At 39.0% G+C, this 576,716-nt stretch overlaps 4 protein-coding genes and 1 long non-coding RNA gene across 20 annotated transcripts in view; 3 read left to right on the top strand and 2 right to left on the bottom strand.

Moving 5' to 3' along the window:
- The window catches only part of DNAJC1 (DnaJ heat shock protein family (Hsp40) member C1), a 121,668-nt gene extending 63,821 nt beyond the window's left edge, over positions 1-57,847 (top strand). The window contains exons 8-12 of the mRNA XM_074865942.1: positions 6,549-6,715; positions 42,192-42,311; positions 55,500-55,548; positions 56,035-56,513; positions 57,633-57,847. Of these exons, the coding sequence (XP_074722043.1) occupies positions 6,549-6,715; positions 42,192-42,311; positions 55,500-55,548; positions 56,035-56,513; positions 57,633-57,701 (884 nt within the window). The 3' untranslated portion in view covers positions 57,702-57,847. The remainder of the gene's footprint in view (positions 1-6,548; positions 6,716-42,191; positions 42,312-55,499; positions 55,549-56,034; positions 56,514-57,632) is intronic.
- An 876-nt stretch (positions 57,848-58,723) lies between these two features.
- Positions 58,724-63,573, bottom strand: LOC141942527 (uncharacterized). The gene is made up of 2 exons (XR_012628655.1): positions 63,393-63,573; positions 58,724-61,998 (listed from the first exon to the last, which is right to left on the bottom strand). It is a non-coding gene; the product is annotated as an uncharacterized LOC141942527 (long non-coding RNA).
- Positions 63,574-63,728: 155 nt separating this feature from the next.
- On the bottom strand, positions 63,729-195,701 carry MLLT10 (MLLT10 histone lysine methyltransferase DOT1L cofactor). 7 transcript variants are annotated; one of them, XM_074865868.1, is made up of 21 exons: positions 195,510-195,648; positions 194,719-194,887; positions 190,902-190,981; positions 175,040-175,094; positions 160,966-161,075; positions 154,629-154,732; positions 152,045-152,138; positions 149,934-150,029; positions 136,968-137,063; positions 129,513-129,768; positions 126,914-127,480; positions 101,168-101,346; positions 84,391-84,508; positions 82,947-83,019; positions 78,245-78,402; positions 76,146-76,334; positions 75,678-75,766; positions 75,191-75,552; positions 68,569-68,671; positions 67,593-67,805; positions 63,729-65,380 (listed from the first exon to the last, which is right to left on the bottom strand). In XM_074865868.1, the coding sequence occupies exons 1-21, from the start codon at positions 195,546-195,548 to the stop codon at positions 65,312-65,314; spliced, it is 3,219 nt and encodes a 1,072-aa protein (XP_074721969.1). In that variant the 5' UTR covers positions 195,549-195,648; the 3' UTR covers positions 63,729-65,311. The 7 variants fall into 7 exon arrangements, with proteins under 7 accessions (XP_074721969.1, XP_074721980.1, XP_074721990.1 ...); XM_074865879.1 differs by having other exon boundaries at positions 78,245-78,399; XM_074865889.1 differs by having other exon boundaries at positions 63,729-65,363; positions 195,510-195,647.
- Positions 195,702-207,345: 11,644 nt separating this feature from the next.
- SKIDA1 (SKI/DACH domain containing 1) lies at positions 207,346-219,221 on the top strand. The gene is made up of 2 exons (XM_074865855.1): positions 207,346-214,218; positions 214,285-219,221. Exons 1-2 carry the CDS (start codon positions 212,914-212,916, stop codon positions 215,509-215,511), a joined length of 2,532 nt encoding a protein of 843 aa, XP_074721956.1. The 5' UTR covers positions 207,346-212,913; the 3' UTR covers positions 215,512-219,221.
- Positions 219,222-305,079: 85,858 nt separating this feature from the next.
- NEBL (nebulette) lies at positions 305,080-575,493 on the top strand. Of its 10 annotated transcripts, none has more exons than XM_074865755.1 (29): positions 433,606-433,757; positions 478,814-478,901; positions 479,615-479,687; positions 479,783-479,854; positions 486,364-486,468; positions 488,356-488,466; positions 494,894-495,004; positions 502,692-502,793; positions 504,361-504,462; positions 511,281-511,388; positions 512,957-513,061; positions 515,870-515,974; positions 517,028-517,135; positions 518,072-518,182; positions 521,061-521,171; positions 523,415-523,525; positions 524,181-524,291; positions 524,538-524,648; positions 525,132-525,236; positions 528,382-528,474; positions 533,340-533,432; positions 533,813-533,906; positions 535,844-535,935; positions 537,700-537,804; positions 538,918-539,089; positions 543,701-543,793; positions 544,785-544,913; positions 564,877-564,992; positions 570,562-575,493. In XM_074865755.1, exons 3-29 carry the CDS (start codon positions 479,622-479,624, stop codon positions 570,736-570,738), a joined length of 2,919 nt encoding a protein of 972 aa, XP_074721856.1. In that variant the 5' UTR covers positions 433,606-433,757; positions 478,814-478,901; positions 479,615-479,621; the 3' UTR covers positions 570,739-575,493. The 10 variants fall into 10 exon arrangements, with proteins under 10 accessions (XP_074721918.1, XP_074721928.1, XP_074721856.1 ...); XM_074865765.1 differs by having other exon boundaries at positions 433,607-433,757; positions 479,643-479,687; XM_074865774.1 differs by lacking the exon at positions 479,615-479,687 and having other exon boundaries at positions 433,607-433,757.
- The last annotated feature ends 1,223 nt before the right edge of the window (positions 575,494-576,716 follow it).

Below are 576,716 nucleotides of genomic sequence, written 5' to 3'. Positions count from 1 at the left end.
TAGCCCTATGGCTGCATAACCTTTCTGTATTGGGGCTTTATGATGGTATCTATAGTGTTATTTCTGTTTCTGTGTAGGGCTTTATAGTAAGACATGTCTTACCTGAGTGCCTGCCATGAAAAATCGAGAGCAGTAGTGAAGCCTTTAATACATTTGATTAAGTTTGGTTAGGCTTGGTGGTTCTCCCTTTCCAGACAGCCTGTTTTGGCAGGCCTGCTGAAAGGATTTTGAACTTGCAAGCTTGTGTGCTTTTTCCAGTTGTTTCAACTACAGCACGTCTTTGGGTAGCTTTTTATATTGTTTCATGAAACTTAGGGATAGAAGACATGACTAAATCATTTACTATGTGTCTTTCAAACCCTTACAGGCAAAAATCAGTGAAAAAATACTGCTTTTCATGACTCATCTTGTTTGACTTGTACTAGTGATGCACTTCAGCTTTTAGCATCTTGTTATGCAAGTTACAATATTGATCAGAAAACCCTGAGATGCCTTCTATTCTTCATGGTTTGTTCAGACAGATAGTTTTACTGTTATATAGTTATATCTTAATTTCAGTGTGGATTTCTCTAGCTTTAGCTTTCAGTTGTTCATTATTAGCATTTTTCTGTGCTTAAAAAGTTCATTTGTCTGCAGATTTTCTTTATATAAAGCATTTCTTTAGCCCTTACTTTCTGTGGATTTTCTGTACTCTAGTTTTCCGATGTAGCTGCAAGTATTAGACCCTGGATTTGTATATAGTGTTCTAATGTTTGTCATCTGATTATAAAATCATGTTTCTTCTAGCATTACTGCTCTGTTTACAGAATCAGATTACCTTACTTCCCATTGCTCTTACAGCTTGTTTCAGATTGCTTGTCCACCATAACTGCAAGCTCTTGCGTCAGAGATTCCTTGCAGGCAGTCCCTCATAAGTGCAGATATGGCATAAGGTTCTTATGTGTAATTTTCAAAAATACTTCTGATTTGATTGGTTCCAGACTACCAGCCAGTCTGTATTCCTACTTCTTCCTGTACTTCCCTCTTGATGCTAAGCCATTTTGACCAAATTTATGTGATCTAGCACTACACTGAAGGTGACTTTACATTTACTTCCAAATAATTGAGAAATACCTTGGATAATTGTGTTTAGTATTAATCCCTGCCAAAATGCACTGTTCACACGCCTGCTCTGTAATGATTTGCTGACAAGCAGGTTCAGAGAAAATTAATTCATATAATGCATGCTTTTTTGGTTGGCGTGGGTGTGAATGTTCTGATCACTTAATTGTTACCTCTGAAAGCTTAATTATGGCAAACTAAGTATCATCCGTTTCACTGATTGTTTTGGCAGGCCTGCTGAAAGGATTTCGAACTTGCAAGCTTGTGTGCTTTTTCCAATTGTTTCAACTAGGCTATATGATGCCTCTCCCTACAAAACTGGCTTCAGATTTTATGGAAAATATTCCACAAACATACAGCGTTATGAGACTTATTTGAAAGAGGCACACATGTTTCATTATATGTTTGTTGTAAGGCAAGTTAGCTCTCAAATATTGGAGGTTTATTTCTAACCCTTTCATATTATGGGCATGAGGTATTTTGGGGGAGTAGGAAGTTTTGGGAAGGGTAGATACTCAGAGAAAAGGATGAAAGACATCATAACCCACAGTCAGAAGTTTTCTGTCGTTGAGAATATATTCATCACTAAGCATGTTTTTAGTTAGTTTGCTCAAAAGTAAACTAGCCTCTAGGTCGCAGTACAGCAGATGTATATATCCGTCTCTAACTCGTGATGCATTCATATAATCCCATTGACTTTATTGTGAGTACAGAAATGTATATGTTTTAAACATTTGTTTGTCCCATATTTGTATTAATATTGAATATAGTTTGCTCTATTTTTTCAATAGACTGTCAAAACCGTAGTATATTTTCCAGACTTTTGGGTCTGTTGTTTCTATCTGTCTGTGTTGCTGTACATGCAAGTGTGAATTTTTCTCTGTCATGTTTTAAACAAATTTTAATGCTGTAAATGCTTTTGTTGTCTTACATAGTTACGTAGATAAGTGAACAATGTTGAAAGAAAAGGAGATCTCAGTGCATTATCTTACTGCCTTGCCAAAAAGGTGTTTGCTGTCTGCCTGTGTGTGTGGTCATATTTCTTGCTTATCAACACATGAGATACTAATCAGTCTGTCCCTTTTCTTTCTGTGATTTTTCAAGACATCACTGTCTTTTTTGACCATATTTTCTGTGTATTCTGTGAATTCTTGTTCATGCTTAAAGCTTGGAAGTCTTGCAGAGAGAGGGAGCTCCAGCTTGATGTGTCACATTTTCTTTGCAGAAGTTCGGCACTTCTTTTTGTTTTGTTTCTTTCTGTATGAAGTGGTCATTTTTTCTGTGAGAAATTCTCTGAATTCTTTACATTTACATCAACTGGCAGGTAAAAATCGCTATATACTTTTCTGAAAACTTTAAAATACGGACCTTTGATATTTATTATGGAGAAGGCATCACTGTTTTATTATGTGGCATTGAATCCAAAATGCTAGCTGATTCCTTATCTTTTAAAAAAGACAGCTGATATGTCTTAAAGCAAATAACCATTAGCCAGATACTATTAATTCTGCCACTGATAAAATTAATGTAGTAACAAGGTGGAAGGACTAACAAGGAAGATCAAAATATCTGACTATGTGCAAGTAATTAATCAAACTTTAAAACACAGATCATGACACCATAAACTAGTAAAATGTATAGTCAGTACTGGAATAGTATTGGAGGCATTTAGAAACATAAAGTCCTGTACTCTAAGAGAGTTAGCTAGTTGCTATCTTGTTAAAGTCTAGGGGTCCCAGTGATGGGAATGTTTATATGCTGTTCAAACATAGGGGACAAATTACATCTCTTCTTTTAACTCTTAAGTTGTAAGTCAAATTTAGTCTTCTGGTAAAGAACTTGATAGATCTAAAGGTGGAAAATACTCCTAGAAAATTAGTATTCTTGCAGTATGAATTCAGCAAATGATAAAGTAATAAATCATGTAAAATACTGATAATTTTACATTGGAGTGGCAGACATCAAACAATTTCCCTGCTGTTGCCCGTTTTTTTTATTCTATTTAATAAACTGGAAAAGTTACTACACTGTAATTTGGCAATTGAAATACATAATGTTCCCAGAAAATAGTAGTGAGAGTAAGCTATTCATTTACCTTATTGAGCTCGAAGTCAGGCACTGGTTTCACCAAGACTGTTTCTCTCCACTGCATTTAGTTGTATGAGCACTAGTAACTCTGGTCGTAGTTAAGGTTTGCTGGATATTGGTGCCCACATAGGGCATAGTGGTCTGTTGGGTCTCCAGTGGACAGCAAGTAGGCTGTCACAAAACTGGCAGGAACCTCTGAAATATTTTTCTGTATGCTTTTCCTGCATTTCAGTTAGGTTTATACACAGCAATATTAGAACAATATTTGAGACTGGAGGAGAAAAATGCATTTTAAGAGCCTGTTCTGTTACAGTGGATGGTCACATAGTCTAAAGCTCACACCATCAGAAGATGATGTGGAGTATTAAGGGAACACTTGTGTTTCAAAACTCTGAATCACAGCTGCAGTTGTGGCTACTGTTGGCACCATCAAACACATCCTTGCTTTAGGTTGTGGTGGTGACGGCAGCACCAGCTTCCTGGCTGTCTGTCAAGCCTTAGCAGATGTAGGATTCAGCTGTCCAGGCATCATCTACTGTTTGAAAAACCTGATCCTTATTCTCTTCAGGGGAAAACGCCAGGTCAGGTCGGAAGTGTCTTTTGGGCTGCCAGCTGAACTACTGATAATGAAAAGATGACATGAAGGAGAGAGATTTTCTTCCTAGGTGTCTGCTGTGGACTTTCGTTGTTTGGGTGAAATAGTTTGTGATCTGTTCTCTTTTCTCCATCTTCACCTGAAAGAACAACAGTGCTTGGCTGCCTTAAGTTGAAGCTTCATAGTGTACATCATTACCTCTGAACATGATTTCTGAACTTCCCCTATCTAAAATCCTTTACCATTAAATCACTTTTATGTGCTTCCCTATTCTAAAAAGTGGCTTTGGAAAATTCTGAGGTGAAACTGTTCTCAATGTCTTTTATATGCATGGGAGACAGTAGAGACAAGTGTTTTAATTCTGGTTGAGTGCTTGTTTGAGGTTATACAGCCATCTTCTCTAGGTGAGATTTCTCATTCCTTTGATAGTCAGCAAACAGCGGGGTGTCTTATCTATGTTAGGTCTTCCTCTCCCACTAATTGCCTGAAGCAAGCTTAGATACCATGTTTTTGATACCTCATTTTAAAGTGGGGTGCAGTGTCTTCTGGAAATACAGAATTACTTCTAAAACTACAGAAGGAATCAAGATGACCTATTTGTAGGCTAGGCTTTTCATTTTTAAGTGTTAATTAGATGCATTCAGGCTTTTTCAACTATTTGAATATTTTGAGAGGGAAAATGAGCAAACAGTAGCTGATGGGGTGCAAGATACAGGAAAATCCAACTGTCTTGGTGTTTTTCCACTGTAAAGTAATTCCAAGTCAACACACAACACACAGTGTGCTTGATTATTTTGCAGGATTGAAATTCAGTAGTGGAAGTTGTCATTTAAAGTAACTTCTTTATTTTTGCCAGTATATGTGTTTGCAGTAAATAGCTGGTGAGGCCATTGTTACTTATCCATGCAAATCTTAACTCTTGACTCCAGAAGCTACTATACAGCAGCTTTGGAGAAAAATGAGATAATGGTTAATATATGTGATTTGGTTATAAAAATTACCTTTTGAAATAGATCAAAAGAATTTTGCACCAGTATTGTCTTTAATAACATCCACAGAATGAGAGAAATGCTGGTTAACACTTTGGGGCTTTCTATTAGTTTTGTTTGTTTGGGGAGTATATGTAATTTCAGTATATTTACTATGTGTACCTATAGAAGGATGCTAAAAAAATTTCCAAATAGAAGTTTTTACTTAGTATTTTATTTATTGAGAGTAATTTCACAATTACAAGCAAAGTTAAGAGTTTTTGCACAAAAACAAGTCTCTGAACAATGTATATTTAAAAGTTTAAAGATTAGTCATTCTGTTGACTTCCAAGATCTGTATGAATTTCCTGTTCTTTTTAGACTTACGCAAGGCGTTATGAAACAGTTCTCTCTCCATTTATGGTTTTCTTAAATATTCAGTTCCTACAAGTTTGTCAAGTCCATGGAGTCTTTTCACTGTGCTGTTCCTGTACAAATACTGTTAGGAAAAGGAATTCTGCATCAGAGATGTAGGGAACAGTCCTTCTGTCCTCTTCAGGAATTTTTTTAAGAAGGTTTTTATGAAAAACAGACATTTCTCCTCTGATGCTCAGAAAAGCATTAGGGCATGGTTGCAAAGGCAGATAAGCTGATCTAACGGCCCACTGCTGTGGAGAAGTGTATTTCTCCTTTTCCTTGCCCACCACCTTTAAACAACTTGGATTTTTTCTTTTTGAGTGTAAAGGAGTAATTTTCTACAAGATTAGTGAATTGAATTAGTTTGGTAAGTGATTGGATGACTGTCGAAGCACAAATAGAAGAGAGAGGAGCACATAAGCACACAATGGAGAGTGGAAAGGTGGAGGTAGAGTCGAACTTTCCTCTTTTGGCTGCAGCCAGCTATTAAATCAGCTCTTTCAGTTCAGTAGCATCCAGTTACTGTGAAAACAGCATATTTTTAAAACAATAAGAAAAAACCAAGAGAGTCACACTTGACATACCTGAGGTTTCTGGATGATTTCTGAGGGTTCAAGCTTCTTTTTCTGATCCTCGTCCTCTTGTCTTTCCTAAGTTCTGGCAATTTTCAATCAATCTTAAATCTTTCTTTTGAGATAATCTTATATAGCAGATATGTTTTCAGTTGCTGAGATTTAGGTGGTTGTTGTTGTCCCTCCTTCCTGTCCCCTAAGTCTGCTGCTCCCATTTCATACATTTGAAGGACAGAGATCAGAAAACAGTGATCAATTTGAGAAATCAGGTCCAACATTTAAATATTCCTAAATGTGAAAGTGCTAGAACAGAGCTATTGTAGTTACAGAAATCTGAGAACAGAGAAGCTATCTACTGATTCAGAAGCTTTTACTCAGCACAGCTGACCATAAAGTAATACAAAATTGTCTAAAACTCACCTTTCTACCTTTGCCAGTTTCTTTGAAGCCACCTGGACTTTCAAAATCTTTTAACAGCTCCCTATGCTTTCGCCTGTACTATTCTTAATTGCCAGGTGGTGTAGGAGTGACAAGAGCTAACTGTGATTTTGAGGAGCTCCTCATTTGGCCCTTTAAAGCATAGTTCAGGTAGAAGAGGGTCTAAGTGGGTGCATTGCTATTTACTTTTCATAAAAATAAAAACATTATGCAAAACTGAATTCTCTTTTTAACAAAGAAATTGAAGCCCCTTCCTCAGTGAAAATTTTAATATAGCATTAAGAGTTGAGAAGCTAGGCCTGCTTCTGAATTACACTTCTCTGCTGTATTAGTAGCAATACTTTTTTCTTCTTTTTTACTTTTGTATAGAGGAGAAGAAGCCTAAAGTCAAGAAACCAAAATCAGAATTCCCTGTATACACAGTCCTGGAATCAAGTGCATACATACCATCGTATGATCATGGAGCTTCAATTGAAGAGATTGAGGAACAAATGGATGATTGGTTGGGAGGCAGGAACAGAACACAAAAAAAGAAGGTAAGTTAAAAATCTTTCATGTTGTTATATGTTGTTACATGTTTCACTTGCTTGCCTTTTAAGAAAATGGAATATTGTATGTATACCACCACAATATTCATATACCACTGAAGTTTAGAGAAGTATTAGTTGTCAAGCAGAGACATAATGGAAAAGATTATATCGAAGTTCAGTGTAATTTGTGTAATGATACTGGAAATGTTGTTAGAATAGGATGTCGTTGATTAAAATATATGAAAGCTCTCTACGGTTTCTAATATAAATACTGTTCTTGTTCACTAGAAATTAGCAGAACATAATGCAGTCAAGTTTTGAGGCTTGGTTCTTTCTCTTAATTGGAGTTAATAACATTTTGCTTACAAGAATAGATCCTTCTCTAATTAAAAGAAAACAAAAGCGGGGGGGGGGGGGGGGGGGAGAAACCTTTGCTTTTTAATATCCAGGTGTAGTATCTTTTGATTATGGAACTGCTTATGTACTTTGTGCATCTCATCTGACTTACGCAAAAGTCCTAACAATTCACTTTAGGCCTATTGTTAAGGTTCTTTCTACTTAGAGATAAGGTTTCTTAGTGGCAGTTAGTGTAACTATCTTCTGGTAAACTTTATTAAAACATACTGGCTTGAAAATTCATAGTTTTCATCTTAGAACTGAGATACACAGGTGACAGAAGAAATGTTATAAATTGGTCTCCTGACTTGAAAATCTGCCTTGCTTGGAAGACTGAAATGAGAGGAATGGTGTGTTTGGAGTGGAGTTAGGGCAATACATTGATTTCAGCATCAAAGCAGTGAAAGAAGTTCCTGCTGCCATTTGTTTGATTCCTCTCTGCTGCAGATTTCCTTACTCCTTGGTTGTTTTCAAGCGTGTGAAAAATACTCCCTCTCATTTTAGCCAGACCTAAAATTCTTACTAAAATGATTTTAATTTTGTGTAACCTGTTTAATCATCTACCACTATTGGATTCCTAAGTTTCACAACTTCCCAGTTGTCACTCTTCTCTTGCTGTTACTTTTATCTTTCTGTATTATTTAGTACATCTGCGTTATGTTTACTTTTATATTTCTGTAACAAATCTGTTGTGCAAATGTGCTTAGCTTTTGACTTCTGTGTAAGGGATTGAATCCTTAAACACTGGAGCATATTTTCATGCACTTCGAGAAAGTAAGAACTCAGGTCCTTAATTCTGTAGAGTTGCCTGGGAGTTAAGACCGTATGTACAGTCATTACTTTGTTTACCTTAAGACAAGAAGCACCCCTGGATTGGATTCCTGTTAGTTGCAGCTGTGAACCAGCTTTCCTTACCAGGCTGTGTGGGCAAATGATTAAAGGAGAAAAGATGTATGTTTGTTTACAGTAGCTTGGGTTGGTTGCATGCTTGACTACCTGGATCCCCAAATTCACCCTCCCCTCTGATGGAAATTAAGCCTTTCTTTGGATTTCCATGAAAATCAAGGAATTGAATAAGGCTGGGCCTAGTCCATTTATAATTTTGCACCTCCTACAGAGAGTATATAGAAGTTGTGTCTTCAGAGACACTGCTAAGAGAATAAGTTGTAGATACATCCTTTCAGAATCAGGAGTCACAAAAATTAAAACGTACCGAGCTGTTATTAAAAGGTATGTAACTTGTTTTTCTATGCTTACACCTAGATGTTCGCTATTACATCTCATCACTTTGGTTCATGAGTTTATTTTTTGAATTATATTCCGTTACAGATGGGGTTAACATTTTAGGGATAAGCAGACAATTTGCAGGTATACTGTCTGGGTAAAGTGTTTGACCTGAACAAACCGTGATGAGGTGTGCTTCCTTTCTTTGACAGCTAATATGTTACCATAATGCAAAATCGACATTTAATACAGTAGTGGAGAGAAACAGATTCATAAACTGTACAAATAAATGGAGAATATAAGTTACTGGCTCTAGTAGCTTGTAGGAGACATTTGTATGTCAATATGAGAATGTCTGTGACATACAATTTGTAATAAGCTCACTGGAAAAATTGTTGTACCACAAGTGAATTGTTCCTAACTGTCATTCAACACATTTTCCATTTTAAAGATGTATTTTCCTCCCCTACACATCACAGATGTGAACTGGGACAGCATCCCTCTTCTACCTCCCTCTTCTGCTTCTTGCATGGATGTGCAATAAAGTGGTGTGTAACATTCACCTTTCAATTCTGCTTTTCTTATGAGAAAGTTACTCTTCTGCAAATCATTTTGCCATCAGAATTTTTCTTGGGATTGTCATGCTTCACTCATGAGAAAGCTTGTTAGCTTTTCTTTTTCCTTCTTTTCTTTCATGATAGCTGAGGGATGTGGACTGTGTACAGCCAGCCAGGCTTGAGAACAGTTATGTGTGGAAAGGTCAAAGTATCTTGATAAAGTAGTATGTTACTCTGTCATCCATCCAGAAATAAGGAAATGGAGTTGCTGTCCCTGGTGTTGGTATCCTGAGTGTACATGATTACAATTAATTTTATATTGCTCGTGAACTGCTTTGCTTTAGGAGGTGCCTGTAATCCATGGACTAGTGTTTTGGAAGTGTTGTACCATGCAGAGTCCCCAGTTTCATAAAAATTTAGATTATATTCAGTTGTTAGGTTGAAGACAGTCCCTGTGATTACTTTTTTTTAGTACTTTATGATATTGGAATGCTTAGGTCCCTTTCATTTTGGTGTTTGGTGTTTCGGGGGTTTTTTTGAAAGCTGGTTTAATGGCTCATGGGCTACAGTCCTGTAAACTGTTTACTAATGTTTTTTCCAGTTTGAAAGAGTACGTTTGCGCTTTTTGGAAGAGTGAATTTGGAAGTCTAAGGTTATGAATTTAAATGCATCAAAGTTGTATAAAAGAAAACTTCAGATTTTTATTGTTCCATCGGCAACAGGAATCCAGATATTTTTCTGACAGATATTAATCTAGGAAATAACATTATCATAGACTAAATAGCTCTGTAAAGTAGATTTACCAACATGGAGAAGATGTAATGGCTTTCAGAAGTGTCTGACTCACAATTGTTTCATTAAGGTTACATAAGAGCTCTACATCTTATTTGTAGAGCAAGATTGTGGCTTTGGCACTGCAGAAAAATAAAATGACAATTTTCTTTCTAAAATAAATATTACTAATTATTGATGATAACCGGAATTCTGTATTTGTAAAGAAAAAGGATATTTGTGTTTCTGTCAAGGGTTTGATGAATTTAAAGTTGGTGGTTTCAGAGGCCAGTGTCCTGAGCTCCCCCGCCAAAAAAAATCACTTTTGTTTGGTAGCCTAGAAAGATGTAAGTTTTTGCTCATCCTCTCAATATGTCTGATAAGTCAGGAGGTATAGGAATAAAGTGCAACTTACAAAAGTTAACCTGTTGGAAATTTTAACTGAATAGAAAAAGATAAATGTTGATGTGAAGGAATAGGTCAAGAGGAATTGGGCAGAGGTTGGGATCAAGATTAATCATGATCTGGGAATAGCTTTGCAATAGAATTATAAAATCATAGAATGGTTTGGGTTGGAAGGGACCTTTACAGGTCACCAAGTCCAGCACCCCTGCAATAAGCAAGGACAGCTTCAACTAGATCAGGTTGCTCAGAGTCCCGTCCAACCTGACCTTGAATGTTTCCAGGGATGGGGCATCTACCACCTCTCTGGGCAATCTGTTCCAGTGTCTCACCACCCTCATTGTAAAAAATTTCTTCCTTATATCTAGTCTGAATCTACCCTCTTTTAGTTTAAAACCATTACCCCTCGTCCTATCCCAACAGGCCCTGATAAAAAGTCTGTCCCCATCTTTCTTATAGGCCCCCTTTAAGTACTAGAAGGCTGCAATAAGTCTCACTGGAGCCTTCTCTTCTCCAGGCTGAACAACCCCAACTCTCTCAGTCTCTCATAGGAGAGGTATTCCATCCCTCTGAACATTTTTTGTGACGCTCCTCTGGACTGGCTCCAACAGGTCCATGTCTGTCTTGTTGTGGTGGTTTAGCCCCTGCCGGGGTCTGAGACCACGCGGCCGCTGCCCCTCCCCCACAAAGGGAGTGAAATACAAAGCCCCAAGACTGAAATAAGGAAAGGTTTAATACAACAATGCAATAGCAACACAACCAACAACAACAATAACAATAACAGTAATAGTGATAGCAATGAACAGAGCAAAATAGCTACCAAATACAGCAGTTTGAAGCACGATGTACAAAACCACGAGCGCACCGCGCTCCGCGCCAGGAAAATGTGACCTGCCAGGATGTGACCTCGGCATGGCTAGAGCTCCCCCCCACTGCTGGGGAAACTTAACCCTATCCTGGTTAAACCAGGACACTTGTGCTGAGGGCTCCAGAGCTGGGCAGTACTTCAGGTGGGGTCTCACAAGAGCGGAGTAGAGAATCACCTCCCTTGACCTGCTGGTCACGCTTATTCTGATGCAGCCCAGGATATGGTTGGCCTTCAAATAAAATGAATTATTTGCTTCACTGTTTATTGAAGATGATCATGAAAGTAAAGGCTAATGAAAATTGCTTGGAAATGAGAATTACCATCTCTAATGGGGAGGTGACTTTTAATCTCAAATTCGGAAGACTTTGTAGGCTAGTCCTTACCCCACAATTCATTTAAAGTATCATCCTTTCTGAAGAGCAGACATTGTTCTTTTTAATAAGGAGAAAAATACATGCAACTGTCACCCTACTAAGTGACCTAACTGTCAGTTCAAAATGAAGTAGCAGCAATGTATAAGTACATGGAAAATAGTATAAAATGCAATTTGGAGTACCAGTGTGTATTTTGGATTGGTCTACTAATTTTAATTGATAGTTGCTTAGAAGCATTTGGGGTTTTTCTGTCTGTCTGAATATGATATGGAAGCTGTTAATGGACTGCTGATTACTGTTTCTGTAGGGCTTAGGTACTGAAGTAGATAAGGAACAGGCTATAGAGAAGAAAACAGCTTCCTTACACAAGGTAAGATGATCTACCAAGGGATGTAGAAAGAGGAGTGTTTTCAGATTTTTCAGAAGGTTATATAGCTGGCTGAAAACATGCTTATAGTGTAGTAAAGTTATTCTTCTGTCTTAGTTTGAGAACTCACTAAGTTTATATCCATAAGGGGCTTGTGTTGCTGTGTTGTTACTCTCTACTTAGAACTGAATATTAAAAGAAAGTGAGCTATTGGGAGATATACAGATAATATTCACTATTACAGAACTGAGAGGTAATTTTTCTGCACTTCTCTGCAGCAGTGATCCACCTACATTTCATAGAATCATAGAATGGTTTGGGTTGGAAGGGACCTTAAAGATCATCTGTTTCCAACCCCCCTGCCATGGGCAGGGACACCTTCCACTAGACCAGGTTGCTCAAAGCCCCGTCCAACCTGGCCTTGAACACTTCCAGGGAGGGGGCAGCCACAACTTCTCTGGGCAGCCTGTTCCAGTGTATCACCACCCTCACAGTGAAGAATTTCTTCCTTGTATCTAATCTAAATCTACCCTCCTTCAGTTTAAAGCCATTACCCCTTGTCCTATCACAACATGCCCTTGTAAAAAGTTCCTCTCCAGCTTTCCTGTAGGCCCCCTTTAGATACTGGAAGGCTGCTATAAGGTCTCCCCAGAGCCTTCTCTTCTCCAGGCTGAACACCACCAACTCTCTCAGCCTGTCCTCATAGGGGAGGTGCTCCAGCCAACTGATCATCTTCTTGGCCCTCCTTTGGACGTGCTCGAGCAGGTCCTTGGGAAGGAGTGGCTGGAAAGCTGCCAGTCAGAGAGGGGACCTGGAGGTGCTGATTGACAGCCAGCTGAACATGAGTCAGCAGTGTGCCCCGGTGGCCAAGAAGGCCAATGGTAGCCTGGCTTGTATCAGAAATAGCGTGGCCAGTAGGGACAGGGAAGTGATCTTACCCCTGTACTCGGCACTGGTGAGGCCACACCTCGATTCCTGTGTTCAGTTTTGGGCCCCTCACTACAAAAAGGACATTGAATTACTCGAGCGTGTCCAGAGAAGGGCAACGAAGCCGGTGAAGGGTCTGGAGCACATGTCTTATGAGGAGCAGCTGAGGGAACTGGGGTTGTTTAGTCTGGAGAAGAGGAGGCTGAGGGGAGACCTCATCGCCCTCTACAACTACCTGGAAGGAGGTTGCAGAGAGCTGGGGATGAGTCTCTTTAAGGAAGTAACAAGCAATAGGACAAGAGCGAATGGCCTCAGGTTGCACCAGGGAAGGTTTAGACTAGATATTAGGAAGTATTTCTTTACAGAATGGGTTGTTAGGCGTTGGAATGGGCTGCCCAGGGAGGTGGTGGAGTCCCATCCCTGGAGGTGTTCAAGAGTCGCGTTGACACAGTGCTTAGGGATATGCTGTAGTTGGGAACTGTCAGTGTTAGGTTAATGGTTGGACTAGATGATCTTCAAGGTCTTTTCCAACCTAGATGATTCTGTGATTCTTATGTTGGGGGCCCCAGAGCTGGACACAGCACTCCAGGTGGGGTCTCATGAGAGTAGAATAGAGGAGCAGAATCACCTCCCTCGACCTGCTGGTCACGCTTCTCTTGATGCAGCCCAGCTGGCTTTCTGGGCTGCAAATGCACACTGCCAGGATCACACTGAGCTTATCGTCAACCAACACCCCCAAGTCCTTCTCCTCAGGGCTGCTCTCAGTCTGTACTTGTACTGGATCTGGCTGAGCCGGAATTGGTTTTCCCCTATAGCAGCCCTCATGGTGCTGTGTTTTATGTTGGGAGCTGGCAGGGTGTTGATAGCACCCTGGTGTTGTGGCTACCGCTGAGTAGTGCTTACACAGCACCAAGGCTCTTTCCAACATTTTCCCCCCGCAGTGGGACAGGGAGGGGAAAGATCTTAGGAGGGGACACAACCAGGACAGCTGACCCGAACTGACCAAAGGGATATTCCAGACCATATGACGTCTGCTCAAGTATAAAGCTGGGGAAAAGGAGGAAGGGGGTGGGGTCACCCTTGGTCCTCTGAGGCAACCGCTACGCGTATCAGGGCCCTGCTTCCTGAGAAGGCCCAACATCGCCTGTTAATGGGAAGTAGAGAATTTTTTTTTTCTTTTGCTTCCACGCGCGGACGTTTGCTTCAATTTGCTTATATTAAAACTGCTTTTGTTTTACGCACAAGGGTTGGGTTTTTTTCTTATCTTATTTTCTTTCCACTCTTTGCCCTGTTGAGAAAAAAAGGGGGAAGGGGGGGAAGTGATAGAGCGACTTGGTGGGTACCTGGCATTTAGCCAAGGTCAAACCACCACAATACTCCACCCAGCCTGTATTTGTGCTTGGGATTGCCCTGACCCATGTGCAGGACCTTGCACTTGGCCTTGTTGAACTTCATGAGCTTCACATGGGCCCACCCCTCAAGCTTGTCAAGGTCCCTCTGGATGGCACATCCCTTCCCTGCAGCGGCAAACTTGCTTCATTCTACCAGTCCTTGCCTTTGCCTTCTGCATCTTGGCCATTGTGACTGGAGCACTTGCTGGTGAAGACTGACAAAAAAGTCGTTGAGTACCTCAGCCTTCTCTGTGTCCCAGATAACCAGGTCTCCTGTCTCCTTCCGGAGAGGGCCCACATTTTCCCTAGTCTCCCTTTTATCACCGACATACCTATAGAAGCTTTTCTTGTTGCCCTTGATGTCCCTGGCCAGATTTAATTCTGTCAGGGCTTTCACTTTTCTAACCTGATCCCTGGCTGCTTGGACAATTTCTCTGTATTCCTCCCAGGCTACCTGTCCTTGCTTCCACCCTCTGTAGGCTTCCTTTTTGTGTTTGAGCTTGTCCAGGAGCTCCTTGTTCATCCATACAGGCCTCCTGTCATTGGACTTTTTGTATAGTTTTGATCGTTGCACTTTTCAGAAAAAAAAACCAACCACGTAACAGAAAGAGTAGATCAGCAATAAAAAGAAATTTAGAAAATCATATTTATGAGGAAAGGTTAAATAAATGAAGTTTTTGACTGGAAGAGTGAAGCTGTTGGGAAATAACTGGATGCATTGTTTTTACAGTCCATTACGGGCTTTTTAGGTAAAATGATGATCATTTATCATTACTTACTGCCTTTCATGAATTTGGAGAGAAGGACATACTGAATTTAATTTGCAGTCAGTATGTTTAAATTCAGATTTGGGAACACATGTAGGGGGACATGTGTAACTAGACTATTTATGAAACCTTTCTTTGACCATCTATCCCATTAAACTCTATCTGTTGAAAATAGTGTAAGCAGACTCAATTGTATTTGAGGCATGGAAGTGAAGTAATGAGACTCTTGAGGGTTTTTTTCTATATAGGAAATCATATACTTAGCTAGCACTGAATTGCATATTCATATAGCACTGTTTACACTATTAATGCAAACTGCATGACTACAAAGCTGAGAGGAGTTACTAAAAGCTCATTCTCATGCTGATAACAAAACTCTTCAAAGCAAGTACTGAAAAAGTTTATTTCTGAAACTGATTTTGTTTTGTCACTGAATGTTTGTACTCCCAGATTACATCTTCTTTTCAGGTTGTTAAGAGGAGATAAGTAGCTTAATTTACTTAGCTGGAACTTCTGATTTTTTTTTTTCTTTATCTGTCACCAAAAATTGGCTGGAAAAAGTGTTCTGTTTATGTTTGTTGGGAATTAAGAGAAATTTAGCGAGAATGTTACTGTGGGCTTCCTTCTAGGTTGCATTATTTTGTAGTCTGCATATATTATTAAGCCATTATTGCATTCCTTTGTAGTCATTTAACACTTTACTTTCCTGTTGAGCAACCTATTATGTGGAGCTGGAAGAAAAAAGAGCAACTTATTAGAGGACATGTTTTGTTACATCTGATCTTGTTCTGTCCTTTCTGCAAATATTCATGCAAGAATATATGTATTTACTGTTTCTGGAATCATTCAATTGATGAATCATTGCCAAGTAATTTCTTTCCCAGTGGGATTTCTTTCATATTCTTTGTTCTGGGTTGATTTTACATGATTTGTAACACACGTTGTTTTCATGAGAGTTCATTGTTTATGTGAATAATGTTGTTGTTGCATGAAAATCTTGGCCCTTGAGAAATCAATGGGAGATTTATCGTTGTCTTCAGTGCGACCAGGATTATAATTTCTTTTGGTTTACAGATTCCTCATTTTCTCGCACTGGAATCTCCTCTTCATTCCATATCATTATTTCACTCATTCATCTCTGAAGATAGAGTTCCAAATTCTACCTCAATGAGGGGTGAATACTTTTGACCTTTTGATATTTACTTGCTCTGTAAAGGGGAGATAAAGGTGGAGAAAGACAGTGCCTGATCCCTTCCAGCTGGGCCAGATGTATGGATAGAAAATCATGTTTCTCATTATTTTTGTTTTTCATGTTATCCTGCGGCACTTCTTGGCATTTGGGGTTTTTTTGATATTGCAGGAGCACCTGGCTTGATTTTACTAAAGCAGGACTAGTAAAAACTATTTTTGTGCACAGAGCTTGGGAAGCATAGATAACGTGGATCTCCTGCATTTGCTACACTTTACATTTTGCCCTTAAATTAGGATTATTAAAAATACTGTGAAACAAAAGTATACGTAAGCATTGTTTTTATACTATTTATTGGTAGATGCTGGAAACACAGTAGTTACCATTTTTTCCAATTATTGAACTGTAGGCTGTGGTCATCTTCTACTGAACTCTTTTCTGGTTAAAATGCAGTTTGTGTTTTTATTTTTTTCAGCCTAGGCCATCAAAACACTGTGTTTCATAGATAGAATATTGATAACTGAGTGAGCTTTTTAATCATGAAGGTTTTATTTGAAAGCTGGCTGTGGAACAACAATATAAAATAACTTTAAATGTACAAAGGAGGTCTGTCTGCTTTATAGCATTGAAAGGCAAAATGCTATACAAATGCTAAATTATTATTTTGTTAGTTTAAAAAGTATAGTTTTGACAATTAAATCTTAGTCATCTTATAATCTTGCACATTTCATAATTGCCAGCTAGCCTGCCACCTGCTCTCTGCTGCCTTGAATCTTCCCACATCTGTGCTGCTTTGAAATCTGAGTATGCTTTTTCTTTAGTAGCAAATAACATGGTGCTTGTTCTAATCAGACGTCATATGACGGATTACCTGAATACAGTTTCCAGGCTTTTAAAAAATGTTAATTCCTTAAGCAAGCAGTTTGTATCTTAGCAGGATTAAGGTACTGTGTAAACCAGATGTTTTAATAAATTGGTCTTTGAGGGGAAGGGTTTGTTTTGGTGTGCTACCTGAGGTCATCTAATTTTGAAATAACTTAATTTTCTTTTTCTGAGCAGTGAAACAAATATGGTATCTGAAAAGTGTGTCTGTATTCTAAATCTCTTTTATTCCTGGGGCAGGTACAAGTAAGCAACTAGCAGTCCGAGGTTCCTCATGGTATCCTGCTAGTGTGCCTCAACCCTGACCCAGAGGGATTGCTATAGGTCGAGAAAGTAAATCACTCTGTGCCCACTGAATTTAAGGCTCTATATTGAGACTGCCAGCAACCATACCTGTTAGTGTCAGTTATGAAGCTGTTCACTAGGAGCTAGTCTAAGCTCGTAATACGTTTTAACCAGAGCTCTGAACTCATCAAATGGTGATGACTTTGAGTCACTATTGATCTGGACCATATTGAATTTAGTAACCCTGAGGTGAAAACTCAGTACTCTATTACCAAACTCTTAAGCAATGCAGTGTCACTGAAAAGATACTTCATTTTAAAAAAAACACCCCAAAACCCCCATTAGAGTGGTACTGAAAATGTTAAGTCAGAAGACTCCAGGCTTTCCTGTGGTGTATTATGCTTTATGTCACCACAAATGTTGCAGACTCGGCCTGAGTAGCATATTGGGTTTTGCATTTTAAAATAACTCCACATTTGTGTCCTATAGGTAACTCCCTACAGTTGTTATATTTACATTAGAGTTATTAGTGTTAACAGAAAAGCTACTTTTGTCCTATGCGCATTTTAAAGTAGGTGTTTAAGTCTACCTATGTAATATACTTGGGCTCCTGCCTGAGGTCAGTGAACAGACAGGTACAGAACAATGTGTACATGTTTCTTCTGTGCAGCAGAATGATATTGATGGTTACAATTGGGACAGTGTGGAAAAGGCACCCTTTTGTTTGCATACTGTGTTTGTGAAGTAGGGAACAGGACTTAATTTACCAGTAGATAGGGACTTTGGTTATTCTAAAATGTTTGTGTAAATTTTTTTGCCCCATACGTACATATTAGTGATTAGATTCCTCTTTCTCTTCCTCTTTGCTAGCCACCAAGTCAGTCAGCCTAATGAACAAAACTAGAAAAACTTTGATTTTTTTTCAAGTATCATATTTAACAGCATTGTTTTTGTTGGTTTTATAGCCGATCTTTTTGTTTCTTTATGTGACTGCTGAACCAAAGCAGTCTGTTTCTAGCAAATTAGTGTATTTAGCATACTTCTAGCCAATTGGTGTATTTTTAATTTTGTTTAGAAACAATAGATTTATGTACTCTTTGAATCTTCTTTCCTTAAATGCAGACAATAACCTTCTTTGCAGTCTTCTGTCTTAAATATTTAAGTCTCTATGGACTTTACTTTGGACTTGAATAGCTTTAAGGAGAAAATAAATGTGATTTTTTTTTTTTTTTAAATAACATTGGTTTTAATTATTGAGTTTTCCTTGGACAGGATGACCCACATCTTTAAATCTAGAATAAGACCTCTCTGCTTTTGAGCTGTGAATATCAAATCCATTAGGGTCAGAAATCTAACTTCATCTGCAGTATTAAACATGCAATGTTTTTAATCCTCAGCTTTTCTTAAGAAAAAAGTTATAGGATGATGATATATTATTCAGCTAGCATCTCAAGTTGATGTTTTCAGTGTTATGGCAGATATACATCAAAGAACAGATTGTATTTGTAAATACAAAGTGAAGAAAATAAATTCTCCTCGTGATGGATTCAGAGAAAACAGTTATGACTGGAACAAATGCCAGTAAGTAATTGTAAGCATTGTAGTAAGCATTGAACCAAGAGTTATGGAGTTATGCCTAAAATAGGTCAGGAATATATAAAAACTGTGAAGAAACACTAACTGAACAACTGGTATGTAAGAATGTGAAATTTATGTATTTCCTTTTCTGCCTTTCTCTCTTCGACTGATTAGTTAGGTTGGATGGGTTAACAAAGCAAACTTTATTTATTTATTCTTGTATTTATAGAAAGTAATAATGTATTTATAGAATATGTAATTCAATAATAATCTGCATTGAAGTGTGCCATGCTCAGGCTGGTGAGAACTAGTATGGGTGGAGAGGTGTTGTAACCTATGCAAGCGGGAAAGTCATGCTGTGAGCCTTTAAGGAGAATATTAAAAAGCATCTAAATTACATAGAGAAATGATTTGATATGACAGCCAGGGAGAAAGCTTTTTGGGAACAGTATGTTTCACAGCACAACCAAAATTCAGTCTAGATTGCAAAGGAAACAATCAGCCAAAATATATATTTCCCTAAGGACATTTCCTAAAGATAGTAACAATATGTTATATAAACACTTATACACTAGTTTAAAAAAAAAAAATCAGCTGTGCATATGTGTTGAATTAAGGCCATACAGTTGACATTTGCCTGATATTTCCTGATCTTGATTGAGTTTTTAAACTTTCTGTCTAATTAAATATAGTAGCACAGGTTCTTGTCTTGTACAGACAAGAAGAATAATACACTGATTTCAACACCATGCTATAGATGCTGTGGTGTCAAATTCTAGCTTTCAGTAGTTTTTCAACTGAATCTGTATTCCAGAAGAAGTGATTGATGTGATTTGCTGCCATAATTCAGTCTGACTAGTTTTATGTGTGTGTTTTCTGTATGTAGTTCTCAGTTTTTTGAGTCTGTCAGTTGAAAACTACCCAAGAGCTCAAATTAACTGTGCAGAGTCTTAATCTGTGTGGGCAAATACACAGGGTTTTTAAAATGCAGCTCTGTGTCTGCACTATGCAGCACTGTAAGCTCTGTTTAGACACCTGCCTGGGTCCAAACTAGGGCTATATAGCTTCTGCTGTATGAACTCCTATAACTCAGGTTGAACTACTTAATTCACCTCAGGTCTCGAGTCCTGTTTCATTTCTGAGATTGACATGATAGTTGTCTATCAGAGAGAGACGTGGTAGTTGACATAAGAGAAACCTCATGCCTGTGAGGAGAAACAGGAACTTGATCTTTCCCAGTCAACTGTTGAAAATGTGACTCTTGACATTGGGAGTGTCTCTTCTGTCCTGAAGCTGATACCCATTTCACATAAATTTACAAAAAGCCATGCAGTGCCTTTGTAAATATTAGTCTTCACTGCACTGTTTTTGTCTTCCTGTCAGCCTGGGAGAGATGTAGAAAAACATCCAACAGGACTGCTCTGATTTAGCCCAGTTGGGGTCAGGTGGTGGTGGAAATCCTGATTTTCCTTGGCAGTCACTCAGTTGTCTTAACTATGAAATGAAGAGTAGAGTGGAGATGCAGAAGAAGGAGACCGTAGTTGCACATGTAAGGGGTAGAAGCTAGAGGAAGATGTGAAAGCCGGTTAATCACTGTGACCTTGCCCTACTTTCTCCTGCCCATCCAACGGAAGCGAGAGGGAGCAGTCCAGCATTGACACAGTGTATCCTCGGAATTTTACCAATAAATGAGAGACAAGGATGATACATATCCCCGAAATGGGATTTTCATAGAATCCACAATTTAGGGATCAGAATTTGTAGTTTATGGCACCAACTTCTGTAGTGCAATTCACTGCTGCTGTTTTTGGCTTTTCGACGTAAATTTAAAAGGTGCGGACTGTTGCAATATAGTTACTTCTCTTGGTATGAGTTTAGCTATCTTTAAATTGGAGAATGAAATTAGCTTCAAATGAATCTAGTTTTAATTTATAAATGTAAATAAATATTGATGTTTCTGTATCTTATTTTCCAGAAAAACCAATTAAAATCTGGTTAGATTCAGCATCTTTCCTTCTTTCATAATGCCCAGTGCTGCTGCTTTCCTTTTCTTCCTAAGGCCATGACTATAGTGGGGTTTGGCCAAATTTATTTACAGAAATTGCTCAGAAATTATAATCTAGGATGAACTCCAGAAACTAAAAATAAACTGAACCATGTAAGAGATGTTTGGCTTTTGTTTTCCCAGTAAAGATATATATATATGAAATCCTGCCTTGCCAAGGAATGATTTAATGCTACTGATATAAGCATTTTGCCACTTACGAATTTTCAGAGAATCTCAATCTAGTTATTAGCCCTTTTCTAGGTAGTTTTTGATAGGCAGAATGCAGTCTTGAAAAGATCACCTTTAGTCTTCAAACCCTCAGTTCAGCACACTTGAGTATGCAGTTACGTTCCGTTTAAATGAATAGGAGTTGCATCCATATTTGAAGTTAAGTTGTATTGGGTTTGCGTGGCAAGATTTTGGTAGCAGGAGACTACAGGGGTGGATTCTGTGAAAAGCTGCCAGAAGCTTCCCCTATGTCCAGTGGAGCCAATGCCAGCTGGCTCCAAGATGGACGCAGCGCTGGCCAAGGCCGAGCCCATCAGTGATGGTGGTAGCACCTCTGGGATAACATATTTAAGAAAGGGGAAAAAAACAACTTGCGCACCTGCAGCTGAAGAGAGGAGTGAGAATATGTGAGAGAACCAACTCTGCAGACACCAAGGTCAGTGAAGAAGGAGGAGGAGGAGGTGCTCCAGGCGCTGGAGCAGAGATTCCCCTGCAGCCCATGGTGCAGCAGTGAGGCAGGCTGTGCCCCGCAGCCCATGGAGGTTAATGGGAGAGCAGATCTCCACCTGCAGCCCCTGGAGGACCCCTCACTGGAGCAGGTGGATGCCCAAAGGAGGCTGTGACCCAGTGGGAAGGCCAGGCTGGAGCAGGCTCCTGGCAGAACCTGTGGACCCGTGGAGAGAGAGGAGCCCACACTGGAGCAGGGTTGCTGGCAGGACTTGTGACCTCGTGGGGGACCCACGCTGGAGCAGTCTGTTCCTGAAGGACTGCAGCCTGTGGGAAGGACTCATGTTGGAGAAGTTTGTTGCGAACTGTCTCCTGTGGGAGGGACCCCACACTGTAGCAGGGGAAGAGTGTGAGGAGTCCTCCCCCTGAGGAGGAAGGAGTGGCAGAAATGACGAGTGATGAACTGACCACAACCCCCATTCTCCGTCCCTCTGCACCCCTGAGGGGGAGGAGATAGAGAAAACTGGGAGAAAAGTTGAGCTCGGGGGGAAGGTGTTTTAAGATTTAGTTTTTATTTCTTATTATCCTACTCTGGTTTGATTGATAAAAAATTAAATTAATTTTCCCTAAGTGGAGTGCATTTTGCCCATCATAGTAATTGGTGAATGATCTCTCCCTGTCTTTAACTTGACCCCCAAACCTTTCGTCCTATTTTCTCTCCCCTGTCCAGCTGAGGTGGGGAGTGATACATGTGGCGTCCAGCCAGGGTCAACCCACCACATAAGTAAACTTTAAATTTGGATGCAAATTATTTAGCCTAAACAATTCTTTATAAAATTCTACTGGTTAATATATTGCTTACCCAAACCTGCAAAAGAGGAGAATACTCTTAATGATGGCACGATATGAAAAATAGTACATTGCAGTTGAGGTTGGTTTGTCGTATTGGTGGTGGCACTTTCCCTAATTTCCCAAAGGCGGAATTTCTTAAATATGTTGACTGTCCTTGAGATGCAGGTTGTGAAGGAGTAGAGGTTCTACAGTCATTTGCAGCCAAGTACTGTTCTGTGAAAGGAAATTCTGTATTTTGCTGCAGCCCTTGGACTTTCACAAAGTAAGCATGCATTTACTTACAAAAGTAGCAGATTTGATGCGTTGTATAGCATCAGATTTTTTACATAGACCTCTTCAGAGAACATCAGCATTCTGACCATCCAGGGATCTCCAACTGGTGCTCTCTTTTTTAATCATGAGATAAAACTGTGTGACTGGTTTTGTTATTTTGTTAAAACACATACATGAACACAGAAAACATAATACTTCAATTTTTACTATTTACTTGGTGATACTTGTAATTCACATTGGAAATCTGCATTGCAACAGCTGTATAAAGAAAATAATGTCAAGAGAATCTAGGTGGTAAGTTAGTAACTTCTAATGTGTATCTTTTTGGGTTTTTTTAACTATGCTAGTCTTGACTGGATATTTACCAGTATCAGCAATATTTTGCTGCTTTTACTTTGTTGTTCTTGTTTGGAAGACTTTCCCAGTAATGAGAAAGTGAGTGGAGGAAGAATGATACTGACATTAATGGTACATTTTCAAATGGCCACAAACTATGGGAAGGAAAAACTGTGCATATGAAAAAAAAACAAAGGCTAACTGATTTTTAATTAGCCCATCTTTTGAGGTTATATTTGGGAATTTCTCAGGCAGATTCAATGTTCATATGTTAAGCAGTTTAAGTGGTGTTGTCCTTATTTTTAATTACACATATACTATTTCGTGATAATTAACAATTTAGAAATTTGGGGTTCTTTTGGAAGTGCAGTTGCTTGAGGTTGCCATCACAGATCTATGTTTTATGAATTCATGAAAACTTCTCAGATTTCCCTCCCAATCCCCACCATGTTACCACATGACATCTTGGACTGTTGGAAAACAACTGAAAATTTAGTTCGGTATGGGCCATGTTCACAACACTTTCCAGGTAGCCCGTTTAGGGTCTTAAATGCATACTGTTTCTGATTCTTGCAGGCATATTCTTGTGGGACATGAGGTTATTTTTTTTCTTTCCTTTTCTCTTTTCCTCCTTCATAGCCTAAATTCACAGCTGCCTTGAGCCATGTCAAAACATGTGTTAGGTTGTATGCTAGATACTATTCTCTATTTTTGTTCTCTGCCAAAGAGAACTTGTATATTGAAACCAAATCTCTAAGTTTTGGTATTCTGCTTAGCAGAATTTTATGATCTTTGGTTATGTTGTCTATTTGGAGAAGGGTGCTGGAGTTTTGATTTGGGTTTTAACGTACTGATAGACCTAACTTGATGAGCCATACTTAGTATAGAAAAAATATTTAAATACCACTGGTGGACATAATTGCTATGTAGTTGTGCAGTATGTTTGTGCATTTTTGGGATGCAGAGTACCTCCTGCATTCAAGTTAGAAATGAAGAGATCAGAATATCCAGACTGTTTTAGGGAGTAACTGATTACTGGCAGAGCAAAATAGCATTGGCAGTGAAAGAATTTAGTTGCATTTGATGTGGAAGGAAGAATGTTATTTAGACATTAACTGGGGTGTTGAAATACTTCTGATGGAGACAGTTGAATCTATGTTACGAAGGAAGGCAAGGGACAAAAACGCCCCACCTGGTTTTGGATAAGCTATTCAAGGTGAATGAAGGTAGGAGAAACAGGTTGCCAGCAACAGACCAAGGATTTAAAAAAAAAAAAAAAGATAAGGTCTGTATCTTATGGTAAAGTGTGCTGGGAAGCAAGACTGAAAAAATGGACAAAGGACAGAAGAGACAGAAGAGGAGAAGAGGACAGCACTGAGGAGTCATTCAGCAGGTTTAGCTGTGTAGTATTGTTCATTAAGACACAGTCTATGAGATTGAGGATGGTTTAGTGTATTGAGTGGGTTTTGATACCATATGTTAGTGCTTTCAAAATACCCATAACATGCCATGTTATACTGAAGTGGATTAAAGAAGAGTGTACGGCCTGACACATAACAGCCCAGTGCTGTTAAATATTTGACACTTGCTTAGTCTGCTTAGTATTTCATGAGACAAATAATAACCTTGCAAGGAAAAACACTCCTTACTAATAAAGACTAATCATATGGTTTAATGTATCTGCATGCTTTTGGGCTCATCTTCTCTAGTGAATTTAACAGCACGGCCAAAGATTTTTTAATTAATCAAGTAATTATGAAAAAGTTGCCACTGCAGTCTGTTGAGGACTTATTACCCTATGCACTAATTTATTGAAGTTTATGAAAATTACAGAATTCTTTTCCTGAAGAATTCATTGACCTATGTACTCTAGAAGATTTGCAATTTCGTGTTCTCTATCAAATGAAAATATTTTTCAAATTGCATTTAAAAATCCAAATAGAGTGGTGTTTTGAGAAAGAGTTAAATGAAAAACATTTTTTCCCTTTCTTTGGGAATTTCTTTCCACATTAATGTATCACAGGCCAAACCTAATTCCCTTTTCAACCTATAGTTTATTTGATCTGCATGCCTGAGTGTCCTACAATCAAATTTACTGAAGAGCTTCTCACTTTTTTCTGCATTAAAACAATTGCCATGAAGCAGCTAACAATTAAAAAATAAATGAGTTAACACTTTCTGCTAAGTGCTACCATTTAAGTTGTAGTATGCAAGTAAAAACTACATTTTAATTTCTGTTCAATTACATTGACTTAAATAGTAATTTTACTGTTATATTTATGAACCATTTAATAGTGATATTTTTCATCTGGCTTGCCTGATGGAAAAGTGGATTTGATTTTGAGAATGAGGCAAGAAATAACCTTTTTTCCCCCCATATTTTGCTGCAATGACAAACAGAAAAAGACAAAATTAACTGGGTTTTGTGTAAATATGATAAAACAATTTAATTTTAGAAGCCATAAAAATATATCATAATTTGAATTATTTTTCATGTTTTTGAAAACTTATCTACTTCATAGGAGGAATATTCAGATTGCTTTATGGTAATATAGGTAGATATTTGAAACATTCCTGCATGTATTTGGTCATGTTAACAGCTATAGGTTAAAGAAAGCTTTGTATTAAGTCTAGAATCAAAGCCTGGTAGAACCTGAGGTGTGAAAACATTGACTGGAGAGCAGCAGCCTTTTTCAGGTTGTATTGCTAGAGACAGATGCTTTACTACTTTTGGCTTTAGCTCCTTTTTTAAAAAAGAAGATGGCATTTGAGTTGATGCATTACAAATAACTAGTTAACATAGTTTTATGTTAATGCTAAAGGGAGCTTGCTATGGAACAAGCTCCATATTAGAATGGATGAGGGTTTTCTCTTCAGCTGTGAACCCAAGTCCCTCCAGGTCCTTTCAGCATGCTGAAAATCACTTTCTTTGAAACATTTTCTAACTTCCAGCCTAAACTTATGGTAAACTAACACTTGTGAGCTCATGTCCCACTTCTGTGATGTGTTAGTCCATTATGTTCATGTAACTGGGTGTAGAGGAATGAACAGGATCAGAAAACCATTCTGGATTAAACAAAACAAAACCTGGCCTAAAAAGCGTATATGTATGTGTGTTTATTTTCTAAAGCTAGATCCTCTGTGTCTCTGGAGGTTCCTTATTTCATCCATTTGGTAGTATCTTTTGCTTTTTTTGATTTCTGAATAACACTGGAAGTTTATAGTCACACCAGTAAACCTGACTCTTCTTTTGTCAACTCCAGTTGTTGAGCTTCTACTTTATGTATAAATTGAAAGGATCATGCACTTTATTTAATGCCATCCCATTTGTATTACCAGATTCATGAAGTTCTTAGATATGCTGATATTTGACAAGAACCAGAATTTTAAAATACCATTTTTTTTTTTTTTCTGATGTCCAATCCTATTTCATGAAAATCTATGTCTTAGGGCTGGAATGAACCTTAAGACATCTAGCTGTGTTTCCTTCTGTTAAACAAGTTCACAGAATCACAGAACAGAATCACAGAATCATCTAGGTTGAAAAGGACCTTGAAGATCATCTAGTCCAACCATTAACCTAACACTGATAGATCCCAACTACACCATATCCCCAAGCGCCATGTCAACCCGCCTCTTGAACACCTCCAGGGATGGGACTCCACCACCTCCCTGGGCAGCCCATTCCAACGCCTAACAACCCATTCTGTAAAGAAATGCTTGCTAATATCTAGTCTAAACCTTCCCTGGTGCAACTTGAGGCCATTCCCTCTTGTCCTATCGCTTGTTACTTGGTTAAAGAGGCTCATCCCCAGCTCTCTGCAACCTCCTTCCAGGTAGTTGTAGAGGGCGATGAGGTCTCCCCTCAGCCCCCTCTTCTCCAGACTAAACAACCCCAGTTCCCTCAGCCGCTCCTCATAAGACATGTGCTCCAGACCCTTCACCAGCTTCGTTGCCCTTCTCTGGACACGCTCGAGTAATTCAATGTCCTTTTTGTAGTGAGGGGCCCAAAACTGAACACAGGAATCGAGGTGCGGCCTCACCAGTGCCAAGTACAGGGGTAAGATTACTTGCCTGTCCCTACTGGCCATGCTATTTCTGATACAAGCCAGGCTACCATTGGCCTTCTTGGCCACCGGGGCACACTGCTGACTCATGTTCAGCTGGCTGTCAATCAGCACCCCCAGGTCCCCTCTCTGACTGGCAGCTCTCCAGCCACTCCTCCCCAAGCCTGTAGCGCTGCTGGGGGTTGTTGTGGCCCAAGTGCAGCACCCGGCATTTGGCCTTATTGAAACTCCTACAATTGGCCTTAGCCCATCGCTCCAGCCTGTCCAGGTCTCTCTGCAGAGCCTCCCTACCCTCGAGCAGATCAACACTCCCACCCAAATTGGTGTCATCTGCAAACTTACTGAGGGTGCACTCGATCCCCTTGTCTAGATCATCAATAAAGATGTTAAACAGGAGAGGCCCCAAAACTGAGCCCTGGGGGACACCACTCGTGACCGGCCACCAACTGGATTTAACTCCGTTCACCACAACTCTTTGGGCCTGGCCTTCCAGCCAGTTTTTTACCCAGCAAAGCTTGCGATCATCCAAGCCTCGAGCAGCCAGTTGTGCCAGGAGAATGCTGTGGGAAACAGTGTCAAAGGCCTTACTGAAGTCAAGGTAAACTACATCCACAGCCTTTCCCTCATCCAATAAGCAGGTCGCCCTGTCATAGAAGGAGATCAGGTTTGTCAAGCAGGACCTGCCTTTCATAAACCCACACTGACTGGTCCTGATCATCTGGTTGTCCTGCAGGTGTTGTAAGATGGTACTCAGGATGAGCTGCTCCATCAGCTTCCCGGGCACCAACGTCAAGCTGACAGGCCTGTAATTTCCTGCATCATCCTTCCGACCCTTCTTATAGATGGGCGTCACATTGGCCAATTTCCAATCTGTTGGGACCTCCCCGGTCAGCCAGGACTGCTGGTAAATGATGGAAAGCAGCTTGGCGAGCATCCCAGCCAGCTCCTTCAGCACCCTCAGGTGTATCCCATCCGGTCCCTTAGACTTGTGTGTGTCTATGTGATGCAGTAGGTCACCGACTATCTCCTCCTGGAATGCGGGGGGGTCGTTCTCCCAGTCTCTGCCTTCCGGCTGAGGAGGCTGGATTCCCTCAATACAACTAGTCTTGTTATTAAAGACCGAGGCAAAGAAGGCATTAAGGACCTCAGCCTTTTCCTCATCACTTGTTACCATGTTTCCTCCTGTGTCTGGCAGGGGATGGAGGCTCTCCCTGGTCTTTCTTTTGCTACTGACATACTTATAGAAACATTTCTTGTTGTCCTTGATTGCTGAAGCCAGAGTAATTTCCAGCTGGGCTTTAGACCTCCTGATTTCTGCCCTGCATAGCCTCACAGCATCTTTGTAATCACTGTGAGTCGCTAGCCCCTTCTTCCAAAGGCTGTAAACTTTCCTTTTCTCCCTGAGTTCCAGCCAAAGTTCCCTGTTCAGCCAGGGTGGTCTTCTCTGTTGCCGGCTTCTCTTACAGCACCTGGGGACCGTCTGTTCCTGAGCTATTAAGACTTCCTTCTTAAAGAGTGCCCAGCTTTCCGGGACCCCTATACCCTTCAGGACCATCTCCCAAGGGATCCTTTCAAGCAGGTGCCTAAACAAGACAAAGTCAGCCCTTCGGAAGTCCAGGATGTCAGTTCTGCTTAGCCCTCTCCTGGCCTCTCTAAGAATAGAGAACTCTATTATTTCATGATCGCTGTACCCGAGTCGTTCTCCGACCGCCACATTGTCCACCAGTCCTTCTCTGTTCACAAAGAGGAGATCCAGCAGGGCACCTTCTCTGGTCGGTTCACTCACCAGCTGTGTCAGGAAGTTATCTGCCGCACATTCCAGGAATCTCCGGGACTGGTCCCGCTCTGCTGTGTTGTATTTCCAGCAGATGTCTGGGAAGTTGAAGTCTCCCACAAGAACAAGGGCAAGCGATTGTGAGATTTCTCCTAAATGCCTATAGAGTATTTCACCCACCTCTCTGTCCTGGTTGGGTGGCCTATAGTAGACTCCTACCACAACATCTGCCCTGTTGGCTTTCCCCCTGATTCTAACACAAAGACACTCTACCCTGTCTTCACTACACTTGTACTCAAAGCAATCATAACAGTCCCTAACATACAGCACCACCCATCACCTCTCCTTCCTTGCCTTTCCCTCCTAAAGAGCTTGTAGCCATCAATTGGCACACTCCAGTCATGGGAGACATCCCACCATGTTTCTGTAATAGCCACGACATCATAATTTTCCTGTTTCATCATGGCTTCAAGCTCCTCCTGTTTGTTACCCATGCTGTGTGCATTGGTATACATGCACTTCAGATGGGCTGATGTTTTCCCCGCTTCCCCCTTCAAATCTAGTTTAAAGCTCTGCCAATGAGCCCAGCTAACTCCTGCCCCAAGATCCTCTTCCCCCTCTGGGACAGGTGCATTCCATCTAATGCCAAAAGGTCTGGTGCCCTGTATGCCAACCCATGATTGAAAAATCCAAAGCCCTGACTGTAACACCAGTCTTGGGTCCGCAGGTTCATTTGTTGAGTTCTCTGGTATTCTTCTTCATCCATCCCCCCAACTGAAGGGATGGAGGAGAACACAATTTGTGCCCCTGACCCCTTAATCACTTTCCCCAAGGACCTGAAATCTCTCTTCATTGCTTTAGGACTTCTCCTGGTAATGTCGTCGCTACCTACCTAAAAAACCAGGAGAGGGTAGTAGTCCTTGGGTCTCACTAGACCGGGGAGTTTTGCCTTGAGGTCCTTGACACGGGCCCCAGGGAGGCAGCAGACTTCCCTATGAAGCGGGTCCGGTCTGCATATGGGGCCTTCGGTACCCCTCAGAATGGAGTCACCCACTACAATGACTCTTCTGGGGTTCTTTTTAGAACTGGTTTTAATACCTGATGTAGAATGACCCGTCCTTGGTGGACCTTGGTCTTTCTCCTTGTTTGTCTAATTTTCTTCCTCCTTCTCTTCTTCACTCAAAAGTTCTAGGGCCCCGAATCTACTGTGAAGGGACACCATGGAGGGTGAGGGAGGTCGGGAGAGGATTTTCCTGCCTCCCTGAGCGGGGACCTGTTTCCAGCCTCCCCCATCTCTTAGGTCCCCTCCTTCTGCCTGGTAGCAAGAGGATGAGGGATTACCTACCTCGTTTGGAGCCTCCATTTACTCCTGTTGCTTTAGGGGTGCCAGGGTGTTACTCCACCAATCAATTTCCCTTTCACACTCCCTAATACTTCTTAATCTCTCGACGTCTTCTTTGAGTTCCACCACCAGGCTGAGCAGGTCATCCAGCTGATCACAGCGCACACAGGTGTTGTCACTGGTGCCTTCCGACAGGACTGACAGGCTCAGGCACTCCCTGCAGCCCGGGACCTGGACCGCTGCATGTTAGTGTGGCAGCTCTGTCTGGGTCGCCACATTCTTTCTGGTGGTGGTTTTGACCCGAGTGGAGACCATGGTTCAGTCTACTCGTGGAGGACGATAAGATGAAACTAGCTCAGATAAGATCTAGGCCCCGGAGAGGGACTGCGCCCTGTCCGCGCGAACTGACGCGCCTCACCCTTCTGACGCGCCACGTCCTGTTTGTCCGCCCTGTTCGCTGTGCTCCCTGGGAGCTGCTCTTGTACGTGAGGGGAGTGGGGTGTTGTCACTCCAGTCTCCGCCCACTCTGAGTCACCGCCATCCTGTTAGCAGCAGCTCACTCTTCCCACTCAGGGGGGAGGCAACTTGAGGCTCTTCCTCTTCCCTGGGCTTCTGCCTTCGTGTCTTGCGGTTTTACCGTGGGTTTTTGATGCTTTCAGGAGGGTCCCCTGCTGCTGTCCTCCTCTTCGGAGCCCCTCTCCTCAGCAAGTTCAGGTATTGCAGGGACCTGGGCCTTGATTAGATGCTGAATATAGCTCATTTGGGTGAGGACACAGCAGCTTCATTACCAAGGAGGGTTCTTAGTATCTTTTAATTAGACCATTGCTGGAGAAGTCATCACAGAACAGTCTTTCAATTCCTGTCCCAACCTCATAACTCGATGTCTTCCACACAGCCAGTATCAGCATGACTGGTGGATATACTTAAGAAAGGAGGAAGAGTATAATGTAAGAAAAAATACACTTTTTGTTCTGGGGTTTTTGAAGTTTGATGTGAGTGGGCTAGCAGGAGACAGATGGCAATAAATGATGTGATGAGTACGTACTGAGAGATGTACTAGGAGAACTGTAGCTCCTGAAATGTCATCCCTCATACCATAGGAAGGATGACTTCTAGAAACAAAATTCAGATTTACTAGAAGCGCAACAGCAGATTATAGGAGGCTGTTTCTCCATGTATATGTTGTGACTGCATGGAGGAGTTGTGGGATTTTGGATGCATTTCTACACTGACTTTGATAAATACCTTTTTTTTTTTTTCCCCTCAAGCCATGTAGAATTTTAAGAAATGTAACTTTGAAAAACGTTTTATCTTTGTTAATGCTTTCCTAACCTATAAATTACTTATACCTTCACCCAAATTTAACTGTTTTAATGGGCTTTGAGATTCAGGATACAAGAATGGGTGTAAATGTGAGTGTCTCTCTGAACATCAGGAAATGCTTTTTTACTGTGAGAGTGACAGAGCACTGTCCCAGGTTACCCAGGGAGATCGTGGAGTCTCCCTCCTTGGAGATAGATATTCAAAAGCTGTTTGGTCATGGTCCTCAGCAACTGGCTCAGGGTAGCTCTGCTTGAGCAAAGTGTTGGACCAGATGACTTCCCAAGGTCCCTTCCAACCTCAACCATTCTGTGATCGTGTACTGTTAAGTGGTATGCATTTACTCAATAACTTTAACTCCATTCTCAGAGAATGCAAAGGTAATGTCAGTTTTAACTGACTAAAAGTGTTCTGAGAGAAACATCCATCAAATATAAGTTACGTCTTTTCTGATCAAGGAAAACTGAAATAGAGATGATTCTTCAAAACACCTCTCATTAAAGAAAGACTGGTAGGAAGTTCACTAGTTAATTTAGGCTTCTGATACTATTTGAGGACTGTGTAGGGAGTAATTATTCTCTAACTTTAAATGAGGACATTTACACTGTAATAACTTTGTTGGTGGTGTGTGTCCTTTTCATATATGCTAATTTTATCTGTGTTTTATGGAAATGTCATTTTTATCTATGATCTCCTTGAACCTTTGTGATCATGAAAGAACTTCAGTATTTCGGTGCAGGCAACCAATACATGCTGCCATTTAAAAGAGGTGACAATAACATCTTTAAAATGTAGACATCCGTGGAAGATTCTTCTTTTTTATAAGTTAGTCAAAAAAAGAAAAAATGTGAATAAGTTTTTTAGAAGTGCCTAAACCACTGAGGGAGTAACTTTTGGTTAGAAGTCAGTAACTTTTACCTAAAATTATCATTGGTTAGTTTAGGAAAGCAAATCAATTTGTGTGTTAAACTTAATAGATAACAATTTTTTTACCCAGTAGAAAACAATATTTTATTTCTTACAGAGGTAGACTTGCAGACTACTGTATTGCTAGCAGAGTTTTTCTTTAAGTCTGGTATTTGTGCTGTTGTAACCAACAACAGCAATTGTAGATGCTGGTAATCTTCTACTTCTGTAGTTTTGAGGGGAGATCACCAAATAGTTCTTCCCCAAAACTTCTCCTAAATACAAACCAGGATGTTGTAATTTGTTACTTCTTCATAATTTTTTGGTGGGTTTACTGTGGCTGGCTGCCAGATGCCCACCCAGCCACTCTCTCCCTCTCCTCAGCAGAACTGGAGAAGCAAATGAGATGAAAAAACTTGTAGGTTGCTGGTTGGCATGGAGATCAAGTAATCAGTTACTATCACAGACAAGACAGACTTGACTTGGGGAAAATTAATTTACTGCCATTTAAAGTAGAGTTGGATCGTAAGAAACAAAGACCAAACCTAAACCACCTTCCTTGCAGTCCCCTTGAATTCGAAGGCTCAACTTCACTCCTTTCCTAATTCCTCTACCTTCTCCCTGCTCCCAGTGGCGCAGAGGGAATGGGGTATAGGGGGTTTGGTCAGTCTGTAACAATTCCTCACTGCCGCTCCTCCGTTCTCACGCTTTTCCCTGCTTTAGCGTTGGACCACAGGTTGCAGTCCTTCAGGACAAACCTCCTCCAGTGTGGGTCCTTCAGGGCATATCCACTTGCTCCAGCATGGTCTCCTCTACACGCTGACAGGGAATCTCTGCTCTGGTGCCTGGAGCACCTTCTCCCTGCCCTTCTCTGACCTGGGTGTCTGTAGGGCTGTTTCTCACACTTTCCTTCTCTCCTCACACTGCTGTGCAGCATTTTGCCCTTTCTTTAAATATCTTTCTCCAGAGGTGCCACCAGCTTGGCTGATGGGCTCAGCTGTGTCCTGCAGTGGGTCTCTTGGAGCCGGCTGGAGCTGGCCATGCCCAACACAGGGCAGCCCCTCATCTCCTTCCAGGGAGGCCACCCCTGCTACCAAAATCTTGCCCACAGACGCCTGATAATTCTCACTTTTCCTATCATACTTCTAAAGATTTTTACAATAAAATATGTTTTCATTCTTTTTACCTCTCGTGTTTTTCCAGGTGATGTAGCTTTAACCAGATGATCTTTCATATCAATGACTAGTCATTAACAAGTCATTTCAGAGCAATTTCAGCTCTATTGACAAGAAAATATTTTTATTAAAGTAATTTAGAGATGTTTTTTGAGGTGTTCTTTTTCTGCAAAACTTGAAAATTACTGCTCAGCATTGCTTTTCTCTACAGATTCTTTATGAAGAACTGGAGCACTTTCAAAGAAAGTATTAAAAACTGCTCTGGGCTCTGAATTCTCAAAGTAGGAATAAATAATAAGTAGGAAAGGGGAGGAGAGATCAGCTCTGAATGGCTTTGTGTAATTTGGGGGTTTACATGAAAAAAAGGTGGAAAATAGACATAAAGAAAATCTGTAGAAATTACTCAAGGGTTGGAAATTATATCTTCTGATACTTGGAGAGTGACCTTTTAACTTGGCAGGCACCTTTGTGGGAGGAAATACTTGTTGTTAAAGGGCCACTCAGTCTGGGAGGAAGACACAGAAGGGCCAATGTCTAGAAGTGGAAGCCTGAGATGTTGGAATGAATCTAGTATAATAGCAATCATCTTGTGAGTATATAGCTCATCCAGTGCTTCATTTTTAAGTCACTGTTTGCCACATTTTCTGTCAGATGACTGATGGCTACTGTTTTTCAAGTATCTGCAACTTTCTGAATATAATCATAACTTAAAAAAATTGTCTTACTGCTTCACGTAGCTGGTTCTTAACTTGATTTATATTTACTTCTCATCCTTCTCTCTCGCTTTTTGTCTGTCTGCTAGAACACAAATTTTTCAGTGTTAAGGTATGGCTTATAATAAGTCTAGGAATAGCCTGGCAGCACCATGTAATACTGCCAAAGGTGGCGGTGGGAGAATCTATTACTCACTCAGGCTTCCCGCTAAGGTTAAGTAAGCAATATATATATATATGTAGGTACATATAGATGCACATCTTAAGAATGAGAAAGCTGAATAATAATTCATTTTTGACCTGCATTAGCTGTGAAATGCACTTGTAAATAAAGATTTTAGTTAATATTTCTGAAGAGATGGCAACTGGTTTTGCTTTCCCAAAAATATGGGTGAGCTGTTACATTAACATTATACCGTTACAGACATACTTGTATTTTGGTTTCTAATATACTTAAACTCTGAAAGTAAACTTAGGTTTTATTTTACGTTTTAATGTTTAAAAATTGTCTATTAACATGCAGTTAGGATGGGTTAACAGACTGCTTGAAGTTTTTTTAAAAAATTGTCAAAGTTGTGAATAATCGAGATGGTAGCCAGTGGAAGAATCTCAACTATACCCATTTTACTGGAATTAAGCTATTCATGTCTCAGACTAAAAAGTGAAGATAGCTTTTTTTCCCCCCCAATTAAGCAGCTTCAGAAAGGGAAAGGCTTATGGAAAAGAGCATAACATTTGCAAGTCATGTGCAAATCCAAAATAAGGTAAGCCCAAGAGCAAAAAATTATTACTTTTTTTTCCAAATAAAATAGATGCCAAGGATTTTGTTGGAAGTAGTGGATGATCAAAATGTAAAGCAGTTTCCAGAAGATGCTAGGGCTAAAAGTCCTTTCCACCCGTGTTTACTATAAAGGAGTTTAGGGAGTTTTTGACATCAGGTACTGAAGGCAAGTAGGGGAGGAAGTATTTTAGATTGAAGCATTCATCTGAAGTTGATAAATAAACAATTGCTTGGAACAATGGTCTTCACCATTAGTTGACCTAAAAAGAACTCTAATATTAAATCCATTTAATGCTGCTGTTAATATTATAGCAATTACTTAAATGAGCCTTGAAATGAGAGATGGAATTAGAATACCAATTTTTGAGCTTCGTTGAGGGTTCTGAGAAGTACAGACTGTTTATCATGAATTCCATACTGGGTAATTTTTTGAAATTATTAAATGAATGATAGTAATAGATGCACCAATTTTAAAATAATAGTAAAAAGTCAGTGTGAATTTAAAGAAAAGTTTTGCCTTATTATTAGAGCTTTACAGTATACTTGGATTTTATAAAGCTTTTGACAGGTTCTGTCAGCGAAACTTCTTGTAGAGACAAAGTAATGATAGGGACAAAGATGGAAGATCTTTAGAGTAATGCTTAGTTAAAGAACAGGAAACAGATACAATTTTGTTATTGCAAAATGTCACTAGAGGAGTTTCATGTATATCTGCAAGGCTCTGTTCAGCATTGGAAATGGTCTATAGTGTGGTGAATTGCAAAGGGTGATGGAGAACTATTCAGGGCAGCACTAATTGAAATGTCTGTGAAATCCCCATTCTGAAACAAGCAAGGTCTAGAGAAAGCTCTCCTGAGGAGTCTTATCTTTTCCTACAGACTCTTCTACTGCAGAAAAATTGTCTTCAACTGTGTGTATAGAAATTAAAGAAACCACGCGGCTTGCTGGTAGTGGTGGTGGTTCAGGGTTTTTTTTTTTGCTTTCTCCCTCCTATATGATGCATAGAGCTGTAGAGCAGGGCAGAAATATATTGGACAGACAAATGAAGAGGTAGCAGAGTATGGTAAGAAGTGAGAAATTGAATGTGTGTGGAAAGCCAGCTTATAACGTTGATTAAGAGCAAAAATGGGATGAGGAGAGTGGACAGTTTCATCATTGGTTTTGTAACAGAAATGGATTCAACTTCATGCTTAGGAAATCCCTAATCCGGGTTATGGGCAGCTGTGAGAGAAAGAATCTCTCTGTCCTAAAACATTTGCTGCTGCACATGGTAGAAGACCTGATACTGAGGCAGATGAAACTTAATGCTTCTGTTCTTAGGTTCTCACTCTTCCCTAAGAGCTGTTGTCTACTTATGTTATGTACGTTGTTTAATACTTTAATGCTTTTAATGCTGAAGGCATTCCTGTGTGAGGAATAGTATAAACAAAAATGATTATGGTTAGGTTATTATCTTGACAAGCTTATGATATAAGTGAAGATAATTAGTTTTATCTTCATATTTACATGTAGTTGCTTTGAAAAATTCTAAAATTAATCTGTGATGTTCTTTTAGACCCATGTAATATATTGTTTAAGATTAAATTATTCAAGTTACTGGGACCAGGGGATATGCAACCAAGAGTTCAAAGAAAATTTAAGGATTATATAATTCAATTAACTGATTATTTTCTTGGATGCCTGAGGACTGAAATGACAAATGTGTCAATCTATTTATTTATTAAGTTGTCAGTGGAATTCAGGGACCTTTACAGGCTTGTACATCTGACATCTCTTTAGGGAAGACTATCAAAAACTGAAATAGATTTAGTGAGCACCAGGTAAATATGACCTGCATGGAGTCCTGAACATTGCTTCTATAAATGGAAGTCCTGCCTTAAACCCTCAGGGCTTCATAGAAGGATTAACAAATATGCAGGGAGAAGGTTATCTAATTGATAAAGTCCATTTGATTTTCCAGAAGGGTTTAAGAAGGCTTGTAGGCTTTTAAGGAAAGAAAGCAGTCATGTGATAAGAGGAAGGATGTTTTCCCAGATAAATAATTAGTTAGAAGATACGAGATGGAGGGTAGAAATAAACAGCTCTTTCAGTAGAGCAAGGTTAGCAGTGGAGTTCGGCTGAGCTTCTGCTAGGAACTGTGCTGCTCAGTGTAGTCATGTAGTATAGTGAACATGATAATATAGTAAAAAGATGAGCCTTGAGGTGAGAGAATTTATTAATGATAATATTATTTGGAATAGTGAAGATGAGAACTGACACTGAAGAACTGCAGAGTGATCTCATGAGTTTGCTTGGGCAATAAAATGGCAGAAAAATTTCCTGGTATGTGAATATAGTGATGCAAACGATGACTGGCATAACTTCATGCACATGATGATGAGCTCTGAGCTGGCTGTGACCCTTGAGGAGTGAGATCTTCAGAGTTATCAGTGCTGGCTTCATTCAAAACACCAGCTCAGGATCATTTGAAAAACCAATGCAAAAGTTAAAAACTGTTAAGAAAGTAATAGAGAGCAAAACAGAAGAATCCTTATTCCACTGTATGAAGTTGTGATTAATCCTGCTGTGTGCAGTTTGGTACCTCATTTCAAAGAGGTTGGTTATAATGGAACTGCAGGTTGTTTGGAAAAAGGCATCATGGGCTGTTATGCATAAAACAGCATAAAACATGAGAAACCAGCTGAGTACATTAGGACTCTTCAGCCAGGAAGAAACCATTTACAGGGGAATACTATAGAGGGGTATTTTGAACAAAGTTGTAAGTGACATGGAAGTCAGTAGACGTAGACTATTTGCTGGTTCTTCACTGAAAGCCAAGAGCTAGGTGTCATCAGAGCTAGCAGGAGCCAGGTTCAAAACAGACAAAATAAAGTGGTTCCTTGTATAATGGGTAGCACATGTGTGCAACTCCTCATGAAGATGATGTTGCAAATCCAGAAAGTTTACATAGTTTCAGGGTAGACTGGAAGAAACACTGAAAGACAGATTAATTGAGAGTTACTAAATAGATAAAGTATATCAGCCTAGAGAAATGCCTTGAGCTGAAAATAATTGGAGTCTGGGAAAATATTAGGGGAAGTATAGGTAACCTATATGTTTGCCTTCCTCTTACTCTTGGTATCTGCATAGGGTCCCTGTTTTTTCAGAGCAGAGTGGGACTGGAAAGGATGAATGATAAACATAATCGTTCTTGCTATCATGAAGTATGGAGTAAAGTTTTCTGCAGCTGCATTCCCTGAGCACAGATGATGAACTTACTGGCCTACCTTGACCATTGTTCTGAAACAGTAGAGCTGTCTGGTTTTGTTGGCTCACTTAATAAAAACTGTATTAGTGGAAGTTGGATTTGACTAAGAACTTTGAAGGACCAAAGGGTTATATGAACATATGGCTTTGAATATGAGTTCAGATCATTAATAACCTTTAGCAGATCTTTAGAGCTTCGTAAGAGATCTTTAGAACTGTAGCAGGTCCTTAGTGTTCAGCAACAGCTGGATCAATGCCAGATGTGTATTAGACTTCATAAAACATAACTGACTTCAGACTTCTTACAGGTAAAGCAAGAAATAGTAAGAATATAGAAGAGTACTTTGAGAAAAATAAGACACTATGGGCAAGAAATTAAATCAGGAAAACTTTTACATTCTGTTCTTACAGTTACTGGATAGAAACACCACCTTCTTGTAGGTTAAATGTTTCCTGATTGGCAAAACTGTCTGGGATTTTACTAGGACCCTTGTCTACAAATGTTTGCACAGGTATTTTTAAATAGATGCTGCCTCATGGTTTATTTGCAAGATCATGGACTAGACATGCTTAAATCAGTGAATCACCAATATTAGATGAAGCGTAACACAAAGTCCTAGACAGATTGAAAACATTTGCCAAACTTATATACCACAGTGATTTTAACTGAATCTACAGTGTATTGATGACAGGAAGAAACAGTCTAAAGCTAAAATTTAATCTAAAAAAATCCAATTATCTTACATTGTTAAGTCAATATAAATAACTTTAAAAGTTTCTTTGTAAACTCTCAAATACTAGCCACTTCCCAATTTTATCAATAAAAGGGTATATAGCTTTATACTTATTAATGTTAACAAGTCTAAACAAGTCGGACTGTTTTTTTTAAAGAAATGCTTTGTTGTCTAAAAATTTGCTTTTAATGTAATTGAAAATAGAGTTGCTCATATTTTTAAAAAATCCTAATAGCGTAAGGCTGTCATGCTGAAAGAGGTGGTATGGAATTGCTGAGTGCATGTGCACATGGAAGAGTAATACTAAACAGTAATCCACATTCATATTTCTTTTCTGTAGAAGGTGCATAGTGGTTTGGGTGAACTAATCCTTCAGTATTGCCAGCTATGTATGATAAACCATGTTAAAGGATTATTATTTATGGGAATGCAATGAATTTTTTATATCTACACTTGTAGCTTATTTTCATTTTAAAGACTGTAGACCATAACTCTGTACATTTAATTTTGTATTCAGTATGGGGAGTTAATCCCAGAATGGGGCTTTTTTGATGCAAAATCTGAATGCTTGTGTAGTAACAACAGCTGTCCCCTCACCATGTGGTGTCTTCCATTGCTTTACTGTAGAGATGAATTTTGGCCCAGTGTTTCAGTAATATTGGACACACATGGTTTTAGGTGACAAAGCAGTATGTTTATGCATTCATTTGACTCTCACAGTTACAGTTGGCCACAGATTAGAACAGGGAGAATACATTCACACCATGACCACCCTCATAGCGTCTTGTAGTAGTTGGATCACAGTAGGCGCTGTTGCATCTAAAGACACAATTAACTGTTGCTGAGGAATTGCAAATTCACAAAAGCTCTTCTAAAGCTTTAGTGGTTGAGAGTGGATTTTCTAAAAGCTTTTTCAAAGATTTCCCAAATTTATAAATGTTTTAGATCTTCACATTCTAAAATTATTGTCATCTTGAAATAAGATTAACAAGTTGATATTTTAATGTAGCTAATGAATTCTTGTGCTGTGAATTAGCTATGTAATTAGTTACAGATCTACAGAATGATTGTAGTTTTGTCTGTTATTTAGGAAGATAACCTTGAGTTCTGTAATATTTACAAATGGTTAGTAAAGTTGTGAGCACATAGGAAAATCAAAGCTTACCAAAAAAGTCTGAAAATAAAACTTATCAGGAAGCTTCTGACATGTGTACATCACTGAGAAGATCATCTTGATTTCCATGTGTAATTGCTTAGATATGCTTAGGATATGGTAAGAGAGAATGGCTGTGAATTTAGTTTAAAAATAACAAAACAAAACAAAAACAAAAACCACAACAAAAATCAACACCCCCCCCAAAGTTTTAATACAAGTTAATTAGAAAATTACAGTAAACTGCATATTAAGCCTAATTTTGAGGTATGAAATTTTATTAATTTTTGAACAAAAGCCTTTAAGCCAAAGATCTTAGAATTCATTATTTAAATTAGTGATAAAAATTTTTGTAAGTAGAACATTAAGTACCCCAAATATTCCCTTCTAAAAATCTCTGGGAAATATTTTCGTATAAAATATATATACGTGGAGTATAATATAATAAATAAATGGAGCATATTAACTTGTTTAATAGAATACAAGTAATAAGGTTATTGTGTAATGTGGAGATTTTCTATGTACTTATAATTTCTTCTGTAAACCAGAGTGTAATTGTATGATGATGCATGTAATGTATGTGCAAGGTCTCTCACCTACACACACATTATTTAAACGTCTCGCATTTGAATCATCATAGATAATTCATTTTATACTTATTTGTATTAAAAACTATCCGAATATGAATGTCTGAGGCTTTCAGCATTGAATAAAGGACTACATGGATCCAAACTAGGACGATTGATGAAATCCTTGCTACTATTGGCTATTATTTACTGTCTTTTAAGTGGCAGGTTGTATTTATGCCAATTTATCTGCTTCAGGGAACACTCTTGATAGCAGAACAAAGTGAATAAAAGTAGTTTGCTTTGCAAATGAATGCAAATGGTGGAGCCTTTCGGGAAGCCCTTTAACAGGAGCAATGCACTTTGATTATGAGTGAAGCTGCCATTTGGACATGGTGAAAAGAGCACGCTTGAACCATTGATTGGGGGAGACAGTAAAAAGTCAGGAAGGGCCCCGTTAAGCTTGCAGTGCGGCAGGCGGATGTCAGTGTGGTTAGAGCACAGTGGGAGAATGACAGGCAGGATTAGTGTCAGGGAGAAGCTTTGCTGTAGTTGTGGAGATGGTCCCTGGGGTCACTCACCTCTGACTGTTGTTCTGTGCTGATGGCTCTGTAATGCAAACCGCTTGATATGTGCCTGTTCATTATCGGAAATGGTGATTAGAAGAGGTATGTCATAAAGAATTCCTTAAAAATAAATAAAATGGCAAACTACCAATGGTAACAAAGATGTGGCTCTGCAGTCGTTGCCAAAGATGCTGCAAATGTCAAAGATGGTTACTGCGTCTTGCCTTCTGAGGCAAGCACAATTTCATGCCTTAAACTGCTATAATTGTGTGTTCCTTGCTTTGTTCACTTCTGTTTGGCCGTTATGAAGACAGTTATTTTTAACAGATTGTCTTATGTAGTTAGAGCAAACTATTTTTATATCTTTTGGTTATTGGGTGGTAGAAGCATCCGCTTTGGTTTTATTAGTATTTAATAGTATTAATGGAATATTAGAATCAACAGATTTCATTCCTGAATCATCCCAGAATGCTAAAGCATAGGATGATTACAGTGAGAAAAAGCTAAAATGACTGTTCTGTTTCATTTGGAGGCTTCTTTTATAATGTAAAAATGAGGATATTTTCTTTGCTGAAAAATCTGACAGGTACAATTAAATAAATGTGTAAAATTTTACATCTTAAACTGTGATATAATCTTTAATAAAAGTATTGTTGCATTTTACCTTTACTGCATTTTATAGTGTTACGTGTATTGCATAAATGTTGATAGAAATTAAATGTGTTGGCATGTACAATATACAAAATGCATTTTTGGAGTGTTAAGGATTTTTAATATCTCACTGTTGGCCTGTTGTTTTAATGTGTTTTTGGCAACTGCACAGGGAGGTGGTACCCAGATCCTTGAAACTATTACTTTTTTTTTTTTTTTTTTTACACGATTTGATGAATTCGTTTGAAGGGGTTTTTTTCAGTATATTACCTCACAAAAATATGTCCAATATCCCAGTGTAATGAATGTTTTACAAATGTTTTACAGGCACCTGAATGGGCAGAGGAGGACCTCAGCCAGCTGACAAGAAGTATGGTTAAGTTCCCAGGGGGGACTCCAGGTCGATGGGAAAAGATTGCTCACGAATTGGGTCGATCAGTGGCAGATGTGAGTTCACTCAGATTTGCATTGTATAGAGAGTGACAAACCAGAACAAGACAGACAGTGTAGAAGGCAGACGTATATGGGGTCCGACATTGTCTTTTGAGAGAGGCTACAATCCTTTTAGGACCTGGAAGTGAACCATTAACTAACTATGCAAGAAGCAGATGTCAGCCAGTCTCTCCCTCCACAATTAACAGCTGTAACTGATCAGCTGGATGTGGGATTCTGGTGCTTACAGACCTGAGCTACTGTAACCCAACAACAGAAAAACAATGCACTTTGGGTTTTGTAGCAATCTCCTTTCACTGCAAGCAAATGTTTGTGTGACTTGGTTAAAGATTACATTTCTGTTTCAAGCCAGTCCTTAAAAAATGTAGATGAGCTAATGATGTTTAGACAGGTGCTTTCCATTAATTAAACAGAATCTTTGCAAACTTTAGAGTGAGTTATACATATGATACTATTTCAGTCCCTTTTTCTGGATTATACCATGGTTAATAATGATATTGTGTAAAATGATTAATATCCTTGTTAATTCATATTTTATAGTATTGTACCAGCTATCAAAGAAAGCTTGTACGTGTGGATTTTAAGTGTTATGATCTTAAAACCCTTAGGGGCTAGGCTGTAAAAGACTTTTCCTTTTCAAGCAATAGATCACTAGAACATGATGTAGTGTCTGCTGAGGACCATTTGAAAGCCCTTTCAGCTGACCCTATTTTATAGGCTCTGGAGGGGTTAATGAGAATAATGTTTAAATCTGTTGATGTACATTTTGAGATTAGATGTTCTTTATTTATTGTATTTCAGGAATTATCTTAAATAATGGGAAACAAAGGCTCCAGCTAGAGTGAAACATAACCCATGATAGCCTTCTGGGCAATTTGTGTGCTACTTAAGTGTTTTGGTTTTTTTCCCTGTTGATATAATCACAAAAAGATATCTTTGGAAGTTATTTTTAAAGATTTAATGCATCTACACAATTATGTTACTCACATATACTAGAAAACAAGCCATTTGCATTCTTATCATTTTAGAACAAAACATTATTAACAAAATATTATTTGCGTATAAGCGGATGTAAGCAAGAAGTTACTAACCTGTTATGCAAATGAAATTAAGTCTTTTTTTGTTTATTCTGTTTAATGTTGTTTATCATACTCCTTGAAGTATTTACACTACTCAAGTGGAGTGACTTTATTAAAAAGTTGCTACATTTTACTAAACAGCTATTAACAGCAAAAATATTTCACATGGCTTGGTAGTATGCAGTGTGCATGGGAAAGATCTTTTGAGATTGCTTTGGAAAAACTAATTTGCTTGATACTGATAATACAGACATGCGGAATGGTTTCACATACACCCATCCCAAATCTAACACTGCCTTAAGATTGCCTTTTGCATCCGTTTTCTGCTTTACTCCTTTATGCAGGTGTAAAAACATTCTTTATTAAGAATCCTTTGCATAATGTATTTGGCTACCATACTTACACACACCCAGTACTGGAAAGAAAAAACAAAACTCACTTCTTCCATTAGGTGAGAAGTCCTGAGCAACGTGCTCTTCTTTTCAGTGAATTGGTAAGAGATCTGAAAGAAAGGTGTATGTTCTAAGAGCTGTTATTTTCTTGTATGGAAAAAAGGAATTTTCAGGGATTTTTATGTGTGGAGAGAGGTCTGAGTGTAATCCTTTTTCTTTCCAGTGACCTCCATCTATATGATTAATGTAAGTGTTCTCTACACAAGTTTTTACTTCTCTACAAATTTCTGACTGATGATAATGCTAGGTCAGCGCTCTTGATGCAGAATACTTTAATACTAGAGTTTCTGCTACTTTGATGATCACGTTGCACAGAGTTGCAGCGATTAGGTTTTAAGAGGAAACACACAAACAAAAGCTTCCTGGAAACATCTCTGGATCTCAAACTGTTATTGCATCAGTATCAGAAATGTTGAAACTGGGAACTACCTCAGATATATCTATTCAGCTATTGGACAAGAAGTACAGCCTATCCCTTATATTTGTGGAAGGTGACAGAATACAGCAAGGATTCTTATTTTGCTTGGACATAACCATAGTTGAATAAGAAACGTTATGCTAAAGCTGCAGGAAAATCTTCTGGTTTTGTTAGGTTTTGTGTGCAGAAAAAGAGGTGTTTACATGTGTGGGCAGCATTTGCTCCCCAAACAACTGTTCCCTGTTTCCACTGGCCGAGGTGCAAGGAGATAAGTTTTGGTGTATGAGGTGCTGTTTTAAAATAGCTTGTGTAGCAGAGTCTGGGAATCCCTTGCTTACAGGTAATTTAACATTAGTCAAGCCAGAGAGAGTATGAAGTGTGTATTATCTGGCAGATGCACTAGATCTTAAAAAAGAAAACCTTTCAAGGCCAAATTTGAATTTGTTTTTTGACATTTTCTGTGACACAGGAAATACTTTTTAAAAACTTGCTTTCTGCTTGTTTCTTCTCCTGTAAAGTATCAAGAGCAGTAAGGCTTGGTTTTCCTTTCACAGTTAGAAAACTATAGTAGAAAGGGTTGACAAGGTACAGTGTGCTTGTTTCCATGTGCTTTTAAGCATTCAAACCCTTCTTAATAGTAGATTAGCTAAATAGGTGTTAATAATAACAGTACAAAGTAATCCAGTGCAAAATGATCTCTCCATTGTTGCTTCTGTCTCAAAGCTTTCTTCCTCAGCAAAAAAGTTTGGAAATACATTTCAGTACTTTTTAAAGAATAAGCTGAAAGCATTCATATATACCAGAAGATGATCAGTGAAATTCACTCCCTCTAACCACCCCAAAGACATTCCATTTTAAATTGTCTTAGACTCCTTCCTTTTTTAAAAAAAGTAAATTCCTACATCAAAATATATTTGTTTCCACTGGCAATTTTTAAACAGGATGAAATGACTTGAGGAGAGTGTACTTGGCTTTTGTGAACTTTTCGGCTTCATGGTGTTGTTTTTAACTTAGTTTTGTGGGTTTATTTGTTTTGGAGGTTTTTTAATAGATTTCTGAATTTTCCTCTTGACATTGAGTTTTGGAACAGTATGAAGAAAAGTTTCTAATACTTGGAGCTTTAATACTGCTTCTTCATACAAAGAAGGCCCAAAAAGTTTGTCTGACTCCTTTCCAGAGAGATTTGTTCAGCTTGGAAAATTCTTCCTTGCTTTTGCTAGAACATGACTTTGATACCCCAGAATCTGGTGAGCACATGTAAATCTTACAAAGCTAAGAGGAACTGAAAGTATATTGGAAGATCAGTAGAATTCAAAAAGGTCAGGACAAATTAGAAAAATAAGATGCAAAAAATACGGTGAAGTTAAACAGACAATATATGCAAGGACACGCAGCAAGATGGTGATCAGGTTCACAAATAAAAGATGCCAAACAACTGTCTAGGGGTAGCTCTTAAAGGAACATGGGGATCAGTGGAGATAATGAGCGAGGTACAAGTCAACAAATAGCGAGTTGTTGTGAAAAATGCAAGGATCTTACTGAGAATGTACAAACAGGAAGATGGTAAACCTGCATCTACATCCTTAGTTTGTGTCTGTTCTTCAGTATTGACTCAAGCATGTGATTCAGTATAAAGAGTCCAGATGAGAATAAAGAAAATAATAGTCTCCTAAAGTGTGACTACAAGGAAAGATTGTGAAGGAATTCTTGTCGTTAAACTGAAAGAAAATATGAACTGAAGATGTAATATTCAACTATATAAAAAGAAAACTGTAAAGAGGAAGGGGCTTGTGCACTGTATTAGTTTTATAGGGCAAGAGGTAATTAGATTTTATCACAGGCTGTGAGGTTAGACATTGAGGGGCAAAGAATTACAATGGACATGATAAAGCAATGGAATAAGCTGTTGTGGAAGCTCCATATTTTCAGGCCTTTAAGAACAGGTCACACAAACATCTGAAAGAAACAACATCACTGTAGTGATTCTGCCTGAGGTTAGATCCTTCTCTTCATATGGTCTATGATTAGACTAGCAAGTGCGAGCTATCTAGGAGGAAAGGGGGAGGAAACAAAACCTTCCCTACAATTGGAAGCATGTGTGAACTCATTTTAAAAAATGTAAAATTAAAGCCAGATAGTCACCATAGTTGGTTTAGTAATCACTGCGTATATCTTAGCTTGACTGTTCTTAAATTCAGTAATTCCTAACAAAGTGTTCTTTCAGATTTTTTTTTTTTCTTTTCTACTACTACTCACATTGGGGGGTTGTGGACAGTTAAGTTTGTTAATTGTTATTTCCCAACATACTGCACAAACAAGGATTACTGTGAGGCCCATTATATGGACATGTCTACGAGATTCCCCATGCAAACAGGTACGTACACATGATGTGATGCAGACCACTGGGAAAGTGCTAGCCAGAACCCAACAATAAACAGCCATGTCGATGCTGTAATGCCCCTGAGTTCAGTCAGCTCCACTGTTTCTATTTATGCTGCCTGATGCCATACCAGCATGAATATCTTTGCTGGTATTTATATATTTATAAATTTTTATATATTTATGCTGGTATCACATCAGGCAGCATAAATATCTTTGCAATCATTCCTGTGTTTTTCAGCTCAGAGCTAGGTTAAGCTTGCAACTGTGGTGCAGACATACTGTAAGAAGGCTTATTACTTTAACTTATGTTAAATATAGGATATGTTTGTCTTGTCTCTCTGCAGGAAGACATCTTTTAACAGCCAATGAATAATCAACCCAAAATAGATGAGGTTAAATTGTGCTGGTTTTATCAGTATGCTTAATTATTTAAATTGCTAATTGTCATTTAAATATGTGTATATTGAGAATTTAGCTATCTTTTCCCATAAAGATGATTTTCAACTGGCTTAGTATAGTGAAATCTTACTGCTTTCACAACTGAAAGCTTCTACATCTTTTAAAGTAATTTTTACTGCAATTGGCTGGTGTTATAAATTAGACTTTCAAGTATTTTGATTATGAAAGGGAAATGGAGTTCAGTTAACTCTAATCAGGATTCCTGTCTGCTGACCTGGTTACCTGTACCATTGCTCTGTCATCCTCTAAACATCTGTTCTTTGACCCATTTTCCTTGCTGAATTTGTTGCTCCAGGCTTAGTTCTCATTCCTGTCCTCCAATACTTAAGGAAATAATTGACCTTTTAAAACGAAATAAAAAGTTATGTTTGAATTTCCTAAGCACTGTGAACATACTATAACATAGTATAAATAATGAATGGAATGGAGTTTCAAGACTATTTCTGCAAAAAGTATGTTGTTTGATTTGACAAATGCTAAGCTTTATGAAGATTTATAATAATGATTGTCAGTGTTTGCTAAATTCAAAAATTGGAAAAAGCACTTAGATGTGAAATTATAGAAGTATATTGTACTTGACAATACCTACCTTTATAGATAAAAAGTTTAAAAAAAATATTTGCTGAAAGGCATAAATTAATTTCAGTAACTACAAAGGACGTCCAAATTGTAAAAATAACAGAGGAAGTAAAAGCTGTCTGGCATGCCAAACAGACTTTAATGTGATTATTAGGTACAGGTTTTTTAAATTAAAGGCAAAGAGATCTCAGATTTCATACTTGTGAAGTAATATCATTCACTTACAGGATTTAAACTGATTCTGTTTTCTCCTGCAGTCACTAATCTCATGCATTTGTGTTGCAAAAACAGACTGATTGGTATTTGCTGCCTGTACAGAAAAACACTAAGGTGACTGCAAAACAATAGACAGGTGGCTATATTTGAGTAGACATTCTGAATTATCATGAAACCCAAAAGCATAAGGTTTGGGGGACGTGCTTATTTTGTGATCTCTCTTGTATGTCCAAGCAACAAGTTCAGCCTTTAAGTCTGACTCCATGAGTTCATACTCATTGTACTTTATATGCCATTCTAAAATAGATGTCTTACTTTCAACAAATGCAAGCTCATCACCTTGCCAGGAAGAAAACATCTGTATGAGAAATGATCCATATGTAAAAGTTTGTGAATGTATTTGGTTTTTTGCTTTTGGAGATTGTTTTCCTAAGTCTGTTTTATGTTTAATTTTGAATACTATGTCTGTGTTCACTCAGTTACTGCACTCTCCAGTTGTGGATATTCTTGAAACATTCACCCTTAGCAGCTTGCATACATTTATGTAATCAATAGTTCTTCCAGTTGCTTATTGACATATAAAGACCTAGCTCTGGATCGAGGTCCAGAAGAGGTTATCAATATCTAAAATGGGATTTAGATCATATGTAGGTCATGTAGATCCCTCAATATGAGAGTCAATCTTGGAAACACCTGTCTAATCCCACAGACTCACCAGAATGTCTCTGCTTATACCTGGGGGGGGGGGGAGGTGGTTGCTGTTTACAATTCCCTCATTCTACAAAGTTTTCTTCTGTGCAGTCTTACAGTCGGCCCTACAGTTTTTGCAGAATTGGGCAGCATAATGCATCTTACACCCAAATGCAAAATGGATTGTTTTGCTTCTCATAAAGCATGACCAGAGTATTCTTCTCACTTAGAGGAGAAAGTTTTTTACAGAAGACAGTGGGATACCAGCTTTTAATTCAAATAGATGGCTTGTGGGGTGATCAAGCCAGTGATGCTGCAAATTTTTTAGAGTGCCTTGAATTCCTGGAATTCATACTTCCTGGTGAACTGGGTTTAAATTCCATTGCAGAATTCAAATCTTCTGACTCTCAGGAAAGGTAATGTGTTTGCATCAACAGTCACAAAATAGGATGTCCAAGTAGTTGTTGCAGTGGGCATTTAAGCCAAGCTCCTCTCTTAGATGAGTGCCATAGTATTGAGCTCAGTTGACTCTCAAACATAGATTTTTAACTGACAAAAAAAAAAGCATAGTATGAAGTCTCCAACATCATGACAATTCTAGTTGTTGAGTTCTTCCTCTTTCTGTGTCCTGAAAAAAGGAGCAATTCTGCTGCTGCTTTAAATTAACCATTTGGGCACTTAAACAGGAGAGAGGCTAGTGTTCTACATATGGTGATTTGGGCCAAGTTTACCTTTTTTGCAGACCACATCTTAAACTGCCTCATAATCAAACTCACAGTTGTTTTGGGGATTTCTGTTGAGGTAGCTACCTCCTCTCCATCTGCTGTGGCAAAGTTCAGAATAACCATAAGAAAATTGTACTGTAGCCAGCTGCAACTGCTTGGTCTAAGTAAATTTGGTTAAATTTGTAACATGTCTCTTGGTTCTTTCAAGAATAAAAGCACATTGTCCTTAAATACTCATTTGCGATGTTACCATTAAATCCAACGTGTAATTTGCACAGTAGATAAAGACTAGTTATGTTACATACTTCTGGGAAAGTCGGTAACAATCTATTAAGCAAATGTTATAAACAAGGCCAAAACAAAGGTGCATCTTCTGATTTGAAATATTATGTTTCAAGAGATGTAGTAAGTTGCAGATTTAGGATACTTGCGAAAGTATGGAGAATAATTTGACTTGATGCTTCAGTATTCAAAGTTTCACCGAAGTATTTGACGTCTCTTCCAAACTGGAAGACAATTTTAGCAGCCTTTCAAGTGTATGCAAGGGAAGGCAGTTTATAAAGCAACAAATTTTGAGTCTGTCATGAAAATAAAGGAATGGGTCATTATTGTTGACTGACTTGGGTCAAACAGTTCTTGATACAATTGTGGGTGCTATGAAAAAGCTGTTTAGATCTAGATTGGAAGAACAACTCAGTACAGCAGGTAATATCTTGGTTGTAAGGGGAGAACGTCAAATTTGGCAATTTATTCCGTGCTGTTCTGGAAGGTTAGATCTGCAAAAGCCTACTACTTTGACAAAGCCAGGAAGGCATTAAAATCCTGTGTCTGGCTTTTCTCTATGAGAAAAATGTGATTTTTAACTCAAATTAGCCTCAAAGATTCAAGAAATTCCTCACTGCTGCATATTAGCCTCAGCTACTCACAGGCTGTCTCCACGTTATTTTTTTTTCTCTAATTCCACAGATCTTGGGATTTTTGTACAATGTAACTAGATGGAGAGCAAGCAGGAGGATAACAACTGGGTGAACAGAACGCTGCTACTGGGACAGCAAACTTCTGACAGTTGATGCTGAGAAACTATGGCAGCTTCAGTAAATATTTAGAGAGCTTCTGCTCAGGAAGACGCTAAGAATAGTAAACAATTTTATCAGAACCTGCAGTTTTTAGTAGCACAATAACATGTCATCCTGCCTTGCAAGAAGGTTATATACATGTGAGAAGCCAAGTGACATGGGTTATTTCTTCCTCTATAAACCCCACATTATTTTCTCATAATGTTGTCAGAACCAAAGAGATTTGTACTTCTGTAATTATCTGGTGCAATTCTGATCAAAATAGTATCCTATTCAGAGAAGGAAGGTAGATTGTTGCCCACGGAAGGTTGCCAGGAGACAGCAAAATGGCAAAAGGCTTCAAAGCCCCGTTGGTGTGGGCCCTGCGAAGCTGGGCTGGTCGTGGTGCAGGTGGGGTCAGCCAAAGTGATGGGCTGGTGGCTGCTGCTGTGGGAATGGGGAGTTGCTCTGCATCTTCTGCAAAAGGGCCGTTTCTCTCTGTTTGGCATCAGCAGGATCGCTGTACCTGACTTTACAGGGTTTTCCCTCTAGATCTGTCACAATTCTGTGCTTTTTTTGTCAGCCTTCCCTGCAGGATGAAAAGTAGCCTCTCATTCATGTGATAGCAGAATTTGCTTTTGCCTGCGCTACTGAGAGTCTTTTAAGCTGACTCTGAATAATTTTACTTTTTTTTTCCCCCCTCTATATTTCTGAAGCATCGATTGTCCCATCTGAAAGAGGTGGCAGGTGTCCAGGGTAACAAGAGATTTAACATCTGGATGGTCATGATGAGGAATGTTTTTACTGCTGGGTGTCTTGCTGAGTAGCAACTAGTCTTGTGATCTGGACTAATTGTCAGCAGTACAGGAGGAAACCAGCTCTGTCTGGCTTTCATCGCATAAAATCATCCCACTAATCCCCCTTGCTTTCAATAAAATCTTTTTGTAGCTGAAGAGCTATTGAAACTGAATTCAGAAGGGAGTCCTCAGAAGCAAACTGTTCCTGGGGTGTCTTTCTGTAGGTCCCATAGTAAGATGGTTTGATTTCTACTTCAGCAATTTGATTGCTTGCATCCAACGTTAATTTTTTGGTCATCTTTCTCTGTCTAAGAAAATCTGTTTCACTGTGGGTGTGATTACCTGACTTTGTGACTTCTGTTATCCCTGGTGGACCACAGGGATGCCAAGGTTATTTGGGCATAGAAACAGCGTTTAAAGTTGATTCCTATAAAATAATGCAGTAAGTCTGTTCAGCAGTACAAATACTTGCAGGAATATGGGATCTGCCCTCTTCTTTTTTAAATCAGTTTCACAGTCTTGATCCTTATTATTTAAGGTGTCCTCAGACCCAGGATTTCTTAAAGGCTGTCTAATACTTTGGTGAAAGCTGTTGTCAACAACAGCAGGCTTTTAGCACAACTTTTCAGTCATGATAATACTCATAATTTAATATACATGAAAACTGTAATTTTAAAGCGTTATGCAGAAACAATCCGCAATAATAACTAGAAGAGTAATTCTGCAACTGCACCACACTTTGAATAAGAGTATTTCCAAGTATGTTATCTGTTACCTAATGAAAAAGTAAGAATATAAGGAAGTTATAAGAAATTCAAATAGAGAAGGCAATGGATCAATTTACATTACATAACTTAGTGGTTTTTGGGTTTTTTTAAACTCACTAAAAACTAGCTAGTAGATAACACTACTCACCACTGGAGAGGAAATTTAAATTTATATTAAGGATGTCAAGGTATGGAGGAACTGGCAACAGAAGAGTCTATGAATTTGAGTGGCAAGAGGAATGACCAAACTCAGATCAAATTGAAATACAATTTCATATGTTCCATAGGTTGGATTCCTAATAATCCTTAGTAGTTTAATACTGACATGTTACGATTCTTGCTCTGTGTCAGCATCTTTAACAGCAATGACAGTTGAAGCAGATGGACAAATCTTAAGTCTAAATAAGTGATACCTGAACTCTAAGTGAAAAGAGCTGGAGTAAACATGAACTGTACATAGCACCTGGAAAAGGACTTGCAAAATCATCCGTATGATGAAGAAAGCTGACCAAAAAAAAAGAAAAAAGAGAGAGAATAATAGACAAATAATCTTCTCGTGTAACCTGTGAATGATGATAGTAAAGCTGTAAGAAGCTTGATGAGTTGTCAAACTTATGTCAAATGAAGGTGCTTGTTCAGTGTTTGAAATTGTAGATTTTCAGTATCTAAACCATACACACAGTTGTTATTTCCAGCTTACCTGGTGAATGTTCAAATTGAAAGTCCATCAAAACATGGACAGATATCATAATGCCTTCAGAAGAGAAAGTCTTGGAAATATTCCATGTGATAAACGGAGTAACTTACTACAAATGCTACATCTGCTGGGTTCACCAAGTTGTTATGGCTAAAGTTATCCAAAATAAAATAACCTGTGGCAAGACTGTTACTTCCCCAACATGCAGAAAGTTCAGGAAATGCAGAATGCCATTAGGGTCTAGGAATAAACCAAAATCATTCACTGTTCTAGTGGAGGGGGCTGGTTTAGATTCTAATTCAGTTAGATGTAATATGCAGCAAAATTTATATCTGTTATGGGATACCTGTACTAACCTAATTTGGGAACGTCTGTCTTGTAAAGGAAACTTGAATCCAGCATATTGATTTGCACCACTAGCAATGTAAAGTTTGTCGCATGTGTAGCCTCAGGTTGAAAGATAAAATGATAATTGCCAACCTCCAAAAACGTCAGAGGCTCAACATAGAGAAAACCAAACAGTGGCATTGGGGTAGCAACTAAGTATACCTGTCTTTGTCTTGGCTTGCCATTTATTTTGCTCTGTTTTGTTCAGGGAATCTTTTCTTCTCTTTTTTTCCTGCCTTCTTGATCTTATGAGTAGGCTGTAAATCTTTGAAAGAAGTACTTCTAAAAATAGCTAAATGGTGTAGAAACAGTTTTCTGGAATATGTGAACATAGATCATGCCTTGCATATTTGCAGTGAATCCACTGCATCATTGCAGTAAGCTCTAAAGGATCAGCTACTTGTTTGCATGACAAGTTCTTCTCACTCTTTTCAAAATATGGTATATTAACTGGATTATAATACATGAATTTCTATTTAAGGGATGCATAGCAGGACACCACTAAGGATCCATTCTGTTCCGCAGTCAAGAATGGATTCCCCTCCACTCAGCCTTTTAAAGCATTGGCCTTACAGAGACACTCTGCTAATAACGAAAATGAAACACAAACATTTTAATTTGGATAATTTTAGACTATAAAATCTTCAAGGAAGGCACTTTCTATTAGTGGATCACCTATTTCAAGGGGGATCCATCCTGTTGTTTCAAAATCAGGATCATGCAGATCACAGATGGAACTGTTAGTGCTACTTAATCTGTTTATATTACTATTCTGAGATTTCTCCTTGAACTATTAAAACTTTATCATACTGCAACAGTAGAAACCGGAGTTTTCCATGCCAGATGTCTACCTCTGGATAAAGGTTTTGGGGGTTTTTTGTTCACAGAGTTTTCATTTAAACTTAATCATCCCAGAAAATTTGGCTTAATTTGTAACTGTTGAAAATAGACCACTTGGACTTGTTAAGTCATTTTGTTAAGGAGATCCAGCACTTGCCTATTTTTAAAGCAAAGTCCTGTAGTTTCATGGGCAGAAAGGTGGGTGGGAGGAACCAGACTAGACTAGAAGCAGACAGTACCAAAGTTGTTAAATATTGAAGTACTCAATTATTAATCTTGTCATAGAATAAAAATCCTGAATCTTTATATTTTCTTCTTCCAGCAGATAGCTGTACAACACCCTGGCAGGTTTGCTCTCTGGTGCTGCTCTATGTAGAGGATACTAGTCTGTTGGTTTTAACATGCATTAGTTAAAACCAGAGAGGTCTGTGCTGTGGCTCTGAAGGTCTAGGTGACTCATATTTTGGGTAAATACGATCCCACATGGAGGAATTTCTGACTTTGTAGGTGATGTGTCTTTTTACTTCTGCTCTGGGCAGCACACTGCAAAGTGCCTTACGCTAAACAGATGATAACGTCTGAAGGCCCAAGTTCAAACAGCAGGAAACGCAGGCTACCCATCCCAGGTAGTATGGGTGCTGATTCAGTGCGTTGCCCGTTTACATTTTAAGTTTTATTTGATTTGGGTGGCTCAGACTACTTGATTTCAATTTCTAGCTTTTTCACAAAGACTTCAGAAAAACTGGAATTGAGATCTGGTATTCATAAAACATTTTCAGTAATTAAAATGTGTATTTCTTTGAGTATACTACATTTTAAGATGCTTTTATGTTGTACTTGAATTTTGGAGTCTAGATCATTTGCTGAACAAACGCTAAGTGATTAAAAGGATCTTAATTTTAAATGAAACCTATTGTCTTTGTTATCTATAGCGAGGTCTGGAAATTTGGGATGGGGAAGCTCCTTGTTTTGGGTGGGGAGAAGAAAGCCTGTTTGTTTCCTTACTTAAGTGAAAATGAAAATGCTAAATGTGGCGTTATTTTTCTCCCAGGACACAGATTTCAGTATACATGGAGAGGTTGAAACAGGCAAGTTTTTTCCTGAAATATCAGGACTTAGGAGGTGTCTTTGCTGATCTTTGGCAGTCATACTGTAACATTTAATTTGGGATTGATGCCTGCCCATTAGTGTGCTTCATCATATGGACCTACATGGGTTATTTTGTTCTTTTGCTGAGTATTGAGAAACTAATATATAGAAGGTAATGATATACCTTAACTCGCCCCCCTCCCCCTCCTCCCCCCGTGGTATTTTTAGGTTAGAGAATTAGGACTTAACAATAAAAGAAAATAAAATTTGAATATCAACTGTGATGTATTATGGTGATAGTAATAGAAATGTGTAGCATTGCTTACATTATTTTAATAAGCTAGGAATGTTTTAGAAAGGACAAAGTCTGGAAAGTTACTTTTTGCCAGTTTGGGATCCATATATGAACAAAGCCAGCTGAAGAACGTCAGCCTCGCTGTATTTGATGTATGTTCAGTGTTGGTATTTTGCAGTAAGCTGCCAATGAATTCTTCAATAGCCCCAATAATGTAATTTTTTAATAGTTTTTGTTGTTGTTGTTTTAATGCAGGTTACCATGAAAGCCAAACAACTGAAGGATTCTGTTACACATACACCAGGTGTGTCCTACTAGATCCTCACTGATGCTTAGAAAAAGCGCTGTATTTGGATTATAGCTATGCAAATACGGTGCGTTTTGTACCTTTCGGGGTATGCTTTGCAGAGGGACTGTTGCAACCTTGCCTTAGTTTGAGCAAAGAGAAGAACTGATGGGTATTCTGAGGGAATGTTTCCCTTTACCTATGTCCTCCCAGGCTTCCTTATTCAGTTTATTGTGGGTTTTGTTCATTTGTTGAGGCTGTTCTGTTTGTTTGTATCGGTGTGGTAATTTACTAGTACTTCACATCTACCAGATGAGGTCATAATTGGCAAACTTCGTAACAAACACCTTGATTTCTCGATAAGCATTTTCCTTGAGCCCTTAATCCAGAGGAGCTATATTTTCTCTCTGCACTATATTGGGTACCTTTTATTTGTGGGAAGTTCCCCGGTTGTTTGTGGTTTATTTTATTTTTTTATAAGTGTAACAACAATACTTCTAACAGGTATCATTAGGCTCTCTGAGCTTAAAACGCTGGCCCAGAATTCCAAGAACATCAAAGTCAGCATGAATTTACCAGACCACATAATCACCCAGCGAGAAAGGGACGAGGAAGAGGAAGAAGAGGGAAACTACGATCATATCCCAGAGCGGATGGATGTCCAAATAGATCAGAAGGAGACCATTGCCAGTGAAACTAGACACCGCAAACGAAAAATTGTCAAAACACCTGAAATGATTTCACCAGCAATGAAAGAGGTACCCGAAGAGAAAGGCAGAGGAAGACGCCAGAAAGATTTTGATAACACCAAGCAAGAGGAAGAGAGTGATGATGAGAGCAGAAAAAGAGAGAAAAGTCGTGCTCCAGAAGAACTGTGGACTCAAAATCAGCAGAAACTTCTTGAAATGGCCTTGCAGCAGTATCCAAAGGGAACATCAGATCGCTGGGATAAAATAGCAAAATGTGTTCCTGGAAAAAGCAAGGTATGCTTAGGTTTGGCTTAACTATAGTATAAATTGAGGGGAAACATTTTCTACCAATTTATGATTACCTTAAGAACTGAGGGTCCGTGCAGAAAGGTGAGGTCTTTACTTAGCCTATCAGTTGACATAATCAACCTGAAGAGCATTACTGTCATGTTTGTTGTTTTTATTTAAAATATATTTCCATTTAATTCAGTTTGTTTGATCTGTTACAGAAAATGTTGAAATACCTCCTGTTTCATTTAAAATACCTACCTCTCCTCTGCCTTTCAGATCTTCAATTGCAGGACAAATTAGATTTTAAAACAAATTTTGATTCAAAGTTAGTAACCAAATGTTGGTGAGCCGCTTTGCTTACACTCTTACAATACCTTTCTCAACCCATCTCAATGAACAAACAAAATAAGTAATCCATCTGCAAGTGTTAAATGCTCAATAATCTAATGTTCTTTTTGTAAGTATAATCTTTTTAAAATAGCGTTGTCATCGATATAGTTGGTCTGTGCTAGATTTCGTAATAGTTGTGATAGCTTAGGTTGCTTGCTTCAGTCATTGTAGCTGCAAAAAATCCTAGTTTTATGTGTGCCAAACACAGTGTGAGAGCAGGAATCGTGGGTGGGGGATCTGAGTGTTTCTCTGGCTCTGAAGCTGTTCAACAGTATCTGGTGGCAGTAGGTGCTGTGTTAGCAAATGTAAAGGCTTGTCTTAACCCATCTGCAGCGTGGCTCTTACCAGAGTAACTATTCTGAAGTAGGTATTACAATATGACTGTTTAGTAATTGCCTTTACAGTCATTGTCAAGAAGTACCAGGCAACTGTTTTCTTGGGTTTGTGTGCTCTTTAAAGAGAGAAATTATCCATTAAGAAGCATAAATGGCAAGTTCATTTTTCTAATCCGCTCTTTACAAGATGCAGATTCTCCTTCTGAAATTCAGTGTGCAACTTTAAAACATTTTTAAAAAACAACAAAAAAACCCGCACCAAAACCAAAGAGACCCCAAAAAACCCACACACAACCCCCAGAACCTAGCTGCTCTTCTAGAATGAGGTAGCGTGTATAGAGTTAAAATAATACTAAAATATCAAACTTTTAATTAACACTTTTGTTTTTCCTTTTAGGAAGAGTGTATAGCAAGATACAAGTTGCTTGTTGAACTGGTACAAAAGAAAAAAATGGCTAAAAGCTGAATGTTTGAGCAGAAGAGATGTAGCTCATCTTTGTCAAAATGGGATTTTAAATCTCATGTGCAGGAAACTGCATTTTTGTACCTCAGTATTTCTATACGTCATGTGCCTTAGCAAAAGAAAATATTAATAAATCTGATACCATCTTACCTGTTTCGTGTGTTGAAGAATGAAGGTGTGTTTTTGTGTTGAGAGCTGCTTATGCAGATGTGTGATAATAATGTTTTAAGAATTAGTGGACCTTTAGGAAAATCCACGCTGATAATTGCGTACCGGAACTGGTGGGTTTACAGCCAATGAATGTACAGCATATAAAGAATTTCTGTTTGTTTTGAGAGAGAGAATTGATCTGAAACTGTTAAGCAAGCATGAGAGTAATGGAACTCTGCGCTCAAAATACATTTTTCTTCCTTGCAGCTATAAATCCAAGACCATCTGCTTATAAGCATGGCTGCTGCTACATGAAATGTCTAGTGGTTCTAACAATATTTTGAAATAAGTAGGATTTCTAATCCTACCTTCCATGTACATTTACATACACCTGCAATAGAACACCTTTTTTACCAACACTGCAGACTAACACACAGTGATATTTGATAGTGCTGTTAATTTGGTACGATTGAAATGGGTATGAGCATTAAAAGCTTTAATTTCCTAATTAGAATTAAGATACGTAAGGCATATAGTTCGGGACCAGTTTTTAAGTACAGAATAGGACTTAAAAGCTAACATTATTGGGCTAAGAGTTCTTGTATTTGGGAGGGTTCTTGTATACCCTGGATTCAGTATAGTTTGGTTTTATATTTGAAGAACAGGTAATAAGGGTTATTATTGCTTATTTGCTATTTTGTTTTTCATAATTTTGGCAGTTATACAAAACTTAAAATGCTGGAATAAAGGGTATTAACGGGCTGTAAATTGTCTCAATAAATCAGAGCAGTGATCATAGTCCTTTGCAAGAAACGTTAAGGACTTGCATTTTTTAACGAATTATTTACCACTCAAATTCCGATTTAAGACCAGGATTCTGGTAAGTTTTTGAGCTTTAATTCAAGATTAAAATGAAAGATCAGAGGATCATGTATGGAACTCAGAATTGCAACTCGGTGGCTGAAAATCTGTGTTAAACTTCTGCCATTTACACTGTTGATTTTCCCCAGTAACTGTTTGCCAATTGTGTTGCTTCTGACAGATCATCATTTCACAAAATTTCATCCCATAAAACTTCAAGGGAGAAGTATTTAGGGTAGTGTTCCTTTACCAATTAGAACATTTTTTTTTTTCCCATATATAAAAACTTAATAATCTTAGTCGGTAGAAATAATGATATTACAGAAACTTCACTGGACACAACATAATGCATCTAAATTTTGTTTCACAGAGAACTTCACAGGTTAACTGCATTGGAAACTAAACCTACTTAGAAGCTGTACTGTGATCTGTGTGTGCTAATTGATCAAACAGTAATTCTGTGCTACTCATGCACCTATGAAGGAAGAGTCTTAAGTGAGATCAAGTGAGGCATTTTCAAGAGAGATCAGGAAATCTTAACTTTAAAAAGATGTTAATCATCCAGAACACACAAAGATCGATGGCTGTAGCTGTAAAGCAAGGTAACTGAAATGGCTACAAAGAAAAGCTGCTGAAATGGTTAGGTGAATTGGTGAAAATTAACTTGGTGGAGCATTGATAGGGCTGGGGTAGAAGAACATGAGCGAATGGAGATGCATTGTTCATGAAAAAAATAGACTGGTAATTGGAATATTTCTGCTGCTTCAAAAAAAGAAAGCAAGTAACAGGAGAGTATAGCCTGTGAGGATAAAGGGGTCATCTTTCCTTTCCACTCTGGACTTAGAAGACTTCACCTGGAATGGTGTTCCCAGTTTGGTGTATCACACTTCAAGGAAGCTGTAGACCATCCAGAAGAGAGCAAAGAGAATGATCAGAGTCTACAAAGCCCGATTTGCTAGGAAGGCCAGAAGGAATTGGTGGTATTTGCTCTACACTAGCAAGAGCGAGAGATAAATCTGGTCAAGTATGTAAAAGCGGAGCTTCGCACTTGCGTGACCTCTGTGTCTCCCTGATGCAGTTGATACTGTTACATGCCTGTTGTGGCTATGAAGAATAATAATGGGCTCAGTTTGAGGCAAGACATAGTTTTGGTAGATGCTGGGGCAACAAAATCCAGTGGCAAATGTAATAAGGACTTGGGAGGACTTTGACACTTTTTTAGTTTGGTTTTAAAGATTGGAAATCTTAAACTTGCATGTGTAAGAGTACCTGCACAACACTTGCCCGTATCACTGCTGTGTATGTATGTGGCAATAACTACATACTGCCCCCCCAACACACTCAGCTTCTCTCCGCTCTAGACTTTCTGGATGGGGTCTAAGGAAGAAGGACAAGCACCACTTACTGGTAAGAAACCTTTTTTCTCCTTTTTGTTTGTAAGAACATTCATGCTGAGAAACTTAAAGCAGTGCTCCTGACAAATACACTTTAGCTGAAGAAAGATCCTTAAGGATGGGTGAAGGTTGTACCTGCCATTCCGTCACGCTTGTCAGGCTGAGTACCCTGAAGCGATGGTGTCTAATCACAGGTGCTGCTCAGGCCTGGATGCATGGGAGTTGATGGATTGCATCCCTCCTGCTTGAACAATCAAGCTGCCTGGAAGTAGAGGCGAGCTGGCTGTGTAAGAGAAATGTATTGGCCTCTTCCGCAGTGGAACAGCACCGTGAATTGGGGCTGGGCCCAACTGTGTCATTGTCCAGAACTGGAAAGGATTTGCGATGCACTGGTGGGTCATTGGGATGGGAAGCTGGTTTCACACTGAGTAGTCTGGCAGTGTAGGTCTTGGGATGAGGATCTAACCTTTGGATCTCATCTTTGCAACCAGATGCTCAGAGATGCCTGTGGAGGAGGGCTCCTTCACCTAGTGATGTAGTGAAAGCCTGGGCCAGGTCCCACCCAGTCCTACCTCATGCTTGGTTCTTCAAGGGCCAAAGGTGTTGGCCCAGTCTAAGCTTTAGCTTTTGTGTTTGGCTGTGGGGAGGAAGACGGGAGGGGCAAGTCCAGACTTTTAGGGCCTCTCAGGGTCCTCCCCTGGGGTTGGTAGGTGTTTTCTGGATGCAACTTCTTCCAAGTTCTGTTCTGGCACAGAATGCAGATTTCCTTTAAAGTAAGGTTAATATTTGCCTGCTAGGAAAATAATTTTTTCTCTCCTGGGCAGTTTTGCACTAAAACTTCATGCATGAAAAGCTTTCAGCCTTCAAGGGTCTGTGCTGTAGCTTCTATACTGTGACTTGCACCTAAATGAGTCAGTTTTGAGTCTGTTTTGACCATCTTTGCACATCCCTGTTGATGGGAGAGGCAGACCACTACGGAAAGGGGCATTTGGGGCAGACTAGCCAGGGAGGGCAGTATTGCCGTACCATGCTGAGGGTACAGTCCAAATGCCAAGCTAAAGCATCAGAATTTTGTGAAATTATAGCCTGACAATCATACACAAGTGTATGAGTAGAATATGATTGAGATGGTATAAAGGTTAACAGTGCTCTAATTTAGGTTAGTTCTAGAAGAAAGACCAACAGATGCTGTTCTGTAATGTCCTGTAGATCTAAATTTTTGGACTAAATTATTCTCAACTTTACAGCTGTCAGTGTATGAACTGATTAAAAAAAAAAAAGTTGTTTCAGGGAGGATACTGCAATGTGACCTCTCCATGAGATGACAGGGTTTGAAAACAATAGAAACACAGTGTTTGACTTTAAAAGAGCTCTCCTTCAGGCAGAACCAACTGAGATATGAGTGCAGCTTATGAAAAACAGGCACCAGAAAAAATCAAGTCAGTTAAATGTCACACAATGATATTGCTGAAAGAGTAGCTCCTGCTAACACAGCCTGAATGGCTGAAGTTGATAAAACCAGGGTTTGAGATGTCACAGGCTGTCCAGAATTAGTTGGCTCCTGTAAGCCATAAGGTGTGTTGTCACTGTTGTCAGTAAAGCTGGATTGTGGTGAAAAAAAAAAACAAACCAGCAGAAAGTTCAAAAGCCTGTTAACACGAAACTCTTCTGAAATGCAGCGCATTTAATTCTGTGCTGCTCTCGTGACACTGAGCCCAGAGCAGTTCCCGACGCGTTTGAGGGGAGCTCGGAAGCCCGTGACTCGGCTGCCAGGGACCTGCGTAGTGGCTTGGGCTGCTTTGGCATCATCAGAGGCATTCCACAGGGACGGCAGTATCGGCTTCTACTGAACTGGTGCCAAATCAGCCACAGACCATCATCTTTGATGTCAGGATCTGCAAAATCATTGAAACAAGGTTGGTTTTGACTACATCTGGCCCTCATGTGAACTTGGCTTTGATGTGGTCTCTTTCTTTAAAGGGCTAGTGAATTGGATTTTTGTTTGGATGTCAGAACTGTCCTTTTCATTATTTCCCTGCTGTTGATTGCTGGTCCATCAGGACTACGCGTACTGTAAAACATCCACTGCTATCTTGGGCTTCTGGCACCAATCTCTAATGAGCTGAGATTGTAAGGATGTCCTGAATTTGACAGTTGCACCAGTATTTCCAACCTTGCCCCTTTCATGCTTCTCTACATCATACCAAGAGACCGATACCAGTGTTTGGGCAGTCTCCCTCAAATAAAAGAAACACAAGGAGAAGCAGGATGTACCACTGTTACTGGTTTCTGTGGTGCTGCTCCAAGAGGAGCAAGACATTTCTTGTCTTTAGCCGAGGTCCACAAATAAAGCAGCAGTGATGTAACCCTCCAGTCCCTGCCTCCAGTAGAAGGGACACGCGGGAGGCCCTGTGACGGTGGGCAGTGTGGGCTTTTCTTCCCCCTCACCTACAGGTCTAGCAGGAGGTAGTGTAAGTCTAGTGGCCCAGCATATATGTGCTACATACTCTCCCTTGTTGGCATTGACTAACAAATAGTCAAAGCCCAACAGAGCCCAAAGACAGATGGTACCCAGTGCTAGAGCTTGTCTAGACAGGTCTCAGCAGTAGAAACACCTTGTCTTCTGAGCCTCTTCATCTAATGGCATAAAACATTCATCAGCTACCCCTCAAACGTAGGGAATTTTTTCTAGCCCTGATGGCCAAGGAGCCATTGAGCAGGTGGGGGTTAGGGATGCCCCTAGCTGATGATGTTTCACACTGCCCTAGTGCTAGTTCTGCGCTTGCTCATTTACCTGTCGTCTTTCAGGACTCCAGTCTTCCCTATCTGAAAATAAAACAAAAATATTCAATCCTCAGGACTTGAGCAGATGGAACAATATACGAACGGCAGAGGCCTGTGGCAACAGCACCTTCCTGCTGCTTGTTCCAAAGGAGAGTCTCAGCCTGAGCCTGCACTGGACTAGCGAGGGGCTAAAAATCCTGAGGAAGCCGTAATGCAGCCCTTGTCTGCCAAAACCTGCACTACCCCAAACCTCACATTGTATCTTTGAGCGACAGTAAGGGAAGGGTCAAGTTTCTCCTTGGTGCCTGGGAAATAAAAGACCAGGAGTTCAGCTGTGCATCTGCCACCCCCTCCACAGACAGTAAGCAGAATTCCTGGGAAAAACATTGAGCTGATTTCACAGAAAATGGAGTACAAAATTTACAGCAACAACCAAAAGCCTCAATCACCTCAACCCAAGCACGATGTAGATAAAGAACCCATCCCCTCTCTGCACAGCTCTCACCACATTATTTCAAAATGAACTGGGGCCATTAGAGCAGCAGCTCACTCCTCCTCCTGCCATTTCACAGTAATTTCTCTTTGAAGGATGAAAGCAAAAAACTGACATCAGACTACAGCACAGGGCTGCAACTGGACATTTGGGTCCAGTAAGCAAGAGTGTCCCTGGACAGTATTGCAGCTGCATCAGGGGCTCCTGAAAGCAAAAATTTACATGAGAAACATTTTTTAAAATTGGTTGTAATACATTTTAGCGGTCATGTACAACTGAAATCCTTCCTGTCACTTGATGTTAATAGAAATGTTCTGTTCTACACAACTCACACTCCCACAAGCAGTATACCACTATAAACATTATTAAAGTTTATTAACAAAAGCTTTGTACATATCTTTTCATACACTTGGAATTTTACATCTAGTCAAAATAACAGCACATTTCCATCTTACCTTTTGTACAAATTGTTACAGAATATCCACCAGTGGGTTGAGTAAGTAAAATAAACCACTGGTTTACTTTTGTAAAGTATCTACAAAAGTGATTTGTGACATTTTTAAAAAATTCCCCAGAACATATAAAAATAAATTATTTTTACTTTTTCAATTAAATCTACTAATTAGAAATATTACAAATCAAAATATCAATGTTTTCTTATGAATTCTTCACAATACAAAACAGATTCACAAAACTTTATTTACAGAAATGAGGTAAGAACTGTGCAATGTTTAACTAAGAAACATATTGCAGAATTAACATGTTCTTCCAAATAAGTACACAGTGGAGGTCTAATTACAGCTGGGTCTCTTCCTCTAATAATTCCCACCTTAACATTGATTAGTGGTCATTACCCCCATTTAAACTATCCTTCACCATACTGCATAGACTCACGCCGTGAAACCAGCTACTGTCGGAAGTGTTGTAACACAAGTTCACCCGTTTCAACCACTGGTAAATTTTAGTGGGAAATAGTAACTCACTTTTTTGGTAATTTATTAGTGAAAACTGACCCAGGTAACAATCTGCCTGAGCGATCTACAGTGGTATAAACACCTCTAGTAAAGGCAGAGCAACAAGGCTGCTGGTGCAACACAGAATATTCCCGCTGCTAACAAGGACACGTCTAGTGCATGATCAGCTGTTTGCAGCCATTTCAACAAAACGGAGGTAGCAACAGGCACTTGGTTTAGGCCAAACACTACACGTACTTCTTCCAGTGTGGCCTTCTCATCTGGTAAGAAAACTTTGTCACTAGAACCAAACTGGTTCCTTTAAAAACCTCAGAACTCTAAAACCTACACCAAAATTAATAAACTTTGGATTCCATACTGTAATTCTTACTCAGGAAAAACTCCCTCTACATAACAATGGGAATTTAAAGGAATAAAAAGTTCAGAAGTGGATTCCCTTATGAGTCAGATTTCAAAACAGATGCTTAAAAAACAACAAACAGCAAGTCCTGGCTGCCATTACAAGCTTAGTCTAAAAGGATATATTGCAACCGCAGCAGAAGATAAGACTGGCTGGGGCTGGGTTGGGTTGGTTGTTAAAACTACCGCTCTGAAACCGAAGTAATGCATGACTGCAGACAGTTTACTAGCCTTTAAATTTATAAGATTAGGACTGAAGAGTCAAGTATATGTTTTTCTATAGTTGAATCTGTACTTAGTACCATCATATTGACCAAATAACTGTGGTTTGCAGGGTTTTATCTACTTCACAGTCTGAAACATTAAAAAGTACATCCATTTTAGTGCAACAAGAAAGCAAATTGAAAGCCTACCAAAAATGTCCTAATGACAATTATTAACCTTTTGCTGTGCAGGAAGAGTTCCTTGTTGAATTTCTTCAATCTGCAGAAAGGAAAACTGCAGTTTGCAGCCAGATGAAGTGCTATAACAGCAGGACACGCAGTTCTCAAGTATCATTCAAATGTCAACTCTTCTCTGACGCAACTGGTCCAGTTTTATCATTGAGCCTCTGTGTAAGAGAAAATACTTCTAAAAATCAGATTATAAAATACAGAGTTAAGTAAAAAATTCATACAAATGACAAAGCAGTTGAGGTCCATTTACTAGAGCTATCTGAATAGTAACTTTTGCATTGTAAAGAATCATCATGTATTGTAGAATAAAAAGGGGGAAAGGAAAGAACAATTAAAGGAGTAGTCCTACACTGACGCAACTCATACTAAGGTCATCACAGCTAGCATTAGAAAACAGCATTAGAAAACACCAATCTTGCTTCTATGTGCATACCAACAAGACTTGCTGTTCCTGGCTGCTGGTCTCTACTTAGAACCGCATGATGGTCAAGACAAATACCAGGCCACCTCTGCTACATTTTACCCACCGGTGATGGCTGAATTCTACACTTCTCCATCAGAACAGAAATACAACTTCCATTTTGCCCGCCATGATTATTTTTCTTTCATAAATTGCTACAAAGACATTTCCTGCAAGTATTGAACAGGACCGAGCAAAAACCTCGTCTCCTTCACTGAGCATTCAGAAATGCCTGAAAACCTGTTCCAAATGGAAATGAGATTAAAACATTCAAACTTTGGCCAAATAGAGACTTTGTTAAAAATTCTTTTTGGATTAAAGTAGTTCAATAATCCAATGCAATCTGTCTCAATTCTAACCTTTAATGAAAAAAAAATGAAAGCAATTTCAAAAGAAATTTATTTCTAAGGGTTTTGTTTGAAGGATGTTCTGAGATTTCCTGGAATTGTTTACAGCTAACTGTTATTAGAACAAAAACTAAAACTGTAACAGCAGATTTGTATAATATACTAGTGCTGCCCGGTCACACTGTCCAAAGGTAGTAATAGCCATTTCAAAGAATTCTAAATAAGGTCACATATATAATAGTTTGTTCTGAGGCAAACCAAATATGGGGCCTCAATTCCATTCACTACTAATTTTTAGAAAATGAAGGGAGATAAATTTTAAACATACTAGAACAAACCGTGAATGTGTCTAAACGAAGGCAAGGCACTGAGCAAGCCCCTGTGACAGCACTTCTGCTCCGACAGTTGGGGACCAGGAGAGAGCGTGATCTTGCCAGAGTCCCACAGTTTGCAGTCTGGTTGCAACATCACAACAACAGACCAAACAGAAGTGACAATGACCACGCGCAGAGCTTAATAAAAGTAAACGCTCGGATTTTTGAATGGAAGGGGGCTGCTTCTAGGAAAACTGTCTTGAAAACTCCTTATCATGTGTGTTTTGTGTCTCACCTTATGTTTGGGAAGTACCACAAAAGCCCAGCTGCCTGAGTCCTCCACCACTGTGCCCCTAAAGCAGCTGGAGGCTTTGGAGGTGGGGAGCAGAGAGGGGACCAATATCTAGCCCCAAACTCTTCCTGCCTGCTGTTGCAGACAAGCTTCCCTTTTTTAACTACCTCTGCCACTTGATGTCTTGTCCAAGGAATACTGGAACTTTGTCTTGCTGCTCTAGTCACCCTTCATTTTTACAAGTTCCACATGCTCCTTCCCTTCATCCTTTCTTAATTGTATGACCTTAGAGAATGAAGTCTATTCTCTGACTCCCTGAAGAAAGAATTCCTGTCTTGGGGATGGAGGTTATGGGCAAACGCTGAAGACAACAGAACATCTTTGGTGGAAGAATGCGTCTTGTTTCCCTATCTGTCTAGGAAAGGTTTTACTACTCCACTGAGCAAAGGAGTCACTCAGCCGCCCAGTGTACAGCCTCATCCTCCCACACCAGAACCAAGATACAGACACAGCCCACTCTGCTAATACATTTCACCCTCCCAGCAATGGGCTCCTCATCTCTGAAGTCAACTAATCTCTGCAGCTCCACAGTGCCCAAGGCCTGGCCGGGACGAACTCTTCAAGTAAGGTGATAAAAGAATGAACTACAAAACAATGGACACGAAGTTGGGGAAGAAGGTAGGGTGAGGAGGACTAGGGCTGCAGTTGTCACTACAAGAGGAAGGCAAGGGTTACTGGATTGCGGTCCTGATCCAGGGAAACAGGAACGTGCAGCAGACAGGTTAGGTGTAAGTGACTACAAGTTCACAGAGTTCTGAACCTCATTAAGTGCAGCCCAAGGCTCAAGAAAAATAAAATAAAGAAAGAATCTACCATCCTTGAGTTGTGAATACAGGCACATAACTTGCTACTTATCTTTTAGTTACCTCATGGAGGTACTACATTGAAAACGAGGTGAGAAATATACTTACTGTCACCTTCTGAGCTGCGTTATCTCCATGAATTGTAAGGAATGGGTTGGTAGTAGCCGCGTTAAGTGGTGAGGCCTGTGTGCCTGAAAGTAAGTTGTTTATGGGTATCTGTGCTCCTCCAGTAATCTGCAATTGCTGTACTTCAGACTGATGGTGTTGGTGGTGGTGATGTTGCTGCTGTACTAACTGATACAAAAGGGCTTGATGTTGTTCCTTGAGGGAGGAGGGGGGAAAAAAAAATAAATCAAGAATTAGTTACTGAAAAAATAGCTCCTCCTTGGGTTCTTGCTTACCCAAGTCTCCAGCCAGTGCAACCCCTAACCTAATTCCCAACTAATTTAGGTTACACTAATGAAGTTCCACAAGACTGTGGGAAAGGGAAGAAAGCGCCCATAAAATTTCCTGAAATCAGTAGCTCACCACAAGTTCAGCTAAGCCTGCTGGCTTCATCAGGTCTCTATCAGAAGAAACACAGCTGAGAAGAATATCAAACCATGTTTGTCAGAGTACTGAACCACACAATTAACAATACAAATAGTTAAGTCAGTTACCTAATGGTCAATATGAATACTGCAAGGCAGAGCAAAGACAGCTCACAAGATGATACCCAAAAATCTTTTGCTAGAGTCCTAGTGGAATCAGAGAATAGCTGAGGGTATTGTTAGAATCCATATGTGGTCCCAACTCTGCTGCCCAGAGCTGATGCTGAGGGAGACAATCCACCATGTCCACACAGGACAAAACGGGACTGAAGGCACTAAGGAACGATTCTTCTAGCAACATGTACAGCCCAATAATATCCTGCAATTTAGTATGACTATCATCCAAAAAGGTCGAAGTAACTGAAAAACTAAAAGATTATCAAAACCTGTAATATCAAGTTAAACACGTTTCTAGTATTTATATTAGGCTGAGGAGTTTATCCATGCCTTGGAATACAATAGAGGAATAAAAGATAATTAACTGGAAAACTTACTGATGTGAGTTGCTGGGTACTTAGTAATTGCTGAAATTGCTGGTGCTGCTGATGGAGTAGAAGTTGTCTCTGCTGGTCAGGAAGTAATCCTAGTCCCGAGGCACTGTAAGGTTTGACAGGGTAATACTGTAGTTTATATGAAAGTACGGGAACTATATAACTAGAGAGTGCCTATTTAGCATTTTGACTGCACACTGTCAAATTGTCTGTCCAGTTGCATTTTTTGATACCTAGACATTACACCACCACCCCCAGTCTCATTTATGCTAAGCAACAACAACAACATCTTGCCTGTAACATAAGCCTACTAGGTGCATGTTATTTTAAACTCAGATAATTACCATTTACATTTTTTCAAATACTTTATACAGAAAGGCCAGATTTTATATTGTAAGACAGCTCTCGCCAACCTTTAATACTTGGTTAACTAGCATTTACTCTGTCCTGGTTTTCTTCCAATTCTCATCTTTTGCTATAATCAGGTCTATCACTATTGCCTATACCGTGTCTGTAATTTTGTGAACACACCCAGCCTTGAAGCGGGTCCAGCTGATCCTGCCATGGAATGAAGCAGGCTGCCTCTGCACTTGCCTGCTACTTAGCTCCCCGTCCTTATTTTCATGCCTACATAAAATTTTCTGCAGCTATTTAGGAAATTGGGCAGGAAACTGCTCCAGCTGACAACTGGTCTAGAAATAAAGGTTTCTTCAGCTACGCCAGTTCACTGCAAGACCAACAGCATGAACAAAGGCGGTTTTGGAACAAAAGACCAGGAAGACAGCTGGATTTACTCTTTAGGTATCAGTGTTAGCTTTTACTGGTTTAAAACACCCACTGAATTATGAAGCTGTAGTTTCATGATAGGTTTACCCTACTATTGAAACGTTAAGTAATTCCCTTTCAGCTGCACATTTCTGTCCCCTCCCCTTGCGCTGGCTCTTGCACAACGAGCTGCATCTCCTGGAAACTAAGCTGAAACCGAAGCCAATACAAAACACACTGAAAGATTATCTGTTCATGTAGATGAGGTTATTGCATGAATGCACAAGCACTAGTACCAGCCAGAAGGTGTGTGCAGGATGGCCAACGGGATGGCAGGACTGCTAGCTGTGATTGGTAGTAAGGAATTAACTTAAATCAGCCACAAATCCACATAGTTAGGTTACAATCATTTAGCTCTTTGGGACATAATATTTCTCTCACCTTTCTACAGTAGTTAGCACACTGTAGCCTGGCTCCGTGATCACTTTTACATTTACTTTGTATTAACCAGCCAGTATGAAAATACCCATACCATCAGCATTCTCTACTGCTGGGACAGGGCAAGCAACATATAAACTTTGTTTCATACTTCACTGGATGGTCTTAACGCTATGGGAAACATGCTGGGCTGCACTTACTATTTCCTATGGGGAATGGGAAACCTGTGTCTATGGGGCTGGATGGGATCCACCCCAGGGTACTGATGGAGCTGGTGGAAGTGCCCACCAAGCCACTTCCCATCATTTATCAGCAGTCCTGGCTCACCGGGGAGGTCCCACCTGACTGGAGGTTAGCAAATGTGATGCCCATCTACAAGAAGGGCCAGAAGGAGGATTCAGGGAACTACAGGCCTGTCAGTCTGGCCTCCATGCCAGGGAAAGTTATGGAGCAGATCATCTTGAATGCCATCACATGGCACATACAGGACAAGAAGGCGATCAAGCCCATCCAGCTTGTGTTTATGAAAGACAGGTCCTGCTTGACTAGCCTGATCTCCTTCTACGACAAGGTGACCCGCTTAGCGGATGAGGGAAAGGCTGTGGATATTGTCTACCTGGACTTTAGTAAAACCTTTGACACCGTTTCCCACAACGTTCTCCCGGAGAAACTGGCTGTTCATGGCTTGGATGGGCACACGCTTTGCTGGGTGAAAAACTGGTTGGATGGCCGGGCCCAAAGAGTTGTGGTGAGTGGAGTTAAATCCAGTTGGTGGCCGGTCACAAGTGATGATCCCCAGGGCTCAGTACTGGGGCTGGTTCTGTTTAATATCTTTATCAATGATGTGGATGAGGGGATTGAGCGCACCCCCAGGATCTGGACAGGCTGCATCGATGGGTCGAAGCCAACAGTATGAGATTCAACAAGGCTGAGTGCCGGGTCCCGCACTTGGGTCACAACAACCCCATGCAACGCCACAGGCCTGGGGAAGAGTGGCTGGAAAGCTGCCTGGCAGAAAAGGACCTGGGGGTGTTGGTCGACAGTCAGCTGAATATGAGCCAGCAGTGTGCCCAGGTGTACAGGAAGGCCAATGGCATCTTGGCTTGTATCAGAAATAGTGTGGCCAGCAGGACTAGGGACGTCATCATCCCGCTGTACTTGTCACTGGTGAGGCTGCACCTCAAATACTGTGTTCAGTTTTGGGCCCCTCACTACAAGAAGGACATTGAGGTGCTGGAGTGTGTCTAGAGAAGGAAAATTAATCTGGTGAAGGGTCTAGAGAATAAATCTTATGAGGACCAGCTGAGGGAACTGGGGTTGTTTAGCCTGGAGGAAAGGAGACTTGGGGGAGACCTTATTGCTCTCTACAACTACCTGAAAGGAGGTTGTAGTGAGGTGGGCATTGGTCTCTTTTCTCAAGTAACAAGCAACAGGACAAGAAGAAACAGGCTCAAGTTGCTCCAGGGGAGGTTTAGATTGGATATTGGGAAAAATTTCTTCATCCATAGGGTTGTCAAGCACTGGAACAGGCTGCCCAGGGAAGTGGTTGAGTCACTATCCCTGGAGGTATTTAAAAGACACAGATGTGTCACCTAGCAGTGTTAAGTTTGCAGTTAGACTCGATCTTAAAGGTCTTTTCAAAGCTAATTCTATGATTTCCCACCACCTACTTCACATTCATTACTATCACTTCTACCACTCTCCTGGTTCCCAGACCTCTTATCAAAGGTCTTTTTCCCTAGCCAATAAGTTAATTCTATGGACCTTGTCCTGCAAAAGCTGTTCTGCCTCTGCTTATTCTTGCAGTACTGTTTTTTCCCTTGTATTCTATCCTTTTCTGAAACTGCATAATCAGAACTACACATAGTATTCCAAGTGCACATACACACCAGGGATTTAACGTACCAGAACACAAAATGGATAACACCATTCTATTTATTCCCCAATAACTGCTAGCAATATTTGATTGTTGATGAAAGCAGAGATGACACTTCACCTACCCAAGGAAACTCCTAGATCCTCCTGTGCTACAACAGCAAAACTCAGGTCTAACATAAGCTAGAATTGCACATGTGTTTGACATTCAGAAGATGACACTCATCATGATGTTCATTGAAATTCCTTCAAACATCTTTAAATTGAACTGTATCAAAAATATTTGTAACAACTGCAAAAAATAAGTACCTTCAGTTTGACTAGTATTACCATCATTTCCTTCTTCTCTTTTTACCTCCCTTTTTCTGTATTCTTCTATACTGGAACGAATCTTCTCCACTGTTTTTTCATTCTTTTACCCCATTCTTTCTTTTTCCTATATCATGTTTTACTTTTGCACTTCTTTTTTTCTGCTGTTGTTCTCCCTCCTCTATCTGCTCTACCCTTCTCTCTTGCTCTGCACTGGCACTCAAAAGAAAATACCCTCAGCCAGCAGCTGAGATCTAAGCATCTAGAAACAAAACCTAACTGCAAAAGATAAAACGCTGCAGCTCCTGAGCTTCCCAGAAGAGACAGTTCACTGGACTTCACCACAGAGCTTTCTCTAAACCAGGTCAGCTTGGAATGTAAATTTAATCCTTTTCAGCTTCTCATTAAAAGGTATATGATCAGTCTGAAATTCTCCGTCCTACAGTCTCCTCTGGTTGTGAGAATGTAAAGAAGCAATCCTATCTTCTTCCTCAAATCACTTAATCTCCCGATTGCTAGCAATCTGTATTAAGCCATCTTTTTCCCAGAAAAGGATCGAGTATTTTTTTCTGCCAAATGAATGTAGGCTCTTTTACCTACATTTTGAAACTCTCCCAAACAGCAGTGTGCAAATCAGTGTTTTCTCACCTCCCACAGTTAAAGAGCTCCCATGAATAGGGACAATATGCATAAAGAAGCCTTCACGTATTGGTGAATAATCCAGCTCTTTTTCACATGAAACTGTCCGAACAGATTCTGAAGCTTGGGAAGTCACTGTAAGTAGCAACTTACAGGAACATCTGGGAAGTCTTTTCATTACAGAGCAATACACAAAACTGAGAAAGTAGGGACGAGTTCTCATGTGGCTTTCCATCATCTTGTGAATACTGATTTAAACCACCTCCAAACTCGATCACCACCCTGCGATCTAACCAGCTTCGGAGAGTTCACAATAGCATGGTAGCAAACCTCCATGCCTGCCCGTGTTTGTCACCATTTAACCTTCCCACTTAGGCAGTTCAAAGAGTAGTGATACTTAGAGAAATTTAACATTAAATAAATAGTCAACTACTTGCCACTGAAACAGCACTGAACTCAAGAGTGGCAGGAACAAATGGTGTCCCATATAGTTTCAGAACCAATGATCTCAACCAGTGGAAAATACTTTTATATTTTCTCTCCCTTTTTTTTTTCCCCCCCTTTCCTTTTTTTCTTCATTCAAAGTCATCCCAGAGCCTCTTCACAACTTGGTTCCAGTAACAGAAAAGGTTTTTCATATTTTTCACTGAAGCATTTGTAATGGAAGAAGCAGGAATGAGGCATGTGTGTGTGTCATTACTAAAATCATACTAGCACTATATTAGCATTAGTGCTTGCTTGGCCTGAACTTTTTTATTCTAAATATACAACTAGAAATACTGAAAACTCACAGAAAATGGGGGCAATTGTGAAACACCTCAAAAGAAAGGGGGCCCGGCAAATCATCTGGATGAGCTCAATAAAAGCAGAGAATTGTTTGAAAAGTGCACTTTCAATTCTAATATAAAATTTTAAATCTGTAGTATTGAGGAAGCAGTGCAGAAAGAGATCACCTAAGAATGGAAATAGAGAAATGGAAATGCTGGCACATCATAAGCTTGTCGTAGCAGAAAATAGGGAATCAATGGAGTATTCCAGACTATGCTAAAAGTTAGAATGAGAGCTCATGAACAGAATAATAGTTGCAGTATTCTGCGTAAACTGGAGTAGTCTACTACTAGGCTACACGCTCAAGAGTTACAGCAGTTAAAATGGATATATAAAAAGGCAAAAGAACTTCTGTGATATAAAGAGTCAGAAATAAATAATCTGTGTATTAACGAATTCATATGCGGAAACAGCAGCATGACCGGTATATTTTGGCATTACCTGAAAGCGGAAGGTATTATATAACTGGTTAATATTACTGATTTTGTCTAGCATTTCTCACTCCTCCTCACACTTTTGCAGATAGTAAAACAAAATTCTTGTGTTTTCAGTAGACCTCTGATACTCAAGAAAGAAGATAATTTTGCATTAACAAAATGGCTTTTGTTTAACCTATGAACTGTTATGTTCATATATGATATAAACTATGAAAAAATATAACCTTCTCAGTAACAATATAATAGCACATCAAAACAACAGGATACACTGGAAAGTATCAGGTTTTATGAGTCTATTGAAGGAGTACCACAGATTGATATGGCACACAAATATTCAGGAGCTGCCAAACAAACAGCAAGGAAAGAAGCTGGAAAAAAGAAGCTAAAAAACTAGGGATCCCTTGCATCATTCCAATCACACAAGCCTTTTTTGATGGGTAATCCACCATAATCTCCAAAAATAAACTCTACTTAAAGACAAGTAATGTACTCCCTACTTGCAAGCATTTCTTTCTACACAGAACCGTAGTTCTCCTTCCTAAGTGAAAGACAGTACAAGGGGTGGGGGAAGGGGAGCAGGGAGAATGAGTTAGCCCAGGCTCTGCTCTATCACAAAATACTTCCAGACCAAGCAGTCCCTTCCCCTTCCTGGAAAGCAGCTGTCTCCTTTTGTTACCCATTTGCCTTGCAGCCCAAGGAGCAGCAGTCTATGCTACTGAGGATACCTGGTTTCGGGGAAGGGCTGTTACAAATACTCAAGCATGGATCTTTTTATCCATTTAAAATTCCTTAGGAACACCACTTGAAAAAGTAATTTTGTTGTCTTTGGAGTCAGATGCAGAGATCTAAAAACACCATGCAACTGTATTACTACTCTGGTTAGTTGTGCCTATTACATCTTTAATTGCATGACCGTATAGTGTTCTCCTTCTCCCCCTCCCCCCTTCTTACTGCAACAAATGGTAGCTTTTCCAGTGCTCCTTTAATCCTGGAAGAACAATTGGCAGGATAAAGAATATTCTTTTCTGAACTAAAAAAAAAAAAAAAAAAAAAAGAGTAGAAGCACATTTACATAATTACATTTGTTTGGGAATGTGGCTTGATTAAAAAACAGGAATAAATGGACACTAGGATTCCCAAAAGCTAAATAGAAACCATGTTTTCTTTAACTTGAATATTTGTGCTTCCATTAAATGCCTTCTTGCTTTCATTCACAGATCAGGAGCAGAAGCTAGTTTGACAGTACCTTTTGAACAAGACAGTTAAAAAAAATATATCTAAACTGAAGCACAGCAGGCCGTATCAGGAAAAACATAAAATCAGCAAATTCTTACCTGTTATTTAACGTGGTTGGCAGAGGATGCGTTGCATTGGGTGGCACAGTTGCATGGGTGAGAGGAGAAGGGTTCTGTGATATTGTTGCTGGGGTCTGAATTACCCCATTTAAAGCCCCTACAATTCCATTGATTGCCAGCTGGCTGGCTGGCAGCGCTCCAATTATTCCACCCACACCAGGCACTGCAGGAATGGTGGAGGTTACAGTCTGCATACCACTAGCTAGTGCCCCCACTGTCACACCATTGACCTGTTGAACTCCTGTGACTCCTGAGCCTTGCTGAGCTGGACTCTGCCCAGCAGGTGGTGGAGTGGAAAGAGCTGATGAACTGCTGGTGCTTTGTCCGCTGGAGGTTATCTCCTGGTGTAAAAACAAACAACAAAACCCCCTCAGCTGCATAAAATTTCACCTAAGAGCACAATGCAAGGACTATGATGAGTTAACTTGTAACAAGTTTAAGTTTAGAAAAAACAAATAAAAATTACCTGATTTAATACAGGGAGAGAATTGTCCGGTAAAAAACTGTTTCCCAGATGAGGGCTTTTACTGCTGTTCAAGGAATCAGTGCTAGGTGCTAAAGTAATTATTTCAAAAAACACACAGTGGTTAAATTTCTGTAACATGTAAAAAGATTCAGAATAATTATTTCAAAATAATGTCAAACATAGAAAACAAAGTCAACCTTAAAATCATTGCTGAATAGTAAAATAAGGTGAATCAATAGATTCAAACAGATGGGCTCCAGATTGAAATAAAAAAGAAACTGCACTGAAACAAGTACTAATGGATCATATAAATCTTCCAACTGACTTTTAAACACATCAACAAAAACTTAGTCTATATTCATCCTACATGCTTACGCACCTCCCTTCAGTGGCATACATGGAGGAAAGAGATTTCATATAAATATGTGTTCGAATTACATTGACACTTTAATACTCTCCTTCGCTTACCTGCTTGTACTGGAAAGGCATGTACTTGATGAGAAGGGCTAGGATTTGAAGTTATTGTTGGAAAGGGCACTGAGAGCTGTGCATTGAGTAGCTGAAGCCGCTCCTTCTTAGCGGTCAGATTCTTTATCTGCTCTTCTAACCGCCTATTTTCAACCTGAAGTTGGTGTAATGATTTAAGCATTCCTAAAACTAAGGTTAAAATGCATATGTTATCTTCCATAACCACATTCAAAGATTTAATAACATCTTCATTTTTTAAAAAATTCTGTATTACAATTTAAGACTAGCATTAAGTCATATGTGAAAATATCGATTAAAATTATTACTGAGAGATACATTACAGAAATTTGACTTTAAGTGGAAAGGTTTAGGATCAATTTTGTGTAATTTGAAGTGCAGAAAAAAGAACATAGCATGTGATACTAATTTCGCAATATATCTACACTCTGGGTTAAATACAAGTAAAGTTGCATCATTAGAGCTGACATTCATTTTAAGCAAACAGCAGGATATGACAACTTATCCCCAAACCAGAATATAAAAATAGTATTATTTTAGTAGCACCAGGTTAATTGCATAGTTGGGGGAAAAAAAAAAAACCTAAAAAAAAAAAATTCTATTTCAGCTGCAGTATTGGAAATTTTAAACATTATCAAAACAGAAAAAGTTTGACAAATACGCATTCAACTAACAATACAGCCAACCAACAACATTTATGTAAAAACAAGCAAGTTTTTGAAAAGGGATATTTTCTGCTTTAATGCTTTGTACAGTGAATCATAAACTTACTGAAACAATGAAAAAATGTAATCCAGCGTGAAGTTATCAGGACACACCTTGCTGGGAGCAGGAGCGCTCATTTGCTTTGAGCGGCAATCTACAAATCACCCAGCAGGGAGCACTGTGTGAGCACTGCAGTTACCACCCCTTTTTTTTGCAGAAAAAGGGCATCATCTTCCGTACTACCCTGATTTTTATCAAGCAGTTTTCTCAAACTCCGATTTGGTTTCAGAACTTGGATTTCCCAACTAGTACTAGAGTGTGACTGTAAAGCCACAGGGATAGCCATTTTTTTTTAATTCTAAATTGTATTTGTTTAACATGACCTCTGGGCCTACTACAGACGTAAGTCTACTGGTATAGGCACATCTGGTCATTTCCCAAGGATTTAGCTTTTATCCCTCCTCTTCAAGAACATACAAAGGAACCCTCAGTGAGTCCAAATGAGATGCAATAAGACTTAGCTAAACCTGTCCTCCAGCTATCATGTTTAAAGGATTATCCCTGCATGAATTTCCTCACAATTAGCATTTTTGTCAGGATACCATTCATAAAAATACCAACTAGATACCACTTTGCACTACCAACAAGAAGAATAATATGTTCAATAAAGTATAACACAAACCCTAACCTGGTATTTAAAAAAAAAAAAAAAAAAATTAATGCATTCAATCATTGTCTTTGATACTGATATATTGTTGAATATGGAGATCCAAGTCATCTGCTCATCAATTACGCTTTTAACATATCCATTCTCAGACTATTCCACTCTATTAAACATAACCTGAGAAAATAATGATTTGCTTGCTTTGAGAAATTCACGAGAAATGCAGAACATAATAAAGATATGAAGGCCCAGTAGGACACCTGCCTAACATTTCTAAATATTATTTTAAAACAGCAACGGAAGCAGTTTAGATTTTTAAAATGAAAAATATAACAATAAAAAATTATTATGCCAATTTATATCACACAATATAAAGCAAACTGGGGAACTGTGCTATACTATTTACAGTAGTGGATCTAAGAGTCCAGAATTAATTTCCAAACTCTGCAACCGACCAGCTGGATCTGCAAGTCACTTCCTCTTGCATGACACAATTTCCCCATCCATAAAAATGTAGATAATTATAGAGAACTCTTTTGTAATCTACTGAAGCCATGTGCTGCATTAAGAACCATGTTACCATTATACACTACAGTTACATTTCTGTTCACAGCAGAAAATAAGTTTTTCAAAATTCTTGGGCAAGCACTGAATGGCAGTTCTGAATAACGCAGTTAACAAAAGCAGTAATAAACAGAATGCAAGTACTTACTGTCACTAGGGGTGCCTTGCTCTAATAAAAACTGTTGTCCTTCACTCCACTGCCTCTCCAGAAGCTGTTCTATGCTGGCTGCTACTGGGGGCAAGTTTTCCCCACAACTGTTCCCTGATTGATCATAGCGAATCTGCAAGCTGCTTACAGGGGATCTGCTGAAAATATTGCAATTTATTGTTTAAAGAAAAGGATAGAAGGAAACATATTAGTAAAAGGCTGCTGAAGTTTCTTACCTTATACCAGCCCTTAGCACCTACGTATCTTACACTTCCAAGACTACGTTAATTCATCAAAATCATTAAGAACTCCTGGTACTCACTGCCAAGGCTTTAATAAAAGATAGATGTAATATTTCACAGTGTCAGAATTTATACTGAGAAAGCACATAACCTCTTCTTGCATACGGACTAACATAATACCCAACTGACAAACAGCATTGTATTAAATTATACAACACCTACATCAGGAAACCATTGTGTATGGATACATAGAGCACCTGTCTTTAAAAAAAAAAAAAAAAAAAAAAAATCTTCAAACCTTTCCTAGAGAAAACTGAGAAAATAAAAACAATTTCTTAAAATCAGCACAGTAACGGTACTTCCACATAGAAAGGCCATGTAATTCCACTGCCTAACTTGTTCTAAAAAGAATCATGTAAAACCAGATTTTTGAGGAACTATGTGAAAATATTATTTCACAAGGGATGCAATGAAAGTTAAAGTTATCCTCTGCCTGTCCTGTGCACACTTAATATACTTCCTTTTTCACTCATGATCACACATAGTTCAAAGAATAATCCCTTTGCCACATGTCTTTTCTCATTCAGGAGAAAATTAAATATTCAGCACACGGCCACCGAGAAAGCTGGGTACCCCTCAGGTCCTGTGAGAAGGCTTCTTTTGCATTGGATTGCAAAATTTAACCTGTGAGCAAAACCAGATGCTCAGTGTATTTCTGACTCAGGATTCTGGCCTCATATGTGCATGGTCCCATTCCTCATACAGGATCAATACCAAAGCCCCACTAAAAGCTGCTTGGTGGTTTTGGTTGGTTGGTTGGTTGTTGGTGTGTGGTTTTTTTTTTTCAAATCAACTCCAGTGAGCTCGGATTCAGATTCTTATATATTACCTATTACTGTAATAACTAATAACTAAGCAATAACTATTGGTGCCATCACAAGATCACAGCCATGTTGTTCTACATGCAGTGAAAACTTACCAATAAGACCACCATAGTCCCAGTACAGGACAACATATAGAGCTCAGGAAATCAGTGTGTTAATTATGATTAGCGTAATAAGCAGTGGTCACAGCACATTAGCTACCTAATGACTGTCAAGCATTTTGTAGGCACCAGAGCAAAGCAATTTTTACGAGAAAAGGTTTTAAGTAGGTGACTTCAGAGTTCTGTAAGTATTTATAAATAATTCCTCTTTTGCATACAGGACGAAAGAAGAAAAACACTTGTTAAAACAAAAAGCCCTGATGAATGGGTAACCAAGGTAGTGTTTTCTGACAAGAGATGACAACTCAACAACATTTAACAGTTCAGCACAGACACGGCAAAACACAACCTTAAAACTAGTTGTTTACACAATGTGCCCAAGTGATAAGAAAGGTTTATGCAGAAACATTCTGAACAGATGTACTACACTCCACACAAACAACGCACTTTAAGAAAACGAAACAAAAATTTTAAAAAAAAAAAAAAAAAAAAAAGGCAAAGCCAGAAAACAAATACAGAAAACAACACAACCCCCCTATAGGGTAACTACTTCCCCTGTATGCATGCTTTTGAAGGGTGCATAACGCTACTCTTACAGATTGCACCATTTGAATTATAGATCACCAACAAAATTCTTGTTGGGCTTAGGACTGTTCCCTATCTATTTCATAAAGGTGGAAACAAAGCAACACATGACTGTTTGTATAACCTCTGTAATCCTTCACTGGAAGCCTGTACAGAAGGAGAAAACAAAAAAGAAAATCTAGATTTCTGTGTATTGCAACATTAGTCAATCCATCCTCTTCCAGCTAAACCCCTACCTCATCTATTAGACATGATACAGTTCCTGCATACTAGAATTGAATCCTTACTCCAAATAGTATTTAATCATAGTTTCCAACAGGATTATAAATGTGCTGTATGTGCAGGTCCGATGCCGTCACTGAGATGGGAATCCCTTGTTTCATGTTTCATACCTTGCTTACTTTCACAACTGTTTTTTGTTTAAGTTTGGGATACAGTTATTCGTATTCTTATAGTATTAATTGTAAGCAATACTGCATTTAGATATAGGCATGCATACATATTTCAATGAAGGTATTACAGAACACATTTTTAAATCTAAGATGAAGTATGGGGCAAAAAAAGTTTAAGTGCTACCTTGGGAAAAGCAGCAATTCCTTTGCAAAACGGAAACAGCTCACATATACCAGGTATATTTATATTTCTCATATATATTAAAATTTTAAATATGACAGCTTAAGCATCAAACACTGTGGTTATATAGCAGTACAAAGATATAACAATATGAATTTGAAATGACCATACAGCTCATGAGTCACATATGTCTTCTCTAAAGAGCTGCAATCAGCTGCGTCATCAACAGCAAACAATTGTTTCTGCAAGTGTTTTTATTTTAAGCAACTATTTGAAAATTACATGGTTCTTCCGGAGAAGTGTGTTATTTATGTATCTCATAAGCTTCAAAGGGAACAGAGTCAGAACTTGCAGAAAAATAATTTTAATATATAAAGCACGTAACATTCAGAGTTGCAAAGTTTTCAGATAGCAGATTTTTGAAGTTAGTTTTTTATTCACTATAAACCGTATTTTAAGTAATCGGTTACTTATTTAACTGGGGAAGGTGGGGAGTTGCCTACACATTTCAGAAACATTGACATACGTGTGATGTTTCTTATCGCACAAACTGGGGGTGAAATTTGCTGATTATTTAACATAATTGAATGGGTAAATTTTCTAAATTTTTTCCATGGTAGGTATTTCAGACTAAGTTTTTTCATCTTTCAATTCTGGAACTACAGCAGTGATTTCTCCCATTCCCTCCCCATCCTTTTTTGGCCTGTTTTTGAACAACTCCGCTTTTGCTTGGCAGTAATCTGCTCTTTGCGAAGTGCTACACCTTCCATACGCTGAAGGAAGCTCTGCAACTGTGGACTGAGGTGTATCACACAGCTCTTTGCCATTCCCATCAAAAAACAGCTGAAATTTGACCATCTTGTAACTGAACATACACTGAACATATGATGCTTCTATGGAGTGTAAATTTACCCTCCCAAATATTCTACCTAAAGACAGCCTGAACACAAATATGGCCTACTGCAAATCGTACAAAAACCAGGCCTTTGCATATTAACTAAGAAGGCATTAAAACTTGTAATAACCACAACACGTATGCATAAGAGGACTACTTAATATATAATCAAAAGTCCTGGAATTTCCAAATTGTTGAGCATTCCCATTTGCAAAATTCTCTTAACTCCCTTGTCTGTGTATATACAGACATGATCCTTATTTATATAAGGATTTATATGCTAATGTAAATCTATGTATTTATACTGACAACACGATATAAACTAATTTGTAAATGCTCTATTTATTGTTTTAGAAGCAACATGTATTGAAAAGCTTAAAAGCCAGTTCATGACTAGGTAATAACACCTAAGTATTATAATGGATATTCTCACCCCATTTGACAAGAAGTCGTTTGATTAATTAAGGAACATAATACAAGATCAACAACACCAGGCATGTACATTAAATTATCTAATTTGGATATATTTATTACAAATTACTGTAATAAACACATGCTGTAACATCAAATTCATTGTTACAATGCTGTATCTATGTAACTACCATTTTTTTAGCTATCCTAAAATCCTTTTCAAGATAAAATCCCCATGGTTAGTTCCTAAGCAAAAAAATACAGTAATAACATTACAAAATCTAATTCACATGGGATCCAGATAAAGCCCTTTAAAAACAAAGATTCACTTAAAATACACAAAAAAATTACTGAAGTATTTAAAACACAACATTGAAATTTTAACAGCAAGTATTTTAAAACAAAATAATGGGATACAGTTCCAGTGGAATTCTTATGTCAAACTTCTGTAGTAGAGGTGAATTGCAGCAGAACACAGAAAGTACTTTTTTTTCCCCCCACTGAGAATTGCTGCATATTTTGAAGTGGTGAGGGAAAGGGAAGAAATTATTTGTTTGAAATTTTTACTGATATTTAACTTCTCAGACCATGTTATTCCTGTGATCATTGTAGTCTAAGTCTATGGAATTTTGGAATTTTTGCAAATATGACTAAAAATCTGATTATGATAACAAATCTGAGGCGATAAGTAGTACATGTGGATCAAATGATAGATAAATCCCGCTAAAGCAAGTCTCCATTTCTAAAGTAAAGTCCTCCTTTTGTAAACCTAATTTCAGCTGATGTAAATTTCAGCACATTTTTAGCTATCTGGACATATTAGGGGGTTTTTTAGGTGGATATATATACACATATAAAAATAAATGTATGTATACTTGTGTGTATATACACATACATATACATATATATAGGCTTTTAAAACACTTATGTATTACTAGTAAAATGACAGTGAAGTTTCCAAATCTTAAAACATTTCCTCTGCCTGCACCCTCCAATGTAAATAATGCTTACCGTGGTGAGAGACTTCCTCTGGGTGAACCTCCTCTGCCAACAAGGCTTCGGCTATTATCTCCGAGATCTTGATCTGCAGTGTAAATATTTCACAGCTGATAAATCGACTCTTCATAGATAAGAGTTTTAAAGCTGATGTAGATATTTTTAAAATACCTTAAATCTCAACTTCTATCTGTAGTTACTGCTGAAGAGTGAATACGTAACTAGTTTAAGATTGCTGAACTGTAGCATGTAAGGTGTTGTCCTTACACATTTCTGAGGCTGTACCAGGCCATGGATTATGTTCACTTCTTTCATTCCTTTCAGTTTTACAGCACAGAAGCGTGGTTTGCATTTGCAGTACCCTCCCCTCAGCCACTTTTAATTTGTACGGTGAAAGTAATGAATCACAGCTGTGGACAGCTAATCTGTATGCTTATCACAGCAAACCCTGATGCTCTGTATTTTTTTAACACTTTGCATCCCAAAACAACTCATAAAATATATAACATATTAAACTTACCGCTGCCATCTAACAAGCACACATTATTCTGCAAATTTACTGAAAACTTTATGAAAGCGTGTAATTCACTAATTCCTATTTATAAGCAGAAGCATAGGGAAGTCCCTTGCTAAAAAGGTAGTAAAACAAACAAAAAAGGCCTCATTAAATATACGAAAACGTTTTGCTTGGAAGGACTCAAAAGGGTTATTTTCCCTATGGCCTCTCAATAAAATAACCCTATCTGCCCCCTTCAAGGTTGCCCTCCCCCTATTCTGAGTCAAGCGACCTCCGACCTCTTGGAGGGCAAAGACATGACTGATCCATTCTTGGTAAACTGCTAAACTCATTCCCTTCCCCCAAACAGGCATGACTACTACGACATGTCAACAAATCCTTACGGAGGGAATGAAACAAAGCAAAGCCAGAGGCTCATTAAAACTGTAGAGGAGAGCCAACGGTACAAATGCCAATCGGTAAATATTCACCAGATTATTAAATGCTGCAGAAGTTCTCTAACGGGATCTCTTTCACACAAAGTTGTATGTAATGCAATTTCATGAATTATGCAAATAAAGGTTTAAACTATTCACGGCAAAACCCAGAGCTGTGTTACTCTCGTTGCAAAGAGCTCCGAACTGAACACATCAATCACAGAAGTCACAGGAGACATTGTTGCATTCCTGCCTGCTGATGGCTCTGCTTAAACATTTACATTTCAGACACTAAAAAAAAAAAAAAAAAAAAAAAAGGTGGGGGGGGACGGGGAGGACAGGGCAGTGAAGAAAACCCACACTGTTCTTCAGGAGAACCGAGAATTTACTTCCAACACATAAGTACAATATACAGACATTTAATAGGCAAATGCTAAGCAGAGTCCAAAAGTAAAATTTAACAATCTTTTCAAAAATACTTAAGCCTGTAAAGTTGCACATTTGTCACCAGCAGCGGGAAGCTTACCTGCTTGGCTGTTTTCAGACTGAGCTATAAGTGCTGCCATTGCTGAATTTGGATTCAGCCTATTGCCATACATGTGGGATGGAGGCAGACTGAGAGAAGATCCAGGTAGAGTGTTTGCCTGCAAGAAACCAATTAAAACTTGAATCCTTTTTTTATAAAGGGGGAGAAATGCTAAATATATTTTAAAGAGCTTTCCTAATGCACAATTATTAATTTTTTTTTTAAGTTGAATGATTTTCAAAAACTTCTTGTATTTAAAAGAAAAAAATACTATTTTTCCTTTGTGAGTACAGAAATAGAATCAGAGTACTTTGAAAATATACTGGGTTTTAAAGTGTGTTTTACTTGTCATTGGCTGTTAATAAAAAAATCGCCTAATAAAAAAAAAATACTGTCACAAATATTAAAAATACCTAAATTGCATTTTAAAACAACCACAGTGTAGCAGGATGGGTAGACTTCCTTGCAATCCTGAAGTATGCACTCAATGCTAGGACTTAGTAGCATGGCGACCATGTGGTTATCCTACTAATTATTTAATCTTATTAAACCATTTACAAAATAAGGGCAGGTAGACAACAGATGTCTCACAAATGCTTGGGTTCCTTACATCACAAGCCGGCTGTGGAGGTCAAAAGGTCCAACTTTCAGCTCTATAGTTTAACTACACAGAGCCATATTTCCTTTGCTCGACTCCATCATTAGTAAAACCTGCACACTATTTTGTTACTTCCTATTTTGATAGACTTGGAAGCCTGGTGTTTTTTTGTTTTGTTTTGTTTTTATTTTAAAGAACGCAAACAGCCATTACAAGTATGTTTTCTATACAATAGGGGGCTCGCCGAATCACAGCTTTGCCCTGACCCCATATAAGGAACTGTATTTTTGGCAGTTGGCCAGCTCTACTTATTGAAGAGCTCCCAAAGTTTGTGTTCATTCATGTTGCTAACCACAATTCTGAAGGTCTCTGCTGGGACTTGTGCCAAACAAGCGAAAATGAACCCTTAAACAGATGAAGCTAAGGAGGCTGGCCAAAATCTTGCATAATCCAACGCAATAAAAATACCTTCTTCCTTGGCTGCTTATGCTTTTTCCCTTTCGAAGAAAAGATTTGTGTTAAATGCTGAGTTGCAGAGACAGGCAATCAAAGAAAAAAAGGCATGTCTGCTTATTAAAAAGGCATTTTCCTACCTGATAAAAACATTATTTCAGAACAAAGAAAAGATTGAGGGGGGTGGGGGGGTGGAAGTCAAAGATACACAACTGGTGTGATCACTGGTTTTAAAATGAATCTTTTAAGAAAATGTAAACAACCTTTACAAAGGAAACTTTTTGAAAAACAAAAAAAAAGAAGGTGAACAGTAAGGAACTCAATTTGTGGGACATTTTGACATGTATAACTGCACACAAGAGACGGGGGAAACATACTGGTTATTACAGCAAAATATTACAGAGTATAAACTATGTCTCTGGAAAGAATCACACACTACCATTAAGTTTTGGCTTTCAGCCAACATATTAAACTTGATGAATGGACTTTTATGAATTCACACAACTGTTTTCAATGATGCTTTATTTACTATATACTGGTGAGAAATTGTGCTTGATTCTTACATTCTTCTACTGTCACTAAGTTAGAAAAAGCCACAAGTATTTACTTACAATGATCAGGTTTTTTGCACTTCTCAGTTTAAAGGTATGTGCAAGATTGCCAGACACGGAACCATAGTTTCACTTCAAATCTGGCTGGTTTTGTTTGGTTTTTGTTCAGGCTTTTTTTTTTGGTTTGTTTTTTTTTTTTTAAGAATTGCATGTCTTCAGTAGAATTAATCTGAATTAGTTGTAAGTCTTAAAAATAATGGAGGCATTTCCACCTACCCAGGTATAACAGCTTCCAGAAATACAGTATTACTACTGTGACACTTACTGATGAAGGCAGCAATACTGCACAGCTCCTGCTATTTTCCTTAATAAAGGCCTATCGGGTGATTCCAACTCAGCTATTATCATTCACTATCAACCTTCAGCTGTTTTCCTCTCAAAACCAAACAAACTTCAAAAACACTGTAGCATTTTGTCAAATACTTTCACTGAAGAAACCTTACAGAAGGGAATACTACAAGATTCAACCTTTATTTGCTGCCATACCTAAGAGGTTAGACTAACAATATTAAAAAAATGTATACTTTATTTAAATAAATTGGTTGAGGTTATGAAATCTACTACAGTTTGTGCTTTTTTTTTTAAACTACAAACACCAGGTCTTATTTCTATTTAGTTATAGAGTATTTCTATAAAAGATTTCTCTTAATTCTAGTAAGTGTACTGCTCACATTGACACAGAAGCTACTATATTTACTCTCACTCTGTGTAATTCACTAGGACTGCTTAAAACTGTGCAATAGCAACTATGTATTAGTTTATGATTAAGAGCAGCTATCATTAGCAAACAGAATAAGTTTATTTGACTGAAACATGCCCAAATAGCTTAAAAAACTTTCTAAAAGTATCTAAGTATCTTGAAAGGAGTTGCTAAAGTCTGTTGAGTAACCATCACATCACAAAAGACATCAAAAGAATTAAACAATGTTTGCTAAGTGCATTGATATAAGAGATCAAAAGACCTAGCATGATTTAAACAATACCCAAGAACTTGATTTTTTTCACAAGTGGTGGTTCATCCTAAACTTAAGCCCTGTTTAGACTTTAAAATAATAGTAGAATTGTCCTACAACAAGTTGAAACTACAAAAGTTCTAGTGTCATCATGTATCCTATGCAACTCTCAAAGGAAAAAGTCACATTAATAAAATCGTTCAAGTAAGCTGGAGGTAAATAAAAAACTTTCAAAATACTTTTTTTAAATGGCAATGTAAAACGACAAGAATAACGATTTGCGAAGCTTTATTATGTATGTGACGACTTCATCTGACAGGAAAGTAGAGGAGGTGGGGGGAGTGGTACATTATTTAAAGGTGAAATAGGAGCTTCACGTTTCACTCTAAGTCGAAACAAGCTGTAGCAAGCATTTATTAAAAATGCGCAATCATCCTGTCAATACATATTAAGGTCACAGGACTGAAACATGTTCTAAAATGCAGAACTTTTAAAGCTGTAGTATTCTTTATTTCAACTGATTCTGTTTAAACAGTCAACACAATACATGATCAAAATGTATGAACTAATAAAATAAAAGAGACTGCTAAGTATTTATTTTGAAAAGGCAGCAAATTTTCCTGAAGAGATTTTAGCAGAAGGATTTAAGCCCATCTAGAGGTATATAATACACTGCTTTCATTTATGGCATGTTCAATAAATCAGTAAAGCAATAAGCAGCAGACCAGCACAGAAGGAAGATACACTGTAATTCACAGAATGCCCGAGTACAATAAGAAGAAATGATTGATATTTGATTGATGCTTAAAAACACTTCCTCTATAGCACAAAAGTGGAAGTATATTCTTCTAACTAAAGAACAAGTTAACTAAATTTAAATCATATATATAAATATAATCTGAAATATTTAAAATAGTTTTATATTTGTTTGCATCACTCCAAAATGGTGTTTTACTGTAACAGTATGACTACAAGTTTCCCAAGTTGACAACTATTTGCATTCATAACTGGACATCTACTTAAATTTCCAGGGAAAACAGTTCCTTCATTTCAAAAGTTACGTGTCTTTAAGCAAAAAGAAATAAAACAAAGGGGAGAAAAATGAGAATACTTAACTGTATGCAATTAGATTAGGTCTCAAAAATTTGAGAACCTTTGAGCATGCCTATTCCCTTGTTCCTTTCAAGTTTTATGCTATGAAATATTTTCTGATAACAGGCCTCATTTCTGTCTCAGCTCCACACCAGTAAGGTTTTAATACTCAGCGTGTGATGAGAGATGAAACCAAGTGTGAACAACTTTCGGGTCCCATGAGTAGGCTGACTGTTGAAGCTGTCAGGTTCAATTGCATCATTCCACATTATTCAATGCCCCAAACTGCTCCCTAATTGTTAGGGGCTTAACATATTCAAAACCATTGTTTAGGCTAATGCTGAAATGCCTACAGTTGAGTCTCCATAAAGAAAGGGGAGGGATTTAATTGTAGTTAAACCATTACTGAACTCTCCTCCTTTCATGATAGGACAACAAAGATGGCCGGAACAACCAATTCCAAGACGGCTTCTTAATCAGTTTATATCCAATCAACATCCCTTTTCCCCTCTGTTTTAAAAATAATCACTGCTATATTGTAGCTTTGCGTTATATTATGATGATGCTTCACAATTAGTGACAGATCACCTAATTACCTACTTCAGCCAATATCTATTTGTCCACAGTAATTTCAAAGGTTATTTTTATTTCTTGTTTAAAATAAAAACTTATCATTGCTCCTTCATTGTCTATATCCCTTGAAGTATGAGTACCAGATTAACGTGGTTGGGGTCATACCATTTACTAATCATACTAGGTACTATCGCTAGTACTTGTTCCAAATAACACGAAGTAAAGAATTCAAGAGCACTGGATACCAACAACTACTTCTTACAGCCAACTACTACTGAAAACTGTATAAAAAAAAAATTGATGCAGATGAAGTTTAAAGCTGAATTTTCTGCAAGCTGTTCTGCAACACTTCTATGAAGAAGCTACTAATGCTTTCCATGCAACTGTCTAGCTTCACAAAATATGGAAAGAAATTCAAGCACTAGATCAAATATTAACTAACATCAGCTTACTTTATCTAGAAGTCATTTTAAGCTGATGTATTTTGGTCAACGGCAAGCAACATGTACTATTGAAAATAACATCAAAATTAAAACCCGCATTGCAACTAAATGAGCTTAGATACTCAAACAAGTTAATGCTACGTACGTAATTATAATAAGAAATTGGTAATATACATATATAAAAATTAATTGCTTTTCTTGAGAAGTGAAAAGAGCTGCCTATCAAGTGATAGCAGCAAAGGAACCTGGCCTTATGTTTCCTAGCTTAACTTGGACAAGTGAAGAAAAGTGATTTTCATCCCTGGAATTTTTAAGGCCAGTTACACTACGGGAGGCTCTTCTTGGGTATTCAATGCAATGGGAAGAACATGTTATTGCTTCCTTTCACTCTTTCAGTACTTCTGGTACCATCTTCAACTTCATTTAGGAGCTGCGAGGGAACCACCGCTACACATCATCACTGGCTTTTTCTGAATTCTGTTAGAGGTTCATCTGGGCTGACCGTACACCCCCAGAAGGGTGATCAGACATCAAATTTCTAGGAAACCCTAGAGGAAGTTCTATCACATCAACAGCTCTTCATGCATCACTTGCTGCAACACAACTCTTGAGTATTTTCACCACAAATATGGAATTTGCTTACAAATCTTATCTAGACCTTGTTTTCAACAGAAAAAAAAAAAAACATCCAAATTCCTGTTTATTTTCCTATATGCCAAGAAATAGAGATGGAATTAAGGACAACACAGAAAATCCTTAATCAAATACTGTTTCCACATTTCTTCTGAAAACCATCATATGACTTTTCAAAACAACTAGCACAACAAAATAATATTAAAATGCAACATGATAAACATGGTATTTTAACTAAACCAATACTTTTATTTATACCTTTTTAATCTATGTTTTAGCTTTCATGGTTATAAGTTGAACATAATTTTCAAGCAAACTATATCGACTTCTTGACTAAAACAGCCTACAGCACTATTGATGACTGAAAGTGGAAAGTGCACTTTTTACAGCTAACCTCACCTGCTATCATACATACATCACCACAAACAACCACTGTAGTCTTTTATTTCTTCATTCTATGAAAGCAATACTGGGATTGAAAAGATAACCCATCCCACACTGCCACCATTACCATCCATGCACTTTGAAGTCCTTAAAGTTTTGGGGTTTTTTTTTTAAACAGACAATCAAGGTGCAATTTTACAATAAATGTTTTCACTAACTGGCTGAAATTAAAGAATTAACTGAAAAGCTTAATTAGGAGGCTGGAAAAGTTAAAATTAAATCAGAAAAAGAGTTTGTGGTATCTTAGAAGAAAAAAGCAACTTTTCAATCAAAAAGAGCATTAATTACAAATGTACAAATTATTATAATTAAAATCTGTCAGGAAAACTGTATATGTGACATGTAAAATTATCTGATGGATACATTATTCACATCATTAGTACTTTTTATGTTACTAGCAAAAATAAATACTTTGAACTTCTAGCTGTGATGAAGACTCTTGCTTATGAACAAGCAAATAATCAAATACTGTCTTTGAAAATCAATTGTTTTGATTAAATGTAGAAATAAATCCTTCAATTAAATGAAACCATCTAACCTTCAAACAGCAGCACTCAAATATTTTCCAAGAAGGGCATGAATGAATGCAACTGGGAAACACAGTGGGATTTGAAAGGCAAAATGAAAAATTAATGGCACACCTACAGAAACTAATTTATACCTCTGCCCAGTGTACAACAAGGGCACATCAAGTCATTAAAAACCACATGGGTAGAAGGCCTATATTCCAATAATGTGAAAAAGCTATAACCTCAACTGTACTACCAGTTTACTCATCTCTTCCATGTTAACTAAGCTGGCTATTACACAGAATAGTAACCAGTTAAAATCTATTTATTTATACACTAGATTCAAAAAAGAGACTTGTACAAAAACTCACTAGAATGCTACCTCATTAAGAGGTCTTTTCTTGTTTGGTTCATTTTGTTTTTTAAAAAGGAGGCTTTACAGAGATAAGACCCTGGGATTCCTCCACCTCCCCCCCCAAAACTAACTGAAAACAGAGCTACTATTTCAACACAAATTCCTTTTACCTCAAGTTTGTTCCACCATCCTTTCCATCTACCTCTGTCTTCATAGCACTTAACCTGTATGTGCTCTACATAGACAATGGAAGCAATATCTTACCCAATAATCTGTTTTCCTTAAGAACATTAACCTATATATCAGGAATCACAATTTCACTCTCACATTGACTAGCAGAAGGAATGACTTGATTAGGAAACAAACCCGATATACTCATATAGTAATTTATTTTCTTCATGTGAGTATTCCAAAGCAAGCCACCCTTGTAATACAGCAAATAATGGATCTGAGAGAAAAGTAACTACTTTCAAGATCATCTATAATTTCAAAAATAGTAATAATAAAGAGTCAGCCACATATTCACAAGCACTGACATTTTGACTTTCTAAATAAACTTCAATAGTCTTTGCTATTTAAGTGATGAAACAAACACCTAAAGTAGGAGAATTACTGCTGTGTAAAAATGGTTGCAAGATTCTCAACATTTTATACAAGGCCTAAAAGGACACTTTGTCAGCAATGAACTTTGCAGCTTGTAACAAAGCATACACCATGTAAACTTGAAATCTTTTTCAAGTCAAACCTAAACATTCAGTTTCATCTAAATATTTTTTACTTACTCTTTCCATTGCATACAGACTAGAAAATTTCACATTTTTCACATTCAACACCATTACTATTGTCTCAGGCAGCTAAATTGAAGTAGTGCTACACTCAGTTCAACGAAGAGGTCAATGTGCCTCAGTTGCCTGGAGACTGATGGTTGCTACAGCAGCACCAGATAAGCCAAGCTAAATAAGCTTCAGCTTGAAGGCAGAAAACATTTATTGCTAGACCGAAACACTGATGCAGTTGTCTCGGCATGCAGCACTGTGCAAAATCATGCAACTGCCTTTCAGACTACCTGTATATTGCATAAGTCTATGCAAAGACAATCTTACTGAAGCAAGAGAAAAATACAAAAAGTAAATATTTTAATTGGGCTAAATACTAGATTACTTGCAACTATGATTCCTTTGTTCTTCTAGTTGAGTCACATGTTAGAAGGAATTTTCCCTCTGGCTGTAAATTCTTCCTTGCTACTCTCCTCCACCCCCACCCCAAAACCCCTCAGTTAGATTGAATGAGGAGAAAATCAGATTTTTACCCATTTTGCCTAGAAGTAACAAAGATCTAAAACAGCTTTTAAGTGACAAGAAAATTTAGATGGAAAAACCTTTATTAACGCGGTTCTTCCACATTTTTAATTTTGCAAGACTCTTAAAGTGGCTGTGACACAAATACAGTTTGGTGAGTTTGGAAGTAAAGTCACTATTTTGCACTGACATCTTACACCACAATACCAAACCTTTCTCTGTTTACAACATACTGAGGGATGCATTTAGCACACTAAATCTACCAGTGCTGACAATTTCCTGTGGCAATGAGTCCCAAGGATGAGCAACATATTCTATTAAGAACGATTTCTTTTTGTTCTGGATATGCCGGCTTCTCCTTTTACATCTTTTTCTTAAGTTATGAGATAAGGAGAACAGAGTTGATATTCTACCTTTGACCCAGTGCGTAGGAATCTCTTTTGAGAGATCTTATCATCAAGAGGTGTTTTGATAGTGACATAAAATATGTTAACTGGTTTTCATGTATCCACCATTTCTATTGATTAGAGAATCCTAGTACCGCAGTAAGGAAATTATTTCCTTTTTCTGGAAGCATGATGCTTAAACCATGTAACATCATGATCTCCAGATGTTTTATTATTCTCTTTTTAATTACCACTCATATTAAAGGTAATACAAATAATCTTTAGAAAGGCAAATGCAGAAAATACAACCAAACTGACCACAAATCACCACCACCAACCACCGCACACTGTATGGCAATATATAAATTGAACTTTAAAAAAAAAAATGAACTAATAGAACTTACAAAATATACTGTTTGTCTGCAGGAAAGATCACTTAACTCTAGATTACATCAAATGAATTTCTATCAGTGAAAGGAAAAGACTGATATGACCTGATGTCACGATCACCAGAGGAAGCATATTTGGGAGAAATTTAGCAGTACATTAACATACTGTCATAAATGCTGTCTATGCTTTATATAAATGACTGATTCCTAAGGGGGTGAGAGGTTCCACCACAAGGCACCCACTCATTACTAGCTTTGCAGATTAGCAGTAGAAATCTGTACTATGTGCACTCTGGACTTCATAAGAGCTATTCTGGCATTCAACGTCTCAACTATTTCTATATTTAAAAACAGACTTCAGGAAGTAGCCTGAAAAAATGTAAAAAGAGCATAAGGGTCTTCCTAAATTCCTGAAATAATCTCTGATTACATGCCTAATATAATTTACCATAATTAGGATAAATTCCTTTGCATTATGAGGAAGGATTATTGCTTAGATAAATTTGTTGAGATTATTTCAAAGTCTCTAGTTTTAAGTCTTAAAATGTTCTGATCCAAAGGTCTGCAAGAGCATTACACTAAATTCAGCCATTACACATGGTTGTGATGTGTACCTCTGGGAGTGAAACAGGAAGCTCACTTATGCAGCCAACCATCTAGTGCAGGTTACTTGAAGTCTGTGATTGTCACATCCCAACATCCTAGAACTGAGGGCAATTTGTCTTTTTTTCATGGATTCATTCTAATCCCCAAAGAAAAGTTCATTAAACAGTGACAGCTAATAGACCTGACATTTTCTGAAGTAGCCACAGAGAGGATGGCCCAGAAACTTCCCTTAAATGGACTTGCACTTTCACCTGCACAGCTTTAGCAAACTTCAGATGCTTCACCTGAAACATTCCTCCCTTCCTCATGTTTACTTTGAGCTGAGTATTTAATTAAAAAAAAATAATCAGGAAACAGGGTATGTTTCTCTGAGAAACACTGGGAAACAGAAATAGAGGAGTATCTTCCTTGGCCATACTGAATTTGAGAATATGGCATCCATAATTTGAGGCTACAGCTGCAAACTTGGCAGTAGTATCAATCAGGTATATGCGTTTTACTGTCCTATGAAAATGCTCAAATCCCCCTTCTGAAGACTTGCAAAAAAACCATCTCAATGTGATTTTTCAGCAAAGACTACTTGTGGAAGATGAACCCTTAAATTCCCTCATAATTCCACCCCTGTTTTGGAAGGTAGAATAACATTGCTCCCAAAACTGGCCGTACTTCTCTGTTGATAGGGACAAGAACTAGAGTTCCTTTTTCCTGTATTTTCACTTATCTTCCTGTGACTACCAAAATAGAAAAGAAAAAGGAGGCGAAAGTTCCCTTGATAGCATGCAAAATCATGAGCAGACTTAATCTATGACAAGAAAACCCATGAAAGCAGGAAACCAAAATCAGTGTAAACTAGTGATGTGGAGAAAGAGCGGGGGACTACAGAGATGCAAAATTAGGGACTAGACTAATTCAGAAAGTGAGAAAATAAAAACCACAGGACAGAAGTATCTGAAACATCAGGTGCCCTACATTTAGAATCTGAAAATATCTCTGAAATATCCTGAGCTTTCACATTCCTCTATCGTTAACAAATAACTCCAAATCTATTGAAAAAAAATAAGCCTCATCTCCCTCTAAAAGCTGGATCAGACAAAGGAGGATAACCACCACTACATGAATGCTAAAGAAAACCCTGCTGGTTTTGTACTGCTCCTAAGGGGAGTAAAGCCAAACCAACTACAGAAGGGATAATGGAAGTGATTAAAACAAACTTACTTCATTTAGCATTGCAACTGAGTAACAGCACCTACCTTCCCAATTATCACATCTCAGCCATGGAGGCAGTAGTTCATTACACTATGTTGAAGTGGACCTATCATGTCATCACAAATAAATCCTGGACTAAAAAGTGTAACAAACAGTGACTGTTCAGTTTCCCTATCTCTGTGCAAGTCGTAAGGACTGCTGTTACAGGTACTTCTTGTCCTTTTCCTTCTCTTTATTACCTACGTCTGTGACAAAGGAAGCACAGTGCATAAAGTAAGAGATGGGAACTTTAGAAGAAAATAGAAGGTGCAGAGGAAGAAAAACAGCTTAAAAAAAAGAAAAAGAATCCACTAGCAAGAACCATTTTTCTCTCTGTCCTAAGAAAGTGAAAACAATCTTTTGGATTGTATCTGTAAAACATGTTAGCAACAAGTACATGCAATATTGCTTGAACTGCCTCACAGATGTGCTTATTAGAGTCACTAAGAGCACAGATACCATCACATGGGAAAAAGAAAATCATCTGCGAAGTCACAATTTGATCATATTAAATGTCCAGAATAAATCCTGAAAATTTCTGAATAAACCAAGATTACTATAAAGATCATACATTACTGAATCATAAAATACCAGCACCAAAGAGTCGATGAGCTACAAATGTTTAAAATAAAAGGCTCTATGTCTTAAAGAAACCACTACATGCCATTTCCACTCCCACTAAAATATTATTGAAATAAGATGGCAAGATACTTCAATGCATTTTTTTTCTTAAAAGGAAGACAGTCCAAGAGATGATTTTAATAATCAACAACTGGAAGAAAACCCAGTCAAAAATCTTTACTTGCATTTCTCCAGTCTGGTCCTGTATTCAGAACGTAGAGACCCCAGAAACAAATGGCCACAGAGCACTAGTAGGGTAATTTCACTCATTTAAGTCATCAAAAAGAACAGACAGCTCAACCAATTTCAATCTCAATCTTGACCAAAGTATCAAACATTTCACTGTAAAACACTAAATCTACTAAGTTTTTTTTGTTGTTTTTTTTTTTTTTAATCTAACAACCACCATTTCCTCATGAGCAGAAAACAAATCCTGCTGTACAATACCAAAAGATACTGAGGCACACAGGTCACCATTTTTAAACAAACAAGTATTAATCACTAAGAATAACTTATCAGAAAGAGCAATACAGCAAACTGTCACAGAACAATGTAAGAGGCTGACAAACATTCTTGCTATATTCATGAAACACAAGGAAATCTTTGAGATAAAAACTGAGCATAGGACTCAGAGTAGTGCAACTTGTGACTTGGCTTAACGGAAAAATTAAGACAATATTCAAAATCCAAATGCAAGAAAGTGATTTTTCTCAACAACAGAGCACACATTAATATTCATGAAAAAGTTAAAGACATGCTTCTGAGAGAAAAGACAGTAGTTTGGGATATAGTAATTTACTGTTACATGCAAAACAGGCACTACCAACAAACATGTCAAGAGGATCAGTTCACAGAAAACAAGGAGCAAATATTTGTGTGGGCCATACCTTCTTCTCCTGTATCCCTTTCTTCTTGCAATTGTTAAAGGCATTGTTATGCTAATAAAGCCTCACTGAGTTAAGCAGTGTAACCTATCCGAGGCTATACCCAAGACATAAAAAGAGAGTAACAGGATGCAAAAAAAAAATCTGCATTTCCAGCAAGTGGCATTTTTACTAGACCACTGATTTCCCACCTGGTGAGGAACACCAGCATTTAAATTCAGTTATGGCACAGCATGGAACACAAGCTAATAATCTCTTCTGGATTTATTAGATTGGAATAAAAATTATGAGTGGCATGAGAGAAGAAAATAAGACACAAAAGAAGAGGTGTAGCAACATGGCCCATACTGTGATTTTGTCTTAAAAAGAAAAACCACAGTATGGGAACTATCATACTAGACAATAGAATGAAAGAATCCAAATCCAGGATTTTCAAGTTTGGGTTTTATTTTAAATCTTTAAAATCAGTGTTGTTTTGTTGTTGAAGGAAAAAGCAGCACTTGGGGGTTTTAATCACTTAAGTTTTATATGGGTGCAGTAGTTATTAAAATAACAAAGGCACAGTTAGTATTATCTAATTTTCTCATTTTAGGACAGTTGCTTTTAATTGCTTGCAAGTTTTCTTAATAATATGAACAAACTTTTCTGTATTAGATGTCTACCATAACTGCCTAATCAAAATAGTTCAGCCAATTTTGAGACTAATTCTACGGAAACTTTTTTTTCCAAGACCTCTTTGGGATTTCTTAACACTCTTGCTTTTTTTTTAAAAAAAAAAAAAACAAAGATGAAAAAATTCATCAAAAATTGACAAATTTATGATGTCCCCAAAAATCATATTTAAAAATGCCCAACAGAAATCTAAGAAAACTTAACAGCTGAAATCTTAAGAGAAGTACACCTTAGCAGCACATCTTTGGGGCTATTCCAATCTTTAGTACTATTCCAATTGCATGTCTGCCATCCTGACTAAATAGCTGAGCAAGCAAGGTCTGGTCATACTTGCTCTCTTAACTAAGAGTTTAAATAAAACCTACTTTTTTAACTATTACTTTTTATCTGCTACAGAGGCACAGGCTTACCTTACAGCCATTGTAATGTACACCTAGGATCTTGGTTGATTTTTTTTTTAATTAGAACACTACACAAAAAATATATTAGCACACCAATATTTGAAACTTTCATGGTCAAGTGGTGAGTAAATACTGAGAATACATCCACAAGAGCCCAGTAAGCAGACACAGCACTCTGATGAAAGTTTGCAGAACTAAGTAGGTTAACCCTAACCCTTGAAGTATAATCAGTCATTTATAATAACTGCATGGGAAAAAAAAAAAAAGGTTCTCTTGAACCAGAGAACAACTGTCATGGTAAAATAGGCTTTCTTGACTGAGTCTCTTCAAACACTAGTAAGGACCTCATGAACTGAAACTGAAAAAGACTCCCAGAGCTCAGGAAAAACAAAGGCACGTTACAGGTAATTGTCACAACTTAGTGTGAATCAAAAGACACTTCCAGCAGGGAGACCTGCTTGGTATTTTCAAGTCTGGAAAGTTAGGAAAAAGCATTTAATCTGCCTGGTGCAATAACAGAATCCTAAAGCTCAATCAGGACATCAAAGCACCTAGTATTTTCAAATTCACAAATCCATCTACTAAATAGACTAATAATAGACATCCATCTACATACATTACTCTGTAAACTCATTTTTGCCATGAATGAGGAAGAACTGTGTCCATGAACCTTAAAGCCAGCTAACTGTTCACCTCTTACCACTACAGCTTCTTTGTAGGAAGTTTCTCTCAAAACTGATAAATCAGCAGGTTAAAAACAAAAACAAAACAAACCACCGAAACAAAACAAAACAAAAAAAAAAAAAAAAAACAAAAAACAGAAAACCACCACACCCCAGAAAGGTGACAAAGCAATGTAGCCTCAACTGGAAATTTCCACTGCCTACCTGTTGGATGTTTGGATGTTGCTGGATGCCAGACAAAAAGGAAAAGTGCCAGTATAACTGCAAATAGCAAAGGCAGGGAATACAGAAGGAAAAAAAGATTGGGACAATAAATATAGGTGACTTCGTTGTAGAACATAACTTAGAGACATGTCATGCTACACAGCTTATCTGAAGCATGATGTTTGGTTGAAATATTAATGCCTGTATAATGGTTCAGGTGATGGAAGGACCAAGTTCAAATTTATGCATTGACACCACAGATACAAGAAAAAAAACAAAGACTATGTCTTTACCAATTTCCAGATGGCAGACACTCGTTACCAAAGTGTTGCCCTAGAACCACTGAAGCAGCATAGGACTTTCTAATTCTCTGTGCAAACACAGGAGTTCCCTTTTAAGGCTGTCAACCAAACCTCACCACTTGAACCTCCCTTTATAGTTCAGAACCAAAAGACTCTTTAAATGGTACCACCTGTGAGTAAGATCCTGACAAGTAAATCTAGGCACTGAGGTAAGATCCATGCTGGGGGGCATGGAGAAAGAAAAAAGAAAGAGAAAAAAAAGGAAGAAAAAACCCTAAACCACCACAAAAAGAACCCCCAACACATCTCCCAAAAAACAAAGAAAGGACACGAATTTTAAGCGCTTAACCTATGGAGGGCTCTCTAGTTCAGCTAAACACTAAGAGAAAGTGCATCTCCTAGGGTATACTTCACCTTTTTGGGACAACATGAGGAAAAATACTATGGTATTTTTGTTCCTACCTGCTAAATATGGGCTCTGTCCCATTGCTTTTTGAATCCCTTTATCCTCTGACAGAGTTTAACAAATAGAAGTGATAATGGACAGTTCTTGCTTATTTAACTTTTCCATGTCATTTGTGATTTCACAGACCTTTGTCTTGCCCCATCTGTGTCTCTTTTTCAGGCCAAGAGTCCCACACTATTTACTCATTCCTTACAAAGATGTTGTTCCTTGCCATTGCTCACTACCATGGCTCCTGTACCTCTTTTGATATCTGCTGTATCTGTTTTGAATTGAAACTGCCTTTTCCCTTTAACACTTACTTCATTTGCCCTCTTACCACCTTGTCAACACAGGCTGGTGAGGTCTTTCAGCAGTTTGTGACAGCTGATCTTCATAATAGCTCATTGCATAACCTAGCATAATCAGCAAACTTGGCTTCTGTTCCTCTTCCTTTTTCTAGATCATTTCAGAATATGCTGAGCTGTACAAAAGGCCATAAGGCTGATCTTTCCAAGACTCCACTGTGAAAACTGAGCATCTACTCGTTTGGGTTTTTAAAAATCTTTTAATCTGCTACTATGACACAAACTTTCCCCATATCTCCAGACCACTCAATTTAAGTGTCTTCAGTGTGTCATACTCTTTAGGAGTTGCCGGGGTTATTTTTTTTTTTAAAAAAAAGAAAAAAAAGAACTAACTCCAATTGATTGTGATTTCCCCTCACAAAATCTATATTTGATCTTCCCCAAAGCATCTTATATTTAATTCATTTCTTTAAAACAGTTTCTATCAATCTGTGCAACAGAGATGTCACCCAATGGTGAACTGGCCAACAAGTTCCAAAGCTACAAGACAGCTGTCACACAGACACACTGGCATAATGCAAGTCTTATTTCTTTAGGAAACCAGTCCAGAAGAATTACGTAAAAATACAAACTGCCACCTATAACAACAAAACGTTATTTGATACTGAAATGTATTCTGTGTTGGCCTGCACATAGTATTTCTGCTACATATGTACTATACACACACACACACGTGTGCATGTACACACACGTAAGCATGTACGTATTAAGCTTGATTTTAACTCTTCAGGTTTATATCCACTATCTTAAATCAGTGTAGACGCTATAAAAGTTGATTGTTTATACGCTCACCAAAAAAATATATTTGATATATTCATTGTAAAACAGTTTCCCATCAGAAAACTTAAAATACAAGAAACATGAAGTATAAAAACATCACGCCCAGTACAATATTCCTTCATATTTATTCTCTAATCGTGGTGGCTCTCTACAACTATAACCTCGTACTCAATTACCTTGATAAATGCAATCTTGCTCAACTTAAATTCATACAAAACACTACCATGAAGACATTTTTTCTGGTTCATTACTTTGACTATGTCACCCTTCTGCACTCCTCCAGTGCCTCCCTTATCCCTTCACCATCAAACATGAACTACGTATCTTCATTCATATGACCTTTCAAATACAAAAGTATAGCATATATGTTATATAAAACTTTCATTTGCTATGAAGATGTCAGCCTTGGCCACCTCTTTGCCAGGGCTAGCCTTAGCTGTCCATTTGTCAAATCTCCCACATAAACCCCTCTGTTCTGTAACTGATACCAGCATTTTTCATGAAACATGCAAAACTTTGTTTTCCTCTTTTAAATCCTTTCTTAAAGCATTGTTCTGATAACAGATGTTAGAGCACTGATGAATTATAATCAGCATTATGCTACTAGTCATAATATAGTCACTATTATTACACACTTCCACAGACCATTTTAAAAAATCTATGTGCTTTACAAAGATGGGACTATGTAATATTATGGGGAACTTCTAGCCACTATAACATTTTCACAATAAATGCAATGTTTATTAACCTATTTTCCAAACAAATTATTGTTTCTTTTAACATTGAAAATAAGCAGGTCAGTAACATGGTTTGCTATCTTGTGATAGTTTACCTGAGTTGCAGCAACAACAGTAGTTAGAGAAGGCGCAGTTGAAGGTGACAGAGCTCCCACTTGCTGCAAGTGGCCTGAAGCCTGCTGAGGTAAATGAGAACTGGAAACGGGAGTGCTAGATCCTGAGCCAGATACTGCATTTGGAAATGATACTGCTACATCATTGCTGCTAAAAATACCTGAAAAAAAATTACAAAAACAATTACATGCATCTCTCTCTCTCCTACTCCCTCTGTTTTCTAGTAGCCATGTAAATATACAGTAGAAAATTAATCAAGACAAACAAGATCACTTAATACGTAACGCAGAAAGCTCCTGTGTTGAAATTCTAACCATGCTGATTGATATAAGTGCTCTCGTCATTTGACATTCTACAGTTCAGGGAACACAGATTGATTCAGTTCTAAGTTTTTGTAAAACATGTGTGATAAATCAAATATTTATGTGCATTACAAACTGCTCAAATATTAACAGTAGCAGAATTTTTGGCTAAAATACCTGCCTTCAACTGAGTCTGCTATCAGAGTTTGTGCTTTCAGTGAATTACTGTAAACATTAAGTAGATAAAGAATGAAGTATTGGGCTATATAACTGAACATACACAATACAAATGGAAAAATACTTTTTAACTTTAAAGTAAAATGTTTCTAAACATACATTTGTTCAAAACTGTAATTTTGGCAACTAAGGATTGCTTGTGTATTTTCAGAAAAATACTGACAGCAAGTCTGAGGACAAAGTACTCAGATTTGCTGGTAAAACTGGTGGTATTTCGTTTATTCACAAACTAAAACTCCATCCATGATCTACGAATGCTTGACTAACATTTCTGCTAGATCAGCCAACAAGTAAATGACTAAACATGTTAACATTAGTCAGACTTGTATGTTAGCAATTTAAATAGGAAGAGTTCATACCCCTCTGTGAAGCCATTACTTCTGTTCATCTACATGCAGGGGAAAGTTCATTATATAGGTTGGGAAAAAACCCTACTGACCAGAAGCCCAGGACAAGAAGTAGTACCTGTCTATGAAACTGTTAGGCTCCACGTGCATTAGATAAGTGAGCTGTCAGCTGGCCAAGGAATATCAAGCATGGTAGCACTGAACTGCAGTTAGAGGAAGAGTGCCACAGGGAGTAAACAGAAGTAGAATGAACATGGTTAGATCAAAAAAAGCAACAGAACTGAAATGCCAGTTAGAAGGCAAAGAGTGGAGCTAGGTTGTCACTCATACAAATAATGATTTGAAGAAGGCAGTGACAGTAAGAAGATACGCAATGTTAAAACACCACTCGCCACCCAGCAATCCCTCTGAACACCGGCAGTCAAGGGAGACTAATGTTATCCAAACCCACACATAATATGCAAACACCGACGTATCTTAAATTCCCTGCCTCTCTTAACTGTCAAGAAAAATGGAAGAAAAAACCAGCCAGACCCAGTAAAGAAAGAAGATACAAAAAAACAGCTGAAGACACATTCCAACAACACTTTTTTCCTCCCTAACCAAGGTTAGTGACTTCTTGTCATCATCTCCCCAGTCTCTTCATCATAGCGCAATGCCATACCTGCTCCGCTTTCCTACTGACCTTCGTATCTTTTTCCATTTAGCACACCTTCCTGGGTCATCTTCCCCTCCTTTTTTTTGGCCACCATCCCAAAAATCTACAGTTATAGCATTACTAGCATTTAAGATACGTGAATACTTTTTCTCCAATTATATCTGCCTCATCTAACTAGACAGTAAATTACATGGTTGCTGCTCTAGATTTGTCCCTATACACCACCAAAATTAACATGATTAACAAACAGCCTTGCTACTGAGTCTACTTGTAAATGCAATATAATTATAACCACAAAAACTGAAATATACCCCAGGTCCTCAAAAGATTTTTTAAAATCTGCTTTCAATCAGAGTTTTCAAATTAATAAAGAGGATGAGGTTTTTGACCCTTTGTATTTTGAATGCATTAAATCAATTAAACATACAAAAATTCTTGAAAAATATGAGACTCTCATGCAATTATCTGGCTCCAGGAACTGTGAATTTTAAGGGTAAAAATAATGAAATATCACAACACTTATGACTAAATCGTAAGAACTCATCACCATATATGCTATTCACTCTCATAAAACATCAATGATAACGAGTGGAGAAAACAAAATTTTTGGTGAGAGTCAAATAGTAAAAAAGAAATAAATTTTGCCAAAAAGGTAAAACTCCAAAATTTTAAAGCTATTGTAGATTTTTTTCTTAATTTTTCAAACTCTTACATATTTAATAACTGCAGAGATTTTGCTGCTTCTATTTTAATGATAAGGTTTATTCTTCCTCTTAAAAAATAAAATTCTGGAATACAAGCAGGTAGTTATAAAATCATGGGCATAAAACTATTTCAAAAGAAAGACAAGCAGTACACTAGTTTGCTGGTGGAATGAGGTAAGCTGCTATTTGTTGCTAGCAGTAGTAATAGTAGTAGTATCAAAAACACACGCTATGTGTTGCTGTTGCAAAATACAGGACAAATATGACCTATCTGCACACTCTGTTTGGGCTAAGTATTTCCATTTAGCAACTCCTTACTTGATACATGAAGTACATGCACCTTCTGGAACTAGTCATGCAACCAAGATATTACTCCATGCAAGCACTTGAGTAAGAACTGTATGCTGAACATACGAATAAATCCTTAATTTTCACACTGTTTCAAAAATACCTGTATAAAAACTATGTGCACATCATATTAGAAAGCCAAGAAAGTACATATTTAAAATGTCTCAAAGATATCAAGTTGTCATTTTGGGGTTTGGGGAGAATAAATCACTTTCTGGATCAGGAAGGAATAATAATGAAAGCCAAACAAATCACTATAAACCACATTAATGTTTAAAACAAACGAACCACCTTTAAGTCCTTCCCATATTACTGAAAAGTCAAATAGCTATAGCTTGTGATGAACGGCATTGTGTAATTTGCCAGAGGCATAAACAGCATGGTTAAATACAATCTTCAGCATTTTAAACAACACAGTTCTTCAACTGCAGGTAGAAATGAACATGTAACATTGTTCAGGTAAAGGCTGACTGTGCGTAACAACACTAATGCAGCTGCAGAACATGGTTTCGGGTTCTAACAGATAAAATGCACATATAGGCTGCATTGCTGGAGTGAAAGGCTCAACAAAAAGGCAAATAAAAAAAAAGCTTCTCTGGACAACAAATAACTGCCTGCTTAGCACAGAAGGGTAGTACTATAGAGCAGGGAACACATCAGATTATGCAGATCAGAAAAAACTGTATTCTTTTTGCTGACAATCAATGACAAAATAGATAATAGAGGAAAGAAAAGAACTTCAAGAACAGTGAAAAACAAAGTAGCCTCAAGTCAGAACTAGCTGTGCAGCAATATATACCAAGTGGCACACAGAACAATTTTCATGATGTTATTCAAAAACTCAAAAATAAGTAGTTCCATGAGCAGAAGAATTAACAAAACAGATTAAATCCTGGCTTTCAACAGTGTTGCACCTCATAGGTGACATCAATGCACTAAGCTTTCCCACCACAACTTCCGTATCTAGCTACGAAATCCTCAGTTCTTTTTATTTTCTAGTCCTACAGCCCGCTACGTTATCCAGCTCCCTTACACTCCCTTCCTATGCTGGTGATTGCCTAGTTCAGCAAGAGACAAAACCAGGCTGTGGTTACTCTTGTAGCCAAACTCTGTCCATCTCTATTACAGGAACCTACGTATTTTAGACTCCTTTACCAAGTTTGCTCGAAATTGGACAACAGGCTCAAAGCTTACTGTGGGCCAAAGTCAAGAGAGACAACATGTAGACCCTTCCTTAGGAAGCTAGGAAATTGTTCTCCCTACCTATAAAGCTGTATTTTCAAGTCAGTAACTTGAAACTCTTGCAACAGTTGTGAATAGAGGAAGTTATTTGGGCTGTCACAGGTTGCTGATCGTAGCGTTCTGCCCAAACTTAAGGAATAAGCAGAATGTGGTCAAAGAGGGGTTTTTTTAAATGTAAACTTGCAATCCCACAGAAGTTGCACAGAACTACAGAACCTTCCTACTTGGGGGAGGACAGACAGATCAGGGGCAACCACCTCAAAGGAACTTGTAGTATGATTCACAGAAACAAAAGGAAATTTTGAGTTATAAGAACTTCTTCATAAAACTAAAGCTATATAAAGCATTGTCAGTACCTTCACTTCCTGCGATGATCTCAGAAAGTCTCCCCTAAAACCATGACAACTTTTTATACAGAGAAAAATGAAAAAATGCCTTCAATGAAGCAGTCCATTAATTAGCAACTAAACGTGCAGAAAAATCTTTTAAGTTTAATTACACAAGAAAGAACATGTTCCATTCCCACACAATGTTAACAGTGGAAGAAATATCCCACTATTTGTTACTTCGTAATATGGGCACAAGATAAAGTGAATCTAATGATAAACACAAGCAAACAAAAACAGGTCATTGTGACACAGTTGTCTAAAAAGAGAAGAAAGTAAATTATGTTTCAAACTGCCAAGCTGGCAACAATATTTCATTTCAATTCATCTGAGATAATGAAACTATAGCTTGGATGCTAGGGCCAACCTGTTTCCTTCATGAAGGAATCTGAATCAATCTAAGAATCAACTAATCAAGCTGTTTTCCTGCCGCTGATGAACAAAGTGGTAGAGTTCACTTTCAGATAGGTTTCTACAAGATTCTGCAGTAACAGTTCTAGAAATGCACGGAAGTGACAGTTACTGATCTGAAGCCTGATAACAAGCCAGCATTTCCCTCCCTTTCAGTGTCTGAGGGTTGGTTTTTTTTAATACAGGCACAGCAGCCTCTGTCACAGATCAACAGTCAATGCTCTCCTTTCATGAAGGGCATTCTGTGTCCTCTCCATGATGAGGTAGAAGGAGGAAAAAAAAACTCCCAGACTGAAAGTATCCAACAAATACACACCACTGGGGGTGGAGAGGAGGAGGGAAGATACAAAATACAGGTAACACGCGTTTTCAAAATGGACCAACTGTTCTAAGTTTCATATCTATTGACAGAAGGCAGACTGCCATAATTATTTGAAAATACTCTATAGATCAGATTTATAGTCAAAGACCAAAATACTTGACAAGAACCTTCATGCAACTGAGGAACACAATTCGGCACAGCAATGTCACATATATGATGAATCAATGATCTAAGAACAAGGTCATATCACATTTTCATATACAGCAAAGACCTCATCTGCTATCAGACTCCATTAAAATTAACCCCATATCCTTGACAGCTCAGCTAGCAAAAGATCTTTAGTCAATCTCTTCTGCCTACTCCCATTCCTATGTTCATGACCCTGACTGTACAGCTATCTACAGTCATTCAGAAATGTATTCAATAACAGGGTGGGGGGTGAAGGATCAGAACTGATCCATGTAGCTATCAAAATGGTCTACTCCTCTGTTCAGCTAGTCCCACCTGCTATAGCAAACATTATTTTTAACTTGATCCCACATTCATTAAAGACCACACATGTCAGCAGTGTTACAGAACTCACTCTTCAATTAATTGTAACAGGGAGGAATACACATACCAGCCAACATGAAACAACACAAGTTGCTTAAACCGAGCTCACTCAGTATACAGTCCTCAATTAGACTTTTTTTTCCACAGGTAGGCTTTTAAGTACAAGATTTCAAAACTGCCTAAACCACTGCCAGAAAGGTTACAGCTTCCCTGTGCAGTGTCTCTGCTCCTACTTCGAATTAATCCAAGCTGCACCATGTCTTACACTACAGCCCTCCACTGCAGAAGGGCTCAAAACCACATTTTTCATAGCCCAGCCAAGGTGAATTTGCTGAGAGGAGAGGTTTGAACATGACATGAGGAGATGAATGAATGACATGCTGGACTATGAACACAGGGAGAACTGTTATCATTTTTCTAGCCCAGCATATCCATCTCTAACAGTGACCAACAGCAACTGCACAAGTTAAAAAAACAATAAAAGGGCAAGCATGAAGTCATACCTTCCTCAATATTCTCCCAGTCTCTAGAAGTCTATAATGTATGGATTTTGAGCCTGAAGAACAGTCTTTGTAATTATTAGCCTCAAATTTGCTTCCAACCCTGCCCCAATGATTTTCTTCCAATCCTTTCTGAACAGTTGTAACTTTTCTTACCACGTCGCACTGCAAAGTTATACCCCAGTTAAACTGTGCAGTCTTTTTTTTTGGAGGGGTGGGAGTGGAAGACAGGGATGACATAGGAACAAACCTCGTTTCATTTGTTTCCTCCAGATGCTCCAATTTCCCACAATAAATCTCTGAGATGCTTTGAGATGCTGCCTGCTTAATGTTCACATATATATACATATAAAATTAACTCAGCTTTATGAAATAAGACACAAAGAATTTCATGCTTATGCTAGTCTGATTCAAGAAGTTTTGAAGTACTCTTCTAGAATAAGAGCAATAAGATAAAGAGCTTCATGATCATGTGAGACACATATGCTCAGAACCACAGGAAAGACCTGTAGTTCAAGTGTATCACAGCACAGAAAGATCTTTGCAAGAAGAAAAAGTTATACAGACATGGAAGAACAATTGATAAATAAGTATCTTAACTTTTATTTAGACATTCACTTTTGTCATGGTGAGCCAAGACATACAAGCCTAAGTTACTTTAATATAACATACTAAAACCAAAGTAGTTTTAGGCTCACTAAACAAGTATTCCTGTAGTAGAAGTGTAACACTTGCGACCTATGTATCTTAATGGTTTCCAGGGAGAACTTCATGTGTTTAAGATCTCTGAAAACCTACCACAGCTTCAAACCACTCTGACAGCAATCTATCTCAGTGCTGAAATGGTGAGTCACCAGAAGCACTAGATTCCTTTTCACAGCTAACATCATCAAGCCTTTTAAAGGAGTTTCTACTTCAAAAGTTCTCTCTTTTGGATTCTGGTGATCTGAAGCTGGTATCTTTGAAGGCATGCTGCAGGATGCTTGACTGAGCTGGAATTTTCAAAGAGTAGGCCATTAGAGAGGCTAACAAATAACAACAGCAATTCTGTTGTGATTAGTTATTTCTGGTGGTGGGGAACAGCTGTTGCTTGAACTGCTGAAAGATTACACATAGCTGTCATTAGCAACAACTAAAGCTTTAAAGCAGTATTCTAGAAACTCATGGACAGGTAGTTATACTTGAGGTTGTACTATTTGACAACTGGACAATAACACTTCATTATTCAATACTCTGAAAAAATATGCATAAAGGAACTATTTCAGGATGACTTTTTAATTTCCCCTTCTTTTGTTTTTCCTTTTTTTAAATTGGTTTAGCTGAGTACTACTGTCTCCATGGTTCAATACAGGCAGATGCCTTTTTATCAACACTGTAAAAGTCTGCCCAAGTTGGGCTAGATTCAAAACTTCTAACTCATTCTGTACAGATTCTGTCTAGGTTAGGTTACCTTGTAAAAAAAAAAAAAAAATCATACCATATATACTAAATTTTGCCTGCATTGATGCGGAGGCTAACACTACAGAACTGAAAAGTTTCTTTGGAAATGTGCTGTCTTCTAAAGCCAACCATAGTGCTAGGACTGACACAATGCATATCTGTTCTGTGCTACGACTCTCCTCACTGCAACTCACAAACTAGCATAAGATGGAACAAGCAAAAACAGAGACCTGAAAACAGGAACAGGAGTAAGAAATAAAACAGACAGAACACTGAACGAGAACAAAAGTAGCCACAAAAAGGCTGCAACCAACCATTACAATTTACAGCTAGCTCTAACATCAAATAACATTCAGGTCACCACTACCCATAGTCTTTTTTTAAAGTATGCACTAAAATCCCCAATAGATATGTATGTCTGTACCCCCTCCTCCTGCTTTCCAGTGGTAGGCCCATAAAAATGATGCAGAAGAGATGAGACTTCAAGGTCGGGTCAAAAAATTTGACTGTAAGGTCCAGAGTGAGACTGGGAAGGACAAAGCAGAAAGTTATCACACAGCGAATAGCAGTGAAAACTTTACATCACCCAAATGCAGTTTTTCAGGTTTTTTAAAATAAGTTTTTAAAAAAGCATGAAAAATGTAAGAAGTTGACCATGAAACTGAGAAACAGAATGCTGAGTAATTCTCTTATTGGCAAAACTGCAGTGTGTCACTTCTGCCTTGAAGTGGCTTGTCTCCTGTCTATTAAGACAGGTATCCTTATGGAAAGGTACAGCTTGAAAGACTCCATTTTCTAGTCTTCTTTTTAAACTGACTCTTTCAACTGTGTTCAAGACTTTAGCTATCATCTTTCCTCCTTTACATTTTGTCAGCACCAAATTCAACTGACAGGCTTTGACCATCACCTTTATATTAGCATAACTATCAAACGAACCTCTCTACTCCAAACTTTTATTTGTCTCCACTCAAACCAAAACTCCCAGTTTTTTCTTTTTGGTAGTTTCTTGCTGATGTGCAGCCAATTTAAACTCAGTGCAATGAAAAAACAAGCTCCTGATATACTGTTTCCATCAAAACTCTTACAGACAATGACTCTTAGAGTCCTCAGCACTATCCAACTCATAATCTGAATATGCCGTGGGAGTAAATGATCTTCCCATATTTAAATATTTATCTTAAGTTTGAATACTTTCTTTTCATCCTATACACACATGGCAAGATCTTTCCTTGCTGTTCGTATTATCAAAGTTTCTACCTACCCTCATTGATTTCACTCATATATATATTTCTGCCAAAACAAGAGTACACAGAAAAACCCCTGCAAGACTGGGGGTGAAAAAGTAACCAATCTTACTTAGAGAAACATGGGAAGGTAGATAAAAACACACACACACACATCCCCCCGCCACCCCACCCCCAAGGTAGATTACATGATAAATCCTGTCCAAACACTGTTACCTACATGTTTGTTTTAGAACATTACGCTGCCCCCACAATAATTAGTCATACAAAGCATTATTATTGCTTGACAAGAAAGTATACAACATTAAGTAACCACTTTCCTCTATGCACTTCCAACTTCTATGCTAGAGTTAGGAATACACAATTAGGTGGGTTTTGTTTTTAAAAAAAAAAGCAATGTGGAAAGAAGTCATCACAAATGATGTTCCATTAATTTCTATTCCGTACTCTGTCGTGAACCTATACCTCTTCAACATTAAACAGCAAAAAGGCTCTGCTTATAAAACAGCAGAAACTCACCAAGTCCAAATTCAGCACACTTTGTCAGATACCCTTCAGATGTTTTATTTTTGTTCAGAAAAATGGTGAGCTTGCTTTCCTTCATCTCAAAGCTGGTTCAGAGCACTGTATACCTGGGAGAGTGAGAGGGAAACCCTATATCAAAAGGAAAAAAGCTAAACCTATTTTACTAAAGCAAAGCAAATCTAGAGAAATGTCAATACTTCTCATCACATGTAGACTATGAAATATAAATTTAATGTAATATTAATTTTTTTTAAGAGACCCACCACTGTAGACATCTGCCTAACAGATGTAATTCACGGCTCCAACAGCGTGAAAAACGGAAGTCCTATAAAACTGCTAGCTTAAAATGCAAAGAACTTCACCGTGCAAAGTTTAAACATTTACATTCTTTTGCATATGCTGAACTCTAAGTCAATACAATTTGCAATGCATACAGCACTGCTCTTCCCACATACACATACAGCAATAAGAAAATCATTCTATTTGGCTGACACCAATGGATCAAAAAATTCCAATTTTTAACAGATCACCTGACACCAATTAAATATCACATTGAGAAATAAACTCGATCATCTTCAAAACTAGTCTCATGAGAGGGTTTTAACTGTAAATACTCCCTCCTAAATCTTTCAGTAACCTGTGAATATAGCTGTGATTGTTTCCTACAAATGAACAAAAGCCTTGAAAAAGAAAGCCAAGTTCTAATTTAATAAGATATATTTCATTTCCACTGCTACGAGTGAATACAGAACTAAGGGTACAAAGCCAATACAGAATACTAAAGGGAAACAGCAATTAGATACATTAAAGATTCAACATTGCTCCCTCTGAAACTGATAGTACTGTTATCAGTGACACAAATGGGCAGCATCAGGCTGTCAGAACAAAGAATGGACAAAACAAGGCTACCTTCACATGCATTACTTGTAGTAATTTAAGTAGTCAGGAAGGCAAGTGGGAGAATGCCCAAGGTAGACACCACTATAACACACCCATGAATGGAGCACAGAAGAAGAACTAGAAACACACACTATTCACAAAATTAAAGAAAAGAATCTCAGAACTGGAATAAAACTGTTATCATTTTACTGCGCACATACAAAAAGATCATAAAAAGAGAACTGAGGAACTATTGACCTATCAGGCTCCTGCAGACAATCTACAAAGTTTTCACTCAAGTACTGAACAATTGACTCACTGCAGACCTGTATTTCACCCAATCCATAGAATATGCAGACCTTCAATCAGGCTTTTCCACAAAAGGCTACCCTTTGTGATAAATGAACCGCTGAAAAAGATTCTAATATAACTTACCATTATGTATGGTATTCATCAACTTCGAGAAAGCTTTTGAGTTAGAAGAAAAAGGGCTTCATGTTAAGATCATGTTTAACAGACGCACAAAAGAATATGTATAGACAGGAATTTCAGTGAACAATAACATACCTGAATACATCTTTCTTGTATTAGAGCTCTGATCATTTACAGTAGCTCAAATTGTAAAATGGATTTATTTCTATCCACTATATTTTTTTACTTATATTTCTTTTATCACTGTTAGTTAGCTTTTAAATGTGGAGTATGAGAAAAACATCCAAGCATACGCCAATCAGCTGCATTCTAAAGCTACTATTACAAACAAAAATTCAAATACCTTCCAGCAACAACCAGTCTTCCCAACAAAAGACTGATTTTAATTTCATTGTCCGCAACAGATTTAGAAACTTAAACTGAAGTTGCCTTGCTAATTTTAAATCACAAGGGATCTTTTTTGCTTCACTGATAGATTGAGACTAACTCAAACAATCAAGAAGTTTAACAGAAAACAGTTGTGTCTCCTGGACTTTAGGGAGCTCAGTGGAAGAACATCTCAAATATATAGAAAGAAAGAACGTCCAACTAATACACACCAAAGGAGATGCTCACATGAACTTTCTTTTCTTCAAGGGTTGGAGTTTTTGGAGAATATTGATATCTAACCATGAAGTGCCAGAATACACTCACATCCTCTGCTGGGTAGCTAGAAGTCTCTGTAACTCAGCCTCCCCAGCAACACAACACTTCTATGCCCAGTTGCAGAGTGATGGCAGTCATGCAGATGATCCACCTCTTCCACTTATGCCACCAATTCATTCGTACTTAGGATAATGATCTCATGACTACAAAATTCTTTTAGTTTCAATTTACTAGTTTTTTCTTGCACACTACATATGAACAAAGCCCTCAGCTTACATGTCTGGTTTGACAAGAGGATTGAATGAATGATTTTTCAGATGAGAGTGTGGCAAACACCTCTGTCATACTTCCATGGGTGAATTTTCTACCTGCATCAGCCTCTGACGTCTGACTGTAATAACTGTTCATGTTCCAACAGGGTGACTGTCTTTTATGCTTTATTTTTCTCTTCTTTATCTCCCCACAATTGGCAGCTACTAAAGACTGCTGTCATAAGCCATTTTTTAACTGTCAGGCTCTTCTGCACGTCAGGATTCCAAAAAAACGAATTAACAACAAAGACAATTTAAACTTTTGACATCGATACTAGAATATTACAAAACTAATTTAGAAGTCATTAAAAAAATCCTTGCCTTTTACCTACTGCCTTAACTTGAATAACTAGCCAAAGTTACTTCCATGGAAAAAACTTTTCAAATTTAGAATATTTTAATTAAAACATTACAGACCAAGTCTGTACTGTAAAAAAAAAAAAAAAAACAACCCACACCTGTTTTTAAAATTTTGTGGTAGAGAAAAAAGCTACTGTACAAAATCCTAGATGATTCTTGACAAAAGTGGATTAATCTGATAAAAATGAAGCTGATAATTTTAATTAACCTTCTCAACAGTTTTCAGAGAACTGTTCAAAAATACACTTGTAATTAAAACTATTACTTTACAAGGAAAAAAAAAAATCACTAAAATGCACAGAGTTAATGTGGCTAGGATCATATATATTATACTACTGGGACAAATTCTGCCTCAGGTGCAGAGGACAATGCAACTGCTGTCTGTCACCCTTAAAAGCAGAATCATTTCACCTACACCTACTCTCCACAGCCTTTATTTGATTATAATTGTATCAGTTCATTCCAGTTATGCTCAATTTTTATGCAGAAGAAATAGCAGTCATTTGATTCACTACTGCCTTCAATACTAAGGAAAGGCCCTTCCAAATTTAAGGAACTGTTAGGTAGGTTTGTTGGGGAGCTTGGGGTGGGGTTGGTGGTTTGGTTTTGGGGGTGGATTTTTTTTTTTTGAGCAAGCCCTAGATTGCCTGAAGCTATACCTTTTGCTTTTGTTTCTTTAATTGTACCACACAGGAGCTGCCATTACCCCAAACCTTCACATACATTGTATTCCCAAGCCTCACTCAGAGCTTTCAGAAAGTTTTAAAGCACAATACACTAGATATGCCCCAGTGAAAAATTTACTACAAGATACACGTGTCACAGACAAATGAGGAAGAGATCCAGTTAAAGAGCTGACATAATAATTCAGTACAAATAATTCAGTAGACCTAGTCTGCAACATGGGGTTAAAACAAGCAGTTGTCTGGCAACTCAAGAACATACATGAAAATAAAGCAGGAGAAAAACTGCAGTAGAACTCCTTTCAACCGCAGCAACTAAATGTGAGAAAAAAAATCCTTTTAAACATTCACAGTATACACGATCCTTAAGAGAACAGTGCCAATTCCAGTAGACATGAATTACACTTTAGTAGTCTGATACTGTGCTTATCAAAATGAACTTTTCACAATAAGCATGTGCTACAATGGAATAAATATGTGAGAAAAGGATTCACACCTTTGATTCTTACTTTGAAAGTCTCTTTTTCTGAATCCTTAAGATTCCCAATAGGAAGTGAAAGACTGTCATGCAATGATCAAAAAAGAGAAATATAGTGTTACAAATTATCAGAAGGGAGCAGAGAACAAAACAAAAATCATAATTATGTCACTTCAAAAATTCATGTTGCACCTATATGTCAAATAGTACCTGCACTTCTCAAAAAAGGATACATTAGCACTGAGATCTGGAAAGGGTAAGAAGGATATAGTATGAATGACAAAAAGGTATTAAAATATCTAGGTCTAAAAAAGGTAACGGATGCAAATTTCAGAAATTTATCAATTATGAATACTGTAAAGATGCTGAGTATTTTTCATGCCTATTCACTTTTTTTAAGAGTGTCAAAATATGATCAGCAACAGCTGCAAACAAAGCACATCCTTTAAAATGCATAAAGGTATGAAACTCACTTCTCACATTTCAACAGCATAAATAGTTTAAAAAAAATTTTAGACAAATTCATGAAAGAGACTAATTCAAGGAAGAGATCAATAGCTACAGATATCCAACCTTCAGGTGAGATGCAAGGAATCCTAGTAAGAAAATATCCTGTTTAACCTAATTCCTTTGAAATAAACTGTTCTAACACACACCTCATCCGGTTACATGATGAAGGGCCAACACTAGATCAGCCCCCCTTGTGACTGATGGAGCTAATTCTAGACTCCCCCACAAGCCTCAACACAGAACAGAAGGAGAACTGTTCCCCTACCACTATTCCCTTCCACACCCCATAAATTAGTAGAAGGCAAATGAAAAAAGCTGTTTTATTCTGGAAGGAAAAAAAGAGCTGCTGTCTGGGTTCCTGGTATAACTGCCTCTATTGGCAGCTACCTCTTTCCTAACTTTTCCTGCGTGGAAGTACCCTCCCAGCCACCTAGTTTTCTCCTACAATGTACAGCCAAGCTACTGAACTCCAACATGCTAAGGTGTCAAGAAAGGTTAGGGATGGTGAACAGTAATCATATATGCCAAAAAACTACATACTGTAATAGCTGGACTTCACATTCATTGTTTTCCTTTATTTTCCATCTCTGCTGCCTTACGCACCTTCCTCTTAGTCTTGGTTAAATCCTTTCTTTTTTCATCTAATCCTTATGGTAGCTGCTATTGCTTTTGCTTTAAAACCTTACCATTATTCTTCCTTAAAATCAATGCTGTTCAGTAAGACTTCATTGCTTCCAGCTCATTCATTTCAATTAGTTTCAAAGTATCTCAGAATTGACTGTGTACTAATACCTACAGTTGAGTCACCATCCTTTTACTGTTCACTACCTGTTTTTAAGGGAATTGGTTATGCATACAAAAACTAAAGCTAAATTCTAAGCTTACCACTACTCCCACAGCAGAAAAAAGGCCTAGTGACTTTGGCCCTTGAAAGGATGTTATTTGCTGTAACCAAGCACTAAATCCTTCAGATTAGGCATTAGTCCATGACAGTTATCACACTTCTTTAAAAAAAAAAAAAGTTATAACCTGCATTTGAGTTTCTTATGTGAAAGCTAACTATACTGATGGCTTATGAATTGCTTTTTCATTTGTTTGGGAGGATGGGGAAATGGGCTTTTTTGTTGGGTTGTTGGGGTTTTTTAAAAAAATTTACTTGGAACCTCTAGTCATTCTTATCAGGAAATCCTTCTCGTAAATTTTCAAAACAAATAAATAATGGGAAATAGATATCAAACCAAGTCAAGTACAAATGATCTGATAGGATTACTCATGCACAAGCCCCAGACACGTGTTCGTATTCAAGTGTGTTCATTGCTTCCATGAATCTCTTCTCAACTCAAATTTCTAGTTATACTCGTCCAAAGACCATAGATGCTCATTCGTTTGGACAAAAATTTCCAGGTTTTTCAAGTTACTTAGTCTAATGGGAACCCTCTTCAGAAATTTTTTACTACTGTATATAATTCTCCCTCATAAAAACATATGCAGCAAGCTAGATCACGATCAAAATTAACAGTTTTCTTAATGTTATCCTTATGGCCTTCTCACAGACACCTTACATATCTACCATATCTGACACCAAAAAATAAAAGAATTCTGTTTAAAAGCTGAATAAAATGTATATAAAGAATGATATGAAGTGATGAGTTTGCATCTAAACTAGGTGTTAAAACCCAGTTTAGTCCAAATGGAAAAAAAATTTGCTTTAAATTCAGGATTAGACAAGAAGTAGCTTTTCTAACAATATAAAATAGTTTGTTTCACTTACTATTTCTTGCATTACCACCACAAAAGCCCTGATAAGAACTATTTTACTAAGTATTCTGACAGCACGCTTTGTGTATATGGCATATCTGTATAACAAGCTCCTACAACACTTTTTTAGTTATGGTAATACTCCTGAAAGGGAGGTTTGAGTAATCTTCTAGAAATACTGGAATTTCTGGAAAATCAGGAAAAATTCTGTCTTATCTGTGCCAACTTTTTGCGTTTTATTTATGCTGGGGAGATTTATTAAAAATCAGCTCATATCCAGATGCATCAACACAAAGACCTTGCAGCTTTTAAGTAACAAATACAGGTAACCTTTATAAAATATCAGGAACTGCCATACAGTGAAAAAGCACTGGGATATATTGTCTTTTAGTGTAGTTAAGACACATTTTCACATCTAGACAGACACTGGATTCTGCAGTTTCCTTTTTTTTGAACTGTTCTTAAATACAAAAGCTATTGAAATCTTTGATTGTACCTGTAAAGCTATCCCAATTGGTTCCTGCCATTTTAACTAGAGCTAGGCATTTGGATTTTCATCAACCACAGCGTATGAAGCTACCCGGGGACTGCCTGACTTCAAATATTTCACTACAGAGCCAGAACTGCAGTGGGACATGTGCCCCAATGTTGTACCAAGCGACACACACGGTACCGCAGCACAGTACAGGCTATCTAGAGCTTCAGAAAGCTACTGTACTCAGTCCTATCACATCCCTGCTTAAGAAAGTAAAATAAATTACATGCGTAAGAAGAAAGCATAGGGAAATGTGGAGTTGATAATCAGACACTTGGCCTGATTATATTTGTTTAAAAAGAGCATAGTATATGGATAGCACAGTTCCTACACATCAACACAGGAATCTGTCCACTATAAGTCTTAATGGATTTCTCCCCAAGCAACATCTTTCAGTTAAAAGCTCAATTATTTGAAGGTAACTAGTCTTCCTTATACCACTACATTATGTTAGTATTACTATTTCAATTTTTTGTTTTCTTTTTAAAACTTTACAGGGGAATCTCAGAAATTATTACAATAATCAACAACAGCTCTAGACATCAGAGCCTCTTATACAGAAGTTAGTCACCCTGACCATAATCCTTGAACAACCTTCACACAGTTTAACTTCTGGTACTGCAGCTTTTCACATCAAATAAATGAGAAATTTAAAAGCACATTTCTTTCTGATTTTAAAAGAAATGAACTGTAGTGCTATCACCTCTGACTGACAACAGCACAAGAATTTTACCATATGAATTGGACAGTCTTCAGAGGGACAAAAATACTGCAAATACTATCAACACATAAAACATCACTTATTTCAGCTATATTTGATTTCTGAAAGACTTGAAAGTCTGTAAGATCTGAAAAGTACAATTTTCAAGGAGGGGTAAAAAACTCTACTGCTCCTTTTATAGTCAAGACTCTTCTTTTGCCCTCCTCCCCACACACACTTTTTTAATGTTCCCATGTCACCTTTAACAGATTTTATGGAGTTAAGAGACTGATTGCTATCTCACATTTGACTTACAAAGAATGACATACTCTAGTAAATTGACTCCAGATGCTGAAAAATGTTCACACTCAGAAATATGTATATTTTAATTTAAAAATATATATGTACAAAATTATATCAAATGAATGTGGGTTTTAAGCCTAATTTTTAAAGGAGATCCTGGGAACTAAAGAGTTGCAACTAGGCAAACAACACCTGTATCTCACTTCATTTCCATGCAGAAATAGAACTTCATTTAAGGAGTATTTCCTTGATCTTCAGAAAAGGGATACACCTCAAACAAATATCAAGTTCTGCAACAAAGACATATGAAAAGATAGAAATCTTAACTACTTCAGAGTCCTTGTTCCCCTGCTCTATTTTAAATTCTAATTCTTAGTTTTGTAAGAAGAGCTAAAGAATTACCATAATCCAAGCACAAAACTGGAAGTTTCAGTATATTTTCTCTTTCTGGTCTTTTTTTTTTTTTTAATATAATAATGATAATGCCACATACTTTTATTTCATGTAAAGATAATCAACCCCTGGAAAAGCAGGCAATTTATTTTGTTCACTATGCAGGCAACAATAATAGCAAAACTGTCAGCTACATCTCATGCGTACAGTGTAGTTCTATCCAGATTACCCAGGCCTAAAATAAGTGAGTTTTTATTAGAAATTCAAATATATACAAGGCACTTCGCAGGCTTACGGGTCAAATATAATCTAAAAGCAAACAGTTTACAAAAAGCTCATAGACTTCTTTGAAAACCTTTCCTCACCAAATAAGAAAGATTTATAGCTAAATTTGAAAAGTACTAAATACAGCAACTTAAGTAGCCTTTAAGCCTCCCCCAGTCCATTTTCTTCTCTGCCATTATAGGTACAACTAACAAAAAGCCAATGTATTCATACAGATATTTATTGTTTCAAAAAGATCACATTTAGATGCCAATTCTGCAAATAAGTCTGTATGGGCAAAAATCTAGACCTACATAATTTATTTTATTCAGTATTAAATTCATATTTGGGTAGAAGATTTGCAAAGCAAAATTTCAAACCATTTATAAATAATTACATCTTTTTGCTCACCTGTTTAAAATTATTATGCTTTTCTCCTGAAATGACTACCAAAAATTATCTTTATTTTGTTTTTAAATGAAAGACCTAAAAGAGGAAAATACACATTCGCTTTTCCATATTAATTTGGGTTTTGTTTTGTTGGGAGTTTTTTAGAACCTGAAGTGTGTTACAAGTTTATAATTTAAACATACTATTTGCTGTTGACTATCAGAGCATAATAAATACATAAATGATAATATATTTTGAAATGTAACTAGAAACTAATGCCCAGAGTCACACCATAATTTGGGAATCTAGTTTCAAGTACATAATCTTCAACATTTCCATTTTAACCTGAAGACACTTACATTCTCATACAACAATTAACTAGTCAGGTAAAATCTCATTTTCACGGCTACCAAGATCTTCTCTGATATAAGCAAGTCTAAGCAGCTTGACTTACAAGCTATACCCTAGTTATCAGAACTTACCTTCCCTTTCCTGGGACATTTTTCCACTTCAGAAAGCCCTCATCTGTTTTCACTCAAAAAAAAGTCTACAATTTTTTGAGAAAGGAAAACTTTCTCTTGTTTTGTTTTAAATCAAGTTTTGTTTCAAAGCAATGCTCCAAGAGTTTCTAGTCTTGCAACATTCACAGAGGAGCTGATTTGTATCTAATGCACAAACCACTACTTCCATAGAAAGTAAGGCAGCCTAGAGACTTCAAAGGTGGAAAGGCTGAAGATTTTTTGTTTTCAGCAACCCATCTAATTAAGCACTATAGGTCTGTATTTTTCTGTCAACATTTTTTTTTTAAAAACAGAAAATGGGGCAATTACCAGTATGCAGTAGCCAATGAAAAAATCTTGACCAGGAATATTAATTCTTCCTGTATAACAATTATGAACATGCTTTTAACTTTTTTGTAAACTGAAATATTATCAAATTAAAGATATTTCAGTCTATCAAAGAGTTTAAGACCCTCTGAAAAGGACATTTAGAAAATCTTGATCATTGTATGCCTCTTCTCAACTTTCCTATATTCATCTTTTAGGAGGAAATTAATATCAGAATTAAATATAGTATTCTGCTACCTGCAAAATCTATGGAGCAATTTCAAGTGATATAACTTTCCTACCCCTTCCTGAAATGAGTATCACAGGGATGACAATAGCCTTTTTATCCTGAAGCATCTCAATATGAGATAATGTTCAGTTCTCCATCATTATTCAGAGGTTTTTCGTAACACATCTCTGTTATAAGGCTCATTGTTCAGTATTTTTTGCACAATTTTTTTTAATCAAGGCATTATTATTTATTACACCTAAGTACATGTCTTACAACATACATTTTTAGAAACTTTGGTGAACCTTCACAGCAAGCAGAAAAGATTCTTCCCAAACTTTGATGAAAGCATAAATCATACTATGTTGGGAACTAATTTCTGCAGACCCGTACTGCCTGACTATTCCCCAACTACGGTATTTTGAAATGCCTTATTTGCCCAGTTACAATATGCCAAACTGATGCACCATGCTCATTTTTCTTTTAGAAATCAAAGGGATAATACAGCACACAATTAGGTTCATAGATAAAAGCCAAACAAGAATCTCTACGAGCACGTGATTTGATTCTTAGCTCTAGAACTTCCTGCACCTGCAAATCCAATAAATATGCTCAACTAAACTGTATCTTCTAGAAGATGTATTACCTCTAAATTTTCAGAGCCATTACTGAGAGTTGTTCAACTATTACTTTCTCCCACTGGATCATATTTTATCGTTTTTATTAGGTTAAGGATCATTATAGTATCAGTTTTCAGTTTCCCTTATGATATCCATAGTCAGATAAACTCACTCCTTAGCTCTTCTACAATAACGTGCTTTTTCCAGTGCTTGAATCCTTCTCGTGGCTCTTCTCTTCTTTACACACAGCAGGTAGCAGAACTAGATGCAGTATTTGAAGGCCAGATGCACTATGCTGAACACAGTTACCTTTCTCATTAGTTTGCTGTTTATGCATCCAAATATTTTTAAACACAGCTCAGCACTGGAAGCTCAGACATAACTGATTATTCACCTTTATCCTTTTTCTTTTCAGCCCTTCCCTCCCTGGAAGGCCATACTTATCCTGCAAGTACACATCCATCTTAGACATAGTGTTTTACTTTAGCTCCACCTATACAACTCTTGGTTCATATTGCTTACCTAAAGATTCATTTTACGCTGTCTTCTTTCCCAGATTTTTTTCAGAAACTGCATAATTCTCCAATAAATAACATAAAGTCGGTAACTGATGCACAGGGAAATAACACAACCGCAAAGTAAACACTTTAATTTAATAATTCTCTGATCAAAATTAAATCAAGACTTACCCATTAACCACATTTAATGCAAAGATTTGCTGACTACCTATCATTACAGGTCTTTATTTAAAACATCATGCTGTATCAACTGAAATGTTGACATCTACTGTGCCACTACTTAAAAAATACCAAAAAAGTTATTCACCATAACTCACAATAACCACCATTAATCATTACATCTACCTTTCTTATATCAGACACATCCTAATTATATAATATTAGCTATCCACCAGTCTTCTACAACTTCACAAGTGTTAAAGACTTACTGAAATTTAACACTGACAGTCTAAAAACATGATAATATGAGGTACTCATCATCAGAAAATGCCGATTTATTACTTCTGGATGTAGCTGCTACTAACACCTGTTTTAGTTAAAAAAACTGGTGGGGGGATCCATTTCATGATAATCCCCATTTTCATAAGCTTCTACTACCTCATGTGATTTCTTCCCAATCACTTGATGAATGTCTCCATGTTTTCTACACCAATAATCATCAATTTTAACATTTTAATCTCATATCAAACCAACACCATGTCTCTTGAGCCTCAGATATAAAGACTGAAATTATCTGCACATGAATTTTGCCTTGTGTGTTTTCTACACTGTTAGCTTAATCCTAAAAGGTCATTAATATCTATTAGTATCAATTTGTTCTTTCTATTCTATCTCCTCTGGAATACAAAGTGACTTTTTAACACAGCAAGACTTCTTTTTCTGCTTTGGCTTCTGGGGCACCTATCAGATAAATGTAATAGCACAAACTGTTTCAGATTAATTTTTTCTAAAGTCTTTCTCCCAGAGCTAATAAGTCAAAGGCTACAGAAGTTTAAACATAACATCATAAAGATTTAACATAAGCTCTGAGGGACTTGGTATCTCAATGAGAATGACTTCAAGTTACTCATCTACTTTGAAGCTCAGAGTTCTCTTACATCGTCAGTAAGACAACAAGCTTAACAGAAAGATCATCTCCTTGCACAGGAGTGTAACACTTGGCAGAAGCTTCATCACTGCTTGAATCAGATGAGAAACGAGAATTAATACATGGACTAAGATGAAGCATTTAGCAAACTCCTTTATAAAGCTGAAATTTGACTGCACAAGACGTAAGACCAACCCCAAGGGGCATGTGCCAAAAAACATTAACTGTTTCTAAATTGGAGTTTGAAATATTGCTATATTAAAGTACAAATACTGTCTCATATTACCAACCAGAGCATACCAAAGACTGATCAAGGGTAGAATATATATGATGTAGAGAAAAGTGTAGGAAGACAAATAATAAGGTTGCCTCAATTGTGACAAAGGAATTCCAGAAGATGGGCATGGCAAGTGTGCTGAAAGAATGGGATAATCATTTTGAGTCCCAATCTGGAATTCAACCTTCTACACTCTTCTTACGGAAAAAAATAATTGCTTTACAAGCTCTTGTAGTGTTTACAGCATTCATAAGGGCATAAAATCAATTATGCAAAAATTAAAATACTGAAGCAAATGATCTTCCGATGCCCTTAGCAACTGAAGCTAATACTATACAATGTTGTACACTTGAAATCAAGAATGGAACTGGGAAAGACAGAGAAGCATCCCTATACACTTGAAGCACTGTAATTCTTCTAGCAGCAAGTAACCATGCAGAACTTGACAACTGCACAAGAACTTTATCTACCATAAAACGGAAACTTCAGTTTACTTCTGACACTTGATTGCCTTCTATTTTACCTTGCTGCATTATTCCACAAAAGTCAGAAGGCACTGTTCATCACAAAATGTTTTTCCCCTACTGCTGTGGGACATGAGTTCTCAGAAAGTTCTTCACACACTGGAGTGTACTCCAAACAGAGAGGGGGCCAGAGCCTGGACAAACTGCTTGACAGAAAAATACAGAATATATGAGTGTTATTCATCATAACTGTATTTTTTTTCTTCCCATCACCTTATTAGTTTCTGCACTACTGTTGAAATAAAGTGCAAGTATGGTAAAAGAAACATTTGATCTTGGAATCTACTACTAGAAGAGGTAAGCACTGGGACAAGATGCTACTCATCTCTTCCCACTCCCCGGATGAAGGTTTTCTGTTCTTTAATCACCATTGTTGTGAAAAGAAAAAAATAAAAATCTTCAGCAGAAGGGATCACAGCTTTACAATACTTCACACTAGAAGTCTAAGTATTATTCCCTAGAAGGATGTCAAGAATGAAATTAATCCTGAGAATACAACTAGTGTGACTTAAAAGTTAAATTGCTCCATAAAATTGTAGAGTTCAGATGAAAAACCCTCCTCCATTAAAAAATTCAGATCCTGAAATCACTCCAAAGACCAGTCCCATTTTGGGGGAACCAGTATCAGCTTTACATAACTCCCATTGACAACTGACTTATGCCTTCTTAGACAATAAACATACAGTGCTTGTGAATTTCCAGCAGAAAGAAGTATGGTTTGTAAATAAGCTGTTATGGCTAAAGAAGCTTTTTTTTACCAAATAAAACAACCAAAAAAACCAAAAAAACAGGGAGAGATGAGAAAAATGTTAATAGAAAAATTCCTTATCACCCTACCAACTAAATTTTATTTTTTTAAATTACTTTTCATTCCTTAGAATCATAGAATCATTCAGGCTGGAAAAGACCCTTGGGATCATCGAGTCCAACCATCAGCCCTACTCTACAAGTTATCTTTGAGTATACTGTTAAACTAATGCATATACTGTTTCCTATCAGAGTATAAATGCATTTCAGAAAAAATTCTAAAGAACATTAAGACTGAACATTTAAACACTCAAAATTTTGAACGTATCAGATCAGTTGTGTGGCAACTGTAATACAACTTGAGTTTATGTACTGTAACAGCTTTTAATTATGTGGCCTTGTACTAATCATGGTACATATCTGTTCTTATTAAGCAGGAAAACAGAAGTTCTGTGGACTGGAAAAAAATTTTGGAGAGGACAAGTATTTTCACAAAATGAGCTGAATGTACTTATTCTGAATAAAAGTTTTATGGAAGACATTTAATTATGTATAAACAGCACATGAGGAATCTGCATTACCTTTTAAAATAAGCTTTCCTTCACATTTAATCCAATTTGAACATTAACTGTGAACAGGATAATCGTACGTCTGTGAAGTAATGATTTTCATAATTTTTATGGATCTCAACAAGTACTCTTAAGAAAACGAAAAAAGAATAGTAGCTTAAGATAGCTGCAGTTAGGAAGGTTGTTTACAAAAAAAAAAAAAAAACCAAACAACAAAAAAAACCAGAGGAGATCCTTGGAAAAGTGCCTCAAAAGCTTTGCTTAGTATGGTCTAACTCATTTCTGATTCTGCTTCTCTGAAGTAACAAGGCAATTCCAAGTAAGAGTCTGCAAAAACTTTTTGGCTTCACCTCCCTTCCATTTTCTCTCAATACATATACACGCCCCAAAATCTTATTTGGGGTTTTGGGTCAAATTGTTTAGATTCACTTGTCAGATTTTCTTACTGGACAATATAGAGACATTTCAAAGAGAAACCTCACCATACACCTGAGAAAAATGTATGTTTCTGATAATACTCATATGCCCTTCCTCATTGTAACAAAGTTGTAAATGGACTGCTAAACCCAGAAAATGCTTATGATGAAGTGAAGAAAGAAGCACTACATCCATAAGAAAAAGGGGAAATCAGGGAGAAGAGTACATTAAAACAATATGCTCAGACTCAAGCAGAAGTTTCTGGACAAATTTAGAGCTCATGCTCAAAGATAGACATCACATCTGGTTTTGTTTCTTTGGGTTTTCTGGGTTTTGTTCAGGTGATGTTGTTTATGGATTTTGTTTGTTTGGTTTGCATTCATATTCTTTGGCACCTTCAGAAAATATCACTGGTTTAGAGGACAGGTCTCAAGCTGGCTAGCAAGAATCTAAGTATGTTTAATAGAGGTGAAATTATAGGCTGAGTATCATGAAAAAGGTAATAAAACCTACACAGTATTTCCATCCATGTATTTCAAAGCTTTTTACAAAGGGAGTCTAACATTATCACTGGCATTTTATAGATGGAAGAGTGAGATATAATAAAGAGGACAAAGCAAGCAAGGACGGACCTGGCCAGGGAAAAGCCTGTTCTAGGAGCTGACAAGAGCAGAATATAAAACAAATATGTAAGAGGGGGAAACATGGGTCCTTCACTTCAAACCAAGATCTTGTACTTCCATCTGTTACCCCAGCTACAACAATACATAATCCACCTCAAAGAGATTGTAAAGGAATAAGGAAGTCCATACTAAAATAATCAGAACACTGATCTAAAGCTGTTGGATGATCTCTGTCCATAACAGATACAAGGTTAACACGTTTTTAAAACGGCATTTTAATCAAAAAGATGGACAGTGAACTAGGAAGTTTTGTCACACACCATTTGTCCCTATTGATTTCAATGCAGGAAAAATATTTTTCTTAATACAGTTGCCACTGCTATTGCCATTATTACCTGTAATAACAAAATCATAATTTGCCTGCATCTAACAAAGATTTAGAACAATATGGTTTTGAGATCAAGTAAAGTACCTGCCTTGTTCTAAAACTTTTTTTTTCTTGAAGCATGTATATTTTTTAAATATCTCTTGCTTATTGAGTGAAATATACAATATAGAAGCGTAAAACCCTGCCCACAACTAAATATTCAAGTTTCATTTCTCTTTCCCCAAAAAAAGAGAAAAATTAAGCAAAAAATCTACTAGAACAACAAAAAAGACAAAATTTCAAAGTTACAAAACCAAAGTATCAGATAGTTTGCTATATTTTTATCCAAACACAAATGCCTCTAAAGAAACTTCAAAGCAACACACACTTTGGTAGATACAGTATTCTGCAAGGTCATTCCACACACAGGTTTACTGGGAACAGAAAGCCTCTCACAGCCCCAGATGCACATAACATTTAGAACAGAGGAAGAACAAACCAGCCAATTTCACAATATGAAAGTGTCATCTGGCTGCACAGGGGTCCAGATTCAGAATATCCTTTTACGTGTTTAAACTGATAACTCTCCATATAGACATTCTGATTTTTAGTTAAGATAAATTGGGAAGAAATAATTGAGGGACATACTCAGCACAGCTGACATGCTTGAGTACTGATTTTGTTTTCTCGATGTAACAGAATATACAGACAACATAGTCTGCATAATCTATCACTTATTTTAGCTACACCTGTGACATGTAATTTCCAAATAACCTATCTTCATGCAACTTACTTTTCCCCTACGAACTCAAAACCTGCATTTATATAGCATATAGGTCAATACACAGGTCAATCTACTACAGCCACCTACAGCAGAGCGGCATCTATACATGGAACAAAACTTACTCTTCCAACAGTCATATTCTAATTTTTACTTTTTTTCCCCAATGCAACTTTCAGGATAATTTAAATGATACTCTGTTCTTGAAAAGCATACTCAGAATTACGACTAAAACAATAAAGACATATTTTGAGGTAAGAAAACAATCCAGTAAAGGCCTACCTGAACCCACTGGAGATGAGCCAACACTAAGACTTTGTAAACTTCCATTCCTGAGCAAAGTTGGAGATTTTTGAAGACCAGAGCTTGTCACACTTCCTGCAGCAGATGCCACAGATGAAGTTGGGGAAGCAGAAGAAACTGAAAGATGGGAAATACTTTCTTGACTTTTATTTCCTTTGGGTCTACCAGGCCCATGTTTACTTTGCTTATTTCCTTTCCGTTTCTTTTCTGTTACAGTTTCTTCTTCTATTCCAGAAGTCTGAGCTCGTTTGTATGCTGTAGAAGTAAGGCTTGAATTACCTATGTCTCCAGGTGAGCTGTCAAAGTTTTTAGACTGAGAAACAGCTGATGATGAAGGGAGACCAATTAAGGAAGTGAAACAATTGACACCCCCCTCTTGACTCCCAGCCTCTCCTTTATGTACATCTTTGGTTGATGAAGCCTGTTGAGAATGCGTGAAACTGTCACTTCTCAGGTCTGTGTCTGTAAAACTCAAGAAATCCTGGGGAGACTGAACTGAACTTCCAGAAGATGACTTTATGCTCCCAGGAGTGCCCAAAAAGCTTCCTAAAACAAGAGGGGGAAAAAAAAAAGAGGTACAATTTTCTTTTTCCCTGTAGTTGAAGAAAATTGATGAGAAAGAGCAATACCTTAGAATACAAAACTTTACAGTGTAAGGACTTTATTAAAAGTGTTACCAAGGGCTAAAGAATTTATTTTTAAGATAATTCATTGCTTCTCCTGCTGATCTTCACTCTGCTGGATCTGTTTCTCAGATTCCCATCTGAGATTCAGATTTAAATTTGGGGCACAAACAAGGTGAAAATTAATAAAAGGAGAATAACAACTTTTCTGCTTAGGCAACTTTGACATCCCTAGTGTTTTGAAGCCACAACACACACTTGGTGCAAGTCAGAACAGGTTTTTTTAAACATACACATATATAAAAAGAAGGCTGATAGAAACATGCTATGATCACATCTACGCTATGCCTGCAATCTTCCTTACCATTCTACCTAAATCACAGTCTGACGCAGGTCAATGGAACAGCAATTGCACTTAATTTACCCTGGCTGAGGAGGTGTTCCACAGAAGAGGTATTTTTCAAAAGGACAGGAGAGGAAGTGGATAGAAGTGTACAAAATTGGCATTTTAAGACTTCTTTAACGCTGTCAGAGAACCATAAAGATCTTTTGTGTAATAGAATTACATTGCTTCTGTAATATTTGGTATGCAGTCATTTCATCACTGTGTTAGCCCATGCAAGGCAGAAAATAGAGCACACTTGGGAAATACAAACATCTACTTTCACTGAAATTCAGTAATTTTATATGGGTGGGTGCACGCAGGTACTGTTTTGTATAATTCAGAATAATGACAACTATCTTGTCAAGAAAATACCCTTAAATACGACATTAGGTATAAAAAAAGTCCTTTAAAAATTAGTGTTTTATCATTAGTATGCAATTAAACATTATTGATAATTCAATATAAAATACAATTTACATTAATACAGCAATTTAAAAATCATAAAAACATTGTCGGTTTGTATTTTAAATAAGTTACATCAACTTCACTTAATGCAGCTTTAAAGAAAATATATGCACATAGTAAAGATCTATTTTGCCATCTGCCATGAGCAAGATTTTTCTTTAAATGCAGGATTCCAGAAGGCAATTTTCAAAGTTTTGAGAATTTAAGCAAAAAAACACTTCAGTTTTGTTCAAGTAAAAAAGCTTGAAATATTGAAAGAGTTCTAGACAAATTTAAAAGTGTTCACTGCATAAAGTCAAAGGAAGAGCAACATCATAAAGCAGAAAGGACAGTCAGCTACTACACACCACAGTAAAAATTATGGAAAAACAATTACTTTCTATAAAGTCTAGTTTGTGTTTCAAAATAACATGTTTTATTAGTTCAGTAATAAAAAAAGAACTTCATTTTTTTTATCTTTACCTCTGACAATGATGCCATAGTAAAATTTGCTTTTCAGAAGTATCAACAGTGCATTTAGTGGGTTTTAACATGTTCAAACCAAACGTTTTGTATTACATAAGGTAAATAAACTGTATATACTTGTCACGTAATCATCTTATGCTTATGTATTCCAATGACAGAAAAAAGTAAAAATGTCTTTCACTTTGAAGAAAATCCTATATTTTAGGTGTCTGCATCTTGAAAAATTATTTAAGGCCCACTGTACCCTATACATCAGGTAGTCCAGTTTTATTCTAATATGTACTAACTAAAAAACATTACCATTATTCCTTTAAAGAGCTAAGAAAGTCCCCTAGACTCAAATTCATGTTACCTCAGAATAACTTTTCAGCACATGAAGAAATGTATGGTTTCAGCAGAGAAAGAGAATACCTTAACAGTCTAAACAAAAGCATCAGTTTTGCTCTTTAAAGACGCACAACCTTCTTTTTCATGTTATGACAATGAACGTTTTTTCCCCTACAAAAAGGTTTTTTTCTCCTAAGTGAAACAACATTCTCATTATTGAAAAGTAGTTCATCCTTTATCCTCAAGTTTTAAATACGTAAGTTTTCTAATTCATGTCAAAGCAGAAGTGATGTTACAGCGTAACAATTAATACCTTGCTGAAAAGGGCTAGCTGCAGTCACAGTTGTTCCTGGATTTCTTCCAGCACCAGGCTTTCTTCCCCTCTGACCTGAGCTATGACCTGCAGATTTCTTCCCTTTGCTCTCTGACCCTCGAGCCTCTGAAGAATCTTTTCCACTTGAAACGTGTGTAGAAACTTCCTGGAAATTTGCATTTGTAAATCGAGCTGTGGTATCTTCCAACCGCTTCAAGGAACCTGACATGGAGTTGTTGCTAGTGCTTGTATATGTCTAGCATTTTGATAAGAGAGAAGAAATAAGATAAAAGAGAGAGTTATGTCACACAAAAAGCTAACAAAGGAACTGTTTAGAAGAACCCATTCTTTCAAATAAACTTAGAAGTGTTCAAATACTAAGGTAAATGGCAACAGCAGGAGTTCCATAAACTGAATTGTTAAGAACTTCAGCAAACTGAAGTGCATAAAACTTCATTTTGTGGAAAAAAAAAAAACAAACATAAAAATAACGTCAGTCTTAGTTGAAATTTTTACTTCCCTGAGGTCAATGGATTAATCTCAAATCTATGGTTGCACAGTCTTTATATTCTCTTTAAATAGGATATTGTTATTTTACTGCTTAAAATGAAAAAGAAAATATTACTTTAATGCTTTTCTGAAAATATTATTTTTGTGCAGTTTGTTTTGTCGTTTGGAAATGTTGTTCCATCATTGGTGGAACTGACAAAGGCTTCAGAACCTAAGAACTTGCATTTTTAAGACTTTATAGTCTCAACACCAAACCAAAATCAACTCCAACAAGCCCAACTGCCCTTTATGTCTTCACTTCCCATCATCACACTAGGATTCCCTGCCATCTGAACTATCCCATTCAGCCAGTTTCTTAAGTATCATCAAGTAAAGAAGACACACGAGATTGAGTTGGCCAAGACACATGCAGGAATCACTGCCTGCAGGAAGGGAAAAATGTAACACACCCTTGAGCTCCCAATGCAGGTTTATTACTCAAGCCCCACCTGTTCCCAAGAATTTTGGCCCTTCTGCTATACTCGTAAACTCATCACAGGGCTTTCAGAAATTTTATCTCTAGGCCCATTATCTTACCATTAAATTTTGTCGGAATTGTTCATATTGGTGAACAAGTCAAAATAGGTTCACAGAATGTAATCAGGTGGGCAAGGAAACTGCATGCACAGCATTAAGAAACCACACAACGGTATATAACAGTTTTCATAATTAAAAAAGTTGTGATAGCAGAATTTTAGTATCAGAAAAAAGAAAAATAAAAGCAAAATTAGGAAAAAGTAAATAATATTCTACTGTTATTTATATTCACACCAGATACTAAAACAGGCTTTTGCCTGTATAAAGTTTCTTCAACAAAAAATATAGATTAAATGTAGAAGCTATTCATCTGTTCAAAACAAGCTTGGTTTGTTTTTCAGTTCTTTATAGAAAAGAGTTTATACCAGCATCTAAATTTATTTCCATTAAAGAGCACTTGAACACATGCCTCTTAAAATTGAGCATATACATACTTTTTCTTCCCTGACTGGGATGGTTGTTGAATTTAGGCCTACAGCAAAATATTTCTTCATCTTTACATAGAGCTTTGCAAAGCCGGTCTAAAAAGTTTTCCATATTTTTTACTAAAACAGCCAAAACATTTATATAGCCCTTACTTTTCAGTTGCAAATGCCAGAAAACACCTAAATATGCAAGCTTTGAGGAAGATGAAAAATTTTATCTATTTGCATACTGCCCTGTATGAATTATTATGAACCGCAATAAAAATATATCATGGATTTTCTGAATAACAGTGAAGAAAAATCAGTTTAAATCTGTTAAAGTACAATGTTAAAATAATTTACCTCAAATTCATATTACTATACTGGTGTTTCTAATGAAGATGGAGCCAATTCTAAGGTAAGTTTAGTAGTTAACTTTTTGAACTATTATGAAGTCCACAAGTACACTCAATTTTCCAGAAACTGATGTGTCACTTGACCTGAGTTAAGAAGCAGTGGTTCAAATTTGGGTCATCTGAACAAAGGGTTTCAGACATGCAATAACCCAAACCAAAAGTCAGGCTTTTTCAAGGGCCCAGGATTTCTGCTCTTATCCAAAACCTTCCTTTCCTAATTCTTACCTCCTATCCACTCAGTTGAATATTAATTGCAAGGATCATTCTCTATAGGTATCAACAATCATAGTTTGATATTATCTAGTACCTCCTCCCCATTAAAATAAATTAAAGATTTCCTGAAGTAAAGGGAAATAAAGAGTTTAACACAGTCTACAGACAGGCCAGGGCGAGGCAATGATAAGTAGACACTAATTTGAATATACTGTGCAGAGATTTGGTTTGACTGCAAGCCTAAACTCTGCTCTTAGATTCTGGAGAATATGCATGCACATCACAGTTCTGCTTTTGAAAATTTTGCTCCAACAGGTATTTGTGTTTCGTGTACTGAAATCTACATGCTTGCTCAGAATATCTTGAACACTAATACAATGCAATATACCCTAAGCAAAGTATATTTTGGTATTTTTTTTCCAGATTATAATTCCTTACTTTAAGGAGTTTATCACAACAAAGTACCCTAAACCAGATACACATACATCAATTGCTTTGAGAATCTACAAGCTATACAATAGAATCAAACGTAAAACTTCAGCACAAACTTTAGATTATTAAGTTAATTGGTTCATACGATAACCTATGTACCACTAAACAAACCACTTTTCTAAAATGCTAAATTCTAAAAGACAAAGGCTTAACAGAAATGTCTCAGAAAAACCTTAATATGCCACGGCAAAGTTATATTATTTGTTTGTTTGGGGTTTTTTTGAGGTCAGGAGAATGAGAATGGCAAGGAGCAAAGATCTCAGGATAGAGGCAGAACACCTTTGGTTATTTACTGATGGGCTTCAGCCTCTGCAGCTTCCCCCTGGGCTTACAACACTGTCCCCTCCCAGCACATGCTTTTTAAATGGCATACACTGCACGAGTTTCCCCCCCTTCACTGCTCACACTGCAGTCAGTCATTCTCCTTCATTTCGGTATAGACATCCCCCAAAAAGGAGATTCTCCTGATGCTGTCACCCAGTTCCATTCCTTGGTTTATCAGGGAGGACTTGACTGTTTCATGAATGTTAATCCTGTTCTCAAAAATCAATCACTATTTGCTAGTGCAATTACCAAGCTAACTCTGTGTGTATCAGGGTTCATTTATGCTTCTCATAAACCAGTTGGCAGGTTTTTTCCTGAAAAGCACACTTTCACATTGCCAACTTGGTGCAGAGAGCTACTACCATTTTTATGCTGACCGTATATCACTGTGAGCCCTGAATAGTTATACCACCCATCTGCAGCAAGTCTTAGAACTTCTGGGAAAGCTTTAGATCTACCGTAATGGCTCAATAATTAATCTTGCTATACACATTACATCCCAAGGCTTGAGAAGTCTTTAGCTCCAATACAGATGTATAAGGTGGTACTCTTGTACAGGGAAGGGAAGGATCACGACAGGTAATCCTCCACAAAAATGTCAGATGGTAAAAGCATGGTCCAAGCAAAAACCAACACACATATACCCCACAGCCCTGAAACACCACAGTGTTGTAGGATAGTGATGTTCAGTCATACGAAATAGATTTCCCTACTCTTTTCATTCTCTTCTGTGCCCCACTATGGTATGATCTGAGCACCTCCCTTGAGAACTAGGTTGGGCTATTAGTCAGGGTGAACTCAGGAGAATTATCATTGTCATCTCTACTATTACAGATAAAATTCAGTCAGCTGTGCTTTCTGTTTGCAGTTATCTTTTATTTAGTTACTCACTACAAATTGAATGCAGATACAATGTGTTGTGTATCTTTGTGTACATCAATGTTTTGGAGTTTTGTTTTAATTAATAACGCACACACAAAAAAACTGTAGGGCAACTGTCTTTTTCTGGATGTTAAACCATACACATTTTTAAACTCTCGATACAAGCCAAAGCTCAAAACCTGAGAAAGATCAGAAAGAAAGGATCAGGACTAAATATAGGGCTGATGGCTCTTCCCAACTAAGAGGAAGGCCAGAAGAAAAGACAAAGAACTCAAATTCCTAAGTTATTCTAGTCCTCCTTAAAACATTCTGTATCTATGCCCAAAAAGAAAAGTGAAAAATTTGTTAGTACATTAATCAAGGAATAGTTAAAAATTTCTTATTTCAAACTTTTTTAAACTTAACTGATCCAGACTAAGCAGTGTTTGCTGAGACATTACACAGATATGTAAAAATGCCTCTCAAATGGTATACTCATATCTAAACACAACATTTTGACTGGAACCTCAGTAAAATTTCTTGGAATTAAATTTTGTAGAACAAACAGCAAGTCAAGTATACTAACGCACATAATGTAAATCCAGTTTATTCTGCAGCCTTTCATGAATCTATCTTAAGAAGCCACTCATCCAGATAAAAACATGCTTTAAGGCATCACCTGCATAAGTGGTCATTACCACTGTATCACAAAGGATTTAGCGTCTTTAAACAGGAAAACCAAAATTCATTTCAAATTCCAGTTCCCCCCACAGGAACAATATGGTAGCAGAAGCAATTATATACCATGATAAAATAATGTATTCATTGCAAAGACAGACTGCTGTGAAAAAGACATCAAGTCCAAATCAATTCTGACAACTCTACGTAGAAGGACACACAAAAGTAACATATTAATACAATATTCTGAACCAAGTATTTACCTCAGAAGAAAATAAAGCTTGTTTTATTATTAAAATTTCAAATTTTTTTTTAGGAAGACACTATGAATTTATAACCTAGAAAAGCAAATGCATGTAAATGGTGTCAAAAGGACTTCGGAAAAAAAATTAAAATACAGTAACTAAAGGAACTAGCCACAAAAAAAAAATCACTTCCAAATATCCACAAACATAACCACACTTAGTAAGCTCATTAAAAAAACTGAACACCAATTTTCCTGACAATCTGAAGCATTGTAAAAAGAAGGTAGAAAATTAAGCAGATAGGTAGAAAAAAACCACAGTATGCAAAAGGTTAAAAAAAGAAAACTAAATGGACACATGTTGATATTTAAATTCAACAATGAATACTTCTGTTTTTGTTTAACTCAGCTATAATTTAAATTCTAGAATTACAGAGAGTTTCTGTTCTCCAGTATTTGCCCTAGCTCTACCTTGCTACTAACCATAGGTTTTGCAACTTTTTTTTTTGTAACAGTATCTATTTAGAGATTTTTAAGACTATAAAGAGGTGAGGTTTAGGTATTCAAAAGAACGTAAAAATATTTAAAATGTTCACTTTCTAAATCCTATAGATTTAACTACAAAAATATATTGACTTGCTATACATTCATATGTAATACAATCTCGATTAACAGTAGGGCCAACAACTCAGCAAGATTTTCATTCTTTATTTGGATTAAATAGAGGTCTGCTAAAAATGAGATTTTACTCTTGTTCACCTTACTAAAGTGTATACCATTGCGTCGTAAACCTTGTAATTAGGAAAAGTCTATGGAAGACAAAGCAATTAGAGAAGAGGTTAGCAGAAAAACAGACTCCACCTGTGTCTTCAGCATCAAAAGCATATTCTAATAGGTAGGACTCAAAAATAACCAATATTTCAATATATTTTCTTTACTTTTACACAAATATACAGTAATATCACTTTTTGTTAAAACTTACCATGATGATTAGACAATCAAAGTACAAAAGGGATGTAATTCAAGAAAGGTAAGATCATACATAGCACAAAACCTAAACAAAATTTGTAAAGTTTAAAGGAAGTTACCACACAAGAAGCCTCCTTTACAGGCTATGAATTTTACGAGTTGTCTCAGAGTCAAGAGTTCAGGACAAAATGAAATAACAAATGACATGGACCAATCAATACTATTCAAAGAGTTCTACAACTTAATTTCAATAAAAACTGTCACACTCACCAACTGCAATGTCTAATCACTCCTAAATCAAAACAACAAAGTGGCAAATTGACTCTACCTTTTTTTTTCTTTTTTTTTTTTAATAAAGAGTTATTGGGAGTTTCAGAAAACCACTATTATCAAAAGCATAAGTCTCAAATAACAGGATGTTAACAGGTGCACATCGTCAAATTAATAATCCTACTACTGAGAATGAAAAAATATCCAAAGCATACTAAAAAACTAACTTTCTCAATGGTGATACTTGAAGTTGATACCACTAGTTGAGGGAATACTTAGAGACTAGAGGAGGTTGGTATTTGAATTGTTTTATCCTGTCCTGACAAGGTCTTGGTGTACTATATGCAAATAGACACATTTGTTGAATATTACATCTCAGCAACCAAACTACATACAGCGATGTCCTGGTTTAGCCAGGATAGGGTTAAGATTCCCCAGCAGTTGGGGGGAAGCTCTAGCCGGGTGATTCATATATCATGCTGACGTCACATCCTGGCACCAGCGTGGGAAGAATCGGTGATCGCGTGGTTGGCGCAGCCGGTTCTCTCACTGCTGTATCGGTATATACTTTGCTCTGTTCATTGTTATCACTATTACTGTTATTGTTATTGTTTGCTGCATTGCTGTTGCACTGCTGTATTAAACCTTTCCTTATCTCAGTCTCAGGGCTTTGTATTTCACTCCCTTTGTGGGGGAGGGGCAGCGGCCGCGTGGTCTCAGACCCCGGCAGGGGCTAAACCATCACAAGCGAACACAAGCTTCAGCATCTCTGCTAAAGAATTCTCTATGTACTGATGGCTAATTAATTCAAACCATGATTCTCCGACCTGGATGTTAAAATTCCCACATGAATGGGACAAATGTTTTCCAACTCTGAAGTCAGAAAACCCACTTCTCAATACTGCTGCCCACTCTGTAATGCCATCTTAGTGTCATTTTTTTTTGGTGGATAGTGAAAGCAATTCTTGTAGAGTACAATGAGAACAGTCATTATTTAACCCTTTACACTGTCCCTTGAGTTAGGTATTTGCTAGCACATTAATAGGAAGGAAAGACCACCGAACTTAACGGAGCAGACTGCTAAAAAGGCAAATGATGTTACAAGTATATGAACCATAAACTGTAATTTGGTAATTACCAGCTTCAATGCTTACAAGCTCAGTGACAGCTCAGCACACACAAGTGAATTTCAACTGAAAGATTTTTCTAAAACTTCTTAAATTATTAAACACAAGTCAATGAAATAAAACTTACTGGAGTATCAGTGGCACCTGACTGGGGTCATTAAATCACTCACTCTTCAATTACAAAACTCTCAGCCTTTCTCAATATGATAAAAACTATTTTAGGATTTTACGTTACAGAAAAAAATATCAAGTGTGCTTGATAATTATAGAATCTATGCCACTATGAAGCTCCTGTATACACAGTGGAATGGTTACATCATGAAATTTCAAAGTAATTGAAGTGGAAGAGGAGGAAAACCACATTGACTTACTTTCTCTGTAGTTACAGTAAGAGATGGAACCAAGGATGGTGAGGACTCCGACTGCTTCTTATATTTTTGCTTGTGTTTATCTTTCTCTTTATATTTCTAGAAGGTATAAAAGAGAATATAACCTAAGTTCAGCTTCATCTTTAACATAACCCATTTTATATAGCATCAAGCATTATCAAAATTTGAGACAGTAATAATGTCCTGTGCTATTTTAATGGAAACAACATTAATGTTTTGAAACTTTTATTATAAATTTTATAAAAAGCAACTCAAGTATTTATATTTCCTTTCAAAGTACACAAACTGAAATTCTTCAACTATAGCCAGCATTTATTAATCCACTGTTGTTAATATTATCCATCTTCCCAATAACCAATTAATCAACAAAAGAAACTGGATTAAAAACAGAGACATGGCTTCCACTTCAGAGGTGGTCCTGCATTTCTCCCTAAAGATTTCTATCTTCCTACATGTCTGCACCTGCACGGTATTTTTTGTTGGGATACTACTTTAAATTAATGCAAGGTTTTACCTTTGGCTACCCTACTGACATCTGCACACATAAGAATGTGAAATTCGATTTAGATTTCATTCCCAAAAAAGTGCATAGTTTATGTACTAAATAAGTATCTTCCATGTTAAACTGAACAAAATACCAAAAGCTATATAAATCAAGTGTGCTTTCTAAAGAGGTTGAGAATTTATGTTTATTTTAAACACAACATGAAGCACTGGCAGTGTGAATGAAATTGTATAAACAGAGAGAAAATAATTTCTTAACCAGAGCCTTTAGAGTATAACAGAAGTCTTCCATACTGGTAGAAATCAATTCTCAGAGGATTACTGAATCAGACCCAAATTGTATTTGTTTAAATAATTCAGACAAATTTAAAAAAGAAAAAACTAGTCTGACAAAATGAACAATTCAATTTAGAATACAGGAGGAGTTCAGTATTTTTACCAATTTAATCAAAAACAAGTCTAGATGGTCACTTCTTCCTTAGAATCATAACATGGTTTATTTAGACAGCCAAGGTCAGAAGACGCAGAGAAACTGCAGGTGTGAGAGAAAGTTACTTGTAAGCTACTGGTACTAAAGCATTTTGCTTCTTTTAAGTATATATTTGTGGAATTTTTGTGTAATCACACAAAACTCGGCAGGAGTGCATAATCCATGGCTATTTTTTCAGAATGAGTGCTTCAAAAGAAAGCTACCAGAAAAATACATACTATGGATTGACACAAGGGGTTTAAAACTCCCATTGAGTAGTTTGAAAAGATGAGGAGGACAACTTAAAACACATTAAGTCTGAACAGCCATATGAAAACTCAGTAACTGTTTTGAATCTTAAAAATTATCCATACTGGTCTTTCTCTATCAAAATTAATATCCAGACCCTCAAAAGAAAACATAATTTGTTCAACAGAAAGTGCACAACCACTCTCACCAAGCACCAGAATGAGATGTAGTACGTGCATTATCTATTCAGGTATCACCAAGCATCAGCTTCCTATTTCAGTCACAATGGAAGAAATATCAGAAACTTATTTCATGAAATCAGCTTGAGAGAATAAGAGAATGGGTTCTCAAATTATCTAATAAAGTAGAATCCGTTCATTGACAATCTAACTGCAAAGCTGAAAGCAAAACACATTTATCTCTACCTTTATGAACTATAAATACCAGCTGAATGACTTAGAGATTACCTTGTCGCTCACCAGCCCCAAATCCATTTAACTAAACTTATAACCTAATTTTGTCACGAAGAAAATGCAGTTTAGACAAGAAAATTCATAAATACAGTACCAAAGTTATCTTCACCAAAATATCATGTAAAAATATACTTGCTAGAATACCATATGTAAAGTCCTTTTGATTCTTGTACACTTCTTAAAACTCAAAGGAAGGTCCAAGAGAAGTCTTTAAAAGGCTGATGTGTTTTTTTCATACACTGAAGTGATCTTGGCTTTTTTATCCAGTGTGCTGTTTTCATAACAAAGTGTGTAAGTGTCGTAATTACAACAATATACACCATAAGGCAAGATTTCAACTGTTTAACACCTAATATAGACTTGTTGAGGGAGTTTTAGATCAGGAAGATTGCGGGGGGGGGTTTGTTTTGTTGTTTTTGGGGTGGTTTTTTTTTTTAGGAGCGATTGTTTATTTTGGTCTTTTTAGACCTGCAAAATACACATTTGAAAGAAGAAAAAATATGGACAGGACGGATTCAAATGCACTGCAGAGTCTTTTCAATAATTTCTTAAAATGTAGCAATCCCAAAAGTGCTACTCATACTGACAGAAAACAAGCAGGGATCAAGAGAAAACAGAAGCATCTACACCATGACTGCTGTGTTATCCATCAAATCTGTTAATCCAAAAGCCTTTCATCAGTGCCAGTTTCCCAGCTTACTGTATCATCAGTGTACATGTTTATATAAACTTAAGTAACAAGTTCAGTGAACCCCAAACAAAAGCCCCAAGAAGGAAGTTATGAAATGGAAATCTAAGCCACTGCCTGAGTTTCTTTAGCTTTCATCATTTCACTAGGAAATTCAGATCACCCTACAGAAACTTTTTTAATTATAATTTTGGAGCCAATTACTTAAATATGCTTTAAGATGAAACTCCACAGCAATATCAGTAAACAATAGGAAACATTTAAATGAACACATTTTACAATCTCTTCTGTTGACTTTCTAGTGCTCTTTTACTTCCAGTGTTAATTTTGTCTGAAAGGCAAAGAAACATAGAATTCTGATCAAAGGAACAGTCAAGAGGACTTCAAATCACATTCTGTAGTGTACTGAAATCACTTTGATAGTAGTCTCAACAGAAAAGGATGTGTCAAGAAGGAGGAAATAGGGATACAAGAAGAGGGGGAAGGGAGGGGGCATAAATGACCAAGAGCCTGGAAAGAATATGCTTTAAATTCTGTAAAGTGAAACATCAGCAACCACATCAAATTCCTCTCCCAGATCCAAAACATGAACACAGAGTTTGCCAGGACAGCTTACCAAGGTTACAGCCTACCACTCAAGGCCACTGGAGCGGTACTCCACCCAAAGGCCTTTGCTTTACAAAGATCTCATCCACAGGAGGTCTGCTGTCCTTAACTTACATTCCCTCCTCCTTTTAGGTTATACCTCCTTTAACAATCTCTCCTCTTTCTTTTTCTTTTCTTTTTTCTTCCTAAGGAAAGTTCAGAAGTCCTACTTCTGAATGTGAATTGACTCCAGATGCAAATAACATCAAAGAACTGGAGAACATTTCACTGCAGGAAAACCTTTGAAAGGAATGCTCAGGTTTTACACCGATAAGAATAAGGATTTCAGCAACAACCTGCTGAGATGAAGAGACTTAGCTCCCACAAAGTGACTCCTTGCAGTTGCACCCTCTTCTTCTCACCATAAAGATGCATACAAAGCATAATAAGAGTTCTGAAATACGCACTTTTGGATCCAGAAAAGGAATAACAGAGGGACATGAATTCCCACAATACTTAACAAATATGACAGCTTTCAATCAAGTCTGTATCAAAGGACAAACTAGCCGTCTGTCCTACTGCCAGAAAAACAAGAAACAGTTGGCCCTTCACAGACAACTCACTGCACACTTCACTTTTGTAAGACCTCCTCTGATCAGCCACAGCTCAAGGAAAAAAAAAAAAAAACACCACAAACAAAAAAACCCCAAACAAACAAACAACAACTCATAGCAGCAGCTCACTAAGATAAACATCCATCCAGAAAGCCCCATGAAAACCCACCATTCTAGGGAAGGTAATGATATCAAATGTCAGACCTTTTACAAGCTGTACAGTAAGGAAAAAAAGGGCAGAAATTACTCTTAACAAGGACCGAAAACAATATTGCTAGTAAGTGAAAGCTAAGGGAGCCCTGAGGGCAGGCAGAACCCATGTATCCCATTTATATACTCAGACTTAAATTTTTTAAAGATTCATAGGCATGAGTTCAGATGTTCCAAACACCTGTATTTTAAGATAGTTGCAGAGCTGATAAACACAGTGTTACATTCTGTAAAAACAGGATTTAGCAGAAGAAACATTCCAAGGAAGAACACATCAAAAAATACAGAGCCAACTACAAAACTGACAAAAGAAACTTCAATCTTGGTTCACAAATAGGGTAGCTCAACAGACCAGATTCAGGCAGCTCCTGAAACCTTTCTTACTGTAAGAAAAACAGGGCTCAATCGCCATGCAGCCATTGGGTAAGCAGCTGTAACATTATTCATCCCAGAACTTGAAGGGCCCTGATTTATGATGTAGCTAAATACCAATACAAAATACCTAGAGTTCATATGTCATGATTAATCAGAAAGCTTTATTTATCACAGGGAATCTCATTTTTGGCCTTTGTTTCTTATCTTAAAAAATTATATAATACCTTCCTAATTCCAATAGCTACATGCTGCAAGATAAAAAAATTACAGTGGAGATTTCTGGAATTCTATAGCATCTTCTGTACCCTGCCCTCTTGTGGGGCAGGGGATAGGGGGGTGGAGAAGGGAAAAAAAGCACATTTTGATTGCTCCTACTTCTTCCACAAAGATTCAATCTACAAAATTATTACATAATACGATTTCACAAATGCAGTTTGGTTCCAACTCTTCAGGTTTTTAGCTCATTTACATGTTGGATTGCTCTAAAGATCAGTACTTGCTCATTCATTTTCTTTAATGTACTTTCAGAGGAAACAGTCATCAGATTACTAAATGAAAATATCATCTCATCAAAATACCAAATTAAGGATACAGGTATAATTTTATCTTAGCTCTGGTCTGTTACCAACAGAACAAATGTTTCAAGTCTATCTTTCCACAGTTTGGACCTCAATGTCTGGGAAGACTGAATAATGCAAGTGATAACTTTTCCAGTACAGATGGAATGGATGAGTTCAGCTTTTCTCTAATGGCATTATTAATTCATAATATTTCCACATGGAAGTATCATTTAACTTGTTGAAGGTATTTACACTTATTTGCAATTCATTTTTGTCTCAGGAATGCACAGGCTTCTCCAAAGAGGTTTCCACAGTACTTCATTTCATTAAACTATGTTCTGAAACTTGGCATTTAACAGTTCACTGTTAAAAGAGGGGGAAAAAAAGAAGTTTCCTGACCTCTCTCCTTTCTCACACGGCTTAGCTTGACAGACCTTCTGTGTGCCAATTCAAACTGCTAAAACAACAGCAATAAAAAAATGAAGTGGATAGTTTTCTGTTGTTTCAGTGAGATACGTTAGTTCAGTAAAAGAGCATGAGAGAGGGACAAAAAGAGGTAGACACAGAAGAGCTCACCTGCCCAGGGAAATGAAGACTAAATTCTATTTTGGAAGAATTAAAACACACGCACACTACCAGCAAGCACCAGTGCTCAGCCCTTCAGACAAAACTGCTTGAGCTGACCTTGAAGTATTCCATTTTATCTGCTTCTCTATTACAAAAACTATAACTCCCACTACATTTGGTTGTCCCAAGTTTTCAAACCTTAACAACATTTTCATATCTATTTTCCTTAGTGATTCTTGTAAGCAAAATCATCTGAATATCTAAATCACTAATTTTTCAGCTGCGGTTTTTGATTCCCTCAACTAATTCCAATGTATCAGAAATTCTATTAGCACAAAGTACTCAGACTGGTGCTTTTGTCATTTATGGATTTTCTGCACTATCTTTCTGTCACTGAAGCTTATAAATCCAGAGCTGTCACCATCACAACTAACCTCTTTAATAGAAAGCTGCACATAGTTCTTGCTAATCCCCAATACAAGACCTGCTTGGCCTCTTATTTGTGACGAGTAGCTATTAGTAATATAACCATAACAATTCCAGAATGAAGGATGCCTACAGTCCACAAGTTTCAAATTCAAATCCTAATTTATCTTGTTTTGACAAGAACAGTCCTAGCTCAGGCATTCATCTATCCATCATTTTATATGGTATAAACCAAAGCAGGAAAACTAAATGCAGTAGCAGCGTTGCTGCAGTGACAGTAATAAAAGAATATAGGCACGGGATAGTTTATAGAGAGAAGTGGAACACTACTGCCAGCATTATTCAAATACAGTATTCAGCTCTAACCACGAAACTTGTTCTTAAGTACCAGTCCTCAATACAATTACTTAAGACTCAAAGACCCCACTTCAATACATGGGTAATGGTCAGAATTTTAACCATCAATGGTAAAAGACTCAAGAATCGATAATAAAAATGCCAGCCAAAGCTTCTCTTATGTGCAAGACTAACGTACAACAACTCTTATTCAGAATTAGCTACTCTTCTTCTGATATTTAACATTAAAATACACTTTTTCTGTAGTTTAATAAGTTTTACGTAGTTTAATATTAATGGTTAGTGATGGACACTCAGTGCTAAACACCTGAGTAGCACTTCATAACTTCAAAAATGGTGCAAGATTAACTAAACCAAGACAACTATTTATTGTTCGTGCTTACCTTCATGTATTCCTATAAAAAAATGCAAGTATTTAAAACTTTAGAATATGTATTATGTTACATATTATGAAATGCTCCACTGCCTACAAGGTAACTTAAAGATACCTATCAAATACATGCTCAAGAAGGAGGTGAACAGAATGGCAAGCAAAAGGAATACATTTGATTCTCCTGCAGATCACCTTTAACTGCATGTAGTCTACCAGCACACAAAACATTGTACCTAGTGAACAGCATATACATACAACTTTCTAAAAATTATCAAGATTAGCTTCTAGAAACTGTTACAAGTCAACATAAAGTATTAATAATCCTGTATTAATCTAGGATCTAAAGCAAAGAAAAATAATATCTTAAAGTACCTTTTGTTTCTACATCTCTCACAGTTATAGTTACAGAATTTAAGTGTAGGAAGACACATTGCTCAAACAGAAACAAAAATCAAGCAGTAATCTTAATGACCTATTTTTAATGTTCAGGTGTCATCTAGTTTTCAAATTAAGACAAATATAGCATAATTTTCTCAAGCAAGAGATGTTCACATTTCTTCAAAGTTCAGCTTACCTTTGGGTAAAAGTTATTCAAAGTTACATTCCTCTGTCTTACAATGTGGCAGAATACAAACATTGAGGCATTAAGTAAATCATTCTACAATACACTGAACTTGTAGAAAGATCAAAATCATAATCAGACAAAAAGTCTTTTCTTAAAATTTTGTGAATATATTGATGAAAATGAGGTAATATCTAATAATAGCATAAATAACAAAGTAAGTAAGAGTAATGTCTAATAATACCTCAAGTATATCATAGAAATTTTTTCAACTAAACAGAAGGTCTTTTGGTTGATCCCTGCAGACTAAAGACGACATCCAGACAGTGAAGTAGCAGCTCCATGAAAGAGCCATATAAAGAAACCATGAAAGAGCCAATAAAGAAACCAATAAGTAACAGAATTTCTTCAGATAGATGTTTGAGGGTTTTGCCATCCATGGAATCTCAGTTTTACAGTCTACAGAGACAACTATCACTGTTACTATCACTATTATTTTGTGCAGAGGTTCTGCTGGGGGTCAGATTTTGAGTTTGTTTTCTTTCATGGTGAAAAATAGATGACTAAAATGTGTACTTTGAGGTAAAAAGGACAGCTGCCACTAATGAAGCTTTACAAAATTCTCCATCTTACAAAGTAGTTTTTATGTATACCTGAGGTGGTGTGTTTGTCATTTTGATTTTACAATAATTAACTAATCCCATGTGCCAAGCTTAATACTATTAAGAGGTGTTTGTTGTGCTAAGGTACACTAAAAGCATTACTCGTGTTACTGTACAGTTAGAAAAATATGAGGTAGTCAAATCAGTAATTCCATGATAAGTATAACTGAAACAGAAGTCCCTACTTTTTATTTAAATTTTCTTATATTTTAGTAAGAAGAAAACAAGCTTATCTGCTTATATAGTTCTTCCTGAACTCAACAAGAGATCATTTTGCTGTGCCATCTATGCCAACTGGTGCCAGTTCCAGTAGACCACGCAGTTGATTATCAGGCTGACACAGAATACAACACAGGTTAACACAGAACTTTAGCAGGCAATAAATCAAACAAGATGCCACCTTTGCTCTGAATCCTGAAGACTTTAAAGATATATATTATTGAATATATTCAGATAAGAGTACCTTTCTAATGAAATTTTGTTTACACAGTCACACTCTGCAGTCTTCCCAAATAACTAGACTTCCAACACAATTTGACACGAGGATGTATGTTTAAAAAGAAAATATTGTACTCCTACAAAGTCAGTAAAGAACGGGTGCCCAGAAACAGAAACACTATTTGTTGGCACCAACAGTAGAAGACTGCAGCATGAAGTCACCCCTTTCTGAAGGCCAGAGAACTCACACAAAAACTCAAGTCTTATGAAACAGGAATCAGAGTCTGCAGCTCATAGACAGATACTAAAGACCATCTGTACACTGAGCCACATATGTTATATACTTATTGACCACTTTTTAGAGGCGATTTAGAGGCGACCTCCTTTTCCTCTCACTGAACACAATTTGGAAGAGGTCAACATGGAAAGTATCACCATTAGCATCCGTACCACACAATTTTCATTTGAATAATATTTATCTAGCTTTACTTCAATAATTAAAATTACAGTAATTTCAAAGTGGTTGCAAAACAATTCTCTTCTAGTTATCTTCAGCATTCTTACAATTTTGCTTCATACATCATGAACAGCTGAGAGGATTAAAAAAAACAGTCAAATCTATTAAACTGATTAACAAAAACTTAAAAAATTAATAAAAACGCAGCAGGATACTGCACTACTGAGATGAGCGTAGACCTTTTTTCCCTAAAAAGTTACACAAAACCCCAACGTTCAAATAACATCATTAAGTTTATGAAATGAGGCAATTAACACAGGAACGACATCATTAGAATTGCAACACACTGCTTTATACAGTACTACAAATTGACTCTTCGGGACTAAATCAGAATATTATTTTTTTTTAAAAGATAAAAAAGGAAACCATTGCTTATGCAGCTGAATGGTAACCCAAAGAACTGCAGTCTGTTCCTATTTTGCCACAGAATCTTAAGTGATGCATGGCAGGTCAATTTTATCTTTTCATAGCCAGTTATTCAGATAGTGAGGAATACATACTGAACATTTGATCTGAGCGTTTAGGCCCACACAGAGCATTAAAATACATTAAAAAGCATCAAGTGCCTTTCTCCCAAATGAAAGTAATAGCCCTGACATATGAGCGTTAGGCTCCTTCACATATTGGGAAAGTCTGGGCAGTTCAGAATGCAGTTCACAATCCAACACACAGCTAGCCTATGGAAACTTTCCATGAGTGGAGTTGTGTTTTAAATTTTCCCTTCCCATGGGCATAAAAACGAAACTCATGGCTACAGCAAAACACAGTGTCACACACTGCCTCGAACTCTTCTTAGATGTTCAAGTTTCTCCACTGAAAATCAGAGAAGATGTCCTGGTAATGTTTCTTTAAGAACAGGACAAGCAGCAAGAGGATGCCCAAAATTAATTCCCTTTAGCCAGTAGCTCAGTGTTTAGAACACTTTTAGTGACTCCTGCATTTTAGGCTCTCCTCTGACACCCTCCAACTTCTGTAATAGTGCCCCAGGGCTCATTGTCACTATTTTGTTCTTTTTGCCTCTTCAGTCACCACTTCTTACACATCTGCAGTCTTCAGTGGCAAGCCCATTTTTGTTTAATTTGCATCATATAAGCCATGATAGCAAAGAGTTTTAAATTTCTCCTTCCCCCACTCAGCCCAGACAAAAGCACTTCTAGTAGAAAAGGAGTTTGTGTAATTCAGCTGATATATAGTAGTTACTTAGTATGTCGTAAATTCACATTTTTCATAAGTCATAAACATATAATGCTAGTAAGCTGGCCTAATTTTCATATAAGTGATGAGAAAAACTTCCTAAACATAAGCATGTTTAGTTCCTTCTTTAGCCCCGTCCAACAATAAGGCTGCTAGGAACACTAGCAAGGTATTCTTCCACAGCCTTATGGTGTCATAAGTTTTCCCCAAAAAGCTTGAGGTAAATAGCTGGGCCCTGAAAAAAAGGGTATTACAACAGGATGTCAAGCAACATACTATCAACTACACTTATGAGGCACACAGCTTCATCTCTAACCATTTCTAAATAACATCTCTGCCACAGAAACGAATAATATTTAGTGCAGCAGTAATCAGAATATAACTAAGCTATTTATTCTGTAGCTTCAAATTCCTCATTAAAATTAAACGATATCAAAGGTTTTGGGTTTGTTTTTTTAATGATTATACCCTTATATATTTGCTATCAATTTGCTAAGTACAGCGCTCCGAAGAGACTAAATACATGTTATGAAGGAAAACACATGCTTTCAACTCGGTGTCTGTTTACAAAAATGACAGCTACCCATATCAACATTTTCAGACCAACCTCTTCTTACTGCAGAATAATCTTTTATATGCAAATGGACATCTTTTGAGGTCTGAGCAATAAAAATTATTCCAATCCTCAATTCGTACAGCTTCTGCTTGGCAAAAGGGAAAGCTTTAAGGATGCCTAAAGATCAGAGTATCCAAATTTCCAAAGAACAAAGATGAAAGATAAAGTAGAAACCAGAGTGCCCTTACGGGGAGAGAAGACACCACCATAGCTGGAAAGAAAGATACATATTTACTGTAATATGACAACAATCTAGTTTCCAAACAAATTTACAGAAAGAGAAAATAAGGAAAGTTACCCTAAAAAAATGGCCCTACTCCTCCAAGGTACACTGCATATTTGATATACTTTATCAAATAAGACATCACATGCAGAAGGTAATCAAATTTACCAAGAGAATGAGCCTCCATATCACATACTGACTATTTTGCAAAGCACAGGTCATTCTTCAACGTAGAACATCCAAGATTAAAAATGCCAAACAAAAAATATGCAATCACTTAACTTTTTGTGGCTAACAGCTTTAGGGAACTGCAATTTTTTTCACCACTTGGTGGTTTTAACTAGAATAGTGTTTTGTTATTATACAACATACAAACCAAGTTAAACTTGGTAAGTGAACATGCTATAACATGCCATGAGAACCACTGAATGTCAAATAAGAGTTTAGTGCTTCAAACTGCATTGCTTCACTTAACATTACAGATTATGAGATCTTCTGGATTACCATGTTTCAGTTCATGAAAGTTAAACGAAACTTTAATATCCTATTTCTATCAAACTTTAAGTCACAGAAAAAGGCCAGGACTTACAAAGGCAAGCCACAACTTTAACTATTGCTAGAAGATCCACATCAAAACACTTCCGAGTTAGCCGAACAGCTAGCAGAAAAAATAGCTCATACATTGGCTGAACACACTCTTAGAAAGTCCCTGAAGATTTTACAGGTATTATGACCTGAAGAAGCATAGTATCTAAAGTCAAAGTCACTTTCAAAAAAAAAACCCACAAAAAAAAAAACCCAGCAACAGGTTTTTTGCACTCCTCAGATGTACAAAACTGAAATTGAGCCTTATGCTCACACCTCAAAAGTTTCTTCAAATTCAACTTCAAAGTTTTGTCAATGTGAATAAAAAAATCCATGCATGCATTTTGACAAAACATGACCTGAAATATGACAGTGGTGAAAAACTAAGCAAACTAAGAAAAAAAGGTGGCAAATATTGGTAAGGTTTTACCTTGCAAGTAATTCTGTAGTCCATAATTCAAGGGGTTTTTTTTTCTACCAATGTGTTACTAAGAAAAAAAGATCTGCCAAAACCCCATACTTTTATTATTTTAGTCATAAATTTAGATTTAGAGGTACAACCACATAGCAATGTACACTCTCTTCTGCATTGCCAGATGAAGATGGAGCTATTCACCTACATCGTTAACCACATCTAAAGACACTTGTTAGAAGATTATCCAAGGACAATGAAAATCAACATCCATCCAAAGTGGAAGTGAACTTAAAAATCAAATCAAATATTAAGGAGACTAAGGGTCTGAAGACTGACATTTATTATTCAATTTCCTGTCACTATAAATACAGCTCCTTTATATAATACACATTTGGTCAATACATTCTTTGATTTTGATTTTTATGTAATGATTTTGAATAATGCAAAACTAAGTCTACACACAACTGCAGGAAAGTCTATTCAGTTAGTTATACAGGATGCATGCAGGTAAGCCATTTAGCATGTATTCTTAGGGGGCTAAAAAAGAGCCAAAGCAAATTTGCATTATTGTGACACTGTCTGTTATCACCCTGTGTTGAATTCAGATGACAAATTTCCCATAGACAACTACTGATCTAGCAGAAATAAAAACATGAAGTAATAATCATTATAAATTTAAAATTCTTTTTAAAAATGTGAAGTTAAGTTGTTAAAAGAATACACCAATGATACAAATTAGGAGTCAGTTATGTTCTCTGTACCCTCACAGGAAGATTCCCAGGTGAATGACAAGGTATTTTGCCATCACAGTGGGCTTCACCACCAGTGCTAGTAAAATGTGTCAACAAGCAATGACAGTTCTTTGATGATGAGAAAAAGATATAATGTAAAACAAAAAATTAGATGCACCTGTTTATTCAGCACACTTGCTAAAGTATCTAACCTTTGTTTTCTTTCCCGCCTAGTCACAAAGGCTACGCAAAAAAAATCTCCAGTGGGAAACTAAAGCAAAGGGAGCTGCATGGAAACAGCCTTCCCCATGGATATGTTTCAGTGTGTATCCCAAAACTAGTTATAAACAGAAATAGGAAGGTACATGTACAAATGCACCTGAAGATGTTTCCTCATTGGACCCTAGTATCTCTAGTTTATCACCTGTGTTATTTATTATTCAGTGCTTCAGGAACAAGATTTCCTTCACGCTTTTCAGCAAAAATTAAGATTTATCAGAAAGTGCTACTATTAAGCAGATGTGCCACATAATTAGCAACGACAAATCCACTTACTTTTTTCTCCTTCTCATGATGTTTATCCTGAGAGTGAGAGGAAGAATCACTTAAACTTTGATCATATGACCTATTAGATCCCCGTTTGCTCTTTTTCTAAAAAGAGAAAATATATTTATGGATAGAGAAAAGGAACCATTTGAATAAATAAAAAGTATAAAGCATTTCAACTGATAAGATGCCTTACTGCTTGAAGAAAAAAAACTTCAGTTACTGAAAAACTGACATATTACTAACACTAATAAAATTAACAAGACTACCCAATGTATACCAGGAAAAAAAGTCTATCCTTATACCAACTTTGACACCTCCCATGAATTTGCAAGATACACTTTCCACAAAGGAATGAGATATGCCACTTCTTAAAGGTTAAAAGATGCTGGACACATTTTCAAGTTTCCATAGCATAAAACAGAAAAGATGCTGCTCAATGAGTATTACGTGAAGCCACAGTGCTAGCCACCACATGCTTGAAATGCATTGTGAGGTGGCTGTTCTGTGGCTTCATGATTTATTATTCAAGTGACCTATCTGCAATATTTTCATTAAAATGATTTAAGAAACAGGATACAGAATGCTATGGACATGGATACACTTATAAGCAGCAGACATAATTGGCTGTATTTCTGTAATGTCTGAGAGCCTAGTCTAGGACTGCAAATACTTTATGCTAGGCCAGTGTTCAAAATGTTTATTATTTTATCATAACTGAGGTAGCATTATAAAGACACTTCAGGTCACTGCTTTGCCAACAAAAGTTTTCAGTGGTATAGTAGATATATACCACCCACCATTTTCAGTGGTAAATACTAAACACCTGTATTTACCAGGCATCAACAGTCACAATAACCCTAAAGAAACACTAAAACGCTTAAATGATCTTGCCAGTTTTGCTGTTCTTACCACTGCAGTTTCCTAATGGAAAGCTAAGTAATTACACATCAAATATAGAGTTATGTCTTTATCATTAAACTTCCTTTGTAAATAAACATACATGTTTTCGATCATAGCAGCACTATAACACTTAAATCAAGTGCTTGAAAGTGGAAGAGCTTGCCTTCACTGCTAAGTTATAGACCATTTCTGTTCCTTTTTGTATACTTAGCTCAAGATAATAATAATTAAAAAAAAAATCTTAGCTTAGTAAGGGCCTGGAAAGCCCTGACTTATCTTCATTATGAAGCAAACTCATCAATATTTCACAAAAGCATGGAGCTAACCTCACAAGCTTATCTTTTAGAAAGGGTTCACTGGCCCTGAGTTTTTACGTCATTACAACCTATTCAAAAGTCACCCAAGTATTCACCTTTTTTAGCAGCCAAAACAAATAATCAGCAAGTTTAACTATACTTCCAGCAGTATCTGAACTTAAGGGTATATATGTTAGTTTTTGTAATTCAATATTCATAAATAATATTTTTTAAACATCAGTAAGTCCTTCAAGTCCACACACTCACACATGTACACAGAAACAGGTATCTGGAACTGTCAAACTGATAAGAAGTGATAGGAATGACTCCAGAGGTCTGATCCAATACCTACTGAAATAACAGAAATTTTGAAGTTTTTTGTTTGCTTGTTTGTTTTTTAAAAATCAAACCTCAAGTCACTTCCTTGAGGTTGTGTTTCAAAGAACTTATAGGCAGAGAATACCCACTGGCTACACAGTGAGAGATAGAACAAAAGGAAAAACACTCAAAAAAAAAAAAAAACAAACCAGCACAACACAGTAACAAGCAGAAAGAAATAAGGAAGTCCTCTAATATATAGGATATCAAGTAATATCTTCTAGATTATTCCAGAATGGATTAAATACCTAGAAGCCAACTAATTAAACAGCAAAAGAAAACAAAACATTACAGGAACTTAATGAAAAAAAACATTAAGTGTGCATGCTATTTCTGGCAGAAGGGAAAAACCCACACATCTAGAAAGTAACCACTTATAAAAATATTTTCAGCTAGTACTTCTGTAACTGTGATTAAAACATTTGTTTTAATGAAATACAATCTACTTTCTGAGCTACATGAAAACGTTATTTCTAGCGTTAATAGCAATTCAGAGTGACAAAAATAAGTCAGTGACATTTATAGAATTTAACATATACATACCAGTTTACTAAAATGGTATTTACAGTAGCCACAGTATTGGACGTTATCTGCACCGTTGCCTTCTTCTTCACAAAGAAGTCCTGCAAACTGTGCACTAAAAATAAACCAAACAACATTCAAGGAAAGCAATTTTACATCAGCTTGTACCACAATATCTCAGCTGATAATGTACTGATACTTATACCTGCATTTAGTAGAAGAGATTTCCACACAAGTGATTTCTAATGGCATGCAACCACATAACCAACCTTTGTAGCCCAATGAAAAACATACATGGTTTATACTTTGGCCTGATGCCTTTTTCATACTCTTTAAGCCACTCAGACAAGCTTATAGCTTGAAAATCTACATTTATTATGCAGCTACACCCACAAATAAATAAACCAAGCAATTTACAATGATTCTTAGTTCAAATTCAAGCCAAAAATTATCTATGGAAAGAACAGCTTTTAACAAAACAGGTCTTTGGATCTGGTAGATCCAAAAAAGAAATTTTTCTGAAGTTGCACACATTCTTCTCTGCTTTGCCAGGAAAATCACTTTTTTTTTTTAAAAAATAGAACTTCAATGACATAATAAATCAAACCATATTTATTGGTTTAAAAGACTCTGGCAGGTTAATTTCTTTTAAAAAGACCAAGACTTACAAGTTTCCTTGCCTGGGCTAATTATTACCTTATTCTACTACGTTTTTTCAAATCAAATTTGCTTTTCACCATTTATAATGCTGATTAATTTTTTTTATCAAAACCAACTTAAGACACTGAAAGGCCAAATATTCAGTTTCATTTTCCATATCATTTTCATTAGCATAATAATGCAGTCTTACAGTCAAAATGATGCACGAGAGTATTTAAATGAAAGAACAATATATTAGGGCAGCTTATTTTCATTGCTTTTTAAAATCACTTTCCCCTCATTTATACATCATGTTCCTGGGCAATCCAGAAATACTGCTCCCTAAATACATGCACACCTACAGCAGATGCCAACTACAGAAAACATTTAAGAGAATCTCTTTAAGCAAAGCTATATTGTTCTAAGCTTGCCATACAAAAACACATGGACTCAAGCTCATTCTTCCTTAGACATTAGTTTTGTTAACCCAAAATTGATACACATCACCGTGGATCTCTGCCTTCTGTAGTTTTCACATTTTTCTTCCATTTTTTAAATATTACAGAAGCCTCTTGATATCCTCAGTCACAGTACTCTCTGGCTAGATATCATTTTATAGTACATACCTGGGTTTTTTAGAATCAATTCTAAAAATTGGCAAGATAAATATTTTAAATCTGAACCTAATTCTCATGTTCTTTACGGCATTCACCAAAACCAGGGTTTTGGAAGAAAGAAGAAAGATTAAAACAACTCTTGTGTGCACCAAAGTGTTTCAAAGAAAAGATATCTTTTTATCCAAACACTCCGATGTATACATTTTTTCACATCTGTAAGTAACCTCTTAATACGTTATACATGGTTTGAGGAACACAATCCATTTTCACCATAAAAAGAAACTTGACATTAATCACATAGAATTAAAAAAATAGATGCTTATGAAAGAGTAAAACCTGCCAGGTAGTCAAGTAATTAGAAAAAAAAAAAAAAAGAAAAGAAGAGCTGCCAAGAAATCAGCACCTAAAGTACAGAATTATATCCTTTAAGATCTGCACAAGACATTCAAAGTATCACTTGATTATACTGAAGAAAATACAAGTAAGTTAAGTAGGTGTGCAAATAACATTTTCCTGACTGAGCTGGCCATAAAGAAGCATACTGGGGCACTCATAAAACAGACAGGTAAATCCACAGATTATGTAGCCCCAGTCTGTGTAAATCTGCTATCTATCTATTGGAAAAATAGCTTCAGCTGAATCTGAAAAAACAAATAATGCCTGTAAATTCTGGGGTGGAACTCCTTTTGCCTCCTTTTACCTGTTGACATGGTTTAATCTAATTATCCAGCCTCTTTCAGAAGTCCATAAAGTGAGACAAGCATCTCCTGAATACAAGCAAACCTATATATCTTAAAGTGGAATGAATCAGATGGTGGACACAGCTGGTTTTCTCCAACAGCTATACATGAAACTTAAATTAATAGTTCAGAATAGATGTGTACCATTTAGATAAAACCAGTGAGGTGAATTACCCACAAGTGTTTGGAAATCGGTACCGGAAGGGGTGAGACTAGTGCATTTTTCTGTATAGCTCAGTAATTTTTCCCACTGATTTACCAAAAATAAACAGTTAGCAGGTAAACAAACAATGTCTTCACATTCCCATATCCTATAAAATATCATCTAAGAAAAATTACCTAAGCAAAAAAAACCCACTAAACTTTATTCACAGGAACACACAGCATTTAATACAATCCAAGGGAGTATTTTCAGACAGCTTTCACAGCTCACAGCAATATCTATACTGCCACTGCCATATCATTATAATAAAGTTAGGTATTTCTACACAAACCACTTTAGTATATTTCTTTACTCAGAAATATACTAAATAAAGAGTTTATTGATTACATTGTGTGCATCGACTCTTTCTGGAACATCAGAGATGTTAAGTAATAAAATACACTTACCACGTGACGTGAAAAGCTTGTCGACATCCATGTTTATTACATGTCATACAAGCACCAGTGGCTGCTTTACTTTCTCTGCCTTGTTCATCACAAATATAGCATGTCTATCAAAGAGAAAATACTTAACATGATAAGAAACATACAAATAAATTCTGTGTTACACACAGAATATTCTAGGGTGAGAACTACTGGATTTTGCAGCTAAGCTTATATAAGAACCTCTTTATAAAAGTCTAATTATGTATGTTTGCAAACAGAGATCACCTAGTAGACACCTGGGATCTGTGTAACACTTCACCAACACTAAAGCAGTACAAATACTAATTTACTTAAATTCTATACTGCTATTCAACTAGCCAAGCGGTTAAACAGCCAAAGGTTAATAGCATTAGGCTTCAAGATTTTCCTTGCTTTCAAGTTTGTGTTTATGTCCTTTTAAGTCACAATCATTTTTCACATTCATTTAACATTACCTGTATTGGTGGCATTCAGAAACATCAAATTAGTACCTAATGGTACAAGATACCATACAGTATACATGCATGTGTCTACAAAATTACATACAGAAAAACTGCAGACTTAAAATTTTATTTGTACATTTGCTGTAATGAATTTTCAGAAGTCTCATAGTATGCTTCAATATTCGTATGATACTCAGTTACCTTTCATTAAATATGGTGTTTAACAGAATTCTGCTTTAATTTCAGCATGACTTGAACAGCCCCATAAACATCTTAGAAACTAATCAAGCAAGAACTCTCTGTAAATAAAGCTTAAATTAGTATATCAAACCCATTTCAACCTCAAAAACAAGCTAAAATGAAAACAACCTGTCTAGTACCTGAAAAATCTTTTCATAGTATTTCTGTCAATTTATTTGTTTTACTGGGATACTATAGCAATTTGTAATATTTATAAAAGCATTCTCAGTAAAATGGAAGAAAATAAAATTAAGACAAAAAGAATCCAAAATCTTTCTCATTATTTAAAACTTTTTTTTAATTAAAAACACCCATGTGGCCAATAAACATGGATACATGCTGTATGGAAGCTCACTATTATACTAGATATCACTACAATCCCTCACCAGCATTTCAGGGAGAAACATCAGGCAAAACTAAATCTCTTTTCATTTTTTACTGCCTTAATTACTGAAATGCCATTTAAAGAGATTCCATCATATCACATTTATGTGTAAAATTAACAATTTAAGAATAGATTCTTAATGGAAGTATTCTCCATTACTGGGGCAGTCAAGTGTCTGTTTTCAAATGAGAGAGAACTTTACTGAGGTAACAAACATCAACAACACACTGCTACCTCTGCAGAAATCCTATTAACAAGATCTCAGATGAGAAAAGATAAAAAACTTTTTTTTTCCCAAAAAAAGAATTGTCTGCATTTAAACTGTAACAGTCTTATTGCAATTGTACCACAGCCTCACTTTAGTGAGGCACAGAATGAGTAGCATAATAAATAAAAAGAACATCAACCATGGGTAGTAGAAAATATAGTTTAAGAAAAATGGACCAGATACCACTGAAATAAAAATCAAAATTATATAATGCAAAACCAGTATTACTTAGAAAGACAGGAAAATTAGTGAAATTCTGAGATCAGAACAGCCTTTTACAAAGGTATTTAGAACAACATTTAACATGAGATATCAGCTAAAGCGTTTTTGTTAACATGAAAGACTCTAGGGTAGATGAGTCATTCTTGTACGGTTTCCACAAGACTTTCAAAAAGCATTAAACCCAAAAGCTAATATATCCTAAAATCATACCCTATATCCTAACATTTGAAGGATCAAAAAGGGGATAATCCTACTTAATTCTTTGACTTGCTGCCTTTGCACATCAAGGTAGTGTACGCAGATAACTCAGTTATTTGACAAGGTCTGAGACGGGCTCCTTTTTCACTTTCCATACGATGACCTGACACACTTAGATTTTAAGAACAAACAAGGTCATGATCTAGCAACTTCATCTGGGTAACTATATGTGTAAGTAACTTCAAAAGTAAGGTACCTCTATAAACAAGAGTTCAACAGATGCCATAAAACTCAAGCTCCAGTTACTGCTCTGTTTTTTTCAGTTTTGCCTTAAGATCTGAAATTTTTTTTCCCCACACTGAAGCTCAGAAAGAAAAGCGATACAAGCATTTCATTTACTAAGGATGTAGGCCCTGTTTTTCAACACTACATACTACACTTATAGTCTGTGATTCAGGACCCCTCAAACCAATTTACAGTAAAAAAATTGTAACAACCAACCAGCTACACCATGAACAAGTTTAAACACAACATGGTTGACTGCCTACCCATTTTAACAAGCTCAATGAACTTCTATGCTTCCTACAGTAGTCATGAGAAGTATAGAACCTGTTTCCTAATCTTCCACATGAAACAGGGTCAAAGAAGGTTGATGCTTCTGTTCCAACATGGACAGTAAGTTCTCTCTAATGCTGAGCTTCTCCTACTTCTACCTTCTTTTAGACACACAAACAAATCCAGAAGCCTGAGAACCTTTATCTTTCTTTCACATAGCAGAAAAATGAAGACTTTCATGAATTTGCTAATCCATGCAATTGCTACACCTCCTCTGAAACCTCTGGAATGTTGAAGCGTAAAACTCTGTACCACCGTCTACAGCAGTGCTGCTCTTCAGAGCTCTTAAGGGAAGAGAGTACTTAGACTTCTCCCAAACTCATTGCCAAATAAGCAAAACATTACACAAAGCTTCTGACTCAGCAAAGAAATTTTACCCAAAAAATGCAGCAAATATCTTCATTTCTTTAATGGCAAAATATACATTTTGCAAAGCTGCCTTTATGTTTCTGTAAGTATTTTTCCTTTAAAAATTCAAACGTAAACCTTCCTTGCAAAAACAAAGACAGAAGGGAAGATGAGAAACAGCATTCCCTGCTTACACAATCAAACCTAGGAGTCATGCAGAAATTTATTTTAGTACTTGCTGCAACAATGAGAAAAGTCTAGTATCTGCCTTTACTACTAGGCAGATCAAGAAACTCCAAACGCACTCATTTTTTAATCAGTTCTTGAAAGAGATTCCTAAAGCAGTAATTATATTCAATTACCACATACTTTCAAATGAATCTGAAAGAGAAAAATAAAGCTCACATAAAAAAAAATAGCTATTATCCATGTATAACCATCCGAGGAATAATAAACATCTACTAAATAGGAGAGCAACTATTACTCCATTTCCTTTTGGAAGCAACTGTGTAAGAAGAGTTTTCCTGTTAGTTAACCCACTAATCAAGTCATTCAGTGGATTCATTCTGTAATGTGATGGGTTTTATCCCAGAAGCAGGTAAATTTCAGGGAAATAGCAGCCAAATGTCTTTACACTGATAAGCCTCATGCTTTGGTGTCTGCTGTGCTTCTTGCATTTAAGATTACTGCACTTTGTAATGTTGCATATTTTGCAGTGTTCAAGAAAGAAGTGAGTGCATTGAGAAAACTGTGTAAAGTAAGTACTATCTCCTAGCAAAACTCCAATGATGTTTGTCTTTATTTTAAAGACTACAGTATAAATTCTCCCTTATGGTAATCTCCATTGGCCTGTATTTTCCCCCAATTCCACATGCTAGCATTCTATATGTATCCAGCCACACACAGAATTATTTAGGACTTCACATGAAATAAAATCTTTCTTAAAATCATCCTATTCCAACCTCAGTTGACAGATAGAATGAAATCAGCACTAAACCTCTCTAAAAGGAGAAACAACTCTAGTCGTTTTTTCCTTAAGTTTACATTTGTTCACAACAATGTTGCAACAAATGTTCTAAGAACCATTTGCTGTATCTACATCTCAAAAAAAAAAAAAAAAGCTTTTCTTTCCCATTTCCTCCCAAATTGATAGAAGTCAGAGTTAAATGCTTTATGAAGTTTCTGATCTGAAAAAATGTGTAATTTAAATATTTTTATATTTAATTTATATTGCATAGCAAGGTGGGTGGGGGGTGAAATTACTGCAGGCTACCTGAAAAGGGAATTAGTAGTTGCATTGGGTTTGGGGGTATTGCTCAAAACTAACCTACTCTGAAACTGGTGGCAGTTTAGTCACAGCAGTACCAAACTCAGCACTGGCTACAGATTTTTCAAAAAAGTTGGGAGAGTCCCCATTAGTGATTGCCTCTTAAATTCTATGCTGTTACAACCAGACTGCTTGCTATTGGCAGTGAAGTTAGACTGGTTTCAGGAGGTTTCTGCAGCAACTGCACTATAGGCATTTCTTTGATTCCCCTGAAATCCACAACCACTATATTCCTGAACCAAATAGACCAAGTAAAGACAACAAAAGCTGAGTTCTGTAATAAGAGAAAAAAAAAAAATATTTGCAGGCTAGGGGTGTGACCCCCAAACCTTGAAATTTCTGATGTAGGTCTCATCATATTTTACAATATACTGTAGTGGCCCTACATGAAAGCCATTTTAGGCTGACTGTCAACATGAAAAATAGGCCCGAATCAGTTTTCTGCATTTTTGGTGGGTGTTCTAAGACCTAGGCAAGATCAGGAAATCTATCTACATGATCTATATGGCACTAGTAATTATCTAGCAAGCAAAAAAAGTCATGGTAACTACAGACCAATAAAACACAAATTGGAATTTTAGCAGTAAAAAACAACTACACATCATACATTTGGAACAAAAACAGTTCAAGAAAGAAGCAACTTTAGTTGTAACAAAAAGGAATTAGACTACAGAGAACAACAATGAACTTTGTGAACAAGTAATATTAAAAGACGCAGGGTACATTTTTTGAAGTTACAAGGATTTACTCATCCAATATCAGTTACCATCAATGGAAATGGTGCAAGATAAAACAAAATCCAAAGTGCTCCACAAAATTTTTGAAGTACAATAGGGAAGAGCCACTACCAATAAAACAAACATTATGACTACTACTCAAGGAAAAATGAGAAAACAGATGTGCTATTGGCCCAGAGTTGAGGAGAGAGAGAGAGAGAGAGAGAGAAAGAGAGAGAAAATAAACTCATCTGCTACAGCAAATCTGTACTGCTTTGTGTCCAAGTACAAAAATTTTATTAGTTCTGCACTTAATCTCACTGTTGCATGTTCCTGCCAATGCAGAAGGAAATCAAGAGTAAGAAACCATTACAGATGCTCAGGTAGTACCTAATGAGAAAGCATGACAAGAACCTAGAGTTTGACTCCTGGCTTTTTGGATACACTGGTAAATAAGATGGGCAAAACATACTGACAGCAATTGTGAGAATCTTAAACAGACAAGGAGAAGACCCAAGTATGAAAAAGGGAAAAAAAACAAAAAAACAAAAAAAACAAACAAAACAGGGAAGGTGGGACATGCATAAATGTAAAGAGATGTAAACTGAGGGGGGGCAGGGGTGTGGAAAGAGGTCAGAGATGATGTGAACAGGACTGGTTTCCCTGTAGGAAGAACACAAGAGGTGATGCATGCCTTTTTTTTTTTTTCCTTTCTCTTATAACAGAGTCTATTCCTCTTTAATCCAGTGATCACAAACCACCATAAAGTATAAGAAAGAAACTAGAGGTAAAAAGAACAACACAAGAAAAATATGTAATAAAACTCATCAGAAATTCAGACAGTTTTCCGCCTACAGAAGGGAAAGTACAAAAGAGGATATAGTTAAGTCTAGTGAGGAAGAGGTAGCACAAGTGAAACAAGTAGAAAACTGGACTATCAGTATAGTACATTAATAAGTTACTATTGCATTGCTTTGCTTTCTTGTTAAACAGTCTCACCACACTTTAGAAAACATTCCATCTCACTGACACTTATTTAGGAGCAGTTCTTCTATAAGCAAATAATCCCACTAAAGTGCTTACAAAGGCAAAAGTCTGCAAGCTTTTGTTTTAATATATTAGCATATTTTTCTTCCTAAAAGAAATGTTTATGAACACATCTATGTTCATATCAATACTTAAAACAGTAGGACTTAGCGGTAATTAATAATAACATTTCAAATAAGCTGTAATAATATTTTCACCTATGGGAAATATTTCACATTCCTTTCAAAATAAACTGTTATTCAAAGATCACGATATTTTTAATTAACAAAACAGTCCCTAATCTGTAGAAGAATAACGAGAATGGCAGATAATCTTACAGCTTAATTTATAATATAGCTTTCTTAATTCTTGAATTTATCATAAAGTCATAGCAGAAAACATACAGCATTACTGCATACATTTATGAATTTTATATAAAGTGCATTCTAAGATGTGTAATTTTAGATTATTAAAGCTCACAAGTTTTATAATAAATACATTAGATATAGATAAAAAGACAAATAATTATACCTTATTATAACGATCATGAGGAACAGACTGCAACACGATAGGTTCCATTGTAGAAACATTTGCAAACTGCACCTCGGGAATGTACAGAGCACAAACCACATGAGCCCAACCTATAAAAAGTTATAATTGTATTTAATTTTAATGTTTTCTAGAAGCTCAAAGAACATTTCAATTATAGTACAAAGAATCTTTTACAACACTTTTTTCCATGGACTATTTGAACTGTTTAGAATACTACTGACATAAGTTACTTAAGTCATGTTTACATTTCATTTTATATTATCCAAAGTTTAGATGAGCCTAATACATTTTTAAGTTTATTCAGTGGAGAATTTATACAAGCAATACTCCAAGAAATCCAAATACTAATGATGTATACAAACAGTGACACACAAATACAAAACCAGGTTATTTCTTTAAATTTCTTGGATTAACATAGTCATCACGTAAAAGCTATGCAAATTCCCACAAAAGGGAAACATCATCTGAACAAACTAGTATTCATGCAATCATTACCATCATATAAGGCTTCTATGTACAATTTTTATTTAAACAAAGTCATTCTAATTTGACTAGACTGCTGTCTTCTTTCTCTAGAAAGAAATCTCAATGCACACACACCCACATCCCCTCTATCAAAATCTCTTCTTTTCCTTCTTTAAAGGTGTGGCCAACTCATTTTTTCATAGGAATATCAATTCCTGTATGCAGTCCTGTTCTAACTCATTAACTTGAAGTCATTAATAAATGCTTTGTTACTTGCCATAGTGTGCTTTAATAACATTTCAAATAGTAAACATTCCTAATTATCTGACATTTGGTTGGATGGGGGTGGTGAGAAACACCAATTCAGAAAGAAACCTAATAATTTTAGGCCTTTTTTCAATACTAAGATCCTGAGAGTTCTCGGTTTGTTTCAGTGGAGGAGAGTTTACCATTACTGTAAATTTAGCAGAAGCTGCTATATAGCTAACCGAACATATTAATATACTGACACTAATAACAGGATTTCAAGAGTACTATCACACAGTACAGAGCTACCTCATTAGCCACACCAAATTCACTTTCAGATGATTTAGCATGAATTCTGTTCTTCCCCAAGAAGAAAACTGAAGTCTTTTGTCACAAGACTTTCAGTACACCTTAAAAATAATTGTGTTTTCTTCCTACCCAGGCTTACTTGTATGCAAATATTAAGGACATAAAATGACAGGCTTACATAATTAGATAATCTAGCAGATTATTAGATCAGGTAAACAAAGTAAATTATCATTGCGCAAATGCATCCTATAACAACAAAAAAAACCCAACACCAACAACAACAAAAAAAACACCACACATAAAACCCATCATACTGCCTCACTGCAGGCCTTTTTGAGTTTTGTTTGCATCTGGATTTTCTCTTTTTTAACTACTCTACTAAATCTAAAGGTTCTTAATTTCTTCATCCAACCGTACTTTGACTCTTAAACTGAGGTAAACAAAGTTGTACTTACAGTAGTATTGTTGAGACTCTGGAATGGTACTTAGTATCTGAAATTGCATATATGCTTTTTTTTTTTTTCTTACAGCACAGATCTTTTCTAGTTGCTTCCATCTGACTGGTGTCCCCTCTCCCCATTTACTAAATGGGTAGTTATGATTTGTATAGAAAATGAAAAGCACACACACAACTGTTATAGTCAACATAACACATATCATTCTAGTATTCCATCTGCAACTAAATACAGTATTTGGGCTGCTTCATCATTTTATTCACAAATAGTTTGCAGAATTAGTCCACACAGAAAAAGCATGAAACTAATAAAAGAGTAGGGAAAAGAAAGTATAAACTGCCAACTTGAGCTGCTTTTAAGAACAGTGCCAACACACCATTTTAAAATTATCATTAACAGATAGACTGAAAAAAACCTGTAAAAAACAGTCTTTTTTAGTTCTCTACTTGAAATATCTTCAGGGAATAACTGTTTATAAGGACTTTTCTAAAACTTGCAAACTGCCCTAAAGCCAGATTCATCTTACTAAAGACAGATAGATAAATAAATGTTAACGTGGTGTTAATAGTGAATATTTATTTTTAAATCCCCCTCAAAAAATTAACTCAAATAGAAACACCATTCATCTAATAAAGCCATTATACCAGTAGAAAAGTGACACTGAAATTTTGAAAAAACTCTTTTTCAGTTAGTTGCACATGAACAGATGGCAAAAGCTTTTACTTCAGACATAATTAAGCCTATACTCCAGTTACACTTACTTATAATGAAAAAATATTATGTAAATATACAAAATATACCAGAGACTTTAAAAACAAAAAAAAAATATCACTTACTAAGCCAACTAAAATTTAGGTAAGTAAATAATTTTCACTATAAGAAACCAGTTTCCAACAGAATACTACTCTATCACTATCAAAAAAAAATTAAACAATATAGCCAGAAACCTACTAGCTTAAGATATTCTGATTTCCAAAATATAGAGCACACATACAGAATAGCCATGGGCAACAGCACACTTACATCTTTCATGAAAACAAAACCAGTATCTATAGAATGAAAGAAATTAAGCACCACAGCATTATTACACTTTTTGAACAAGGGGTCAAAAAGCACCCAGGGAACTGAGGACAAGGGACCTTTTCCATTGGTTTCCATCTGGCATCTTTAGATCCCAGATAATCTGACCTTGATGAAAAAAATCACAACCTGTCCAATAAAAATTTCACCATAGAGGAGGTTGCAGCACCCTTATGTTACCAGCCTCAAATGCTTACATCATAAAAGAAGCCTAACTCCAGCACTAGCTCCCGCTAGGACTCAGAGACCCTGTACACAACTGCTTAAATGTTGTTTTGTCCAAAGTTTCACTGGTGAAGAAATACAAAATTGTCAGAGAGCAACACCCAGCTCACCTGGAAGAACCTAGGCAGGCAGAGTTTCAGCAGCTCTTCCTGAAGAAAGAATAAGGAAGACATTTTTCCATAACAAGTGTGGTTAAGGACTGGTTGCCTAGAGGTGCTGTGGAATCTCCATCTTTGGAGAACTCAAGAAGGTCTGTAGACTCCTCCACAAAACTTTTAAACTTAAGGAAGGTCAAGAAGATTCAGTTTCACCATATCAGTAGTGGAAGAAAATAGAAAAGGGAGCAAACAACCCATTCTTTTTCCTAAGCATCAAAAGACTAGTCACTGTTGCTGCAAAGAGTAAGCATAGACGTAAAGGACACCTACAGTCAAAGTGTGATAGCTCTCCTCTGTCTCCCTGATAGAAGAACGAGCTACACTAGCATGCAAGCAGACTTGACTTTTAATGTTTTATATAACCAAGAAGGCTCCTGACTATATAACACAGCATCCTCTGCTGCCACTTCCTTCCCTTTTAGACAACTACCCTCAGGCAGAGCACAGAGCTCAGAATCCCAACAGAATAAAGTACCTATGGCCTTGTTCAGAGTTGAGTGCTTTTGTCTACTGTTTCTTACTGAATGACAATTGCCTTACTGCAGTCAACTGCCCTGTCTTTGTCTGCAGGGATAATGAAACATCCTAGAGAGACACCCATCCAAAACATACATATAGCAAATAAAAGAAAGCACTTATAAGGATTTATTAAAGACACTAAAATACATATTTTTCAATTAACTCCATCTAAGCCATAAAGATTGCACTGTAAACTTCCTATTCAAATCACTTGCTACATTATTCTTGGGCAACTATCAACTTCATCAGCAACTATACATCTTTTTTTTCAAAAAAAACCCACCCACATCATTAAATCCAGTCCTTTTGAGCTTTCCCAATGTTTACATGTGAAAAGTATTGTTGCATCCCATGTTTTAGAGTTGAAAAAACCCCTCCAGTATCACTGTTCTACACATTCAACAACATTTAAAACATCCTCACTAGTTTCTGTTGGAACTGAAATTATTTTATCACCATTCCTCTTCACCCAAAACACCGCACAGAAATAACAGGATACTCTGACTTTTCTTAATTGTTCTCCAAACTTAGCCAGGAACTCATGCCATTTTTCAGATCACTTTTGTGCCAAATGAGTTTATTAAAACCATCTGTATAGACCATATCCTTTACTATCTAAATAAATGATAAGCTTCCATTCACTCTGGTTGTGCATGGTTTGCATCCAAACAACTAGTCACAGATTTATTACTCACATCCTTTAATTTTACTTATAAAATTTAGAGTAATTGCTAACAAACTCTCACTATTCCCACTGAATTGCTTATGCTCAATTTATCTTTGCTTTCATCTTCCTTTCAGGACAACTTTGACCAGAAGGTGGGGCGGGCCACATATGTTTTTTGCAAATGCAGGTACTAGCATCTTGCAAAATGGTTGGGGTTTTGGTTTTGTTTTTTTTTTTAATTTTTTCTTATTTGCTTACTATTTTTCAGTCTTTGAGAAGGTAACCATTTGACATACGTGTTTTCTCAATAATAATATTTTTACTAGACGATAATGCCTGGCTTGCTTATTTTAAAGTAAACTTAAGATTTAGCTTAACAACAAGAAATTAAGAAATGTATTATAAGGATTCAAATCAGCCATTGAGTTTGCCTGTTTCTGTGCATTCTTATCAGAACTGCTTCCTCTGAAACTGCTGAAAACAAAATACATCATGGGCTGGCAGATTCACTGCCTCTTCTGCTTGAAACAATCCAATATTCTACAACAATCAATGCCTCCAGAAATTGTAACATGTCATCAGTTTCTGATTATTACTTGTTAGAAACAACTTATTGGTGACAGCCAAATTAAAATTAAAAGTATTTACTTCAACTGTGTTTTCAAATCCAGTAACTTTGGGAAATGCTGCTTGCCTTTGAAAAGAAAATCCACTGTGCTTTCTAAGATAACATCACACGAGTATAGCTAAGACACTTTCCTCTGAACAGATCTTAGGAAACAACTTAAACCAACATTAAAACAACATCAAAACCACATATAAACCAACTCCAAGATCTACTTTGATAACAATAATGAAAACAGTTTTAACCAGTATCAGAAATTGGAAATTCATGCTAAAAAGCCTTCAAAGTTTAAATATGTCTTATGAAACTTCCAGCTTTTCACCTGAGTCCTTTTTTATTTTGATTTATCCCTCGGAAAGACACACTACTGAGTTTTGCTGATTATTACATTTCATTCTGACATGTAAAATGTTTAATTACCAGCACAGAACCTATCAAAATTTTACCCATCTTTTACTGAGACTTTTATTTCAGGTGCCTAACTGATTTTTAACTCAGTGAAAACCTAGAAGTACATACTTAGCAGGTATAATTTGAATATACATTATTCATTAATGTTCAGAGTAACAAATCTCAGGCTCCAGAACCCTAACTGAAAATAAAGAGTTGATCTGTTATTCCAGTGAGACAGAGAACAGGTAACTCCTAATAACTGCACCATCAGCAAACAAAAGACTGTTGCCAACAAAGAACTAGAAGCAAACTCTACCAAAGCAATCAAAAATTAACAAAGAAAACCCAGGAAGATAAATAATACACGGTACATTACCCATCTAACAATTTTTGCCTTTACAACTACTGTTTAAGTGTTCAAAACTTGATTCCTAAGCACTTACACTGTAAATAAATTCATAGTACTTTCAAATCATCTTCCAGTGCAAATTCTGAAGCCTTGCTTTTATAATCTTTTAGTTCATGATACTATAACAGCAACACACTTATAATCCAACTTACCATTCAAATCAAGAGAAGCCCACCTATAGCTTGTGAACTAACAGACACAGAGTAGGCACTACGCTAGGGCTACATCCCACAATCAAAGTTGAAGCTGTGCTGCAAAGCAGTTAGTCTGTAGAGACCAGAATCATGAAGTCATGCAGAGATCCAGCCATAGTGCCAGTCTGGTCCCACAAGAGAACTCTGGGATGTCATCACCATCTCCTAACCATGCACCAATTTCAGAGTAAAATTTGCTTATGCATTCTGTGTAAGTTCCTGAAGTGTCCATTATATCTCACTAAGGAAATTTTACAACTATAGCTCACTCCTAGACCAAGTGAATGTATTACTCTAGCATGGGAAAATGTTTCTTTGTTGAAATGTCAGTTTCTTATTAGGGCTGCTCCAGGTTGTAATTTAAGGTACATCTCAATCCATTTCAGCTGTGGGCTGTTACTAAAAGATAAGGTCTCACCTTACTCTTCACTTTCAACTGTACATCCTTGCCCCCTCCCTGTAGTACAAGCTTGCCATGTACCAGGGCAGATAAAATTTTATTCACCCGATGACTAAACTTGCAGGAAAACAAAAGTTTACCTTCCAGTAAGATCAGTAAGTCAATGCAATCCACACTGAGGTCGTATGATTACTATACACAAAACCACCAGTGCAGAAACACCCAGTCATGGGAAAACCACAGTCCACTCCTTTCAGCAGAGGTCAACAGCTGTCCTAGATTACATGAAATTGCACCCTCAGTTTCCACAATCAGATCTGCTGACTGACCCCAAGACTCAGCTCCATCCCACTCTGAAAGGTGAATCCAGCAAAGATGTACTTAAGACTGTTACTATGTGCCAGAGAGTAAGATTAAGTACTATTTCAGATCTTTAAGTGCCTCTTCATTAAGGCATTCCATACACTTTTGTTTTGACCCTGATCTTCCTTTCCTGTAAAGACAATAAAATTTGCAGAAAAGAAATCTGTCAGCTTAAGTTACTGTCTTTTCCTTGCCCTAGTAAATACAGTTTTAGAGTTTGCCTTAGTTAATATAGTATTACTCACTATATTGTTCGATCCACTCTTTTCAAAGGTGGGTAAAGAGAAGGTGCTCACACTAATTGCTAGAGCTCTCACCACTGTGGTTGGTAGCCACCCTTATCACTGGTAATAGAATGAAGGGACGATTTCTGTTTTTTAAAAAAAATAAAATAAATACTGTTTGTCTATGAAGAAAAGGCTTTACCCTACAAAGTCCTACTATAGAATTTCACCAAACTACATTTATCACAATTTGTTCCTCCAAAATTTGTAAATAAGAAAAATTCACTTTGGATCATCATTCATCACACAACAAATAGTTTGTTTTTGAAACAGCTACAGACCACATTCCACTGGTCCACTGAATAAGATAATAGCTTCAGTAAAATTATCTGGCATGCCATAGCATTAATGTGTCTCTTTCCCCTCCCTCAAGAAATCCTTTTATACAGCAAAAGGAAGAAAAGTCATAAATATTTATCTAAAGCTCTAAAAAAATGTCCAAGTTATACATTATGATTACTAGTAATATAAATAATAAATACATAATTTTATGGTAGTGTGTATATTTATATTAGTAAAATATTTTATCAATTTACTGTCTTTCCCATTTAAAAAAAAAAAATACAAACTCCTGCAGATCCGCACAAGAGGACCAGACCATTTGTAGGTAAGCACTTCTTGCAAAATGTATATGCCTGAATGTGTACATGCGACATTATACCATTTGCTTTCTTATTAATAGCAAGAAGACTCATCAGAACAGTAAACCTGACGGTGAGAGCTGCTGACTCTAATAACAATAGCAACAGGAAAACCTGGCATATAATGTTTTTATAGACTTGGGAGATCCTGACACTAACCCAGGGGATGGGAAGAGGGCCTGGACCATGACATAAAACCACTGCATTGTTAGCTGGCCTTTTCCCAAGCAGCTGCATGAAAGAAGTCTTGGTGAAAAGTCACACAAAGAATGCTGTTACACAGCATTCCTGATCATCATCCAGTGGAATCAGATTTCAAAGTAACAACTTGTACAGCAAAATCAAGCCTTTTAGGCTTACAGAAAATTGTGGACAAAGATTACTGTAAGAAAACTATTTAAATGGGAGATACACAGTATTAGATACTACTGAATAATTTGCTTAAAAAACAGACTGCATACTCAGTATTACGAGAAGATGAATTTGGATTCAAAAAACTATGATCAGTTCAAATGGTCACGATTTTATTTCCTCCTCACTGAGTGTCAAAAACCCAAAGGAAATTACTGCAACAGTTAAGGAAACATTAGTGAATTGAAAAGGCCCAAAACTGTCAAACAGCCAACAGTTCTCAAGTATCTTCAAACAAATGCTCACTTGTTGCTTTTCTGTTTTCCAAAAAAAAATGTGTTTATATTTTGTCCAACTACTAATCCACATACAGAGTACAAAGCTAAAGAAAAGTTAATCTCTCTTTCAATAGCCTTCTTACACATAAACCAGAAAATCAATAAGCAATCCATACACATATCAGTTTTTCCTCATTTTAAAAAACTTTCATATTCAGTCGTGTGTTTAAAACCACAGTGGTGCCCCTAAATGAACATGAATACCAAACTTAACAAGGAATTCTGTCAATAAATACATTCAAAGAGAAAAGCTCCTTTTTAACTCAATCATACTTTTCTACTTTTAGTATCAATTTTTAAAAGAAATAATTTTTTTAAAAAAGTAAATAACCTAACAATTTACAGAACTGTAGTCTCTGAACACTGAAAGAGTCCTAATGTTTATGTAAAAAAAAATTCCACAAAATCCACATATAGGGAAGACTATTTTTTTTTTTCCACAAAACTTAACCATAGCTCTAAAACAGTCACAGATATTAAGCAGCCAAAATATTAACTTATTCAAAGCTCATTCCTAAAATTCCTGACAATCACCCTGATCATAACGCAATGTCCTGCTACTCCTAACAAATGATTTAAATAAAATGAACAGCTAAATACAGTCAACTCTTAATAATCCCTAGCAGGGATAACCCGCTGACAGATAAATCACGCCATGGATATTAGTCCAGGCTACACTCTGCTAAATCCAACTGTATTGTTTCCAAGATCTGTGCAAGTGCAGGAGCAGAATGACCATTTTCACGCAAAGACTTAACAAACATGTGCAACAAGACCTTAGCTGCTTCTGTTCAGGGTCAGTTCAGGTCTTTGACAATGGAAAACGCAGGAAGGACACCGAAGCAGACTAGGATGTATTCTGATCAAATCCAGACAGATTATCACTTTGGGCTCGCTACAGATTCCGATTACAGCAACAGCAGCCACCAACACCATGCCAAGAACAGACAGGCATCCGTGTACTCTCCAGTGTACCAGAAAAGGTTATGAGCAACAAAAAATGCCATTTCCACTTGGTGCTTCCCATGAACTCTTTAGTCCTTCCAGATCCAGACACACTAGCAATTTGGTGCACAACCATCTGCATGAGTTTCCAACCATAAGTGGAATGTTTCCACAGCACTGTCTAGAAACCACGTGGCTAGTACAGTCACTATTATCTAGGATAACTGAACTTCCCCTATCCCACTCCACCTCCAATAATCCAAATAGCCAAGAGTTAACTATGGCTGTATAAATAGTTAATGCCTCAAAAATGTAAATTGCCTATGTCTTCTGTTTTCAGAGCAAATGCAGAAAACAGTGCACTCAAATTTAAGAACATTCTTCGGGCAAAAAGCCTTGCTAAAATCAGTAATTTTGTTCCAATTTCAGGATCTGTCCTAGTTTCAAGGTAGTATGAATATTTAGGCTCGTGAAAGTATTCTGCAATTAATGAGAAAAATTTGTACCAAAAAATGGTGATCTATAATTACATTAATAGTCTATGTTAGGGAACACTAAACTATCTTGTAATCATTTTGCAGTCTAGAGATTCCATGGCATCATGTACAGTAAATTTGCCTCTCTAAAATTTCACATTCAGTTCCAGTAAGGATTATGTATCATTTGGGAGACATATAGAGAAGGGGAAAGGCGATGGTCAGTGTTGTGGTCTAAACCCAGCCAGCAGCTAAACGCCAAACGCCATGCAGCTGCTTGCTCATCCTCCCCCACTCAGGGGATGGGGGAGAGAATTGGAAGAGTAAAGGTAAGGAGACCCATAGGTGGAGATAAAAACAATTTAATAATTGAAATAAAATTATCATCATTATAATAATACTAAAAATAATAATCGAAGAAAACAAACAAGTAATGCACAACACAATCGCTCACCACCCTCCAACCAATGCTCAGCCCATTCCCAGCCAGCAATCCCAGAGAAGATCCTGAAACTGTAATCCCAGAAGCAAGAGAGCCATCTTCCCAGCCAACCCTCATCTATATACTGAGCATTACATTATAGGACATGCAATATTCCATTGGCCAACTTGGGTCCATTGCTGTGCTCCCTCCCAGCTTCTTGAGCACCTGCACACTGGCAGGACACAGGAAGTTGAAGAGTCCTTGATTTCACAGCAACAACTAAAAACATCGGTGTATTATCAACATTCTTCTCATACCAAATCCCATGCTGGATCCAAAACACAGCACTATTCTAGCTACCAAGAAGAAAAAGTAGCTCTATCCCGGCCAAAACCAGGACAGAGTTTTCTGCACAAGGAATGCCCAATCAGTCTGGGCTCCTTCATCTTGAAAAGGAGACAGAACAAGAATATGACAGAGGTCTATAGAGCCAGAAGAGGTGATGAAAAGGTGAACACAGAATAAGTGCTCTTTGACACTTCCTATCACTTAGCAAGTGCCAAGCGGCATCAAGTAAAACCACAAGGTAACAGGTTCAAAACAAACCAGAGTACATCTTTACACACTGTACAGATCAACTGCAAAATGTCTTGCCACACATTATGGAACCAAACCTTTATACAGAAGTGGACACATTAATAGCATGATGAACTCTTCTTCCATTAAACACAAAAATACCATCTCTGGTTAAAGAAGTACCAAAGTGTAAATATTTGTACGCTGGGAAAATATTCTGAGAAGGCATACAAAAATTTTCCCAAGAATCTAGTTCATACCGATAGAGATGTTTGGCCTCCATGTTATGCTCCTCTTCTCTTACTACCTCAGGCTGGCACTTTCAAGTTCTGTGTAAGATCCATGACAGTACTCCTCCAAGAATACTGTATTTATGGTATCACCAAAAACTGTAATTCCTTATTTGCCATAGATTACACTGGAGAACCCAACATTACCCCACAGCAACTGTACTGATAAGCATGACTAAGGTACAGTAGATGTCTCCATCCAGAAACATAAAACCTAAAAACAAATCTGAAGAAGTGCTGATCTTCAGAAGGTCAGATAAGCAGTAACAGGCCAGTAAAAGCAGAGGGAGGAGGAAGAATGCAAACAAAGGAACCTCACGACACTGGGAGGAGGAGAGGCAGGGTGAGTCACAAAAAAAACCCCACAACACACCAACACAACCACACCATACAGCACCATTACTATTTCATAGTCAGTCAGTAATACTTATAAACAGTGTAAGTTTGATTCCCAGACTACTTTGTCATATATATCTTATACAGCCCCAGAATTCAAAGGCAAGATAACACCACTATATAAGAGCTATAAGATTAGGCCACTTTCAGTTTCAGTTGTGCAACTGACTTAAGACAGGTAATGCACAGGCTGTTGCTAAAAGAATAGTTCTGGCCATTCTCCTATGTCAGCATTAACACAGTCAGCTGGGTCAGGGAACTGATTTCATTTAGCTAAAAAGGAACCCGGGGGGGGAAAAAAAGTTTTAAATGCTAGTACCATCACGAAGGAGGAGGAAGTAATGCATGGCAAGGACCCTCCCTGCAGTAACAGCACCTTACTACAGCTTAAGAAAATCGTGGAACCCTATAGCAAAAGCTCAGTAGACCAAAAAACATTAAGATTCCTGACATAAAAGAAAATACAGTATCTTCAACACCCAGACAAAACACATTTCTTCACATTATTAAAAGGTAAATATTCAGAAGACTGTTACCCAAAAAAACCCTCCACCAAACTACAAGAGCAGCAGACCATGTATGATCTAAGGTCTCTGCATATTCAAAACAAAAACTGCATTGGTTTTCTGAACAAAATGAAGTTACTTGTGGCCAGAAGGCAGAAAGAAGCATAACTTTATATCACTGACATAAAATCAGTAATTTCTTCACTTGTTCTGAAAAGCTAAGACCATTTAATTATTTCTATACTTACAGAAAGACTCCGTAATTACAAATTTCTAAAGATGGATCCTTAAAAGGTTTTATCAGAAATGTTTGTTTCAAAGTTTCTTCAGGAATACCTACATCTTTTTAATCATTTCCCTTGGCAACAAATGGTGTAACAGCGTTAAAAAACTCCAAGCATTAACCTACTGCAAATGTAATTTTTAACCGTCAAGCCCATTACATGATCTTCAACAATATTTCCTTAAGTCTGAAACTCTTCTGGCACAATCCCTTGTTAGGCAAGTCTTTGAAAGGAAAGCTTCAGGTTAAGAATGTAGATTTCTGAAATGCAACACCAGTTGGAGTTCATTTTTTCCAGGGTGCACATCCTTCTGTAAAGCTGTCATTTGCAGGACATTTGGTCCGTAAGGTAGAATTTGCTGTATTCAACACCACGGACAAGATCTATTACTGATGCAGGGATGTTTCCAGAAGGTAAAGTTCAAATTCTTAAGCCTTCTCTGCTACGGAATTTTCACTATGAAGCTTTCACTGATGAAAATAGTTGGTTGTGAAAATTATAGTGGGGACAATACTGATTGTACAGTGTAACATCTTTGCTATTTAAACTTAAATAATTTCAATCATATAGTAATTCCCTTTCAGACAAGAATTCGTAATTACAATTAATGCAGCTCCAAGAGATAACTAATAGGATGCTCAGATCTTTGCTGCACACTGTCAAAATACATTCTCAAGACATCATGCAAAAAAAAGTTTCAAAATTACTATAGAGAGTAGCAAGGCATTCCCAAACACTACCCTAAGTATAAAAACAGAAAACCCTTCAGTGCCTTCATACTTCACAAATTTTACTGTAAGTTTCAAGAGGTTTGAGGCTTTCTTATTTATTTCCTAAAAAAGCAAGTGTCCAGCAACCATTTCTGAAGAAATTAATTCAACACTGCCATGTATCAACCTATCTGAGAGGAAAAATAATTTTAAGGCTGAAGTACTGGGCTGGCACTTAAGATGGTAGTTTCACTGACACACAGACAACACAGATTCAATACAATCTCCCAACACTCACAAATGACACCAAGTTCACTAACATGTTTGAGATAAGCAGACACTAGAAGGGTGAACACTAAAGCGTACACTGTACGTTGCAGTCAAGGGAAAGGGTAGATCAGCCCGAACAGAAGCAGGCTCTGTGCTGCCGCAACACAACTGTAACAGAAACATCAAAGATGCATCAACACTAAGCTAAATTAAGATATAAATTAGAATATTACATATGCAGCATAAAATCTCCAGAATAAAATTTACATAGACTGTCCAAATGAAATGCAGAATCCTGATCGTACTTTCTCCTCTCACAAGAGAAAGGGCTCAGTATCAAAATGACCAAGCTATTTACAGATAGATGATAGACAGGAATTTAGAAGTATCTAGTAAAGAGAGAAGAAGGAATTCCAGAAGTGATTGAAAAGTTAATTGAAATTTTTCACTCATATCACCCAGCTATTAGTATAAACATAATCAAGACGGGATATTCAGTGGAGACTCTCTCCAGCAGTTCTACTCAGCAGGAGCGGAACTGATGATAACCTGAACGATGAAATTAGAAAGATGCAAGGGACAGGTAATCACTACTGCAACTTTTCAGCCCTAACTTCTTTGTTACAGAACCTATTAGTAAATCAGGCATGAAAGAGCTATCCTTTGAAAATGCACTGGTGCATTCAGTCTGGGCTACAGACGTAAAAATTCCACTTTCCTCCATGAATGGAGCACTTTCAACAGCTTTCTATGAACATTCAAACTCCAACTAAATACACATAAAATTTATCCTTTTTACCCATTAAAATCCTATGTTAAAATGCAGTTTCTCCTTCATTGTAACTTTTTTTCCTAAAAATAAAACTAAGAATAATGATGTTCTCAAACTAAATTCAACCTAAATTGGACAAATAAAGGTTACTATAAAATAGTTCTCTCTTTCCAAATCAGCCAGTGTTTTCATTTATGTTTAGGACACCTATATTTTTTTTTCACAGACTTATTTCCCTCATACAAAATAAGAGAGTTCACAAAAAATAAGAGTAAAACTTACCCCCATTATCTGTTCTCTTTAAAGCACCATCCTTATGAGGGCATAATTCACATCTCTAGGAAAAAAAGCAAAAATAAAATAAAAAAATGGAATGATCACAGGAGCATTAAAAAAAGAAACCACACACATCAAAACTGTTAGCTGACATGAAGGAAGCAACCATTCTTTAAAACTGAATGGGTGTTTCCCCTTAACCTTTACTTGAATATTAATATTAGTTTGTCACAAACAAAGCTTTCTCCCTTGAAGCTATGATATATATTAAAGCTACTTGCAGTTCTATCTCCAAGTTTTTATTCCTGGATTCCACACCCTGGAATTATGGAGACAAGCCTCCAAAAACTATGGCAAGACGTAGACTCGCTTGATAAGAAACTTGGGCACAGTCCAAAGACTCCCTGCCACATTTCTGTCTCCTAGGATCTCTGAAGACTGACCAAGGTGGTCAATCACAAAGACGTGCCATGGATATAATCAGCACAGGTGCACATACTATGTATGACTTCAGTCTCTGCTGCCTCTCACTTTACCTTGAGACACCAAAAACAATCTCGCTTTCTGCCTCAGAAAAAGGGGGTCAGAAGTTGACTCATCCTTGAAATTCTCCAAGACTGCATGTCTGGAAACATCCAGTTTGACATCATATTCTTCTGACATACACCAGGATCACAACAGTACAATCTCTCTGCTATCACTGCCTCTATCAAGTTCCTAATACCAAGTTTAAGTGTCCTAGAGCAGTGTGAACCAATTCTAAACCAGTTCAAAGATGACATAAATGGAACAGGTTTGACATTCCACTTCAAATGCTCACAGTGATATGCAAAGGAACACCATTATAGGAGATCCTATACCTAGGAATCACCTTACAGTATACCTTTAAGTATTCCCAAATCTCAGACAATTCAAAGCATATCAATCTAACAAGCTTTTTAAGAAACTGAAGAACAGTCTGATCATCAGATGCAAACTTAACACCACATCCTCCAAATGGAGAGGGACATCTGGCATCAGTACAGATCACCTCTGTGTTTCCTGAACAGTGCTAGTGTCCATCACCAGCTAACTGGCAAGTCAGCAGATAAAGGAGCCTATGATGCCAGAAGTGCCTCAAACATATTGTCCAAACTTATTTGAGGAATGAGAAATTCCATTCCTGAAATTCATATGGCTGAAGTATATCTTGAGTACCGTCTATTCCTCTTAACCTGTAAAATTTATATTAGCAGCAAAAAATCTTTCACAAAGGGTAGAATAGGAAAGTTCTTAAATTATCTTTGCTCAGTGCATTGGTACAGACAGCTGCATACAGGAAGAATTTTCAGGATTGTAGGATTGCTGCTTTTTGACTTTTGCTTCACTCATCCTTCCCTCACATTCACCCACTAAAATGATCAGCAATTTACTGAAAGGCAGCATTAAGTCTATGGTGAAATTTAGAGATAAGAGTGGTTGAAAACTTCTGAACCATTCTGCAAACTGCCTGCAGACTGGGAGCATTACACCATTTTTTTTTAAAAGTCAAGATTATAAGGACTTCCTTGCCACTGAAATAAACTGATCAATTCATTTTAAACAAAATCCTACATATGCAGTATGTATGTGAGCTGTATCTTAACACTCCAGCTCTCCAAATATGAAATACTAGGTGCTGAGAGACACTCAGTAGCAGTAGGTTCATTTCAGTGAATTCCCCATACACCGAACCAGATTCTCAAAGCAAGAAGCCTGGTATATATTGATGGTGACAGTGCAATAAAGTTTGTTCCCACCCCAAAGCTGAGAGTTGACAGCTTAAGGCCACTGAGCAGAGATGATGTATCTACCACTGAGACAAGGGAAGCTGTTAACACAGTCTACCTTGCTCCACGTCTGCAAGTCTGTGGAATTTTGACATACATTTTTACTAGTGGCAAAACCAGTTTAGGAGGTTCTCTTCTTCCCTTCACCTCTCCCTTATTAATCTCTCTCTCCACCACTCCCTCAGCTGCTGACCCAACTATCTGTAGGGCTGCCACTTAAACCAGATCAGTGAAATGGAGTGAAATGAACTTTTTCTTTTTAACATTTTTAATTCAGGTCATATCACTGACACAATTTAAGCATAATCCCACAACCAGCTGCATCTGCAAAACTGAAGGCAGGGAGCCACAGCACTGCAGCATTAGTAATTAAAGAAATTTTAAATTCATTAATTTTAATTAATTTAGCAAACCTGAGCAAGCTTTACCACAAAATTAAAAAAAAAAAAAAATTATCACAGGACACTAAGTGGCAAGGAACTGAACCAGTGCTCTATGCCGAAGAGTTAAGCATGCTCTATTCAGTCTCATCAGAGCTCAGTTTCCACTAATTTCTTTTTGTTTCATATCTCTAATGGAGTCAAGTCCATTAAGTCTTCCCTCATTACTCCTCTGCAGTCCTGGCTGCAACCAGTCAGAGAAGATACAAGACAGAAAACTGAAGTGGACAAGGGAGCTTTGACAACAGAAGAAAACTTGAGTGCAGGGAGTTCTGCAGAGTATTCTCTCACTGGCAGGGAACAGATGCCTGCACTCAGCTCTCATGGAGCTGGGCAACTGTGAAGAGATACTTGCCCTCTGATGACACAGAGCACTTCTGGTGCTCTGAATTCAGGCTACAACCTGCAATAAAGTAGCACCCTCGTAAGCTACCACACCACACAGGGACACTTTTCACTTCTCTCTCCAGGTTATCAACCTACTTCTTTCCCAGCCTCCCAGACTCTCAGATTCGGTCACCCATTTCTGCTCTCCCAAGTTTCAATATGTACCACATAGTAACACCAGGAGCTTTGCCATCTGGGAACAGTGTGCCTCACCCCTTGAGACAAGTAACTAGCAGATAATTTCTCCTTTTTTTTTTTTTAACTAACAATTTATTACTAGTTTTAAAATCTTACAGCAATATAGCATTTCTGAAAAAGTTATAGTTTCAGCTGAGAATCTGCAGAGTGACTGAAAAAATTCTTCAGTACTTTCAATATGCTTAAATTAACGTTGTTACAAAGGATTCTGTAAGAAAAAGGAGATAGTTTGTGTACACATATCTCAGAAGTCCAGTTACTTGTAACTTCTTACTTGAATGTTTTTCTCCACAGTGTCTCCTTCTTCCAGTTAACTTATGGATGGAGCTTGGAGTTCAAATGAAAAGCAACAGCTCTACTAAATGCCACATCACATACAACTTGCACAATGGAATAAAGCTTTGATCTCTGCAACACAGTATAAGGAATATATAGTCTCTATATTTGAGCACACCAACCACCACAGGGCTCTCTTCTCCGGCTGTGCGTTGTAAGTCTTAGCTCTGGCAAAGGATTTCTGACACAGATTTATTATCTCAGCATTCAAAAACATTGTGGGGAACTACTAAACAAGCTGGGGGGGGGGGGAGGAAGGAAAGGGTAGCAAGGGCGGACACAACACCCACAAGATATCACAGCCTAAATAGGGCAAGCTGCTATGACTGATCAACAGTTCAGATAAAACATAGTCAGGTGCAAATGTGCATACTAAAGAGGCTGACTGTGACCCAAGAGTATAACCACATCCTTTGGTGTGCTGAAGGGCACTAGTCCTATAGAAGGGAGGAGCACCAGCACATATGGTGCTGTAGATACTGCCAGCTGAATTAGATTTGAAAAAGAGGAGTGAAAAAAATACTGGCTGAAAGGAGACTGAAGTTGTAGCAAGTGACATTTTCCTTTCCTGCCCTTACAGTGTGTAAAATGGACATCTCATTTTTGCAGCTCTTCGGTGGAACAGACTAAGTTCATGGATCTAGCTTCTGTCCAAACAGAATTCAGGTGAACTCTCAGCAGGAACTGCTTTGGACTATGAGGTCTCCTGTAGAGTACTAAAGTGAAACCAATCTCAAAGTTGTGCAGCTGGAACAGTCTGACAGTGTGACTGTCACAACTCACTTCTGAGCTACATAAACAGCAAGTTAATTAAGTGAAAGACAACTGATCCTGTAACCTTAGCATCCAGGCAAATTGAGACTGCCTGGGTCTGATGAAAAACTTACTGCCTCCTGAGGGGTCCAATCTTTAAAAAGTCACCCAGCAGAGACCTAGAGAGGTTAAAAGTATGGGAGGACCATGCAGAAAGGGAAAGAACCAAATTTGTTCTGTCCTTATTAAAGTAGAAATAACCAAGAAGAAATAAAGAACTGTAATATAAAAAAATAAAGGAGGTGTCCACTAAAGATACCCAGCTGAAAAAAGTTCCAAGACCAGAAGACCAAAATAAAAGAAGCAAAGAAGGAGCTAAATAAATCCATCTTCCTATACTGAATTACTTACAGTCCCATACGGCTCCACTGCATTGTGGCACAAAGTTTTCTCCCTCTATTTTAGATAAACATGCCTTTCCATTTTAACTGGGGCTAAGAACTATCTTAACCATCAGTAGATAATATTAGACAAATCTAATTACTCAAGTCTTTTTGGTTAACGTAACTCTACCAATTTTGCAGCTGGAAATGGAGGAAAGGCATAGAGAAGCTGATCTAATACAACAGACTCTTATTCATGTTGAAAGGAAGAGAAGGAGCAAGAGACGTAGTAGAAAGGAAAGATAAAGAGTGATAGGAACAAGACTGTACAAGTAGAAGAGGAGAAAAGAATAGTAGGAATATAGCATTGTTCTTCCCTCAGGGTTCTGTAAATTTGAAGCAAGTTTCATAAAGCATCATCTACAGTCATCCATTATATGCTGTCTCTTGATATAAGAAAACAAAGGTCAAGGAATTCTTATGCAAGTAAATTACTGAATTCTGGTCCAAGCTAGGCCAATGGAACCATTCACCTGAATAATGATTGTCAACCAGGTGAAGTCCTGCAGGACTGAATTCCCAGCATTGCAATGAGGCAATAAACTGTGTGTCTCAATATGACCTGTTAACCTAAATAACACAAGAAGATCTACAGCAGATTAAATAGACCACAGTTCCTAAAAGTTAGCTGAGAAATCAAACTGCAGTTCCAGCTGACTTTACTTCAGGCTCACTTTAAGCTAACATAATTGCACACTGCTGCCAAAAGAAGATCACTGGCCATCCCCTGCTGTGTACTTTCTACTGCCTCCCTTGCTCTGGGAAGAGCATTCATTTGACCATATGGAAATCCTAACCAGCAAGCTAAAAATAAAATACTTTTTTTTCAGCTGGATCGCTTCTTTGAGCCATCTTTCCATAAGGCCATACGAACAACAATGCCAGATAAAAAAAATGTAACAGGGATACAGGTAGGGAGTAGGGCAAGGATGCAACCACCCTGTTCAGGAGCTGGCATCACCTATGCTGGCTGTGAGTATGGAATTCCAATCAAGGCTCTTAAAAAAAAACACCACCACCACACAACCAAAACATCACTACACACACCCCCCAAAAAAAGAAAACAAACCAAACAAAACCAAAAAACCACACACCACACCTGAAACAGACTGATTTGATTTCAGCAGTGATACAGATATATTTCTTGGGCCCAGACCCAGACATACTTATTAGGCCAATTTTGTTTTGATATTTCCCTAACACTCCTATATTTCAAGTTTTTTAACAGGCATCAGCCATATACACAAACTGTTTAGTTTTACAAGCTTATTTTCCCATCCAAGCTGTACTACACCCAGCACGACACCTATGCTTCCAGAACAGCTTTTTTTATCCAAAGTACATTTTGATCCTGTAATCACTGTTTCATATTGTGCGACAACAGCAAAAAACCCAGTATTTAACTGAAAGGAACAGCTTTAAGAGATTGCAACACACAACCCTTAAAGTTACAAATAACAAAAGAGCAAGTTACACAAAATCAGCATCACAGTTCTTGAAACCTGACACTCAATCTCTTTCAATCCTTTCATCAACAGGAGTTAAAACTTGACAGACAAAACATTTTATTCTGCTGCTCCTGTTAATCGTTAATCAAAAAGCAGACTTGTTAAATCCATGTTTCTGTGGCGAGTTTTAGTTCACATTTTAGTGAAAACAAACCCTGCACACACTCCATCAAATTCTTACGACTTTCTTAAAATTAACGTAGGAAAGAGTCAGTTGCCAAGCAGAAGTCATTTTATTGCTTTATCTCTGAATTTGCTTCCAAATAAATCTATTTTACAGCATGCCATGCTACTGGGTATTTCTGCATATATCAAAATGCAGTAACTCAGCACACTTCCCCAAAGCACATGGACAAATTTACAAAGGTAAGCAAAGCAGCTGATCAGAAGGTTAGTTTCTAATCAATGCCTTTCCAACTGGCAGCCCCTGATGCTCTCAGCAAGCTTGCCTCCCACTCATCAGTAGCTGAGGGAGCCTGCAGCACAGCTGACTGCATCCAGATACTCGTCTCCCAAGTTCTACAGTACAGCTTCATCTACCTTCGCCAATATTCCATGCCATTTTGTCTCACCTTTGGGTGTTACCGGGAGGAAGCATACAGTAGTCACCTCTAATAGCTAAGACGATCTTTTCCAAGCCTACAGACTTTGAATATACTAGATAGTCTTATATACTACTACTACTTTAGATAATACAACGTATCTTAATATGGTTTAAAAAAATGGTAAAGACATCCATGTGGGTAGTTATTTCAATTAATGTAAAACAATTTAACACTGGCAGGCACATACCCATTGCTGTCAAAAACATAAAAATTCTGGGAAAAAAAATTAATATCTAGAAAACAGCTCTCTGGATAGAAAGTAGATCACAAATCATGTCTAGAAATTCAGTTATGCCAATGCTGCACATATAGCACCCTACCTGTAAGTAACTAGTTGAAGATCTTTATTCACTTTTTCAATTAAAAATTATCTTCTAAGCTCAAAACGTTTTTGCTATTTTTCCTTCTCCACCAAAGTGTGCAAAATTAGTATTCCAACTTCTCCAGAGAAAAGAGTCTTACACTTTCTCATCTTCCTTTCATACTTTTCTTTCAAAGTCCCTCTTTCCCCTAGTATTTTGGCCCATTTTTTTGATAGTGGAAAAAAAAAGTGTAAAAAAATAAGACACGTACATTGGAATGAAAACACTGAAAATAAGAAAAATTCTGTTTTCCCCCTGATAAACCTGGAAAAATGTGGGGTCATTTTAGTGATTCGTTTGTGTTAGATTCAGGCAAACAGGGTACTGAACAACCAATGTAAACATAGCTCCCTCTATAAAAAGACACCATATTCTAAAGACACATAGAAGTGTACTAATTACACCACAGACAACTAGATTATACTTAACAGAAAACCTAACTCAAATTCAGCTTCTCAAATTCAGATATCAAAGGGTATCTACAGAAGAACAAAGACCTTCGAGCCTACAAAGAAACAGTTCTTGCAAAATTAGACAACCAGAAGAAGAAAAACCTGCAGGTATTTGCAGAGTGGTACAAACCAGTATACTGGAAATTTAGATCTTGGCATAAATTCTATCAATAGATGAGAATTCACAGGCAGTTAGTACAAAAACAGACACAGCAACAGGATGCGTACCAGACTGACCATGTCTACATCTGCTGGCAATAACTTACGCCAGCCCTCAGAACCCAGTGACATCTCAATTTTCCATTCAACCCTTCAAACTATCTTCTATGAAGCAAAACCAATACTGCCAACATACAAAGACTAACCAGAGAAGATCATCCTCTCAGCCCTTGAAGCCTCTAGAAAGTCCAATAAAATTCACAAGCATTCCCAGATGCTGCTGAAATTACTGAACCTCCACTCACACTAAACTTGGGCTACCTACTCATATCAAATCCTTTTACTCTGACATTTTACTAATCTTTTTCTTTGGTGTTTTTTGCTTAAAACAAATTAGGTACTTTGAAAATTCCCAATAGATTTGATTTCTGATTTTTTAGACCTATGTTTTATAATACTTGCCAGAGTCAAAACTTCACTTTTCACTTGTTCAGTACATCAAAAAGGATGAACTGCATAACTCCTTTTCCAAAAGCTTCTATAGGAATACATGGCCCAGCCAATGAACAGACTACTATCTACAAAACCAAACCCATATTTCTTATTTATCACTTTCTAAACTACAGCTGGATAGCAATATACCTTATCAATAGTCTCAACCTGCAGTATTTTAAAATGTTACTTACAAACCCACAAAATAATCCACCTTCAATATTTTTATATAAATGGTTCTATAAATGATAGCTTGCAACCAGGCAAGTATTTGAAGCAGAAGCCATCAAGTAGCTAACTATGCAATTTTTCAACCAAGGTATCTGAAGAGAAGCAAACCTACGATTCACACCCAAAGCCAGTATTTATAAGCCACAACGAAGAACCAAACAGGAATCAAAAGATCTTCTGCCACATTCAAGAATCCCCAACTGGCTGACACTGCTAATAGAGCAAACGAACGCATACTGTCAGTACTTCTCTTTGAAAGTGCTATGTTCTGCAACTTGACAACTTAAGAAATTAAGTCATCTCCATCTTCAAATAATCATTTCTTGATGCTGACAAATTTGCCAAATCTCTGCCCCATCTCTATTCAGTCATCTGTCCCAGGAGAAGGAGAGAACTTTTTTGAAAGCAGACAGTTGACAGGTAGAAGAAAAACAGACTGACTACCTGAAGCATTTCAGGTTTTATACCTGGATAAATTAAAGAGACTCGACCTAGTTCTCCTTATCAAGGCATCAGATAAAAATATATGCAGATTCAGTTAGCTCTGTCAAAAACATCTACTGGAGATAATAAATTTACAGGCTATGACAAGAAGATTAGAGGCACTCAACATGCAAATCAGCATTCTTCCAAGACCATCCAGTCAGTACGTACTACAGGTGACATTTAGTCATACTTTTACTCAATACATGTAAGGTAACTAGAAGAGAGGTAACAGAGTACAATGTACCATAGTGACGACACACAGCATGTATCAAGATCTAGCTACTCCAACTTCAGAAGTCCAGAGCCATAAATCTCCCACTACATATTTAAGACTAGTAAGTCCTGCTAGATGTTGCAGGAATCCAAATTATAAGCATACACAAAGTTTAAGATTCACACATTGATTAATGGAAAGCATCAGAAGGCTATAAGAAACACCCATGATGTTTGGCTGGATTTCCAACTAAACACCCAAGCTTTTGTTATCAGGCTGAAAGTATGTTACTGACCCAATTAAACCTAGCTGAATAAAACAGTATGCGATCGTTCACTTCAGTGTCATCCTGTAACATACCACAGCTGTACCCTAAAAATTCCTAGGTATAAAACGCTAGCACCCATTTTAAGTAAGGCTCCTTGCAGTTGAGGAGCTCCTTGCTTACTTCAGAGACTTCTGCGAGTGATTTCACAGTCTAGCAATGAAATGAACAGTCACAAAACATTTCTGCACAGAAATGAAGCAATTTCAGTTATGGAAAATGTTTTGCTCTAGTGATACTTTGGTTAGTAATTTTGCCACAGAACCTTTAGAGCATTTACTAAAGAACCTGTTATATTGATATCTATGTTAAAAAATTTTTGTTCAAGGAGCACTTGAGTGATGGAACACTGTGTTTTAAAGCCTGAATACTTTATGCATCCATATTCAGCAGAATGTAATTATAAATTACTGCACAAACAGGGTGTACATTTAGGTAGACTGCAGCTAATCAAAATTGAAAAAGAAAATTAGCAGACCTTTGCTGCTGTAATGAAGTGCTTCAAGTAAGTTTATGAACTCAGCTGTGTATTTAGAAACCAAGTAGCAAGTACGCATACAAGCAGGGGAAAATGCAGCACGCAAAAAAGAGCATGAAGGCAGCACAATCAGAAATAGCCTTAATACTCCCCCTTTGATATACACAGCACACAATACAGTGCGTAAGGTTCAGTTCACCAGTTGAAGCAGCTTTCTTAGCAGAAAAGCAAAAAAGCAAAGCTTACCAGTTCATCAGGGAGATCACTCACCAATTACTATTACGGAAAAAACAGAGTCAACTTGGGGAAATTAGTTTAATTTATTACCAATCAGATCAGAGTAGAGTAATGAGAAATAAACCTGAAATCTTAAAAAAACCTTCCCCCCACCCCTCCCTTCTTCCCAGACTTTACTCCCAATTTTCTCTATCTCTTCCCCCTCAATGGTGCAGAGGGACAGGTAATGGGGGTTGTGGTCAGTTCATCACATGTTGTTCCTGCTGCTCCATCCTCCTCAGGGCAGGACTCCTCACACTCTTCCCCTGCTCCAGCATGGGGGGGTCTCACCCACAGGAGACAGTCCTCCACGAACTTCTCCAATCTGAGTCCTTCCCACGGGCTGCAGTCCTTCATGAACTGCTCCAGCGTGGGTCCCTTCCACAGGCTGCAGTCCTTCAGGAACAGACTGCTCCAGCGTGGGTCCCCCACAGGTCCACAGGTCCTGCCAGAAGCCTGCTCCAGCACGGGCTTCCCACAGGGTCACAGCCTCCTTTGGGCATCCATGTGCTCCAGCGTGGGGTCCTCCATGGGCTGCAGGTGGGCATCTGTTCCACTGTGGACCTCCATGGGCTGCAGGGGCACAGCCTCACCATGGACTGCACCATGGGCTGCAGGGGAATCTCTGCTCCAGTGCCTGGAGCACCTCCTCCCCCTCCTCCTTCACTGACCTTGGTGTCTGCAGAGTTGCTTCTCTCACATATTCTCACTCCTCTCTTTGCAATTGCTCTCCCCCAAGTTGTTTTTTGCCCCCTTCTTAAACAGGTTATCCCAGAGGTGCTACCACCGTCACTGATGGGCTCGGCCTTGGACAGCAGTGGGTCCATCTCAGAGCCGGCTGGCATTGGCTCTTATCAGACATGGGGCAAGAAGCTTCTAGCAGATTCTCACAGAAGTCACCCCTGTAGTCCCCCCACTACCAAAATCTTGCCATGCAAACCCAATACAACATGCTGTGTCTAAGTATCTTTAGGCAGACTTTTTATTCCAATTATCCAGCTACAAACAAACATTCACTGCCTTCCACACTGCACAGCCATTCATAAAAGACTGTGTTGTTGTTTTGGGTTATTTGGGGAGGGAAGGAGGGGGAAAGAGGGAAGCAGGAAGATATTGTTAATAACTAGCAGTTTCACATATTTATAAAAAAATCTACCAGCAAGTTGTATTTTACAGTCACTTTTTCTTCTCTCATTTAGAAGTTTACTATTTTACTGCTGTGTAAAAGCCACACAGTAACAAAAGCCTTCTGTTGTATGCTCAAAACTAACGCAATTCTACTACTTGTTATAGTATGCTTAAAAGTAGTTGTAGTAATACTCTTATATAAAATGCCCTTTAAGGAAAATTATGGATACAGATTAAAAAATATTAATCTCAAAATTTCTTTAAGAATTATTTTGAGAGATATCTTCAAAGAGAACACGTAGTATATTAGTCCTGAATGATTTGGTGGCCAGTATTTCAAGCGGAAGAAAAAAAGAGAACAGTAAGTTTTCTTCTAAAATTAAGTTTAGTTCACCTCTATTGTGACCGCATTTATCAATGTGCATTCTAGTTTACAGATACAAGAGTAATAACCACAGCAAAACTGTTTCTAAGCACAGGCACAGAGATCCCATTCCCCTGGAGGCAGCCTGTTGAGCCAGAGCTGTGAGAGCTCTGATCACAAACCTATCTGCATATCAAAAGCCTACATTCCCATTTCCTCCTTTGCCTCCTTCTGTTTGGGCAAAAGGCAAATAATACTACACCTATGGTTATTTTATATTACATAAATGCTGGGAGTGGGGTGCTAAACTATGGCTACATCAACAACCCTTATGAGCAACTCTACAATAACAAACTTGTAGATGCATGTGATGAAAGATTTTTTTAAAAAAAGGGAACTTGGAGAACTACAACTGTTGTTATATTAAAGATTTTTTTAAAAAATAAAAAACTCAAGCATTCAGACCATGGATCATCTGTGCAGCAGATGCAGGAACAGCTCAAATCTGTCAGGATTACTAGCATGAACCTACCATGAAGAGAACACAACGTACCTGAACTGGCTTTGGAGGTAAACAGTATAGTTGCATTTCTACAGCTCTGAATCCTTGAGTATTAAGTACTGTATGATCTAAACTGACTCTGCAAATGACAGTCTGTCTGTCTCCGCAGTGAGTTCCAAGAAACACATGTGCAAGTGCAGAGACTCCAGTTATGCTAGATTCAGCTGAGATCCAGATGAATACTATCTCAAATCTTATGTGGCTAGCTTCACAAAGGGTCAGTCCCCTCAACACATTCCCCAGGACTAAAATCCAGGTGTCTTATTACACAGCTGTAGTGTCACACAAAGGTGCCAACTCAGTTCTGGGTCAGTACTGCATTCAACTGAATAAGCCACCCCATCAAGAAAAACTAACACAGAAATGCCAAGTGGAAAACACCCCACCTTTACCATGTCAGAGTAATTTGGACCAACTCCAAACCGATTCTTCCAGATGCAATGACAGGCTTATAATACACATAGTCCAGTGAAACACATCAACAGCATATTAATTCACTTGCAAAGTTGTAAACGATCTGACTTCCATGTACAAGCTGAGCTGTGCTTGAGGTAGTAGAACTTCCTCGAATTCATAATACTTAAGTTCAGTACTGAGATCTCCTGATCTCTCTGAATCAAGTTGGAGACACAAGGACCAGCATCTACACATAGCTAATAAGCTCGAGCAAGCTGTTTGTGCAAATGCTGGATGCCTCTGTGCTGCCTGGTATCTCTATCACATGGGTTATTCCAGCTCCTCCATGATAAGCATGAATAGTAGTAGCTTGTAGTAAACCATAAATACATCATCTATTTATACACCACTGTATACTATAATTAAACCATTCTTAAAATAACATCATCAAGAAAGATGTTTGGCACATAATAGGATGATGGGAAAAAAAAAAAAAACCTTTTTGAACAATTCCTGAACTTAGGTTCCCTAATCTCTCTTTGAATACCAGTAATATCAGCCCCTGGACAACATACAGGCACCATCCAATTTCTCAAGCCAGGACCTAAACTCCCTTACATACCACTCCATATGTATACATCCTCACACAAACCCTAATATTACTTTTTCCTACATCAATGTGTATCTGCCCTGCTTTTTGATTCAGAAGTTCAGGTACATCTGAAGACATCAAAAGGGCCCACTATGCAGGGTAATAACAGCTGGTGCTGACACAGGCAAAGCTGGGAGCAGTTGCCACATAATTACCAGACACCTCAGTATGTCCATTATCCAAACAGTTCAGGTTTACAAAAATCGCAGTTTCTCTGACACACACAAAAATATGACCCTGCTAGAGCCAAGACTCAGTATGACTTGTCAGGCATGCAACTCTGCTTTTTAACTAGTAGTTGACCATTCAAAACCCAAGACACTGGCAACCACCTCACTATCAAAAACACAGAAGTCAACCAGCCAGAAAGCTTGTGTGGCTGAAAAAAAATCAGGCAGTGCTTTCACTGACAAACGCTACACACCATCTTAGAGGCAGCACACAACAGACATGGAATACAGTAGACATCAGTGTATAACAGCTGAAAGTATATGGGAAGCCAACTGCTCTAACCTGCTGTTAAGTTCTCTGGTGACCCACCTACTTGAGTTACATGTTCCTGAGTTAGATTGTTTCTCTGAGTTGTTAAAACAAGACTAACTTTAGTGTAAACAATTAATCCTAGTCTCTTATCAGAATGGATTTATTTGCCCAGCAACTGAAGCTTAAAAAAAAAAACACAACACCACACACCACCCCAAAAATACATAACGCAGACAGCATCAGCAGGGAAAAAAATGTCTTGAGTGCAAGACTCAGGTCTTTTTAAAGATTAAAAATAAGTAGAAGCATGTTCATTGTAATATGGTTAATTTAATTCTGGTTTTGTTTCTAGACAAAAAGGCCAACAGAAAAACAGAGCTTCAGTCTCCTACAGGAAAAAGGAGGTTTGCTTTTGCAAGTAAGTGTGTTAAAACTTCTGCATCTGATAAACTGGTTACAATAAAGTTCCAGTTTTCATACTGAAGCCAGAGCTTCAGTTTTGTTTCTGAATGTTAAGGGCTCCTCCAAGACACCTTGGAGACAGCCACCATGTTTCTAAACTCACTAACATACAAGTAGTTCTTAAAATTTCAACTGTTATCAATGTGTTCTACCTCACATGCAATTAGTTTCACTTGAGAACCACTTAAACCTCTGCTACATTACAAATAGGAAAGTTTGGGTTCTTTTCAAAACAAGATCAGTAATGAACTTGTTGAACTGTGCCATAAACAGACCCCATCAGGTAGAAACAAGAACAGAATACATCAGACAGAGAATTCAGATAAGTTCATCGCTATTCCTTCTTAACTTCAAACAGCAAAGAAAAGCAGTATAAAGCCTACCAAAGCTATTCTGTTTGATAAACTCAAGAACTTATCAGAATGCAGTGAGACATTGTTTGTTTTAGAACTCAGTACAGTTCTTCATTCCTTGTGTCAGGAGAAGCCAGGAATAAATATATCCTAAATCCTGATGAGAATTCCCCATCACGCACCAGAAAAATCCTCCTTCTAGTCACCATCTCTCTTTTCCCCCCCTCTGTATTTTTAACTTTGCTGTCAACCTGTATATATCAAACTCAGCAACATGAAGAAATGCTACTCTTAAAAACTTTACATTGCTGATGGTCTTCCCAGGAAAAGAAAAAACAGCCTTTCTTTAGAAAGGGTGCTGGTTTTGATTTTCTGTTGACAAACATTCAGAGAGCACATAGAAATCAATCCGTTCTTGCTCCCAACAACAGGTCTGCTCTGGAAGGAGTAACAAAGTCTAGGTTACTAGGGCATTATGAAAACATCAGTGGCAAGTTGGGAAAAAGTAGAGGAACAAGATTCTTCACTTCTGTGCCAAAAATTCACAGAACATTAAGCCATCCTACCATTTCTATAGAACTTTATATTAGAAAGTTAATTAGGTATAGCAAACACTCTGCCAGTAACTCAAAACTTGGTCTCAGGCTCTTCATCTGTCTTTAGATATAAATGTTAGGAATAGTTTACACACTGCCCTAAGATGCTGCACCACCTTCTCTTCCAATTTTTATATGAAAAATCTTTTCAGAGGTAAAGGAACAGCTTAGTCTTTCTAAATACTCTCACTTTATCTTTTGCTGGAAGACAAACTAAAAAGTGCCAAGCAGTGAGAAATGTGATTCTCTTTTTCTAAAAATGCCTGATACCACGCAGCTTGATCTAAGAGCATACAAGTCTGACCAAAAAAACCCTCATGTAATCAAGGGAAGGAAAAAAAAAAAAAAAGCTTTGGGGTTTTTTGTTGTTCAGAAGAATTATCTGAATCCTCAATATTTACCATAAAAAAATAAAAAGACAGGGAAAGAAAATGCTTCTTCAGCTAGAAGTATCACATTCCAAGTAAGCATTAGATTCCAAAATTAAGAACATTACTTATTGGTTAAGTGTTCCAAGACTGAAGCTTTCAACTGGCAATTTAAAGTTGCTGTAAAAGAAAATTGGACACAGATTTTATTTCCTCCCTGTACCTAACTATATAAGTGTTAAACTGACAGAATTACACAAAACCCACACCATAGGTACAAGGAAAATAACCCACTGAAACAGTTGGAGAAAAAAAAAATTAAAAAGAACCACTACAAAAAATTCAAACACACACCACAGAAATTGTCAGAATACTCAGAGATAGTTACATATTTCCACTTTAAAAATAAAAGAGAAAACGTCTTTCCCAATAGCGTCTAGATGGAATTATGACAGAAAGCTAAGCTATTTTCTACTATTACTGGGATACTTGGGTAAATATTATCCAGACAAGCATTATAACTAGCATTACTTAATAAACAAAGCACATACCACTCTGGCTGCTCTTTCCTGAGATTCACACTTCCTGCAAAACCAAGGTCCAGTGGGTACTTGAACAATTCCATAGCAAGCTGTTTTGAACAAGACAAAATATTTCAGCAAACAATAAACAGGACTACAGTACTACTAATATGAATGTTATAAAAAAAGCTTACTATCGCATCATTTTACTAAGTCAAACTGAGATCTATACACTGCAAGTGAAATCGTATCATAACGGTAATAGAAATGAAGTATAAGCTTCCACTTAAAAATGTATTACAAGTTTGTTAAATAAATTTGTTAAATAAAATACTGATTAGCTTGAAAGGTAATATAGCCATTCAAAAGCAGCAATGTTTCATATGTTCTGTTTTGCTATTTATTTACCAGCAAAACAGATAAAACACTTCACAATAACAAACATCCATCATTTATAGTAGTCTTTAAGAGAAAACTAAAAGCAACTAACAAATCTGAGTTTGTCATAACACGTTCATACACTTAGTTACTATCAAGTTCTCTTACTCTTTATAAGCAAATAACTGGTCTTACGTAGGAAATCCCTAATAAACTGAACAAAGATAGAAAGTTTCCTTTTTTTTTTTCCCCTGAAAATTCATAAGGAGCTATAAATACAAACTAAACTGAGCATCAGGGCTAGGATTATTTGCAAGTACAGCCGGGCTACAACATAAATTCTTAGGAAAGAGATTTGAGACATACAGACTTCTCTGCAAGACTGTCATCTCTATTTTTATAGTAGATTAAAAAAAAAAAGAGTTTGATAAGAAATTCCACAGAAAAAGAGTTTAGTAATTTAACAAAACTGTTCATGTTTGAAATGCACAGAACAGGAAACTTTAAGAACTGCCGAGGGAATGAAAATACAAGAACACAAGTGCTGTGAGCATATTCTAATATCTGTATGGATTTAACAACTAATAACAAACAATCAAAAATCCAAACATTTTCCTCAAAAAGATAATCCTGAATCTGACATCATATTTTTAATATCTCAATTTTCAACAATTATATAATACTTAAATAAGAAAATCTGGTTTAAGTGTGTAACTAGAAAAATATATATATGATAAATTAATAGTTAAGAAGAAAGCTGAGATTAAAATAGTATCTTCTAGTATATATAAAAAAACAGTATTGGTTTTGTGCTAGCCTGAAGAAAAAAAAAAAACAAAAACACAACAACAAACAGTAATGCAACAGTAGTATAAAAAACATCTGGCTAATACACCTTTCCTTCTACAAAGGAAAGTCAATTAAATCATTTCCTGTTATATACATACATGTAGTCATATTAAGATCAGTTGTCAGATTTTCAAATACATTATCCACATACTAACAGACCAAACTACCTCGATAAGCCCTCTCTACTGAACAATAAAGTTCCTGAACATGAGAAAAAACATCTTGTTTTTGTTGCATTTATATTAACCACAGATGAGGGGGACTTCGAATTCCTCTTCAGAAATTAAGAGGAAAACTTTACATGTGCAATCACACATTTAGATTAGCAAGAGACAGTGCAGAGTAAGAAACTAATTAGAGAATGCAACTCGGAGACAGAGCTGGCAATTAAATCCAAAGGCAACACAAGTTGGGCAAAGACCAAAATTGAAGGGAAGTACTTCTCTATCTGCAAACGTAGCAGAGTACACCTAGAGCCTAAGAGAGTCCACCACAGGTTTGTGCTCTGATAAACTGTGATACTATTTATTGAGTTCCAGGACTTCCTTTGGTTTATACTTCCACTGCTATGCAAAGCTTCTTTAAACACATGAAGAGACTCTGTCCTCCACAACTTGCCAGTGACTTAACACTTGAAAAGAAGTTTCGTCTGAACTAAAAATAAGTATAATAACAAAAAATGCAGTTAATAAAGTCTCATGGGTAATGCTGCTGTCTGAACTTCAAATAAGGACTACCAGCTTTAACCATGAGGACTACCACTTTTACTACAGAAAGATTACAAAAAGAGTGGACATACTTCCTCTACCACCTTCATTCACATGATGCATCAAATCCAAAATGTAAAACATCAATGATACAGTAAATCAAAACATACAGTTTTTCTTTTCTTAAAACCTCCACAACAGCACCTGGATTTAGAAAAAACAGTACTTTTGCACACTTCCTGCCAGACTGAAATCCAAATTTGGACCTGACCATAAAAAAAAAGTTCAATATTCTTGTACCCAATTTACTGAAGCGTGTCTCCCTTTCAGGAATTCCTAAAACAGACTTTTGTCATTCCCACTATTTCAGCTCCAACTACTGCTATCATCAAATTATTTCACTGAAAATATTAGCAAGACTCTAGATGCAAAGGAAGATGCCCAAGATAATACAAAAATAATAGCTGGTCAGGTATGACTTCTGAAAGTATGAATGTTTTAGTGTTCTTTTTCACGATCCTAAGATTCCACAAAAGCAGCAGAGTTAACTTAGCCGTTAACATTACTCAGTTCTTAAGGCAACAGAAAACCGATTCAAACCCAGACTAATTTCACAGATCCTGTCAGCTCACCTCAGCCTTCAATTCAACATTAACAAGAATAACTGAATTCTTTTGCAGATCTTAAATTATTACTACTTCTCATTATTTCTTGTCAGTTTACAAAAGAGCGTATATCTGAAACAAAGTTACCATATCATCTTCAACACAACTGAAGACCAAGCATGAGACACATCAGTAGTATTTTCACATGGGCTAGGCATTCAGACTAACTACTGCATTGAGGATTTTCTGACTCCTCCAATTTCTTCACCATCTAGAAGGAGTCTGAGTCAGCCACAGAGTTCATACGACCGCTTGGGAGTTGATACTGAGAAACTATCATCTTATTCCTTGTTTCTGCTAGCATAAAGCAAAAGTGATCATAACTTCCTTTATTACTATGTAAGCAGCAGAATCCAGTCTCTTCCTCTGCTCTCACAAGAAGGGTCAACCCACTGACAGAAACAAAACAATCACACATAGAGGGAACATGCCAGCTCCCGAGATGAGCTGGAAACCAACCAACCAGCCTCCACTAATCCAAACAAATCCAGTATCAGCCATTCCGACTAACACCCTCCCCCTGCAGAACCACAACAGGAAGTCTCTTCATCTACCAGGAAACATCAGCCAAATGACATTCAAGGAAAGGCAGGCAGAGGAAGAAATCACATGAGAGTCAAGTCTTTCCTACACACTGCTCTCTTCCAATCCTCAACCCTTCTCATCTACCGATCGCCCCTCAAATAAATTTTTCTAACTTGGGAAAGGCAGGGACAACAGGAATCGAGTATAAGAAGAAAGAAAATCAGCAACAATTGCCAGAACAGAGATTAGTAAGAAGTTCCACAAAGAAGGAAAGGAGTTTTAGGTAGTCTTAGGACTGCTGTAGCCGAGGTTGTTAACAGGGTGCAAAGGCAGACTAGGATGCACAGACATAGAAAAGATACAAAGGGGAAGAGGAAGGGAAAAAAACCTGGCAGGGGGGTTCTTCCTTTCTCGTAGCCATAATATAGGAAGTCATAATATAGGAAGTCTCACTTGAGGTAAAAGACAAACTGGAAGGATAGAAGATGACAGGAAGGTCAGACCAGAAAGCACGTGGCCCCAGAAACAGGGAAACAGGCTTCATGGGTGACAAGAAGGAGCTTGCGAGGGGGCAGGGAGAGAAGAAGGGGAGAAAAACGGCCGGGGGGAGGGGGGGGGGGGGGGCGGGGAGCAGGCCCAAGGGGAGAGGACAGGCAACATCACGAAAGAAGCAGCGAGGCTTGAGGCCAGAGCGGGTGAGCTGGCACTCGCCTGCCTACTCACCTTGATGCACTGCGACATTGCAGCCGTGCCCGTCGCAGTAGACAAGCGGGTTCTCGGCCCAGCCCCTCTCATCGGAGCACACGCAGCAGCCGCCGATCATCTCCTTCATGCTATTGGAGAACTCGCCCTCCAGTGACACAGGCAGCAGCAACGGCTCGCTAGAGACCATCTAAGGGTTAAAAACACCGTCGTCAACACCACACACGCACGCACACACACGCTGTACCCCCTGCCTGCCCCCTCCCCCGGCGGTGTCTCCCCTCAGTCACTCAGCCGCCGCCGCCGCCACCGCCGCCACGGCAATGATTTAGGGCCCATGACCGCTGGCTGAGAGCCTCTTCTCGCCCCCGCCCGACCAACCGGCCAGGCTGTATCAGTCACGCAAGCAGGCAGGGGCAGCCCGGCGGCGGTACACTGAGGAGGACACCACACAGCAGGCAGACAGGCGAGAGAGCGGGGCCGCCGCGCAGGCGCACTGCGCGCCCCCGCCGGGAAGGCCTCGGCCTGGGCCTCCTCGCGATGGTTCACGAGCCGCCCGTGGAACGTGAGCCGCGGCTGAGCGCGCGCCCCCCCCCCCCCCCCCCCCCAACGGCTCCAACCGCCGCGCCAAGAGAGCGTGCGCGAGCGCGCGGCGCCCCGCCAGGACCGCCCGCCCGCCCCTCGCCTCGCCTCGCCTCCCTCCGCGCGGCCCGGAAGCGCCGGCTCCCCCGGGCAACCTGATGGCCCGGCCCGGCCCGGCCCGGCCAGCGCACCCGCCGCCCCCGGCCTGCCGGCCCCGCTCGGGCACCCACCTCGGTGTGCTGCCACTCTCCGTCCCCCGGACGAGCCATCTCGCCGCCCCCACCCCCCCCCGCCGGCCGAACCCTGACGCGCTCCGTGCCGGGGCCGCCGGCCGGGCTGCTCGGCGCGCCGCGGGGCAGCCCCTGCGAAACCGCCTCCCTTTCCCGGCCGGGCGAGCGTTAGACGGGCTTATTGCTGCCCCCCTCCCCGCGGTGTGGGGGGGGGGGCGGGGGAGGTGGCAGACATGCGCCCCGCTCCCACCCGCGATGTCACTCTGCTCATGCCCCCTTCAGGAAGGCTGGAGGACTCGCCCCATTCCCGCCCTCCTCCCTCCCCGCAGAAATCATTTTTACTATCTTGTTTATTTTCCCCCTGATGTGACTGCAGGACTAATGCATTCCCACTCCCAACTTTTATTATCCTGTTTATATCCCCTCGGTGCGCCTGCAGGACTAATGCATGCTTGCTATTACGCCACTTCCCTGCCCTCACCGCAACTTTTACTATTTTGTTTATTTTCCCTTCGATGGGGCTGCAAAACTAATGCATTATTAATCCCGCTCTTTCTTCTTCACCCAAAACTCATCGTGTGGGTGCAGCGCTGCGTGGCTACTGCTGCCACAGCAGCAAAAGCAATGCTGAATAGAAGATACAACAAATAGAGAAACCAGGGAGGCCGCGACACACAAAACCAAACGTGTTCCTCAACACAGCTGTCCTCTACTTTTACTTAGAGGTGGATATGGCTTTCTAGAAGTTGTGCGTTTGGGGTTTTTTTTTAGTAAAACAATTCTGTTGTCTCAATTCGGGGAGGGGGGAAGAAAACCTGGGTGGAGAGAGCTGAGGTGGTCAGCAGAGAGGAAAATCTCAGGCTATTCAATTCTCTATTGTAAGCAGGTATGCCTGTAGCAGAAGGAACTAATTGTGGTGATTGTTAGGAGCAGAGAGAAATTAAATGCAGCCTTGCAAAATTCTGCTCACTCGCTTGCCCCAGGGCCAGCATTTATTTATTTATTTATTTATTTATTATTGGGCAAGGAAGATACAATTGATTTATCTTCATTATCATGCTAAAAGGCACAGAAGCAGAACTTGTGCTCAGACTATATTTTTCATTATGATTTTGCAAGGCCAGCTTAGTTGATACGGTATCTGTACGAATCACTACTGCATTATGTATGTTCCTGGACATGGCGCTACCTAGACCTATATGCAGGTTATATTTTATACATTGTTAACTAATAAAACATCTGCACTTGTGTATGGGAGTATGACGAACTGCTACGTGGAAGGAAGAGGTGGGATGTGCACAACTCTCTTACCCCCTAGAGACATCTGAGTCTGCAGTTTGTATGCAGGATATCTCAGGTCAAGCTCTTTTCTCTCCTTGAAAGTTTGAAGTGAAATTATCTAGAGGAAGAACGGAGGGCAGGCAAAAAGAGAATGATGAAGGTAGCTTCCTAGATGGAGGACCCAGCCAAACACACGATTAACACAGCCATTTGAGATGCATTCTAAACAGCTCTCTGTAAATGTATGTTCCAATATACTTGAGAGTTTAGAAATGTTTAAGGCACGTGTGAAAAATGGAGGTGGGAGCACTGAAATGTAGTATGTTTGAGTTTGTGTAAAATCAGTCAGAGATTGTTCTCAAAAATACCCCACCCCACACCCAAATGTCCTATCTCAACACTGAATACAAATTTGAACATAAAACTATTTATTTTATAAAACATACTTACACCACTGGTTTTATTACTTTTAAAGCTTGTAAAAATACCCTGAAAATTGCAGGTGCAAGTAATTACTCTGTAAGGAAATAAAGCAATTAATATATCCCGGTGTTTTAAAAAAACGCAAATTATTTGAAGCTGATAGATACAGTGTCCCAGCCCTTCTTCATTCTTGTCAAGAAAATGACATCTAATTTAAAAAGCATTCTCAATGATTCTGTTAACCCTGACCAGAAAAAAAAAAAAAAATCACGGTACAGCAGCAAATCTGTCCTTTATTTCCCTGACAGGTAAATGAAAATAAATATCCTTTTAAAATGAAAATATATTAAATATATTTTAATTTGTTGAATGAATTTATACATTTAGTAAAACTCATAACAAACAATTTTAATTTTTTCTCACAGCATTATTTTTTTTTAATTCATTGAGAGGGTCTTCCTGCAATTTCTTCTTTGAAAAGCAACTAGTACAATTCACGGGTCTTTTTTTTTTTTTTTTTTTTTTAATGTTGGCTATTTTAAGGCTCAATTTTTAGTTTAGCTTAAAGAAGCATCACCAAAGAAAAACTTAATCACTTTGCAACAACTTGATTAAAGCTGCACCATGGCAACATGAGTATATTCATGAAAAACCTACTGTATAGTTTCAAATAAAAATATTTTAATCTCACACCATGTAAGGTACCAGCTCAGTATTGAACAGCCTGAGACTTTGCTTTGGTCAAAATTCAGTCAAGCCTAATACATTCAATTATTTAATGAAACATTTGTTGTCTTTTTATGGATTTCTGTTTAATTCTTTCTATAGAAAGAATGTACGTGGACTGAAAGAAACTCCATGACTACCACCTTATGGCATTGTGTAATATTTGATGGAAAAATTTAGATAACCTCTTGATAGTTCTGTAAAACAATCATTTAGAGAAGACCTTTGAAATGCAAAGTAGGAAAAGAAATGCATTACCACTAAATAAATACTGCAAACACTAAGCCTGTAACAGCTATGGAATCAGAACATGAAATCTTGTAGCATATATGTTCTTATGATTGTAGTATTTAATAAGCACTGACATGACACAGAAGGCCAATTTTCTTTTTAGAAAAAGAAGCCTGTCCTTCTTATAGTGATATATAAGAGATTAAAATAATTAGAGAGGAATATAATTCAGTGAGTAAGAATGAGTAATTTCATTGTTAATCTAAATGCAAGGAGAAAATCCAATTCTCTTAAAAGGAACCTACAAACCCTAGGAGCTGAACAAGTTAGATTATAAGAAACATACGAGAAGATTATATGTTTTCCTATTTTTTAGATTTTAGATACTTTTTCAAATGGAGCGAATGCGTAAGTGAAAGAAAATTACGCTCTCCAAATGCAAATTGCTTTTAAAAGTTTAAGGGATTCCTCAAGAAAATGTTAACATATTAGTGCATAGCACTTTAGCTTCATTAACAAAAATAAAGAGGTATTCACCTTAAACTTCCACTACAAATTAATCAATTTCAACAATAATGCTAAGATTTTTGAATGCTTGCTTTAAATTTCACAATTTTTTTTCCTAAAACGTGGAAAATCATTTTGTAAATTTAGTGAATAAAACAAAGCATTAAACAATAAAAAGCCTTTCATTTACAAAACCGCATTACCAGTTGGATATAACCATCAGAAGTGTCTTCCAGGAATAACAGAAAAAGCATAGACTTTCTAGAAAATGCATGCTATATTAGAAAACATGACTTGATATTGGGACTTGGAGCTGAAGAGTGGAGAAACTCACTTCTTTCCAGAAACCAAATTTCTCATAGCAATTTTTACTCCATTTTCAGATTGGGTCTTTGTTGAGAAAGCTTTGATCTTTACCTATGTGCAAAAGGATACATGCTGCAGCTAAAGAGATGCAACTGAAAACAGGAAAATTGCAGTAATGTAGTGATACTCAGTAGGTAGAATAATACATCTCCCGATTATCCATTTAAAATACAGTGATGCTTGTCTGCCTTTTGTTTATGTGGGTTTAAATCATTAACAGTCTTCACTGAAATACATTCTAATCATGGGTATTTGCTTCATTTCTGGGAAAGCAGCAGCAAAATGGTCACTTTACACAAAATAAAATGCAACTCTTGTGTGTTGACCTTTGCACGCAGTGTGTTTTAAATGGCAGTCTGCCTTAGATCCAACAAATTATTTCTATCCGTGTTCAATTACGAAGGATATAGCATGTCTACGCAACTCATATTAAAAATGTTAATGTATCTTTACATGCTTACTCTTAAATGATACTGAGAAAGAGTAAAGTTTTCTTTTTCCTCCTATTCTTTAATATACTGCTCAAATCTGTATTTAACACCTATCCAAGTGCAATGTACTGAATAATTTAAAAGTTTCAACATTTAACATGTAGTCACTTCTTGATGGGGAGTTTACATGTTATGCAAGTACAGGTAGCAGCATCAAAGGTCACATCAGTGCATCTCCTGGACACCATGCCTCTTCATATGTTGTGCTATTTTCTTTTGTGCGACCATAATTACAAATTTTGTAATTCTTTAGACTGCAAAGAAAGGGGGAAGTAATTCCACCAACTATGGTATTCATTTTCTTGCTTTTAATTGTATTATCACTTTTGGAGACTTTGGCAAATTCCACTTAACTAGCAGCAAGGGATAAAATTGGTGGTTTTCAAGTACTGCTTCTGTTACTGATGTTGGCATTTAAATGTCAAACCAGACTGAGGTTTACAGTAAACATGAAACAAGGGATTTTCTTTGAATGAACAATCTCAAACCAAAATTCTAAATAAAGGAATCCTAGCACAGTATGTTTTTAAATGGAGTGATTATTTCCTTTTAAAGATTTAACATTCCCTAACTGACGGAAGTTAAAGATTTAAACGTGACAGTTAATTTATAATTCTCTACATTAAAAAGGCATTTAAATGTTAACCACATTTTTATATGAGTCAAGTCAAAGTAATGATAATTACAGTATGATACAAAAGAACCTGAAATAAACTTCTAGCAAACCATATTGAATATTAATGCTGTATTAAGCCCTGAAAAGCTGGGTTAGTAAACTCTGGAGTTTAGATTATATGCGACTTAAACATAACGCAGGGTTTTTCTTCAAAGAAGAATACTTCATTTCAAAGTTTGGACTTTTATGAGGTATGTATTAATTAACTGGATTTTTATTAAATACATTTACATAGCATCACTCCAAAACCAAGCTTCAGATTAATTTTCTTCTATAGGCATATCTCTATGTAGGATTTGCTAAATTAACATTCCATATAAATTAATAGCTTTTTTTCGTGTTTGTTGTGTTACGATCAGCAGTGTGATACTGCGTTGTGTCACAGGTCACATTTATTTGATTTCAATTTAGGAATGGTATCTGTACTATATATTAAATACGAGAAATGACACACAGAATTTCCCATCAAATATCTTAAATACAGACCTATTTTAGGTGGATTTGTATAAACAAAACACATATATGTAATATAGGCGTGGGAAAGGAAAAGCTGGTTTGTTATACGCTAAAGCAAATTGGAGTAAATCAACCGCATCCGTGGGCTGTATAAGCAATACTACTCTGCTTTTCCCAGTACTATTTGGACAAAACAATGTTACTTTTTTATTTAAAGTGTTTTCTTCTCAACAAGGGGCCACCACTTCCCAATCTCAAAAACACGCCCCAGAATATGTTAATTAATTGTATTGTGTCTCTGAAAGAAAGAGGTTGCCAAATGCAATAAAAAAAAAAAAAGGTCTTTCGATCAGTGAGCTCCGTTCCCACTGCTAGTTACCATCTAATTTCAATTCCACATATATATACATAGATACATTTCCTCTAGGTACGACTTCGACCATTAAAAACTGAGAGCAAAAGTCTAACTTGACCACATAGGGTGTATCTGGGAAGCTTAACATTCCTGGCGAATTAAGCGCGCAAGCCTGGGATCACTTTTTGTCAATCTTACTATGGTACTTCAGAGTCGGGAATGTGGGTAATTTTTATATCGTGGTACTTCCCAATTAAAATTAACAACAATGCTCCTTTTTGAAAAAAACTTACTATATGAAATATGTCAACACATTCTGCACAAATGCAAAATAAAGAGCAATGAAGAATGGCAACAAACGGTCTCGCCCTCTTTTTTTTTTTAATCTTCCCTTTCAATAAGATAGTTTTCAAATAGCAATATATTGTTTTAGTAAATACAAGAGCATTAAATGTCCTTTTGAATGATGCTTTCTATATTTGTAGTTACCTTTTGAAAATTGCCAGGCAGCAATCAACAGTAAATGCATCTCCGGAATACTCAAGTAGGAGAAGTAAAACAAAACAAAACAACAAAAATCTTTCTTTCCTCAATCTTAAAGTTAATGCCTTTAGATATTATTAGGGTGGTGTTTTCCTATTAAATATTACTTGCATCTTCAGCTTTCGAGTAACTTGGATGCTTTTTACCATCCAAACTGAATTAAGCTTTTATTTAAAGGAGTCCCACAAAAGCCTGCAAGTTTACAAAGAGTGAAAGAGAAGTCCCAAACTGTATTATCTTAAACAATGACTGCAAGCATGCAACTTCCCAAGTGTGCGTGGGGGTAGGAAAGTCACTTCAGAATTATTTTCAGCTAGGTGATATCCATAAACATCATCCTTTAACTTCTTTTATGTGCAGCTCACGATCTACACAAAACATTAATTTCTTGGCGATATATTTCATTTTAAAAATCTAGACATCACTTCTAATATTTTAAAATAAATTCTCATGCACTTGGAGATAACTTGCTAAAAATAATCACAGTTCTCCCAGAAAGGATTTTCTTAAAATAACTAGTTCTCTAGAAATTCTTTCCTCATCATAAATATAAGCCCGTACCCGTTTTAATTTAATCTTCCAGAAACAACGTGCAGAGACATATTTTTTCCTTTAGAAGATCAAGGGCACTTGTTGGAAATTTTCTTGAACATCAAGTTAGTCAATTCTTCCTCTGTGTAATACACGAGAAAGTTCAGGTCTGAAATGGCGTACCAAAACAATTTAATTTCTAATTATTTTCGGGGGGGGGGGGGGGGGAAGATACAACAAACGCTTTTCTCATCAAATAGATCTTTAAAAATCTCAAACCAACATAAAACAATCACTTCGGGAAAAAAATTCCAGACATCATGGTGCTTATATGAAAAACAGGGTAAGATTAATTTTCATTTTTATAAACAGACCATTAAGACGAGTTCCTTCCGAAATTCTCTTTGGCTACATTTATTATTCCAAATCCTGTGGTTCGGAGCAGTTTCTCCCGATTTCTTTAAGAAGTCCTGTTCTAAAATCCACCCCCAAACGGATGTTACTTTATGTACAAATCCACTGCGGTAGTGGGGGGTTCTTTACCTTTCAAGTAACACGTGAGCTACAGCCTCACAGGAGCTCCCTCAGTGGATGGCACTTCTAAAGTCTCCTCTCTACTTATTGACCCGTTTTCTCGCCGGACCCCCCCGAGCTGCTGCCTGCCAGCACACCAGCTGGCGGGGGGCCCGCCGGCGGCGGCGGCGGTGGCGGCGGGGCGGGCAGAGCCGCTCGGCGGGAGCTCTTCTTTCGGTTCCTCGCTCCGGCCGGGCAAGCCCCGCCGGCGGAAAGCGGCGCGAAAAGAGGCGGCCGGGGAACAATGGGCAGCGCCTGGAGGAGAGGGAGCCCCGGCCGCGCTTCCTCCGGCCCCGCCGCCGCCGCCCGGCCCCGCTCCCGCCGCTTCCTGCGGCCTCGCCCGCCGCCCGCCCGGCCGGTCGGGGAGCGCGGGCCCCGCTCGCCCCGCCGTGTCACCTACGGCGGCCTGCCCGGATCCCGCCCCGCTGACGGGAGACCCTCGCTCACCCTTGAAATCCCCTGGGCAGGCCCGCCGGTTCAGCGCCGCGCTGCCGAGGGCACCCACGGGTTTCCTCGCTCAGCCGCTCGCCCCCAAACTCTTCTCCCGCCCCCGGCGCGAAGCGTGCCGGAGGGCGAGTGGGGCTGCCCGGCTGGCCCGCCGCCAGCCCCGCGCTCCCGAGCCTATCCCGGGGTCGGCGGAGCGGGCAGGCCGGCCTATGGGAGCCCTCACCCCTCCGCCGGCTGCCCCCGGCCTCCCGCCACCGGCCCCGCGCCCGCCGGCCCCTCGCAGGCCATGAGCACTACCCGCAGGAGAGGAGGCAGCACTACAGACGCGCCCCGACCCGGGCGCTGCAGTGCTCGCTTCTTCCCTTCAGGGGACGGTGCTGCACACAAAAGGCGGCTCAGCATTGTTCTCCTCCCTGACCCCCAGATCCCCTTTTCCCCGTCGCAGAACCCGCCGCCAGGAGCGGGGAACGGGAAGGACCGGGATGGAGGACGAAGGCGGGGAGAGTCCCGCTGCCCGCAGGAACCGCTCGCCTTTCCCGAGCCTCACCCTCTTGGCGGACCTGCAGCCTTGCCCTCGAAGCTCACCTGCCCACCGCAGCCCTCCCAGCCGGCCCAGAGCCACGCGTGTCCGAGCCCCCCTGCCCCACTCCCGAGCCCCTTCCCTCCGCGCCGAGCCTCGCTCAGCCCGGCCAGGGCCCTCAGTCCCGCCGGGCCCCAGCGCCGGGCACCGTGCTCCTGCCTTCCCGCTCTCCCTCGTCCCCTCCTTGCCAGCGGTGGGGCTTCCGCGCTCCCCCTCGCCTAAAAATCCCACGGAGGCTGCAAAGGCCCCTCTCTGTGTCTCAGTCACCAGAGCCTCCTTCTCAAGGGAGCTCCCCCCGCTGCACACCCCCCCCGGGGAAACAAAAAGTCCCAACCCAGTACCAATGCAAGGTATTATTTGGGGGTTTCGTCTTCCAATTTACGCGAAGCCATACTGCTTTTTAATCTTGATGAGCTTGGTTTGGGGACTGAGCGGTGTTTAAACTACAGCACTGCCCACTCTGCCGCCTGCGATCGCAGAACGGCGTGTTTCTGGCTGCCACGTTAAAAACACCGTGCGGGGGAAAGCAAGACACCGGGATCCAGCGGAAAACTCAAACGCACGTGAGGAAGAGAGCGGGAGCTACAACACGACACTGAGGAAAAACCACGGCTTGATTTAAATAATTGCATAATATTAGGATTTAACTTATAAATGTTTACATTTGTGTGATTTGATTAATGTCACGTTTGATTTCCTTAAAGCCACTGACAAGGTACTTTAAAACACGAGATTAACGTCTACCAGGAATATTCAACAGGCAAACCCTCTTCCCAGTGCCCCGCCGTCCCCCCAGACCCAGGCAGGTAGGGACCCCGCGCACCCCAACCGGCGAGGGCTCCCCTCTGCCTGCAACCCCCAGCCTTCCCCCGGCGCCCCCCGCCAGCCCTCAGCCCGCCCCTCCCTCCTCCCCGCTCCCACCCGCGCCCTGTGGGTCCCGGCCGCCCCCCCCCGCAGGTGACGGTCACGGAGGGGATTCCCCCGCAGGCGCCCTCCCCCTGGCACCCCGCCCGGGGTGCAGCCAGCGTTTCAACGCGCCTCGCGGGCTCTCCCGGACGCCTCACGCCCGTTCAAACGCGGCCGGGCCCGCCTCAGCCTCTCCCCCGCCCCCACCCGGCCGTTACCGCCGCCGCCACAGGGACACCCCAACTCCTGCGCTCCGCCCCCCGCCCCCCCTTCCCGCCCCGGCGCTGGGCGCCCCCCGGAGAGCCGCCGCTCCCGGGTTTTCCCGGGCTGGCGCGAAGTCGGGGGGTGGGGGGGGGGGGGGCGGCGGTGGGACGCTCGAGCGCGGCACGAGCGCGGCCGGCGCGGGGAATTGTGGGTAGGAAAGTGGTCGGGCGGCAAAGGAAGCGGCGGGCAGGGGGGAGGGGTGAAAGGTCAGCGGCCGCGAGCCCCCGCGCCCGCGCCAATGGCGGGCGGCGCCTCGGCGGGAGGGCGGACGGGCGGGCTCCGCCGCCGCCACACGGCCCGGCCCCGCAGCGCCCTGCGCTTCCCTCACAGCAAGTTGGGGCTGCCGCCCTCCCCGGCTGTAACCACGGAGCGTGTGTCCCGGGCGGGCGGCGGGGCCGGGCGGCCCGGCGCTCCCGGGGGACGGGACGCGGCCCCCGGACCTGCCCGCCGCCCGCTGTACCGGTTCGCGAGGAGGCCGCGCGGCCGCCGGCCCGAGCCCTCCGCGGAGCCGAGCGCCGGCGATGTTTGTTTGCACACAACCCCCACCCGCTCTTTGCTCTTTGATGCGATTTATTTGATTTGCAAATAATTGCAGATTTTCTCCCCCCGCCCCCCGTCTCCTAACCTCCGCTTCCTCTCTCGCCACCTCGCCAGTTGCCAGGGAGATCTGTCCTTCCCGGCAGCGCGAGTCGAGGCGCCCGCCGGGCTCCGGGGGAGACCCCGCACACAAAGGTCCCGGCTCGGGGGCGCCCTGGGCGGCCCCGCTCCCGCTCCCACCGGCCGCGGCTCGCCGTCGCGGAGACTCTCCGGTGAGTTCAGAGCCATGAAATCGGCAACTTCTGCTCGCAGCGGGCACCGCTGCTCCGGCGGTCTCCGGCGCTAAACAGGAGGTTTTTGAAATCGCTCCGCAACTTTCTCACCGTCCCCCGCACCCCCGCCGCCGCTGCACAGCCTCCACGGGGAAAGTTGAAGCGAGTCCCCCCGCCAGCCCTTCGCCACGAGACTCAAACGGAGGACGAAAATGTGAAATGTTCACACGGAGAAGTGGTTCCCTTTGTTCTTTCATTGTTTCTACCCGAACTGGCGGATGCAAGGACAAACACTTACCTTCTCTCCTTTTTCCTCCAAAACACACCCGTTCCCATCAGCTTTAAAATGCACGGTCCACCTTGGAAGCGACTACAAATGTCGGGAGAGTTTGTATTCCATTCTTTTTCGCTCTCTGCTCTTTTTAGCGTAAGATTAAGTTGCCGAGCACGTTGTTGCAAGCTGTAGCCCCCCGCCTTAGTGAATGGTCACGTTTAGGACCCTCCAAGTCCATCCTAATTCTGCCAGTAGAATTGAGGGTATTGGAGGTCTAAACTTTCAAAAGGAAAAGGGCCTGCGTCTATCTAGCAGACCTCAAAACGCACTCGGTTCCTCACTCATTTCAACAAAATGGATATAAACATTTCACCCCAGACAACTCAATGCAGTACACATTTTAAAGCCTGAATGTAGAAAAGCTGTTCCCTCAGCTGAGATAAGCTAAAAGTAAACTGGCATGGAGAAAATCTACCTCAGTGTATTCCGCAGTGGGAATCGTTTCTGTCTGGAGTTTACAACAAACAAACAAATAAGAGCATCATATAGAAATATTAAGCGTAAAGTTTAAAAGGAAACAACCTCCCAGAGGAACGTGCTACCCAGAGTGAAATGGAGAATCACAGCTTTTTCAAGTGGCCCTTTCTGGCAAAAATTACTGCTTTTCATTTTTTCCCCCGTGTGACCAAGGCAGAGGAGAGGAACCCGTTTTCCGCTTGCTTTGTAGTCCAGTCGGTGTTTCGCACCCAGCCACACAAGCAATTCCCCCCCAAACCTTGCTTTAATCTGATTACGATGAGATTTGCTGATACAATGAATATTTGAAATGATCCTTGTGTCTTAGTGAGCGGGATGCATTTTCAGGCTCCCGTTTCCAAGGCTCCCCGCCGCAGAGGGAAGAGGAGCGGTGGGGAGACCCCGGGGCCCCGGCGGGGTGCCAGCTGGGGGGGGGGGGGGGGGGGGGGAGGGGGCAGCCCCCTCCTCCGGCGCCCAAGGGCGCCAGATTCATCCAGCCCAACTCCCTCGACCGGTGGTTGGAGCGGGATCCTTAAGTGCCTTCCCTCCCCCCGCATCATCACGCCTTTGCCAATTGAAAAATAAACAAATAAATAATTTTTTTAAAAAGAAAAAAAAAAAAAGGAGGATGCAGGCGATCCAAGTAATTGTGGGACCGGGAGTGCGTGTTGTGTCACACCCCCCCCTCCTCCTCCCCCTCCCCCCTATGTGGCCTTAATAGCAAACTGGAAGGCCGGTTTATTTCATAGGGCCATATTACAACCAACAAGGTAAATAGGGAGTCGTGGGGGGAGAGGGAGGGAGGGAGGGAAGGAGGGAAGGGGGGGGAAGAGAGGGAGGGGGGGAGAGGGAGAGAGAGAGAGAGAGAGAGAGGCTTTTCTTTGATAGCGTTTAATTGGAATTGAAACATTCTGGGGCTGTAAACATTCTTTATTTATTCAGCACACATAAGCGGGCATTGTTTTATCACCATCATAATTACGGTGTCCTTTAAACTGACTGATAGCAGAGGAGATAAGGGAATGCGCCTGTAGCTCCAGATCAAATCGCTGGCTCTCCCCGGGTCACCAGGATCCACACGGTCCTTGGAGATGAGGAGCGCCGGAAGATTGTGGCCTGGCCATCCCTTACGTCATGAAAGTGATTTGTACCACATTGCTAATTTGGTGCAATTCATAACCTCCCGATCTCCTACGTTTGCAACTGCTTTCCAGTTTGCAGGGTGTGTTTTTTAAAATGTAGTTCCCCAGTGTAGAAATTAAGAGCGATCACCTATGTGCAAGAGAGGATCTTATTTCCCAATGTTTGTTGCTTTACCTTTGTCTAATTAAAAATGCAAACTTTTAGGATCCTTTCAGAACAAAGCCTCACCAAATCCCCTTTACGTCCAAGGATTTGCAAATTTATAAAGGCTGCATTGAATTCAGCATGGGTCAAGGGGCAAAAAAAGGGTAGAAGGTCACTGCATTTTGATTATGGGTCAGTAAACAACATGGCATGTAGTATGTGTCCAGAAACTCCTGCTAAAAAGTATTTTAAAACTACCAGGAGTACCAAACTCAAGAAATAGTCTTAGCCCATGGTGATTATAAATTGCACAAAATTCTAGTGTGCAAGTGACACCCCAGCCCCCACGGCAAAAAACACAACTTAAAAACCACTTAGCAGAACTCTGCATTGCTTCTTTGTTTACCAAAAAAAAAAAAAAAAAAAAAAAAAAAAAAGACAAGAAAAAGAAAAAAAAAAAAAAAGAAGAAAAAGGAAGAAAAAAAACAACCCTGAAACTCCTAGGCATAAGAGTGTTAGCCAGATTATGATGATTTTTTTTTTTTTTTTGTTCAGACTGTTGGTTGGCATTTCTTTGTCCTACACATTTAGGAGATTTAGTTATACATTCTGATTTGTTGTCATACTAGAATTCACGGCAAATTTTAGGTATTACAGTCACATTTGGCTGACTTTAAAATAGCAGAAGGATCCTATTATACTGTTCTTTGACCCTATTATATTTACGTTACTGGACTCTTTGTGATAGCCTCTAGCTGCTTTCTATCTGTGTCCTCCTTGAGCAAACTATACCCAGCAATACCTAAAAGCAGAGTGTAGGGTCAGAAAACAAGTTCTCATTTGAAATATATATTTCTGCCCGGCGTCACGAAAGCAAAAGGTTTATTTAATGCTTGTCAATACCTGAGGACATGGTCCAGCACTTAACAAATAATAATAAATAATAATAATACTCTAATAATGTGGCAATCCTAGTGTGAAAATGCACATGACCTCTTAGGTTTTCCCGAAGATTTTCAAAAGAACTCTCCCCATTAGTACAACGGCCGGTGGACATCGCTGTTGCATTTCCCAACGAAACGTTTAAAAGACTGTAAATGGTGTGTGCATTACTTCATTGCAGAAGGAAGAGGTCAGGCTGAATTGCACTGGTATTTAAACATAATCATACTATGAAAATAAATCAAAACGTAACGTAAAGGGAGTATTTTAAATGTTGCACACGTTTTCTTTCTGGAGCGACGTGGTTAAGCACTTCCCCGCGAGCATATATATTTTAGCGCAAATTTACAAAAATGAAAGTATACGATTTCCAATAAATGGGAATAGGTCTACAGCGAGGTATGATGAATATTATTTTGCTCTTTCTTTTCTAATGAGGTTTATCCCTCGGCCAGACAGCTTCAAGACCGAAACACTACTGGCTATAGAGTGCAGATTGCAGATTGCACGCTACTCAACGTGAAAAGGAGCACGGTTGATTGATAGTCTCTGTGTGTGTGTGCGCCTATACACACAACTCTCTGTAGTTGCATGTATATGTATTTGGCAAAACCGGGCATCTCGGGGCGTCCTTATCTTAAGAAATGTGAGACAAACATCCATCCCTTTAATCATGTTCATCTTTGATCACCAGCGAGGGTGACACAGTCCACAAAATTAACAAAGAAACTCCCTCGCTTTTGAGAGAGAGCTACACACACATCTGGGGCTGCACACACACGCGCGACGTACACACGGACACACGAACACGCAGGCATACACCCCGGCTCCCCGTAAGTAAATTATTGCATAACTTTTCACGTCATTGATGCCAGACACCTCTAATTTTGCATTTTCATTCTTTTGGCCAGCTTTCACGTTAACAGTCTAAGCCATAAATGTTGGTGGCTATTGATCGCAATCCCCTGTGTGCGTGCAAATCCATTTTCAAGTCCCCTGCCTTTAATGTGCGTGTGCGTGTGCAAGGGGCCTCCGCCGGCTCTTTAGCAGGATCTGCCCCCCCAGCCTGCTCGAAGACGACCCCGGATACACAACGTGTGCCGATGGCCAAGGGAAAGCACACGCACACGCACAAAATCAAACCCACCAAGCAAACGACGGAGAAGTAGAGCGACAGAGGTCTCCGTGTGAGATGCGGAGAAAGATTTGCAACCGAAAGTGTGTGGAAGGACACGGTGGGGGTGTGCAGGCTGGGCGTCTGACATTTCCCAAGACTTCTGGTGGGTTTCTCCCTGCCGACATTTGGCTCTGCCTCGCCCCCAGGGCTCATGGCCGCACCTTTCGGGAAATCGAGGTTCGCCGGAGAGCCGCCACCAGTGTCAAACGTTTGGCAGCGCCGGAATTAAAGCAACAAAAATGATGCATTTTTCACACAGTTGCCGAATCCCGCTGCCAGGCTGTCACCGGCAGTACGTGGGTGCGGGTGCCCGTAGCGCCCTGCGTGCGAACGCACGCGTGGATTTACACGGGAATCCAAGCCAGCTGAACTACCTGGCAAATAAAGGACTTTTCAGCCCATCGGGGGTTTTGGTAGCGTCTTCGGAGCAGCTTTCTCGGAGTTTACTGTTCCTTTAGTGTTGACTCCATAGCCTTAACCTTAAAGCAGGGGGAGGAGAGCAGCGGGGAGGGGGTGGGGGTGTTGGCAGCATATAAGTACATCAGGAGGAATTTTTAAACGACCTTATTGTCTCTAGCTCTAGAAAGACTACGATGATTTCTGGTTAGCGCCAGCAGCTGTTTTCTCTCGAAACTTTGCTTGCAGCCTCAGCGTAGACCAGGGTGCCTCTCCCAGGAGCGAGGCAGAGAAAGGCGAGGCTGGGGGATCCAGATGCAAGGCGAGGGGAGGCGAACTCCGCGGATGGTCTGAGCTGTGCCGAGGCATTGTTCACTGCTGCCTCTCGGTTACGTTTAAAGGCTGAAATATCACGAGATCCACTCAATGATCCTTTTCTAATTCGAGGGACAAAATGTAATTTGCCGTAGCTCTGCTTCCTCGGATGGGAACGCTACCCCCGGGTTCCAAAGGGGAGAACTAGGCATCGCGGTTCGCACACACATGGATTAAGTTGAACAGCGGCGATTGCATCTGCGCTGGGAGAGCAACAGTAGTCCAGGGCTGACTTTTCAAACCTCAGCCCTCCGAGTTAGAGGCTCCCTTGAATAGACTTCCTCCATTCCCGGATGCACTGCTCCAAATTCCCACTCCTCTCTAGAATTCCTGCGAAATTGGGGGCTCGCCGGCATTTCGCCTTGGCACGCAAAGCTGCGCCTTCGCAGAGCGATTATGCGCTTTATTTTAGCTCTACCTGACGGGGTAACACGAACTCCAAGCACCATATTGCCAATACGCGGAGTGGATATGGACGTTTGGGACTGAAGATTTTTTTGATTTTTTTTTTTTCCTCTGCCGATTTTTTGCCAAGTCCCAGAAATATGAGATGTCTCATTAATCTCGCGGATATGTCTAATTCGGGCTGCGCAGTGATACAGAAAAGTGCTCGTGTTTGTATCCAGCGGAACACTGGATGCACGGCAGAGATTGGTGATTTTTTTTTTTGCAGCGCCTAACGTGCAAACCGCAAGCATCACTTTAACGTGACAAGGGAGAGGCATGCAGCTATCGCAACATTTGCGAGATCCTCGTTCCTGACGCTCGAATAATTGAACGTTCCTAAGAAGAGGTTAAACCTTCGTGCTGCTTCTTCAAATTGATTTTAAGGGGCTGCTATAAATGGAACATCAAAAAGCTGCGGCAGGGCTACTCCGAGCGGAATATGCAAACTGCGAGCCAGAAGCATCCTAGCCCGTTGCAATACCGTACGTTGTGTGTGCCAGCACTTTTTTGTTATTACGTAAAGGCTCTTGGAAGCACCTTGGATATTTTACATTCTCCTTTCTCTGCTGGAAGCAATCAGCACGCAGGAATCCTGACGTGGGCTCTGGGACTATAGGACATTCCAGCTCGTGATCCAGCACGGTTAATCGTGAAAAGTGTATACATTTCTGGCTTATCTATGCTTTGTTATGGGTCTGACGTGAGCCCACGTCCTCCTCCCCCCTCCCGCAATATTACAGGCAGAATTTCAGTTAAAAGTCTTACAGTATCACGGTGCGGGAACCCGTGGTATTCAGAAAGCAAAATAACCTTAGTCCCCGGCTGTAAAAAGCTAATTAAGCAGAAGAGGAAAATCAAGAGAAACTCGAAAATGTAAGTATTCCCTCTCGTTAACAACCGAGCATTTAACTTTGGAGCCTCAGAAAGGGAAATACCAGGCTGTTCTGCACGTTTTCGCTAAGCTTCATTTTCCACACAATGCAGAATGCCAGTTTAAAGCGGCTACGTTACCGAAGGATTTTCCATCGCTACGATCAGACTTATGTCCTTTAAATTCACAGCATGCACAAAAGAGCAACGTTTGTCCAAAACAGGCTAAAAATATATGGAACGATAGGGGAAAAAAGCATACAAATCCTTCCTCGGAAGCTAGCGACGAGGAAGTCTGAGAGGTCTGAGTGTGTTTGAGCTCGGATTGTTTAATAGAAAGATTTATATACTAACTGTATTATTTACTTTGGGAGGGGAGGTGGCAGTATAAGGGTATGCTAATTAGTGGGAGATTTTTTGGGGGAAGGGGTGGAATATCAATTTTTATTGCATCACCTGTCAGGAGTGTCCAATCAGCGTTGGCTTTAGGGGAATTAATTGATGAAGGTGTCTCCGGACGAGCTCACTTCACTCTGTCATTTTATTTGTAGCTAAAGCAGCGGCGGGAATAGCAGCTGCATTTCTTTTCTCTTCCTCCCTTCACATTCCATTATCATAGTTTCCAATGGAAAAGCAGGGAATGAAAGGGAACAGGTACTGATCTTCAGCAGCAACTTAGAGAAACACTTTGGCAAACCTGATTTTTAAGATTATATATTGATTGTAGCCTCACGGTATTTTTTTAATTTATTTTTTTTAATTTTGTCTAAAGTTTGGCACTTCATTCACCAGGAATAACAGCCTTTGTTATATTTTATTAGCAGGATGCCTTGAGACAAATACAGCATCTGGCTGAGGATTGTGTGTGTGTGGCTTTTTATTTTTTTTCTTTTTTTTTTTTTTTTTCATCTCTCTCTCTCTCTCTGCAAATGCTGGGAATAATTTAATTCACGAAATGGGAGACCTGAAGTCGGGTTTTGAAGAGGTGGATGGCGTGAGGCTCGGCTACCTCATCATTAAAGGAAAGCAAATGTTTGCACTCTCCCAGGTTTTTACAGACCTGCTTAAAAACATCCCGCGAACTACCGTGCACAAGCGAATGGATCATTTAAAAGTAAAAAAGCATCACTGCGACCTGGAGGAGTTGAGGAAACTCAAAGCCATCAACTCCATCGCTTTCCACGCCGCCAAATGCACCCTGATCTCCAGAGAGGACGTGGAAGCCCTTTACACATCCTGCAAAACCGAACGGGTCCTTAAGACGAAACGGAGGAAAATAAGCCGGGCGCTGTCAGCCACCGACCTCCGGCCGGAGCTCGCACCCACCGACCCCTTCTCCGGGTTCTGGAAGGAGAACAAACTTTGGCTGGGCTTGAATGACTCTCCCCGGCCCCTGCTGCCCATCAGGAGGAAAGCTCTGCGTCCGGGGGACACAGCCTTGCTACCGGCCTCTCATCTACCTCACATTTTTAGTAAATACACTGGCCACAGCTACCCAGAAATCGCTCGGGCGCCTTGCAAACCCCCCGTAAACTATGAAACGGCGCCGGCGGCGGGCGGCTGCGCGCCCCTCCGCGCCCGCCGCCCGCCCGCCGCCCGCCCCCTGCCCGCCGCCGCGGCGGCGCGGCCGCGGCTCCCGGCCGCCGGCCCCCCACCCCTGCCCGCCCGCTGCCGCCGCCGCCGCCACGGGTCGGCCGCCGCCGCCGCCGCTGCCGCCGCCGCCGGCGCGCTGGGCCCCCCCGGCGGCGCCCGCCGGCCCCTGGCCGTGCCGCGGCCCTGCCGGCCCCGCGGCGCCCCGCGGCTGCCGCTGCCGCTGCCCCGCGGCTTCGGGCCGCCGCCGCCCGCCTTCCCCGAGAGCGGCAGCAGCGACTCGGAGTCCAGCTGCTGCTCCGGCCGCGCCGCCCACGACTCGGACTGCGGCTCCAGCCTCTCCAGCTCCAGCGAGGGCAGCTCGGAGGAGGAGGAGGAGGACGAGGAGGAGGAGGAGGAGGAGGAGGACAGCGGCGCCTCGGACTCCAGCGAGGGCAGCTCGGAGGAGGAGGAGGAGGAGGAGGAGGAGGAGGAAGAGGAGGAGGAGGAGGAGGAGGAGGAGGAGGACAGCACCTCGGACTCCGACTCCAGCTCCGTCTCCAGCCAGGTCTCGGTGCAGAGCATCCGCTTCAGGCGCACCAGCTTCTGCAGCCCGCCCGGCGTGGTCCACGCCAACTTCTTGTACCATCTGGCGGCCGCCGCCGCTCCCCGGCCCCCGGCCCCGGCTCCAGCCCCGGCCCCGGCCCCGGCCCCCGCCCCCGCCCCGGCCCCGGCCCCGGCCCCGGCCCCGGCGGAGCCCGGCGGGCCGCCCGCCCTCCGCGGCCCTCCCGGCGGAGTCAAGCCGGAGCTGCCGGAGGAGTGGGGCCGCCCCGGCTGGGCTCCCGCCGCCCCGGCGCTGCGCTGCTCCGGCGGCCTGGGGAGCTGCTTCGCGGAGATAAGAGAGGATAGGGTATCCGAGATCACATTCCCACACTCTGAATTTTCCAATAATGCCAAGAGTACTGACCTAACAATTAACTGTGTTGCAAAGGGGGCCTCTTCACCTAGCCCAAAGACAAACAATGCATTTCCACAACAAAGAATACTCAGAGAGGCAAGGAAATGCCTTCAAGCAACTACTACACACCGTGCAGATAACAATACAATAGCTGCTAGGTTCTTAAATAATGATTCTTCATCAGCGGCAGCAAATTCAGAGAAAGATTCCAAAATCCCTCATTGTATTGAATTTGCCACGGATTTGCCCTCTTTACAAACTGATCCTGAGGAGGATGCTGCTTCTCCAGGGGCAGCAGCAGCAGCTGAGCTCCAGTGCACTGATACAGGCAATAAGGCATTGCCATTCCTGCACAGCATTAAAATCAAAATAGAGGACAGCAGTGCGAACGACGAGTATGAGCCCGATCTTACAACACATAAGCTAAAGTGTGAGTGCAATGATACTAAGGATGAGTTTTACGGTGTGACTGAGAGTAATAACCAGGACGCTTTATTAACAGCCAAGGAAGATTCTGCATGCACTGAGAAAGAAACCACTTCCTTAAACCCGCTGACTCAGAGTCAGGTCCTCTCATGCACTTTAGGTACTCCAAAACCTGAGGATGGGGAGTATAAATTTGGAGCAAGGGTGAGAAAAAATTACAGGACACTGGTTTTGGGAAAGCGACCTGTACTGCAGACTCCTCCAGTCAAACCAAATTTGAAATCAGCTCGAAGCCCACGTCCTACAGGTAAAATCGAGACACATGAAGGAACACTGGATGATTTTACAGTTAACAATAGACGCAAAAGGGTAGCCAGCAATGTAGCATCAGCAGTGAAAAGGCCATTTAATTTCATGGCAAATTTTCCCTGTCCACCATCACTAATTATTGGCAATGATGGGGATTTGTTGCCAGCTTATTCCTTAAACACCACTAAGGATTCCCAACCACCTCACAAGGCCCATCCTGTATGGAAATGGCAGCTGGGCGGTTCTGCAATACCTCTTCCACCTAGCCACAAATTCAGGAAATTTAATTAATAAAATAGTTTGGAAAATATTTTCTTGAACCACCTTTAACTTTCTTACGTTTTTTAAACTCTGCAGGATGGTTTGTACAAGCCCATTAATGCTATACACACTTTTGGAATCCTGTTTTATCACGTTGTGAAGACAGAAACCGGATTACTATTTTCTTTACAACAGTGGTTTTTTTGTTTGTTTTGGGTTTTTTTTGTTGTTGTTGGTTTTTTTGTGTTTTTTTTTTAATTTTTTTGGTTCTGTTGCATTTGGGGTTTTTTTTTTGTTACATTCCACAGAGTACTTCAGGCTAAAGACTCAAGTTAAACTCAGTTATTATGGTAGAGCTGGAACACTTTACTGTTTAAATGCTAATAATGCACCAGTACCTCAATTCAACTGCTGCAAATAAATGTCAAAAGGTTGAATAATAAATATTAGAATGAGCCATTAAATTTATGCACTAGATTTCGAAAATGGAAGTCTAACTGTTAATTCAGTTAAAGTTTGTTAAGTTACATGGTTGCACAGTAAGGGTTCACTATAATTCAATGTGGCAGCAGCCTACTTTTCGGGAGCTTTGTTTTTGGGTGCAGGGGTGTCTTTTTCGAAGAGCAGTTGCACTTACTCCTTTTTCTCTGGTTTGGAAAGGCTGGGGTCCGCCTGCGACCCCAGCGCTGGGAAAAGCTGCCTCATCTGAAACCAGTAAATAAATGTGGAATTCTATTTTTGGTAAAAGGGTGTCTTTTTACTTGTACAGCCACTCTTTGCAATTGGGAAGCCTTTTTGTTTCACCCAGAGGTCTTAAATAAGGTTACTGTTACCCACTAATGTCATACTTAAGTTGTGGTCTGAACATGCCCCTTACAAACTTGCAAAGCAACTAAAATATTTGCCCGGCTAGCAGTACAATTTATGGTCCAGCCCCTCACGCTGGCTGGAGGAAATAGCAAAGCAGTAAATACAACACAGAAAGTGAAACGAGAGGCCGTAAGTGGAAAGAATACACAAAATGAGAAGACCATGTTATTCATAGCTTTTTGGCACCAAAACTCAGGCGTTTTGACCGTGTTACGCTTCCCGGTTCTACCCTCATCTCTTGAAATTTGTTGTCGTGGGTTTTTTTTACCATGCCATCCTCTCTATGTAGCAGAAACATTTCTACTGCACGTGACAATCAGAGGCAATTATCTATATTTGCACTTAATATCGAAATAGTCGAACAGGCAGACTTCTAGAGTCTAGCCCTCGGTAAGACATGCTGGTATAATATATTGTGATGATGGAAGCAGTAAATCAAAATTATGGAAATTTGCACTGTTGAAAAGCATGCTTTAGCTTTATTTTCAATTAAAAACACTGTTTAAAAAAAAAATCCTGATTCCATACACTTTGAATTATTGCAGAGTTATCCATGGTTTCCTCTCCGTTTGTAAGTTCACTGTTTTTATTTGGAGGAAATACGCTTCAAGAGGTTAACTGTTTCCCTCCCTCCCCCCCAACCCCTCGAAAAGAAAGGGAAAAAAAAAAAAAAAAAAAAAAACCAGAGAAAGGCTGGAGGCCGAGGTGGAGGCAGAGCTGAGGACGGGGGAAGGTCTCTCTTGTGGGGGGAGGACGGATATAGCAACTCGGAAAACAGCCTGAAAAGTTTGCAGCTTGAGAAAGGCAGTTATAATTGAGTTGCTGAATCAGCAGAGTTTAGGATGAATAATTGCTGGTTTCTTTCTTTGGATTAGCATTTTATTTATACTAGATCATTCCCAAATTAAATTTTAAGGATTCCACTCATCGATCAATCCCGGGAGAATAATTTATCGTAAATCAAAAAAGGAAAACAAAGCAACAATGTAATGTTTACTGTGTGACTCAAAGTCAACATTTCTGCTGGCAATCCACTGCCTGGGTTTCAATTTTTTAATTCCTGCCTTTTGTGATGCCCTCTCCCAACCCCTCGTGTCTCTAAATATTCCAAGCGGTTGCTAACTGATTTCAGCTCTGTTTACTATATCCACGCCGTAGTTTTCCTCTCATTGTAAAAGGCCTAGTCTAAGAATACCTGCAGCCAAATATATTTAGAAAGAGTAAACAATTGCCTTTCAGTGGAGTTACCCTTCCCCCCGCATGCACACGCACACACACACACACGCACACACATCACTTTAAACTGCCAATTGCAAAAGGTGCATTGCATACTTAACCGCTCTGCTGAAATTACGATGGTCATGAAAAATCTGCTTACTGAAGTTGTTCTGAGATGAATGTTTACATTCGTATGTTTAGAGCTGCACAGATTGCAGTCTTATTTCAGAGAACTGTAAATACGTACAAAATGTACTGCTCAGGAAAGCCCCCCGCTCTGTTAGAAAGCCGTGTCTGCTTGACAAAGGTCTTTCCTTGACCAAAAAAAAAAAAAAAAAAGAAAAATGCAAAAAGAAAAAGAAAGAAAAAAAGAGAACCAAACCCAAATGCTAAAAGGTGCAATATGCAAACTTGAAGCCTAAAATTTCGCCTTGTCAATTAAACAACATATCACTTTCAAAGTAACTCCGTCCCCTTACCCTGTTTACTTCCAATTAGAGGTATACTGATTTGGCCGGGAATTGTAAATTACAGAGGTGCCTTTTCAGGTCCCCAAAATAATCCTGGGAGGGGGGGAGGGGGAGGAATAAGCATAAATTTATACCAAATAGGCTCTGCAGAGTTGAGGATGTGAAATATGGTGCCCAGGCCTGCCAGCAGCCGGGGAGCTGCAGGCCTGGGAGCGGGAGCGGGGCAGGGAGCGCCCCAGGCCCAGCACCCACCGGGCATCCCCAGCAGGCTGCTCCGCCAGGCTCCCTGCCACGCAGGCAACATCAAAAGGCAAGAAGTTAAACAGCCAAATAATTTTCACACGTGTACACCTCAGTTTAGTGCAAGCCCCTAACAAGGACATTCGTGTTTTTACTACCGTTGGAGAAATTAGCCAGGTACAATAACTCACTGGGGACAAAAAAAAAAAAAGGTAAAAAAAAAGGGTATTCTTTCCAATTCTGGTAGTTTGGTAACTGTTTCTGATAGCATTGTAATTATTACTGCGAGCAGAGTTCATTATCATTTCAGCCTTAATCATATAAAGTCATATCATTGAGTTATGTAAAAATAACCAATTTTCTCCCATAAAGGTAAGTTCTAGTAACGAGGAAAAACAAAGCCAGGTTACCATTTTGTTGCAATGTTTACAGGAGAGAAAATGTATTAGAATGAATCGCCACCATTTTCCAATTCCTGGTGTAGACAAAAATCAACAGAATTTTCTAGAGGAAAAAGCAATCGAGGGAAGAGCCTGTACTTTGTGGACTATACTCCATAGGTATTTGTCACAAGTCGAGTTCACTGGTAAATTTAGTGGGAAGATTTCTGCTGCCAGATGGAAGACAAAAGAAAGTTTTGGACTATTTTTAATTCTCTAGAGCATTAAAAAGGGAACACGTGTAATGCCTTCAGCAACGAGGTATACTGCCTTAAAAGATGTAACTTGCTGTTTACAATAATTTACTTTAAGAAGTGATTGTTCTATAACCTACACTTACTTGACTACAGTGGGATAATCTCTTTACCGGTTGTTTATTTAAAAAGCCACTACTAGCAATAATGCAAAATAGTGGTAGATGTTGTATGAAGATTGCTGTTCAATCAGTTCACTTGGTGATTTTTTTACATGGTCTCTGATCCTTTTTTCTCTAACAGATTTAGTTGACAATAAATTAAAGTTTCTGCAGAATGAGAGCAATGCTATCATGTTTGTGTTTGTCACTGTTCACACGTGTGAGTGGTTGAGACAGAGAGGGGTAAAAAAGTGGCATTTTCCACACGCGGCGGTAATCTGCAGGAAAATATTCTACATATGCATTATGTTAGAGAACATGAAACATGGATAACGTTGTTAATTGTGTTTTTTATGGTTAAAAGGATTGCTGGAAAAAATACGTAATTGCTCATCCTGGGATCTATTTGGTCAGCTTGGAGGTACAAAAGGAGGGCAAGCGCATGAAAATTTAAAGCCCTGGCTAGCAAAATAAGGAGGGAGGCATTGAGATCTACCTTGCTAAAGTCATGCTTGCAGACATTACCCATTCCCCTGGTATTTAGCCCTGCAACTGCGCTTAAAGAAAGCGTGGTCTAACAGCGCCTGGGCCGAGCGTAGGGCTTCTGGCTGTGGGGCTGCCGGGGCTCAGGGTGAGTGCTGCAGCCTGCCCAAAAACCTTTCGGGAAGGGACTGCTAACCGGTTTTAGGCCTTCCACGTTGCATTTTTTCACTGCGCTGATATAATTATTTGCCGTGCCCTAGGCCCCTCTCTCTCCCCCTCTCCCTTTCACTCCGAGGCGGCCTCACAAGCCCCCGCTTTAAAAGGCCCGAGATGTTTTGCATGAAGCGCTCACAATAGGGGTTGAGAGAATTGACAGTTTCAAAAACAAGGCGCCCTGTCCTTTCCAGATGCCGAGGACCCCTCTCCCGGACCATCTCTCGTTTGCTCCTCGCTGCTGGTGGCTTTATCCTTAGCATTGCAAATATACGGCAACAGCTGTGTTTGTAAACAGGGGGGAGGCCGGCGGGAGCCCCACCGCCACCGCCGGCCCTGCTCCGCGCGGCGCGCTGCCTCCGCTGGCCGCCGCTTCGCTGCCTCACCAGCCACCGCCTGGAAATTAAAAAAAAAAAAAAAAAAAAAAGGAGGGGGAGAGAGATTAAAAAACTGAAGGAAGCGGGCCCGGGGCGCGGAGGCCCTCGACCGGCGGGCCTGCTCGGCAGTGGGGTGGCCCCTGCGCGGCGGGCCCGGGGCACAGCGCGCCTCGGGCCGCCATCTTGCCCGGCGCCACACAGCCTCCCCCTGGCACCCTGGCCCCGCTTCGCCGCTCCGGGAGCGGCTCCCCGCGGCCGGGCGGGGGCGGCGCGGCAGCCTGCGGGGCCCCCGGGGGCTCCCGCACTTCAAAGCGGCCTCTCGGCCGGGCCGCGGCTCCCACCCCGCTCCCCCCTTCGGCTCCTCCGCTGGGGCGTCCATCTTCCCCGGCTCTCCTGTGGCGCGGCCCCGGCCCTGCCGCCTCCCGCCCTGCCCTCTTCCTGCGCGGGGGGCCGCGGCCGGCGAAAAGCCGCGGGGGGAAGCCCGCGGTGGTTCCGCGGGGCCCTCGGGGCAGCTGCCGGGCGAGGGGCGGCGCGGGCGGCCCCGGGCCGCGGCGGGAAGGCGGCCAGCGAGCCGCCGGTGGGGACCGGCGCTGGGGGAGGCCTCGGGGAGCCGGGGGAGGCCTTGGAGGCTCGGCGGAGGCCGTGTGCTCTCCGCCCCCGCGGAGCCGGCCCCGGGAGGGGACGGGGAGCGGGGTCAGCGCGGAAAGTGCAACAGGGCTGTTTGCTCTTGCGTCTAAAATGCAGTCGGGGCTGTAAAGCGTGTGAAATTACGCACTGGTCTCTTAAAGAGTGGCTAATTTATAGTAAATAGCGAGGGCTTTGTAAATGGCTTTATTATGTTGTTTCTTGTTAATTGTTGAGAAAATCCCCATTGTTGAGTGTGAATGGCTTTATGGGCTAACCCGGTCTCCGGTGCAATCCAGGGGCAGTAAATGGCCGCTCCGCTAATGTGGCCCGTAGCGAAAAGCCGGCACCAGCCGCGGTGACCTTTGGGCGGCGGTGCCGGGCTGCGCGGAGGGGCCGGGCCGGGCCGGGAGTGCGAGGCCGGGGCGGGCGGCGCGGGGGCCGGGGCCGGGGCGAGCAGCGGCCGCGCTAAAATGGACGCGCCACGGGCAGCCCCTGCGCCGGGCGCGGCGGCCTCGGTGCCCCCTCGGAGCGGGGAAGCGCCGGGACCCCGGCGCGGGGGTGACCCCCCTTCTCTCCCGGCCTGGCAGCGCGGGCAGCAGCGTTGCGGCGCGGCCCCGCGGCGGGCCGGGCCGGCTCTCCCGGCGCAGGGCCGAGCCCGCCGGGGCAGCGCACACGTGCAAGGGCCCGCTCCCGGCCTTTGTTAGCGGCCGCGCTGCCCGCCTGCCCCGCAGCGTCCCGGCCGGCTGCCCGGGGTGCCCCCCGCCCCGCCGAGGGGCACGTCAGCCCGGCGAGGGGGGGCGGGGGGCGCCCCGGCAGCGCCGCGCTCCGAGGCGGCCAGCGGCCTCCCTCACCGCCGTCCCCCCTCTGGCAGATAAACAGGAGCCGGCCCCGCCAGGCCCTGCTGCCCCTGTCCCCGAGGGGCGGGGGGCCAGGGGGGTGCCGCAGGGAACTTCCCCCGGCTCCACATGGCAGGCACGCCGCTGCTCCCGGCCGTCAGAGGAACCGGGGCGCGGGGAGCCCCCCGCCGCTGGGAACATAAACGCCGTTTCGCCGGAACGCCTCCCGGGTGCACGTGCCTGCGTATTATAAAATACAAATCGCGATGAAATGTAAATTCCACTCTAGAAACTTATATTGGGCTATTCTCTTTCCCGAAATCTCTCCCCCTCTGATTCCGCTATTAGGAGAAATCCCCCTGGGTTTAGAGCACTTGTTTCACGGATTTCTGCACAGCCCACATCTGTTGGCTTCCCCGCCGCGGCTCGCCCTGCTGCAGGCAGAGGACGTCGCGGGTCTCCCGGCGGGGCCGAGCCGCGGAGGGGCCGCGGCAGCCCCCGCCCTGCCCCTCGCAGCGCCAGCGATTTTCCAAACCGCCTTTCAGGATCGGGATTGAATTGCAAACGTGTGAGACGCCCGGCTCCCTCTTCCCCGGGGCTTGCGCTCGCGGTGCTTTGCCAGGCTGATTAGTAGTGTCGGAGCAGCCAGATCGGGCTGTACAGTCCATTTCCCTCAAAACAGGATGTTTCCATCAACCCGCATTTGGTTTTCCCCAAAGACCGGCGGAGAGTTTAGCTGGGAAAGACGTCCGGGCTAAACCCTCGCCTTCAGCTGCCACTCGGGTCACTTCACATCTTTGTATTATATTTCATCCTGTCATTCCCCTTTCTCTACCTTCCCGGGCAAAATAAATAAATAAATAAATAAATAAAGTAAATCAATCAATCAATACATCAATAAACTAACAAACTGAGCCTTGGAAGAGCCGTTGCTGATGGCGAAGCGCGGGGCTGCCGCACCGGCAGCGCCCGGCGGGGCCGGCGAGCCGCCCCTCGGCGGCCGGGGCACGGCTCGGCCCGGGAACACCCTCCCGGCCTCCCGGGTTAGCTGCTCCTTGCTGTTCCCCGAGCAAAGTCCCCCTGCTCCCCGGGACCACCGAGCCGCGCCTGCCGCCCCGGGAAGCAGTGCGTTTGCCGGGATTTCCAGAGGCTTTTGTGCGATCGTGGAGATGCGGGTGAATGGGGCTGCGAGTGTTAAAACTGCCACATAACCTGTGCGAACATATGTTTTATATTTACCCGCGATGCTTTTGTATTCCCGGGATTCGGGGGTAAACTGCCCGAGACAACAGCAAACCGGGAAATATTATCTAGTAAACTGCATGAAAAGGAACGACAACAACAAAAAAAACACCAAAAAAACCCGTGGGGGTTGCTCGCTTTATGAAATGATCATTGCCATTTTCGTGGACGTGACAGTTTGCGTAAGGGTAAATAGCGACAACGTGCTATTCCGTGTACAGTTTTCCAGACCATTTGAAAAACTTTACTGTATCTGCCGCGGATGTTTGAAGTAGCACATTATAAGCAGAAGAAGGATTTTCAAGTTGTTTCCCGCTATGACATAATCGTCCCCGTCAAAATCTGGCGAAGTTCGCCGGAGGGAAAAAGATGTTCATGCTAAATGATGTGGGAGAAGAAAAGAGAGAACGGCGTTTAATACGCGCTATAAAATAATGTCAGATCTCCCCGGCTGTGATCTCGCAGTCTCTCTTCCATTTTAGGGGAAGTTTATAAATGGTTACCTGGGGTTTACAAATTTTGCTAGTAAAATCTCATTAATTCCATTATGATTTCTGTATCCTTCTCCCGTAAAGGGGCCTGTAAAGTGTATTAATTCTACACAAGCCCTGCCATTCATCAAGTCCCTGAACATTTGTATTGCCCTATCTAACTGCGTAGAGGCCGATAAATAGAAAGGCTCTCCAGATAATCGCTGATATCTCTTGTCCTCCACGCAGAGCACTTGGTGGTATTTGTTCCGTCCCGGAAAAGCGAGCTTCTTGGAGAGGCTTGAAAGTAGGTGAACTTTTTAAAACACACCTGAAAGTGGGGATCTTTTTATAAGTGTTTGCGTTGCTGGTGGGGCAATAAGTTTGCGTTGCTGCTGGGGCAAGAAGGAGGATACCCGACAGCAATTTCCTCGTCAGCGGACTTAAAAGAGGCTCCTGCCTTTCCCGAGGCCTCCCTGCCTGCCTCCCTGCCTGCCCTTAGCCCCCCGCGCACAGACGCGGCCAGGCTCCCCGGGAAAGCCCCAGCCCGGAGCCCGGCTCCTCGGCCGGCGCCTGCGGGGCTGCGTTTGTTCCTCCCGTTTTCCGCAGGAGATGGGTGACATCGGGTTTAGGAAAAACCTCCGGAGGGTAACTGGGAGTTCGGCGGCCCCAACGCCGGCATAAACGGCAAGATCGTTTTGTTGCGGCTTCGTGCGAGCTGCTCTGGCTTCACAAAACCTGCAAACCCAAGCCGCCTTCCAGACAAAATTTACTGCTTGGGTTTAGTTTAGCAACGTCGACGGCGTCTGATCATTTAGAAAGACGAACTACATAAACATCTGATAGTTTGCATTAGAATCAAGCACAGTGACAATTGCACAGAGCTGGTTTTAATTTTATTCCGAAGTGTTTACACATCGACATATGGTAAATTTGTCTTCGCTGAGAAAGTTAAGAATCAATAGCGTTAATAGCTTTGCATAGACATGATAGCGATTAACATTTCTGCATCTCTACCATCCCAAGGTTCCTGAAGATAAATGCCTGGGTGCTGAAAGAAAAAGGGTTTTCCACTGCAGATAAACTGTCTCTGCCCGCAAAGGTGCTTAGAGGTTCCTCGTAGGCACCGCCGAGTTCAGCAGGACTCGCTCTCTCTCTGCTGACGGGTATGAAGAAGTAGCAGCGCCCTTGCTCCGTTTTCATCTTTATTTTCCATGCCTTTGCTCACCGGTACCTGCAAAGCTCACGACTGTGAAAAACAACCGGCTTCTTCCCGGCGGGGAGAGCTGGTCTACGATCAAAGGCTGGAGCCTGGTTCCCCCTCACTCCGACTGGGATTGACAGCGTTTTCCAGGAGCCTCTCTCGCTCCCAGGGAAGGGGGAAAAGCAAAGCTCCCGAGCCCTCTCCCTAACTCCCACTTTCTGCCAAGGTGCCGCAGATCCTTTAGCGTACTCCCCGGTTTTCCCAGGGGATGTCCAGCGACCCCCAGTCGTAGGAAGATGGGGTGGCAAAAACTCTCTTGTGCCGGGACACTTTCTAGAATCGAGGATGTGCTCTAGAAGAGATCATGAACTTATATATATATTTATGTATATTAAAAAAACCCCATCCTCATACACAGGAGTCATCGACATTTGAAAACGCTGCTAATGCAGCAATTTTCCCCAACATTGAAGGGCTATTATTTTTAATTTTCAGGTGTTGCTTTAGGAAGATCATGAAATCACATAGACACTCTAAGCCTAACCCAATCCACAGATGTCTATGCACGTCTCTAAGTCAAACAGGTCAAATATTTTTTAAACACGCATTTACCAAGAGAAAAAAAAAAAAAAAAAGGCATCTAAGCTGGAAACCTGTGGGGGCATAACAAAAGGAAAGAGGCCAGAAAGAAATATCCCACAGTGGATTACAAGGTTATGGGACAGGTCACTATAGGAAAGTTAAACAAAAAATGAAGGGTACATTATATAAACCTCACATAATTAAAAAATAGTTAGTTCCAATGTTGTAGTTATACCCTTAGATATTTGTTGAGTTTGTTGATCAAGTGTCTGTGAATTTATTGGGAGTTTATTCTGCTAATATACCTTTATTTACCCGGCGTTTGATTTTTCACATAATTAGAAAACTGACCGCAGCCTTTAATGACTGTGTATTTAATGAAGACTATCATTATTTTACACCGCAGACAAATGTACAGAATGAGCTATTATAGGAGGGGACGTAGGCAGACAAGAAATAAACCCAGTCTTACAGAGAGAAGACTCTAAGACAGTAATATATTGAATATTGCAGCGATCGATTTCAATACCCTGAGTGGACACGGGAATAAAAATTCACCCCCAAGATGAAATGGTTAGGAATTCTTTGTTGGGAGGGAAAAAAAAAAAAAAAGCGGTGTCGTGTCCCCCCCCCGCCCCCCGATCCTTTTTGTTCAGGTTAGAAGAGGGCCGGGCAAGCATCTTTCAAGCTCGCGGGGTCCCGGCTTGGGATATAACCCTAAAGGTTAGCCGCATCTCAATGGCGTTTCTCCTGGTAAAAAGATGGGTCTTTGTCCGAAGGGAGCCGGATTAAATATCAAGCCCGGCTCCGGTGCGCGGGACGGGGCAGCCCCCCCGGCCGCGGCCCCGCGGAGCGGCTGCCCCCCGCGGCAGGGCTGCGCACCGGGGCGCCTGGCGGGGGGCAGCGGGGGGTTCCCGCAGCCGGGACCCCGGGCCGGGCGGCGAGGGCCGGCCCTCGCCTCGGCCGCCGCGGCGGGGGGTGGGACGGGGGACACGGGGAGGCCGTCCCCGGTGCCGGCGCTGGAGGGGAGCGGGGGCGCCCCCCGGCAGCCCCCCCGTAGCCAGGACAATTACAACGGCACACAAAGCTGCGCCCCGCCACCCTCCGCTCCCACCGCTGCCCACAGCCCTCTTTTCCCCGCACCGCCCCCCGCCCCCCCCTACCGCCCCGGCCCTTCTCGGCTTTAATTAATAATTAAAAGGCGGAATGAAAATTAAAGACGGGGTAGAGGAGGAGCGAGGCGTTTCCGCGCCCCGCGGGAGCCCGCCTGGGCGCTGGGGATGGGGGCGAAGGTGGCCGGGCGTTTTGCGGGGCTGCCGGGCTGGGGTCCCCCCGCATCCTCCGGGCCATCTCCCTCGTCCTCCTCCTCCTCCTCCTGCCCCTGCCCCTGCCCGGGGGTGCCGGGGCGGCCGCCCTGCCCAAAGCTGTTGCCGGTAGCCGGGGCTGAGGTTCAGCGGGGCAGTGGCCGGGGGCTCGGGTTTGCTCCACTCCCGCTCGGCTGCAGGGGAGAGGAATTACAGCCCGGCAAATGTGAACCTGTTGACTGCCACATCCCGAGTGAAAGGGCCGGTGGTCTTTTACATTCTCAAACCTATGAAGTTGGGATGCCATCGCTGGGCCCCTGGATTCACCTGTCACTGCAATCATTGCCCCCGAGCACTGACAAATATTCACAATAAAAGAGTGAAAGGGTCTCTTAAGGTTCACTGATTTGTGTGTAGAACTTTGGAAAACTGCAAACAAGCGAGAAAAATTGTCCATTCTTGTGAAGGGAAATACAAGTTTGCACTTAACCGTTCAGCGACAAAACCCACGGACTGGCCAAAGAGCCGGTGACATACACTGTAATCTCCATAACAATTTCATTTCCTCTCTTCCCTCGCTCCCTCTTTACTGGTTAGCAAAGGGGAAAATCTGAGGGTTTAATCCCGAGGAAGGCTTTCCATTTATTCCCACTGCAGGGAGAAGGGGATATAGAGAAAAGCCAACAGATCCCCAACAAAATGGAGAGGGAAGTCCTCGGGCTCCGCGCTGGGAGAGGCGGCTTGGGAGCATCCAGCCAGAAGACACATGCGAGTCAGAGTGAAATAGAAACTGGCGCTATTAAATTTCCTTTTAAGTGTGCCTTTGGATTAGTTGTACACGGAATCTAGTAATTAAGGCCCTTCTCTTTAGAGAAAACCTTTTCGGTTTCGTGTTCCAGCGTCGGGCGTGATTGCTGCGTGCTTGAGAGAAAAAAATAAAGGACCAGTTTTTCCTTTGAGCGCAAAAAGTTGCTGCCGCATAAGTGGTTTTTACTAAAGAGGACATTAAATTGTAGGGTATTAGCAATAATCACCGAGGGATCTGTTTTATACCGTCTCAGGCCTCAGAATCTGCTGTTTCCATCTTGCTGGGACCAGGGAAAAGCGCTTCCCGATTAAATTCTGCATTAATAGAACTTGGCAACCGGCAACAAAAACCTTGCTTAAGTGAAATGAAGAGACAAAAGGCACTTTAAATGCTGAGGCCGGGGGCTGGGGAGCTTATGCCACTTAATTTTAAAGGAAGACGACGTTCATGCCTCGCAAGCAGTGGAGAGCCCGTGCTCGGGCTGGCCGAGGGGTAGCACTGAGCCTCCTCCCTCGCCTCCCGGGGACGCACCGTTTGCATCCGAGACCTGGATGATCCGCGGAGAGAAACCGCTCGGCTCCCGGGAGGAGCTGCCTCTGCCTCATCTGGCCCGGCCACGAAGAGGAAGGGACCTGGGCTCTGCCGGCCGCCGGGAGCCCCCGGCGCCGGCGGGAGGTGGTGGTGGGGGGTGTCCCCACGCAACCGCCCAGGAGAGGCGTCCGAAACGGGGCACCTCCACCACCTGCTCCGGGGAAGGTTGCTTCACCCCCCTTTGAGACGCGGGTGTCGTTTCCCACGGGGACATGCGACCTCAGAAGCCCCTTCCCGATGCCCATGTGCTGCGCGGGGGCGGTGGAGCTCCCACGCGTGTCCGCGGGCCGGCGCAGCGGGACGCCCGGCACCGCGGCAGTGGGACGGAGCCCCCTCCGGCGGGGTCTGCGCGGAGCGGCGCTGCGCGGGGTCTGCGCGGGGTCTGCGCGGAGCGGGGTGGCAGCCCGTGCCGGGGCCGGCTCTGGACGCGGCAATAGAAATGTAACATCTCTCCAGACAAATTAATTTTTGACGGATTTATGGCACGGTTTGCTTTCAAGATATTCATTGGCTCCTCCGAGCTGTAATAAAGTCCAGGGTGCAGAAGTATAAACACGCACCGTCTGCTCGGCGGAAACCCTCGAACAGTATCTGCCAGCGAAAGATCAAGACACTTTGTGCATTTTCCACAGATAATGCCCATATTCCGAATGAGTGATCAGAGAACTCCGGTATTGTTAAGTAAAATGAGAGGAAGGCGAGTGACGTGGGAGTCGAACAATGGCATTTCTGAATCAGTTTGGTTGATTGACATTTGGGGGCTTCATGACCCGAGGGAATAGGACTCATTACCGTGAATACACCAAAACATCAACCGAGATTAGAACTCTGGATCTTTTAAAAATCCTATTTCATTCTAAATTATAGTGGGAAAATACCAATTCTAAGAAAAAAGAAAGAGAGAGGGAAGAAATTACTCCTTTATGCTCCTTTAATTGCTCAAAGCCCCCAAATAGAGTAAGAAATAGCGTTAAGGTTTTAGGCAGCATTTAAGAGGAGAAAATTAACTTTACAAACTAAAAATCTTGTCGCTGACAGAACACTGAATACGAGGAAAGACATATTTCTGCAGATCTTGCGCTGAGCTGAGATGGGAATAGGCGCACGATGCAGGAATAACTTAATAAGAAGGATATCTGACAGATTGATATGAATAACTAATTAGATATTATTCCATTTTCCTTTGCTACGTATTTTACATCTCGGATCCTCGGGAAAAGGACAAGTAAGCGTGAGGGGGGAATAAATAGAAGGGAAAATAAAAGGGTGAGGAAAAATGTGTCCAAACCAGCCTGGAGAGTCAGGAGAGGCAACGCGAGGGGTGCCATGGGATTCTTTTTGGAAGACCGGCTGGCTCTGAACAAAGTCTCTTTCTCACAAAATTGGGAGGAAAAAAAATAGTAAGGTGTGTGGCAGAGGAGGGCAAAATCTCTGAGGTTTGACCGTCCTTCCCGGTCAGAGCAGCCCCAGCCGGAGTCAATGGCCGTCAGGATTTGCCCATCTTCAAAACTATCTCCGGGTCCTGAAACCGAAAACACAGTCCCTGGGTCCAGCACAGGGCCAACGTGTTTTAAATACAGTCGTATTTGCTCCCTCCTATCTTTAGGGAATTAAATGCTCACGGGGTTCCTGACACAGGATGAAGCGTTTAACCAACGACATTACGAATGGGGCTGTAAGAGAAGGTTGCCCTGTTATCAGATTTTCGATCAGTTATCAAAGCCGAGGATTGCTTAGGAGCCATTGCTTTGCACAATAGAAACAAGGACGGTTTTATTTATTCGGCGGCCAGAAATACAAATAATTAGGACCCTGGCAATCCTGCCAAATAAATTCAGTGCTTTCAGGTTAAAACACAGGCGCACGAATAAACCCGATGATTATCTAAATGTTCAATTACGCATTTACTAATACGGCCAGTGAGTCAAAGCCTCCGCACGTCTAGATATCATCTTCATACGGAGACATCTTGGTTTTAATTAATGACTGCTTTATTCTCATTATTCTCAAGGAAAATAGGGGTCGCGTCACCTCAAAATTAAGATTATTTTAATTTATTTAGGCTCTTAAGCAAAAATCAGTCTAATTACGTTTCGAATTGCGAGGGAGAGGCGATGGAACTCGCTGCAGAGTTCGAACAAAGGCACGCCGCCGGTAACGCACCGCGCGGGGCTCGGCAGGGAAGGAGCGACCCGGCCGGTCCCCGCCAGCCCTCTCGGTGCCATCTGCAGGGGGGAGCGGGACAACGCGGTCGGGCGGCACCGCGCCGGTCACCCGCGGACCCCGCACGCCCCAGCCCCAGCCCCAGCCCCGGCCGAGCCCCGCTCGTTGCCGGAGACCGGCCGGCACCGCCACTCGGGCCGTAGAAGTTAAACCCGCGGCGCTCCCGCCCGCCTGCCCATCCCCGGGCACGGCGGGGAGACGCCGCCCGTCGCTCCCGGGAGCTTGCCCGGAGTGGGGGGGCACTGCGGGGCGCGGCGGGGCACACTCCGCTCCACCGGGAGGCGGTGGCGGCGGCCCCGGCCCCACACCTGCGCGGGGGCTCCGCGGGGAGCTCCCGGGGGAGGGCAGCGCCCCCCCGGCCGCCGGGGGAACAAAGACAGCGGCGCGGGGGGCGCCCGCTCGGCCGCGGCGGCGGGTGCCGGGCGAGGCGAGGCGAGGCCGCCGCCGGAGGGGCCGCCCCGCCCCGCCCCGGTGCCGCCGCCACCGCCGCCGAGGCCGCGGCCCCCGCCCGCTGGCGGCGGCGCCAAACGCGGGCCGGCAGCGCCCCCTGCGGGGCGGCGGTGGCGCGGCGGCGGCCCCGCCCCTTAAAGGGGCAGGCGCTCTTAAGGTGGAACGGGCGGGGAGCGGCGGCGGCCCCTCCGCGCCGCGGCTGGGCGCGGGGAGGCCGCGTCCCCCCCGACGGCAGCACTGCCGCGGACCGAGGTCCTGCAATACCGTCGATGCTGCCGCCGTCTCCGCCCTCGGCCCCCGCTTTCCCTTGAAGGCGTCGGCGGTTTTGCGGAGCATGTCAGCGAAGCGCAGAGTGCTCCCACGGGCGTGATTTTCCACGCGGGAGCCACGGGCCGTACCGCGCCGGCTGGATGAGTCGGGGGCAGCGAAACCCCCGCCGCCAGCTCCAGGGAGGTGCCCGGGCCGAACCGGCCCCTCCGGCGGCCGCGGCGTCGCTAACGGGCTCCGACCTTCGGCGCTTGGCGCTTCGCTTCATGGCGGGGACCACCCCGCTCGCTCTCGGGGTACGGGCAGCCCCCCTCGCCCACGCACCGTTCCCCGGGACCGGCGGCCGCATCGGGTTCCCCGCCCGCCTGGGAGCACTGGCCCCGGGTGGGGGATGGAAGAGAAAAAGAGGGGAAAGGGGAGTAAAAGAAGTGACGCCCCTTCAAGCGGCCCTGCCCCAGGGGCGAGGCGCGCCGTGCCGGCCGCTCCGCTCCGCGCCGCTCCCCACCGCGCAGAGCTCCTGCCAGCCCCGGGCAGCTTCAGCCCGGGGTCCGGCCGGCTGCGCGGGCAGACGCTCTCCCACGTCCCCGTGTTCCCCCCGCGCACACGAGCACGGAGGCAGCTCCGTTTCGGGGGCCGCGCGGGGCGCCGGGGCCGCGGGCCGAGCCTCCGCAGCTGCGGGCCGGGTCGTTCTCAGGCAGACTCCTGCCGCGGAGCATCCTCCCCCTGCCCGGCGCCACTGGCCCCTAGAGCAAACCAAATAAAGTGCATTAAGAAAAAATGAAAAGGGCGAGGGGACAATCCCCCCTACACGGGTCTTTGCAGCTGCCCGAGAAGGGCCGTGCCGCCCCCTCCCGCCCTCCCCGGGGCAGCTGGGGTCGGAGCCGCCGCCGTGCGCGCTCCTCCGTGGTCCCCTCCCCACCCGTCAGTCCCGCCGAGGAAAGATTTTATTCTGGCTCTCGGGGTTAGCGGGAAGGCGCTAGTTAGTGTGACAGCACAGAGGGTCCCCCACTGAAAAACGCCGGCGCTGAGCCCCCGGGCGGCTGCAGCGCGCAGGGAGCCGGTGTCCGCGGCCGCGCAGCTCCCCGCACCGGCTCCTCGGCCGCGGCGGCGGGACGGGTGGACACCGGCCAACCTCGCCAAGGACACCCGTGGCTGCACCGCTTTCACCCTCAAAAACGAAGCCGAGAAGGCTGAGGATGTCTCTCGGTTGCGCAAGGGTGCTATCGTTGCCCTGAAAATTCAGGGCCGAATTTCTCATGTTTCTAGACTGGGGACAGGGTTTGCTTTTGTTTTTGTTTTTTTTGGGGGGGGCGGATTCGTAATTAATGAAGACAAATATGCATTACAGCTACTCCACACAGGCCATTAAGCACGACGAGGTTTTCCTCTCGTGTTTTTAAGTGGTGATTTGTGGGCGCCGTGTATGGGGGTAGCCGCGGGGGGGTCCTACCGCGCAGTGCCGCGCAGCGGCCGCGCCCTCGCGGTGGCTGGCGAGCTCCGAGCCCCCACCGAGCTGGCCGAAACAACAGCGAAATATTTTCAAAATCAAACCCGTTTTCTGCGCCCCCCCCCCGCGCAGCAGAGAAGAATGATGACGAGTGACATGGCGCTGCGCGGCTCTGAGCGGCGCTGCGCGGAGCGGTCCCCCACCGGCTCCGCCGGCTGATTTAAGTGAAATAGCTCAGTGAAGCTCTGAAACACGGCGAGGAAGGAAGGGCCGTGTCCTCCGCGCATCGCCGCCTCATTTTTTGTTTTCCGCTTGAAGTTTCTGCGAAGTAGCCAAGAAATTAGCGCTGGGTTTCTCTCGGCCAGAGAAGGTCCCCGAAATTTGGCATTTATGTATTTCGCTTGCTAGTAGGCTTTCACGGGCAGTAAAGCTGGAAGCTTAGAAAAGTAGACAAAAATCTGAACCCTGCCAGATTACCCAGGAGACACAAATGCTGGAGGGGGGAACCGATGATTCACCCCGGGCTTCATACACGAGAGAATTAAAAGTAGTATGCAGTGATTTGTTGATGAATCTAATGTTTGAGGGGAAGGCTCTAAAATCTTGAAGGGGCAAGCTGTGCCATGAGAAAGCAACAGTCCCATAGACTTCAGCAGACCGTGTCACAACAAGCCATAATCGCGATTAAAGCAGCAGCAGCAAATCAGGTACCTTATCTCCTCTTTTTATGTAAAGCATCAGAATATTCTGTCTTCCCTTGACAAAGGAGCCCTCATCCAAAGCATTTTGTTCCTCTTGCCAGAATGAAACACATTTTCCTCCCCAAAGTAAACATAATGCATGTAACTAAAACACTGGCAGGGCCAACAGCAGGGAATTTAACTTTTAAAGAAACCGATCTCTGTCCGTGATTGATGCTGTGTCGCTCTGACAACAGAGAGTGTGTAGCTAATTGCCTCTATAAACGAAAAAGATATTGCCCTCATTTTATCAAACACATTCTTTGTCCGGGGCTAAAACAAGTGTCACAGTAAATGAACATGACTGTAGAGATTAATAGTTCCCCAGCAGTGAAATCTGAGTAAGAACCCCACGTTGGCAACCAGTGTCTGGTTTAAACTGGGAAGGAGGTTTGTATTAATTTTCCAGGAGCAGTTCCCCTTCCAAGGATCCACCTATGCAGCCATGATCACCTGGGTGCTGCTGGTCGGGATAACCCACAGCTCCTGTCACCAGGACCTCGAGGACCTCCCGGAGGCCCTTGGGACCCCCCCAGCCCTGGGGGCCTCTCGGGCCCTTGGAACTTCTCCGGGCAGAGCTTTGGCCAGCGTTTGGCTTCCCAGGCAGGCTGGTCTGCAGGGTGCAGCTCTCCCACCCCCCCTCCACAAGGCATCATGGAGAAGGAACTGCAAGGAACTGCAAGAGGTTTCCTTTGGGTCTCTCTAAAAGACAGGGTGATCCTGACTTTTTCTTCCAGAGGAGCTTCAGATGTTTTCTCTGTTCTTTAAGAATGATGTTTTCTTTGTATCTTGAATGTCAACAGCCAGTATTAGGAAGAAAAAGGGAAAGCATTACAGCAATATTTATTCAAACAGGTAACAGCAAATTCTGTGTGACCACCTAACAGAGGAAAATTCATCTTCAGCCAACACCAAAATGTGGCTTCTGGGATCTCTCACAACTGCTCAGTTTATACTTTTACTTCCATCCTTCCCCTCACAAGGCATTCCCTCAGCTTTCTATCCAGGCAGGGTAACAACACCCTGTCGTACTCTCAGTTTGTTTCGAAGGGATACTGAAATTTTGAAGAGCGTGGAGAAGAGACCCTCCCCTCCCACACTTCTGTTTTGAAACCCACAAGTGTAGTACAAGGTGCTCTCGGAGTGTATCCTGTCTTAAGGGACTGGATTACAACACGAAATACCCTCAAGAGACGGATATGTGAGGTGTAAAAGGTCTCTTTAACCTAGTGGGGAAAGGAATAGCTTGAACAAATAGCTGGAAACTAGAGCCGGACAAATTCGCGTGTGAAGGAAAGCACTCATTTGTAGGACACTGCCCAGGGAAGTGGCTAATTCACTGTTATTTGCTGGTTTTAAGCCTTCCTAGAAATTATGCTTTTGTCAGACACAATACTGGGTGGGGTGGATAAGATCTAATGGCCGATGTTAAACAAAATGTGATATTGTTGTAGATTCATAGAATTTAACACTGAGGGTCACAGTTTCTTCTTCTGCTTAGTCCAAACGCAGTGACACTGGTCCAGAAGCACGGGAAGAACCTGAAGCGCAGGTACCTTCCCCTGAAACTGCCGTTGGGTAGTTTTTCATTTTCCTTCAGTTTATCTAGAGTTGCTATTGACAAAGTACCTCCGGAGTAAAGCATCTTTGCATAATTATTTACGCTTTGGGTTTAAACTCTCAATCCATTCCCTTGTCTTTTTTTTTTTTTTTTTTTTTTTTTTTTCCCCCTCTAGGATTTTGCCCCTTACTCCATGGAATAACAAGCACATTCTTGGTGCTGATATTTTCCCTGCTGAACCTGCCTTACAGATAGCATGAGCAGTGCAGTTATGCCTATTAGTCACAGTGCTCGGCCCTGGTGTTAGACTAATTTGGAAAGACTTCCTGCATAGCAAGAAACAGCAGGATTTGATCACAGTCAGAGATCCATTACAACGTGCAGCAAGGCTCTTTAAGGAGCCCTTATCACCTGGGACATTTAAACACTGCGCTCCATGAGGCATCGGCAAAAAAAACCATGAAGAAACATTGCAGTCAAAGGAAGACGGGTCGCTCGAGCTGCTAGATCTTTTCCATCACTGAATTCTAGGACAGTGATTTAATTAAATAGTAATAGTAAAAAAATCTGACAAAAGAGGGAGAGAATGGGCAGCGAATATTGACTCTTTAACCGCACTATTTTGTGGAATATTAATGTTCCCACATTATGTCCAGGCATCAATCCTGATCTCCCTGGAGTCAATGGTGACATTCGATTGCCTCCCGTGGAAGAGGGTTATTTATCTGTGGGCATCTTGATCAAAATAAACACAAGGAAATAGATTGTACTTGAAAATATTTTGAACTTCCTTTTGCTTGATTTGAACAATTGCTTTGGTCCTAGGTTATTAAATCTTGACTTTACCCCAAGAGAGGTTGCTGTTGTATTGCTATCCTCTTTCCTTTGCTGCAGGGATAATCAAACATTTCAATAGCTTTCTGTTGACTGTGAGAGTATAGTTACTTTTAACCCTTTTTCAGCCTAGTCAAACAAAAATGTTAATGAAAACATCTCCAGGCAGCGCTTGGTCAATCTAAATATCAATTAGACTTTGAAAAAAAAACCCAAAACCGAGTGCCCTATCAACTGTTAAAAAGCAGGTAGTTTACAGAGAGGGAAATATATTGATGCACTTTGTACTGAAAAGGAAATCACCTTGTGAAATTTGAGGACCGGTGCTAGGCAAATATATGGATTTTGATGACATCTTCTGTTTTAAAACGCTACCCTAGAGCTCACAGCTCACATCTTGGGCTCACAGCAACTGGCATATTCTCCTCTTTTAACAAAGTAAAACATGCTGATCTGTGAAGGAGTGCTACACGGAAAAAAAAATGCACCTCTTCTGGTTTACATTAGACAGCCTTTCTGCTGCCTTCTTGTACCCCCCCCCCCCTTTTTTTTTTCCCCATGAAAACATCCCCACAATAAGATTCACAGCTGTTTACATGAATGTCTAACTCTATTAGCTGCAAAGGGGGAGAGCTATAAACTTAGCCAGTTATTCTTTGGTTTTAACTAATGTAGCTGTCACTGAATTTTTCCCTTGGTTCCCAGGACAAAAATAAGTAGTACTGGGAATACGTGGTTGGTTTTCCAAATGTCTTTTCGTAGGATCCTCTTAAATAATAGTGCTCAGAAGCATGCAAGGTATGAGCCCCGTTATATTATGTGACCTCTTAGGTATTAACAACGTGGATTTCTATTGTCTTATTTAAGCAGCCAAGTTACAAATAAATACAGACCAACACCACAAACTCAGAGCAAGAATTTACCATCAGCAAGAAATTACCTCAGCACGAAAACCTTGCCCAATGAGCGGATAATTTACTTGCCTCACTGCGCAATATAACTCAGCCGGACAATTAGAGGCCCTGGTATTTTAATAAAGTTGGGGGGGGGGCGGAGGAGGCAGGGAAGGGTTAAGCGGCGCGGCCTCGCCTGCCTCCCAGCCCCAGGGCGGTGGGGGGGTGCGGGAAGGAGCGTGGCCTTCATCTAAGGACAGAGAGGTGCGAAGGGAAAGCCCACCGTCTGGGTCGGCTGGTTAGGCAGGGAAAAAGCTTTGTTTGGTGTTACTTTGTGTATTAATGAACCATGCCTTAAGGAAAGGGCCTACAAGAGATTTGGGAGTCTCCCGGGCGGGATGCAGAGCAGGCGGGGACACGATCCTGTAGCCGTCGTTCGGCAGCACGAGTTGTCCCGTCAGGACTCCCCTCACACGTTTCCTTCGCCAGCCCAGGCTCCTTGCGAGCCGGTCCAGCGGCGGCTCCATCCCAGCCCCCCGGCCCCCGCTCAGCCCCCCGCGGGGCGGCTGGGGAGGGGAGGGGAGGGGAGGGGAGGGGAGTGTGTGTGTGTGTGTGTGCGCACCGCCTCCCCCCCCCCCCCCCCCCCGGGGCAGCCCACCCGGCTCGGGCAGGAACTTCGTGTCTTTACGGTGGCGGGTACCGTTTCGGCAGGACGGAGCGGCCCACGCGTGGGAGCGAGGCGGGCGGCGCGGCTGCGCGTGTATTCTCGTTTCCTGCGGAAAACCGGGCTGGAAAGGCAACCGCCGGCTTCAGAGGCCGCTCGGGAGCATCTTCTGCTGCTTCTGCGGAGGCCACGCCGCCGGTTTCACCCACGGGCTGAAAAACAGACAAGCGGGGACTTTCCGCCCCATCCCCCGCCTGTCCCCGAGCAGCCAGGGTTTCCTAAATGGCTGCTTGGGCGCCGTTGTTTGGCCTTCCCGCGGGAGCTGGTGCAGGTCGAACCCGTCACCCCCACACCCCCCAGCCGCCCCCCACCCGCGGGTGGGTGCCTCTCCCTCCGCCTTGCTCTTTTCTGTAACATGCGGACCCTGCCCGAACCCCCCCTCCTGCCCTTCTGTGCCTCTCGTGCTGTGATTGCGGTAAATGAATCAGTACGACCTGGGCTCTGGTACTGCCCAGGAGTTCAAAAAACTCCTTTTGGGAAGCTAAGGATGATAGAAAACTGGGAGTTACCTATCCACAATCAAATTCTCCTCCAGAGTTAAAGATGCTGAAACATATTTCATGCTGAGTCTCAATGACATAAATATTTCCCTAAAAATAACCTCATTCATTACACAAACCTGCTTAATGCTTTATGTCTGTAGCTGTTTATTGACTACTGAATCAAGCCTTGTGGAAAAAAACCCTAACCAACAACTCCTAATAATATATGATTGTGCAATTAAAGACTGTCTTATAATGTGTGCACAAAAGGGACTAAATTAAAACCACACAAGCAGCCATATGCCAGCATCCTAACTCTTTGGTACCTTTCTTTGTAGGCCGGGTTTTCTAAAGGTGAAAGCAATCTCTCTTCCCCCGCCCCCCGCGCCCCCTCCAATGTGGAATTCCCAGCAAGGGCAGCAGCATTCCTCGTTAGCAGGGTCTGAAACCTGAACCTTCAGCCGGGCACCACAGCTTGAGTTACAGGGTAACTGCGCTGGTCCCATCCAGGATAATAGCATTATTTTGGGTGTGGAAAATGGGTTCCTGGGGTCACGGCAGGAGTGGCGGAGTGGGCAGTGGGCTGTGCACCCCTCTGCTCCCCCCTTTCACAGCCACTGCTTGCCTTCAGCCTCCCGTGCAGGGAGTGCTACAGCTGCTCCCATAGTAGTATCTTGGCCTGGCCTTTTGTTGAAATGTGCATGCTCGGTTATTTTTGGTGCGTCGCCACCATTTTTGTTGAGAATGTAACTGAAAGGAATGTTTGTAGCTTTATATCTTGGCCAAATCGTAAGACAAAGTCATGGGACAGAGAAAAGGCTCTTTTCTGGTACTGGGTCTTTCCTCTTGCTAAAATTCCAAAATCTCCTGAAAGCAAGTTGAAGGTATTATAAATTCCCTAGTATGTTCCAAAAGTTTTTTATAAAGGAAAGTGTTTTGTAGCATAAATACCAGGGTAACCACTTACTTTACCAATATTTTAATTCAGTTATGTAAATTCCAAGGCATGATTGACAAGGTGTTAGTTGCTTGTGGGCTTCATCCTCATTTTAAAATTGTTAACACTTCTGTCATGACAAAGGGCTGATTTTATTATTGTTGTCTGTGTCTACATGGGAAAATTTATCACTAGATGGATTATTTTTTAGAGTAGTACATAGGGAAGACTGTTTCTATGCTCTCTTTGCAAGAGGTCTACTTATTCCTGTCAGATTTCTGCAGGCCACTGCTGATTTTACTAAAACTGAAATGCTTACTTTGACTTTGCATTGTGCATTATTTTAACAGCAGAAGATGGCAGATAAACACCTTTTATCTACTTTCCCTCCTACTGGGCTTTTAACATCAAAGATCATCCCATTCATCTTTGTTTCAAGGCGGGCTGTAAGTTTTCACATGACAGGATTGTTGAAAATCAAACTGACTATACTTGATCACAGTGGGATCTGCATGAAAATCCATCTACAAGTTGAGCTGTAATACTTACCTGTCTAGGTCAATTTGAGAACAACAAGAATGATAAGCACATAAAGCTGAAATAGTGTTGTTTCACAGTAGGGCTGTTGCACTGCCAGTATAGCGGAAAAGGCTGATTTAAGTAAATGTGGAGCGGCATGCAAAGCTGCATGATTTTATCACAGAGGTTATTAGATGCAAGTCTTTGTGATAATTTGTCTTTCTACTTGCCCTGACTTCATATGCCATATTGCCTGGGGATTATCCCAGCCGAAGAAGGAGGATTAAGGTATGTGAAGGAATGTAGTGGAAGTGTCAATAGAGGTTTCCTGTTGAACAGGGGAAGAGCAAAAAAATCCATGCATATGCTTTGGTGTCGTGGAAGAAAAAATGCTGGTTTCCAGTGGGGCTCAAGTTGTCACTGGAAAGCTTATGGGGTGCAGGGCACAGCCACAGCCAGCATGAGCTGGAGGTTCAGCTGCAGCCTATTGCGGGGAAGCCCTGTGTGTCCATGGCTTATTGTCAGTGTAGTTTCAGCATTGCTAACGAAAACAGATCCAGCAGCAGATCATATATTTATTTATACCCTGTCATTCTATCAATTATACAATTTATATATACAGAAAAAGTGGAAAAATGAGAAAAACCCTCTCCTCTTTCAAAATCAGATGACAGTATGCTATGATGTTCTGGCACTTTTGTGCAGTCTCATATATCAAATAATCTAACTATATTAATCAAAAAAGTAGACAAAACACTATTTTTTTTTCCTGAGCGTTAGCCTTGCTTAAAAAAAAATGGTTTTTTTGACTTAGATATACTGGCTCTGCATGGACATGTGTAACGTTAAAGAAGCTACGCCCATAAGTGAGTCTTGAACATCACGTATTTATTTGGAAATTCAGTCATTAGCTGTGTATCTTCCCGTAACTTGAGCAAGTTCACCAGATATATGAGTGTTTATATGTGTATTAATGGTTGAGCTAGCCATATTGCCTATAACTAAAGCTTTCTGACTCTTTCCATTATCATTTCCATTATAATGCAGCCAAACTTTAACTACTGAGACTGAAACTTTGCAAAGAAATATTGAGCCTGAGGCAGAACTTGCAATGGAAAATTTCAACTAAAAGACTTCAGGTTTCTCTAAAAACAAGAGCAAGAAAATTGCTTTGTTTGGCTCATGTTAACAAAATAAAAAAATAAAATCCCAAACCTTACAGAAAAGCTGTAGTGTTTTCTGTAACGGTGTTATGATCCAGTATTTGGGGGAGCAACAGTATTTGGAAAGACACTTCTAGCTGCTCCTGGGAAAACGTGTGGGAGTTTGGTTGAGCCATGATCCTCAGGGCAGTTACGGTTTGAGCATGTTTGGATTTTTGTGCTCAAGTCGACCAAGGATTTGACCTGACTTGGACCCCTTGTTTCTCCCGGCCTTGAAGACTGCCATGGGGCTGAGCTCTCTGGAGGGGCTGGGGCAGCACCCCAGAGCATCCCATGCTTTTAGGCCAGGCGGGCTGTGGGGAGAGGGACTGTGGGGTGCTGCCTATCCTTTCCACAAAGGAAATTTCCAGTAGGAAAATATGTACAAAAATAAGCGGAGGTTGTGAAGTCAAGTGCTCAGGAATTAGGAAATGCCAGAGTGACGTTTCCTGTGCTGTCTTCCCTCTTTGTCTCCCTTCTGTGTAGCCGTTATGATGCAACCTTTGAGTGCTCAAACTGTTTTTACAGCTTTCTCCTTAAAGGAATTTATTTTCTTGTGATAACAAATAATTATTTTTTTTAATTGCTTAGCAGGAATAGCTGGATAGCCGTGCATATTACAGAGCAAAAATGGATTTTTCTTCATGAGCCAAGTGTTTTTTTAATCAAATTTTGATGCTATTGAAGCTGAGTGTTCTGTGACCCTAATGGAGATCGATGTCTGCAAATGAATTGGATCTGTCAGAGCTGTTGTCTCTCTTCCTTGTCTTCTGCTTGTCGCTGTCTTGTAATTTTTGACTGTTCTCAGTCCTTATCTTAACACTGTAACAAGGAGATCGGTATTCAGCCAAGCAAAAACGCTCTGGCTAAACCAGAGCAGTTCATGTTGCCCTAAAGAGGAAGGAAGGATGCCTCTTCCTGCCTAACCGACGGCGTGTTCTGCAAGGCGTTACTTATTGCTCTGCTTTCCCCTGCCTGTTTCCTGGAGGAGGTGGAAAGCAAAATAATAAACGTCTTTGGCTGAAGCTTGCACAAATTAGGTTACAGAGACAAATTACTTCCCAGATCTTCTTATTGTACATCCCTGGCAGGTTTTGTCTAAAATTAAAAATAAGTATTCTGTGTATTCCTGCTCCATTATTGCCTGCAAATACATACATTAAACATATCACAGGAGGATAGACTCTAATAGTGTCAGATAGAAGTTGTACTTTTTTCCAGAAAGAAAGAAGTCTAAGGAAGATATAACAGCAGTGGTGAAGTTCTTACTTTCATACTGACTCAAATCTGATATTTGTCTTCTAGCATTTAAACAAATTTTTACATCTGTCCATAGAAAGCAGTGAGCTTTTGGTAACATAATATATAAAAACTTCATCAGTTAATATAAAACCAGAGATCAGCTGAACGCCATAGAAGATGGGGTTCTAGATTTCTACTCTTGGTAGAAAACCTAAATGTATTATGCCCCCCCTGAAGTTTAATAAGCAATTGCAGAAATTACATTGCAATTGTGACTTGCAGGGGTGTGGGCAGCCTTCCCCCCTGTTGTTGATGCCAGCCTACCTGCCCAGCCCTGCAGGGAGGGGTTGCTGCTCTGCTGGGGGGGGGGTGGCTGGGCGCAGGCAGGGCTCATGGATCCCCTCCAGCCCCCTAGCCCCCTGGCTGGCCACGTGGGCCCTTTGCCACACACCACCATCTCAGGGATGGGGGCATGCCAGCTGCTCCTTGGGTGCTATGAGTCCTCTCCTGTCAGGAGAAATAAGATGCTTCTGGAATTTTATCAAATTCCCTTTAACACCTGTCTGGAAGAGATGCTGTGGTTGTTTTTTTTAGTATTTGATTTTTCCAGTCTTTCACTGAATCTGCATATGTTTTGTTAACATATTGCAAGGTGTAATGTACTGGCTTTTTGTATCAGCAGGCACAGATTGTTTAGTTCCCCAGTTAGTAAAATTCCCTTTGAAGAAATGTGCACCTGGGCTTTTTCCCCCCAGATTTTTTCCTGTTGCTCAGACCCACTGCCCCCCCTGCAAGATGAGTATCTATCCCTGCTCTCACCGCTCATCTCTGTTCTGGCACCTTCACTCCTGCTTCAAGCTCTCTTCCACCTCCTGGCACAATGTTGACCTGGAGTCACTGAAACAGGTCTCTTCCCTCCCACACACCTGTAGAGAGGTGAGATGCCGTGTCTGAAAATCGAGCTGTTTTTTGTGAGTTAAAAATAGTTCCATTGGGAGACAGACAGATAGCTGAGCCCTGACTCATTAATTGTAATTAGCTAAAGGTATCTTCCTAGCACAGTCCTGTTGTTCTTGGATGAGAACTGTGAGCATGAAGCCAGTAGGATGATCACTTTTCATTCCTTTCACAAACAACCTTATAACATCCTTAGTTTATATTATACTATATATAATGTGATCATATGATTACCTTAAGCTTTTGGCACGTGTACATCAGGTTGCCTCTCTGTATCACCATAGATGTGGCCCCGTGGGCTGAGGCACAGCATTACAGATTTCATCAACTGTCTGTAACAGTCTCAAGCTCCTTTTCATGCTTCAGCAGCTCTGCTGTTACATATTTTCAGAAGTGTCATACACAACCAGAAAGTGGTGATTTCCAGATGGTATTTTTCAGTCCCTGAAATTAATCCGTATGAACTCCAGGCAATTATTCTGTTGATACTATATTTGAACTAGGATCTCCTTTGATAGACATTTTTGTGCATTTTTGTGCATAAGAAGTAACCAGCATCCTCATGTCAGTCTTGTCCACTTTAGGGGGACCTGAAGAAGCCTGTGCACACTTGTGCCCTGCAAACAGCAGTTGCATTTTCCTTTTGTTTTCTGTTGAGCTGTGAATGTTTATTTGTCTGGTTTGTGAATCCATCTCCATGGATGTCTTGGTAGGCTGTGCTTGATAAGGAGTTGCTACAGGCTGTTGTGAGCCTGTGTACACTGAATTCCTTATTGAGTAAATGTAAATGAGAGGATTTGAGGACTTCCACAACAATTGAACTCTCCAGTTCATTTAATCTCCCTCATTTAATCTGTGGGAAACTCATCAAAGACACCTACCAGCCTCACCAGTTTTGGATCTCACCAGGAGATTTTGGTGGGCAAAGTCCCACAGATTGAGGGGTGGATCTGAAATCCTGAACAAAACATGGCTCAGAAACAGTTCCTTTGTTTTACTCATCAGCTTTTCTTCTTCCATTGACTAGATAATTTGTTTCTTAAATGACGAGATAATGCTGTCGGTTCTGATAACGTGCTCAAAGCTTTTGTAGATGTGGTGTCTTCTGTGCAGCTAGCCTGTGGTTTTGCCAGTATCTTTTTGTTTTGTATGCTTTCTGGTGGTGGTCTGAAACTCTTAGCCTGTCCTCACTGACTATATGCTCACGATGGAGCTCTTTACAGGCTGCTATTTGTTTTTTGAGGTTTAAGCCTTTAAAATTGTTGCCACTCTTCATGTGTCTTATGAAATATGCAAAGACTTCTTCAGTTCTCAGAAACAACATTTTGAACTGAACTAAAATCTCTTTAGTTCTTTAATTTAAAAAACTCTCTAGATCCTTCAGTACCTCTAAATTGTGCCTAAAGGCACTCTGAAGGACTGAAGAAATCCAAATATGCAGTTTTTTTTTTTTTTTTGGTCCTTTGCTCCCATCATTACCCGAGATTATCCAAATTAAAACTGCTGAAATGTCTTGCTCCTAATATTTTATCCATGTGTTTGACCTGCCTGTGCATTACGTCTCATGCAGGCAATGCATGTTTTTACATCTCTTTTGGGCTTTTGAGGGTGTGCAGGTGGGGATGGCCAGGGGTTAGGCATGTTGTCCAGTCAGGCTAACCTTCAGAATATCACTTAGCTTCACTGTTACCTGATATTCCGGGAATTCAAGCTGGGAACTGCCTGCCATGAACACTCCTTAGTTTAAGCGTGATCTGATGTTGCACTTGATCATATCTTGACAAGCTCCCCTTTATTCCTGGAGGATGCACTGGTGCAGCGTTACCGCAGCTGTGCTAATTGCTTCCTTTCGCTGCCTTCCACCAAGGCTTCTGTTAAGTCAATCCCTAACTTGTACTGGCCAGACTTCCTCACCACTTTTCATCTCTGTTGCTGTCAAGAGGTTTTGAGATCCTGTTTCCACTGTCTGATTTTTCACTAGCTGTACCTCCTGCTCAGCCTTAGCGATGGCTCCTGTGCACACCTTGTTCCTCAGTTCAGCCTGTCGCATACTTCTGCTGAACAGCAGTCTTGTTCTTGCATGAGAACATGGATCTTGCCAGGTTCAGAAAGAGCTGGATTTCCACTGTTGTCTGCAGTAGGTGCTCAGCAATAGCCATTATTTTAATTTCTGTAGTCTACACTTGCTTTCCTTCCAGCATGTTGGTTTGTTCAAGAACCGGAGTCACTTCAGATCTCTGAGCCATCACAGCAGTGTACTGATGTCCTCAAGCCCAAAGGTGCTTGTGCAGCTCTTTGCATGGATCATAATAGCAGGTGCTGGCAGCATCACTTGTCTGCCAGCACCTTTATTCTCTTGCATATGGTTTCCTTCTGGACAGCCTGCGCTTAGTGCTGTTGCCTGCCTAAGCGCAGCCCGTGGGCATCACCTGGCCTGGGACTCAGTGGCAAAGTTTATCTACTGTAGGTAGGAGCTTCTGGCCCATTGCCCTCTCTAATGGGATAATTGCTACACTGGCCACTATTTCTTCAAGTGCATAAAGGTTTGACAAAGGAGTCTTCCTCTGGCAGAGAATTAACAGCCAATGCCCCTAAAGAAACTGCATTTCTATTTTTACACTTCTAATTCTCCAGCAGTAACCTGGACCAGGACCTGTGGCTGTAGAAAGCAGGCAGTTGCCAGGGGCTGGATACTTGCAGAACGGTCATGGATTTGCCGCCTGCTTTGCTTATGCCAAGACACAGGAAGACCAGGCTGGTTTGTCTTTCTGAGGGAAAGCACACGGGCTTGGCTTGGCAGAGGGCGGCAGCCCCTGGCAGCAGCTGTGCTGCTCACCGCTCCTCTGGTTGGTACTGCTGTACTGCTGGGTATCAGTGGCAGCAGCAAGCACAGACCTGGGCTCTTCTCCTGGCTGGTCTGGTCAGCTCTGCCCCTTTCCAGTAGCCTCCTGTTGCAGCAGGATCCTTGCTCGGCTGAGCTGGGCACCTCGTTCCTGGAGGGCAGACTGAGTTGTCACCTCCCTCCTGCCCAGCACTGAGCTGGCTGTGACCTTTTCCACACACTGCCCCGGCCCCCTGCCCTCCTCTGGCAGGCATGATGCAGACCCCTTGGCATGCCAGGCTCTCCTCCACGAGGGTCTCCTGCCACCCTGGGGGTGCATGGGGGGCAAGCCCCCTCCTCCTGGCCTCTCTCTGCTCCCTGGTACAGCCCAGGGATGCTGCTTGTTGCTGCCTGTCAGCCGTCCTTCATCATCTGACAGGGACCAACCCCCCATTTGTCGCTGGCTATCTCAGAAGGACGCTGGTGGGTGCTAAATTGTCTGAAGCTGATAAAAAGCAGCTGGGTGGATATTTTAAACAGAACATTCGTTGCATCTGTAAATCTGTAAAAACAATTGCCAAGACAAACCTTCAGTGAGTTTATAGCCCTGTTTTGTGTTTCCAGCCCTTCAGCTTCAGCCCTTCTGGATCTGAGGAGGGGATGCTAGCAGCACAGGCATTTGTGCCCTCAGACACAGTCTTCAGCCAGTGGTCTAAAAACATGAAACATATCTTTAAAATTCCATTTCCTTTTCAGTTTGGGTGACTCTTCTTCTTCCTCGTGATTAAGAGAATATGTTTATTGTCTTTTCTCAGTGAGAAGAAATGCAACCTGTGCATCAGTGGACAACTTTGTGTCACTCCATCCACTACTGACCTTTCTGGATATATTGGGAGCACATCTATTTTGAGAGCCTGCATTACTCCAGGCCACGTCACAGTGTTGGAACGCATGTACCAAATCTGCTGATGAATAACAGGGAAAAGGAAGGTTTGTCCTCATCCAGGTCATAAAATCTTTGCAACATTTTCCTCACAGCTTAGGGGTCCCAAAATACTCTTCTTCCCTTTACCCACTTTTCTTCAGCTTTCCAAAACTCTTTGCCTTAACTATGACTTCAAGCCTATTCAACATGATTTATTTTCTGCTGTCAAATGGTGTTAATTCGTAGAGGGGAATTGTTTCTTTGTTTCATGCCTAATAAACATGTTATGCTGTATTTTTGCCCAGTGAAGAAATGACAAATGTGGTCAGAGCCTTGGTTAACTGCTGGGTGGTGAACAGCTTGCAGAAGGCGCGGGGAGGGCAGTGAGCACAGGACAGGACAGAAAAAGGGTTTCTTCTCCTTTCCTTTTTCTGTTGGCTTTTTCTCCCACTGGCTGGGCCAGGAGATGGTAGGACCTTGCTCTCCCTCTTCATTGACATGGTTAATGTCTGTGTAGGGGATGGACGCAAATGCCAGGAAGGAAGAAGAGCTATTTAAGCTAACAGGCAGTGTTGGGTCAAGTGAGGTATAGACTGCCAATGAATAGATTTTGGGCAGAAACTAGTAGGTTTCCCAACATTAGAAGGGCACGGTTTTGGAGGCTTGATAGTGCTTCCTGAGGTTATGTGACATGGTATATGCTGTAATTGGGAACTCTGATTAATTTAAACAGTATCTTCAGTCTTTACTTGTAGCTATAAACTAGGACCTGTGTTTTCAGGAATTTGCAGGTTCAACAGGCTGCCTGTTTTGATGTCAGAATAACATTTTTCCTATTAGGATAAAACTGAGGAAGGATGGGTATTTTTTATGTCTTATTGGTCTGTTTTTCCACTCATACATCATTATGGCAATAAATCTGGCATAGGACACGGGTATAAATATTAAGTACATTTTATACCTTTGTAATATTTAGTGTAGTAATTACTTTGAAACTTGAAGCTGGTATCCGGCATGGATAGGAGGTTGAAGTATGATCTCTCAGATGTGAAGAGCTGGGGTTTTGATGGTAGACTGCTGAAAAAGGAGACCCAGAACCTCTGCAGGTTGAGAGCCCCCCTCTGTGCTCCTCTCTTTCACTTTAAGGTGAGAAGATGTCAGATGTCTGAAGTTGGTTTCTGTAGGTAGGCTGAGGACAGTCGACCATGAATTACAAATTGTATGGTGGGAGTCCTATAACTTCTACACTGGATCCACTTAAATGCTTGGATATGTTAAGCTAATAAAGTTGCAGGCTGCCACTGAAATCCATCCCAGAGTCTGTCTTCAATAGCCTCCTTGTAGTGATTAATGACAGCAAGCCCGTTGCTGTTTGCAATGAAGACTTTGCTTGTATCTGTCTGCATTTGCAGATAGCAAAGTTTCAAATAACGGATTATAGTTCCTGTGGTTCTTTGTTGCCTAGAACATGGCACAGAAATTTTACACCCCTGTAAATTGTTGTCAAATGCTGCTATTCTGGTTTAGTAATCCACGTGTTCATTTTGCACAGTTGTAACTGAGTAGTTACAGTATAACGTTGGGAGGAGAATTTGGACCCTTGATTCCAGCGGTGTTGCCATATCAGTAGTTCAAACAGCTTTCCCCTTCCAGTTCTGGGTAGATGTATACTGGAATATTTTTATTGATGCTGGCAGCCCAGGAAAGAATAATTAGCGTGATGATGACTAGTAATTTGCCATCAATGTCTTGTTTTATTTACAAAACATCTATTATTCTTAAGTCCTCCTCTTCTTTCCCTTTTTCATTGTGCTTATGCCCGTGACATTAAAAAAATTCTTATTTTTTTTCTCTTAAAAAATAATTACACGAAAGTTGCTCAAGTGTAACTAAAATAAACTCTAGGAATCATTAAGCTATCAAATGTTTTCTGTGTAAGTACCAATAACCATTCTCTAATTGTATTTCAGTAACAGTTGTTTAAATATTCTGCAGTTCTTGGTGGGATGAAGAGACAGAAAAGCAAAAAGAAATTCAAGTGATCAGAAGACCTGATTTCCCAAGACCATGTCTCAGCTATTGCCAAGGCTCCGGATGTCTTGAGGATGTCTTGTTTCTCATGGTCAAACCTCTGACAAAGAAATGGACTTGATGGAGTTCCTTTCTCCTGTCTTCCTGCTAGAGCTCAAAATGTTTTTTAGATTTCTTCAGTGCTTTGTGCAATAGCCTCAGGCATTAGTTAGATCTCTCACTTAGAAGCATAGCATAATGCTAAATGTTTTGACTGTCAAAAGAATCCCTGTCATTTATAATCTGGCTGTGAGGTCCAACATACATGTATATATACTTGCAAATCTGAAGTATCTTTCCATTTGGCTTGGTACCAGTCACAGTGAATATAAGTACTGCAGGTTTGATGTGTGCAGCCACAGGGCTTTTTGTTTACTTTGTTAAAGAAAATACCTCCCATTGGACTCAGGTGAGTGATTAAAAAGGAAAAATTATGCAGATTTCTGCAAACAGATGTCGTCCACTTGACTTTGAGTGTTCAAAACCCACTTACATTATGGAGATTTTCTTCATTCTATTTCTAATTTTGTGTTAGATTTATAGGTATTTTTTGCATTGTAGCCTTCACTTTAGATGCTTCTAGCATCCTTCCCATCAAAATGAATCTGAACATTTCCTTACTGGGGAAGGCAGAGAGAGACAGGAAAGCAATGGGGAAATTCCCATTCATTGGTTCAGCTGCGTTGATGGAGCTGAATGAAATCTTTCCACTCATTCAGTTTCTATGGCCTAATATTCACCACCTTGTGACTCCTTGGCTTGTGCCCATGGCACACTGAATTCCCAGATGGTCTCCGCATTGAAATGCTGGCCAGGCCTGGGACTGTTCAGCTTCCAAGACTAGGCAAAACTGGGTGTATTGAGTCTAGCATGGCGAAAGGCCAACCTGCACCTAACCATGTAATAATTTACAGATACATATGAATCCTTCATATTCTGGAAGATATTTTTCATTCAGTGTACATATATATGTCCCATTAAACTGAGTAACAGTTACGTGTGTTCTCGGAGAAGAGAATAACTTCTGTGTTTTCCTTCTTACAAGGCATATGCTGTTACGATATATATTTTTAATTGATTAAGAGGTGGGAACAGTAACAGTGTATCTGATCCAAGTTTTTAGCAAAAGACTCTTTATTGGCCTCCATACTGTAAAACATTATTCTAGGCATGATCCCAAAGGCATTTTTAATCATCAGGCTAGATGAAAAGAATATACATTTCTAAGTATCCTGGAAGTACTAGTAATTTAAATTACAAGTTTATCTTGTTAACATTTTGTTTGGTGGGCAATAAGCCACAATTCAGAACTGTAAAACAAAATTCTGTCTTTTTTATAAAAATATGTTTCAGGGCTTTGGAAGCTTCTCCCTTCTCAGTCCTTTGCTCTTTGCACGGTAACATCTCAAACACTTCTCAGAAATATTCTCTTGTTACTCCTTGCACGCCGAATTTGGGGTGGCTGCAGCACCCCAGGTTATTGTCCGGCATGGGCCCATGTTTGTCCGTACCATGAGGATCCTGAGACCTATCTACCTGTCCTAGGTATTATATGATCAAAAATCTTGCCTCATGTCAAAAGTACATGGAAGGTGACTTTTCTGGTATTTTCAAGGCAAATAAGTGTCTGTGGCTGGAATTGCAGCTTTAGCTCATGATCACAGCTAGCTGTGGGGTTGCACTGTGCACGTGTAATTTATCTGCTTGGGACTGTAGCCCTCACTTAGCACTTATCCTGCCCTCTGCAGCCGGAGCGTGCCCTTGGCAGTGTTTTCTTGAAAGGTGCTCTCTTGAATTTCCTTCATTGTTGTATTTTTACATTTTAAATAATGCTCAAATATTGTAATTCTAAAGGCCAGTGTAAACATTTATATATACTTAAATAACCTAAATGAGTGTGTACAGTTTATAGACTCTTTTCTAAAAAAAAAAAAAAAATCACCTTCCTTTCTTTTGTAAACGATTTATAGTATGAGATTCTATCATTATTTTCGTAAGCTCATACCATATGAAAGTGTAGCATGGACTATCTCAGAGCTATTGAAATAGGTGATGAAAACCATAAGGTTAGGAAAGTACACAATTGTGTGATAACTATTCATACGTCCGCTTTGAAATAAGAATATACCACGTAAAAGTTAAGTTTTATGAGCAGACATGTTAGCACGACCTCTTATTGAGGTCTCCTGTTAGTTTCTGCTAAAAGACTCAGTTCTCGGTTGTTTATAACTCTGCCATCTGTTATCTGCTTAGACTGAAATTTCCCTTAGCGTGAACCTGGGTTGTGCTGTATTGGTTTGGAAAACTTCAACCAGTATGGTTCATCCGGTAGGGGGAAGTGGCTTTAGCTGTGTTAAAACTCCTTTTTTAATGGTATATTAGCTTCTTGCCTTGGAAAAGGCTTCTTGATAAGGGAATGGGGAAGAAGGGTCTTGGAGTAGGATTTTTGTCTTATTCTGAAAGTGAAAACCTGCTCAATTGTGGTTTATAAAACAAAGCCATTGTGTGCAGATGCCCTGTAGAGATACTGTAGACTATAGTCTCTACTTCTGTCATGGTTTGAGCTCAGAGGGCAACTAAACACCATGCAGCCATTCACTCACTTCCTCCCCAGCACTGGGAAGGAGAAAAATGAATCGAAAGGCTCAGAAATTGAGATAAGGACAGGGAGGGGTTGCTTACCCATTAACGGTCACAGGCAAAAGACAGGCTCATTAGGGGAAGAAAAAGGATGTCACTTTAATTCAAAATGCTAATGATAATGACACTTAACAGACAGAATGGGACAGTGAGAAGGGTTACCATATCTTAAAAAACACCCCACCTCCCCCCATCCCTCCCTTCTTCCCGGGCTCAGTTTTATCCCAGATATTTCTACCTCCTCCCCCAGCAGCACAGGAGCAGGGGATGGTGGTGCAGTCAGTCCACTACTTCTTCCTTCAAGGAGGAGGAAGCACTCTTCTGCATTCTTCCCCCTGCTCTATGTGGCGTTCCTCTCACAGGAGACAGTCCTCCACAAACTCTCTCCACTGTGAGTCCTCCCCATAGGATGCATTCTTCTCAAGATGCTCTGGCGTGGGTCACGTCCACATGTAGCAGTCCTCCCAGTGTCAAACTACAACAGTGGGGGCTGCTTCTTCCCACAGAGTCCCGGGGGTCCTCCACAAGCTACAGGAGAATCTCTGTTCCTCTGGTGACCTCCATGGGTGGCAGGGGGGTGGCCCTGTTGCCTCATCACGGGATACACGGGGTGTCTCTGCTCTTGTGCACCTCCCCCCCTTCCTCCTCCTTCCTTCCACAGACCTCAGTGTTCACATAGGTGTCCTTTTCGTAACTCGTCCTCAAAGTCCCAACCTTCTTTTAGGTTTCCATTCTTAAATGCGTTATCACAGAGGCACAGCTAATTGGCCCGACCTTGGCCAGAGGCAGGTGTAACTCAGAGCCAGGGAAGCTTTCGAGAAGCTTCTCACAGGGGCCACCACTGTAGCTCCCTCCCCTGCTACCAAAAACCCCACCACACAAAGCCAGTACAACTTCTAATCAGAAATCCCATGCGTGTAGAGCATCTCAAGCCCCTGATAGCTCTTATGTGTGATTAGAAACCATGTTTCTGATAGCAGGAGGGTGACAGTGAGCCCCAGCTTCAGAGCATGTGTGCCTAGGGGTAGCCTTGCATGGTGGTGTTATTGCCAAGCAGGGTGGAGTTTGATGAGACAAGCACAGTCCTGCCTGGGCAACTATTTTGTGAAGGACAATGGCAGGCAATGCTGAGCATTTCAGAGAGATCACCTTATCACATTCAGTAGCAGCATTGCGACCCTGAAGTCTGTCACTGTGCTTTAACACGCTAAGACTCACAAGAGCTTCCCATCACGCCCTTCAGTGGCCATACTCCTGATCTCTTCCCAGAGCATCCAGGGAGCACAAACGGGACATCATTGCTTTGTTATGAGCCTCTCTTAGGGGACAAGCCTAAAATTTTAGCTTCCTCCCATCTCTCTCCATTAGCTGCATTTGTGTGTGTGCCAGTGTGTGTGTTTCTATTTACCAAGAATCAAGAGCTGTTGTGTGAGACATATCTGCCTCTGTAATTCTTGCTCTGCCCGGAGCGGTGAGCTAAAAGAGATGCCTGGGCAGTCCAGATGTAGCAAAGATAGGCCATGTTGCTAACAAAGGTCTGCAGTTTTCAATAAGCTGAACTGTGAGTATTAAAGGTAGAACTGCAGTTTCCTATCTTTTGTCATTTTTTCTCCCTTCTTCTTTTATTTATCTTGACCCTAAAAATCAAAGGAATTAGTCTTTAACCATTTACACATGAATGCTGAGAGCTATTGTTTAAATATTTTTACCAACAAGGGACATTTGATACTCTTTGAGAGATTCCCAAATGAAGAAAAATGTTATAAATGGAGAAGAAGAAGGAGATTGTATAAAATTCGGCATAGCAAGTATTCGATTTGTTTTTCCCTTTTCTTTCTGTGTGTGTTCAATCAATTATCTTGGTGGGTGAAATATTACAAGTGAAACCAACTTTTTGGCAACAAAATCTCACTGCGAAACTGAATTTGCTTGGGCTGGGTAGGCAACGCAGGCTGAGCCTGTTATCCTCTGCTTAGCTTTGGTTTTCGGTTTATCTGTTCTGGCTGGGGGCTTGAACTAGATGGTGATTCCAGCTTTTGAGGGAAATATCTTTATGAAACAATCTACAGCGTTGACTGGAGATTTTCTATGCCATACCTAAAGCTTCGTGCATGACTTCAAAATAAATATTATGTTGAGCTTTTTGATGTGCAACAAAATTATTGAAGTGAGTAACGTATCGACTGAGATGAATAGTTTCAGCTAGGGTTCAGTGAAATTAACCCAAGCACTCCTTACTAGGGGACAGTAAACAGAGACACCCCCAAACAAAAGCCTAAAATATCCCTGGGAATGGATGTGACATTGGTCAAAACCCTTCTCCCTGCTGAGGAACAGAGATGCAAATGAGAAGCTTTTCTTAATGTTTGGGTGGGGAAATCAATACAGGCTACCTGAGGTTCTCCAGCCAGGGATGGTGAGACCCTGGCCTGGATGTCTGTGCCCCAACCCCAGTGGTGTGATGTTTGCTAAGAGGAAAGAATCCAATTCTGAGAATTGATATGAGGCACCAGGAGTGAAGATCTGTCCAAAAAGCTCTTCCTTTTTGGATAAAAACAGAAATAGGCATCCATGAAAGGAGGGACTTCTGGACGGCAGCTCAGACTGTGACTCGGTCTGGGCTGAAGACTTGGAGAGCTGCAGAGAAGCTAATAACCATTTGTCTGATGTGAACTTTGAATTATGCAGACACATAGAAATAAATCCAAGGAATGATGCAGCCTCAGAAAGGCAGAAGATAGTCTCTAGCTGAAATTATCTATAAGGTATTTACTGAAAGTATAGCTGTAAAACAGAGCTTGTAGAGTTCTGTTAATCTGTACAGCTTGGTAAGGAGGGGTATTTCACACAGTCTAATAATTGGGCAGCAAGTCTTTAGACAGAAATGGTGAAGAAGGCTATGGTTAATGTGATTAAAATAAAAACCATCAATGGAAGCTTTCTTGCACATTAGTAAGTAAAAAAAATAATATTTAAAGATAATTACTGTAAATAGGGAATTTGTTGAATTTGAAAAATGATGTTGCACAAGAATTATTCTTTTATGAAGATTATTAAGATGCAGTTATTTCATTTATGCATCATGTTACCTTAGGTTAATTAGTATTTATTTAAAAAGAAGAATTCACTGAGACGATATTATAATCATGCAGTTAATTGTACTGATTATGCTAGGAATGATTGTATCGAATATTGATACAAGAATCATGAGAAGAATGACTATCAAATTTAAAGAAAAAAAGAAATGTATAAGAAATTAATTACTGGCGTAAAAAATGTAGCATTATCTTTCTTGAAGCTCATCTATAAAATTTAGAATCTTCAGTCCAGCACTGGACTTCATCAAGGAAAAATGTTGTTTTCATTATATTATTTAAAATCTTATATAAAGCAGCAGTTCTTAGTGACATAAAGATTTTTTAAAAATAACTTTCTGTTACTTTGTTCTTTTAAGAGACTTCTAAATTTTTTGTGCTTATTTTGTTTATATATGTGCTATGCATTGGAAAGAAATTAAATCTCACTGTAAGATTTTCTTCAGCTATTAGCCCCCAAAACCAGTCTCAAATTCTGTTTTTTGCCAATTTTGCAGTAAGGGAGTATCTAGATTTTGTGTATTTTTTTAGTGGTGGAGTAGAAGAACATCTAAGAACAAAGCTTCTCTTTTATCTGCCTTTTGCTTCTTATCCACAACATTTGATTCATGTCACAGTGAATCGAATCTGCTCCTAGCCAAGAGGTACACAATCAGTTAGCAGGGATGAAATGGAGTGATATTCCTGAAATGTCCCTTTACTTCTGCCTGAAAAACTTATCCCACGTGCTCTCATTGTGTTTCTAAATAAGTTTGAACCTGGAGCTTGTTTCCTTGTAACCTGGCTATTAGACTCTTTTTCCATTGGCACGAGACAGACAACTTGGTGTGTTTGCCCAGCTCAGGGCCCCATTTATACAGACAAATTTACTGTGCCAGAAGTTACATTAAAGCGTCATACTGCCCTAGTTGTTTTAGAACAGGATTCTGTAACATGGTAAACTTTCCTACATAAACATTTACCTATGCAGAATTTATGCCTGCACATTTTTACTTCTTTAAAAAATAAAAATCACATTTTTTATTCTTGAAGTGGTGAAGACAACTTGTACATATGTACGTATTGCCTTGTCCTGTTTCCAGAGAAAAAAATATTCTCTACTATGAAGGCTAAACCTTTCCTTTAGATTTACAGCATTATCTGAACACCTACTCAGCTGCAAAGGATGAATAGGCAGGAGTCAAACAAATGGACACCGTTGGGCTTACCAGCCCAGAAGAAAAATGATGAAGGAAAGCAGCCTCAACATATTTTATTTCCCGCTAAATGATGATAAACATAACATAAATTAGCTCTCCTAATGACCCTATCTATACTAACTGTCATATGTGGGTATCTGGTACTTCAGCATGATTGCAACACAGTCTGCTAGCAATCTTTGCAGCTTCACGGCATTTTGGATATAGATGGAGAGCAGTGTACATGTTGACTTAAAATATCCCAGTTTAGGGCAGGACTTTAGAAAGCTATTTAGAAAGCTTGATATGTCTACAAGTAACTGGCTATGTGCACTGAGGAAGTGGAGCAGTTCAAGCATTATTATTAGGTATAGCTAGCAAAATTTGCTGAAATTAAGAATTGAATATCTAAAAGAGTTTTATTCTGATTCATATATGTGTTTGATTGTGTGATAACTTGGAAGTTATTACCTGAAAAAGTTGTTGAGAGGTTTATAATGAAAATGGATATGTTCCATATAGATTAAAACAGAATTGGTGCTGGACACACTAAGTCATTGGGAGGCCTTTCTACCTTTCACTTACTTTGCCTGCAAGTCATCACCCAAGCTATGAGAACTGCAACTTTGTTGATATTAATACGTGCTAACATCCTTTAATTGATGTAATTGTATAATGATAGTACTGTTTCTCCTTTATGGTGTTTTGACTGTATTTAATGTTGGGAAAAACCCTGGGGAATGCCTCTAGTGCCCAGATGGGTTCAGCGTGGTGGTCCTCAGGCTGCCACTGGTCCAGCACTGTGGTCCGGAGCAGCGCTGTGCAGGTTTCGGCAGGAGTCCTGGCCACAGCGTGACTGCATTAGAACAACGATGGCTGCCTCTTCCCAGGCAAATGGCTGTCCTGGTTACAGCGCTCAGAAGATGTGGCTCTGCCGCTTCAGCGCCTGCAGCTAGCTTGGTTGGAGAGAGTTTAAATCTCTCTGCACCAGGCTCCACCGTGAGGCACAGAGTGGCCTTGAAAAGCCTTGGGATAATTAAGTTTTACTTTAGAAGTCTTGCCCCACTGAACTCCACGGCAAAACTGCAGTTGATTTCACAGGGATAAAACCTGTCTCTTATTCTTGCTAGATTTGGACTAGAAATCTCAGCTTCCACTAAAGCTAATGGAAGTCACATGCACGTTCCAGGAGGAGAGCAGATTTCTTTCATCTCTTGAGTACCATGCTCCTCTGTGGCACTTCCAAGGCTGCATCAGTTATCGTAGGTCCGTTTATTTTAATGATGCAGCAGGAGTGTCCTAACTTCCTATGAAGGTACTTTGTTGTAATTATCTTGTATGTCTAGGGGCACCACAAGGGGTTACATTTATTTTACTGCCAAAGAACTGTTGTTTCAGCTGCAGTTCTATGAAGAAACAATCACATCTCCAGCAGTTTGTTAGATTAATCACAGGTGTGTAATCCCAGCGCATACCCTAGAGGGTATATCCTTTGACCTGTTTCCTTTTTTAAAGGGGAAACTCTGAATTAATATCACTTGCATTGCTTATCACTGTTCACATTGGGTTTCTGCAGGACGCTGCGAAAAATAAACTAAAAGCTTCTACGACCTTTATTTTACTTATGTATAAGTGAGTATTGTAATTTAACAAACCTGAATTGCTCATTGGAGCAATTCCCTGGAAATTTGGGAAATTCCTTGGAAAACTGAAAAGTTAATGATAAAAGCTTGAATGAAGAACCGGTTTGGGAACTAAGTAAAGCCCGTAGAAGGACAGAATTTGTCTACTCAACACCTATCCATGCTTCAGTATTTTATCCCAATGGCATTAAAATAATTAGTTCATCAACTCGTTATTTATTACTTTGCAGTAGGCAATAGGTAAAGGTGTCTGATCTTCTGCGATGTATGTGGTCATTGCACAGGTTTAAAATGGATCACCTTTGATTTTAGCATATTAATTGCTCCTTCAGGTTAACAGTACCACAAGGATGCACCATTTTCCAGCTTCATTCAATGCCTTGTGCTACACACCATCATCAAGTGAAGGTTAAGAGTCTTTAGAGACAAACCAGAAGGTTTTCTGGACTTTTACATTTCAATCATGTAACCATCTAATGTAGACACAAATAAATATCTAAGAACTAGACCTTTTGTAAACTACAGCATGTTTAAAAGCCTCATCTGGGGAAAATTCAATGAGTATATGAGAAAAGATCTGCATTTACCTCTACTATAAGTTGAATTCTTACAATAAAACAGCCTTAGGAATAAAATCTCTGTAGGGGAATGGATTTTGGTACATTAAAAAGAAATATATCTAATGATTCATAAAAATATATGAACTGTTTTACCCAGGAGTATATTTTTTAGCTAATTTTGGATGCTTAGTCCTCTGTTTTTTTTGGAAATGAGATTTTTGTTTTACCTGAAGCAGTGAACATGGTGGGTTAGTATCAGTGCTGTCTACCACAGCACACCAGAGACACGTGTGCACTGTGAGAAAGTGGAATGAAATATTAGGGCTTCAGAATAACTGTATCTGTATTTCTGAACTTCCATGCTGAGCCCTATCCTGAAACAAATTCAGACCCAAGAAAAATTGCGGAAAGATTGTTCCATACCAAGACTCAGCTCTGCATCAAAATGTAGCACTATGTGAATCAGAGAATGTGCCCCCAAATAGGTATTTAATTAAAGTGATGAATGAAAATGATGAATGACTGCTGGCATGGATTTTGCAAGAGCTTGTGCAGGAATGCAGTTCTTCCCAAGCACAGACCCCTGTGGACTGCTAGTCCATGACAGTGCAGATGTGCAGAGTTTGTAAAGCAGTGAAGAAGCCTGGTAGAAACACCATTCTGGAAGGGGTTAAACCCAAATTTTCTTGCTGTCTGTATTCTTCACTCATGCTGTCCTGGAAATCTAGAGTGAATCTTGGATATTTAGGAGCTGACCTTAATATAAGTCTTTTGTATGCCCTAAGGATCTGTTACTATGCACAGTATGTCCTTAGTTTCCTGATTTATCACTAAGCACAGAAAAGCAAGCTTGCTATTGTTTTAGCAGAAGTCTCTCTAGGAAAGGAGTGGTCTGGTTGGTCTTGCAAAACAAGGCATAGCTGCAGGTCTTCAAGATATTTATATGAAATTCATCCAATGGGAATTCAGATTCTTCTGAGATTTCTTTCTTGGACAGGGTATTGCAAGTAATAACCTTTAACTGCTATTAACAATCTATTAACTCCTTTGATGGCTCTAGTGAACACAGCTGTGTGACAGGAAATCTTGTTTTGGGAGAATGGATGTACAGAGTCCACCCTGAAAAAGATATTTGTGGGAAGAAGAAAAGGGATTAAAAAAAGGAAAAAGTGCCTTGCCTCAGCCGAGTATTTGTTTCTTGTATTATTGTGCTTTATAATAGCATCAACTGCAAAGCCCAATTAACACAGTATCACTGGTGAAATTGTTCACATGTTTTTTGCTAAAGACAAGGTTGTTTTCCACTAGGGCAAATTCATACGAAGGCTTTCTCAAAACAGACACGACTTGAAACTTAATTGAAAATTACAACTTATAATTCTGCAGAAAACTGCAAAAATGAACATTAATTTTTATGCTATAAGGTTTTCTTTAACGTCACTGTGATGGAGCTTCAATGCCTGCTCTGCTTCATACATGAGGCTGTTATGTTGCAGTTATAGAAGATCACAGGATCATCAAGGTTGGAAAAGACCTTGAAGATCATCTAGTTCAACCATTAACCTAACATTGACAGTTTCCAACTACACCATATCCCTCAGTGCTATGTCAACACAACTCTTAAACACCTCCAGGGATGGGGACTCCACCACCTCCCTGGGCAGCCCATTCCATCGCCTAACAACCCGTTCTGTAAAGAAATGCTTCCTAATATCTAGTCTAAACCTTCCCTGGTGCAACTTGAGGCCATTCCCTCTTGTCCTGTTGCTTGTTACTTGGTTAAAGAGACTCATCCCCAGCTCTCTGCAACCTCCTTCCAGGTAGTTGTAGAGGGCGATGAGGTCTCCCCTCAGCCTCCTTTTCTCCAGACTAAACAACCCCAGTTCCCTCAGCCGCTCCTCGTACGACATGTGCTCCAGACCCTTCACCAGCTTCGTTGCCCTTCTCTGGACACGCTCGAGTAATTCAATGTCCTTTTTGTAGTGAGGGACCCAAAACTGAACACAGGAATCGAGGTGCGGCCTCACCAGTGCCGAGTACAGGGGTAAGATCACTTCCCTGTCCCTGCTGGCCACCCTATTGCTGATACAAGCCAGGATGCCATTGGCCTTCTTGGCCACCTGGGCACACTGCTGGCTCATGTTCAGCCGGCTGTCAATCAACACCCCCAGGTCCCTCTCTGACTGGCAGCTCTCCAGCCACTCCTCCCCAAGCCTGTAGCGCTGCTGGGGGTTGTTGTGGCCCAAGTGCAGCACCCGGCATTTGGCCTTATTGAAACTCCTACAGTTGGCCTTAGCCCATCGCTCCAGCCTGTCCAGGTCTCTCTGCAGAGCCTCCCTACCCTCGAGCAGATCAACACTCCCACCCAACTTGGTGTCATCTGCAAACTTACTGAGGGTGCACTCGATCAATCAAAGAAAATTACTAATACCAGAAATATAATACTTAATATTTCAGGCACTGCTAATTTGTTAAATTTGGCCTGCAATGATCCAAACTATTAACAACCATTGTGTTGCAAGTGGCGCAAGAAACCCTGTTCATTCCTATTGAATCATTTCATATGCTGGTATCTTTGCTTTAAGACTTGTTGAAATAGTACTACAGTAAGAAGGAATCGTATTAACTTTATAAAAAAAGAACAAGCCTCCCACTTTGATTGATTCCATTGAATGTTTAGCGATATAAGTTTTACCAAAGGACCACATAAGAACTGAATAAAGCCTTCAGAATTTCTCTGCGCAGTGATAACCTGGACTTGCACCAGATGTTTCTTTTGCAAAATCCTGGGAGTACTTTCACTCTGTGTAAGTCTTGGCAGGAGAAAGTCATAGCAATTGCCACCAGCAGGCTGTGGAATAAGTTTATTAGTATTTACAGAGAGAAGAAACTGAATGATCATATATCCTAGTCCAGTGGGGCATTTTATATTATTGTTGTTATTGGAATTTTAAATTGGGAAATGATAACGTATGAAAACCTGATTTTACTGAAATCAAAGGGGGAAACCTGAGTGATTTTACTTAAGCAGAATTTAATCCAAGATCCTTATTTAAAGTGGGTTTTTTAAATGAGAATAGTAGATATAGTATACTTTGTAGGGGTATGGTACTGAGAAAGCCCCTCTCCCCCAGTTTCATATATGTTTCAATTAAGACTCCCAGGTCCTCTGAATGGGGAGGTAGAGCCACTCCACTTAGAAGGAATTAGATTTCTTAAACTAGGATAGAACGATGGGAAATGCATGCAAAGACTGGGCCAGATATGCCTTATTTATATATATACTTATGTATACTTTACATAAAGCTGTATACCACTTCCTGACAATCTCACCTGACTCCAGCGAATGACTTGTGGACTACTTACTGTGCGCCAACATTACTATGACTGGTAGACCATGGCTGTCTGTAGCAAAGCTATCATTAAAAGCTGGATCTCAGGGGTTAAACCCAGTGCACTATCCATAGGCAACCCTTTTTCTCATTTTCAAGGACAGCCCAATACTAGAACATATTAATGTAATAAATCTCTTCCCCCCCCCCCCCCCCCCAATTTTAAACCCACCAGGTGTAAGGAATACTATTAAGATTTAAAGTTTTGAAATTCCATGAAACCACCTTCTGACACCCCACACCCCCGCATTTTGCAGATAACACCCCCTTGCTCAGCACACAGCTGTCACGCTGCCAGAAATGGCCAGGAGCAGGGTGAGGGAGAGGCGGCTTGGTTGGGGCATGGAGTCTGCGAAGCTGCACACGTCTGTCTCCCCGTGGGCAGCCTGCCCAGCAGGTCCCACTCGGCGCTGCTGGGAGCAGCGGGACTCAGGAGGATGGGGCTGGAGACCCCTTGGCTGATTGATGCTGGCTGGAGGCTGGCCTGGCCAGGCGCCAGCACCTCCGCCACTTTGAAAGACTTCTTTGAACCACATCTGTTTTTTTCCAGCAACTGAGGACGAGTCAGTGCTAATCCAAGGACTAGTCCTGCAAACTCTGAAGAAGTCCAGATTTGTTGTTCGCTGACAGGGTTCTGTTTTTTTTTATTTTAGAAGATTTCTTCATCTTAGCTGTATGCTCCAGCATGTAATGCATATCTATTTGAGAACTGACTGTGATTGTTGTATATTTGAGTGAGTGCTGCTGAGTTTTTGTAGGTGCTTCTCTAAGCAGTGGAGTGTGGAAATGGAAATGATACATTTTATTCTTGCAATTAAACATAGATATGTAATGGAATGCAGTGGAAAAGGAAAGGAAAGGAAAGGAAAGGAAAGGAAAGGAAAGGAAAGGAAAGGAAAGGAAAGGAAAGGAAAGGAAAGGAAAGGAAAGGAAAGGAAAGGAAAGGAAAGGAAAGGAAAGGAAAGGAAAGGAAAGGAAAGGAAAGGAAAGGAAAGGAAAGGAAAGGAAAGGAAAGGAAAGGAAAGGAAAGGAAAGGAAAGGAAAGGTTCTGTGAATATAAGATAAATTTTATCTTAAAATTAACTTTAGTATCCCAGATATGTCTGATGTTCATTTATAGTATTTGACATGCATGTGTTTATTTAATGTAACCAATGGCAATCTCTCTGAAATTAACTGTATACTAGTAACACCTGTTTGTCAGTTTTACTTTCAATTGTTCTGGGATTTAATGCTGCATAACCCTTCCTGGAAAAACAGAAATCTGCCTTCTGCTTCACCAAAGATGTAAAGTGAGAAGAAGATGTAACAGAATCGCAGAGGACATTGATTCAGTGCTCCTGTTCTGTGACATCAGGTTTCTAAAAATCCTAATCTTTTTTCCAGAGAAAGGAGAGCTTTTACTTAGAGAATGAAGACTTAATCTGTACTTTAATTCCTCATCACTCACTGAATAAAAAAAAAGTGTCCAAGTCTTTGCTGAGACACTCTATCACAAGGTCAGCACTTTATGAAAATGGTTTGTCTTCACACCACACAAATGTGTGATTTTATTATTATTATTTATACCTCAGTGTTGGAGAGATGCAGCTCAGGAACGCTGTGATAAAAACTAAGGGAACCTTTTGGAAATTCTGTGACCTGATCTTTCAGAGTATTCAGAGAACAGATAAATTTTTATGTTCAGCAGCTGACTCAGATTGACTTTGGCTGAGGGTGGGAGACTTCGGGATCCCTAAGAGTTCCCCAACCTTGGGGCATGGGCTCGGCTTGTCAGAAAAGAGGAACTTACCGTTAGTGACTGTGTGTGAACTCTTTGCGTTAGACAAGCTCTCGAAGAAGTCTGCAGCAGAAGCAGGGCTAGAATTGAAAGGCAACACTCAACTGTCTTAACCACAGCGCCGATTCTCTCCTTGCAAGTCACCAGTGGTGTCAAAACCTGTAGATTTACCACCCAGATCACTGCTGCTGCATGTAATGAAATAAATGGTTGTCACAGCAGGTTCTTGCCCTCCTTGCCCCAAGGACACTGTGCTGTGGCGGTGGGGGGTTTCCAGAGCTGTGGGAGTAGCAGCCTGGGGCACCTCACTCTGCCCTGGAGTCTTTTACTTGGGCTTTGCTTTCTTCAGCCTGTTTCACATCTATTTCACCACTCTGAATCCCCATTTCAGTGCCAGGCTTCCTGTCCCATTCTGAAGCTCCTCTCTAGGGCTCCTTATCCTGGGTGTCTCGCTCAGCCAAGGAACATAATTTTGAGGAACTTAATTTGAGTGGTTTCCTCACTTCTGCCCCTTCCCAGAATAGCAGGAGACAAAGCCTGGACACTTAGATAACTGCCTTCACAAGTTTCAAGTTCCTTACCCAGAAATACAAAGACTCTTCTGAAGCAGTTCCAGATTTTTGGATCAGTTTTCTCCTTCCCTTTTCTCTTTGGATATGGCTGAGCTGTTTTCCCTGAAGTTTTCAAGTAAGTCAGGCAGAAGCAGACCCTCTGCATGAAAATTTTAGCCTGGAAGTTCAAATGAAAACAGAGTCTTGTAGTAGAAAGTGCCAGGACCACCTTCAGTTCAGCTTGAGGAATGAGTTCCAGGAAAAAAAAATCCCTAAGTATTCCAAATAACTGATTTTGAGAGAACTTTACCAGGAGAATTAATGATAGAATACAGCAAATAAGACAAATTAATTTAAAAAAAATATCATGTGGAAGATATACAATCTTATAGCAGAAAGAGAATAATCTTAATACAGGAGTTCTTACAAGTTTTTAAGAAAACTTGCAGAAGTTAAGTGGTAAGAAACACTAACAGCGAACAGGTAAATAGCCAGTTAGGGCTAAGCCTCATCCAAGTGTGGGGGTGTCCAGCCCAAGGGGCATCATTTTACCTGCGGGCAGAGGGCATTGCTTGAGCAGCATCTCAGAGGTGGAGGAATCAGCTCCAGGGCAGAGCTGGCCTTTTACTATCTAATTGTTAATATAAAGCTGCATCATTGTAAGTATGGAAAGTGGATGCACTCAGTGTATCACCTTGTTTTTGGAGAGGCTAGATCTAATGCTTAGACTGATTTTTTTTTTGTAGTTTGTTTACTCAGACCAGTCTGGTCTTGTTCTGGTAATTCCTGTGACTGTTTTTCTTACTGCTGCTGCTTCTTTTGCCTTCTCTTTTGAGCTTAGGCTAAAAGCTTAACTGACAGAAAGATAGTGAAGCTCTCACTTTTTAGGGGACCTGTGTCCCTGTTGCATTTTCTTCAATATTTCCTGCTTGTCCTTTACCTTAGAAGTGGGCTCTGAATGCTGCTTGTACCCTGCCGCATCTGGCAGAGCTGTGGTGTGGGAGCCGGGCTCCCGGGTGCTGCTCAGGGTCTGCACATGATACTGGGGACATTGCAAGTACATCTGTTTTGTCCCAGATATGCTGAAATGTTAGAGCATGCAGTAGTAACAGCTGGATAAGTACAAATGTAAAAGCTTATCACTTGTCAAAAAGATGCTGTATCATCCTCTGGACTGGGTTTTTATGAGGGGAAATGCTGCTGGCTCTTTTGAGTTGCTGAAGATTTTTTAAAATTCTTTGCTGCTTTCTTACTTGCCAGGAAGAGGAATCATGTAAATGAAAAGAGAGAAGTAAGGTTTTGGCAGTATTTCAGTTAGAGGAGGTAAAGGAGCCAGTGCTCAGTTAAGGACTGCAAGGCTTCAGGAAAACCAATTTCTCTTTACAGCTAGCTGGAAAACTGCTGCAGGCATGTTAAAACTGAAGACTGAGCTGGAATCAGATTGTGACTGTTAATTCCCAAGTGGATTTCACGGAAGTTTGGGCAGTGTTTACCTGTGGCTGATGCGGTGTTTCTGCTTTAGGCAATCTCATTCTTGTTGAAAATGGTGTTAAATAATACCTATGTCAAAAATCACTTCTGGTGACACCATACAAAAAAAGACTGAGGTATATTCTGAGATAATGACTGTTAATCACTGCTCAAATATAGTACCTAAGCTTCAATGTGTTTTTGAAACAAAATAATCAGTAATATTTACATTTGTTTTTCCACACTTAAAAAGTAGATCCATTGCCTATGTCTGTAGCCAGAATCTCTCTTGAGAAACAATTTCAGCCAGAGAGCAGCATTATGAATGCTGAATTTGAGTCCCAAACTTGCGTGTCCCAAGATTTAACTGTCATTTACTAGTTAAATAAAACTTGCTATTTGTAGTAATACCTTATAGCCATTTACAGTCATATTGCTTCTTTCAGTTACTATTTGATGTCTTGTACCTCATATTGTGATTGACTTGTGGCTGAAGAGTGAAATAAGTGGAGGTAAAAGTTTTTCTAGGGCTGATGGTTGATCAGAAGAGAGAGAAAAAAAACCCCAGGACTTTTAAGATACTAAGTAACTCTTTGGAAATAGAGCAGTTAAAATTGTGATTAAATATATTTTGATAGCTAAGTGTTGATTCAATAGTGGTTCAGCTTCAATAAATGGTTGATTACCCTCCTTGGTTTGCTCTCACTGGAAGTTACTGATCTGAGTAGTTTCATTAAGTACTTGCCTATCACTTCAAGTCACTCACAATCTGATTTTTAGCAATTTAATGTAGTCAAAGTCTGTCAGCAGGTAGTTGCCTTACCCGTTTTAGTCACTGTCAAAACATATAACAACAGGTCAGAACTTATCCTTTTCTGGACTTTGATTTTCTTTAAGAAAATAAAATGAAAACACAAAATCCACTCGCAGTCATCTCTCCAGGGCTGGCTGCTTTCCAAGGTTCGCTCAGCTCACGCCCTTGGTGCTTTTGTAATAAACAGTAATGAACATAAGAGTTCTAACACGGAGAGCCACTACTCCTTTCTTTAATGTGGCTGGGAAAGTGCTACCTGCTTTGTTGCTTTTCAAGATTTCTTTTCCCCCAGGCAAACACAGCAGCCTGAAGCCCCTTGAGTCCAGCTGGGATGAGTTGTGTAGGACCATGTTTGTGGAGGGCCCCATGTGGAAGTGGTGTCTGGTCCCTTGTTTGGGGATGGATAGCGGCTGACACACACCAGCAGCTCCTTTGGGTGCAAGGAGGTGAAACCTGAGGCACTCTGTACCCTCCCCAGCAGGCGGGACCGGGGCTGTGGGTCAAGGAGAGGTGTCTTCAGCCTCCTACCAAGAAAAACCTTTCTAGGTAAGGCTTTGGTAGTCAGATCAGCTTGTACCTTGTAACAGGGTAGATGGAATTGGTTTTCAGTGAATCCAGCTGAATCCAGCAGGGTTTTTCATACAAACGAAAACCATTCATATACCTGATTAAAGACAAATCTTTGCTTTTGCTGTAGTGTTAAGACATTTCAGTTTTGCTCCATTGTCATTGTTCGCCTTTGGTGATGTTCAGACAGAAGTTTACACTCTTTTTAATTCAGACCCTTGGAGCTCTCACTTCACCTCAGGACTACTCACAAACACAAAATGAAACACAGGCAAAAGCATCTGTAGGACTGAAGCAGATGAAATATGTGTAAAATGTTGGTAGGGTTTCAGCCCAATATCACTTCAATATGATGAGCTGAAATCACAGAATGAATATGTGTCACTGTAGCCACTTAACTAGTAAAATTTCAGTGTTGCAAAGTCAGATCAAGAAGAGCTTGCTGATAGGAGATTGCATCTACAACTTCTTGCCATAATTATTAAAAAATTAAAAAGAAAAAAATATTTTTGCCATGTAACCTCTTAATTTTCAAGTATGCTTTGGTGCAGAAACCCAACTTTCTGTCAGAGCTTTGAATCAGGATATAGTCACCCACCTTTGTTTCCAATTCTAACGCAAATTTGAGAAGATAAAAGAAGAAATTAGACAAGTGCTTTCCTTCCCCCTGGAGGCTGAAGGTGACACTTCTGAGCTATAGCTGGTCTCCTCTCAATCCTGGCCTTTGCAGCTCAAGTCTTTCAAAGAGCAAGGGTGTGTCACTGCAGCTGCTGCGTCAAACAAAGTCAAAGAGATTTGATTAATATAAACTTCAAAATCAGTGCCATCTTTCCTTCACAAAATACTTCAAACACAGCAAGAAATGTCATCTCCCAGATGACGGAGGTTAATCTACTTAATCTCCTCTTTCCCTTGCATCTGAATGCAAACTACTGGAATATACCCAATTACCTCTTGCCAGTCAGAATAAATTCCTCATTCCAACAACTTCAATCAGATTTTAAGAGGAGACTTACAGTTCTTTTGTAATATCAATCTGGCTTCTGAACCCATAAAGCAGAGTAAAGCAGGACGGACGAAACAGCAACTACAAACTCCCACTTGTCACACTGTCAGAGTGGGCGATTAAAAGATCCTGGGCTAAAATTTGGTCTTTGATTTGAAATCTCTGAGTTCAACGGATGTAGCAGGGGCTGGAGTCAGCAGGATTTGGCCAACTATCCATAGTGACAGTGTGACTCTATTATTTCAGACAGGAAATCTTCATAACACCATCAGGTTTATCATCTAGAAACTCCTAAATTTACACACAAAAGGCTTGTTTCTGGTGTTGTCACTAGTTGCTTACAGGAGTTTTCTTCAGTCAATGATTTTTAAGACTGAAGTAAATGTGTATGTCCATACCAAGCTCAAATCTTTTTCTTCACACAGTTATACTATCTACTGTTTAAAATTGCTGATACAATAGAAAGCTAAATTTAGTGCCATCCTAAGAAATTTCCTACTGTCAGTCCAAGACCACATTGCTCAGTGAGTAATACCTCGTTATGGACTAGCCAGGTTTTTTGTTTCATGTTTTCTAATGTTATTTTACACCCTTGTTTGCCTTCTGTTCATTGTTTTGAATCAGACATTCAAAATGTTTGAGTATTCAGTGAAACTGCACATATTTTTCTTAGTAGTCTGAAAATGCAGAAGTGTTAACTCTGTCCCCCAGTCCCTGTGAAACATTAAACAACCAAATACAAGAGCAGGATTCTATGTGTGTTCCAGTTCTTAATGTAATACAAGACTATAAATGAAATGTTCAATTTTAAGATTGCAAAAAAGAACAATTAAAAACCCCTTCTATGAGGTTACATAGCAAAGCAATTTAAATGAAATTGGAATGAAACAAACATTTTTTCCCCTCCTTGTACTTGCATCATGCCTGGAGAGCAGTACAGTCCGTATTCAGGGGTACACAAAAAATTCAAGTGTCACAGTGTAATATACTCACATCTTAAAATTCAGTTGATGCCATTTAAAAACTCATTGCAAGCTGATAGTCATACTAAGATAATGACTGAAAGTTTTACCTCTTGCAGAATTAATTAACTTGATGTACGTATTGGAAAAATAGAAACCAACAAATATAATTATTTGATGTTTTAGCTGGCATTATTTTTAACTTGATGATTCATACGTTTTTTGAAACTAAACTATTTACCTCAACTTTTCTGACTATAGAAGATTTTTATGAGTCTGTCTTAAGTGGCTATTTTAGAGGAGAAAATCTAGGCTGTAATTTTCCTTAGTACTTTCCTGTATTTAAATAGCCCCTTGGAACCAGTCACAGTGAGATCACTGCCAAATTTCCAATTGCTAGTGAATAAAAACCAAATACAACAAATAGTTGACAGACAGGGCAATATTCTGATGCTTTTGGCAATAATAAATATGCATATGAAGTTTTGGTATTGGGTTAGTCAACTGTGGTGATTGGAAATGGAATTGGAGACATTTCAACCTCAGCAGTAAGCTCCCTGCTGTCCCTGCAGGCACCTCCTGGTGAGACATGATGGGAAACAATGAACTCGGAAACAAAAGGACAACTACTGAAAGAAACTACTAAGAGAAATTTTTAACTCCTGCCCATAATCCCGGGGTTTGGGATTGCCCATTTTGGCTGAAAGTTAAGAGAGGTCAGGGCAGAAGCAAACTTGGTCTCATCATACTGTCCTTTTTCAAGAAGAAAGCCAAGTGGGGGTGAAGGTTGGGCTGGCAGCAATGCTGTAGCTCTGTCCACCATGGTCCAAGCAACTGCACTGAGGGACAACGAAGAGGAACATCGATAGCAGTCCTGGCGCGGCTGGGGAACCAGCAGGTCCTGCTTCCCTGGCTCCGGGGAGCAAGGAAAGAGCTGGATGCAGACAAAGCCAGCTCTGCTCCTTACCTACTTTTCTGAACCTTACCTGTGGGATTGGATGGCGCCAAGGAGGGCTCACTAAGTCCAGCAGTGACTGAAATGGAAATACAAATGTTCGGAGTCCATACTGTGGCATGATTAGCTTACTTTGGTGAACTTTTTTACATTAGGATTTCCTGTATTTCATAACACATCCAACAGTTAATATTGACCAGTTGACAACAACCAAGGAGTGCAATGAAAAATCAACTCCCAGCATGGCAAAATTAACAGCAGAATGCTTTGAGATGCCATGCAAAACTGTCTGCTGTTTCATGTATTTGTAATCTGGAAAGAAGAGAGACAAAGGGAGAAAGAGGAATTTGAAGACAAAGCTACTATGTAGGTTAACCACTATGAAATAAAACTGTGAGGAAGTTGATTGAGGTTTAAACCAGCTAAAGAAACAAGCAAAGAGATGGTGAATTAACTTCAGTGTTGGTAAATGCAAAGAAGCATACACTGGATGGAAAAATATAGAATTTTTCTATTCCTTTGAAAGACCCTTGACTATAGCAGCATTATGGTGTTAGATTGCATATGCACAGAAAAGTGGTCAATATTGTAATACCTTTACAGAAATGAGGGTGAGCTGCCCCTTGGGAGAACAAGTACCTTCTGCTCCAAAAGGATGTTCCAGAATTAGAGCACTCAGAGGTGGGCAGGACTGAATTATCCACATCTAATCACATACATAATCTATGCTGAGGACAAGGTTCAGTTACTTAAACACAGACACTGGTTTCATTTTAGATGTAGTAGGAAATCTTCCCTGGTGTCCAGCTGCAGCCCAGAAGCACACAAATCTCATACAAGTCCTTTGCCATATATTACAGCTTCATGTACCAGTCTTGGCAATACAAAGCAATTCAAATGGCACTGTGTTTGGGTAGATTAATTTACTTTTAAATTATCTTCCTTGCTTTTTTGGGTGCTGTTTAGCTCTCAGAAATCCCACTCATGCCTAGACAAATCGCACAGTTGAAGAAAATACTTAGGATGCTATTTACTGTTCTTAATGGGGAGATGTGAAAACCAGCTTTCAGCTAATCACTCTAGTAACTCTTTACCCAGTGTTTGTATGGCCTCTGTTTGCTGGAAGACTATCAAGAGAGTTCATGATCTTGTCCTTATGGCATGTTTGAACTGTCTGTTTCATTTGACATCCCTGGCAAATAGAACATCCTTGCAGTGTAATGTCATGTGTCTGCCCAGCTGGCAACTGTGCAATGACAAAGGGTGTGGAAATTTATATAGGAAAATTATAGAAACAAGCAAGAGGCTCAGGGTTTTTTTGTTTCTTTGCATTTTTTTATTGCTAGCTGACAGTGGAATTAAGCAGGTCATTCATATAACTACAGTAGTTCACATTCAGGGAGCAATTTTCACAACTGTGAGGGCTGGATTTTCCTTTTTATCCTTAAAAGAGAGCTTAAGTTCTGATTAAATTGCTTGGGGTCACCTGTGGTGCACACGATGTTGCATTAGTTAGTAAGCATTTGTATGTTAAATATAAGCACCGTCAGCTTTGTCTGGTCCTACATTCAATCACTTGTTGAGGAACTGCACTGACCAACTTCTTCCTAATCCTTTGTATGGTTATAGTGAATTAATCTAATACACCTGACATCCTCTCCCTTCAATGCCATTAGTGGTCTTTTCCATATTTACCTCCGGGATTTCACACTATTTATAGCACAGTAATACCCAAAATATATTAGGCAGTTTCCAGACATGTAGCCAACTATGCTCAATTAGCTGGAGAACAAACACCCTAACCATAGGTATGAGCTGACTGAGACAGTGCGAGATGATGAATTAATGAGAGACAAAGAAGTCTAACGATTGTTGTTATACTGATTTCCCAACCTTCCCAAAATCCTTTCTGAAGTAAAGTGCCTCCTTAAATAACGTCAGTCTTCACTTGCATAGCCTCACATACACATGCTGTCTGTCCTCTCTTCTTATTCTGGTCTCCTCCACCAGCCACCAGTTTAACTGTCCCCTATGCTGGTGCCCTGCCTCACCACCCAGCCGCTTTGCACTGACAGGGATGGACACAGCCCATCTGCGAGCAGACAGCCTCCTTCCTCAGCATGACTCCTCTCCTCTTTTATGGCTCCGCTGTCAGATGTTTCCAGGCCTGCTTTTCCCATTCCCAATGGCTTTCACAGCCCAAATTGCATGAGCAGACCTCAGTCCAGGGAGCGTTCCCACGTGCCCTGGCAGGGGTACTTGCTCCCTGTATGACTGGGGAAGGACTGCTGGGATTGAGGACCCCATGGATTACTCAGTTACTGACTCTTGTTCCCTATGTTGCATACTCTCTCTGAGGGTCATGAGTTAGGAAGAGCCAACAGCTCTGGCTAGTTTGATCTCATTATCTGGCTGGCACAAACCCCACCACTACTGGCACAGTTTCTACCTTCTAGACCTTGAAAATCCAAAACTTTTCTCTTATCACCCAGTGTTTATATTTTGTAGTCTTGCAGGGTATGAAATTTTTCTTTGATGAAGCAGATGGCTCACTCTGTACTCCCCTTTGTTTATTATATCTTGACACCTGGTTATTTCATTTGTATTTATGGTGAGATGCTTTTCTTCCCTGTGAGTGTTCAGAATCCAGATTCCTTTTTTAAAATCTCAATTTATCCACTTAGAAACATGTCTGGGGAAGTTTTTTCCTTTAATTTTCTTGTTTAATGGTGAGATTTCCCCATACAGAAAAGCTGCATTATTTTCTTACATTGTGAGCTGCTACAAGACTGGAACAAGGGACTAGTTGAGCCATGGGAAAAGGTGGCAGTGTTTTTTTGTACACATACATTGACTACAAATGGTTTTAAGTGTGCTTGAATATGTCTTGGTATTTTTCAAAACTGACTATTCCTCGTATATTTCTGTGAAGCAGCAAATCACAGTAAGACTCTCATTTTAGTGGTCCAATGACACATTGACCAGTGCAACACTGAATTTAATTTGTCATCAGTTTTATTATTTGTTTTTCTTTACAGTTTATAATTTATTTATCTTCTTGTATTTTGTCTGTTTATGCTTACTTTTCTCTGCTTCCATTTCCTTTACCCAAGGTAAATAAGTTCCAAATATTTAGTTCCTGCCTGTGGCAGCCACATTAAAGGTTCATCTGGTTCAATTTAATGTCATACATCGAGGCCAGCTTCAGAGAAAGAATTAGAGGCTGCACAATTACCTTTCAGTTCCCTATAGAACCTAATCAGTCTCATTCCCTGAAGAACAAAGGTTTATAACCTCATTTTTTAAAATGAATTTTTTTCCTTCTAATTTGTGCATGATTCCTAATGAATACATGCAATACTCCTAAGCATTTTTTCAGTTCTTCTGAGTACTTTTCCTGCTCTTGTGAATGAATTCTGCAAACTAGTAATACATATTTTTCTGAGTAAAGAAGTGTTTTCTTTCATCAGATCTACATTTGTTGCTGTCACTGGCTGACTCCTTGCTCTTGTACTAAAAAATTATGCTTGTTTCCTCTGTACATTTTTCATTTTTCTCCTGTTTCCCCTCTCAATTAAACAGTCCCAACCTCTGAAAGTTTTCCCTATGCTTCTGTTCCTTTGCCATCTATCTCTAAAGCCATTCTGCAGCTCCTGTGTCTTTCCTGAGATAAGCTGACCAGAGGACATCAGTTCGAGTGCAAGTGTTGATTCATACAACGCTATTTCTACTTCTTTCTATCCATTTCTGGAGGCGCTCACACTTTGTTTGCTTGCTTGTCCACCACTGTAAGTTAAACACAGCCACAAGTACACATCAGATATCCTCAGGGACAGTAAAAAGGGATCTTTATTCTGTAGCCCAGTGGTCAGAGCACTTGTTAGGCAGTAAGTCCATTTTCTTATGCAAGAAATCTGAATCTGCACAGAAAGTGTACAAGTTGCCCAGGACCAGAATCCACATCCACTCCCTCTTGGGTGGATTTCCAAACACCAGGCTACTGACCAGTCTTGTGTGGTCTCCCGACACATGTCCATATCCATGACCCATTCCTAGATGTGCAGTAGCCCATTGATAACCGATGATGGAGGCCAAGAGCAGACACACATCCTTTTTCCTTGCTGCCTGTTCCTGGGTGTACCCTTTCCTGGTCAGGCTGCTCTTTTGCTAGGGGGAAGGATTGGGTTTAAATCCCTTTGGCAGTGCTTGCAATCTGGTTTTCATGTATTGAGCCAGTGCTGTTACTCTGAGATGACAATAAATGTGTGGGCAGCAGTACTTCTGACCAGAACTCAGAGCTGTGGTGTGTTACGCACCTCCAAACATGGGGAGAAAGCAAATAAATTCTCTCTATATATGTCTTGGGTGGCATTAATCTGACCACAGGTGGATACGTACATCTGAGCTGGTTGTTAGGACTGCCTTCACTCTGAGTGGCAAGTGACGTGAAATGTCTCCTGTCTCCTGTGCTTGAGTGCACGTGACCTTGTGGGAAGGAAAGGGGTTGGCAGAGGCAGCCAGGTGAGCAAAGCCAGCAGAACTCTGGCCACACAAGGTAGTGCAGCTATGGAGTCCCACTGCTTTCCAAAAAACCTTCTTTGTGTGCCTGTGGTATCTCAGGTACCCCTGTTCTTACTTCAGGTCAGCAGAGTTTTTGGATAGATGTTTAGGAAGTGCCTGACTTGCATCCAAATTGCATTGTAAGTGCCTGTGTTTGCCTTTGAGACTCACTGTAGGGGCATGTCTATTCCAACCTGGGACTGCAAGCAGATCTGTCCAGGCTGGCAAAAACCAAGTGAGCTCCAGTCTGAGAAGAAGGATAATCACATCAGCACATGCGGTGCCTTGGTGAAAGAGGCAGGCTTGCTAGCATGGCTGCATGGCTGTGGTTACATCACATCTGAGAGAGTGGTGTACCACCTGCAGTGTGCATGGATGCCCTGGGAGGGAGTATGATCATCTCTATACAAATGGCTGGGAAACAAATGCCAGCAAAGGAGAAGAGATACTTAAATTGATGGAGAATGCTGGTGTAAGAACAAATGGACATGTGTTTATGTTAGAAATGATGCAAACATGTTTAATGCTTAGAAGAATCAGTTTTTGGAACAGCCTTCCAGAAGCAATGGGGACAGATATTGTTAAAATGAAACTTGATACACTTAGAAGCAGGCACTATAGACTCCTGTAATAACACAGGCCTGGACTGATGAACCCACATGGTCACTTTGAGTCCTGTGCTTTTTATTCTTAATAATTCAGGAAGTTTTCCAATACTTATAACTATCCAGTCCTGTCGGAATTTCATAATGCTCTGCCTTCATTAACCATCTGTAGCAGTAAGTTACGAAGTTTAATTATACACATTGTTTAATAGGAACGTATTTTACTGCTTTGCAGTATCCCATCATCCCAACAAATGTTCCTTTATTGTTGTATTCGATGGATAGACCAGAAATCCCATCTCTGTGCTACTCTTCAGAACCTACATATTTTTATATTCTTTTTCATTCTCTTTGTAGGATATTTCCAAAGAAAAATTATTTGGAAATTTTTGCCCTATTTTCATGTAAGAGTTCCCTGTACCCTTGATCATTCCTGTTTCAAAAAGCAACATCAAAAGCAGCATTACTGAGAAGTGAGTACTCTTGCTGTATTTAAATGAATGAAAGGACAATTTCTTAAGTAAATATATATAAGGTATGGCTTATCCTCCTTCTGAATTACAGAAATATCAGTTGTAGAATGAAAGCTATAATCTGTTGTAAATGTGTTTCACAAAACAGTGAAAGTCAGTATTCTTTTGCAAAATGACTAAGCTACACAAATTCAAAATAAATTAAAATACAAGAGTTCCTGCCTGTTGATTTAAATTGCTTTGATTTAATTCATCCTGCTAGCAGCCTTGTTGTCCAAGAGGGAAGAAAGCTCTGCAGTACTCAATGACAACTATAGTGATGGGGTGGGCTGTCAGGTGCCCAAAGTGGCAGCTCTGCTGTGCAACTCAGGACATGTCTCCGTTGGTAGGTGAACATAAGCCCAATCCAGTGTCAGATCTATGTAGCTGTCTTAGTGTGCAAAGATGCAGGAGTTGTGGCAGGACCAAGCAAGTGATGGTTATTAACATATCCCTATCCTATCTAGATGGCTTCTGGCTCCTGGCTTGTATTTGAAGAAGTAGCTGTGTGCAGCTTTTTGTCCACCCATGCAGACCTACCTTGTATAAACTGGCTATAAATACAAGATTTTCCTTGTGAGGTTAACTAAGCACTGGAGCAGCTTCCCCAGACTCCACTGCACAAATCCCTGAGCAACCTGGCCTTTTGGGCTTGTGTCTGCTTTGAGCAGGTAGTTGGACTAGAGGCAGCCCAAGGTCTCTTCCAGCCTGAATTATCCCACGATCCCATCACCTCAGTGTCTGGGGGACTCCTACAATTGCTTACCTATAGCCTCCTCCAGGAGCGCTTGCAAGGTGGAGAAGGCAGTAGCGTCATGCCTTTTCTGTGTTTCCCTGTACTTCCCTCTGGTCTCCTCCTCTTTGGAAGATGCCATGTTGAAAAAGTGATTATACTTCAGGTGAAAACAATGAGAAAAAAAGAAAGTATGACCATAAATTCTGTGTTGAAATACTTTTACATATGTCATAACTTCATACATTTGAATTTTAAGTGTTTCTTTCCTTGCATGGTGTTCTTGAAGGGATGACAGAGGTAGACAGCTACTCATGATCTGAGATATCAGCTGTGGCCAGGATATATAAGGAGTGCATGTGGCTTAGGAATCATCCAAATATATCCCCCATAGTAACATGGCTTAGGCATGAACTGAATGTGCAATGCTAATGACTAGAATACGATTATACACTTAGTGTCTGAATAAAGTAATTAACCAGTTGAGAAATGTATGATGGGCATACAATAAAAGGTAATAACTAACACGTGACACAGCATAATGGGCATAATCAAATACCTGTAAGGGGAAACCAGGGTCACAATTGAAGCCAGTTCATCATTTGGAGTGATTCAAGCCTTTGGATGGATGGGATCCTGCAAGGCATAGTTGGGGCACCAGCCCCTATGCTGTCTTCTCTACTGCTCCAGAAAGGAAGCCTGAGAGTTAAGTGTTCAGCTGAGTCTTGTGGCTGGCCAGAAGGTAGTTGAGCCTAGTGTCTGGAAAAGGTGGGTAAAAAACAAACTCTGGGGCAGCCTGGGCCCTGGACAGCCAGCAGTCCCTGAAGAGATGGACAGCCACCAAAGGGAGAAGCGGGCAAGCTACATATTTGATTTTAGATAAGAGCATGCAAGCTTTCTCAGTGTATGGCTCTGAAACTGGGAAGGCAGGTGGTGACTTCCACCTCTTTTATGTTCTGCAGGAGGACAGTGAAGTGCTGGTTCAATTTGTTTATTCTACAGTGACATTTGGAAGATTTTGCTCTTTTATTTCATCCTTAGGTGTCTTTCATCAAACTGATCTGGAGTTCAGTTTCAGTACTGATTCATGTTCTACTGTAGTACGTAAGTGTTGTCCTTACATTAACTTTGGGGGTTGATGGAGAACAATATGGCAAACGTGTTTAATGAACCATTGTGTTTCAGTGTTGACTAGAAGTTATCTTACATGAGGCAGAAGCATGTGCACAGGATAGGCTTAGCACACAGGCTAAAAGACTGTATAAAACTTTCCTAAGACTGAGACCTAAAAGTCTCCTCTAAAATTGCCTCTAGCCCGTACAGTGTAAGGTATCCTGCATACGCTATCTTTTTAATAAATTTAATGAAATGTATTCAAAGCATAAAACCATCAAGGCAGCATATACTTTTCATTTAGGCCTGGGATTGATTTCCACACCAATATGAGGAATGAGCTAAGTGAAAGGCATGTGACTGCACGAGCGAAATGGCATCAGCACTGATATCTTAACTCATAAGGTTGTTCATCTAAAATCTTCAAACAGTTGCCTCAAAGACTAAAGAGAATATAAGTTTAGGTATAGATGAGTTGTCTGGAAATCTTTGTTGCCTCTAGCACAGATTGTGTAGATAGGGGGAAAAAAAAAAAAGACGGAGTCCAGTGATATTGCTCTTTTGGACAGTGATAATTTGTATTTTCCTCCTTTGGACTGAATCCCTATAGCCAGATCTTCTTCACAACTCTCTAGCCTTTTTCTTTTGACTTTAATAGTTTTCCATGTGATTAGAAGCATTATTATGAAGTTTAAGGATAGATGGTATTTTTCAGAAATGCAAAATTCCTGTAATCAAATGATTTGTGAGAATGTCAGCTTTTTATGTCTGAAGTTTTCTGATATAATGACTGAGGAGAAAAGTTTGTGACTATAAAAGGAGAAAAAAGAGGCATAAAACCTGAACATTAACAAAAAAGAGTTTCAAATAGTAGAATTATTCTACTTTAGATTTTTCCCCCTCTCCTTGTTAGCCTATTTTGTTAACATGTACTGTAATATCCGTAATAATAATCTACCTTCAATTTAGTATCCTGTAATTCTGCAGCTCTACAGAGAGATTCCATTGAGACACATATAGAACATCACCCTCTAATTAAATATTTTAACAACATAAATCCGTATGTTGAACAACTTTAAACTATTTAACTCTCAGACTTGTAAACTGATGTAAAACATACATGGTAGCACTTGCATGAACGTAAGAGTGAAGCGGAAAGGGGCCAGAGGAATGCTTTGACATTATTTTCCCTTATTCCTGTAACAATATAGGAAGAAGTTCAGCGGCAGAAGGTCCTGCTTATGGTTACACTGGGACACTTGTGTACAAAGGCAAATCCGTCGGAGCGAGCGTAGCGGCTCCCCCGTGGGGAGCAGGGGGGGCTTTCCACGGGCGGCTCCTACTGGCTGCATCCACCAGATGGTGCCACTCTTCAGCAGAAGCCCGGCCTCCCTTTTTGGCGGGAGCCTGCATGTCTCAAGCTGGCAGAAGGAAAGGTTTTTTCCCTGTCTTTTCCTAAGACCAGAGTTCAGGTTCTCAGATGCATCTTTTAGTCTGTGACATGCCTTATTTGTGTGGCAATCTACAAAAGGTTTTTGGTTTTAAACTCTTTTGGTATTTTGCCTGATTTACCCAAATCAATTGTTCTTCTGCTGTATGGAAACTGAAGGGAACAAGAGCCTTAAAAAAAAAATCACAAAGAAGCTCTGTTACACAAGCTGGCTTTGTAAGTGCTGTCTCCATCAAGCAGTTGATACTTTATTCCACTTTCCACCTACATTTACCACCGATACAGTTTTTCACTTTAAAAATAATATGCACAACACTGGATATGCAAATGCATTCAATGCTTTTATAAAGTGCAGAAAAACTCTTCTCTTCAGTTATATGCAACACCAAGAAGTCAGGGCTGGGAGGAGGATGGCCTGTTGTAATGAACTGATACTTCCATTGTCTGTGTCAAAGAGAAAGGAACTGCTAAGACCCCAAAGAACTGAACATGGTCAATTTTTCTGGTTATTAAAACCCTATTTTTTTAATTATCTGTCTTGGCACTATAAATTTGTTGAGTACTCCAGTGCAATGTGGCTGTTTGGTAAGGCACTGACAGCACAGCTCACTGTTGTGAGTCAAGGGAAGACATTTCATTGCAAGGATGATCTTGCAGAGAGGCCCTGTGCCCCTCACACTCTGTGAGCCAGCTTATGTGACTCCCTTCCCACAGTGTTCATCCAAGGCAGGGGAGGAGAGGCTGTGTTACAGGAAAACCTATGGCTGGAGCCCCCATTGCTCTCCATCCTTCAGTGCACAGCAGTGCCTGGGACTTGTACCGCTCCTCAACCTATAGCAGGCCACAGGGCGCTCTGCAATAGCTTCAGAGCAAACTTCTGATAGCTTACATTGACTAGTGGCAGGATTAAAGCATGTTAAAGGAAAACTTTCTTCCTGACCTCTACTTCTACAAGACATTGAGTGGAACAAAATGAAACAGAACTATTTGTTTCACTTAAAAGAGAATATCATAGTTAAATATATGTGTGAACAAACACCAGATCTTTCAACTTTAATGATGTTGCAATTTCTCTCCCCCAATAGCTCGAGGCCTGTATTACTCATACTTGCTGCAAGTAGTCAGTAAGAGAAGATTTGCTTTTGACAGTAAATAAAGTGGCATAAAAAAGCCTGCACAGGCTCTCTATGCCATGCGCCCTATTTACCAAAAGACTGAGAGAACCACAGCTGTACCTACCAGTGCTCACTGAGCTAGCCCTTTTTTATTCACAAAAAATGTCTGCCAACTAGTCTGTCTATCATCTTAATTACCTCTCTGATTAAATCTCTTTTTAAAATTCACATATAATTCCCTCCAAGTCATTTTACTGGATACCAAAGAATTTATAAGCCTTTCAAAGCTGCAGTCTGTGAATTTCCCCAAGCTGCCCATCATTGACAAGAAAATGTCGCCAGTGATTATTTCTGCGTGTTGTGACCCATCACAGTGATTCCAAGAGCCAAATATTCAGAACCAGTTACAGGTCTCCTGCAGGTGACTTCCAGCCAAACCCATCTTAAATAAGTAGTAAATGTGGATGACTTTGGAGCACATTTGTATTACCAATTATTATTAGAAGGGCAAAATTGAGAAGTAGCTATCAGTAGTGTTCAATGTAATTATATTTTATCTTATTTTTTTAGTCTTAATAAAATAATGTTGACTTTGATCAGACTCAGCCGCTGACTATACTTCTGTTCTCTTCCAAAATTTGCTGGATGTTCTGCTTTAAACACCACTGCTGTGATCTGAGGAGTAGTAGGTCATAGTTGCCTGAAGGTGCTGCTTGATCAAAGTCAGGAGACTACATGCTTACCTTTCTGTTTTACCCCCGAGTCTGGATAAGAGTGTTGACTGACTTCCGCAGAAACTCTGGGTTTGGTTTTTCTTCAAAAGGCTTACTGTTTATAATGCAGCACAATGTCATAACAAAGTACAGTATGGCATGGGATATATTTGAATATAAAGACATATGCCCTGGATTAATAGAAGCTATGAATTTTTCTATTTGCTTTTGAATAGCTATAATTTCTTCCTTATACATTATTTTACAAATCACTAAATGTGAGGTGTGCACACATAGTTCCTTACGCTACCTGCAGAAAAGATATAATGATGGTGGTGTTTGCTTTAGAGAAGTGGCTGAGATAGTCTGCAAAAAAAAGTAACGTAACTTTTGTACTTATTTGAAATAAAACATATTTTTGGCTTCCAGTCTTACAAGCTTAGCATGTTCAAAACATTTAATTCTGATTTGTATTTGAGTTGCCACTTTCCCCAGCTATTTATCCTGATCCTCATGAGCTGTCAGGGATGAACCACTCTGCCAAGAAGCCATCCTCCTGGAGGATATAAGCAAGGTTTTTCTCTGAGCCAAGAGCTCCGGGGAATGAAGCAGGCTCTGTTCTCCCTTCGCAGACACACAATGCTCCTGGATGCTGCTGACCCGGTGAGAAAAAGTCATGAACTTGCTCCAGAGCACTGAGACACCTGGCCAGCTTCTTCAACCTTTTCAGCGAGGCCCTTTAAACTAAAGAATTTGTTTATACTAATACTTATCCCTCGCAGACATTTTCCTGGGGCGGTCTCTCTCATACTTCTGCTCATTTGATTAGTTTCCATAGTGACACTTATTTGTAGAGTTTAGAGTTGCTCATAGCAGGTTTCTGCAAATGCCAGCCTCATGCATGCCATGTTAATAAGGCAAAGTCAGTCCTATTTCTTTCCTTTTGGTGCTCTGATTTTGTTCTACAGTTGGGGGCATCCTTGGGAAAAAAAAGAAAGGGGGGGGCTCCTTTGGATTCAAGATCCAGGGGCTGTTAACTTATCATTCTGGATGGTGTTTTTGACTGGACTAGTTCTGTCTGAATTGCAGTGGCAGACTCTGAAGGACTGTCTGCGTGAGCTATTATGTAAGCCGGGGAAACCTTCCATTACAGCAAGGCCTTTAGACTGCTGCTTTATTTAAAATGCAGAATTACATGAAAAAGCAATTCACTTGAGTGGTGCCTTGTAGGTTGCCTTTTATCCCAGGTTGAAGTAAGAATTTGCTTTTCTTCTAGGGAAGTTACTGCTATTTTAAAAATAGGAAAATGCTATAATCAGATACAAACTCGTGTATGCACACACAGACACATGCATCTTACCAGCATGCTTGTCTGTGTAAGGGATAAACAAATATCTGCAGTAAGTGAATAAAAGGAGATTTCTATACTTACAAGAGCAATTTCAAGGGCATGGTTATTTACAAAAATGCTGATTCTTTGTAGCAATCACAACAAATTCATTGTATACTGTAAGAGAGTTAGGAAAAAAAGGAGTTACTATGTATGATGCACGGACATGTGTCCCCACCAGAGAGGCATCTTCACAGGACAGCTTCTGGAATTTAGATAATAGGTCATTGCACATATTTTCTTCCACTTTTAGGAAAGAATAAGAAATAGAGGGAAAACTAGATTTGACAAGGGCTTTGTCACACTGAGATTTCTTGCAAAGACTTTGAGGCCTCTCATATTAGTTTGACATATTTCTTTCTCCAAGACACTGGAAGATTGAGCCACCGACATTTATGCATAAAAATAAATCAACAAACAATTGCAGGAGTTCCTAATAGCATCTGGCCAGAGGAAAGACAAGGAACAGCACTCCCAGGAGACCAGAAGTATGATTCTGCTTTTGTATAGTAGACAAAACAAAGAATAGACTCTGAAGCCACAGAAATTAAATTGGGGTAAATGTGATGCGAGTCCAGCTGGACTCTGGCCCTGGAGTTCATAAGCAATCTTGAATGTACTACTGAGGTGGAGCCAGAGGAAATCGGGTATGACGTGGAAGGACTGACCTACACAAGGATAAGTGCTAACCTCTGTATTTTATCCAGAAGCCTTTAACTCTCAGTAATGTAAAAGATTTCTTAATTTTATTAAGATAATCCAATAAAAGAATAATAAAAATCAATGTTAAAACCTGTTGAATATTTAAAGAAAAGTGAAAATAAGAGACAAAACCTGTTTTCTTCAGTAGCATTTCAAGAAAAAAATGATAATTGTAGAATAATCTAAAATTTTAAAGTCTGTGTTTTCTCCCCCCCTCCATCTTTACAAAATGTAAGTATTCAGTGGAGGGAGAGAAGAAATCAGATTTATAAAATAGTAAACCTCCTTGACTTCAGTATGGGATAATTTTTAACAGCTGGCTACTGTTCGGAAGGGTGACATCAAACTGTGAATTCCATGTGATGCAATCAGCCTTCAGGAACATTGCAAAGAGGAGAAGAAAGACCTCAAGAGCATCCCAAGCTACTGAATAGGATTAATGGGATCTACTGAGGAAGCTCTTCAGCTCTGTCTCAGTGAGCCAGATGGTGGCTGCAGGTGAAATCTTTCCAAGAAATCAAATTAAATCTCCTGTGGATATTATTATAGGTCTAAGAACAGTGCTCTCTCTATTTAGGTTGCCTAATTTCTCAATTTAAAAAGAATTCATGAATGGTTTTGTTTTGTGGAAGCCCCTAGAAATTTTGGACGGAGAAAGTCCTGTGACTAGAGAAGTGCATTGGTTTTGCCCTGTGAAATTCCATTCACGTTTGATTGAGAGATTAAGTCTGACAGGAAGGAAATGATGATTTTTTAGTTGCATAGTCAACAAAATAATGGCAGCATGTCAAAAACAACAGGTAAAGATGTAAAACCTCATCTAAGACCGATTCTGTGCAAGCATGAAGTGGCACTGAGAAGAACAGATGGCCTCTCTGGAAGCAGGGAGGGAGAGTGAGGCCAAGCTCCTTGGACACATCCACCCTCCAGATAAGGTGTGTGTGTCCAGGTTTGTGTCAGGACCTAGTGGTAGTGGCTGTGGTGGGGCAGCAGTTGCTGTGTGGTAGCTTTGGCAGATAGGTAATGTGCTGTAGAGGAAAACACTCATTGAAATCCCAGCCCCAGCTCCAAAACAGGTTGTGTCTACAGACATTTAGCATATTTTACCCATTTGTCCTATGAAAACAGTAATGTTCTTATCCTGGGATGAAATTATACATTTGTGAGGCAGAAAGAAATGGGAGTAGTGTAAGAAAGGCCTCGAGGAAGCAAGTAACTCTGCATTAATTGCTGGTATTGGGTGGATCACTGGAAAGAAATATGCTATACTAATTAAAAGATAAAGGATAAAAATATCAAATGCCTTCCTCATTATATAAGCATCAGTCAGAGAGATAAGCGGAGGCAGCGAATAGTAATGATACACATTAGGCTGACAGTGCCTATAACCCTAGGTTATGAATCTGTCCCTGTTTACCTTGGTTTCCCAAGGAAATGAGACTTATGAGAGTGCACTGTCAGTCTGTCCATCCATCAATCTTGCTATCATTTCCCCCCAGTAACTTTTGAACTTGGCTAAATTCAATCAAATCTGACAGGAAAGCACAAGTCTCAAAGCTATGAAAATTGGTGTCTAGGCAAAAGATAGAGTCTTGATGACTGTCCTGGCTTTGGTAAGGACTGCAATGGGAACTCCAGAGCTACTTTTTCAGTGTAGTTTTCCATCTAGTCCATCAGCACATGCACTGGCTGGCCAGTCAGCATGGATGTGTCTGACACCACACATGCTGCCTCTTGGCTAGCAGGTATTTTACAGACATGAGAAAAAGATGAAATTAATGTACATGGGACATTACAGAGTATGAAGGAGAACTGGAAGAACTGCAGAGAGATCACAGTTATTTTAATGGGATCTTCCGAGGCAGGACACACATCTCTGGGAGACCAGACATCACTAGATCTGGGACTGTTCACTGATTTCCAGTCAGGAGGTGCATCTATATAAAGAATACAGATTTAGGAGAAGATTTTATTGTCATTCAAAACTGAAAAGACAACATTATTCTTTTTCAAAGTATTTTGGCATGACTGATTCATGCCTATTGACTGATTCCATGGGCTAAGCCTGCATTCGCTCTACTGCAGTGGAGAGATGATTCAAATTGCTCAAATCTATCATGGTCAATAGCTTGTTCTTGTACGAAAACATTTACAAGTTGAAAATCTGATTCTATCTATAGATATGTAAAAATATTCCTTTATAAGTCTGATCTCATCCAGACTGAAGACAAAAGAAAGGCTTCTACTGACTTCAGGGACAGGTATCTACATTGCTTTAGAGTAAATATACTAAATATAATAAAATATCTGACAGTAACAGAAAAAGATTTGTAAAGTCAAACTTGGAGTAGAACTCCCGTGGTTGCAGAAGAAATCACAGCCTTAATAATCTTGGGAGTAAATCTCCAGGAGCAGTAGACAGGCCACAGCTATTGGGTCTACAGGTAATGCTCTTGGTTAGGAACACTGGTGAGAAAGGCATTTTTTCCACCCTCTTTTTTTTATAGAAAAGTGTTAATGGACAAACAGAAACTCATACAATAATTATGATAGCATTCATTTATTGTGTGTCACTGATCTTACAAACATCCCTTAAAACCAGCCCATTACCTGATTTTTTTAAAATACAAATTAAATTCTGCACTGGCGCTTAGGAACGAGTCAAAACTCTTATGTTTGCAGGTCAGCTTCTGTAAGAAATATTTTAGAAACCCATCTCAGGAACCACTGTCTATTTGGGATTCTGTAAATATTCCATATTTGTAAGGTAAGTACTGGCTTAACATTTTTGTAACATAATTGGTTTAGATAATACATTTATGTTTGAGTTATCACATTGTTTCCCTTGAAAGCAATTGGCCACTGCAGAAATGGAAAATGACTTATCTTCACATGTTCAGGCCACAGGCAGGTTGTTTACCACAAGATGAATTGGTATCCAAAAAACCAGAGTTGATTCTCACATAATTTAATTGCACCTCTCATAACAGGTCCGGAAATACCAAGGAGGTTGCAGAAGGTTTTGTCTTTGTAGTCATATCTTACCTCTTCGCATCTACCCTATACCAGTTGACTCATCTCTTGTGAGTTCTGGTTGCTTCTTATCTGCTCCTTGTGTTACAAGCATTTATACAATGATATCCTATAATGAAGTTCATCTTCCTTAATAATTAAATAGGAATTTACTTGATCACTGTGACCTGGATAAAAAATGCATTCTAATGTATTTTGGCATTCAAAATGCCATTTTGAAAGAGGAGTGAGCTGAACAGTATATTAAAACCAAACTTAGTGTTTGGCAGTGCTGCTAAGGACAGATATTGAAGGTGCTTTATAGACATTAGATAGGTCCCCAAAAAGTTTTCATCCCATGGGTTTGGACCACCAAGCCTACTGCCTCCCTCATTACCCCCAGCTGGTTTATGACCCTCTAGAGCAGAAAACAGACCGCACTGTCTCTTTTTTGAGCTTGAACTCATCAGCTGATGCAGTGCCTAATGATTTAAGTGCGGTGTAGATGTCAATACCACGCAGAGATATAAGAGCTGCCTTTGAACCAAACCTGCTGGGGTAGCAAAACTAACTATATTAAATCATCCCCCTCAGAGTGCTTTGCAGCTTTGCTTTTCCTGTCTGAATGAGCTCGCTCAGGTAAAACTGCTCTATGTTGTGATGAGTACACTGGTTACTTATCCCTCTCCACTGTCCTAGTTCATTTTGCATCTCCTGTTCAGTATAGAGTCTATGCAGTTCCTTCTCTGCAAAGTATCTAAAAATCATGCACTTATTGTCATCATGGTTTCTGTGTATCTTCTGCATCTTTAGATCTCATGCCATGATTGACAATGCTGGGCCTTTTGTTTAGCATGCATTAAAATTTCAGTGTAACATTGTGTAACATTTAAGAATTTTAGCTTATTTTTAATAATTTTCTTTTGTATAGGACACACAGTAATTTTCTAGGCTGCTGCTACCCTACAAAGAAAAAGAAATATCAGCATTCAAAGTATTTATTTTCCTTCTCAAAAACGTAAATTATACTTCCAGTTGTAGAATCTTCAAATCTAGATTAAGTTTTCTCCTCAGGCATTTAAATAGCGCAAACATTTTCTTCAAGGGTAAATAGCTGTTAAGCTACTTTTGGCTTATCTAGCAATTACAAAATCTGTAGTAAACCAGCCAGAGTTACAAAACAAAGGTCAGCATCTTAGAAGAGTATTGAAACAATACCAGAAACATCACCAGAAGGAAGCCCATAAGAAATGGATGTATCTGGAAAACCTTGTTATAAAGCATAGTAAGTTTTGAATATTTCTTTCTTGATTCTTCTTGAACGAAGTAATTTCTTCTCATAGTAAGCTGTTTCAGAAAAAAGCTTTATACTGATACACACACTCCACTTATGTAATATTCATGGTGTCTGTCTGAAGTGCCCATGTCCTCTCACCTGGGCTTTAGCACACTTTGCAGTGTTTGTGCCTACAAATTTAGGCATAGGTGATAAAACCTGATGTCCAATAAAAAAGATGGCCAGGAATGACTGAAGTTGTTAATGACTCTAGATTTCATAACAATTAGAGAAAGGATTAAGGGATTAATATGTGCTAATCTTGTTATTTATGAGGTCCTGAAGCTGGAAAATTTGATATTGAGGCTAAACTGGGACAATGTGCGAGGTTGAACTCACACTTTATAATAAACTCTAGGTAATGGTAGCATAGCACTTAGTTTGTTGCCTTTATTTTAATGTTTAATTACAAATCCTTTAAATAAAAAATATACCATGCAGTGTATAACCTGAGGTATGGGTTCCTAGATCTTTATGCTGTACTGTGTATGTCTGCAGTTATTGGCTGCCATCAAGGATAGCCATATCAGAATCTGAAAACATAAATGTTAGTAAATAAGTGGATTCTCTGGAAATACGAACACTTAGAACTAAAGTTTATTTTAAATAATTCCAGAATAAGAAAGATTTATCAATACTCGATTCCAATCTTTTCTATTGCATTTATGCAATTCATATAGATGTTACCCTGTATTGCTGAATTCTTAGTATTCCAAAGTCATGAATCAAAGCATGAGATGAAGAAATACACAGGAAATATAAAAAATTGCTTATTTTTACTTTCTATATTTTTGATATCTGTAAAACACAAATATTCAACTTAGAGGACTAGAAATTAATTACAAAATTAAAAATAAATCAAACTGAAATTTGCAGTCTTACAATCTCTGGATTGCAGTGTCTGGAGTTTTAATAAAGAAGACACTAGCATGTTACTTCAAAAAATATTTTCTTGTTAAGAATAAAAGCATTACCTTTACTTTCAGCTACTTTATAGGTATTTCCCAGATGTGGACTATCCATAAGCAATTGTCTCATGTTGCAGAGGTGCTGTCGTTTCTCATGAATTTGATCCCAATTATCCTGTGAGGGAAAAACAAATGGCTGCAACCTGATCAAATGCCTAGTAAGCAGAGGCGGCATATGCAGTATTCTCAGTCCTGTTGTGAGGGCCTGCCATTGGCATGGGATGGGAAGGGGACTTTACTGAGATGAGGACAGGGGCAGGAGGCATTTGAGGAGCCCTGTGAAGAATACAGTCCTCTGGCTGCAGTGGTGGCCAACGCTGGCTTTCCCATGCGTCCCAGTTCTGGGTAGGTCATGGGGGAGGAATATGGAAGTAGGGCTGCTGATTTGGAATTGGATTACCACTTTCTGCTATATTGTGTTTCTCTGTATGGACACCTGCTTTAAATTCTAAAGGTACACATTGTCCTTAGCATTTTTAAAGTATACTACACAGTGATTTGCTTGCTTCAGGGAAACTTCACCACTTACAACTATTTTGCACAGTCAGAGCAATTCAGAGTGAACACTGATTAAAAAAGAAATCTCTTAGGTATGCTTTTTTTTTTCCTCATTAGATGCATTATTTGTTATGGCAGAAATTATTAAATTTTGGAATAAATCTTTAAAATTCTTAATCTCATTTTCTGTTGATTTGGCTTTAAACTAGTTTCTTTTATAAGTATATTTCACAGAAATGTCTCCTTATTCCTTTCTGGACTTTTATATCATCATGAGCTCCTGCTTCTGTTGGTCATGGTAATGTTACCAACATTTGCGAGTGAAATATGGATCCTGCATCTCATCATGTAGGAAAAAGATACATACGCTTGTTCAAATGTGATTTTTAAGTACACTTACTTGTAAATGTTAAAGCTCACAGACAAATTTCACTGGGATGCTAAATGGTGACTGACCTCATCAGATGAAAGATGTTGATGGCTGTGGGAGCAGAGGGAACTCCCCCTACAAAACTGTGAAGCAACTCTGTGGAGAGACTATTGCAGCAATTTCTGAAGGCTACCACACTTCTGGAGGGTTTCTCTGGCTTGGTGAGAATTCCCCAGCCCTGAACCTCCCATGCCCTCTGCCTGCTGCTGGGAAAAGAGACCTGCACAGCTGGGTGATGACCTAATGATTCCCAAGATTCAGAGAACTGGAGATTCCATCTGAAACCTAACAAGGCAGGTGAAACATCTTTACAAAATCTTCTGCATTTGCCTTAAAACAAAAAATTGGAACCTTAGATTCCTGTTGAGAACTCTAATAAAAAAAAAAAAAATTAGTTGCACTTGGAGCCAGTTGTTAGAATTAGGTAATGGGCTCTGCTGGATCAACGGGTTACTGGTCTTTCAGCAGATCAGACCTGAAGTAACAAAGCAATGCTCTTAAAGGAATTCTAATGAATTTATTAGCATTTTCTTCAGAAAACTTCTAGATGGAGGTCTCTCAGACACGGGCCAGTGAATCATTACAAGAAGAAGCAGCTCATTCTTTAGAGAGTGTGCTCCAGTTACGTAGTTTGCAGGATCTGGGACAGCTTTTCACTGCTGGAATGCAGGTTAGTTCTTCAGCCACACTGAAATATTTGAAAAGAGGCATCAGTGATAAATCTTTGTGGTTGGTTAGTGAGCTACATAACAAGCTACATGTCTTTGCTCTCCAGGATCTTCATAGTCTACTCTTACACTACCATTTCTACCAGACTGCATATGTACCTCTGATCAATCTACTGCCTTTGTGGACCACTTGTTAATTTTTTGAAGGAAGTTTCTTTGTTCTTTATCTCTTGCTGGAATGAAGCTCACATAGATATTCACAAGGTCAACTTTTCTTTTCAAAACTTTCCTTTCCAGCAGTGTCTAAGAACTTAAGTTTGTCTGTGTGTGTGTAAATTATCACAGTTACCAACATCATCTCATTCTGTTTTTTTCTCTTATTTCTTTATCTACTTATTGTCCTTTGCCTTAGACTGCCAAGTATCTATGAAATTGAATGTCTTCTGATTTTGTATTTGTCTGGAAACTCATAAAACAGAATGTGGAAGTAAATAGCACAAATATGTACTGCAGTAACAAATGCAAGCATTTGGGGAGGTAGTCCTCTTGTGATGTGCCGCATTTTGTGAATGTGCATTTTCTGAAATTTGCTGATCTGAAGATCAGCTCAGAATTAAACCACAGTGTTTTGTTGACTTGTTTTTATTCAAACTTTCCTAATACTTATTTTAACCATAATTCTCAAGATTCTTTGTCTGTTAAAAAAATTTGCAGGCTGCCTGCAGCAGACATTTAGATCTTTCCTCAAAGGCAGAGAAATCCACTTAGACCCAATGCTTCTTCAAAATGGGGAACTAATGACCACCCACAATACTGGATTTAATATAAACAGCTCTATCCTTGCTGAGAGATGTGTTCCCTACCTACAGCTTTCCAGACCCAAATACCTGTGCCTGCAGAGGCTCTGCCTCTGTTTTAATGGTTTTCATATTAGTATTCATATTTGTCTCCAAGTCATCTGGCTTTCTAAATTCCTCAGCCAAGTTGAGTGGCCCATGCAGAGCACTCCCTGTGCCCCTGCCACCTCTGGAGGAGAACTGGGATCTATTCAAGGTCTTCATTTGAAGCAGGTGATTCAGCAATGCCCAAGCAGCTGAGTACAGCCACGAGCCTTGAATGTCCGTGATCAACAATGGGCTGGCTACTGAGCTCAAGAACAGACTTGTGCTCTTCATATTCATGATTGTCTTGCACAATTTCTGAGAGCAGAGTAAGATAAACTTCTGGCTTTCAGTCTAGGAATAAGATTTTTTTTTTTTCCCAGCAAAACTTTCTTTAAAAACCACTTAATAACTTGCTGTGGTAGTGTTTATGCTCAGCACAATATCTTATCAAGTCTTGATGAATACACCTGCTTCTCCACATGTTGACTACTGAGAATGCTTTACTCAATCATTGAGTGCACATATTCCGGATTTGTTAGGACTGGGCAGGATTTAGGCACTGTACCACCAGCTGGGTGTCTGTAGTTACATGTTTTTTGGAGGAGTGTCTGACATAGGAGCTCTCCCAGCATTATCAGTGACATTCTGAAAGACTGCAGCTGCTACCAAAAATGAAGCGTTTGCATTAGTTTCAGTCCAATTACTCCGAAACTAGCACTAATCCTCTCAGTCCCTCTACTTGCTGAGCACTCACCAGAGTCCTAGTGAAATGATGTGCCCTTTTGTTCAGGGGTAAATGCAACCCTGAATGGGTGATCTGAGCCCCTGTTTTGAGGCACTGCATTCATATTGGCTCACATGAAAGAGATGCTAGCAGTCAGGAGAGGAAAGAAAACACAAACATGCACATTCATCCAGCTGCAACACAACAGTGTAGCTTCCCTTCGGCTGTGTAAAAGACAGGGAGAAGCTGCAGCACTGTTCAGCACTATGGGAACTACCAGTGTTGCAGTGGGGTAGGTAAAATGGAGCCAAAGCCAGGTGCTAAGGTCTTTCCAGCCTCCCCCTGGAAATCTGTGCTTATATTTCATTCTTCAGAAAATGTACAATAGCACAAGTTATTAGGATGCAGATTAGCACAGGCACTATTATGTAAGCATGCACTGTCTTCCCTCTAACCTAAATCTCACCTACAGAGAAAATACAGAAGACTTGCAGATCCACATGAAAATAACATCCAAGTGTCTTCAGCCATCTAAGCCCCACCAGGTTTTTGTGAGACCTGTTAATGTATGAAGACCCTTGATTTCATCTTCCTTTCCCTTCTTTGGCCATTCTTTTTCTGTCCTGGTTGCTGAGACAGATCTACTCAGAAGAGATCTTATTCTGTTACAACTTCCTAGTCCTTTTCCATCAACCTTAAAGCTTCCCCTCGGGATTATTGAGATCTAAGAAATTTTTCAAATTTACCATCAACTTGACATTCAGACTCAAAAATGTGATTCTTGCTGCTCAGTCACCCCTTGTAGTCAACATCAACTCACTGTGTAAGTAAGATAGTCCTATTCACAGTTATAAGACTTGATAATTCTGTAACATGGCTTCTGCGCGGTATGTGACAGTTCCTCTCAGCAGATCCCTGAGTCAGTCTACATGGAAACATTCAGTGATACAGAGCTTTTATAAAATCAATCAGAGTTTGCAGGCTTACATAGACAGATTTCCTGGTGTCAAAAAAATATTAAGAAAAGGATAATAATTTTTCTTATAGATCTACTCAGAGGATAATGATTTTTAACAATTGTTTCTATGAGGCAACCATTTAAATTTTATTATTTTTTCAAAGACTTCCAATAAGTATGAGAGACCATGGCAGTGGAAACCGATCACCATGAGTCTGTCTTTGAGCAGTCAATTCAGCATTCCGTTTGGAGCATGTAACACGGCAGTTTTGCACCCCTGGAGAAATGTGTTCACTAGATCACAAATAACAGGCTGGTCAATTCAAATTCTTGGATTTATTAGTTTTTTTCTGTGAAAAAGCCCTTTCCCAAATTTTGTACTGTTATTTTCTTAGAACTAACCTAATTCAATAGAAGGATAGGGTCAGCTTTTTTCTTGTTTTAATTTATCAAGGAAAAGAGCTTTAAGTATCACAGTACAATCAAACAGTAAGTGAAATACAATGGCCACATATGTTCTACTAAGCAAATATTTAGCATACTTAAACATATGTATCTTTCTCAAGTTATTCAGGATATCTTATGCAGACAGCACTCATCATTTTGGGGAGAGGTAAATAAATTCATTCAAGCTCCTTTATGGACCTTCTATGCAGAATAGCACTATTACTACTATTTCTACTTATATAGAGAGGATACTCAATGAATGTTCTCTTCTATCAGCATTTCCTTTGGATAAATGCTTTCTGTTTTCTGTCAAAGAGCAATCCAAAATATTAACCATCCCTGAGATGTTAAATAATAATGTTCCAATCTGTCACGAAAGTGGCAATGCTGGGCAGTAGTAAACCTGCAATTTTCAAAGTTGGATGGTGCATAGAAAAAATCCTGTGAAATCCTTAATTATAAGCAGTCATTCATTATCTTCAGTGAACCTTGGAAGCTGCTGGAGTACCATAAACAGGAACCATTACAGTTAAAATGGAAAAAACAACATTTAAAGTATTTTTTTTCTGATTAAAATATTTTCATCTTTTCCTAGAAGACGTGCACTTAAAAAAGTCTCTTTACATTTAATAAAGCTTCCAGAAATGTAAATACACATTTAAAATCACCTAAGTAACTTTGCCACTGCTTCATTACAGCTAAAAAAATAGAATTAAAAAAAATACTGGATTGGAAAAAAAAGCCAGCAGCCAGTTAGTCCTCTCTTCAAACAACTGATATCTTCACCGCTTCAGTGACTTGGAAAATTGTGAAGCTATCTAGCTGAACCTCTGTACGAGTTGTTTACACACCAGCTGGATTTTAGGCTCTTCTAGTATTTAGATTGAATTTCACTTGCCTTTATATCAGTAGAGCCAAATACCGATGTCTTCTTAAATACTTAGATGAAGTCTTTTGAAGAGAAGACAATATTATTGTAAATTACTTTCCCATTCATTAGATAAGAGATACTTATAATCTTCATTCCAGCTTAGACCTTTTTTTGCCTGAGAAATTCCTTTTTCCAGTGTCAGAATTGCTCATTGTTAAAGGCCACGGTACATTTTGCAAGGTAGGATCCTGATTTTGCCCAGTTTTTCTTTCCTGTGCCCTCAGACTCTTGTCCTGATGATGAGGCTCCTTGCTCTCCTCTGGTATGGTCTAGGCCCTCTGCTACCTGATTCGCAGCAGAAAGGCACATGAAATGCAAAGGAAAATCCCTCCCACATAAAGCTGGGTGGATGTTCACACACGGTTAACATGGAGAAACCACCTAATCAAATCATTGGGCTGAAAGGTACTTCAGAAGATTGACTAGCCCTAAGTTCTTGTCTCAAGGCAGGATCAGTATTATCTGTATCGTTTTCAATACTAATTTAAAACCATAGAACAATTTAGGTTGGAATAGACCTCAAGGATCACCTCATTCAGCCTTTCACCTGACATGGGCCAATGTCAGCACTGGCTAATCTATTTTTAACACCCAGCAAAGATGGAGACTCTATCACCCACCGCCCAACAGTTTATTCCAGTGCTTTACTGTCCCCATTGTTTTAAATATTTCTTAACATCTAATCTGGATTTAATGAATTAATAAAAAAATAAAAAGTTTATGACCTTTTCTGTCTTGGTCTGAGAAAAACCTATTGACAGAAGAAGAAAAAAATCTGTTTTCAGTGATATAAGAACAGTCAGCATCACACAACATAGCTCAAAGCTTGCCAGGCTTAGACCTTTCTTGATCTGCTGTAGTCGTGAGGGCGGGATATCAGCTGAGTTCTTGTTATCATTAGTTCTCATTATTTTGTAACAAATATGTTTGAATTTCACATATACTTTTGTGCTGGAACTTTCCATTACTCTTTATTAACAATATCGCTGTATATTTTAGCTCTGTAAGTTGTTGTTGTTGTTGTTGTTGTTGTTGTTGTTATTATTATTATTATTATTATTATTATTATTATTATTATTATTACTATTTTGGAGATTAAGTTACCTTAAAGAAATGTGTGGTTTGTGTTTCAGGCAGTTTGGTAGGTTAGCAGAAGGTCTTGACTTACATTTGGAACAGTTTGCAGGTTAGTTGATAAGAATGGCAAAAAAGAATAAAGAGAAATTTCACATGACAGTTATTACATGTAATTATGAGGATATACTTGACAAATTTTGGTATAATTTGAAAACCTGACAGCTTGTGGGTTTTCTGATCTATCATTAGTTGAGTGGATTAATTTTACAACCATAACTCACATTGCACCTGAGTTCTTTCCATAATGATTTTTCATATTTTCTTCCTTTCCAGGATCATGAAGAACTCTCAGAGTGTTGTGTGTTAGAAAAATCATACCTAGTAAGAGAAGCATATTTGAGTTGAAAACAAATTAAATGCAACAAACTTTTGAGTACAGATTTCCTTTTTTTCCTTGTCATTATGCTTGCAGTTGAATTGGGATTTTATTTTTTCTTCTAAAAATAGGGTTATGATCTCTTACTGAGTAGGACTGCAGAATATTAAGTAATATGCTGGATCCGTCATACCAGTCACCCTCCCACTGCAGAGGCACTCAGAAGTTACAAGGGGGAGCATGAAGGCATGAGTTAAAAATACCTTATGGACTAAGTGACTGAGTTGGTACTAAGACGATCTTGATGTTAAAGCTGGCTGTACTATCTACACCAGTTTAGATATGCACAAGAACAATTTCAGTTTTACTGATGAGGAAAGTTTTCTGATAGGATATAACGTTTGATCTGCGGTGCAATCCTGCCTTATTTAACTGGATTTATGGAGAGTAGATGTACTGTAGTTATACAGAGCAGTTATCCAGAATGATACTTATACATTGACCTCAATATTTACCCCAGCTGGAATACAGGCTGAGCAAAGGAAATCAGCCAAATGCCAATCCAGAAAAGTCTACAAAATATGGCAGTCTTTTCTTTCACTTCACTTCTGAAGAGCTGGGCACAGTACACGCCGTGGTCCTAAGTATGTGGACTGAGGCACCATTTCTGAATGATAACTGGTGAGGCGTGTATTTACTATACCAAAGAAGTGTAAATGTCATGTTGACATTTTCCTCTTTAAGTAATTTGATAACATCCAAGTGGAAAAGTTTACTACTATCTGTGTTTTGTTTGAAAGTTTTCCCATAGTGCAATTTCCAGGGTGTTGCACTATTTAATAAGCTTTCTGCGAGCATGAAGAATTTGTTTTTACTAAGAACCTCTTTGAATGCTGACTTGGAGTGGATAACACGTATTTATCAGGATTTTATGGATAAACAGTTCTGAAGTTTAATTCAGCATAATAGTATCTAAAATGGCCCCCAGTAATCCAGCCTCTCTTTCATCAAAGAGTTAACTATGATGAAGAGAAAGATAAGAGCTATGCATAACATTGTCTCAGTAGCTTCCTGTTCACTTGCACCAAACAGTGCTGTGAAAGGAGCTTACGACATTTAAAATCGGTGTGTGGTGCCAGCACGTAACCAACTATACTGTTTTCTGTTTATGCTGAAACTTCTCCTTAGTGCAAATTAAATAGTCTATTGTATTTAAACTCTAATCTAGCACACAGGGATGTTAGTGGGAGTCTTTCAGTTGGTTTCAACATTTGTTGGATCAAGCCCAAACAGACTTGCAAATTACGTCAATATTTCTTTGGTCTGAAGACTTTCCTCTGGAAGGAATCTTGGGCTGGTGTCCCCAGATATATTCAAGCTCTACATCTACATTCCTGGGCACAATAGCTATCCTACAAGCCCTCGCAGAACAGAAGGCAAGGCCCTTATAGCTCTCACCTCACTGGTTCTGATTTCTGATTTTCCATAAAGAAAGACTGAGAAAGTCCTATCTGGTATTTGTCATTATTTATTGCTATCCCTTAACAGAGGGACTGAAGGCAGAAAATCAGGTTCAGCCTGGATTAGGTGTCTGCAAGGCTCTCATCCTTCTCTAGCTCAAATTAGGAGCACACATGGGCCTGTGGTAGAGATGCGGAGGTAAATATGCCAGATGGGAACATGTGTTTAAATCAGGTTGCGGTAGGAGGAAGGAACGCTAAAAGGATTCCCTCCTGCTTGCCTCAGATGATGCCATCCTGGAAAACCTGGTGGCTCTGAACTGTGTTTCTTTGTACCACCCAGCAGACAGGAGCTTCCAAGGAAAAAATGGGATCAGGCGCACCAGCCTGTGTAGTCAGTGGAAGCAGGGCATGCCACCATGCTGTCATCCCAGGCAGACGCAGCGAGTTGTGAGGCAGATGCAAGTTGATGGCCACTGGTGGGTTTGTACCCAATTCATATTGTCAGAGCAAGGCCCTGGCTTGGGGCAGCTGGAAAACTGGGGGAGATCAGGTGCTGTAGCCATGCTGGTTAATTTGGGAAGCTCTCTTAGAAAGACTGGGGTGGTTATTTCAAGCCATGGTGCTAGACTTTCATAAGAGAGTTCTCTGCTCTGTGGCAGAGATGGGGATGCTGCTGGCTGTGACGTGCTGCCTCATACAATTGCTGCTGCTGGCACGGGTAGCTCCGGCTGCCTGATGAGTCACGCTGGCCGGGACTCTGAAAACCAAAGCCTCTGGAGTTTTCTCTCCTTCCTTTGATGGACCAAGTAGGTCACTCTCATCATAATGTGAAACGTATTCTGCTGCCAAGCCAACGCGGACAGTCAGACTCTTTGGTCTGCAGAATACAGCAGGGAAGGGGCAGACACAGCAAAATCATTAAGGCTTTTATAATGCGAATTAAATAAATGTAACATTCCGTATAATGTAACTTAATAATAATTCCCTCTGTGGCACATTCCAAAACTGTATCCTTCACACTGCAACACAATCACTGCTTGCCCCGATGTAACTTTAGAACCCTTTAACAATGCTGTTTTCCTTTATTTATGGTTCAGTAGACAAAGGAAAATTAACTGGTATCTCTGCAGTGTACCAATATTTGTTCTCTGCTTAATGCTCCACATAATAATTGCCTTTTCTAAGATAACATTTAAGATAATTCACAGAAAGCTGTCAGGGAAAAATGAGAACTTCACACTGAAAATCCTCAATTACATGTTAGAATATTTAATTTATGTGAAATGTTGCTCTCCATTTACTTATTGAGACTAATGTTAATGTTCTAGCTGTAATTCTAAAGTTAGAAGGAAAAGAAGTAGTCCCTTTTTGATGTTCCTGTTTCGTGTATGCCTTTGTACCATACCTAAAAAAATACTCCTCCAAAATGCAACATTACTGAGAATCTTACTCAAGGTCTGCAGTATTCAGACAAATTTTTAGCTGAACAATGACTATGGTTTTGTTTCTTCTCTTCTAATTTTTATTAATGAGCAAGCGTTGAGATTTGATGAAAAGAAAGGCAATTGCATCTTTTTCATGACAGTGGCATTGGGTTTGCTATTCCCTATGTTGCCTACTGCAGAGATGAAACAGAGAAAAACAATAGGTTCAGACTAAAAAGATGACACAGATTATTATAAAGTGCCTGTACGTACAACACAATTTCTATTCATTGCATAACCATAACAGTTAAAATAGTAAAGATATTTAAAAACTTGCAATGGATTTGTTAATTTTCTAATGCAGTTATATTTAAAATAAACAAATAGAAGATTAAATTGTGTATTTCACCATCCAAGATTCATATAACCCCATATGATAGTTCTGTATTTAGGAAGATAGTTCAAATTAGACTTTGTTTGGACCCAGTAAAGAAGCCTATGAAAATACACACCAAAAGATGTTGGAGAGAGGATACTTTACTTCCAAGTTGTTATCCCTGACCTTCCAATGAAAGCAGCAGTGCACCAGGCCACATATGGTGTCCCTGAGGTCACCAGAGATCCATACAGTGGTGAGGAGGAGGGCTGGGTCTCTGCCTTGGCCTTTTGTTCCCAACCTTTCAATCCTCTGAAGCTCTATTAGTAAAACTTCTACCCAATCCAGAATGCAGAACTCACAGTCACAGACACATCCTTAAAGTGTCTGAGCTGAGCTCAAAGTGAGATGGGCTTTGCTAAACTTACTGTTTTGCTTTTAGCAGTTTATCTCCAGGTATGTTGAGGAAGGTGAATTTTCCTCAATCCTGTCTTTTCATGTTAACATTCTGTCAACAAGCTTCTGCAAGCTTGGGACCAGGAACGGTGCTGCAGAAGCCAATGTTGTTGTTGCTGCTGGGAGAAGACTATCACTAGTCATTGTCTTGCTGACCTAAGCCTGTAACGTATCTGAACTGTGGTTTTTTCATTTGTTTATTTGCAGATTATAATTTTAAATTTGTAAGATTTTATTTAATAGCCTTGGAGCTCATAGTCTCTATGCTCAAAACAGAAAATTTAAGTAGTAACCTAAATTAGAAAAAAGCCAACATCGAACTATGGAGAGATTTTACTTTTTACTTTCCAGAAAGGGATTTTGCTCTTATTTCCAGGAATTCCCCTGGAATCCATCCTTCTTTTCAGCAATGCAGCCACGCTGCCCTGCGGATCCTCCTCTTCCTCTCTTGCTCCCTGATGCCCCACGGTAGCTACCGCTGTTTGGCAGGCTGCGGGCTGGGCCATCCGGCTGTGCCTGGCTCGTGGGGTCAGATGGGAGAGGAGCCATGGCACAGTGTTGCAAACGAGCGTGATATGGGTCGAGCTGAAGCAGAGGTAGGCTGGGAGCTAAATGTGTGAGACTCCCTCTTGATGCATGAGATTTGACAGGTCTGTACTGCAAAGGCTACAATTTTAAAATCTTGCTAGGAGGGCTAGAAATATAGTTTCCTCTGAAGCCCAGAGTCAGGCTTGTTAATGATTCTCTATCTTTATTAAAAGAGGCTATTTCTTCTGGCAATGGAGGGAGCGTAACCCTACAATATTTCCAGGACATCTACAGAGTAAGTGTATTTAGTTACCCTGAACTGGTCACGTAACCTTTTAAAACATTAAATTCAAGAATCTGGTCCAATCACAGCCCAACCCTTCCTGTATTTCACTATGTTGTTCAGTTTAAAAAAAGAAACCTTGTTTTAAAAAGCTTTATGGACCAAGTTCCATCTACGTGAACTGTTTATTTAGGCAGGAAGTTACTCAACTACTATTTCTGGAAATAATGGGAAAGTAGTTGCATAGACAAGAGTACGAATAATGCCATTGTTGTCCTTTTATTCAAAGCTACCAGAAACCTCTCATTAGGTTTTAAAATTCAGTTTAGAACCCCAATTCTATCTCTAAATTCCTGTTTTGTTCTCAGGCTAAACATAGGGCAGTAAACAATATCCACAATTAACAAAGAATCTTTTAGTTCCATTTCATCTTCATAAGCAAAATCAAGTAGCTTTATACTTTCACTCAACACAGCAAACAAAAAGTGATAGCTGTTAAAACAGAATGAACAATTAACATTCTGTCCTTCCATAGCTGACAGTCCAGCATAGAGCCTTTTGCCTGGACTGAGTTGGATTGGTTGTCTGTGATGGTAAAGTTTTTGAAAATCTCTTTGAATTGGGATTAAGCAACTAGTTTTAATTCTTGACGCAGGGTAGTAGAGTTGACTGAAGTCAATCTTCTTCAGCTTCTCCAAGAGCTCCGATGATGGCTTTTCATTCCTGCATCAATTACTTGTTCATGAAAATTACTTATCAACTAAAATATCTAGACCTTTTTTCTCCCCTAATCCTTATTTCTTCTTGTTTTTATTCCTGCAAAACATGGTAGGAATCTCTAATTCTGACTAGAAAGGGAGGAAAAACAGAGCTGGTAAAAAAATTCCCAACACATTCAATGCAATATACATAAAATAAAAAGGTTTGCTCCATTTATGTGGCTGGAACATCCTCTGAGCTGTAACTGGATTGAAAAATTACAGACTGTAACAGAGAGAAGGGAATAAAAAAAGGTACTAATACTGTATATTTATTCTAAGCACTGTTGCTGAATATGGAAATCTGATTTGAAGGCTTCCAGATTTCAGACTACTTTCTATGCGAACACTGTTTTGGGTTCTGCCAGTTCCTCACCTTGGTCTGCAAATGACATGATAGACTGAATGGCTGAACTGAGGCACTGAGAGCAGTGTAGCTCTGGCAGTGAGGAACATGGCTCTCGCTGTGCTCTGCCTGCACCTGCTTACATTGCTCATTCCTCACGAACTGTACACATGTAAGTTTAATGTGAAGGGTGCACAGGCACCTCTGATGTTAGAATATGATACTGAACCATAAATCAGGTTGACTGTTTCTGTGTTCCCAAATCACTGAAGACACAATTTATGAAATATTGGATGTACGGTTACAGCTTCCTAGTTGCGCTCATTTGCCTCCATCTCTGGATATGCCTGCTAAAAAAGTTAACACTCAAGCATGCACTGCCAAATTCTCAAAACACCCTGTGTACTGCTATCCACAGAACTCTACCTGTTTGAGCACCTGAATTATAGAGTGTGTATGCTTCACTGATGCCAGCTGCTTTTTCTGAAACACATAGATATGCACACAGGTAGTAAGATTAGCACCCAAATGAAATTTTCAATCTGCTTTTTGCTCAAAAATCAGTTATCCTAGGTTCAAACAAAACCAAATGAGATAGGTAACAAACCTTCTGTTCAGCATAATCCAAGTGACTGGCCCATATTTACTAAGCTTTATTACAGTTACCTTTTGCCTTCAGTAAAACATAAAGACAAAGTATTTTTTTTTTAATAATTTGAAGAGAAATTATCATCCAGGTATCCCGGAAGACCAATTAATAAGGGAAAATACTGACCCCAAGCATAAAGTAACAGAAATCTCCACTGCAGCATTAATACTAAGAGTATAAAAGCCCCTTCTTCTAGACAATTCCATAGTCATGCTCTTCATTATTACTTTTCTCATATTTGTTACGCATATAGCTATTATGGGATGCAGTATTCAGTCTGCATGCTTTTCCAGTGAAGAAAGGAGATCCTAAGAACAGAAAACACTGCTGCTGATTGACTAACCATTTTTGTTCTAGTATTTCCTTACTCTATTAGATTAATCTAAGCAGCTAAAGATTGAGTAATTCTGAAAACACATATTGGGATTCCACTGCAGAGTGTTGTTTGGATTGTATTACAGAAAACAATAAAGTCTAACCATTTTTGTTTGTTTGTTTTGGTAGGAAAACATTAACTTTTGGTTTTAGCTTTTCTGTAGCTGAAGTTGAAATACTACCACGGACACTTGCATACAGAGAGTAGACATTACTCTTTCACAGTAGAGAATTTAAAAGCACAGTTCTCTAACAACACCCCAGGTAGCTCTAAACAAGGTCACATTAAAGTTGCATGGTTCCTATTTGAAATGTAACTATGAAGTTTTTTCTTTTATGTGGTTAAATCTAAGCGCAGATGGTAAGGGTCAAAAATTGACTGGCAACTCATGTGCCAACCAAATACAGGTTTGATGTTTTCCCTTCCTACATAATTTAGGACAGCCCTTTTCAGTATTATTTATCTGTACTGCAGTACCACTCAGAGACTTCATCTGCAGTTCTCCACGCAGTGCCTTAACCACGAGATCATCCTTCCACGATACAATACCTATTATCTGCTGGAGCTTACACACAAACGTTATGAGCTGGTTAGAGCAATAAGATAGTATTTTATGTACATTATCTTAACTTGTCAGTTATCCCACCTTTTATACGTGTATAAAGATCAGGTATGAAAAAATCAGTGAAATATACCGAGCATTATTTTTACCACAGTCAGAGTATAAGAGCATATTGTCATATTTATTCCAGAAAAAATGACTGACTGATGAAACTGTAAGTGGGGCATCAGCTGTTAATTGGGGCATATTACATTCAGCATTTTTTTTTCACAAAATGTAGTTAAATGAACATATATCTGAATGAAAGAAAACCACATTCTTTGCTGGGAAAAAGACAGATCACTATGCTTACATGAACTCCTGTTTTGTCCATTAGGGCTCTATACATCCATAACATTGTGAGCAGACTCCACTTGTAGAAATTTGGGTGAAAAGACAACGCCTTCATGTGATCACAGAAGGCAGTAAACACTTTCTCTGAGCTTTATGTATGGCCTGGGAAATGCATGGTGACCTGCAAGACAGAAGCCTTTTGCTTTCTTGCTATGCTTAGAAGTTCACTTGATGGCTCCAACAGGTCTTAACACCAGCCATGGGAGATGGGTTGTAAGGAGCCTATTTTGTGGGAAAGCAAGCTGAGGAAGTTCACAAGAAACATTTTAGAAGAACTAGATTTAAAACAGAGATCTCTATGACCATAGAAACAAGCCTCTATGGGTCATCTCTTCCAAAATGTTAAGTCACTTTCAGTAACATAACGTAACTTTCTAGTTTAACAGTTTTTTGAAACTTTTCTGTCTCAGGTAAAATTCATCAATGTGCGAAATCACGTATCATCATAATTTTTTTTCCGCAGCACACACTTACATGTTCATCACCCAAACGAACTGAAAGGAGCACTGAAAACTTTCCTCTTGAATAAACAGATATAAAATGCAATTGGTGATGGCATTACCCCATAGAAACAGGAAATGTAGTAATCACCATTTTACCTAGTCATAATATTTCTAATGCTGTAACACTGCTGCCCCAGAAGGTCTTTCTTACTTGGACCACTGCAGCTATGCTGAAAAAAACATCTATTTGCAAGTGTTGCTGATTTGTATTGCTCAGTTAAACACACTTTGCAATCATCTAGCCTAGATAAACAGCTCTGAAATGCACCAGGTAATAGCCTAAAATCTTGGGATGTCACTTTTAACTTGCCAATGCATACCAGCTGGGAATCAATGCTGCACCCTACCCAGAGGTCCACCACCTACTACAGTCTCCATGCTTGTGGCAACAGCTCTTTAGCTAAAGCGCAAGGTCTTTGCCCTTTTGTGCTTCATAGTCTTTGGTTCACATCCTCTTAGTCAGTGACATAGCGGGGTTGTTGTATTTTGCTTTGCTGGACTTTACCATTGCATCATTATCTACTCAGAAAAAGGAAAGACTAATGATGAGTAGCATTTCACTGCTTTCTCACAAACAATCATGGGTGAAGTAGGTTTTTCTCTCCCACTGGTTTGTAAAGAGCAAAAGAACCTGCTTTTCATTACAGTAGCATTACACAAAGTTGTGACTGATGACGAAAGAGCTCTGCGCTGTGGAAATGAAGACCGTGATTCAGACACTATTTTTCCTCCCTTGTGGAGAAAACTAATATAAATTAAGAAAAGGATCCTGAAATAATGATAAAGATTGGAATGCTTTCATACTGCCAAAACACCCAATTCAGATACAACTGCAGGTATTCCTATTTAGTATTCCATTTTTAGTGTTGATGTTTTGGTTCATAGAAGTTTTCCCTTCCAGAATAAGGCAGAAGATTTCAATGTAGCGTTGCGACTAAGAGTAATATCCAAATTATTTTTGGCTGCATGCTGAGGAGAAGGCTCTGAATGTGATTTTAATAAACTGGAACTTCGAGGAACGAAGCCTCTACTTCAAAGATTTCATATTAGCAGTTTATGGCCTTTAGTTATTTCTCATGAGCTACAGAGCCATTTCACCCATTAACCATTAGGCTGAATTGAAGCTAAGAAAGAATTAAGTCAGCTAAGAAAGAATTAAACTTATTTTACATGTAAGTAACATCCACCACCCTCTATCTGAGATTAATTTAGCTGGGTCTCCATCCCAGTTCCTACTACGGACTTGCCACTCCACTGTGTAGCCTTTGCAGAACAGAGATTGCTTACCTATGTGTTGGGCCTAATTCAGCTCAGATGTGATCTTAGATGGATCCACAAATGACAGTGTCTGCAGAAAACACCGAGCTACCACGTATTCAAGTTTCCTTTACCAAATTACTCAGATGCCTAGCATTCAGAGTTCCCTCAATAAAAGCCATTGTTCACCTCCAGTCAGACCATCCAACAGAAAGTGTAAGGTGATCTGTAGAGCGCAGAAGTAGCAGATGAGACGCTGCATCAGCACTGCAGGGTGCGTATGCACCTATTTCTATCTGTGAAATCCTAGACAAAGGTAAGCTGAGGCCAAACTGGTCTTCAGGCGCTTGTGAAAAATTACCGTGTTATTGTTAATGATGAACAGCAAGAAGACAAACCTTAAATTTCAAAACTAATTAACAGTAAAAAAATCTGATTCATGATTTTTGAAAACTGCACATTGCTAGCACTGGCCCCAAAATGGACCAGCCTGCAGAATGCAGGAATGGATATCGAGCTGATCAGCAGTTTGTCTATTTGCTACTGCACTGAGACAGCCAAAGCAGAGAATAAGCATTTAGAAGACTGCGTGCAAATTTGCTTTCTTGCAGCACAGCCAGCATCTCAACATTATGAGTTTCACTGGGTGCCAGATGTTTATAATCTAGATGAGGCAGAAGAAGCTCAACAACTTCTGTCATGTAATATTTAAAGCCTGATTAGGTATTTCTCATTTAATCACATATATTATTAATTTAAATGAAATTACTGTTTCTCCTCACGCCTTTAACCAGACAGTGCATAAAAGTTGGGTTGCTAAGGCAGAATGATAGCCAAGTATTCCAGTTTAGCTGACTGCATTCTGATTACTTAATAACGCCCAAGTATGTGCAGAATTTGTCCTTGCTGTGCGCCACACACAGTGCTGCACTACCGAAAAAAACTCAGAAAAGGCTGCACTGCGTTGGCTTAAGCGCCTTCCTCAGCGTGGCTTGTATTCCAGGTAGTCAAACAAGTCCACAGCTAAGGAAAAACGCCTGACTTTCTGCTCTACGGCTCCCACGGCACTAATGAGAGAGTCAAAAATGAACGGCAAAAGCCTCCTCTGAGGGGCTGACCGTACCGCCCTGGCTGAGCTCCGGCTGCCCCGTGGGACCGCGGCGTGCCCCGGAGAGACTCAGCCTCGGGAAGGGCAGCAACACCAAGCCTGGAAACGAACCGGGATACAAAGCCGGAGGAACGGCTACCGGGCACCTCGGGGCTGCCGGTGCGACACCGGCGTGAAGCTGAGGCCCCGCACCGCCGGGCCCCCGGCCCCCCCGCCCCACACCGGCTCCTCCCGGTGCGGCCCGGCAGGTGCCCGCCGGCGCACGGCCAGGCCTCGGGCCTAACTTCGGGGAACGGCCGAGCTCCCCCGCGGCCGCGCCGCCGTTCCCTCGCTCTCTCTCCCCCTCCCGCCGGGGGGCAAGGGGCCGGCGCCGCCTTAGCGAGCCCCGGGCAGGTGCGCCCGGCAGGCGGCCGCAGCCCAGCGGCTCCCCCCTCCCCTCTCCTCTCCTCTCCTCAGGGTGTCGGCGCGGAGCCCGCCATCTCGCCCCGCTCGGGGCTGCCCTGCCCTCCCCTCCCCTCCCCTCCCTCCCGCCCCTCGCTGCGGGCCGGGCCGGGCCTCGCCGCGGCGGTGGGCTTGGCTTGGCTTGCGGCTGCAGCGCGGGGCTCGGCGTGAGTCACCCAGCCGGCGGCGCGGGGAGCCGAGCGCGCAGGCACACGGAGGAGGAGGAGGCGGCGGGGGCGGGCGAGCGGGCGGCGGCGAGCGGGCGGGGGCGAGCAGCACCGGCTCCCCGCCCGCCCACTCACACATGCTGCCGAGCCGCAGTCAGCTGGAGCGCCGCTTCCTCCCCAGCCGCCGCCGATGACCTCCGCGCCCGCCGGCAGCCGCTGAGGACCCCCGGCGTCCCCGCCAGGGCAGGGGATGGTCGATCGGCCGCCCGGAGCCCCGTCCAGCCCAGCCCGCCGCACAGCAGCCCCGGCCGCCGCCGCCCGAGAGGAGCCGCAAAATGAACCCCCAGTGCGCCCGCTGTGGCAAAGTGGTCTATCCCACCGAGAAAGTCAACTGCCTGGACAAGGTGCTGGGGCGCGGGCGGGCGGGGACGGCGCCTCCCGGGCGTGCCCGCCCGGCGCCCCGCTCCCCTCGGCTCCGGCGGGGCGGGCAGGGCCGGGCCGGGCCGGGGCGGGAGCCGGCAGGTGGCAAATGCAGCGCCTCGGGGGCTGCCGCTGCGCCGGCATCCGCGCCGCCGGGCGACAACCGCCGTGTCACCGCGCTGGCGCAGGGCGGGGGGCGAGTGGGGGCCGCGGGGGGCCCGGTCCTCGCCGCCCCCCGCGGCTGCCCAGGGGATGAAGTTGTAGGCGGCCCCTGCCCGGCTGTAGTTGCCGGCGCCTCCCCGAGCTGGGGCGGCTCCGGCTGCCCCGTACGCCATGGCCGCCTCGGCGGGGCCGGTGCCCGCGGCACCGGGGTGGCGGCAGCCCCGTCCCCCGGGGGTGTCCCCCGGCGATGCCACCGAGCGCGGTCGCTCCGTAAATAACAGCAACGAGGCTGTGGCAGATGCGCCAAATTAACGTCCCCAGAAAGGCAAGGCGGTAGGAGCTACCGGAGGAAAAAACCGTATTGCGTGCTAAATTTAGTGCCTGTTCAGTGTACCAAAAAGCCAGCCGTCACATTAGTTGGTGATTTTATTCGCACAGCGTTGCGTTCGTAGCAAGCGGTCTCGTTTTTTCTTTAACGGGGCAGAATGTCAAACTCCTGCTTCAGTTATCTTTAAAATAATCTTGGCAAGGTCAGCGTCCGGAGGTCTCGGCATTCACCTTAGCAGAGAATTTACATTTCCGAGAGTGTTTCAGAAGCACCTTTGCTTTCGTGTGAAAGTAATTATTTCGATTTAGTTTACAGAGATCTATAGTGCGTGGCCAAAATATTGACGTGTAATTGTGTTTTTACATTTACTGTACCCTGACATAGCTTTCAAAGCATCAGTATCGTAAGTAATTCTACTTTACGTTTCTTTACAGTACTGGCATAAAGGATGTTTCCACTGTGAAGTTTGCAAAATGGCTCTGAACATGAATAACTACAAAGGATATGAAAAGAAACCTTATTGCAATGCGTAAGTATTGTAAATGTCAAGTCTTGCAGAAATGCACATGAAAAGAAAACCTGGCCGTGGATATTGTCAAATAGATATTGTCGTGCTGTAAAAACTTAATCTAGAGATGTGGCAGTGCAGTCGAGAGCAGTTTAGTATTTTTTCAGATGGCGTATTCTACATGCATTGGCGTGGTAAAGAGGAAACTATTTGATTGTGATGTGTTTAGGCAGTGTTTTAATATCAGATCTCAGAATGCAGATCTTTCCCTCCCAGAAAGTGTCGGATCTGGTGCTGACTCCTGTTAGATTCATTATTGTCCTGCTGGATTACAGTTGGCCATTATGCAGCGCTCTGTTCAGGGTTATGGACTTGATCAGCATTTTGTAATAAGAAAACAAACAAAGTGCTTCTCGGTTGTGTAGTTTACTAGAGGCAATATCCTGTTATAGATTGTGACAGCCTATTTTTAAAACTGTTATGTTGTTTACATTTCTCAGATTACTGAACTAGATATTTACAAAATCCCTGCTTCTAGTGCTTCATGCTATTTTGTATTTTGCATGTCTCTTAGATTTTGATAAAACAGATTAATTTTCATTGTAGAATATAATCACATTGTATTCCAGTTTTAGATTTTGTTGTTCTGTAGATTTTGAAGAGTGCTTTGATGTTTGGCTTGCGAATGTTGCAGAAGAGCATTTTGATACATGTAGAAAAAAAGTGCTTACTGTTCTTTGTGCCAGGCTCCTAAGATTTGCTAACTATGTTTCAGTATGTTTTAATCTTTAGAAGCAGCTACAAGTGCTTTGTTAGAAGGATCTCTCTAAAGAATTTGGTATAAAATTTGATTTTATGTTCTACGTTATTCATGCATTGTTATTATTTTCACCTTTACCTACTTGAAACATATGTTTTAAGAGACAGAATTTGAAACTATAGGCACATTATATTTTTTTCGGAAATATTCTGCTATACTTATCTTAAAATATTTGTTTCATGTTGAGGTAGACAGTCTATGGCTGGCCGTAACAGAATAGTTCAACAGCATATGCTCATTTTGTTCCAGGCTAAAATTGAAGCCAGTCAGTGCCTGTCTGTCTGAAATACGAGTTTTGTTATAAAAACTGCTGTGCTGCCAAAACTTGAAACACCTGTTTCAGTGTGCACAGTTGTACTTAGATTGCTTTAGGAACATATGGATTTACACATACACATTTCTAGCTTTCCTTGAAGTGCTTTACAGTGTGTGGGGGTGACATTAGACCTCTTGTAATAAGGTGTGGTTGGTTGCCAGTCTTAGTACTGTAGAGAAAGCTCTGTAGGAAGAGAGATACATGCTTCAACAGGTGGCACACTACAAGTTGAGACTAACCTAGAGGTTACTGACACTAGATGGGACTCTGCTTGTGGTACTATTTGAGTTGAAGTGTAAAAGTGCAGGCTTACATCCTTTACAGTGGTTAAAACTCTGATAACACTTTCCTGCCTTTTACCTAAATTTTTGTGGTTAAATTTCAGTGATGATACTTTGGTTGCTTGATCTTTCCTACGTAATCAGATACTTACTCGTACTTAATAATACTGTTTGTTTACAAAATCTCTTCTGTGATATATATTGGTGTTTCCATGCTGTGCATATTTAAACTCTGTTCTGGGAGAGTTTTTCATCTATGTAGTTGTGCTACATGGTGCGTCCTTCTGTTTATGGATGAGGGGGAATAAGGGTGATGGATATGTTACGTACCATTCAGGTGCTATTCTTCCTGCTAGTTGCTTTAATGAGCTTTGTAGTAGTGATCCTTGAAAAAATAATCTCTATCTTTGAAATGTCCCTCAAACCTGATGGATGAAACAGGAAGAAACCATGTAAAACCATGAAAGAATGTTTTTTTTCTATTAAAGAAGAGACAAAATGTAATGTATAATATCAACAACGTGTATTTTGTTCTAAAGTTTCGGTAGACTTAAGTAGTTGGTGGGGTTTATTTTTATTTTTTAGAGAAACTTTGATCAAATAATTAAATAATTTCAAGTGTTCTGTGGAACCACGAAGGGAAGACCAAGGTGTGCTTTGTGGTTTCAACAAACTTTAATATCCTTCAAAGGAAGGATAAGATGTTTATGCAAAACGGTGTTATGACTTAAATTATCGTATTTTGACACAGTACTTTTGCATCTCAAGGTTACTTATTTGCAAAGCAGACACCATTATAGTATTTCAAATTCTGATGTGGCTTTTCCAGTGTTCATTAGTAAGAGGCAAATCCATTTTTGTGTTAAATACTGCTTGATCAGAAAATCTGTGAAGAAAAGAATGCAAATTTACTCATACAAACACCTACAAGTACTTGACAAAGAGCAATTACTGTTAGACTGTTTATTGAGGCCATCCATCAATGAGAGTGTGATTTGAAGATAAAAGTGAAGCAGTATGCACTGATTTGAATGGGAGACTAATACCATGAAGTTGTTTAATAGATTTGAAAGCCGTAGTTAGCTTTGTGTAAGGACGAGTTGTAAAGCATGTATCTTCAGTAATTTCTGTATCTGTTTGTTGATTAACAGGTTAGATAATGCACTTGATTATATTTTGACCTTTGAACTTAAGTTATTGCACTTTTTCAGGTGCTGAAATTAATCATTTTTTCTACGTTACTGGCAGAGATCAGAAGTTACTTTAACTGTAAAATGTAATTGTGTTTCTGTTAATATCAGAAAAAGATACTGATTTGTGAACATTCAAATTACAGTTTGGTGGAGGAGAGTAAAGTCAGATGGATTAACAGGAGCTAGTGAACCAAGAAAGAATATATTGTGAAATACTTTAATCCAGTGACCATTAGAAAAGAGCAGAAATATTTGTAAATGCAGGATTCTGCTTTTTTTAAGGGCAAGTTTTTTGCTGGGCAGCTTGTCAGATTTCCAGCTAAATGGTTGTTTATGTTCCTTGTGGTAAAGGTACGTTGATAGCATAAGTAATAACTGGGCTACTGACATAGTAAAACTGGTACAGGTCAAGAAGCTGAGTTGCCTAGTATTGCACTTCTGTACTGCTTTTGTAAGTTGTAGATTTATGAAAGATTTTGCAATTAGGCTAGAGAGAAAACTTTGCCTACATGTCCTCGTGTATAATACGGCTTTCAAAAGAATGATCTTTATCACAGTTTTCATGAAGTTCCTTGATCTGTCTCCTTTCAGTTCTCTTACTTGTAAAGATTATACAACTTTGTTCCCTCTTTTTTATTATTTACATAATTTTTGAGCTGTTTGAGTCAGTGATAGTTGATGTCTGCTTGTTTGTGTAGTGCTTAGAATATTGCGCTTTCACCTCAGCTGGGACTTGCAAAGTAGTACAGTACTTTCATGACTTACCATATTGTGTTTCTCACTTTACTTTCATTCATGTTTCATCTGAAAGGCCTCATACACAACATTTTGAAGCTTGTAGATGCTTAGCACGTGAACACTGCTAGGTTTGCCTTAACAACTTTAGTCTTGCCTCTTATTTGCTGTCTGACTTTAGATATGTAACGTTGCCAAAGAGCTGCCTGATTTGTGAAATAATGTTGACAAGACTAAGGGCTCAGACTTGTAGTCCGATTTTGCAGTTCAGCCAGGTGCTATACATTGCCTGAAGCTGGTGAATGAGCCATTCTTTGTCTCTCTGAATGTGCATATAGGTAGTAAAAGAAAGGTTAAGACAATTAAAATGGCGTGGGTAATCCGATGATTTGTTAAATCAAGGTGGCTTTAATGCAAATCTGATCCCTAATTCCACTTTAATATCAACAGATAGAGATTATTAAATACTTGTTTAATATAAATGGAAATGATAAGAAAAGTTGTTGTTATTATTATTATTTGCAAACTCAGAGCTGATTCTTCCCAGCTGCAAACAACCAAGATGATGCAAGGAAATGAATGGCATTTTGGCAACTAACCATCTGTGTACTAGTTCTCAAGCTTGTTAAATGATTGAATCGTGTAGGATGATTTTATGGTAACTTATTCTTACGAATATTCATATAAATACTTTTTTGACAGATTCACTAGACCAAAACACGACTACTTTTTATGCAAAACGTAGAAGCTGAAATGCGTATTTTTGGAATGTTCTCTCCGCATTAGCTATACCTGCTGATGCAAATAGACTTCCTGCATGTGTGAACACATCCGACAGAGATGTATTTTTTTAATTTCTGCAAAACCTAATAGCTTAAGCTTCTGCAGACCTGATATACCCTCTTGCCAAAGGCAAAAAACCTAACTGTTGGAATAAATTCTTCTGAAATATTTAGTATCTAAAATTTTGCTAATTGCCTGCACACAGGGTAGCTTCATTCAAGTTTTTATTTATGACAGTCACCATATGGAATGATTGCGTAACTTTAAAATTTAAATCTACTGTCATCAGTCTTAGTGTGGATTATTGACATGAAGAAAAACTCATCATCACTTTATTTTTTCTAGATTTAATTTCTCTTTAACTCATGCCAGTAGGAAATAGGCATGCAAATGCATTTGAAATATTGTGATGTTGTTAGAAGAATTGTACTACAGTTTCAATCTGCAAGTGCAGTCAAACTTTATATTTTAAGATACTATAGGGGAGGGATGAAAAATGTCAAAGTTATTTTATAACAGCTTGGAAATGGTAAGAACATGGTACAACTTTCTGGACAGTCGGATGGGCTGGAAAGTGGAAGCAGTTGCTTGTAATCAGTGGATGAATGTGGCCATTAAATGGAATCCATTGTCCTGAAAGTTGAACTCGTGTATAGAAGTTTGGTTTTAGCTGTGAAACATGAGTGGGTTTTCTTTCTACTGGTCAGAAAACTTCTAGAAGGTGACTAGGAGTGTGATTATATTATCCTTACTAAAAATAGTTAGCATTATCTTATTTTTCAGTATTGATTTCAGCAGGTGACTATTTCTCAGTTTAAATATGGCAGGGAGAAAGAAAATGAGTAGGTAAGGAACAGCAAGAATAATCCTTCTGAAATATGATGGAGCCACTTCTAAGAGCTGTAGTAAAGAGAGCGCACAGAGTAAACAGTTTTTTGTTTTCTAATTCTCCATCTTCAACTGTAACTTATTTAGCGTAAGAGGATAACACTGAGATTGGGTTGGGGGGGGAAGATTTTTTTTATGTCATGGTTAACCTTACAGCCAATTACGTGTTTGTTTTTTTTTTTCTTGTTTTGGGCTTTTCAGCTGCTTCTGATCATTAGATTTGATCAAAAGTAAGCTATTATATAGGTCAACCCAAAATGGTCATTCTTATAAAAAGAAACAATCCAGAAACTCCCATGCAAACTTTAGAAGGCAAGGATTTGCACTTTATCACTTTATTAACTTTGTGTATTGAAGACTTTCCTCTTAGGATGTAATATAAAATGAGTAATGAAAATAAATGAACCACTAGAAAAACAGCTGGTAAGGGTCTCAAGTCAGAGTCAAACACACCCCTTCACTGAAGTCCATTATTTCTTGTTCAGCATCCTGTAAGTGTGGACTCCAGTATTTGAAACCAGTTATCATGTCTCCCCTCAGCGATCTTTTCTTTAAACAGCTCTAACTCTTTCCTCGTAGATCATATTTTCTGGTAATTCTTGTTTCTCTACCTTCAGTTATCTCCAAAGTTTTTTTTTTTATTTATTTATATGTATATACATATATATATACACACACATACATATTTTCTTTCAGTTGCAGTGCCCACTGGAGCATTATTAGACCTGGTAGAATGGCAAGTGTGCTTGTGCAAGTCATATAATTTCTCTCCTAAATCCCACTGCAGTCTTTGCTGGTTTTTTTTGGTTGCAAAACTGAAACTATTGTTAAGTTATATTCAGATTGTTGTGGGCTACAGTTTTATCTTTCTATGCAGAATTGCAACCTCAGCAGTTGTTATTATCCATTATCTGAGCAGTTAATTGTTCTTGGCTAAGCACAGAATCTTCCACTGGGTTCTCATTGAACTAAATCTCTATTTTTCCCCAGGCTGTTTCTCCAATTTGTCAAGTTCATTTTATATTCTAATTTTGTTCTCTAATGTGCTTACAGCCCCCTTCTATCACCTATCAACCTTCCCACCAGAGAGCCTGTAAGCACATTGCAAATCTAGTATGTGTAATCTTCATTTCATCACCCAGGTTGCTTGCTGAAGGCCTGGAAGGGTATTTGGAGCAGTATGTACCTCCATGGTCTGATGTAGCCTTCCCTTCTGTAGTGAGCAGTGATGAATGAGTGAAGTACTTTATCGTCTCAACCTATTCATGGAGTGCTAGATCAAGTGTCAAGTTCTGTGTAAGAAAGAAAATAAAATTGTGAAGGAATGTAATTGTTGTGGATATTTATGCAACTTCTGCTTAAACATGAGGGACAGCTACAAGTAGAGGAAACATACATTCCTGCTGCTCGGTGCTGTGGTATCTTACTTGGTTAATTGAGTATTAAGACCAAAGCAGTATTGGTGGTATTCAGTAATGAAAAGGAAAGTAGGACAAGAAGCCGAACCTATTTGCTAGAACAATTGAAGGATCTTCTTGGGCAAAATATGTTTGTGTCCCTAAAAGGCATTTGATGCATATCTTTAAACTCTTTGAAGAAGGCACATGAAAACATGTGGTGGGTTGACTCTGACTGGATGCCGGGTGCCCATCAAAGCCACTCTGTCGTTTTCTGCCTCAGCTGGACAGGGGAGAGAAAGTATAGTGGAAGTCTTGTGGATTGAGATAAGGAGAGGGAGAGATCATTCACCAATTACTGTCACAGGCAAAACAGACTCTACTTGGGAAAATTAACTTAATTTATTGCCAATCAAATCAGAGTAGGGTAATAGGAAATAAAACAAACCTTAAAACACCTTCCACCTCACCCCTCCCTTCTTCCTGGGCTCAACTTTACTCCTGATATCTCTACTTCCTCCCCACCGGCAGTGCAGGGGGATGGGGAATGGGGGTTGTGGTCAGTTCATCACATGTTGTTTCTGCTGCTCCTTCCTCCTCAGGAGGAGGACTCCTCACACTCTTCCCCTGCTCCAGCGTGAGGTCCCACCCATGGGAGACAGTCCTCCATGAACTTCTTCAACTTGAGTCCTTCCCACAGGCTGCAGTCATTCACAAACTGCCCCAGCGTGGGTCCCTTCCAAGGGGTGCAGTCCTTCAGGAACAGACTGCTCCAGCGTGGGGCCCCCATGGGGTTACAAGTCCTGCCAGCAAACCTGCTCCAGCGTGGGCTTCTCTCTCTCCATGGGTCCACTGGTTCTGCCAGGAGCCTGCTCCAGCCTGGGCTTCTCACGGGGTCACAGCCTCCTTCAGGCACATCCCTCTGCTCTGGTGTGGGGTCCTCCAGGGGCTGCAGGTGGAGAACTGCTTCCCCGTTAACCTCCATGGGCTGCGGGGCACAGCCTGCCTCACCATGGGCTGCACCATGGGCTGCAGGGGAATCTCTGCTCTGGTGCCTGGAGCACCTCCTCCTCCCTTTCCTTCTTCACTGACCTTGGTGTCTACAGAGTTGCTTCTCTCATATATCCTCACTCCTCTCTCCTGCTGAAGTTTCCTGTTGCGCAGTTTTTTTTCCCCTTCTTAAATATGTTATCCCAGATCTTGGAGCCGGTTGGCATTGGCTTCATCAGATATAGGGGAATCTTCTAGCAGCTTCTTACAGAAACCACCCCTGTAGCCCCCTTGCTGCCAAAACCTTGCCATGCAAACCCAGTACAGAACACTTTGTCAGAGTTGCTGAATACTGTGCGTGACGAGGATGGTGGTTAGCTGCAAAGGAATTACTGAAGAATAATCATCACTGACACTCGGACCTTGGGAAGAGTTGGGCTGTGGGCTGTCTTTTGATTGCTGTGACTGTGTCTGACTAATGGGATGCAAAAACGTTTCTCAGGTTCCATTTGAACATGTTCAGTTGGCTGTGTCCTGATATGATGTTTGATCAAGACGTGCTTATGACACCTTACCTGCATGTGCTGGTGGGTGTGCAGGCAGAGGACTCTGAGCTCCAACAGGTCCCTTGGTTTGCACTGTTGCAAGTTGTGGGCAACACCATGGAGTGCTATGGCTTAGCTGCAGCCAGCCTGCTTCCCTGCTGGTGCAGAGTAGAAAACTGCCCGGAGGGAGAGGAGTTACCTTTTTTCTCTCAGAGCAGGTGAATTCTCAGACTGCGCTGAGTCAGTACTGTCACGCGTAGTACCTGATGTGTGAGTATAGGGTTTGTGTTTGGAATTCACAGGTTTTAATATTCTGCCCATTGGTGTAATTGCTCCAAAGGGACAATTACAATTTAGTGTTATTTAGGATGTTGCTGGGGCAAATACATAGGAAATATGCAAATGAATATTATACATTTTATTCTTATTTTTATTCAAGACTGCACTAAACATGACTTTCAGAGCTATTTGCAAGAAGGGGTTCTAGAAATCCTTGTGTGGAATCCTGATCTGTTGCCAGTTTATATCTTGGCTCAAGTAAATACATGTTTTTAATTTGTATGATCATTGGTCGTTGTAGACTGCAGATAATTTTTTCAAGGAAGAACATGTGCATCTCTTCAGCACCTATAGTCATAAAATATATTGAACATATATTCTTAGGGGACTGTAGTTGCTGACACACAATTTCATCAGTAAGTGGGATTTTCTTTGCTTGCTATTATCCTAGCCACTGTTAACACTCAACATAATCTTGATTTTTCTTAATAGCTATTACTTTTCATACTCATTCCTAAAGATTGATGAAGTTTGTTTCATCATATTTACAAAAATATTTAGGCAACAAAACAATAGATGAAATTCTGTGATTCCAAATCATTTACTTATTTGCATTTCATAGTCTGAGCTTTGGAAGATGTAATAACCAGTTGTAGCAAGCCTGTGAAATCTTGATGGTGTGTTTTGTTAACAACTTTGTGATTTAACTGTTTGGCGTTTTAAATGTTCTAAGCCACAGAATTTCCTATCATATTTGCCGAAGAACTTAAGAAAAGTATTTTCACTTGGCCGAATTTTAAGTTCTGTGTAGCTCTGCTAATGTTGATGGTTGCAAGTAAACCTGCTGTCCTGATATACTCTATATACTTTATAAAGCTCTAAGAAAAATAAGTGTATGTTCCAATCTTTCATGTCACTTTGAATTTTCAGAGTCAGCGATGTCAATAGAGAATGACAACATCATGTCAGCTCAGTGTCAAGAAGCATGTTTTGCTGTTTACATATTATGTCAGTGGAAGCTTATAATAATTATCCAGACAACATACAATCTTGGATGAGTGGTCGATTAATGTTATTTTCATAATTTTGAATATTGTGGGGTGCTTACAGAAACCTTGCTAAATTTAGAGACTGTAGAAGTTACACTGAGGGCAGAGTTTGGCTGTGTGGTGTTGAGGTTCCCTGAAAAGGAGGCAGTAGGCAGGACTTGCAAGGGAAAAGTTTGCTGTAAGAAGAGGCGGGTGAAGTACTTGTTGAATAATGGGTCTGCCTGAATATAAACCAATTAATGCCACTCCTATTTATGTCATTTCACACAGCAACTTTTTGAAAAACCAAAAACCTGCAGTTAATTCTCCTTCTTGATTTACAGATCAGGCCATTTCTTCTCTCTGTGCCTCCCTCCATCTTCTGATGTTGGAGTTGATGTTGCATCAGTGTTGGCCAAGCTATTTTCCTTTGCTTTCTATTTGTGTTGCCTGTGTAACTTCTATTTGTACCAGGTGGAAAAGTCTGGATGATGAGCAGTGCAAGATTTTTAATCTCTCACATTTCCTCTTCCACCTGTCTCTTCTGCTCCCTTCCTCTAAATCCTCCTGTTCTCGGTTGCGGTGGAATTATGTGATGGTAGCTTATCCTGTAATATCTTAATACGAGGAGGGCACAAAAATGTGTGATCAGTGTCACACTTGAGAGAAGACTACAGCAGCTTAGTTTTAAAAATGAAAGACTAATTGTAATTTGGCCAGTAATTATTTAAGCATATATTGCAAAGGCTTTTCTGGGAAGCGCGTAGTTACTCTTCAAAGAGGATTTCTTAAAATGTAGAACTATATGGAAACTGTGTAAGTTTCTTCCTTGCTTCACAGTTTCAAAAATTCACACTATTTTTTTTTTTTTTTCCCCTTTAGGAGAGCAAATGTTTGGAGGTAGTCCATCATGTTCTGCCTCTCTAAATGGCAACATTTTTCACACAGGTGTATTGGTGTAATGCCAGTTTCACAAATTTAAAAATAAATTTGTGCTGCATTTTAATTTCATTATACCTCAGGTATTTTTTTGAACTTGGCAAACTAAATGGTAATGGCTGTTTTTTTTTCGTTTTGTTCCAGTTTTACGCTGGAAGAATTCAATAACTGTAATACGATTCCTTCTGACATCACAAAATATATTTCTATAACTAGAAACACTTAGGGAAAGATTTAAAAAAAAAAAGATGCTATTTTGGACTTAATTAAAATGCAAGTGGCTAAATTTGTGGAGGGGAAAAGTGGTAAGATGAAATAAATTGCCGAAATAAAAAAGCATGGACTGTTCCCGCTGAACAGTGTAGAGTGGCATACATTCAACATAGTAGGGTGTTCAGATGTTGCATAGCATTGGTTGTGTGCATCTGCAAATGCAAGAGGGAAGAAATTTCTGACTGGATTGCCAGGTCATACAAAAAGAAAAGGGGCCAATATGAGGATTTCTAGCAGCAGAAGTACTCAATAGCTGGTTGATCAGGAGATGATTACCACTGGTAGAACTGGCAGCATGCTTGGTATGTTGCTGTAAGGGAGGTTGCAGTCCATGTTTTAGAGAACCTGCCTGAAAATACATATGTAGGAAAGCAAAGCTTCCTAAAGGACTCAAATTTATTTTTTTGGAACTGCTGTTTGTGTTTGATACAGTGATGCTAGTGCCTTTGTTGATGTTAGTATTTGATGGGTAGTAGAGAAGTGATACCAACGGGGGGATGAGTAAAGAGAAGGAATGCCTGTTGGAAGAAGCTTTGTTCAAAAAATAGTTGCTGAATGGCCCATCATGTAGGCACATTTGATATAAATTTTACTGTTACATAGGGAGGTCTGAAAGTTTTATTTTGAAGTAGTTGATAGGAATTTGTCAGGCTATCAGAAAACAGAGATGAAGTTTGTTACAACAGTTATTAGCATAACTTGTTGAGACACTGTGGCATTAGCACAAAATTGTTAGGAGGAATGGGGAAAGGGAAAACCAGGCTGGAGGAAAAAATATCAAAAGATATATTTCGAAGAACAATATTTTTTGAAATAGTGAAAGGAATTGACACCTCTAGTAAATGAGACTGAGAGATAAGTATTATGGGAAACGTAACAGTGATGATGTGTCTACTTACACAAGGGAAAAAAAAGAGTATGCGTGCAAAGAAAGCAAGGATAGATGGAAAAGAGAAATAATTTATAAAAATGTTGAGCTTTTCAATTTAGCGACAGCAAGCTAAATTTCTGAAATGGTCACATTTTTGGGTCTTTGATTAGGAATGGGGTACTGTCATGGTGAGTGGTCAGTAGGGATATGTCATGAGCTTTTGGCTTATTTCGATCTGAAGATCAAAAGAGAGACTAAACAGTCATTCTGAGATAACTCAGTATTTAAACTGGTATGTGGCTTACATTGTAGTTGTGTTGGAAATCTGTATTAACAAGAATGGAAGAAGCTAGAAGAAGATAAAGGAAGAGCAAATAGATGAGCTTTGGTTGAGTTAATGGTCAGTCTGCTCCATCTCGTGCTTCTCCATGCAGGCAGATCTCATGGCTGCATGGGCCGACCCAGAGTATTTTGTCGGTCTGAGTTCTGTTAATTCTGTCATTCTTTTAATAATAAATTGATATTCAGAATAGAATAAGAGATACTGTTATTATATGAAATATGATTTGGTTTATTGGCGCTGCAGGTACTGAATATTTTGTCCTGCTTTGAGGAACTTGCTGTGAGGTTTTAAAATTGTTACGAAGTTAGTCATAAGAAATATCAGGACAACTGGAAAAAAATACAATTCCTCACTTAATTTTATGCCCCCTGAAAAATATTTCTGTACACTGAAACAATAGGCTGCCAAATAGTGTCTCCAGGAAGATGAAAAGCATGAGGGGAAACTAAGAAGTATGGTGAGAATTGTGTGAAAATGAGAACAGCATATGTGATAAGTGATTTTTCTGATAGTCTAATGCAAGCAAGGGTGTATTGCAAACCTCCTTTTTTTCCAGTGAGGTGAAGATGGATATTCTTCTGAGCAGTAGTAACTTAGATTGGTGCTGTTAATATTTTGGATTTATCAGTTATGAACAAGTCATCATAGAGAGTTATTTTTGCAGTTTGTCTTGAAATGTAAGAGATCATCTCGTTCTGTAGGCTACTAAGCTGCTTCAGTACCTATGAATATTTTTGTAAAACTTGGAAAACTGGGCTTTTTTTACTTATTACTTCAGGAATTTTGGAAAGACATTCTGAAGTCTGAACACAAGCTGGTTAAGCCTTGTATTAATTCATCCCTGTGCTAAATAAAGACCTTCTTTCAGGATGACTCTTGTCTTTGTGGAGGAGAGACTTGAAAGAGTAGCATCCAATTTCTTGTACTGATTAAATGCTTAACTTTCATGACCATGCTACTGCTGTTTCAAGCCTCATTTGGGTCAGCAGCAGGAGTCTCTCTTACTGCCCAAAAGGCAATGACAGATAATGTCTCCTATGCAGAATAATACTGTATATAGAATATATTAACAAAAGGAAAATTTAAGCTTGTCAAGTTGGGTATGAATGTGAAGGAGACTGTAATGTGCTTTTAGAAGTTGAAGGAAATAAGTTAAACATGATTATTTTTCTCTAATTACCTATTTCACCCTGAGGAGAATGGCAGTTCCCCCTTTTTATAGCTTTCTCCATTCTGTCACTTCTGCTATGCTGGAGATGTAGGCTCTGGTGGACTTAGTTTGGTGAGCAAACAGGCCCTTTTGTTTTTTTCTGCCATTTTTTGTGCTTTGGCAAAGTCACCTGGCTGTTCAGTGTCAGAATGCTCCAGTGGGTGTCTCTTCTCCATCAGCTGCCTCAGGTGTGACAGTAATTCAGCATCTGCTGTGACCACTGTCCGTGGTGTGAGAGGCAGGTGTGTTTCCCTTGTATTTTCCATCTGCACTGTTTGTATATGTTTTGGGTCTTGTGTAAATGTTTCAGTGTCTCTTTTTGATGTATATCTTCAAAAAGACTGCTACAGTAACGCACTACTTCACAACTGGGATAACAGATATTAATACATGCAGTGAATAGTGACTATACATCTTACACGAAGGAGATCGGAACTGGACGTTCAGGAGCAGACTTACAATGGATCTTTGAAGTTGATAGTGTAGTAGATTAACAGTTCATAGTAATAATTAATACTAAGTAATTTTATTCCTGTTCTATTTTTTTTTCAGTGGAAAAATTGTCAGATGTTTTGCGTGAATCTGCCAGTTTCAGTGGGGTTTTTTTCCTGTAGGAATCTGTATTTTAACTGTGTTGGTTTTATAGTAGCAGAATGCTTAATTTTAGGGACAAAATATTTAGCTTTGTCAGTTGGACTTATTTTGCTTACCTGTATTTTACCAAAACAGCTTTTATCAAAACATTAAAATATTATGTGTATTGATTATATATGTCAATTTTATTATAGTTGTATATTACATGTAGTGTTATGATGACAATTTACAAATAAGAACCTATGAACGTGGAAGGAGATAAAATACATTATTTTCAAGAGCATGGAGTTGTAATATAGCTGGTATTCTTTACTATAGCTTGTGAAGAATAGCCATTTTAAGATAAAATGTTTTTGGAAGAAAATTTTGAATATTAAAAAAAAATTCCAGATCATAAGTCTTCTCAAGAAAATACCTGTTTTTCCCAGTCACATATAATGTTAAGAATGCTTTGCATATTCATGCAACTGGATCTGAGAAGCTCTGCTACTCCCTGAAGTGTGGGAGGAAGTTTAAAGGAAGTTTGTAGTAGTGATGGCCTTGTGGAGCACTTTAACACACAGACTTTATAGCTGTTGCAGTCTCCAGTTTTTCTTTTCTTCTTATTAGACATATGTTCTTTTAATTTTATTAGGGCTTTATTAACAACTGTGTTGTTTCTTTTTTTATATAGGCTTCAATTAACATTTCTGGTCATCCACTCCCTAGTACTTTAATATATGAAGCAGTGCATTGGAAAGACTATCCACGACAAGTATGTTGAATGTTCCCTGGAAGGGGAGTCATGAGCTCGAGTGTAGTGAACTCCAAACAATCCCAAGACTGTTAAAATGCTTACAAAGACAGTATTTCAATATATTCCTATTTGATTTTCTTCCAAACACATAGATCTAACTTATTTCGAATTGGGTTCCTTACCTTCTATGGTTTGTGTTCCCTGTATGATCATTCTGGAAGGTTTTGGCTCAAGGTCTAAAACTGATAGTGTATCTGCTGAAGTTTCTGGTCTTGCAATGAAGTTATAGAATAAAACCTAGTCTTATAAACCAAGCAACATTTGGAACTTGATGTCTACTGCTAACATATTGCTAGAATGGAGACTATACCTTTAAACATAAAATAATTTAAAATTTGCTAATAAACATGTTTTATTCCCATGAATGATGGTTCTTTTGCTATATGTGTATCTTATTTGAGAGGAACCTTTAAGAGAAGACACACTTTCTTATTTGCACAGTTGGCTTTTCTTACCAGATACAGACTAATGTAAATTTGTATTATGTTACCAGGAACAACTATGTCCCATATATACAATGAAAAAGAAAGATACTGCTCTGAATAGTATTTTAACAGTTTTAGTTTAGACTATTAAAGTTAGGGAGACCTTACATTTCACTCCGTGTTGCTTTGTTGTTTTTCACCGTAAAACGACCTGTTGTGGTTTTGTACATTTTCCTTTGCAACATAACTGCTTAGTAATCATGAGCAAATTAAAGTTAAATTAAAGATAAAAATGATTCCTCTACTTTTCCTCAGAGCTGTATGCACACCTACTTTCACAAAAACCAATTTTTTTTAAATTTTAGACTTGAAAAAATACACCTATAAGTGCTATACAAAAATATATTAATGGTATTGTTTTCCCATCCTTATTATAGTGAAGAAGCATACTGAACTATAAAATATATTACTATTTGAAAAATGTTTATTCTGGAAAGACCTATATTGGTCATTTCAGAACATATGTTGCTTGCAATTTGTATTTTGGGCAGTTATGGTCAGTAAAATGTAAAAAACCAGATTTTCTTTATGTCTTGGTGTAATTTGTGAGAATGCTTATGTTAATTTTCAAAAGTTCTTTGTCTAAAGCAAAATAAGGGAAAAGAAGTAATCTGGCACTTCCTTTAAAGAAATAAACAGGACTGGAAGCCTTCATGGCACCATTTTCATATCTGCTATATAAAGCAACTATACTTAAAAAGTCATCTGTTTTGGTCATAGTAAATTAAGGAGTAAATGGGCAAGAGCTGGAAAAACATCAGCATCCAGAGCTCTACCAATAGTCAAGCAACTATCAATTTCCCCAAAGAAGTGATGGGATTATTTTTGACTAGGGGAAGCTTAATCACACCTTTAGTATGTGGAAGACGCTGGATATGAAACCAGTGGGTAATGTTAGAAATAGACATCTGAGCTGGAAAGATTTTCCATATGCCACAACCTTCATGAAGGCTGTGCTAAGTAGACCTTCATAAACAATTTTGTTGATGCATAGGAATTCATCTCAGCTGTGTTAGCCTTGCAACATAGACGGGTGAAAAGCAGAAAATACTTGCTGTGCCCATAAAAAAATCAGACCTTAAAATAGGAATGCACTGAACACATGAAAGGAAAAGATCCTGCAGAGTAGAATGTCATTTGTACCGTCATTTTTAAAGTGAAACACTTGAAGAGTACTACTGTCAATTATTTCATTTGTTTGCGGAGTGCCTATTATTGCCATAGTTGAATACCTTTTACCCAGGGATGTTAGTTATAGGAAGCTGATGAGTCAATATATTATAAAACAGTACATGTCTCTGAGGTGGGGCTGGAATTCTTCATGTTCTGGAACATTATTTTGAGGACTGACTGGTAAAAGTGAGGACAATTGACTGAAACAGCCTTGTCATAAATGTAGAGTATTAAAGGAAGATCAAGAGAATTAAATACTCAAAAATACCTATGAACTGTAGTATGATGGTAGTTTTTTTTCAGACACTGCTTTGAAGAGGGTCTTTTAAAGTTAAAGGCACTTTTTGAGTGTGGTTGCAAAGTCAACTTAGAACTGTTGCTCATATCTCTTAAGCTTCTCCCATCACAGGAAAACAGTAGTGTAGATGGTGTCTCTGAGAAGTAATTGGAAAAAAATAATTGAAGTAGGCCACTACCTACTCTACATTCTGTTTTCTCAATGGAAGGAATTAAGAAATACAGCCTTTTGTACTTTCTTGAGCGTTCAATTCTGTCACTCTTTTCCCAGCAGGAGAGACATGTGCTCAGTGGAATATTTTGTTATGGTTTGATTTCATTCTCACTGTAAGCAGAGCAGCTTTTATTGGCCTTACAAGATGTACACATTATGATAGTGGAGAATGTGGTTAATTTATATTTTGACTGACATAAAATATTAAGACTTGTAACCATTTCTGTAAGGCGAGAAATATGTAAAGCAGTGGGGAAAGAAGTACGTACTGCGCGATACCACTGGCACAAAGTGGTAGTATATTAAAAGTACACTCTGGGTGAAAGAGAAGGGGAGGGGGGTACAGAAATGTCTTCCAGGAAGGCTGGGGTATGGACCAAGTTGTCACTGCAGGAGAATTCAGAATAGAAAGGGTTCTTACGTTTTTTAAATGCTTAAAACAGGCAGAAGAACTTAAAAATCATGAGTGAATAAAGCTGGCAAGTTTCCTGTTCTGCTCCATCCACACAGGTTGTTAAATGATTCTCCTTGCTGTGGTAGCAGAGAGCCTGCCAGGAGTGCATTAAGCATCGTGATTAATGTCTGTCACATGTTTATTCTCTCATCTTCTCCCCAGCAGGTGGTGTGTATATGCAGTGCGGGTTTTTTTTTTTTTTTGTAGGTTTAAAGAAAACAAGACTGTTTGCAAAGATGCATGTATGTGTGAAAGGAGACAATGTCGAAGAAGTGGAATGTGTGCTTGGAGCAGCAAGGGCTTGTGGTGGCCCTGAGTTCCTGGAAACTGGGCTGAACAAGGAAGAAATTTGCCTTCAGGAAGGTTCTGTCTCCATTGCAGATGATTTCTGCTCTTGTCATAGAGACTTCTTGTGAGTCAGAAGTAGTAAAATCACAGTCTTTCTCCCTTAAATTTATGTTGCTTTTTAAAATGTTTAGTCACGTTCAGGATGAGGTCAGGTAACTCGAACTTTGAAACTCCGTGGGAAGGCAGTACTGATAGTGGCAGAAAGGTTTCATGTGCTTATGACAACCTTTTTTGCTTAGAGGGTGTTCTGGTCTACTCTGTCTGAACTGGAGTTTCCTCACATTACTTGGTAAGCCCACTGAATGTCTGAGCGCTGGAATGATGGGGACATGCATACCAAGTGCAGCGAGTTGCTGGAAAGGTGCTTATGCTTAAGTGTATTTTCAACTGGGGAAAAAGGCCTTTTTATATTGTAAGTGCGGAAAAAAAAATAACTGCTATATTACAGTATTATTCTTTCACACTTTATGTGAGTCTAATATTTTTTTAACAGTTTTAATGATAACTAATAATACATTATTTAAAGTAGTATTGGTTTTTGTATAGTTTGGATACCATTAAGTGGAAGAATGAAATGCATGTGATGAATAATGCAACTCATTTGAAGAGGTTTCCAGTTTTTTTATCTGAACAATATACCAGGATTGTTAGATCTTTGCATGGTTCATCGTACAGTGGAAATGCCTACAACTGATATGCACAGATTTACATTTTCTCTGTATCTAAACTATTTCAACAACCATGAAACTAAACAGACATTATCCTTTAATATGAACATGTTCAACTCTCTTTGGCTATTAATGTGAGGTTGTATTTGAGTATCGTTACCTTGGAATTTTAATCTCATTTACACAAAGTCTTGGTTACAGTTGCTTAGTAACACGCTGCGGAAACAGATTTGTTGATTTATGATAATATATCTACAATATCCTTATAATTAAAGATGTTGTAAGGAAAGCAAGTACACAGTGTGGGTGTGTATTTCAGCAGAATCTTTCTAATAACCTCCATCTTCACAGCGTGTCTTACAGTGAATGCCTTTGTATGAGCTGGTGTTTTATGTAACTCACCTGACATCTGACTCATACAGTTGTATGTGCTTTGGTGGTTGTTGTGGATAATGCTGATTTGCAATTTGTAGGTGAATTTGAAATCCTGAGGTTTAGCAGTCTATGTCCATGGGACTGCAATTCTGGTGTGGCAGTTATTTTGTAAGACTTGCGTTGATATCAGGAGTGTATCAGGAACAAGCTGTAAGAGAGAGAGAGAGGCTCGTGGTTCATTTTTACATGGTGTTACACTTTCATTCCCAGGAGAGAGAAGTGTGTTAGAGATTAAGCATCAAGAGACTTGTAAAACATCTTTTTTTTGACAGCTAAAGGAAGTATCTAGAGAAGTGTTGGCTGTTGCGTGTTGCATGTCTTCAAGTACTTGCAATTACTGTATTTTAAGGTTTCCTGAAATCTTTAAGGTCTTTCATTTCTTTGCAAACAGGGCTCAAGATTTCTGTTTACCTCCTCTGCAATATATATATAATAATTCAGAAACAGAAATTTCCAACACCAGCATGCTTATTGTCTAAAATGTCTATGAAAGCAAAAATTAAGCAAGCACATCTGAGACAGATGGAGTGTTATTAAAATCCTGGAGCCTGCTTTAAACACAGACCCAACCCCAGGAAAAAAATGCAAATAAATTTAACAAATTTATAAATAAAACAAACCTAAACATCCTGTATGATGAGGCCTGAATTTAGTGTGTTGTTCTATATGTATTTCAGAGCATAAAAGGCTTGTGTTCTTTAACTCAGATCATTGAAATAACTCTTAGGCCAGATACCTGGATGTTTTGTGCAGGGCCAAACATATTAGTGTTATATAATGAAATAATAGTTTTGCCTCTCTGCCTAGTATATTTACCTCAGTTTCCTTGTGAAATTAAGTTATTCAGGTTCCTATCAAATTTCCAAAGACCCACACAAATTGGTATGTCTAATTTCTTCAGATATTTTTCTGTTATGTAGTGCAAGAATGCAGAGAAAATTATTATTATTTTAAAAGTGCCATTCACATGGCTCTGTTCAGTTGAATGTTTTGCTTTCTGCTTTCAAACGCTTGTAAGCTATTATGGTTGTTCCACTATTGTCATATCCCTTGACTGAAAAACTGTGGGTGGCATTCATCTCACCTACCTTTGACATATCCCATGCTGATGTATGAAGCTGAAATCATTGCTCTAGTCCTGTTTTTGTAGTTGCTGGAGAAATAAATGCTTTCAGATTTCAGTTCATCTGACTCATTTTATGATAGGTGAAACAGACTTTATTAATCGTTAATTATATTAACTTAATCTTCAGGGACTGACTCAAGATACAGAGGTTTACCTTTCATGAAGTGGATCTTCTCCTGTGGGAGAGAGCCAGTTTATGATGGCTGTACCAGAACAGCTGTCAGAACCAAGTATCTTCATTTTCTAGAGTTCCTACCAACTCATGTTTCCAGTCCTTTGGTGTTTCATAGGCACTTGAGCAAGTTTGTGGGAGAGGAAAGTTTTCAGTTGTTCCATTACATTTTTAAGCCTACTTCTGCACTCTGGTTGGCACCTTGCTGCACACTGAGCCCTAGAAGACCGTGTCCTTGCACCACTGCCCTATGAGGAAAAACTGAAGGTCTTTTCTCCCTGGAGAAGGCTTAAGGAGGATGTCATCACAGTATTCCAGTACTTAAAGGGTGGCTTCAAAGAGGAAGGAGGCTCTCTCCTCACAAGAAGCCACATGGAGAAGACAAGGGGCAGTGGGTACAAGTTGCATCGGGAGAACATTTATCTTGAGACAAGAAAGAAATTTTCTACAGTAAGAACAACGTCCTCAGGGATGTGGTAGAGTCTCTATTGCTGGAGGTTTTCAAAATGCAATTGAACAAGGTGCTAGATAATTTCACCTAGGCTCCTTATGATCTCTTGAGGTCCCTTCCAACCCGGGCTGTTCTATGATTCTATGATTGATCTGAAATTCATGGCAGTATTGTCTTAGGTCTAATAACCAAGGGCAGGTGTGAATTCCTCAAGCATACCTATGAGGAAAATTAGTTGAGTTCAAACATAATTTATTTTGTATTGATGAGTTAATGGAGATTGGATTTCTTATGAGCCCTGTTAAAACTGACAATGGAGGACTTGTTAAGCTGAGATATTCTTGAATTTTGAGTTACACATTGGATTGACATTTTAAAAAATGTCATTTATCCTGAGGAAGACAACGTATTTCACAGCCAATTAAAAATATTACAGAAAGTCTGAATTTAGTCATATGCCTTTCTAAAATTTTAATGGAAAATTTAGAGTAACAGCAATAAGCATCTCAGCTATTTCAAAAAATATTTTTCTAAATGAACTTTTAAAAAGAAGAATACACAGAATTGGATTGGTCTTTGAAACTACATGCAGGGGACAATGAAGTAAAAGCATTTGTGACATCCAGAAATATGCAGTGACACTGTATGGTAGGCTTGCAATGAGCAGACACTTTTTCTTCCAAGACACAGGACCTCAGTCACTTGAGGCAACCCTGAAGACAAACAGCAAAGAAAGGCTATACTCTTTTAGTGTAAGATCTGGTGGGCTACTGTTTTTTTATTTTTTCTTTTTTTCCCCAGTTTACTTTTGCCCCTTCAGAATGAGTTGATTATTTTGTGTTCAATGCATGGAAACCCTTTCTATGGTATTTCATAAAAAAAAAAAATCAATTTGCTAAATCCAAGTCAGCCATTTATCTCCTCTCTCCAAGCTCTCTATTTATTTTATAATCTCCTGTGTGTTTTGTCTGTCTTTTATTAAATCTTTATTTACATATAAAGGAAGGGACATAAATTCTTGGACAAGAGATCTATGCTCTGTATACCTAGTAAATCTTAAATGTGTGTAATAAAGATCTGTCCTTGACTTTTTTGGATAGGAACTGGAAAAAACTGAATACTATTAAAATGTAACTTTTTCTGTTTAAAAGCTCAAGGAAACATTTTGCTTATGTTGGTGATAATTCTGTAGGCAATGAAAGCAGTATTTTTGGAATACTCTGCTAGTTAGTCATGATACTTTTTTATTTACCAGGCTCTATGGAGGTGGTAGTTGGCATTAACCATGCTTTTTAGTCAGCACTGCAACACCAGCATATTCTTTTGACCACACGTCTCATAGTGTAAAGTTGTGGCTCTAGCCTTAGACTGGATTTACTTTAGAAAGAAAAGGCAAACCATGTTGTGACACCCTGCCTATAAAAGGGCCAGAATTCTCCTTTTTTTATTCAGTGGACTTTCGCTCCACAGCAGAGCACCGCACTGCCTTTCACACCATGAAATCACTCAGCTGATAATGCAGTTTCCATCAAACAAGTATCCACTTTGTTCTGCTTTTTGAAGTGTTTGCTTCCCAGTTGTGTCGAAACATGGAGGCTGCTTTCTGCCTGCTGCTTTTAGGCTTTAGCCTGGGTCTGCTGGGTGACATTCCCTTAGAACTTTTGAAGAAAAGAAGAACTGAATAGCTATTAACGATAGGATATTGTTTTTTTCTGTTTTATTAGAAAAGGTGAACAATGACTGTTTTGAGGTTGAAAAAAACTTTATTAATATTACAGAAGGGCAACTCTATATGAAGGTCCTTCTTCATTCCCTTTAGATTTCCCCCTACATCTGTACAATTCATATGTGGTGTGAATAAAGTATCTTACTAAGAAACACTATTACAGAATGTTCCTTATGTTTCAGTTTGGCAGTTGATGTTAATGAACTGTCCAACTAATAACATGGATCGAGATTTAACAGAGAAGTTAACAGTTGGCCCATGTATGACTGTTGTCTGTGACTGTTTTTGTTGTCACTCACTGAGTGATTAACAAACTCTGGAAAAACCTTGAGGTGGGAGAGCACAGTGACCTATAATCTGTCACAGTGAGAGAACCCACAGAAGTGTTTTGTTTGAAAGAGGATAAAATTCTTTATTGAGAAACCTTGTTTCTTAAGAATTTAATACTTAAACTATTACATAGATATTTTAACTAATGGAAAAAAATTCCATTTGATTTATTGTTGCTTACTCTTTTTTGAGAGACCCTTCGCCTGCTCATTTACTTGTGGACTTAAATTTTCCATAAGATAGACATTTAATATTAAATTTCTGGCCTAGTTATAAATGTACCCATAATCTCATAAATATTATTCTGACATTATCTGTGAAGTGAAAGGGAAGTTATGAGTACACTTCTTGTTCTGCTTTTATAATATTTTATGTAAGAGGTATACTTCAGATTATACATAATCAGGATTTTCTTTTTTCATAGAACAGTTCCTGTATAATCAAAATTTATAGTTTTTTGACATTTAAGTTTAGTTTACTTTGAATATTGATTAGATCTTTGACAAGCAGGGATGGCTGGTGGAAATATATTAGGCCCATATTAATATTCTTTGTAAATAAAATACATGCAAAAAAATGTGAATCTGGTTAGATACTGAATGTCACATTGGTCTGACTAGGCATTAGTATAGTAAAATGTAAAACTAGAAGACAGCACCTCCCTAACCCCAAGCTTCCTTGTTGCTGATAAGACCCTATCTATCTAAAAGTATATGCTGTCTTCCATGTTTGGGTGTTCCCTTAGGTAACGATGAGAGTGAGCAAACCACGTAACTGGGGTGTTAAGTCCTTTTCTAATGCACTGCTGGAGGGGCTCTAAACTGCAGTGAGAGAAAAGAAAAATAGGGTGTGAAAGTTGGAAGGTGATGGGTGTGCTGGGTAAGGGAAATTCTGTGGAAATAGGGCTTACTGTTTTTCAAGTGTCTTTATGTTACTTAAAAAGAAAAAGAGGCCAAAGACTTGTCCTTGCTTTAGTTGGCTTATAGGAGTAGTCTAGGTAAGACACAAATTTTTGTAGCAAGCAGCATACAAGGAAGTGATGTACCTAGCATTGTGTCTGAGACTATTTCAGCTCTCCGGCATGAGTGACCAAGTATGTACCCAGTGCAGGACTGTGATAGGAAATTGTACTGAGCACATGCTGATAAGATAATAATATCTAGAGGTAGAGAATATTATATGGTAATAATATTATATGGTAATAATATCTAGAGGTAGAGAAGTGTCATTTTGTCTACCCTAAGTGGAAATAAATTGATATTTATGAAGACACTCATAAAAATTAAATGAGAAATCAATATAGTTATTCTAATTGTTCTGTGTGCCTTTTTGTAAATACAGAGCTAATGCATGCATTTGTCTTCGTGTAGCGCATGGAAGAGCTGAAGACCGGAAACCAACTTTAGACCATTTTAGCCCATCTTGCACTGCAGTAGGACTATGTTTACCTAAATTATTCTGAATATATGTTTGCCTAATCTGTTCTTAAAATTCAGTTTTCGTAGAGTCCTTGCTCTATTATGTGTGTAGTTTTCCTGAAATTAATCTTATTTTCTGCAGTTTTATCTTAATTCTTTTTCTTCTTTCCTAGTGGATGTGAAGAACAATTGCTAGCTCTGCTTTTTTGTAACATGTTACAAAAACTTTGTCTTTTTAAGATTGAAAAAAACTTAATTCCTTTTTCATACATTATACTTTCAGAAACTCTTACAATTCCTCCTGCTTTCTACAGGTCCTCCTAGTTTGTCTTTTCTAGAGTGACGTTTACATTTTAACAACAGTGTTATAGTGCTGACTTGTATTTAGCTGGTCTTCTCTATCACTTCAGAGGCTCTCTTCCCAATTGCTGCATAGGCAAAAATGAGCTAATTGCAAATGTGGCTCTTATGAAAATTTCTGAGACAGTAGCTAAAAGGTGGAATACACTTAAGGTGGCTGAAATAGCCATCTCCAAAGAAGAACAAGTTGCTTACTGTCTGTAGTGAGCAGATTATGTGAATGCTTCTTGTTGCATTACTGAATCCAATTAATGTAACTGATGTCAGGAGAAGTTACAATCATCACTAACTGGTGATGCCACTAGGGTAGCAGGCTGTGATCGTGGTAGTGTCAGAGTGCATTAGGAAGAACCATAGCTGCCCAGGGTGGTGGTCCTGTCCAGTGGCTAGATAGTTGTCAGGGTCTGAGGAGACCTAGGGTCTGTGCAGTTCTTGGTTCTGCTGGTTCATGGGACAATTACTTTGTTTCTCTACACCTAAGTGATTTTTTAATCTGTTAAGTGGGGAGACTGATATTTGCCACACTCATGAGAAGCATCGTGTAAGAACTAATTTGTATTCTGTTTGTTCTTACAAACATGTTTTGAATTTATACGGTAGGATATTGCATGTAAAAGCAAGTAAATAAAGGGCATACTCTTGAATGCATTTGCAAACTTACACAAATTTAAATATAGCTTTATTTCAAGATGGTGTGAAATGTTCTTTGTGTTATTAGGCACCTGCATCTTCTGTTTAAAATATAAATTTATTGGAGAATGATTGGAACATTGTAAGGACAGTTTTATTGCACAACTGCATAATTTGAAAAAGATGCAGTGGAAGCACCTGAAATTAAAGGATGGATTTGGGACTGTATCTGCTTCCTGTTTAGTACTGGAAAATGTTAATTTCCCCAAACATCAGAGAGAAACAGCTCAAAATGCTGGGAGGATTAAATGTTTCAGCAGCAGTCTTCTGATGAGAATTATAATTTACTTCATTTACCGAGTAATTAGGGATCAGACTGTCCGGAAGAGGTGGAATGTCAAGATGCTTTCAGTGGAGTCTGCTTCTAAGGAAGAGAAGAGAAATCTGCTGGTATTCCTGGATACCCACATTCTGGAAAGTATGCTTGAGAACTGAAGTGAGAAAATATTTTTTAATTCTTTAAACTTTCATAGCTGCAAATATAACAGCAGTTATTACCTTCAGTGTGCAGTTCACATCTATTCCAGTCATGTAACTTGCCCAGCTTGTTTCTGTTGTGTGCTGACTGGTATAGGTTGACCAGCAAAGCGTACAAGACTGCTCTTAGATTTAATTTTGATGTCATTCAAGCAGCTTTTGGATTCACTGTATCTATCAGTTTATATACATATATAGGTATTAAATATTAATGTGCTGACATATAATGCATATGTATTAAGCATCTTTTCCTCTTTACTCTCTTTTGCCTAATACACAGAACAAATGTGCACATACTATTTGATGATTTTCCTTATGCGATAGACAAGATAGATCCCATATCTTGCTGACTACTGTGCATAAAAGTCAAGCAAAGATTATTTATCCTCAACAAGACTTCTCTCGGTAAATCTTCTAAACTAAACTAAATCCAGTAAACTCCTGCTACTGTTATGAAAACTTTCTCATCTTAATATTCTTATATGGAAATATCTTAGGTGTATTTTAAAATGTTACTTCCTCTTCTGTTAAACATAGCATCTCTTTCCATTTAATTTAGTGACAAAATAAGAGATGTTGTCAAGGTTTTTCCATGTCTGTGGTCTGCCATCAGCGTACTGGTTAGCTAGTCTTAGGGCAAAACAGAAACATGGGTATCAGGCCTTCATTTCTGGCTTCCCCTCTGGTCTTTTACTGTAGATTTGGACTTGAAAGAGACCCTGGCATTAGGTACTTTGCCTGGCTCTTTTATTCATGTATTAGAGAACTAAGTGAAGTGGTTCTCTGTGGTTGGTGTTTTGGTGACTTGGTGTGCAGAGGGTGCCAGAATGAAGGTGCGTGCTCCATCCACACTCGTCATCTAGTCTTAGGGGCTGAGCTGCTTGAAATCCTGAGGTGTGCGCCCTGACTGCCGTGATCACTCCCCAGTCCAGTAGTTTCTGCTTGTACACCTTAGGGCTTGAACATCCCCATCTCACCCACCTGCACCCAAAGGAAAAAAATAATGCCTGAGGCAGTGAATACAGTCTGAACCAGGAAGACAAAGTGAGGGAGTAATATGTGCTGTTCAGTGAGAAGACACTGCCATCTCTATGTTCATCCTCCTATCTCTTTTCCAAAATGAAGGCCTGCTGTCCTGGGGTCAGTACCCGGTATTTGTGCTTTTTAATAAGACAAGCCATCTACAGTCGGTCAAAACAGGTACAGGATCTGGGGTATGGCTCTTATACCATATATGTCTTAATATCGAGGTTGCCAGTTATACTTGAGATTTGCAAAGAACTCAGAGAGGACCTGGATGAGATCATCATAGTAGTCCCACCTAGTGCTACCACAGTGCAGATCCTGCAGCTGTAACATGCCCTGCTGTTTACCTGTCCATGTGCAGCAGTTTTGACCAGACTTAGGCTGGCTGTGATTATGTTGCTTTGCACGAAAAGGTTTACCCAGCAGGACTGTATCAGCACTGCACCCAGTGTCCAAAATACACAGGGCCTCCCCATGCTGTAGGCTTAAATCGACCTAGGAGAATATTAGATGCAGTTAGAAAGCAGCAGAGGGGCTGCCTGATTTGGTGAGCCAGTTACGAATGGTTGTTGGTTTTGGTTTTAAAGATATTTCTCTGTGCCCTTGGCCAAAAAAAATTCCCTGAAAGTTCTTTAGCTGCAAAATATCACTTGTCTTCTGGATGTAGGAATACCATAGAAGGGGCACATTAGGAAAGCTTATTCACATTTTTATTTTAAAAAAGACAATATACTCTTGCCTCTGTCCTCCTACGCACCTCCAAAAATGAACAAGACTTTGATCTTCCCGCGACTGAGTTATGCAGGCCCCTTCTTCTCTGCAAACCAGGGCATCGCATCAGCAGTGCGGAGCAGAGCTGAGTCCCGGTCCCTCGAACAGGGTGCTAAAGTGCTGCTTAGCAACACGCGCCTGCCAGTGCCAGCGGCCGCCCCAGCCCAGTGAGGCTGCCAGGGGAGACGAGTTTTCAAAGTGAGATCTTCTATTTAAATATTTCTTACAGTGTACAGATAGCTGGAAAAGAGGGCAGCAGGCAGAATGAAAGCAAAGAAACTGCGGAGGAGGAATGAGAAATAAAGGAAGGGTGTCAAGGCTCTGAGTGAGTGAGGATCCAAGGAAAGAGGACAGGAGAGTAAAATTGGAGAAGGAAAACTGCAGGATGTAAGAGGAGTTGTGATTAGAGAAATCAGCAGATATTGAGAACTAGAACTGCTAGAAGAGTGATGTCTTCATCTTAAGGATGAATGTTTGGGGACAAAATCCTACCAAAGTGAAATGAAGCTGAAATAGGATGGTACAACAGTGATGATGGGATTTCTCTATCGTTTTTCTTTCATTCACCTCTTTTTCAGAATGTATTAAGAAACAGTTAAATACAATTATACAGTAATTATACAGAATACTCTTCACAGTAAAAAGGCATAGTAGCCCTTATTAGGAGAGAATTAGAAAAAACAAATTCTGTGCAAGTTTTTATGTTCTGAAACTCACAGGGTTATTTCTCTTTGTTTAAGACAACATTGAATTAGTCTGGATCACTAGAAGTGCTTTCTGTCATTTTTTGTATAGACACAGACAAGTTAGAGTTCCATTTATTATCAGAATTTTGTGGGTATGATAAAACGTAGAGTTGGCAACATTGCCCTTTTCTTTCCAGTTTCCTTAGCAGCTACAATTACCCTTTCCTTCTCCCTTATGCTTCTGTGCCGCTTGAAAATGCTGTCTACTCTCTTATCCTTGACGTTATTGCTAATTCTCTGATAGTCTCTTCTTTGGTCTCCTTTACTCCCTGGAGATTGCACTTTAGATTTGATGACAACAGTTTTTACCTGGCCGCATCATAAGAGACCGTTTTACATTTGTAGTAGCTGGGTGTTTCTGACAACATCAGAGTCATTAATCACTCACATGGAAAATGCTTTTCTCCTTCAGGCTTCACAATGTTGGGTTTTTTCTTTCTTGCCTTTTTTTTTTTTTTTTAATTTTTTCCCCCCCAAGTTTGGGCATGGGTTTTGCCAGCGTTTGTGGTATCTTCGAGTGCCTTATGTGCTGTTTTATTTATGGTGTGAGGAAAGAGAACTTTCATCAGGCCACTCCTTGTCTAACTTGGTAACTCATCCGTGGGTAACCTCATCTCATTTTGGGACTTTATATGTTGGGTGTGCATAAGGGTTTAACAGATGATCTTTCCCTCCTTACCTTTCCACATGGCGTTCTGCTAATAAAATGTAAACGTGGCAAAACCTGTCCGACTCTTTTCCCCAGGCTCTTGTACTTCTGCACTTCCTTGAGGGCTACAGGCTTCACCTTCCTGTTCTGCATAAGCAAAACTGTGGTATGTAACTGTCACACCTCTTCCTTCTCCCTCAGCTTGATACCATTTCCTACTGCATTTCACTTACTGCATCTTGAATACTGTCTTCCTTGTCTCCACTGTTTTGAAACTGTTGGCTTTGATGCTTTGTTTGTCACCTTTTTGTTATTTGAATGTTGAGATCCCCACCTCTTGCCTCTCTCCAACCTTTCTAAATGTGACCAGGAGCTGCCCCATTTTGTATCTGATTTTGACTGTACTTACTGGAAGATATGTAACTATTAATTCCTTTTTCATTCCTTTCACTTCCACCCTTGGCTTTCAGGTCTTGATACCATTCTCATTCAAATCCCTCCTTTGTCAACAAGCATTCAAAGGGGCCTTTAAATCCGGGCTTTTCTGTTGCATCTTCACTAAGGCTTACTTTAAGAAGTAAAATGACTCAGAAAATAAAGTAAGCAAGAGCTAACCCATCCTAACCTTGTATGAATACAACATCCCTGCTTTATTCTTCCAGCTGCTTTGACCTTCATTACTGCTGCTTCTTGTGTTGTCTATATAGATTATAAACAACTGTATCAAGGACTGAGTTCTACCTGCAAAGTACTGGTACACTGTGGGTGTTCTATAAAGAGAAGATGGTGACAACAATTTAGCAAGTTTAGTACATTTTGAAATTTTATTTTGGTCTTTGACGGATTTTTTTTTTTTTTAGCATTCGTCTAATAGAATGACTCTTGCATTATGCACCTTGCAGTGAAAGTATATGGATTTTAAGCTCTTTTTATTGTTTACAATTTTTTTTAGAAATCGTATTTTCCATTCAACTTGCTGCTAATAGCATGTTAATACGTTCTCATCCAGTCGCCTCTGTCTCCTCAGTTGTTAAGCCTCACAGGCTGAATTTTCCGAAATCACATAAAGTGCAATACCTTTATTACTGAACTCTGAGATGTTCTTGGGTGCTATATAAAATAATACTTATCTTCCAGACTGTATCAAGAAAGGAAGAGCTTCACAGTTAAGTTCTGCTCAGTTTGAATAGCTCTCACTAGATGTGGACAAGAGATTATAAGCAGTGTACTATGGCTGAATACTTGTGTGTGTTTCAGGTGGTAATTCCTGCTGAAAAATAAGAGTGTCTGATTAGGGTTGTGTGGAGATAGATACTGGGGAAAGGCTACTTCTACAGGAAGGACAGCAAGAAAGACTAGAATAAAGCCTGAGGATGACCACAAAATTCAACTGGTTCATGAAGCATATGGAAGCTAATGGAGCTGATGAGAATGGGAAGGTTGATACACACATTCTCTGTAGGCATTAAAATGTGTAGAAGCAACATGTGTGTATCTGAGGTCAAGACAGCTGAAGCTAGAGATGGCTTTAAAAGAGTAGCATAGGGAAAAAACAGTTGAAAAATCAGGCAGAAATGGAGTCAGGCTGCAATGTGTGAGAATAGTTGTTTTGATCTGCAGTAAGTTGCATTGAACATACACATTTTTGTTGAATGCATGTGAAACACACGTATTTTTACCTAGCCAGTAATCTGTGTGTGCGTGTTGTGACTGTGAGATGTGTACACTTGAGAGTTATGAAGGGTTTCACTCATTCCAAAGGCAAAATCAAGATGTTGATTTAACTTTTGTTTCTATTGGTATAGGTATACCAACTCAATTTCTTTTCCAGTTTTGAATACTTTTCATGTATAAGATCCAAGTTCACCTTTAAAGTATGCAAAGAATGGAAATTTCCACTGTCAGATTCTCCTTGCAGTGAAGTATTTTGCCTCCTACACACTGTAGTAGTATTATATTCACAGTCCTACGCAGGGTATGCCTGATCTGTTTCTTCATCTTGTCATGCTCAAACAGAAGCTGAGGTGTAGTTTTAGATGTCACTGTACAAGTACATGTAGATTTGCATCATTTCTGTGGCTCTTTCAGCTGTCCACCTCAGAATAATAATGGAAATACTGTTCCAGTATCTCTATCAGAACATAACTGTGGAATGGTGGAAGACAGGTGTAGTAAGATAAAGTCCTGCAGAATTCATTCTGTGTGTAAGACTGTAAAATGTAGGTCCTACTTATTTATCTTTATAATAAATGGAAAAAAGTTCACACCCAGAGGGGAATTGCTAGTAGGTAATCAGAATCATCAGCAGTGACTCAAATAAGCCAAGACATTCAAAGTCTTGTGTTTTGCAGTTTTTTATTGTACTCCAAGGTAACATCAGCTGTTTTAAAGGTGGTAGAGAAAGTAGTTATTTCCATGACAACTACAGCAACAAGCACAGGTCTATCTGCAGTGTCTTGGGAACTTCTATGTTTGATTTTTAGTGTTCTCATTCTGAAAGTGATTTTGAGTTGACTTTGAACCTGGAATAGTATTTTCTTTTTTTCCCCAAAGTATCCTGGATTAAAGTTACCGCAGCTTGGGGAGAAGACAAAGCAAAGAAGTGCAGCCTAGTGAGTGGTTAACTCCATTTTCGAATAGGATGTTTGCATTGTAAGGTTAGATACCTTAAGAATAGATAGCCTATGTGCAGTGGAAGTTCTTGGAAAGCCTTGGCAATTGCTGAGCTGCCTTGAATGGTAAAGGTTTAGAAAATATGTCTATGTCTATAGCCAACCTGCTACGAGAAAAGCTGAAAAGCTGCTGCTCCTGCTGGGTGTCACTTACTGCTGGGTGCTCAGCAGTTGGGACAATAGGTTGTATTATTTCAGTAGGGGCAGAGCATTTGTAAAAGTTTCTAAGCCAGTCTTATTGAAATGAAAACTGAGTTCCTTTTGTTTCACTTTTGTTCTTGTAAAAATAGATGAAGACTTTTTTTTTTTTTAATAAAAAAACGCTCACTTTGAATGCTTATGACTTCAAACTCTCCCAACTTTTTGTCTGCCACACTCAGAACTTATTTCTGTGAATCTTTAGAAACTATTCTGTCTGTAATTGTAATCAGATGTATTGTTGGAAAACTTGTGTTAAACACTGCTTGCTGCATGGCTGTGATTTATGGTGACTGCTACGATTCATGGCTTGATACTGGCAGGGGGTATCAATAAGAAATTGCAAGGGTGTTATTTCACTGAGCTGCATTTGACCATCTTCCAGCTACTCTCGTTTTCAACTGATGTCAGAGCAGTACAAGGTTTCGCAGGCATGAGATAATGTTACAGCCTTGGTATAGTGACTAGACGCATGGGCCAGACTGGCTGCTGCATTTTGCCTGGGAAAAAGACGCAAAATTCTGCCATTACACATTTAACAAAAATTATGTACAAAACTGATGGAAACTGTGCATTCCTTTTTAGGGCAAATTCTGATCAGTGTAACTATTCAGTGATAGTGGTGATGAGATAGCATGATTGTTAGTGTAAAAGGAATGTGCCATCACAGTATTAAATTTAATAGGTGCAGTTTAAATGCTTGACTTGTCTCTGTATGTTTGGCACAGTTTTAATATTACAATTTCCAGCTGTTTAGAATTGAGCATCTAATTTTTGAGATTGTTAGATGCTGTAAATTAGAATGCTGTCTTTCTTATTTGAATCAGTTACAAAGGAAATTAAGTATCTCTACTGAAATGCTTATTCAGTAAGTTAATGTAATTTAACAATACATTATGCAAAAGAAGCCAAAAATCAAACTAGAGGATTATTTAACAATTAGCAAATCTTTCATGAATAGACACTGGGAGAGAGTGGAGAAAGATTAAGTGTTGTTTCCCTCTTGGATTTCTAGTAGAATGATTTTATGATGATTTAAAATACAAGATCAAATCACTTCTTAACATTAATTTTGATGAGTTTGAAAGAATGAAAAATCCAAGAAAGTTATAAAACAGTTGATGACATCCAGAAAAAGCTATGCACAAAAGGTCAGAGAAATTTTGCATGATTCAGTGGATGAATAATACATTATTTTTCAGAGAATATTTTATGAAGTGATTGTCCTTTGTTATGTTTATGTGTGAGAATTGGGTTTTGTCACCAGCAAGAAGAATTCATTTTCCTGTAGCTTTTTCTTAAATGCTAATTTATTGCTATGAAAGATGCCAAAGTGACAGATCTGAAGAATGAAGCCCTCTATTTATCTTCTGAATGGATGGAGCATGAGTAGCAGCGAAGCCTTTCTCATGCTCTTTTGCCAGTGCGCCACAATCTTTTTACCATGTCCTGAGCATATTTTTACCAGTGAGAGGTGCTTATTCATTCCATAGTTTCCCTAATGGACTACCAAGGGTATCAATTAGTGACAAGTGAACAGTAGTTTTACAGCTTGGATACCTGCCCAGTAGGAACAGAAACTACCAACTCTTTCACATAGGCCATAGGACAACCATCAGAGTAGTGAATTAGTGTCACTGCAGATAGGAACTGTTTGCAGTTGAGCAAAGGAAGGACAGAAAGATCCTGTTTTTACCACTAAATGTCTTAACGTGTAGAAAAGGCTTCCAGTTTAGCTCACTGTGCAATAATTTTTTACCTGTGACGCTAAAGTTGCAGTACTACAGATGCTGCAGTAGAGGAATAAGTAAATAATAGATGAAATATTTTTTGTGCGTTATGTTCTCTCAGTGACCTTTTGTCTAGTCTATGTGAGCTTGATATGACTGGTACCAGTGCTTTTAAAAACCTAGGACTAGAAAATAGGATTATTGTGGTTTAGAACTAGCTTTTAGATTCCAATTTTATTTGCAGTGTTGTGCTTTGTTTGGTTATGGGTACTGAATTTAATTCCTTGGTCCTGCAAACATACAAATGGAAACAAGAAAAAAAAGTATCAGAAAAGAGCATGATAAATTGGAATCTTGTGTAAAACATGCATAAGATAAAAGCAATACTTGTTTAGATTAGTCTTCTTGAGCATTCAGGTAATATAGCTTTCTTAACAGTTGTTCCTGTGCCTAACACTGTATCACGTTATTCTACAGCAGATTTGTTCCAGTGAGTCTTGTCCAGGCTTGTCCAGACTTGTACGTTGCATTTGAAACTCTCCTAATTCCCTCCTGCTTCCAGCTCCCCCATTGTCAGGCTTGTGCTCTAAATGCAGGCACAATTCTGTCCCCTTGCACTGGTCCTGGTTTACAGAAAACCTGGGAGAGAAGCTTGTAGGGCCTGTGTTTCACAGCCCTGTGTAGAGTGACTGTATGGGCATGCTCAGGAAAGTGAAGTTTAATTAACAAAGGGGTGAATTTGTAACATATTAATTAAATCAGATTAAACTAGGCAACTTTACTTACAAATGAAAATGTCCACATGGGGGTTTAATATGTTTTAACCAATGTGTTTTAAACTCACACTTGAAGTCAATTTGGCTCAGTGTTCACAATTTTCCCTGTGCAGATATGGTCATAGAATTTTAAATAAGAAAAAGATTTGATGCAATTTCTAATAAAGATTCCCCCCCCCCCCCCGAAATAGATCAGCAAGCTCTATCTATCAGTGAATGAGAATAGTAGAAGGGGTGGAGGCTAGATGCTGAACAGAGTTGGTGTGGTGCTCCTTTCTCATGCTCCTAGCAGCTTCCATTACTGACAAGAAGGATTTTGGGAACCAGGTTTCTGTTCCAAAGCAGGCTGAACTCCCATATTTCACTGCTCATGCACTGTAGATATCGGTAAGCGAGCATTTGGGATGGCATGCTCTGAGGCTTAAGCACTGTGTTTTTTCTTTTTTTGTCCTACCTCCCAAGCAAGAGTCTGAAACATCCCACTATAGACTCATTCTAACCGTTGACCTCTGGCTCAATAAATATTTAAACGCTTCACAAAAAGTTAGATATCTCTGAGAAAAAAAAGATTAAAGGACAGCACTCCAGAGTATTTAGTGATGCAGCAATCAGTACAAGATGGTGTCTAATAATGCTTTGTGTCAAAGACAATTACAGATGTGAGAAGGTGAGGTAGTGTTTCTTAAAATAAAAATATTTACATTCAATTTTCTCAGAAATTATATTTAAAAAAATTGGCTCTGTAATTGAAGTGACAAAGTTTTTGCAGTCTTCAGTTTTGTTGAAGAAAGTTAATCAAATGGAAATGAAAATAACATTACTCATAGACACAAACTGCAATCCTAACAATTCTTTTTTTTTTTTCTGTTTTAAAAATGAGACACACGCACAATTTACCTATTTTATTGATTTTTTTTTTCTTTCTTTTTTTTTTTTACTTGTAAGCATGTAAATCTGGAATAATTGTTAAATCATTATACAGTATCTGAATGAGGGTGACCTGGGGGATCTTGACTAACACTGATTTCTTATTTAATAGAAATAACTAATAAAACACTTTAATATGGTTTGTCTGTAGCGAGTATGCTTATAACAATTTTTAAAAAATCATAAAAGATGGATAAATTGTGTGAAGCTCTTAGATATGTTTTTCTAAATGTTCTTTTTCTAGTTATGAAATTACACCTTTTTTCATAGCCACAAGTGGCCATTTTTCTCTCTTCTACAGTGTCAGAAATTTTGAAATTCCCATTCTGCTGTCTTCACCAACTCTTCCTTGATTTCACTGTTCTCAGACAAAGAAAAATGTTTTGGGGACTGATTTTCCCGTTACTTCCATTTGAGTGAAGGAGGACAACTCCATTTTAGCAAACTGGTCTAGCAACCTTGTGATTCACCTTACCTCTTGTTTAAAAGGGAAACAACTAAATCTCTTGTTGTTTAATTGTGTAGCATCTGGTTTTCCTCTTATAATTGCAAGAAAGTTGAGTTATAATAATGGGCTATCCAGACAACATCAGCTTTTGTGTATATCAGACACCACAGACCATAAGCATCTGTTCATAGTAGTTCCCAGCCAGTATCTTTATCTTTAGACTATTTAGGGGGAAGCTGTCCTGTTTTTCACAAATCTCTTCTAGATGCAAAGATTAAAATTTATAAAAATTGCTACGCGCCACATATTTTATGTTGTTTGTTCTGAAGTCATTGAGCAAATTGTTTGTAGTCTTGGCATTAGTTTGGATGTTGCTTTGTGGTCAGTTTAAGTTGAGCTCAGACTGGACTGCCATTGAAAGACTCAGTTCTGCCCTCCCTTCTGCTGCCTCCGTCACTCTCACCTTTTTGGGATCAGTACTGGTGCTCCTGGGGCTACATGATTGGCAGTGCTGAAACTAGAGGGACATCAGATTTCCATAGCAGGGTGGTGGGGGAGAGGTGGTGACGGATCCTACCTTTTGACGGTAACAGGTGTTAGGTTCTTACATTGACCTAAGCTGATTAAGAAGCTGTCCTTTTGGCCTATTTAAATTATTTGTAATTTCAGCTGAGGTGAGTGTGTGGCTTTTAGTTCCTTCCTCAAATTCAAGTGGGATAGTGGTCCATATAACTTCAGTCAAAGCGGTAGCAAATAAAAGTTCGTCTGATCACCCTGTGATCTTTTTGGACCTCCTGCTATTCATTTCAATGTGCCTCTCAATGATTTCCTGCTCACAGAAAGCATGTGCTGTGTTAGCAGTGAGTAACTTTTTTTTTTAATGTGTGTGTTTGGACACCCCACCACCTGGTGACCAGGTTTTGAATTACCATATTGCTTCTGGTTCTTTCTGAATTGTTTCCACATTAGGAGATACTGTGTGGAGTGAGCAGATGGACAGGATTTTCCGGACAACCTCAAAAGCAGCTATGGTGAAGTACACACTCTGACCATAAAGGACTATCATTTAGCCAGATCATGGGCTCTAACTACCCTGCGTTCTGTAACTGATGATTCTGTGGCTTGGCTTGACCAGATGTGCATATCATAATAGCAGTAATTACAATGGAAAACACTGAGATGATGGCACTGCTTTGAGCTGTCAAGTTAGACAGAGTCCTCCTTTCTCTTCCTCCAAATCCAATTAATTCCATCTGCATTTTCTTCTAATTCCCAGTGGTATTTATGAAATAAAATCTTAAGTTTCTAATCTAAGAACTAATTGTAAATTAATAGCACTAGTATGTAACAAAGAGAAGGATTAATGCAGGCCCACACATTCACTTTTTCTTTTTGATTACATTTCTGTATTGGATGGATCTCTCAGGACTGCTACCAAGCTGTAACATAGTCAGAAAAGTGTTTATATGGTGATGAGAGAGGTGTGGGGTTTTTTTTCATACTCATAGCTTGGCTAGGTTTCTGATTTTTTTAAAAAATTCTGTGTTATAGTCCTGCGAACAGTCTTTTAATGGTTTTAATGAATTGCTGTATTTATTCTTGGGGGCAGGGGAATGATTTAGAGTAACTATAGATGGTTTTGCAAGAAAAATCAATGAGGTTTGTGTTTCCTGTTGTTGGTTTGTTTTTGTGTTTAAGTGCTGCCAGAATTACTTGTGGAATGGAAGGCTTAAAATTTACCGCCCTTTCACTGTTGGAACGATATTCCTGAGCTGTATTTTGGATGTCCTGAATTTGTTACCTACTATCATTTCTTGTGTCCTTTATGTTTGTATAGCTGAAGACATTTCTCTTACTAGCTTTCTAAATGTTAAAGTGCATTTGCTTGCAATGCATGAATTTGCATTCGCCTTGGAAAGGTAATGTTTTCGACTTGGAGGATGGTGATTAGTGTCTCTTCTCATTAATCAGACTGTGCTGCTTTTTTCTTTGTGTATCTCTGCTTTTCATTAGTGTAAATGTTTAGTACTCTATGCAAGCTCTGTATGATGCTGGAGGAAATATCTGCAGCTCTTGTTTCCCCTTAAATCTTTTGCTCTGCTATTACTTTGGTCTTGTAGGGACTGTCCTTTATCATTTCCTGTATCATCCATATGTGTTCGACCAGCTTTGATATTAATAACAGATTAGACCTTCGCTGTCTGCCATGAGATCCACTGGGCTTGACATCCTACCAAAGAAGAAGAACAACTTCTGGGAGAGGGAGAAGGCTATTTAGAGAGCTGAAGAGTCAACAAACCAGGAAAGTGTCTCGTTCAGTATCTCCACACAACAGACTTTTCAAGATAGGACTGTTTTATCTTTCAGAATCAAGTGTTTTGTTGGTATGCAACAGAATAATGCAGATGCTAAAGAACCACCTTGTATGAAATGATTTAGGCTTAAGAAAAGTAAACGCTTCCTTGAACTGGGGTGTTTAGGATTCAGTTAACTTTCTAACCTTTCTCTGTCATTGTGCTAGTTTGAGAGCCGTGCAAATAATTTTTTGGCAGGAGACCTGTTAAGCCTAATAACAAAAGTTGTTAAATTTTCTCAGTGTCTATATTGTGTGTTTTCTCAAGGGAGTTGTAAAAGTGGATGTAAACACTGAAACACGTTCAGTTATCCAGTGGCTTGATTCTGACTCAGTTTATTTTTCATCGCTCCTCTGGAGCAAAGAGGTCTCAGCCTGCCTGAACTGGTGTCTGGTGGGTTTCGCTGCTGTGAAGTGGAGCTCCTGAGCGCTGGAGCATGGAGTTGTCTGCGTTGCCTCTTCCAGGCTTGGGTGGCTGAGCTATGCCCAGAGGGAGGAAGGATGGGACTTTGAATTTATTCTTTCCAATTCATTTCCAGCTACCAGACTGGCCTTTGGAGTCTCTGTGCCCTGGATTTTTAAATAGTAAGATCATGAAGGCCTGTTGGGATAGCTAGGAGGAGCCAGACAGCATTCTTTGAGGCTTCTTAAGCTGGAAGTGAACAGTCTGTCTTTATAAAATAAACTGCCTTGTTCAGTCGGAGATGCTGACTGTTCTGGAAGAGACTCATGGAAAGGGTTATGAATCAGCCTTTCCTGGGTGGAGGGAGTGCACCTTTGTCTGCAACTAGTGACTCAGCCAGATATCAAACCAGATTGATTTCCAGCTGATTAGCAGACCTTTCCTTTCTGAGTATGGTGATAGACAAGTCAGTCAATGACTGTCTTCAGACCCATCAAATTTAAGCCAGTAGCCTTGGTCCTGCCCAATTTTAGTTCAGACCCTGACTTGAGATAAAAAGACATTAGTACCATTGAACAATGCTGCTAATGAATAGTGGCCAAATGTGCAACTACCTTTCTCTGACTTGTTTAAAGAATTTGATAGTTTATTTGAGATACTGATGACTCTCCTTAATGGCAGTAGCAAGGGCTTTATTTTTCTTGCAGTAGGAAAGGAGAGACTGTTCATTAATGGTTAATTTTTACTGCTAAATAACCAGACCAACAACTACTGCAGCTGTTAGGATTCAGGTCATCCCTCTCTCTGGAAAGAGTTTTTGCATGATGTTGTGGCTAGGAGAGCAAGCAATTAAAATCAAAGTTTTGAGAAAGGAAAAAGATATGTTGCTGTTGCTGATTTTTAAGTGCATAACAGACAAATGCTGCCTAAAAAAAAGGATAAGAAGCCCTGACATTGAATTGGTATTCAGTCCTTCAGCCCATTTAATGTGTAGTAGATGGAAGGAATGTTGCATCTTATTTATAACAAGCTTGGCACAGCAGCAGTGTGCATTAGAAGTGAACACTTTTGCTGAAATACACTAAACCATGTTAGCTATTTGAACTGAGTTATGTTGTACCCGATAAAATTCTTAAGTATATCTAGCTGGGATTTTTTCTGTAGTACAAAGCAATCAATAAATGCCTTTGTTTATAAAGATGAGACATTAACACCGCTAACAGTATAGTTGGTAGTACTAAACATATATACCAGGCAGTTATCAGAATTTTTCATTTACTTTGCTGTGTTAAGTGAATATACAAAGCATTCATCTAATTTAAGGTGCAGATAACTTTCAATCTGCTGTGTCAAATTCTATTTCACTACAGGTCAGTGTCTTCTATTATTTGTGTCTTTGTATTTTGACTCCAGTTGTCAATATCTTATGCTGGATTATTGTTAGTGACTTGCACATGTAGGTGTAAATCTCTGGCATGTGCCCCAGCATGCTATTAATTGGAGATTATCAAAACATTACACAAAATGTCTTTAAAACAGAAAGTGTAATACAATTTCCAAAGGAGAAATTCCATTTCTTGACCAGCTATGCTGTTAATATTGATGCTTGGATCTTGGTATGTTTTCCTTCTGTGATTAACAGATCCTTATGATTCTCATTCAGAATGACACCCAAAATGACCATCTTAACATGGAAATTAGCCTGTCACCTCTTCTGCTTGCTGTTCCTTTGTCAGGACACAGGGCTTTTGGAACTGAGTTTATTAGAGTTGGAGTTGTGTGGTTTTGTTTGTGGCTGTTTTAAGCTTTTCAGCCCTCTTTTCTAACAGAAGCTGCTGTGCGATTCATGGTCTTTTCGATCCATTTCCTCTCCTTCCTACATCTTGCTGATAAGGAGGCTGGAATTCCAGCCCTGTCATTTGGCCTGTTATTGCAGTTGGCATCTTCCAGGAGTGAGCTCTACGACAGCTGTTGAGAGATTTTATTTTGCTATAATAATGATATTTTATTCCCAGACTTTTTTCCTGCTTGTAGGAATTAGATATGCTCCCATTACAAAAAGACATGCCGATTTTAGAGACTGTTGTTTTGAGCAGCTATACATCTCACTTCATCAGTTAATAAAAAGCAAGAGTTTCATTTTCCTACTTAAAAGAGGCTGAGCTGCTGATTGAAGTTGCCATTCCCTTAAGAGCTCTGTTCACATGCTTCAGCTTTAGAAGACATAATTCTAGTGGTGTACACTGTTTGTAGGGAGTAGGAAGGAAATTACGTCATTCAGGAGAGACATAATTGTGCAAAAATGTGAATTATAGCTGGCTTTAGAGCTGCAAATAATTGCTTTGATTTGTTCACTGGAAGCTCTCGGTGGCATGTTGTGTGTGTGTAAATTGACACTGTTCCGCTGCTGTTACTGTAAACAAGCAAACTCAAACCAGCTGAGGCTCTGCCCCTATATGTTTTGTGTACAATATTACGTTGTCTCATACTAAGAAAACAACTGTTTTTCTAGTTGGATTTGCACAACAGTGAAAGATTTATGCTTCATTCTGTCTGAATGGAGATTTCCTCTTGTGCTCTTTCCAGAAAGGAACCTGAACAGAGTTCAAATTGCTGTGTGCCAGAGGAGTTAGATGAGTGAGCTACACTCAAAATCAAGAACATCTGTGAGAAACAGTTTGTGAAAATATCAATTATACATATTTGAATAATTTATAGAAACTGAAGGCTATATTGAAACAGCAGCCAGTATCCAGGGCTAAGGTATTAAGTCACACCAGTGCTCTTAGCTGTCCATTAGTAAAACAGAGGCTGTGTGTAGGTCCTAGCTGTATTCATTTTCTTTTGTTCACCTGTCACCTTATGCAGACTATTCATACTGTGTATCCTTTCAACATGAGTATATTTATAAATGAGAAGAATTTCTTCAAACCCTGTTTCTCAGCTCCTGTATTTCACCAAGCTCTGTTTTAAGAGTTGAGGATTATAGTCTTGCAGGGAGTAGAGAAGGGGTTGTGTTGTTACCCGAGATTCCTCTTTCCTTGGTAGCCAGTACTAAAATGTTGAGTAAAGATCATAGAAACAGCCATACGGGGTCAACCAAAGCTCCATGTAGTGTGTATCCTATTTGTAACAGTGGACTGTGACAGACGCTTGAGGAAAGAATGTCTGAATATGTCAAGAACTCGGGAGATTTCTGTCATATATTCCTAGTTTCCAGCACTCTGTGACATGGACTTTCTTGGTTTAAGTTCTGTTTTTGTGTTGAACTGTTCTGGATGGATTTTTTTTTTTCTAGTTTGTTCAGTAATTTTTTGAACCCAACATCTGGCTTCCAATAAGAACACCTAGTGAAGATTTTGTTGTTTCTTTCCCAAGGCTTTCCAGCACTGACCCTGCATTATTAATGTGGAGTTAGCGGTCTGTGTGAAATTTTTGAAAATTTGCTTCCAGGCTGTCTTTATATTTGCTTCTGGGATTCAGGGGTTGTGTGTTAGGCCTGCTCTTTTCTCTGGGCATATCCTCACTCTAATTCCTCATCTGCTTTTTAAGGATTTTGCACCCTACTGAAGCAAGAACCATTATAATAATTATTATTTTGGATAAAAAAAAAGCTGAGACTAGGTGTCTTAAAAGTGCCTAGAGGATGGATGTAGGCATCCAGCTCTCATTTAGGGAGCTGGTGCACAACTTCAAGGTGCTTATAAGAATGCAGCTCTTGAGATATGTCCCTGAGGCACAGTGCAGTGCTATGCAGAGATGCACTCAAGAGTCTCTAAACAAGGTTGTTCAAGTACTAAAAGCAATACTGCTGTGTTAGCACAAAGATCTGCCCAAGGTAATTAACCCTGCAGAGGAACTAGGTAAAATAAGTGTGGTAGAGAGCTATACTTACACTGCAGAGCAGGGTTAATGGAAAAGAACACGTTATTTGATCATTCTTGTAGAATTACATTAATGTATGCCATACAGTTATGCAGTAATAATGTAAAAATAAAATCACATAGCTAGGAATTTTATGAAATGAAGTCACGGGTAATGTCTGGTCAAGGACTGTAAGTTGCCCATCTTTCATCTAGACCCACCAGTCATGGTTTCACTCATGAAGGGAGGTTGTTGGTAAAGCAATTTTAGCCTTTCCCCGAGCATTGGACCGTGCTGTGTGTGAAGATTCCAGTCATATGACATTATTGGTATAGTTTTGCTGCACCTCTTCTCTCCACACTGTTCTTGTAACTAGACCTGGACATACTCTTAACTGTTTACTTTAAGGCATATTTGCTCTGTATGCAAGCAGAGTGACTCATGGTTGATAACCGGTGGCTTAACACCTACTGTATCTCTTCAGCTCTGCTGTCAGGTAAGAGTTAAATAGTGATGGGAGAAGTTTTGGGTCTGTATCTGCCAGCGGCCAAATCATGCTCACAGAAAACTGCTGAAGTGTGATTGAAGTAATTGACAATTGTTGGTCTTTTTGTCTATTCCTTGCAGAGATGCAAATAGAATTGCACAGTCCAGGCATTGAAATATGGGAAGCAGCAGATGCAAAAAATCACGGTGTTTGAAATCAATGGCACTGTACCTGCAATTAAGTGCTGCCTTGAAGTAGACCCTCAGAGTTGCATTTCATGGCTTTTGCAGCAGCTCTTCTCCACTGTGTTCTGTTCAGAGTGCCAGCGATCCTCCAGCAGGAAGGGATGGAGCCGGAGGGTGGCTGGGCAGGAGTGAGGGGGGTGCAGGACAGCTTGCCATCAGCTGACTCACAGCTGCGCTGGGAAGCCAGGGGACATCTCTTTGTGGAGGGTATGAAAGCTGTGGGAAGAAGGCAGAAGGGAAAGGCTCTAATAGGAAAAAAGGAGCAGCAGAACAAAATAAAAAGTCTGTTTCATTACTGAAATATTTCAGGATCCTGAAATGGCTGAATTCTTTGATATTGCTGGCAACTGTCAGCATGTCACTGAAGTAATAAGTCTAGATAGAAGGGTCAAAACCAGAATTAGAGATAGAACAGAGTTGTATAATCTGCCTTTCAGTGAATAGAAAAAGGATAACGATCATAAAAATAAATTCTAAATTTTTTTCCTAGGGTTTACAAGCAGAGTACAGTGCATTCAAATTAGTAAGTCTTTAAAAATAAATTACTGCTGCATTGGGTTGATGCCATTATAGTGACAGATGACCTGGATTGTTTTGCTGGGAAGGAAGTACCCTTCCCTTGAGAAAAAGTCACAGCTGCTTATCTTGGCTGTGCAAAAACAAAACCTTAAATATTTATTTTTTTATGCATTTTACATGGAGAGTTCAGAGGGGAAACATAATTCTTTTTATTTACAATAACAGTGAAAGAATTCAGATTTTTGTTTTTTGCTTTGAGGATGTGTTATGGATACTAAAAATACCTGTGGTAACTTTGCAGTGATCATTGACAGGCCTCCTCTTTTCATAACAGAAGGTGCAGTTGATAACTTTCTGCAAATCACTAATATCAAAATAAAAATAACAAAGTGATTATAATTTCTGAGCTTTCCCTCAAAGTGCATGGTCGTTTTTCCAAACCTAGGTAATGGAAAACCGGTCATGTCTGGCTAATTTCTGTAGTGGCTAATTTTAAATTCTTTGTTCCTCTGCTTTAATCAATGACATTCAGAAAGACTGGTGTGGAAAAATGTCATTTGTTTTGAGAGCATAGGAAGTAGACAGAGAGAGCGCCTACATCTCCCTGTTCTTGGTTGCTTCTGCATGTGTGCTGGGCAGGGCTGCCATCCATGAATGCTAGAAAGTGTTTTCCTTCTTACACACCAAAGAACAATTGAGGAAATTGCTACAGAAGTGGGATTTACAATTTCCTCCCCTTCAATTTAAATTTAGATACATAAAATTGTGTCTTTTGAGAAATGACTTGATTTTTTTTTTTGTTACTAGAAGTATATCTTGTATAGGCTTGAGAAATTTTATTTTCAGTTGTGAAAGTTTGTAATATTAAACACAGAACTGCGTATCTTTAAATCTCGAAGTCCTGTCACTTTAATGTAACTTTTTGATGACATGTAATCAAGCATGTATTAATCAAAGCAGAACTGGAACATGTCAGCAACCTAAAACAAAAGCAAAATATTTTTGACTGCACACATGCAGTGATGCCATGAGAAATACAACAGTTTGCTGAAAGCACGCAAGTTGTCATGTTGGCATGGTTTTAAACAAGCAAGGCTAAATGAGGCACAATATGACATTTTGGAGTTCATGTTGGGAGTAAACATGCCACAACAATCAACTGTCTTGTCAAAGAGCTACAAAAATAATTTATTTCCCCTCCAGAGCAACTCCTAGAGAAAGAATAGTGTATTAGCTGTCTGGGAAGAAATTAATATGCAGATATGAAAGGGGAGAATGGGTCATGCGAAAAAGAAACATCAAAAGGAGATGTAGTTTGCTGAATCTATTTTTTTTGAGCACCAAAGTGAACAGCTTACCATAATTTCCATTTAAGCCTGTTCCATAATCAAGTATATCCCAGCAGCAGGATGTATGGATGAAACCACCAATTGAATATCAAATACATTCTTGACTATTTGACGAATTCTTCCAGTATTTACTTTGCCCTGTTTGATTCTAAAACATAGTAAATATGCATAAGTGTATATAAAATATTGCTATATATAACAGCAGATTTTTTTTAAATGGTAGTTTTCTATGTAGTTGTTGAAAGATCTTTAAAATAGGAACTTATATTTCTCTGTATTTTGCATTGGCATCACAGTAAATACAGTGACTTTTAATTTCCTCCTTGAATTACCGTCTGAAATCAGCAACAAGACCTACTTAGGGAAACTTCCCCATCAGAAGTGTTTGAGCAGGAAGCAGAATGCTATCAGAGCTGTAAAGGACTTTTCTGTAAATTGCAGTGACTTTGGCAGGCAGAAGTTTGGGAAGACTGCCTTTCTTGGCCAGTGATATGCTGAGGGTCTGAGTCCTTCCTTGTAGCACTCCACCATCATATTATTTTGTTCAAGGCTTTATTGTGAATCATAAAAAAGGCTTCTGTTTCATACAAAAACAGCTCTTGAATTTAAGGAATTAAAGAGAATCTGAAAATAAATCTGTAAACCTCATTCAGAGAAGTTTTTAGCAAAACTTTAGATTATGACAGTAAAGACTACGATGCTGGACATTGACACGGAGACTTCTTTTTTTACAAAGCTTTTGGGGGTCACTTAGGAAATAGACCATCTAATTTAAGGACCGACTTTGAGATGAATCTGGACTGCAAATATATGCCATACTCATGACATATGAAGACACTGTGTTTGGTAAGAAGACTTTGCTGCTTTTTTAGCTTTTTAGCTTTAGCATTGCTCTCCCTTTGTCCAGACAAACGTGATGGCAGTCTGCTTTCCTCATTAGGCTGAGCACACGCCATGTGTCTGGTCATTTCTCAGCAACTGTTAAGCCTTTTTCCTTGGTTTCAACCAAATTTGTCGGAAGGTCAAGTTAAGCTGATGGTTTTTGTGAGTTTCCCAGAAAGGCACCCAAAGAGAAGAGAGAGAGAACAGGTAAAAGCTTACCCAGATAAAAGTGGGTGATAAAGCAAGGTCATGAATTCAGTGCTTCTGGGCTATCAGGGTGTCTGCGTGCAATATTGTCTTCCAAAGTTGTATTTACAGAACCCTGAATTTCAGCTCTTCTGTACTTGTTTTCTGACACATTTCACTGTTGCTTTTCTGTTGAACTCCGGTTGTTGCCAGCTTTTCCTTTGGTTTCTTTGAAACTGAAAAACTTCATCTCAAGACTGTCGTCTAAAATACCTGCATGTTCTTCTCCTTAATTGCTGACAAAGGCCTTGGAAAAATTCAGGCTATAATAAGAGATGCTGTGGCCTTGTTTCTGAGATTTCAAGAGTTTTTTTGGCTAATTTATTCTCTTTTTGGGGAGGGTGGTGGTGTATCTTTTGTAACAGATGTTACCAAGGGGCAACGCAGATTGGTATGTATGTGGTATTGTTTGTCTTGGGGGAAGGGAGACGCATATTAACATGATTACTTGCAGGGTGAAAGATGGTGAGGTATTTAAACTGGTTCTGGCTTTAGACCAAAGTGAAAAATTAATGGGCTGTAATGTTGTTGGCTTTGTTTGATGAAGTGCTTAGTGAATGTTATTCAACTGAAGAATAAATATTCTTGATATAGTTGTTGAGAGAAAAGAAAAAACATTGCAGCACATTGTAACTTTGTGGTGTTAAGCATTCATTTAATCAGCATGTTAATCATTAGCTTTGGTTTTGGCTTTTAAGTTCTGGAGTGAGGCAGGGCTGTTCACAGAAGTACGTTTAAGAATGTGAGGTGGCCAAATCAGAGAGTCTTAATTACTGACCAGGCTTTGTTTCAGTAACTATGTGGTATATTGCAAAGGGCTAGAAACCATGAAGCTTTGCCTGACTTTTCTAAATTTAGATCTAGGTACCGTATTTCATTGCAATGCCTGCAACTTTCTGTTGCCTCTACATCAACAGGATCCCTCTGCACCCTAAGGTCATTATGGTCATTATGGTCATTAAGGGCATTTTACCATCACACAACATATGAGGGACAACGAGATGATCAGGCCCAGTCAGAATGGGTTTATGAAAGGCAGGTCCTGCTTGGCAAACCTGATCTCCTTCTACGACAGGGTGACCTGCTTATTGGATGAGGGGAAGGCTGTGGATGTAGTTTACCTTGACTTCAGTAGGGCCTTTGACACCGTTTCCCACAGCATTCTCCTGGCAAAACTGGCTGCTCGAGGCTTGGATGATCGCACGCTTTACTGGGTAAAAAACTGTCTGGATGGCCGGGCCCAAAGAGTTGTGGTGAATGGAGTTAAATCCAGATGGCGGCCAGTCATGAGTGGTGTCCCCCAGGGCTCGGTTTTGGGTCCACTCCTGTTTAACGTCTTTATTGATGATCTAGACGAGGGGATCGAGTGCACCCTCAGTAAGTTTGCAGATGACACCAAGTTGGGTGGGAGTGTTGATCTGCTCGAGGGTAGGGAGGCTCTGCAGAGAGACCTGGACAGGCTGGAGCGATGGGCTAAGGCCAACTGTAGGAGGTTCAATAAGGCCAAATGCCGGGTGCTGCACTTGGGCCACAACAACCCCCAGCAGCGCTACAGGCTTGGGGAGGAGTGGCTGGAGAGCTGCCAGTCAGAGAGGGGACCTGGGGGTGTTGATTGACAGCCGACTGGACATGAGCCAGCAGTGTGCCCAGGTGGCCAAGAAGACCAATGGCATCCTGGCTTGCATCAGAAATAGCGTGGCCAGCAGGGACAGGGAAGTGATCTTACCCCTGTACTCGGCACTGGTGAGGCCGCACCTCGATTCCTGTGTTCAGTTTTGGGTCCCTCACTACAAAAAGGACATTGAATTACTCGAGCGTGTCCAGAGAAGGGCAACGAAGCTGGTGAAGGGTCTGGAGCACATGTCGTACGAGGAGCGGCTGAGGGAACTGGGGTTGTTTAGTCTGGAGAAGAGGAGGCTGAGGGGAGACCTCATTGCCCTCTACAACTACCTGAAAGGAGGTTACAGAGAGCTGGGGATGAGTCTCTTTAATGAAGTAACAAGCGATAGGACAAGAGGGAATGGCCTCAAGTTGCACCAGGGAAGGTTTAGACTGGATATTAGGAAACATTTCTTTACAGAACGGGTTGTTAGGTGTTGGAATGGGCTGCCCAGGGAGGAGGTGGAGTCCCCATTTGTGGAGGTGTTTAAGAGTCGGGTCGACATAGCACTGAGGGATATGGTATAGTTGGAAACTGTCAATGTTAGGTTAACGGTTGGACTGGATGATCTTCAAGGTCCTTTCCAACCTAGATGATTCTGTGATTCTGTGATATGGGCAGTTGTTATGGCCAGTAAGTGCAAGATAAGTGGATATGTGACTAAAGAGACATAATGAGATTAGGTACATTGAGAATATCAGTAGATTAATAAATAGTTGAATAAACCTTTTATGAAGAAGTTTGTGCTGAACGCAAAGCATATAGTACAAGTAAATATATTTTTAAGCTATTGCTACAGTACTCTTCTGGGTATATTAGCAGTAATCATCCTGAGTAGCACTTTGCATGGAAGGGTATGATGGTGTGGGAGGCGTTTGTTTGCGCTTTGACATACTATTCTTGTATGCATGTAATGCAAATTTTTTGTGAGTGAGAAATATAAATTGTGATTGAAATCTGTGACAAAATATCTGGTGGATGCTTAAGGAAAAGGCATTTTAACTGTAGAATGAGGCGAAGAAACTTTGAAGAAGTGGCACATTTTTAATCTAAATGTGCGATGGTGTCTTGGATAAAATATTGAATCATAAATGCTGTTGACTTTTCTTGGTAGTTTGAAGCTTCAGCTATTGAACAATGTGTAATTCATATTTAGGGAGGTTCACTAAATTATTTTTCTGTTCTTTGTTATGTCTTGTAGGAGAGTAGTGTTGTTGGAGTTTGTAGACATCTTTCAACTACAGTGCCCTATATTATCTTTCCAATATTGAATTACTTTTATTAGGTTTTGTTATTATTTCCTTAAGGTAACACAAAATTCTTAATTAAATTTGATTATTCTGGTATGTACATACTGCATTCATTTATCTTATTTTGTGAATCAAACTTAAGAAAAAGAGACGTTAATTTGCAGTGTAAAGTGACTTGGTTACTGCAGATACGCTAGAATACTACTGATAATGTGTAACTTAAAACAGTTACAAAATAGGATAACGATGTACAGACTTTTCTCTTGATAAATATATCGTTTTTTGTGGGTAATGAAAGTTAATTTTTGGTATTTTACGAAAAGGGTACACAGTTAACATTGGCAATTAAATTTGAAAAAGGACCAGAACTGACCAATTCAATAACGGCTGGAAATGAACATCAAATCTCCTACACACGGCACAAAGTTTTTGAAGTATCTGTATGAAGTGTTGGCAAAGATGCACTGCGTGTGCAACATGGAGCTCTTAAGGTTTTTAAGGTGAAAGCTACCTGTTAGGTTAATGTCAAAGTATTTTTATATAGAAACTGTTTAAAACACTACCTGGGATATAGATAGATATTTTAAAAGAACAGGACCAATAAAAGCCATTTGGGTGGTAGGTTTCATGATCATGAAATATTTTGTGTTGGGTAAGGAGAGTTCCCTTGTGCTGCACAACTGCACTGTTGTGCTGCAGATTTTAGACACAGTGAAGCCACAATTCCTGCAAGGGCAAAAGTCTCCTAGAAATGTGGCATGGAGAGTCACATCATTGGTATGAGAAACCCCAGTAATGCTTGGATCTTTTGGAACAGCAGTAATCTTGGAGATGATTATTTTAACATAAATTCTCAGAGTACTGCTGTTCTAGATATATGAAACATAAGTCCTAAAAACCTGAAAGCATAAATGAAAAGCCTGAAAACCTGAAAGCCTCACCCCGTCCCTGGTATCAGAATTGGTCCTTGTTATATTACACTACAGTGAGCTTTAAGAACTGGAGTCCTGAGGCCAGGATGCTGTCAGCTACCCAGGCACCGTTGATTCCTATATGTTATAACCAGATAATAATAATAGAACTGAATAAAAGCCCAGCTAGCCTTTTCTTTGTTTAAAAACCTAAACAATTTATGCATAATACTTGCCTTTGATGGCAAAGTATGGATTTTTTTTTTGTGAAGCAGGAAGACTGATATGAGATTCGTTAAGATGACTGAGAGGGGCAATAGGCACACAACTGTCAAACCAAAATATTGAAATCTTTAATTAAAATTTTTGTAATTTTGCACGTCTAGATCCCATGTGAAATTCTGAGTAACTTGAGTGCACGGAAAGTTTAAAATGGTAATGACGAGCTTTTTTTAAAAACTAATGTTAATTAAAAAATTTACTGGATAATGACATTTTCATGAAAGGTCATTGTAAAATGGACACAGAGGAGAGCAGGTTCTATTAAAAATACTTCAGTTTTGTTTAGGCTAATTATCCCCATACTGAAGTGTATATACCACTGGTGGTTAAGTGAATTACTTTAAATTGATATGGTGTGGCGCCAGCTGGAGCAAGGTTCCCTCCCGCGCCGCAGGGCAGTGCCACGGCAGCTCCTATGAGCAGCCCAGTGGTCCTGGCTTTCCGCCCATTCCTCTAACACCCAGAAGACAGTGGGCATGAGGCTAGAAGGGGTCAGCTGTGGAGCCCAAGGTTGGTGGCAGCGGATGTGCAGAATGTGGCATGAATGAAGGGGTCTGGTTTTGACTGGGGAGTGCTAGGGAGGAGGGTGGAGGTGGGCACCTGTCATATCCCCTATATACTGGCTGAGATAAGGGAGGACGTGGGGATAGGGTCCCAACTCGGGCGTTGAAGTACTGATACTGTGGTTGATGCCAACTGTGCTTAGGCCTGCTGATTTTGAGTTGACTTTTTTCCGTTCCAGTAGTTCATTTGTGTAATATACATTCACTGAGTAATATACAAGATACAACTCTTAACCTTTTTTTTAACCTGCGTGGCTATTCATTGTGAGTGACGCAAAACAGGATAGCATGATAATGTGAAAATGTGAACAATTTACCCAGTGTGTGTGAAAGCGAGTATGTGTATGACACCAAAACACCAAGGAATGCTGAAGTAAAGGAAATCGGCCTTATCTCACGGCTTGTATTTGCGTCAGTTACCTCAGCAGCAGAGGGACTTCTGTGAAAAATAAGTTAGAAATCTCTTGTGTGCGTTATAGGTACTAGTTGCTGTTTCAGGGTTATACAAAACTGTACTGATTTTAAAGGAGAATCCTAAGGTTTTTCCCCACATGGGAAACAGATCCAGTGTGTGTTGGAAGTGATAGGAATCAAGCGCAGGCAATGTTGCTCTGAGAGTTTGCTCCCTGGAAGAATCCCTTTCCATGAGTGCGCTTCTGTTGACTCTCACTTAGTCACGGTTTCTTTTTAATCTGTGTTGTGCTGCTTGTGGAGACATGAACTTGTGGCTCTAAGACTGGTGTTACCTTCAGGGCTTTGGATTTTTCAATCATGGGTTGGCATACAGGGCAGCAGACCTTTTGCATTAGATGGAATGCACCTGTCCCAGAGGGGGAAGAGGATCTTGGGGCAGGAGTTAGCTGGGCTCATTGGCAGAGCTTTAAACTAGATTTGAAGGGGGAAGCGGGGAAAACATCAGCCCATCTGAAGTGCGTGTATACCAATGCACACAGCATGGGTAACAAACAGGAGGAGCTTGAAGCCATGATGAAACAGGAAAATTATGATGTTGTGGCTATTACAGAAACATGGTGGGATGTCTCCCATGACTGGAGTGCACCTGTTGAGGGCTACAAGCTCTTTAGAAGGGACAGACAAGGAAGGAGAGGTGGTGCTGTATGTTAGGGACTGTTAGGATTGCCTTGAGCACAAGTGTAGTGAAGACAGGGTAGAGTGTCTTTGCGTTAGAATCAGGGGGAAGGCCAACAGGGCAGATGTTGTAGTAGGAGTCTACTATAGGCCACCCAACCAGGACAGAGAGGTGGATGAAATATTCTATAGGTATTTAGGAGAAATCTCACGATCGCTTGCCCTTGTTCTTGTGGGAGACTTTAACTTCCCAGACATCTGCTGGAAATACAACACAGCAGAGTGGGACCAGTCACGGAGATTCCTGGAACATGTGGGAAATAACTTCCTCATGCGACTGGTGAGAGAACCAACCAGAGAAGGTGCCCTGCTGGATCTCCTCTTTGTGAACAGAGAAGGACTGGTGGACGATGTGGCGGTCAGAGGACGACTAGGGCACAGCGATCATGAGTTCTCTATTCTTAGAGAGGCCAGGAGAGGGCTAAGCAGAACTGACATCCTGGACTTCCAAAGGGCTGACTTTGTCTTGTTTAGGCACCTGCTTGAAACAAGAGTCACAAGAGTCTGCCAGGCTGTGACTGTGGGCTGGACAACACCAGTGGAAAAGAAATAAGGGTACAGCCCTCCTGCTAGCTTGTTGGCAGGTTTACCCTTCTAAATGGATTCACTTTGGGTTCTGACTGTGATGGGTTTTAGGCCAATTTCTTGGACACTCAACCTGCACCTAAATACTTGTGTCCATCAGCATGGGCATTTAAAAAGAGTAATTTAGGGATAGTATTAACAGTAACAGCAGTCAAGGACAGGGTGTACAGATTGTCACTGACATCTCAGGGTTATTGCCTTGATAAAGACACATATGGTTTTGCATGAATTTTGAAAATAAAAGGGTGTAATATACATTCTTGAAGATGAAGGCTTGGCTCAGTGAGGAACAACTTTTTTTTTCTGGTAAAGAAAATGCTGATCTCTGTTATCTTGGAAGCTATTAAAGAAAAACTGCAAAAAAAGTCTTGCCTTTAGTATCTGTTCATAGTCATTTCCACAAACTCTCCTGTTGAGAATTATAGCTGGAGGAAGAGCCTTTTCTCATTCATGTGGGGTGGTTACATCACTGAAGTTCACAAGAGCTTTGAGCACCATTAACTGGGATGTATCTTCATCTTGTGCTTTGGAAAGCCTCTGCAGAGATTTCTGGAAATGCTGACAAAGCAAAGGTGTTTTGGAGCCTGTGGTTTGGTTAGGAAGAAACTCAGGGAGCAAGTAAGCTGGTGCCCAGTTCAAAAGTCAAACTCTCTGGGGCTGTGTGGTTTCTACCTTTTGCTCTTCTAAGGGATTGCTGTCATGGCAGTTCTGAAAGGAAGCCACTGAATAGTTTCTAATTCCTTCCATAGTTGTATTTAGTAGATGATCTTCTCCACAAATGTTAGTTTAATGTTTGTCTAGCACTTTGAGTAGGGGAGCAGTAAAATAAATGTTATCATGAAGTTCTTGGAAGCGATGGACAGCAGGCTATTTCCAAAGAGGTGTTAGAGAAATAGAGTTTAGACAGTAAACTTTGAACTTTTACATTGTAGGTATCAGTGTCATCTGAAATCTGTTTGTAGTCAATGAAGAGGAATAGTCCCTTCTAAGACATGACTCCTCTGATCTATATTAAATATCTAGAAGTGCCTCTCTATTAATTTTTAATGAAGTCTAGATGGCTAGCCTCAGATGTAGACACATATACTGTAGATGTCTGTGTTTGATTAGGTGAATCTAATGAGATGAACCCCCTGCCTGAGGGGATAGATCCTGACAGCAAAGTCACAGCTGGAAGTTCTGAGCAGAATGGAAATTTGCTTGCAAATGCAAGTTGTGAAGAGGGAGGGAGGAAAAAGGTCCAAAGATGGAGCATTGTTGAATTGCCACAAGAAAGTGGAAGCTGCCTGCGGAGAAACTCCTGAATAGAGCCTCAGTAGTGTGGTTAGAGGGTGAGGAGGGAAAAAACTCCCAACAGCTTAGGAGATGGTTCCAAAACTGAAATCAGACAAAGTCTTAGGGATTGTAGGATGGTGCAATCAAGGGTGTTTTGATTGCTTGTTGTTGATTATGACTGAAAATCTTTGGGAAAATGTCCTCCCATTTTAGGCCGCACTCTCGTTAGATCTTCTCCTAAACAGATTAGAAAAAATACTCCCACAATTTCTTCCACACCTAGAACACATAATGGACAGTTTCAGTCACAACATCTGATTCTTTGGTTTTTGATGGAGGGTGTGAAAAATAGAAGGAAGTAGAGATATAATCACGTATTTCCAACTGGAGAAACCAGTTAAAAAATTCTATACTTCAGCCATAAAAATGGAATTGAAACTGTAGTGACCATCAAACAATCTGGTGCTAAACCAGAAGTTTTGCCAGTTTGAAAAATTTGTGATAAAGCGTGTGATGTTTGTAGAGGTACTGTGAACCTACAGACAGATGAATTTCAGTTAGTTTTAAATTTCAAGCATGTTGCACTATTGCAGGGCAGCATGGTAGGGCTTTTGAATATCCTAGGAGCTGAGACTTCATGGCTATTCTGCATACTGGAATAAGAATAAAATAATGAAGAAAAAATGGATTCACTTCTCTGTGATCTGACTCTAGGAATGTGAGAGCAATTGTCATAATTTGATGGTGCCTGTTCCTCTTTTTATCAGACTTGCAGTCAACAGAAAATGAGTTTATCAGAAAAAAAATATGGAAATAACTGAAGTGCTTCAAAAGGTGTAAGATACATGATAAGGCTTCTGTAGTTCTCTGTGTAGGAAGCAATTGTTCTGAAAAGTTTCTTTGTAATTTTTTTTAAAAAAGAATAGCTTTATAGTTGCTTATATTTGGCATAAAAAAAAATAAGTCTTTGGAAAACTTTTGCCAGAAGTGTGACAAAAGATAAAACACTGATTAGTCTTTTGATTTATTAAAAATGTCTGTATAAATAGAGATTTTTTGATTTTTTTTTTTTTGAACCTGAATCCTTTGATACAAGAAAAGAAACATAAATATATTGTTACATGTACCGTAGTCCTTTGCTTTCTTGCTGATGGAGACTGTTATTTTCCCATATATGGAAAGTGGTATAGATTTTTCCAAATTAGGCAACATATGCTGTATTATGTTCTTCAGGTTTACTTTGCAACCAAAATAATATTGTGCAGCAGCATTCCTTGGTAAAAAGCAAGGATAGGTGGTAAGATCCAATGATTATTGCTTACGAAGGAGTGTCAGGGCTGATTACTATCTCATTCAGGTTCAGTAACTGATGGGCTTCCCAGAGCTGCTTGTGTTAGATTGCTATCGACTTGAACTCCTTCCCCTGTTATTGGGGAAGGTCAGTAATAGTTTGTTGCAGCAAGTACCTTGCTTGTTTTTTCTTCTTGATGTAGAAACCTGTGCAGGGAATCTCAGTTTTATACCACCTTGCAAGTATTTGTATTATTTACGCATGTTTGATGCACCAAAAACCGTTAACCGAAACCCAGTGGCTTTCCGTAGTTACCTAATAGTTGTTTCTAGGAAGGTATACTTGATTTAGTGCCTTTCTGGGCCTTTTTGATTTGATGTATCTTTGTCTGTTGTGAGAAGTTTTTAGAACACACTAGCATTTTATATAATCAAGATTAGTCAATTTTAAAGCATCACCCTTCCTAACAACAGTAATATTTACACTTTGTATGTAATAGCTCTGCAGCTAGACTGTCAACAGCTATAAAAAAAAATTTTCGCTTTTAATTTTTTAAAAAATATTTCCATTTAGAGCAATGCTCCAGAGTTCACTGTCACACGTGAACAAAAATTACGAAGTGAACTGGAGACATAAATATTTTTTAGCATTTACTATATTTTTCACATGTGAAATATAAATATCATTAGTGCCTAGGAATAGAGGACTCTCAAGTAGTATGAGGTTGGGGGAACTCCTCCATCTTGCTGCACTTTAATAATCTATATGCATGTGGAAATGCTGAAAATACTAAAGGATGTTTGGGTCTACTCTTTCTCAACTATATTATTCTGTGTCTTCAACCAAGTAGTGAAAACCTGGGTGAGAGTAGTTTCAGGTTTCTTTTAGCGGTATAGTTAGTTACTCTGCTCTCAGTGGTTATGAAGATTATCTCATTAACTAAATGTCCATTTCCGTCCACAAAGTAATAGTTTTCCAAGGACTCATAGTATCTTTCAGCATCTTCAATGCTCTTAATTCCTGGCTTCAAAGAGGGAAGAGTTATGCGCAGAGAGATTGGGTGAGATAAATGATGGCCCTATGACAGTGGAAGAGGAAACTGAATGGTCCTTGCAGGTTGTGGCATTACATAGGATTCCCAGGGAGTACTGCTGCTCTGCTGGGAAGTTCTCAACAAGCTGAGTGGTATCCATTGGCTGGTGTGAGCCACCCCCTTCCAAGGGATCCCATGGAGAGGTGGTGGGTTGTGGCTTTACTTCACCTTGTCTTGTATAGGCTGTTTCCAAAGGTCATTGATGAATCTTTTTTTTATATATGATGTCTTAGCTCTTACTGAATGTGATGGGTCACCATTTGGAGTTGCTTGTCATTCTCCACTGATGTTTAGTGGCAGCCTTGATGGTTATTGAAATGAGATCTCTGCTTTGAATTCCACCCCAACTGTGAGAAATTGATTGTAGTCTGTTAGTTCCTTTTTGGAGGAAAGCCTGATCTGTGTCACCTTACAGCTAACTTATCCATTCCTGTTTTAGTCCACTGATATAACTTACTGTACCACTAGTGATGTTCAGGTTTTAGGTCTTGAAAACTCTTGGAAGAGGGGTATATAGCCCAAGTAAAACTGTTACCAGAAAACTGTTCATCTGAAACTTTACCCAGTGTCAGATTTTTGGTTAGAGATTACAAAGAGAGAAACAAAACGTAAAAAACCCCAAATCTCACATACCCGTGTGCTTTAGAGGTGAGGAACTTCTCTGGATGAAGAGAATTCAGTGTTAAGTTTAATTTTCTCAGCACTTGTATGTTGCCAAATTTGATAGTGAAATCCATGTGATGTTTTTGGGTGGAGCACAGCTACATTCTTGAGGCTGTATTGCAGACCAAGGGGGGAACTGTCTCCCAAACCAAAAACATGTATTGGTTGCATTTTACTAACTCAGACAGATCCGTACATTTATACTGAGGTGTTTGTGTAATTTATTCAGGTTTGTTCCTTTCAGCTAATGCCCTGTTGGTAATTTCACTGTGGTTCACATAGCAGGAGGCAGAATGCCAACTTCCAGGCTGGCCACAACACTGTCTTTTTGACTGGAGACTGTGGGATCATCCCTTGAGTGGCTCAATTTGTCACAGGTGCCATCAGCAAAAGCCGTTAAGTTTTTGCTGAAGAAAGTGTAAGCAATACATATGGTTTAAGGTGGTCCTTACTCAAACATGCAGCTATTGGTGATTGTTTTAGATACCAACATTGGGGATCTGTCGGCAAAATGTTACTTTATATAGCTGTTGGCTGTAGGCTATAGTGGTGTAAATTGTTGTTTCTTTTCATTGACTTTAAAAAGTGTTAGTGATTTATTCCATATAGTGATGTCTGGGCAGTAAACTAAGAACCCATCATGCGATGCCTCCTCTTGAGAGGAGGGATCCCATGCTTCGGCTCAGCAACAAACTGACAGTTACTATTTAATGAAGGGGCAGAACATCACTGTATTTGCAATTGGCTTCACACCTTTTAAAGAGAATAATAGGTTATCACCAGAGTAACAGCCTAAAAGTAAAAAAACACCCCCCCCCAACCAAAACAAAAAAGCTCTGTATATTAATCTACTCTTTCTGTGTAGCCTCTATCCAGTGAATTATTAGTCAATAACAATTCAGACTCCTATTATGTGATCATCTGAAGATCAGCTTTTGACTTTTTTTTTTATTACCGTTTTCTCTCTTTTTTTCTTTTTGTGCTCAGCCAACAGTCATGTGCTGACAATGACACACTTTCTTCTAGCTACTGCTTCAGCACTGGTGTTTATAATAAAGATGATGATCGTGCCCTCCTCCGTGTTTCCTTCCCAGCAAATCTTTCTGATTGCAGTCGTGAGGGAGTAATTTTCCCTGCTATGCAGTTGCTGTAGTTGTGGTTTCTATCCTAATCGATATCTCGAGAGATTTTTAAAGTTTAGCAGGCTTTGGATGGTAGGCCCACAGAATGCTGAGTCATTTTCCCTGAACTGCAATAAAATGTCACTTTTTGTTGCTTCTGCCTTCTTTTTTCCCTCACTAATTTGCGCTTTTCTATATTTTTTCCTTTGTCACTTCATATTTGTGAAACTCTGTGTATGTGTGTATGCGTATGTGTATATATATTTTATTTTCTTGGCCTGGCTGCCTCTGCCTTCTTTATTTTCTTTCCCACTTTATTTTTCTTTTTTGTTACAGAGTTCTACGGTGACACTATTTGTGTGCTGCTGGTAATGTTGTCTCTCCCTGCTGCTGGCTTTTGTGGGTTTGCTATTGCCCACCTGCAGAAGTCAGGCTCTTTATTCAGAGCTGTGAACTGTGATTAAAAAAAAACAATTAAAAATGGTAATGAAGCCTTTACGGAGCAGTGAATGGTCACCTTGTTTAGGATATTTGTCACTAAAAAATCCAGATAGAGCAAGTTTGCAATTCGACACAGGATTTTTCTGAGAATCTTTGAATAAAATGCATCTTGTTTCTATGTTACCTTCTAAATGGGAAGTTCTTTAGATCTGATTTAATGCACTTGAATTATAAAGGGCACTCTACATTCCTGAGACTCAGTTAAGGAGGAGTCTGTGGGGAACCCTCCAATTGCATAGGAACATATTGGGTCTGGTTTTGTTTGGTTTAAATATCTTTTAGCTAAATCAAACACAAAATGTAACACTTGGACACCATATGGATTCATGATGTTTATGAGAAGGATTACAAGGGATATGAGATCCATAAATCAGGGAGTGGCTCCCATTGATCTGTAAGTGTATTCTCTTTCCCGGTGATAAAGATAAATAGTCATGTTCAGATTTTCTGACATTTCAGGGCAGATTGTATGATAGGAAGCACAAGAGACTTGCTTGTACTTTGCTTGCACTTCATGTTATGTGTTTCTGAAAGACCGTCCTGTCCTCTTTTCTTCTGGACAGAGATAGCGATGTGAAATTTCTGTTCTTCTAGCATTGTTAACCCATTTTACATCTATTTCTGTCACTGTGTCAGTTAATAGTGCATTGGCAGGAAAGAAAATAGCCTATGCCCTGTTCTCCAGCCACTCTCCTCCACTTCCCTCAGTTATGTAACACTATTTTTTTGAGACCCTTCTTTTCCTCAGCCTCTCCCTATTTTTTTTCCTGATATACAACTGTAGACTTTATCATAGTGCTAGCTTTTTTCCCCGTCCAGCTTTCCTTGCATGCTGTTGATTCAGAAGGTTCTGCCTCCAAGTGAAAGGTCAGTTTTCTAGTCTATGTGAAATCTGCCTTTTAAAAACAGACGAAGCTCAAATTGAACTGATCAACTTAAATGAAACAGAAAACACAAAACTGCTTTAACTCAAAACCTGTAGCTAAGGCTAATATGGATTAGGTCACATTTGGCAAGAGTGTGAATCTCTGAGTTGCATCCATTAACTGGGTCCATGGTCTCAGACTCATTGGAAGAAATAAATAGAAAAGTAATTGGTAGAACTTAAAAGTTACAACATTGACCAAAGACAGGAGATAATTTTGTATTTGCTCTTCTGGTTGCATATACCGGTTTTACATTTGAAAGTGATGCTTTGTTTTAATTTTTAGTGCATCACTTTTTTCGGTGTGAGGAGAGGTCAATGAATACAAAGTTATGAAAATTTCCTCTTTTAATTATAAGAGGTTTGTGATCCACATTCAAAACAGAGTCTAACTGAAGAAGTTTTCCAATTAAACAGTTAATTGTTTTAACAGGTCACCATCTTAGTCTTTGCATGATTGCTTATTTCTAATATTTTGCCCTTTGCTGGCACCTTGGGTGTGTGTCACAGGGAATAAATAAGATGCTGTGCAGATATCCAATGTTTTAGGCTGTCGGACTTTGGTACTGTGAGGTCTTTCCTCAAGCAGTAATCTACAAGGGGGACTGCAATGAGAAGTCTTAACAGGCCTTCCCTTCCTTAAGCTGAGTTTGTTAGTGGGATGCAAAGCTGTGGGAGACCATACTGTATTCCCACTGAAGTGTTTCTTGGAGCTGTTCAGGACTGCACTGTGGTCACATACAGCAGACAGTCCACTTTCATCTGCTGACCCAGTTGTTCACTTTTTTTCTGTTCCAGTGACAGCCCCTGCTGCTCTTGGGCATCAGGACCAGCTGCCTCTTAGCCTGGGTCACCTTTGCTTCCTTCAAAGGCAGTTGCAGCTCGAGTGCTTTTGGACCAGTGGGGATCATGGTGGAGTATTTTGTAATAGATGTGTGTGCATGTGTATAACACAGCAGCGGTGTAAGAAAGGAATGTGCTATGAACAAGAACAGTATAGTTATTCAGTATTAGGGTGATAGTGACACATGAGAATACTTAGTTGCTGTAGCCTGGAAAAAATGGCCATCACTTTGTAAAGGACCTTGTAAATTTTTTCCTGTATGCCCAATTCTGTGCTCAGTCCAAGTTTTTGCCAGCCCATATGTGTGCCCTCACAAGATTCCTGCTGAGAACTACTGAGCTGGCACATGAATGCATGAGGACTCTGTAGCGCATTTACTGAACTTGTTTTTAATTACACAAAATCTATTTTGTTCAACCTCACTCTAGCAGGGAGGGTTGAAGGACATGCTTGTACACATACTTCATGTATAAATACATACATGTATAAATTCTCACTGCTCACCTCACAAACTAAATCACAAGACAACTGGGGTGTTGCCACCTCCTAACTTCTGCACCCTGTTCTTTGAGCTCAGAGTTGTTGTGTGCTCATCTTTTACTTTGATGAAACTCAGGGAAGACCCTGCTGAGGGCTACTGCACAGGCACGGTACATCTCCTATTCTGATATAAATTTCCTTTTCCAGTGTGCTGGGGTACTGTGCATTTTCTCCTCTCAGTTCAAGAGGAAAGACTCAGATTTTACCAAGGGTCTAAATTTCTGCTGGGTATGGACCCTGCTATCCACAATGTAAGAGCCACCCCAGTTCAGAGGTATCTGTACAGAGTCTTACAAATGTGAATGGAAGCTATCATAGGGTCATATGATAATTCAGACTGAAGTGATCTCAGGAGGTCCTGCTCAAAGTAGTCAGCCGTGACCAGTCAAGTCTTGAAAACATCCAAGGATGGAGCCTGTGTAACCTCTTTGGGTAATCTTTTCCACTACTTGACTGTTTTGATGGTGAAAGAGTTTCTTCATATATCCAGTCTGAACCTCTCTTGTTTCAATTTATGACTGTTGTCTATTGTGTTCCCACAAGGCACCACTGTGAAGAGCCTGGCTCTCTCTTCTCAATACTTCTTGCAGGAGTTCTTCAACTTGCTGCAAGTGTTGGAAGGCTGCTGTTAGGTTTTTTCAAAACCATCTCTTCCCCAGGCTGAACAAGCCCTGTTCCCTTAGTCTGTTCTCACAGGGCAAGTGCTCAAGCCACCTGACCGTCTTGGTAGCTGTTGTTGATCTCACTCCAGTTTATTGAAATTTCTGGTATTGGAAGCCCAGTGCTGGATGCAGTATTGTAGATGTGATCTAATAAGTGCTAGGCGGAGGGGGATAATTGCTTCCCTCAGTCTTCTTGCTGTTTTCCTGTTAATACAGACCAAGGCATCTTCCTGTGTAAAGAGAAGCCATGTTGCCCCACGCAGTATGTGAGCAGAGGGCTATCTAACAAAACAAGGATGTTTTAAACCGCAACTTACATTGTCATGCAAGTAGCAGGAGGCAGATGGTTGAGCCTTCTTCTCTAGTAGTGATCAGTATGCCACCGTGGTATGTCTCTTTCTGCCTCCATCTGTTGTCAGGCTGGTGGTGGAGTAACCTATGGTGGGACATATGCAAGGCTATCGTATGCAGCACCACATAGAGAGAATTGTACACATGCTTAGCTGTACTGCTGGCCCTTTTTGCAAGAATTATTGTTGGAAACAGAACTCTCTTCTGGCGTGTCAAAGTCCTTGTTCATTTGTTGCTTCCTTCCCAACACTTTCAGCCAAGAAGCAATAGGCAGAATTTTAAGGGTAGAGATTTGAGAAGAGGCCAGTAACAGAAGAAAAGGACAAGAAGGGAAAGGCACTGAGAGTTTTAAATGTGTTTCCCTGGCCAGGTGCAGTGTTGGCCACTGGAAAGATTTCACCTTCATCCCACTACTGGTTTTACTTTGATTCTGAGCATTTGTGGCTGTGTTTTCCTCATGTACCTTACTTGGCAATTGTTGGCTTTGGGGAGAAAAAAGCTACATGATTTTGAGAGTTCTCAGTAGCAGGAAATTTACCATTAAAGCATAGTAGTGACAAGAAACCACCAACCGTAACAAAATTTGACTGTTTAAATATTAAATTTATGTGGTTTTTTTTCTTTCTCATTTAAACCACTAATAGAAAGATAGGGTTTTGAAGCCTATTTTCAATTCTTATCCTGGCATCAGAGAACAAAGGTGACAGCATTTCAGAAAGTCCTGGAGCTGTGAATAGAAGGGTAGGTACCTATAGCTGTCTCTGAAAAGCACATCATTATTATGGTAATCTCTGCCATTTTATCTGTTGTTTATATGAGCAAATTGTATAGTCTCATAGCTTTTAAGTGCTTTCTTAACCTTAAGTTAAGAACAAAGAGGAATTTGTCTACCATTCCAGTCAATAGTATTGACATAAGAGATTCCAGTCAATGAGGGTGAAAAAAGAAAAACATTACCTTCTTTGGTTCTTGGAAAAGCTAGCCTCTAAGGAAAAAAAAATTTTAAAAATTTGGAAATTGGTGTAAAGTATTTCAATGTTAATGGTTTTCATTCTGCAAGGAAGATTAGTTTTATATAGAAATTTGTAATCCGAGTTTGTGGCTGTGTGTGCATGTTTATCTCAACTTTAGTATGACTTTTAACAGTCTCCCATAACGTCATTGTAAAGTGATGAAGTAAGGGCTAGATAAATGGACATTGAGTTGGACTGAAAACTAGCTGAACTGTCAGGCTCAGAGTGTTGTGATCAGTGACACAAAGTCCTGCTGGTGGCTAGTCACTAGTGGTGTATCCCAAGAGATGATACCGGGTCAATATTATTTAATGCCCTTGTTAAGGACATGGGTGATGGAACAGTGTGCACCCTGAGCAAGTTTGCAGATGACAGAAAACTGGGAAGAGTGGCCAATACGCCAGAAGGTTGTGCTGCCACTCAGAGGGACCTCGCCAGGCTGGAGAAATGGGCTGACAGGAACCTTACGAAGCACAGCAAAAGGAAAGGTCTACTGCTGCCCCTGGGGAGGAACAACCTGTCAGCCAGCAGCCTCCTGGGCTGCGCTATGAAGAGCGTTGACAGCAAGTCAAGGGAGGTGATCTTTGCCCCCTGCTCAGCCCTGGTGGGACACAGCTGGAGTGGAGTGCTGGGACATAGTGGAGTGAAGCGAAGGGCCACGAAGATGAACTGAGGATGACTTTCCAGTGTGAGGGGGTTGAACACTGGCACAAGTGGTTGTGGAGTGTCCATTCTTGGAGATACTCAGAAGAGGACTGGACACAGTTGCACACAACCTGCTCTAGTTGACTCTGCTTTGACAGTTTTCAGGGGTCCCTTCTAGCATCAACCTTTCTGTGGTTCTGTGATTTAGAAACACAGAGGCAGGAAGGTTTGGAAAAATCACACAGAAGGACTTGTACTGTTAAAATGTTAGAGCAGAAGTTGTTCTTGAAGTTTCTTCCTGGAGAGCAGAGAGGCTGGGAGTCCAGTGGTACAGGAACTCTAGCTCGGACTCCTTTGCTTCATCTGTACTAGCAAATTAAAAGATTGGTATGAAGCTCAGTTGACTACATGGTTAAATTGCTAAAATGGTGCCAGGCACAATACCTTTTGCCTGTGCTAGCTACTCTCTCCCAGGCAGTTCCTAGGTAAGCCTCTGTCCACGGCCTGGCTAACTTCTGCTCTCCCCAGGCAGTTTGGGTGTGATGACCCTGTTTTGGGCAGTAGGAGAGTTGAACAGTATTGATGTGGCCTGCTCCATGCCAGTTAGCCTCAGTACCAGCGACTGTTGCTAGATGTTTTTTAATTTACTAGCACAGATGTAGCCTTAAAGTCTAGGTGCCTGGATCCATAGCTGGCAACGTGAAGAAATGCATCTCTTGCCAAAGCTCTAGCTCCCATGCTTTTAGGTTCGTAAGTCAACTGTATTTTCAGGGCAGGACCTCATCAATCTTTTATAACTGATAGGGAACCAGGAGACTGTGTCTGAGTCAGAAGCCCCTGGAGATTGAGCTCCTAGTATAAACTTCATTTATAAAAAATTAAAGAATCTTAAAAGACGTGAGAAGACATTAAAAGACATATTAAAAGACTTGGGGGGGGAAAAAAAAGAACTTAAAAGACATTAAAATATGTCCTTTAAGTATGTCATGGGAAATACAAATGTATATATTTTAAATTCTGAACAGCAACAGTAGCTATGCTTTGTTGTTCCATTTTATTTCTTATTAGAGGAGAAATTCTGTTCTTTAAACAGCTCTGCTGACAGTATTCCCTATACCTATTCTTAGTAATATATCCAACTTCCCATCAAACCAGAACATTTAGTCTTTCACTGGTGAGCAATGCCAACCTGTATGTTTTAACAACTTTGACAAAGCGAAACTAATTCAGTATGTCCTCAAGTTCGTTTTTTTTTTTTTTTTCCCCGAAGATATCTTTTTATTACACAAAAGTTATGGCTTGTGAAAATAGGGGTTTTTTTTCAGGTACTTGTTTTGGGTTCCACCATAGCCTTTCACCATTTGGATTTCAGTGAAACTATGGATGTTCATCAGGTATGGAGTGTGGGCAACTGTCATCCAGATATTTTAGTTTTCACTTGGATAACATACTTAGCAAACTTGGGCTGTGGTGTGCAGAGGTTTTCCCTTTGCTTTTCTTGATTGCTGCTCTGCTCTACAGATGCCTCAACTTTCTCAAGTGAGGTCTTCCTCATCTTGACTTGAGTAGAAGTGATGATGCTAAACACCTTGGAAACCTTTGTCTCTGGGTTTTGATGAAAATGCAAACAGAGCTCCATCAGCCAAAGGCTCATATTCTGATGCAGGAGGACAGACAAATGAAGGAGCATGGCACAACTGAGCTCTTCTGCAGACTTGGGCAATGTGTCCTGAGTTTTAAATGTGTTCTGAATTCTTGCAGTTTTAAGCAGATGCTCAAGAGATGCTTTAAGCACTTGGAAATGCTCTAGTTTGAATGTTGAAACTGTTTTTATTTTGAGCATTTGTTCTTGTGTTAAAAGCTATTTGTGGAAGGAACTCTATGCTCCTGTCTGGTAGTAGACTTCTATCAGCGTGTAAATATCCATATGAAGCCCCCAGGAGTAATCTCAATACAAGTAAGGAAATATATATCCAAGAGACATTTGCAGTGCAGTTCAGTTTTGGCAGAGGCTTATGGCTTGTTAGGCTTTAAAATACTATTTTTGTTTCTGAAATATACAGAAAATACAATTTTTGGAATCTAAAAGATCTTTTAGTGTAAATTACAACAGGCCTATGGAGGAAGCCATGTGCTTTACCAGTGATTTGATGCAAGTTGGCTGGCACTCAGGTGATTTTAGTCACTGAACTGCTTCAGAGGCTTCAGGCTTCTTCCTCATGAAGTTGCAAGAAATTGGTGGAAACATACTTCTCATTTCTATGAACAGGCAGGGTTGGCTGGCTCATTGTGTGCATAGATCATCAGTAAATCTGTAGGAAACAAAAATAATCCAACTCCCAGTAGAAAAGTTAGTGATTCTGTGGAAATCGAGTTGAAGTTGCTTATAGATAATTAAATTATTTCCTGATTGCTTTTTCCTTCATTTTTTTAAAATAAGTATTTTATTTTTGCTTTTTCAAATGGTTTTGTTAGTAATAATTTGTGTGTGATTGGAACAGTTTGGCAAGAAAGTCATTAGCACTGTAGTGAAATAGCAGAATGACAAAAACCATTTTTGTCAAAAGATAATTTACCAGCTGAAATAAACTCCATCAGTTTAAAGGAATCTCTGTGGTCTTGCAACCTTAATTTATTAACTTAAGTTGATCATTTAATGGCTTAACTTTCTTTTATGCTAGCAGGGTACTACTGATCATGTGCTTACAGTACAAATAGTAGTTTTTCAACCATGAGACTAGTTTTAGGTGTTCATGTGCAAGCTTCAGCTGTTACATAGCAAGTCATTGTGAACTTTAGTATAGCAGCTACAAATAGTCTGCTTTGCATTATCTATCATCTCTCTCTTTATCTCTTACTCAAGGACACGTATTGAGTTTTATTCCCAATGTATTTAGTTGCCCTCCAAGGGCTCTGGCCATGAAGGATCTAGCTGATGTGTTTGTGGGAATGTAGTAATAGGTGTAGAAGGGGCTCAGACAGTGACATCTGAGATATTTGTGGCCTGCAGCTTTTAGGAATAAGGAGGAGAGTCAGGAGATATTCCACTTTCTTTTTTTCATGTTTATGAATACCCTCCCAGGTTTTCTGTGTTCCTGTGGTGTAAATGCTATTTAATGGTTAAGCTGTGTGATTTGAATCTTTGCACGATTAGTTCAGTGACTTCCTTTCTTCTCCATCTATCCCATAATTCAACTCTTTGCACTTGATCTAACAGTGCATCTGCTCTTACAGGCTGAATTTTTATGTAGCTCATGGAAATTACTTTTTCTTCTGCATTTTGTTGTAGTTAAAATATTTGGTTTATGCTTTAGGAATGCTGTCTTTGTAAATTAGTTTAGGATTAGTTTGCACTCCTTTTATATGTTATTCAACTAATATGGCTTTGTTTGTGAACTATTTTGCATCTTAAAGGATTTGTTAGGATATGGGCAGCTATTCATCAGTTGCTCTCCTCTGTCCAAGCCGCGAGATGGAAAACATTTCTTTGCCTTTTGATCTCAAGCTGTTGAGAGAGGTAGATGGGCAGTGAGGTCTTCAGGCTAAAGCAGTGAAAAGCTCAGGAGATGTTATCAAGGTCTGCTTGTTTGAGTAGCGTTCTCTGTGGAAACTTGTGGAAGTCACCTCCGATGACATCTGGTGCAGTTGTTTCAGTCTCTGAAACAATACTTGGGTGGAATTTAGGGTCTGTGGAATTTAGGGTCCGTGTCCGAGAAAGTGACGAGAAAGCCCATGCTCTGTCAGTTACCTAAAGCTCATTCATTCGCCTAAGTCTTTATTGAAAATACTAAGAGCTGTGACACCAACCCCTGTACTTTAATGGGAAGATACATGGTGGTAGAATTTCAAGCAGGGAGAAAAGAGAGAAGGCGGAGAGTACAGTCTTTGTAACAATACTGATGGAGCATTTAATTAGCAATGGCAACTGCACCTGATTCTACTCAAAATAATTAACAGTCCATGAGGAGCAGAGAGCATAATGTATGCAGAAATTCTGGGGGTGTTTGCAGGGTATTAGTGAAAAAGTAACCTGGTTGTTGCTTTTTCATGGTAAATAAAAAAAAATAGATCTGTGGTTTGGTCTGATTACCATAGGCTTTAGAATTTGGTACTTACAGACCAGATCTTCTGTGAAGCATGACATCCTGCGCCACAACTGTCAGTCGTTGTGAGGGGCCTTTGAAGTGTTACATAGAACTGTATAAAATTAATAATACATTGTCTTTTGCCAAGGATTTACATTAAAAATTGCGGTGTTTGCTTTTATATTCTCTTACCCGTTCAACAGCATATGCCAAAGCAGGCTTTACTGAGAGTATTCTTCATTTGCAAGCAAAAGCTGGACATATCATCCAATAATTTTGTTTAGATAAATGTGCTGTAATATGAAATCTTATACGCTATACTAGCATAAACTATCTTTTATAAAATGCTTGCATGGTATAACATTTTTTTCTTGTTCTACTAATACTAATTTTATATGAATGGATACATTAAAGGAGAGATAGAACTGTCTTTACAGCAGCTTTAGAGATAACATAGCTGCTTAAAATTTACAATATGTGAATGAGCAACTAGAAAAATTTTGAAATTATTAGAAGTATTGTATTTAATATAAAAATACAAATCCATGCTTTCTCAAGGTATTTCTTTGTAGTATTAACTGATTTGAAACTTGTACCATATTAAAAAAACCTGGAAACCATTCCAAAGAGGAAACAAGTTCTAAATAAAGAAAATATAAAAATGCTACTAATAACAGGTCAAATTCTTTATTTTTGAGGCTGAAAAAAGGAAATACTGAATACTTTTTACCAACTGTGAGTTTGTATACACTATTATTTGCCAATCCTGTTAGAAATGTAAAAGCAGAACTAATTCTGTCATTTTCCACTTGGCAAAAAAACAGCTTTTCCTTCTTTTTCCTCTATCACACATGTAAACATAACTGTGTTTAATGTATTTTTTTTGCTGCTAGCTTGTAGTTGCTGATGTTGGTGCAGTTTTAGAGTACAAATGCTTAACTCACTGCAATTACAGTTAAAGGGGTAGCAATATTAAGACATTGGAGATGAGTTGTTTCCATCTCCCTTCTGGTCTCCTCCCTCAATTTTTTAATAGTGTCCAAAACTTAAGTTACAATATCTGAGGTCTGCTTCTACAGTTATTTGCAGAAACAGTCCCTCTGAAGTAATGTAGATGGCTAAACTCTTCAGGATGACACCTGTAGCTCCCGAGGAGGTCAGCCAGTCATGACTCAAGCTCAGTAGACTGATGACTTGGCAGATGCCTTTTGGCTTTTTGGGGCATTAGATTTCCCACCCTCTTGATAGCCATCTAAATAGTAGTGTTTGCGAGGTCAAGAAAACCTATGATGTCTTTCTAGCACTTATTTCTCTTTGGTCTTCCAGATGGCTTTTTAGCATCCCCTTGGTCCTATTTGCCATGTCTTTGAATGATAAGTTTGGAATTCAGAAGCACCAATGAATTGTCTAATATAGCTTGGCTTTATAGCTTTGCAAAAGAAACAAAGACAAGCATAAAGATTAAAAGCCAGTAAGCTTACAGAGAAGAGTTAAGTAGAAAACATGGAAGCTGGGAGCTAGAAGAAAATCTAGTCCATATTCAGTTTTCCAGGTTTTGGGCTGATAACTAGTTTTCTTCCTTCAGTTTTAGGAGAGTGGAGCAGCTGCACTCCAATTTCATTACAGCTGTGATCTACCAATATATGGCCTAACAGTTTTTCAAAGAGTGCCTGAGAATTTAAGTTTTTAGTAGCAAATATTCTTTCAGTCAAAACTTTCTTGGAAGACAAAGGCTTAATGCAAGCAGTAAGCAGTAGATAATCACTTTTTCTTGATCTCTGATGTTACTGTCATAGATTTTTGGCATTAAAAATTTTAGAATGAAACTTCTATTGTATTTCTTGAATTTGAAAAGCTGGCAGAGAAAAAGGTGTTACTAGGATAGATTCAAGTTTTACTTCTCTTCTGCGTGTGGATGGACTTAGTATCAGAAAGCCTTACATTTTGATGTCTGTTTAGATGTTGTGTTTAAATCCCCATACTGAGTGCTTCTGATTGCCTAGGAGCTTTTGAAGCTGCCGGATCTGGTCTTAAGTGTGTGTTTATAAGATGTGGTTACTGGCAAGATTTCCTCACCATGGCAAGATAAACAGGTGAAATTGGAGTGTTTCTTGAGTACAGTGTTGACTGTCTTGAATGCCAGCCATTGGTGTGCTGCAGGGAACATTAATGCATAGAAAAAAAAAAGAATTCATGAGTGAAACCATTTTCTTTATGTTTATTAGTTGAGTGGGACTCTTAATTTCAGGCAGGAATGCAAAGACTTTTGGATATTCACGAAGTAGCTTTAATTTCTGCTAATAGAAGGAGTTTAGATAGTGTTACCTGACTGGATAGATGTTTTGGCCAGAGAAGACAAGAGTTAGATGTAGAGCCCATAGCTGAGCTTGATTTACAATCTGCTTGTCAGGATTTGCAGTCACATCAGGCTGTACAAAATCCTAGACCAGGTGGGTTGTGGTGTTTACTGTACCTACAATTTTCCTTTGTAAAGACACGTATCACATTACTGAAACAGTATTTTTCCAATGTTCATATGATGAATGTAGTTTTCATCTTATGCAATTTCTTTGTTGCGCCATGATAGTTAATGTGAACAAATCTTTCAAAATCCTCCTTGATTAACATTTAAGGGAGGTCACTTTTGCATTCCTTAAAGTTCTGCTCGGGGTGGGGTCTTTAGTGTCTTCATCACTCATGAGAAAGCTTGACCTGCTGTACAAGCACAGAAGTTGTTTGTTTTAAGTGTGGCAGACTGAGGTATAACACTGCTCTGATGTAATGATGACTTCCTATTAAAAGTACCTTACTGTGTATGAAGGATAGGAGTAGGCTAGGTGCTCTAGGAACATCAGGGAAATAATGTTTAAGCTACACTCCTTGTAAAGATGCAGTTTAATGTGGTGTTCCTTTTGGTAAGGAAATGATTAAATAAATTATCTGTATAGTCTTCATATATAGTCTATATTTCACTGAATATAAATATATTTTATTACCTGAGGAAGACTTACAGAAATTATTTAAGTATACATACCAATGAGCAGAAATCAGGCAATGGAATTACAGTATTTGGAAGAAAGGAAACAAAACTTTCACCTGTAAACCCGTCAAGATTTGATAGTCTTGAAATGTAAGATGGGAATCCCTGGAGTAATTTTTTTTGCATATAAGTTCTTATTACTTGAAAATATTCCGGGGGGGGGGGGGGGGGAGGACATTTATCATATTATAAGTAAGAGCAGAATTTAGAAACTGCTTGCATAATGCAGTGTCGTGCTGTTTGAGATACTGATCCGTTGCAGGTAGAATAATTAATAGGAAATTTTAGGAAATTTGTAAGAAAATTTGCCACTGCTGTATACCCCAGTCAAACCTAGAACTTGAACAAACCTGCACTGTAGAGGTTTGATAAATATCTATACGTATATCTGTATGTAGCATGTTAGGACTATGCTGAAGTATGCAGACCAAGCATTTAGACCTGTGCACAGCATACTGTTTTTATGGTGTATCTGCGTACTCTTACTGACATCCTTAAAAGAAGACAGTAAGATGTTGAAGGCATAAAAAATATGGGCCATAGCAACTATGGGTCACACTATGGTTTTTTTTACTCTGCTAGATCTTCTGCTGTAAATCAGCAAGTGAAGATAGTGAGAAACTCAGCTTCAGTCTATTTTTTGCTGCTCATATTCATGGACTTTTGTCTTCTGGATCTTTTGAAAGAAATAATAGTAATCACATCATCTGGAAGAAAACAATTTGGAAATATTGAAGCATCAGCCTTTTGTTGTGCCACTGGTGATCACTTTAAAATGTTTAAAAGCAGAGTTTTCTTAAACATCTATGGGGTTTTCTGTGTCTAGGTAATGTTTAAATCCAGGTGAGCTCTGGGTGAACTCACTGGGTGATATCCTGGGAGCAGTCTAGCAGTGGCAAATGGTAAGATATGTCTTCTCCCTTCTTGACTGATTTCTTGTGCTATTCAACAGATTTTGCTATTGCAGTCAGATTTTTGTTTATTGTTTTGTTTTGCCACAGTTACCTTCACCTTCCACGTCTCCCTGAACTTCCTGTGCATTTTTTGTGGATCGTCCTCCAGCAGTGGCTCTCACTTTTTGATCTGTTGTCAATGCCAATTAGTGTGCTGCTGCTGGGTCACTGCACAGCTCCGGGCTACCCTGTACTTCTCAGTGTACTACCGATTCATTTTCTTTCCCCAATCATTTGCATCCCATAGCTGAGGAGTAGGTAAATTATTGAAAGCATGTGTACCTGGCTCCACTGAAAATTCTGGCAGTTCTGCTTTTGACATCCGTAGCACTTGGATTTTGCTCTTTTTGATCTTTTTGCTAAATCTGGATGCCACTTGGCTGAGATCTGTATTATAAAAATTCCTTTTATTATATAAGTTTCTTAAATATGAACTGTGTCCCCCTATTTTTTCAAATCTTTAAAATGAAAAGGTTTTGACCTGAATTTCTCAAGAAGCAAGACTCACCTGTCTCCTTAACAATGTATCTTTCTATGTGTAATAAACATGAAATTGCAAAAGAGAGTTAAAAGAAAAACGGAAGAAATCAGAAAATATGAGTATCACCTAAGAGATGAAGGATTTTTTCATTCTGAAACAATCTTAGGAAGGAAGTGGGAAGACAGCAATCCTTGACAATTAGAGCATGCGCCCGGCTGCCTGCATGATGCAGTGCTGGTGGTGACCTGGTGGCATTTGTCCCTCTGCCTTCAACAACCCTGCTCAGAGCAGTTTTCAGGGGAGCTGGTTGAAATCAAAATCTTAGTATGGGAGCACTGCAAATTCAGACAACCCTTTTATTTGCTGACCAATATCTGAAGATATATTTGGAGTAGGTTTCTTGGTTATCTTGGTATTGTAAGTACAAAGTAATTTAATGTTGTTGCATCTACGCTTTTTCCCTAAAGCTTATCCAATACTGGCACTTGAGGAATGTTAATGCTTTTGGATATAGGCTGTGAAAACATTGGAAATTTACAAGATTTTACTTCCTTTTCAAAATAAACTGTCTTTTAAATTCTAAAATAAATTACTGCAGGTTCTAGATCTTCTATCTAGACCTTTTTTCATAGCTGCCCCTTCTGCCAGTGATTAAAAGATTACTATGTAGTCTACTTTTCTGTGAGTTCAGGTTTTCTTCATCATACTACATACATTTGCAGAGCTAACCACTCCACTGTTTTGATACAGTAGAATTTCTGTATAGAATTTCAAATGTGAAGAGTCATGAAATTTGATATTAGCATTGGCTACTCAATTTTTACACTGTTCTCTCTAAAATGTAAACATATTTTTCTGCCTTGCTAGTTTTCATTAAATGGTTCATTTTTCAGCCTCTAGCAGAGGACATTAAAGCACTAACCTGTGTCTTGGGGCCAGATACAGTCAGAATATTTAATGTGGTCCCTAACTTTAGCTTTTGAAGGGAGCCCCAGATATGGGTCTCTGCAGACAGGTATCAAGTGCAAGTCTGGTAGCACAATGATGTGCAACGTATGTCTGGTTGTATGATAGTGTGGTATGTGGCCTTTCGCTTGCTCCAGGAGTGGGGATGTTATGGCTTACTCCAACAAACAAGTGGAATATCCTTGCTTGTAACATTTTTCTTCATGGATCTTACTGTTTGCAAAATCTTCTCCAAACGAATACAAATTCATCTCTCTAAGGGAATTTTCTCATAAATGGGAACTTGTGTTTAACTAGCACACGGGAGCAACTTTCTCTTTTACTTCAAGTAAGAAGTACAGATGCACAAATTAAGTATCTGAAAAAGTAAGTCCCTTGAACAATAGAAGACAAAGACAGAAGAATATTTTCCAAAGCAAACTAATTGCAGCCAGAGCATCTGTTCTTCATACAGTGAGGTAGATACCCATAGACAAAGAGAATGCCATCTTCAGACTAGTTTGTGGAGAATTGTGAAATCTTCCTTGTCCACTTCGCTGCCTGAGTACTGCAATGCTGAAGCTGCATTATCCACTAGTTACATTATTCCCCCTCCAAAAGCCTTTATCGTCGCATGCAAACAAGTGGTCTTACACAGAAAGTTCAAGACAAAACAGAAAACAGAGAAATCTCCTCACGGAGTTTCAGAACAGAAAGTATAATCAAGCAAGAATTTCAAAGCGAGAAGTCAGCTGTGGGCAAGATTTCCTTCCTGCTGCTGCTTTCTCTGCTGTTGCACCTCTTGCATTTCTTTCTGTGAATGGCATAGTTTCAAGGTAAGGAGTGGAAATCAGTCCCATGCCTCTTAAAACCTGGTGGTAAGCCTCCAGTTTAAACACGCACTGGCTGAGCACAACTTAATATCTTGTCACCTTTTTCCTGGGTAAATTATTTAATCTCATGTCTTTTATATGAGATTTAATTTGAGATCTCCTGTGTTTCTCCTCTGTGTTTTTGTGCTGCTTGTGGATGTGGGCTGAGGTCACGATTAACAGATTGGGCCCTTGCAAGTCCGAGATGGAGCTTTCCTACCTGTCCATCAGTTGTTGTGAGCTTGCATTGATCCAAACTGCTACATCATTATCCACTATTGTAATGGTTTAGGCCCTGCCGGGGTCTGAGACCACGCGGCCGCTGCCCCTCCCCCACAAAGGGAGTGAAATACAAAGCCCCAAGACTGAAATAAGGAAAGGTTTAATACAACAGTGCAATAGCAACACAACAAACAACAACAATAACAATAACAGTAATAGTGATAGCAATGAACAGAGCAAAATAGCTACCAAATACAGCAGTGAGAGGAGCAGATGTACAAAACCACGAGTGCACCGCGCTCCCGCGCCAGGAAATGTGACCTGCCAGGATGTGATAACCTGGCTAGAGCTCCCCCCCAGCTGCTGGGGAAACTTAACCCTATCCTGGTTAAACCAGGACAACTATTTAATTTCAGTTTGAAACTTTTGCATACACTACATTGAAGAGCTAGTTATAAAAGCATAACTAGCTTTTATAGTTTTTCATAATTCTTGTAAGATTGGTTTAACTAAATTTTGTTGTTTTTCAGGGTTTTTTTTTTGTTCCACTCTGTATTACTGCAACTGAAAATAAGTATTGTTTCTTTTTTTTTTTTTTTAGCCTCCTTATCTTTTAGAGTTTGCTTTAATTAGAAGCACAGTTATTATAAACAAAAATTAGGAGAGGACAGATGTAGCCTAATGTGACAGCCACTGATGGTAATTGGTGTTATGAAAAGATGTGATGGAGCTGATCCTCTGCTTAGGAGCCTAATTTTGCTTTGTGTATTTTGTGGCTGTTGTCTGATTAAAAGATACCACAAATTTTACGTTGCAGGCAGTTTACTGAATAGGTAAAGGGGAGAGATAACCCAACAGAAATCTAGTAATTCTGATAAGGGTTATAATTCTTTAACTGTGAACAGTTACAGTTGGAAGATACATACACAAAAATCTCTTAGTCGTATCTTAAATGTTGAATAAGTCAGAATGAGGTATGAGCAAGTTAATTTCAGTACATGCTTGAATTTATCTCAGGCTTTGAAGAGAGGAAGCTGAATCTTCATCCCATTATCTCTCAGAATATGGTTTTTATTCCTTCTGTTGGTTTGAAAGTGTGGAAAAGCTGATGAAAACCTTGCAGCTAAACACGTATTTGGGAAAATTTCTATGCTTAGTCATTGGAAAAGCTAGGAAACTTTCAGGTACTTTCATGAATTCTTGGAGGTTTTACTGTTACTGTTTCCAAATATGGAAAGGAAGGACTTTCCTCATATGGAGCTGGAGATTGAGTTGTGGTTTGATTTATTAATCAAGCTGTGCAGCTGAAGCAGGCAATACAGTAACCCACAGCAGAGACACCATACTGTGCATCCCAATTTGTTCTGGAACTTCTTGTATAGATCTTTATACAGGATTAATCCTAATAGCATTAGTGTGGTAAGACATATTGCTAAGTAGACTTAGACTACTAACAAAGACTGAAACAAACAAACAAAAAATCCCTTGGATGTTGCTATTAAATAGCTATTAAATGGCATCAACCTCTTTAACCAATTCCCAGCTTTTTCTCAGACATCATCTTGGACAAAAGGGAAACCGAGCAACGGATTACCAGGAACCATGATAGCACTGTCAGTTTTGAATTAAAGGCTGTTGCCATCCAGTTACTCATCCTTACTCAGAACATTGTAATGAAACATGGTGTAGGCTTAAACTGATAGTTAAAGTCAGATTTGATCATTTTAACACTTGTGTTTCAGCCTTCTATTTCAGTCAAAAGTATCCAGTGGTACAAAGCATTTTAGATAGTTTTCAGATAATTTAATATCTTAAATACTGATGTTTTTAATGATCCTGAAGACATAACTATCAGTAAGCTTAAAACAAATGCGAATGCTGAAAATAGGACTTAAATTTAACACTAGTCTTTTTACTGTATTTGAGGCAAGAATTTCCATAAATTAGGAGGGATGTATCTAAAACGGTGTCTTTCTGGTTTGATACACCGTGTGGGTGGTTTCATAAATCAGCTGCAGTTAAAATGACAGCCCATAGTAGAATGCTCTGCTAATTTAGTTTTGCTAAATGATTCTTTTCTTAATCACCGTAATACATTGTGATTAATGGTTAATATGATAAGTTTAAAGACTGATTTAAATTTCAGCATGTTTTTTCACTTGTCATGTACTGTTTATTCCATGGTCAAGTGGAAATACTTTTCATTGATATAATCAGTTTACACAGTAATTTCAAGCATAATAAGGCGCTGCTTGTTCAAGGCTAAACATACCTTTTTTATGTGAAGTATGAAGCTACTGCTTCTAAAATAACGATCTGAGATATATTGGTTCTTAAGTGGATTGCTCTGACCGTTGAAATACCGGTGAACTTCTGAATACTAATTGTGGAAGAAACCATTTGTTTTTCAGATGATCAGAAGTAAAAGCTAGTGTATGGTAGGGACAAGGTATATGTTCCTATGCTTCAGAATAGAGAGGAGGTTTAATATGAAAGGCCAGGTTTGCAGAGACACGTTCTCTGCTGCTTTTGCTAACAGGATCCCCAGGGGCTGTGACTGTGACACCTGCCTCAGTGCTGTCCACACGTTTCACAAGAAGACTAGGCCAAAAAATCCGTCTGAGCTGACTCCCACTCTGTGCTCTCCATGTTAAAAAGGATGAGTACAGGTGATTGCAGTGATCATAGTACCAGGGTCATGGTATGTAACCATGGTGAAAAGCAGTGCTGTGAAAGTTTATGGGAATGCTTTTGGCATAACATCATTTTTGAACTGTATGTGTGGCAGTTGATTTTTTTTTTTTTTTTTTTTTTAAGGGCAGGGATTCTGTCATCTACATGAGTTATCCATGGATATCTCATGGCTGCTATCTGAAAGGCTGCTATTCTTTAAGGTGTGTATTATGCATCATTCATTACAACAATCTTCCTTCGATACCAGCAAGCCCTGGCTGTGAGGTGGTTTGTTTCCTTCCCCATTTGTCCATTGCTGCTTTCCAAACAGGGCTTATGATCTTCCTTGTGGCCAGTCTGGCGTTTGTCTTTCTCCTCTATATAGAAGAAGAAAGGGTGAGACAGAAGAGGTGAAATAAAGAAAAAAAAAAAAAAAAAAAGAAGCAAAAAAGAGAAGCCCTTCTGGAAGTTATCTGCCTGTCCCAAGGTATTACATTGTGCTAATGCCATCTACTTCATGCAGGAGCTGGTTCCAGTTGACGTCCTCTAACCAAAGCCTAGTTCTGTCTCCCTGTGCATTGCTAGAGCTGTGGCTAAGCTGTTCAGCTGCCAGGCATTGTCTGGCGGTAAGGGGAGTGGTGGTGGGGGAGCCCCAAGTTTAAAAAGGAAGACAGGCAGAAATCGCCTTAGACGTATGCAACACTCCCAGTGGTTTCAGTGGCCAAAGCTACTGCTTAGGTTGACTTGGGAGGACTTGGCTGTTATTACAAAAGAATAGGCTAGAGAGTATCATGTCTAGAAATTATTTTTTCAGTGACATGAGCTATCCTAGACAAGTAGCTAACATAATAGGTGGAAATGTATTTCACTGTAATTTTTTTAAACTTACAGCATTATTCCTCTGTCTGCCAGTATCCAACCTGGAATGGCTCTTACATTGCTGTCAGGAAAAACTTCCCTCCAATGAGGTGCTGCATGTTTGCTCTTTCCGTGCAATTATTAGTAAGGTCTTGGGAACCTGAAATCCCCAGGTTGTCCCATATTTCTCATCTGTTTTCCCTGTGTAGTGATGCCATAAATGAGGGGTTGTTCCACAGCCTCTTGATGCGTCAGTCTACTCCGTTGTGCTGCTGTGTAGATGTCTGGCAATGCAAGATCATAGAATCATAGAATGGTTTGGGTTGAAAGGGACCTTATAGATTACACAGTTCCAACTCCCCTGCCATGGGCAGGGACACCTTCCACTAGACCAGTCCCGTCCAGCCTGGCCTTGAACACTTCCAGGGAGGGGGCAGCCACAACTTCTCTGGGCAACCTGTTTCAGTGTCTCACCAACCTCACAGTAAAGAATTTCTTCCTAATATCTAATCTAAATCTACCCTCTTTCAGTTTAGAACTATTACCCCTTGTCCTATCACTACCCTCCCTGCTAAGGAGGCCCTCCCCATCTTTCCTGTAGGCCCCCTTTAAGTACTGGAAGGCTAATATAAGGTCTTCCCGGAGCTTTCTCTTGACCGAACAACCCCAACTCTCTCAGCCTGTCCTCACAGGGAGGTGCTCCAGCCCCCTGGCCATCTTTGTGGCCTCCTCTGGACCCGCGTGAGCAGGTCCATGTCCTTATGTTGGGAGCCCCAGAGCTGGACACAGAACTCCAGGTGGGGTCTCACAAGAGCGGAGTAGAGGGGGAGAATCACCTCCCTTGACCTGCTGGCCATACTTCTCTTGAGGGCAGCCCAGGATACGGTTGGCGTTCTGGTCTGCGAGTGCACATTGCTGGCTCGTAGTCAGTTTTCTATCCACTACTACTCCATAGTCCTTCTCCACAGGGCTGCTCTCAATCCACTCATTTCCCAGCCTGTATTTGTGCTTGGGATTGCCCCAACCCATGTGCAGGACCTTGCACTTGGCCTTGTTGAACTTCGTGAGGTTTGCACAGGCCCACCTCTCAAGTCTGTTAAGGTCCCTCTGGATGGCATCCCTTCCCTCAAGCGCGTTGACAGCACCAGACAGCTTGGTGTCGTTGGCAAACTCGTTGAAGGTGCACTCAATCCCACTGTCCATGTAGCCAACGAAGATGTTAAACAGCGCCGGTCCCAGTGCCGACCCCTGAGGAATGCTGTTTGTCACTCGTCTCCACTTGGACATTGAGCCATTGACCGCAGCTCTCTGAGTGCGACCGTTCAGCCAATTCCTTATTCACTGAGTGGTTCATCTGTCAAATCCATGTCTCTCCAATGTGAAGACAAGGATGTCGTGTGGGGCAGTGTCAAATGCTTTGCAGATGTTGTCTGATGGGGAGGGATCAGGCACATAGCAGAGAGTGGACTGTATGAAATCCAGGCAGCATTTCTCATCAAGTATTACTTTTGCATTTCTGAACAGGAAACAGTCAGCTTTTGGCTAAAAATGGAAAACTTCCTTAATTTTTATGGGTGCTTTTATTTTTTTTTTTGATAAAAATGAACTATTTTTTACTGAAAACATACACTTCATGGAAATAAAGCTTGTAAACAGAAAATAAAACCTAAGAAAATACAGTTTTGAATGAGAATATATGTAATCTTTACAAAGCACAGAAATTTTATGAGGAGCTATATTAACTCAACCGGTTGTTGAAAGAACACATTAGAGATAGCCTGAAGTTTGAACATAGAAATGTTTAATAATACTGTGTATCCTCGGTCTTAAGATGCTTACTTAGTGCTTAGTCACTCTGTAGAAATTGGGCTGCAAATGTTATTGTGTCTAAAATGCTATGCCTGTTGTCTTGTACCTCTGAAATGTTAGAGACACAAATGGGGTAGCTGGCAGACATGGGAAGCTGTGAGTGGTAACTGAAAGTGTGAGTGCCTCACATGGTCGTAAGGTGAATATTTTGGTTTGAGACTGAAGATGCTAGAAAGTAGTTAATAAGAATAATTTTCCTGATAGTGTTGCTGGCTCCTAATAATATACCTTTTTTTGGAATAACCTGTTTAGTTTTGTTATTTCCCTTTTTTTTGTGGTCTTTCCTCTAATTGAGTTTTTTGTTTGTCTGTAAAGTTGGAAGATAAATCTATGAAAATGAATAAATCATGGTTCTGAAGATGAGTAGGCTTTGGCTATTAAGGTTGTCTATAAAATGCCAAAGCAAATAGTAGGAGCATATCGTAAAGGTGTAAAATTTCAAATGAAAAGGGAGATGCCTGATAGATTGCAGTTCTGAGCTGCTACAGCCTTTGGTACTAGATATTACAGCACTATATTTACACATTTACCATTAAACCATTTGACCTTTCTGTACCTGGAATATAACTGCCTTGATCCTTCTGGTTTCTGCACTAAGGGATTGATGACAGCATGGTACTCCAGCTGTACTCATTGATGCAACTTTTCAGTTTTTGTAAAGCACTTCTATTTTAAGGCCTTTTAGTTTGGTCTTTTCAGCACATGACTATACAAAGACAATGCAGTTAAACGTAGTTTTGCTCACTCTGTTGAAAACAAATCTTGGTCGGTTGGTCTCTGCAGTCAGTGGCCAGGATGAATAGGTGGGATTTAGACTCATTACAGGAACCTGTTCATGTTGCTTCTACAAGGCATGACTGACACAGTATTTTTAGAGTAAATACTTCTAACACAAATCCAGTAAACCATGAAAGAGTTCTGTACACTGTAGAAAATAGTGTTGGGATGCATTTGACTTTCTAGCATGTGTAAATATTTACCATTTGGCTTTGTGCTTCTTCTTCTAGACATTACCCAAAGCAGTCCTTCACTACAGTGGCTGATACACCAGAAAATCTTCGCCTGAAGCAACAAAGTGAATTGCAAAGTCAGGTAAATCAAGTAATTCTTTTGTCTCATTATATTAGACTGTCAGTCCACTTCTCTGTAGTTTTTCTAAGTAGTATTAGTATTTCTTTGTACTGATATATAGTAGCACTCTAATTTATTTGTAAAAAATATTTGTACATTGGTATAACACTGCAAAACTCAGGATTTTATTTCTGATCTCACTTACACTAGTTACCATGCTATTGTAAGTCCACTGACATCACTGAAAGTATCTAAGTAGTTTTTAATGTTTGAAATGTTACAGCTCAACCCAGAGGGTTCATTTGCCTCAGACAAACTGTCATTGTTAGATTGCATCAAAATTAAATCACAAAATAGCAGTGTGATTAGCAAACAATTAATTTGTCATTAGCAAACATTTAGAAGCCTTTAATACTTGTCGGCACCGAACTGACTGGATGATCAGTTTATGGACCTGTTACGTCCTCTGTGAACTCATATATGGTGCAGTCTGTAAGCCAGTTGTGATAAATGTTACCGATCAAAATTTATGTAAATTAATAAGAAGTACCTTCAAATTAAAATGTAGAAAGAAAAGGGAAAAAAAAAAAGAAGAAAACGGCAATGAAGACTTATGTGACCCAAACATGATGTTTGTATTCTATTGTTACTTGGTAGTCCATAACATACAGGTCTTATTAATATTAATCCCTTAAAACCCGGACAACTCCCCACTCCCCCCAGAATCACTTTTCTATTGTTTGATTTTATGCAACACTAGAAGTTGGCCTGGCTCTGTGAGACAATTGATAATATTTGATAGCATTTTATTTTGTGAAAGGTTTTTTTGTTTTGTTTTTGGTTTTTTTTACTATTGAGGTTTTAGTCTTGATTTAGTTGCAATCTCTTATTATAAATTGATAATTATCGTTGTCAATTAATGTAATAAAAACCTGTAGCAGAAAACAGACAATAGGCAACAAGAGCTTTCTTGTTTGGGAACCTCTCTGTAGGTTAATGGGGGAAGTCAAAGGAGTGTTAAAGAGAAATGCTAGCACAGATATTTACCATGATATAAATTTAAAAAAATCCTTTACCTTTTGCCATTACAGTTACAAAACTTAGAGAAATTCTTCTATGCCAGGATTCTGCCATCTGTAAAGAGGAGAGTTTGTGAAATGTGAAATGTTTGTGAAATGTACATCTCCTCTTGACTTCAGTGGATTTTAGAGTGGATTGCTTCATTTTCTTCTAGTTCAGTGGTCCTGTGTACTATAGTTACCACTCTCTCACAGAGATAAGAGGAACTTGTAAACTATACTTTTTACAGGTCTGTTTAAAAGAATATAAACTTCAAGCCCACTATTTTTTTAGTGGTTTGATAGAAAATGTTGGGATTCGGGAGAAAAATTTTGCTCCTCTCTCTTGTCAGTTTTTCACTGGATTGTCTTGTGTATCTGCACATGCACCCACACGCGTATGGAATTAAACAAATCTCAGGCCGAAACTTACAGCAATATCAGATACATGCTTTGCCCGTGGCTATCTCTGTCTCCTTATCCTCAGGATATCCGTTACACCATGGGTGAGTTTGCCTGCTGGAACTTTATAAGGATTCAGCTACACGAATCTAATTTGGTGACAACTCTCTGGTGATGGGCAGAGTGGAAGAGAAGCCGGCTGACTTCCTCACAGCTATGTCACCTGCCTCAGGAGCGTGGGGTGAAAAAAGCTGAGACAAAGATTTCAAACCTTGGGCTCACAATTCTGTACCTTAACTCTAATGTAGATCGTAAGCCTTAATCTAAAAGGCCCTCAGGGAAGCCTCCAAAGCCATATTTTTGAAAGTACTGGCAAAAAACAGATTTTCATGGGACTGATTTTTGTAAGTAGGCTTTAACTGGAGAGCTTGTTTGAAATTGGTTAAGAAAAGTATGGATGGGAGGAATCCTGTTTGGGTGTTCAGAGAGGACAGCTCTCCTGTATGAAGTTCAGGCAGATCAGAATCTCATTTAGGAAACATACCTTGTCTTGAAGCAATCTATTTTCTCTGTGGTTATTGTGATAATACCTCTGAGAGACTAGGGGCTATTGGGAATTGTCAGGGAGGTTTAGAGGTCAACTGATAGGTATCAGTTTGAGTTAAGACTGACATAGGACTGAACTAATTTCTGGTTTATGACTGTGTGCTATTCCAATACATGATGGGCTTGGTACATCTTCAGTTTAGCTAACACATTCCAAACTTGCCTGTATCAGTTGTCTGTCTTGGCTAAATGTTGACTAACCTAAGGAGTGTGATCTACTTCTAGAGCCTATAAGAGAAATGGCTTTCCCTAACCTATTTGAAACATGTTGATATGGCACTTTGGAGGTGTAAGGAAACTTGTTCTGATATTGTTCTCTATGTGGAAACAGAGGACTTGCTATTCTAGGACTGAATAAGCAATATCCACGAGAAACTTGGAGTTTGCTTGTGTATAAACTTGCTGCAACTGTTTGCAATGCACTGGCATAAAACTTGGAAATGGAGAGAAACCCTTACTTTGTACAATGTGCCTTTTTTTCAAGGCAGTAAAAGATTCACAGTCGATGCAAATATAGTTCTAAATTGTAAGGGCATGAATTTACCTACTTGGAAGAAAGGCTATAATGTTTCTGATCATCATTTGTTTCCTTAGTGTTGATTCACATCAAGACTGTGTAAAGTAGCCTAGCCTGTAAATTGTTTCAGTGCTGAAATAAAGATTTCAGGGACCTTTCATAATCCAATTTAAATGTTGTCATGAAGTAAAACTGTATATTCTGATTAATTTCTGTAGTACTTTGAAGAGTACAAGAACAGAGAAATCGCCATCCTGAATCAACCTTATTGGTTGTCTAGTCCATTGTCCTGTCTTTTCAGAGAAAGTTGCAAGACTCCCAACTTGAGTTGTTGGGAGTCTCGTTTGAGAAAGAAGTACCTGAAATCTAATTTGCCATTGTTCAGGTCTCATCCTATTTCAGTGCGGTGCAGCAGAAAAAAAGTGTGTACATGACTCAGGAAAACCCTTTCACAGGAAACCAAACTTGGCTGGATAGAACCACGTTACTACTTTGCAGTATTCATCAGAGCTGCTTGAGTCTTCTGCCAGTGCAGTCACAATTTGGGATTGATCAAATTCTGTGTTAGATAATGTAAAAAATTATATTAACTTCTGAGTAAGGAGAAATGCTTTTCTACAGTAATAGCTGCTTTCTAGTTTCTAAGTAAACATCTTTAATGCTTTTAGTCTGAAGAGGCACAACCCTGTGCTTAACTGCAGGACTCCAAGCGTCTTTTCAAAATCTGTAGCTTTAGAGCTATTGTTTATCTTACTCAGCAAAGCAGGAGGAATTAGTAAAGGAAACACCATTAAATATCGTATAAGCTAAAAGACACGTGTTTTTGTAAATTTGTTGTTTTGATTTCCATTTAAGCAGTAGTTGACAGTGTTTTAAGTTGAAGTACTGGGTCTTTTATCAAGAATCCATTAAGGTCAGCATCAGGTGCCAGGCTGTCATGTTGTCATAACATGAGGAGCAAAACAAACAAAACCAAAATACTGTTTTCTGGAGGAGTCAATAGAAAATGAATTGCTCTTTAGAACATGTGAAAAATGATGTTGTTAAGAAGTCAAATGGCAACATTTAAAAGCTTTCCAGAGAACGCTCTCCTTCTACACAATATAATTTCAGATCTGTTCCTTCCTTTAGCCTTTTGCTTCCATGGGCTTTCATTCAACTCAGTAGTTTGAAGGAGGCACAAACGCATTTTAGGAGAGGCTCTAAGTTTGATTTCCCATTCTGGAAAGCTCCCCATTTCAGTGTGCCTCCTGACCGAAGGAAAAAGAGTTTTAAGGGCTTTCATCCTCTAAATAAAGAGTATAGACAGGGATCCAGTGTCTTGAGCAAGATTTTTCTTTATGCCTCTCTGATGGAAAATCCCTGTCTTTGTTGGCAGTTAGTGCATTCTCTTACTCCATAACATACAATGGATACCTTCCATGTGCACTTGCCTCTCCTAGATGAACTCAACTACAGAAGTTACTGATATGCTCCTCTCAGCTGTGTTTACTTGGGAATTGCCTTCATGTACCTTAGCTACTGATCTCTCTAACTTTATCAGTGCAAATTGCTCCGTGTCCTTTAGTTCTTGTCTGTGGCAATGCTGTGTAGATCAAAAGCAGCAACTCCAGTTGAACTTGCAGAAACAAAGAGAGATGTTCTGCAGAAGTTCTTGGCAGGAAGGATATTGAAGTGTTGGATCAAAGGGAGGGCTGATGTGTAAGGTGGGTTCTCGTGCTCCAACACTTTCTGAGGAAATCCACTTTCCGGTAAGTCTTGGGGAACTTGATACAAAATCACGGGTATTATCCTACTGCCTTCTTGTCCTAATCTCTGGTGACACAGCCTGAGACTGCTGTACTTGGAAACTTCCAGTGCTCTTTTTCATATGGGAGAAAATACTTTCCTCGTACTTCTCTTACAGCAGTTTGGATAACTGAAAGTGTATGGGGTGTTTATCTGTAGGAAGAAACACACTTGCAGTTTTTCTTGTTAAATAGAGTTCATAAAATGTTGATTTTCAAGAAGTACCATCTTTCCTTAGGAGACATACCCAACTGAATCAGACTATTATCCTAATAGTCTAATGTTTTAAGAGTCCTTACTTTCTCAGGAATTGCTTGTCTTTGTATCTTTATCTGCCAGCTCTCACCAGGATAATCATGGTAATATTGAGCATTTGGAAGAGAGTGAACCTCAGAAAAGGGAATAAAAAATCCTTATAGTCAGGTGTTTGTCTCTAGAATGGCCGCATTCCTCTCTGTTCAGGTTGAAGAAGAGACAGACAGCGGTTCCCTGTGAAAGCACGAGAGATGATGGGTGTGAACTGAAATACAGAAAATTCCGTTTATACATAGGGAAAAACTGTTCCAGTGTGTGGGTGGCTGAACACTGTCACAGGTTGCCCAGAGTGGTTGTGGAGTGTCCATCCTTGGAGATTTTCAGAAGAGGACTGGACACAGACCCGAGCAGTCTGCTGTAGCTGACTGTGCTTTGAGTAGTGTGATGGACTAGATGATCTCCAGAGTTCCCTTTCAGCTTCAGCTGTTCTCAGATTCTGTGATTCCTTTCTGTCCTTTCTCAGGTTCCTCTTGACCATTTCTGTCGTCTTCTTTCTTGCTGCCTTCTCTGTGCCTCTCTGTTCCAAGAATATGCGTTAGCAAACTTCCAGGCAGATTCTTTTTATTAGCTGTTTTTCTTGATTTATTAAAAAGCTTTTTTCAGTTTATATGCTCTGCTTTTATGAAGTCTTTGGAATGAACTGCCATAGTGAATGCTATAGGGAAATGAAATGCTGGATGGATTACTAAAGCAGACATTTAATGGATTTCCTAGGGTACCCTGTGTGAACTCATTGGAAAAGTCATGGAGAAAACAGTCCTTGGAGCTAGAGGCAAAGATAAAAATATCCTCCTTCAGCTGAGGAAAAGAGGAAGAAATATGGGATAGCAAGCAGAGAGGCCTGATTATAGCTTTATGGGTGATTTTGTAAGTTGTGCCAGAGGTCCCTGGAAAAGAATTCAGAGATGGAATTTTTCCAGATAGCCATCAGATACTGATTGTTTATTGGCTCCTCTCTCCAGTTGTCCAAGGATCTGAACCCAATCTACTGTATGTGTATGAAGAGAGGGGTGGGAGAATGGAAAGAGTACAGGCTTCTCAGTCATCTTCTTGCTATTACTTGTGACTGAGAAGTCCTGGAGTAGTTGATTGGGTTTGTGCATTAAAATAAGCCCACGCTGCCTGCAGGAAGTTCTCCTTTGCTCCCCTGTGAGCCCCTGCACAGTAGCATTTTGTAAATCATGCCCACCTACTAAATGTGACTTTTTTTCAACTTGTGATTTGTTCCTTCTTCCCCTCTGAAGACTATTTAAATGACTTGTTTTATCTGTGTGAGTCAAAGGCATAAAAGTCATTCTTGATGTGATAATACAAAGCTTGAGAGGAGTGCAGGAGGCAGAATGGATTTCACTCTTCTGGGAAAATGATTGTCACCTCTTCTGATTGTTACCTTGCTGAGTACGTGTGGGACACTACATCCTGTCTGCACTGGACTGGCTCCTGTTACTGTGCTACCATGTATCTACACTGTTTCTGTTTTTTTTTTTTTTTTCTTCTTCTTCCTGCAGTTACTAGACAGTCTGTAAGATTGAGGCTGTGACAGTAGTGCTTCCTCTCCTTTCCTGTCTGCTACTCCTCATTGTCACAGAGGCTGGACCAGCACGTGGAGATAAAAAAGTTGTAACCCTGTGGTCAGGAGACACCAGAACATGAAGCAAAGATACTAAACAGTGTGTAGTACTGTAATAATTAATAAACAGATTGCGAGGCGGAGAGGGAGTTTCTCTGTGGAATACACTGACTTATTTTTGTGTTACTGACACATTTGTAGCATCCTGAAATTCTTTGATTTTGCAGGTGGAAATAAAAATCTTCTGTTGGCACATAAGATACAATTATAGACTACTTTTTGAAATAGAAAAGAAGAATGGTTTGCTTTAGCTTTGAGTTGTTAAGACTTAAGTCTTAAATCTGATTCCTGGTACTGGCTGTGTATCCTACATTTTTTTAAAATTCTTTTTTTCATCTACTGCCACTGGCCTCTATAATTACACAGAATTTTACACTAACTTCCAATGGTAACGTGCTGGTCAGTGTAACAAAAGTTACTTGTATAAAGTGGGGAATAGTATTTTTTTGTTTGTTTGTTTTTACTTGTTTATAAAAATAACTTTTTTCTTGTAATGTTGACTGTTCTTTCCCTTATTTTCTTTTTGGGCCAGAAAACACCTTGAAAATCAGTAAGTTAAGCCGTGTCGATAAAAGCAGTACATTCTCTTCCTTTTATCTGAACCTGTGTATCTGCATTTATAACTAAGGGCACAACTACAGGTTTCAGTGCCTGAGCAAAACAACTGCTTCAGACCATTTTTTTTCATATTATTTCTTCATTTCTCTGTAGAAAAATCTGCAAAGATGATGATGGAAGGAGCACATTGCAAAGCAAAGATGAATACTTGCCCAACATTCAGAGGAAACTTTAGACAGACTTGCACATGAGCATCTATGGAAAATGTCTATCTATCTAACTTTTCAGCTTTTCACTGTTGATTTGATGATACGAAAGTAAAAGTGCCAGCATTTTTTTTGCATTAGTGCTTGTTCTGTTGTTAATATCCATAGTGATTTGAAAACCTGATGTAATTTGCTAGGGGAAAATCAGAACTGAACTACATTAAGGAAGCACAATAGCGTCTGCAGAGACTCAGAAGCAAGCAGCGCAAACTGTTCCTGCTGGTCGAAAAATTATGAAGTCTATAAAATACACAGTCTCAGGAGAAAAATCACCTCTCCCAGTGCCAAGACTCAGAAGTAGGATGCAAAATATATGAATATAATGAGATCCATTTTTCTAGCATATGTTGATGAGAAAAAAAAATTGTACGTTTTCTCTTTCACATGTCTATTTCAGATGCACATAATGTTTAATTGTAAAAAGTGAAGGGGTAATACATTTATGTGAAATATAGGTAATTTTTGTAGTAGGATGAGGGCAGAGCAGTCATGACTATTAAATAGAGTACTTATTGAGCAAAACTATTTTTATAGACTTTCTTATGACATCGAATCAATGTACAGCAAGTAGGACATCCTTAATAGAAAATCTAGGATCAATAAAATTAAAAGTGGTTCAGACCAACTTTATCTGTACAACCACCAGTAATAGAAAGGGGACAAGAGAGGCACAGAATTCACAGCTGTTATTTGTAAGATGAGTTGTGGAATTCTTAACTGCTTACTAACTTAAAAATTAAGATGTTATCAGAATTTCTATGATTTAAAAAAATTATTAATCTCTTACATTCTAATCTTTAAATTTTTTTTTTTTTTTTCCTAGGCGGGGAAGGAATGGGGAACATTCACTGAGTTTGGGCCATACTAACATGTATGGTATTTTTCATGTCTTGTCAAGTTTCTCTTCTGATTGTCTTGAGCTTCTTTCTGCTGTTTATTTTTGGACTTAGATTTCTTTTAAATGGTTGCTCTGTGCAACTCTGTTGCAGGAAATTGGATGCTGTGATTCTTGTTAGTTATGTTTTTGTTGCATTACTGCACGGCACTTAAACCCACATGAAGGAAAAATGCGTTCCATTGTAGAGAATTGAAGAATGGGAACAGAACAATAGTCATAAGAAGTGTGGCATTCAGGGACTGCAAATCAGATGCCAAAGACCTATCTGTACTGCTAAGTACAAGAGGGCCAGGAAGAAATTCCTGATCCCGAAGACAAGTACTGTGTACTGGCTTATGTCCACACTGTGTATGGCTGCTCCCCTTATAATGGATATATATATTTTTCCAGTTTGCAGTGTTTGAGATAGGGTGAGGGCTGCATACCAGCCCGTCACAGTTGCACTTGTGAAGCATGGAACTGAGAGTCCATGAAACCTGATGTCACGTGGGGAGTTTGTGAGGTCAGTGTTCTCTTGGTTGTGTGGAGTGGCTGATCAGGTCAAAGGGAGCAGAACTGGTGCAGGCATGTCCATGCTGCTTGTCCGGAGTGCTCCCTTGACTGGAGTAGACACTGAGCTGTGCTTGGTCTTGCCTTGGGGATGGCAGTACAGCACAGCTGGGGAACATGCTCAGCTGTGTGGGCTATCGAGGTGCCAGTACTGAGTTTGTTCCCTTGCCCTCTCCTATTTAGCAGAGTATTTGTACCAAGGAAGTCTGTCAAAGCCAGAAAATGAGATCACATCACTCTTTCTTCCCTTTCTGGGCTTCAGATCTGCATCTTTCAGAGATTGACAGATTTAGTCAAACTGGGTTCATGTAGTCTCGCTTCCTATTGCTGACACTGCTGGTTTTTTCCCAAAACACTTTGTGGTTATTGTGATCAGCAAGAGGAAACTTGACTCAATGGATGACTGGTTCGATCCAGTGTGGATTATTGGTAATGTCAGCATTAAAAGGAAGGACAGTTAAGGAGCAGGCTTTTACTTATTCACCCTGGGATGTAAAAAAGGAATTTTCAGGAATGTGTTTTTAGCCAATGCACTGTATTAGCTGTTTTAGAATTTGTTTTCTTTTCTTGATGTTGCCAGTGTCTTCCTCCAGGAAGTTCTTAGTCTTTGCCCTAGACTTCCATTTGTGTCATGATGGGGATAAATGATCTCTTTTTTTCCCAGCAAATTGTAGTGGCTGGCATATTTAATAATTTGAAAGTGGCATATGAGTATTTTTGTTAATATCCTTTCATCCAAAGTAAAAGCTCAATATTTTCTTTTCCAGTGTGAGATTATAACAATGAATTCTTCCTACATCAAAGCATTGGATTAACCCATTTGGCATTTCACATTGTGACAATTAATGGCTTCCATTTAGTTCCTCATTTTAAGCTCATATCTTTTCAGAAGTACTGACCTGTGTCTTACCAAGGAACGAAGGTAGTCATCCATCTTGTTATAATGAAACCAATTTTTATGTTCATCTGTGGTAATTTCTTAACAAACTTCAGACGTTCTGGACTGAGAATTTCTAGAGGCAAGGTTAATTTTTCTCTTCATTTTTTCTTGTCCTTATTCTCATGGCCTTACATTAATGTGTTGAAAGAATATGATAAATGACTATATTTCTCCTAATTGTATTGGTTCTTTGAAAATGTTTTGAATTTGGTCCTTATCCCTTTGTAAAGTTTTATTCCACAAGGATGAGCCATCTTTACTCTTTAGACATTACTTTTCTTTCCTGCTGATGCTACAAGCTAAACCTGTCAATTTTTCTAGTTCAAGGGATTCCAGAGAGTGATCATTGCTCTCAGTGTTGTGTTGATTTGCAGATATTCATGGCTCTCTTTCAAAGGAGAATGCAAATGGAAAGTTTTAACATATATTTGAGTTTACCGATAGATTGAGAGATCAAATCCTACTTTAACATCTTCTGGAGATTGCCTCAAATCCATGGTTAGTTTGTCCCATAGTTGAATATTTTTTTCCTGGCATGCAATAAACTTATTGCATATTTCTACTGTGATGGGAATGTAGAATTAGAGAACAGAATTTCTATGAGCATGATTATATTTATTTTTATTTGATGCATTAATTTTTTCATAGAATGCATGCACTATTTAGATCTATATTGAAAAAAAGGAAAATATTGATTTACCTACAGACTTCTCCCATGTGATTACCTGTGATGTAAGTCTGCTTCTGAAGAGCCTTTCTAAGTATGCATTTTGTTTAGCAGTTACTTGTATCTGCTAAAGTATTTTAAATTGTTAAAGATTTCTGTATAACAGTTGAGTGGCTGGATTTCTTTACCTTTTGGCTTTTTTTTGAGTGTAACAAAAAAAAGTCTATACAGATACATGTGTGTAAAACAGCTGTCACCACTGTGTGCATTGGCAACTGAATAGTACCCTTTAAATACGTTATTAATTCTGTTTCCAGTCAGCATTTGTTCTGGAGGTGGCCTTAACAAAATGACCAGCAAAGCTGCTTAATAGGAGAAATCCAAACCTGGTGAGAGTGTCACATTCTCTTAATTGGAAGTCTTATAAAATAGAAGCTTTAAGCAAATGAAATAGCAAAAAGAGAGCTTTAGCCTTAGTGGAGAAATTAAAAACTGAATAAACAAAATCTCTCTCATTCCCAATGTTCCCCAACAAAATGCGGTAGGCTGGCTTCTGGATTTTGAATAGCTGCAGAACAGCTTTGTCTGCTCCAGCCAGAGACACTTTTTGCACTTTGAAGTTTTGTGGATCTTTCTCTCTGCCTGTCTCTCTCTTTGACATTGTTTTTCAGTTCTTGGTAATTTCTGCCTGTCTGTGGTCTGTCCGCTTATGGTGCAAAGAGCACTTGTAATATGCTGTGTGTGACTGCGAGAAGAAGGAAGGAGAGACTGGCCTTGGCTTGCCTGGTGGTGCAAGGCCAAAACAACACATGAATCAGAAATCGCATGGTATTAGGCCTTTCAGAGTATTTGGAAGAAGAAGAAAGGCAGTAGGGTTCCTGGGCAGTCCTACCCCTTGACCCCAATAAAAGGCCATGAGTGTTCGTCAGCATTTTAGTTGGTCATTTTCCTGATGCTTAGGTTACTTATTGATGGGGCTGTTTTAGATCCAAGAAATATATTGTCCTCCTGATTTATTCTCAGATGGTGCAGGGACCATTCAGAGTTCAATGATTTCTTGTAACTGCTGCCTTGCAGGATGGATTGAGGTCTATTCAGGGTGGTAGTTTGTCAGGTAGTGCTATGCTTGCAGGAGATTATGTTGATGGGCTTTCAAGTGAAAGGGTCAGGAAAGAAAGAGAAAGGAAAAAGAGTAGGATTAGTATAATGTTTAACCTTGCCTAAAACAAAGTGGGTGGAAGAAAATACTAAATGCTTTCATTGCACCAAATGTTAGAGCTTTGAAGATAGTTGGTGGAAACTTTTTTTTTTAACCAAAGATTTAATGTTAGAATCTGCCTGGAGCACAGTTGTGGTTTTTTCCAGTAGCTTACTAGACTGTAAATTTTGAAGGGCAAAATACATAAGCTGTTTTAATTAAGAAAGGGAAAAAAAAAAAAAGAGAAAAAAGCTGTTGCCTACTGTCTCTTCTGGTCCTTTGGCACTGAACAATCAAATCAGAAATTAAAAATACTAATTTGATATCAGTGATCAAAATTTAAATATTTTTTATTTATATAAACTTAGAGTTCAGTTCAGTTATGTTTAAAATGTAAACATTTCTATATAAATAAATCTACATTTACTTTATACATTTTTAATCTCTTGTGAATTAAAAATAGTTGAATTTCACTTGAAATAAAACAATTTTACTGGGGAAAATTAAGCATAAATTTCTTGTTTTAAAAATTTTTCAGGAACTATAGATAAATTGCTTTAAAGCTGTAGAAGAAAATATGCAAATGTGAAGGAAGGTACCACATATATCAAGAGCAGTGCTCATTTTTGCAATGTAAGATAACTTTTTAATAGCATAATATAATTATCAGTAAATGGTTTGTTGATATAAACTTAAATGTGGAAACAAGGTCAGAAGAATGGTCCAAGTTGTTCAGCCCTGTCAAGATGGGAGTAAGAGAGATAAGTATGTTGAGGATGGGATGCTCCAGTGCCTGGGTGATAAGGCTGGAATGTGAGGACCCGTTGTAGAGGCAGGTCAAGCATGTGGTACAGAACTGTGAGAAGTGGGGAACATGGCTTGTTTTGATCAACAGAAAATGTTTGGATCACTGTATAAGAGGAGAATCAAAAAAATCAAATGATGGTATATTTGACTTCAGTAGTGGTTTTCTGCTACACTGTTGACATGTATACCCTTACGTTGTTAGTACTATGCCTTGTGAACATGGTGGCCTTTGCCACCAGCTTGAATCCATGGTTACTCCTTATGGAATGAAATGAGCACTGGAGTCTCATGATACTGCTGCTGCTGGCTCCATCAGCTACTGCAACAGAAGCTACGCTTCCTTTTCCATCCTTTTAAATTTAACTCACTCCTTCAGTTAAATTCCATTCTTTTCCAATCTCTCATTCCATTTTACAGCCTTAAGCCCAGCTCTTGCTTTTGGCATTTGCTTTTACTTTGTCTTAGCTCTACTTTGCAGTCTGGCCTGCCAGATTCTTGTGGTAATATGTAAATTGAGTGTGCAGGAATTGGAATATTTTTAAATGAGTTACACCAATGAAAAATGGAGCTGCTGCCTTGGAAGGCTGTCAGCGGGGCACAGCGCCAGAGATGGCAGAACTCAGTGGGTCAGCAGCCACCGAGTAAAGAAGTGGAGGGGATGTGGAGAGCAGGCAAAAATGGAGGACCAATGGTAAAATACTGTGCCTAAGGCAGAGCCTCAGTTCCGGTAGAGTCCGATGTTAGGGAAGCACACGGAGAGCTGTGCTAAGCAGAGCACCTGCTGTGCTGACAGCTGTCTCTCTAGACTGCTGGTCATCTTATTTTATAGCACCCTATGGAATGTTCTAGTTCCTGGAAACATGGTGAGAGGGCTCACCAAAAACTATTGGTTCATGTTTCACCTGTGCTGCTTCCTTCTGTTCAGAAAGGAGGGGAAGAAACTCCCTGGTGACCATAAGTATTGCAGGTGTTTATTTTAAATAGAAGCATGGGATGTGCAGAAATATGCAATCTGGACACTCCCTCTTTCTGAGGGAAGTCCCACCTGCTTGTGGTGAGTTGAGGAATGGATGTTTATGTGTTCTTACCAGGATTCTCTAAATTTTTTGTTAGACTTTGTTTAATGGCAAGTGATTTGACATAAGCATCAATTCCTGCAGCATTTAAGTGTTTCTGATTCATTACTTCTGTCTGCTTTCAAGAAAATTGTGTTTTACTAGTTAAGAGTTTATGTACATTGGGGACTTCTTCATTAATTTTGTTACTGTTTGTTACTGAGCTCTCTGGAACCATTCGGGTTTTATATCTCCCTGATGGAAGAAGAACCTCTAGATCTGATGTACAAAGAATACAGGAATATGATTTTTTTGTTTCGTTGATAGTGAACAAGTCTAGTGGTTAAAATTTTTACTCTATTACTCTTCTGAGAAACCAGTTTGTTTAATTTTCTGATTATGACTCTGAATGGATTTTTGTCTGTTCTTGTAAGCTTTAAATGGGTAGAAGTATGTAAGATCGACTGCAGAAGTGTTATAGAACCTAATATTAACAAAGCACAGTGTTGATTTTAAAGGTGACTACCCAGATAATCAGGAAGATGTAGGCTAAGATAAAGAAAAGATTAGGTATATCTTCAGACATATTGAGAGACTGGCAACTAATCACTGGATTTATACTTATTCAAGATCTATCTGATTGGTTGAAAGGCTGATTTGTGAATGACTAATTTTTTTGATACACCAGAAATGACAAATTCAAAATATTGTTTTGAGTGGAATTTTTTTTTTCCAAAATGTTGGCCCAGAAGTTAAAAACAGTGGAAGTTCAAAAGTTGAAAAAATGCTTTTAGAATTTGAGTACTTAATTAAAAAAAAAAAAGAGGAAAAAATATCAAGTGAAAAAATATTAAGAATTAATGTTGATGCATAAAATGTTTCTGAGTTTTAAGTTACCCTCACCCCCTTTTTAAAAAAAAAAATTGTTAGAAAAAATTTATGGAAACCTTTCATTCAACTCTGTTCAAGAGACCAGGAAGGCTTACCTATTTTCCACTCACTTTGTATACGTATGACTTGAAGCCACCTTCTCTTCTCTCACTTCTTATGTCCAATAGAAATAGAGGAAAATATATATTTCAGACAGTTAAGTTCTCTCTTTTGGTGAACAAACCTCAAAGCAACAGCATTAAGAGTCCCTCCTTGAACACACTGAACCAGGTCCTCAAGTTGTGCAAAATGATTTTATCTCAAGGATTTCTCTTGCATCCCAGTTTAGGTAAAACTGATTTTTAGTATTGGAGAATGACAGCTTTTGCTGTCAGTGGGAACTGCAGTGTTTTCAGCATGGAAATTAAAATTCTTTAATAAACATATGTATTTAATTTTAAGGTCATCCATATGCTTTGTTACGGAAAATTTAGTTTTGTTCAGCAATGGGAGGAATAATAGTCTGGCAAATAGAACTTGTAGGATGCAGTCAAGCGTATAAATGAAAGTTAGTTTTCTCCACTTTTAATAATTACAGTAAAAAATAAATAAGATCATTTAGCTCATTCTTAGCAAATGTTTCTTTGACTCCATAAATCATGTAAGCCTGAAAGATGTTAGTCCATTGAGTTATTTTTAGTATCTATAAATCTTGCCTCTGATGCAGTTAAAACAGAGAAGTTTTTTGGCTAGAATGGAATGTTTCAGTAATAGATTTGTTTCTAACATATGCTGAAGGAAGCTCATACTTTATTTAAAAATAATATGGTTTTAATTTTTCATTCATTTCCCTCTGCTTCAAAACTTTGGGTGCATCATTGATGATGGAAATTAGAACTTGGAATTCTACTGAAATCAAAGGAAAATATTCCTTTGCTGAAACGAGCTGACAGTGTAAAGTCACAGCAGGAACTTCCTGTGTGTGGTGCAGTCATCTCTAGCTGCTTGGGAGCTGGATGCAGTATATCTGCTACTATAGCATGGGTCCTCAGCTAAGCAAATTTGTTCAGCTGAGTAGTTTGTATTGCAAAGACAGTTAAACAGCGGTATTTCAGTATCTTGCATATCTTTTTATGAGGCTGTATGGAGCAATGCAGACTGGGTCTGTAAATAAATTGACTGCAAAGCCTTCACTTGGAATCATAGTTAAGTGGCCAAAATCAAATTATCAAATAGGAACTTCTTCATATTATTGGATATTTAGTTTACTAGAGGTTTGTGGGTTTTTTTGTTTTATTTCATTTTCAGTTTTATGCTGATGTTATTACAAGTCTCTCTGAAATATGGTACCAAAGAAGTCAAGTAAATAGTCTTTGTTGTGCTAGTTGGCTATTAAATGGTAAATTAATATTGTAGTATTAGTATTGTAAGGAAAAAAAAAAGGTAGCTCTACACTGGAATAATACTTTGAGGGGAGAAAAGTTAGCAAATACAATCCCAGGGTTAAACTGGACATTTATCAATAATGTTGCTTTACAAATAAATAGACCATTTCCTTTTTGTAATCGTTGGGATGACAGCAGTAAATTATTCATCTGCAAACTGTTTCTGTACTGAATTGATGGCAGAGGTTCATTGTGCTTACCGGGCTGATTCATGTTCGCTATGTAAATGGTAGAATAGCTCGCTGCTGTTACTACCTTGGTAATGAGCTACAGCAGCGATGGGGAGATGTTATCTGTCTAAGGGAAAAGACAGATATTTCACCTAGGAAAGGAAGGGTTGGGAAAATGTATTTCCTGTCTGGTATTTTATTTGAAAGAGCAGACCAGAAGGAAACATTGGTTTATATCAATACTATCTTCCTTTACTTACCTTTTTTTTTTTTTTTTTTTTTTTTTTTTTTGAGGCATGTATTCTTTGCAGCAGCAACGAGACAAATATTAACAACTGTCCTGACCCTGATTTGGAGATAAATTACTGAAGCATATTATGTCTTAAGGGTGTTTGCTTTGTGTATATTTCAATTATTGTAAGAATGTATGCTGTTGAAAAACAGAGGTTATTGCCCTAGTTCTTTCTTACCTCACTTTCAATTAAATCTGATTTCTGTTACCATAGCATTCCTTGCTCATATGTTGTTCAGTCCAGTGCTGGTCATTTGTGCATATTTTCTATTTGACTCTGTGGCTGTTCTTACTCTTTCTGAACTAACAGTGCTTGTCCAGCATTTTTGGTCTGTGTGTGGGGTGATCAGGCAGCTGTTTTTCACAACTGATGCAATTGCTAATATGTTTCCTATGCATGAAGGCAGACTTCTATTCAGTACCCCTAGGGACTGTAAACATCATTTTTATCATGTTGAAACTACAGGCTCTGTCAGCCCAGTGAAGTTGTTCTCAATTAGTATGAGGTAGTCCAATTCAGAAGGGAATAGCTGCTCCTGTTTGAGCCCATTTTTCTTTGAGTGTTGCCTACACTGATTTCCAGCTGTTACTCTGCAGCTTTGGGGAGCTAATGGGGTTCATTGGGAACATCTATTTCAAAGGAAATGCCCGAGTCAGTGTCTAGTTGAATAATTGGGTATTTTCACACACAAAATAACAGTTAATACCCACTTAGCTGATTGTCTCTCAATGTACATGATCATCCTTTCCAGTCCAGTAATTAAAGAAAATTAAGTGGAACCTTGCTAATTTGCACTAACGTTGGGAACAACCTATTGCCAATTACTGAATTTTGTGAATTAGTGCAAATGAAAACAAGAACTTTTTACAAACTAGGGAGTAACGTGCTGAACCTTATCCAATAATGCCACATTATTATTACACTGCCAATAACTCACCTGTACGTGCAGGGGAAGTTAATAAATTGAGGACAGAATCTTTTTATGCTGGAGTTTGCCCTGTGTTAACTGTGTAAAGATTACTATACTGAGGTCTAAAGTCATATAATGCTTCTTGAATACCATTGCCCTGTTTTCTAATAGAGTTCAATGAGATCTTTAGAGATCTCCTTACATTCTAACATCCCTTAAGTTTCTTCTCTTTTGAAGCAGCTGCAATTGTCCACATGGCTGCTGGAGCCATCACAGCATCTTGCTTTGATCCTTTTGAGCTGTTGCAAGGGGCAGAGAAGCCAGAAAAAACAGCCCTTCTGAAAATCCAGTGCAAGTGAAAGATCACTAACTGCTGTTTTTTCAAAATGTCTCTGTTACCTTTTCTCCTTGAAAGTAGTTTTGTTGACAGTTCCCATGTGTTGCTGCATTACAAGCCCAGTCCTAATCTTTCTTTCAGAAGGCTCCCCCTCCAAACCTGTTTATTGTGTCAGAGCTAACCCTGTGTTTCCTGGACATCCAGTTTTATCTTAGACTTGTTTGGATAGCCCCTAGAAAGCAGGCTGCCTTTTTGCCCACATCCTTTATACTAGCTCTACCCATTGCTTTTGGCATGATCACTGTCCACATTACAATAAAATCCTAAAGGCCCTAATAACTAAATACTAAATAATTCCTGGCTAAAAGGTTAGGTGTCACTTGCAGACTTAATGATTAAGAGGCAGAAGGCTATTTTGGTACGTTTTGAGATTTCTGTACCATCCCTGTCTCACCAAATAATGGCAATCTTTTCATGTTCAGCTATAATTTATCCTCATGTTTTTGCACCTGATCTGAGACTTAGTGAGAAACAGTTGAGAACATGTTTCACCAGAGTTTATTAGACTTCTGTTCCCTAGTTTCAGACACCATCTTTTAATTGTTTTCTATTACTTTTCAAGATAACAACAGCAAATTGGAAGCAGGAGCACTTCTTCCTATTCATGTTCTCACCCTCTGCCTCTCTTTAGGAAGCTTCCACTTCTGAAATGAGTTAAATTTATCTCCAAAGCCAAAATGATTCCTTTGCAACTTTAGCTTTGCAGTGATCCTCTTTAATAGCTGTGCATCTTTCTACGGCCTCTCTCCATCCAGCCTGAGGTGGTATCTGGATTTCTTTTACTGGAATCTCTCCAGTCACAGTAACACAAACTGATTAAAGCCTGTATGCCTGTAACTTTCCAGAGCTCCAGCTTACAGATAGGAAGGTGAAACGCTCTATGTAGAGCAGCTGAATATGCAGTCTATGACCTAATGGCAAGACTATGACACTCTATTCAGATGACCTGCTTTTCAGCTTAGGCTACCTTTTATTTTTCTGTTGAGACACTTAGTTATAGGAAACTGCCCGTAAGCTGCAGGATCCAAATGCCTTAAGGTATTCATTTTATGTGATGTAAATGTAGGAAAATGGAAAGTGGGAAACTAATAAAGATTATGTTTCTTTGCTTGGATTCTATGAGCTGTCCTTTTTGGTAGTGGAAGAACTTCTACTGGAATAAAAATGATACTTGGTAGCCTTAAAGTTGTAAGGAATGAAACATAAGATAAGGTTTTCTTTTATCCCTTCTCTTTTACATTCTGACTTCCAAATCAGAGTCAATTCCCCCAATTGACTAAGCCCAATTTATTTCTATTACAACTGGAACACCTGAATATTTAAATCAGTCCTAGGGACTCAAATTATTAAGTTGCTTTTTGAGTCTTCTAAGTCATGTAATAGCTTTTTGAAAAGCATATTCTGCCCTAAGGTAATAATTCAAAAATCAAAAAATCCAAGCCAATTCCATTAAGAACTGTTTTAATGGTCTCATTCCATAATTTTTATACAAGTTGGCCCCTGGATTTGGTTAATTACAAGTAAAAAACAGTACTAAGATAACATAAAAGCCAGTGTCACTTTCTTCATAAAATCAGCTATTATGCTTGAGACAGGTGATATCTTAAAACAAATACTCTGTCCTCACTACTCTTGCTCTCTGCAATCTTCCCAGCCATCTCTCTATAGAATAATGAGCTACACCAAATTTTTTTTTTTTGACAGAAAAGCAAAGAATTGAAGCTAAAGAAGAATTTACACAGTTCTACTGAATATGGCTATTTTTTTCTGATGTGGAAAATGTGAAGCCCACATAGTCATTTCAGGATAAGCAAGGTTGAGAATAAACATTGGTTACTTAACAATTAAAATTTGCTTTGGTTGAACACCTAGAACAAATCCATTAAACTTAGCCACACTTCTGAGCTATAATAGAAGCTGAAAATGGCTTATGAAAAATTATGTGATGGATCTTACAACATGACTAGTATGTTCTCTGCAGAGAGTTTTGTAACTGTTTATATACTGGTCAACATTTTTTTAGAAGGCCTGTGTTGTGCTCGGGAAAGTTGATGGCTGTATCCAAATGCTGTTCATGTACTTGGGAAGAAATATTATGAACAAGTTTCCTTATGCAAGCATTCCAGCTATATAGCCTGGGATGCAAATTTAGCTGCAGCCATGCAGTACGGGCTGTGTTGATTCTGGGCCTGACAATATGGATCAGATTATATGGTTTATTAAGAAAAATTGGCCCATAATGTGCTAATACACTATATGGCAAACTGTTGTTACAATAGCAGCCTAGAAAGTAAAGATAATTGCTTTAATACGACATTATATGCGATTGTCTTGTGTGTGTTTGCGTAGTTTTATAATACCAGAGTTAATGCAGAAGCCTTTTGGTTTGTGCAGAGGTAGTGAAGTGGTATAAAGCGTTCCCTGCAAATTTTGAGCTTATTGGTGAGTGCTGAAAGATAGTTGGACTATTTCTTAGAGAGGGTTCAGTGGAAGGCCACTGTTGTGGGTTAACTCTGCTAGGCAGCTAAGCAGCACACAGTCTCAGTCCCCCGCTCCCTGGCGCCAGTGGGATAGGAAAAGAGAAAAGGAAGACTTAAAGCGAGAAAACTTGTTGGTTGAGATAAAAATAGTTTAGTAAGTGAAGGAGAAGGCAAAGAAGAAAGAAAGAAAGGAAAATAAAACAAGTAATACAGAAGCAATCTGCTCACCACCTTCCATGGGTAGACGATGCTGACAGTTCCCCCCCCAAAAGATGGCTAACCTATCTAAACACTCCTCTCCATTTTATTGCTGAGTGTGACATTAAATGGCATGGAGTATCTCTTTGGTTAGCTCAGGTCACCTGCCTGGCTGTGTCGCCTCCCAAGATCTTGCGCATCCTCAATCTATTCACTGGTGTTGCAGAATGAGAAACAGAGAAGACCTTGACGCTGTGCAAACGCTGTTCAGCAACAGTTAAGACATTAATGTCTTATCAGCATTGTTTCGGCCACAAATCTAAAACACAGCACCATACCAGCTACTGTGAAGAAAATAACTTCATCCCGGCCAGATCCCAGTACAGCCACAAAGATGATAAAAGTGCTGGAGAACTTGACATCTGAAGTAGGATTGAGAGAACTGGGTTTTCTCAGCCTAAAAAAGAGAAGGCTAAGCGGAAATCTAATCACAGTCTTTGAATAACCAAAAAGATAGTTACAGACAAGGTCAAGGTTCTCTCTTTACAATGTTGCATGGTGGTAGGAGAAAAGGCAATGGGAATAGTTGCTTCAGGAGAAATTCTCTCTTGGATATAAGAAAAGCCATCTTCACCATGTGAACAATTAACCATCGGAATAAGTTTCCCAGTGAAGTGGTGAAATCTCCCTTGCTGGAAAAATTCAAGATTTGGCTTGACAGGACCCTGGATAACCTGGTCCAAGGCCATGCTTTCAACAGAAGGTTGGACCAGATGATCTGCAACCTGCTTTGCAGTGATTCTTCATGGAAACAAGGACTGTTGGTTTGGATGTATTTTAAAAATAATTTTCTGAACACAGCTGAAGAGTAATAAATCTGTAAAATACCATTACACAGATTCAAGGGAATTTTGAAACAAATGACATTCCCACAACTGAAAAGGAAATATAATTCAGTAAACAGTTCACTTAATATGAATCAGTGTCTTTTAAGATCTGCTCCTCATTGCTCTCGTAACTGGGTACTTAGTTTCTCCTCATGTGTTAGTTCTGTGATCTCTAAAATGAGGACAATTGTCTTATTTTAACACACTAGAAGAAAAATATCCAATAAGCACTATCTAACAATGAAAATGGTGTTTGTGGTACTGTTTAGTCACTTTTAGCCAAGCGTTTCTGTAATTTAGCAGATATTCCTCAGGGACAGGGCCATTTTGGGATGAAATATATTGGTGTTTAAACAGTAGTGAGATTTCTTTCTGCCTTGTAAAATAGTCTAATTTTAAAGCTTAAATACGATACAAGCCCTCCTAGCACATACTGTAGGTATACATTTTTTTCTATTACTGTCTATGTAAAATTTTTGGAGCTGTTTGTAGGGAGATTGCTCAAATTATGCTTTAAAAATGGTTATTTTTGAAAGAGGCAATAAAATTATATTCCTGATATTGATAGATATTGATTTTTGTACTGCAGTTCCTCATAGCACTGTTCAAGGGACACAGATTGTGAATGCAACAAAAACCATCAGACAAATACTGTCAGGACTGGGAGGAGGAGGGAGGAGGAGTTCACTGGAGTTCACTGAGAGTGTCATGTGAAAAAATTCCCTTGTGTTGATCTTTTCCTTCGAAAATGATGAGCATTATTGTAGCACATATGTAAAAGTGTGGTTTTACATGCCTTAATAGGAGAAACTAAAAGCAAAAGTGTGGCACAATGGGTAGATGACAATCACATATTTGCATAAGCAATATATGCTATAAACATTTGTCATTTTGAAATATAAACTGAAGCAGGACAATAGCTCAGATTCTGTCCATCAAAAGAAGAGTGGATTAAAGCATCTGAATTAATGTGGATGCAGCACAGTAATTTTACATGGACCCTTAAAAACTAAGGGTCACAGATGTAATGTTTCAAAAAGGAAGAAAAGGAAAAAAATCCTCCAGATTAAAACAACTTCTTTTTTTTTAAAAATAGTTTTAGTGATAAAGTAGAAATAAAGAACAAGGGAGAGGGGTAACTGTGCCTTCTTCCCTCCTGGAAAATATATTAGACTATATGTTTGAAAATAAGAAAACTTTCTTTCAATTCCATGGCAGCTGATGTTAGAAAACTCTTAAGATAGTGCAGTACTGACCTCCTGTGTTTCAGGATATAACAAAATAAATGTGTGAGAAAATGTCTTGCAGTTATGAAATAACACACTGATGGCTTTTTGCTGACGTATAGAAGAGAAGAGAAACCAGTAATGCTGTCTTGTAGTTCAGCATTATAAACACGCTCATTTGTGGCTTCAGATTTATCCTGCTGGTATCAGGCAGTATATGAATAGTAACTTTTGCCAGGAAACTATGTATTAGCACTTGTATTTTGATAAGGAGAGGTGAATGCATAGATTTTAGATCTTACTTTCTTGTTTAAAACATTTACCATCTTAGTATTGCCCCTATCTTTCTTCTAATCGGCAGGAGTGGGGTAAAAATCAAGCTGAATCACCAAATAAAAGCCCTAGTTGTGAATTAGACAAGGAAAAAGGTACTTGTAAATGAGACTGATGCTGTGAAGGTCCTGAATGTAGTACATCTGTTATTTATTTTCTATTAAAATTTTTTGTTTTGCCACTCTGTTAATTTTTTTTCAGTTAGTTTCCTCTTGTTTGTAGTCTTCTATTACTAATCTGACCTTCATTTTTCACATTTCCCCTTTATCACGCTTTTCGGTCTCTTGACTTTTTCTCTGATCTCTTCTAAAAAGAATTTTCCACGTACTCAAATGACATAGTTGTCTGTCAAACTCATAGCTATTTCATCCCTAAAATTTTGTTCAAAAGTTCATGTTTCCTTTGTAAAACAAATAAGGAAGGCTTTATGTTGGACTCTTTTGCTCTGGAGACCCTTGGTTATGGAAAGTAATTGATTGTTATGTCAAGATGCAGTGGGATCCAGCTTGGGAAGGATTGATTATGAGCGTAAAGAAAAAGGCTCCATCTCTGCTGATGGGTTAGGGGGGGAAGTGAGATGAAAAAGAGAAGAAAAATCAGGGGAGTGCAGGAGAAAGAAGAGGTTAAGAAGAAAAAACTTTAAACATTTAGACCTCTCGAAAATGGGCTTTGAAGGATTGTGGCTAACAGACCTTTTCAGAACATGTTCTGTGTTCTTGCTAATTATTGTGTGACACTTGTACACTAATGTGATAGGGGCCGGGGAAATAGCTACAATGGAGGTAAATCCACCTTGTGTTATTCACTCAGTTTCTCGCGAGTCCATGGCATAATGTTTATTAAAAATGGTCAGTAGTGTTTCTGGCTTATTGTGGAGGTTTTTGCACCCTTTGGAGTGTTACAACATTGGGTTTTGAGTGGTGAATATTTTTTATAGTTGTAATTAGTTAATGCTATAATCAGTGCTTTCTGCTACGTGATAAGGGAAGACTGAGCATTATATGTGCATTTCTAACCTGTACGTTTAGGACTTAGAAATGGATAAGTAAATTACAAGAAACGTTATCATTCTTAAATGTGGATTTTACACTATGTCTGTTGTTTTTGGCAAAGAAGAAAGAGTAAATAGATGGTATATCAGAATGCGTTGCAAAAGGCATCCAGGAGCAAACTCTACTCCTGCCTTCTGCTTTCTCCACAATGAGGGTCAGCTGATAATGTGAGTGATGGCTCAGCAGGGGCTTGAGAAGCCTTTCTCAACTTCATCTAGAGTCCCTGTGCATCCCAGTATGGACGGAGATAGCACATCTGGCAGTATTTGCTTTTAAGCAGGAAGTGTGAGTTTGGGATAGTGGCACCATCTCCGTTGCATTGGCTGGCAGAGCAACTTAAGCATGTGAAAAGCATACACTGCATCCATTCAAAATGTGGTTGAGCATCTGTAGCCGTGTATATTCCCTTGAATTCCTGGCATAAGTTGCAGCTGAATCAGCTAGAATTGCACCTGGCATTTCCACTGTGCTATGGTAAAAGGAATGGATTGACCTAAACTCCAGATTTATGTGGATTTAGTTATGGAACTCTCAATAAAATCAGTGCTAACTTTAAGGACTGATATCACTTTGGAGTTGATAATATATACTGCTCTCAGATATTTTTTTCATTTTTCTTGAGGCAAAAGAATAGTGTTCTGCTTACGGAGTCTTTCTTGGTTGTGAGATACGTATGTAATTACTGGAGTCATGGAAATGCTTTACTGTAAGCTGAAGGAATCATAAAAAGGTTCATGGGAAAGATGGTGTTTCTCTGGGCTCTGCTGAAGCTTTTTTGACGTTTAAAGAAGCAAGATGTGGTGTGGAGTTCACAGAGGATTTCGGCTGTAGTTAAAAGTAAGTTGGAATTTGTTTGACCTTTTTCCCTGTACATTCTTTCCAGAGCATTAGGTGGCTGAGGTCAAACTGAAATGTGTCACTGGTCAGTGTCTGAATTAAATTAGTAGGCAAGGACTTGGAGAACTCTAAAGTACAAGATGCTTGATCACCACCTACCCATTTCAAATAAAAACAGAACATGATCTATTTGTGTTTTTCTTCCACCAGCTGGTATAGTTTTCTTGAATTTGTTTGTTTCTAAATTCAAGGTTTAAATGTCAGAAACGTTACAAAAAACTGTTGTGCTACCAGGCTGGTTACTCAGCCTGGTTTGTGACATCTGCAATGGTTTATGTGGACAGTCACGACTATATATTACATTTAATAACAGAAATTATGAACATTTACTATATTTGCTGAACTGAATTCCTTACTTCCTAGTCAAAATTGCAAGCTTTGTGTTGATTTATAGATAAATCTAAGAAAAATTAAATTCACACATTTTACTCTTAAAGAGACAGAGACTGTCGTAGGTGATTATGATGAACTGTGATATAAATACCCACTGACACTTAAGCAACAATTTCAGGTATTCAAGGATGGCTTTCTTAAGTCAAAACACAGTAGTAACACTGCATCTTGGTAACAAATATGTTAGCAGTAACTCAAACATTTTTTTTCCTGCAACTCAGCCTGCCTGATTTCTTTGCATATGACCCTCAGCATTTAAAATAATGGCAGGCTTGAATAGCTCTGAGAGAATGATGTCCCCTCAGTTTGAGAACACTGTGCAAAGACTTGAATTTTTTTTACACGTAGTCTTTAATAGTTACTACATCAAAGAGAACAGAAGCAAGAAATTCTAGGAGATTAAGTGTGCATGATAGGAAGTTTTAGTAAAATAATCCAGCTTTGATATGTACTGATTATTTCCATGTTACCAAAATGACTCTCTATAAATCCTTGCCAAAATACATTTTAGATATGGCCTTTAATTTGAAGTCCTCAAATATTTACTAACAGTCATGCAGCACAGATATATGTCTAATTTTTCCCTGTAAAACTGGAAAATCTTTTATATTGACTATTAAAGAGTAATAGAAATGAAAATGAAATTTAATAGATGAGCTTGAAGTGTAGGATTATACCAATAATGTTTTCTCAGGTCATTTTCAGTTGTTTCTCTGAAGAGCTCTCTGTATTGTCACTTAGTCACATATTTTCTGTGCTTTAAATTTTAAACTCTGGACTCACTTTGCAAAGTGATGGGTAACTGAGAAAAGACAGGGTCATTAGTCTCCTGTTGACTGGTGTTTCCACAGTGTAGTTATTTTTGTCATGGTATCAATAGAGTAGATAGGGTATTGAGGCTGTGGTGTTCCAATTAACACTACATTATGCATTTGGTAAAAAATGTCAGTGCAGAGTCCTCAATACCAGGTTCAAACTGGATTCCCCTCAAACGCCACAGGGATGCAGCCCTGTGGCAGCACTGCTGTATTTTCAGGTTTCCTGATACTTATTGGAGGTGCTTTCTCACTCTGTGCCTGGTATGTCGTTCAGTCTCTGTTCAGCAGAGTTCTTAACAGCTTGAACTAATAACAGCCTCAGTTGTCATTTACCAGTAATTAGTAATTTCAGAGGATAAATTATTTGTCAGAAATTTAGCTGACAGGTGGAAATGGGCAAAGCAAGTTTGTCCAATACAGTGCTGGTGAAAATAAGAAGTTAATCAAAAGAAATACAAAAAAATCATGTTACCAGTTGAGTTATCTTACAGCAGAGTCGTGTTTAATCTTCTTAGTACACGGTATGATTGCGATGGCAAGTTTCTGCACATACACCATGATAAATGGAAGCTCTTCTTTGATGGCAATGATTTCATTATACATGTTGGCATTTATGGGACATAGTTGCATTTTTTTAGAATATTCAATCTTCTCGCCATGTTTTCATCTGTTGTTTTCTCTGATGGAATAAGACCATGAAGTCAAGTGGCAGAGGCCATAAGGGTCTCTGGTTGCTGAACTGCTTCTCTGCTTCAATTTTCAAGTTAGATTTCTTTGTTATTGTTGTTATTTTTCTGTTTCTACTTGGTGGTTTATTTAATCTCTAAAATAAAAATAGCAAACACTTTGCGCCAAAATCTTTAAACTCGGCCTGCAAAATTGTAATTAGGTATGTTGTGGGTGTAGATTAATAATGTGCAAAAAGTAACATGTCACGTAATTGCCTACTGCATATGTGGAAATGAGGTTTTTCATGGAGGCAAATGAACCTGCAGGTTGTCTTTGCTCTCCCCCCATCTGAAAAATTAGCCTTGCATAGGCTTCATATTTTAAAGTAATGACTGATCTTAGTTTGGGATGGTAATAACCATCTTGAAGCAATGAGACTTCAGAGAATTCTTAAGTGCTTTGTGCAGTTACCACTATCTTTGACAAAAAATTCCATGTGAAATTCAAATATGGTTTCTTTTTAATTTAATTTTGAATGACAGATCAATAAATGTGGGTCTTTGGTTTGGTCCTTTGTACTCACCTACAGCTCTGGCCCCACTGCTGTTTCCCTCCTTCCTCTAGTTTTTCTCTTCTGTGTTGCCTTTGTAATCTGAACATTTCTGGCTGTTTCTGCAGCTCTTTTACTATATAGCATGTGGAGGAGCTGGAGGGGAGGACAATGATAAACCATTAGCAAAAATAGCATAATTCATGTATAATATTACAAGCATTAAATTAACTGCTAGCTAGTTATAATTCAGGATGGCCTTGCCTTCTTTTTAAATGAGTTGCTATGTGTTTAACACTGCTGTTCATTTACTGGATCCCTTTGCTTTATGGTAGCCTTTATTTGTCTAATTATGTATGTTTTAATAGTTAACATTTCCTATTTCTGTCTCATTTGATGCTGGTGCTATTAACAAAGAGAAAACTGAGACCAGATGGTTGCCAAACAGTGAAGCCACCTGGTATTCTAGCAATGCCAAATATATTTTCCCCTCCATTTTTTTTAGACTGAGACAGGTCCAGGATTTTTTGAGGATCCCGGGAATGTTTGCATGCAACCAGACAAATATCCCAAACCCTCTTAAGTTTACCCTGTAGTTCTCTTCTGTGCTCTTCCTCTCTCTCTCTCTCGGGTAACTCCAGCTCACTGTCTCTTTCCATTGTCCCACTCCCATCTCCCATCTGAGCTCTGTGCTGCTGGCTCTCAGGCACACGGTTTGCAGACCTTGCTCCACTGAGCTGCCTCTGAGGCTGCAGGTGAAGGCCTGACCCTGACCACTGCTTTCTTCATCACCTCTGCAGCCACCAGCACTGCTGGGGTGGGATGAGATTGCAAGCAGAGTCCAACAGGGTGAACCTGCCAGGGGTCCTCCAGGAGCTTCTCCCCACCTCTTGGGCTATTACTAGTGTTTAGCAAACAAGCAAAAAACCAACTCGAAGAACAGGGCGTTTGGGATGCAGCAGCCTGCGGCTTGCCATCTGATGCCTTGTTGATTGGAGGGACAATCTGAACTAAAGCTGTTGTCAGGGGTGTGACAGTGTGAGTTGGGACTGAGGATACAATAGTGCACACACAGCATACAGCTTGCTCTGAGTGGCAGGAGTTAAGATGAAGCTAACCAAAAATATTTTTTTCTCCGGTATGAACTGCATCTACGCTCTGCTCCTCATGCCAGAGCCGTATGCTGATAGGAGCTGCACCATGTGCATGGTGACAGACGAGCTGTTTAAATGTGTGCCTCTCACACATTTCAAAAGTCTGGTATAGGCAGTGCCTGTGTCAGTATTGATACATCTTTGAGACAAGCAGTGTTAACACACCATATTGACACAGGTCTGGGTCAGGGAATGAAGTATAATTCCTCACTTAGCCACTGCCAGTCCTCCTCTGCCTCTTTTCCTTCCTTCCTCTGCCTTTGTAGCTGATTTCCTGGACCCTGCTGGTCTGTAGACCCTGAATACCTTGAATGACACTGATGAGAACCCCTGGGTGCTGTGTCTCAGTGAGTGTAGGTGTTCATCTGAACACCCTGGTTGAATTCTGGCAGAGAGAATGGCTGCCACTATGTAGGCTCTTGGCAAGTGCAGTATCTAGTGGCTCTAGTCCTAGCATGCTGTGCTAGGAGCTGTACAAATTCAACACAAAAAAACAGCATCTGCCTGAAAAGAGCACTTGTAAGAGCCAAAAGAAGAGTGTAAACAGATGAGGAAATAAAAGAAATAATAAGTTTGGTATTCAACAGTGTAACAGATAGCTGTGTCTAATGCTGTGTGTACGATACACCTGTATCTACTCATTTCTTATGATTCCTTTCCTGTGCTGTGGTGTGACAGGGGTTGTGGCAGCACTGAACTTTCTTCTTGGAGCCTTCTGTCTTGTGCTGGGCATATGGTGCCTTTATTACTTTGCTCACCATCCTCTACCTGTTTCCAGCATGTTTTGAGTGTTAAACAGCAGTCATCCATTATGTGGCAGTTGTTGAAATTCACTATTGCTCTAACAATGACTGCCTCACCGCTAATAGTGTTTCCATCCTGCAAGCCATCATGCAGTATGGTCCCCTTCAAACACTGACTCTAGTTGAAGCTGGTTCCATGTTGCTGCTGGTTACAGGAGGTTGAACACAGTCCCATTACAGCGCACAGACCAGTTCAGCAACAGGGGATCTTTTCGGGAAAGGATGTCAGAATGGCCTCTCTTCAAAACTTCCTATCTTTTTGGAAAATGTTCATGTTTAAAATATTCCCTCATATATTTCCAGTAGGTAACACTTACAATATGTGTTTAAGCTTTGTGATAGGAAAATAACATAAAAACAATGTCTTAGTGGAAATACTGCCCTTAAAGTGCCTGCCCAGAGTTACTCCTGTTTGGCCTGTTTAAGCAAAAAGGCATAATGATTCAAATGTGCTTTACAGGGGCAGTTGCATGGAGTGACAAGGATGTTGCTTTTTGGGGCTTTCCATTGCTGAAGAGACAGTGTTTGTCTTCAGACTTCTTTTCTGTATTATGTTAGAACTAATTTTGCAATATTTACCATTTCTCAAAATAACGTGAATGTGTATCAAACCTGACAGGAGATCCAAGGATCAAACTTACTGCTGTGAGTAACTGCATTTCCCCGCAGCAGAAAATACTAAAAATTATTGAGGAAAAGAACAATCATTGTTTGGAATCTGGGAAGTTTGTATCTGCTATCTGTAATTCAAATAAGTATGTTAGAAAGCACATTGTGCAGTTGCCAGAAATTGTGCCTTTTCCTGTTATGCCAGTGCATGAGAGTACTGTGGGCTTTGGATGAAGTTCTCTGCAATTATTGAACATTTCGGTGCATTTAAATGGGTCTTTCTTTCAGCCTATTTGATTTGTGCAGGCTAGCTGTATTACTTGCAGAAGCCATATTTGCCTTCTGTGGAATATACCTCCCTGCAGAGGTGAATTGAACAGGGCAGACCAAAACCCCTGTTGCATCTTGTCTGTAGGATATGATGTTTCCTGAGGTATTAAAAAGGGGATAGCATGCTGGCTGAATATAGGCTGAGCCTTCTCCCTTCCAGATAAACAAATCTCCAAAAAATATGCAAACCATTTAATATCTAAGAAAATTAGCATCTTTCAGAGTTTTTTTTAACATTGTGTGCCAGTCCTCCTATTTCCTTGCATACAAATGGCACATACAATTTTATATGATTACTGTCAGACTATCCCACTACTCTCCCTCCCCTAAAATAAAAAGGTTAGGTTGTCTTGAGAGGGATAAGTTCCTGTTTATTAGAGGTGAGAAGAAAAAATACACAGTATTGAAAGTTATGACAAAGTTATTTTCATCAGCCTACTTTGTTTCACAAGTAGAAGGCTTTACAGTAATGATAAAGCTTTACAGTAATGATCTGTGTAGGTGTTTTCAAAATCTAAAAGCAGTCAGAAGGTAGGATGTATACAGATTTAGGAATGTCATTCCTCTCTTTTATATGATGCAATGACCTCTCTCCTAGTTTTCCCTGGTCAGTAAAGAAAAAAAAAACCCAACCCAGAGCCCAAGCCTATGGCCTTTAGTGCTTGGAACTAAAAAGTAGTTGGTTTTATTATAGATTTCTAAGGAAGTTTTGAAAAAAACAGCACAGGATAGCATTTAAATAACAAAGATCCTTCTTTAAATTCCCACCTTCTCTCCACTAACGGCCATTTAACAAATGGAGCATTTTTACAATTGGGGTGATTTGTAACTGTTCTCCAATTTCTCTTCCCTCCCTCCACTCCTGCTCATTGTTATTAGCTAACACCTCTGATAAAAAATGCAACGTACAGCCCCTATCTGCTCCTTTGGGAGGCCTGGTCTTCCTTTTCTGAAACAGTGTATTTAGTTTTTGTGTGTGGTTTTTTTTTTTTGTTGTTTTTTTTTGTTTTCAGTACATTTCTGGAATAATTTCTCAAATTTGTGGACCCTTCCTTTTCTTTCTGCCTTTTTTCTGTATGTAAACAGGCCCTGCTGCTACACCCCAGTTTATGCTCTGATCCTAGCCCAGCCAACTGTCACTTTTTAGCCTGCAGGGAACCTTCTGGTGCTAACATTCCTGCCTTGTTTTTATTAGAAGGGCATCTCTCACAACATATCCCTCACTGTTTGAAGGAGAAGTCATGCGTATTCAGTAGGAATGAATAATGGATATATTTAAAGGGTACCTTGCCCTTCTTGTTCCTTTGCACATCATAAATAACTGCTCCTTTAGTTTGGTTTTACATACTGCTCTATAGGCACAGTTTGAAAAAATCTGGTGATTCAGCTCTCAATTTAAAAAACACTGTGTTGTATGCAGCTGATAGTTTCTGTGTCTGAAAACTGGTCCCACACGAAACTCAGTACTGACATCCATGTGCAGGTCTAGAATTCTGAAGATTTAGGAGACTGGTCACAAACTTACTTTGAAGCAGCTCAGAAAAATACAGCATGATGGGAGATGTATAGACAACATGATGGGGAGTGTTAGAGCTCTGGATAGAGTTAATTTCACCTGGCTTTAGATGTCTTTTTAAGATACCTAAAGATATTTTAGGTATTTTTAAGATGTATTTTTACATTTTAAGGTATTTTAAAGTTTTTAAAATATAGGTATTTTTAAGATGTTTTAAATACCTTCTTCAGGATGAGCTGAGTTGTTCTCTGAAAATGCCTGTTTCTATCCACTCACTGTAAAAGCGGGTTGGTTGGTGAGGTTGTGTGTAGGTGTCTACATTAGAGACATCTGCTTTTTGTCTGATGAGCCCATTGTTCCTGGCCAGTTATCACCATCTGAGGAGTCCTCTGGGGTAATGGCTATATCAAAGGATAAACTGAAATTACTTGGAATTTTCCTATTAACTGTAACAAGCTTTAGCTGAGGCTCGCAAAGTAGATCCTGAAATCGAAGGCCAGTCTTGGAGGATGATTTAATTATCTGATCTCAGTTTAAGGATGTTAAAGTGACAGTTTGAACAGCAAATGTTTTTGATGGGGGGTGGAATGAGGAGAATGATGTATTTTTATTGCCCATTTTACTTAGATAACTGACAAATGGAATGGCCTAATTTCCCTGTTACCATCAACACTGCAAAACTTCCCCAAGGTTACCATGTTCTCACTGTAGTTCTTTCCCTTGAGCATGTGTCTAAGCTTTTTTGGTATGTATCCCTTGGGTCTGGTAGCTTCATGAGTCTAGGCCAACCTATGTCTCTTTTCCCGTGAGTTGTGGCAGGACTGGGGTACAATTCCCAATGTGCTTGAGAAAGTGTGAGCTCGAGCCAGGGCCTCTGGGGTGATGAGCCTGCATCCTCTTTGTGAATAAGGTAGATTACCTGTGTAAGCATTTTTTAGGTGTAGAGGCAAACAATTTGGAGGTATTGGAAATCATATACTCAGATGATTCAAGCATCAGAGTGGATGAAGAAAATACAGTAGAACCAGGTTGCAGTGGTGAATTTATTGGTCGCCTTTGGCATCTTCTGATCTCAGTTCATGTGGCTGTAATTTTGGAATTGTATGACTTTACTGTGTTTCTATCAGTTTCACTCTGTTGTTATCATGATATTTGAGATGTTGATAATGTAAATATTAGATTTGCATTTATAGGAGGCTGCCTACATAATGAATTCTATAAGAAATTATTCCCCCTAAGTGATTCAGCAAATGGACTACTCCAAAGATTAACATCTGCAGTGATTCAGTTCTCTTCACAAACACCTGTCTTTTGATGGTTTTGGAATATTAGTTGGGACAAAAGAGTATTTTCTGTGTTTTTGCCCTTTGTAGCTAAAATTTCTTAAGAATATCTGATATTCAGAGTTGAAAATAAATGAAAACTTAAAACATACAAGGCTGAACTGTCTGCTATGTATTTTCTAGTATCAAACTGCCTTTCTTAAATGTATCATTCTCCATTCACCTTCCTTTCCTTCCTGCTTGAAAATGAAGAACAAACTGGAGAATTTACAAACTCAAAACAATGGAGTTTACTATCATGTCTAGGTGGAGTTTAACTAAAACTAATCTGTGAGTGCCAAGCTGCAGGCATTAACCTGAAGTTGATTTTATGGACTTTCATATTTTTTTTCCTGTTTACTTCCAACGTTTAGAAAGGAAGTTTCTTGTAAAGCACTAGGGTACTTTCTTGGTGCCTTCAGTAACTTGGGGTTTTATCTTCATTACTGAGTGGCAGAAAGATAACTTGGAGAGCAGAAGAATTTTAAGGATTTCAGAATCTGCTTACAGTTAAATGGAAAAAATAAGTGGTCCTTCTCCCCTGTCCTTGGTTGTACAGAGACAGAGGAACTGACTGCATGAAACATCTATAACTAATTGTGGTGGTGTGCTTCCCCCTGCTCACTTTTCTGCTTAAGCAGTAACCACCAGTGGCAGTCATGGTGGCTGCATCCAGCTTAAGTTGGACTCTGGGGAGACAGATAACAACACAATAGCTCAAGGCTATAAATCTTGCTCAACAGCTGAGGGCTTGTTGAGCATGTGCCAACCAAAATATGGCTGGTATGCAAATATGGCTGTAAGTCAATCATCTTACTCCATAAGTAGTGGACAGGCCAGGGCCCATTGAGCTCTCCTATGGCAGTGGACTGCAAGCCAGGATCTCCCCTTGAGTATGGATGCCTCTCAATGTTATTCCTTGAGGTTGAGAGAATCCTTATTGCATCAGATACTTGATAAGTGAATTGGGAATACATGCTGAAACTTTGTAATCTTAGTGAAGTGATATAAAGGATTGATTGCGCATATATAATTCTTTAGACATAAGCTGGTGACTAAGTCTGGGTCCAGCCACACCTAGACTTCCCTCTGAGAAGGTGTTTAGAATGCAAGGGGGTCCTCTCTGAACCTCAGTACTCAATGGGAGGGTCTCCCTAACAGTTTTGTCTGACCCTGTCCTCTATGCAGTAAATAATCAAGTGTACCTTGCCATGGAATCTTGTTAAAACTACTGTTGCATTTACGATTGAACTTTGTTAACTCACTATTTTATATCAATAAATTATATTGTTGCTACTCTCTTACAAGTGAAGTGCATCCCTCTCTTTCCGTGACACTAATGTGGCAAAGGGGGCACAGGGTGTGTACAACGGGCATGGATTTTGCAACCAGGGTTGCACTGCAAGCTTCCACTAGCAGTGTCCAAGAAATAACCAATAAATAACAGAATAAACAGTTGTAAGGTGCTTCCATAAAAGCACCTAAAGGCAAATGATCCATTAACTCTGGAGTAAGAGATGGCATGTCCTGACCAAGGAAGTAGACAAGAGGAGCTGTAGAATAATGAGACAGAGGATAGTTACAAATGTGAGTGGTATGTAGGGTGCCAGCTACGTGACATCTGAGTGACAGACATGAGAGACCCGAAGTTTGATAAGTTGTTAGCAGAGGCCAGAGGATATAATTGCACTGTGTCTCGTTATTTTCTGTAATACTTGTGTGCCTGCATGTCTGCGTTGCTCAAATCTAGATTTTTCAGATCCTTTTCCCCTGCGCTTTATTCTGGGCTGCATTCTGGTTGCTCTCAGTTGTACTAATTTCAGCCTCTTTCTTCTGCTACTGCAGTGAATGTTCCCTGATTTTTTGGCAGTTGTTCATGAAAGTTTTACAGATTCCCTGCTCCGCCCCCCCCCCCCCCCCCCCCCCCATCGTCCATGTCATGTGCTGGCTTCTGCTGCCTGTTAATGTTTGTTTTGGTTACCTTTTGTACTATATGACTACAACTTGCATCCTTGGTCTGTATTGCAGTTTTCTGAGGTCAGTCATCTTTATATCCCTTTAGGGGTCAATCTTCTTTACATTCCATACTGTATTTTTTAGTTCAGTTTTTGGCTTGATTCTTTGTGTGAATTTGCTATACTCTTTGGACCAACATGGCCCTTGTGTTATTTGGAAGATTCATTAGGTAGGCTTTTTGAGGTTTTTATTTGGTGGGTTTTTGCAGGGAGGTGAATGTTTGGGGTTTCTTTTTTTCCCCCCAGAATTGCTCTTGTGGCTGCCTGTCATTTCTGTGGATGTGCATTTTTAGGTTGTATCTTTCTGGTACCCGGTGGGCAGATGCCTCTGCTAATATTACGAGCCAGCTAAAGGCTGCATGACCACAATTTGCATGGCACTGAGCCCAAGCTAACATATCCTGCCTCTCAGCAGGACTTACTAGCTCAGTCTTGATGCCCTAGTGAACCAGCAGTTACGCATTTTCTGTCCACCTTGGAGAGTAGGCAGAGCAAGCCTACATGTGCTTGTGATTTACTGTGTACTTTCTTCAGAGCACAGAACTCATGAGTTCGTAATTTTCTTGGTGGTTGCCTGACCATTCTCCTTTGCAATGGAGAGAACAGCAATACAGTGATTGTATGTTTAGTTTAGACCCTGGAGTTAAAACCATATTTCAGGGTTTAGCAAATATATACATGAGGCACTTGAATGTTGTGGTTTGTTTTTTTTTCCTTACCCCCTTTATGTCTGATAATTATCTTTCTTTTTGGAGGAGTTTGCTGTCACTAGTTTCATTATTGAGGGTATCATTAAAATTTATGGTAATTTATCAGGTTGCATTGAAATTATGTATGTCAATCTTTCATATTCTTCCTGGACATGAGATATGGTAAAGGCAGATGTATTTTTGTTGTGGCTGAGTAAGAAATCCTTCACCTCCTCAGACTTCTGTTCCTCAGAGCTAGACTAGTTCAAACACAGAATATAAGTGATAGGGAGTGCAGGAAGATCTGACAGTATTTCTCTGACATGAAGGTTGCAACTTCATCTCTTGTCAGCTGCAGTTCTGCACGGAATTTGTTTACTGCTTCTAAAATGTTGATGTAAAGTTTGTTTCACAAATGGAATGGATGATGACTGCTGGTGGAAGTGGGGGAAAACCAGCTTGATCTGCCGCTGGTTTGTTCTTTATGTAGCCGTCTCTGTGTGTGCAGACTTTGGAGAACATTAGTGCTATATTTTAATGGAAAAGGGTATGATTGACTTCCACGTTGCTCAATAGCAAAACAAGGTGCAAGGCACTTGAGCAGCATACTTAGTGGCATAAAAATAATTTCATGGGCAGAGGTACCTAAGTAGTTTCAGTGGAAATAACTTTTGATGGAGTGGAGCCCAGGTGACTTGTTTGGATGTAAGCCTGTTGGAACAGTCTCAGATAACCCACTCTTCAATCGTAATTTTACTTGGATTCCAGCTAGTTTTCACATGCTGTTGTGATACATCCAAACTGAGGACTCCATCTTTTTCTCATTCTGAAATTGTTGATCTCTCACTGCCTCCAATTTCCTGTCTCTGCACATCCCCGAGTCTGGAATGCTTTTGCCTGTGTTTTTGCTGTGAGCCACTCTCACCATCCTTAGTATAAAGAGACCACATTATAGAGACATTATCTTCAGAGTTACTATTTATACATTTTAATTTTCACCCATCCAACTTTTTAACTGTTCTGATGTGGATTCCAAGATTTTCGTTTGTTAGAAGTAGTTCCCTGGCAAAACTGCGGAGGTCCTCAGGGAATTACAGTGCAGAGATTTGCACATGGTTGGAGACTTGCTCAGGCGTACTTTACAGGATAGCAGACTCACCCAATGTTTTGTGTAGAAAGACAGTATATTTAGTGTTAGTGATGGCACTTGAACCTTTTTGCTATATATAGTTGCAAATGTTTTTCATAGTGATGGAGTGCTGGCCTTTTCAGAGTTAAAACATGTTTGAATGAGAAACTTTCTTCTCTTGGAAAGTTTCAACTATTATGATGAATGCTTCAGAGCCATGAATTGTGAAAATAACTTTTTTACTATATTAAAAGGAAAAATTTCTGAAATATGACTGTGTGCATTCTAAAGACTGTTTGGAAAAATTGCAAAATGCAGTCAAAGGGGATTTTTGCTTTGTTTTATTTTTATTTTTTATTTTCTTTTAACAGAGATTCCTTTAGCTGACTAAGAACAGTAAAACTAAGGGGATGCAATCTTTAACCTTGCAGTCCCTTGTTCCAGCAAAGCTCATTCGTCAGTGGCCTTTTAGGAGTCCATAGCTCCTTGACTTCCGTAAGGAATGCCCAACCTATAGCTTCCAGTTCATATAAAAATCCAGAGCACAGTTTAGTCTGCCCTGTGGGCCATTCCCAGTTCCTGCATTCCAGATGCGTGTTTAGATTTACCATGGAAAATAGTTCTAAGTGACAGTGAGAGGGCCATGTTTTATTGCCATTAGGAAGAGCAACGCTTGGGCAGATTGCATACCAACTGTTGTTGAGTCTTAGATGGGACTTAAATGTACCTCTAATATGAGCAGGGGATGAATGGGATTTCGAGCTATGGGCAGTGTTAGACTATGCCATGAAGACTGAAACCTAGCTTGGTCAGATAGGATGATGTTAGGGATCCCTCATAGGAGGAATTAGTCAACTGAAAGGAAGTCTTACTGAGTTTAGTCTGGAGTTGTTCTTTATGTTTGGCTTACCTCTAAACATTTTTTTTTTTAGTCATGTTCATAAAAACCTAATTTACAGAGTAAATTCTTTCTCTGTCTTGCCATTAAGTTTGTGAGAAGCAAGATAAAGCAAGGCAAAATCAACAGACGTAGGTGTTCTATGGAAGCAGCAGATCCAAACAAAAGCATCTTTGCCAAAATGTGCCTCTAGGACCTGTGCTGTGGAAGAGGGTTTATTGCCAGTCTGTGAAAACCAGTGTTTTAGCAGATGGTGACCTTTGGGAAGTAGTTGTGTGTGCTGGGCACAGAAGGAACAGATGGCCCAGGGCAAACCTCAAACACAACATACTGAAACAGATTCATAGATACTCAGGGTGTGGTAAAGACTGTAGGTCTATGAACATTCCTCTTGGGGCAAATGTGATGTGAGAGGTCCCATCCTCTCATTCTACCCTGCTTACTCCTTCCTTGCTGGACATAAGGCATGATCATGCCACAGTCTGTGGGGCTGTGCAGTGGATCAGAGTAAGGAAAGGGGATATTTTGGAAAGAGATTATTGGCGTAGCTACCAGTCTGTACAGGGAAGTGGAGAAGGGACTGTACAGGAAACCAGCTTTGACATTGCCTTAGCTTTTGGGGATTTAATATTTGCTTTGTAGTGGCTGAGTAGCTTTTTGAGGTAGAGGTGGAGTGAAGAGTGTTTCTGAGGTTGACATTATTCACAGTTCTCAAGTGATCATAAGAGCGTGAGGATCCACCATGTTGAATGCTTGCTCTGCTTTATTTTGTTTGGTGTTTTTGGACTCCTGTGTTGTTTGTACAACTGATATGTGCTTCTGCTATTGCAAATGAGTCTGGACTAAGGGCAGGTGCCAAAAACCCCAAGAGAATAATCAATCTTTTAGGCTTCATTTATATTTTCAGTGTATTTTTCCCAGGAAAAATTAATCTTGTTTTGCTAATAGGTGGCTTTGCTGCCAAGTACCAAGTATACCTGCAAAAAAAATGAGCAGCATTTTCTCCAGCATAAGATTTTATGTACAGACTAAGATGGATTCTGTCATTGACTGCTTCATGCTGACCTCATGAATGGGTTTACACAATCCTGTCTTTGCGCCTCTCAAAGATATCTTGCTAATGTCATGAATCTGAGAAGTTTGATTTGTTAAAGATCTGCTGGATCACTTAGTCCTTTCACTGTGGGTCTGTGCAGAATTACTTCTTATGAAGTATTTTCACTTAAAACTTTTTCATTTATGGTGATTTATTACTGTTTTATTTTTAATGTTTATGCCACACATTGTTTCTCAACGGATCAATTTTTCAGGGCAGTCACCACTGAGGGTGCTCTGCATTTGTGAGACCGCACTGAATTTTGGAGCCAAGAGGGAGGCATTATGAACAACTGGCTGGGATTTTGGTGATGAGTTGCTAAAAAGCATCTTTGTAGGAAATGACTGCATTTATGATTCAATCATTAGGGGTTATAGACATTTCCACTTCAAAACTAAATTTCAAGGTTCCAGTTTGTCACGAGTTGACCTTGGCTGGTTTCCAGGTGCCCACCAAGCTGCTCTCTCACTCCCCCTCCTCAGCAGGACAGAGGGAGAAAATACGATAAAAAAACCCTTGTGGGTCAAGTTTAATGGGAAAAAAGCAAAGGCAGCACATGGAAGCAAAGGGAAAAAAAGAAGATTTATTCTCTGCTTCCCATCAGCAGGAGATGTCCAGCCACTTCCTGGGAAGTAGGGCCTCAGTACGCATAGCGGTTGCTTCAAAAGACAAATATGTTAATAATGAATGGCCCCCTCCCTGTTAGCTTTTGTTGCTGAGTAGGGTGTTTTATGATACAGGATATCCCTTTGGTCAGTTTGGGTCAGCTGTCCTGGCTGTGTGACCTCCTAACCTCTCACCCATGCCCAGCCTACTGACCTTTGGGTGGGGTAGGGGAGACATCCTTGATGCTGTGCAAGCAGTGTTCAGCAGCAGCCAAAACACTGGTGAGTTATCAAGACTGTTCTAGCTACAAATACAAAGCACAGCACTATATGGGCTGCTATGAGGAAAGTTAACTCCATCCCAGCCAGACCCAGTATGCAGTTAAGTCATTCATTATAGTGATATTTACAGTTCCTATACAGAATATTATTTTCTACTATAAACTGGTTTAAAGCAATTAAATTGAATTTTAATGCCAGATTTTGTAGTAACTAAAATTTTTCTGGGTAAGAAAAACTTGAATTTTTAAATTATCTAAAATTGGAGGTCTGTCAGCCGTTGTTTTCTCCCATCTTCATTCATATGCATTCTTGATACTGAATAAGATTTTTTTTGGATCCAAGTTCTGAATGACTGATGGCATCATTATTACTTGACATTTTCTGGAAACTGAGGGCTTTTGTTCTTTTGAACTTACAGTAACTAGTGGTTTTAGTGGGCCACATTTCACTGAGCTGTAGTCTTCATGACACATTACATTTCTTTGTGATTTTTATAACTGAAAACTACTTTTTGAAGTTAGCAAAATCCAATAATGCATATATTAACTCATACTAACTATGCATATATTAACTCATATTAACTAATATTTGAAATAATTATTTTATGGTTTCAGAGTAGTTGTTCTGAAGGATTTAGTTAACCTTACTCCTGTGAAGTGATCTATTAATAGAGAGTAGGAACCCTTTTTATCTGACTGAAAGATTAAAATAATGCAAAGTTAAAACTATGTAGTTCCCTCCTTCTCTTCTTCTTCTGTTCCTTAGTAAGATGAATAAAGGTCATTTGAAGTTAATGGCTGGTACGTTTTGAACTAATAACAGGAAATGCTCATTCTAACAATAGGTAATCTCTTTTACAGGCAGGGCTGAGCCCATTTCTTATTATGTGTTCACTTGCTCATGATTCTGGTAAACTTTAAGCAGTAAGGCTGAACATTTCCATGTCAGCTGTCTGCCTCAGGCCAAATTTGGAATCTTTATGCAAAATACTCAGCTGTTTCCAAGGCTGAGACTAGGACAAACTTTTATTCCCTTATTTGAAATTCTTGATGCTTTTTTTTTGTTGTTGAACAGCTCTCTTAACATTCAATGCTGAGGAGTTGAAGCTTGCTGAGATGGAAGAAAGTCTTTTGTGTTAGCACGTGTCCTTAGCCATGGAAGTCTGTCCAAATTTGGTAAAGTTTTGTACAACTTCAAATAAAGAAAGTTCACATATAAGACTTCTTCGCTCCAGACAGTCCTGGAATATTATGCCCACCCAGTGTGTTCAAGGAAGCCTCTGGGAGTCAGTGGGAAGATGGAGAGCCATTTGGTAGAAGTAGAGGGAGATAATAGGCAATGGAAAAAGCATATTTGAAGTGCCGTGAATAAAGGGATTTAGCAAGAAGCCATCGAGAGATGGACCAGACTAGTTTAGAAGCTCAGAGGGAGACAAAGTGATACCTGATAATGGTGGTCAAATGGAAGGAAAGGTGCAGAGGGGTTGAATGTGGGGGAGATGAACAGAAAGGCATGGGCCACCAGCTCATGCTTTCTTCAAAAGCCTGAGAGGGAGCGCTGTTTCCTTAGTCTTGGGGTGAAGTAAAAATAATACACTTGTGTGAAGTCTACAGTCATTTGTGTATGAATTGCAGCTAGCTCTAAAGGTAGAACACAGGAAAAACGGTGGTTTGTCGCAGTGGTCATTTACTGCAGCATCTCAAGGATTTGTGTAACGGGCCTATGTGTGAACTATATACAGCGATAACTATATACGCTAAAACTGCATTTAAAGAAAAAGCAAATCTATGAATGTGCACATTGAGGATTAGGACGGGCAGGACAAACTGTATTCTGTAACCTTGTGGAGCTTTACTTTTGTGATCTAGGGCTATTTTTTCCTGTGTATCACCATCAAAACATTAAGTGCTTGCTGGTGAAATAAGACTAAGCCAACCTTAAACTAAAAGTTTGATGCATAAACTGGATGTTTTCTGGTTATCAGTTGTGTAAAGGAGAATACTGCTTTTTGTACTACTGCTCCCCCACGTGTTGCAAAATCTGGATGTGTGTAGTGAATAAAGCAGGGGACATAGGAAGTAAAAGGAAGTTGTTATGGATAAGGTAGCTGAATCCATCTGTCCCATGGGTCCCAACTCTGTTGTTGGTACAGAGTTTTGTCTGTTGCTCAACAGTGACTTAAGATTTTGCAGATTTCATCTTGTTTCTTTATGTTGAAACTGAGATCCCCAAGACTGATTTGCAGAAGTACTGGGTATTTGTACAAGTAACTTAAGTGCATAATTTGAACGTATTCAAGTGTTGGGGATATGAGGGTGAACACCCCGAAACCCCTGTATGTTTTTGGAGATTAAGGTTTTTTCACCTCAGTTTGCAGGTTGCCCTAGAAACACGGATAACGCCATTCCTATTTCCAGGGTGCATTATGAAGATTAATGACTGTGATGAGAACTATAAAAAGGCCCTGAGTAAACCAATATCTCTGCTTTGATGGTAGGATTTGAATAGTCTGGTCCAAAACCAGATACAACCATGTATGAAACCATCTCTGCTGTGTATAGAATAAAGCAGGGGGCTTTGTCAAAGGGTAATATTGAGTACCTGACAATGTCCTAATAGGTGTGTGCAAGAGGGACAAATTAAGCTTGTACAGGCAGCTATTTCCTAATTTATGAATGTTTGACTTTGCAATCTTCTAAATACTCTTCTCATGCAGCATTTTTTAGCATGTAATTTATGTTTCAACTAGGCAAAAGACTGGTAGAGTCATCATGAAGAGAGGCTGAAATGTGAAGCTGTGTTTTAGAAGACCTCCAGATTTAGTTATAGCTATTTTTTGTGTGAAAATAAGTGCTTACTTGATGCTGTGTTGGCATCTGTAGTTCTGTGGTTAGTGCTCTGAGAAAGAAGTGACCACGGAGAGCAATCCTTCCACAGTTGCAGTACTCGTGGAGGTGAGCCCATGGCACCGTTGGAGGAGGCAGTTGCTTGGGCGCTGGGGAATTTTGTCCAGTTGCTGCCTATCTCTGTTCGTGGATGAAGGCAGGCTTCTCCTTTCAGGGCTGAAAACCTTTCACAAGTGCTTTATTTACAGTAAAAAAGAATTGCTACATTGCTAGGGGCACCTTGTGGAAACTGAAAACAACCCTGTTCTGTATTTTCTATTCTGTAGGTAAAATACAAAAGAGACTTTGAAGAAAGCAAAGGAAGAGGGTTCAGTATTGTGACCGATACGCCCGAGTTACAAAGACTGAAAAGGACTCAGGAACAAATCAGTAATGTATGTGACTGCCACCTAAAGTGATTGTAGATGGAGAAATAGTGTGTCTAAGAAAAGGCGTGCTTGTTGGTGTTTCTGATGAAGTCTGTGAGAGTGAAGAATCTGATTTTGTTGACCGATTTGTGTATGTCAGATTTTGAAGTGTGTGTAACTTTATACCATGGACTTGTACAGCACATTGGCAATGTGTGTTCACCTCTCCAGCTTTCAGCAAGTATGCTCAAAGTATTTTCTATACTAAAATGATTTGACATTTTTGCTTTTTTAATAGATTTTCCAACAAGTAAGAATACTTCTGTAATTTTTTTACTTACATGTTAACTATATATAAACTATAAAGTTCTGGGTTTTTTTTAGCAGGGGCTGTCAAAATTAGCATGGAGATGGAGTTTTCTAGATGCAGATAAAATTTTGATACTTTAAAGAAAATACATGCAAGACAATGTTCAGCAATATGAGAAAGGAATGGCAAATAGCAAAACTTAACCATGTGTTTCATTAACTTAGAATGCAGAATGTTTTCAGGAGTAGGATTTTTAAAAATGGGACTTTCCTGACGTGTTTTCACTAGGGAAGTTATTTATTTATATTGTATTCCCTTGTAGTATGTTTAACTCACTGCATGGTGGAATATTTGGGGGTATGTAGTGCAAGCTATTGTATGTGTGAAATAGGTAAGAACTAGAGGGAGCTAGAAATGATACAGAATCAATACCATTAGCTTTTCCTGGCTTCCTTCTTGATTGTCCTTCTGCTGCAAGAATTTGTCTCCATAGATTATTTTGTGAAATATTTTTTTGAATCATTTCTTGTAGTAGTAAAATAACAGCATGGCATCAGAGGCACCCAGTGTAAGTACAATGAGAAGAAAACAATGGAGTTTGTTTATTTGAAAGAAAAACGTTTTTTCACGTTGGGATGTTATCGGAAAGAAAAAAGTCACTGGAAAATACTAGTTTATCACAGCAATGGAGATGTACCATTCTTGCTGAAGCATTCAGTAGTTAAGATTTTGATGTTCAGAACTGGTTTTTGAGGTGTAAAATTTGAGCTCATTTCCTGGAGCCTTGGCCAGTGGGGAGGACAGTTAATTTGAGCCATGCAAATGCTCCTATGCATAGATAATATGAGGACAAAAGCTCATATGTTATGTTAATGCTGGGGCTAACTGAAATTTCTGGTTTGTGAGAGAGAAGGGTGTATTCTTCAGAGTGGCAAAAAGCATGGCCATTAAAACTTCCATTTGGCATCTGGGAAACTTCAGCAATTCCCTGGTTTTAATCAGCTGTATTTTTTATTCAGACCAGGAACTTAAATTAGGTCCTCTCATGACCTACATAGCTTCCTTGAGCAAGAGTGATTCTTTTGTGTGTGGTAGTTCTGGAATGCATCAAGGAGATGAAACAAGCCATCCTCTGATGAATACTTAATCCCTTGCATGGGTCTGCTCTGGTAGGAGAGGTTGGGAGGAGTACCCTATAGCAGGGCTACAGTACTCAGTTTTGGCTATTGGCATGCCAAGAAATTTAATTGGATCTCCCAAGCCCAGTACTCTCAGCGTCAGAATACAGAGGTCACTTGCATACGATTTCTGTCTCTCTTGTTCAAAGCATATGGTATTTACTGTGGTGGGAAAGGGGGAAAATAAAACCAAATAGTTTTGTGAAATGGGAAAGAGTTTTCTTCCCATGTCTATTTATGAGTGGGACAAGGAAATTTTTCTTCTAGCAGAATACCTTGTTGCACAATTTATGATACTGTTTGGCTCCTGACCCAAAGGTATCTACCTGCCTTTTGAGACCCAGAAATATCTTTTCAAATGTGAAAAACGTTTTTCTGTTTTTTTTCAGTTTTTTTTCTTGATGGTTGGATGTACTGTCCCTGTCTCTTCATTCCTAACCACCCAATCTTAACAATATAGATTTGTTCCATCCAGTCTTAACAATACAGAGTTGTTTTCTTTTCTTGATGTATGTAGCTGACAGAGATTCCAAGTCATGGACTCTATTAGAAATAATAAATCTTAAAGGGTAAAATGGAATTTTAAAAAGTGCACGATAAAAGAAGTTGCATCTCATTTCCACTTACACTAAAATAATAATTTGATTTATAACATTATGTTCTAGAAAGATAATTCCGCATAGGCCACAACTTGAATCTAATTAGAAAACACCTGTATTATAGAAATGCATTCCACATAGGGTAGTTTCTGTATTTATCAGATAAACAGTATACGTCATGGACTAAGGATCTAATTAAGGTTTCAAGACACTGAAAGGTAAGCACTTTAATAATTCTAAAATAATTTTACTTTTCATATATAGCACAATGGAAGAATACTAATATATATATTTAATTTTCAGTTTTGTTTTGATTTCACCTTGAAGTATTAGAAACTTCTCAAAGAGCCTATTTGAAACAAAATTGTAACAACTGCATTGAAGGGGTAAGTGAGCACAGTTAAGTGATGAAGATAAATAACAAAACAAAACTAATGACAGTAGATGTTATTTAGCAGAAATATTTGCAAAATATTGTCTTTCTGTCCTGATATTAAGTTTTGCAGCATACATGAATATTAGCACAGTGCTCTGACTTTTTAAAGAATCTCCTATGCTATCAATATAAACCTTGTGAGGAAAAAAGATAGTGGGGGAGTGGGAGGAGGGTGTGTTGACAGAGGGATTTAGATTTTGGTTGCTATTTTGCCACCAGCAATCCGGCCTCTGAAGACTTAGACCAAACTCCTGGAATTTATTTTGTGGCTTAATGGATGTATCAGGACCAGAATGGAGTTTCTTAGAAAGGAATGAAATTTACCCCAGTGTCTCATGTTTGTTAGCATTAAAAGCCTAATTCTGCAGATGTACAACATGCTCGTTAGAAAGAATCACAAAGTCTTTCTGGGACATTTAGGTTCAGCTGCCCCAACCTATGACTGTTATAGCTTCTTAGCACTGAGTTAGCTTGAAAGGTGTAAACCACACATACTAGCATGCTAGTCTAGATTGATGTAGGGAAGGCTGCGTAAACTAAGCAGCTTTTTTTACTGATTAGTTTGCAGGATTTTTAGCACCCTTTGCATGGCTGAGCAGGCATTTTAAAATTTAAAAAAAATTTACGAATTATTATGTGTGAAACTGATTATAAGTATTATAAAAGTTTATTAATATTTGTTCAATTATTCCAAATATAAAATTTCCATCACTTCTACTGCATATGTCACTGTTTCTTGACATTGAATATGTAGTTAATACCCACAAAATTTATACTGTTCACACAAATGTGTTAACTCTGTTAAAAGACCTTGGAGTGTTTTTTGTCCATCTTGAACTTTGACAGGATTTTCAATATGAATGCAAATATTCTCAAAGTGAAAAAAATACCACGTATTTTTATAAATGATTGTGCCAATAAGCTAACTGTAAACTGATTTCACAAGGAAAAAGTTAAGGTGGCAAAAGGAACAGAATAATTAAAGAAGATGGCAAAAGTCTGTTTATTGATCTATCATGACACGCGACTAAATGAAGAAGTGGGAACACAATCTAATAACATTTTCTTTGGGGAAACGGAACACTTTCAGCAGTTTGCAGCAATGAGCTGCAACTTACTGGCACTACACTTTTATGTCTAGATATATGGTTTGAAGCATGTTTTATCCTATGTGCAATAAGTTGCTCTTTCTTAAATCTGTTCCTGGTAAATGTCTGCAAAGTATAAAGCAAAACAGGTGTCCGTACAAATTGATGGAGTGAGAAGCTTTCATTAAGATAAATGCCAGTGCTTGGATAGTGGAGGTTGCTGGCCTGGTTGTATGACTGGAAGAGGGTGCATGGGAGCTTTCACAGTGGTTGCCCTCATTACACTGAGAGCCTGTGTAAGCATTTCTCACTTCCATGTTCATGCTGTTGCAAACTTAAGTCGTGTGGGAGCTAGAAGCAGTGCACATCTGTGCCCTTCTTCCCCTTGAGAGCTAGCAAAATGGAGTCATGCAGTTCATTTATATGTATGTGAGTCATTTTCCAGGAGGTTTGGATTGTGTATGAAATGAAAACTATACTTCAAGGTAAAAAAAGAAAATAAGAAAACAGATTGAATCTGGTTTACAAAGCACATTTCCAGGGTATTGTATTTGGGTGAAGACCTTAAGTTAGGAAGGACAGTAGAGTTAGTAAACAGAAGGTCACTGGATCACCCCTGGGGGATGGGGGTGTCTCCCCCTTATACCAGGAGTTGAACTCATCACTGAAGTTGGTGAAGCCTGTATAGGATGCAGAGAAAGAGCATGACAATCTTGCAACATTCTCAAAAGCAGTATATGTGGATTTGAATGAGAAAGGCTATGTATTCATTGTCTTTCATGGAATATGGTGCACGTTTCTTTTTAAGCGTCAAGGGTCCCATTCTACCTCCAGTTAAATTTATACAGTTTCAGGGGAAGCAGCAGAGGACAGGATTTCCCCCATAATTTGAAACAACTGAACACCTGTTTTCTGGAGGAAGACACTAATGATAAGGAGTTGGGTACTACCTCAGATGTGACATATAAATATGTGTTCATGTAGTAACTAAAGGAGGAAACAAATGACATTGCTACTGTACTTGTGCACATCTGCACATATGAAATTAGAAACTGTCCCTAACAGACATTGAGCCATGGCTCTGTATTTGGAAACTGTTGGCACAGTTGTCCAACCTGTTTACTTGCTCAAACATAAAATGGTCTCTTAAATTGCCAAAACAGATTGTAGAGAAAATTGGCAGGAGAAGATGTTAACAACAAGGCCTGGAGCTCCATTTGTAGGATTCACAGCGTAAAGCCTGCAGATACTCATCTCTAAGGGCTTTTTTCCCTCCATTGAATTCAAGTGAAGAAGAGTAGCATGAAAGGAAGCAAGAAAAATTGACAGCAACATCAGTGTCTACATTTCACAAAACCAACCATGGCACATCAACGAAGAGACTAGGTAAGCATGTTAAATCACATACAAAAAGAGTTTATATTGTTCTAGGCAGCTCTGGGATTTTTACTGCTTCTGAAGTGATTCTCACTTTATGTGGCTGTCTTTATATTCCTAAGCATGATTTTTTTGTTGTTGTTGTTTCGTTTGGAAAATAAGCATTTAATCATATATGACAACTGTGTCTACTAACACAGAGTAGCACTTGCTGACCATTGTATGAAGTGCTGCATGCCCACAGCAGGCATGGAAGTCTTGGTGCGCCACAGTACCGACTCCCCTCTGCTCCGTTTGTTCCTCTGACAGTCTAACACGAACATAAAAAAACATTCATTATTTGGTATGCTGTAGGCTTAATTTAACAGAATTGCATTTCAAATATGCTGCATGTAACTCATGTGATTAAGCATCTGCCAGTTGTGTTCAACAGCATTTTTTTCTGGCTGGAACTAGGAGGTTGAATATGTCATTCCTATTGCTAATACAAGTGTATCTGTGCAAGAAGGTGGAGTTCCTATTGTGCTCCTGTGCAGTGTATGTACATCCATAGAGTCATGTCCAACCTTGTCCATTTTCTGGATTTATCTTCTAATATTGCTTTGTATAGGTACATACAAGTGGAAAGTTTGAGAAGGCCGAGGTCCTCTGGCTTTCTGATAATTCTGTGTTGAAGTTTTCTGACTTACCATTTTGAGTAAGCAGAAATAATTCTGCCTTTAAATGTGGAGTCCTAATAAGTGCTTTAGAAATTACTTAGAAAAAGAGTCACATTAATTTTCAGTGTATTTTTGCAGATTTTTATATAAGTTTCATATACTGTACAGCTTTCAGAAATTTGTAAAATGACTGAACACATGCTTAAGAAATGCTGAGTCTAAGGAAATGTAAGTAATATTTTAGCTAGAACTTGTGCTAAGTGAGCAACTGGAAACCTTTGAGAATGCATTTCAAACCTTGGTGTGTATTCTGCTTAAAAAAGAAGAATCTTTAATGACCATTGTCAAAGTATTATGCAAAGTTAGAAAAAGACAGTGTTAAATTAGCCCCTATGTATATGAATTCTTTATCTACACTTTCAGTAAAAAGTCTTAAATTATTTAAAGACATGCTGCTTTGTCCATTTCTTCCTACTTCGATCTCTGTGTAGAACAATGGTCACCAACCATTCAGCTTTGTAATTTTTTCTTTTATTTACTATTTATTTACTGTATGGTATGATATTCCACACACCATATAATGTTGTAAAAACAACCTGTAACTTCTTTGTGGAGTTTTTCTCAAAGCTTCTTTCTTGCTTCTTTAACTGTATTAAATGAAATTGTTTTCAGAGTTGTCTAAGAAATGGGGAGGTATTAGAATCCCCTTTTATGTGATCCTTATTTACATGAAGAACTTGAGCACAGAGATTAAAGTATTCATGCTAATCCTGTAAGTGACACCTAGAGGAAACCATTATCTTCTATGTCAGCCTTCCATTAGAGGTAGAGGGAGGCATAACCTTTGCTGTGGAATTTTGCAGCTGTTTGTTGGGGAGGAAGAGATCACTGAGAATCCAGAGCAGTGTGTTTGTGATGCATCGGGGTGGTGCTGACTTCTTTTTCTGTCCCCATAGCTTTTTTGGATTCTCTTTGTTGGTCTCCCTTTCTTAATCCTTGTGCTATACGTGACAATAGCTCCCAAGATGTGGGAAGAATCAGTATTTTTAGTCCCCAAAATACCAAGTTGGAGGATACTTTTGGAATGTCAGATACTCATTACAATTATTATGTATGAATCTGTCAGTACAGGTGGAATTGAATAATTTAGTTGACTTTAACTACTGGAAAATTTCTGCTTAGCAGGTGGACTTTCAATTTGCAGCAATGTACTGCAGTCATATTTCATGGGGGTAGTAAACCAGATATCCCTAACATGGTGATGTTCTTCACCTGATGAAGATCAGCTTCCTCATCCAGAGCGGGAAAAGCATTAGAGTCTATCAGTGACATTGTTATGAGACTACTTCTTTTGTAACACAGGTGGAAGGATGCATAACTCTTCACTGGAAAGACCAGAAACATTTTACCATTGAGAAGCTGGAAAACAAACCCCTGCCCAAGAGAGGCAACTGCATTTGGAAAAACTGTTAGCATTAAAAGTAGAGATTTATAATGAGTGTTAGTGAGTTGTTTGAGCTATTATATCCCATGCTGCCCATAATAGCATTAGATGTGTAAATTCAGATAGGCATTTGATAAGTCCAGTGAAACACTAACCCCAAATCTATACTGAAGTTCTGGTAAGCTACTAATGCATGAGAGAAAAACTACATCAGCAAATGGTCTAAAATGGATGGGCTTGTCTGTCAGACACAAATCTATTTGGACTTGAATAGCATATGACCTTAGGACAGTTTCTGCTTGGGGAAGGCTGCCTTTTAACAACCCCACAGTGAGGATGGATAGGTGGCCTCAAAAGAACCCTCACAAATGTGAAGCTGAAACTGTCCTCGGAGATGTAGGGGGAAATATTTTAGGTTAAGTGAATCTCTGGTAGTCAAAGCAAGCAGATATGATGCCTACATAGCTGCCTCTTAAATGATCTTATTCCAGCTGCCTTTATTCTGTAGGTTTGGTTAGAAAAAACTCTTTTCTCTCTTTTTTTAGCAAATATAATGATATATTATTGTGGTTTATCATGTTTTTTCTGGGATTTCAGCAGTCTTTTTTGTAAGTTTATAGAAGAAATTGCTGTAACTATTTATTTTCTTCTGTATCACTGCTTTCATATGAAATTAGTTGATTACAAAAGTTATAGAGCCTTTATGATGTTAAAATACATGTCAAAGTTTCAAAAAGTTTTCAGTGAAGTTCCACAGGGAATAGTATAGTCTTTCTGATTCTAATTTAAATAAATAAATTTGACAGGATGACTGTAACCTTGCTCACTATATTGACAAAATAAAATGAGTTGTGTGGTGGAAGTAAAACAAGCCATCCAGAAAAATCCCCGAAGGCATGGATTTACTGCATTGTGTAAGTGGGTCAACTCATGCATGAGAAATGAATGCTAATTGTAAACTGGTTGCAAAACTGTAGACTTTAAGTAGAATCAAATTAAGTGATAACCTAAATATTTCGATAGAGATGTCCTATCATGCTTCTCTTTAGAAAACAGCAACAAAGCTGAGCATTACAGAGAGGTAATTAAATCATGTATATGTGATACATTAGAACAGTGTCATTGAACTCCAAACTGAAAGGCATTGTATTCATTTATGTCACTGGCACTGGTAAATTTTAAGTTGAACCTGTATTTGGTTAAACCTGTGTTTGGGCTGATGGGCTGCTTTACATGAGATACACTTTAATTCAGTAAAGAATGCTCTATTTCTCAATGATCAAAACATTCAATCCAGTCTACAAAAATTCCTCATGGGCTTTTTATGCTTAAAAAAAAAAAAAAAAAAATCTAGTTAGGAGGTATGAAAGAAAAAGATAGAAATTTCTGTCTTGTTTCAGCTTCTATTTGTGATATAACGTTCATATTGCAAGGCAAGGCATATGTGAAAGGCATCAGTAATTTAAGAAGCTACTACATAATCTTCAAATATATAACATAACATTTCATGGACTTAATTTTTAATCCCTGGTAATTACCATGTCTTGTCAACAGATGCATGTGTTACAGGAGTAAACTCCTGGGTCAATATGTACTTATTTAAAACTCTGAACATCCTAATTGGAGGCTGAAACAGCTATGTATGTATGTATGTGAGCAATAAATTCACAGTTATGCTATTTTCACAGTTTGCTGCAGTATTGACTGTATTGCACATGCCTCTTTGTACTGTAGTTTATGGAATGAAAAATTCCAAGCTGTAGAGAAGACAACTATAAAGTGTTTTGTGGAAATTGGTGTAAGCACCTGTCATCTGACTAAAGGACCTGAGTCTCTCTTTAAACACTAGTGACTTCAAGACTTAATCAGCTTGAAAGGTTTCTGATATTTAAATATATGGCTTTTTCTGTTGTGGTACTGAACAATTAAATCAAGACAAAAAACTCAACAACTTCTTTTTCCTGTGTCAGTTGAATGTATTTAAGCAATATCAAAATCACTCATTATTTTTAATGAGTACGTATATTTGAAGCTAGTGTTTTTTACATATAGTAAAAAGAGAATGAAACTAAAAGCTCTTCATAGTAGCTCAACTTGGGAACTAATTAAAATTAAGCTTTTAGAAGGAGAAAAAAATTAATTAGCCAAAAAAGTTGAGAACCATGCGTTAGCACCTCCAGAGATCTTTGAGTAGTTAAATGCTTGCAAGGAAAAGGTGATTTCTAATTTCCTTGTTTTCCTATATTGTCCATTACCTGCTTATCATTTCAGGTTTTAATTCTGTCTTATCTGATGCTTTTGTACTATGCATCAGTTGCTAGGACAGCATCTTAGGCAGTAAACCTCCTGCTGAAGAACAAGATGCTCTGCTTCTTCTAAAGCTAGTACCATCTTTAATCTTGATCCCTGGAGATTTAAATGCTTCACCCCTATGACGCTCACAGACTTCACTGACCTTGACAGCAGGGGTATCTGGTCCTCTGTGACACTCAGTTATTTTTTTTGCATGTTAACACATATGCCTGTGATTTCCTTAGCCTGTCAGTAGATACATTAGTTGTGACAAAGCCAGCACTGTAGTAAGTGTAATGATTAAACTTTTTAACCATCCTAACACAAGAGGGGAAGTAGCAAAAGTTTGCATGTGGTGTTTCTGCTTGTGTCTACAATGATCTTGGAGGATAAGAGTTTACTTTTCCAAAAAGCAGATTAGAGTGACGCAAGTATTGCTTTCTAACCCTTCCTGCTCTTGGTATTATTCAAATAATTATTTAATTACAGAAATGTGTGTATACTTTTTGAAAGGTTCTTCCTCTGGCTCACACCAACATAGTCCCACTGTTAGCAACCACAATATTTTAATGGAAGACGGAAGTATTTTTATTCAGATGTGCCTTGCATTAATTTCTTTTCTGTCTTTTCTTAGTTGGTAATTAGTGATTCTGTTCAGCCCCCCATAAAGACGAGGTATAAAGGGGCAGATATTGAATATTTCACTAAGCAAGCCAGAGACAGCAAATAGAGGGAATCTGAACCTCAGTCCTTGTAGTGACTTAATACTGGACTTGGGGAAAGTCTAGTCTGAGGAAAATGTGATTTGAGAGGTGGTGGTTTTGAACTTCAAGGCTGGTTGTTTTCAGCTTTTCTGAGCTTCACTCCTGCTGCGCCCCTGCTTTATATTGGCTTCCCCCTTTCTACACTAGGGAATGATGGTGTAAAGTGAACCCCTACCCAATTTGGCTAGTCCAGCCCTTTTCCAGCCTTAAGAGGAGAAATACACTCCAGAGTGTGTGACATATGTTGCTGAGGTTAAATGATTTTTATAGGGTTTGGCATGACAGGATAGCTGTTCCCAGTTTCCAGAATAGTGAGTGTGTAAGCAGCTGAGGAGGATAGTGTGGCTGGTGTGGCTTTTGGCACAGCAGAGGTGGTCTTTGGGGGAAAAGGGGAGGATTGGCTTACGGGAAAGCTGTGGCAAGACCCAGAGTCTGCATCAGGGCAAGGTCTGGGTGTATTCAGACTGTGCCTCAGTGTACTAATGCTGAACAGGAATCCTGCTCCCTCCTCTTCTCAGCTAGTGGGACAAAGTGACTTTGTCACCTTTCATCTTGAATGATATTGGTTACCATTTTGTTGCAGAGCTGGAGCCACTCAGTAGTGCTGCTCCTTCAGGCACCACTGATGGGAAATGAAGGATTCAGAGGATCTGGGAAGGTGCCTCCATCTCATCTCTCACGTTTTCTTGCATCCTCAGCAAGGAGACCTGCTCTGGTGTGGGCTGGGCTGCCCTTGGCTGCAGTGTTGTGAGCACAAAGGAAGTGGCCAAAGGTTTTATTTGCCTGTGCCAGGAGAGCTGTAGATATGACCAGGGCAAGGGCAGCAGGCATGGAATGAGGTCACTTGTTTGGCATTGCCTTTTGTTTGGCATTCCTTTCTGTGCAGTGCATGTTTCTGTCTCAGATAATAGCTGGCATGCTGTCTTGAATTGAGAAGTTCAGTTAGCAGTCAGGTTCCTTTTCAACAGAAATGAACTGAATGAAAAGCTCAAAAAAGCTTAGTGGTGATAGAAAATTAAATAGCATTATCAATGAAGGTGATGGCAAAAAGTTATAGAAGGCTCTGACAGTATTGAGGGACTGGAGATTAAATGATCAGCCTATATTGGAAATGGGTAGAAAAGATACTGAGAAGATAGAAATGAGGATTGAGCTTTCCGTATGGAAAAAAAGATTCAAGTGGAATAAGTCTATAAAGTCACAGGTAGCACAGAGCTGGAAAAGTGAATGTGATTATGTGCTGTTTCTTATAAGGCAGGAACTAGAACCAGGAAATGTAGCTGTCAGTCATCATACTTAAAAGAAAAACAATATGTGGAATATAATCAAACTGTAAAACTCATTAATACAGGAGACAGTGAAGTCTAGAAGTATAAAATATATTGAAAGAAGGATTAGATAAGCTTGTGCAAGTTAAATCCATCAGGAAATATTAACTGTTGTGACCCAAATCCAGTGACAGGGTCAGGACGGCTCTGGTATGTTGATAGCAGGAAACTGGAAGGATCTTATCAAAGGGAAGGCTGTGTTTCATAGGTACCCACCCTCCCTAAGCATGCATTATTGAGCAGTGACAGAGCCATGATGGTGTCATCAGCGAGACCAATGTGTCCGTCAGTGAGTTTAGTACCTTGTGCCATTTCTAGCCACAGCTGTGGCTTAACCCGACCAAGCAGTGACCAACCCATTGCTTCCTTGGTTATACATAGCTAGGTTGAATTTACAGAATTAGAGTTAAAAAGGATTATTAATTATGCACCTGACCATGGACCCTCTCTGATATCAACAGGCTTCATTCATGACATCTGATTGTCTTCCCAGCCTTTCTGAGCCTTGAATGGCAGATTTTTGAAGAGGTGACTGAGTTACAGAGGTAACTGGGATATGACAGATACTCCTTACATATATGCAAATGTTCTTGCATGGCCATGGCAATTGACAGGTATTAGTCAAGAGTGAGATGGTTTTGGACCCGCTAACATTTTAGTGGTTTTCAAGTGAATCTCCTGATCATCCTACCACACTTTCCTTGGCATTCAAGGACTGTCTTGGTGCATACAAAGTGGATTAATTCCAGATGAAACTAACCTGAATGATGCACTCCAACCACCAAAGTGTATCCAATGTATCCAGCTAGTCCCCCCTGCTGTAGAATATGGACTTTGTGTCCTCAGAACCGTTTCATTCTAGACATCTGCTCCTATTTTGCTGCAGTACTTGCTAATGGAAATGTTGCTTATGTTATCCTGCTTAGGAACCAGTTGTCGCTTCGAAGTTGGATTCCCGTGTGTCTGGAGAGTGATACTAACTGCAACTACAGGCTTTAAAATTCAGAAAGTGGAAGGGTGGAAATAGTGGGTGCTGAAAATCAGGTTGTTGCATGACCTCTGTTTGCCCTGTCAGGAGGTCACTGAGACTTGTCTGGTGTGTGCACTAAACTTGTAATTTATGTTTGCGGAGGATGTCAGGAGGAAGATTCATGTCTGGATGTGCAGGTGCTGCATTAGGACTTACAAAGACAGGGATTGATTAGGTGGTTATTGCCACATGCAAAATAAGCCTGGTCAGAGACCCCTGACAGGGAAGCTTGGTGCATGGCCATTGAGCCAGGCTGCAACTGATAGAGCCTCAAAATGTTAACGGTAGATAACTAAGATAACTTTGCGAGCTATCGCATCTGGTATGCTGGGTATGAACTTTTGGGAATGACATACTGCATCTATCAGATGTGGGAACTGACTTTTTTTCTGATTTCTAAGTCTGGATCAGTAGAAGATGGGCACGCAGTCCCTCTGTGCGTGTGTGTGTGTGTATATGTATGTGCGATATAGGAGGGAAGGCAGGTAGTCAGAAATGTAGCTGTGCTGGTTGCTGTTGCTTTGGGAGCTTTATATAAATATATGCCAGATGTATAAATGAGACTTGGGAATTGAGTATATCCCACAGGTATAAATGAGACTTAGGAGTTAGCTGGTAGGCTTGTGTCTGTAAGAAAAGATATTCCTATGGTCCAGAACAGCTTGAGGAACTTGAGCAATCCAAGGAAATCTGCTCATGTTAGCAATTTGTTTATATTTTGCAACACGACCTTTTCTGACACCAACTCCAAATAAAATGAGAGGCTTGAGAGCTGAGGCACACAGTCCTTCTTTGTTAAACTAATAAAGCTGGCTGTTAAATTGTGTCCTGTGGATCTGGCATTCATTCACCTGCATATCCCGCTCCATGTTTGGTTTCTGAGATGTGTACTGCACAGAGACGGGGCCATTTGTTCAGTCCTATTTCTTACTGGTTTTCAAGGACTGGCTGGACAGAAGAGAGGGGTTTCAGGAAGTATTTCCTGTTGAATGAGCACTTTGACTCACTCGAGTTAGGAACATTGCGTTGTAAGGGCCACTGAGTGAGGTCCTCAGCTGTCATCAGCACTTCCTCACAGAAATCTTGTCATGCATGTTTTGAGCTTGATCTTGACAGCCTTGCAATTTTTGGCCTTCAGTGCCTAACCAGGTGTTACCTTAGGTGTTTCTTGTTTGTCAGACAATTTCTCTTAGATACAATTGAATGCATGGATTGTCGCTGGTTTGTACTGAGACAGTACAGCTCATTACACCTGGATTTGGGAGGTCTGCTTTTCGTTCCTAACCTTGCTGATGGCATTCTTCGTTGACTCTGGCAAGCTACATCACCTCTGTTTTCCTTTCTACAAAATGGGGGTAATGGTTCTGAAGGCCTTTGACCTTTAAAGTTACAATGAAAATTATAGAACAGCTGAATGCTATGGCTGCTTGTTGTTACATATGTGTGCAAATTTTGTAAGTTGTAACTTGGGAACATAGAAAGCAGTACAAGAGGGGGTGTCTTAAGTTAGGAGCTCTAGTCCTCTCTCTTCTGCACAAGCATATCATAAAAACTTCTTCAAAGACATGTCAAGCTCCATATAAATCTAATCAGGGCTTTAACCCATTGTTTTTGAAGTTTGCCTCATAATTTCACCTGCTGGAGGTTAAAAGCCTCATCCAATTTCCACAATAAATTTCTTCATGGCAGAGCTATGTCTGTGTGCGAGCATTGTCTTTTAATTTGCATGGCACTTCTACCTCTGTTACATGTTTAGAGAGAGATATTCTCAGACTTTTGTTATCTGATGCTGAACAAGTAGTTTCATGAGCCTGTGCAAAAGTCTCAATACTATTCCACAAAGTCCTGCCTCTACCTGTTCTGATGGTAACTCACTTTTGAGTACAAAGGACGAGAGTGTTTTTCATGCTATTGTAAGGGAGGTTTTAAAAATTCCTTGCCTGATTAATTTCAGGTTTATATTAGCTTTGCTTCAGGGCCATTTTGGTGGCCTGCAGTCACTGTGTAATTGATTCAGATGTGCAAGTACACCTCTTTCCAACTATCAGACTTCTAACTTGCAGCAGAAATCTGAAAAGCATATTTTTGCATTAAGTAATATTAAATTCCATCCTGTTACTCCAGACCTCAAACCCAGTCAGTTTTTTCATAGAGAATCTTCTTTACAGGCATACCTCGTTAATAAAATTATTTAATAAAATTAATCCCAATAAGGCCGTTAATGTAGTTCCTCTTGGGAGTCTTTCAGTTTTTCAGCATCATTCTGCTATCAGCACAGCTCACTGAATTATTTGTGCAAGCAGCTGATCTCCTACCTGTCTCTGAATTTGCAATTCTTAGATCAATGTCCGTATTTTCTAACTTAATACATAAACCTTATTATTTTGTACTTCTTCTCTGTGGTTGCCATGCATGATTTGCTATATTCTTGATAGTCGTTATGACATTTGTGATTTCAGAGTGCCGGGGATTTATTCACTACTCTTGGTTAGTTATTTCCACATTCTTTCAATTTGGGCACATAAAAATCTGCATTTTAATTTAATTTCCTGTTTGGTAATTTCCTTTGCAAACTCCATTAGCTATGTATATATATTTTTTTAGTTATTATTTGTTGTCCCACCCCTCATATCATAATTCTTGCTGAAAAGTGATGAAGAATATAGTTCTGAATTAACTGAATTCTTTCTGTCTTCCATCTGAAGAACAGCTGGGACTTCTTTTTTGTATTTTCTTTTTATTTGCATAATTAGGGGAATTTTCAATACTTACAAAATGTATTTTGTAACACTAACCTTGTCCCTTCACTTTCTAGTCTCCAAGACGTATTTTTTAACTTTTCTCTCTTTTCCCCCCTTTGTTATTCCTAATGTCTTTTTTGAAATGGATAATTATGATGTTGGATATGGAGGCTTTCTTCTGAGACTTTTACTCTGGATGGGGGTTCTAGAAAAAAATATTTTTAATGTCTGAAGAGAAATTCTGAAGCTCTTCTAAATTCAGGTCAGTAGGCTTATCCTTTCAGCTGATTCTACTATCCAGTTTGCTTAATTTCTCATGCTGTATTCCTTTGCAAATGGAAACAAATGCAGTAGTGATATGCTTTTGTTTTTCCTTCCAGTTAGTTTAATCTGAACACACTGCTAATTATTCAGCACTTCTTGACCAGCTCTTCTTTCTCAAAATTGTCCTAAATTAAGACAAAAGAGTATTTTCTCTTTACAGTGTGGAAAAAAAAATAAGGTTACATCTAAAATCTCTTACTCTTAGTATCTTTACTATTATTAGCATTTGTTCTCTAGGCTGTATTTTGGTAATTAAAGTTCCCTTTTAGGATTCAGTTCTTAGACCTACATACCTCCAGTAATAGGAAGGATATTTCATAAATGCAATGGTCTAGTCTTGCCAGTTTGTGGTCTTTGAATTTTATTCCTGAAATCTAATCAGTGTCTGCTTTCCTAAGTAACATGTAGAAGCAATTTGCCAGGGTATTGATACCTAACAGTGCTTAACAATTATGTGAGAATGTCCATGTAATATTATAGATGGGCTGGTGGAGTTGGAAGCTCAGTGGAACTAATTTCTGTGATAAAAGTCTTTACATTTGGCTGTAGCTTTAATGTATTCCATGTTCATGAAACTTTCTTCACTCTCATCTTTCCACTCTGCTCGGTACCAATGTGACTGATGGGTCTTTTAAATAGTGAGCTTTTGGTTCCTCTCTCTAGCAACACCGTTCCCACCAACTTTTCTACCAGCACCACTGGATCAGAACAAACTTCTCCACTGTTGCCTTCTGCAAAAGGAGGGGACAGTTTTTAGCCCTCTTTACTGGCTTACTTCCATTGCTGTCTCTTAGTGTGCTCATGCAGCACAGCCTACTGAGAAATCATTCTGTCTCTTCCTGTTTTTATCATTTCTTGCCCTACCTTTGACGATCCTTGGTTGCCTGCCTTCATAGCAGACAGCAGGAGAAATGCCGAGTTAACCCAACCAACTGCTGGTAGGGAAATTTGTAAAGCAAATATGGCAGAGAGGCAGAGAGGAAAGTAAAATATTAAATACTAGTGCATTTTGCTTCAGCCACTGCTAAATTCCGCGGGAAACAATGGACAGATTTTGAAATCCTCATAAACATGGAGTCCATAATGTGCTGACAGAGATTAATTCACAATTTCTGCAGGCTGTCTGCACACTCAGGCTTTGTTTTTAAACAGTTTTTCAGGTTCCCAGAAAAGCTAAAATATCTTTCAGTTGTTTTTGTTTTCAGATTAAACCTGTGATTTTCGGAGAATGGTTCGTGGGCAAGAAGTGAACTCTAGGAGATTCCAGGGTTTGATGTAGGATTTAGAAATGCATAATGCTTTATGGTCTATATGTATAGCACATCCACCTGTTTCCAAGAGACATTTAAAGTTGCTAATATGACCCGTAAAGTCCTAAATATCTTGGGAGCTACCACCTCCTTCACAGGTTTATAATATTAACATGAGCAAGAGATCACTTTTACTCCAGAGCTGTGCTGGAAAACTTCTGTCAGGTTTTATTCAGTGCAGTCACAAAAATCACACCTAGGACAGTGGCAAATTATATTTCCAGCATAGTTCTATGTGTTCCCCAAACATAAAAGATTATTCAAGCAGAAGGACTTTTCATGTGAGTATATCTGCAGTAAGGATTTTGCTGGGAATTAAAATGCTGTAAAATATCAAACAATTAACACTTTTAGATAGCAAGACAGCACCCACATGATATTGTTCTTTGTTTAGAAGGAAGAGTATCCAGCCAGGCCACTGCTCTTTCACTTCTCTATTCCTGGTTCAAATTTCCGGAATTTAGGCATGCTGTAAAACTTGTACTAAATGGAAATTTGGGGAGCTCAGCTTCTTGTGACTGGAGTATAAATGTGCTGAAATAGGAAAACATTTTTTCAGGAATGCAAACAAGGAAAGTTCATCTACTTGTTGACTCTGTTGATTTGTTCCAATTTTCTCAGATTTTGTTTGCATTTGTGATGATTCATCAGTGAGTTTAAAGATACTAAAGATACTTTTTCAGAGATGTTTGTGCTAAAAAGACCCAAAGGAGTTCAACAGTATTGTCTCCTTTCCCATTCTGCAAGGTGGACTGATAAGGATTTTAAAGTAAGTTAAATGCATACTGATGACATTAGTCATCAGGGTACAGGAGGCCAAACCTCTTGGTAGATCTGTGTGACCAGCTCCAAATGCCATGCCAGCAGATCGTTGCATCAAGTGAAATCCCTTAGCTTGTATGCAAGCCTGAAAATGAGGTGACATCCTGCTACTCTTTTTGGTCTTGTTTTGTCACACGTGCTTTACTGCTAAACTGGATCTACATGGTTTCATCTTCTGTGTTCATTTTACAAACCATTTTTAGGGTCATATTAGGATTGTGCTTCAGCGAACCAGTAGTAGTTTAAGTCTGGGTGTGTGTACTTAGTTCTCTAAGTATGATCTAGGACAGTTTTCCAAAAATGAACTATAGAATATTGTTAATATTGTTAACATTTTTAGATTTTTCAGAAGTTTTCTTGCACTGACTCATAAGGACTGTTGCATAAGGACTGTTGCATTTATATGATACTAAAGCAGTATCAAACCTGATGAGAGAAAGCATGTTTTATTGTATTCAAATGCAGTCATGCAACCCTCATTTGTCTATAAGCAGACATATTTTTAGACCCTGAGCAGTTTGTTTATGTTATAGTCATTGCTCCAGATGACCTTGGCAATTTACAGTCCCCTGTAGCTAATGGCTTTCTGAATGCAAACAGTGAAGCCTGAACTCTGTAGGTGAATAAAGTAATGCTTTGCTGTGTGTTAAGAGGAATTTTCAAGTATGCTTTTTGCAAGTTTTAATAACAGTTCTGTATTAAAAGCTATTTAATCTTTCTTATCAACAGTTCACGCTGATGTCCCCATAGACATTCAACATTTTTTTGTTCTAATTTGGTTAGTGTGATCCCTTCTTAAGTTAGTTGCTCATTTAAAAAGATTGTTTAGTTTTCCCTTTGCTTTAATGATAGTTCTTTTTAAAAAGAAATCTGCTACTACATGGCTAGCCATAATCGGTCTTTTCCCTTCTTTCCTTTTCCTTTTTTTCTTGGTTACATATTTCCTTGATTACATTAGTTTTTTATCTAGAAGCGGAGAGAGGAATTGCTTATTGAAATTATGGTTTATAAAGACTCCTTAGTCTTTTAAACTAAATTTCTTTTTGGTATCCTGAAAGTCTTGTTCTTGTACAAGGTTTTGCCAACATCTCTGCTTTGTCTGTGCTTTCCCACACAGATGCCTTCCACACTTCCCCCTCATACATCTGTAGCTTTGGCAGGTTGGTTAGAAATACTCTTCAGTCAGCACAAAGGAAATCAATGTTTTTAAAATACTTTTTTTTTCTTTCCTGTTTTTTCTGTCTCAGTCTTAATTCAGTAAATTTTGCTGGAATTCTATTATGGAAATGCTATGTTAGATAATAGTGATGATGAGAATTCCCTACTCCACTGCTTGACAGAATGTTAAAAAGTAGCCTTAATAAAAAGAAATTAATGCTATTGATAAAAGTGCTAATAGCCAATGCGGTGACAAGCTGTGCTGTCTTGGAAAAACAATTAAAACCCCCTTAAATAATCATTGAATTCTAGCAAGGCTTTTTTATTCTGAAGTCTATAAGCAGGTCTTAATATATATATTTGAAGAGCACAACATTACACATGAATTTTGCTTTGCAGAACCGAGAGGAGATTTCTGCCTGTAAGCTGTCCCAATCCAATATCGGGGAGGGTTCTTAAATGATCCCAAGAGCGAGAATAAGACACAAGCGAGGTCAGATGCCATACAACCTTGTGAACTTTATTTTCCGTAACAACTGATAATGGCGATAGGACAGAGAGAAAAAGAAAGGAAAAGTCAGAATCCTTAAGCAAGCAAACGGTGGAGATGTGGCAAGATTAATTACCACCACCACGAATCCAGCGATGTACCGTTGGCTCGGTCTCGGTGCAGGTACTGGTGCTCCAAGCTCCGTCAAAGTCCCAGCTCCGAGGAAGAGAACAAGAGGGATAACAAGAGGGATCCCGAGAGAGGAGTACGCAGTCCTTTTATTGCCCCAGTCCCCATGATTTCTCCGAAAAGTCCGCCCATTTCCACGGAGCTCATTGTAATACGTGCCGCCCCGTGTTCCTCCATGAGCGCATGCCCAGGTGTTCACAGTGGTCGTGCCGGTGGCGGGGGGGTCGACCTGCGGTGTTTCCAGCCTCTACACATCATCTTCACCCCGATTTCCTCTCCACCCGGCTCGCACGCAGGTGCAGCTTGGTAGGCACTGCCAAGGATGTTGTTGTTTCAGCTTTGGGAGGATGTCGTGGTTTCGTCGGGGACAATTCATCTCCTTCAGAGCATACTTCTCCACGGTGACAGGATGCTGAGGCCAGGAAGCGGTAGTGGTGCAGCAGCAATGTTGAGACAAACACAGTCCAACACAGTCCCTTACATAAGCTTCACTTTGAAAATGTGCTGTTTTTAAAATGTATGTTTTTAAAAAGCAATGCTATGGTTCATTTTTGTCTATAATAGACCCTCACATCAACATTTGCACACACAACCATTATGTAAGCTGTTTAGGTTGTTAAGCTGGATGTATGTAAGGTTGTTCAGAAAGGATGCATGAACAAAGTATCATTCATTGGTAGTCCATAGTAACTATCTCTGTGCTTCCTTCTGAAAGTTCTACTCTTGTTTCCTTCTTAAAGGAAGCAAGGTCATTCAAGGTAGACTAGCCCTTGATGAAAGAGGTATAAAGTATCTTACATTTTGCAGAAGTGTTACCATTTAAGAACTTTGCAGAGTACTTTCTTACTTCTAATTTTTTTATGGCCAATACTAAGAAAATACTTTAATATTAAAATTTGAATACAAAGAAATATTCTTAAGATTTAAGAAAATGTTCATTAAGAAACTTCTTGGATAATTGAAAGCTATATAACTTTGGAAGCAGATTTTAGTAGCCAAATTTAACCTATGTGAGGACAATTTATAAATTTAACAGGTGACAGCTTCTTAAACCAGTCCCTCAGATAACATGGCTCACGATACCAATTTTTACTCTGATGGAAGAGAAGAATTAACTGGCAATTTAAAAATTAGCAGTTATTATGGCTGTGGTCTGATTAAAGTACTTATGTGTGAGCAGACCATGACTCCGGGCAGTACTGTGTTTACCTGGACCTTTAAAAGGCCCTATTTGCAAAGCTTAAAGCAATTTACTTGTGTTGTATAACAGTAACCAAATTGTAATATAAACACGAAATGCAAAATTACAATGCACAGGATCAGTCTTGGTTAAGAAGTGATACTCATAAAGGACCTGATAAAGGGAATAAGCAAAGAATGACACAAGTTTGTGATAATTGTAAGATATTCAAGGTGGGGCAAGAGTAGAATGTGAAGAATTACAAAAATACTTTATAAGAATGAGTAACTGAACAATGAAATGGAAAATGACATTAAAAATACAGATAATTGCATATGTATTGCTTATATTTATAAAATAATGGCCTCTGAACTGACCATTAACTCTCACGAACTACCTCTGTGAAGACATTGTCTCAGTGCTTAATAGCAGTCAAAAAAGTAATTCAAACATCAGAAATAAATAGGAAAGCAATGGTAAACAAAAGAAAAAAACCTTGATTATACCTCTGTGGAAATCTCTTTTACACCCATACTTTGAGTAATGTTTTTGATTCTGGTACCTCAACTTAAAAAAAAAAAAAAAAGGGAGTTTCTGGAAAGTCACCAAGAATGATCAAAATCTATGGGAGGAATGAATGATTCCAGACTTGTAAGTCTTCAGCCTAGATAAAAGGTGTTGTAAGGGTTTGCAAAGGTGTTGTAGAAAGATCTACGAAATCATCATAGAGAGTGTAGTCAGGGAGTGACTGCTATCCCTGTCTTCTAGTGCAAGAACTAGGAGCTAACAAATGAAGCTTGTCAGAAGCACAATCAAACCAAGCAAAAGCAGGTGCTTCTTTGTGGAAGGTATTAAATGATGGATATTTGTACTAGAAGACAATGTGAGTGCAAAAAATTTATATTAGTTCAAGGACAGGGCAAGCACTGAGAAGAAAAATCCACTGTGAAATGAGACAAACCACACCAGGCTCAGGAAATATGCCAGACTGAAAACAGTTGGAGTCGGGGAGTGTATAAGTGCGGGAGATATCCTATATGTTTACTCTGTCCATACTGCTTCCTGCTAATGCTTGTGACCATTCTTGGATAAAGAACACTAGGCCAGATGGACTTTTGGTCTAAGCCAGTACTAGAGACTCTTAAATTCTTAATATAGAAGCCGTGATAAAACATTATATAAGATATTTTTATAAAAATACAAAATTTTAAACATTTATATAATAGATGGAAAGAAATTGATGCTGAATATAAATTACTAGCTAAATACAAAGGATATAGAAAGGTAAAAGAGTATTCTAAATGGCTAACAGTTAAAAATAATAAAGCTTTTCAAATAAGGGATCATTATATGATGTAGTTTTTAGCTACAACCAAGATAACTTCTGCCAATATAATCTTATTTCAAGTCAGTGGAACCTGGTTTCTAATCTGATCCTTTCCAGTTTGTCTTAGCGTTTTGCATGTTGAATTTGTATTCAAAATCAGTAAGCTCTTATTTCACATTTGGGATTTAGTCTTTTTAAAGTTACAACTAGGAGATATAAAAAGTTACAATATTTTTGGAATGAAGCAGAAAGATGTGTCCATTCCATGTCCTCAAGAGATCTGAAGCTGGACCACTTGACTGTTTAAATAGGATTTGTTGTCTGTGATTATTGAGGCATACGTTAGATGGCTAACTGGCAGATTTCAAGATGCAGTTGCTTCCAAAGGGGTATCTCAAATGGAGATGCTTTTAGTAGTTTCCCCAGGGGCTAGTTGTTGGTCAAAGACTTGAAATATTTTTATTGGTACTCTAGGGACATGAGATGTTTGCTGGTAAATTATGCAGATACAAAGTTAAATAATACCAGAAGTAAAAGGAAACATGGTGATCTTTCAACAAGTACCACTATAGAGTGATTTCAGATTCTGGGTTAAATGGTCAAAGTCTGAAAATAGTTATTTTTAATAGTCAGGTGTAAAATAATAGGTTTATGAACCTGAAAGGCAAATGATACTTATCACAGGATGAGAGTTGGATTTGAAAAACAGAAAAATGTAGAATTCATTCCAGTTACTTGCTTCTCTTGTTGTAGCACTGGGACAAATGAACCAATATCCTTGGAGGTACAGTGAGAACAATGCTGGGTAGAAGGAGGAGAATGTACTCAGCAGAGGTTGCACAGAATCAGGACTGATACTAGAGTATTGTGTCTGGATGGTGAGGTGGATTTGGAATAATTGAGTAGAGTTCAAGGGAGGACAACAGAAATGATCCTGGGGATTGTAAAAATAATGTTAAGCTGTTGGAATGACAGCTGTTCATTCAGCTGTGAGAAAGAAATGGTTTCAGTATTGCGTATAGATATTTACCTGAGGAAAAGATGTCAGAAAAGCTGGGACTTGACAGTGGTCCTGATAGAGGTATGATAAGGTCTTGTGGCTGTGGATTTAAATGACTTGTAGCTTCTTAAAGAAAGTTAAATGCAGTTTAAGGTTTTATTTAGAGGTGACATGGCCTGGATCAGTGCTGTTAGATACCGCAGAGAAATTATATTAAACGCAGTGCTGTTGTGCCTTGATCAGCTCAGCATCAGGCTAATCGTGCTTGCGGTCTGGAGATGTTTTCTCCTACACGTATTTGAAAGGACTTTGAATTCAGTGAAGGGTTTTGGAGTACAAAATGCAGTCTTGTCCTATGCAGAGAGATGCAAGCAAACTGCAAACAAAGCATACAGCTGTATGAGAAAGAAGCTCATGACTGCTGAATGCTAGAGTCCTGGTATTTCATCACATTTCTATGGCTATTTTGTTGTTTATTTGGTGTCTTTCAAAGGTTTTATGTATGCCTTCTCCATGGGCTCACTGTGACTTGCAATGTATAGAAAGCCAAACTTGCTCCTCTTCCCTTGCTATCACTCCTTTCGAATTAGGAAGGATTGTAATTGTTTTCTTAGAGCATCCCCAACATCTGTAGAGCGTCTTGTCTTTAAACTGTCCAGCTTGCTCTTGCCAGTACTTACACTTTGCTTTCATTTGTTTATAATCTTTGCAAGGCCAGAGAGAACTGGAGAAATATATCCTATTTAGGAGGTCTTAGATATACTGTTGTTGGGTCTTTCATCACATAAATAATTGGCTTCCTCTTTTGAAATTCTGCTGACAGTGTAGAAGTTCAGCAAGGTATGAAGGGCTTGCACAGAGATGAACAGTGTCCATGATGTCCAAGAAGTACAGTTTCTTAGGTCATCTTCAAGGAACCCAGCAGAACTAGAGCAACTGTGGAACCTGAAATGCAACAAAAGTTGAGAATCTGCTGTTCAAAGTAATTGCTGTGCTCAGCCTTACTGTGGTTGGTAACTGTATTTTTGCCCTTAGATCACTTTGTCTTTTGACTTCGTGATTGACTTGTAACATATTCACAGGTATTGTAAGTGTTCTCACCAGCGTACCAGCAGCTGAGCTGGAACTTGGTTATGGTTTTTGTTGCAAATGGGGAAATAGTTATTTTTTTATTAAGCAGTATTCATGGCATTCCAATGGATGCATGTTGATTATAATATGTTGCTTATAATTTATATTCTACTGTAAGGAGTGCTGAATATTGCAGAACTACTTTGAGAATATATAAATACCTGGAGTTCGTTATTATTTCCTTAGGTCCTGGGTAATCTGCTTTTGTCTTGTGATGGTTCCCTTATTATGTACTGGTAGGATTCCTTAGGTCAATGAATATTGTATTTGTTATCTTGGCTGAGATAAATTAAAGCAAAGAAATTGTGAATAAAGAGATTCAAATCAGCTTGATATTTCTATGATGTATTCTTATATAGACGTCATACTATTTTTTCTTACATAAGCAAAGCAGGCAGATTATTGTGAAATACCACTTTCTTTTCTCATTCACTGTTACCTCTACTTTTTAATACACTTTTTAAATATTTCAGCATCTAAGTTATTAGAGCTGTCCATTTCCCTCAACAAAGTCAGTTCCTGGAACAAACAAACAAATAGAAAACCTAACAATATGATGCTTGAATGTAAGTTCGGATGTGGCTACTTCAGTAGAGGAAATAATGAAATGATATGCAAGATAGGCAACAGCTGCTTACACAGGGACCAGAAGAGTTAACACAATCTTTATAGGTATAAACCTACAGATGTCATTGTCTCTTTCTCTATTAGCATTAACATTCCTCTGTAGAAGCAGCAGTTTCAGTTCCGATGGATACACTTGAAAAGCCCAACAAACTAGAGAAGGTTTGGAGAAATGCTAAAGGATTGATCTAAAGCAAGAGTTTAGTCCTTAGAGAGGGTAATCTTATCTTTTTTTTTTTTTTTTTTTTTTTGTTGTCAAATAAAATACTGAAAATATTTCTTGATTTTGAAGGATCTGGTGAAGAAAGAGGTTATTTGATTGGAGAAAGAAAGTGTATGTGTTGAAGAAAACAAGTTCTACCATCTGGAAGATGAATTTAAGTTAGAAATTAAAGTGTATGTTTTCAAGAGGAAAGATAATTAACCGTGGGGATTACCAGAAAAGGTTCATATTTGTTATTGCTAAGGCTAAGTAATGCTTGTGTTTCTCTGAGCAAAAGCTCATCTTTTACAGCAGTTTGGGGATTCACAGCAAAAAAACTGGTCAAAATGTTACAAAGCAAGTAGATTCAAGAAGGGTTTGCCTACACTTGCCAAGAGTTAGGGATGGCAAAGAAAAAGATTTATAGAAGTGAGACACTTACTGTTCTGCAGGGGTGGTGCACACAGGGCTGATGCTTGACCAGAAGGATGCATTTCAGGCTGTGGTGTGACAGTCATCTTGACCTGATCTAACATTACGTTCCTGTTTAAAGAGATGCTATTGCTGTCTGCTGTGACAGTGCCAGGTACTTTCCCATCCATCTGTACTCGAAGTTAACACTTGTGAGTTGTGTGGCAAGATGGGGAGAGGACAGGATTTCTCTTTTAAGTGACAATGAAGTTCTGAATTGGTTTAAGAGAATTGTGAAACTTCACTCATGTGCTTAATATTAGCTAGGAGGAGCTAGGAAGCTAATGGAGGTGGGTAGCAGAAGTACTTCTCATACTGCTGAAAGTCTGAACCTTCCCTGGCGCAACTTGAGGCCATTCCCTCTTGTCCTATCGCTTGTTACTTCATTAAAGAGACTCATCCCCAGCTCTCTGCAACCTCCTTTCAGGTAGCTGTAGAGGGCGATGAGGTCTCCCCTCAGCCTCCTCTTCTCCAGACTAAACAACCCCAGTTCCCTCAGCCACTCCTCATAAGACATGTGCTCCAGACCCTTCACCAGCTTCGTTGCCCTTCTCTGGACACGCTCGAGTAATTCAATGTGCTTTTTGTAGTGAGGGACCCAAAACTGAACACAGGAATCGAGGTGCGGCCTCACCAGTGCTGAGTACAGGGGTAAGATCACTTCCCTGTCCCTGCTGGCCACGCTATTTCTGATGCAAGCCAGGATGCCATTGGCCTTCTTGGCCACCTGGGCACACTGCTGTTTTCTTTCATTCTGTTTGCAGAAAACACTTCCATTTTTCTACCTGAGTTTTTAAAACTACAGTTAGAAGAAAACGGTAAAATTTAGGCAAAAGTGTCCCTCTTTTTTTCCCCTTTTCATGAATGGTGAAAATAAGGGAGATAAAAGACAACAGAGATAGAGACTGAATGTTTTTCCATATCTTTAAGTGGTAAAAATGGAAATTTAAAAAAACTTTTCCAAAGACTGTATTTACACAGTTCCTTCTTGCACTTTTTTTTTTGGTGTCATTTACAATAAAGAATAAAAATGGAAGAGTTTTAGTTTTAATTGGTCAGTTCAAAGACAATATGTGAGCTAATACTGGAACTGTATTAAAAGTCTTAATTGAAAGTTACGCTGCAATTTCACTGCATTGCACTACAGAACAAAATTGTCCTATTATAATCTGTTTTTATGTAGATAATGGATAAAATTAATTTTGCAGAGACTTCATAACTTTGTTTTGGTATATGAAATACCATTTTGTGTATGCCTTTTGGCATTTTTCATGCAAATTACCTTTTCACCAAATGCAGTTTTTGTAGTACAAGCTCTGATTTTCAAAAGATTAACATTCAGAATAAATGGATGCATAAGTATTGAATTTGTGCAATTAAAATGTTCTCCAAGAAGAGAGAGGAAGTGGTTTAAGAGTGTGCTGAGATGCTCATTGTGCGTATAACTTTTGCAATGACAATAGATGCTTGTGTTGACCCTCTGTTACCAATTTAATTGTTCATAGGGATATAAATTTTCCCTTAAAAAGCAATAAAGACAGTGTTTTTATAGAATCAGTGGCAAACATTGAGGCATCCATTGCATTTTGTCCATAATGTAAAACATTCTCTCATAAAGATAAATAAAAATTAATTAAATTCCACATGGTAGTGGCTGGGGTTATTTGTTTCTTGTGAGCCGGAATCAGAAGTGAGCATCAGGCTTTTATTTTCTGCACAGTCAGAGGATGCCTCTTATGTCCTTGCTGGTTGGCATTCTGGGTGTTTCATGCCTAACTGTTGCAAAATGCAAGTCATTATTTTGTGAATCACGTATAACCTGCTAGTAGTTTAAATAAGTAGAATATGAGTCTTACACTTTTAGAGAGGCTGCAACCAGGTCTGTTTCTATGAATGGACCAACCTCTGGATTATTCAAAACTATAGAGACAATTTTTAGTAAGTACCAATTATAGGCATGTATTTTTTCCTTCAGATTAGATAGGTAATTTGCATTTATCGTTTCCTATTGCATACAGTTTCGAACATAGTGTTAAGCACTGCTCTTATGAGGAAATTCATATGGGTGCATGATTTTGCCTGTACTGTGAAGTCTTTAGTACTTTGGATAAAGGCAGTTCTTTATGTGTGTGGAGCTCATTGCAGGACTATAGCTGTAAAGATTACATTAAAAGACCTGGAAGGTATGAAAACAGAAGTCTTGTCTAATTCGTATGAGAAAATCATATTTTGCCACCTTCTAAATATGAAGTGGTTACATGCTCTAAGTTACTCTAAAGATGTATTCTAAATACATCTGAATACATGTACTCTAAAGGCTGTATTCTGTTCCTGCATACTTGTTGATATAATTACAGTTAAGTAGAAATTCCTGTAATTAAAGGTAATTTGATCTCTGCTGATGCATACACTTCTGTATAAGAATATATACTTATACTGTACTCTACTGACAGTGGTGAAAATCCCTAGGGATGTGAAAAGTTGTTATGCAGAATTCCAAGCAGAATTAGAGCTATAAGTTTAGCTTCCTCTTCGTGAAATACTTTTTTTTCAAAGAAAATACTGGAAAATAAATTGAAATAGATTGAGATTGCTGGAAAATATGAAGACCATGCCACAAGAAGTAAATTTCTCTTGTTCTTTCCTCAAGGAAAAACTCTGTAGTAATCAAAATGGACAGAATGAATATAAATTCCTCAGCCCTAGTACTCTGTCTAGCAATGCCATGGCCCCTGTCACTGCTAGGTCAAAATTTATTAAATGATAACAAAATAAAGGTAGATTAAGGCTTTTTATTTTTAGATGTAATTACAGGAAAGTGCATTTGTGTATTTATGCTATATACTGTGATGCAGGAATTACTATATGAAATTTTGTGAGTTTTTATAGGCCAAAAGTTAAGAATACATATCCTAGAGATCTCTTGGCTGAAAATTCATGATTTCAGGTTTAGTTTCTTTTAAGTTTAACTGTAACTCTGAATATTCTATGTTTATATTTTATTTTAGGATAATTAGAACCAATTAATAACCAATAAACCCCCAATTAATTGTTGAGGTTTTTTTGCCTAATCTCCCTGAGAAATGTGGGCGAGGTACAGCCCTGGCTGTTTGTTGCTTAAGTTGTGGATGGGATACGGGAAATGCTGGGGTAGGTCCAGAGGTGCAAGGATGGTGTGGAGGTCTTTGGAGAACTGACATTGCAGATGGCGGGGATTGCATATCTGAAGAACAAAAGTCAGTGAGAAATCAGACCTTATCTTTTCTGGGTCTGGTGGGAAAAAAAAAAAATCAGTTAACTCCTAAGTTACTGATACAAACTTTCAGTCATAACTCCAGTTTAATACAGCTCTGCCTGGGAACCTGAGGTTTTCAGTACTATGTTTTCTTCACTTTTAAGAAGTTCTACTATTCTCCTCTCCAGTTAGGCACATTGACAAGGGACTGAGAATGTCTAGTAATGTTGTTTCCTTTACCAGCTGAAGTTTCAGTAGTCAGTAGAACAGCCCCAACATAAGTATTTCTTTAATTTTATTAATGCATGTTTACAGTGTCTGTTACCTGAGCACAGGTTTAAGGCAGTTTCTTTTCTATTGCTCTTGTAGACGTTTTCAAAACTTTGTTTAACAGCACGGTGAAAGAAAAGCAATTACTTTAAGGTGCATTTAAGCCAACTCAGAAATAAAAAAAGGAAAGTATAATTTATATTTGCCTTTTCAATAGCATTAGTGTTAATGTTTTTCTAATCTTTTGAATTACAAATGAAATGGAAGACATCTTTTGCAGTTAGTGACTTTATCGACCTTTCAGTTGAGTTTGGTAGTCTATGGTCACTTATTAAGTGTCATTTTGGCATCAGTTGGCATTTGTTTAGAAAATGTCTTTACCTGTGGCTTTCTTCCCTTAGAAACATGCCTAGAGGGGAAAGTAAGCCCGCATTACAACTTAAAGAAACTACAGTGATCAATACAGAGTTCTAGTATCAGTGTGCAGTAGTGAATATTATATACGGTCCAAATTTGTTTTTCTTGGAGAAAGCTTGAAACAGGTCCTGTTACTAACGGGAAGGACTAGACTGCTTTTTGTGCAATGTGTGTTACTTATGTGTAACCGGTTCTGTGGAATATTAATAAACCTGCACCTCCTTCTTGGGTGTTCTAAAACTGCTGATATGATAGTTTCTGAAATTAAACAGCACTTTTGAGACCCATAGTTTACAGATCTTCATTTTGAATTTAAGTTTTGTGACATTTCTCTGTTTGAGTTGGGAGATGTTTTTTTTTATATATACTTCATGGGGGAAAAATGTAGGGTTATATGGAATTATAAAAGAAGGAATTGGTTTCATATGCCACTGCTTGTATGGAAAAATGTTTCAAAAATGGAACCTAGTCAGCAGAGACATGAGATTTATTTTGACATTAGTACGTTAAGAGTATCTTCTTTTTGCCTTGTTTTTTCAAGGACGCCAGTAAAATGCTGAGAAGGCAGAGAGCTCACAGTCATTTTGTTCGGTCCTTTTTTTCTTTTTTTTTTCTTTCCATAGACATTATAGAAATTTAGATGTGTAAAAGGAGAGTAAGTGGGGGAAATTTCTTTCAAATCCAAAGCAGAGTTAAGACAATAAATTAAAAAAAGATCCCAAACTGGTAGATAATGGGAGGCATACAGATGGCTTTGTGCTCTGGGATGTTTTGAATACAGCTGTAACTTTGAATTTCATATACTGTTGACCAGAAAGAATACACTGGGAAAGAGGAAGCGCAGTCCCATGTTCAAGGACTCAAATATATTTGCTGTTCTTCTGTGGACTTTTCTGTGACCCTGGACAACTTATAATCTTCCTAGATGAGGAAAAAAACCCCATCTGATACAGAAGCTGCTGTTCACATCTAGGAGGAGTTGGCATCCTATGACGAGGAATGCTATAGAAGTGTAAATGAATTATTATGCTTTCATGTTTATTCTTAGCAGAACCCAAATTGTGCAATACAGTTACAGAGTACAGAAGATAAACAGTGGTGGAGTTCAGGATTTGATAAAGACTGACATCAACTTGTATTTAGAATATTAGCTGTTCAGGGGGGAGGAAGTTTTGGCAGCTCTTAGGATCTAGAGTAGTGGAGACCAAATTGCAGATCAGGACCACTCACCAATGCCTCAATAAAATCTGAAAGCACAGTTTGCAATTCAGCCAGATAGTATGATACCAATTAAGAGGAATATAAACATAATTAGAGAAATGGGGGTGCCAAAGTAGGAGAATTAACCATATCCAGAGATACTGTGGTGATCCAGTGACATTGAAGCATTCTTGAGTCATAGCTTTCAGACTTGATTTTTTTTTTTTTAATGGACAGAAAGAAAAAGGAGAGTAGTTAATGGAAGATTCAGGGAGGAAGCGGGGAGAGAGAGCTGGAGGAAGACAAAAGCTATTGCGTTAGAATTAGATTAATGTGACTCTGGTCTCTTCCTGTCCTAATGCTGCATTTGTGTGTTGTAATATCATGTACCCAGGAAACACTAAATGTGACCAGAAGTACAATCCTAATTTTCTTTGTTTAAATTGACAACAAGCATGTGGTTAACAGGAGAAGGTACCTTCTGGGGCTTTTAAAGAGTACAGTGTGATAAATGAAATACCCCTAAATCACAGTGTCAGTCTTACTTATTATATTTTAATAACCCAGTGATGACAGGGTTTACTTTTATGCTCTCCAGGATTTCATGTGATTTACTAAAGACCTTGAATGAAGTCACTGTACATGCCAAGATTTCATTTTCATTGGAAGTAATGATGGTCACCAAAACAACATGTGTTACTGTTGGATATACTGGTCTGGATAGGAATAGACTATAGTAATTGTGTCTATAACTCAGTGAGAATTGAAGACAAATACTAATTTTATTTGTTGGTTTGTTTTACTTGATGTGATTTGTTAAGCAGTATATTTGTTCAAAACAATGGTAAGCAAGTTCTCTTCTAAAGCCAACAATACAGATGAAAACAGTGTAACCCTTCAGTAGTGGTGGCTTCATACCTTTTCCATGTCAAAAGTTATTGGTAGTCTCTAATTTCTCATCTTTAGTCTAGTTTTGCTACAGTTACCTGTTTCCGTTGCTGGTAACGCTCCCTTCTTTCATTGTGTAGAGAGTTTCTTTACGAAGTACAGTAGCTTTTCAGCAGTACTTCTCAGGGAGTTCAAAGGCGAACTCTGAGGCACAGGTTTTGCTGTTAGACCTGATGGAGCTGTCTGTTGCATAGTTTGTCCAATACTTTCTATTCTAAATGCTTGTTTTTGTCTAACTTTGCACTTGGAACTGAAAACTTCCACGTCTGTTGTCATCCTGGAACAGCTCTTCCAAAGGCTAAGGAAAATATATATTACTTATGTTTTAAAAATTTATCTAATTTTTTTTTCATTGAATAACTTCATTTTTTTTTTTTCTGCTGTATTTGCTGTTATTGTCAAAAAAAAAAAAGAAATGAAGCAGGAGAGGAGGAGGATTTATATGATGGATGAGTGTTTGTCTGTTGATCTCTGTCTAATTTGGTTTAGGAATATAGCATAGCTAGAATTTGCTATCTTAACAGCTACTCAGGATTGCCTCTGCATTTGCTGCTGGATGTTGAACTGCTGCATATTGAACAAAGCTCAAATATCTGAAACAGGAATAGGGAATTTCTCCCTTCTGTACCATCAATGCCTCAGCAGTCTACTGGCTGCAGGTGATTCCTGTGTAAAGGAGACAGAAAACAAACTTGTGGGAAGATGTAAAGAGAATATTGAAGAAAGCTGAAAGGGAAGAGCACTGGAATTAGGACTACCTATTGTTCAATGGAAATGGAGGAAAGTAGGACAGTCTGGATGAGGAAATTTGGACTATCAGGTTGGAAAGAACTATTAATGTTTGGGGAAAGATATAGCAGAAATGTGAACTTTGACAGGGAGCTATTTTGAGCCTGGCAGGACTGGCAGACTGAGATGTGTGGCAAAGGACGTGACAGTCTGTTCTTAGTTTGTCAGCTCAGGTGGCAGCGATCTGTATGATGGGTTTAAATGCTGCAACCTGTGTAGAGAACTGCATGTGTGTCGGTGCAGTGCTATCTAATAGAATTCCTGCTTTCTTAGTTTTTGGGAAAATAAACTAGAAAACTACATACAAAATACTGTAGAAAATGGTACTGTGAATGCATTGTCAAACACTCGAAATTTCAGTTTGTCTTGGCATCCTCAGTAAAGACCCTATGTATGGTGTTACAATCCTAAATTACATAAATCAATACTTTTGTGTATAATGTTTTTAATAATCTAAATACTGTGTTTGCTGTATTTTCATTGTCCAACACTTCTTGTTCCTCCCCATGATTATGCATCCAAGACTGACCTTCAATTATAAATGTGAAACATGAAGTTCATTCCGGCTTTCAACACATCTTGGCTCATCTTGGCACATCAGGTGTATCTGCCATAAACTTCCTGCTCTTGAACCGTAATTGTTCCTGTGACTCCTTACCTGGAAGACTGTTTTTTCTTAATTCTTATTATTGATTTTGTGTAATTTCAGACAAACTGATTTAAAAGTTGACCTAGACCTTTTAAAATTCTTCACAATGTATAAATTTTCTGGAGAAGTATGGTTTTTTTTTCACACTGCTTTTGTGAAGGGTTTTTTTTGTGCTAAAAGTAGAGCTCTCATCTGAGGAGTGACAATGTAAAACTGACATTTTGAGATTGAACACATCTGCTTTTTGTGTACTCACAATCATCTGTTGATTTAATTTGAAAATGAATGCTCACTGCTTCATGTCTTTCTTGATGGTGTTGACTCTGTTTTATGAGATAGAAAAGTATGAACTCATTTGAGCGCAATAGAGTGTTTTTATAAGACAGCCTGCCCTGGTCATGGTCATACATTCTTTGTAGGAATAGTTGTCTTATTGTACATGAGCATCTGCTGGTTAGGGCCAGTCTGAAAAAGGTCATTGACCAGAAACCAGTGGAATTAAGCTACCCTGGTTGACTTTGCACTGGAGCATATTTGGTATATAAAGAAATTTTAAAGATCACAGAATCACAGAATTGTCTAAGTTGGAAAAGACCTTGAAGATCATCCAGTCCAACCATTGACCTAACACTGACAGTTCCCAACTACAGCATATCCCTAAGTGCTAAGTCAACTTTACTCTTAAACACCTCCAGGGATGGGGACTCCACCACCTCCCTGGGCAGCCCATTCCAATGCCTAACAACCCGTTCTGTAAAGAAATGTTTCCTAATATCTAGTCTAAACCTTCCCTGGTGCAACTTGAGGCCATTCCCTCTTGTCCTATCGCTTATTACTTGGTTAAAGAGACTCATCCTCAGTTCTCTGCAACCTCCTTTCAGGTAGCTGTAGAGGGCGATGAGGTCTCCCCTCAGCCCCCTCTTCTCCAGACTAAACAACCCCAGTTCCCTCAGCCGCTCCTCGTACAACATGTGCTCCAGACCCTTCACCAGCTTCGTTGCCCTTCTTTGGACATGCTTGAGTAATTCAATGTGCTTTTTGTAGTGAGGGGCCCAAAACTGAACACAGGAATCGAGGTGCGGCCTCACCAGTGCCGAGTACAGGGGTAAGATCACTTCCCTGTCCCTGCTGGCCACGCTATTTCTGATACAAGCCAGGATGCCATTGGCCTTCTTGGCCAACTGGGCGCACTGCTGGCTCATGTTCAGCTGGCTGTCAATCAATACCCCCAGGATCCTCTCTGACTGGCAGCTCTCCAGCCACTCCTCCCCAAGCCTGTAGCGCTGCTGAGGGTTGTTGTGGCCCAAGTGCAGCACCCGGCATTTGGCCTTACTGAACCTCCTACAGTTGGCCTTAGCCCATCGCTCCAGCCTGTCCAGGTCTCTCTGCAGACCCTCCCTACCCTCGAGCAGATCACCACTCCCACCCAAAATTGTAGTCTTCAAACTCTCATGTGCCCAGAGGGAGTGTGATCCAGCTCAGACGTAAGGAGACTTGCACGTGGCACCTGTGGAAGGAGGATAGCAGGAGAGCAATGGGGATGATGCAGGAACAGACGAGAGGTTAGCCTGTGGGAGCACTGGAGAACTAGTTTGTAGTTTTCACTGTGGCTGTCTTAATCTTGGCAGTTTTGTCAGATCAGACCTTTCTTCCCCTTCACCCTCTTCAGCTCCTTGTCATAGAAACCGTGTGTTAGGGCAGACAGCATGCTCGTGATATTACCATTGTGATGTGTTGGACTAGGTCTGATTTTCACAGTATGGTGGGATACGCAGTTATGTTTTCTGTGTAGGTGGTCTCATCAAAATTACCTCTGAACTGGTGTATGGAACTGCGGTAATGTTGTCTGGGAATGGGCTAGTATGCATAGCCCGTGAGTTATGTTCAGACTAAACAGAGTTGGGGAAGGGAAGCATGAAGTTGGTGATTCTTGAGGTTCATTCAGTCTGGCCAGGAGGAACTTAGCGTTGTTTAGAGTATCCGGAGATTGGAGGCAGGATGAGAGGGCAGAGGCAGAGGAAGTGTAACAGTCACTCTGACATCTTGGATTGCTTTCGTACCACGTCCTGTGCAAAGTTGAGTATGTGGCAGCAGTCTTCCGTAAATAAGATCTGGCTGTAGGCTTTAAGTAAAAACCATTTTTAACTGCACCATACAAATGCAAGAACATGTTATTGAAAGTATCAAATGGTGCCATATTTTCACAAATGTTTTCAGCTTTAGATTTTGGAAGAAGAATGGATGTTCTGTGCTGCCAGCTTTTTCTTCTGTTTGTTTCTTCCATAAATCTGAAACGATAGTGGGGACTTTGTTAAGCCAAACACTGCTGGTGAATGGATGTTGGAAAAAAGAATGAGAAGCCACAGTGGTATGGAGGAAATCATGTGGCTACAGCTATCTGTAGGAAAAATAAACATCCTTTTTACCACTTCCCCACAAAAATGTTTTTGTATCTGGAAAAAATATGGAGCTAAGGCAGATAGAATACTGAAACGAATTAACATCTATACACAAAAGACATTGCTTCATGTAAATACAGTGTTTAGGAAACCGTTTCACCTGAGAGGAAAAATCTGTCATTACAGATGAATTTGGAAATTAAAAGAAGTCCATGGAAGGGAATATAACAATATGGTTGAAAATTAAATTTAAATTAAATTTCTTACAATATTGTGTACAGTCTAAAAAATATTTACAATAATGTGTGGAAGGTAAAAGGAGAAAGAATACATAAACTTACTGAAACAAAATTGTAAACGGTGTATGGCTGAGCTTGAGGACAGTCCCTGGTTATGAAATACTTTATTTTCTAGGTTTTTGTATCTGGCATTCTTTCTTTCTTTTATTTTTTTTTTCTTCTTTTTATGCAATATTTTGTTTGCCATCCACAATGATCCTTGTCTTAAACTGTCTTTATTTTGTATTTTTTCAGTTGAGTTTCAAGAGTAGAGGTGCAAAGAGACATTTTCAAAATCCCAAGCTGGGGCACGGAAGACAGGTTATTTAAGCTTACCGTGTGAAAGACTTATTCAGAAGACAAAGATATGCTTTAAAAATGTGTATTGTTGTAGCTGTTGTGAGCTTCTGATTCAGCAATGACATGAGTACGTCTCTCTGAGTGGAGCATTTTTTCCAAGAACATAGCATTCTGAATGAATTTTTGATGAAAGACTGAGCAGGAGTCATTAATATTCACTTGGAACAAAAGAAGAGCTTTACTAATGTCAACTCTCACTCCATTTTTCTCTTTATTCCAAACACCGTCCATCATTCTGAACACTCATTCCACTGGACTGCCCAGGGTAAATGCAGAACAAATTCTTCATGCTGATATGTTTTGAACAAACACTTCTTAGTTATTTAAAAATACAAAATATTTTTTTAAAAAAAATTATTAAATGAAAGATTAGGACACCTAGGTGTCCTGAAAGGAAGTGATGGGAAACGGAGGAACCATGTGGAAAAGCACAGGGCTGTCCATTTAAAACCAGGATATACACTCTCTTTCGTTCTTCAAACAAGTGACGTAGAAGAAGAGATTTCTGTATCTTTATGAATCTTAAATACTGGCAGACAATATTTGGCATAATTTGGCTCAAAACCTATATATTCTCTTCAATAATGAGCAATGATGTGAAAACCTGTAGTCTTTTTCTGTTTAGATTTGAATCAAGAAAAATAATGCATTTTTCAGTATAGAACAGGTGATAGAGGAACGTTGTTCCATTCCAAATTATTTTTCCTATGGATGGAGAATATATGAATAGACTTTTTCCATACCAGTGAGTACATTTACTGTTTTTGGCAGGGGATAATCTGCAATTCATAGTGCAGTAAACTAAATGATACTGTGGATAACACATCCTGTAAAAGAAGGAAACTTGGGTTTTAGTTGTAAACTGAGATTTACTTACTGATTTCATCTTTATTTATACCTAATTGATTTTAAAATTTAGCTAACTTTAGCCTTTTTTCCCAATTCTCCCCAGCTCAAAAAAAAAAAAAAAAAGAAAAGAAAACAAACCCATTTTTAGACTCCAGAATATCTATATTGATTACATTGGTAATCAGTACATATCAGCTACTGTATCTCTACAGCTTGTCTGAAAAGATCCCATCTTAAGCAGTTATGAAAATAAGAATTATGTTGTTAGTGATTTCAGCAGTTTCTTGTCTCAATGCCTCATTAAAACTGAGAATTAATAAGATTATTGTAATGAATTATTGAAACAGTTATCTTCAATTCAGGACAGTCTGTAAAAGAGATCGGGTAATGTTAAACTGAGTACTGAATTTCTGCTAAACTTTAGTATTAACACTATCTTTGCATTATACAAGTAAATTTTTATGCTTTTTTCTAAAATATAGATATTGAAACACAGAAAACAAGTAGACTATTGTTTCTTCAAACATAATAATGCAGATGCATAGCCAGTTACGCTATTTAACATTGCTTGGGAATAGTTACCTAGTGAGTGCTGAGCACTTGTAGTATTTTCTACTATTCGTGGATTCTGTCATTTTCATGCATGAGGGTTGTATATGACAGAGGATTTTGCATATATTTGGTCTTAAGCATGATTCTGATTTGGCAGAACTGGACCCTTGGGGATTGCGTGGTCCTTATTGATGGAAAGATAATGGCTATCTACATGGGATGAAAACTGCTGTTGGTGGTTTTTTTTAGAACAGAGAGTGTGTTTATTTTTAAACACTCCTTTTATTCTTTTGTAGCTAGAATACAAGGGATGAGTAGTGAATTAAAGTACATCATTAACTTGAGTCTCCAGCAGAATTAATTAAAATTTGCAGTGGACAGAAAAATCTATGAGGAGTGTCCATATTCTTGTATTGTCTGGAAGTCATTTTACAGTAGAAGAAAAAAACACAACAGAAATTCTGTGCTTTTCAAGTGAAAGCAGAACAACAAAGACTGATAGACTTGAGTAGGAAGTAGAGGCAAACCAAATTTTATGTAACGAAACTTGATTTTGATTAAATTGGACAAATTGCAAATTCATCTTGATTTCTACATATGGACAAAATTAACTTATCTGCTTGCATAACTTGTATCTGTACATCTATTAAGTTATAATTGGGATGAAGATGACTTTTGCAGTTAAAATGCAGATAGAAGAAGCCTTTCAAAGAAAAAGCTAATGAAAGTTTATGAAGTTAAATCTTAGTATTTTGTTTGACTCAAGATGAGACAGAGAACATAATTTAGGGCCATTTAAATTTGATTAAATTAATTAAATTTGAGTGCAGACTTAAAATACTTAGTAATTTTCTCTGGTTTGCTTCTCTTTTTTTGTCTTATGTTTTTGTATTTAAGGATTTTTAAAAAATTCTATGAGATTCAGGAGTTCTGTCATTGAAGTGACCCTATGCTTCTTAGAAGTTGAATCTCAGAAATAGGAGTGTCACTTCTCTAGACTTAGTCTCAACAAAAGAGTAGTTATTTATATTCCGTTTTAAGATCGTTAACAGTTTTGTGTAGGGTGGTTTGTGTTGTCCTTTTTGAAAGTGACTAACAACTATATAAAACTTTCATTTGGCAAATAACTGCTTTTGTTTTTAAAATTTTTATCTAGCAAAGTTCATGAGCACTTAATTTATACTTCTAAAATTTTAGTCTCATAATTTGACTTCAAATGCTGCTAGTCTGGTACATGATATCTCCATCCGCCTCTACATCATTATGAAGTTATCCAAATACTGTTCAGAAAAGCTACTGGGGCTAGTCTACTGGTCCATCGTTGTAAAACTTTTGATATTAAAAAGATTCCATTTGCAGTTATGTTGTAAACTGAAGTCTGGTAATCTGTCTTCTTAAATTAAGAAGTTGAAGATTATGGCATCCACAAAAGATTTGGATGCTGAGGTGAGATGTGCACAGAATGTAATTTTCAAAACTGTCTCATGACATGTATGATCAGAGAGCAGAGTCTGCAGATACTACAGAATCATTCTGGTATTCAGCATCCTCCCTCCAAATGGTCCTTTGTCTGCCCATTACTTATATCCCATCAGAGCCCCCCATCTGAAGTCTTTAAGTCAAATTTGGAGCCTGCCTGCCACTCTGCAACTGCAGTGTATGTGTCACAAACATGCTTGCTCAGAAACATGCCTGGGTGTTTAGAGAGGGGAAGGCTTATGACCGTTCTTCTCTTAGTTCAGGTGTGATGGCATTCTTCTAGGAAGTGATAGATACTGCTTCCAGCCCAACAAGTGTTTCAGCCCACAGTTGAGTGGCCTAATCCAGACTGTGATGGGGGTCCTGACAGTCATTTTGCTGAAGTTGCACCATGGCATAGCCAAGAACAGAATGTTCACAGGCCAGAGAAGGGTCTCAGGGGGAAGCAGGGCTCTCTGGCTGAGTCCTGTGGTTATCACGCAGTAGGAACAGGGTGGCTGGGTTCTGGCTGCTGCTCCAAAGGCTGTTTGTATGTTTAATGATGGTGAAACAATAAGATTAAACTCATTATGAGCCTTACAGCCAATATGAGATTAACATGACTTGTGTTCCAATATTAATTTTTTACCTCAGTTTGATTTTTAGCTGCAGAAAGTTCTAACATCTTAAACCCTCCCTGCGGGTAACATTAGTTAAGTACTATGCTGTCCTGGGTGTTAATATCCTAGGATTTAAATATAAGCTTGGGGAAGCTGAGTCTGACATATTTTGAATGTTTACACAGAGCATATTATAGCTGCATCTTTATCTTGCAAAGAGATGGTTTAAAATTGTTAAAAGGAAGTTAAATGTGTAGTTACTTCTGGGGCTGTAGAATAGCATCCGTGTATGCAAGATTAGGCACTTCCCGCCCCCAGGGTTTGCAGTTTTGTATTACAGATTATCATTATTGCGTACACTTTCCTGATGAGATTGAGAAATTTCTTTACCTTTAGTGTAAAGCTGCCAAAATACGTTTACCACAGACCTGAAGGCAAATATAATTCTTCCAGAGGCAGCCTCAGGCTTTGGAGGTTTTTTTGCTGAAAGGCAGGCTCAGACTTCCCATGACATCATCAGAGAGATAAAAAGACTAAAAGCTCTTCAAAGCTAGGCCTTAGGCCCTAACATAAATTCTCTTGTGATGGTTTATGTATGTAAAAAATGAATAAATATTTACAAAAATGCAATTTAAATAGAACCTTACCCAACTAGACTTGAAGTTAACTTTTTAATATCACCCATTCTTTTGAATTTAACATAAAAACATTTTAATATAACTTTAAGAAGTTCTTAATTTAAATTTAAGATTTCAGAAGTCAAGGAAGGAACGTGGTATTTTCTCTCTTTCTATATGCCAGGTTTCAGAGAGGTTATCTTGCTTGTTTCGTGCCAAATAGTTACTACCCATAACTCAATAGACATGAAAATTAATTTGCATAACAAGTAACTACACTGTTATTATAACTCTGTACTGCACGTTAACCCAGTCACATACTAATCATAATTTAGTATAAGGTCCTAAATGAAAGACTGCTCAATGTTCTGTTCTCCTCCCACTTTTTCCTTTCTTATTTTTTAGGTTATATTAACACTAAAATTTGTTTAACAGATATCAAAATGTTCTAGGAAAAAACCCATCTTCAATGCTGTAAGTAGAGTACATAAGCTAAGAGTTAGTTTATGCTGGAAATGAGTGAACAGAAATATCACTGAAAAAGAGCCAGGAAAAATCCTGCTGAGCAGCTCTATGATATCAGCATTAAAACTGTAGGGCTGGGAGTCAAGAAATCTTGATTCATCGCAGGCTGCCTTTCTTACTGTGGAGATGCTGCTTTACTTCATGGCCCCTTGTTCTCTACCTTGTAAAACAGAATTATAGGATGATCATATATCTTCAGGTATATAGCGAGAAGCAATTCTGTAGAGTAGTTATTTATCCTGGCCTGAATTCTCTTTACAAAATTCCAGATGTTCAAAGGAAACTTAAGACAGCTTGTTCCCTGAATCATCTGCTGCACCTCCCAAACCTCTGGCTGTACGGTGATTTTCAAGTAGCCTTGAATCAGCAATATGATCTGGAGGAGGTTTTTTGGTTGGGCTAGATTAGACCTACCAGTGGCTGGTCATACTTCAGCCTGGCTCCAGCCTAGTCATCAAATGTCTGGGCACAGGGAGAGGACTTGGCTTGCTCTGTGTCAGTATCCTCCATCAAAGACTCTAGCCCTGTATTTATAAAATTCTTTAAAATCTTATCCACAAGAAGCTGTATGACTATAAAGTAGTTCTTGTTCTTTAATGTTATTAACTGCAACAAGTAATCATGCCCAAAGGTGGTATTTCTGGATAATCTGTAGTGTACAAAACATTGCCATATTATTTCTTTTGTCTTCCTCCTCTCAGAAGGTACTTACTGCGTTATTTCATGTGGTGCAGGCATTAGCCTTCCTTGATTTGAAGAACTGTAATTCAGTGTGCTTTTAATGTGGTAATTTAGATGTACTGTGTTATATGAAGAGCACCGTAGGGCTAAATTTTATTATTAATTTATAGGAACTATTTTTTCCTATAGTAATATGTGAGAACTGGCATTTTAGTAAGTATTATGATGGTACTTTATACATTGAGAGGCATGCTGACCTAGAAGTAACTGCGAGATAACTGCAAGTTTTAATTCCACTGTTGTCATTGGAATTGCTTGTTTTCAGGGGTAACCAGGTCCCAGGAATGACTATAAAGTAGCTGGAGCAAGAAATGCCAGTTTTGTGGCCACTACTACTTTGAGAAAACAATTCAGACTAGAACTAAGATGATGCTCTAATGTGAAAGCAAGTTATGTAACTGATAAAGCAGAACTGCCTTATCATCATTTTTTATGAATGATAGAGCAAAATGAAGCCAATTTAAAAATAAGGCATTATTCTGCTGAAATCTTCACTGTTTCTTTGGGAAATGCTAGATCAGCATTTATTTGATCTATGCAAAAGAGATTTCCATGGGGGAAAAAAATCTTTAAGCTGAAATTTGCAGCTCAACTATGGACAGTGACTAAACTAAAAAGTAAATTTTTATGTAACTTGATTTAAAAGACTAAAAAAATCAGATCATGAATCATTTTAATCTGCTTCAGATATTCAATTAAATCCTTTAAAAATATGATGCACATTCCTCTGAATATAAAACATGTTACTAAATGCAAGTCGACATTTCTAAATTAAGTGCTTGCCACTTCATCAGTGATATAAGCAGAAATGTATTTTTCATTGGATGATGGAAGCAGATGTTTTTATCATCTTGTCACTGTTGTCATGGAAACTTGTGTGTATCATTGTTAAACAGAGTGTACATAAGGATCTAACATTCCTGTGACTTATTATTGCTAGCTATTGTATTTTTAGTGTATTTTCTTCAATGCTGTAGTTAATGCTTAAGAACTTGTAAGTTGCTCTCCTGAATTACAACCATGAACTCAATTACAGCATTAGGCTGTCCAGAGAGCCCTTAGTATAGGGCTTTTTGCTGTAAGACTCTTTTCAGTACAGGGATATTAATAGTTGTATTCCCAAATCCATTGTACCCTATTATAAGTACTTCAAAAATAATATTTACTCTGTTCAATCAGAATATTTTGCCACAGCAGCTTTTTGGAAAGAATGAGCTATCCATCAGTCATTATAAACTCTCTCTCTTGAAAATTATGAATGTTTTCTGAATGTGCGTTTTATATATAAAGTGCTTTGTCTTTGAATACACTGCTAAATTAATTGTACAGCTCTTGTGTATAGTTGTCTTAGCCTGCTGTTCCACGCATGATGGGTTAAGAGGGAAGCTTGACTATGGCAATCCACATTTAAACCTTCTTGGACACAAAGTATGTGCAACTTGTTTTCTTGTTTAAATCTTACGATGGGAGCAATTCACAAAGTAGAAGAAAAGGTAAACTAGTTTCTCCAAACGAGAACTATTTAAGAGTCAGTAATTTTAAGCACAATAAGGGCATTGTATGTTTTACATAATTACAGTTCTATTTTTGTCTTTTGGGATCTGAAGATATTTCAGAATACACCTTCTCCATCAATTATTTATGACTTGAAATTATTTGTCTTGATCAAAAAAATGGTTACTTGAATAAATTTTTCATCATTGAACAAGTGACTTCTGTTACTTCAAATATGTTCATTATGTTTCTATTTTTATCCTGGCCTATTTAGTTTAATCTTTTCTGTTTTGGGGAGTTTTCTGAAGACTGTTCTGAAATGTAAAAGCTATGATTTTAAATAAATGTCAATGAAGAACTTAGCTTTTGTTATAGTGTTAGCTGTCCATAGCAATTTGCTGCAAATTTAACTTACTTGAGAATCATAGTAACATGAAATGTTCCAGAACAGTAAAGTTATAAAGGGTTTTTTAAATTTGTCTGTTACTTATAGTATTACTCTCTTCAGAAGAGAGTATGAGTGAAGTTATGCTATTAGGTCTATCAAAACACAAGAAGTGCAAAAATGTGGAGAACAAAACTCTCAATTAAATACAAGTAAAATAAACCACTGTGGTTTTAGTTTCTAGAAAACTGCATTAAGTAAGTGAAAGTTACAGGCTGGTGAATGTAATTACAACTGAACTTAAATTTTAGGAAAGGCCCAATTTTCTTTTCTGGCTCTGGGAGATCCTGTCAGTTCAGGCAGTTGAATTCAAAGTAATGGCACAAGAAAAATTCCTGGTAAGTACCCATGCTCAGTCTATATGGCTAAGAATACATATGCAAGAGTCTATATATAAGCCAAATATATCTTTCTGTTATTTCAGATTACAGTAAGATGTATATGAATATATAGCCACTGAAAGGAGAAGGGGAGTATCTTTAGCTTTTTCGGATTTATTGAGGCAAAATAGAACTTGTTTATTACTGGCCTCATACCTTTTACCTATGATAATTGGTAATTTTAGATGTGATTTATAACAAGGTAAAATTTCCAAATTCTTATTATATAGTCTTGGCTCTTCCTTCCTTAGGATTTAGGTTTGGATAAAATGAAAATTTTGTGAATGGAAAACTTTGATCTGTTATCTAAACTTTTCTCCATTTGAAAAGTCCTAAGAGAAAAGCTGTAACTTATCTGTTGAATCTCTCTTCTGCTGAATGGGATTTGCTTTTATGGATCCCTCACACAGTAAACCAGGCAGCTGATAATTTCATTTTCTAGCTATCTTCTGTAGAAAAGCCTTTGTGAAATCTGAGCCACAAGTTGCAGGGTAGAGGGATAGCTTGGATGTGTACTACTTTCCACCAGCTACAGGGGACTAGCGTGCAGGTTGCTCAACTACTAGCATACAGAACTAGCATCAGGGCTCCAGTTTTGTAGGTAATAGGAATAAATGTCTTGACTATTCATTGTTTTAATGGTACTATTAAGAGGTGGGGAGTGCTGAAGAACCTCAGCTGCCCAGATAACACTCCAGAGCTGTTATCACCAGTGGACTCCCATACCTAGTTGGACACTTGAGTAAGGGGAGAGGGGTTTTATGACACTTGGCAAGAAAGGGAAATGCCACAGCTATGTCAGAAAGAGTGGATTAAACAGTTGCAATGCAGCCAGACACGGCTGATTCTGGTCTCAGCTCCTGATGCATCAACTTGTGAAGAGAGCTCTAAGACTGGTAGATTTTTCAGGCGTCTGGTTAAATGGAAAATACTGTGGGTGTGTGTGTGTGGAAAGACAAAATTCCCCTGTTGTTGAGGATTTAATTTCCTGACAAATGAAAAATTAGAAAAAAACCCCAGGTGAAACTATATATCCCATTTAGGAAATACCATCTTTGAGGGTTAAAAATTATTGTGCAAATGTAGTAGGCAATTATGAATATTGTCAGAAAAATGAAGCTGAGCTTTTGTGGTTTTTTAGAATGCATTAATATCTGAAAAAGCTTTATGCTGGTTTATTTCAGTGTATTGTTGCTGATCACAGCTAAGGTTACATTGACATGGCACAATCTTGTGCTCTGATAAATACTTCTACTTCTGAATGGGTTCATTTCTCAGGAGAATTAGCTGTGTGGGAAAGAGTTTGTTAACTCAGGCAGTGTCATTCTAGCATAGCTACACTGCTTCTGTAACTAGATTAGATTGGATATTATTATGTGAAACTAGTTGTACCGTATAGACATCTTAAATGCTCTGTCATCAAGATCCAGTTGGGCTAGACAAAGTCTCTGTGAGTATGTGTTTGCAAAAACTGTATTTATGTATTTTCTGGTTTTCTGGGATCCACAAATCGGTAATCTTACATCTTGTTTATATTCATCTTTAAAAATACCATTGTTAATCTCTGCTTTACCAAAACCTTAAATAAAATAACTTTAATTGAATGAAAATTTTAACTTAGAACCATGAGATATTTGAAGGTTTTGAAGTGTTGTTGATAAATGCACTGTTAATGATCTGACAGATACAAGCTTATGGGTAAGCTTTTCTTCTAAATAGAACTCTCTCTTGAATTTTTGTTGTTAATGTTAATTGGTATTTCATGTTCAGGGGAGGTTAAAATTGGCGGGCTGGGATCCCTCACTTCCTTTCTGTTTGTGATTGTGGTGCTGATAGCCTAACTGTGAACTTCCTTGTGCAGGGCTGCTAGTAACTTTCAGTCTGATAGATGGGTATTTCTAGAAATGAGAAGTAATTGAATCTCAGCGCTTACAAATGTCTTCTGTGCTTTTTGAAAAGAGACCACCAGCTGTGTTGTGTTGAATTAATTGTACTTATTTCAGTGATGTGTGTGTCTGTCCAGTAAGAACAGAAAATAACATTTTCAATTCAGGGATGACTGTGGGTTGATTTTTAACTCATTGGAAGCAGGATAGTTAAAACACTAAAACTCTACCTCTGTTCTTACTAGGTTTTAAGTCCAGAATTGAAAGGAGTATATTCATAATGTGTATATGCCTCTCACTATAATGCTGTGCAGATTTTCCAGCCTTGGTCCATAACTTGAAACCTATGTTCAGGTACCCCATGAGGAAGCCTGCTGAATAGGTTTGAGATTGTGACATTTCTGGTACCTTTTCTAGGACAAGCACAGTTTCTGCTCTTCTGTGGAGTGGTAAAGTTCTTTCAGCTCAACAGTACATGTGGATATTGCAGATCTCGGCTTTTGGGATTGTGCCAAAGAAGTCCAACGGCGGTATTGTTTGTTCAGTGACAGAACTGAGCACAACTGCTAAATTGTTATGTGTATCAGGGCCAAAACGAGATGAAGCCTTTTAACTTTCTGGGCTAACATCTCCCAAATGTGTATCTTAAAAGATTGATAAAGGGACAAGGAGATGGCAGGGCTTTGACCAGATGTGGACACAGCTGTGTGTGATCAAAGCAGGAAAGCTGCACAACTGTGTGCCTGAACCATTTGCATGCTGGGCCAACTTGTACTCATGGGGACTTGGGCTCCTTATACCCCATGTTTCTTCCCCTTCTGCCTCCTCAGCAGATAGACATTTAGACCAAGTACTCGAGTAATGTTCTGTGTCAAAAAATAGTGCATTGACACAATCAAATGATTGCCATAAGTGTTGGGAGATTCAGCTGTCTCCTTTCATAGGATAAGGCATATAGTTTGCTTCTAGAAGGCTTGTCTTATCTGTGAAAAGTTGATACACAGTGAAGATTGTGTACTGCAAATGCTGTGCTTCTGTAAACAATCTAGACAACATACAGTAATTTTGATTTTATTGCCGCTTCTTCAACAAAATAACCTCATTCTTAAAGCTAAATTTACACTGAGATGTGAAACATCCATGCAGGGTGGCTGGAAGTAGCAATGTGGAGCTGTGCAACATCCCCTTACAAAATTTGAATGAGTTCATATTGGGTACTTCCCTGAAGAATCCGTTTCTCGCCATTGCGTGCATTTTAAGATATCTATAATGCAATAATAAAATCTATTTTTTGCCCTGTATGCATACAAATATTGTGTATACACAGCTTAGCAGTCCATTACAGTGTTTTCTTAAAATTCTGTACAGTTGGATTTTGTTTAATGGGTGCTGTTTGGTGCCAGAATAAATTACTACTACATTCCATTATATACAGTAGAAAATGGTTCAGAAGTGTCAGTTTGGAGGTTTTGCACATGAAAAGTCATCTTTAATACAACATCCTTCGTAATCGCTTTGGGGGTGTAAAGCTCAGCATTTTAAATAGGTCATTATTCAGAGTAGATTTAGTATTTTTAGAGTAGTTTTTAAAATACCTGTAAAACATACAAAACATTTGCTATGCCAAACATGCCTGCTGATCCTAGTTTATTTATTGCCTCTTATGGAAGTAACCTAAGCTTGTCCTTGACCTGCAGGCTGATAATAGAATCATAATGTGGATGTGGATGTTGTTTACCTTGACTTCAGTAAGGCCTTTGACACCATTTCCCACAGCATTCTCCTGGTGAAACTGACTGCTCGTGGCTTGGATGGCCACACGCTTCGCTGGGTAAAGAACTGGCTGGATGGCCGGGCCCAAAGAGTTGTGGTGAACAGAGTTAAATCCAGTTGGCGGCCGGTCACGAGTGGTGTCCCCCAGGGCTCGGTTTTGGGGCCTCTCCTGTTTAACATCTTTATTGATGATCTAGACGAGGGGATCGAGTGCACCCTCAGTAAGTTTGCAGATGACACCAAGTTGGGTGGGAGTGTTGATCTGCTCGAGGGTAGGGAGGGTCTGCAGAGAGACCTGGACAGGCTGGAGCGATGGGCTAAGGCCAACTGTAGGAGGTTCAATAAGGCCAAATGCCGGGTGCTGCACTTGGGCCACAACAACCCTCAGCAGCGCTACAGGCTTGGGGAGGAGTGGCTGGAGAGCTGCCAGTCAGAGAGGGACCAGGGGGTGTTGATTGACAGCCAGCTGAACATGAGCCAGCAGTGTGCCCAGGTGGCCAAGAAGGCCAATGGTATCCTGGCTTGCATCAGAAATAGCGTGGCCAGCAGGGACAGGGAAGTGATCTTACCCCTGTACTCAGCACTGGTGAGGCCACACCTCGATTGCTGTGTTCAGTTTTGGGCCCCTCACTACAAAAAGCACATTGAATTACTCGAGCGTGTCCAGAGAAGGGCAACGAAGCTGGTGAAAGGTCTGGAGCACATGTTGTACGAGGAGCGGCTGAGGGAACTGGGGTTGTTTAGTCTGGAGAAGAGGAGGCTGAGGGGAGACCTCATTGCCCTCTACAGCTACCTGAAAGGAGGTTGCAGAGAACTGAGGATGAGTCTCTTTAATGAAGTAACAAGCGATAGGACAAGAGGGAGTGGCCTCAAGTTGCACCAGGGAAGGTTTAGACTAGATATTAGGAAACATTTCTTTACAGAACGGGTTGTTAGGCGATGGAATGGGCTGCCCAGGGAGGTGGTGGAGTCCCCATCCCTGGAGGTGTTTAAGAGTCGTGTTGACATAGCGCTGAGGGATATGGTGTAGTTGGGAATGGTCAGTGTTAGGTTAATGGTTGGATGATCTTCAAGGTCTTTTCCAACCTAGATGATTCTGTGATTCTGTGATAATACACTGCTAAACTATGCAACTGTTAAATGGTCATAACAATTTCTTCCCTGAATCATATCTGGATATTTTTAATTTTCAGGCTTGCGTCATTGCACAATAAATGCAATCTGACAGTATTCAGTGTTTTGAGGAGGATGAAAAAAAGTGAAGAATGTTTCTGTGTCATATAGTCTCTTGCTGCATCTGTTATGTGAAGAGTGCCATTTTGAATAACTTGTGTGTGGTTAGTTGATACTGTGATATTTTTTCCCTTGCTCCCTTTGTGCATAGTATTATATTTTTCTTTAATATGATGAGTTATAGCAGCTGTCTTGCAATCCCTGTATTAGGGAAGTTTACATGGGACATAGCATATTTGGATGCTCAGTTATGCCTGATGCAGATGATGTAAAAATGGGAAAAAATGAATTCTACCAAATCAGTTGAAGATCATGCTAAAGAGAAAGCAGATCTTTATTACGCAGAAACCATTACAGGAAAGCCACAATTAATATATAAATTCTGGTATGTCCAGCTGCTGAAAAACCACCAGATACAATGTAAGCATGTTAAAAAGCTGAACAGACCCCTCCTCTCCCCCCAAACCCGAACAGTTTTGACTTCATCATTTTGACCATATTTGCTTTCTGGTGCAAAAAATAGCAAATATTTTCCCATATTCAGCAAGCTTTGCAGCTACTAATAGTTCTTTTTTGCCCTCTGAAATATTTCTCAAGGTCTCCACTTAAAATATTTATTAAATGCAGGAAGGAAGGGGAAATTAACTGCACTGAAAGAATACAGTATTTGCAATATTATCACAAAAATCCCCAAATGAAGCCTTGGTGCTGTGTTTCTGTCTGGCACTTTTGTAGGTACTCTGTCTCCTTAACATGTGGCCCTTGAAATTATGCATGAGTCTGTTTAGGAATATATTTGCTGTGGCCATAATCTTCAAAAATGACCTGTTACTGTGAATACCATCTTGTAAGACTAAACCATTTGTTTCCACAAGGATGAAACATATTGAGCTCCAAAAGTAGTCAGCATAAATTACAGGTAATTCTCACCTATACAAACCAGACTTCTAGTTTCAACCTGAACTTCATCAATGCCAATCCCAATCTGAACTTCAGGAGTTTATATTTGAAATAGAGGAATGAAAAATCTTGAAGCTTATTGTACTATTAGCATATAAAGGATTCTGTCTCTTGATTATTATAGACTGAAAGCAGTTTGTGCCTTTGTTCTTGATATTTTTTTTTCAAATTTTCAGACTAAGTCAAATGCTGTATCTTTCCTCTTCTTTGAAATGTTTCTTTTTCTAAGGAAATGTGTGTTTTTAAATAAGCTCTAAGGACGTGTGGTTGGCACAAGTATTTAAAATTCTTTCGAGGTTTTTTAAGAGCACACATTCCTTATATCTTTTTCTCACTGCAAAGCTGTATAGTGGTGAATCACTTGATAGATAAAGTTCAAAATCATAACCTCTATAAAATGACAAGTATATAAGCTACAGTTTGGAAAGAAAAATAATGTTAAAATGGTGGTTTGTTGGTTTCTCCAGCTGGTCCTGTAATACCTCCTTGCTTGTTTTACAGAAGCAAACGCTGTGACACTATATCCATCGGCATAAGGATATCTTTGAGTTTCATTGCAGCTGGAGTCAATGACTTCATACTGAAAAAGGTTGGTTTTGAGACTACAGACCATGACATTTTTTAACAGTGAAGGAACATTTGTGTTTGTGGAAATTCATAGCCATGTATACTTGTAAGTATACAGATGTGTTTGTATCTATGTACGCGCAGGTTTAAGCTTCAGCTGACATAATATTCAAAGCATTTAAGGAATTTTATATGCTCTCTGGAAAAGGAATGTTTCCTGAAAAATATACTGGAAAATGAGAATAGTGTGCTTTTTTAAATCAAAAAGCTCTATTATTGATATTGATCACAAACTAAAGTTCTGTGATAACTGCTTTTGGAGTTGATGATGTCTTGAATCTTAGAACTGGGCAGTTTTCCCATAACTTTTAAGCCTGTTAATTTTACTAAATTACTTATGAATTAACTGCATCACAGCATTTTAATTGTGTTCATAGTAGTTTTAAAAATAGTTGACTGGGATAGGTCATTTAATTATATTTTATCTGTAAGAAAGCATTAGCTCTGCTGCAACTGATAGCTAGCAAGGCCATCTGCAATGCCTTTCAGTTCACTCACACTGAATTGCTCAGATAAAGACTGTCAAGTGCTGCCTAAATAAGGAAGGAGCCCTGGTAGAGTTAAGTGAAGTGGAAGACACAAATAAAGCATTGATTCCCAGGCATGCTGTAGGGTCTGAGCCATTTCCTACAGTGCTGAACCTTTTTAGAGTTTTCATTGTTGTTTTCTGCAAAGTATTAAAATGCGAGTGTCCGTCATTCAGGATCTCAGGGAAGATGAAAATGAGGATGGGGAAGAAGAAGAAAAGGTGAGTTACACCCCAATAGATTTGAAAAGTATTTATTTCCTTCTATTGTTACCTTTTAGGACAATAAACATGGAATGATTACCTTTCTCTTACAGGTCTTCCTCAAGCCTGTTATTGAGGACAGAAATATGGAACTGGCCCGAAAATGCAGTGAAATAATAAGTGATGTAAGTGATGGTGACTCTTTGCATCCTTACATTTGCATTTCTCTTTTCAAGTGGGTTTATATTAATGATAGATATTTTTTTCAGATATGTGCAGTGCAGCATGTACCCATCCAAGCCTCAAATATAAAAGGACAGAAAATAATAGAAAAGCACAGACTAGTCTGGTACCTTAAATTATCAGCTGCAGAAGGATGAGCTTTTCCGAGCACTTGGACGGTATGAAGCATAAGCCCTAGGCAGAAGAATGTTCCAAAAAGTGGGTCTTGTGGAGGGTGTCTCCCATGAGAACACCTTGGCCAATTTCATCAGGAAGAGGCAGTCTTTTTTCTAGTTCTAGCCTCGTCCTATGAAGTTTGATTGGCTAGAACAGAACTGGCTGCCAATATACATAGCTGTAAGGAGGGAGGATAAAAATAGAACAGATGAATTTTAAGTGTTATCTATTGGTCTCTGGTGATAGATGCTCAAAACTGCTTAGCATATTATTATTGACTTACCTTTAAAGGAATAATCCACTGAAATGATAGAATATCTTTAAAAATTATTTAACTAGCAAGTTCTTAACTTGGTTACTATATATTTTTTAAAACTGTCGATCAGATATAGACATTATATAAACATCTTAGATTGGATCCAAGACATTTTAAATTTGAGTAGATCCAACTGCTTAAATGTAACAACATCAGATTTACCTTGATGGCAGTTTAATTTCTGTGTCCCTCTGGGAAAGTGTGTCTGAAGAGTAACTTTGTCCCTTCATGTGAATGGGAGTGAAGAGTGATATTTCTCCTGTGAGGATGGTGACTGGCAGCAGAGGAGACATTACTGAGAAGAGAGTGACTTGCTTTAACAAGCATTCTTCTAAAGAAACCGAAAAATTAAGTCTAGCATTATGTTGTGTTGTAATCTGATACTTAGCTTTAGGATGTTATTGTTCAAGGTGAATGAGTATGTTCATTTTATGAGAATAGAACATACAGATTCTACACTTAAGGTATAAATTATTAGGGGTTATGTATCAGAAAAGAATAGGTAACTGAGAAAAACAGTATCTGGGATGTGTAGGTGTTACAGTGCTGGCTTGAAAGTGTGACTTGACAAGGTCAAAGTTTTGTCCTTGTCCATATACTGTCCGGTAATACTTCAATTTTCACAGAAAGAGTGCTGAAAATTGCATAGATCCTTAAGAGAACCTACCAAGGTGGCTCCAGTGTAATCTCAAGCTACTTCAGGAAGTAGTAGAGTTTATAATATTTTTACTGATGGTTATCTACAATGCTTGATTTGGCAAAAGAATGGCATATGGTACAATAAGTGCCTGTCAACTCATGTAAAGGCTAAAATGGAAATGGACCTGGAGCACTTATCTGACCTAAAATACGTTTATTGCTTCCATGCAACTTGTTTCTAAACATGGTTACTGTTCTTAAAGGCAAAAACTTCTTGAAAAATGCTGAATTTCTTTAATTGAAAAGGAATTATTGCTGTGCTATGTACCCATTAGGGGTAATGTTGTCTGTGGCTGTTAATTAACTGTTAAATGGAGTGGCTGTATTTTCTCTGATTTTCTGCAACGGTTTGGGAGATAAGGTGAATAACTAAGTCAAGTCAGGTTTCCGAAGCCTGTAATAGTTCAGGAATATGGGCTTTTGCTGAAAACTTGTGATGCATTTAGCCTGCAAGAGAGTTAGATTTTCCTTGAGATAAGTAAAGCATAATGTCATTAATGCTTTCAAAGCAGTAGTAATGTGTAATGGTCCAGACCAATTTAATTTCAAAGAAGAAACTTTGTGTTTAAAAATGGCATCCAGTTTTGGGGCCTTACTCAATCTCTGCTGAAATCAATAGGTGATTCTTCATTGACTTGAATGGAATATGCATAAGGGATGAATTTTGTTTCACAATATTTTTGCTATAATTAGAATTTCTTATGACCACTGAAGTCCTTTGTGCTGGGGGGTAAGTTCCTCACCCTGCACACTTCATTGTGGAGGCCAATAAACTGCAAGGAATTTTCATTCTTGCCTTTGATTTTTGACTCATTAACGTTTAGAACTTTTTATATATTCTTTATCCTTTTTAGCATGAATCTTTACAGAAACTGCTGTTTGTGTGGATGTATCGTTGGTGTACATCTGTACATTTAATGTGCACAGTGGTTTTATGGGCCTTGCAGTTTGGCCCTAAGATGACCTTGGGACATCAGCCTGTGTCCTTGGTGACCACGAGACTGGGTGATTGTACTTTTCTGCCAGTGGAGCTGTCAGCACAGATTCTCCGTCAGAGCGCAGCTCCAGGAGTGCTCATGACTGAGATACTAGGGTTGCGTTATGCTTGCCCTGCATTCTTTGCAGGCTGACTTTAATTTGGCAATATGGTTTTAAAAAAGTGTTATGATGACAGCCCTTAGTGCATGCGTAACTGTCAGCCTTGAACTGTATGTAGGGGAAGTTGTGAAGTGTTTATGTGCTCCGGTTCTTGAGGAAATCCCCATTTTCATTTGAGGTTGGCAGATGTTTGTTCTGTGGCTGTGATACCCCCTGGATTGTTTCTCCCTAAAGCCATTTCATTTAATCTCCCTCCATTATTCCACAGATGTTTTCAGAACTGTCATGTGTGTTTGATTTATATGAATTACCTTCCCTTCCAGGCCTTTTATTTTCCATATTGAAGCTGAGCCTGTCCATTTGCTTGTATTACTCACATTTTGGTAGATTTCATCTCTTCTTTGTTTTGATTGTGTGGTGTGATGTTGTGAGTACTGTTATAAGCAGAGAGGGGAATTATTATATGAGTAGAATGATCATTGACCAAACTATCATAATCCTTTTTGGTAGAGAGGCAAACATTCTGCCTTCTGAAGATTCTGCTGAATTGTGGTAATGTATGGTACCAGTGCTTCTTTTCCCCTGTAGCAAAAAGTAGTACTGTTTGCCATTTAAGTGTCCTTGTATGGAGTCCAACTTTGCTTTTGCATGTCTCTGTTATAAAGCAAGGGCCAAAGAGACCGAGTCAAGTGCAGAAACAGAGTGCCTTACCACTCATACCAATAGGGTTGTGACTACATAATTCAGGGTGGACTTGTTCCTCTGGACTCACCATTACTAGTCACAGCTTCTAATTCAGCAGGACTTTGAGGTCCAAACTGCTGTAAAATGCTGTGGGTCAATCATACTATATGCTTGCCCTGTTCTCATGATTTTTTCCTAGGTTTCTGTGACCACAGAGAGGGGATTTTGTATTAGATGGATCTGTGGTCTTACACAGCTCTTAGTCTTATGAAAGATTATAAATTAGGAAATGTAGAGTTGGAAAGGGAATCCTTAGTGGAAAAAAGTTCCCACTTGGTCTTGCATAAGAGCTAGATAAGAAGGTTCAGACCTTTTTGTGGCTTGTCTAAGTTTAAATGGGCCTTTGAGAGATGACAGTTCTATAATGGATCTTGGCATGGTGACTGTTAACATGGTTACATCATTGATGTTAAGATACTAAGAAGAGTTTATCAAGTATATTCGTATTAAAGTTAGATTAATATGTGCCCCTGAATACAAAGGAAGGGTGGCTGCTTGGATTAAGCTGTTACCATCAAAGCCTTTCCTTTAGCCCCCAGTCTCCTTCTGTGTTTCCTCTCTGAGAAAGCCTGATGGCGCAGGCCATGGGCAAGATGAATTTTCTTGGCGAGCCAGCAAGCTTCAGCCTAAAGGTTGGATGCCTTTGCTTTATAAAGTTGATCTTGCCATATAACATCCATTAAGAAAAAAATGCAATTTGAAGCTTACTGTTTTGGTGGTTGTCTAGGAATTTTAATCCACTTTTACGGGATAGCTGTGCTGCTGGTCAGAGTAGTTTTATGATGAGTCAGGGAGAAGAAAAAGAGATCAGGAGAGAGCTATTAAAAATTGGGCCTTTAGTGAGCTATTGGACTTCAAAAGTGTATCAAAAGAGCAGTGGTGGCTCCAGGCCATCATTTGCAAATTTTTCCTATTATTTGTTTTTTTCACAAGGCTTACCAGATCTACTCAGCCTAAACAGTGTATTTTGTGGTGAAGGGTAACTCACTCGCAGGCAGAATTTCCTATTCAGTATTTTAGACATTTGAGTTTGTAACCCCAAACTTTGAAGAGGAATGTTAGCTTCTCTGTGTATTCCTTCCAGCCATTGGTTATGTTCAGTCATAGTCAACTTCTTAAGCATCTTGCTTACGTCATTTACAATAAATATGCTTTTTAAGTGCAGATGTCATGACTTCATTATATTTGTCCCATTTCATCTTCCAGATTTCTGATTCCAAGTGATGCAGATGCTTCTGTAGCAGAATGGAGTGTGTTGGATCAATGTTTGACAACACATTTTGTTATATGTCCTCTCTAAATTGCTCATTTGAGCCTGCATTTTGTGGCCTCTGTGGATTACTGTCATAAACGTGAATAATAAAGGAGTAAGGAGGTAACATTAGTCCTTTACTGCTTTCGATTATTTTGAAAGCATGACTTCTACATCAGGATAGCTTTGATTGTTTCTTCTAGTCATGTCATCCCCCTGCAATTAAGAGATACCTTAGGAAGCTTTCATGTTTGATTTTTGAATGTAATTATTGCTCTATAATTAAAATGGATATAATTACAGTCAGCTCTCAAATATCTGTGGGTGATTTATCTAGGTTGTGAGCAGCACGACTCTCCATCTCCTCTACCAGAGTCTCAGCTTTACAGGAATTTCTACTGGGAATGATATCAAACCTAACCAGTAGACAGTCAGCTCCGTAGATTTCCCATGTCCCTTCTCAGCCGTTATTGTGAATGAACATAATTCTACGAAGCCTTTTTTTTAAGCTGTGCATATGCACATACATACACACACTGGCAAGTACATGCATGCATGTGTGCAGGCTGAACAGTAAGTGCCTACTCATGTTTATCATAAACCTGCCCTTTTTTGTGTATTGCTGTGTGCTTACCTAGGAGTATGGTGTCACACACAGGTTGCATAAACCATTGGATTCATGGCTCCCTGAATAAAATCATGACACCCATTGTTCACCAAACAGTTTTTGTTTAGAATAGACTGTAATCCACAAAGGCAGACAATATGGTTCGGTAATGAGACGTAGGTTCCTTCAGTAGTCCAAACGTGGATGAGCTCAACAGTAACCAAAATTATTTCCTGTGTGAGGATTTTTTAGTCATCAGTTTGAGATTAATTTGGCATTATCTGAACCATTTTGCGGTGGACGAAAAGTTTGCATCAGAAAGTACAGGAGCTGATTCCATGTACTTTGCTATCCTTCTCATGAATTTTCCAGGTCCCTGTAGAGGAGCGTAGACTAGAACTTGTGATATCCATTAAGGATTCAGAGAAAGAGGAAATTAAGACTGCGTATTTCTGTAATGCTCAGATGCAGATCATATTGCTTCTGTCAGTGCTTGTCAGCAAGTCTAGAGTGCATAAATGCAAGCTGCTGTTGTGCAGAATGTGAAAATGAGGTTAGAGAAATGGTAGCAGATAATAACCATGAAAGCTTAATACTAAATAATTCAATCTGCATTGAACTAAACTATTCATGTACAAAGAAAGAAATGTCACTAAAACCATGTAAGGCTGTCCATGTAAGGTGTCTATCTTCAAAACTTATTTAGTCCATCTCATCATAATTCACCATCTTTCTTCACACAGTTTTTACGTAATAAAGGTCCCTACACATTCACCATATCCATAGACTGTATCCTTCTTACAGTCTTACTAATACAAACATTAACTCTGACTTCATCAGCTGTCATATGGTTATTATACCTGCCTGTATTGTCTGCCTCATGGTAAGAAAAAGGTTGGTTGTCAAAAAAAAAAAAAAAAAAAAAAAGACTTTTTTTTTGTTTGTTTGGTTTTTTTTGTTTTTTTTTTTTTTCAAAATATGTTCTGGTGTTTTGCTTCAAAAATGGTTTCCTTTGTGCATACACATAATTTAAAAAATGGCTTAATTTAAAATTTGGTCTTAAAGAAATTTTGTTATTAATTGCATGTCATGACTGTTGGGGTGCTTTGTAGGCAATGATGTGACAGGGGCCTTCTGCATTTGTTCATGTGAGTCTTGGATTTATACAGAGGCACTTGATGATGTTATACAGATTCTGTGCTTGCTAGGTCTCTGTTAGAAGTTAGTTTAATAATTTTATCTTTCAGATCAAGGATCAAGGAGATCAATTATTCGATTCTTCTTTCTTTAGAGATACTAGAACATGTACAACAGTGGTGAAAATGTGCTGTAGATGTAGAGAAAAATCATATCTTTTTCATCTTTATTATTAAAGAGTACTGTGGCTTTTATGTAGCCCTGGGACTGTGCGTGAGAACTGGGTGTTTATGGCTTAATTTGATCCAGGCTCAGGTATTTGCAAGCCACCCAGCATAGTATCCATGAATAAAATAAAATAATAATAAGAATAGCCATTGTTTATTTTTATGCTCTTTTTAAAGAACAATTAAACTTCTTTTTTTTTTTCTCTTCTTTGTAGATACGCTATAAAGAAGAGTTTAAAAAATCTAAAGGCAAGTGCATATTTGTACCTGACACCCCTCAGCTAAAACATGTGAAAAGTCTTGGTGCTTTTATTTCTGAGGTAAGACCTAAAAGTTTGAAGAATTCTCTTTGCTTCTTATCCTTCCTAAAAATCCTTTAAAATTAATATGGTCATTTTTAGCAGGAGAAGGGTGGCTTATTTCAAATAACAATTCTGTTTAAAGCTGAACTTACTTAAATTGCTGTAATTAGTGTATACTGTACACGTGAGTAATATTATAATTTGGAATTATGCAGAACTTTTATTTTGGTTTTCCAAGATGTTTTATTAATGGTTCTGAGGCAGTTCTAGCTATCCCATTTTATGGGTGGATAAACTGAGGAATAGGAAAATGATTTATTTTTCCTTATCCCACAGAGATGAACTTTGCAAATTAGACTTGTGCATAGTTTCTATGCTGTGAAGAATTCACAGCCTGATAACAAAGAGAAGGAGACAAGGAAATTGTTACCATGTTATCACCCCTGTACTCCTTCAGCAAGGGGACTGGGGCAGACATCAGGTCAATGACATCTGCAGGTCGCCTGAGCACTTGCATGCATATATGTGCATACCCATGCCAGAGTGTTTGCATCTTCACATACAAGCACACACATACACACAACTGTAGTGGCAAAGAAAGAATGGAAGCTTCCAAAATGCCAGGGCAGAGTTTACTGCTAGCTCTTTGTGTCTCAGGTACAAGGCATCATAGGATTGCATCTCTGATTGCTTTCCACAGGTGAGAACAGCAGCAGGAATTCTCCCTGACAGAGAGTTGCTTTGGTTAAGGAACTGCTGGTTCTGAGTGATTTTTCTGTCACTGTGGCCCTTGGAAGACTTAAATTTTTGGTGCCTCATTTTTTGTGCTACGTTTATGATTATGATAAAGAACATCCCAATATGTAATTTATATACATTCTGTATTGTGTTTCTGATATACATCAGTTTGCTGTGTGGTTACATTCAATATAAATGCATCTGATGAACATTTTTGTTATATTTATCTTCATATTTACTGAGAAAGAGTGGCATGTCCCAAGGGACATGAATGTGATGAAATTATACTTTCTAAGAGACAGGCTATTGTACTCTACAAAAGCACAATATAGAGAGATTATTTATTAAATCCATTTTCTGATTCCAAAAAAAAGCTGCTAATTATTAGCCAAAGATTTAGAGATTCAAAGATATTTCAAAATTTGAAACCCTGTATGATTCATGTTATCACACTGTTGAGCACTCTGCTTGCTTATTGCAGCGTTACCTGAGACCAGTGATGTGATGGATGGTTTATATTGTAAATTACTGACCTCTAGTGTCTCATAACCTATTTTTGCGAAACTTGAACACTGAAATTCTAAACAGCATGTCTACTGCAGTGAAGAAGAGCCCTCTGTTTTGGGAATCAGATGCTGCAGCAAATTACTGATATATATATAATACATACATATTGATATATTGAAACATATAATACATATGCACATATAATACATATATAGAATACATATGTATATATAATACATACATTCCTGTCCTTTCCAGTTACATTTAATTGCTACTACTTATTAATCAGTAAAATATTTTTTGTGGGCCTCTCACTGCTCCTGTTATGCAAAACTTGGGAAGATGGAAAGAAAAACTAATTTTGGTTTTTGGAAATGATTTAAAAAAGGATGGAAAATAACTGCCTTGCTTATTTTATACCTCCCTCAAAATCACTGAATTTAATTAGGAGATACTTTGCGTTGCTTTGTGAATTAGACATATCCACCTAAAGTATTTTAAAGTTATTATTTAAAGATTTGGTTTTGCTTGAAAGTTCATGACAGCATTAGATTTTTCCAGTTCTGATGGTCTAGGCCATTTTATTTAATAGAAAAAATAGGTAGTATGATTACTGTGTGTTAATTTTTGCATTATATGTCACCTTTTTCTCTCCCCTAGGTGAAGTATAAAGGAGCTGCTAAGAAAGACCTTTCCAACTCTATTTATCAGCAGATGCCAGCCACAATTGACAGTGTATTTGCAAAAGAATTAACACAACTTCAGAGCAAGGTACAATTTTAGAAACACAAAATGGTTTTTAGATGAATTGTGTGACAGAACATAACCAATTTGAACAATATATTTGAACAGATACTTGATTGCCTGCTTGATTTATTTGGATGAGTTTATCATCCAGAGTTTATCACCGTAACTTTTTAACTTCATGAACTACTCACTTTTAAAATGTTCACAATAGTACTTGTTATGTTATTAAATAAAAATTTAAAACCTGCTAGTGCAGGATTCATCAATCCAATAAAATCCATTAGAAATCCATGAATGCAATAAGGAATTATTGAATTCAGTGACATTGCACTGTGTCTGTAGAATAGATGAATCTTATATAACAACCATTTCAGTTTAGGTGTGTTAGCTTTATAAAATGTTTCATGATGAAGGGAAAAAAACCCCAACTTAAATGACTTTTAAAGGCACTTACTGGTAGCAGTAAATGTATTTCTGATGGTCTACATACTACCACTCACAACAAATTTTATAGAATTAAAAATATGAACTCAAGTATATTGAACATAGAGTAAAACACGCAAACAACCAGTAAAATAGTAGATTCCAGTTCAGTTGCCTCCAGGGACTTAAAAATATAATACCCTTAATGTAGGCAGGTGACCCTTCACTTGCATTGATCTCAGTGGAATTGTGAGTGTTAAGTATGTGTAATGTGAATAAAGTTACAGATTTTCATTGTTACTCATGAGAATTACAGCTGATAGATGGTCATGGCTTTCTGTCCACCAAGCATTTCCACTTTTTTCTTGTTTTGCCTTTCTCCTCTCTTAAAGATATTAACTATATATATTTTAATACAGCCAGTCTGTGAACACACTCCTAAATCCATATTATTGATTGTATCTCAATATGCATTCTTCTAATACACTGATTTTTTTTCGAAGAAAGGAAAATATTCATAACAGAAGTAAGCACTGAAATCTCAGGACAGCTTGTGGAGAAATGTTTTCATTTAAAACAATGTGTTATTCAAGGCTATATTAAGCAAATATCGTAACTTAAATTATATTTTAGTTTTCATAATTTGAAATGGAACATATATACACTCAAGTTAAAGCAGCACAGTAGCTGAAATGACATTAATGTGACATTTTGTTGTAAAGTGAATGATTAGAAGAATTACAGTAGAAATAAATTGGGGATTAAACCTGTATAACATTTTTAAACTGTTAACTTGATTTATAAAATATTAGTTAACTAGTTTGCCACAGATTTACTCCTGGATTCATTCCAAATGAGTACATTCTACATTAGTTTACGCAAATGAGGTTAATTAACATAAGTGATGTGGCAGAAAGATAAATAACCAAGACTAAAAATGAAACCATTTGATTCATCAAAAAAACCCTTTTAAGGAAAAGACAGACGTTTTCATCTGATAGTTTTTGAAGGTTTTCTTCAATCATCCAACAGTCATAGAGAAACAAATATGCATATAAGATGAGTTATATTTAAGCAGAAACTTTTCCTCTAAAATTCATACCACCCCCTTAGGAATAGATGCATTATAAATTATAATCTACCATAAAACTTAAAGATACGCTGACACATTTTTCCAACTTGTGGTTACTGTTGCAGTGGACCTGAATTTAATGCTACTTTGAGAGAGATCCTAGGGGATTTTCTAGTGGAAAATCTTCTCTACAGTATTCAAATCTAATCCATATTATGCCCATCACTGTGGTACCTGAGTAGCTAATACAAGAATTTCAGATTTCAACTGGGTCCGGATATGGCAGAGGGGATTTCTGCTGCATCTATCTCACTGGGATTGTAAAATTACAGGTCATCTTTTCAGCGAAGGAGACCATGGGTATGCCGTAGGAAGGAGAGAGAACAGCACCAATTGGCCATTGTGCCAACCCTCCTGCAAAAAGGCTGTTGTAAGCACAGAACTGCAGTCTGTTTCTCAACTACAGCAAGTTGATTTTTAAATAGGTGCTGATTTCCTGAGTGGTGGAAAATATGAGTATGTGTCCTCCTTCCCATCCACATTAGAACAAATTTTCACCTCTGACTCCCTTTACATGCTTCTTGGATGCAAGACTGGGCTTGAATGCTTTTGTAGCCAGATCAAGCAGGTGCTTTCTTGCTCTGTGATGCCATGTTTTTGGCAGGATCCGTAGCCTCATCTGACAAGCAGGTGTGTCGGGACTTCCTAGTGTGGAAGAAAGAGAGCCACTGACTCTCCCTGCTACTGCCTGCTGGCACAGGACTGGTATGCCTCTGCTGGGTGATCTCCTTACACAGGTGTGTCCTTGACAAATGGCCTCTCCCATGATTTGGTGTTTGATCCTGAAATGGTCCTGCTGCACTGCTGCTGCCCAGCAGCTCTGTTTTCAGCCTACCTAGATGTAGCCCAATTTATTAATTTTATACACTGTTTCAGATCACACTCATGATTTAGGAACTTGGAGGCAACTAGGGGAAATTTCCTTTTTCTCAGAAAAAATTATTCCCCATCTATAGCTGCCCTTCACTGTCCTCTGCAGAGCAAACAGACTGCCATAGCACCATTTATCACTTTGGAATGCTTTAACTGATACGTCAATTGTCATTGACTTCAGCAGAGCCAGGACCTCGTTCTGTAGGGTTCCAGCCATACAATGTCAGCACTGACAGGATCTTACTGTAATGGAGAGTACAACACCCTGACAATTGTGGTTCTCCTCCTGTGGAGCTTTCTCCCCATATTGGCTGTATTGATTCATGCTCAATACTTTCTTCAAGATACACAGGAAAGACTAAAACAAGACCACCTCTGTTGGCTTTTGCATAAAGCCCACGTTTGCTCTTTTGTGTTTTATGTAAAACTGGCATGAAGAAGGAAATAAATACCTATAGAGAAGGAAATCCATCTAAAATTTTGACAAAAAAACCATGACACTGTTTATGGGAAAAAAAATGTTTCAGGAGAATGAAAACTAAGTTTCATAGCCCCCCATATTTGAGTGGCTTTTATCAATTTCATTTTTTTCCTCTACGCAGAAGATTTGACTGTTGCCTTCTAAATAGCTTTCTTGAGGGTGAGCAACCAGATTTTCCTCCCTCTCTCTCTTTTGTCATAGCTGTTCCCAGGGTAATCTAGAGAGAGCAGAAGTCCCTGTCCCCACCATGTAACTTCACCCTCCTTGCCAGCCTACAAAAGCTCTCACCAATTTCCTTGTACTCTGCAATGAGAAAATAAAATTGATGACAGCACTCTAGGCAGGGAGCCTTCATTTTGATTTTCCTGAGAGGAAATGGACATTTTTGAGAAAAATTGCAATTTTCCTGTGGAAAATATTTCTGAAGGAAAATTTCTGATCATTGCTAGCTTTCTGCCAAGTCTTTTTCTTGTCTGAAGACCAGTGTACTGAATTCTTCCTTACACAGAACATTTTTTTTAATAAGGTGTCACAAACAATGATAAAGGTATTTAAAATTGCTTGAGGGGGGAACGATGTTGAAAAAAATTAGGCGTTTCATCACTTTTTTCATCACTTTATTTCTGCCATAAGAAGAGATTGCACTGTTTTTCTTCTTATCTGAAAGGAATAATCTAAAGCAAACTGAAGGCAGTTTAATTTTCTCCTTTGCACAGGGCAATATCTCAAATAGTAACTATATGTCAATGCTCAATGGTATTTTCTGTTTGTTTTTGAAGATGATGAGCCAAGTGTGAATCTTAAGCAGTATTTTCAACTTCCAGAGAAAGTTTCAGAGTTTTTCTTACTTGTGGGCAGAATCCTCCTTTTACTTTCATAGATATTTTTTTTTATTATGATAAAGCTATTTTTTTTTGGTGGCTTATGGCATCATTTACAATCATATTACACATTATCAAACCGTTTTATGTAATTCTTCATGGTTTTTTTTATGGTATCAAGTCTCATGTTCAAGATTTGCTCTTTTTTATGGTAGCAGGTATTAGTCTTTTCTGGACTTCTCTGGTTTTGTTTTACACAAACACATCAGATAATTTTATTCTCTATCTAGAGGTAAAATGGTGTTTTCTGTGTTCTTGGACATTTCCTCCTACAAAATCCTAGATTGTGGATTTTAAGTTCAGAGCTCAGCTTACTGGCTATAAAGAGTGATATAAAAGTAACAATTTAATGGTATTTAAAGTATTCCAAAACAGAGAGTCAGTCAGAGTTAAGTTAAAAGAGCACAAAGCCTTCCTTAATGCAGCTTCCTGTTGATGCACTGGTATACAAGAGAGATAAGAAAAATAAAAAATGAGTACTTACAAATTAGTTCAATCTGAAGTCATACCTACTTAAATAATTCACTTGTTTTTCCCGAGATAATAAATGGTGCCACTACAGAGTAGAGGTTGTGTCAGTGACCTATAATACTTGATCTTTCTGTAGAATAGTTTCATACGTAGATCTGATAAAGATAATTCAGTTTAGCTAAAACTTGAAAATTAACATGAAATGAGAAATAAATGTACAGATGCTAACATGTAAAATAATGGTTCTAAGAATATTGATGAAATAATCCTCATAAACATTTTTTCATGCTTCCTTGGAACTAATTTACAGATATGGGAATAGTTCTGCACTAACCTGTCCAAAACTAAACTAGACAGCTATTGAACTCATCTTAGCCTGTGACTACTTCAAGATTACTTAAGTCAGTTAATAAGAATAATGTGAAAAGATAGGAAGAACACAGCTGTCAAATAGCAAGTCAAATAATCCTGCATTAAGCTAAAGAAACAGTCATCTTTCCCCAGGATAGTGGACACTCAGGTATAATTTCTGTTAGTTTTCTCATGTTGGGAGTTGATGTGCTTTTGTTTTTTGATGTCTTGGTTACACAGCCTATTTGCCAACAGAAAAATCTAGATGTTGAACCAGCAAAGTGGCAATGTAATCAGGTATCTGTAAATTAGTAGATTTTGGAAGTAGCTGTACAGGACTGCTTTTCAGAATGGTATTAAGTGGGGAACATCTTAAAAGTGACAATGTGAAGCAGGAGAAGTAGCAAAAGAGTTTTTGTGGCATATGTGTATATAGTAATTACACTTTTGCAGGGTTTCATTTGTTAGTGATGCTTCAGTGTTGTTAAAGATTAATTTGCTTTGCCAGTTGTGAGATGTAATCAGTATAGGGAGGTTATAGACATTTTTTTTGTTTCAATTTGTGTTTGTCTCTCCAGAGGCCTGATCATATTGGATTTACACTGTATAAGGAGATGGCAAATTTTAAGTTTCCTAGTTTGATACTTTCTTTCATATAGTAGCAGTGCAAAAAACCCACCCCTTTTTGTCTTAATCTCTCAGCCTGTATATCATTTTGTAATCTGAGATAGTCAGGGCAGATACTAAAATATTGCCTTGGGCACCCTGATCTGTGACTCAGATGCAATCTTGCTGCCTTAAACACAAACAGATACAACATTTTCTCACAGTTCTAGTGTCCTAAAAGAGTCTGAATCACCGTAGTCGAGAGTTCCCATCTCAAGACTTTCACAGTATTCTTTTATTTCTATCAAGGGTTTTAGTTTCAAATCCTTCTCCTCCTGATCAGCTTTCAATCTTATTTAGTATTTGCTGTTTTCTTGGGGATTATTTTAATGCTTGCTCCTGAGAGCTATTAGAAAATGAATTTTCTTTCTGCTTGCTGCTTCTTCAGGCATCAAAACCTGGTGAATTTTCTTAATGTAAGCGTAAAAGCTTCTGACAAGGATAAGGGCAAGATCAGCTTTTCAGGCTTTTTTAGTATGTGAGTGTGTGTATATGTAAGTATAACACAGTACGGAGAAAGCTGGATGAATGCCCAACATTGAGCTCAGTTTCTATTAAAAAAAAAAAAATTGTTTATAAACTCACAATCCAATTCCTTTTTCCTTTACCATGACGACAATTGAATATAAATATTATTTTTCTTTGTGAACCTGAGGGCTGGTCAAAATGTGTATGGTGATAGTAATTTCCTAACAGTGGAAGAAATGGGCTATGAGTATTTCATGTAAACCTGTTTATTTATGAGGAACGCACAAAATTTTTTTTTTTCTCCTGAAAACAGGAGAAAAAAAAAGGAAACCTGGAATAGTTACTTAGCTGATAGATTCAAGTGTGTTTTGAGCAAAAAAAGCTTTCACTTATGTTTTTTCCTGGGCTGTCTTCTCACCTTAAGGTTAATTTTCTGTTTCTGTGTATTTCTTTTTCTTCCCCCTGTCTACTCATACCTCTGTTGCAATAACAGGCTCAGAGAAGTCTCTCCTCTGACTGTGCCTCATGTGTCTCTGTTTTGGTTGGAAGTTCCTGTCGTTTCAGGGTTCACGTTCCATTAGAGAGCTTAATTATTTATTACATTTCTTCCTGAATACAGGCATACTACAACACTAGGTTTAACCCAGCTCATATTATTATACCTGCTCTGCTGAGGTCACAAAAGTATGATGTTGCTCTTTTCAGGTTCTCTATAAACAAAAACATGATGCTGAGAAAGGAACTTCCGATTATGCACATATGATGGAGCCTCCAGATATTAAGCATGCCATGGAAGTCAGTAAATACCAGAGTGATGTAAGTACTCCTCCATCTGAAATGAATTTGTTTGGTTTGGGTAGATACATCTGTTACAGCTAACTGAAATGAATTGGGCATGGAATATTTTCATATTTCATTAGTTGGTATTTTTTACATTATTTGCTCTGAAATAATTTGGGATACGATGTGTGTATAAAATATGCTACAAGTAATGATATGTGACTTTTATTATAAATTGCAGTGGAAAGCAGTTATTGTTTATTAGTATTAACTGTTATTAAGTGCTATCAGTTTAAAATAAAATTATAAACACAGGTTCTCCGAATGCATGTGTACCTACTTGTACTTTAAAAGTGTATAAAGCTCTTTATTTACATGAACACCATCATGGTTTCAGTGTCTTACACTGTCAACACTTGGATAGTTCTTCAAGGTTTCTGTATAGAGGAGAGAAGGCAGCTGTTTCTGCCCTGCTTTTGCACACTTTTATGCACATGAATAACTTTATTCCTATCTCATGAATACATATCAAATGAGTTTCAAAAAACAATTTATGACTTACTTGACAGAATCTGAGCCATAGAGTTCAGTTTGATGCCTGGTACTAGTTTATACCATTGACCAAACTATCTGTTCTGTAGATTTCCTTAGATAATTTACAAATAATTTAGAGTATTTAGCAATATTTTTAAAGTTGGCTGCTTTTTTTTATCCCCCAGCTGCTTGTTAACTTCTTTAAGTTCTTTAGGCTTTCACAATATAAAAGCCAAATAATAGTATTTACATTTTTTATTTATATTTATTAGTATCAAGTCAGGTTTGATTTTATAGCTAGTTTACACTAGCTCAGTGCACCATTGCTGGGGGCAGAAATGCTACCAAGATTGGTGTCTTGAATGATACAAACACAACTTTGAAGAAAAATGTATGTTATTTTTAGGTTTGGTAAAAGCTTACTTAGGAGAAAAGTAAATTTTAGGGGAAGATTGGCTAAAATAGTGAGGTCATTTTAAAGGGTGCACAAAACCAGTAAGAACAGCTGACGTAAATGCCTTTAAAGTTATGATTCATTTCCATTCTTCTTAGGTAACCAAGTCAAGTCAGGTAGGTGTGTGACCTTGTTTCTTAGATAAACGGGATATTTGTTTACTGCTAACAATGTAGAAAACAAAGCTCGGGTGTTCATTTTGAATTATTTTGAATTTACCCTATCTTCCCTACTGACAGTGTAACAAACACTCTTAGGTTATGTAGGCTGAAAACTAAATGTCAGTGTTAGATGTATGTCCGTGTGTGCAGAATCTTGACAGCTGGCTGCTGATTAAAAGGCTGCTAGAAGACTTCAGGGAAGCATTATGTTTGAAGAATAACTTTTTCTTCTGCTGGGAAATACCTGCGTTGGAACTCCCAGCAGTAATTTGCAACCTGCCTTGATTACAGAATTCCCTCTTCCTGTCAAACTCTGTCCATCTCTGCTGTTGGAAGCATCAGGATATCAGATTGACTGGTAGGAGCTGGGAATGTGAACTCTCCCCATAAGCAAGAGGTTTTTTTACCTAGCAGTAGGAATGATGGTGGACTACTAGAGAAGGAGATGGGAATCCCTCTCAGAGAAAGTGGTGGGACCAGGAGGAATAAGAGATGGATTTCTGAATTAAATTCATCATGATCTGAGGATTAGTATGCTAGCTCAAAACCCATTCCCCTTCTACATTTGTACATCACCTGCTAACAGAATTAAGGAGAGCAGGTTACAGATGTGAGAGTAAATGAAATTCAGTTGTTTCATCTTCTTTCACCCTTAAAGCAAGGAAAAAAACCGAAATGAAGGCAAACCTAGGAGGGAAGGATGTTTTGATAAAAGAACTTTTAACAGCATGTTAAAAATAATGAAAAAATATGAAGGAAATTATTTTCAGCCTGAGCAAACTTCAAAAAAATCAAACAAACCCTCCGTATCCAGCATAAAACTCTAACCGGTTAGTTTCATCTGTTTAAGAACAGATCCTTTCTGGCTGCTCATGGGGAGCTGCAGTGCAATGGGGATATATCTTTTATCACACATAAAGGAGAAAGTTGTGTAAGTCAAGTTATTGTTCAGTGGAGTTACACAGCTCCTGTGGGTAATTGTTTGGGCACCATGGTGAATAGCTGCAGATTTCTTGTTTTGTAAGTACAGGTTTAATTAAGAGCCGCGTGAGTTTTCATCTTTGAGTCAGAGTGTGGAATGGTGAGCATCCCAAATGTTGAGCATTTGTCTTTCCAAACTATTTTAGGCTATTTGTAGAATCACAGCTTTGAAAGTGTAGGGAAAAGAAGAGGGAAACTACTGGGGGAATAGAAGGACAAAGCTCTTTTATCCACCACTCAGTACAGTATACCTATGGGAGCAGAACGCGTGTTTACCTACAATACTCTGCCAACTCAATTCAACCTTTACATGCAGGGTTTGCATCTAATAGGATTAGGATGTGTTCAAGACTATTTACTCAGCCTTAAAATAAGGCTGACATTTATACTCAACTCTGTGAAATGTGCAATTTCCTTCAAAAATTAAGACTGTATTCAACTTACAATGCATTTGTGTTGACATTTTGAAACTGTCATGTGCTGCAGGCCTTCACACCACTTTGAATATCATTAACATGCTCTGTAAGTGTGGGCTGAAGCTGCGTAATAGGGAAATACTGTAAAATCTCCTGAACAATGTGATCATGTATAGGAAGAATATTTTTCTCTTCTTCATACTTAGACTGAAGAAAATTGCTCTCAAAAGAAGAAAAGTGACTTTTTTAATGATAGGGAATTTACTTGAAAAATAATTTAAATACTACGTAATACTTGAATGAAAGCATGTTTATCCAGACTAGACTACTTTTCTCTATAAATTGCGGTTTTGTTTTGTGAAGTGAATGTTAATGATGTGACTTTGGCACACAAAGGCATTTGGGGAAGAGTGAACTAGGGATCATCAGTCTACTTTATGTCTGTGCTCAGCTGATGTCGTTTAGCTCATCTGGAAGTTTCCAAACTCAGGACCAAAACTAGGTGGTGGCCCTTAGAAAACTGTCTGGTCACAAAATAGTGGTTCACCTTATGTGTAGCTGAGAATCACATGGGTAGAAGAAAGTATTTGAACAGTGAAATGACATGACAATTAAGTTTCTAAAGCAAAGGAAACACTTTCCGCATTGTGCCTGGGTAGAAGCTGCACATAGCATTTGATGAAGGTACTCAAAGCTGTGGATCACAATTTTGTCTTGTTTCATGATCAGGTCTGTCACTGGGCATTATGAATAGCAAAACAATGTTAAGTATTTCTACAGCAATTTTTATGTTCCACTTGGTTAAAATTACTGATTCTCCTCACAGCATTACATTGTATGAAATAAGGAAGTAGTGTTCTGATTTTACAACTAAGAAAACTGCAATAGATTCATCTGTGAACATTTAAAAAGCACTTTGCAGATCTGAGGTTGGAGCCCTGGTGTCTTTTCTCTTACGCCTGTGTACAAAACAGCGCTGCTTTTAAAATGTTAGTTGACAGTTGAGCAAAATTTTGATGCATATGTATGCTCTTTGCAGTCCGTATGATGTAATTTATAATGTATCACTCACCATCTGAATCTGAATATTTAAGAAGTCTATATTGTCTTAAGAGTAAGCTGCTTTTTCATGTTCAGGATATTGTGCAATCACAATCCACACAGAAAAAGTTTACAATCTTTCTGATAAGACCAAATCAGCTGCTCTTAAAGTTGATGTGCTTAAACACCATCAATAACATACTAAAATGTCCATGTTTGTTTTGATGCAGATCATGTTAAAGTCAAACTTCTCCTGGCTCTCTGTTCAGCATCTGCATTAAAAAAATCACCTTTCACTGACTAACTTTCTGCTGACAGTGGTTGTCAACAGCATGTCCCCCTGGACCACTTCCAACTGGTGCTGAAAATGATGTGTTTACTCCTGATGTAATTGGGACCAATCAATTTTCAAGCCCATTACTGGAAAGGATGACTGCATCAATCTGTAATGGGTCAGAAATGTGTTTGTCTCTTCTACACGAGCCGGGAAACAGTTTTCAACACCATTTGAGTGGGGATCAGAAAAGCTGTTGCCAATGATGATTGTCACCAACTAGTCATTTTCTTAGTGTTGATGTACCCCAAAGTGCAGATGAGAGAAAAGGGGGTAGAGACACAGCTGACAGGCCATTAGTTAGTGGACTTGCAGCTCTTAGAAAATACTAAGCCGGGACAAACAGTAAGAGACTAATGCTCTTGCAGATAGGTGTGCCCAGCTCCTTGCTGATTTGTGTGGGTGCATCTCAAGAGGGCAAAATGTGTTCACAGCTGCTTGTGCATATTTTAATAATTTATTGCCTATAGATTGGAATAGTTTTGGAATTGGAACAGGGAAGAAGACAAAAGATTGCAGGAAAGGTCCGTGTCCTTTAAAACTAGGTGTGCTTGGGTCACCACGTAGCAGAAGTTTCCATTTGTTGATTGACAACCTGAGATGTTTTGCAGTGTTTTTAGAAATCTGTTTACTTTGCAGCATTGTAGTGCATTCCAATGCATTGGTACCATCATGAAAGGTGAAGCATCTTCAGGACCCTCAGCTGGAGTAAATAGACTGACGTGTTTATCCTCATTGGACCTTATGTCTTTTTAAATAAGAGCTGGAGGTTTGCCCCTATTAAAATTAGTATACTAATCATGAGCAAGGCCTGAATATTTTCCATGCTTTGCAAAAACTAGTGGCAATTCAGAGTATGTCATCACATTTAGGATTAAAGACAAGAAATGGCTTTTGTTCAGAATATCTTTTTTTAAAAAATACTCAACAATGTAACCACTTTTAATTGAAATTTCAAGCTGGGGTAGAAAAACACTTTATTTGGTATTTGTAATTTACTATTTGCAGCTTAAAAACCAGAGATGGTACGGGTTTTTTCCCCTTTTTGCCCTGCTTATTTCTCATTTGCATTTCCCACTCGTCTGCTGTAACTCTCCATTTAGGTCTTTCAACTGCTCTTAAGTTGTCAGTATCTCAGTTACATTTTCCTATGCAAAGGCCAGTTTGAGCAGATATTTCATAGACCCGTGGTCCTCATAAAAAGGAGCAATTCTTGAGCCTTTGGTGATGTTTTTTGGTAGACCCTGAGCAACGCTTTGAAGTGAAGGTTGAGTAAGGGTAATGCCTGGAGGTTCCAGTAAGGGTTTCAGCCTCTCGGTAAGGAGCTGAACGAACTCAGGAGAAAAGATGGCCCCTTCCTGGGGTGCTTCTGTTGTTTCCTTTCTTTTGTTGCTTGACCAGGCTTTGTTTTCTATTCCCCCTCTCGCAGTCTTCTCTATTTTCCATCTTCTTGGTGCCCATGGGTGCACACACCAAGCTGGTTGCTTTGCCCTGTCTACATCTGTTCCCCTGATCTCTTGGAATAGCTCTGGTTTTACTGTTCTACCGTAGCACTATTAAAAAAAAAAATCACTAGATGGAACAGAATAGCAGCTGTGTAATAGAGGCCAGCACACTGTCCCAATGGGAAAGGGTCAGCATCCAGGGATTGAGGTTATTCAGGAAATGGGAAACATATTTTTTCTTTCTTTGGCCTACCTCTGACAAACTACTGTTCTGCTGCATAACATTTTTATTCTCACCGGAGTATGACAAGCTGCAGAATGGAGCAAATATATATTGCAGACATTTGTAAAATGCTAGATGACTTTCCCTCAGACATAAGTAATAGGTATACTGGTTTAGGTGAAGGAAGAATAATAATTCACTCAGGAAAAGCTATAGCAATTGGCCTTGCATCTAATATAATTGGAAATGGTGAAATATAAAGGACTGTCACTGTCTTATTTCCCCCCCCTTTCCCCCTGAAATTAACCACAATCCATTATTTCATGTACTATATGATCATGTCATTTGGGAGCAATAAGTGACCACATTTCCTCAACTTTATCACCACTATTCTTGATTCTCTGTTGTTAAATTCACTCCATTCCTAATTTCTATTTTGAGCACATATGCTGGCCTTTAATTTGCAATTTACATGGATGATAGGGTGCTATTCAGAAACCTGTTTCTTGCTGCCTTTGTGGTTTTCACCTCACCTCATGTGGTCATTAGGATGAACAGCATATAATTAACTAAATTCATGTAAAGCCCTGAATTGCAAATGCTTGTCTGTACATCTAGTTTCTTAAAAAAATAGAGGAAATCTAAACCTAACCAAAACAAAACTTCTAGTGGTTTAAACAAAGTGTAAGAATCAGTTTCTGTTTTCTTGGTAGGTGATACTTTGGGCTGTATTCATCTAAACTATTTATTTATTTATTTTATCAGTGATTACACTTGTGTGTCACTCATTGTAGCTTAAAAATTATAAGATCTATTTGTGGGCAAGCAGCCAACAGTGAAGCCTATTTAGCTTGTCTACTTAGCTGAAGCCATATGGACACAAAATTACTTTCCTGTTGCCTGTAAAATATTTGCCAAAAAGTAAGATTTTTTTTTCTTTTCTTTTTACAATAAAATTATGTTTTTACAGACAAATTATGTTTGTTGTTGAGTGCTGCAGTTTGAGTTTGTTGCGTTGTACCCAGAGTGAAACTTTGCATTGGAAATAGGAGCTAGATGTGGAGGTTGTAAGTGAAGCTTCAAGCTGAGGACTTTCTTGATTGTGAAATACTATCTTTAGAGATTGATTAACTTTGTTAAACAGCAGAAGAAAATCTAACAGACTGTCCCGTAAAGCAGGAATTATTCTGATACTATTTCCTGTAGACTTTTATTTTATGTTTTCTAACTTTTGCCTGAGACTTCAATTTGTCAGTGACTTTTGAATACCAGGGACGATTTTCGTAATCATTCAGAATAATTCAGTAAGACAGCTCTTGGAAATTAGTTTAGATTGGCACATGTACTACAGCAAGGGAGAGGAGAAAGTCTACAGACCCTGAAGAGGGAAAAGAAGGATAACTTGTGGTCTCGGAGCTCTGTAACGTCCCTGAGGTCTGTGCTGTTCCTGTGATTGCTTTGCTAAATGGAGAATGTTTGGACTCTCCTACCTGTGGTTTACCCTTCTGGCCAAAGTTTTCTGAGCCCATTCATTAAGTCGTGGCTTTTGCACAAACAGAAAGATTCAGTCTTGTACTCCACATGCTGGAACACTCAGCCTTCTTGTTCCCGTGATTGTGTAAAGGAGCAGATAAGTGGGGTTGCTGGGAGTGGGGGATGCTGTGGTGGAGTTGTGTCATTGAATTACATACCAGCTACATGGCTGCCTATTACTAAGATGTTCACTGTGGTAGAATTACAGTTTCTGTTCAGCGTAGCTGCAATCTGCTAGGCTGTGGTGCTCAGTATCATAGGGGGGTTAGTTTATATTAAAAAGGGTACAGCATGGAAAAAATGCTGTACTCAGAAGTCATCTGAAATTTAATGATAAAACCTCATATTTGGGTCTTCGCAGTGTTATGCTTCTAAGCAAAACCATCTTTCATTTTAATATTGTCTTTTGTGCTTCTGAATTTCTTCCTTATCCTGTTAACCTGTGTGTGTGTGTTTTACTAAATAATCCCTGTCAAGCAGGACTATGTTGGAATAAGTCAGACAGAGTTCTATTGAATTTGATGGCTGAGTTGTTAACTCATTCAAAGCTTCAAACATTTTTGTTTACTTATTTTAAACAAAACTGTTTTTTGTTTGACAGGTATCCTATAAGAAGGATGTGCAAGATACTCATAGATACACTGAAGTGCTGAACAGGCCAGACATAAAAATAGCAACTGAGATAACAAAGATAATAAGTGATGTATGTTCTCATGTTACTCGTATTTTTTAGACATGTTGTTTTATTTATTCCAATTTCAGTCAGGTTGTTTAGAATGCTGCTGAAATTCTCAAATGTCTTGAGCAGAGAACCTGCAACCCCAAATCTGTTATGGAGGTTTGATTAAAAAAACCCAAACAACCCCTTGCCAGGTGTGTTAGAAAGTTACAGGTTTCTTCTGTTTTGATGTTGACAGCATGACCTTTGCAACTATTGGTCATTGATCTAACGACAACATAAGGCTTACTAAAGTTGATTTTGTTTCAGCTTTATTCATGATAACCAGTCTCAAAATAAGTCATATGCTCGTATACTATACTGCGCTTCAGAAGACATACCAAGCCTTTTTTTCACCTCGGTACAAGAGAAACTCGCATCCCAGGACTCCCCTTCCTCCTCCCGTCTGAGCCGGCAGCGACAGGGAAATGCAATTCCCCACTGTCCTTCTGAGAGTGTGCAAACACGCTGCTTCTTGCATGGGGGCTCTCCTTCCCGAACACCCCTCTCAAATTCTTTGCCCTCCCACCATGACATCTGCTAATGGATAGGTCAAGGAGCAGTTTGAGAAGCAGCAGTGTGTGATGCAATTTAATACTTTATTGTAGACAAGTCAAACAACATATATATATTAAAAGCCCTGAGCCACGATTTGAAGTAACTGCTAATAGTTTAGTGTGAGACTGACTAGGCACCTATGGAGAGACAGTTTTAAGAGACCTGAGATTCACCTTTGACTATTCCGAATTTTCTGAAAACCAAGAACTTACTACCGAGTCTCACGTTCAACACCCAAATTTACTAATTGCTGTTCAAGCCCTCTTTCAGTTAGAGCGGCTTTGGGAGTTTTATTTCTGTCAGTCAGTCTGTTGTTACAATGTGTCCTTGCTGATTCACAGTGCCTGAGCAATGCAAGAAGCCTATTTTAGGCAATTGGTAATTTAGTTTGTGATACCTCAAAGCACTATTGTTGATTCATCTGTGCTGTTTTCTAATGCATTGTGGAAAAAAATTGTAGGAATTTGCATGGGAGGCAGTTCAGCTGGAAAGATCATGTAACATCAACATTGTGGGACTAATTTCGCTCTGTTACACCAATGCAACCTCACTGACACTGAGCAAGATTGCGGTGGTAAAACTGAAAGTGGAATTTGACCTTACATTTAAAAAAATCTGCTCCTCAGTCTAGTTTTGTTTCAAGACTGTTTTCAGCTGCTACAAATAATCCTGTGTAAACTGCAGACCGTGTAGTAAAATGCTGAGCTACTGTAACTCATTCTGCCTTGATTGGGAGAACAATATTTCTCAGGCTTAAGCTATGTATTTGGTTAAAGTTGAATTTTGTGAATGCTGTGCATTGTGTTTTACAATAAATAAATACTATGTTGTTAAGGAGCTGAAGCCTGAGAAAGGCTTTCTTCAGAGATGATTAGAACAGTAGTGTCAATGCAGATCACTAAATGAGACTTTTTCCACTAGTTTTAATGCTTACATTTCTCTTGATAAAACAAAAGCAAACAATTTAATAGTGATTCATATTCTTTTTTTTAAGGCTGAGTACAAGAGAGGAAGGGGAGAGATGAATAAGGAGCCTGCTGTACTTGGAAGACCAGATTTTGAACATGCTAAAGGAGTTTCAAAACTGTTAAGCCAAGTAAGATTCTCTGTCATTTTACAATGACTTCATTCAGATATCTCGTTCCCAGTAATGCAAGAAAATATTTAGATTTTTAGATGATTATCTCTAATTGCATGAAGATTATGTTCTCAAACTTTTCATATAGTATTGCAGTGACTGGTAAATTTAAGATTTTTAGGAAACAGAATATACATTTTAATGCAAAAATACAATGAACTTTGACTGCTACAGCTCGTCTTTAGTGGAGATGGTGTATATTTATACAGATTATCTAGGATTTCTAAAATATTAACTGTATGTAATTTAGAGGCAAATTTTGCTACTCATTCAGTTTGAGTGGAACCTTACCCTGTGATTAATCCCACTGAAGTAACTAGGGTCTTTTGTGTAACTGCTTGCTAATGTGAGTAATGGGATCTGAATTTAGCCTGACATGTAAACCACCCGCCTTCCCTCCCCCTGAAACTGAACCTTTTATGTCCTACTTTCTGTTACATATTAACCTAAAAAAAAAAAAAAAAGAAAAAAAAGAAGAAAAATGGAGGGATTACTTTAGTCCATAACTAAAAGAAAGCTGAAAACACAAATATTCCCTCTTTTCCTCTTATGATCTTCTACTCATAAGATCTATGCATAAGACTCTACTACAGATCAGCCTGACATCGTGAAGAGGGATTTTTGACTGCTGACCCATTGTTTTTTTTCTTTTTTTCTTTTTTCTGGAGTAGTTCTTTAACAGTGCCTTGCATAATCCTAACTAGTAATCCTGTCAGGCTACACTTAGAGCTTTTGTAAACCCAGGAACAAATTCTGCCCTGCTGTAGGAGGAGGATAACACCCTTTGATAGGAGAAGGCCATGTTACCCTTCCCAGAACTAGAAAAAACTCCCAACTGTAGTAGTGTATATACTAGAAAAGTCTGAAAATCAGTGTTGTGTAACAAATACTTGTGATTTGGCTAGATAACAAACATCTTCCATAGGACTGGGATAGAATGGAATAATGTGTTGTAGAGAACAAGCTGCAAAACAGTCCAGTGTCTGTTTGCAAGAGGTTGAGCTCCTTCTGCTGCTACCAAACGTTGTCCTTGGATATCTGCTACATGATTTTCTGTTTCACACTGGACCATCATTAACTTTGAAGCATTGATACTGCACAAAGGGAAAAAGAGAAAAATACATGTTTTTTTATTGCTTTGTTAACGATGTGTTCAGAATCAAAGTTAGTTTGTGTTTTCCAAATAGATTTCTTTCTTCCATTGTGTAATGGATCGTGTGCTCATTGCTTTGCTGATGAGCAAGTCTGCTAAGACGTTCTTTTGTGTTTAGCATCGTGCAGGCTTGAAAGTCAACCTGTGCTTTCTAAGAAGACCTGGGTGTCACTTATAGGAAAGGGAGCTGTCTGTCATTCAGCATACACCTTCAGTGGTTTTTGAAAGGGTTCATATCCAAATTTAGTGTGTGCTATCCTTTATTTCTACTCTGGCTGTCTATACACTTCTTTCCTTGCAGCCTGTTTCAGAATCTAGTGGGCTTGCAGCTGCTTGTCCTCACAAACGGGACCAAAGCAGATCCCTTTCCAATAGCCCTCTCCATCTCACTAAGCCTGGTACCCTTGAAGTTGTGGCCAACAGTCTCAACAATCAAAAACTACCAGCTGGATCATGGGGTCCTGCAGGCTGATGCTGAGCCAGCTGCATCATAGGCTTCCTCAATGCACTTTTTATCTCATTTTTATTAGATGTGCTTTTCCTCTTGGACAATGCATGCTGCATCTGCAAAAGCTTTATAATAGAGTCTCTTCACTGCCAGGGACTGGGATGGCAGCAGTTCTACTTGAGATCCTTCTACAGAAGAGAGCATTTGGTGTGCAATTTTAACTTCTTTAGAGAGTCCAAATAGTGCAGAAAGTGTGGCAGAAAGAGAGGAGCAGCTGACAAAATGTAGCTTGCTTACAGTTTATTTGTAAAGAAGATTCTTACTAAACCTTGGTGGTCCTAACTCTGCAGCCACCCGGCCTGGGTCCAAGTTTTGGGATCCTTCCTTCTCTTGTCTTCTCCTCAGTCTACACTGTTGTGGCTGCTTGCAGTGTGTGTGATGGTCCACGTACTTTTAGAAAGGGAGGCATTGCTTCAGTCTGACACTCTGCTGCCAGCCATCTGCATGCAGCAGCATGAAGGCTGTAAATACCAGGCTGCTTTTAGTAGTGGGGTGGTGCACTCAGCAATTCCATACATCCTCTGAAGGGAAGGCACTGGCCATGAGTTGTCTAATGTTTTTATATATTATTTGAATCATTATAACACTTAGACACACTGATCATAAATCAGGAGCACAGAAAAATGAAGATGACCCCTGTGTGCAAAGAGCAGGGTGGTGGGGCAGGATGAGGAATGCACCTGTGCTGTAGGAGAGGAAGAGCCCTAAATATGGGTCAGTCATGTCAGTCCTCTCCATGCAAGGATCATGAAGCAGGCTTGTAACAGTTGCAAGATTTAAAAAATAATAAAGTTAACGATTTTTTTATTGTCTCCAGACTTTCTGTCTTTTAGGGTTTCCATTTGTTACTCAGCAAATGGGATCATTTTAAACTTTCTGTGCTGAAAGTTGATAATCTCTCTTAATAGCATGAATCTATAAGCTGTGACATACAGAGAAATATTAGTTATTTGACCCTCACAGTAAATTTGCAAAGTTGACAATTCTGATGGATGTGATGGGAAGAGAAGATGATAACATGTTTTAATGTGGTGCATATGGGTAGGTAATTTAGGGAGTATAGAGAACAGGAGCAAGAAGAGGTCAGGCAGTGTGGGTGTAACGAAGGGAGAAAGCAATCAAGGCAAGCAGGAAGGCAAACAAAGTGAAGAAAATAGTGTTAATGTTTGACTGGCACTCAAGGCTCTACTAAATCGGTGTACCCCCTCTCTTTTTTTTTTTTAAATTTAACAAAGCTTTTGACAACAGCAGCAGCAAAAATAATAGCTCCCAGGACTAGTATATTTACCCACAGCACGTGGTAACCCCTTTCTGTTGATTTTAAACCAAATTTAAAACAGAAACTGTGTTAGCCCTTGTGAAAACATGAAGCTTGTCAATTTGCTGAATGTACATTGTATAATTTGGGTTATTTTTTGTATTTTTTATAAAAACAAGCTCTTGTTTATGTCTTCTTTGTGTTTTCTAATGCACTTTGTTAGCTTTTTCAAAGAGCTGCTGATATGAAGTATTCCCCTTATAGTGTTCAATAATTGGTTTTATGATGAATAATTTTGGATGTTCATATTTAATGCTGGATCTGGTGCTTATTGTTTCAGGCATAAAATTGTTAGATGTTGAACGTTTTTCAAAATGTACCTTCTCTGACATTGTCAATAACAACACAAAGAGTCTAACATTTTCTCAGTCTTTCTTTGCTTTAAACTCTCCTAGTGCTTTCAGCAACCCATATAATAATTTAGCTATTTGTTTTTGTTGCATTTCCTTCAATAACTGTGTGCTCTCACAGGTTTTTCATTTTTTTAAAAATATGTTTTCATATGGTTATGAGGAAATGCTTTAGCTGCAAGTGTCTGCTTCATCCTGGGATCCCAGTGGTTGAATGATTCAATTTTTGTAGTTTCTTTGTAAATCTGAACAGTGGGGTGATGTCATCCACTTCTGAAACTGAACACTCCCTGTGTGAACAGCTTTGAACTACAGATTTGATTTAGGAATGTTGCTGCAAAGCTTCAAAAGACACTGCTCTGTCCAGCTGCAATTCTGACTTTTATAGGTTTTGTGCAAGGCCAATAAGAAGTTTGTTTATCCAGGCCTTATTTAATTCCAGTTTGGTTTTTCAGGGATGTTGTTGTGTTAAAAGCCTACAAAGTCTGCTCTTTCTTCAGCAACAGTTAGAGAGCAGCCTCCACACATTTCTTTTAAATTAACCCCTACTACATACTCTCTAAAAAAATAAACAGCCTTAAGACTTTAATTAAGATGGTAAATAAGTAGCCATCATTTAAAACCAATGATGAAATCTGTAGATAAGCTTCTACTAACAACTGTCATTTCTACTCCCACTTTTTGTTTGCTCTTCCACCATGTTACAGCATTGCTAAGACCTCCCCCCTTCAGATGTTTTAGAAATCACTGATGAAGTATTTTTCTTCCTTGTTTTTAATCAGAACCCTTTCTCTCAGGCGTATTTTTCCTCTTTAAACTGCATTCATAACTTTCTCCTGTTCAAAAGCAGGATAAATACAGTGTGTGTTACTTCACAGTGACTCATCCATGGGCTTGCTCGTCTCTCTTCTCCCTCTCCCACCCCACACTTTCTTTCAAAAGGGAGAAAGAAACAGGAAAATACTGATAAAAGAGAAAGTGAATGCATGTGTAGCTTTCAATAAGACCAATCCCCTATGACAAGTCAGAGTTAAATTACTGCTGGAAGTGCTCTTGAGATACTGCCAGGGTCATCTGATATTATTGTGAGGCCTCAATTTTGCCCCAGAGCGACATGTGCAGTGGTGTTGGGGAGGAGAGCAAAGGCAATAGGCAGAGCAGCCAGACCAGGCAGCAGGGCCTAGAGGTACCAAGACATCCCTCACTGCAACAGGAATGTTTACAGTCAGGTTGGTGGGCGGTCTCCTTAAATTTGGGACTCTCTTGCACGTTGGCATTAGGACACAGCCCTGTGAAAACTGGGTTCACTGGCTTTCCCTCTTTCCTTCAGTAGCAGTGATGTGATCTGAAGTGACACTAAAGAGGATTTATTACTGGAATCTCTAGATTGAATTGTATTGCTAAAAAACTCTTTTAAAAAAAGGCTTGAAATGACTGCAGCTGGAAGATGGCAAGCCAGTTGTGAGGAGAGGTCCCTTTGGCACTGATGCTTTCACAGTTAACAAGAATATCAGGGACCACGTTGTGCATTCTGCCTGCGTGCACAGTTTATGGCCATTTATTGGCTGGGCAGAAGACAGCCTGCAGTAGTAGGATACTTAAACTCTTGTGCACGATGTTGGTATGATGTGAGTTGATGCCCAAGGAGTAAAAGACAATTTTGCTCACCATACTGACTTGATCCCTGGTTTTGGAGGCTTTTTGAATCATGTATTCCAACACTGCCTGATTTTTATTAGAAGGCAAGTTTTGGATTCACCTTTTAAAAGAGAAAAGCCCTCTGATTTATTCCTTCACTGCTCGTACAGAATGTGGATTTGCCTTTGATAAAGGCAGTGTCTTTGTATTCAGATACATGCTTTTGCAATTGATCCAAAGCCAAGGCAAATATCAAACAATATGAACCAGATGAATCTACCAGAAGGCAGTAGATACTCTTTTCTAGAGTTAGTGTGAAAGATTATGAAGTTCATCATGTGTTCAGATAAAGTTTCTCTTTAAAAGTAACAATGTTTTAGAATTCCTTTCCTTTGAAAAGTTAACATAAGTTCTGGAATCATAATGTAGTTCTTGAGCATATATGGTTAGTTCTGTTTGGGTGGCTTAGTTTTGGTTTCTTGTTATCCTGATTAATGAGATAGCGGGCATCGTGGCTAAACATAACGAGGTTGTGTAAGCTAAACCATGTTGAGAGTCTTTTGAGGCAAGGAGGAACTAAAAAAGAAAAAGAAAATTCTTCCCACAACTAAAGCTGAGAAAAAAAAAAATTTGAAGGATATTGTTTGAGGTGGTTTAACCACTTTATGATACATTCATGGGGGAATAGAGAAAAAAGGAATAAGGAAAAAGCCGTGTATTTATTTAATGCAGAGCGTGGTAAATTATAATGGATGTTGCATAGGCTCAGATATCAGGTGTCTGACTAACATTCATGAAAGCAGCATAATTCAGAGTGAACTTTATTCTCCTCCATTATGCCCAGCTGTTGGAAAGAAGCAAGGCATGTGTGCAAAGTCTCCAGATGTTTGATGATCATGCACACCAAGGGGGGCAAAGAAGGGAGATTTACTATTTGTTCGATTTCATATTTTCAGATTCTGAATTCAGTTCTTCAGCATGTTCTGTGGAATTTTTGTGATTTATCTACTTTTAATGCTATTGCCTCAACATTTATATATTGCTTATTTCCTCTTATATGTTTTGTCATTCCCCCTTTTTCTTTTGAACAAGAAGAAAAGAGAGTGAAAATGATGGCAGACAGTCATTTAATTATGCTTTCTAACACTGTAATGAGGTGGGCACTGTCCTCAAGAACGGACTGTACTACAGAGAGATTCTTTGGGGTCTCATGGGACATTTCTGGCAGAATTAAAAATAGACTTGGGGGCTCTGGTGGCAGCCTAGCACAGTGAGAGTGACACATGGAACTGGTGGTGGTAAGATGTCCAAGTGGGAAGTTTGATTCTGACTTCCCACTTACAAGTGGCTGGAAAATTTACAAGTGATTAATTTTATAAGTTTTACAATTTATTAATCTTATAAATGTTTTTTATTAAAACACATTTTTCATCTCATATATGAATTGAATGATTCTCCGTGAGTAGATTATTATTGGTAGTCAAACAGTTCTGGTTTATTTGATTACTCAGGTGAGTCATATGGTTTTGTTTCTGTTTCCTTTTTATAAATCCTTCAGCATCAGTAATTGCATGTGACAATCTTAAAATTGTTTTTTTATTTTAGTAAAATTCAGATACATAAAAATTACTTTGAAACCAGCAAAAGACAGTCACAGGTGTGGCTAAACTGAGCTTCTTTAAACATCTTCATTGTTTAAAGATTTATGGATAAGGCAATTGCCTTTAATAAGCTCCTTTGTAGTCTGAATTCTCTGTGCCTTCTTTAAGTGCTACATGTTAATATTAGAAATGTTTGTTCTGGTGGAAGGTGAAATACAAAGAGCAGTTCAGTAAGGAAATGAAGAACCACCGGTACAATCCTCTTGACAGTGCTTCCTTCAAGCAAGCACAGATTGCATCCACCTTGGCAAGTGATGTAAGAGAATTTGCTTTGTATTTTACATGCATTTACATTCTGAAAAATCTGACATTTGTTCTCAAGCAGAATTTCTTTTTACGAATTACTCTGAGTAGCAGTCTCTGCTATACAGTGTGACTGTATAGCAGGTACAGCATGTTGTCCATTTCTTCCTCTGCTCTGATAAAGCCCTTCTCCAAGGGCTTGTAAAGTTTTTCATAACCATTTTAGATGAGATTTATCTTGCTTAACTTTGTGTGTCAAAAGGTATGACTGCTTAGTCTGAGATAATTGCTTGGTACTCGGTCCCTTTGTATTCAGGAAAGAAATAAACAGGTCTAGAGGGCAATTCTTCTGACCTGTTGTAGATGCCTGTCTTTAGAGGAGCAGAGTGCTGGCATCTCTCCAGTGGTTGTAGAAGGAGGTTGCATTAGCAGCTCAGATGTAGATGTCTGTTTTCAGACTTCACTCTGCCAGCTGATCTTCTGAATGTTTTTACAAAGTACAGCAGTCACTAGATTCAGCAGTGGGTGCCTGCTGCTGGAGCCAGATTGGATAAAAACATCTATATCGAGTGATAATACTGTTGGGATAATATATTTAACAGTGTGTCTAATGCTAAAAATGTGAGCTTTTCTTTAGGCCGTGATCCCAGATAGCCAAGAGACAAGCCTACATTCTCTAGTCCCGAGTTTCCAAAGTGTGGGGCACCACCCAACGGGAACAGGAGAGGCCGGCTCTGGGAAGGGTCCAACAGAATATGTAATTGTTTTCAAAATCTAAATGTTTAGTGAAAATTCATTGAAGTAATTATTATTTTAAGATATATGCAAATTGAATATCGTTGATTTGAAGTCCGCCTAAATCGGTGAAGAACATAATACGTATGTGCAGGTGACTAAAGGTATTGGTTTAAAAGATTTGTCATCCAAGATAGGTAAGGTGGCAGGTTTTCTTCCTGTAAAGATAGGCATCCAGCAATGAAATGTATGGAAAATGCTACTATAGGCTGATAGGAAGTTATGTTTTGCTACTTCATTAAGTGATTATCTTTTGCCTTAGGTGACTATATTACTTATCTTTGCTGAAAGCAATCTGTATTAAATAAATTCAGGAGCACTTCCCTTTAACTGTTTTATATACAACTTTTTTATTTGGACAGTTAGTGTAATTCCTGAATCAAGAGAAAAAGAGCGAGAATCAACAGTGTTTAAAATGAGTGAACTCAAAGTATTGAGGAAGATACTCTTGATTTAAGATTTTTGGGGGTGGGGGAAAAAAAAAGGAAAAAAAGAAGTAATAATGGTTCCTTTCTAGTCTGAAAAGTCATACAAGGTGTGATTTTGTTGTAAGTGTCCTTTTTGAGGAGAAGTTTGAGTAGTTTCCAAATACATGCTCAGTAGAATGAATCCTTTATTGTTTTTCCTTTTGCTCCAAATAATAGTAAATGACCACCATCTAGTGGCTGGTAGAGATTGTTCAGGCAAGCACTTAATGCTTTCTGTTTCTGGATGGCCTCACTGTAATATGAAGCTGTGAATTATTTCGTTAATCTTTATTTTACATAACCTGAATTCTCTTTCCAGGTGAATTACAAGAAAGATTTGGAAAGCCTACATGATCCAGCCTCTGACCTACCAAACCTGCTATATTTAAACCATGCTTTAAATATCAGCAAAATGCATAGCAGTGTAAGTTGCCTTTGTAAGAATGATCTGAAAAATATATGTTGTAAGGAATGTAGTATGTGTAGTCACTGTAGAATGTATAAATTTTTGATACTTGCTTCATGGTTTCATATATAGTAGACTGTAGTGTTATAACCATAGTAGTTGGGGGATGTAGTGAAAAAAAAAAGGGCTTTTAGGGAGAGATATTTCAGTTATTAGAACAACTACTATACTAGGTAAGAATCACACAGACTTCTGGTACTTGATCCATTTCTTCTTATGTGTCTGAAACCTTGTCTGTTTTTTCCTTTGTTGATCTAAGATACTTCTTTCCTTGCAAATCTCTTTTTGTCTAAGATCTTACTTATTGCTTTCATCTGCAAGTCTCTGTACAGAAGTGACCGTTATGCTAGTTTAATATTTGAACTTCTGCCATAAACAGCCTCTTGAGTGCTAGCTTCCCTTAGAGCTTCTCTGTCTAAACCTTTTTTCCCCTCCTAAATGTCTGAGGCTTCCTACACTGGATCAGGTAATGGACCCATACTCCATTCTGCCAAGTAACAAGACATGCCCTTGATGGGGCTGGTAGTCTGGCATAGGATGGTGATGGGGGTTGAAACAGGGAGGAAGAAGTAGGAAACCCCTGGCTTCTGTGTAGTGCTGGAGCTTCTTCCCTCCCAGTTGAAGAGCACCTATGCTACATGCGCGGTGCTTGTAGGCTGGTTAGCTGCATTTGTCATCTTTACTCCAGAAACCACAGAAGGGCTGCACAAGTGCTGTGGAAAGGCATGAGTGGGTGGTACTGGGAAGGAAGATTGCTCATGGTTGGCAGGAGGTGAGCAGTTTACACACAAAGGGTTAGCCCTAATGACTGGGTCATCTTCTGAGTCAGTGCTTGCTTATGGAAGCTTATGTCTAAAATAAAATAATCCAGCCTTCCTGTCTTTACTTGATTTTTGTGTTGTTTGGTGAATTGAAACTTGGTTTTTATCTGTCTCATTCCGATATGTGAAGCTAACACTGATTATCCCCTGTTGTATGGGTAATAAAGGAGTTGATAGCTTTTACTTCCTGCATTCTTCATGTGCATTTTGGCCTAATTCTAGTTTCCTTCAGTGTAAGGTAAGATTAGCATTCTTTTTGCTGATTAAATGAACGCCTTTAGAATGAGCTTCATCAATTCATGATTTTATCTGTAATGAGATAGAAACCTGGACTCTCCCTTAAGGCAGCTCACTTCTTGCAAAATTAATTTCTTTCTATTGCCCAGGAAGCATTGATTCATATTGTCTATGCCCTCTTCCGAGGACTCTGTAAATACTGTCTGTGATTTTTGCGTTGTCCAGGTGCTGGTGGATATTTTTTCTTGCTGCGAGCAGCAAGAAGAATGCTTTGCCAGTTCCTGAGGTCTCCACTAACTATTTGTCTTCTACAGAAATCCCATTTTCAAAATCCATCTCAGATTTGACCTCCCCATGTCATCTCTCTGATTTTAACATGGCTTAGTCTCTTGTCTTTCTCCATGCTTCTCCAATACCTTCTTTGTGTTCTCCTCCTTGTCTCTCCACAGCTCATACCAAATCTTTCTTGAAGTCTGCTTCCCCTGTATGAAACAGTCTTCCTGACTGTGCTGTTAACTGATTTAAGACTGATCATATGGTCTGGGGTTTTTTCCCTCTGAAACACAGAGCTTCTTGCTGATTGCCCAATTTTGCTGTTTCCCTGTAGTATACCTTTCTTCCTCAAACTTTATGCTTCTCTTCATCTTTTGCGTAAGATAGCTACACCTGACCTGGTGTGGCACATTGGAACCTGTATGGTTAATTAAACTCATAAACTAATATGGTTGATTGAATTGATTTGCTGATTGACCTAGCACGTAAAAGTGTGTGCAACTTTATGAAAAAAATATACTGTAATACCAATGCAAAGCTGTTATACAAGTCAGCTTCCATGGGAATAAATTGCAACAGTTAAGACGAAATCTTGATGGGCATGTTTGGACACAAATAGACTGATTTTGACATGTTGAACTCATCCTATTTTCATTATTTTTATGAAGGAGAGAGTTCACAAGGTGGAACTTTCCCTTCATATGTTATACATGTAAGCCTCTTTCTCATGAACTATGGAGACATAAAATTTCAAACTTTGATATATGTACAACAGCTGGTTTTTTGTTTTGCGCACTGTAAATCTGTTCCTATTGTAGAGACTTTGAGATGCTAATGTACTACAGACTAAAAAAAAGGGAACTTAGATGTGTTTCATTTTATGGAACAGGGTGAATAAATAGGATTTAAGAGACGGAATTTGGTGCCTGTAGTTAGTGTACTAAAAGGCTATGAGATTTACCTCATTTGATTTTATAAAATTATTTTTAAAATTTTGTTCCATTAGTTGAGGAATGGACTAAAAGTATGAAATCAGTATCTGTAGATAGTTTTCATTTGTTTCCACTACAGAAGTGATTTTGCTATGTGACATTTATAATGATTTCCACTAGGAGGCAAAGTCAGACCATCATGTGTTCCTTTGCACTTCAAATACAAACAATAATGTTTATTTTCTAGTGAACATAAACATTTGACTTTTGAATGAGCAGGACAAGCATTTTCTCGAGGAATTTACAAACGCTATTTTTTATCATATCCTTTTTTTCATTTCATCACAATATTTTAAATTCAAATTCGACAGTAGAACTGAGTTGGGAGGCCCAAAATACAGTTTCTTTTATGCTTTCTCCCATAGTTATTTTAAATGGTATTTAAATTGCAGAACCTTCTGGATTTTGTTTGTTAAAACATTCTTGGATATTTTTTGTTTCAGTATGAATATAAGAAATCTTTTAAGCAAAGCAAGGGCTTCTATCATTTCACCTCGGATACAGCTGAACAAATCCATCACAAAGAAAATGCAGTGCTTCAAAGTCAGGTATATGCAATCATAAATACATTTTGCAAAGAGAAAAATGCAGCATTCTAACAGTGATTAAATCAGGCACAAAACTGCATGACAGATTACAGTGATGTGCAGTGCATATTCAATCAGAAGCACCCCATGAGGAGAGAGGAGAGTATTTTTGCAGGACCCAAACCTAGTGCAGAAGCCTGACAAGGAAAGAGATTTGTAACACTTTTCTCACATACAGATATCACTATTTTTGAAGAGGCAAATAAATTAAAATGACATTACTCATTCTCTATATCATATTTTGATTTATAGCTATTTGCTTTCCTTTATGGCTTGTATAGAATATTCATCATACCCCACACTGATTGATTGAGATAAGTAATGTGTTTGCCCATCTTAATCAAAAGAGTGTGAATGGTGAGTTCAGAAGGCTTGTCTGGGTTTCCAAACAAAGCGTATTTGCTTTTTGAATTAGCATAAAGTTATGCTTTGGTGTCTTAACCCTCTGTCCTTCAGTGTGATTTTGCCGCTAGCTTTAATGTCATGGTCACTGGCAGCTGTGAGGAGAATGTTGGTGCAAGACCACACCCTACTTGAGGCCATAGTTTTTCTTCCCTTTTCCCTGCTACAGGTACAAACAAAAGTGCATTTCACAAAGGTGCTCCTGAGCCTGAAGGAGAGATCTGTGGGGCCTGGCTGTGAAACAGATTTTGTTGTTGGTACAGTAACTGTGTTGTTTAATGGAAACATGACAGGGGATCCTATTGTAAAGCTGCCAACTGTTCAGACGTAGGTTATTCAGCCAAAATCATGCAATTAGTTTAAGAATTGTGATTGATGCGCCTGACTCCTGATGTCTTCAAGTCCACCATTTTTAGGTCTGACATTTTGAAGCAAAGGAATAAAGACAATTTCCTTGTCTACCTGCCCTATTGCTCCAATGGGTTAAATTTGGGAGGAGTCTTCCAAGTCAAAACCTCTAAGGAGTATGGCTAAGACAGGGTTTGTCTGTCGCTGTGGCAAGCAACCAGATCTTCTCTCAGCTGTTAACAGCCTTTATTTTCATTTTCCTAGGTCAAGTACAAAGAGAATTATGAAAAATCTAAAGGCAGATCAATGCTGGAGTTTGTGGATACACCAATGTATCAAGTTTCAAAGGAGGCTCAAAAGATGCAAAGTGAGGTTAGTAAAAATGTGTGCTTGAACTAGTAAAATTTAGATCAACAGAGAAGCTAACAGGCATCTTGTGCTCAGGTTAAGAAAACATATGAAGCAGATCATAAAGGTTTTATGAATTGAGGATATGGTAGAATTAGTACTGAGTAGTTCTCTTTGCTATTCTGTAGCTCAGTTCTTCCTTCAAATTTGTTTTTCTCATAAGGCCATTGGTGCTAACACTAGACAGAGATTGTATGTAACGTCATTTAATTGAGAAGAAGCTCAAGAAGTCATCTAAATTGGAGATGACTAACTTTTTTACCTTTTGCCTTAATTCCATCTTTAATGAGGGAGGGTTCTCAGGTGGGAACGAGTGAAGCTGCAAAGCTTCACTGTGACTTAACTGAAATGTGTTCTTGCCCATTCAGCTTGGGGAGCTTAACAAGGGAGAACGACTGCTCCCAGGCTCCAGAACAGCACTGGCTGTCCTCTCAGCCCATATTTTTGTAACTTTTTATTAAAAGCTTCCAGTGATGGAGATTTTGTGACCTCCCAGGCAGTCTAGTTCAGTGCTTCACCATCCATCCCAAGAGAGAGTATTTCCCTGTGTCTCCCTTGCTGCAGTTTGATTCTGTTATTTTTGCTGTGTAATGAAAAACAGATTATTTAATCCTCTTGGAGAAACTTCTTTGTGTTTAAAACCATTACCTTGTGTGCCATTTGTCTTCTCTTTTCCCTACCAAGCAAACTGTTTCTTTCATAGGTCAGGTTAAACATTCTCTTTAAAATATCATACATATGTATTTTTGTCTAAATTTTATGTGTCTTGTACAGATAATCTAGGTAATGAAATGAGTAATAAAGTTGCTTATTAATGTGATGACTGGTTTATGGCATGGCTCATTTCTGGCTCTGTTTATAATGTTCTTGTACCACTAATTGTTGTTTTTGCTTCAATAGAAAATATATCGCAAAGATTTTGAAGAAGGGATCAAGGGAAGACCATCAATGGATTTAGACAAGACCCCAGAGTTTTTGCATATAAAACAAGTCACTAACCTTCTGAAAGAGGTAGAGGATTTTTCTTTTTTTTTTGTTAAGTTGTAAATGAGCAATAAGCAGTATCACTACAAGGTACTGAGTGTTGAACAATTTACTGTTAACTTGGTAGCTAAATACAAAAGTGACTTCATGAGTAAAAATTGCTGCATGTCATTTTATATTTTGGATAGTCCTGTAGTAAGAATTGATACTTTTTGAAGTTTCCTTATGAACATAAGGAAGTGATAGCTCAGCACACCTGAACCAGCAAAAAGGAGTTAAATGAACAAATCAGATGACTCCATAGAAAATGGTTTGTTGGCAGGACATTCCATCTGAGGGCCTCAGTTCTCGAATTTGTTCCTCCCTTGGGCTCAAATAGCCTAAATTTGGTGACCTTCCAGACTTGTTGCAAAAGACATCTGTTTGATAGGGTTTTGGAGAGGGCCTAGAGTTTTCTTTCCAGATAGATGAAGGGGTGGAAAGGAGGATTTCTGTTGGTGTCCAGATGGCAGTTCTTCCTTTTGAGTGATTATTTCAGGTTTATGATAGTCTGTTGTGATTATATGGTTGCCTTGAGCTGTGTGTAGTCACTTTTAACTAATATAGTTGAAATAATAATCTGTCATACATGTTATTGATGAAAATAAAGAAGACCAAAGTTCCATAATATAGCTATGATATTACATAGACTACTTTAAGCAAATTTTGTTAGAAGGTGCAAGTTTTCTGTATTTCCATTGTTTCTTTAAGATTTGTCCAATGTTCTTCATTTGTATGTGGCATAATTTAAATAACTTTTTTTCCATAAGTGAGAATCCTTCTATCTTTAGTCTTTTTATATTGTTACTCAAAACTGATTTTATGTTAGGTTTTGAGTACTGGTTGGTTCTATAGATTAGACTTACTATTTGTCCAAATTTAGAAGTAAATGTGTCAGCAAAATTCATAGTTAGAAATATCAGAGCTGCTTGATATCCTCCATTTGAATTTGGGAGTCAACAGTACCTTGTTTATATTTATTGTATTAAGAATTATGTTTTTGCTGTGGCCCATATGAACGAATTGAGGTTGCTAGAACTAAAACCCCTTGAGCCTTGTTTCTTTCCTTGTTCTTAAACAACTTATCCCAGTTTATGCTGGATCTCATATGGGTAAAGAAAAGATTTCCTTTTTGGATATTTCTTTATTATTCATCCTCTAATTAATAATTTATTCCAATAAGCCTGTCTGTCAGATAGAAAAGTCTCAAGCTAGGTCTAGTTTGCACAGTACCGTTCTGTTCATGCATGTCCCATGTATGCCTACTGACTGGGGAAAAATGCAAATGCTTGCATTTCATTGAGTTAATCTTTCTGCACGCTGGATGTCCACAGAAGTAGTTAGTGCATGCATAGTTGCAGGTGTGCTGTAAATGTTAATCTTTGAAAATTTTGGTGTAACTTCCCTCCGTAGTACTACATATGTCAAGATATTCCCTAATTCTTACCTCCTCAAGTTTTATGACTCATTAGTTAGGGAGTAAACCATGCTTGTAAGCCAGAGAGGAAGAATATGAGAAAATGGAAATGGTATTTTAATGCATAACTGCATGAATTTCATGTGATTTTTATATCCACATTCAAGGAACAGATTCCAAAACCAAAGATTACATAGGTCAAATTAATGATTGTCGTTCAAGATTTAGCAAAATGATGTATTTTTTCATAGTCAAGGATGTAGCTCAGTATTTTTGCATGAAGGTTCAGAATAAACTTTAGATAGATACTGCATGAAACAAGGAGAACCTGGAGTTATTAAAAAATGAATTATTTGGTGTCAGCTGTGTTCCAGCTTATTCTGTTGCCTTCCCACTGTAGAGAATTCTGCAAATACTTTGCATTTTGTAACAGTAAGAACTTTCTTCTCTGGAGCCACTTTCACAACTCCTCCAGAAGAGATAGCTGAATTTAATAATTCTAAATTAATAGAAGTTGTTTCTTGCTTGTTGTAGGACATGTTGCTCATGGTAAAGAGAAGTGCCTTTAAAAATGCCTAGTTTCCTTTTGTTTAAATAAAGAGCTTATACAGAGACAAAGGTGTTCACTGCTGCTTATGAAATTAATATGTGATTAGGAGTATTAATTCATGTGTATATAAATCCTTCTAAAAAATACTTTCTTCAATTTTGTTCTAGTTTCTTTGCTTAAAAAAGTATAACCCACACCTGGAGATGGGAAGAGCAATTAAAAATCCCTACAAAACTTAAAGATCTTGAACTTCAGTAAGCTTAGATCAGCTCTCTAGGAATTGGAAAGAGGAAAAAGAACCAAATGTCCATGGGCAGGTTCTAGTGTGCTTTTAATTTTATACCAAACATTTGAGGACTCTGGAGGCTGCAGTTGCTAAATGTTGATAGATCATATCAGTGCAGTGTCAAGGGCACAGAAGTGATATGGTAGGAATATTGCTTCTACATTATAATTTATCAACCAGTCATTTTAACAGGTCCTAGTATGGTGTTCAGGGCATCCATCCTGATTGTGATGCCATTAGTGGAACAGAGGTAAAAACTGCAGCACAGCATATATTGGTCTGTAAAAGCAAATGCTACTGCAGTTAAAATGTCTGTAGAGAGGCAGCTGAGGCCCCTAAACAATGTGCTAGCACTGTATAGGAGAGGACTGTTTTTCAAGAGCACAACAGGAAAATACGTGACTACATTAAAACCTTTTAACTTTTTCAACATTGTACCTTTTGATTTAATAATTTCCAATTCTATTTTAACTCTGAAACCTCTACTTCAGCTAATTCATATTTCATAGAAATTTCAAAGAGACCCTTCAGACATTTAATAAGTGGCATTTCTTTTCAGGATCTTGCATACAATATTAAGTGGAGAAATCTTTCTCTTTTTTTTAATCCTTAGAAAGAGTATAGAAAAGATTTGGAAGAAGGGATAAAAGGAAAAGGAATGACAGTGTTTGAAGATACACCAGATTTGATTAGAGTGAAAAATGCAGCTCAGATATTAAATGAGGTATGTTATGCTAGTCAAGGTTCTTGATGTCATAGAAAGTTCACTCTCTATGTTATACTTGACTGAAAATACTTGATTTTTTTTTAAACATAATCTACAATGAAATATGTAAGTATTGAAACTAAGGCTATTTCTGTTTTGCTCTAAGAATATAGAAAAGCACTGGAAAAAAACAGCTTACGACAAATATTTCAGATTTTCAGGGAATTAAAAGGTCAGTGGAAATTGTTAAGTGGGGTCATTAGGTACAGCACTTAAAACTGGGTTCATTTTTCCATCTATTTATTAGTTCAGCTAGTGTAATTAATACTGTAATGGAAAAAGAGTTAACTGTTAATGGACTTGTAAAGAAAAGTAAATTAAATAATTCTGAATTTTTTGAATTACATACTTGCTATCTAAAAAAAAATGTTGTTAATGACTGCAAAGCACCTTGGGAAGATCTTTTATCCAAACAAACTATTCTACTTGTGAAAACCTTTTTCCAAAAGTAGAGTTGCTCCTGAAGAAATGGATTTTCTTGAGCTTGTAGTTTATCCAATGCAAACAGACAGGTGGAGGCTCCTTCCAGAGTGTATTTTTAGAACTGAGCTTTGGTATTATCTGTGTCAGTCTAAGTTGCTCTGAAGGTTATGTGGAAGCACATAAGTGTGCAACCTACTCTCATTTAAGGGCTGGGAGTGGAAGTGTAAGACTCCTTAATCTGTGTACTGTCTCTTGAAGACCACCCTGAGGAACTCGTGTGCTTGGCAAACCTGCGTGCTTAGCAGAGCTGCAAGCTGCGACACTGGCACGGCTGCAGCTCCCGTGGATGAGCTTGCACAGGCTGCCTGGGAAGCCGCAGTGGGGCTGGAGGGTGTGGGGAAGGAAGAGGGAAGGCAAAGCTCATGCTGCACTTCATGCCTTCGGGAATCATTCTTTCAGACTAATATATATTTATTTTATATATTTTATATTCATTTACTATGTATGTGTGTATGTATATATGTTTATTTGCACACATATACATACATAGCCATAAGAACCAGAGGGAATGCCATGCATAGGGCAAATCTGACCACTGTAAACAAGTGCAGAAATACATAGCTGTAACTCCCAGGATTCTTCTCCTTGGTGTTTTACACAATGTGAAGCTGGGAGGAAACATCTGCCATTCCACCTTTAGCAGAGAGGAAGTGAGGGATGATGTCTTTTCACAGGATAACTTACACTTTGTGCAAAAACCTGTGGTTTGTGAAGTAGACAGTTGTTTTATCACATTTATTTCCACATCAGAGTGGGACAGAGATGGAAGACTGAAAGTCATTTTGCTCTTGTTCTTGTAAGTGATCAGAAGGATATTTTCCTTCTTTGTTCTAACTAGTGTTCAACCTAAAAAATAATTAACTAACAAGAAAAGTAAGAAGAATTTTTAAAATTATTTGTATGTATTTGGAAAAAAAAACAGACCTGTTTTCCACAGGGAGAGATAAACTAGAATAGAAAAAGAGTGATTACTACTATAGTAGCAGAAAGAGCATTGCCTGAGAATCTTTTAATTTTGTATTAAATCAAAAAAAGTACAACTGTTGTATAGAGTATTTCAGTATTACATTTTAATATAATTTGCTGATGAACAAGAAATATATCCTTGCTTGGAAAAGCTGAAGATGAAATATTAATTTTGTTTCCTGGTTATTGGTTATTTATAATTTATGTTGTGAGAAAAAGGCAGCAATCATGGATGAGTACTGCCACTTGCCTGATGGCTGTGGTTCAGGAAAGACCTATTAAATGAATAAATTACAACTTCCTGCTCTGCAAGTTCACTGGGAACAATTCTATGTGGTATTAAATTTCTAACATGTAGTCTTTTCATAAATAAAATATCTTCTTAAAAGTAAAATGTGTTTCAGTTAGGCTGGCACCAAATACCAGCTTATTACACTATGTTCTGCAGAGCTAAACTTCCCCTTTACTTTAGAGGATAATTGTAACAAGCTGTCTGGACTGATTTCCCCTCACCCTCTGCCAAATTAAAAATTCAGTGGTAGAGATTTGTACATTCAGTGAATATCTCCTGAAGTTTTTCTCCTGTCATTTGCTGTGTGTTTTCCTGACAAAAGATTACCACAAGTCTTGAGAGTTGTGACTCATGAGATTTTTGATTGACTCTAAATTTTAAAATTGAATCTCTTGTGCAAAAATCTACCTGTAACTCTCTGGCTATTGTGACTATAATATATAAAGTTTTATCTTCACAGAAACAATACAAGAAAGACCTGGAAACTGAAATTAAAGGGAAGGGCATGCAAGTTGGTCCAGATACTCCTGAGATAAGACGAGCCAAGAAAGCTTCTGAAATTGCAAGCATGGTCAGTATGGTACCTGATAGAAGCTTTCCATTTGACAGAATGCAACAAATTATTGACATTGAGAATTCCAGGTGATGACCAATCTAGGCAGTAGCAATACCACAGATTTCACCAGATACTTAATCCGTTGAGATGCATAGAGTCTAAAAGGTGCATAATCAGGATATGGGGAAAAGTTAAGACTTCCCAGAACTTCGACGTTTCTGTCATCTTTTGCAGGTTGTGCTTGTTCCTCATGAACCATGCCTGGCCTGGGCTGTGTTCAGTAGCTGCGGGCCCTGCTGCTTGTAGATCTAAATAGTTGCTTGTTTAGTTAGGGAAAAACGATAAACAGAGTTAGAGAGATGCTAAAACCTTATGACCCCAATCTTGCAAAGCACAGCTGAGGGAGAAAGTCTTGTTTACACGTGTCTGCCAAAGCTGCAAAGACAGGTGGATGTGAAAGGCTACATCAGATTTTAAGTAAGCAGATTTTTAACTGGTCAGCAGCTGTAGCATAGTTATCTCATAGATAGATAGTACAAAGCTAATGCTGTTGGATCAAAAGTTATTAGGTGTTTTAAGAATGATCAGTGGAATCGCACAGGTTAAAGTAGGAACAATTTAATAATTTGGCTGTCAGACATGTGAGTATTTCCAACGCTATTCTTTTCAGAAAGAATACAAGAAAGACTTGGAGAATGAAATTAAAGGAAAGGGAATGGAAGTGGGCACAGATACGCCTGATATACAACGAGCCAAAAAGGCTTCTGAAATTGTAAGCCAGGTGAGTATAGAATGAATCTCTTAAGATTACTATGGAAGTAAAACATAATGAGATTTTAAAAACATAAAATCTTCTTGAACATACTTGGGCGAAAAGAAATAAGCAGTGCACAATAAAAACATTAAATTAAAGAAATTAAAGAATTTGTTTTAAAGTCTGACCAGTGCTATCAGAATAGCTTTGAAGGTGGCATGTACAAATAACGGTAAAATTAGTTATGGTATTTTTTCCTTCTTTTTTCGTCAGAAAGAATATAAAAAGGATCTGGAGACTGAAATTATAGGAAAAGGGATGCAAGTTGGCCCATATACTCCTGAAATACAACGGGTCAAAAGGGCTTCAGAAATAGCAAGCCAGGTAGGCATAGTTCAAGGGCTGTATGTTTTAATTCTGTGTAACAATGAGTGCTTGACATACATGGCTCAAAATACTTCCTCTCTGTCTGTAGAGACTTTGATACCCATATTAAATTAATTTACATGTAGCAAAAAGCGTTACTGCCTGATTCTTATTTGTATTTAGGCCTGTCATGCCATGTAAATTGAATTTAATTGTTTACATCTACTTGAAGGTCTTTTTACATTACCTAATGAGAAGGTTTTGTATATCCTGACAGTGAAGGGAAAATATATAATATAGATGAGAATGTATATATTTAGTGTGGGACACAGTGTTCAGGTGTCTCACACAGACAATGATAACAATATCATGGAGGAGAGAGGTTGAAATAAATACTGTGCAGGGATGTTAAGACTCATCAGCAATAAGCATCTTTTGTTGCAGTTCGGATATTCTGAGCCCAGGAAAGCAGGAAATAAACATTTAAAAATTATTTTTCAGAAAATGTACAAAGATGAAGCAGAGAAGATGCTCTGTAACTATTCTGCTGTCCCAGACACTCCAGAGATGGAGAGGATAAAAAGTACTCAGAAAAACATCAGTTCAGTGAGTAATAGTGCTTCTCTCTTTGCTTGCAATTTTTCAGATATTTTTCAGTTTAAATAGGCTCTCTTGTGCTGCAGCATGAAATAGGGAACTTATGAGTAAATGTCCTTTGAACCATTTGCATAATTTTCCTGGCAAAAGCTGTATCACCCATTTCTTTCAATAAAAAAATACCCAGTTTTTCTAGGTGTGACACTGTTATTTTGAATTGCTAAACCACTTATACCACCTTGCCAAGCCACAGTTATTTTTAAATGAAGATCTTTTTTTTTTTTTTCCCCATCAAGCCCCAGGAAGTACTTTATTTAAAAGGACAAAAAAATCTAAGTCTTGTTACTGTGCATCTAAGATTTTCCATCTGCTTCCTATCATATGTACAGAACATCAAGATTTGGGTATAAAATTAGAACAGATCAGGTTTCATAAATATATATGTCTAATGATTTTATGTTATACTGGATATATTTTTAAATTTTATGCTAGATTTATGTTTCAGTTTACCCCTAAATAGAAATTATGAGCTTAGATTTCTAAAACTGCCCAGTTTGAGATGAATTCAGTTCCATTTTGTTTTTGGGCCCATTCTGCTGTTTGTAATTCTGGCTTTGCTTGTAATATAACAGAGAAGAGAGGAGTAAATAAATATAACCTCCAGAACCAAAGGCAGTCCAGTTAGTGTCTGCTTTTTATGGCAGACCAAGTAATACTAATAAAGCCAATGATCTGTGAGAAAGGAATATGCTAAATATTTTAGTACTATCTGATGCAGATGTTCTTTAACTTAGAGATATTCTCAGCTTCTCCAACTCTGTGCAAGTATAAGGTCAATTAGTTTCTCTCAGAGGCGTTTACTTGCAGCTATCCCACATCACTGCATCTTTCCTAGTTGGGTAAGAGCCTGTGGGGAGATGAGAGAAGAAAAGTCTCTGAGGCTGCTCTAGACAGTGGTCTCTCTTGTAACGTCTTCCAGCCATTACCTGCTCCTTTTCTTCCTTCAGATGAGAGCAGCTGAAAGCAACATCTTTCTAATAGGAGATATTGACAAGCCCACTGGCCCAAATTTTATTTCTTGTAATCTGTTGCCTCTTGGTTTTGAATGGTGCACTGCTACATGGTGTGACAGTGATTAGCACTGTATCTCGTGTCACTGACATCCTAACATACTACGCTGATACTCCGTGTAACAGAGGGAATCCAAGCTAGCCTCTACTGATCTGCTTTCTTCCCTGCTCCATTCTTTGATAGCTTTTGATGAGGTCCTCAAATAGGTCAGCGGGTCTGGCAGTGCGGACTCAGTAACAGTTAGATACCAGGCATATAATAACCTTTCACTACTTAATTAAACCCTGACAAGCCTCTGGTGCATCTCAACCTCTTGCAGCCCTGTAGGCCAGTCTGAGATTTTAGTGCCGAGGCTGACAATTATTCTCTTTGTTAGTGTGATAGATAATATAAAATAAAAATATTTTGTCTTTGAGGTGCTTTGTATTTGCTTTATTTTGTGATCATGGTTTTTCTGTTTCTGAACTGGATCCTCCAAATGTAGGAAAGCAGTTTATAGCTGCAATTGAATTATCATTTTTTTCTTTCTTTAATCTTTCAGCATTCTGTGCAATTTAGATTATAAAAATAAGTTTCTTTTTACTAAGTTAAGATATAGCTAGGAGCAGCCCCAATGTAAAAAAAAATTAATGACCCCTAATAGGCTTCTGATTTTTAGATTTTGTCTCAAATATTTTCCTGCCTTAAGGAACAAAAAAAGTGACTAGCTCTGCAGATAAGAGCAGTGCTGCTTTTAGCTCACTAGCTCATTTGGCAGATGATTTACAATAGGATATTTACTGCACAGTCATCTCTTTCATAGGAAAATTCCTAGCTCCCAACATTTTTTACCACTCCGACCTTGGTAGAGGAGAAAAGTATATTTTAGTTCAGTCCACTATGTAAATCTTTCTACCTTGTACTGACATGTTGGTGCATAAGAATTTTCAAGTTCTTACTCATAAACTATCTCTGTTCTCACATGGTAAAACAAAGTTCTAAATTGTTAAAGCTTTTCTGAATATTTAAAAAATGAGTTGTGGACATAAATAATTCACTCTTCTCTAGAATATTTGACAGTAGTAGTCACCCGAGGTTACAGAGGACTTCGAGGAAGTAGGAGAAATGCATCAAGAATGATGTTTTATGTTTAAGGTTTATGGATAGGAAAAAAATAATGGTTTAAGAAAGACAGAAATACTAAATGTTAAAGATTTATTTTACAAACTCCAGGATCAGGCTTGTTTTTACACTGTCAGCCTGGAAATACTTGCTGGAATGGCAGCAGCTGTGACACCAAATACTGAAATTCAAATAAAACTTCTTTGGGAGTTTTGCAGAGTGAATTGGTGCTCCATGGTTATTTAAATTGTAGCCACATTTGGAATTTGTGGAGCAGTTATTTACTGTCTCTTCCAGTAACTTTGAATGATTGATTCTACTGATGCGCTTTGTGTTTTATCCTTTACTGAAGCAATTGAAATAGAGAGGAGAATATATAAACAGCATGTGTATCTTTTCAGAAGTGAGCTTTTTTTTAGATGCAGTCCTCAGCTTTCTGGCTTGAACCAGAAGTAAAAAATTGTGTGACTTGGATTGTAGTTCTGGCTGTTCTGGTTATTTGTCATGAATATGTCAATTTTCTAGTTTGCTAAATTAGAAATAATATCTGTTCACTTCTCAGAGTATTTTAAGAGCTGAAGATTAAAACCCCAATTCAAATCTTGCATGTACGTGCATGTTCAATTACATTGAAATGAATGAGGTTTCTCAAGCATAAAGTTGTGTTTGTAAACATTTATAGATTATGATCTAAATTTGAAAGGTATTTCCAAAATTAAAACTATCATTACAAATACTTAAAAATGTTTGAGAACAGTCTAAAGGATGATAATAAATTATCTGGATTACAGTTGAAAACAAACAATGTTATTATAGTTATTGATAATTAGTCTGATTTATGAAAAATTAAAGTATTTGCTTTCTTAGCAAGATTTATAGTCAGACCAATTTAGAACTTGGAAATTTGCCCAGCCTTTTTATGAGAACTTGTACTTGCATTGCTAACAATCTCATAATTACTTTTTCTTTTGGGGAAATGAAGGTGTTTTATAAGAATGAAGTAGGAGCTGGCACAGCTGTAAAAGAGACTCCAGAGATTGAAAGAGTAAAGAAAAATCAACAGAATATTAGTTCAGTAAGTGTCATTAACATTAATTATTCTTATGTGAGTAAATGGCGGTGAATTTTTTTTCCATCTTGTTTTCTAAACATTCTACGTTTTCATATCACACATCCCATTCAAATACTACTACACTGGATTTTGTATATAGAACTCCATTCTAGCAGAGTTAGAGCTCCACTCTAGTCCAGTTCTGGGCCCAAAGGTAGAGTTTTAAATTGAAGCATCATGAAAAATAGGAAGAACTTTTAACTAAATATTTGAGGAAAGAGTTTTGTCTTTTAAGAGTGAGAAACATGAAATGTATTTCCTGATATTACAACTGCTGTTAAGTCTGTCATTTGCAATTTAGGAAAATATCATACCACAAAAAAGAAAATCTGTAAAGTTCCTGAAGAGTCCGCATGTATTACATAGGGGTTGGTACAGTTTGCACTTCAAGAAGAGGAAAATTATGTCCAAACTCGAGCTATGTGAAAAGGTGGAAGGTTTGTGCCTCTTTACATGCTGGTGAGAAGTTGATCTGTGGATCTGATGAGACTGGTTCTGAATTGATGCCCAATGACTTTGGACTTTAATGAGCAACTAAAAATATCAAAATGAGAGTTTACTACAAGTAGAACATGCTCTTCTGATAAATATGTGGCAAAACTTGGAAAAAAGTGGAAGTGACTGCCAACACTTGTAGCTGCATTGTTCACTTGTTTGGAATTTTTGGTGTGGAGTTGTTTGGGGCCGTTTTTATGTTTGAGACATGACTTTTCTGATGATTAGATGCTTTTTTAAAAATAAAGTTTGAAAGTAATGTATAGATGTGATACTAGATTGTGTTTAAATATTAGTTGAAATCCAGATTAGGGACTCTCGACACCTGTTCTACTAGAATGTCCTTGTTTACCGAGTAGTGTTAAATACTACGTTTCCCACCAAAGTAAGGTCAGGTAGGGAATTTCCAGAAAATTTTGGAAAGCTCCTATTTTCCTTGGAATTTTTCTTTGCTCCATCCATCACTTTTCATCTTGTCATTTTGAGTCACAGTGCAATTTGAAGATTCAGTGCAAGCTATCGTGTGTCCTAAAATCGTGAAATACTGTTTCTGATTGGGAAGCTGTAGTTTTTCTTGATTCGAGGGTGGGGTTTTTTGTTGTTTTGGGGGTTTTTTTGGTTGTTTTTTTGTACTGGTGTTCTAGAAACAAAACCTAATCTCCTGTTACCTATAGGATTTCCAGTTACCACGGACATTTGTTTTGAGAGTGGTCACACACATGTGCACGTGCTTATTAGGAGAAGTCTCACTCTACTGTTTTTTCTCAACACCTTTCAAAGTGAAATGAAAAGATAGTGTACAGTGCTCTTGCTGTTTTAGAAATCCTAAACAGTGGTGAAGAGGGAAATGTGGATCAGTATGCTAGTAAACACACTTGAACAAAAGCATATCAAGAGAAACACAAAATGCATTAGTGGTTTAGTGTTATGATGTAACTAGCAGGGCCTTTACCTTGCTAGTCTGTGAGCAGAGTTAATATTTTACAAAAAATATTTTATTACATGTAGTGTACTTGAGATTACTTAAATCTAGTATAATATTTTTTAGAAGTGTAGAATGCCAAATTTAAAGGCAATGTGCAAGAAAGTTTTAAATTATATGTCAGTAAGAGGGAAATTATATTGTATAATTTACAGGAGTCCCACAGGAGGGGTAAATTACACCAATTTTGCCTCCATTAGATGTAAACATTTTACACATATCTTTGAATTTAGCCAGAAGAACTTAGGACAGCTTTAAAACTATTTGCTGAGTTAAATGAAACAATGGAATGTGAAGCACATCTGCAGTGCAAAAAACCCAGAACACCAAACCAAAATAACACTCATTGTGCAACCAAACCATGCAAAAAAGTCCATCGCGTCATGTTCTGAAAGTGATCATATTCTTGCAGATGACACATATTGGAGACAAAGATCAGAACAGTCTGTTTTCAAATCCTAAAAAACAAAGTGGTGACAGCCAAGGGGGTTGAGCTCATCTCACCTGTTGTGATGATTGGTTTGGAAGAAGCAGCCTCCCAAACAGTTGGAGTCAAGATCTTACAGAACTTTAAAAGCAAACATCAGACCCATGGATTGTAACAGAATCTGAACCGAGAAGCTACAAATAACTAAGGATTTTTTGAAAACTTGTTTATATTGAGGGACAGGCAAGGCTGGACACAACACTAGGAAGAAGACTTTTGGGGGAATATTACAGTTTTATTTTTGTTTGTGTGAAATCCTTGAGGAAACCCCTGTGATATGTCAGTCAACACCACAAAGCTGGAGTCTGATTAAAACTCAATTAATGGACATTTTGAAGCATTTTAAGGACTAGTAGCACTGCCAATTCTTAAGCTTACCTAATAGTCTCTATTAAAAGACCCTTTTTTCCAGTGGTTTAGTACTTCTGCCAGTCCTAAACTGTCTGAACTGAAATATTCCATTCCTGGTCTGTGCTTTGGGCTTTTTTTGTTTTATTTATTTATAAATTTCAGCCAAAGCAGCTTCCAAGTATGAGCTTAGAGAAAAACAAGTTGTTTTGTCTGTGTTAAAAAATTTGGCAATCTCCAGAAGTACTATGTCTTGGAGAAGGGAGTTGACAATTATCTACTAAGTGACATTTGGTACGGTGGATTTTGGGAAAAATGAGGCCAGGGGTGAGGAACTGAAAGTGTAGAAGGGCTTGGTCAAAGTGGATAGGCCAAGTGTGGGGAAAGATTGGCAGAGTAATGTGCTCCTGTGCCTAGGTGCTTCCTTCCAGAAGAGCTGAAACAGAACCCAAGGTCATTTAGACTCATCACTCCCTCGCTGTCAGCGTGTATCTGAGATACCCTTGGTCAAATATTTTGTTTTCTTTAATGATGGTGCTCACGGAGGTAACAAACTACAATTGTTCTCATGGGTTTGTGCACTTAATCTAAACAAACCACAAGGGGCTTAAGATGAAGGCACGTGAAGGTACATTTGTAGTTTTTTAAATCATGAGAAATTGCTCTCCCGAGAGGTACCCTTAGGGAGTATTACTAAGATCACTAAGTCAGTACTCGAAAGCAAGAACCCAAGTTCAAGTCCCTGTGTCTAGACCTGACGATCCATTGCCAAAGTATATGATTTTATACTTTGCCATGGAGGAAAACCTGCTCTGGTTTTCCATTTTGCAAACTACAGTTCAGTGGGAATTCTCATTTGAATGCAGGTGCTGTATAATCCTGTGTTTTCTAAAATTATGTAGCCAGATTAGCTGTTACTTGTCTGTGCTCTCTAGTAAAAATAGTACTTTTCCTTGTCACAATTCCCTTTTTCCTCATTTCACAGCAAAATTAGTGAATTAATGTGTGGGAAAAACTCAGATGCTTTAGCAAGTATCAACAGAGGAAAGTTCCTGAAGAAATCAATAATTCGGTCGTCAAAGCAGGATTCTTAAAGAAAAAAAATACTAGTCATGGTCAGCATGCAAACTACTCGCTAAGTAAAGGTCATTGATTATGTGTAATGAATGAGGCAGAATTCACTTGAAAAAAACAGCTTTTGGTAATAGATAAAGAAGATTATAAAACACTTAAAGAGGGAAGGAATGAAGTACTATAAAATATGTTAAAAGCTGTACATGGAGCATATTTGTACAAGGGACAAAACTAAGGTTACATTTAAGTTAATTGTGTCATTTCTGATTTTTGAGTCCTTGATTTTGCAGGCTTAAAATGTATTTAACAGAAGTTTTGTATGACACATTAACATGAAACTGTACAGATTGATTCATTGTGCTATTCCCTTGTTCTTAAAAGTACTTATCCTTCCTTGAGTCTTGCTAATGAAAAATGTTTCCAACTATTATGTATCACTGTACACACAATTTTGAATGCTTTTGTTAATTTTGCTGTTTTATTACCATTGTAAAGAAAAAGAAAGCATGCCATATCACTGTTACAGATAGAATGGTCTACAAGTATTTGTTTTACAGCTGCATAAGAGATTTGAAGTTGAATGTGCTGAATACTGGACAGGTATTTAATAACAGACTGTGGGACAAAGACAATGCACAGATTTGTCCAAGATGACCCTTTTGGATAGCATATGAAAAACCAGAAAATATGATGCTTTTCTTTTTAGTACCGCATCCACTTAACTTTACAATTCTTTCTCATTAAGTTGAATCCTGTTTTTGTACATACGGTGTATAATTGAAGAAATTCTAGTTCTGTGCATCTTTCGAATTATGTAGTCTACCATATCCAAACATACTGCTGTTTAGAAGAGATTAAATGTGGCAAAAGCAACAGTAAATACCTGACAGCATCTTCAAAGTCATCATCCATCCAAACATCTGCATTCTCCCTGATGCATCTGTGTGTGTTTTTAGAGAACTTGGATGAGACATTTGAAGTCGTCCACCCTTTTCAGAACACTTCTGTGAAATGTTTGGTTTCTGAAATGGACTGGTAGACTCCATAGCAAGATAGTAGCCAGACCAAGTCATTGTCAGAGTGATGCAGATCTCCAAGTAGTATATGCAGCATCCCAGTTATGATGAAGAGAGCCAGAATCCCACTCAGTTATGATGAAGAGAGCCACAATCCCATGTGATGTATATTCCCACTGTGAGTTTCAGGATACTAGGCTCGTTGTATGCACTCTCTGCTGCATTGTATCAAACAAGATGCATTGGAGACCCTAGCAGCCTGTTTCAGAAATTAAATATAACTGTTCTTTTTTAGGTCAATAGTGTTGATAAGTGTGGCCTAGCTGTGCAGTATGTGTAAGGGAGAGATTACAAAATGTTTCTTGTGTTTCAGTGCTTGTCTGTATCTTCTTTAAATTGCTAATACTTTGTAATATTTGTTGTGCAGATTAAATACAAGGAAGAAATTCAGCATGCCACAACTATTTCTGATCCACCCGAACTAAGGAGAGTTAAGGAAAACCAGAAGAATATTAGCAATGTGTGCCCCATTTTCATTGCTTGAACACTTCTCTCTGCTGTATTAAATGTGTTTGTGCCTCAGTGAATATGTCTGTGGTGTTTGTGCTTGTTCCTGTTTCTCCACAAAGACTAATTTAATCAATGGTAACTCCTTAGCCTTGCACTTTGATTAACATCAATGAGAGTGAAGTATTCCTGTTGAAATATGAATTGTCTGTGTCTGAAATAGAAGAACTGCAAGAGGGTAAGTACTAAGTATCGTGTGGAAAGATGTGGGTGTTTATTAAGGAATGGTACTTTGCATCCAAATGCAGTGTGTTCTTTTAATGATGTCTAACACACTGTTGTATTTCTTTTACTTGGAAGGCTCTGTGTAATATCTTCTGCCATGTTTGCTAGGTTCAGTATAAAGAACAGCTCTGCAAAGCTACGCCTGTGAGTGTCACCCCTGAGATTGAAAGAGTCAAGAGGAATCAAGAGAATGTCAGCATGGGAAGTTGCTCTCATTTAATCCTTTGTATAATTTTTGGGTGCAGAGGATGAGTACAAAGTTCTGCCTCCAGAAGTTGTGTCTTTTCTTTAGTTAGGTGCAGGCTCAGTAATGGAATTACTTATTTGATTAAAGAAATGGCTGCAAGATTTTGAAATGTTATTCTCTGTCTTGGATATTTGCAGAATATCTTGACACTTTTTTTTTTTTTTTTTTTTTTTTTAACAGAATATCCTTTTCCAGCTTTTTTTTTCTTTGCTTTGTAAAAAATTGGCTACAGTTGTACTCAAACTTCAGCTCTCTTACCTGTCTCTTTCTGGTACCTCAGTAACCATCCTATCAGAGTTTAGTATTTAATGGCTGACATAACCATTAAAAGGTCATACTGTTTTCAGGGGCATGGGGAAGAACGTAAGGGCTTTTGGAGCATGCTGCTGCCTTCCTGCATTGCTGAAGTTGTACCTTGTTAATAAGTCTTTGAGAGACCAGCCATTCTTCTCACTGGAAACTGCCATCAGCAGCCGTATTTCATGGGCCTACAAATAGCTCTACAGTGTTTCCCTGGGGTGTTTTCTGCCATGTTCCCCAAATTAATATAGAGTTCCAGTTTTCAAGAATCCTGTCACTGTAACTTAAAAGTGTATGCTATTTATTCCTGGATTTATGTTGATACATCTAGTTCTCCTAAAATGCACGCTGTTTAAACAAACCTGTTTTCCCAAGTGGTTCAAGCAAGTCTGTGTAGTTGTTCTCACATAATTGTTTACCTTTCACGAATTTTTGTGTGGTGCAAATTTCATTGGAAAGATTAAATTCTCTTTCAGTTCACTGGAATAGCTTTAGGTGAAGATTGTTTAACTTCAGACGTTTCTAGAAGCATTAAGTCTTGAATAATCATTTTATGTTTACAAATGTCAGTTTGCAAATTTAATCCATTTGATAGTTTACCATCAGTTTTATAAGGTGTTGGTTTTTCAGTTGGAATATATTGATGTGTACAGACGAAAACTGTGTTGTGTGGTAAGACAATTGCTTGAATGATATGTATATTAATGCCACAGTGCACTGCAGAATTATGAGCACAATGTATCAGCACAGTTATCCTTACCACACAAACCCAAGGGCTTATTTAAAAGAAAAAGTGTTTATGGAAACATTTATTTTACATAAAACTATATGGATTGGCATAAATCATGCAAGAATCTCTAATTATTTACTAAATGTATATTATATCTAACTTCCCAGTATTTGGGGCCAGGGTTAACATTAGACTGATTGGTCTGTCAATGCCACATCCTATCCTTTATCCTCTTTAGATACCGATCATGCCCCGAGTCTGCATTTGGTTAATGCATCATTGCTACAAGTGTATTTTGTTAAAAAGTGATAGAGGGGATATTCCTGCAGTACATTTAAGTAAACACATGGTGAAATTTAGTCAGTTGAATTCAATTGGCAGTTGTCTGATGTATTACACCCCCTGTGTTTAATCACCTTTGAATATATAGAGTGTAAAAGTTAAAACATGGATGGTATCCTTATGGAATCTCTATGTCTGGACAAATATACATTTACAGTGGACACTGCTAAAACTCAGTTTTTTCATTTGCTTTGCTTGACTTTACAGCATTATTTGTGGCTTACCTCATTCCAAAGAAAAGATATTTCTCTATACTGCCAAAGACCAGTGTGGTAAATGTCAAGATGCGTGCATATGTGTGTATATATCCACAGAAATGCATTAATAAGAAGACTGTACAGAAAGAATTCAGGGTTATGCTTCAAAAATCAAGTTTTATAAGCGTTAATAAACTTCAAATGCATTTTAGCTTTTCAGTTGTTTCCTGGATGACCTTTTAAATCATACATTTTAATGTAATACAGTGTGATACTGCTTCAGCTGAAACAGTATGTGCCATTTTATTCTGTTAAATAATAGGTTCACTACAGAGAGCAGCCTGGAAAAGCTACTGCTGTGAGTGTCACTCCTGAGATAGAGAGAGTCAAGAAGAATCAAGACAATATCAGCTCGGCAAGTTGTTTGAATCTTTTTGTTATTTAGATTTTTCAGTCATTTTAGGAATATAACAAAGATATACTTTTCCATTTAGATTTGATGTGTGAAATGAATCTAACTGTATCATCCATTGAATGGATTTTTTTTTTTAATCCTTTGAGTACATGCACTGCACATATGGGCAACAAAAATATTCAGACTTGCCTGATTCTGTGATTCTGTGTAATAGTAGTGAACTCTTTAGAACTGAGTGTAGGGAGGAAAAGTAAAGCAGGTTGGTTTTGTCAAGGTATTTGTCTAAGGACAAAGGAACAGAATCCAACCTTGTAACTACATAGGTCTTAAGTATATTCTTAAAATGCTGATGCATATTTACCAAAGTCAATTAGTTAAAAATAAGAGGGAAACTCCCCAACAGTTCTAAACCTCAAATAATTGTTTTATTTCTGTAAATTAGCTTTTTTTTTCTAAGTGACTCCTTCACTCGTTTCTCAAGATTTACAGGGTTAAATACTCCTCTATGTTAATGAGCAGTAGATGAAAACCAAACTATGTTGGCTGTAATTATTTTGTCCAGAAAATGCCTTATATTCAAAAGCATATGGAGCAGAATATATTTGCTAAGAAAATTTATTGTTTAATTAAGAAGAGTTTGAAGCATATGCAGTACCGTATATTTCTGTGTCTCTGTACATTACTTCAAACTTATCTATGAAATGTAGACACCAAGACTCTTATTTTCATAGGTATGTTGTGCTTAGATAATATGTGGTTTTAAGGATGATTAGACAATTCCAGTATTTGGTTTCTGTCATCACAAATGCATGTTGAAATAGATTTGCACAACTGATTTGAGCGGTAATACTTTGAGTGTGAATGTATAGGTAAATCTAAAATATTTACTAACACACAGTACACAGGTTACAATGCAGTGTAGTAGAAAAATTCAACCAGCCAGAAGAAACTGTAAGAGTACTCTAGAACCAACAGGTAGGACCAACTACTTTTAGTGGTTTAGAATTTTGAGTGCGGGGGGTTTTTGCCTTTTTTTTTTTCTTTTTTTTTAAACCAGATTATTAACCTTGCATCTTTACAAGTCTGTAAAATGCCACAAAAGAAGCTAATTACGAGGAATGTGACATGGGAGGTTCAGTACTTACAGAACACAAAACACAGAACCCAGATGTTCTCTTTGAAAACAGCATATTCAGATTTGTCCCAGATGTGTTACTTCTGTGCTGCTAGCAAGGACTAGCTACCAAACAGGAGTAAGAAGGCTGCCACGGGACTAATCTGCTCGTAAGAGTTGAATTCCCTGGGAGCCCATGGGTTCTCATGCTAATTTCAACCTGGAAGCAGATTGAGGACAGAATCTAGGTCTATCTAGGTAATAAGAAAGTAGCTTTCATCAGCCATGCAAATATGTTTTAACGATATTCAAGGCACAGTGGTGTTTTCTTATTATTTATCTTATTTTTCAGTTGATAAATGCATTATTTCATTTGTGTCACTTAAACAGTCAAGAGTTTCAGCTTTTAGGTAAATACTTCTTTTTTTTTTGAGTAAGTGATTGATGGAATAAATGTGTCCTTTGGCCTTACCAATATACTAGCTCACCTCTATCCTCCCTCTGAAATAAGTCACTAGAAAATGAGTGTAAAGAAATAAACAAGAAAAATGTTGGGCATTGTGGTTTGGAAAGGATACCATTGCATGGTGTGATTCTTACCATCACCAGTAAACAAAAACTTCATGTGTGCTGTTGTTGCTGTTTTGCAGGTCAAGTACAGCAGTGATCAGAGGCAGATGAAAGGTAGACGTAGTGTGCTTCTAGACACACCTGAGCTAAGGCATGTCAAAGAAACACAAAACAACATCTCAATGGTAGGGTACTTTCTTCCTATAACTAGAGTATAGTAAGGAATGGCACTTGACTTCCACTGGATTTTGCCTCCCATTAATATAGGTAACTGATGAAACTCTCTGCTCAAGTACAGAAGGAATATTTTCTTCTTATGCCTGTTGAGGGAGTGTTTGCTAACTGCATATGACTGTAATGAACATTTTCAAAATACTAATAAACAGTTTTCTAACAGTTAAACGTGTTATTTTTTTTTTCTTTAAAAAGCACACACCTCATTTGAGCATCACACAGTTTGACTGGATTAGGTGACACACTTCACCTTGTGCCTGTGCACGTTCTTGGTTTCTGCGTGACTTTTGTTTTTGGAATGAGTTGTTTTGTGTGCATTTGCTTGTGTGAGAATGTTTGTCAATATAATTCTTTGACGATTAAGACTATTTAAAAATAAATATGCATAATCAGGAATACTACTTCATAACTCTTACTAATACTGTTTTTGTTCCAACACTTGGTTATATAACACTTTCTTCCCTAATGTCCTTGTTTTTAATTTAATTTTTTTCTTTTTTTTGAAAGCAGGCTGCTTAGAATAATTGCAATTCTTTCTAAAAACCTATGTTTAAAGCCAGCTGGCATATGATAAAACAAAAGAACAAAAGAGTACCTTTTGTGTGAAACTGTGTGTAACCAAAATTCTCAGTGAATGAAAATACTTGAGTTCTTTAGAACTGTTACTGCTGGAACATTTTTTACTGACAGATGTAGTTGTCTACATCAGTAGAGAGCTAGCCTATCTCAGAGAAGAAGGGAATGGACCAGATGACCTCCTGAGGGCTTTTCCTGTCCTGTGTGACTGTAAGATGATGCTTTGCTGCTTGACTTAATGCCTAATTCAGTGGCAATGGAAAACAAATGCAAAAATGATAATAAAATATCAGGAAATCAAGTAAGAGAGATAGAAAAGACTTGGATGGCTATCCAGCCTATCTCATATGTGTAACAATTCTATTATGGTGCAAAACCCAAAGAATATAAGTGCCTCATAAAACAAACACATATGCATTCTTGCATTGAATAACTATTTGCTGTCAATTGCAGCTTGGGGAAAAATGTAATTCTTCTTGTTTTCCTAGGTAAAATACCATGAAGATTTTGAGAAGACAAAGGGCAGAGGCTTCACCCCAGTGGTAGATGATCCTGTAACAGAGCGGGTGCGGAAAAACACCCAAATTGTGAGTGATGCAGCATATAAAGGTGTGCATCCACATATTGTTGAAATGGATAGAAGACCTGGAATAATTGTTGGTAAGTTGTTAAATATTGTTGCTGTTGGAAAAACACTGTGGGGAAGATGAAAGCCTCTGCTTTGTGTTCTCCATTATAACCAAGAAAAAGTACTCCCAGGTTTAATTTTAATTTCTTTTCTCAGTATAAAACTTGTGTTGAACTACTGGATCAGTGCCAGCTTCTAGTGAAGAAATAATGGGAATGAATGGGAGATACACTGTCATTTGCTCTGTAATTTTTTTTTCAAATACAGATAGTCATTGCTATTACTTTTAAGTTTAAATTTTGACTCTTCAAGAAAGGCCAAAATATCTGCAATAATCTTAATTTTGCACAGAAGAGATTATTAAAGCTGTGATTCTCTAAGATTTCAATGTTTAAATGTTGCAGATCACTGAGATTTCCTGTCAGTCAGCAATTTCTCCAGAGCTGCACGTGCTCCAATTACCTCATGTTTTAGAATTTCACACAGATTTCAAAATATCTCAAGCTGTAATTTATCAATAACTCATTAGATCTCTGGTAAGCCAAACACCAGTGTTCAGAAGTCATGGTGTAAAATGTGGTCCAAGATAAAGTAGTCAGGGGATAGAATACAGATTGGTTTTGTGTGTAGAGACAGAGTATTGCATGAAGATGTCATTTGGGGTATTCATAATAAATGCCATTTCAAAATAAAAATGGATATTTGAAATATCTTTAAAGTTAGCAAGTCTGCTACAGCAAAGGAAATGGTAACCTGTCATTTTTTTTTCCTCCTTTCTTCTTTTGGTGTGTCCTTCTTCTGTTTTTCTGTGCTTTACAACAGTGTAGACCCCAGAGAGTCTACATATGGAAAAACATGCTGAGATAGCACCCTAAAATCCTTCATACATAGTAGTAATAGCAAGGGTTGACTTTAAGTCTACCTCTCAACAATCAGAGAAATTGCAGGTCAAATGGACTAATTGGTGGGTCATACAGTCCATGCTCCTGCCTAAAACAAGGTTAACTATATCTGTATCATTCCTGGCAGATTCTTCTTCAGTCTTTTCCTTGAAGTCTCCGAATGAGTCTCTACACGTAAAAGGAAAGAAATACACTTCTTTGTATAGCCACCTTTTACATGTCTGTAGCTACAGCCTTATGTCAGAAGGGATTTCTCAAAAGTGAGAGTTTAGAGCTCTGCCTGGTGAAGGTACTGATACTTTTAAGACCATGCAAGTCTCAGAGGGTCACATGTTCTGGATCTAGGGCAAAAACTTGTTCAGAAATTCATTGTCTGTAGAGACCCAAGCACTTGAACTCACTTCCATAGCTAGATGGAAAAGCTCCTGTGAAACTACAGTTTAATATACAGTTTGCAATATGCCATTTAGCATGCACGTCAAACCTCCTACTCCGTACTGCATTGCACATGTGCTGTAGCCCTCTGTAAGAATCATGAATGCAATCCTGTGTTCAGTAACAGAAGGCTTGCTAGCACAAACAGATTAGGATTAAGAACATCCCTGAGATAAATTCTTGAGCTTTAAGTAACTGAAATATATTAATACTGTTTATCGCTTAAACTGCTCCAGTATCAAAACACACAGGAATTCTTAACTCCCCATGCCTGCCAAACAGCAAAAATAGTGCAACTATTTAAAGGAAATAGGCCATGACAAACCTGTGAGCCTAATATTCAGTGATATTTCAGCTAATGCTTTTTCAGAGTGAACTGCAATTATAATATCTGCTTGTTTAAAAAGAAGCAGTGAGCTCCCTGCTCATGGAATGTCCTTGGCAGCTAGAAAAATAAATCACAGACTGAAAAAAACAACTATGACTCTCTTGAGTTTTTTCCTAGTTGATGATTGTTCAGCCAGTTAAGAAAAGTGCCTCTATGTTAGAGTCATTCTGGTTGGTTTTTAAAGTATTATCGGTGAAGCTGTGACAACTTTTTCAAATGCCTGATTGCTAAAATTAATGCCTCTGCTTTGGAAACTAGGCACTAGTTTTAACCATGCTAAAGCCATTCTAAACCTGTCAAGATAAATGAATCTAACTGAGCTTTGGATCTGTGATTAAAGAGGGTCCATGATTCTTACATGAGAATAAGGATATTTTGAATTGGCAAAACTTACCAGGAAGTTAAAATTGATTGGTGCTATAAATTGCCAAGATTCTGATTCTATGTATGTTATTTCAGATTATAGGGATGGATACAATCAATACAAATCAATGGTTGCTGCATTGATGCTGCCATGAAGCCATACCTAGAATCATAGAATAGTTTGGGTGGAAGGCACCTTTAAAGGTCATCTAGTCCAACCCCCTTTGCCATGAGCAGGGACACCTTCAACTAGATTGGGTTGCTCAGAGCCCCATCCAACCTGGCCTTGAATGTTTCCAGGAAGGGGGCATCTACCACCTCTCTGGGCAACCTGTTCCAGTGTTTCACCATCCTCATTGTAAAAAATTTCTTCCTTCTATCTAATCTAAATGTACCCTCTTTCAATTTAAAACAGTTACCCCTCGTCCTATCACTACACTCCTTGATAGAGTCCCTCCCCATCTTTCCTGTAGGCCCCCTTTAAGTATTGAAAGGTCACTATAAAGTCTCCCTGGAGCCTTCTCTTCTCCAGGCTGAACATTCCCAACTCTCTCAGCCTTTCTTCACAGGAGAGGTGTTTCATCCCTCTGATCATTTTTGTGGCCCTCTTCTGGACTCACTCCAACAGGTCTGTGTCTTTCCTGTGCTGGGGGCCCCAGAGCTGGATGCAGTACTCCAGGTGTGGCCTCACCAGAGTGGAGTAGAAGGGGAGCATCACCTCCCTTAACCTGCTGGCCACATTTCTTTTTATGAGCCCTGGATACAGTTGGCTTTCTGGGCTGGCAGCGCACATTGCTGACTCATGTCCAGCTTTTGATCCACCAGGACACCCAAGTCCTTCGCCACAGAGCTTACTATGTTTTTACTTACTAAGACATGATCAAACAGGAAAAGTTGGGCATTTACCAGTTCCCCCACCCCTCTCATGCCTGTCAATGCTTTATGTAGTTGCATAATTTATCACCATTAGAACTAACACATAGTTTATCAAAATATTTTGCATTGGCTTTTATTCATCTTGTCAAGAGGCAATTAGCACTATGCTTCACCTTATGAGAGTTGCAGTAGATAACACATAATGTACATTCATTTAATATATTCTAAAGCCATGGGATTTATTTTATTAGCTCTGTTCTTTCCATTGCCTCTAGGTTATTAATCATTTGAAACGTGACATATTTGGTGTCCCCTCAGTCCTACTTTACCTACCAACCCATTATTTAGCTTGGTACCACTCAAATGAGCAAAAGGACCAAGTTGGGAAGACAGTTATTTTTCCCACTTCCAATGCATTGAGTAAATCTACACAGGTCTGCCCAAGAAGCAAACCACTACTAAAAATGTGTGATCTGGTAGATTTGTGCTTAAACTGGTTGTACTTTACATCAAGGTTTTATTTTAAACTGGTTTGGAGAGATTAAATAATTATTGCATTTTTAGACATAGTAGATATAAATTGTATATATTAGATTGATGTGAGTAGATCAAGAATTTACACTGTAGCTGCTTCTGCATTTGTTATAAGCTTCCTCTTTACTGGTGCAACCTTGTAATTATTTGTCAAGAGTTTATTAAAACCATGGTTGAATCTGTATTCACTTTTCTGCAGTGATTATAACTTAAACTCAGATATGAAATTAATTATTTCTTACGGACTCTTTTTTCTTTTAGTATCCAGATCAGACATGTGAATTCAAGAGCTATTAATAACTTACTTGTATGAATTAAAGAAGTTGTATGAAGATCTTAAGATTGCTACTGTTATTGAATCCATATATTGAATTTCAAAAATGTTTTTCAGTAGTGAGGTAGTGGATCAACAGTAAGTCTGTGTCCCAGGAAACTTAGATATGTGGAAGACAAAGGGAATTGCTAGTTAAGATCAAGAGTGGGCTTCATTTTACCCAACTGTAGATGTCTACAATGTAGATTTCTACAGCTGAATTTGTCACCCTAGTCCATTTGTTACATTAAGAAAGATTAATACTTTTGAGTTTATATGAATTGAGCAACTTGTAGAAATTTATTTGGGATAAGATGAACTATGCTCCTGATTGTGCTTATTAGGCTGACTTGTTCTCTACTGTATACAAAAGAGGACCTGTAGTGCTTCTGTCAGCTGTAGAGTTATATACTGCCAGCTGTCACCTATGGGGATATGTACTGCAGCATCTCCATGGAGTAACAATGCTGTTGGTGGACTGGGGACGTAATCTTGTAGCTCTGATGATTTTGGCTCTACTAGTGGAAAGGAACTCTGGTATGTGATATTTAACTTGTTTCCTTTCATTTTGACTTAAGAAAATACTATGGTCATATTTAGAAAAGGAAAACAAAAATTGCGAGAAAAAGACACCTTAAAATAATGTCAGTTCTTAAAATGAATGCTCTAAGTTCTTTTCAGAAGGAAATTAATACTTTCAGGTGAATATCTAGATCTTTTAGTTAATTTCTAGATGAAGGAAATTGTTTTTTGATTGTTAAAACTCATCCCTCCTATGCTTTTACTTCCTTTGTTGTTTGTCTGTCTTATAATTTCTGTGCTTTGGGAAAAGATCTTAAAGTTTGGCGCACAGATCCTGGCTCCATCTTCGACATTGATCCTCTGGAGGACAATATTCAGTCTAGGAGTCTGCATATGCTTTCTGGTATTGCTTATATCCTGCCTTTTGCCAAATCAGCTTTTTAAGTTTATGAAACTAAGTTGATACAGTAAATTTTCAGGTCAATATGCCAGCCATATGTTTTATAAGTATGTTTTTATCTATCTATCTATCTATCTATCTATCTATCTATCTATCTATCTAGTATTTTAAAAGCAGTGTTTTATAGGAACTTCAACTGTAGTGACATGTGCAGATAAGAAATATTATCCTAAACAGTTATCCATACAGTTTACAAGTAGCCACTTAAAAAGCATTGACCTAGTTTGTCCTCACCATAAGTAGAATATTTAAATAGTTGGACCTTACAAACATTTCAGAGATAACAGAAGGAGGCCTATTTATGAAATTGATTTATTTTCTATGCACACTTTGCTTATATGGCACATGATATTATGCTTTGTGCTATTGTTTGAAACTCCAAGGTATTCATAATTTAAGGGTAGATGGAAAAGTAGAGAAGGTAATGTAATAACAGGCAGCAATGCTTTGGGTTTACAAGTTTTTGGACTTTTTCCTCCCAGAAGTGTTTGGTTTGAATGTTTAGTTTTGTACATGTATTTTCTTTGCTACTAATAGTGGAACTTTAAATATGCTTTTGAATATCATACAGCAGTTTTTCCACATGCACTTGTATGCATGCTAGTATAAAGGAACATTTTGATTTTCCACTGGAAATTTTCATATGCTTTATCTTCATCCCTTTTTTTTTTCCCCCAGTATCTCAATCCTACCTTCCATTTCTGCTGTTCTTTTAAAGCAGAGAACAGGCTTAGTTGTATCTGACTTTGAAGCAACCTTTTGAACTAATAGTGTTCAAGATGGATACAAAATTGTGAACAAGTCACTTTTTTACTAGTTTTAATGCCATCAGTGTATGAATATCAGTGTTAGTGGCGTTGGGATTTTTGTTGTTGCTTGTCTTTGCAGTTCTGTCATCTATTTATTGTGATATTCTTTCTTTCAACCTTTGTAGAAAGAGCAAGCCGTTACAGTAAGCAGTATTTACATTCTACCAGTTTGGGAGATTATAAATCAGATGGCTCTGACACAAACCCTACCTTTTCTTACTGCAGTGAGATAACAAGGCAATCTGACGAAGGAGGTACCCCTTATTCCCACCTTTTTTGCTAATGACACTATCACAGTGTGTTGAGACCTCACAGGCCCGTATTAACTCCATATCCTTGTATAGTCACAAATCATTAAAAACTGTATAAGCTTTTGCCTGATTGATTAAGGAAGCAAAGCAAAATCTCAAGATTGCACAGTTTCTTGCATGTTGTATTGCTTTAGCGTGATTCCCTTTCACCATTTTGGTAACACTGTCAGTCTGAAAGCCCTGCTGACTCACATTTACAGTGCTTAAGAGAAAGATGTGTTTTTGCAAAACATATATGAATGTTTTTTTTTTCTCTTGAAAGACACAATGTAACTGAAAATAAAATACACCTCTGAACTGAAAAAAAAAATTTACCCTGTGCTTTTTGGTGGGCAAATCAAGCATATAATAGTATTTCAGTGACTGAAGAACTTCTTTCCATATTGAACTATTCAGGTGCTTGTGGCTCTGTTTTCATTCTAAAAAAAAGAAAAAGTGTATCAACTGGCAACTTTCTTACAAACGAAGGTTTTCTTACACTCTTGGCATTTTGGGAACCAGGGTTAATATTCAGCTGGGAAGCTTATATTGTCTGTTATTGTTTAACATGGATTAATATTAGAATACGTTGATGAACCTGCATTCCCAGGTACAAAACCACATCTTGCATCAGTTTGATGCCATAGATTAGAACAAAATTTATAAAAATGAATGAGGGTCTAGTCATCGTCATGGCATTACAGTGTGTACTAGACTTGACTGGTGAATTGTAAATATTCAGAAACATTGCATTTTAAATATGTATTTAAAAAAATAGTGATTTCTACGTCTCAGTTGTGAAAGAAGGTGCATTTGAAAGGTTATCCAAAGGGTTACTTTTTTTTTCTTTTTTTAAGAAGGTGTTAGAGTAAAGATATTATTACCATTTAGTTGCCTGGCATCCTTGAATTACTGGTGCTTTTAGAAGATTTTAAGGCATCTTAACTGTAGTCTGTGCCTGTTTATGTTCTCCCACTCACCAGAGTAATATGTTATTATAGTGGCTAGTGTTTAGGGAGTCTGCGTTGTGTTAGGTGCCATATGAATACCTACAAGCAGCTCTGATTAAGAACAGGTGAGGAAGAAAGTGTTCAGACTGAAGAACTAACTCTAAAAGAAAGAAACACATCTTTGACAGAACTATAATCCATTATATCATGGCTGTCCATCTTTATTTGATATTTTAACTGTATTCCCAACTCTTTTAATGGATGATATCAATAATGCACATCACGCTAGTTTTTATGCCTCTTCCTGTGATGATGCGAAGTGGGTTTCGCGGTCCACTGCATATTGTTTCTCTGTATCTGTTCTGATCTTTTTTGGCTCTATTCCAAGCTATTTTAACATTGCTTTGTCAGCTTGATTTGATTGTTAACAGATATATTTTATTACTTGCCATATTGAGAATAGGAAATGGGTTTTATTTTCCTGGTTGTTTTGGCACTAGCAAGCTTGCTTTTTGTGTCTTTATTTAAATCTATTGTTGTGGTGATGTGTTGAATAGATCCTTGCCAAGATCAACATATTTTAGCAGGATATTGTTTCCGCTTTTGACCCAGCTGGCTAGCCAGGGTTTGAGCACTTGCAGACAGTTCCCATTGCAGGGGAGAAATAAATGCCAGAGCTAAATAATTTGACATAATCCTAATGATTTACAAGAAAATGCCATTTCTGTGAACACAGTCAGAAAAAAACAGCAGAAGATAGCATTTTTGGTCAAAAATACCAATCTTTTTCATGGCAGCATCCCATCCAAAATGTCATTTAGCACATAGCCACAAGGTGAGTTTGCCCTTGACCTTTATACAGTATTTCTTATGGCATACCACAGTAAATGAGAACCAAATCCGTTTTGCTGAGATTTCATGGCTGTTTCTCATGGATTTTGTACTTTTAGATCTAGCAGTGTTTCTCACTGGCAATCGTTCAATCTGCGTGCCGACATGAAAGACAGTTGGAGATCTGTGTCCAATTTTACAGCTTCTAAGTGTCTTTGGCCTTGTTTCATCAGCTTTCAGATATTTCTATGTTGTTCAATTACTAATTTATTCTAGATACCTTTATTGATATTTGACCCACAATTCAAGTGTTTCACTGCTACTGCTAGTGGAAGTGTTCCTTAATCGCCTCTCCCAGCCCTTAGCCAAGTCCCTTGCTTCATGATGTTAAAGGCTTATTCAGATCTAGATAACTCTCCTCTTTGGGGAATTTCAGTAACAACATCACAGGGGGGCTACTAATGTTATTCACTTGAATTACATCTTCCTATTTGATTTCCTGACCATTATTTTAGATGACAAGGTTGAGCTGAGCCAAGTGTGCTTCCCAGGGAGCTTTCCCTAAAAATCAGTAGATTTTTGCATGATGTAAGTTCAGGAAAATACCTGTTTTCGCTTTTAGACTACTGCAGGTAAAACTGGATAGGAAACAATTGTTAACACTTTCCAGAAAGCCTGATGCAGGTGATGAACTTTCATTTTGATATTCTTTTTGAAATTACTTTTCAGCTTTTTGCAGCTTCTCTCTGCTAGTGTTTTTCAAGGTTGACTTTATTACTTCATGGTATCATTGATTTTTTTTTTTTGCCATACTGGACAGAAGGTGTTGCACTAGAGCTTCTCAGTCTGCCTAAATGCTTTGTAATTAATTACTGCCCTAACAAAGATTTCCTTTTTACCTGCAAGCCATTCTGTAGCACTTCTCAGAAACAGTTGGATGCCACAATAGTTCTTGCAAAATTCTCCACTGTTTTTCAAGTAGTTATTTTCAGCTTGACTAAAGAGGAATAGAAGCTAACAATTTCTCTCTTTCAATCCTGCCTTTAATACTGGTTTTGCAACTTTGCAGACACGGAGCTGTTAATTCATTTTTGGGAGGGTTTTTCAGATTATTTTTGTCAGAAAAAGAAGTTAAGATATATGGATGTCAGATTTATTTTTGTTTATAAAGACAGACCAGACAGTTCCTTCTTCACAGAACACTGTATATATAAAAAAAGGCAACAAGAGGCAGTTTCTTTGCTTTCAATTCAGGTCTTTGTAGACAGCATTGTGTCCAAGAGATTTCTCAACTGTTTTTTTGGGGGTTTCTTTATAAATTCTTTTATGTCTGTCAGAATTTTCTGTGCAGTCTTACACACTGTTTTTCTCCCAGTTCTTTTCACGCTCACTCTCTTGCTCCTCTTCCTCCCCTAAAAGCAAGATCCCATCCTGTTAGTTTGCATTCAGGCACCAGGAGAGTATGCTCTGGTTCATATGGCTCAACACATATTCCAGTCTTGCATTATTTTGGACAGTTGTATTTCAACATTCTGCTGCATGAAGGAGATGAATTGCTTTTCCATGTAACTCCCATTTAGATATAATTATGGAGTTTTTGGTGTCTGATGACAGAAAGGAACACAGGTATCACCTAACTGGACTTCTTGTATTCACGGTCTCTATGGTGTTTCTCAGAAGTTGTGCTAAAGCTTGTATTTTTATAAAGGTATCTTCTCCTATTTTAAGGTCTCCATATCAAATTAAATCTACTGTCTTTTGCTAGTAACTTCAGTAAGTGAAAAGGACATTTAGATCACATGCTCATGGCTCAAGAGTGTTTTGTTTAGTTCATTCCTCCAAAAGTGAGAGTAAAAATGCTTGGAAGTAGCACAAGTTCACAATGTTGGAGACTTTTTAAAAAGGCCTGTTATTTTAGAACACTTTCTATATATACTCTTCTCAGTAGTTCCATTTCTGGAGACTGAGATGAGGAAAGGACTTTTTAACACTAGAGCGTTGATACGTGGTGCAATGTAAGATACAGAAATTAATACGTGGTGTGTGATCCAGTGCCAATCACAGAAACCAAACTTAGTTGCTCAAAGCTCTGTGTGCAGCTATAGACAAAGAGTGGCAAGTTAAAGTGAAGGCTGAAAGTAAACCTTTAAGGTTAATTAATATTTTTCTTCAAGCCCATTATTTGTAGTAAGCAAAGAAACAAGATATTACAACCAGAGGAAATTCTGGTTTAGGATTAAAATGTCAAACAATTTAAGTCTTTGAGTGTGCACAGAAACTTGTCCTTAAGGGAGTTGACCTAGTGTCTGCAGGGGTCACTCAGCTACTACTGGAACAAATTTCAAGCTTTGCCATGATGGCAGGGAAGTGACTATGCACATTTATGTGCTACTAGAGCAGAGTGTCGTGATGACTGGCTAGATGAGAGCAGATGAGCCATGGCACTGCTACTAGGGCTACCATTTTTGTCACTTCTGTTTTGCATCAGTCTTTGACTCATTTTGAGGTGAAGAATTCCTCTTAGTGTGTTTGGAATGAGAAGACTCATCTGCACTAAAGAGTATCACTTATTTTAATTTCACTGTTATTTATTCATTCTCTGTGTCTTTTGTTGTGCAACAATTTGTGTGCCCATTTTGTTTTCATTATACTTCAGTGAAAGTGTTTTCTTTAGGGTTCCTCCTTTTGTTTTAGTTATCGAAGACCTTTTATACTGCTTTCCTTCAATCCTGTTTCAACTGCAGAATGTTTTCATTTCACTTTCTAATATTCTTCCTTCTCTCAGTTTTTACTTTAATTATCTTTCAATTTATTGTATCTCTGTGGGGCTTTCTGTTTAGCACTCTCCTGTTTTAATTTAAGTCAGCAGCATTTTATTTAATATTACCAAGTTTTGCTTTCAGTCTGAAGGTTTCTACTTTAAAATGATCCTGCAATAGATGAGTTTAACTTTTTTTATCCCTGATACACTCTTTTTTTCTTGTTAATTGAAACCTTTTAGGTTGGCTTTCTCCCCTTTTGGTTCTGACCTTCCCTTTTTTAATCTTCTATTTCCTCTTAATTTCTGGTTTAATTGGCGTGTATCAGCATATAGACACGATATATACGGTTTTTCAGTGTGTTAAAGTGTCCCTTTATTCTTTAAATTGTGTATAGGCTGTAGATAGAGGAAAGTCAGAGGTGAGTATTAGTTCCTTTCAATCATGGATATATTGTTATTCTGCTGGGAAAAAACTTGTTTTCTTTGTGATTTTCTAAGTCATCATTGTACTATCCTAAAAGCTATATAGAAGTCAGTCTGTAGGAGACAGAAATCAGGTTCGCTGTACTCCCAAAAACTCATGTTACGTAGGAGACCTTAGTGGATATTAGGACAGAATTTTCAAGTGCCTTTTGTTGCATTTTAAAAATGAGTGCTAAAATTTCATGTATTTGGTAGGAGCCAATGTGTTACTGATTTGCTGCATGTTCACATTTATGCTTGTCTCCTTCAGCATAAGTTCTTCAGATTCAGTTCACTTGCCGCCACCAGACAAGTAGTGAGAATTAACATAAAGAGGCCTTGATCTGAGGTTTAAGGTCTTCCTTTCTTTATTCTGATGAAAAGGGTCTGCTGCTAAAATTCAGGTCTCTTGCTTTGCCTCTGCCTGGGAATCTACCTTCTTTTACTCGCACTGGCGATCCAGATACACAAATTTCAACAACTCATGAATAGTCAATTTTTGTTATCCATCGTGAAAGTAACCTGTAGGTTGCTATGAGAAAAATGAAAATTTGTATTAGATTCTTCATTGATACTACATACCAATTAGTCAGGTCCAGAAAAAATTAATGCAAACAACCTTTAAGGAATAAATATGGGCATGTTGGCAATTTGACTCCAAAGTCTATGAAGACTGCAGAACACATCCTACTGCAGTATCTTCCTGTGGGATATGGGTACTTAAATTTTGAAGTCTTTATATAGCTTGGAGTGGAAGTTAAGTCAATGAGAAACAGCAAGTCCTTTCATCTTTTTCCCTAGTGGCGCGTCCTCCTTGTGTGATATGAGCCTTTTGAAGAATAAAGGCTCCAAAGTAGCTGAGCCTGCTCCCCTCCCTTTCTCCAAACTCCAGGGGTTATCTTTCTCCTTTCTCACTAAGGCAGGAACGTATTGTAGGCCATTAGAAGTACTTTTGTTTGAACTGCGGTGTGAACACAGCCCTGCAAAGAGCAAATGTAGACTTTATGTATTATTGTGTATGACTGGCAACAGCCTCACACTGTGTACCAGCTCACGGAGAGGGCTTTTGTTGCTCAGCCTGGCACTGATATTTTAATCATTGATTTCAGGGATGTCTCCTTCTCTGCCCCTAGCACACACCAATATCTATGGCTCTGTATCTAAAATGTTTATTTGTAGGATTTGCCCTGAGGCTTTGACATCCACCCATATATGCCAAGAAAATCCTAGAACAAGGAACTGTGCTGCTGCTTCTGCTCCTGGTTAGTCTGATCAAAAGGCAAATGAAATGGAGAAAACAACTCCTCATTTCACAGGCTGGAATTGCAGAGATGCTCCCTGGTATGTGGGCCAAGGAGTCTACTTGTGTTGGGACAGTGGTAATAATCTCTTCTGCCAGTAGATGGAAGAAGAAGAGGGAAGGAAACAGGATTTGCTTCCCTTCCTTGCTCTGTTCTTCCCTTAATTTTTTATAAAAAACCCTCTGGTTTTGAGGATGGGAAAAATCACCATAGTAAAAGAAAAGTCAAAGAAAAAAAGAGGGGTTAATACCTGATTGGTTTTTGTATTGTAATGTAGAGATCTGTCTTCCATCTCCAGGTGCAGCTGGCAGGAATACAGGGCAGAAATCATTCACCCCTCTTCATATTCATATTCAGCTGCTAAGCTCTGTCATTTTAAGGAGGTCAAGCAGAATGACACAGCAGTTGTATTTTCTTCTCTGGCAGCCAAGGAAGAATGGTTCTTTTATGCTAGGTAGCTGAACTCTGTTTCCGTGCCGTTGTTCCCTAGAGTCCGGTAATCAAATATGGCATTTGGAGGGAGAGAAATTGTAGATTTCACAGGAAGAACTATAGGCTTTTGTGGGTTTCTTGTCCCCTTTCAAGTGTATCAGCAGGCTGTACTGCCACAGAAGGCTGAACACATCAAAACAATGCTCTGTGTACTCCCTCTTGGTGAGGGTCACGTCCACACTTCCCTTATCCACCAGACTCTTACATCTGTTTCTGAGTTTATTTATTTATTTATTTATTTACTAGATGGTGCTTTGCTTTTGCTTCTTTTACGTGCAAGCCCCCAGAAGGTTTGCCACACTGAAGGCTAATGTGTGGGGAAAAAAAGTCTTCTCCCACTCAACAGCATCATGGTAAAACTGTGCTTTCCCATCTTGGTAATCAGATGAGTTTCTGTTCTTAAGTGTATAATGTGATACAAATGCTTACAGACAAATAATGAATACAACACCCATAAACCTCTTGTAATATTTTTGAACTTGGTTAAATACTTCTCTGTGTAATATGAGGACAAGTGCATGCATATGTTTGGTCCCTATCTGATACCACAAATTAATTAGCATGAACAGTTTTTGTTGTTAGAGAGCTTACACTCCTTCAAAACTAGTGACTCCTGGTCTTCTGTTCTCAAATAGATTTTTGCCAAAATCATATAGTTTCCTTTGTAAAGGTTTGCTGTAACCACACTGTACCCCAAAAGGACAGTGCTTGTTCAGGCAGCAAGACAGAGCTCTCTCCCTTCTGAAAACTGTACCTTTCATTTGAAGATGTGTCTTGCTTTTTCAGCTTCTGCCTCCTGTTTTGCAGTGATTCCTGTTGCTCAGAAGGGCATTTTTTTTTCCCGATTAAAAATAATGACATTACAGATAAAGGATTTTTTGAAAACAGTGGGAGGTTTCCTGATGTTAGAAAGGTGATACCTTTTCACCTCTAGATTTGAGGTAAGAAGGAAAATTAGATGCAAGGTTAGTTGTGAGAGCTCAGATTTCAGTGAGAAACAGAGTGGGTGTGTTCATTGCACATGTGCTAGGTTTTGTATAAGTTTCCATGAAAAGAAGATTTCTGACTGTTTAATATATAATCTGGTCTCCTCTGAATAATCCATTTTAGCCTCTTAAACCATGTAAGTCTAGGAATCCAGAATGGCAGTGGGACCACATTTATGCACTAGCTTGAGCATTATCAAATCTATCTGTCCTAGTCTGCACTATTGGTCCTCTGCTGAGTGCTTTGTTAATGCAGAACATGAGAGAAATTAGTCCAGAAGATTAGATTTCATTCTCTTTCATTACAAAGGGGTATGAAGTATCTGTAAAATCTGATTTTTTAATGTAAAACTTGAAACTTCATAAGGCAGTCCAAGTGAGGGCTAAGTTAAGTTTGGATTAAGGTTTGATTTAGGGCTCTGGGAATAAAACTAAATATCCCACATTGGTTGTAATACACTAAGATATAAATTGTGATTCATCTGAAAGCACATTTTCATTCAGTTTATGTTCACTGAGGATGAGTTAATGTTCCAGGGAGAACTTTACATTTCACACTTCCAAAATATTTCTGCTTAGGTTCCCTCTGCATATCTTTGATTCCTATGCTTCTCTCCTGCTCCCTTGACATCTGGCAGCACCAAAAGGCAGTTCTCACACATCCAAGTGGAGGAGAATCCAGAAGACATCCCATTTTCAATTTCTGTAGTGTGGCAGCAGTTCAGAGGATCCTTCTGTTCACCCTGCCAGCTGGCTGAGTTTGATGTTCCCTTTTCCTTTAAACAGTGAGCAGAAAGTGGAAGGGAAATTTTCAAGTGACTCAACAGTTGGAAGTGTTAATGGCTCCCTTGGCAAGCAGTTCTTTCAGTTATTCAGTGTAGTCCCCTAGAGCAGCTTTTGATACACTTCAGAGGATTTTATATGCAGCAGACAATAAATATCATTAGTAAAATTATGTGCAGTCACGTACTTGATCCTGGTTGATGCTACCCTTCCACCATTGCTCAGATTGACTGTACCCACTATGCACATAAATAGCTGCACAGAAGTCAAAGTGCAGCTTCCCTGAGAAGAACTTGCAGGCTTCACTCTTTAATGCAAACGGGCAACAGTTGATGTTCAGTAAATGAGTTCAAATCATAATTGAAGGCGTGTGGGTAGTGTAACATGTTAACATAACCTTCATTTTACTAACTCTTTCCATTTGTGATGAAGCCTAGAGCAAAACCCTGCCTATTCACAATTTAAGAAGGAATTGTAGCTTCCTGTGGTACACTGTGGCCCCACCAGGACCAAGGATGCCTTAGGCTGGCTTTCAGACATTTTGTGCCTTCATAAATAAAATAATGTGATGGAGTGTGCAATGAAAGGAAAGGCATATTGTGGTCTGTTTTCTCAGCTGAGACATGCTGCAGCTTAGGTGGAATGTAAGCCAAAAAAGTCAGCTGGCGTTAAGGTTTGTTCGTCAGTGACACCAAATCCTGACTGCAATTCATATTCAGAACTCCAGAGCAGGATGGCCTGTGATTTGATTATATCCATTACAATACCAGTAGGAGAACTGGGGATATGTGTAAGTATTATGATACACCAGTTACTAATAGATACATAGGCTAAACTCTTTGGGCTGTACAGCTACCATTGAATACTAATTCCAAAATAATATTCATAGCAGTTTCTGCTATAATCCATATAAAATGAACAGGGGCACTCCTTTTATGTTTGAACTGCTAGATCAGTTCCTAAGACATAATGTAATGTAGAACATATATGTGGAAATATATGCATTAGATGTTGTAGAGATGAGTTGAAGACCTTGTCTTTTAGAAACGATGGTAAAAAAAAATCATTTTTGCAATCCAGATAGGTCAGTGGTTCTGCCAAAGCAAAAACAACCAGCCAAGCCCCTTCCCACTCCCATAGCATCTGTATAAATTGTGCTCCAAATACACAATCTGTTCTCCTCTAGTCCTGGTTAGTAATTCTTTTGTCCTTAGGTTGCAGTAGAGTATTTAATGTATTAAATCTGCTTTTGTGAGGAAAATGAATGAACTAAACATCTAGGAAAGATTTTGTAGCTGAATATTCAAAACGTAATTTTTTGTCAGTTGCACTACATTTAACTAGTTTAAAATATTCTGTGTTCATCATCATAACCCTGAAGTGACATTTTAGGATTCAAAACGGGGGACAAATAGGACTCCACTTCTAGGGTTAAAAGCCAAATAGTTGAGGTAGTTTTATTTTTACAGTGCAGTGATAAGAATTGGTCAGTGGGATATGGAAGGGGGATAAATGGTTTGTATTTTAAGTGAATGAAATTGTAAGTGAAGTAGATTGTTGTAACTGCCCATAAAATTCTAAATGACAGATATTGAATTCATAGTTTTTAAAATCCCCAAAACAATTATTTGTAGAAGTTGTATAAAGACAATAATTGTTGTCATTCATTCTAAATTGTAATTTTGTGTTGTGTTCACTTCCATTTTATCCTGTTTTTTAGCAAAAACCATAAAAACATGTAAGTATGAGTGAATACTACAAACAGCCTCTTCCTATATTTTTAAAGGCTGGTAACCTTTTGAAACAGTTTACTTACTGAATTTCCTGGGATATCACTTACCACTCTATTTTATAACAAATACCTTAGCTTTTGTGTGAAAAAGCTAATGTTTTAAGGGGCTGCTATGGAATTACGTTTATCAAATCTGTTCTGAGTGTTTGTGGTCTTACAGTCCTAAATGGCCTTTCCAAAGGCAGTGTCAGGAAGCTGATGGCATTTTCTGTTCATTAAGATTGTCTGCGCTGCCAGGAGAGGACTAGCTTGGGCTCTTTGCAGGCTGTGAAGATGCCACTCACCACCTCACTGCTCCACAGTCAGGCACAGTCACAGGCAGGGACTCTGGGTTTTTTGGGATCTGACGGCTTCTCCTCTCCTGTTGGCAGAGCACAATATTACATATATTTAATACTTCACAACTCTGTGATGCTTTACAACTACAATAATGTGTTAATGATTGCAAAGGCTTTTGAGCTGTGACTCAGTATCCTCCACCTCCTGTTTCTCTGTAGAAATGATGCTCTAAGGAATATCCACAAGCACGTCTTGGCAAAAATCTTCCCTTTATTACCCTCTTTTGGTGACATCCTCTTCTTTTTAACATTGACAGTAGAAAACAGGACATCCTTGGTTTTTTCATTAGACTGATACTTAATACCTGCTTGCAGATATGACTTCTGGAGACTGTGCTAGCCTGGGCTTTCCCTGAATATAGCCCTTTTGTGCAGTTTGTCTGAAGGGGAATGAAGGCCATACTACTTTTATTTAAAGGAAAAATGTCCATGAGAGGCATTTTTTTTTGCAGTAAAAAGACTTAGACCCTTTAGAGAGGCTGGAATGGACCTCAAGAAATATATTGCCCTGAAAAAGAACATCACTGAATTGACTGATCCACCGTTTCTCAAAATATGGAGAGTTAAGGAGAAGGCCTGAATGACCAGGCACATAGACTGTGATGTACTAGAGAGGCAGTTTGCCAACTGTTCTTCCACTGGACTAGCTAGTACTTCCCAAATTCCCACTCCATCTGCTATTAGGTGTATGATGGATTTATACAACAAATACTAGTGTAACCAGTATTAATATTATTGGCTGTTCATACAAATCAGGAATTTTGCAACAGGTGAAATTTTTGTGACTGTGTTTGCTCTTTGGAATAACTGAAATACGAGATAGTCTCCCTCTATAAGGAAAACAAATTACGACTAAAATACAGGGTTTCATGTGGCATGAACAAGTTAGATGTTCTTTTTGTCATTCCTTTCAAATTTTCTTTGTTTTCTTTGATATATGCTAAACAGCTGTGTGTGATCTTCTGTGTAATTTCATTCAAAATTAAATTTTAATTTCTTACAGTGAAACTACTGTTAAGAGTTATAATTGTATGATTCTGCATTTCCCACAGTAATCTACTTCAGTTTGCATGGTGGATACATATATTTAGACACTAATGAGGTTTAGTTTAAAACATTTTGTTTTATCCATTGTAAGTAATCTTGTGAGTAGCAACCTTCTGATTTTTTTTCATCATGAATAATTAATGTTATTTTAATACAAAATAAATCATTTTGTTGATCCTCCCTTGCCTCAGTTTTTTTCAAGGATTTGAAGATTGCATGGTTTATTTCTTATATCTTTATAATTTAGGTTATGGAAACTTCCTAAACTAGTAATGTTCTGAATTTGCCATTGACTCCAAGTAGTTCAGAGCTTCAATTCTAATGAGGTCAGTGAGCATGGCAGATATTTATTAGCACCCCGTGTGAATTAGGCCATACTTCCAGGTTGTTATTTCAACAACCTAATTATATCTGGGTTTGATATTCCAATTTACTAACTAATACTGACTCCTGTAATGGATAGTATGCAGACAAACTGCTGCTTCTGACAGCACCACTGAGAGCAACAAGCCTGGTAGCTCAGACATCCATGAAAACAGCCTAACTAAGGAGTAAAGGGCAAGAAAAGAGAAGAAAGGAAAAAACCAAAAAAACAAAAAACAAAAGAAAAGAAATGAAGGGAAAGTTACTGTTACAAGAAAAAATGCCAAGATGCTTTACCGTGTTGTTCTCTACTGTTCTAAAAACAGCACTGTTCTGTATCAGGTCTCACCATCTGCAATCTTCAGGTTAGTGCTTTTTATATGCTTATGCAGTCTGACCTATTCCCAGTAAATTTGACTGTGCTGTGCTACTCTTTCTGACTAGAAAATAATAAAACTCTATAATAGATAAGAGTTATAATCAGTTTAAAGTATGTGTTTCTATTTTCTAGCTTGTTTGAAAAGATAATGCTGAGCAATTTAACTTTAGAGTTGGCTGGGAATTTTTCAATATTGTTCATCGGAAGATAGCAGTTTAATGCCAAACTTCTTCGTAGGAATGCATCACTTGTGATTAATGTCTCAGTGCCAAAATCCCTAATTTTATTAAGTTTTGAGATTGTTAAGGTTATATAGCTTGACATTTTTGAAACAAAGAATCCAGCTTTATGTTGAAATATGTTTAATTTTGAAGTGTCACATAAATTATAATAAACATTGATAATCATCAAAATTAAACCTAGATATTTTGAAAATGGTTGTTATAAAAATGTTTCTTTACCTGATTTTTAAAATTTCTTTTTGCATGAACCTTTGAGATTTATTTTTTTTTTTAATCCCAATTTGGAATATGAGCATTCTTGGCAATCAGTTCTGAACTGGAAAATTATTACTGATGTTTTTCTAATGTTATCTGTATCTAACGTATCTGTACTCTTCTATTTGTCCTCTATACTCCTGTCACTCCTGTGGCTGTGACTAGCATGTTCTTTAGAGACTATCCCCTTGCTCTGTACCAGGGGGATGCTGCAGAGATCTGTACCTCATCTCAACCTCTTCACCATCTCTATGTCTGGGTAGTACTTCCACACTCATTAAAGTCTTTAAGTTCTCTTGCTGACTGCACGAGGCTTAATCTTCTCTAAACTTTCACTATTAATTTTTTCAAATACTGTGGAGATGTAGGATACAAGTAGTTGAGCACTGCATGCCACATGCTAGCACACAGGAGCATTTTGCATTATATGGGATGCAGTGTTTGGAGCTGAATGCTGGGACATCTGGAGGGAAGCATCTGTGAGAGGCTCAGCTCTTCTGTGGTTTGAACTCAGAGGGAGCTTGCACAGAAATGAGGTGCTTGGGACGGCATACCTTGGGACAGCTGAGCTGATCCAGCAGTTTGCTGCCTTCTGCTGCCTGTGGCCTTGGGTACCTGGTCCTGCCTCCTTCCTTGCACTGCATCTGTTGTTGGTCTGATCCCTTGCTGAGCTGACTTAGCTCACCAAGCCAGCAGAAAAACAACCCAGCTGAGAGGAAGAGAAAGGGAGGTAGGAGCGTTAGATTGCCTCAGCCAGCTCATGGAGCATCAACCTCAGATACGCAGTGGGAATCTGGGATGGACTGCCTACATCTCTTTGAGACATATCACCTCATGACTCCTGCTGAGTTCTTTGAACACTTAAATTTAGCAGAGAATGGTAGTATTTAGCACATCATTTTTAAAAGCCTGCTGAAAGCTCATCTGTCATAGCAGTCAAGCTACTTTTCTTCTCTTTTCATGCCTTTCACAGACTATCCTTATCATACCTATCCTACCTTACTTGCTGTCAAAGTATCAAGATTCTTGTTTATGATTAACCTGCGATATGGGCCTTCTTCTTTAGAACTCTTATTAAATTCTTGGTTGACCACAGTTGTGTTCCATTTATCCCGCTGTTCATGCTTGGGCAGGATGTAAACTTCTGGAGAATTAATGCGTTAGCCTTCTTCAAATCTCTCCTTAGAATTGCTTCTCAGGATACTTGTATGGTTAACACAATGCTGTGCTGAGTTCATCTCAAAAGCTTATACAGGAATATACACAGCATGGGAAATAAACGGGAGGAATTAGAGGGTGTGTGGTTGCTCAAAGAGGTATACTGAAATCTCCATCCTGAACTGAAAATTGACTGGACAAGGCCTTAAGCAACCTAACCTAACTGCAAATTTGGCCCTGATTTTAAAAGGGAGACAAGCTATGTTACCTCTAGGGGTCTCTTCCAACCTTAATTGTTCTATCAAGACCCTTTTTTTTTTTTATTGCGTGTTCTCTTGTACTCTATTGTCTCTTGTTTTTCACTTTGTTTCCTTTCTTTGAATTCAAGCTTTTTGAAACTTTGTTACTTACATATAGTACTTTTACATATTTTATATGTAAATATATTTAAAATATAACTTTCAATACATATATAAATAAATGTTCTTTTGTCAAGCATTGAAACAGGCTACTCAGGGAAGTGGGGGAGTCACCATCCCTGGAGTTATTTAAAAGATGTATAGATGTGGCGCTTAGGGACATGGTTTAATGGTGGACTTGGCAGTGTTAGGTTTACAGTTGGACTCGATGATCTTAAAGGTCCTTTCTAGTCTAAATGATTCTATTATTCTATGATTCATACAGTCTGCTTTTTTCTCCCCCAGATCTGTTTGGCACTCATTTTTCCTGTCCTTACTCAGGTTGATTAGTATCTTTTCATCAAAAGTCTTGCTGCAGATTTTGATGGGACAACTCCTGGAGGGGAAGTACTACTTCAGCACATAAGGGTAGCTGAATCAGACCCTGAGTGATGTCAGGTGCATTACTGTGGAAGTAATTTTGTTATTAGAAACACTGAATTCAGTTAGATTCAGGAAAGAGATGAAAACTGTTGATAGTATGCAAATATGCCAGACTTGGTAAGTGATGATAATGTACCACTTTGTTCAAGGATGTGACTGGTAATACAAATTTTAACCCAAAACACTTTAAATACTTTAATGATGGGGAGCAGCAGCCAACATCTGGAGAAAGTGGCAAAAAGCAAAAAAATAAAGTACCGACCCAGAGTTTGTAACTGAAGTTACCTCCATGACACTTTCTGGAGAAGGCTTTAAAAAGCGATCAGTTGTTATTATCCATCAGCTTCAATGCAGTAATGACAGTTTACCCTAAGGCTGTATCTCTTTAGCTATGTATTCTTGAAACTTAGACTGGGAAGTGGTCAAGGGGCTTGTGCAGTTCAAGCAGTGACCCATCCACATGAACAACATGAGGGGTGTAGCATAGTAACCCAGAAGTGTACTCTAGACCTATGCTTCCCCACTACTTTGACAGTGTTTTCTGCTGCACAGGACATAGCTGTGTAATTTCTAAGGGAAGGGCAAAAGAAAGAAGGAACTGAAAGCAATGGGAGAGGCTTTCTAAAGTAAGACCATGAGGGCTGCTCTAGACACTGCAACCTGTGAAAAATAAGGCAGAAGCAAGGAAAAACGGGGGAAGGACTTCAGTATATGTGGAACAATGTGATTCCCATAACCAGCTTCATCTGTTTCGGGGGAGTTAGTGATAATGTCAGTAACACAGAGATGTACAATGATGCTGTATTCTGGCTCTATTGCAACTTCTGTGCTTCTCAGAAAATCTACAGCTTGATTTCTAGTGTCTTACAGACACTAGAATTAAGCACATAATAATCATTGTCTTTCTTTTTACTTCCTGCTCTCTCATGGTGGTGGTGGTGTTATAAAATGTTGCAATATTCTTTGTGAGTTTTCTGAAGACTTAGTAGTGAAATCATGAATTGAGATAACATCAAAATATGAAGAGAAGTAAATGCTTAAAACTGCATGATGTCTGTAAGAGTAAACGAAGTGATTGCTATTTTACATCTGGTGCAGTAAATAGCATGTGTTTCAGTAAATGGAAAAAGTTCAGTAGTTAGTAGTGGGGTACCATGGGTTGTCAAGGATCTGCTGTACAAAAGAATGAACAAGAGTTTAAGCATGTTTTGATAAAATATACCTTGTAACCTACCTTTTAAATGATTTTTCTTTTTAGCATAAACTTTTTTTTTTAACCTTGTAATTATACAATACCCTCTTAATTGTTCCTTTCCTGTTTTCACGGTCTGACCTTTTTCTTTCTCAGTTCTTCTCAAAGCATGTCCTGATCGGTACACACTCCGCAGACACCATTGTCTGGAGCAGCAAGTTGGTACTTGCAATCATTCTTTCAGCTTCTTTTTCTTGGAGGCTTCCTCTCTGTTTGCCTTTTATCTTGTTCATTCATTTTTCTCTCTTTTCTCTGGGGAAGCCTGTAAAGATATAGTAAGAGATATATGATAAATTTCTTCAAGTAGATAATTTAAAATGAATATCTGGCTTGCTTGGCAAGTGGGACAAGAAAAAAAGTAAGTTTTGATACATCAGAATGCATCTGGTAAAGTCTTAATGCAACAAGAAAAAACATCCACCTGTACTTCTGGGAGCAATGGTCAGCCCTCGGCTCCCTCACCAATAAATCTGGCTTCAGCTAAATGAATTTCATGTTCCACCACCGTGTTTTATTGTTCCCTTAGGTTAACTAAAACCATTGCTTTTGCTGCTGCTGCAGTCAATGATGTTATAGAACTTTATACCTTGGTCTGAGCCAAAAGATTGCAGTTAACTGTGGGAGATGATGATGAAGAAACATCAAACTCTTTTTCTGCATCATTTAATCTTACCTTGAATTATCTGTATGTCACCAGAAACACAGCTTAGATCTGTTGTCTCTTCACTAATCTGTTTATGATTCCCAAATAAACAACCATCTGGAGATTCAAGTAGCTTTTGTAAAAAATTGTTAAAAACTATTGATTGTTATTTGCAGCCCTACTACAGTATTCTTTTAATGAAAAAAAAGGATGGAATTATTTGATCAAGTGTCTTCCAACACTGATATGTGCTGATATATATGCTCATATATATGACACCTAAATAAAGGACTGGAAGGTAATTAGCAAAGCTAATCTTAGAAATTCCTTCTTTTTGTTTGTATAGAATCTTTTTCTAATACTTCAGCTTCTAATGCTTCCCAAAATTTCTCTTACTTTGAAAGAAATGCTTTATTTCCGTGGGCTTACGGTTTCCATTGTTGCAGGTATATTAGCAAACAGGTTTGCTGAGACAGTTTGACAGAATTCTCTCAGCTTGCAAGAAGCTGATTGCAAAAGAGGAAAGCATGTCTCAGACCTGCTGCTGACAGTTGTCACAGAGGCAGAAGGCATGAGTTATCCTCCCCAAAATTAGCCTGTCAATTTGGAGCCTATAATGAAGCTGACCATCAGTAGGCTCGCTACCTTATGCTGACAAGGAATGATTGGTAGGAATTGAGAGAGATCTGTTTTGGGGATCAGGAATCAAGAGTAAAAAGTTTCTATCAGCATCTTCTCTTAGGAAGAAGAAAGGGACTCTCAGGGTGTCTGCCCCTGCCAGGGACCAGGAAGAAGCTACCAGCCCTTTGTCACTGTGGAGCGGGCAGGGTGCTGAGTGATCAGCAGCCAATGTTGGCTTAAGATACTACTTCCTATTAAGTTAAAAAGTTCAAGCTGTGCTCAGTTTTCAATGCACAAAACCAGTTCACTGCTTGTATTGCAGAGATGAGACTCCGTTGGCTTCTATGAACTTACCTACTGGTGGTAGTGAATTAGGCAAAATATATATTCATTCCATCTTGTTCGCAGAACCTTGATTAAATTATGTTTTTCTCTATTTTCTGTCAAAGGGCTACATCTGGTCATGTAGAAATAGATTGTAACAACACTGAAACAAATTATTTGATGAACTATTTAGGACTATTCACTTAATGCATGATAATCCTGTGAACATGTTAATGAGCAGCAATTCTCTGATGATTAAGCTGCTTTAAAATGTCTCATATGTCATTAGAATGAACTTGGCACTTCTGAAACATCCATTATTCATCATGTTCCAGTGTTGCATCTGACTGTGTATCACTTTAATTTCATTCACTTAGCAAAGCAATCTATTCATTACAATAGTTTGAAACATGTTTTCTAAATCAGAAAAACCCTAGTTAAATTACAGTATTATATTTACAAGTATAGTAGAGTAAAAAGTAACATCTCAAATTGTAATTACATACTTAGTGCATTTGAATATGCTAACTAAAACTAAATGGATGTTTTAAGAAGAACCTTTGTTGAAATCAGTGATTTTGTTAGCTGGGGAAGCAAGATAGGTAAAACACCTTGCTGAAAGCACAAGATTGATTTTTCTTTCTGAAATAGTTCAGCAAACATTTTCTCGGTAGTCCTTTTTCACACGCATTTATTGTCCTGATCACTTAAGCAGCAGAGAAAGACAGAGTATTATTACTGCAAATATGAATACTTCTTTTATTTTTTATGGAGGTTTCCTGCTGCTCCATATTTTTTCATTTTAGAAGTCCTGGGTCCTTCCATACATTGTGAACCCCATTAAATACTACATAAGCTTTGTTCCTTTCTGAATCTGTTTGTGATGGCTGCTCCAGAAGTCATTCTTACTTCCCAGCATGCTCAAGAGATGTATCTCAGAAAGTATCAGACTGCTGAATGACTCCACGTTTGAAGATTTTTGACTCATGAACTGCATGGGCTCCATCTTCTGTAAGCAGAAGACAGCTTTTGACAGAAGATTTAAGCAGAATACCAGCTAAATTGACCACTTGAAGAAGTATCAACAGAAATACATTTTCGTTCTGATGTCTTTAGATTTTGAAAACAATTGCAGTCTCTTAATTTTGCTTTTAAAATTCTTATTGGGCTTGCTAGGAAAATAGTGAGTAGTCACTTATGCTGTGCTTATTTTTCTCAGATTTTTGATCAACCGTGTTTTTAACGCATTCTGTTTTGGTCTGTTGCTGAAGTAAAGTGTTTGAGCAGATATGGAAGGTTTATGAATGCTTTCATATTAAGCGATAGAGGTAGGGAGTCCTTGTTGGTTGTATTAACTCTTTCAGCAACTCTTGGTACAATAGAAGTCAGCATACTAATGATTAGCATATAGAATTGTTAAAATAATGTAAATATAATGTGTGTTGAAGAGATGGAACAATTGTGTGGTAAGACGAAGATGCTGAAGAAGGTAGACTTGAAAATATAAGTAACCATTAATCTCTCTGTTTGGTTAAGAATGTTGATGGAATCAGAATAAACTAAGAAACCCAACTGTGGGCTCACTTTTTTACATTTTTGTCTCTTCCTGTGAATCACAGCCCTTCTTTGTTCATAGCCCAATAAATAAGAGTTAGTTTGCAGTGAGTTAAGAATTAATTGCAGAGAATTTCTACTGAAGCATTTCAAAACTGTATTACTATATACTTTTTTTCATTAATCTTTCCTTTAAAAATGGCACTTTATGGCACATGATATGTAGTGCGTCATCTATGGCAGTATCAAAGTTGAGTTAGTGATGTCTCAAGCTTTCGTACGCCTTTTTGTGGTCAGACTTCTTAAGGTACATTAAGCTTTTCCTTCCAACTAACCTTGATAGTGTTTGTAGATATATTGCTATAGCTTTGGCTAAATTTATGTGTAATTCAACCAATGAAAAGCCTTATGTTGTATATGGAAGTCATTCTGAACTGTTTCATACTGAGGAACTGTTACTTACAATGAAAATAATCTACAGTTTCTACAAAATTCTAGATAAGGCCTTTTTTAAAACTTAATTAATGTGTCTGTATTTCTTTAACACGCAGCCCCTGTTCTCCCTGGGGCGTATCAGCAAAGCCAGTCCCAAGGATATGGATACATGCACCAGACCAGTATGTCATCCATGAGGTCCATGCATTCACAACCTCATTCAGCAGGTCTGGTGAGTATTGGATTTAAAGAATTATTTTATTTGGTAAGCAACATCATCAGCTATTGTAAAATCTCTTAAATATGAGTGAATTGGTCCCCTTGAGTTTTATAGTTGGACTATTTGACTGTCTTAGTCCTAAATGTAAGTGATAAATCCTCATGTGTAAGAAAGATTGACTGAGGGCAGTGACAAGAATTTTTATGTCAGAATACATTAAAAAAATCATTTATGATCTCCAGAATGCAGAGAAATAACTGAATCTTCTACCTGCTTAAAACAAATAGACGCTTGGACAGCATTTCACAGGCTGAGCCCTGATGTTATGCTCTGTGATGAATTCAGACTCCTAGCGCTGAATGAAAACCACTGATCTCTTAAGATCACCCTGTTGGTTTAAACTTGTTTCAGATTTTCTGACTTGCTGATTTTGTACTAGCAGGCTTTGTGTGTATCCATATTACTCATCTCTGCTAGTATAAAGCTAGCTCAGACTCCGTATTGGTGTGCCCTTTCTAATTCAACACAACAGTCATGTACCCACTCGTGCCTGAACCAGATCAAGCTATACTGCTGGGCGACTGAGAAGCAGCTTTATCATGAAACCATGGCCACAGTCACGAAGTTCTTAATTGTGGTGGAATGTAAAGCTGGAGTGAATATTTCATTTTAGAAGTAACTGGTCATGAAAGGAGAGCTGAATGGGTGTTCAGCTGGGTTTTTTAGGAAAATGAGCTTCCTTTTTCTTTTTGAGCTCTTTACATATATAGTTCAGTTTTAATGCTTATGATATTTTTTAATATCATATCACTGCCTAGAGATTTTGTAGTTCAGATCCAGTCACCTTTTACCTTAAAAATATCTACTTGTAATTTTGAATTCTAAACTACCTTGAATAGATGTATATTTACTACCTCTGTCACCTTTTGTAGCGATGAAGAATTTAATTATGAACCAAACTTACAGCTTGATTATGTGAAACTAGTGTTCTTTCAGACTGAAACTCCATGCCATTTTATATTGTAAAGATCATGACATTCTGTGAGGTTTGGGTGCTTCCAGACTTGCCAGTTTCTTAGCTGCTTTCAGCTGAGGGTCTAACTTGCTGGGAAGTCTGGGATCCAGGTACCTGCATCTTTGGGTGAGCCAATAACCTGAGAAACTCTTTGGGCATCTGTATGACAGCCATGAGGCAGCTGATACTAGAATCAACCATTAATTTCCAAGGATATTGCAAGGCACTTGGGGAGCTGGCTGCTTTCCAAAAGGGCCAGAGTCCAAAAAGCAGGAGACCTGGAAGCCTCGGCTTTGCCAGCGGATTTGCTAGTCAATGGGGAGCAAAGCAAACAGCCTTCAAATCCAGCAGATAGAGAATGGAGATGCCTGGAAATCCTGAAATGTAGTTAGCAGCCTTCGCAGCTATGTCGACAGGTATATGGCTACTATTTCCCTAATCTCCCAGTGACTTACCTGGTGGGCTGCCTGTTGAAACAATATAATTTCAGTTGTCTTGAGAATTACCATTTGCCTCTCCTTCCAGAACTGGGAATGTGAAGGTAATAGGAAAAGGAAGGGAGTGACATTAAAGCATTTTAAAAATAAAGGATTGACTGAGTGTCTTCTTTCAACGGGATTTCTTATCTCTTTTGTGAAGCTGTTTTCATTTGACGTTCTTTTAAGTGATAATAGCTGTTTATCATGGGGAAAAAAGGAAATAGCAAACATCATGGTTTGAACAGATCTTGTTGCTGTTAAAAACAGAGTGGGTTTCCTTGAAGACAGTAAACACCAAACATTTCCAGAGGGAGAAAATCAAGGACTGATGGCCTGGTGCTGACTGCTAACTTGCTGGTCTGGTGAGGAAGACAAAGCATGATCTTATCACCCCCGGGGTGATGCTGCTGCTCCAGAAGAGGCATCTCAGATGCAGCTAGAAACCTGGCATGCTCCCTTGTCTTTCCCCTTCACATCAAAAGACTATCTTTTCTTTAGCCTGTGCAGTTTATTCAGGTGTGTTGGGCATGTTACACCCAGCTGTTGGGATGGTACAAGAGGGGTCTCAGTGTGTGATGGGGGAAACCCCTGGTTGTGGATGTGTTTAAATGTAGTGATTTGCACAGACTGAAGATTGATAGCAGTCTTGGAGGGCTTTTAAAAAGTGGTGTGGACATGCTGTAGGGATCTGACAAACTTACACAATGTTAGGTTCATTGCTGCCCATTCAGTTCTCGTCTTGGAGCAATACTACCAGAGATGCAGCATTGTCTGGCTAAGCCAGGCAGAGGGAAGGAAGAAATAAAAGAAAGTAAGAGAGGGAGGAGACTGGAGGAAAGAAATCCTAGCCTGAATAATGATCTAAAAGCACAAGTGGTGTTAGAGACTTAACTAAAAGCAATGAAGGTGACAAAGTTACACATCAGTGCCTGAGTTTGGCCAGGACATCTCTAGGGTGAGAGTGATTAAGATCCCATGGGTTATATCAGGGTGGAGATGATTGGAGAGTTAGCTGCTTTAGTAAAGGCTACACCATTCAGCGGGTTTGTGGCACTGTTATCAAATCAGGGTCCCCAAAAGACAGAAGTTCATTTTATAATCATGTCCACCAATTTCCTATATTGGGAAACAGAAATTTTCTAATTTCTAAATTTTCAAGTTTTGGTTTATTTAATTTTGAGCTGTGTTTTGTATCAGGCATTATCCTAACACAGTCTTGGTAGATTTTTTTTTTTTTCTCCTGAGTTAAATTATGTTATTTTCTGATTCTTAACTTTTGTGCACTTTTCCCAAGCAGTTCTGCATAACGGACTGAATTAAATTGTTTCTCAGAGTACAGAGTGTTTTATAACAGACCCCTGCAGGCTGTTTGCCTCTTCAGAAAATAACAGAGGGTGTTCTCACGCTAAAAGTGGTAGGAAAACAAAACCTAGGTTGCAAGTTGACTTTCCTTGATAGCTCCTGTATGTGAAGGACACTGGAACAGGTACTGCTCCTTGCAAGGAGTGATGCATAGAATAAGTATAAACTGGTGGATGAAGTGGAAATATGCATCTGTCAGCTCACATCTGGCTGGGGAGCTGGGAATATGACAACTGAGCTTCAGTTCTTCATATGCACATGACTTACCGTTCTGTCTAAGCAGTAGCTGCAAGTTAGACCTCTGAGGAGGTGGGAGATAAGTGAGTATTTGACTGTTTTGCAAAACCCCAACCTTTCTTATATACTCTTAGTACTTGCTAAACTCGCTACTGACAGAGGAATAATTCACTAAAATGCATTTTAAAAATCCCTGCTTTGAGTCCTTTAAGCATTGTAATTCTCAATTATGTAGCCCAGACTTCACTCTGAAGTGATAATTAGGCATTAAATGCTAACAGGATTATTATGGAGATTTCTCCTGACAGCCATTTAGCACCTAATTAGGTGTTAAGGCCATAAATTTAGGTTTCTCAGCAGCATTTAGGGCCCTAATAAATTTTTTTTAAGTTTGAAATTACCAGCTTGTCTTCACAACTGTGCCACCACAGTGATGTAGTCAAGCTGCCTTAAAGGAGACAGCAGTAGTATGTCCTATGCCATGATGCTCAAAGGATGAGTGAGCATCCTTCTGAGTGAGCAAAAGCTTCTCTATTTTTTTCCAATTTTATATTAGTTTAATAAAACATTTAATCTCTTCCTCCAGTCTTTGCCCACTGAAGGGAGACATATAAGCATGGCTCAGAGAAAAATCCATTCTCTGCCTTATGCCAGATATAGACTTACTACCATTTTTCTTAAATGGACCTTTTTTTGAAATAAATAGTTTAAAGGACTAACTGCTGCTGAACTTGATGTAATAGCATATTTTTCACCGTTTTTCTGGAGTTAGTTTCAAGGCTCAGTAGAGAGATCAGTTGAAATAGTTGGAAAAAAAGAAAGATTCTCAAAGGCGTGTACCATTCCTTAGGATCTTCCGACTGCTAGTTTTCTAGTTTGTGAGTCTTTAAGGAATTTTTGGTGATGATAGAACCCTCCCAATTAGTTGCTTCAATGTAGTGCATAAACAATGATGCTTTTTTTCATCACCTTTCATGAATGCTTGGAAGACATTAAGGAACCACCAAGAAACCATATACCTCTGGTTGGAAATTGCTCTTGGTCACAGCCTGTAGGGCAGCAACATTACAAGGCATGGCAGAGAACAGTTATACAGAGCAAGACTCAAATACACTTCAGAGAGGTTTGTCACAAAAGGTTAAACACTCCAGTGTTTAACCAGGAGTTGATTCCTCTGTAGTGTTTAATCTCACTACCAATGATAAAGGCAAAATCAAGACAAAAAGTGTATTTCTAGCATGAGAACAGTAATAATGAGTTGCCTTATAGTGCTTGGATTAGATGATCCCACATTTCCAACAGGTGACAAATGGCCTACTGTGTGTGAAGGAATCTCCATCTTTTCTGAAAATAATTTCATTAAAAACCCACAAAAAATATATGAGATGGAATAAAACCAATGCAGAGTTGTTTTCCTCAGCTGGGAAGCAGAACAAAGTTTGCTGTCTCTTAAAAGGTTCAGACAATAGTACTATGCATTAATTCAAATATTGACTGTTTTTATCTTTTTTATCTTTAAATCATTCTCTTTAAATTCAGCTAGATATGGTGACATATCAAAAATTATTGGTAAAGAAATTGAATATTATCAGTGATGCTTGAACTGCTCTTGACTTCTGTCAAGAGACAGTATAAGGAAAAGAAAGTACTCCTGGGAATTTTAAAAAGAGCTAGTTTTGTTCTGCTGTTAAGATGCAAGGGGAGACTGTTCCCTCTGATTTTGAGAATCCACATTGAATTCCAGTAAATGATAGAATTGTGTTGGTTATGAGTGGAAATAAATACTAAGAAAGAAAATGGAAATCTTGCCTTACAGTGGACAGAGTCATAGAGAAATTTGGCTTAGCTAAATGATAGGACTTTGTGTTCTGTTTAGATCAATCTTTTATGTGAATGTGCAAAAGCAAGTATTCATAAAAAATATTTTTGCAGATGTTTCGAAATCTTGTTTTTTTTTTTTTTTTTTTTAGATAATCGATTCCTAATTCTTAATTTGGGGTAAAATCCTAATGAAGTGAAGGACATTCAGTGAGATGCCAAAGTTAATGGACCTGGATGAAGACTGTGTTTCTCTTCTGTAGTGAAGAGACAGGAGAAGCTGTTTGGGAATCATGGAGATAGGGAGCAGAAGCATAGCTAGCCATGGCTGGGTACAATGAACTGTTACTAGTGAATATATGAAAGAACAGTTGGAATATTTCAAGAGGCAGTGAATGGCTTGAAATTTGTTTGTATGAGGACTTTGGACAATGTAGGTTCACAAAAATAATTATTTTGGTACTTGGAAAAAGGGGCTATATTCACTGTATATTTGACAGGGTGGGGGGTATACCATTTCTTTTCAACAGATAACTTGTGATTTCTCTCTCTGCCTTGCTCCCTCTGTTCTTTTTTTCTGCTCTTTTAATTTTCTTTGTGCAAAGAACAGAAAGAATCTATCTCTGTTTAGGCCTGAGACTTTACAGCCTTGTTTTCTTTCCTTCAACAGAGAACATACAGAGCTATGTATGACTACAGTGCTCAAGATGAAGATGAAGTTTCCTTCAGGGATGGTGATTATATCATCAATGTTCAACCAATTGATGATGGCTGGATGTATGGTACTGTTCAGAGAACTGGGAAAACAGGAATGCTTCCAGCAAATTATATTGAGTTTGTTAACTAATTTTTGTCTCTAGTCCTTTAAGCTTTATTATGATTTACTCAAAATCTAACCTTTTAAAAAAAGTCAGAAGAATCTTTTAAGAGTACATGTTCATTACTTTATCACTGCTATAAGAGTCTGCATTCTCACTCAGAATCCAATTTAGAGTCCTTTAAAGTAAAGATAAATTATCAACAAGAAGCTCAGAGCTTTGAAAACAGCATTGCTTATAATAGTGCTCCCTCAAAATGAAAAACATATATGGAAGCCTGGTGCTGCCAATCCTATAAAGATTTCAGTCAATTAGCTGTGAAGGGGAAATACCTTTTCCCTGCACCTCAAAGACATTATTTCTCTTTATAATAACAACCATAAAATCGATTCACTTCTTATGGCACTCTGAAGTCACACTCAGTTAACACACTGAGTTTGAACACATCTTCAAATTATTAGGGAGGTGTTTAATGTTTGAGCAGTTAGCATCCTAATAAAAATAAAAATGTTGAGTAGATAATTTAGTCATTTGAAATAATGACAAGTGATATGCTAGTGGAAAAAAACAAATAAGAAATCCTACTGCCCAGCAGCCTTACAGTAAACAGGTCTGTTTCGACAGCCAAAATTTCCTGATTCTCGCATACCCACATTTATTCCTGGATTACCCATTTTCTCTTATTTCCAACTGTGACCTCTTCTATCAGCTTTGCTTGCATCCCAGTCCATCAGTTAGATCCATGCCTGGTTCTTCGGTATCTTTTCCACAGAAATTTCCTTGCAAAGACTATCTAGACTATAAAACCTGTCAACTCTTCTGTTTCCTTCTAATAATACTTAGCATTTAAATAGAAACTTCCATTAGGGCAATGTACAACCAATACTTCATGTTAGTTCCTTAACCTTCACCTGTACTGCTGTAAATAAATATCCTGTGTGAGGCCCCAGTGCTGTGCAGTCACACAAAGCCTGCAGTCACATCCTTCCTTCCTACCACAGGTAACTTGCTTAATGGCTGCTTTGCTGATGAGCTAATGTACCTACCCCTGCTGCAGAAATACTTGCACCTCCATTGAAGAGTGGAGGAGAGCTCTGGTTATTGTAGTGCATTTCAGCTCAATGGCCTATTGCTTCAATTTCCTCCAGAAATTTTGGTGATCCAACAGTGGGTTGTACGCTTGCCAAATGATGAACGATGGAGAAATACTATGTTTTCTTTTACTGATCTAATCTTTCTCATAAATGACACTGAAGGGAAAACTAACCAAACAGAAGTCCAACATACTCTATGCCATCATGCTTCAGTTTAGCCATCTGTAGAAAACAGTAAAAATATTTTGCTGACAAACCTTCACATACGCTATTTGGTGTCCATTAACTTATGATCAGAACTGAGAGATCCAGGTCTCAGTCTGTGAGGCTGAGGAGAGGATCAGGTAACTGGTGACATAATGGACCTGTGAGAGGGTCTGTGTCATCAGGCTTGGGTCACAGGGAAGTTGCTTTTGCTTTAACTGGGTGCCAGGAGGGTGCCGTGTTCCCTCCCAGGGAGAAACTCTGTAAGGAAGGGCAAAAGAGTTCAAGATTCATGTGGGAACTTACTCCTGGATGCATACACATGTAAGGAAGAAAATGTTTTTGCTGATAGTATAATTTGTGGTGTTCAGCCATGTGATAGAGAATTTTAATTTTAGAGTAGCTCTCAGAATGTTGAGCCTGTGCTGGCTTTCTTCCATTTCTGAAATTTTTAAAGCAGAATTAAATACAGAGTTTATAGACAATTTTGTATTTCTCATTTCACAAAGTAAGCAAGCCTCCAATATCTAAAGAATAAAGAAGGAAGGCAGTACAGATTTGTTATGTCAACTGAAAATTGCCAATGCAAATACCGTTCTGTTTTTTCATACAGTTAGGAATTGGAAAGCTTATGCAATTTTTTTTTAGGTGTTGCTAATACGGGGCTGATCCCAGCCGCCAAACAGGGTGGAATGACTGCATTAAAAAAAATAAATTAAAAAATGTCCATGACTTTAGAATTGCCTGTGCTTTCTTGTCAGCTGCCTGATTTCAAGGCTAAAGCTGACCAGAAGCATCTAACTACAAAAAATGTGATTTAAAACCAGGGATGCAATACTGTAAATATGCAGTCTGTATGGGTGACACTGCTGTCATTTAAAAGTCTTGAAAGTTTTGCTGCAACAAACCCTTATGCATTACTGGTGACTTTAAATTAGCAAGCTTTGTAATTCAAATGGCTTTTTCAAAAGGCTGATACGGTAAGCTGAGCTAGAAGCTAGAAGCAGTCTGCTTCTGTGTTGGTTTTCATCACTAGCCATCAACAGCAAGGAGAGGAATCCCATCTTGCGATGGCTGGCAAATTTTTCTGATTGATGCCTGAGGCAGAGCTTCTATCACTTGCTGCTGTGCTGCTTTATTAGCTGTGTAATGCTGACAACAATAAAAACAAGTTGTCAGTTTGTTAACCAGATATGAATAAAAAGAAATATAGGGAATAGATATATTGCATCAAGTTGCAATTTTTAGTGACTTATAAAAAAGAAAGTCTCCATCTATAAATTCACTAGCATTCTTCCTAAGTGAGGAGATGGCTTACAGTGTTGAACACTGTATGTATAGTGAAAAGTAAATCAGAAAATTAACGTTTGATAACGTTAGAGGACTATTTTATGCTAAACAATGGAAATAAAATTTTCTTTGAGTTTTGAATATTCATTAGCCTGGCAAAGCAGCTAAAGCAATTTGCAAAATAAAAAAGACCAAGAAAACAGAACAGTATGTGAATTGTATTTCTCTTGAGAATGGTATGTCAGCAGAATTATTAAGATCTGTTTTAAGTTACTCATTCATGTAGTCAGGTTTTTATGTTGTATATGCTTAGTAATTCGTGTTCATATGGAATGGTTCCTGCTTTTTGATGTAAAACAAACTTTAGTGTCATTATGCAGCTTTGTTCTAAGCAATGCTATCAAAGGCCCAAAATTATCAGAGTGCAATTATTAAAATGTTTTTTAAGATCTAAAATTTATAAGGTAGGGAAAGTAAGTCAGCAACTAAGTTGTGCCAGCACAGGTTTTACAAGGCATATGTTGGAGCCTGTTACATGCAGTGGGACATAGGGGTGAACAGATGTTATATGCTGTTCTGTCACCTTTAAAGTATAAATTCCTTTTTAACACAGCATGTTCCCCTCACTGTACTTTTTTCCTATAGACAACATTTTTCTGGGGAAAGGAAAAGGCTTTTAAGGAGCCAAATTTCCCAGGATGTTCCAAAGTTCAGGTTGGAAGTTCACACATTCCATTTTAAGCATTTTAGAAATAAAGAGGATACAATGTGCTGTAATTCTTGCTAACAGAAGTATAAATGTAGAAAACAACGTAGACCATATTCATACATATATACAAGAACAAATGGGTGCCTTGCTTTTCATTACTCTTTCTTGCCTGGCTAATCTTCATTTTCTAAACAAAGCTACTTACAGATACTGCAGTTGTAATTTTTCATTATGGAACATTAGCATTTAATCTTGATGAAACAGAGTTTTCTTGATTACATTTGACATACCATAAACCACTTCAGCAGATTGGGATTTGACAGAGAATCACCTCCCATGGATTATATTTTTGACAAATGTGTCCCTACTGAGTGTTCCTTGGGGATATGGAAGGTCTCCAATACTTGGGAAAGGTAGTAATTCTAGTTTTTATTGTACAATGACTGCATGTCATCTTGTACAATGAAAAAGAAATGACAAATACAGAAGTCTTTGGCAGAAAGTAGTACAGGGTATAAAGTGTTAGATTTTAATTATGTTGATTAATACTCCATTTAAAATACAGAATATGCTTTAGTTAGTAAATGTTTAAATGATATACTGAAACAGACAAAAGATGCTGTTGAAAGAAGATCTCCAAACTGATGTGCTGGCAAATGCAAAGTACTGGTGAGCTGTAGAAGAATAAACCATTTTGCAATGCTTTAGTGATTTTCTCCAGCTTTATGCCATAGGAACCCCATCTCTCCTTTTGAAAGAAAACCTGAAAGCTATATTTCCTAAACTGCCTGCACTACAACAGTATATTCAAAGGAATTTCATATGCTTCTTGTGTCTGATAAATAGAATTTGCATATTGTACTTAAGTTGTAATCCAGTTGTTGTTGACATTTGTTTAATTATTATTATTTTAGGGGGGAAATAAGCTATACTGTAGCATTTCAATCATGTGTATTTAATATTACTATTAGAAATTGCTAGACCATTGGAAGACAGCAATGACTGTATTGACATTGATTAGCATGATGTGGAAACTCTCTCAGCTGTTGGTTTTTGCAGTGTGATATAAAAAGCAAAAATGAACCGCTGTGCAGTTTGGCTTATGTTTGCTTTAAAGTGTGTAAAGTTTTAGTTATTTTGCAAAACTGTACTGTATTTGGGAGTATACAGCTATGAAGGTAACAACTGTTTTTCAAAGGACAGATATACTTACTCTTGGATTATATGATGTATCATCTTAATTTGGCTTTTGTTATGCAGAAAGTTAACACCAGCTATTAAAATATATTTTAGTAGAAATGCTTTAATTCCTGTTTCTTCCTCTACACTGTGAATATTTAAGCCTTGGTGGACTAGAGCAACATCATGCTGCCCAAAGTACTAACCTATGCAAACTAGTTCACATTTTAGTTGATGTCACAGTGGATGTAACATAGCAATTTATTTTGCATAACATTAAACATCATTCAAATAAAATATTAAACCCAGCACTATGTATGTATTATATTCATAAACAATACTCTGCAAAGCTACCATACCCATTAATATAAGCTATGAAAGATGTATATTTTTTTAATTAAGGAAGCTTTGAGTTTTCAAACTTAAGTAGAATATTTAGCACTATTATCTTCAAACTCGATAGTTTCCTAAAACATCATTTTGTTGCAGAAGGGCCATCTCCTTAGAGGGTTAATTTGCTTTTTAAGTCTGTATTTGTAACCCTTCCATAGAACAGCGAATTACATTCCATGTCCCTTGGTTCGTTTAAATAAGCAAACGTAGTAAGTGAAGGAGATCCACTGATTTGACTGATACCGGTTTGCTGGTCTTTGAATGGGCATTTGGTTAGGTGTGCTTTCAGTGCAACACTAATGAAAACAAATTGGATTACTGGCCTCTTTAAGACATTTTTATATACAAATGTGGTTCCTGGGTTATCTTTATTCATTTACACAAATAAATTATTTTTACAACTTTGTAAGAAAGTTTAAGTTAAAATAAAATCCAGAAGTATTTTGGGACTGCTCTGCCTGTAGTTGAAGAGATTATTATGCTTAGGGACACATGTTTTATTTATTTGAGTGTTAAGCATACAGTCCAATGGACTGCATTAGAATCTTTTAATTTTTATCAAGTGTTAGTTTGAAGAAGGCTGTTAACAATGAATGAGGTCAAATGGCAGCTACAAATGGAGCTGGTTAGTTCATTCTGTGTAAGTGATGTACAGTTGCTACCACACTAATCTTCTCCTTAAGAAATACATGTTAGCATTTCCTATGAAGTTTAATTAGTTACAGAGCTCTGATTCCATGTTCTGTGGTGTTTTTATATATTGAAATGCTGCCAGTATAGCAGAATTCAATCTTTATATATACTGTAGCAAACAGCAGTTTTCAATAAGAAAAAAGATTTAAGAGCTGCCAGAATGGACCTCAAGCACTTGAAATGTGTTTTATTTGTAAATCCCTCCATAATCTGCTAGAGTAACCAGAGTACTTGATTTTCTATTTCTATACTAAATATATATTTCAGGTGAAGGCTCTCCTCCTGAGAGACACTGATGTTGGTAGGAGTTGTGTGTTTGGCATCTGAAGGATTGTGTCTTTACTCAATAGCAGTGTCAAATCTAACAAATGGCTGAAATGAAGAAGGCTTTCCTGTCTCTACTGACCCCATAGAGTATCATTATCAAAAGGATCTGTGTATTGAC

This window comes from Strix uralensis, chromosome 1, assembly GCF_047716275.1.
Source record: "Strix uralensis isolate ZFMK-TIS-50842 chromosome 1, bStrUra1, whole genome shotgun sequence".
NCBI classification, from domain to species: Eukaryota; Metazoa; Chordata; class Aves; order Strigiformes; family Strigidae; genus Strix; species Strix uralensis.
This window is presented reverse-complemented; position numbering and strand designations above follow the sequence as displayed.

Bases quoted from the DNA above. Each gene is read 5' to 3' on its own strand.
- MLLT10 (XM_074865868.1), bottom strand. From the start codon at position 195,548: ATGGCTCGTCCGGGGGACGGAGAGTGGCAGCACACCGAG. The intron at 150,030-152,044 runs GTATGTATATGT...TTCTCTTTTTAG, and splicing joins AATACCATTTTAGTAAACTG to AAAAAGAGCAAACGGGGATC. The intron at 68,672-75,190 runs GTAAGAATTTGC...CAAACCTTACAG, and splicing joins CCAACCACGTTAAATAACAG to TGCCTCGGGACTAGGATTAC.
- SKIDA1 (XM_074865855.1), top strand. From the start codon at position 212,914: ATGGGAGACCTGAAGTCGGGTTTTGAAGAGGTGGATGGCGTGAGGCTC. The intron at 214,219-214,284 runs GCCCCGGCCCCG...GCCCCGGCGGAG, and splicing joins GGCCCCCGGCCCCGGCTCCA to CCCGGCGGGCCGCCCGCCCT.
- NEBL (XM_074865755.1), top strand. From the start codon at position 479,622: ATGCGAGTGTCCGTCATTCAGGATCTCAGGGAAGATGAAAATGAGGAT. The intron at 523,526-524,180 runs GTCAGTATGGTA...TATTCTTTTCAG, and splicing joins CTTCTGAAATTGCAAGCATG to AAAGAATACAAGAAAGACTT. The intron at 564,993-570,561 runs GTGAGTATTGGA...TTCCTTCAACAG, and splicing joins AACCTCATTCAGCAGGTCTG to AGAACATACAGAGCTATGTA.